The sequence below is a fragment of the Saccopteryx bilineata genome, chromosome 5 (genome assembly GCF_036850765.1).
Source record: "Saccopteryx bilineata isolate mSacBil1 chromosome 5, mSacBil1_pri_phased_curated, whole genome shotgun sequence".
Taxonomy (NCBI): domain Eukaryota; kingdom Metazoa; phylum Chordata; class Mammalia; order Chiroptera; family Emballonuridae; genus Saccopteryx; species Saccopteryx bilineata.
Genome location: NC_089494.1, coordinates 66,085,951 through 66,601,550, shown reverse-complemented (window position 1 = coordinate 66,601,550; position 515,600 = coordinate 66,085,951). Strand labels below are relative to the sequence as shown.

At 39.4% G+C, this 515,600-nt stretch overlaps 6 protein-coding genes, 4 non-coding genes and 3 pseudogenes across 19 annotated transcripts in view; 5 read left to right on the top strand and 8 right to left on the bottom strand.

Annotated features, from left to right (window-relative positions):
• The first annotated feature begins 22,929 nt into the window (after nucleotides 1–22,929).
• Nucleotides 22,930–35,545, top strand: KLHL23 (kelch like family member 23). The gene is made up of 4 exons (XM_066280851.1): nucleotides 22,930–23,202; nucleotides 24,080–25,294; nucleotides 29,765–29,917; nucleotides 34,638–35,545. The coding sequence occupies exons 2-4, from the start codon at nucleotides 24,082–24,084 to the stop codon at nucleotides 34,946–34,948; spliced, it is 1,677 nt and encodes a 558-aa protein (XP_066136948.1). The 5' UTR covers nucleotides 22,930–23,202; nucleotides 24,080–24,081; the 3' UTR covers nucleotides 34,949–35,545.
• Nucleotides 35,546–75,793: 40,248 nt separating this feature from the next.
• Nucleotides 75,794–87,048, top strand: SSB (small RNA binding exonuclease protection factor La). 3 transcript variants are annotated; one of them, XM_066279479.1, is made up of 13 exons: nucleotides 75,794–75,908; nucleotides 76,246–76,365; nucleotides 78,103–78,174; nucleotides 80,108–80,211; nucleotides 80,300–80,474; nucleotides 81,125–81,232; nucleotides 81,317–81,417; nucleotides 82,826–82,897; nucleotides 83,211–83,253; nucleotides 83,626–83,766; nucleotides 84,499–84,685; nucleotides 84,810–84,941; nucleotides 85,207–87,048. In XM_066279479.1, the coding sequence occupies exons 3-13, from the start codon at nucleotides 78,112–78,114 to the stop codon at nucleotides 85,293–85,295; spliced, it is 1,215 nt and encodes a 404-aa protein (XP_066135576.1). In that variant the 5' UTR covers nucleotides 75,794–75,908; nucleotides 76,246–76,365; nucleotides 78,103–78,111; the 3' UTR covers nucleotides 85,296–87,048. The 3 variants fall into 3 exon arrangements, with proteins under 3 accessions (XP_066135576.1, XP_066135575.1, XP_066135577.1); XM_066279478.1 differs by lacking the exon at nucleotides 76,246–76,365 and having other exon boundaries at nucleotides 75,798–75,908; XM_066279480.1 differs by lacking the exon at nucleotides 75,794–75,908 and having other exon boundaries at nucleotides 76,277–76,294.
• On the bottom strand, nucleotides 85,343–96,496 carry METTL5 (methyltransferase 5, N6-adenosine). 4 transcript variants are annotated; one of them, XM_066279485.1, is made up of 8 exons: nucleotides 96,267–96,496; nucleotides 95,864–96,014; nucleotides 93,344–93,458; nucleotides 92,672–92,853; nucleotides 91,844–91,926; nucleotides 87,518–87,569; nucleotides 85,756–85,805; nucleotides 85,343–85,399 (listed from the first exon to the last, which is right to left on the bottom strand). In XM_066279485.1, the coding sequence occupies exons 2-8, from the start codon at nucleotides 95,970–95,972 to the stop codon at nucleotides 85,361–85,363; spliced, it is 630 nt and encodes a 209-aa protein (XP_066135582.1). In that variant the 5' UTR covers nucleotides 95,973–96,014; nucleotides 96,267–96,496; the 3' UTR covers nucleotides 85,343–85,360. The 4 variants fall into 4 exon arrangements, with proteins under 4 accessions (XP_066135582.1, XP_066135580.1, XP_066135581.1 ...); XM_066279483.1 differs by lacking the exon at nucleotides 96,267–96,496 and adding an exon at nucleotides 96,126–96,255; XM_066279484.1 differs by lacking the exon at nucleotides 96,267–96,496 and adding an exon at nucleotides 96,203–96,225.
• A 19,207-nt stretch (nucleotides 96,497–115,703) lies between these two features.
• Nucleotides 115,704–356,594, top strand: UBR3 (ubiquitin protein ligase E3 component n-recognin 3). The gene is made up of 39 exons (XM_066233324.1): nucleotides 115,704–116,317; nucleotides 174,962–175,101; nucleotides 179,108–179,266; nucleotides 185,035–185,178; nucleotides 186,006–186,055; nucleotides 200,083–200,149; nucleotides 205,130–205,260; nucleotides 206,439–206,667; nucleotides 214,286–214,465; nucleotides 215,026–215,159; nucleotides 236,236–236,322; nucleotides 238,857–238,922; nucleotides 239,390–239,479; nucleotides 242,254–242,382; nucleotides 243,221–243,273; nucleotides 243,374–243,507; nucleotides 243,856–243,940; nucleotides 244,920–245,062; nucleotides 247,595–247,691; nucleotides 254,295–254,436; nucleotides 259,509–259,613; nucleotides 261,768–261,941; nucleotides 264,126–264,586; nucleotides 266,261–266,349; nucleotides 277,514–277,663; nucleotides 282,713–282,846; nucleotides 289,287–289,397; nucleotides 294,536–294,736; nucleotides 296,236–296,372; nucleotides 302,270–302,355; nucleotides 311,959–312,061; nucleotides 327,986–328,089; nucleotides 334,850–334,974; nucleotides 339,740–339,847; nucleotides 339,978–340,103; nucleotides 346,893–347,072; nucleotides 352,880–353,089; nucleotides 353,771–353,910; nucleotides 354,201–356,594. Exons 1-39 carry the CDS (start codon nucleotides 115,773–115,775, stop codon nucleotides 354,316–354,318), a joined length of 5,667 nt encoding a protein of 1,888 aa, XP_066089421.1. The 5' UTR covers nucleotides 115,704–115,772; the 3' UTR covers nucleotides 354,319–356,594.
• TRNAP-GGG (transfer RNA proline (anticodon GGG)) lies at nucleotides 134,919–134,994 on the bottom strand. Its single transcript has one exon. It is a non-coding gene; the product is annotated as a tRNA-Pro (tRNA).
• Nucleotides 190,842–191,293, bottom strand: LOC136337942 (large ribosomal subunit protein eL34). Its single transcript, XM_066279866.1, has 2 exons — nucleotides 191,260–191,293; nucleotides 190,842–191,214 (listed from the first exon to the last, which is right to left on the bottom strand). Exon 2 carries the CDS (start codon nucleotides 191,203–191,205, stop codon nucleotides 190,852–190,854), a length of 354 nt encoding a protein of 117 aa, XP_066135963.1. The 5' UTR covers nucleotides 191,206–191,214; nucleotides 191,260–191,293; the 3' UTR covers nucleotides 190,842–190,851.
• Nucleotides 208,339–208,468, bottom strand: LOC136307202 (small nucleolar RNA SNORA31). The gene has a single exon (XR_010725871.1). It is a non-coding gene; the product is annotated as a small nucleolar RNA SNORA31 (small nucleolar RNA).
• LOC136337935 (kanadaptin-like) lies at nucleotides 218,792–232,192 on the bottom strand (annotated as a pseudogene).
• LOC136307111 (U6 spliceosomal RNA) lies at nucleotides 221,892–221,992 on the bottom strand (annotated as a pseudogene).
• On the top strand, nucleotides 255,593–255,668 carry TRNAV-UAC (transfer RNA valine (anticodon UAC)). Its single transcript has one exon. It is a non-coding gene; the product is annotated as a tRNA-Val (tRNA).
• An 898-nt stretch (nucleotides 356,595–357,492) lies between the features above and the next one.
• Nucleotides 357,493–357,568, bottom strand: TRNAI-GAU (transfer RNA isoleucine (anticodon GAU)). The gene has a single exon. It is a non-coding gene; the product is annotated as a tRNA-Ile (tRNA).
• Nucleotides 357,569–394,732: 37,164 nt separating this feature from the next.
• Nucleotides 394,733–394,832, bottom strand: LOC136307169 (U6 spliceosomal RNA; annotated as a pseudogene).
• Nucleotides 394,833–422,196: 27,364 nt separating this feature from the next.
• The window catches only part of MYO3B (myosin IIIB), a 577,608-nt gene continuing 484,204 nt past the window's right edge, over nucleotides 422,197–515,600 (top strand). The window contains exons 1-11 of one of the 5 annotated variants that reach the window (XM_066280403.1): nucleotides 482,524–482,587; nucleotides 483,433–483,516; nucleotides 484,143–484,339; nucleotides 485,654–485,756; nucleotides 488,796–488,829; nucleotides 488,919–488,990; nucleotides 495,648–495,831; nucleotides 496,567–496,701; nucleotides 511,338–511,442; nucleotides 511,665–511,764; nucleotides 515,367–515,443. In XM_066280403.1, the coding sequence (XP_066136500.1) occupies nucleotides 488,816–488,829; nucleotides 488,919–488,990; nucleotides 495,648–495,831; nucleotides 496,567–496,701; nucleotides 511,338–511,442; nucleotides 511,665–511,764; nucleotides 515,367–515,443 (687 nt within the window). In that variant the 5' untranslated portion in view covers nucleotides 482,524–482,587; nucleotides 483,433–483,516; nucleotides 484,143–484,339; nucleotides 485,654–485,756; nucleotides 488,796–488,815. Of the gene's footprint in view, nucleotides 422,245–422,398; nucleotides 422,445–482,458; nucleotides 482,588–483,432; nucleotides 483,517–483,688; nucleotides 483,775–484,142; nucleotides 484,340–484,393; nucleotides 484,593–485,653; nucleotides 485,757–488,795; nucleotides 488,830–488,918; nucleotides 488,991–495,647; nucleotides 495,832–496,566; nucleotides 496,702–511,337; nucleotides 511,443–511,664; nucleotides 511,765–515,366; nucleotides 515,444–515,600 lie in introns of those variants that run through there. The other 4 variants (XM_066280402.1, XM_066280405.1, XM_066280406.1 and 1 more) reach the window with 4 other exon arrangements.

Genomic DNA, 515,600 nt, shown 5'->3' with positions numbered 1-515,600 from the left:
TGGCTGGAACATGGAATCATAGACATTACCCCCACAGTCTCTGGGTTGAGCCCAAAGTCACTAAGTTGAAGCCCAAGATCGCTGGCTTGAGGAATGGGTCACTCGCTCTGCTGTAGCCCTCTGGTCAAGGCACATATGAGAAAGCAGTCAATGAACAACGAAGGTGCAACAATGAAGAATTGATGCTTCTCATCTCCCTTCCTGTCTTTCTGTCCCTGTCTGTTTCTCTATCACTAAATAAATAAATAAATAAGAGGTAAGAGTGATCCAGAAGTAAGCATACCCACAAAGGTATGCTTTGAATACTTTCAGTCCCTGAAATTGGATTGAGGTTATTTTAAGATTTTTAGAGCTCCCAGGTGCTTGGCAGAAACAAATCTAAATTCTCTGTAAAGGATGTTACCATCCTAGGTATGGTGGATAGACTCTAAAATGGTCCTCATGAGCCCTGTAACCTGAAATCCTTGTTTGTGTGTGGAGAGGGGGAACTGTGACTTGTTTCTAATCAACAGGATACCACAAAGATGATAGAATCTGTGTGATTATGTATACATGATTAAATTCTAATGCCCATCTTATTGAACTCTCTCCGGTGTTGATTTTGAAGCAAGCTGCCATGCTGTGAACTGGCCTTTAGAGAGGGCCAACTAGCAAACAACTGAGGGTGGCTTCTAGCCAATAGTTAGCAAGAAGTAGACCCTTGGTCTAGCAGTCCGCAAAGAACTAAATGCTGCAACCATGTGAGCTTGAAAGTCAATCTTTTTTCAGTGAGCCTCAGATGAGACCACAGCTTAGGGACACTTTTATTGCAGCTTTTTTAGACCCTGAAACAAAGTCCCCAGCTGAGCTGTGCTTGAACTCCTCAGCCACAAGACCTGTGATATAATAAATGTGTATTGTTTTAAGACACTAAGTTTGTGGTAATACTGTTATGCAGGAATAGAAAATTAGTGCAGTAGGCCTCAAAATGAATATATAAACAGGTTTGCAAGTACACTGTAGAACACACAATAAAAAGCCACATCAGGAAACAATGAACACCAGCAGTAGCTTCCACTTAAACAGATCTATGGGACAGCCAGATATTGGAGTTTTCAGACACGAACTAAACTTAGGAGAATTTGGACAAAGAATTGAAAATTTAAAAAAACAATATGGAAATACTAGATCTGAAAATTGCCAAGACTGAAATTAGAATCTTGATGAATTTGACAACAGAACAGGCATAGCTGAAGAGAGAATTAGTGAATGAACATAAGTTAGAAGCAAAATACCCAGAATGATGTAGAGACAGACAAAACAATGAAAATAGAAGAAACATGGAAGATATACAGTAGTACTATAATATGAATATGTAACACAAGAAATCAGTGACCAGAGAGAAAGGAGGAAGAAACTAAGCAATATTTTAAAAGATAATGACTGAAAACTTCACAAAACTGGCCTGACCTGTGGTGGTGTGGTGGATAGAGCATCGACTTGGAATGCTGAGGTCACAAGTTTGAAACCCTGGGATTGCCTGGTCAAGGCACATATTGGAAGCAGCTACTATGAGTTGATGCATCTCACTTCTCTCCCCTTTTTCTCTCTCCCTCTCCTCTCTCTAAAATTAATAAGTAAAATCTTTAAAAAAAACTTCACAAAATTGATGAAAAACATCAAACTACAGATTCAAGGTTCCTTACAAACCCTAAATAGGATTAAAAAAAATACCACCTGAAATACATCATTGTAAAACTGCTGCTAACTAAAGATGAAAAAAGCCTAAAGCAGCCAGAAAGAAAGGTGACATTTAAAGGAGCAACAATTAAACTGACAGCTGATATTATTTCTTAAATGTTTGGTAGAATTCAATAACGAAGCCATCTAGGCCTGAAGTTTTTCTTTGTTGGAAGGTTTTTAACTACTAATTCAATTTCTTTAATAGAGGGCTATTGAGGTTGTATAGTTTTTCTGGAGTAATCTTTGGTAATTGACTATTTGTTATCTTGCTGAGTAGTAAATCACCTCAAAATTTAACAAGTTAAAGCTAAGCATTAAATATCTCACAGTTTCTGTGGGTCAGGAATTCAGGAGCAATCAGGATCTTAAATGAGTCAAGGTATGTGTTAGGCAGTAGTCATTTTTTAAATTTTAAATTTTTATTTTTATTTTTTTAGCGAAAAGGACACAGAGAGACCGAAAGGGAGAGTGATGAGAAGCATCAGTTCTCTGTTTTGAGACACCTTAGTTATTCATTGATTGCTTTCTCATATGTGCCTAGACCAGGGGAGGGGGGACATGGCTACAGCAGAGCAAGTGACCCCTTGCTCAAGCCAGTAACCTTTGGGCTCAAGCCAGAGACTATCTGGTCATGTTTGATCCCACACTTAAGCCAGTGACACCCTAATCAAGCTGGTGAGCCCGCGCTTAAGCCAGCAACCTTGGGGTTTCAAACCTGGTCCTCAGCATACCAGGCCTACACTCTATCCACTGTGCCACTGCCTGGTCAGGCAATAGTAATGTGTTTTTTATTATTATTCTTCTTTAGGCAGTAATATGAAAGCTGGAGGATGTGCTTGCAAGGTGGCTCACTAGATTGGCTTTTGGAAGGAAGCTTCAGTTTCTCAATTTTTAAAAAGATTTACTTATAGATTTTATGGGAGGTGGGGGTGAGAAAAGAAGTATCAGCTTATAGTTGCTGCACTTTAGTTGTTCATTTTATTGCTTGTTGTATTTGCCTTGACTGTGCAACCCCAGAGTTTTGAACAGGCAACCTCAGCGTCCCAGGTCCATGTTCTAGCCACTGTGCCACCATAGGCTACGCAGTTTCTCACTGATTGTTATTATGAAGTGTCATTTTATTGTTGGTTGTTGGCAGGAGGCCTCAATTTCCAGGCATAGGGGCTTTCCAAAGAGCTGCTTGAGTATCCTAAAGCCATGGTTTCCTGTCAAGTGAGTGCTCCAAAAGAGAGGGCAAAGAGAAAACAACAATGCCTTTTGTGACCTAGTCTCGGAAGTCACATACCATTACTTCTGCAATATTGTATTGGTTGAAAGAGAAACGAGGCCCTGGCAGGTGGCTCAGTGGATAGAGCGTCAACCCGGCATATAGATGTCCCGGGTTTGATTCTCAGTCAGGGCACGCAGGAAAAGTGACCATCCACTATATTCCTCCCCCTCCCTTCTCTTCCTCTTCCTCTCCCACAGCCAGTGGCTCCGTTGGTTTGAGCATAGCCCTGGGCACTGAGGATAGCTTAGTTGGTCTGAGCATTAGCCTCAGGTACTGAAAAATAGCTCAATACTCAAGCATTGGCCCCAGATGGGGTTGCTGGCTGGATCCCAGTCAGGGCGCATGCAGGAGTCTGCCTCACCATCTACCCTCCTCTCACCTAAAAAAAAAAAGAGAACACTAAGCCCTGGCTGGGTAGCTCTGTTGGTTAGAACGTCATCCTTATACGGCGAAGTTGCAGGTTTGACCCCTGGGCAGGACATATACAAGAATCAACCAATGAATGCATAAATAAATGGAATTTTAAAAAATTGATGTTTCTCTCTCTGTCTCCTTCCTCTTTCTCTAAAGTCAACCAAATACATAGATAAGAAAAAACAATGTGTGGTAATTTCAGTTAAAAAAAATAAAAAAGAACACTAAGTCAAGCCCATGGTCAAAGGAAGGGGAATTAGACTTCCTCTTTGAAGGAGGAGTCAACGAATGTATAGTCATACTTTAAAACCACAATAGTGTTTCTTAAGGACTTTGTTCATTTCATGTAAATTGTGAAATTTGTGGGCATAACATTTTCATATTCCCTTAATATCCTTGTAACTTTTGCAGTGAACACCTGCATACCTACTATCTAGATATTACCATTAACATTTCACTGGGCTTGTTTTATCACCTATCTGTCCATCCCTCTATCCATGGTTTTTTTTCTTCATTTTGCCTCATTAACATAAGCATTGTTCTTCTCCTTTCCTTCTTTGTTATCCAGTGGGTCTGATTGGAATGTGAATTCTGGAAATTGTTTCATTATAGTTCCTGGCCAGACTTCATAGAGTTTCACCCTATGCATGTGTGGCTTAGTATTCCACCGCAGACTCAAAGGGACGTCTCCCCGTCCAGGTTTCTAGAACTCTTTCTCAATTTAGCTTCTTCCTGTCTGGTACACTGCCCTGCAAACTCCAGCCACTTCTCCCTCTCCAAACATCTCCATCTCCTCAATTCAGCAAGACTATCGTAGTCTGTTTGGGATTCCCCCTCCCTGCCCCTTGGGCTCCAGGCGGAAATACAGCAATTACAATCTACCTGTTTGTTTATCTTCTCTTGGGGATCACAGTTCCTGAAAACTTATTTCATATACTTTGTCCAATTTTCATATTATTTACAGTGGGAGGGTTAATTCAATCCCAGTTCCTCTAGATGCAGAAATTATATCATTTTTAATTTCTAATGCAACGTAGTAGTATAAAGCTCTGCTCTGGATTAAAAGACCTGAATTTTAATTCTAGGCCTGGATTTTATAAATTACTAGCCTTTCAATATCTCAATTTCCTTATCTGTTAAATGAAGATACAGTAATAATGGTACCTATCTCTGAAGATTATTGTAAAGATTTACTGAATTAGGCATTGTATCAGTTTAGGGAGCTCCTGTAACAAATGAACACAAATTAGGCAGCTTAAAACAATAGAAATTTATTATCTCAGTTCCAGAGGCCAAAAGTTTACAACACTTTCATTGGACCCTGGCTGGGTAGTTCAGCTGGTTAGAGTATTGGCTTGATATGCCAAGAGTGTGGGTTCAGTCTGGTTAGGGTACACACCAGAATCAACCAATGAATACATAAATAAGTGGAACAACAAATCAATCTCTCACTCTCAAAATCAGTCAATCAATTAATTTTATAAAAAGTTTAACTGGGCTGAAATTGAGGTGTCAGCAGAGCCATCCTCACTGGAGGCTGTAGAAGAGAGTCAGATCCTTGTCTCTTCTAGCTTCTGTTGGCTGCCAAAATTCCTTGGCTTGTGACTGCATCATTTCATTCTCTGCCTTCTGGTCACAATGCTTTCTCCTCCTACCTGTTGCAGATCTTTCTCTGCCCTTTTTTTTTTTTTTTTTTTTGTATTTTTCTGAAGCTGGAAACGGGAAGAGACAGTCAGACAGACTCTCTTCCGCGACCAGAGCCACTCTAGCGCCTGGGGCAGAGGCCAAGGAGCCATCCCCAGTGCCCGGGCCATCTTTGCTCCAATGGAGCCTTGGCTGTGGGAGGGGAAGAGAGAGACAGAGAGGAAGGAGGGTGGGGGTGGAGAAGCAAATGGGCGCTTCTCCTATGTGCTCTGGCCGGGAATCGAACCCAGGTCCCGCGCACACCAGGCCGACGCTCTACTGCTGAGCCAACCGGCCAGGGCTCTCTGCCTTTCTTATAAGGGAGCTTGTAATTGCATTTAGGTCCCACACAGATAATACAGGACAATGTCTTGATCAAAATCCTTAACCACATCTACAAAGGCCCATTTTCCTTATAAGGTACCAAGGGTTCCAAGGATTATGACCTGTTATCTTTGGATGGATGTTATTCAACCTATTACAGATAATAAAAACCACATTATACACTCAGTGATAATTTTCAATATATTTAGTAACCACTACAGCACAGGCTCCAGACAATCAGAACATAATTACCAAACAATAAGAATGGATGCTGGGCCCTGACCGGTTGGCTCAGTGTGTGGAAGTCCCGGGTTTGATTTCAGGTTAGGGCATACAGGAGAAGCGATCATCTGCTTCTCTACCCCTTCCCCTCCACCTTTTCTCTTTCTCTCTCTCTCTCTCTCTCCTCCCACAGCCATGGCTGATTGGTTCAAGCAAGTTGGCCCCAGGTGCTAACGATGGCTCCATAGCCTCACCTCAGGCACTAAAATAGCCCAGTTGCTGAGCAACAAAGTAGTGGCCCCAGATGGGCAAAGCATTGCCCAGTAGGGGGCTAGCCAGGTGGATCCTGGTCAGGGCAACATGTGGAAGTCTGTCTCTACCTCTCCTCCTCTCACTTAATTAAAAAAAAAACAAAACAAGAGTGGATGCTGGCCACAAACATGACTGCCTGTACCTGAAGAGTAGCACGGCGCTTTGTCATCTATGTGTCATATATGCCAGCACCTCACACACACTATGCACTCAATAAATGTTAGTTTGAGGTCCCACTTGACTAAGTCATTTCTATTTTTTTAATGTCTAGATATGCCCTTTTTTCATTTATCCATAAGGTCTTGTGTTCTTATCTTTTCTAAGTATTTAATATTTATATATGGAGGATACGAATACTGCCAGATTTGTGACAAATATTGTCTTTATTATATTGTGTTAATCTTTTCTAAATCTTATGTTTGAGTATTTCTAAATAATCTGGTCTTTATTTTTAAGTATAAAACAGATCAAAGTTTAATGTGTTGGTTATTATTCATTAGATTATATTAAATTTAATGAAACAAATATATTAATACATGCTAACAAGGCTTTTTGAAATTTAAGATTTATCCTAGCAAGATAGCTCAGTTGGTTAGAACATGGTCCCAAAGCACAAAGGTTACAGCTTTGATCCCCAGTCAGGGCACCTACAGGAACAGATCAATGTTCCTATCTCTTTCTCTCTTCCTTCCTCTCGCTCTAAAATCAATTTTTTAAAAATTAAGATTCTTCTCTAAAATTTTTTCTCTGTAAACAAAATAATTTTTATGGTTCCCCCAATGATAGGCAGATTCTTCATGAATCATTTTGACTATACTGAGCTGATAATGTGCCTGGAGAGAGAAGGAGGAACCTCCCGTCGCAGGAAGCAGAATTCTAAAGTGGCCCCGAGATTTCCCACTCCACACTGTACATGCCATGCGGACTCCCCAGTACAGTGAACTTGATGTATTTTACTGCTGAGATTAGGAGGTTTTACAGCAGCGAGATTATCTGGGTAGACCTGACCTAAGCACATGAGCCCTTTAAAAGCACAGTGTTTCTGGCAGGTAGCAGAAGAGGAAATCAGTGATTCATGGCACAAGAAAAGACCCAACTTGCCATTGCTGATTTAAAGATGGAGGGAGGCATGTAGTAAGGAATGTGGACAGCCTCTGGTTGACAGCCAGCAAAGAAGCAAGGACCTCAATCCTACAATTAACTGCAAGGAAATGAATTCTACCAACAACCATGTGAGCTGGGAAGAGGACCTAGATGAGAAACACAGCCCAGACTGACAGCTTGATTTCAGCCTGGTGAGACCCTGAGCAGGGAACTCAGTGACATTATGACCAGATTTCTGAGATATTTGTGAGATAATATATTTGTGTTGTTTAAAACTGCTAAAATGCCTGACCAGGCGGTGGCGCAGTGGATAGAGCGTCGGACTGGGATGCGGAAGGGCCCAGGTTTGAGACCCCAAGGTCGCCAGCTTGAGCGCGGGCTCATCTGGCTTGAGGGGAAAAAAAAAAAGCTCACCAGCTTGGACCCAAGGTCGCTGGCTTGACTAAGGGGTTACTCGGTCTGCTGAAGGCCCGCGGTCAAGGCACATATGAGAAAGCAATCAATGAAAAACTAAGGTGTCATAACAAAAAACTGATGATTGATGCTTCTCATCTCTCTCCGTTCCTGTCTGTCTGTCCCTATCTATCCCTCTCTCTGACTCTCTCTCTGTCTCTGTAAAAAAAAAAAAATGCTAAATTTTTGGTAATCTGTATATAGCAAAAGAAAATTAATATAATAGCTAATATTCTTTCTCAAGGAATAGTCTATTTTTCACATCTTTCTTGTAATTACATGTTTGACAGTTTATATTGTAGTCTAAAGTAATGAATTGTTTTTTACTCTTCTGACTAGACACCAAACATCATTATGCTGTATGAGGAAATGCTAGTTAAAATGTCTCTGCCTTTGAAAGTTTTGAGGGTAATTTAATTTCCTGCTAACTTATTTTCTAATTTTTTATAACAGAATGTACTTTTTAAAAAATAAAAACAAATTTAAAGAAATAAAGAGGCTCTGGCCACTAGCTCAGCTGGTTAGAGCATCATCCCACTACACCAAGGTTATGGGCTCAATTCCCAGTCAGGGCACATAGGAGAATCAAACAATGAATGCATAAATAAGTGGAACAACAAATTAATGTTTCTCTCTCTCTCTCTCTCCTCTCTCTCTCCTTCTCTTTGTATTTCTCTCTAAAATCAATAAATAAAAAATTTTAAAAGAGAGAAATAAAGCAAACCTCCTGATAAGGCACACCCCACCACCATCTACCAGTGAACGGTCCAGAGCTGAGCAGGCTGGACAGGACTAACTATATAATTTGTAAGGCCCAAAGCACAATGAAAATGTGGATCAAGAGAAGATACAGCAATTGTACATCTTAAATAATGCTACTTTTAAAACCACAGATTCAGAATAGTTTTCCCCATATAAAAACTTCCTTATCACCAAGTTCATAGCTTTGTCACAGCACAGCAATCACCAACTGAATGTATAATACATTTTTTTGACAGATCCTGCCACAGGTTTATTTATACAAATAGGACAGGAGGACCCCAGCTCCACGCATCCCAAGGAGCTGTGAACCAGACCTGTCCTCACATCGACAGAAACATCATCTACTGGGAAGACTTCACGGGGGCCTAGGAACCACTGTGAGCCTGAGCCTAAGGCTTGGTTTGAGCCTTGGCCTTGGACTTTGACCAGCAGAGCCTGAGACCTTTGGTGACATGAGCACAACACATTTCCCAAGCTGGGCATAGGCAAGTCAATTGAGCTTGTGGTTGCCACTTGTTGGGATCTGGGGCTTGACCTTCTTTGGCTTTATGAGGATGTGACAACCTCAGCCTGTGTCCTCATGGCCTTGGCATTGTTGGCCTGCATCTTCTTTAGGTCCTTTTATGCTTCTTGGCAAAGCGCATGTTTCTCAGGCTCTTGGAGTCTGTCCCTTTAGGAGATTTTTACCTTTGTGACTGGGGTTTCTCAATGCCGTCTCTGTGCCGTTTTCAGGACTGGCTGTGTGTGATGAGGTTCTTGGACTTGGCGATATTTGCACTGAAGTCTGCGGCTCCTGAAGTACCTGGGACCAGAAGAGAAAGAGCTTAATAAATATTTTTGATGCCTAACCTACCTAATCTTACCCTTCCTGTGTTAGATACAAAGGACACTTCTTTTCCTACCCAGGTGTGCATACGTATTGTGTCACACATCTGCTAGTTTATTTATTTATTTATTTTTTTAATTTTATTTATTTATTTTTTTTTTACAGAGACAGAGAGTGAGTCAGAGAGAGGGATAGAAAGGGACGGAGAGAGATGAGAAGCATCAATCATTAGTTTTTCAGTGCGCATTGCAACACCTTAGTTGTTCATTGATTGCTTTCTCACATGTGCCTTGACCGCGGGCCTTCAGCAGACCGAGCAACCCCTTGCTGGAGCCAGCGACCTTGGGTCCAAACTGGTGAGCCTCGCTCAAACCAAATGAGCCTGCACTCAAGCTGGCGAGCTCAGGGTCTCGAACCTGGGTCCTTCTACATCCCAGTCCGACGCTCTATCCACTGCGCCACCACCAGGTCAGGCACATCTGCTAGTTTAAATCTGCTGTTGTAGTGAACGTGGAATCTCTCATAATGCAAATTATAATTATACCTTTATTCTACTTTTAAAAAATGTTCTCTCTGATATTCCCACACCCTTATTACTTTTACAACTTGATTTTTTTACCTTCTGGTTTACACTAGCCCTGAAGGAGAAAATTTTCCTACAGTCTCATAAGCTGCTTCAAGAGACCTCTGATATAGCAATAGGGCAACTGTAGGCAAGCACCATTGAGGGTAGAGTAGCTCTATTAATAGCGTGGAAGTGGAATTGCATTTTTCTGAAGCTGGAAACGGGGATAGACAGTCAGACAGACTCCCGCATGCGCCCGACCGGGATCCACCCGGCACTCCCACCAGTGGGCGACGCTCTGCCCACCAGGGGGCGATGCTCTGCCCCTCCGGGGCATCGCTCCGTCGCGACCAGAGCCACTCTAGCGCCTGGGGTAGAGGCCAAGGAGCCGTCCCCAGCGCCCGGGCCATCTTTGCTCCAATGGAGCCTCGCTGTGGGAGGGGAAGAGAGAGACAGGAAGGAGAGGGGGAGGGGTGGAGAAGCAGATGGGTGCTTCTCCTGTGTGCCCTGGCAGGGAATCGAACCCAGGACTTCTGCACGCCAGGCCGATGCTCCACCACTGAGCCAACCGGCCAGGGGGAAGTGGAATTTATAGCCACTTCCCTCTCTTCTATTATCAGATATGTGTTTTTTATTTTTCAGAAGATGAGAGAAAGAATCCTTTGCTGATCTAATAATTCCACACCACATCTTCAGATGAGACCAGTTGTAAGGAATTGACTAAACCCTTTTACCTAATACCCAACATTTTGTGCACTCTGTTTGGTTTCTTTTTTGGGGTAGACACTGACAGTTATGCTGTAGACAAAAATTTTTTTTACATGCTTTATAAAGGCTTATGGAATAATATACTGCTCACAAAAATTAGAGGCTATTTTATCGCTTCATATTCATTTTGAAATATCCCCTAATTTTTGTGAGTGGTATATATTCTAAAGCTAAATCTGTCCTACTTGTTTATGTTATACAGACTATATGTTTCCATTTTGTCATATGGAAACAAAATACTAACAGATGTTTCCTAATGTTACTGGTCAGGGACCAAGCCTGGAGTGGGTCTGCCTCAGGCAGCCTGTAGCGTGGGGTTCTTGACTTTGTAGGAAAGATTTCACAATACAAGTTCAGATGATTTTGAAAGTACGTTTTTACAGCTGGGGACAGTGCAACGAAGGAAGGGCTAGGATATTAGAAGCAACAGGAGAGACCCTAGGTGGGCTGCTTTGGCTCTTTAGAAATGTTATAGAAAAGAAGTGGGCCACGCTGGACTGCATGAATTCACTAAAAGGTAAAAGTCACAGTGACAGAAGTGAGCCAAGGCAGAGCTGATTTTGGCTCAATGGAAAGACAGAGAAAAAGGGCCCTGGGAGACAGGTTCAGGGGGTAAGCCCAGGATGTTCCCCTAGTTGCAAGTTTCATGGGGACCCTTTGAGCTTAGGAGAAAGACGGCTGAGAGACAAGCCTAAGGGAGAAAGGCGTAGGAGTGCTTTAGAGAGAGTGCAAGCTGGGACCTTTGTCTGGAGGCTTTTTGTCTTTTGCTGGCAGGAATCCTCAGGGAGGCCTCAGGGGAGGGTCTTAACAGAATATTCTTTAGTTTTCTGGGTGTGTCCTTTAATATGTTGTTTTATCAAAGTGTAAATAAAGAAGGGTCAGGATTATTTTCTGTTACTTTTATTTTATTTTATTTTTTTTTTTTTTTTTTTTTTTTTTTTTTTACAGAGGCAGAGATAGACAGGGACAGACAGACAGGAACAGAGAGAGATGAGAAGCATCAATCATCAGTTTCTCGTTGCGCATTGCGACTTCTTAGTTGTTCATTGATTGCTTTCTCACATGTGCCTTGACCGTGGGCCTTCAGCAGACCGAGTAACCCCTTGCTGGAGCCAGAGACCTTGGGTCCAAGCTGGTGAGCTCTTTGCTCAAGCCAGATGAGCCCGCGCGCGACCTCGGAGTCTCGAACCTGGGTACTTCCGCATCCCAGTCCGACGCTCTATCCACTGCGCCACCGCCTGGTCAGGCCTGTTACTTTTATTTTTAAAGAACATAATGGAAGAGGGGCCAGGATGGAGGCTGATCCACCCTGGGGTGGTCTGGAATGTGTTAACCATTTGCTTCCAAGTGTCCTTGGTTAGGGAAGATAAAACCTAGTGATTCATTAGCTGCCTGTAAATTGCTCAGATTGTTTGTTTAATTATTATTATTATTATTATTATTATGTATTTTTCTGAAGTGAGAAGCGGGGAGGCAGTCAGTCTCCCCACATGCGCCCAACCAGGATCCACCTGGATGCCCACCAGGGGGCAATGCTCTGCCCATCTGGGGTGTTGCTCTATTGCCACTGAAGCCATTCTAGTGCCTGAGGCGGAAGCCATGGAGCCATCCTCAGCGCCCAGGCCAACTTTGCTCCCATGGAGCCTTGGCTGCGGAAGGGGAAGAGAGAGACAAGGAGGAAGGAGAGGGGGAGGGGTGGAGAAGCAGATGGATGTTTTTCCTGTGTGCCCTGACAGGACATCGAACCTGGGACTTCCACATGCTGGGCCGACGCTCTACCACTGAGCCAACCAGCCAGGGCCTGTTTAATTATTTTGTCTCAGTTTCCCATATTTCACTTGTCAAGGATTTTCTTAGCTTCTTACTATCCTGCCTCACTAACAGAAATTCTTAGAAACTCTCATTTATGGAAGATATTACTTAGTAAAAATATTAGTTTCTCTTATATACTTAATAAATTTTCAGTTATATATCTAAACAACTAGTAAAAAATATTGACAATTAGACTAAATACTATTTACCATATAGAATTTTATAATTATTGTGAAATGGAAAACTTGCTCATTCACATTTTTTCTTTTTTGTGACAGAGACAGTTTGAGAGAGAGACAGATAGGAGGACAGATAGGGACAGACAGGAAGGGAGAGAGATAAGAGGCATCAATTCTTCGTTGCAGCACCTTAGTTGTTCATTGATTACTTTCTCATATGTGCCTTGACCAGGGGGCTCCAACTGAGCCAGTGACCCCTTGCTCAACCAAGCAACCATGGGCTTCAAGCCAGTGACCATGGAGTCATGTCTATGATCCCATGCACAAGCTGGTGACCCCATACTTAAGCTGGTGAGCCCATGCTTAAGCAGATGAGCCCGCGCTCAAGCTGGCAATGTCAGGGTTTTGAACCTGGATCCTCTGCGTCCCAGTCTGATGCTCTACCCAGTCCACTGTGCCACTGCCTGTCAGGCTCATTCATATTTATTATGTCACTTTATAGTTATGTTCTGGATTTTGTTATATGTCTAATATATTGTACATATAACTTCCAATATGTTTTAAAATAACTTTTAAATCTATTTAGTAAAAGCTAAGTATAGTTATTTAAAAGTGACCATCATTCATTAAATATATATATGTATATATATATACTAGAAAGCCCGGCAGTCATACGAAATGACCGCTGTTCTAGATATTATAAATTGTAATTAAAATGATTTGTGCAAAGGTGTCTGCTAATTCAAACTGAATTACCCAGGGCAGGTGGTGAGGACGCCCCTTTGCTTAGTGCCCCACGGGGTTTCCCCCTTCTACTTGCTTAATTGCTTAAAGTAGAGTGCAATGAAGGAAACCACTGGTGGTACATTTCTTAAGAGCCACCGCTAGCTCAATAAATAAAGGTGATTTAAATAATAAAATGTTAATTCACATGTCAGAAATCTCTTTGTACACAACATTTCTTGTGTACATCTTTCCATCATTTTTAAGCTCACCTTGCAGAGGACCATCAATTATTTTTAATTTTACATCCGTTCTTTCACGAACTCTTGAACAGGCAACATAAAGTTGACCGTGTCCAAATGCAGGCTCAGTAAAAAAATGCCAACACGCTTAAGCGTTTGGCCCTGAGACTTATTGATGGTCATAGCAGAGACAAGTTTTACAGGAAATTGTCTACGTCTCAATTGAAACGGCAACCCTGTTTGAGATGGAGCCAAATCAATTCTTGGAATGACATGTATTTCACTTTTAGAGGAACCAAAGACTTAGAACTATTATGACATTATTTCAATTGGAGAACCTCTAGTCTTGTACCATTGCAAAGACCCCTTCTGGTGTTAAGATTTCTTAATAGCATAATAATTGCTCCAATCTTTAACCTCAATTTGTGAGGTGGCATGCCAGAAGGTGGGACTATTTGAATGCCGTGGCAACTTCACCCCATTGGCTAGTACAGTTACGCAAGCAACCAATAAGCTATTGGCGACAGACACTTAAGCCGCATATAATAAAGATATATATCATATGAAAGATACATGAACAAGCCTTGGCTGGATAGCTCAGTTGGTTAGAGTTCACCTAATATGCCAAGTTTGTGGGTTCAATCCACTGTCAAGGAACATACAGGGATCAACCAATGAATACATAAATAAGTGGAAAAACAATATTTCTCTCTCCCCCCCTTCTTCTCTTTCTCTAAAATAAATTTTAAAAAATTTTAAACAAAATAAGGAAAAATATTTTAATCCATTAACAACTTGTTCTTTAACAGTAGAAAAATTTTATCTCATTCTTTCTCTAACCTCATATTTTTGTTCCATTTGTCCAAAAATGTTAAAATATTGAAAATACAGGCAGTCTTCACTTTGCATAGCAATGCAGAACCATAAAAATGACCATTCATGATTACTATACTAAGAAATCTTAATAATCAGTGGGAAAAATTATAATTGTCTTGTGACCAGATTTTTTGTTGCAACATTAAAAACTCATACTGCCTGACCAGGCGGTGGCGCAGTAGATAGAGCATCAGACTAGGATGTAGAAGGACCCAGGTTGGAGACCCCAAGGTCACCAGCTTGAGTGCAGGCTCATCTGGTTTGAGCAGAGCTCTCAAGCAAGGGGTTGCTTGGTCTGCTGTAGCCCCATAGTCAAGGCACATATGAGAAGGCAATGAGCAACAAAGGTGTCACAACAGAAGACTGATAATTGATGCTTCTCATCTCTCTCTGTTCCTGTCTGTCTGTCCCTATCTATCCCTCTCTCTGACTCTCTCTCTCTCTGTCTCTGTAAATAAAATAAAAAACAAAAACAAAAACTCTCATACTGTCAGTTAGAAATGGGTAGGAAAATAAAAACTTTGTGAGACCACAAAGTCCACTACAATTATAAATATTGATAATTAAAATATTTTATCTCTTCATAAAAAACTTATTAGAAGTAATTTGAACAGTTCCTACCTTCTTGTAGTCATATAACTTATAATATAGAATAACCATCTTTCAATACCTAAGTGAATTGTCATACTTCTAAGTTTGGAACAATTTTTAACACTTTACCTTTTGTACTTTCAATGTTGTGAACTATCTCTGAGTTTCTTTAATATGAAGTTTGTTGCCACCATCACTTCTTCTGATACCATCATCCTTTTTGTCAACACCACTTTCCTCACCTCAGTCATGGCGTTCACCTGCACCACGTTCTGTGGGCTGCCTACCCAGAGTTTCTCCAGTGGTGGAAGTGTCACATTCCCATGGTCAGCTACAGTGTGTCCGTAAAGTCATGGTGCACTTTTGACCGGTCACAAGAAAGCAACAAAAGACGATAGAAATGTGAAATCTGCACCAAATAAAAGGAAAACCCTCCCAGTTTCTGTAGGATGATGTGGCAGCATGTGCACATGCACAGATGATGACGTAACACTGTGTATACAGCAGAGCAGCCCACAGCCATGCCAGTCGAGATATGGACAGTACAGAGGAAAGTTTAGTGTGTTTTGTGGCTCGCTAAATTCGAATCCGTGACCAAAGTGCAACGTGAATATCAGCACGTTTATAACGAAGCACCACCACATAGGAATAACATTATTTGGTGGGATAAGCAGTTGAAGGAAACCGGCAGTTTGGTGGAGAAACCCCGTTCTGGTAGGCCATCAGTCAGTGACGAGTCTGTAGAGGCTATACGGGATAGCTACCTAAGGAGCCCTAAAAAATCTGTGTGTGAGTCCACATGGAACTGTGCTGAATAGGTATGAAACTGGGAGAGTTTTCCTTTTATTTGGTGCAGATTTCACATTTCTATCGTCTTTTGTTGCTTTCTTGTGACCGGTCAAAAGTACACCATGACTTTACAGACACACTGTATTTCTTGTAGAACATCATTGTTCTAAAAAATTTTACTTGCAGCATTATCACTTTTTACTTCTTTGCTAACTTTCATTTTGTTGGCCAACATCACCTTTCAGTGAAAATATTACTCAGATTTTTTACTGGTGGACAAGAAGTTCAGACAACTGTAAGCTTTGCTGTCTGCATGTGAACTGAATATCAGATACACAGTGACTAATCACCAAGAACTTTGAAAGAAGAGACATGATTGGTCACTGATTATGATACTCATCTGTTATTTATGTAGTGATTCATGGAGTGAAGAGCTACAGGCAAGATTTGTGTTTTTTGTGCAATAGTTCACAGCTAATATGCCACAGTTATTCAAATTTGAACCCTACTTAAGGATTGGTGTTATTTAACTAAACCATGATTATTGAAATTCATGTATGTTGGAACCATTTATTTTTATTTTTATTTATTCATTTTAGAGAGAGGAGAGAAAGAGACAGAGAGGAAGGGGGAAGGAGCAGGAAGCATCAACTCCCATATGTTCCTTGACCGGGTGAGCCCAGGGTTTCGAACCGGCGACCTCAGCGTTCCAGGTCGACGCTTTATCCACTGCGCCACCATAGGTCAGCCTGTTGGAACCATTTAAATAAACGATTGTCTGAATATTTTTATACTTGAAAATCTGTATTAATCACCTCTTAAACTTCTCTGCAACAAAAATGTACATGAATTAAATTTGTAACTGTTTTAGGTCCTTGATTCTTAAGTAATAAAAAAAATCATGGGCTTATTAACATTACAATTATTGTTATAATTTATCAAACAATAAATTAAATCAAGTAAAAATTTATCAAAAGTTATTTCAGTCTGATGAATTGGGCTATGTTCTCTTTTTTTGCCATTGATTTGAGGGGGGGAGAGGAGGTAGGAAGGAGAGAGAGAGAGAAGCATCAATTTATTCCACTTGGTTGTGTACCCATTGACTACTTCTCACACGTGCCCTAAGGAGGGCTCCAACTAGTGACTTTGGATAGAGCTGGCACCCTCGGGATCCAGCTGGCATCCCACTAGCAACTGGCCAGAGCTGGGCTACATTCTTTTCACTTAGACAAGTGTTTTTTCCACGCAGACCGGTGGTTGAAAAACACTGACTTAAACTGTATATCTCTGGATGAGTATTGCCTATTGCTGGAATGAGAGTTTATGATCAATGATATTCCTGTTTTTAATTTCTACAGGTATAATCCCTGGGAGAAAGTGTTCACATAGACAAGTAGATGGAATGAGAGAGATTTTATTAAAACAGTGCCACTTATTTTGTGGATTCTTTCCAAATTACTTGCCAAAAATGCTCTTTGACTTTTATTGAAAACAAGGAATTGGAAACCTTTTGACTTGCAAAAGCGCTTAGTACCCAGTCTAAGAAATTTTCACTTTCTTAGAAACTGAAGAAGATACAAATATATAAAAGCAGATATAGTGTTCATGGATAGGGAAAATTAACATTGTTAACGTGTCCATACTATACAAAGCAATCTATAAATTCAGTGCAAACCCTATCAAAATACCAATGGCATTTTTCACAGAACTAAAGCAAATAATCCTACAATTTGTATGGACCCACAAAAGACTCCAAATAGCCACAGCAATCTTGAGAAAGAAGAATTTGGAGGTATTATACTGCCTGATATCAAACTATACTATAAGGCTATAGTAATCAAAACAGCATGGTACTGGCAAAACATAGACACATATATTAATGGACCAAAAATAAACCCATCCCTATATGGTCAATTAATATATGATAAAGGAGGCAAGAACATACAATGGGAGAAAGACAGTACATTCAATAAATGGTGTTGGGAAAATTGGACAAATACATGCAAAAACTGAAATTAGACTACCTTCCTCCACCATATATAAGAATAACCTCAAAAAGGATTATAGACATAAATGTAATACCCAAACTTTAAAACCCCTAGAAGAAAACACAGGCAGTAAACACTCTGACATTGCTCTTGGTAGTATTTTTTCTGATATATCTCCTCTGGGCAAGGGAAACAAAACAACAAATAAACAAATGGGACTACATCAAATTAAAAAGTTTTTTCACAGCAAGGGAAACCATCAACAAAACAAAAAGACAACCTACTGAATGGAAGATGATATTCACTAATGGTACATCCAATAAAGGGGTTAATATCCAAAATTTATGAAGAATTCATACAACTCAACACCAAAAAAACAGTGCAATTGAAAAGTGGGTGAAAGACCTGAATAGACAATTCAGACATACAGATGACCAATTGACATATGAAAAGATGCTCGACCATCAGAGAAAAGCATATTAAAACCACAATGAGATATCACCTCACACATTTCAGAATGGCTATAATGAATATATCCATAAACAACAAGTGTTGACAAGGATGTAGAGGAAAGAGAACCCTCGTGGACTGTTGGTGAGATTGCAAATTGGTGCAGCCATTAGGGAAAACGGTGTGGGAGTTCCTTAAAAAATTAAAAACAGAAAAAAATAAAATAAAATAAAATTTAAAACAGAACTATTTTATGACCCAGCAATTCCACTTCTAGGGGCTTATTCAAAGAAATCCAGAACACTAATTTGAAAAGATATATGCACCCCTATATCTGTTGCAGCATTATTTATAATAGCCAAGATATAGAAGCAATCTAAGTGCCTATCAATAGATGACTGGATAAAGAGGTAGGATATATGATATATACAATGGAATATTAGCCATAAAAAGGCAATCTTATCATTTGCAACAACATAGATAGACCTAGTGGGTATTATGCTAAGTGAAATGAGTTAGAGAAAAACAAATACGGTAAGATTTCATAACATGTGGAATCTAAAAAACAAAAATTAACAAAACAGTAACAGACTCATAGCTGCAGAGAACAAACTGATGGTTGCCTGCTGAGAGGGGGTTGGAAGGCTGGGTGAAAAAGGCTAAGGGATTAAGAAATACAAATTGGTAGTTGCTAAATAGTCATGGAATGTAGAGTACAGCATAGGAAATATAGTCAAAGATATTGTAATAACTATGCATGGTGCTAGGTGAGTACTATACTTACCAGGAGCATCACTTCATAAGTTATATAAATGTTTAATCACTATGCTATACACCTGAAACTAATGTAAAATAATACCAAATGTCAACTATAATTGAAAATTTTTAAAAATAAAATAAATTCGGCCCTGGCTGGTTAGCTCAGCCAGTTAAAAGCCTCGTCCCCAAAAAACAGGGTTATGGGTTTGATCTCTGGTCAGGGCACACACAGGAAGCAACCGATGAGGCCATGACTGAGTGTAACAACATATGACTGCTTCCCTTCCCCCTCCTCTCTCTCTCTCTCTCTTCCTTTCTCTGTCTCTCTAAGAATCAATCAATAAATTAGAAAAGTAAGCCCTGGCCGGACTGAAGCATGGTCCTGGAGCATGGAAGTTGCTAGTTCGGTTTCCTGGTCAGGGCACATACAGGCACAGCTTGATGTTCCTGTCTTTCTCTCCCTGATTCTCTTACCAAAAAAAAAAATCTTAAAAATGGGGGGGGGGGGCAAAAAAAGAATGTTTACTTTCTCATTTTCTGGGAAGCATATCAAAAAGGTTTATCCAAGACATATCAACTTCCAGACAACCACATATACTTGTGCTAGCTCTGTAATGTCCAACTCCTGAGTACAGCATTCACACTGCATTCTTTTTGAGTGGAATGAGCTGGAATTGGGCCGTGCACGACCTATAGAGCTGTATGTTGTGGCCTTATAAATTATACCTCCTATTTTTTAATTAATAGCAACTTGTTTAATCTAGTATGTAAATGAAGTATACAAAATTTCCTGTATATGTCTGCTATTTACACACATTGATGATATTGCAATTAGCATATCAAACAATGACACAGCACTACTTAGTGGAAAGACATATTAATAAGATAAAAACAATAAACAAATAAATAAAGTTGTTATTTTTAGCCTGACCAGGCGGTGGCGCAGTGGATAGAGCACTGGACTGGGATGCAGAAGACCCAGATTCAAGACCCCAAGGTCGCCTGCTTGAGCGCAGGCTCATCTGGCTTGAGCAAAAAGCTCACCAGCTTGGACCAAAGGTCACTGGCTCGAGCAAGGGGTTACTCAGTCTGCCGCAGTCAAGGCACATATGAGAAAGCAATCAATGAACAACTAAGGTGTCGCAATGAAAAACTGATGACTGATGCTTCTCATCTCTCTCCGTTCCTGTCTGCTGTCTGTCCCTATCTATTCCCTCTCTCTGACTTTCTCTCTGTCCCTGTAAAAAAAAAAAAAAAAAGTTGTTATTTTTAGAAACCAAGAGTCTACTGAAAAGTGAAGTGGGATGTCAGATGGCATGTAAGTCCATGCCAAGCTTAGTATCTGCCAAGTGTCATTTATGTTTCATCTCCATGGTGGCTATTTATTTCCGTAAAGACTTGAATTCACAGATGATACATTTGTTTTCTTGAACAGTGTGGTTAATTAATTTAATTTATGAATGCTAATTATCAATATCTGTTTCTGAGTGCATCAAATATTTTAGCATTTGCATGGTCTCTTTGATAAGGCATGTGGGAAAGAGGAACTGCTGGCAATATCCTTCAAGACCTGATCCTCTCTTGGCAAGTTGAGGCAGTCTAACGCATACTGATATACACTTTTTTTGGTCTTTATTTTAATTGACATGTCATTGACATATAACGATATATACCAGAGAACATTAGGCAATGGAAACAAAAGTTTTAATTTGTCTATACAGCAATCTGAAATAACCGCACAAATAAAAATATTAAATTTTGTTATTCAAGAATCATTCAGTCCTGGCTGGATAGCTTGGTTGCTTAGCACAGTGTCCTGATGCACAAAGTTTGCAGGTTCGAACCTTGGTCATTGCACATATAGGAACAGAGCTATGCTTCTATCTGTCTCTCCCTTCCTCTCTTTCTAAAATCAATGAATAAAAAATTTAGAAAAAGAATCATTCACTTATTACATGCAGTTAGGATTCTAGAAGCTCCTGCTCTGAGTTAGCCAGAGCCTATATCATACTTTGTGCACATCAACCTTGTCATCATAGTCACAGTCATCTCCACACTTCAGTGACAAGCATGGAAAAAATGCCCTATCTTTAATGTCACATGGTGTCCTTGAATGACAACACCAGTAACATCACTATTGATTGTGAAAGACAAACTGTCTATTATTGAAATTAACTACAAAATTCATAATTTTAAAAAAGATTTTATTTATTGATTTTACAAAGATGGGGGCGAGAAGTATCAACTCACAGTTGTTTCACTTTCGCTGTTCATGGATTGTTATATGTGCCTTGTAAGCCTAGGGTTTTGAACTGGCAACTTCAGTATCCCAGGTTGATGCTTTATCCACTGCGCCACCACAGGCCAGGCCAAAGTTCATAATTTTTTGAAGAAAGTTAATAAGATGCTAATTTTCAAACAGATTGTAAATATCCTTTCATTATAATAGCTAACATTTATATACCACGTCTTAAGTACCTTCACATCTATAACTTGATCTTTTCAATAACCTTGTTAGGTTGAAAAAGTATTAATTTCTTTTGTGTGTGTGTGTTTTACAGCTCAGAAAACTAAGGATCAGAAAAGGTTAGTAACTTGTTTAAAGTTACATGTTAGATAAATGGCAGAGATGAACCTTAAGCTGGAAACTAAATCTCATTTACTTTCCTTCTCTACCAAACTGTTTACCAGATGTTGGGATGTTAAACCTTTCATTTTTCTCCAACTTTGGGTCTAACATATATTTTGCTATCTGAAAAACAAAACACCAATCCCTGATGCCCTCGATTATAATGCAGATTCCTAGATATCCATCCCCGAGAAGTCTAGGTGGTGGTTGTGGTTGTGGGGTGCTGCATAACCAGCATCCCACATAATTCAACTGAGATGGTCTGCCATGTGGAGCTAAAACCACTCAAATGAGAACAAACAGATGCTTCCCCCCCCCCCCTCCAAATCTTGCTATAGCAAGAGATTCAGCCACCTACACTTACTTGCGTTTGGCAATGGCTCAAAGGCAGGCTGGGAATGGGAAAGTTTACATAAGAGTGAAAATAAGGGGAGGAAGGTCTTAGGTCCACTCTGATTGGAGTTTCCTGGCCTGGGAAATCTGTAGGCGGTCTATTAGAAGCAAAGGGTATTATATGTCATTGGTTTAGGAGCCTATTGGTCTTTCTCTGGTGGTCCTGAGTTGGAAATAGGGGTATAAATAAGGAAGCTGGCAGTATTGACCTGTCCTGCCTGTTCTGGTCCAATAGCTTCAGAAATTGTGGTTTGGCTTCCTGGACTGCTTAGGTCATTCAGAGGTCTGTTGCTATATACAGTGTGGCCGTTATCCATTTGTATATTCTTTCTTTCAGACCCGTAAACACACTGGGTCTCTGGTGTTCCTTTCATCCAAGTCCGCTTCCTCCCTTAAGATGGCTGGACTCTAAATCCATGACGGCTGTCTATATTCACCGCTCTATTACCAGTGCCTCGCCCTATCAGGCACTCAATAAAATCCTACTAATAAATGAATGAATGAGAAATAAAAATATTTGATATTAGCTTTTGTTGGCACACACACAAATAAAGAACTTTCTGGGGTAGCACATGGACATTTTTATGTGATTGAACTGATGACTCCTTCCAGTTACTCTGCTCTAAATAAGATAACCTGAATCCTTGGCTCTTTCTGTTCCCAGTTTATCTCAGAGCTTCCAGGTTAACCCATACTGTGCAAATCAACCCCAGAGCTCCCTCTTGGGTGCTCTGCTGGGGCGTTCGTGGGAAAGCCGCAGCTACTTCTGGCATTTTGAAGACCTCAGTGCCAGACCTTCAGTTTTGCTGCATTCTCACTACATTTTCCCCTCCGCCTCTCCCCCTCCTTTAGAGCTGGACCTGGCTAGAGCTACTGAAGGAAAGGTAAAGGGAACCCCCTTCCCAGCCCTCATATGTGCTCTTAAATCGGGACTGAAAAGAATTTGTCAAGAGAGAAACGCCAGGGGGTATATGTGCTTGAGAGACAGCCCCCGGGGGAGGGGACAGGAAGCCGTCCCACCTGCCGCGGGGGGAGCCGCCCAGGAGGGGCTCAGCCGCGCGCCAGCCGTGCCGTTCAGCCGTGCCGTTCAGCCCCGCCCCTGTCCGCAGCGCCCGCCACCTGGGAGCTCCGCGAGTGGCCCCGCGCCCAGATCTCGTGGGGGGCTGTTCGGTTGGAGGCGGGAGTAGCCAGGGCACCAAAATAGGAGCCGCTTGTGGGCTGAAGCTGCACTAGCAGGCAGCCTCCGCCGCGCCTCTTCCAAAGATGGTCAGAGGGTCCCGAGGCGCCTCCGCCCCCGCTCGCCGCTAACTGCGGGCCATTACCGCGTCCCCAAGCAGCCGCTGGAGGTAGGTGCGGGGCCGCCCCGCCGCCCCAGGCCTGCGGGCGGGAGAGCGGGACCGAGTGCGGGAGAGTGAGGCCGCAGCGCCTCGGGAGCCCGCCCGCGGCAGAGGCGCGGAGACAATGGCCGCGGCGCCGGGCCACGCTGAGCGGGGCGCCCGCGGCGCCCTCCCCACACCTGTGAGGCGGCCAGGGCCGAGGGCCGGGGGCACCTGGCGCCCGGGAGCCGAGTCCCCGCCAGGCCCCGGGGCGGGGCGGCCGGTCTGCGGCGGGAAGCCGGGCCCAGGCGCGGGCCCAGGCTCGGCGTGCGGAAACCCCTGCGGCACCGCGGGGGAGGGGACGCGCAGTCGGGCGCCCTGGCGCGCCGCTTTCCTTTATCTCCTTCCTTCAGCGGAAAGGCACAGGGTTTCCCTTTTCCGAGACTACTTGTCTCATTATATTTCGATCATCCCTCTCTTGGCATCTGCAAGTTACGTGAAAGGGAAAAAGGCTGAATGGGGATCGAACCGAGGACGGCTCCCCAGTTGAATGGGGTAACCCCTCGGACGCTTGGCCTGTCTCTGGGGCCGCCTGTGCGGGAGAGACTGGAGACGCTATTTGGGGTAGGAAATCAATGCTTTTCTTCTAGAATGGACTATTGAAAAATCCGGGACTATCGAAAAATGCGCGGGCTTTATTTCAGGCTCCGAACTGCCCTGAATTTAAATTGACCATTATATCAATTACGAAATAGTCTATCCACATTTTGCATTTACAGTGCCGAACTTAGTCTAGTTTGGGAGTGTGTGTGATGCTAATCAATCACTTTAATGATCAGAACATTTAGTATTGATTTGAGGTAATATACAAAATTGAAAAACGTGTATTGTTTCATATTTATTGCAGCCATGGCTCTAAAAGGACAAGAAGATTATATTTACCTTTTCAAGGATTCAGCGCATCCGGTGGATTTTCTGGATGCATTCAAAACATTTTACTTGGATGGATTATTTACTGATATTACCCTTCAGTGTCCTTCAGGCATAATTTTCCATTGTCACCGGGCTGTTTTAGCTGCTTGCAGCAATTATTTTAAGGCAATGTTCACAGCTGACATGAAAGAAAAATTTAAAAGTAAAATAAAAATATCTGGCATCCACCATGATATTTTGGAAGGTCTTGTAAATTATGCATACACTTCCCAAATTGAAATAACTAAAAGAAATGTTCAAAGCCTGCTGGAAGCGGCAGATCTGCTACAGTTCCTCTCAGTAAAGAAAGCTTGTGAGCAGTTTTTGGTAAGACACCTGGATATTGATAATTGTATTGGAATGCACTCCTTTGCAGAATTTCATGTGTGTCCAGAACTAGAGAAGGAATCTCAAAGAATTCTGTGTTCAAGGTTTAAGGAAGTATGGCAACAAGAAGAATTTCTGGAAATCAGCCTTGAAAAGTTTCTCTTTATCTTGTCCAGAAAGAATCTCAGTGTTTGGAAAGAAGAAGCTATCATAGAGCCTGTTATTAAGTGGACTGCTTATGATGTAGAAAATCGAGCTGAATGCCTGTACAATCTACTAAGCTATATCAACATAGATATAGATCCAGTGTATTTAAAAACAGCTTTAGGCCTTCAAAGAAGCTGCTTACTAACCGAAAATAAGATACGGTCTCTAATATACAATGCTTTGAATCCCATGCATAAAGAGATTTCCCAGAGGTCCACAGCCACAATGTATATCATTGGAGGCTATTACTGGCATCCTTTATCAGAGGTTCACATATGGGATCCTTTGACAAATGTTTGGATTCAGGGAGCAGAAATACCGGATTATACGAGAGAGAGCTATGGTGTTACTTGTTTGGGACCCAACATTTATGTAACCGGAGGTTACAGGACAGATAACATAGAAGCTCTTGATACAATGTGGATCTATAACAGTGAAAGTGATGAATGGACGGAAGGTTTGCCAATGCTCAACGCCAGGTATTACCACTGTGCAGTCACCTTGGGTGGCTGTGTCTATGCTTTAGGTGGTTACAGAAAAGGTGCTCCAGCAGAAGAGGCCGAGTTCTATGATCCATTAAAAGAGAAATGGATTCCTATCGCAAACATGATTAAAGGTAAGTGCAGATTATGTTTATTCTGTATTTTTTAGGTGTTTGAGGTTAGGCCAGTGGTCTTGCTTCTCTTGCAAATAACTTTAAAAGAAATTTATCACTTTGGAATGGTATTTAGGAATTACAGATTATACAAATAATATTGTGCAGAATATCCCAAATAAAAACATAGTGTAGCACTCCCCAACTTGTCTGAGATATACATACTTAGAATACTCTACTCAGGCTCGAAATACTTATATTAGAAACCAGTATAATCATTTGTCTTACTTTACAACCTATTTTGAACCTTAAGAATTTACATTTAAGTCAAAGACTAAATAGAGAAAGCTGGGTAGTTTTATTTGTTTGCGCTTGTTTATTTATATTGGCTGTTCTTGAAAATGAACCTTTTTTTCTTAAAATTTTTATTTATTGATTTTAGAGAGAGAGGAAGGAAGAGAGAGGGAGAGAAAAACATCGATTTGTTGTTCCATCTATCTGTGCATTTATTGGTTGGCTGTTGTGTGTGCCCTGAGTGGGGATGGAACCTGCAACCCTGGCGTGTGGGGACGACGCTCCAACCAGCTGAGCTACCTGTCCAGGGCTGAATGCTTTTTTTTTTATTCTTTTAAATATTCAGCTTTTTCCTCTCATTATCTGATCTTCTTTTAAAAGGTCTTTCATTAAAACCTTGAAAGGTTTGGTCCCTGTTGGGTGTAACAAATTACATTCTCTCAAAAACTAGAGACAGTCTGCTTTTGTGATTCAAGTCTTGTCTCATAGTGTTAGAGAGCGAGGCAGATCCCATACCTCCCCTATGTGGCCCGCAGAGCCAGGCATGCTATTGGGTCTCAGTATCTGGCTGATAAACACTGTGTTTTCTGCTGTCTGGTACTAGGATTAGGCTTGCTCTCTTTCCCTCCCACTGGAAAAAAAGGTTAAACTGGAATCTTTCTTAATTACATTTATTCATTGGTGCCGGGGAGTTGCACAAAGACAATTGGTACGTTGTTACCAAATTTCTGTCATTTTATCCCAAATGTTTCTTCCCAGGCCTTTCTATTTCTTTTTTAGCCCTGGTGAGGGTGTGGGAATCTGACCTGGCCTGACCTGGTGAGATCCTTGGAGGCCAAGCAGGAAGGCTGAGAGTCAGAGGAGTCTTGTGATCAGGCACACTGCTTCTGAAGTCAGGCTGCCCGCTCGGGGACTCGTACTTTCTCCTGACTTGCTGCTGAGCCGGGAGGATTGTGTAGTCTCCCTGTGCTTCAGTTTTGCCGTCTGTACAGTGGGGGTGGCAGTATGTAGTTCAGGCTTTTGAGAGAATGAAATGAACTTATGCATGTGATATGCTTAGAACAGTGTCTAAAACAGTAAGCACTCGGTGTTATTCATTGTTGTCATGAATGTCATTGTAGAAGAACATGTCAGCTTTGATAGGACAGAATTACTATTATTAAATCATGACCACTCTCCTGGATGCCCAAAGGCTCAGCAGTGGTTGGTAGGGTGGGAGCAGGTGGCTTCAAGCCCACTGCTGTTGCTGCTCTGGTTTTTTACTCTGCCTAGTGTGACCCCCACTTACAGATTCCCATTCCCCTCTCCAAGGTGGTTCTGAATGTCCTGACTCCTCTTTTGTAAAAGGAACAAGGACCTTGCAGATATTTTAGCAGTGATTGTAAACCTCGATACATTTCTGCCTGTTTCTTTCATTTTTCTTTTTTTTTCCTTAAGATTTTATTTAGTGCCTGACCTGTGGTGGTGCAGTGTGGATAAAGCGTCGACCTAGAAATGCTGAGGTTGCCGGTTCAAAACCCTGGGCTTGCCTGGTCAAGGCACATATGGGAGTTGATGCTTCCAGCTCCTCCCCACTTCTCTCTGTCTCTCCTCTCTCTCTCTCTCTCTCTCTCTCTCCTCTCCTCTCTAAAATGAATAAATAAATAAAAGTTTAAAAAAAATGTTTAAAAAAAAAAGATTTTATTTAGCATGACCAGGTCACCACCACCTGGTCATGGCTGGAGCATTGGCTTGGGACGCTGAGAACCCAGGTTCGAAACTCCGACGTTGCGGGATTGAGTGTGGGATCATAGAGATGACCCCATGGTCGCTGGCTTCATCCACCCTGGTCAAGGCACATAGGAGAGAACAGTCAATGAACAACTAAGGTGCCGCAACAGAAAAGAAAAATGATTACTGACTTTACAGAGAGAGGAAGAGTGGGGGATTGAGAAGTATCAGCTCCTAGTTGCTTCACTTTAGTTCATTCATTGCCTCTTCTGGTATGTGCCTTGACTGGGCAAAGCCAGGATTTTGAACCAGCACCTTCAGCATTCCAGGTCGACGCTCCATCCAGTGTGCTACCAAAGGCCAGGCTCTGCCTCTGCCTCTGTTTCTTAATGATGAGATAAGTTTCGGTGATTTTGTAGTTTATATTATATTTCTTTGAAGATGGAAATTTACTACTTTACTGGAATTTTGTTAAATCATTTGAAGCAGTGCTTGCTGAAAATAAAATGCTGCCCTGGTGTGCCCACCCTGAGAGAAAGCCACCTGTGTTCTTGACTCGACCCTGAGAGGAATGGGAGACCCTCATGCCAAGGCCGTCCCCCACCTGCCCCCTGGCTCTGAAAGTTCAAAGTTTTATACCTTTAACTTGAAGTTTTGATTCCTGATTATATCTAATCATCCCAGGAAAGGGTAACATTTTGTCAGTTATGTGCAGTTTGGGCTGGTTCTGATGATAAAACAAACTCATGCTGAGCTTTAGTTTCCCATTTTTATGTAGAAAGTTTAACGTTATTTTTTCCAGTTTGTTTTATTTTATAGTCTTGAAGTGAACTAACTAGCTTCTTTCCCTGGTAATGAGAGAGAGCTTAAACTGAGTAAAGTCAAATTTCAAATTCATTTCCTTTTTTGGTTGAGGGAGGTACAGAGAAGAAATAAATAGATGGCTGTTTAGGAACTTCTAATCCCCCCCCCCCATCTTAACTGCCCTGCTTGCAAATTCACTTTTGTTTTGAAATAGAAAAGACAAGGAGATTGAACTGCACCTGCCATGGAACAGGGCTAAGTAAAAGTTGTTCCCAAGACTAAGCTGACATCTCCACTAAAATGAGCCTCGTCCTCGTCCTTCCTCTCTGGTTCTCTGCGGAGACCGTTCTCTCTTCCTGCTTATTTTTCTGTGCCATCAGTGCTTCCCAGTTTTCTGAGCTCAGGACCTCAGAATCCATCTTGTCTCCAACTCAGTCGGTCGTCACGTCCCCTGTTTTACCTGTGTCTCTTGCCTCCGTGTACCTTCCTCTATGCCCAAGACCCCTTTTAACTCAGGCCCTCATCACTTCTCACCTGGACCAGTTCTACCCTTCTACCTTTGAAGTCCTTCCCTTCCTTTGTTGAAAACCCTTAAAAATCCTGCTGCATTAAGTCCAGATTACTTAGCTGAGCTTCAGGATTCTTTGCCACATGGCTCCAACCTACCCTGCCAGTTTTAATTCCCCAAGGACAGCCCCTAGGTGTGCCACCTTCCCTTCCGGGGTGGCAGTCAAAATAGCTACTTGAACTGACCAGTGAGCCTTTGCACTTGCCTTGCCCTCACGAGGGATGGCTTCCTCTCTCCTTTACCTGCTAAAGTCCTACCTGCTAAGGCCCAAGTCAAATGTTGCCGTTTCCCGGCCTGGCCAGGTAGCTCAGCTGGTTGGAGTGTCATCAGGTGCACCATTGCTGCAAGTTTGATCCCCAGTCAGGGAACATGCAGGAATCGACCAGTTGATGCAATGAATGGATGGAACAACAAATCATTGTGTGTTTTCTCTCTCTCTCTCTCTCTCTCCCCCTTTTTTTCTCTCTAAAATCAATAAATAAGAATGAGAAACATTCTCTTTGCCACTTCCTACCATGATTTTCTTAGAAGCATTGTCTCCTTGCTCTGCATAGTCACAGTGGTACCGTGTTTTCGTTATTTGTGTAACTGTCTCGCCTTCTTTTATTTATTTTTTTTTAATTATTTTTTTTTTCCGAAGCTAGAAACGGGGAGGCAGTCAGACAGACTCCCACATGCGCCTGACCGGGATCCACCCGGCACGCCCACCAAGGGTGTTGCTCTGCCACAATCAGAGCAATTCTAGCACCTGGGGCAGAGGCCACAGAGTCATCCTCAGCGCCCGGGCAAACTTTGCTCCAGTGGAGTCTTGGCTGCGGGAGGGGAAGAGAGAGACAGAGAGAAAGGAGAGAGGGAGGGGTGGATAAGCAGATGGGCGCTTCTCCTGTGTGCCCTGGCCGGGAATCGAAACCGGGACACCTGCACGCCAGGCCGACACTCTACCACTGAGCCAACCGGCCAGGGCCACTGTCTCGCCTTCTTTTAAAAGAATGCAAAGAACCTTTCTTTTTTATTTTTCTAACCTTCATAGCACCGAGCACAGGGCCTTACATCTACTATCGGTAATAACAAAAACAATACAATATTCTGAAAATGTGATTTTAATTAACACACAGGTGTGGGAAATGCTACTGCCTGTGTCTTACATGAAGTTATCTATGTCATTGGTGGACACTGTGGCTACAGAGGAAGCTGCACCTATGACAAGGTCCAGAGCTACAATTCGGATATCAACGAATGGAGTCTTATCACCTCTAGTCCTCATCCAGGTAACAAAATACTGTCTCAATAGTACATGTTGTGATATACCAAAATTTTCGCTCCATAAGAGGCACCTAACCATAAGACACACCTTAGGGTTTTAAGGAGGAAAGTAAGAAAAAAAATATTCTGAACATATGGTGTGTTAAAATATTTAATAAAATACCATATTTTTTGCTCCATAAGATGCACGGACATTTTTCCCTCCACTTTTGGGGGCAAGAAAGTGTGTCTTGTGGAGCGAAAAATACGGTAGCTTATCAGTAGGAGAGGTGACTAAAAATGGACTAAATGCTAAAATTATAGTAGGCTACATATAAGTGTAATTAAAAGGCTTAAAATATTTGTGTCCATGTGACAATAATCACAATTTAGATTATTCAGATTAGATCACATCTACAAATACTTTCTCTCATGTCTTTACACTGCACACATTTTAAGCCTGTGTGATTAAAAGTAGTAGATAGAACGCTGACCCAGGATGCTGAGGTCTCCAGCTTGATCACGTGCTTGCCAGCTTGAGCACATCACCATGATCTCAAAGTCACTGGCTCGAGCAAAGGGTCACTGGTTTGTCTTGAGCGTCACTCCCCCATCAAGGCAACATATGAGAAGCAATCAATGAACAACTAAAGTGCAGCAACTACAAGTTGATGCTTCTCATCTCTCTCCTCCCTCTCTTTCTTCCTAAAAGAGAAAAAAAGAAATTCACTGATTCTTTTTTGTGTTTCCTATTTCTTTGTTATGTGCTTTCTTTCATTTACCTGTTTTATATAAAACCATTTATAGACAAGTGAAAAGCATTCATCTGTTAAATAGTTGGGAAGGGTACCTATTGATTCAGTTCAGCAGGAGATGCTTTCTTCTTTTAGAAGCATGCTCTTTCTGGGTTTCAGTAACTAATTCAGCACTCCCTCCTACAATGAGCAGAGCCTTACGTTGGCCTTGCTTCAACGATCCTAAAGGGGACGTATATCTGCTCAAAAGGAATGGCAAGTTTTCTGTGGTGTCTTTTTTTTTTTTCTTTTTTTTTTTTCCTAAGCTGGAAACGGGGAGAGACAGTCAGACAGACTCCCGCATGCGCCCGACCGGAATCCACCCGGCACGCCCACCAGGGGCAAGGCTCTACCCACCAGGGGGCGATGCTCTGCCCCTCTGGGGCGTCGCTCTGCCACGACCAGAGCCACTCTAGCGCCTGGGGCAGAGGCCAAGGAGCCATCCCCAGCGCCCGGGCCATTTTTGCTCCAATGGAGCCTTGGCTGCAGGAGGGGAAGAGAGAGACAGAGAGGAAGGAGGGGAGGGGAGTGGAGAAGCAAATGGGCGCTTCTCCTATGTGCCCTGGCGGGGAATCGAACCCAGGTCCCCCACACGCCAGGCCGACATTCTACCGCTGACCCATCTGGCCAGGGCCTGTGGCGTCTTTTGTTCTTTGATTTGTCTCTTTAAGCATAAGCTATATCCTCTTACAGTTATGCCTTGCATTTAAGTTTATTTCGTTAGGAAAGATCATATCACCAAATCACCATACTATGAGTTTTTTTCCACATAGCATCAGGCTTCTTTCTGTGTGGGTTGCTGGAGAGTGTAATTGAAATTCATAAGCTGGAATCATCTGCGAGGTAATAGTAACAGCTTACTCTGAGCACTTTTCGTAGGCCAGTTTGCATGTAATATTACCTTAAATTCTAACTACAACCCTGTGAGTAGGTATTGTTTACCTCTGTTACCTATTTGGAAATGGAGGCTTAGAAAGGATAGGTAACTTTGCCAAGGTCACGCAATTTGGAAGCGATGGACCAGGATTCTGTTCAGGCAGTCTGATTGCGTAAACTGTGCTATAACTACTAAGCAGCCTGTCTCTCCTTAAGGGAGCAGGCTGTCCTGCTTTTGACCAATGCAGCTACAGATACCGGTACAGCATGTAAGTCATCCCACAGTTCTGGTAGAGAACATCTGAACAAGGTGCTGCATCTCCATAGATGTCATAGGCTTTGCATAAGAAGAGACTTTAGCCACAGGCTGTCCTGACTCAGCAGACATCATAGAATGGGTAGATTCTGTTTCCTAGTAGCCCATATGTATTATTCCAGACTCCCCCCACTCTCCATATGGCCAGTGACGTTATGATGGAAATAATAATAGCTTATATCGAGTAATAGCTAACATTTATTCAGTATGTGCCAGACCCTAACTATTCCAATAATTTTACGTGTATTAATTTATGTAAACCTCACAGCAGTCCTGTGAGCTTGGTGCTACTATTATCTCATTTATTATCTTTATTATCTAAGGCACACAGTAAGTAAATTGTCCACGGTCAGTCAACTAGTGCTTATTAGAGGTGAGGTTTGACAATACACTGTTATCTCATTTGATCCTCATGTTAACCTGAAGAGTTGCTATTACTCTGATTTAGCTTTACAAAGAAAATCCAGTATATGAAAAGTCAGAATAACGAAGTAAAGGGAAGTTATTGACATTATAAATAGTATATATTTCATAAACTGCTTCTTTTAAAAATACCCCATAGCATGTTCAAATTGCACATAACTTATTCACTGCTTGAGAGTCTGTCGATGAGACTTAAGTCCAATGTGAAAAGCCAGGACAAATTGAAAAGTCAAATATGAAATTACAGTATAAATCAGTGAGAACTTATCATTCTATTTGGAAAGTTTGTTTTTAATTTTTCGGTTAATTTGAGAGAGAGAGAAAGGAGGGGGGAGAGAGAAGCATCAACTCGTTTTATAGTTGTTCTATTTAATTGTGCACTCATTGACTGTTTTTCTTTTTTTTCAGAGACAGAGAGAGAGGGATAGATAGGGACAGACAGACAGGAACTGAGAGAGATGGGAAGCATTAATCATTAGTTTTTCGTTGCGACACCTTAGTTCATTGATTGCTTTCTCATATGTGCCTTGACCGTGGACCTTCAGCAAACCGAGTAACCCCTTGCTCGAGCCGGCGACCTTGGGTCCAAGCTAGTGAGCTTTGCTCAAACCAGCTGAGCCCGCGCTCAAGTGGGCGACCTCAGGGTCTTGAACCTGGGTTCTTCACATCCCAGTTCAGTGCTCTATCCACTGCGCCACTGCCTGGTCAGGCTGACTGTTTTTCATATGTGCCCTAACCAGATATTAAACCCGTGGCCTCGGTGTATCAGGACAATTCTCAATACTCTGAGCCACCCGGCCAGGGCCTGTTTGTAAAGTTTTGATTTACATTGGCCTTTTCCCTGAAGTAATATAAGAAACAAAGTTACCAAATTAGCACCCTACATGGTATATTCTGTTTGGCTTGGGCAGTGTTTAAAATATTTTTAATTGGCTTGTTACTAATATTTAAAATTCAGGAGATTTCACACACACAAAAAAGTCACTATTTCTGGCCTTAGAAAAATTGGTAGAACTGGCAACCTTGGATCATATTCCTTCCTGGGAGCAAGCACTGGGCCTTGTAATGGCTGTTGCCTTTAAATGAGCTCCTTTAAAAAAGAAGAAAAAGAGCTCCTTTTAGAATGGATTGGGAGAACGCTGGCAGTGAGATCTACTAAGACTGTTAGAGAAACCAGATGGGAAGGGCTGAAAGCCTGAAGTGGTAGGAGTAGAAAACGAACAGATGTGAGGAATGTTGTCTATCTGACATTGATTGAATTGGTAGTGATTGCTGTCTTGACTGATTAGACACAGGAGGGAGAGAAAGGAGTTGACAGTCATTCCAGGGTCTCTGGCTGGTTGACTGGAAGATGGGGGGAGCGCTGAAGGACAGCAATAGGAAGGGAGAAGTAGGGAGAGGATGAGCTTAGTTTTATAGTTCTGTGAGGAACTTGTTGGATAGCCCAGAGGAGCTGCCCAGAAAGCAACAGGAATTGTGGGTCCGAAGCTCAGGAGGAAGAATGCAGCTAAATATAGATCTGGGAGTTGTTTGCTTGACTATGGGTTCGGGGATGAAGGAGATGTCTTGGGAGGGTGAGGCCAAGAATACAGCTATGAGCAGGACCTTGGGAAATAGCATTAGATAAGGGATGAGCTGAGGAAGGAGAGTACGTGAAGAACAGGGAGAAGCTGCCTGACCTGTGGTGGCGCAGTGGATAAAGCGTCAACCTGGAAATGCTGAGGTCGCCGGTTCAAAACCCTGGGCTTGCCTGGTCAAGGCACATATGGAAGTTGATGCTTCTAGCTCCTCCCCCCTGTCTCTCTCTCCTCTCCTCTCTAAAAAAAAAAAGAATAAATAAAATAAAAATTAAAAAAAAAAAAGAACAGGGAGAAGCTGTAAGTGATATAGGAGAAAACCTGTGAATTTGACAAGCAGGGTAATCTGTGTGACAGCTGTGGCAACAGACACTACCGATTGCCTGCCCCTGGTTACAGGAAGGAACCTATACCAGTTACCTAGAACGTCTTCATGTCAGAGGGACTCTGCTGCTACCATCTTTTACTCATAGGTGTAGAATAAAAGGTGTCTGTGCTGTAAGAAAAGTCCCAGAAGGCTAGAAGGCTAGTAGTGGTCTGAGAATCAGTTCTTCCCCGACATCCTGCAAAGGCAGCTGAAGGATGACCTGAGAGCATGGCAGGTAATAGGGGATGGATTTTATGGCTCAGCGTGTGATGGTGTGTGCTGTAATACTCTGTTTTTGTGTACTTAGTTGTAAAGGATTATTACAGCAGCACCCTAAGGATATCTCTTTTATTTTGTTATCCTAATACAATCTCGTTTTTTTCTTTTTTATAGAGTATGGATTGTGTTCAGTTCCATTTGAAAGTAAGCTCTATCTAGTTGGTGGACAAACTACAATCACGGAATGCTATGACCCTGAACAAAATGAATGGAGAGAGATAGCTCCCATGATGGAAAGAAGGATGGAGTGTGGTGCCGTCATCATGAATGGATGTATTTATGTCACTGGAGGATATTCCTATTCAAAGGGAACGTATCTTCAGAGCATTGAAAAGTATGATCCAGATCTTAACAAGTGGGAAATAGTGGGTAACCTTCCAAGTGCCATGCGGTCCCACGGATGTGTCTGCGTGTATAATGTCTGATTGAAATGATCAAGTAATCACTATGTTGGGGTGTAGTAAAAAATGCAGGGCTTGGAGTCCCTTGCTTGTTCTTGTGACCTGACACATAATAGGTAAATTCTCATTTTTAACCCCCACTCTACACCCCAACCCAGTGATTAATGGTCAAGAAAAGTCTTATGTATATTTACAGTTGAATCAGTAGGGTTAACATCTATAATCTCTGCTTTTCCAAGGTAGTATGGACACTTGGTGGTAAAAGGTGAAATGCCTTTGTAGTGAATTTTTTCTCCTGGTAGCATGAACACTGGGTTTAGATCAGAATCATTCTTTGGAATGAAATATCTCTTATGACCCTGTAATGTAATAGGCAGTGTACATTAAGATCCATTTAGCTAGGAAGGAATTTGAAATTTAAGGAGGGAATTTTCTCTACCTCTATAAAATTAACACTTAAATTTTTTTTTTATCACCTTTAAAATTATTAGAATGTGGACTTACTTAAAGTCTAGTTTTTTCCCTTTGTTTTATGTATAATTTATTGTTCTTTATTTACTAACAGATAGACAAGATACTGTTTAAAAGATAACTTGAGAGTTTATACACTAAATTTAAGAGTAGCAAATCTGAAAAATTACAGAGGAACTAGTCAAACATTGGCTGATAGTAAGAACTTTTTAATTTTTAGCTTTGATATAAATCACTAGATTAGCTATCTTTAGTTTAAGCATGGTAGAAAATCCTTTTTATTCTTAAGTATAGACAAGTCTGAATATAAAATTGAATGTTAGAGCCAGAACCCATTTCGAACAGTTGGGATATAGTAGAAAATACCTCAATGAGAAGCGTTTGCATTCATTTCCCACACTACCACTAACTAGATTGTGTGACTTGGTTTGAGTCACTTAACCTGTCTTCAGTTCCCAGCCCTTGCACACTGGCACTTTGGGTCATAGGTACCTGGATGTGGCTCCTCATAATCCTTGGGGCAGCCAGAGGTGGCCTGGGTGGCCAGAGATTCTGGGCCCAAAACTCCCTTGTACACTTCCTGTAAATGTCTACCTGTGCCATAACTTGAGAAAGGTTGGGAAGCATTGCTTCGATTAACTCATCTAAACCTTTAGTAATCTGTTAGACCACCTATCCACAACCTTCATTTTTTAAAGAGACAGTAATTATTTTTAACTTTTAATATGGAAGCTTAAAATTACCTAGCATTTTTTTTTTAATTTGAGAAAGAAACTTTGATACATTCACTTTATACAGCATTTTAAATAGCTGCAACCCTTTGGGATTGCAACATGGTACTACATAGAAACAAACATAAAAACGACCATATCTTTGCCCATAAATTCTACTTCTAAAGAATAGTATAAAAGCAAAACAAACCAAAAAAGATAAATGCATGAGGATGTTTATGTCTGTATTACTTATAACAGCAAAAAATTGGAAATGATCTACATGTCAAAGAAAAAACTGGGCTAATAAAAATAGTGAAATATTATACTGCCATTAAGATAATTATTTGGAAGACTAGAAACATGGACATGTCTGTAATTTAGCAAGCAAAATAAGCACAATATAAAATAGGCACACTATGATTGTGACTTTGTAAAATCTTCATGCGTGTGGAAGGTAATATGCAAAACTGAAATTCATTGTGTTAATGTAGGAGGATATGGAATGATTTTTAATTTATTTAAATGTTGTTCTTTAATACTACTTTGTATTTTCAATAAAAATAAATAAATCACTGTGTATGTGGTAAAACTGCTTGAATTTGGACCAGTTGAGTTGAAAGACAGTCTGAATTATGAAACACCTGAATTATATAGATCATTTCATTAGATAATTGAATTACAGACTATTTTATTGCTTTCAAGAATATTAAGCAATTAATGCTGGACTAATATATTGTCTCTTCATTCTTTAGAGATCTGTTTTATGGAATAGATGAGAACAATTGCACTCACTTTCTCCTTTTAACTTGTGTAGGTTCTATAAAATTCTGACTCAAGTCCAACCTCTGGGAATATTTTCCTGACAGTTGGAGCCGCTGTAAACGCCCATGGTCACATTTAAAGGATTCATCATTTATATATGCACAACATGACTCTTAGCTAGTTTTAAGATCATAGATCATATCTTAGTATTCTCAAGGTCTAGCATTTCATTTGTATATCCAGCATACTTTTTTTTGAAGGATGATGGTATCAATTATTTTTACAAAAAAGCATTTGGAGGTGCTTGAAGGATCTTGAAATAGTTTTCGATCTGAGGTGTATTAATTTGCAGCTCCAATTTTCTTTAAAATTATTTTTTGCTGTTGATTTGTGCACACAAGAAAGAATTAAGAAAGGTAAACATTTGTCAAAATATTCCAAGTTCCAAATTACTCTAGTATGAATGATAAATATTTTACTATAATTGAATGCAAGCTGTTGCTATAAGAAGGCAAAGACTATTTTGCAAAATAATTAAAACCGTGGAGATGGCCCGACCAGGCGGTGACACAGTGAATAGAGTGACGACCTGGGATGCTGAGAAACCGGGTTCAAAGCCCTGAGGTTGCTGGCTTGAGCATGGGCTCACCAGCTTGAGGGCAGGGTTGCTGGCTTGAGCGTGATATCATAGACATGACCCCATGGTTGCTGGCTTGAGCATGGGCTCACCAGCTTGAGGGCAGGGTTGCTGGCTTGAGCGTGATATCATAGACATGACCCCATGGTTGCTGGCTTGAGCATGGGCTCACCAGCTTGAGGGCAGGGTTGCCGGCTTGAGCGTGATATCATAGACATGACCCCATGGTTGCTGGCTTGAGCATGGGCTCACCAGCTTGAGGCAGGGTTGCCGGCTTGAGCGTGATATCATAGACATGACCCCATGGTTGCTGGCTTGAGCTCAAGGTCACTACCTTGAGTTTGGGGTCACTGGTTTCAGCTGGAGCCCCCCAGTGAAGGCACATATGAGAAAACAATTGATAAACAACTAAGGTGCCAAAACTATGAGATGATGCTTCTCATCTCTCTCCCTTTATGTATGTCTGTCCCTGACTATCTGTCTTGTACTAAAAATAAAAAAACGAGATGATTTTAAGCATGACGGAAGAGGTCTCAGTAAGTATCCAAATTTTAAAAATGGCTGTTTCTCACTATTAGTTTTTAGCTTTAAATGAAATAGGATCAACATCTAGGGTACTTGCTTAACGGCACATTAGCCTTTGTTTTCACATTCAGGTAAATATATGCTGTGTTATGGACTGAATGCTTGTGTCCAGCAAAATGTATAGGTTGAAATGCTTACTCCCAATGCAAATAAATGTATTTGGAGATAGGGCCCGTATGGAAATAAAGTTAAATGAGGTCATAAATGTAGGGCCCTGATCCTGATAGGATTAATGTCATTATAAGACACCAGAAAACTTTCTCCCCACCATGGGGGACACATTGAAAAGGCGGCCTTCTGCAAGCCAGAGAGAGTCCTCATCAGAACTCTACATGGTGGCATTCTGATCTCAGACTTCCAACCTGAGAACTGGAAAAAATCTTAGTAAGGCACCCAATCTAGGGTATTGTGTTATGGCAGCCTGAGCTGATTAATACTGCCTGCAAAGGGGATAGCCTTTCATATGATCTGGCGTAGGCGCTGGAGCAGCTAGCAGTAGACCCTCTTCCCCGAAATCATTTTCCTTTCCTCTCCTAACTTTTCTCCCACATAAAGCAACGTAAACACTTGTTTTATTAGTCTGAAAACTGAAATTATAATACAGCTTTATTTCTTAGGTTATAGTCAATGCAGTTAGGGCAGCAATTTTCAACTTTTTTCAATCTTACGGCACACATAAACTAAAATATGTGGCACACCCAAATACACTTTTTGTTGCCTCTCTGACAAAAAATAGGTATAATTTATATTCATTTACACCAGATAGATACTGTGTTGGCTGTTGTCATTTTTTATTTGACAATCTAAGGGGAAAGAGGTCAATGCCCCTGACTAAATAGTCAGACATTGCTTGTTTTAAAAATTCTTGGAGCACATCTGTTGGAAATCAACTGAGATAGGTTTCTTTTTATTCTTTTCCAAGTTGAGGGGAGATAGACTTCCACATGCACCCTGACTGGGATCCACCTGGCAAGCACTGTCTGCGGCCAATGATCTACCCATCTGTGGCCATGCTTGCAACTGAGCTATTTTTAGCACCTGAGTTGGAGGTGCCACGGATCTGTCCTAGCCATCCTCAGTCTTGGGGCAATATGCTCGAACCAATGGAGCCATGGTTGTGGGAGGGGAAGAGAGAGAGAAAGACAAGGAGGGAGGAGAGAAGAAGCAGATGGTTTTTTCTCCTGTGTGCCCTGACTGGAAATCAAACCTGGGATGTCCACACACCCGGCTAACACTCTACCACTAAGCCAACTGGCCAGGGCTGAGTTAGAGGTTTCTATCTGCCTTGTTCTCCCAGAGACCATGTCTGTACTGATGCCCTAACTCTTTCCCTATGGAACACTTACACTTGGGCTATTACAGCACCTCACCCTCATCCACAGTGATCAGTCCAGATATATGGTTGGCCAAGTTCTCTGCTATGGAGAGTAAGCTGGTTTGAGGGAAGAGAATTGATACATAGAAGGCACAGTGACAAGGGTGGACAGATGACATTGCTGTCCTGATTCTAGGCCTTCTTGATACAGTTCCATTTCTGTCTTTTCTAATAGTCTGATTATTAGAAAATGTGAACCAATAGTTTCTTTTTTGTTTTGAGTTGGGTTTCTGTTTTAGTTTTAGCAGTCTTAATTCTATCTACCACCTTTGCCATTTAACCTAGTATGTTCAGTTTCTGCACATTAGAACATGGACATCATCTGCCTACCACACACAGTGATATATTAAGCCTTACTCTGACTTGCAGTTCCATCTGGTTGAATTTATCTTACCTGAGAGGAGGTTCTGGTAGGGGGAAAAAGAATAAAACATAATGAGGCCTGGCCCGTGTTGGCGCAGTGGATAAAGTGTGAACCTGGGACATTGAGGTCGCCAGTTCGAAACCCTGGGCTTGCCTGGTCAAGGCAAATATGGGAGTTGATGCTTCCTGCTCCTCCTCCCTTCTCTCTCTCTCTCCTTTCTAAAATGAATAAATAAAATCATAAAAAGTTTCCAAAAAAAAAAAAAAAAAAAAAGAATGAAACATGATGGATCCTGGGGATCCCCGAGGACTAGAAGGTAGATTATACAGTAAGAAAAAAAGCAGTTGGTAAAAAAAAGAAAAGAAAGAAAAGAAAAAGAAAAAAAGCAGTTGGTGACAGTGTCATTGACCATTAGACTATTCTGCAAAGGTCTGGCCTTTCTAGCCTAAGAATAAAATGTATTGCAAGAAAAATCATTATAGTTCTACCAAAGATGCGATTGCTTATCCTACAGCCCTTCTTTGCTGACAGGAAAGCGCTCCAGATCTTTTTGTATATTAGGAAGGCATGTGCCTTGAATCTTAATTCACCTTTGCTAATTACGGTTATTCCATCCCTCTTGTCAGTGCTTTAGGAATGCTTGTGAAGCAGTTCTAACCTTTAAATGATGAGAATTCTGCTGGGGGTCTTCCCGCAGGGGATACTGATTGATTGATTGATTTGTGCTCTTAAGAGATAGATAGGAAGACTGAACACGGGAAATATTTTGTGTTTCTTGAGGTTAACGTACAAAGTCTTTTACAATTTGTTCACTAATTATTATTAAAAATAAATATGTATAGGACAACCCCAAAGTATTTCCTCGTTTCATAGGTTCTTTAACTATTTAAGCAGTGACAGTTGGACAGCTAAGAAATACAGCAGTGTGAGATAAGAACAGTCCTTCTATAAAATTACAAAATAGCAATATTGATATGAAAGCTTCACTAATTTTCACAATAGTTAAGGACATAACTTACCAATGCTTATTGAAGGGCTCAATATGAAATTAATTCCATTGTCAAGAAATCAATTTTAATTTTTATTGAAGGGAACAAATAGTGTCACCTAACTATACAGTAGCCTAGTGAAATCAGGGATACATAAATTATAAAAATTTAAGAAATGAGAAAGCAATTTATGACACAAATTTCCTGGAATATATAGTGGCAATGAGTATAAAATTATTAATGGTGGAACTGGCTCATCATAACTCAAGAGCATTTTCATAGTTTTTAACTCTAAATTTGAGTTCCAAAAGTATTTTCCAATTGTGTGTCATACTGTTAACTCTTACTTTAGCCCTCTGAGTTAATATTCTCTTAGGGGCTTCCCTGGAGTGGTGGTGCTCATCTTGCTAGGATTCCAATTAGCTGCAGTTGAAGAGTATTCTGTGCTGGCTTAGGAAGAATCATTGGAATTTGTGTCTTGTTCTACTCTATACACAGGACAGTTATTTCCATTTTTACCTTTGAAATCCAAAGCAGACCACAAGATTTTACCTCTGTATGACTAAGTGCTATGGAGGTTCTTAGAGAATGTAATATAAGGCTGCTGGGCCTGTGTAATCTGTGAACACTTAACACAGCCTGCCACACACAGAAACTTGCTAAATACATCTTTCACTATACAGCTAGGGACTGTTTCTAATTCTTTTCTGGACAGAAGGGCGAACAAATGAGGCATTTGTCATTTCCTGAATGTGACAGCCCTCTTCTGTCCTTCAGCTTTTTCCTCCTCGCACCTTCCTCGTTAAAGAACTAGCGTACACCTTCCCAGTCACGAGAGTATAGGGTTTAGTGCACAGGCAGTTTGGATATGATTATTTTATAACTCAAATACACATACAGAAATATACATAAAACACATATAAAGCTTAATGAGCTAGTAAAAGGCAAACCCACTTGTAGCTGGCCTCGATGTCCGGTGAGAAGACCTGCCAAACAACACGGACATCTTCATAGGCACCTGCTAGACAGCGTCCCACCTCTACGAAAATCTCTATGTTTTATCCATGGTGATTATTTTCTTTCTCCTTCTGGTAGTATTACTTGTATAACTTGTTTCCTTTGGAGCTGTTAAAGATTACTATAGGCCCTGGCCAGTGATCTCAGTGGGTTACAGCATCATCCGAAAATGCCAAGGTTGTAGGTCCAATCCTCAGAGCACATATGGGAGGCAACCAATGAATACACAACTAAGTGGAACAACAAATGAATGCTTCTCTCTCTCTCTCCTCCCTTCCCTTTCTTCTCTCGTCTCTCTGAAATCAATAATAAAAAAAAATTACCACAGCTGACCAGTGGTGGTGCAGTGGATAGAGGGTTAACCTGGGGCGCTGAGGTCCCTGGTTCGAGACCCTGAGGTCCCTGGCTTGAGTGCAGGTTGATCTGGCTTGAGCATAGGCTCACCAGTTTGAGTGCGGGGTTGCTGACTGGAGTGTGAGATCATAGACATGACCCCACGGTTGCTGGCTTGAGCCCAAAGGTCGTTGGCTTAAAGCCCAAGGTAGCCAGATTGAAGCCCAAGTAGTCAGCCTGAACCCAAGGTTGCTGGCTTAAGCACGGGGTCACTGGCTTGGCTAGAGCCCCCAGGGCAAGGCACATATGAAAAGCAATCAATGAACAATTAAAGTGCCGCAACTAAGAGTTGATGCTTCTCATTTCTCTCCTTCCTGTATCTGTCTCTGTCTGTCTGTCTCTGCTTAAAAAAAAAAATTACCACAACAGAAATTTATTCTCTCAAAGTTCTGGAGCCCAGAAATCCAAAATCAAGGCATCTGCTGAGCTGCTCACCCTTTGGAGTCTCTCGGGGAGAATTTGGTCTTTTCTGGCTTCTGGTGGCTGTCAGCATTCCTTAACTTGTAGCCACAACTACCCAATTTCTGCCTCCCTTGTCAGATTGTCTTGTCCTCTTCCATCTGTGTCAAATCTCCTTCTGCCTAACTCTTTATAAGGACACTTGTCATTGGAATTAGGGCTCACCTGAATAATCCAGGATGATTTCCTCATCTCAAAATCTTTCATTACACCTGCAAAGACCATTTTCTCCAATTAAGGTCACATTCACCTATTCCAGAGAGTAGTGTATGGACATAGTTTTGGATGGGCCACCAATCCACGCATTATACCACCCGAGTGTAAATCCCTACACACTATATTTAGCTTTGTATTTTAGATCTTTTAATCTATAAATTTCACATATATATATATATATATATTTTTTTTTTTTTTTTTGTCATAGGTGGTGGTGTGTTGGTCAAAACATGCCAGATTAGTAAGAAAGTATAAGAGTTCTCAGGCAAGTGGAAGGAGGAAACAGACAAATGGCAAACAAATGGCCAAGCAATTAACAACCAGCTGCCTGACCTGTGGTGGCGCAGTGGATAAAGCATTGACCTAGAATGTTGAGGTCACCAGTTCAAAACCCTGGGTTTGCCTGGTCAAGACACATATGGGAATTGATGCTTCCTGCTCCTCCCTCTCTTCTCTCTCTCCTTTCTCTCCTCCTCTCTTAAATTAATGAATATTTTTTAAAAAATTAACAACCAGCTAATAAATCACAAGACCCTATCCTCCCTAACTGAAGATGCCTAAGAACAGGTGGTTTGCCTGACCAGGCGGTGGCGCAGTGGATAGAACATCGGACTGGGATGCCGAGGACCCAGGTTCGAGACCCCGAGGTCACCAGCTTGAGCGCGGGCTCATCTGGTTTGAGCAAAAGCTCACCAGCTTGGACCCAAGGTCATTGGCTTGAGCAAGGGGTTACTTGGTCTGCTGAAGGCCCCTGGTCAAGGCACATATGAGAAAGCAATCAATGAACAACTAAGGTATTGCAATGCGCAACAAAAAACTAATGATTGATGCTTCTCATCTCTCCGTTCCTGTCTGTCTGTCCCTATCTATCCCTCTCTCTGACTCTGTGTCTGTAAAAAAAAAAACAAAAAAAGAACAGGTGCTTTAAATCACCTTAGGGAGGTAGATAACAAAAAAGGGGCCCTGGCCGGTTGGCTTGGCTCAGTGGTAGAGTGTCGGCCTGGCGTGCAGAAGTCTTGGGTTCAATTCCTGGCCAGGGCACACAGGAGAAGTGCCCATCTGCTTCTTCACCCCTCCCCCTCTCCTTCCTCTCTGTCTCTCTCTTCCCCTCCTGCAGCCGAGGCTCCATTAGAGCAAAAGTTGGCCCGGGCACTGAGGATGGCTCCATGGCCTTGCCTCAGGTGCTAGAGTGGCTCTGGTCACAACAGAGCAACACCCCAGATGGGCAGAGGCCCCCTGGTGGGCGTGCCGGGTGGATCCTGGTTGGGCGCATGCAGGAGTCTGTCTGACTGCCTCCGTTTCCAACTTCAGAAAAATACAAAAAAATAAAATAAAATAAATAAAACAGGAAAAAAACCCAAACCAGTTAAGGCCAAATAATCTAAGATAGAGGTGAAACCAATCAGAGAAGGACCCCAAAGCTCATTCTACCATCATTATAATGAAAATTGACACCACAAGTAGAAAGGGGCAGAGGGGATAAATGATATGACATTTCCAGAACAGACAGTATTAGGAACAAGATTCCCCCCCCACCCCCCTACCCCACCCCTGCCAAACCCAGCCAGAAGGCAGAGTCAGAATCTGGCACCACAAAGCTTGGAGACAACCCCCACCTTGTAAACACATAAAATGTTAAGAACAAACTGACCTTTGCAATGTGAGTTGGCCTGCCTCCACATGGATGCATACTTTTCGCTTCTTTCACAGCGTTGCCTGTGCCCTGGCCTCTCTCCTTTTCTCTACCCGAATAAACTTACTTTCTCTTTCACCTGGACTTGTGTCTTGAAATTTTTCCTGCACAACTCAAGAACCTGGAGGCTGCCTTACATTCGAAAGGTCCCAGATCTTGCCAGGGCAGGGTCAGCCCAGAGTGGAAACAGTCTACTGGCAAAAAGATATAATTGTAGCCCTGGCCAGCTAGCTCAGCAGTAGAGTGTTGGCCCAGCGTGTGGAAGTCCTGGTTCTATTCCCGGCCAGGGCACACAGGAGAAGCGTCCATCTGTTTCTCCAACCTTCCCTCTTTACTTTCTATCTCTCTCTTCCCCTTCTGCAGCCAAGCCTCCATAGAAGCAAAGTTGGCCTGGGCATGGAGGATGGCTCCATGGCCTCTGCCTCAGGTACTAGAATGGCTCTGGTTGCAATGGAACAACGTCCCAGATGGGCAGAGCATCACTCCTTGGTGGGCATGCTAGGTGAATTCTGGTCGGGTGCATGCAGGACTGTCTCTCTACCTCCCCGCTTCTCACTTTAGAAAAATACAAAAATAATAAAAATAAAAAGACATAATTGTTTCTCATGTTAGCAGCCCTAGATCCTTAATTTTTTAGGGATTACAAAATAGTGATGTAATGCCAGTGGCCAAGTCAGGCAGGTCCACTTTGAATTTAGGCCGACAGTAGAGAAATTGTGGAGCCGGAAGGCATTGGGCCATTCCCGTTTTATAGATTCTCGCAATGGTGGACGAGCAGGGGAAACCCTCTTCTCACAGAAGCAAGCAAACAAACAGCAAAATAGCCCCTCACAATGGCAAGCAAGCAGTCCACCATTTGCCCTCTGCAATCCACACTGAGGATAAGCACCCATAGCCATATATAGGCTATGCACACGTGCCTCTGCCATGTGCTCACGCACTAACCAAACAAAGTGCTTGCAGCCGGTGAACCAGCGAGTAAGCCTAACACAGCTGTTTTCTCAATATTCCACCCCTTTAGGGTTGCTTGCTTCACAATCTACATGACAGGTATCTTCCACGATGGTCCCTGTGCAAGGAGTTAGATACATTACATAAACAGAGTCTACAGCAACAGCACAAGTTATTATAATAATTATAATAACTACAAAGGTGCCCTTCACGATGTCTCTCTGAGCACTCTGCCCAGAGAGCTAACTGGAGGCCACCCCTATCCCCCTATACCACGGTAGGTGGGAGGGCCTGTCTAGTCCAAGGTCATGTCCATTGAAACAGCAAGTGTCCTTGGTGTGTCTCTGCAAATGGATGGGGATAGCTTCCCAGTGCAGGAGGGCTTCCACAGGTGCTGCAGCCCCCCCGCATCAGGGTCTCTCTCATACTACTGTCCACAAACGGTATGTTCATCCAACAAGGGAGCCAGTGGCCCCCTATGGTCATAACCCAAGAGTCCATTACACAGTTCATTGATCAGTCCATGATAGACAGCCCAGCTGTCTGTGCAAATCACCAAGGTAAAGGTCCATTATAGGCAATTAGCTATACAGCTCTTTATTAATGGACCTCAGTGCCTTTCCATAAGTGCCACAAGCCCCATCCAAACCTCTCTGCAAGCTCACAGGGCCTGGCTGGGTCAAACACATTCAAGGCCTATGTTGCTCTAACAGTTCTCTTAGCTACTGCTGCTGTAGAAAAGCACCTATTACCTTCTAATGCCAACACCTGTTGCATATTAGAAGGGACCAGTGGATTGCCAATTTCACATGGGGGCCTCTAGCCCCCTGCCTGTCCTTGTTGGACGGGTCATTTGACCTTCCCCCTATTCAAACTGGGGTAATCGGTCTTGGAGATCGTTCTCTTCCTCAGCTGTCTCCATCATATAATCTTGCAACCATGCAACTCAAACACCAGCCATTTTCTTGGCAGCTTCTGGGGTCACCTGCTTCCCTTGCTCTTTCAGTGGCTGGAACTCCTGCTGTGGCTTAAGTTGCCACCAAAGCTCTAACAGAACTTAATTAGACCTGCGTTCCAATTTCTCCCTATCTGCCCCAGCTACAATCAAATCTATCCACACCTGTGTTTGGGTAACTTTTACAGGCCCATTAGTCTTGTTAGTCTGGGTGGGGGTTGGGGGGAGACAGCTCAGGCAGCAGCCGTCACAGAGCCTTACGCTCCATCTCTGCTCCAGAAAGCATGATGCCATCCACCTCTATGTTCTATAACCACAGCAACTAGGCTACCAGGGACTCAGTGGATTTCTGCCTGAATTTCACCCCCAACTCCGTCAGCTCTGCCTGGACCACAGGGCTGGACCAGAGTGCTCAACTACCTGCAGAGGGAGTAGTGTCTGCTCCTGAGGGACTTTTGGCTGCTGGGTTTTTACCTTCTGGGTGACCACTGGCCAGGCTCTGAGTCTGCAGACGGCAGCTTCAGCCCAAGCCTCCTCCTCGTCAGAAGAGTTGGAAACGCCTGCTCTGCTGACTCAGAGCCGCTCTGCCGGCACAGATGCAGCTGTCCTCGGGCCTGCTTCAGCTTGTGAGGCTGCTGGCTCTTGACCCGGAGCTGGAACTTGAGCTCCTAAACCAGGCATGGCCAATAGTTTTTGCCCCTGGGCCAGATTAGAAAGAAAACTTTTTTCACAGACAGGACAAAATATTAAAATTAAAAAATGTTAAATACAAAAACGATTCATTTAAGTAAACAAAATTTTATTATGTAATTTATGAATAAATGTGAGTGAAGAAAATTTAATATACAATATTATTTTAATAAAAATATAATTACATATCATATAAATATCCAAACTATATCACAATCTGTTAAGCCTGATCAGGAGGGACCGGAAACACTGAAGACACGAACAAAGTCCATCGATTACACACCAGAGCTTTATTGTCTAGCTTGGCCAAGTGGCGGCTCCTCCAATAGTGGTCTAAGGGAGCGCGCACTGGCCCTTTGTTCTACTTAGTTTTTATAGTTTTGTAAGTGGGAAGTACAGAAGCAAAAATTGCAATTAGGAGCCCCTTACCACTATTGGTTATAGTCATATGTCCTTTAACATGATAGGACCACGTTCAATTTGCAAGCCATACATTATTTTGGAGAAAACAAAATTTACAAGTCAACACAATGGTAGGAAGATGTCTCTTTACATATTAAAAGGCATTCCCATATTATCTAGTGTTCATCTGCTATCTCTCTGTCCAGAGTCACGCGTGTTAACTACACGCATTTACATAGGAGAGGTAGTTTCCGTGGGGACAAATGCCCGCAAATGTCTCATAGTTATAAGAAAAGGTTTATTTTGGCTTTTCTCTTCCTGCACCTGGCTAGCCATTCACCCCTTTCCCCACAGGTGTGGTGGAATGTCTGGGGATCCATGTTTTCCTCCCCTTTGCATTTACAATACAATGCCAAGGGCCATCCTGGTTATGCCAATCACACAGTACAGAGACTATTCTCACAATTTCTCTGCACACCTTAACCCAAATTAATAAAATGTTCTCCAAGCCTCTTAAAATATTAATATTAATTCTGTAGTTTTTGGTACCTTACAACGCCTGCGGGTGAAGTGGCTCAGTGGCTCCTCACAATCAATCAAACTATTTAATTAATAGAATGAGCTTGAAGGGGTTATATCACAAATAAAACAATTATTTCATTTTACAAACAGCCTGGACATGTTTTCAGTTATCAGCTGCAGCTATTGTCTATGCTACAATGCCATTTGATTCAGCACACTTGACCACAAAAATAAAGAATTGTTTGACCTGGGGTGCGCACTGGCAAACTCTGCCTAAAAGAATGTGGGTTTCACATTGCTGCAGCTAAATGTCAAACAGTACATATCGAGTACAGACAAGGACAAAAAAAAGTTGTAAATCTTTATAATGGAATTTTTTTAAAAGATAAAGAAGTATTGCAAATCTATTCGACCAATTATTGGAAGTTAACCCTAGATTAGTCACACGCGGAATTCTTTTTTGCATATCACTATCTTCTTAAATATCTCGATTTCCAATAATCAAAGATGCTTCTGCGTCTGAGTAGGTGAGATTTTAAAGTAGCGGAGAATATTAAAAATTTAATCGCGGGCCGCATAAAATCATTACGTGGGCTGGATCCGGCCCGTAGGCCATATGTTGGCCATGCCTGTCCTAAACTGTTGGGCAAGTGAGTTTATAAAATTTGTATTTTATTAGTTTGCTCACTTTTATTGTTAGAAAATGGCTCTGGGCAGCGCTTGGTATCTGTGGTCTGTGAAATTGCAAATTATCTTCCTGCTTGGGAGGGGCCATAGTTCTGCTAATATTTACTGGAGGAGGGGTCTTGGAGGGCCCAGGCAGTTTTGTGGAGAGAGAGCAGAAGGAGAAGAAGTAGAGAGAAGCTGTTGGGCAGATAAAATATATTATGCTCACTTTGTTAAAGATGGCGCTGCCCACATGGGGAAGCCCATTGCCCAGGTCATATTAGTTGCCCTTCTTGCTTGGAATGGGCATGGTTATATTAATGTGTGTTGGGGGCGGGCTGTGGGCAGGCAGGATCCTTGTAGCCTGGGGCTTGGTTTTGGGACTAAGCCTTTCCCACTCTTCTTGATGTGGGGTGGTTCACTCTCATGAGGAATCCCATTATGCCTCAGATGAGTGACTTTGTATCAGAGACTTCCTTGTTTGTACATTGGATTAAAGGTTTTGATTTCTACACTATAAAATGGAGCAGACCAGGAGCTTGCTCTCTCGGTTCCTGAGATTAGCATTAGAGGAGAGAGCAGAGAGGAGAGCAGAGAAAGGCTACGTGGAGGAGGCCAGGAGAAGCAGCCAAGATGGTGGAGTGCTGAAGGAAAAGCCAGTTTGTGCAGTTTGTGCAGGGAGAAGGAAGGAGATGGGGAACAGAGGTGAATAAGTCTGGTGAGCTAGAAACCTTTGATTCTAGGAAACTTGGATAAGTCAGTAGCTTTGTGAGCACTGAATGAGTGAGTTTTGGAGCCCAGTGTGTGTTTTTACTTGCCCATCAGGTGCAAGCTAGGATTAAAGATGATGGCTGAGGAGCCACTGTGCCACTTCAGCTGCAGGTGTTGTAAAGTACCAAAAGCTGCAGAATTAATATTAATATTTTAAGATGCTTGAAGAACATTTTATTAATTTGGGTTAAGGTGTGCAGAGGAATTTTGAGAATAATCTCTGTACTGTGTGATTGGCCTAAAACCAGGATGGCCCTTGGCATTGTATTGTAAATGCAAAGGGAAGGAAAACATAGATTCCCTGACATTCCACCACACCTGTGGGGAAAGGGGTGAATGGCTAGCCAGGTGCAGGAAGAGAAAAGCCAAAATAAACCTTTTCTTATAGCAATGAGCCATTTGCGGGTATTTGTCCCCACAGAAACTACCTCTCCTATGTGAATGTATGTGGTTAATGTGTGTGACTCTAGTCTGGACAGAGAGATGGGGGATAAACATTAGAGAATATAGGAATGCCTTTTAATATATAAAGAGACATCTTTCTATCATTGTCTTGACTTGTAAATTTTGTTTTCTCCAAAATGATGTATGGCTTGCAAATTGAACATGATGCTATCGTGTTAAAGGACATATGACTATAACCAATAGTGGTAAAAGGTACCTAATTGCAATTTTTGCTTCTGTACTTCCCACTTGCACAACTATAAAAACCAGGTAGAACAAAGGACCGGCGCGCTCTCCCTCAGATTTCTGTCGGAGTTGCCGCGCTTGGCCAAGCTAGACAATAAAGCTCTGGTGTGGAATCAATGGACTTTGTTCGTGTCTTCAATGTTTCAAGTCCCTCCGGATTAGGCTTAACAATGGCCCACCAGCTTTTGGCTCCGTTGTTTCTTTACCGACTGTCTGAATCCAATGTGAACCTGGATGGCTGGGTGGCTGTGATCGTGGCCCTGGCTACTGGCTTTAAGGAGCCGTGTTTTGCAGGGAGAGTGGAGAGAATGTAGAATACTGAAGAAGAAGCTAGTTTGTGCAGAGAAAGAGAAAGAATGCAGATGGGGAAACAGAGCTGAGGAGCTTGGTAGCCCTACTGAGGCTAGTGGAGGTCTTTGACTCTAGGACAGTGGTTCTCAACCTGTGGGTCGCAACCCACAGGTTGAGAACCGCTGCTCTAGGAGGAACTGGAGAATGCATCAAGGGTTTTAGGAGCCCTGAATGAAAGGGAAGTGTTTTCCTTGGGTGTTTGCTCGTCCACCAGTGCGAAACTTTAATAAATGGAATGGCCCACCATTTTTGGCTCCACTGTTTTCTTACTGTCTGCCCGAATCCAATGAGAATCTGCATGTGCATGGCAATGATGGTGGTGGCCCCTGGCCTTACATGAACCCACACCTGTTTCTCTAACAACTGTCAGTGCTAACGTTCAGCTTCTAGGGCTAACTGCAGCTTATGGAATCACAATTCCGTCTCCAGCAACCATTCCAGTTCCAGGCGCTGTTGGTGTCAGCCTGCATCTCACACTGCAGCTCTTGAAAGTAGTCGACCTTCTTCTCCAGCAACTGTTGTAGTTCCTGCCACCCTCGGCACTCAGCCTTAAGCTTATCCTGGCGTTCTCGAACTTGGGTGTCTTCTCACACAGCTCTCGGTTTCTTCTCACAGGGCTGTAAAAAACACCCAGCCCACAGCCATCAAAATGAGAGCCACTGGGAACAGCCACTGCTCTATTCCACCCTTTAAAGGTGTCAGTGGCTCCGTATTGATTCGATCCGAATCCTGCCCACTATTCCAGATGTAAGGCCGGTGGCTGAGGCCAGGCAGGTTCACATTGGATTCAGGCTGACAGTGGAGAAACTGTGGAGCCAGAAGGCATTGGGCCGTTCCTGTTTAATAGATTCTCGCAATGGTAGATGAACCAACAGGCAGGGGGAACCCTCTTCTTGCAGCAGCAAAAGAATAAACAGCAAAACGGCTCCTCACAAAGTCAGGCAATTCGCCCTCTGCAATCCACACTGAGGGCACCCATAGTCTTACAAAGGCTGTGTACATGTGCCTCTGCCACATGCTCACACACTAATCAAGCAAAGCGTTTGCAGCGGTGAACCAGCGAGCTAACCTAACACAGCTGTTTTCCCAACAGATGATTTACAATGCTATCATTTCTTCTTCTTGTGTTTGTTGAAATACTTCTATAAAGAGAAACTTGCCTTCATTTACTAGTTGTTTACCCAGAAGAATAGTTTATATAGGAAAGGCATGAAAAATGTTTGATTCTTACCTTTGTGAGGGCTAAAAAAAATATTAGTACTTTTTTCCTTCCACCTTCTAAATTCTGCCTGGGCCAATAACTGAATGAACAGAAACAGATTAACGAGAAAATTAAAGTTTAGTACATGCTCATAGACATGATCAATCCATAAAAATTCCAGACAGTAAGGCAACATTGGGTATACATGGTACTATTGGACAAAGGAGAACGGAGGGAGGGGTATTAGATTTCAGAAGTGAGAAGGGGTGATTTACAGGTAGTGAAGGAAGACAGGAACACACAAGGCAGGAAAATCGGTGCTGGGAACTCAGGAACAATGGGACCCAGGGTATGTCTAGCTAATAGGCCCTTGCCTGAAGCCCTCTTGTTTACCATACTTAGTACAAATTAGGCTAAGGCAGCATCCTAAGATCTCCTTAAGCAGGTTTCTGTCCGAATTTCTTTAGCACAAGAGGGGAGAAGGTCAAAGATTCTTTCTGAGTTATTTGTTTCTTAATAAACAGCTTAAAATCAATATCCAAAAAGCAGCTTCAAGGTGGCAGGATTTTGTCTCTTCACCTTTATGTACTAGTTTGTAAAATAAACAGTTGTTAGCATCCTTCAAAGGTAATTTATTAGTGTTTTTAATCATTATGAACTCGTGTAATTCAGAGTACTTGACATTTTTCAGTCCATTGCAGCTAATTTTACTAATATTCAATTTATTCTGTCTTGAGCCAGTAAAAATCTCTACAGTTAGCTTTTGATAATTTCTTTGCTATCAGGTATGACAGGACTCAACTTGTACAATATATTTCCTGCCTCAAATCTGTGAAGGGTACTGTATGGCCAGTATCTGCAGCTGACATCAAAGCCGCCTGGCCAATGCAGGTTCAGGTTTGATTTGGAGATGGTAAAGAGGCAACAGAGCCAAACACTGGTGGCCCATCTTCCTTTATTCTAGCTTGCACCCAGCAGGCAAGAAATGCACACAGCAGGAAATACTTCCCTTTCTATTCAGGGCTCCCAAAGCCACTGACTCATCTGAGTTTTCCTAGAATCAAAGGTTTCTACCTCGCCAGTCTTATTCATCTCTGTTCCCCATCTCCTTCTCCTCCACAAACTGGCTTCTCCTTCCCCTAATCCCTCATTTTGCCTCCGCCATGTGGCCTCCCTGCCCTGCCTCCAAGGGCTTTTCCTAGGACATAATCACTCTCCACTGGAACAAGGTGATCTCTCTCCCAAATGGCCTCCTAGCTCCACCTTTTATTTTATTTTTTTTGTATTTTTCTGAAGTTGGAAACGGGGAAGCAGTAGGACAGACTCCCACATGTGCCCGACCGGGTTCCACCCAGCACGTCCACCAGGGGGCGATGCTCTGCCCATCTGGGGCGTCGCTCCGCTGCAACCAGAGCCATTCCAGCGCCCGAGGCAGAGGCCATAGAGCTTCCCCCATCGCCCGATGGGCACTTCTCCTGTGTGCCCTGGCCAGGAATCGAACCCGGGACTCCTACACCACTGAGCCAACTGGCCAGGGCCAAAACTTTTTTTTTTTTTTTTTTTTTTACACAGAGACAGAGTCAGATAGATAGGGACAGACAGGAACGGAGAGAGATGAGAAGCATCAATTTTTCAGTGTGACACCTTAGTTGTTCATTGATTGCTTTCTCATATGTGCCTTGACCATGGGCCTTCAGCAGACCAAGTAACCCCTTGCTCAAGCCAGCAACCTCGGGTCCAAGCTGGTGAGCTTTTTGCTCAAAGCAGATGAGCCCGCGCTCAAATTGGCGACCTCGGGGTCTCGAACCTGGGTCCCAGTTCGACGCTCTATCCACTGTGCCACCACCTAGTCAGGCCCTAGCTCCTCCTTTTAAAACCTTTTGGTGCAAAAGCCCTCCCCCAACACACATTAGTATAATCATGCCCATCCCAAGCAAGAAGGGCAACTAATATTATCACCTGGGCGACAGCCATCCATGTGGGCAGCACCATCTTTAACAAAGTGAGCATAATATATCTTATTTGCCCAACAGGTACCAAAAATTTTGCCTTTTGGGATATTGATTTTTAAGCTGTTTACTAAGGAACAAAAGACTCAAAAAGAACCTTTCACCCTTTCTGCATACGAGATGCAAATGGAAAGGCCTACTCCAGGAAGGAAATCTTAATAATGTTTACCTTAGCCTTATTTGAATTAACTATGGTAAATAGGAGGACCTCAGCCAGGGGCCTGTTGGCTAGATGCCCCCTGTGCCCATTGTTTCTGAGTTGCCTAACAAGAATTTTCCTCCCAGATATGTTCCCCTCTTCCTCAACTAACTGTAAATCACCCCTTCTCACTTCTGAAATTGAATACCCCTCCTCCTCCTTTCTCCTTTGTAAAAATGTCTTATATATGTTGCTTCACTATCTTTGGAATTTTCCTGCTTCTGGGAGTTTCCCATGCACATGTACTAAAATTTTATTTTCTCCTGTTAATCTGTCTCTGTTAATTTATTAGTCCAGATAAAAGAATTTAGAAGGTAGGAGGAAAAATATGAATATCTTTTTTAGCCATTTCTCTAAGCAGCACCAGTGTCTGTGAGAAATGGTATTTCAAGTCCCTGTGTCAAGGCTCTAGAGATGCTTATTGCTATTAAACCTCAAAGTTGAAATTAAAATACATAATAATAACAGAAAGAGTAATTAGAATTAAAATCTTCTAAAGTCCTGGCATTGTCAGGGTAGTGGTGGAAGCACCACAGGGTGTTTCCCACCTTCCTAAACCTCTGTAGCCCCTTTGCCCAAAGTTTTCTGCTTCTCCAAGTCATCTAGGATTATCAGATTATCACTCATTTGCCTTATCCCACCTCTTTCACACAGAGACACATCGCGGTCTCGGAATAATACTACTAACATGCAGTTTGGGTATGAATTTTCAATAATATTGGACTTCTTCAAAATTCCAAACAGAAAGCAAAAGGGAAAGTAGGGTTGAAACTGGCAAACCACCATCTGGTGTTACCAGACTGCTTTCGTGCTGCGGGCTGACTCTGCCTCGGCATGGTCAGGACGCATTGCATGCCAGGCAATCTTTAGGATCTTGACTTGCGTCGGATAAATTTCAAGACACAAGTCCAGGTAGAAGTTAGAGTAAATTTATTAAAGATCGAGAAAGCGAGGCAAAGGAAAGACCCCTGGTGACAAGATCAGGGGGTAAGCCTGGGTGAGCTGCCACTGCCCATGCCTTCCCTGGGTCCAAATTTCATCCAGCCCCTTAGAGGTTAAGATAGAAGAAGCAAAGTACACACCCGAGGAAATGGGGGTGTGGGCATGCTCAAAGAAAAGTGCACAGGCCCTGGCCGGTTGGCTCAGTGGTAGAGCATCGGCCTGGCGTGCGGGGGGACCCGGGTTTGATTCCCGGCCAGGGCACACAGGAGAAGCGCCCATTTGCTTCTCCACCCCTCCCCCTCCTTCCTCTCTGTCTCTCTCTTCCCCTCCCGCAGCCAAGGCTCCATTGGAGCGAAGATGGCCCGGGCGCTGGGGATGGCTCCTTGGCCTCTGCCCCAGGCGCTAGAGTGGCTCTGGTTGCGGCAGAGCGACGCCCTGGAGGGGCAGAGCATCGCCCCCTGGTGGGTAGAGCGTCGCCCCCTGGTGGGCGTGCCGGGTGGATCCCGGTCGGGCGCATGCGGGAGTCTGTCTGACTGTCTCTCCCCGTTTCCAGCTTCAGTAAAAAACAAAAACAAAAACAAAAAAGAAAAGTGCACACTGGTGTCCTTCGTCCTGAGGGTTTTATCTATTTTCTGTAGGTGGTAATTTTAGGGGCAGTCCCAGCGAAGGCTCTCAACAGCATATTGAGGAGATTTTTGGATGTGTCCTTTAGTATGCTGATGTATCAAAATGAAGTTACAGTGGGGTTAGGGATTCTTCTCTGGTAAACTTCATCTCTATTTTGGATTAGTCTGGCTCTGATTGTTTTTGTTGTTGTTATCTATCTTTCCGACTAAGGTGATTTAAACCACTTGTATCTTTGGTTAGAGGAGATAAGAGTCTTGTGAATTATCAGCTGGCTGTCAATTGCTCAGCCATTCTGCCCACCTGTTTAGTCATTTGTCTCAGTTTTCTCATTCCACTTGCCAGGGAATTTTCCTAGATTCTTACTAACCTGCCTCACTGAGACTTGGTTTTTAAGGCAGGTAGAAGGAAAGAATGGTAAGGAATTTTAGCCAGGAACTCTAAACTAACATAAAAAGAAAGTCTGACAAATTTTTGTTCTATATAATTAAATATATATATATTTTATTTGTTGATTTTATAGAGAGAGGAAGTGGGGAGTGGAGCAAGAAGTATCAACTCATAGTTGCTTCACTTTAGTTGCTCAGTGATTGCTTGTTATGTGCCTGGACCGGGCAAGCCCAGGATCTCCAACTGGCGACCTCAAGTGTTCCAGGTCTGTGCTTTCTCCACTGTGCCAACCACAGGCCAGTCTCCATAACTATTGAAAGTCTTTGAAAAAGTCATAGAGCTTTTCTCTGCTTTTTTGATCCTTCAATTTCTAGCATAAGGCATTGTTCTTGGGGGCCCTGCCAAGCTTTCACAGGAGGATTCTTCAAGATAACATTTTCTCCTTGTCACCATGTTATAATAATGAACACAAAAGACACATAAAACTATTTTCCAGTTTTTTGAAGTAAATATAGAAACCCAAAGTTATCAATTTTAAAATGTATATATTCTCTTTCTTACCTCTGCTTTTAAAAGAAGAAAACAAGATGATGGAGTCTATAACCTTTGTCTCTGAACAAGAAAAAAGTTCTGTAGGAAGGTGTGGGGCAGGAATTGCACTCTGTTCAGGAGCCCCATCAGTCTAAGCGCACAGAAAACATGAGGTTTATGACATGATTGGAAAATTTAAACCAAAACTGTGCCTAATATAAACTATTATTATTCTCTTAGCTGGACACAACTTTAGACTTTAAGTGCATTTTGTGACTTTGTACTCCCTAATTGAGTTTTTCATCTGGCATACCTGTAATATTTTGAAAAGTAGTTCTAACTGGGCATCCTTCCATAGTGACATCCGCTTTCTGTGAACCTGTGTGTGTTTATTTCATAAGTTATAAATAAAGATGTTCTTGGCCATTGCAGTGGATGAGCTAAAGCTTTGAAATCCATTTTCAATGAGGAAGCTCAAAGTTTTATGAGAAAACATCTGCAAAAGCATATATATATAATATATATATATTATATATATATATATTATATATATATATATTTAAAATCTGTGGAAGTAGCACAGCATCCTGTCTGGTAAGTCCAGGATCAGAAACATTCTCATCAGGCTCCATCCCTTTCCCCTTCTTTGTCTGTAAAAAACAAATATTAAGATAAGGGAAAGGAGAGCTACCCACAGACTTGTCCAGTGTCCTACTCTCAACTTGTAAAGAAGCTTAAGATCTGGTCTTGAGGGTGAGTTTGCAGACAGTAATTTGATTGGAGAAACACCACTCCTTATAGTTTTTCCCCTCAGGCTTTTTTTTTTTTTTTTTTTTTTAACGGAGACAGAGAGTCAGAGAGAGGGATAGACAAGGACAGACAGACAGGAACAGAGAGAGATGAGAAGCATCAATCATCAGTTTTTTGTGGCGACACCTTAGCTGTTAATTGATTGCTTTCTCATATGTGCCTTGACCGTGGGCCTTCAGCAGACCGAATAACCCCTTCCTATAGCCAGCAACCTTGGGTCCAAGCTGGTGAGCTTTTGCTCAAACCAGATGAATCTGCACTCAAGCTGGCAACCTCGGGGTCTCGAACCTGGGTCCTTCCGCATCCCAGTCCGGCACTCTATCCACTGTGCCACCGCCTGGTCAGACTCCTTCAGGCTTTTCTAATAAATAGATAAATCCCTGAGGACAGCAGTAACAATATAGTCCACAAGACACTGCGATCTTGTCACTCTTCTGTTCAGATCCCTTTGATGACATGTCAGAGCCCACCACTCCCCAAGGCCTGATTTAGGCGGTGAGATTCCCAAGGTGAAGAAAGCACGAGGATTCACAGGAAGATGAGACGTGCTTTATTCCATGTTGTGTTCTAAGCAGTCCTGCAGACCTGCAGGCCTAGAGTCCTGGAGTCCTCACCTTGCAGTGCCAGAGTGACAGATATAATATTTAGGGGCAATAGTGGCAGGGGCCCAGCAACATTGCATCAATGAGATGATGTCCGTTGCCGGATCAGGCAGCCCGAAAATGCATTCCTGCCCTAGAAAAGACTGGGAACTGAAGCTTAGTCTGGCAGCCAAAATATGCGCAGGAGGCAGCTGGAGCTGAGGGAAGCAGCCCAGAACTGCGTAGGAGCTGGACTGCTTCTGCTGTTTCTGCTGCTAACTGGAGCTCACATTCTGGCTTTCACTATTAGGGTCCCCACCTGATACCTATTTCATTCAGGGTTAAAGTCAAAGTCCTCAGAATAGTGTGCATATGTATGCTATCATAGACTGATGCAAAGATGGGTAGTCATATGCTCAAGTAAAAACCTCAGGGTTTTAAACATTTTTTTTTTTTTTTTTTACAGAGACAGAGAGAGTCAGAGAGAGGAACAGATACGGACAGATAGACAGGAAGGGAGAGAGATGAAAAGCATCAATTCTTTGTTGCAGCTCCTTAGTTGTTCATTGATTGCGTTCTCATATGTGCCTTGACTGGGGGCTACAGAAGAGCGAGTGACCCCTTGCTCAAGTCAGTGACCTTGGGCTCAAGCCAGCGACCATGGGGTCATGTCTATGATCCCATACTCAAGCCAGCGACCCAGCGCTCAATCTGGTGACCTTGGGGTTTCAAACGTGGGTCCTCCGCATCCCATTCCGACACTCTATCCACTTTGCCATCGCCTGGTCAGGCTTAAACAATTTTTTAAAAAATTTACTTGCTGATTTTAGAGAAACAGGAAAAGAGAGAGACAGACAGACAGAAATATTAATCTGTTTGTATATGTGCGCTGCCGGGGGATCAAGCGCAACTTTTGTGTATTGGATGACATTCTAACCCAGTGTTTTTAAACTGCCAGGATGCAGACTATTGCCAGTCTGCCAGAAATTTCATGCTGGTCCATGAAAGAGTTAACCATTCTGATGTTATATGAAGATTATAGACCCAATGATTTTAGTAGAATTCTGCCTTTGCTGTCTTTGATATAATTCTCCTATTTTCACTGGTCCTGAAGTATAAAAAAGTTGAAAACCACCACTACTCTAACCAACCAACCTATCCGTTCAAGGAGACAGCTCAGAGTCTTAGTACAAACAGAAAGAAAGAGTTAATGGTACTCAGTCCATTGATAGTTTCTGCCAGATATTAAAATGCTGTAAGCTACTATAATTAAAATTCTGCTGTTTTATATTTCAAACTAAATAAGGAAGTTTAAAGGAAAACCTTTGCGGTACCAAGACATGAATAAACATATAATTGGGAAACCTTAATCTTATATTACATTTTCACATACTTCTGGGTCTATATCCATGTTCATCTGGAGGGAGTTTAAATTGGTATATTTCTGAAGTCAATGTGGAAAACTGTACCAAATTACAAATGAAAGATCCTTCTGAACTAGAAGAATATTTTGTTAGGGTAGGATGCTTCTTCCTTTCTCCTGACAAGTCTTTCCAGAATGAAGAAGCTCTAGTGGTTTTGTTAATCATGAACGGCACCAGATGTTAGATCTTGGTCCTTGAGTTTGGCTAAGAAATAATTAAGAGTCAAGAACTCTAACACAAGTTTATGTAGAAAGTCTCAAGGGTAGAGGAAGTGAGCTAGGGAAGAAGTGAGTCAGCTGAACTGCAAGGGCTCAAAAGACAAGTTACAGAGGTAAAAGAATGGCCCTTGGAGTTTAGGAGAAAGGCAAAGATAACAGCCTGAGGGAAAGAGAGAGGAAAAGGTGTGGGTGTGCTCTAAAGAGGGAGTGTGAGTGCTGAGTCCTTTATCTTAAAAGTTTTAGGGGAGTTCTCAATAGAATATTCATCAGCTTTTCAGTTGTGTCCTTCTAGCATTGTGGTTTCTTTCTTTCTTTCTCTTTCTTTCCCTCTTTCCTTCCTTCCTTCCTTCCTTCCTTCCTTCCTTCCTTCCTTCCTTCCTTCCTTCCTTCCTTCCTTCCTTCCTTCCTTCTTTCCCTCCCTCTTTCTTTCTTTCTTTCTTTCTTTCTTTCTTTCTTTCTTTCTTTCTTTCTTTCTCTCTCTCTCTTTCTTTCTTTTCTTTCTTTTTCTTTCTCTTTCTCTCTCTCTCTCCCTTATTCCCTCCCTTCCTTCCTTCCCTTTCTTCCTTTCTTTCTTTCTTCCTTTCTTTATTAAGTGATGAGAGAGAGAGAGAGAAAGAGAGAGAAACATCGATTTGTGCATTCATTGGTTGATTCTTGTAAGTACCCTGACTGAGATTGAACCTACAACCCTGGCATATTAGGACAATACCCTAACCAACTGAGTTACCTGGCCAAGCCAGGGTCATAGTTTCCACTCATTAGTCAGCACTAGGGTAGGGGTCATTAGTCATTGCATCTGATCTTGATATCAGACATGATGTTGCCCCACCTGGCCTTGCTGCTTTTCTGGTCCTGGAGCTGAAACACAACTGAGGCCAGAGGCGGACTTAATGGTGGGCACACTAGGCGTGTGCCCTGGGCCCTGATTTCTGAAAGGCCCCACAAAGCCCCAACTTTACATTTTTTTCTAAGGGGCCCAGTATTTTCTTCTGTGCCCGGGGCCTCAACCAACATTAATCTGCCTCTGACTGAGGCCTAGATGTTATCTCTAGTTTGACCAGAACTCTGTCTTCTTGGTCGACAGACCCACGGTTTTGTTCCTAAGAACATTTGACACAGGTCAGAACCTCATTGTCCTGAGCGCTTATGCTTAGAGAGTGGTCCTACCAGGGCTGTTAGGGGGGTCATGTGAGTCTCTTCTCTGGCCCCCTTGTTGCTCCTCTAACGTGGTCTAAACCACAGGACTGGTGACATGCTAAGGGAGGACAGGTCACCCTGAGGGTAAGGTTCTAGCTGATAATACTTTTTTTCTCTAGTTTTGCCCATTAGTTAGTCAGGGCTTTCCTCCCTGGTGACATTCCATACCTGGTCTATCACTCCTGTTCTGCTCACGCCTAACTGCCTACTTTATCACATCCCTGTACTTATTTAGCTTATAACTAAAAAGCTATAACTTTTGATCACGTGTGTGTGTGTGTGTGTGTGTGTAAGTAAAAGTTAAGAGTAAGTTCTGAGTTCTCATCACAGGGAAAAAACACTGGAACAAAGATATCAGGTGGTGATAAATATTATGAAAAGTAAATAAATCTGAATAGAGATGAAGTGAAATTGTGAGGGAGGTATCACTTTTATTTTAATATCTTAATAGAATTTATCAGGGTGACACTGGCATGAAAATTATATAGGTTTCAGGTGCACAATTCTACAACACATCATCTGTGCTCCATATTGTGTGTTCACGCCCCCAAGTCAAGTCTCTGTCCATCACCATTTATTCCCCCATACCCTCCTCCATCCCCCACATAACCCTCACAATCACCACAATGTTGTCCATGTCCATGAGGGTTTTTTTTTCTTAGCGAGCAACAGAAGGAGAGAGAGGGACAGACAGGGACAGACAAGCAGGAAGGGAGAGAGATGAGAAGCATCAACTCGTAGTTGTGGCACTTCAGCTGTTCATTGACAGCTTTCTCATATGTGCTTTGACCAGGAAGCTCCAAACAAGCCATTGACCCCTTGCTCAAGCCAGTAACCTTTGGATTCAAGCCAGCGACCATGAGGTCATGTCTACAATTCCACGCTCAAGATGGTGACCCTGTGCTCAAGCTGGTGAGCCTGTGTTCAAACCAGCAACCTTGGGGTTTCAACCCTGGGCTCTCAGCACCCCAGGTTGACGCTCTATCTACTGCACCATCACCTAGTCAGGCCCATAAGGTTTTTTTCTCTGTTTTTTGTCCTTTTTTACTGAATCCCTCCAACCCCCTTACTCAGTCCTCCAATCCTCTCCACCCCAGCTGTCAGCCTGCTCTCTACCTATGAGTCTGTCTTTATTTTGCCTGTGAGTTCATTAGATTCCACATATAAGTAAAGTCATATGGGGGAGGTACCATTTTTATAGGGTGATCAAGCAAAGGCCTCTCTGATAAGATGACATTTGAGGTGAGGCATGAAGGAAGGAAGACTAGAACCTTGGAAACATCCAATGCAAAGGGAATGAAGCAAATGTGCTGGGAGATCTGTGTACACCTGTTATCCAAAAGGATTTATCCTAGGCTTCGTTCATTCTTTTTAAATTTTTATTTATTGATTTCAGCAAGAGAAGAAGAGAGAGAGAGAGAGAGAGGAACATCGAGTTGTTTTTGTACGGACACTGACTGGGGATCCAACTGGCAACCTCTGTAACTCAGGCGGCTTCATTCTTTTACAGTATTTTACAACCCCAAACTTAGGAACAAATTTATTAATAAATGCAACCATTTGTGGGGGTTAAAAATATTAGTACTTTTTCTCCCACCTTCTAAATTCTTTGGCTGGGGACTAATAATCAAATTAACAGAGACAAATTATCAGGAAAAAAAATCAAGTTTTAAAACACATACATGGGGAATTCACATAGGCATGAAAATTCCAGGGACAGTAAGGCAACATTGGGTAAATAATACGTTTTTGGAGAAAGGAAAAAGGGGGTGATTATTAGGTTTTGGAAGTGAGAAGGGGTGATTTACAGTTAGTTGAGGGAGAGGGGAACATACATGGGAGGAAAATTCTTGTTAGGCAACTCAGAAACGATGGGACACGGGGTATCTAGCCAACAGGTTTGGAGTTTTCCTGAAGATTCTTTTTTTTTTTTTTTAAGATTTTATTTATTCATTATAGAGAGGGGAGAGAGAGAGAGAGAGAGAGAGAGAGAAGGGGGGAGGAGCAGAAAGCATCAACTCCCATATGTGCCTTGACCAGGCAAGCCCAGGGTTTCGAACCGGCAACCTCAGCGTTTCCAGGTTGACCCTTTATCCACTGTGCCACCACAGGTCAGGCTGAAGATTCTTAAGGTTATTAAGCCAAGGCTCCCTTGGAGGTTTTCCTCTCTGAGTCTCTTGGGCAGGAAAGGGAGGAGGGTCAAAGTTTCTTTCTGAGTCTTTTGTTTCTGAATAAACTCCTTAAAATCAATATAGGGGTCCGACTGTCTTAAATATGATGTTTCGAGTTTACGAGGCTCACGCCCATAAAAACTTAAAGAAAAAAACAGAGATGTGGGTGTTTTAGCTTACGCCGTTAGCATCATACTGACAGACTACGTGGGCGAACTAGTTTGGTTGCGTGTGGTGGAAGAACTCGCAGTAATGAGTGAGGGAGTTGGTGTCCCCCAGTACGCTTACGTTTTGGACTGTTGAAAGCACAAGCGTTCCATTTGTGTTGCTTTCTTTGGTGACTTTTTGGCCATTATCATGCCTCCTAAACGAAAATTAGAGTCTTCAAATGGTAGTGCTTTGAAGAAGAGGAAAGCCATCATGACGGATGCCACAGAACTACTGGCATCACATGGAGAGGAGCTATGTGCTGAGGACCTCATTCAGCTGGAGCAGCAGCTGATTGAAGACGAAGAGATGGTAACACCAGAATCCAAGAGATCTACTACAAAGGCTTTGGCAGGAGTTTTTTTCTCTCTTTTTATTTTGGCAGAAGGTTTTTCTATGGCAGAGGATGGGTTGGCAAAACTTCAGGCTGAGGACCCCACCGATGCTAAAGATTCAGTAAGGTCTACAGGGCTTTTATGGATGCCTTGCAATGCTATAGGCAGATTTTGGAAAAGAAGTCATCAATCTTCCATACTAGCCTGGAACAATTCTTTAAGAAGGTAGAGAGGCCTGCAAAAGACCCTGTACCCTCTCCATCAGCTGCTTCTCGAGATGAAACACCTGTAGTACAGGTAGAATCATCTCCAGTGTCTCCTGCATGTTCCTTAGGCAATCCTGATCCACCTGACCCAGTATCTCCAGCACCTTCTGCAGATTCTCCTGCCTGTCCAGCTTCCTCCTCCCAATAGGTCACTCTCTCCCATCTTGCAATGCCCCTTCCAGTGTGCAAGCCAACCACAGGAATAAAGGTAAGGAATTCTTTTTACCTTCATTTTTTGTCATTTTTTTTCTGTTACTATAGTCCAGTGTACAGAACAGAGTATTTATGTCCTTTTCCTTTTTCTGTGGCTTAGTTGTGTTCTTATGTTCTAGTTTATGATTTTACAACTGTGTTAGGATAATTAATTGACTTAGGCTAGGGTATTTTTTTTTAAACTCCCTCACACATTTTTTTTTTTTTTTTTTTTTTTTTTTTTTTTTTTTTTTTTTTTACAAGGACAGAGAGAGTCAGATAGAGGAATAGATAGGGGCAGACAGACAGGAACAGAGAGAGATGAGAAGCATCAATCATCAGTTTTTCGTTGAGACACTGTAGTTGTTCATTGATTGCTTTCTCACATGTGCCATGACCGTGGGCCTTCAGCAGACCGAGTAACCCCTTGCTCGAGCCAGTGGCCTTGGGTCCAAGCTGGTGAGCTTTTTGCTCAAGCCAGATGAGCCCACGCTCAAGCTAGCAACCCTGGGGTCTCGAACCTGGGTCCTTCCGCATCCCAGTCCGACGCTCTATCCACTACGCCACCGCCTGGTCAGGCTGTTTTTTTTTTTTTTTAATTTTATATATTCATTTTTATTAGAGAGAGGGGGGAGGGAAGAGGCAAAGAGAAGGGGGCAGGAGCAGGAGCATCAAGTCCTATATGTGCCTTGATCAGGGAAGCTCGAGGTTTCGAACTGGCAACCTCAGCATTTCAGGTCGATGTTTTATCCACTGTGCTACCTAGGGTGTGTTTTGACTTATACCAAAATTTAGGTTACATCATTGTCATAGGAATGGAACTATGTCGTAACCAGAGGACTCCCTGTATTCCACAAAGTATTTTCAGGGTGATAGAATCTTGATTACCTTTATACTCTTTAAGTAATCAATTCAGAAGAAATGCAAAGGGTTAATTTTCATTTTCTTCAAATGAATCTAGACTTTAAAACTGTACAAAGTTGCCCTAGCCAGTTGGCTCAGTGGTAGAGCATCAGCCCGGTGTGTGGATGTCCCAAGTTTGATTCCCAATCAGGGCACACAGGAGAAGCAACCATCTGCTTCCACCCCCCTTATTCCTCCCCCATTTCTTCACCTGAAGCCAGGGCTTAATTATTTCCAGTGCATCAGCCCTGGGCACTTAGGATGGCTCCATGGAGCCTCCGCCTCAGGCACTGAAAATAGCTTAGTTTCTATCATGGCCTGTTGGAGACAGAAAAATCAACAGGGTTTTTAGAGTTTGGATTTCTGGGGGACAGATGTTTGGGGAACTGGCTTAAGCTGACAGTTTGCCCAATCCCCCACCTCGCTTGCAAAATGCTAAGCCCTTCCCCACACCTCCATGTTAGCTGTGATGCTTGTCCTGCACCCCATGTTCCCCAGAAGGAAAGACTGGCTTCTTTGTGTAGTTAGGATGTTTATGTATTGGTGGGGTTTTTCTGCAGTTGATAGAATTCTTGAGTTGCCTTGGAAACTGTAATCAGAAAAGTCATTGATTTGCTAATGTCCCACTCTGTCCTGTAAATAAAGGAACATGCGGTTTTTGAGGGCCATGCCTTGTTTTTCTGCCAGGGTGGTCTTTTTCTGCCAGCAGTAATTGCAGAGTCCTCTCGACCCCATCTTTTATTCTTTAATTATTTAAGTGTATTTTTCTTAATTCCGCACTGTTCTCACTCGGGACCTGAAGATACTAGTTACGCAGGTTCGCGACAATGGCCCTAGATGGGTCGAGCATTGGTCCAAGATGGGGGTTGTCGGGTGGGTCCCAGTCGGGGAACATGCGGGAGTCTATCTCTCTATCTCCCTTCCTGTCACTTGGAAAAGAAAAAAAACAAAACAAAACAAAACTGTACAGTCTACCAGCTGACTCACATGTCTCCACTTGGTCTTCTACAATGATACTCTGAATATTAAAATAATTAATTAAATTTTCCCTATTTCTATCAGTGGCCCTTTGTAGTGCTCTGACTGTAAGAACCAGAGCAAACCTCTTCACGTTTTCTGTGAGTCTCTCAAAGTTTGCTTTGTCCAGACACAAAGAGGAAAAATCATTTAAGTTGGCAACTCTTCCCTCTGTTTTTAGAGTAAACATATCCTTTTAATGAAAACAATATGCTTGCACTGAGTGTAATTTTAAGGCAAACACAGAGGAGGGGAGGATAGGGGAAAATGAAAAGATCAAAAGGTTATTAAACAACCTGAAATTAATAATAATAATATCCTTTTTAAAGGTTCTAAGCAGTATGTCCTGTTTTGTTTTGTTTTTTTTTTGTTTGTTTTTTTCTGTATTTTTCTGAAGCCGGAAATGGGGAAAGACAGTCAGACAGACTCCCGCATGCACCCAACCGGAATCCACCCAGCACGCCCACCAGGGGGCAACGCTCTGCCCACCAGGGGGCGATGCTCTGCCCCTCCGGGGCGTTGCTCTGTTGAGACCAGCGCCACTCCAGCGCCTGGGGCAGAGGCCGAGGAGCCATCCCCAGCGCCCGGGCCATCTTTGCTCCAGTGGAGCCTCGGCTGCGGGAGGGGAAGAGAGAGACAGAGAGGAAGGAGAGGGGGAGGGGTGGAGAAGCAGATGGGCGCCTCTCCTGTGTGCCTTGGCCGGGAATCGAACCTGGGACTTCTGCACGCCAGGCCGACGCTCTACCACTGAGCCAACTGGCCAGGGCCAGTATGTCCTGTTTTATTCCAGCCCATCTTTAATAAGGAAATGATCATTAGAGACAAGCGTAATGAATTTAACTAGACTCCAAGTTTTCCTTAGGTAAAAGGCAAAGCCAGTTTTATTTACTTTTGTATTTTCAGGGTCAAGCACATGATAAACACACCATGTATAAGTGTGAAATTAAGAATTAATGTTAAATTGAGCAATAGCAGTCATAATTCTTCTATACTTCCTAGTGATACTCAGGTTGAATTTTTTAAAAGCAATTTTAATTACCAAGTAGATATTTATATTTTTTAAATGTTCACTTTATTGATTTTAGAAAGAGGAAGAGAAAGAGCAAGAGAGAGATGGAAACATTGTTCCATTCCTGCATGTGCCCTGACCAGGGATCGAACCGGCAACCTCTGCACTTCCAGACAATGCTCCAACCAACCATGTTATCCAACCAGGGCCCAGGTTTAATTTTATATATGGTTTCTTATTTTTTTCCCCAAAGCCTGGCCACTAAACACCCAAGAGAATAAATGGAGAACTCACAGAAGGAAAGACTACCTGACTGTGGTCATCTCAAGAATTTCCAGATCCAGAACCTGGAAGGTAGGCCTGGATGACGTGGCTCAGAGTTTCATAATGATCACCTTGTATGGTAGTTTTAGTAAAGAACCTGTGGGGTTTTATCAACTTCCATGTGTTTTCTTCCATAGAAAATCTGCTTACAGTTTCTGTATATACCAGCCTGTTTACTCTGTCAAGCTGACCCAAGAAAATTGGGTTGTTTACAATTACTAGATAATTTGGGGTGATAGTGGAGGCCTCTAATTGTCAGATCTAAGGTTTTAGGCCTTTCCCCAACAATTTCATGCTTAGGTGATGTGTTACAATCAAGGGAGGTCTGAGACAAGACTCCGTCACACATTTGGATACCTACTTTAAAGAAGGCACAAACCAGTCCTATAACCCATTCCCAAAGCATAGGGAAGCACTAGATTTTTAGCTTTTAGGCACTGTGACATTCATTCCTCTCTCACATACACAAATAGAAAATTCTAGTATTGCCCTGCAGCCTTCAGATTAGTGCTCTTGGCCTGGAGCTTTAATTTACTTGGATATGCTGCCACTTAGTGACAGATCTGTTCCCTAACCTTCACCAAAAGGCTAAAACATTGATACATGTGCCATGAATAAGCTTTTTATGCTTTTATTTTTCTCTCATTAAAATTAAGCTGCAATGGTAAATCCATTCTACGAGGCAGTCAGGGTGGGTATGGTCCTCCAAGCTAAAAGAGACTAGGATTCTTTCTATTGCTGCTTTGCCATACCTGTGGTATTTTTTTCATTTGCTTGGTCCAGTTTTGCTCATGACTGTGTCAACATCCAGCCAGTGGGAAGAGAACAAACTCTTTCTGTTTAAGAATAACGTGGGGCCCTGGCTGGCTCGCTCAGTGGAAGAGCATTGGCCTGGTGTGTGGATGTCCTGGGTTCGATTTCCGGTCAGGGCACATGGGAGAAGTGCCCATCTGTTTCTCTTTCCCTCTCCCCCTTCTCTCTCTCTTTCTTCCCTCCCACAGCCGTGGCTCAGTTGGTTCAAGTGCATTGGCCCTGGGCACTAAGGATAGCTCAGTGTAGCCTCTGCTTCAGGCACAAAAAATAGCTCAGTGCAAGCATGGCCCCAGTTGGTTGCCAGGTGGATCCTGATTGGGGCACACATGCGGGAGTCTGTCTCTCTCTCTTCCTCTCGTTTGGAAAAGGAGAAGAAGGAAAAACAGAATGACTTGGAAGTTGCACACAACACTTACATATCTCAACGGTCAGGATGGTCTTATTTAACTCTGAAGGAAGCTGGAAAAATATAATTTTTATTTCTTTTAAAAATATTTATTGATTTTAGAGAGAGCAAGAGACAGAAACATCAATCTGTTTCTGCATGTGCCCTGTCCAGGGATCAAACCGGCAGGCAACCTTTGTGCATCAGGACAATGCTCCAACCAACCAAGCCATCCAGCTAGGGCTTGTTTTTATTTCCGATTGGCCATGCACTTGGTTAAAAATTGGGGGCTACTTTATGGTACCAGAAGGTGAGAGCCAATATTGGGGGATAAGTAACCATCTTTTCTGCCATGTAACAAAAAAATTGGTTTAGGTGAGACCACAACCTTTCTCTGCAGAGTTTACCCTGTTGATCACTCCCTCCTAGTAACATTCTCTCCTTTTAGCTTCTGTGGCACCATATTTTCATAGTCCTTCACGTTCTGTGTTTATTCTAGCTCCTGTTCAGGTTTCTTTCCTTTTACCCAACACATACAGAGTTGGATACACTCTCCCTAGGAGACCTCATCTAACGCCATGACATAAATATATATATTTAGTGAAGGAGAGGGAGAGACAGACAGACAGGAAGGGAGAGAGATGCGTAGCTTCAACTCGTAGTTGTGGCACCTTAGTTGTTCATTGTTTGCTTTCTCATATGTGCCTTGAACAGGGGAGGGGAGGCTCCAGCCAAACTAGTGACCCCTTCCTTGAGCCAGTGACCTTGGGTTCAAGCTAGTGACCTTGGGCTTCAAGTCAGCTACCTTTGGGCTTAAGCGAGTGACCATGGGTTCATGTCTATGATCCCATGCTCAAGCTGGTGAGCCTGTGCTCAAGCCAACGATCTTGGGGTTTTAAACCTGGGTTCTCAGCGTCCCAGGTTAACCTTCTACCCGTTGCGCCTGGTCAGGCATGCCATAACTTTATTATTGATTGATTTTAGAGAGAGAGAGAGAGGAAAGATAGAGATAGATAAACATTGATCATTGATTTGTTGTTCTACTTATATATGCATTCATTGGTTGATTCTTGTATGTGTCCTGACCAGGGATTGAACCTGCAATCTTGGCGTATTGGGAGGATGCTTTAACTAACTGGGCATACAACCAGGGCTAATACCATGACTTTAAATGTTTTCTATATGCTAACAAATCCGAAATTTGTATCTTGAACCCTGACTTTCCCCTTAAGTTTCAAACTCATTTATTAACTCTCTGCTTGACATCTCTACCTGGATATCTAACATACATTTTAACCTAAATGTTCCAAATGTGCCATTATCCTAATTGCTTGTCAGCATGGGGTTGGGGGAGAAGCAATAACTACCTCTTAGTGTTTAGTAAGATGGGTGGGATTTTCATTGCCACAATGACTGGGGGTTACTACTTATCTACTTATATTTCTTTTGACTTTTTTTTTTTTTACTCAGCATTGTTTGTGAATTTCATCAATGTCAATACAAGTAAATCAGGTTTATTTGTTTCATCACAGTGTTGTTTATTATTTCATGTGTAGTTACACCACAATTTAGTTATCTGTTCTTTTTTGGTGGACATTTAGTTAACTCCTAACTTTTTGCATTTATATACCATGTTTCTATGAATAGTCTTGAACACTTTTCTTATAAATAGATGTGAAAATTTCCCAAGAATATATTATTAGGAGTGGACTTTGGGGCCATCTGCTTAAACTTTAGCAGATATTATCAAGTTGTTTTCTAAAATGGCTCTACTAAATTTATACTCAGAAAGATTTTTTTAGTATATTATCTTATAAAGTTATGCTACAAAAGAGATAAGATATTAGATGAGAGTCTTCTTGGTGCTTTATAGGAAAAAATGAAGCTTCCTGATGTGCAGCCAGGATTCCATTTTCCCCAAGGGATGGTGGCTGCATGGAGCCTGGTCCCTAGAGGAGAAGGGACCATTAGCTCGATGCAAGTAATGTTTGGATTGAATCTACAACTGCATTTTCCCAAATAAATACATTTGCTGTGCTATGGGATCGTCAAAAAGCCCTGAGATCACATAACAGATTATTTCACCAATATTATTTAGAATTTTCAAGAAAACTGAGAGAAAAATAAAAGATTGCTTCACAGGCAGAAAAATGATTCCCTTGAGCCCAGCTTCATGAAGCAGTGAGTACCGCAGCTGTAGTGGTCTCCCTCATTGCCACCTGAAAGAAGCAGCCCAGACACTTTGGCTGGGAAGACCATAGTGTATGAAGGCCAAGACAAGAACCCAGAAATGTGCTGAGTCTTGCTCACACAGGACTTGTCTGCTGTGACAAGAAAAGCTGTGGCAAATGAAATGAGACTCCCTCAGATCCAGTGATAACTGACAGAACTGCTACATGAAAAGCTAAAGTAGCTTAGCAAGAAATAATGTGTAAAAAGAAGAAATGTGAGGCATCAAGATAGTCTTTTTTTTTTATTCATTTTTAGAGAGGAGAGAGAGAGAGAGAGAGGGAGAGAGAGAAAGAGAGAGAGAGAGAGAGAAGGGGGGAGGAGCTGGAAACATCAATTCCCATATGTGCCTTGACCAGGCAAACCCAGGGTTTCGAACCAGTGACCTCAGCATTTCCAGGTCGATGCTTTATCCACTGTGCCACAACAGGTCAGGCTCAAGATGGTCTTTTATGGTAATATATAGATGCCTGTACCGATGTCCCACCTCAAACCTCAGTTCCCTAAAACAGTCAAAGAAGCAACTAGGCCAGGCTTCTGGGCTACTCTGACTTGGCACAGTCTTCACTTAACAAAAGATTTCTGAGACCAACTGACTTTGGGCATTGTGCCCCCCAAGGAAAAGGGCGAAATCAGAGTCTTCTTCACAAGCATCATGTGTCTTATTATTCTTTGTATTATTCTTTGTTATTGCTGGTTTGATTTGAGTTGCTGGTTTGATAAAAAAGCAAAGTGAAAAAAAGAAGTGCTTCACCACAAAAAAAAAAGTCTTTACGGTGACTAAAATTTTATAAAAAGCATACTAATAGAAAAGGGCTCTGGCCGAGGCAATAGGTTTCTGCACTAGGTGGCATTTTACTTATCTAAAATCATGTTTGTCTTTATGCCACTAAATTCAACAACCTAGAAGAAATGGATAAATTCCTAGAACAATACAACCTTCCTAGACTGAGTCAAGAAGAAGCAGAAAGCCTAAACAGACCTATTAGTAAAGAAGAAATAGAAAAAACCATTAAAAACCTCCCCCAAAATAAAAGTCCAGGCCCAGACGGCTATACCAGCGAATTTTATCAAACATTCAAAGAAGACTTGGTTCCTATTCTACTGAAAGACTTCAAAAAAATTGATGAAGAAGCAATACTTCCAAACACATTTTATGAGGCCAACATAACCCTCATAACAAAACCAGGCAAGGATGGCACAGAAAAAGAAAACTACAGACCAATATTTCTAATGAATACAGATGCTAAAATACTGAGTCAGAGCTGTTTCAGACACGCCAGGAGCGAGTGACCATCTGACCAGCCCTGTTATAGTTTCATAATATAGCTTGTGTGTGTGTGTGTGTGCATGCACGTGCGCTATTTATTGGTGAAACCTACACTAGTTCTCTATGGACACGATTTCATAAGAAACAGCTTTGGATGTGTCAGTTTTAATAACAGAAGCTTTTTTTTTTTTTTTTCATTTTTCTGAAGCTGGAAACAGGGAGAGACAGTCAGACAGACTTCCGCATGCGCCCGACTGGGATTCACCCGTCACGCCCACCATGGGGCGACGCTCTGCCCACCAGGGGGCGATGCTCTGCCCATCCTGGGCGTCGCCATGTTGCGACCAGAGCCACTCTAGCGCCTGAGGCAGAGGCCACAGAGCCATCCCCAGCACCCAGGCCATCTTTGCTCCAATGGAGCCTTGGCTGCGGGAGGGGAAGAGAGAGTCAGAGAGGAAAGCGCGGCGGAGGGGTGGAGAAGCAAATGGGCGCTTCTCCTGTGTGCCCTGGCCGGGAATCGAACCCAGGTCCTCCGCACACTAGGCCGACGCTCTACCGCTGAGCCAACCGGCCAGGGCCAATAACAGAAGCTTTGTATCTGGTTTGCAACTGCTCTAGAGATCATTTAGGTTTCCGAAAATGTCAACAGCCTGCATTCCACACGTGTCTGCAGAATGCAAAATACTAGCAAATCGAATACAACAACATATTAAAAAAATAATACATCATGATCACGTGGGATTCATCCCAGAATCTCAAGGATGGTTCAACATACATAAAACGGTTAACGTAATACACCATATCAACAAAACAAAGAACAAAAACCACATGATCTTATCAATAAATGCAGAAAAGGCTTTTGATAAAATACAACACAATTTTATGTTTAAGACTCTCAACAAAATGGGTATAGAAGGAAAATATCTCAACATGATAAAGGCTATATATGATAAGCCATCAGCTAACATCATATTAAATGGCACAAAACTGAAGGCTTTTCCCCTTAAATCAGGAACAAGACAGGGTTGTCCACTCTCTCCACTCTTATTTAATGTGGTACTAGATAGAGGTTCTAGCCAGAGCAATCAGACAAGACAAAGAAATAAAAGGCATCCATATTGGAAAAGAAGAAGTAAAGGTATCACTTTTTGCAGATGATATGATCCTATACATCGAAAACCCCAAAGAATCCACGAAAAGACTACTAGAAACAATAAGCCAATACAGTAAGGTCGCAGGATACAAAATTAACATACAGAAGTCAATAGCCTTTCTATATGCCAACAATGAAACATTTGAGAACGAACTCAAAAGAATAATCTCCTTCACGATTGCAACAAAAAAAAATAAAATACTTAGGAATAAACATAACAAAGAATCTAAAGGACTTATATAATGAAAACTATAAACCATTGTTAAGGGAAATCGAAAAAGATATAATGAGATGGAAGAATATTCCTTGTTCTTGGCTAGGAAGAATAAATATAATCAAGATTGCCATATTACCCAAAGCAATATACAAATTTAATGCAATTCCCATCAAAATTTCAATGACATTTTTTAAAGAAATGGAACAAAAAATCATCAGATTTAATGGAACTATAAAAAACCCCAAATAGCCAAAGCAATCCTAAAGAAAAAGAATGAAGCTGGGGGCATTACAATACCTGACTTCAAACTATATTATAGGGCCATGACAATCAAAACAGCATGGTATTGGCAGAAAAATAGACACTCAGACCAATGGAACAGAATAGAAAGCCCAGAAATAAAACCACATATATATAGTCAAATAATCTTTGATAAAGGGGCCAACAACACACAATGGAGAAAAGAAAGCCTCTTCAATAAATGGTGCTGGGAAAACTGGAAAGCCACATGCAAAAGAATGAAACACGACTACAGTTTGTCCCCCTGTACTAAAATTAACTCAAAGTGGATCAAAGACCTAAATATAAGACCTGAAACAATAAAGTACATAGAAGAAGACATAGGTACTAAAATCATGGACCTGGGTTTTAAAGAGCATTTTATGAATTTGACTCCAAAGGCAAGAGAAGTAAAGGCAAAAATTAATGAATGGGACTACATCAGACTAAGAAGTTTTTGCTCAGCAAGAGAAACTGATAACAAAATAAACAGACAGCCAACTCAATGGGAAATGATATTTTCAAACAACAGCCCAGATAAGGGCCTAATATCCAAAATATACAAAGAACTCATAAAACTCAACAACAAACAAACAATCCAATAAAAAAATGGGAAGAGGACATGAACAGACACTTCTCCCAGGAAGAAATACACTTGGCCAACAGATATATGAAAAGATGCTCATCTTCTTTAGTTATTAGAGAAATGCAAATCAAAACTGCAATGAGATACCACCTCACACCTGTTAGATTAGCTATTATTAACAAGACAGGTAATAGCAAATGTTGGAGAGGCTGTGGAGAAAAAGGAACCCTCATACACTGTTGGTGGGAATGTAAAGTAGTACAACCATTATGGAAGAAAGTATGGTGGTTCCTCAAAAAACTGAAAATAGAACTACCTTATGACCCAGCAATCCCTCTACTGGGTATATACCCCCAAAACTCAGAAACATTGATACGTAAAGACACATGCAGCCCCATGTTTATTGCAGCATTGTTCACAGTGGCCAGGACATGGAAACAACAAAAAATCCCGTCAATAGATGACTAGATAAAGAAGATGTGGCACATATACACTATAGAATACTACTCAGCCATAAGAAATGATGACATCGGATCATTTACAGCAAAATGGTGGGATCTTGATAACATGATACGAAGCGAAATAAGTAAATCAGAAAAAACCAGGACCTGCATTATTCCATACGTAGGTGGGACATAAAAGTGAGACTAAGAGACATTGATAAGAGTGTGGTGGTTATGGGTAGAGGGGGGAAAGGGAGAGGAAAAGGGGGAGGGGGAGGGGCACAAAGAAAACTAGATAGAAGGTGAAAAAAAAAAAATCATGTTTGTTTTAATATATGCTGCTCCTCTTACTATGTGCCAGGCACAGGTCCCAGCAAGGTACATATTATATATCACATCTAATGCTCACAACTTAATAAAGTAGATGATATGTCTCATTGGTCCTGTTTTACACATGAGCAATAAAGTTGAGGAACTTGCCAAAGGTTAGTCTGTTAACCAGTGAGCGGTCTTTTAAACCACGCAGTCTGATTCCAGAGCCCCAGTTCTTAAACACTTATTATATTATTGTTTTCTCACCTCCAAGGTAACATGAATCTTTGATTTAAAAAATTTCAGTATAGCCCTGCTGGATCTCTCCTAAGTTACAGCATCCTTCCGAAGCACAGAGATTTAGGTTTCATCTCCCGTCAGGGCAAAGACAGGAACAAATTGATATTCCTGTCTCTGTCTCTCTTCTGAAATCAGTAAAATAAATATTAAAACTTTTTTTCACTTGTCTTTTTTTTGAGATTACAATATGATGTAGTGTAGCTATATATGGATAATTAAAACAAACAAACAAAAAAAATCTAAAAACGTAAAAACCAAACACTTCATATGAATGGAGAGCCTGAGGAAGGGCTGGAGATATAAATGACGTTCAAAAACATTTAAAATTAAGCCCTGCCCAAGCATGTCAGGATACACAAGTCCGGGTAGGCCAAAATGGGGGGAGGGAGGGGAGGTTCGATGATGGCTGGGAGAAAAACAAATCGATGTTTCTCTTTTCCTCATTCCTCTCTACTTACAATAAATTAAAATAAAATAAAAAAAAAACAATTACAAATACATATTTATTCTGACATTCTCCATCATCCTGCCGGACACCGTAGCACTGGCGAGTGGGACACACTACACTGTGGAAGTCCGTAGCTGGCGCGCACTCACGCTCATAAACCGGCGCCGGCATCTGCGCTCCCGACGCCACGCCCCTCCGGGCGCAAGGGCTGCCGGGACGGTCCCCATCTTTACGCGCGTTAGGCCGGCTGGGGCGCTGGGAGGGAGAGGCGCTGCAGTCGCTTTTAGGGGTCTTGTGGCCCGGTTTCGCGGGACCCGGATCTTAAAGGTGAGCAACTCCCGGGGACTAATGAGAAGAAGGTACAAAAGGGTCGTGGTGCCGCGGCGGTGTTTTCGTTATGCTGTCTCGGGCTAGGCGCGTCAGCCTCTCTCCTTCCTCGTGTTAGGTCGTGAGCCGCGTGGGCCGCGGCCGAAGGCGGCGCTCTGGGCACGGAGGGAAGAAGGGCCCCTGGGAGGAACGCTGGAGTTTGGGGTTCTGTGCGCGTGGCTGGGACCCGAGCGAGCCAGTGCTTGCTTTGGTAGGGGTCCCTGGCGGAGGTCTTTGGACAGAAGCTTCCCGCAGTCCCACTGCGTCTTTAAAGTTTTCTGCCCTCACGGTTTTACAGTGTCTCTGAAGGCAGACGTGTGGGGCCACCTGTGTAAGTTTCTGAGGAGGTGAGCGCGGCCAAGCTTCGGAGCGTTCCTTGGATCATGTGGGAGAGAGTGAAGGCCCGAGAATCAGGACTGTAGGTGTTCCCTTGGAGCCACTCTTTTCGGTTTTTAAGGTCTTCATTCATTCACATCAAAGCTTTTGTACGAAATGTGTAGGTGTGGCTAATATTTCACATTTAGTTGTACATTTGGGGGAAGAATAGGATGATACGAAGTTCCAAAATTGGGTAGGCCAAGAAGTTTTCGGGGACTAAATAGCTCTTCCATCTCACCCTTTCCTTTATAAGGTGCCCTAGGGTCATGGTAATAACTTAAGAATGTAGATTGTGGTTGACAAACCAATGCATCAGATTAAGTAAACTGTAGTGGAATGTACACCGTGTTAATCCCTCTTGCAGGAACTTCCAATGTGCATCCAGTTTATTGCATAGTAATTACAGTGTATTAGTGAAGCCTTCAAGAAGTGCACCAATGATAGTTCATCACTGGAGGAAACTAATGGCAGATATCCTTGATGAGTTCCTGTTTACTTTTGTACAGTGTGGATGACTGGGTGGTTTGATAGAGCACCAGAGGCAATTAAGATTTGGCTTTATGTCCCTAGCAGCCTCATATTTTCCTGCGTTGCTAATCAGGATACTGGTTAGCCAGTATATTAGTGAATGAGTAGGCATATAGTATTCTCAGTTAAACATTGTTTTAGTGTCCTATGCTCTCAAATCGTCATTTTCATGTGTTCCTTAGTAAACAGTATCTAACTGAAAACCCAGGCTATTATATATGAATATTTTTTACCTTAAAGTTATGATAATATTTGCTGATAAAAGATTTTAGTAAGTCAGCTGTGACTACTAATTTTAAAAATTTGACCCACACCAAACGGGGGACTGAGATCCATAATGAAGGTAATCATTTGCATTGTTATAGAGATGAAACATTGATTTACTGAAAGGGGTGTGCATTATCGGTTGCTTTTCAGTTTTCCATCACTTATCCCAAAATTTTCTTTTGCTGAAATTTGAGAATTGAGTAGAGAAATTGAACCTATGAAATTAAAAATTCTTGATTAAAAATTTTACTTATTGAGAAAGAAACATGGATTTGTTTTTCCACTTATTTATGCATTCATTTTGTTTAATTCTTCTATGTCCCCTGACTGGGGATCAAACCCGCAACTTTGGCATATCCAGATGACCCTAACCAACTGAACTACCCAGCTAGGGCTCTTGATTTTTTTTAAATTGATTGTAGAGAGACAGAGGAAGGGGGGGGAAGCATTCATTTGTTGTTCCACTTAGTTGTGCCATTCATTGGCTGCTTACTGTATGTGCCCTGACCAGGGATTGAACCTGCAAGCTTCGTGTTCTGGGATAAGCTTAACCAACTGAACTAATCTGCCAGGGCCTCTTCATTGTTTATTATTATTTTAAAATTTTTTAAACAGTGAGATATCAGTAATTTTAAAACACTATTTTTATGATCTTGAGTTTTGTTTTGTTTTTAAATAGGTGAGAGCAGGGGTGGTAGTGAGGCAGACTCTCTTCCGCACTGGGCAACCTCATCTGGGGCTGATGCTGAGTTATTTTTAGCGCCTGAGGCTTATGAGCTGGAACCAATCAATGGAGCCACTGGCTGCAGGAGGGGAAGAGGGTGGGGTGAGAAGCAGATGGTCCTGTGTGCCTTGATTGGGAATGCAACCCGGGATGTCCATATGCCAGGCGGATATTCTATCCACTGAGCAACTGGCCAGGGCCTGGTCTTGAGTTTTATGTTAAAAAGTAACAGTAATGCCGATTTGGAAAAATTTACAGATAGCCACAATGGCCGAAAATGGTGATGAAAAAATGGCTGCTCTGGAGGCCAAAATCTGTCATCAAATTGAGGTATGATCCTTGTACAATTCCACTGTGAAAATAAACTCTTTGAAAGGAAATGTCTCAAAACAAATACAGAAAGAACATTTAACATTAGTATGTGTATTGACCTATTCAACATTTGGTTTGGCTTTGATTCTTGGAATTAGTTGTATGCAGTTTTATATTGGTGGAGCCAGTTTATAAAATCTAAAGACTGTAAACATTTCAAAAGAGAATATGGTAGACTAATTAATGTTACTTAACTTTTTTTCCTTTAGTCTTCTTGTTTATAAAGTGAGGATAATATACTGCTATAAAATATCCCCTAATATTAGTGAGCAGTATAGTAGTAGTGCCTTCCTTATAAGGTGGTTGTGAGGATTACATTAGTTAATACAATGTAAAACATGTAGTGGATTTTTTGCACTTGATAACATAATTCTTTGTAAAGTGCCGTCCATGTTCAGACATACACACACACACACACACACACACACACACACACACGACAGAGAGGGGCAGGCAGGGAGAGAGATGAGAAGCATCAGTTCTTCATTGCAACTCCTTAGTCTCCTTAGTTGTTCATTGATTGCTTTCTCATATGTGCCTTGGGGGGGGGGTGCTGCAGCAAAGTGAGTGACCCCTTGCTCAAGCCAGTGACCATAGGGTCATGTCTGTGAACATGCGCTCAAGCCTGTGACCTTGGGGTTTTGAACCTGGGTACTCTACGTCCCAGTCTGATGCTTTATCCACTGCGCCACCGCCTAGTCAGGCAGTAACACTATATTTTTGAAGGTCTTAGTTGTCTTTCTGCCCAAATAGTTCTCTGCTGTTGTAACCTTTAAGAGAGTATCTGTTTTCAGAGTCCTCTTAACATTTTTTTGAACTTAAGTCTTGTATTTACAAGTTGAAACTGTACAGTAGTGGCTGCTGTGGGAAATTATTTCTTAATCTATGTTCTTACTGAAGAACTTAATATTATTTGCTGTGTTTTTGGCAACTCCCAAAACTTTTTTTTTTTTTGAGTAGTACTTCTTTGCCATTTAAATTTTCCTATTTTTCCCCTTTTTGTACTAATTTCTTTATAATTGTAAAGACAAATTACAAATTATCCTGTTTAATGTTAGAATGATACAAAGATGTAGATAGAAAAAGTTAATGATGTCTCTTCTACAGCCTGCCACCTCTCATATCCTTCCCTTCTGAGATAATCAAAGTTAACGGCCTAATGAATACATTTTTATACTTCGGTCAGTGCTCACACTAACATAATTTTTATTTCCTTCCCTTTCCCCCATCAAACATAGGATGTAATATACTCAATTCCCTGCTTGATATATAGGCTATTTCCAGTATTTTTAGCTGTAATAGTTTCATCATGAATATCTTTATGTATAAATCTTAACAAATGTGTTTACTGATTTAAGATAAAATTCCTGGAATGAGAAGTACTGGCTCAAGAGTTATGCACATTTTTAAAAATTTTCAATACTTAGGGCCATTTTACATCTTTACCTGCCTGACCATTTGTCTGTGTTCAGGCCAATAGTAGGTATACTTGTTTTTAGAATTTTGGTCAGTTTGTCCAGTGAAAAATGTTGTTTCATTAATTTACACTTCTTTGATTAATAATGAGTAATGAGGTTGAACTTTTGTTTATAGTACATTTTTAGTTTGTCGTTTTTTTAAATGTCCTTTGTTCACTTTTCTATATTTTTATTTACTAAATCCTTAGGTATGTTTTTGTTGACATATCTGTTAATTTAATTAATTTTTAGTTTTATCTTTTTGTTAAATTTTTATTATAAGTATTTAGTTATATTTTTGAGGACATACTTATTGCATCCTTATGACATGTATTTTTAAAGAGTAGAACTTGGTGATGTAATATAATAAAAAAACTCTGGGATTGGAGTCAGTGTTATATAATGATCTGAAATATATTGTAATTATCTTGCAGTATTACTTTGGTGACTTCAATTTACCACGAGACAAATTTTTAAAGAAACAAATCAAACTGGATGAAGGCTGGGTACCTTTGGAAATAATGATAAAATTCAATAGGTAAAAACCTTTTAAAAACCATCTTTAGATTTTCTGTGAACAAGTGCCAATATTAAGTCTTACAATGCTTTTTATACATTTTTGTCAGGTTAAACCGTCTTACAACAGACATTAATGTAATAGTGGAAGCATTGAGCAAATCAAAGGCAGAACTCATGGAAATAAGTGAAGATAAAACCAAAATCAGAAGATCGCCAAACAAACCCCTCCCTGAAGTGACTGATGAGTATAAAAATGATGTAAAAAACAGATCTGTTTATATAGTAAGTGGGCCTTTAACGCATTTAATTATATCTTACATTTATTTAGAAAAAAAAGATAGCAGAGTTGGAAAGAATAAGGGCTCAGGAATCATAGCTTTACTACTTACTATATGTCCATCACCACTTAGAATATGTCCTTAATCTCTTTAAGCCTTATCTTCATAAATGTAGATAATACTTTTACCTTTTAGAACATTTATGAGAAATGGAAAACCCATATACCATTGGACAAAATCTTTAGCATATTATGAGCACCCCGTGCATATCACCTGTTTTTATTTATCATTAGCTGAACTTGATAGCAATTTTCTTTAGCATATTAATTTTTAAGTAGTTTTTTTAATTCCAGGAAACTTCAGACATACAAAAGTAGAGTGCATATATGGTGTACCGTTATCCAACTTCAAGAGCTGTTAACTTGTGAATCATCATATTTTATCCCTGCCCCAACTGGATTATTCTGAATTAAATCCCAGATAAAAGAGTCACTTTTATTGCACTGAAGAACAATGGCTCTTAACCAGAGCTGTTAAACATCTGGAAGGGAGGGATGGATGGGTATCCTAGCTTCATTTCAAGACAAAATGATTCAGAATTTCTGGTTAATTGTTTACCTGAGAAGTCATTTGTACATTTCTTGCTGTTCACAGAAAGGCTTCCCTACTGATGCAACCCTTGATGACATAAAAGAATGGTTAGAAGATAAAGGTCAAGTACTAAATATTCAGATGAGAAGAACATTGCACAAAACATTTAAGGTATGGCTGTATAATGTAACAGATTTTTTTTTAGTTGAAAATATATGGGACATAACTAAAAAAATAATCTTCCTCTTTTAAAAGGGATCAATATTTGTTGTGTTTGATAACATTGAATCTGCTAAAAAGTTTGTGGAGACTCCTGGACAAAAGTACAAAGACACAGATCTGCTAATACTTTTTAAGTAAGTATTTTTGCTGATGTTTTTCTGGCTACTTAGTTGTGTGGAATTGACACATTGGTTTAGGAGTATGGAATAGCATCCTCTATAAGGCCAGTAGTTTTGGTATCTGTAGGCATACTTTGAGAAATGCTGAGATTTCCTTAGTGGAAACTGTTAGTCCTTTGAGAATATATAGAAGTGTTTTATTAGTGTTTTTTCTTTGTTAGCAATTAACAAAGCAGGTTAAGTTTTAGTACTTAGTTGGCATCTAAAACTTATAATCAGGCTGGATACTAAAATGTGGGTTTTTAGCGTTAGAGAATAAATCACTATACAATTTTTATCTGTTATTTCTTATAGACCATGTATGCTTATATTTTTATATAGTACAAAGGATTATATAATAGAGATTTGGATTACATTCTTTAATATGTGTGTCTAAAAACTAGGACAAACCAGAGCATTTCATGATAAAGTTAGACATCTTCCTACTTTGGCAATACAAAGTATTGCAAATACGCTATGCACTAAAACTGGTTGGTGGACTGTGATGAATCATAATCAGTGTTAAATCCTCAAAAGTTACTGTTTTTAGTGAGAGAGAGGGACAGAAACAGACAGGAAAGGAGAGGAAGCATCAACTTGTAGTTGTGGCGCTTTAGTTGTTCATTGATTGCTTTCTCATATGTGTCTTGACTGGTGGGCTCCAGCAGAGCTAGTGACCCCTTGCTCAAGCCAGGGACCATTGGGCTCAGGCCCCCAACCATGGGGTCATGTCTATGATTTCATGCTCGAGCTGGCGAACTGCGCTCAAGCCGATGAGTCTGCAATCAAGCTAGCGACCTCGTGGTTTCAAACCTGGGTCCTCAGCATCCCAGGTTGATACTCTGTTCATTGCGCCACCAGGCTTAAAAGTATTTATATTTTATAACATGACTTTATAATTATTAATTTTTGGATCTCAGGAATTTTAGAATTTTCTCCTTTTGTGAAATGAACACTATTGAAAACTCTGAAACATTGAAATATTTTGCATAACTTAAGTCTACTTTAAAAAAAAAAAATACATGAATGATAAAAACCAGTATGAGATTGTTCGTGGATATGCGCTTCTTTTGGGGGTCATGAAAATGTTATGAAATCAAATAGTGATAGCTGTACAATCTCAATATATATATTAAAAAGCACTGAATTTAAAAAAACACTGAATTATACACTTTAAAATGGTGAGTTTTATGGCATGTGAATTACTTCTTAGAAAAGCTGCTATTTAAAAAAAAAAGATATGAGTAACTTCCTTGACATCTTTTTAAATTTTTAGGTAATTATGTTAATAGGAAATGTAACATTCCTTATGCCATGTCTTAATCATTCATAATTTGAAATCTCTGTTCTTATTAATTCAGCCTTTATATTTTATGTCCTTTAGGGAAGATTACTTTGCCAAAAAAAATGAAGAAAGAAAGCAAAATAAAGTGGAAGCCAAATTACGAGCTAAACAGTAAGTAAATAAAGTTATTAGAACATTTTAATTATTTCTTTGACGAAAGTATATAGTGGTTCTGGAAAATGGTGCTGATGAGATCTGAAATGAGGAGCAATGAATGGGCCTTTTGCTTGTGCAACACTGAGGTCTAGCTACTGTGGTAATCCATGGCCACGCTGTGTTGCACTTCAGCATTGGACAGTCAGAAATCCTGAGGACTGGTTTTGGTTATTTAGTTCAGTGATCAGGGTTAACTTTATCAGGATTTAATATTCTTATATAGTAAATGGAAACATTCTAACTACTAATTACATTTTTTTATTTGTAGAGAGCAAGAAGAAAAGCAAAAGTTAGCAGAAGATGCTGAAATGGTAAGTATATATTACTGGTATCTAAAAATTAAGGTCTGAGGACTTTTCACAGAAAATATATAAGCAAAAGTCTGTAGTTTTCATTATGCTAAATAAATACTATTTCCTAAAATTGTTGTTTATGTAGAGATAATCTAATAACCATATTTATATAACTAAAATGTATAGCTAATTCATCATAACTTGTAGGAGAAATTAGTTAAGTCTGAGTCAATGTAAATCAAAGAATGACAAAAGAAAATGTACCAACTGTTAAAAACTACTTTAAATAGTACTTCAGTTCCTAACCTTTTCGTTTCAAGTGGTGTAGGCCATTTGATTTGTGCTTGCTTTTAATAAAGTTTTATTTTATTGCCTTGTGTATTTTTATAGAAATCTCTAGAAGAAAAGATTGGTTGCTTGCTAAAATTTTCGGGGGACCTAGATGATCAGACCTGTAGAGAAGACTTGCATATCCTTTTCTCAAATCACGGTGAAATAAAATGGATAGACTTCGTCAGAGGAGCAAAAGAGGTATGGAAACGTTCATATACTTTTTGCCAATGTTGAAAAATCCATAGAGTGGTAGAGCCTTGGCCTGGCGTGCAGGAGTCTCGAGTTAGATTCCCGGCCAGGGCACACAGGAGAAGCGCCCATCTGCTTCTCCATCCCTCCCCCTCTCCTTCCTTTCTGTCTTTCTCTTCCCCTCCCGTAGCCAAGGCTCCACTGGAGCAAAGTTGGCCGGGGCACTGAGGATGGCTCCAAGGCCTCTGCCTCAGGCGCTAGAATGGCTCTGGTCGCAACAGAGCAATGCCCCAGATGGGCGGAGCATCGCCCCCTGGTGGGCATGCCGGGTGGATCCCGGTTGGGCGCATGCGGGAGTCTGACTGCCTCCCTGTTTCCAACTTCAGAAAAAATACAAGAAAAAAAAAAGAAAAATCCATAGAAATTTATCTTTTAGATGAAATATAGTAGAGAGAAAGCAGTAATTTTACTGATGTGTTTGTGAAAATGGTTTCTATTTAATCATTTACTTGCTCATTTTGTTGTTGCTGTAACTCCATGTGATATCTGATGTTTTATGTTATGCTTTGAATAACTTGAATTAGTGACTGCAAGTTTTGTAGTAACTTCCTTCCTTGATGTTCACTAAAATTCATTGAAACTGATAAAGGCATGGACAATTTTTCAGGCGAGAGAAAATTACTTTGATGGAATTAACTGGGACCAACAATTTAAAGGTGTGGCTTTTTGTCTTTGGTGTAGGGAATAATTCTATTTAAAGAAAAAGCTAAGGAAGCACTGGATAAAGCCAAAGATGCAAATAATGGTAACCTACAATTAAGAAACAAAGAGGTGACATGGGAAGTACTAGAGGGAGATGTGGAAAAAGAAGCATTGAAAAAAATCATAGAAGATCAGCAAGAATCCCTAAACAAATGGAAGTCAAAAGGTCATAAGTTCTGATTTTTCTCTGACATTTTGGTTACTTAAACTTATTTGCTTGAGTAAATATTGTAATAGGTGTTCAAAGACAGTGGCAAGAGATTTAAAACATTTCTCAATTGTCCCTTCAGGTCGCAGATTTAAAGGAAAAGGAAAGGGAAATAAAGCTGCCCAGACTGGGTCCACTAAAGGAAAAGTACAGTTTCAGGGCAAGAAAACTAAGTTTGATAGTGATGATGAACGTGATGAAAATGGTGCATCTGGTAAGTTTTTCTAAGTCCTTTGGTACTTTCATGAGAAATTATTTGTGGGAGAGAACAGTGATGTGGTTTTCAATTGCTGTATGACATTCTTGGGTTGTGATTTACCCCAGTTTATCATGCTGTTTTACAAGGATGTTTGAAAGCTAAGTGTAGAGAGCAGGTCTGTGCTAAAGGAAAAGCCTTTTGTCATTGTTAATTATGCTCAATATTAAAAATAGAGTAATCCTTACAGTGAACTTAACAAAAATTAATTGTTATTGTATAGGACCAGTAAAAAGAGCAAGAGAAGAAACAGACAAAGAAGAACCTGCATCAAAACAGCAGAAAACAGAAAATGGTGCTGGAGACCAGTAGTTTTAGTAAACAAATTTTTTATTAAATTTAATTAGGTTTTCAACTGCTTTTGTCTTTAGAGGCTTTTAAAAAGAAAACCGGATTAGGTCCACGTCAATGTCCACCTGTAACAAAGGAAACTATTTGTTTAGCTTGTCTTTTTGTTATCCAAATGAGGATTTTTTTTAATGTACAGTTCTGTTATTTCAGATTCAAAAGAAAGATTCTTGTACTAAATTGCCTTTGTAATATGAGAATGTATTAGTACAAACTAATAAAATGCATACTATATAAAAAGAGCAAAAACTTAAGTTTTTTTTTCTTTTTCTGCCCAAAGTATTTGAGAACAAATTTATCTTAAACCAGAGTATTGGCTGTTGATTATAGGATTCATGATCTGTCTCCCAGGCTGGCTTTCTGTATTTACTGGGCTACTTGATAACATTAGAAATAATTATATTGTAAAGTTCAAGAGACTTACTGATTTCTTTTTATGAAATTTATATGATGCTGGCAGGTCATATCTCAGCTCTATAAAAAACAAAAAAAGCCACCTAAGGATAAAAATTACATTTCCAAGCATTTACCACCCTTGACTTAAAAAAAAGTTCCCATGAATTAAAGCACTAAATGCTGGTCAATTGAAAAGTTTAGACCTGTCACATTACCTTGGTATCCAAGGACTCCCTTGATATATCCCCAAGTTTAGCTATGGCAGATTGAATTTGGCATTTCTGCTATTTTGGTCATTTGTACCAAAATTTTGAGGTTATGGGGAAGAGTTTAGAAGGATAAGAAATAGACAAAACAGTACTGTGTTTCACCATGTATAAGATGCACCTTAATTTTGGGGCCCGAAATTTGAAGAAAAAAAGTATTACATAAAGTTATCGAACTCAAGTTTTATCATAAAATTCATACAACTCGTCCATGTGAAAAAGCAGGAAATGCAAGTAAAATCTACAACCATTGTATCAGACACACCCAGTTTTTAGGCCCCAAATTTTTCGGCAAAGAGTGTGCCTTATACATGGGGAAATATGATATAGCCTATGAAAATTATAGTACCATCCTATTTTTAATTTCCTAATCAATAGCTAGCAATCTCATAACTAAATTTTGTCTGGATTTTAGTAATGGTAGTAAGTAGCTAATCATTTTCCCACTAAGCTCTCAAATGGAAACCCAATTTTTTCATATTTCTTTCTAAAGAATAAGTTAAGTTATCCAAACTTACCGATCCATTTTAGAGGGGTGGCAATGGGTCTACCTATCCCTTCATATTTTGCAACAAATTCTGTCTCTAGGTCACAGCTCTCAAATTTTAATGTGCAATTATTTTCAAATCAAATGTTGAGGTGCAAGTTATAATTCAGTAGGTCTGGGGGGAGCCTGAAATTCTGCAAGTCCAACAAGCTAGCAAGGGATGTCAATGATGATGTAAGGACCACATGTGGAGTAGCAAGGCTCTGGTTTGGTATACTACTGGAACTGTTCTCAAGTGCTCCATGCTGCATATTCTAATACCTTACACTACATAAGGAATGACAATACTTTTACATATTACTAATCATGAAGAACCAAGTAATAGATCTAGTTGTATGGTTAACACCGTAGTGCTAATTCATAGATTATATGTAAACATTTCCCCTTATTGTACTATTATTTCAGGCTTTTCAAAATTATTTGGATTACAGTTAGCTTCTAGTTCTATGCTTTCCTCGTTTTGATGTTTGTATTATCCAATTTACTAATAAAAATGTATCAAGCATGATTTACTCAGTGTGGATGACTATATTGTATCCCCCACTTAAAAAAAAAAAAGCTTCATGTTATTTGACTTCAGGGGCAATTAGGAAATTGAAATAGAAAGGTAATTCAGGCATAATCTGGTAGGGTTTTTCATGAATGGATTTCAAACTGAGGTCTGACCAACATCAGACCTAAGGTTTTCCACTGAAAAGCTAGATAGGATTCTCTTTGAGCCTGGAGTGACCAAATACTTGGGTACTACTGGAAATCTGAATAAAGTGCATACATAAATCGGGACAGCCGTAGGCAAACACTGATACTGTGCTTTTACTCCATTTGCTACCCATTACCATCCATGCCCGTTTTGCCACACTAAACATGACTTACAGTACCTTCTCAGCACCTTTATAAAAATTCTGGTTTGGCTTATGCATTTTGGCTTTTTTAATTAGTTGAGATTTATCTTATGAGAAGTTTAAAAATTGTCTTACCTGCAATGATGTCTATCTTGATTTTCCATTCTGCAGCTTTCTTTTGAATATGCTGAACATAATAACATGTTAATGTGAACTGATTTATAAATATTTTTAAATTGTTTTTTACTAATACTTGGCATTAAGTTTTTAAGCTTTTAAAATTTCTTTAGAATTTTTATTTTTTACAGAGACAGAGTCAGAGAGAGGGATAGATAGGGACAGACAGACAGGAACTGAAAGAGATGAGAAGCATCAATCATCAGTTTTTCGTTGCGACACCTTAGTTGTTCATTGATTGCTTTCTCATATGTGCCTTGACTGCAGGCCTTCAGCAGACCAAGTAACCCCTTGCTCGAGCCAGCGACCTTGGGTCCAAGTGGTGAGCCTTGCTCAAACCAGATGGGCCCGCACTCAAGCTGGCAACCTCGGGGTCTCGAACCTGGGTACTCCGCATCCCAGTCCGATGATCTATCCACTGCACCACCACCTGGTCAGGCTAAAATTTCTTTAGAATTTAGACCCTTAAATTTTATTAAACTGAATGGATAGATTTAGAAAATAAAAAAGGAAGCCATTTTAATATATTTAACCATTTGAGCCAAATTACATAATTAAATCCAAGTCATAAAGCTATTTATTATTTCAGAAGTACATCAAAGTGCACAATGTACTCATGATCTCTGCAGAATTATTTTATCAATATATACAACTATCCTGGAAACCATTCAACAGAGGTCTATGTACATGGGTGGCAGTATGGTATAGCAGTTAAGAATACGGTCTCTGAAGCCAGACAGCCTGAATCTGAACTACCACTATGCTACTTACCCTGAGTTACTCATTCTTTCTGTGTCTCAGTTTCCTCATCTGTTAAATGAGGATAATAATGGTATCTCATCAGATTGTTGTGGAATATGCAAAGTGCTCTGAACTGTCCTGGCACACAGTAAATACTGAATGTTAACTATTTATAGGTCTTACATTCTTGAACCACTTCATAAAGTTTTTTTTAATTTGTTACAAAAACTGCTTTATGAACTCCCCCCCCCGAAGTTAGAAGCAGGGAGGCAGTCAGACTCCACTCTCGCATGCGCGGGATCGGGATCCACCTGGCATGCCCTCCAGGGAGCGATGCTCCCTTGCAGCTGGAGCCATTCTAGTGCCTTAGGTGGAGGCCATGGAGCTGTCCTCAGTGCCTGGGCCAACTTGGCTCCAGTGGAGCCTTGGCTGCGGGAGGGGAAGAGAGAGATAGAAAAAGGGGGAAAGGTGAAGAAGCAGATGGGTGCTTCTCTTGTGTGCCCTGACGGGAATTGAACCTGGGACTCCTGCACACTGGGCTGACGCTCCACCGCTGAGCCAACCAGCCAGGGCCTGCTTTTTGAACTTTTAAACATAATATATACAACACTTCAACATGAATAGAAATGGATAAAAAGTTGCCCATAATCCCCTAAGTAAACTATATGCATTATTTTCTAGAAATACTAGAAACTAAAGATACCAATATTTGGTATTACAAGCATTTTGTTCATGTGGCAGTCATTGTTCATACTTAAATGGCATCAAGCTAGTTGATAAAAAACTTTCCCTGAATTTTAGGTTCAAATATTGCCATTATAAACAATACTGACAATATGTTTATACTTGCAGTTTTTTCTTGAATTTAATAAATAATCCCAGTGTTAGGTATATTTTCCCATTTTGAGATCTAGAATTTCTGTATAAGAATATAGCCTTTAATGCAAATAATACTGGAACTTAATGAACTCTTAGGATCTTTGATAAATTTGTAAGAAATAAATTATGATGACATTTCTTTGCTAGCTGAGCCCTAAGGTTAAAGTTTTGGGATGTCACATTATACAATGGAATGTGGTTGGTTCTCGCAGAGATGTCAAAAAATAAATGCGGTATGTTTAGGATAAACATCGAAAGAACGGTGCCTGGCTGACCTACTTTGCTTTAACTGAGCCAAGAACTAAATTCTCACAATGCCTAAATGAAGAAAGATATGGCACAGCTTATTAGCATATGCCAGGATACTTATATTTTACCTATTTCTAAAAATATAAAAAAAATTACTGTATACAATATGAATAGAGGGCCAAGCACTTTTAAAAGACAAGGGTATATAGTTTAGAGGTATAGGATATGTTTCAATGACAGTGGGGTATGCTTCAGTGACAATGTACTGATTATATAGAATTAAAACTATCACAATTACAAGCTTAACAAGGACTTAGTATTAGTTTATTCCTTATCATACTTCCTTTATATATGCATAAAATACACCAGATTAATTTTATTTATTTTAAAAGATTTTACTTACTGATTTTAGAGAGGAGAGAGAGAGAGAGGAAAGCAGGGGGAGGAGTGGGAAGCATCACTCATAGTTGCTTCTCAAACATAACTTGACTGGGCAGGCCCAGGGTTTGAACCCATGACCTCCACGTTCCAGATCAACACTTTATCTACTGCGCCACCACAGAACAGGCTATACCAGGTTAATTTTATAAATTAGTTACTGTGCAATTGGAAATACATATGCACCATATATATAAAAATACATATGGTGCCTCTTAGTGGTGGAACATGGCAATACCAAACAGCAAAGATGGGAATTCCTTGGTAATGTAGCTACAGGAATTCATTCAAATAATTATAGACTTTGCTGCTTAGTTGCAGTTTTTACTGGCATATTTTACATGGTCTGCATGAACTGTATATGAGTAAGGTAAAATTTATGGATTTCAAGTTGTGCAGAAAAGAGTTCATAGCAGGCCTGACTATCCTTAGAAAGGCCTACATATAATAAGGTTGGCACTTGGCTGGAGTATGAGAACTTAAATTTTGGGAGTGTTTCCATTCCCCATTCCTTAGTTGATAACACTCACTGTGCTTAAACTGTATGCTGAATACCTGTTTTGCTATTGGGAGGCTGGAATTTGGGTGTCAGGCAGGAGGGTCTACCTGATCAGTCCCAATAAAAATCTTGGGCACTAAGTCTCTAATAAGCTTCCCTGATTTGACAGCATTTTACATGCCTGTCACAAAAATTCGCTGCTGAGAAAATTAAGTGCATTCTGTGTGACTTCACTAGAACTCTGGAAGCTTGCACATGGTTTCCCGGACTTTGATGTATGCACCTTTTCCCTTTGCTGATTTTGGCTCTGTACCCTTGAGCTGTACTAAGTCACAGCCATGAGTATGACTACATGCTGAGTCTTGTAAGACTTCCTTGAGAATCATCAAACCTGAGGATGGCTGGGGATCTCAACACAAGCCTTTAGATTCCATAATTACTCGTGTTTGCTTTCACACATCAAATGGAGACTTATTTACTAGCAGAGTATGTTGTGTTCTGCTGCCTACCTACATGCACTACCACTTATTGTTAGCAATATGTATTTTTTAGCTATGTAACTTATATTTTTCAAGGATTATTATATTACCACATATCCAGAACTCTGTTTCCAACTGGATTACAATACACTGTATTTACACAAATACTTTTCCTACAAAATTACTTTAAAATCTCTTAATACATTTATGATTTAAAGTAATAATAGCTAGTAGCACTTATATATTCCAGACACTAAGTGCTTTGTAAGTATTATCTAATCTTCACAACAACCCTCAAAGTATAAGGTACTCTTAGTTCCTTATACTTCAAGAGTATATGTGAGTGCTGTAGAAGTGATGAAAATGATCTCTCAAGTTCCTTGGCCAAGATACAGATGAGAAGCAGCAGAGTTGGGATCTGAATCTAGGCAGTCTCACTCTATCATCTATGTTTTTGATCAGTTATATTGACACACAAAAAAAATGTACCACCCCACCCCCAATTTTCTATGATACATCTTATACACTCCCATGTGTTATATGCTGGCAAAAAGAAAAATGGGAGAAGTGGGGTATGAATTCAGGCTCAGTGTTGCTGGAAACCAGGCCTTACTGCCTTCTGTATGTCTACCAGGCCACACAGGGCCACTGGGACTCCATGCATCAATTAGGATTTAGGCAAACAGGACATATTTTAACCCTAGTTATATCATACTTCTCTACTCCTGAATTATAGTCTCTTTCCTGGTAATAGTTCCTGCCTGAATAAATCTTTTGACTAAAAAGAAAAAAAGTTATATTGACTAGAAGAAAGCTAATCACATGCTAGCTAGTTAAAGGGAAAATTCAGTTTTTAAGTGGTAGATGTTAAAAAGGATCAGGAAAAATAAATACTCTGGTATTTAGATTTATTTATCAGTAAATAAGTTTCATAGCAAATCCTCAAAACACTGTCATGAATTTAAAAACAAATGACACAGAATATCTTGACAAACTTACTTCTCTAGTTGAGGATTTGTGTAAAGAATATACTGCTGTTCTTGCCATTTCCAAAGCAGTCTTCAGAAATGCCATATCTGTCCCTGTGAAGAGTAGAAAAAGCTCCAATTTACATTATATACCTATTATCAAAATAGACTAAATGGTAAAAGATTAAATGAATACCAGGTATTAATAAATACCAAAATAGCCACTTCAAATTCTTTCTACAAAAAGAGAGGGTACAAATAATTTAATAAAACATCTAAAGATCTTATAAAACCAGAATTATACTCCTATCTGAATAAGGATAAAGTAAAATTTTTAGTATATTCCAAAATAACAGCTTTCAGAGAGGGGGAAAAGGGGACAGCAGTAATCAGAATCAGGTAGGGTGGGTACACGTACAACTTTTAAAACTATGCATGTCTTTTTCTTACTGACTTCCTATCCTCCTTGCCCACAGCGTACACAACATAAAAAGCCAGTGAGTCACTGTTACTGATGGACACATGATGAAACTCTTGGGTGTATTAAGGCATTAAAAAGAAGTTCTAAAGATATAAAGTCCTTTATAGGATTCATAATCATTCATAAGGATTAGGTAAATCATTCTTGAAACCAGATGGAGTATAAATAAATGAATAATTTTTTTTTTCATTTAGTACAAATCTGAAAACAAAGACTGAAAATTTCAATTCCCTAGCCATGCATTAAACTAATTGAAATTTTAGTAACTATACTGGTAAGAGATTCGTTTATTTCATGAAGAGTGATAAAATCACTTAACCCAAATAATCAATGAGCAAATGGTTTTTAAAACCAGTACACCTGATTCTTGTTACCGACCTTTATTGTTTTTGGTCCCAAAGGGAGGATTCATAATTACTGTATCAAATGACTTGGACATTCTGTTAGATAATGAGCACACATCACATTGAACTAAGTCAACATTTGTTAACTCAAACTCTTCCACATTTCTATTAAATATTTCCAATGCATCTTCATCTATGTCAAATCCAATGCACAACCTATAAATACAAAACACACAAAAAGTGACTACTTACAGTTTCTAAGTCAAAACAATAATACAATCAAAACCATATAAAACAATAATACAATCAAAACCATATACATTTCTCTTTTTAATTTTTAATTTATTGTGTTGACATGGTGTGCCAAACCATACAGGTTTCAAGTGTACAACTCAGTATAATACCATGTACACACCGCATTATGCCCCATATACACCTTTAACCCAACTGGCAAAGTAAGAATGAGTGTTCCATTTCATCAGCATCACTTTCCCACCTGGCAGGGGTTGGAAACTCAGGTTGTAGACAAGGGAGGTTGCCTGCTGCTGTTACTGATTTGTTTTTTAGTTCTGCTCATTCAAAATATATTCATCAGATTCTTGCTCCCATCATCTCATACTATAGAGTCCCAAAAGTATAATCAGTTGATCCTACTTATGCTTATTAAAGCCGCCCCATACCAAACAGTATATACTAGATCACCTACCCTGCTCCTAATATTGCAGTCCCAATGCTGAGTACTCCACAACCACATCCTAGATCTGCAACCACTTTATTTTCAATGTCATCATATGTGTTATGAATTGTATAGAGCATACATGCTAAAAGATTAAAAAATATTAGAAAATTAGTAAGCAAGTGGATGACCAAAATCCAATTTATACTAATGACTCTTTAAAACAATTTGTCTTTCATTATCTAGTCCTTCCCCAAATGGTATTCCAGGTAATTAAAAAACATAAGGCATAATAACTTGGTAATACAAGGCTCCACAAAAAACAAAACACATACCAGTGGTTCCCCAAAACTAGTCTCTGGTGAATGCCAAGAATGACAAAACTGAGGTAAAATGAGAAAAATAAGGTCAAAATGTTTTATTTTTCCTCAGCCTGTTCAAACATTGCCATGCACACGTTTCAGTTTTCTTTGATGTTGAAATATTTTTATGAAAGGATGGGAAGAGTAAATAGGTTTTAAAAATCTTTCCTTGTCAATAAACTTGGCAACCTTGTATCAGTGTCCAAAATTACTTTGAAATTTTACTGATTTGTGAAATCTGTAATTCTGGGAACCACAGCATTAACATTAAAATGGCACAGAACTTATTTTGCAACAAATTTGTCACCAGAACATAGGTACCATAAACTTAAGGTAGAACGGGAAAGGAAAAGACCTACATCCACAATATAGCTTTTAAGAGTCACATATTCAGACACATGTTTATGATCTACAGACATATATATTTATAATCTTCTAAGACCTAACGAGAACTACTGAGGAGTAGAGCAGAAGCTGCTAAGATAGGAAAGGGATATTTCAAAAACACAAAGGCCTTGGATATAATGAAGTTTACCCATGAGTAAGACCACTGATACCTGCCTACGGATATCTGACCCTGCAAGAATTACTGGCCATCATTGATGCCCCAGGATCCAGAGGTTTTATCAAAAACACCAATACAGGACATCTCAGGCTGACTGCACTGTCCTGATTATTGCTCCAGGTGTCAGTGACTTTGAGACTGGTAAAGAACAAACACATTTGCATGTTACACACTCAGTGTGAAACTGTTGTGTGTGTGTGTGTGTTTTTAACTGGATTCCACTTAGATACCCTGTAATCAGATGATATTAAAGAAAGCATTATCGGCCCTGGCCGGTTGGCTCAGCGGTAGAGCATCGGCCTGGCGTGTGGGGGACCCGTGTTCATTCCCGGCCAGGGCACATAGGAGAAGTGCCCATTTGCTTCTCCACCCCCGCCCCCCCTCCTTCCTCTCTGTCTCTCTCTTCCCCTCCCGCAGCCAAGGCTCCATTGGAGCAAAGATGGCCCGGGCGCTGGGGATGGCTCCTTGGCCTCTGCCCCAGGCTTTAGAGTGACTCTGGTCTCGGCAGAGCAACGCCCCGGAGGAGCAGAGTGTCGCCCCTGGCGGGCGTGCCGGGTGGATCCCGGTCGGGCACATGCAGGAGTCTGTCTGACTGTCTCTCCCCGTTTCCAGCTTCAGAAAAAAAAAAAAAGAAAAAAAAAAAAGAAAAAAAGAAAGCATTATCTAAATTGAGTAAACTGGTCTTAACCCAGACACAGTTTTGTGCCAATTTTTGGTTGGAAATTATTACAATATGTTGGAGTTGAGTACAGGTATGCATGTAATTCCCTTGATTTTCATTGGCAGCTTAGAAACAGAACTATGTTGCCCTGGCTGGATAACGCGGTTGTTTGGAGCATCGTCCAGACTCGATTCCTGGTCAGGGCACATACAGGAATAGATTGATGTTCCTTTCTCTCTCTAAACTCGGTAAAATAAACCTTAAAACAAACAAACAAACAAACAAACAAAAAACCAAACAACTATGTTGGAGGTAGACTAGTTTCCTTCTTGCAGGTGTAGCCAACAAATTATCTTTCCTAAAACTCCCCAGTGACTTTATAATGCGTTTATTAAATATGAATTTTTCCCCTGTATTACTAGGATCAGTCTCTTATCAAGCAATACTGATTATCAGATCATTTTTAAAAACTGAAATGTATTCTCATATTATATAGTACCTCTTTTGGATTTGTTAAACTCAGTCCTTCAGCCAGCAACTCTATAATTCATTTCTAGTGCAGAATATAGCATAGAAATCTCTGTGCTGACAATTCGTTGCAATAGGAAATTGATTCGTACTTAGCAAACATTTACTGAGCTCCTAATTAGTACCAGAAACTATTCAGGCACTGGGAATTGTGTGAACAAAACCAAAAAATTCTTTGCCCTTAAGGAGTTTATAGTGTAACGAGAGAAACACATTAAAAAGATGTCTGACAGCAAAAACCAAACAGCAAACTGACAATGTGTGTCTGTGTAGAGGGTGTCTAGCTGCGGTGTCAAGGAAGTCCTCTGTAACGTGATATGTAATCTTTCAGATTTCCTCTAGATGCTCTTTGTATCCAGACAACTGTTCTCATTTCATTAGGGAGTGGGGCTAACCAACCTGCGAAGCAAAGCCGAGGTCACCAGCAGCCCTACCTGCAATGTGCGGCCTGGTGGGATACTGTTCTAGAAGTAGCTTGGGCTTTTCGAATCCATCAACTTGTTGCAGGCGACTCTCTAGTTCTTTAAGCCTTAATTTCTTCATTTTTTAAAAAGGATGGGCTCTCAGGGTTTAACGGAACTGGATCTGCAGAGAAATCTGTTTAATCTGAATTTCCCGTGCGCCCAAACCCCCACCCATTTTTCTGCGCCGCCAGTCAAGGGGCCGGGCAGTGGATGAAGGACACCAAGGACACACCGCCTGTTTCCAGGTATCTCGCGCGGACCTCGAGATTCTCGGAGATCAGCGCAGGATGCAGCCTGGACTTCACGCACCGTACGGGGGTATTTCAAGAAGCTTCTCGCGCCGCGGCCCGGGGCCGGAAGCGCCGCTACTCACGCGCGTCCTCGTCGGCTCCCAGTAGTCCTCGCCCGGCTGCAGCCGCGGCCCAGCTCAGTGGTTCCGCCGGCGACTGAAGCTCCTCATCCACCTGCACACCGGCCCGGTCCGCACCGCCAGTAGAGCCCGGGCTTCTCGTAGCCCCCCGGCTGGACCCAGCCGCCTGTTACAGAGCCGTTACTCTCCAGCTTTTTCTTTTTCTTTTTTTGTATTTTTCCGAAGCTGGAAACGGGGAGAGACAGTCAGACTCCCGCATGCGCCCCACCGGGATCCAGCCGGCACTCCCACCAGGGGGCGATGCTCTGCCCTTCCCGGGGGTCGCTCTGTTGCGACCAGAGCCACTCTAGCGCCTGGGGCAGAGGCCAAGGAGCCATCCCCAGCGCCCGGGCCATCTTTGCTCCAATGGAGCCTCGGCTGCAGGAGGGGAAGAGAGAGACAGAGAGGAAGGAGAGGGGGAGGGGTGGAGAAGCAGATGGGCGCCTCTCCTGTGTGCCCTGGCCGGGAATCGAACCCGGGACTTCTGCACGCCAGGCCGACGCTCTACCACTGAGCCAACCGGCCAGGGCCTCCAGCTTTTTCTTGACAACCAGCTGGCCCTTGAAGCATAGTAAAACAAAGAGGGTGAAAATTAGGGTCACTTTGTTTTAATGCCCAGTGTGGCCCTTTCTGCCTATCTCCCAACTCCCCTCTCAGAAAGTAGCAATCTCCTCTCCTTTGCCTCCTAGGCCATTAGCATGTCCTATTTTATTATAACTTTGTTTCCCTCTTTTTAGTTACTTGGGTCACTTACCTCAATTCACACAGGGTGGTGATGTCAGAGAAGCCCAAAGAAAAGAGTTTTAGGCCCTGGCCGGTTGGCTCAGCGGTAGAGCGTTGGCCTAGCGTGTGGAGGACCCGGGCGCTGGGGATGGCTCCTTGGCCTCTGCCCCAGGCGCTAGAGTGGCTCTGGTCGCAACATGGCGACGCCCAGGATGGGCAGAGCGTCGCCCCCTGGTGGGCAGAGCGTCGCCCCTGGTGGGCGTGCCGGGTGGATCCCGGTCGGGCACATGCGGGAGTCTGTCTGACTGTCTCTCCTGACTGTCTCTCCCTGTTTCCAGCTTCAGAAAAATGAAAAAAAAAAAAAAGAAAAGATTTTTTTTTTTTTTTTAAGGTCAGGAGCTGGTGTGAAAGTAACTAGATTTGGACAGGTTTAAAACTAATAAAGCCCTGGCCAGTTCGCTCAGTGGTAGAGCGTCGGCCTGGCGTGCAGGAGTCCCGGGTTCGATTCCCAGCCAGGGCACACAGGAGAAGCACCCATCTACTTCTCTACCCCTCCCCCTCTCCTTCCTCTCTGTCTCTCTGTTTCCCTCCTGCAGCCAAGGCTCCATTGGAGCAAAGTTGGCCCAGGCGCTGAGGATGGCTCTGTGGCCTCTGCCTAAAAAATGATTTAAATTTTATAATTGTGGGTTCATATGCAATCAGAGGGACAAATACATAATGACAGGAAATGATTTGACTTTGGGTGAGGGGCACACAATGTAATCAACAGTTCAAATGCTATAGAGATGTTCACCTGAAACCTATGTACTCTTCAGTGTGTTCCCATTAAATTTGGTTTCTAAATTATAAAAAGAAATTAATATGCAATCATACAAAATAGCACATAGAAATTCTGTGTATTTTTTACTCAGTTTTTCTCAATAACTAAGGTGACCAATTGTCCTCCTTTAGGGAGGGATAGTCCTTCTTTTGTAAATTTCGTTCTCCCTCGAAAAGTGTCCTCCTACATGTCCTCCTTTTTGGTATTGGAAGACTAATGTGTAAATGTTCGTATTCGATTGATGTAGAGTCGATCCATTGCATGTGATGTGATGTATTTGTATCTAAATGAGTACTTTTATTATTTAGATACAGCTATTATTAAAAATTAATAGTCATGTTAGCATAATTACAATATAAAATATTACAAATGTTTTTATTATGCATTTATCATATTATAGTGTATTATTTTTTTAACTTTTTAAAATTTTATTTTATTTTTTTACAGAGACAGAGAGAGAGTCAGAGTGAGGGATAGACAGGGACAGAGAGACAGGAATGGAGAGATGAGAAGCATCAATCATTAGTTTTTTGTTGCGCATTGCGACACCTTAGTTGTTCATTGATTGCTTTCTCATATGTGCCTTGACCATGGGCCTTCAGCAGACTGAGTAACCCCTTGCTTGAGCCAGCGACCTTGGGTCCAAGCTGGTGAATTTTTGCTCAAACCAGATGAGCCCACGCTCAAGCTGGCGACCTCGGGGTCTCGAACCTGGGTCTTCTGCATCCCAGTCTGACGCTCTATCCACTGCTCCACCGCCTGGTCAGGCTATAGTGTATTACTGTTGCAATGAATAAAATGTTTCTTTTATTTATGATATTGTTTTCTTCAATTTATTTTTGTCTTCCTTTTCATTGTAAAAAAGTTGGTCACCTTACAATAACAACACGTCACAAAACTATAGTACAGTATCACAACCAGAATATTGACAGATACAGTCAAGATATAGCATTTCCATCACCACAAAAATTTTTCATGTTGCATCATTTTAGCTTCCTATAAGCAACCTATGAGGGTTCCAAGTTCTCTATCTCATCAACACTTGCTTTTTTCCATTTTTTTAGATTATAGTCATCCTAGCAGTTATGAAGTAGCAATTTATTGTGGTTTTGATTTACAATTCCCTGATGTAAACATCTAGTGATGTTGACCATATTTTTATATGCTTCTTGACCATTTATATGGTTTATTTGGATCAATAATCCAAATCCTTTAATGTTTTAAAATTGTGTTATTCATGTTTCTGTTGTTGAGCTGTAGGAGTTCTTTGTATATTCTGCATACAAGATCCTTATTAGATATATGATTTGCAAGTATTTTCTCCCATTTTGTGGATTGTCTTTTTACTTTCTTGGTAATGTCCCTTAACATGTAAAAGTTTTTCATTTTTGATGTCCCAATCTATTTTTTAGGTGTTATATCTAAGAACTTGTTGCCTATACAAGATCTTGAAAATTTGCACCTATGTGTCCTTCTAAGAGTTATACAGTTCCAGCTCTTATAGTTAGGGCTTTCATCGATCAAGTAAATTTTTGTATGTGATATTAGGAAGAAGTACAAATTTATTCTTTTGCATGTGGATATCCAGTTGTCTCAGCATTATTGAAATTACTGTACTTTCTCTCATGAATGGTCTTGGCATCCTTGTAGAAATCAATTGAACATAGATGTATGAGTTTATTTATGGACTCTAAATTTTATTTCATGACCTATATGTCTCCTCTTATGCCAGTGTCACACTGTCTTGGTTATTATAACGTTGTATTGAGTTTTGAAATGGGAAGTATGAGTCTTTCAGTTTAGTTCTTCCTTTTTAAGCTTGTTCCAATTCTCAGGGTCACTTGCATTTTTATATGAACTTTAAGATCAACGTGTTTCTGCAAACTCAGCAAATGAAATTTTCATAGGGGTTGCAATGAATCTGTAGATAAATTTGGGAGTATTCAATATATGAACTTAGGATACCTTTTAATTTATTTAGATTTTCTTTATTTTCAACAATGTTTTATAGTTTTTAGTGTTCAAGTTGTACATTTATTAAGTACTTTATTCTTTTTGATGCTGTTGTAAACTGATTTGTTTTCTTAATTTTATTTTTGGGTTGTTCATTCTAGTGTTCATTTCATTTTTGTTATAGATCTTGTATCCTGTAACTTTTCTGAACTTATTAGCTCTAGTTGTGTGTGTATTTATTTCTTAGTATTTTCTATATATAATACCATATAATCTGCAAATAGAAATGCTTTACTTCTTTCTTTTCATTCTGGATGTCTTTTTTTTCCCCCCTTGTCTAGTTGCTCTGGGTTGAACCTCTACTGCAATGTTGAATAATGGTAGTGAAAATAGACATCCTTGTCTTATTCTGATCTTGGAGGGAAAATGTTCTGTCTGTCATTGTTAATCATAGTGTTTTTCATAGGTGCCCTATTAATAGATTGAGTAATTTTCTTCAAAAGCAATAATTTTAATGCACCATTCTTCAAAGTTGATTTTTTTTTTAACTCCTGAAATATTGAGGCAGTAGCAAGGAAAGCCTGACAGTTGAATAGATCCAGATAGTAGTTTTGACAAAGTAGTACAAGAGAAGCATGAGAGATAACATTATAGGTGGTATTGACGAGAGAATGGTTGTAGTCCCTGACCAGGTAGTGGTGCAGCGGATAGAGTGTCAGCCTGAGACACTGAGGACCCAGGTTCAAAACTGCTGTGGACTAGCGCAGCTCCTAATAATGGTGCGGAATTAAGGTAACATATTCATTAAGAAAAAAGGATGGGACCAGGAGGGCTCTTCAAATGCTGATGGCAATATCCAAGTGCCCCATAGCCCCAGTTTGCTTTATTATATAGCCATATGCAAGTCAAGGAAGTCCTTGATACAAAGTTACACGTCCAAGGCTAAAACAGGAATCCCCCTATCATGCATAAGTGAAATCAACCAACATCTGAACAAACAAAGAGTAAGAGGAAGGGCATGTAAATTGCTTCCAGTAACCTAAGGAAGCAAGTGAAGTGGGTGCAAATACTCAGCATCATAGCCAATGTGGAGGTGGTGGGGGGAGAACTTAGCCTTTTGCTAAGACTCGAATCCACAAAGGCTTTTTGCCACTTAGAGTCCACAACAAAAACCCAGAGGTGGCTGGCTTGAGTGTGGGATCACCGGCTTGAACTTGAGATTATAGCCAGGACTCCTTGGTTGCTGGCTTGAAGTCCCAGGTCACTGGCTTGAGCAAGGGGTCACTGGCTGGGTCAAAGCCCCCCATCAAAGCACATATAAGAAAGCTGTCAATGAATAATTAAGGTGCCACAACTATGAGTTGATGCTTCTCATCTCTCTCCCTTCCTCTCTCTCTCTCTCTCTCTCTCTCTCTCTCTCTCACACACACACACACACACACACACACACAATGTAGTGCTAGATGGAGAAAGAACTGAAAATGAAGAGATTGAACCTGACTGGTGGTGGCTCAGTGGATATAGTGTTGACTTGGGATGCTGAGGTCCCTGGTTCAAAACCTTTGCTTGAGTGCAGGATTATTGACACGATTCCAGGTTGCTGACTTGAGCCCAAAGGTCTCTGGAAGTTCACTGGCTTGAGCAAGGGGTCACTGCCTCTGGTTGAGCCCTACAGTTAAGGTACATACGAGGAGCAATCAATGAACAACTAAAGTGAAACAACTATAAGTTGGTGCTTCTCTCTGTCCTTCCCCCTTTCTCAAAAAAATATTGAAAAGGGTGAAATTGAGAGGAACAACAGTAGAGGGATGAGAACTTGATGATGTTAATAATAGGTTTAATGGAAGAAAGGGAGTGAGAGATCTAGAACATTAGAAGTTGCATTTATTTCAAATAATGGACTATTGAGGTTTAAGTTTTGTATAAAGTACATGTTGGGTGTAGGTAGGAGCAGCGATTGACGGCAAACAGCACAAAGGATCTTTTTAAAGGTGATGGAAATGTTCTAAAATGATTTTGGTGATGTTTGCACATCTCTTTACTTAAAATCCTTTGTATGCTTAAAATGGTCATCACTAAAATGTTTTAAAGTGGGTAAAAAATACATTAGAATATGGATCAGTTCTAAGAGATGGCAAGGCTGAGGGTGAGGCCACGAGAATGGCAGAAGTGAAGCAGAGGAAGGAGATCAATGTCTGATCACATGGATGCTGAAATCTCCAGAATAGTGGTAAGGACTCAAGATGTGGAAGACTGTCAACTCTTTAAAAAAATGTAGAGGCAAGATTGAATTGTATAGCACATTGATAAAGGGAGTTAAAGAGTGATTTCAATACATACCACAAGACTCTTTGCAAGTACTTAACCCACATTACCAGGACACCGCTTGCTTAAACTTCAATTGATGGATTAGTAAAATTTGCTATTAGTTCCATGTAATAGACACTGTTCTAATGGTAAGTGGGAGCTATGTAAAATGTGCAATCCTTTCCAGTAGATAGTTAACAATTTAAGTGGGGAAACCAAAGACAAACATTGTAAAAGTTTAGTAAAAACCACTAGCATCGATTAGCATGGCTAAAATAAAATAAGGGGAAAATGAAGACACTCACAATACCAAGTGCTGGAGAGAATGTGGAGCACATGGATTTCTGACACATTGCTTATGGGAATACAGAATGACACAGCCTCCTTGGAAAATAGTTTGGCAGTTTCTTATAAAGTTAAAGATATACTTGCATATGACTCAGCAATCTCACTTATAGGTATTTACCCAAAATAAATGAAGACATATATCCACATAGAAACTTATATATAGATATTTATACTTGATCTTAGCCAAAAGGCTGATAAGTGATTATATATAGATATTTGTAATAGTTTTATTTAAAGTCAGAAAAACTGTAAACAACCCAAATGTTCACCAATTGGTAAATAGATAAATTGTGGTACATCTGTACACACCATGGAATACTACTTAGCAATGAAAAAAAAAGAACTATTGATAAATGCAACAAACTAGATGAATATCAAAAGCATTATGTTAGGTAAAAGAAGCTAAACTTAAAAAGTGACATATAGTATAATTTCATGTATATGACACTGTGAAAAAACAAAACTACAAGAAGCAAAAAATCAGTGGATACTAAAAACTGGGTTGGGGAAGGGATCGACAATAAAGGGTTATGAAGAAATTCTTTGGCATGATGGACTGTGGTGATTACATGGCTATGAATTTTCCAAAATTCATAGAATGTACTGAAAAAGGGTAAATTTTAATGCATGTAAATTATACCTAAATATATTGGATTTTACAAAAAAATTGAATAACAATAACGAGCCAGTCATTTATATATTAATCTTACTGTTTTCAAATTTTTGGTGTCAGGAGAGTTTTATACTCTTTAAAATTAAGAAAGGCCTCAAAATTTTTTTGTTTATGTGGGTTATATCTACTAATATATTTATATTACTGGAAATTAACACTAAGAAAAATTTTAAAATTCTGCCATTAATTCACTTAAAGCAATAATTCCATTACATGTTAACATAAGTAACATATTTTATATGAGAAACAACTTTTCCATATCAGAAATTAGTGGAAAGAGTAGCATTGTATTATATTCTTTAATTCAATTTTTAAAAATTTATTTATTGATATTTTTAGAGAGAGAGGAAAGGAGAGAGAAATAGAGACAAAAACATCTATCTGTTTCTGTATGTATGACTGGGGACTGAACCCACAACTTGTGCCTATTGGGATGACACTCTAGCTATCTGGCCAGTGTCTGTTACATTTTTGTAAATATATTTAAAGTCTGGCTTAATAGAAGAAAGTTGGAATCTCATCTGCTTTTGCATTTACTTTGTTGTGATATCGTGTTTCGGTTGAAGTATTTGAAGAAAATCCATCCTGATACAAATATTTACAGCAGTTGAAGAAGCAATGGGTATTTTTACTGCCTATTCAGATGATTGTGGATAGTCTGTTATGACAGCACAGTTTAAACAAATAATTTCTTGAAGTTTAGTTGCAAGGTAGAATCTTATCAATGAACTTTTAATACTGTTAAATTACAATCCATGAACCTATCTTGGACTTTGAATAAAAATTTTTACTCACACAAGATTTTTTGCCTGACCAGGCGGTGGTGCAGTGGATAGAGCATCAGACTGGGATGTGGAGGACTCAGGTTCAAGACCCCGAGGTCTCCAGCTTGAGTGTGGGCTCATCTGCTTTGAGGAAGGCTCACCAGCTTGAGCCCAAGGTCGCTGGCTCGAGCAAGGGGTCACTTGGTCTGTAGTAACCCCCCCCCCCCTTGCCCCATCAAGGCACATATAAGAAATCAATCAATGAACAACTAAGGAGCCTCAACGAAGAACTGATGTTTCTCATCTCTCTCCCTTCCTGTCTGTCTGTCCCTATCTGTCCCTCTCTCTGACTCTCTCTGTCTCTGCCACACACAAAAAAGATTTTTTAACATGCATCAATAACTTAGAAAATAATGGTTTACTGAGTAATCCAAGTCTCCTGACATATTTTATTATATATTATCAGAAAATCATATTTGTTAATATCATTCTCACCTCCCCAGAAAAATCTTTACCAACTGGAAAGATTGTCAAGCTCATTGTGGCAGATACAAATTTTCCAAAATATTACACTTTGCTTAAAACCTTAAATTTATTTTATTGGCAAAAAATACTGCCAGGTGTTAGCCATGAAATGACAGGTTTAGTTCATCCATTTATCAGAAAAGGGCTGCCAAATACCAAGTCTGAATAACTGTAATTTGCCTGTCAGTCATAATTTCAAGTAAAATTGTGCGATTAATATCCAGAATATGTAAAGAATGAATAAAACGAAATAACAAAAAGACAAGACACTTCAAAAATGGGAAATGACACAAGCACATGAAAGGATGCTCAGCATTATTAGTCATCAGAGAAATAGAAATCAAAACCACAGAAAGCTCACACAGCTCGGGTGGCTGTTAACAATAAGATGGAAAATAACAAATGTTCACAAGGAATGGAGAAACTGGATCCCTTGTGCATTGCTGATGGGAATGTAAAATGGTGCAGCCTCTGTGGAAAACAATTTGGTGTTTTCTCATAAAGTTGAACATAGTGGTATCTTGTGATCCAGTAATCCCCCTTCTAGATATACAGGATAGGCAAAAATAGGTTTATAGGTATGAGTACACAAAACAGTTTATTCTTGTATTATTTTTTATTAATTATTTTCCATACAGACTATTATAAACCTACTTTTGTTCCACCCTGTATATCCCAAAGAATTGACAGCAAGTACTGAGACAAACGCTTATTTACCAATGTTCATTTTAGCATTATTGAAACTAGACAAAAGATGGTAACAATTCAAGTGTTCATAAGTAGCTGAATGGATAACAAAACATTCATCTGTAGATGAATGTGGTGTATACATATAGTGGAATACTATTCAGACATAAAAAGGAATGAAATTGAGAAGCATGCTACTACACGGATGAACCTTGAAAACATTAACCTAAATGGAAAAAGCTAGACATAAATGACAGCTATCATATATGAAATATCTAGAATAGGCAAATTTATGGAGATAGGAAGTAGAGGCACTGGGGTCCATGGGGGAAGGGAATGGTGAGTTATTGTTTAATAGATATGGATAATGATAAAGTTCTGGAAATGGATGGTGGTGATAGGTGCACAATATTATAAATGTACTTAATACCACTGAGTTGTGTACTTAAAATGATTAAAATAGTAAATGTTATGTACATTTTGCCACAATTATTAAAAAGCTGCTAGTTTAGCTTACAACATCATATATGTGCCTTTTCCTAGAGACCACCAGGAGACTTCAGTATGAAATAGAGGTGCTTTATGTGTAATTACTAAGTCATTGAAAATTTTAATATGTATCTTCATGGATCAAAATGTAATAAAAGTAATATATTTTGCTGTTTATTGAAGCAATTTTAAAGGGAAAATTGGCCTGTTTTTTTTTTTTTGCAAGTATTTAATCAGAAGAAATACAATGTCAACTAGATAGTTTAGTGCTACTGTATTGCTTTGATTCATATGACCAAGCAGTTTTATCCATCCTTGCTTTTGCAATATCAGTGTAAATGTCAATGCAGTTGTTCTGGGATAAGTCATGAGATTCAAGAAAGTTATTCAATACTTTGAATGTTTCAACATGTAATATGTTGATTGCAAAACCTGCACATAAATATCATGTTTGATGATTATTTGGTACTAAATCTGGACAAATACAAGGAAAACATTAAACATCCCCATTATGCTCCCTTCTAATCACTTTCCAACCCTGTTCTCCAAAAGTAATCACTATCTTGACTTTTAAAAATGTTATTGATTGATTTGAGAGAGAGAGAGGAAGATAGAGAAAGACAGAAACATTGGTTTGTTCCTGTAGGTGCCAACAACCTTTGTGCATCAAGATGATGCTCTAACCAATGGAGGTATCTGGCCAGGGCACAATCTTGACTTTTTTTTTTTTTTTTTTTTTGTATTTTTCTGAAGCTGGGAACGGGGAGAGATAGACAGACTCCCGCATGCGCCCGACCGGGATCCACCCGGCATGCCCACCAGGGGCGACGCTCTGCCCACCAGGGGGCGATGCTCTGCCCCTCCGGGGCGTCGCTCTGCCGCGACCAGAGCCATTCTAGCGCCTGGGGCAGAGGCCAAAGAGCCATCCCCAGCGCCCGGGCCATCTTTGCTCCAATGGCTGCAGGAGGGGAAGAGAGAGACAGAGAGGAAGGAGGGGGGGTGGAGAAGCAAATGGGCGCTTCTCCTATGTGCCCTGGCCGGGAATCGAACCCAGGTTCCCCGCACGCCAGGCCGACGCTCTACCGCTGAGCCAACCGGCCAGGGCCACTATCTTGACTTTTAACACAAAAGATTAATTTTGTCAATTTTTTTTTTTTACTTTATATAAGTAGAATCATTCTCACTATGTAAGATTTCTTTTGCTCAACATTATGTTTGTAAGATTCATTCAGGTTTTGCTCATTTTCATTATGGTATAGTAATTCATTATAAGAATATATTATATATAACACCATTTTATATTTTAAACATTTTAAGGGTACAATTCAAGAGCAATAGTTATATTCATAATGTGTTGTTCAACCATCACCACTTAACTCAGTTTGTCAGTCTTTTCTTTTGTTTTCACACTCTCATATCAGAAGAATAATAATTGTGAAGTAGGTTACAATTTATAATATGCTTGCATCAGTCTGTAAACTCCATGTCAGGAGCACTGTATGTGAATGGTGCCCCCTGGACGTGGGTCATGCCAGGCCATGCCATGGACCGTGTGTTTTGTTCACAACAACTAGTCGGGGCTCAACAAATATTTGTTGAATTAATTTGTTGCATGAATAAGGCAGTGGGTAAAAATCTTCTAGTCTTTAGTAGGGATTCAGAGAAGGAAGCTTTCCTTGGTTTAAAAAAAATGGAGGAAAAGAAAATTAGAACAACTTGTTATGGTATTAAATGATAATAAAGAAGGCCCCAGAGGGTTGCTTAACATTTATAATCTTGGAAAAGTTGTCACTGTAGAGGAGCTAAAATAGGTCAAACGGTTAATGCAATGTCATGCTTTTCTCCTCCAAAATATTTCTAAAGCACAAGTTGAGAAAATTACTAAAAATGTCTTTGCTTCAATATTAAACAAATGAAAGTCTGGCAGTAAGTATACTTGCAAGGTAGTTATTAAGGTAGGAAGGAAGGAAGGAAGGAGAGAGAGGATAAGGGAGAAAGGTATATTAAGAACAATGAATGACTTTTCTTTGGAGGTTTCTACTTCTTTGGGGGTTTTGAAGGCTATGAAATGAAGGGTATCACTGCTACTTGTAAAGTGGGGATAATGAGAAGTACCTTTTAGGGTTGTTTTGAATCTTTTTTTTTTTTGTATTTTTCTGAAGCTGGAAATGGGGAGAGACAGTCAGACAGACTCCTGCATGCGCCCGACAGGGATCCACCCGGCACGCCTACCAGGGGGCGATGCTCTGCCCACCAGGGGGCATTGCTCTGTTGCGACCAGAGCCACTCTAGCACCTGGGGCAGAGGCCAAGGAGCCATCCCCAGCGCCTGGGCCATCTTTGCTCCAATGGAACCTCGGCTGCGGGAGGGGAAGAGAGAGACAGAGAGGAAGGAGAGGGGGAGGGGTGGGGAAGCAGATGGACGCTTCTCCTGTGTGCCCTGGCTGGGAATTGAACCCCGACCTTCTGCACGCCAGGCCGACGCTCTACCACTAAGCCAACCGACCAGGGCCTGTTTTGAATCTTAAATGTGATCACTTGGAAGAATTCCTTGTACATAGTAGCCATAATATTTCTTACTGTGTGAATTTCAACATTTGCCATTAGAATTGGTGAATCTGCTGTGCACATAGAGACTGTCTGGTGTGCATTTGGAGGCCAGGTAGAAATGGAGAGGTTAATGTTGTAGGCATTGTGCATGTTTATGTTTCTAGTAGGTATGGTCTCTTCTACCTTCTGATAATAAGGGTGGCATGGGCCACAAGTTGGGTCAGAGTTGTTGTCCAGGGTTTGAAGTGGGTCTGGCAAAGAAGTGACCTTTTTCTCTGTTGTGAAGTTGTGAAGAGTGGCCTAGAGTTGCAGGTTGAGGGAGGCCCATGCACAAAGACAATAGAGTGGAAGCTCACTGGAAGCAAAGATGAGTATACATCCAGGTTCATTTCCCCCTTCCCTCTATTGTTTATACAATCTAATATGGTCCTCTTTTTGGCTTAAGCTAGTTCAAGTCAGGTTTTTATCTCTTGCAACCAAGAACGTCTTGAAAAATACAAAAACAATTTTGAAGTATGTTCATTAATATTTGAATTATTTGTTCAAGTATCTAATTTTAGAAGCAATGATATTTTTTATTTTTAAAAGTTTTTTTTTAATTTTTATTTATTTATTTATTTTTTACAGAGACAGAGAGTGAGTCAGAGAGTGAGATAGACAGGGACAGACAGACAGGAACGGAGAAAGATGAGAAGCATCAATCATTAGTTTTTCATTGCGTGTTACAACACCTTAGTTGTTCATTGATTGCTTTCTCATACGTGCCTTGACCGCGGGCCTTCAGCAGACCGAGTAACCCCTTGCTGGAGTCAGCGACCTTAGGTTCAAGCTGGTGAGCTTTTGCTCAAACCAGATGAGCCGGCGCTCAAGCTGGCGACCTCGGGGTCTCGAACCTGGCTCCTCTGCATCCTAGTCCGACGCTCTCTCCACTGCGCCACTGCCTGGTCAGGCTAAAAGTTTTTTTATTCATTTTTAGAGAGAGAGAGAGAGAGAGAGAGAGAGAGAAAGAAAGAGAGGGGAGGGAGGAGCAGGAAGCATCAATTCCCATATGTGCCTTGACCAGGCAAGCCCAGGGTTTCGACTGGCGACCTCAGCGTTCCAGATTGACACTTTATCCACTGTGCCACCACAGGTCAGGCACAATGATGTTATTATATATATCACTTATTTACAGTTTTAAACTTATCTGTGTGTTTTTTTTGTTGTTGTTGTTTTTTTGTATTTTTCCAAAGCTGGAAACAGGAGGCAGTCAGACAGACTCCCGCATGCACCTGACCGGGATCCACCCGGCCCGCCCACTGGGGGGTGATGCTCTGACCATCTGGGGCGCCACTCTGCTGCAACCAGAGCCATTCTAGCACCTGAGGCAGAGGCCACAGAGCCATCCTCAGTACCTGGGCCAACTTTGCTCCAATGGAGCCTTGGCTGCAGGAGGGGAAGAGAGAGACAGATGGGCGCTTCTCCTGTGTGCCCTGGCTGGGAATCGAACCCGGGACTCCTGCACGCCAGGCTGACGCTCTACTACTGAGCCCAACCGGCCCGGGCCTGTGTGGTTTATTTTAATTTGAAAAACCAATTTAGAAATGTCACCAGATTCTTCTTCGCATTAAGATGCAATAATTAAAAGAGCACAGTTTTTTAGAAACTATTTTTTAGCTTTCTCTAACTGCAGCATATTGCATTATTATTCAATTTCTTCAGTAGAGTAACAGTAGCATGCTTTAATATAATGTTATGAGATAGAACATTTAAATGAGTACAGAGTTTTCAGCAAAATTTCAATCTGGCATTTCCTCATGGAAATATGATTGTTGTAGTAATTCCCCATGATACAGCACAGTGATTTGAGAGGTCATTTAGAAGAAGAGTTTTTATATTATACTAATGCATTGAAAGACAAAAATGTCAGACTTCCCGGGTCCAAACAATAGAAGCCCCAAACATTCTAGGGAGAGGCTATCATATTGATTTTGAAAGCTAAAGCAGTAAAATATTTTTTATCTGGACAGAAACTTGATAATTTTATTCATTGCAAACAATAAATACTACTTACTGATTATTATTAACTTTTATTGAGGTATAATTTCATACCACAAAATCCACATGTTTTTAGAGTAGAATTAAATGATTTTAAGTAAAATTACAAGTTGTACAACCATCACAATCCAAATTTAGAGCACTTCTATCATTTAAGAAAGATCCTTCGTCCTGACCAGGATCCACCCGGCATGCCCACCAGAGGGCGATGCTCTGTCCATCTGGGGCGTTGCTCTGTTGCAATCAGAGCCATTCTAGCGCCTGAGGCAGAGGCCATGGAGCCTTCCTCAGTGCCTGGGCCAACTTTGCTCTGGTAACGCAGTGGATAGAGTGTTGGCCTGGAATACTGAGGACCCAGGTTCGAAATCCCAAGATCGCCAGCTTGAGCAAGGAGTTGCTGGCTTGAGCATGGGATCATAGACATGACCTCATGGTTGTTGGCTTGAGCCCAAAGGTCACTGGCATAAGTCCGAGACTGCTGGCTAGAGCAAGGGTCACTGGCTCTGCTGGAACCCGCCCCCCACCAAGGCACATATGAGAAGGTGAACAGCTAAGCTGCCACAACAAAGAATTGATGCTTCTCATCTCTTTGTCTTCCTGTCTGTCTGTCTGTCTCTCTCTTTCTCTTGTGCTAAAAAAAGAAAGAAAGAAAGAAAGAAAGACAGAAAGAAGGAAAAGATCCTTCATGTCTATTTTCTGTCACTTTGTTCTTACCCCCTGAAGAATACTCAAGTGCTATTCTATTGTACTTTGTTTCTATAGATTAGCCTTTTCTGAACAGTTCAAGTAAATGGAATCATACAGTATACATTTTTTTTTCTTTACTTTCTGACTTCCTTCATTGACATAAGGTTTTTGAAGTTCACTCATGTTATATAGAATGTTATCAGTACTTCATTTCTTTTTATTGCTAAATAGAATACCATTATATGAGTATGCCATATTTAACTTATCCATTTATGAATTGACAGACCTTTGGATTGTTTCCAGGTTTTTTTGGCTACTGTGTTTACCTGTAAATCTTTGTGTGAATATATGTTGTTAATTCTCTTGGGTAGATTCCTAGGAGTGCAATTGCAAGGTTCTATGGTAAATTTATGTTTAACTTTTTAATTAACTGCCAAACTGTTTTCCCAAAAAGTTGTACTATTTTACATTCCTGTCAGTGAAGTATGCGGGTTCCTGTTTTCTCCATATCCTTGCCAACATTTGTTATTGTCTGTTTTGTTGATTATTGTCATTCTAATGGGTATGTATAGTGGTATCTCATAGTTTTAATTTGCATTTCCTTAATGACTAATGATGCTGAGCACCTTTTCTATGTCTATTGGCCATTTATATAACATTTTTGGTTAAACGTCCGTTCACATTTTTTGCCCATATTCATTTGGGTTATTTGCATTCTTATTATTACTGGCTATTTTGAATGGTTCTCTGATTTTGCTCTGATATTATTGTGATTACAATAGGTGGGAAATCTGGAAAATGTCCAGATTTCTGTACATGTACTTGAATGTCTATGTAACTAAAATAAGGGAAGATATTTAAACTTTTTGTTGTTGTTGCAGACCAAAAGAGGCACTTGTCAGTGGTGGAATTTTGTAGAAATTTAGGAGTCTGTGGAGACCATTGTGCAGTGCTGAAAAAGCTGCAGTTCTAGCATGCATCGTCATGGTCAAGCAGAGCAGATACCCTTATTATTCTTCACAGGAAAGCAATCCTGGAGAGACACCATTACAGTTTCCAAATTGTCTTAACACATAGACCCTGATTAGTGAATACATACTACTTCTATCTTAGTTTGAAATGTGCTTAGATTTCATTTGGTTTATAATTTGATGATATTTATTTATTTATTTATTTATTATTATTTTTTGTATTTTTCTGAAGCTGGAAATGGGGAGGCAGTCAGACAGACTCCTGCATGCGCCCAACCGGGATCCACCTGGCATGCCCACCAGGGGGCGTCGCTCTGTCGTGACCAGAGCCACTCTAGCGCCTGGGGCAGAGGCCAAGGAGCCATCCCCAGCGCCCGGGCCATCTTTGCTCCAATGAAGCTTCGGCTGCGGGAAAGGAAGAGAGAGACAGAGAAGAAAGAGAGGGGGAGGGGTGGAGAAGCAGATGGGCGCCTCTCCTGTGTGCCCTGGCCGGGAATCGAACCCGGGACTCCTGCACGCCAGGCCGACGCTCTACCACTGAGCCAACCGGCCAGGACCAATTTGATGATATTTAAAGAGAATTATTAAGCAACTTTTGAGCTACTTATCACTGTTAAATAATAATTGTGAAATGCTTTATTAATGTAGGGGCTCAGGAGAGGTGAGAGAGAATATTTTAGTTATGTACAATTCATTTATAACACTGGGTTATGGACTGGAAATACTCTTATTATACTTCCTTGGATTGCTTTTCTTACTTTTTTCTTTCATTCTTGGTTGTCCTCTGTCATGCGTTATTAAGTATTTGCTCTCTGGAGGTGAGTTATGGTAACTTAATAAATTATGTATTTTTACTTCTGGAAGGATCCTATTGATGATCTCTTTCAAGATTCAGATTTTGCTAGATAGGGCAGTATGACCTCTGGAGATTTTGATTTAGGTCTGAGATGGGGTCTGGAGATACATTTTTGTGAGTAGATTCCTGGGATCAGGCAAGTTTGTAGGTGTGGTAAAAAGAACAGGACTTTAGAGTCAAATGAACTTAGATTCTAGTCACATCTCATTAATTGCTAGCTGTGTGTTTTGGGGCACCTCCCTCTTTAAGTTTTAGTTTCTTCTAATAGTACTTTAGAGGATTTTGAGAGTATTAAAAGAAATAAAATATTACATATAAAAGTAGGACCTATAATAAATATGCAACGACTGTTATCCATGTAATTATATTCCATTTAACAATAACCAGATACATTTGAGCACTCAAGAGCAATGATGAAGAAGACTAATATTTTGCCTTCAAGAAATGTACTGATTAGTAGTTGGGTAGAGATTAGATTAATACAGCTAAGGCAATAAGTTATATTATCAAACAAGTTCAGAGCCATTTGTTTTTTGAAGAAAGACAATTACATGAGTAGACATTGCTAGAATTGGGGTGTGGGGTGAACATGTGCGGTGTTATAGTGTGGGAACTGTAAGGTATTTTTCCCCGCCAAGGAAGAAGGAAGGGGGTAGCCACGAGGTGTGGAATAGTAAAAGCTTTATTTAGTACAAGCACATCCCGCCCAACGATGTTCCCTGGTCCCGGGGACAGAGGCCAGGGAAGTCGCATAGGGTGACCCCTGTGGGGAATATTTAAAGGGTCTCTTCTAGGGTGGTGGAGCTAATATGACGTGGTGAAATCTCACTGGCTGATGGACAGTCACTCTTTTCCCAAGGATTCCTGGGAAGTTTCTTTTGGCACGCATGAGTGTGGGCGGCTCTAGCCAAAGTTCCCGGGTCTGGGTTCCTCACATGACCTTCCTCATTGCCCACCACCTTACAGGAACTAGGAACAATAAAGACCCAGAAGCAGGAAATGATAAAGCACTTTTAGAAAACCCTGAACACAGTGGTGGAATTCAGCCGGTTCTGGCCTAATTTTTGGTTGAGTTCAACAAACCGGTTGTTAAAATGGCACTTATAATCAGGGTTCTCTTTAAGGTAGGCACCTGGGCAGCCACCCAATGTGGAAATCACAATTTTACATTCCTTATTCTTTTTAATGTTCATTAGTGTACTCTAAGTGCCGATAGTAATGTTTATTCTGTCCATAGGTGAAAAAAATTACAAGTGAGGATGCCAATAAAGCAATATGGAAATATCTTCACAGTTTTATTGGTTTTTTCTTTGTCAGGCATTAATATTATTTTTAAATCTTTTTTTTTAAAATTGATTTTAGAGAGAGAGCCAGAGAGAAAGGCAGGGAGGTGAGTGAGGAGCAGGAAGCATCAACTTGTTTCTTCTTGTATGTGCCTTGACCAGGCAAGCCCTGAGTTTCTTTTTTTTTTTTTTTTTTTTTTTGTATTTTTCCAAAGCTGGAAACTGGGAGAGACAGTCAGACAGACTCCCACATGCGCCCAACCGGGATCCACCCGGCACGCCCACCAGGGGGCGATGCTCTGCCCCTCGGGGTCTTGCTCTGTTGCGACCAGAGCCACTCTAGCGCCTGGGGCAGCGGCCAAGGAGCCATCCCCAGCGCCCGGGCCATCTTTGCTCCAATGGAGCCTCGGCTGCGGGAGGGGAAGAGAGAGACAGAGAGGAAGGAGAGGGGGAGGGGTGGAGAAGCAGATGGGCGCTTCTCCTGTGTGCCCTGGCCGGGAATCGAACCCGGGACTTCTGCACGCCAGGCCGACGCTCTACCACTGAGCCAACCGGCCAGGGCCAGCCCTGAGTTTCAAACCAGCAACCTCAGCATTCCAGGTCGATGCTTTATCCACTGTGCCACCACAGGTCAGGCAGGCATTATATTTTAAAACTCATAATCTAGTTTTGTGTACCTCTTTTATTGTTCTTATTTAAGTATTAAGTGCATGAAGTAATAAATTACCTTTCGGTATATTGTTTTTATTTTTTATTTTTATTTTTTACAGGGACAGAGAGAGAGAGAGAGAGGGATAGTTAGGGACAGACAGATGGGAACAGAGAGAGATGAGAAGCATCAATCATTAGTTTTTTGTTGTGACACCTTAGTTGTTCACTGACTGCCTTCCCACATGTGCCCCGACCACAGGCCTTCAGCAGATCTAGCAACCCCCTGCTGAAGCCAGCGACCTTGGGTCCAAGCTGGTGAGCCTTGCTCAAAACAGATGAGCCCGTGCTCAAGCTGGCGACCTCGGAGTCTTGAACCTGGGTCTTCCGCATCCCAGTCCAACACTCCATGCACTGCGCCACCGCCGGGTCAGGCCAGTATATATATATATTTTTAAATGGTCATTAGGGCAGAGGACCGGTTGTTAAATTATTTGAATCCCACCATTGAGCAGTTCTATTGGTCTTTATCATATGGCAAACTTGGAGCAGTGTCAGATGAATAAGGATAGATAGGTGGAATTTGTGAGGTTTAAGCAGTTTGGCTTTTGTTTCAACTAAAGATCTTGAACAGGAGAATGATTTCTGGTAATAATGTGAAGGTAAGCCTTCATTCCTGGGAAAAAATTAAAAAGTGACTTCAATAATAATAGTAACTCAATAGTAACTGTGGATTTGATAACAGTGGGAATTTATAGCTCAAAACGAAAAGCAGATGCTTAAAATATATCTGAAAGATGCCGTGTATGCTTCCTATAGTCCAGGTAAATTAAAAAAACATTGTTCAGGTTAAAGATTTTTCATGTTCAAGAAATTTCATATTAAATGTTTTGGTAGCTCTTCACTTTGCGAGCCAAGAAATGGTGGTAAATGCATAATACCAGCGCCCCAGGCGAGATGTCGCCGGTGCCGACCGAGCATGCACCGCAATCGGAGGGGGCGTGTGCAGGAGCCAGGAAGCGCGTGAAGGTGCGCGGCAGTTCCGGCGTATCGCGAGAGTTGGGCGGGCTGAGCAATCGCAGCAGTCAATTCTCCCACCCGCCCGGGAGGAGCCGTCAGCCCTGGGCTCTCCAAATTCTGAGCTCTCATCATGGCGGCGGCGGCCGCGGCGGCAGTCGGGGGGCCGCAGTCGCCCCAACCCGAGCTGCCCGCTCCCGGGGCGGCCCTGGACAAGGCAGCCACCGCTGCGCACCTGAAGGCGGCCCTTAGCCGGCCGGACAACCGGGCAGGTGCTGAGGAGCTGCAGGCGCTGCTGGAGCGAGTGCTGAGCGCCGAGCGGCCGCTGGCCGCGGCTGCGGACAGCGAGGAGGCGGCGGCGGCCGGCGGCGGAGGCGGACCGGGGGCAGCAGAGGAGGAGGCTCTCGAGTGGTGTAAGTGCCTTCTGGCGGGCGGCGGCGGCTACGAGGAGTTCTGTGCGGCGGTGCGGGCCTACGACCCCGCGGCGCTCTGCGGCCTGGTCTGGACAGCCAACTTCGTGGCCTACCGCTGCCGGACGTGCGGCATCTCCCCTTGCATGTCGCTGTGCGCCGAGTGCTTCCACCAGGGTGACCACACCGGACACGACTTCAACATGTTCCGCAGCCAGGCCGGGGGCGCTTGTGACTGCGGGGACAGCAACGTGATGCGGGAGAGTGGGTGAGTGCAGCCCTCCCCCGGGGCGGGAGGTCCAGGCCGGGGTCTGGGGAGGCCCAGAATGGGGACCAGGGAGCCCGTCCTGAGCTGTCAAGGGAAGGGAGTGGAGGAGGGTGCAGCCAGCCACATGGGGATGGAGGTGTCTGAGCTGTCAGCGGTGGAAGGGGTGAGGAAGGGAGGAGAACCGAGAGCTTGGTTTAGGAACGGGGCTGTGGATTTTCGGGGGAGCCAGAGCGAGTGAAAAGAGCCAGTGCGTGGGGTAGGAGGAGGAAAAGAATTCTTGGGGAATCTGGTATCTAGCTGTCAATTGTGTCCTTATTGGGAAAGGCTGTATAAAGCTGCTTGGTTCTTGGGAAGAAATAATGATGTGATTTGGATTGGCTGGGAGGGCGATGATATTTGGACCGAATTGGGTCGTAGGATGATGAGAGACGGGGAGGTGGTCTTGCAACTGCAGGAGAGGACACTTGGGGAAAAGGACTTCCGAACTGTCAGTGTGTGTCTGTATGTGGAGGAGCTCTAGAGCATACGGGGGTTGAGGGAGGAGGGAATGGGAGTGGCCTGCATGGAAAGTGACTGTAGAGCTGTCAGTGGAGTATTTTGCTGTGCTGGAATGACATCTAGAATTGGGCTACTGGCAATCAGTTATAGAATACCCTCCATACCAGAAGAACAGACAAAACACTGATGGAATTAGGAATCAGATGTTAGCCTTTTTTCTAGTTAAAAGGGCACCGTTTATACACTGTCTAAAATGTGCCGTCTTTCTAAAAGAAGAAACTCAGCAAATGCTTTTTCAATACGAGCCAAGTACCAGAGTGTTGGGACTTAGGACAAAAGACATTTCAGAGGTTGCAGTGAGTTAAAGAGTTATTACATTTAATGTCTTGGCTTGAGACATGATGTCCATATCTAGGGAAGTCCGGGAAAAGAAAAAACTTAGTGACTGCGAGGAGATTTTAGCTGGGCAGTAGTTGAATGTTAGCAAATCAGTTATTCAAGTTTTCCAAATTTTAAATCTTATCATTATTGAGTGTAATTAAAAATGTTTACTATTTTCTTTTTTAGAGTACTTGTAGAGTACTCTTACTCTAGAATGTTTGTAACTACTAGGTAAAAGCAAGGTTCCTAGGATCTTAAATATGAATAAGACATTAGCCTAAACCACTTATACTAGAGTACTAAATGATAGTTTAAGGGTTAGAGGAGGCTTCTGTGCAGAGGAAGTAAGAAAAAGGCTTCAGAAAGGGGGTGTTTTGAGATTGCTACTACTATTACTAGTGTTACTAATAACAATAATAATTGCAGCTAACATTCAAGAGAATAAAGTATAAGACTGACACTTGAAAATCCTTCTTTTTTTTTTTTTTTTTAGGTGAGAGGAGGGGAGATAGTGAGGCAGACTCCCGCATGCGCCCCGACCGGGATCCACCCGGCAACCCTGTCTGGGGCCAGTGCTCCAGTATGGGGCTGTTTTTAGTGCCTGAGGCCAACGCTGGGACCAATCAAGCCACTGGCTGCACGAGGGAATTGGGAGAGAAGGGGGAGAGGAAGGGGGAGAGAAGCAGATGGTTGCTTCTCCTGTGTGCCCTGAGTGGGGCTCCAGCCCGGGATGTCCATATGCTGGGCTAATGCTCTATCCACTGAGCCACCGGCCAGGGCCTGAAAATACTTTATAAAATTAGTATTTGAATAGGTAAAATATTCCTCTAGCTAAAAAAGCAAAACACACACACATACACAGTTTGAAATGTTCCTCCCATCTTGTCTCCCATCTGCCCAGTTCTTTCCCACCATTGTTAATTTCTCTTAGTGCAGAAAGTAACAAGGATGAATATGTATTTTAATTTTTCAGTGTCTTTATGCAAAACATAACATACCATATGCACTGTTCTACACATCTTGCATTTTTCACTTAGATCTAAGAGATCTTTCCATGTCAGTACATCAGTGTGCTCTATTTAAAACCAAACCAAACCAAACAGCTCTATAGAGTTCTATGTCATGAAATTGCCATACTTAATTTAATTATCACTTTGGTGACATTTGGATTTTCAGTATGAGATAAAAAACCTGGTATGCCTGGCTTTTCACACCTGTGCGGGAGTATCAATGGGATAAATTCTCAAAAGTGGGATCTCCAAATTGCCCTCCATAAGGCTTTGTACTAAGCAGAGAATGAGACTACCAGTTTTCCACCAGCCTTATCAACAGTGTTATTAAAACTCTGCATTTTTATCCATCTGTTTGGTAAACAGTGGTCAAATATTAACTGCTTTACATGATTTAACTCATTTAATAACTGTGAGATTACTACTGTTATTATCTCCATTGTACAGAAGAGAAAAGTGGTTTTGAAAAACTTGCTCAGAATTACACAGGTAGTAAGTTAAGCATGCTGTCTTCGGAGACTGACCACTCAACACTTCTTTCTATTGCCTTTACAAATAACAGTCTTATTTGTATCTCCATTAAAAATTGTTTTTTTAATATGCCATTTATGTTTGAGCCTTTTTTTTATTAGTATTAGATGCATTTCAAAACAGAAGAAGAAATTGAAACAGTTCTTTACTGATATTTAGTTATTTTTACTTCTTAGAATAGTTTAGCATTTAGGAGATGCTCAGAGAACATGAAATGAGAAATAATATTGATTCTTTCCTGAATTTTGGAGCACAGAGGTTGATCTAGATGAGAGGCAAATCTGGTCTCTAATTGTGATGCTTCAGTGCAGAAGCAGAACTATGTCAATGAGTTTCTTTGAAGGTACTCATACAGGTTTAGGGCATCAGGGCTATGTAGATAGTACACATACTAATCTTATAGCGTCTACCTTTACTGACATCTCATAGATAATTATTTTACCCAGTCTGGCAACCCTCTATGAGTTCATATATAGTATTGAAAGATTTACTATAGTCTGTCTAAAATTCAGAACCATTGCCTGTATGTGTCAGCAGTTTCCATATTCAATTTCATAAAGGGCAAGAGTTAACCATAAACAGTATTGTGGCTATGTGATTATCCTGAAATTATTTAACTCATTTGGTTGGATAGAATAATCCTGGGCTATACATCTAATCTGCTTGAAGAGATAGATACAGGTGATATTAGTCCACACTGGTGGTTAAAAGGCTGCCTCTGGAACACTTCTAGTAGAACTGGGAACTGTTAAGAAATTTTATCATTGTTCCTGGTGGGCAAAGCTGGATTACCCTGGCATGGACAGAATATATTTAACTTTTATCAGTTTTTGATTTTTTTTTTTCCTTTTCCAAGTGAGAGGAGGAGAGGTAGAGAGATAGACTCCCGCATGTGCCTTGACTGGGATCCACCTGGCAACCCCTGTCTTGGGTTGATGCTCTGCCCATCTGGAGCCATGCTGGGAACTGGACTATTTTTAGCACCTGAGGTGGAGGCTCCACAGAGCCAACCTCAGTGCCTGGGGTCAGTGCACTTGAACCAATCAAGCCGTGCTGTGGGAGGGAAAGACAGAGAGAAGGGGGGAGGGAAGGGGTGGAGAAGCAGATGGTCTTTCCTTCTGTGTGCCCTGACCGAGAATTGAAGTGGAATATCCACATGCCGTGCGGACACTTGACCACTGAGCGAACCAGTCAGGGCCTTTTGATGTTATTTAAAATCCTTTTAGGTAGCTAAAGATTGGAGATGTGTCAATATTGGGGTTGTTTATTTAAACTGCCCTAGAAGTTTGTAAATCTCATTGTTCAGTAAATTTTAAGGAAGGATTCTACTTTTCTCTGTATCTGTGTTCTTAGTAAAAGAGAAGAAATCCTGCTATGCTTTAATCCTTTTTCCAAGTATCTGACTGTTGTGGGTATTATTGGAGATGGGGAAGAATCATAGGTCCATCCTATCCTTCCTTTAAAATTTATAATTATAGCAATATGGGGAGGATTCAGTTATTTTTAATTAGTAGTATTGATAAAATGAATTTGGTGATATTAACAGTTATACAAAGCAAAGGAGAAAAACAACAATTCATTTGTGGGACGAGATCACAAAGGCTATAGAAACCATATTAATAACTATGTAAACATCATAGTTTTGCCACTAATGAATAAGTGCAATCCTTGTTACAAATGGCTTATAGAAGGATGAGCTAAAAAACAAAGTAATTGAAAATGTAACATAGTGTCTGACTGGTTTGGGGTTCTGATGGTAACTAGAAATTGGAATTTTAAACAATGTAGTTCTCAAATTTTGATACAGAGAATAACGATTTTCATGTTCTATCCTGTATGACAGGTATTTTTGCCTCCTTGCTGGTTCTTCCTCACAGATTCTAAGCTACTTAAAAAATAGGAACCTCTACTTGCTAATAATCATAGGCCAGCACAATCTCTTCCACATAGTGGGTGCTTAGTAAATGTGATTAAATTGGATAAAACAGTGTCTGTCACACCTGAAAATGTGCCCTAAGATTACAGTGTTTCAGGTATTGATTACTGAATTCATGGTATATTTTTTAAAAGTACTTCAGGGATAATTATTTTCTTAATTTCAAAAGTAATATACTGTATATTGGTTATAACATAACATTACTTTCTTTTGAACTTAGTTATACATTTAAAAGGTGTTAGTTATGCCTTAGCTGGTTTTCTCAGTGGATGGAGTGTTGGCCTGGCCTATGGATGTTCTGAGTTTGAGTCCCAGTAAGGGCACATAGGGGAAGCAACCACCTGCTTCTCTCCCTGTCCCTCTCCCTCTTTCCCTCCCACAGCCAGTGTCTCGATTGTTTTAGCTTCTGCTCAGCAAAGTTGGTCTGAACACGTGAGCCTCAGGTGCTAAAAATAGCTTGGTTGATTCGGGCATTGGCCCATGATGGGTTGCTGGTTGGATCCAGGTCTGGGCACATGCAGGATTCTGTCTATCTCCCCTACCCTCACTTAAAGAAGAAAAAAAGATATAATTTACTCAGCATTTGTAGATGTTTTGTCATGGGAAGTTTTTAGGTTATTTGGTCTGCGGCAATGCGAGAAATGGAATCAGTGAGTGTCTGATTGAATAGTGTCATACCATCTGTACCTTGCATTTTCTCCTTTAACATGTTTATTGGACAGTGTGTTTTATCAGTATACATAGAACAGTTTTCTTTTCTTTCTTTTTATTTTTTTATTTTTCTGAAGTTGGAAATGGGGAGGCAGTCAGACAGACTCCCGCATGCGCCCGACCAGGATCCACCCGGCACGCCCACCAGGGGGTGATGCTCTGCCCATCTGGGGCGTTGCTCTGTTGCAACCAGGGCCATCCTAGTGCCTGAGGCAGAGGCCATGGAGCCATCCTCAGCGCCCAGGCCAACTTTGCTCCAATGGAGCCTTGGCTGGGGGAGGGGAAGAGAAAGACAGAGAGGAAGGAGAGGGGGAGGGGTGGAGAAGCAGATAGGCACTTCTCCTGTGTGCCCTAGCCGGGAATCGAACCCGGTACTCCTGCACGCCAGGCCGACGCTCTACCACTGAGCCAACTGGCTAGGGCCGTTTTATTTTCTTCTTTAAGATTAAATAGTATTCTATAATACTTTTATATTTTACTGTAATTTATGAATTTAGTTCTCTACTGATAGACATTTAAATTGTTTTCTGTCTTGGGCTATTTTAAACACTTGCTGACAATATGCTTCTATACTCTTTATTGTGTATATGCATGAGTGTATTGGTGAGGATAAATTTTATTGATTTTTTTTAAATTTTTTTTATTTGTTTATTCATTTTAGACAGGAGAGGGAGAGAGGGAGAGAGCGAGAGAGCGAGAGAGAGAGAGAAGGGGGGGAGGAGCTGGAAGCATCAACTCCCATATGTGCCTTGACCAGGCAAGCCCAGGGTTTCGAACCGGCGACCTCAGCATTTCCAGGTCGATGCTTTATCCACTGCGTCACCACAGGTCAGGCTGATTTTTTTATTTAGAGAGAGATGGAGGTATTGATTTACTTTTCCACCCATTCATGCATTTATTGGTTGATCCTTGTATATGTACCCTGACTGGGGATTGAACCCACAATCTTGGCGTATTAGGATGATGTTCTAACCAGCTGAGCTTCCTGGTCAGGACAAAAGAAAATGCATTTTAAAGTTTGGTAGAGCCCTCTAAAGAAATTAATTTACATTCCTACCAACACTGTATGAAGAGCATGTCTCCCCACATCCTAGTCAGTGTGTGTGTGTGTGTGTGTGTGTGTGTGTATATCTATATCTATATCTATATCTATATCTATATCTATATCTATATCTATATCTATATCTATATCTATATCTATATATATATAGTATTATCAGTATTTCTAATATTTGTTGTCCAATAAGTTGACATATCTTGTTTCATTTGTTATTCTTCTCCCCACTGTCTTTTCCTCCCAAATGAGTATTTTGAACTCAGATATCTTATAATTTATAAATATTTGACTATCTCAGTAAAGAGATGTGAAATCTTAAAAATAAACATAATCCAAATATCCATTGACATGGATGGATAAGTAAAATGTGGTCTGTACATAAGATGGAATATTATTAAGCCTTTTAAAAGGAATGAATTTATTTCATATTTAGGATTTCTGGTCAAGATGGCAGCATGGGGAAATGCTGTGCTTCCCTCCTCCCGTAACCACATCAGAATTACAACTAAATTACAAAACAACTGTCATTGAGAGCCACCTGAAGACCATCTGAACAGAAGTACTATAACTAAGGATATGAAGAAGAAGCCACATGTAGACTGCGAGGAGGGGTGGAATGAGGAAGGGACAGATCTCATACCCACTGTGTGGTGCTTAAGCAGGAGGGAGGCCCTGGCTGGTGGCGTAGTGGAGAGAGCATTGGCCCAGTGTACGATGTCCCTGGTTTGATTCCCACACTAGAGAAGTGACCATCTAACTGCTTCTCTCCCTTTCCCTATCTGCCTTCTCTCCCTCTCCACTTTCTCTCTTCCCTTTCTTTCCCTCTTCCCCTCCCATAGCCAGTGGCTTGATTGGTTCGAGCGTTGGTCCTGGGCACTGAGAATAGCTCAGCTGATTAGAGCATTGGCCTCAGATGGGGGTTGCTGGGTGGATCCTGGTCACGACGCATGCGGGAGTCTGTCTCTATCTCCCCTCCTCTCACTTAAAAAAAAGGGACAGGAGGGATACCTGACTGTGGAGGTCCCCACTGAGGAGCAAGGGGTCTCAGCCTCATACTGGCCTTCCCAGCCCAGTGAACCTGTGTCAGGAAGACTGTGTTAGGAATAGCAGTCCCCATAACTTCTGGTGTAAAAGCCAGTGGGGACTGTGGCTTTCAGTGAGATGAAGGGCTGCTGGAGTCTCAGGTGTTCTTTTTTTTTTTTTTTTGTATTTTTCCGAAGTGAGAAGTGGGGGGCGGCAGACAGACTCCTGCATGCACCCAACTAGGATCCACCTGGCATGCTCACCAGGGGGTGATGCTCGGCCCATCTGGGGCATTGCTCCATTTAGGCTGGAGCCATCCTCAGCACCTGGGCCAACTTTGCTCCCATGGAGCCCTGGCTGCGGAGGGGAAGAGAGAGATAGAGAGAAAGGAGAAGGGGAGGGTTGGAGAAGCAGATGGGCACTTCTCCTTTGTGCCCTGGCCGGGAATCGAACCTGGGACTTCCACACGCCAGGCTGACGCTCTTCCACTGAGCAAACTGGCCAGGGCCTCAGGTGTTCCTCTTAAAGGACCAGTGCATGAACTCACAGACTCACTTTTTCTGATCTCCAACGCTGGGGTAGCAGCTTGAAAGCTCCAGGAACAAACGGGGGAGCTGAATTGATTAGTTTCAGGATGAAGACTGGAAGGACAGGGGTTGGAGCAGTTCATTCCATTGACAGAGGGCTGGCATTCCTTTCTTTGTTGAGATCTTCTGCCACTCAGCTGGCAGGATCACATGGGCACCAAATCTGAATCTCCATCAACCTTGCTAACATGCTTGCCCTGTTGATTCCCTATGACCCTGCACCACCCAACTCGAGCATGCAGCCCGAACCTCTTTCAGCAGCTTTCCCACACAGCCTGCCTTAGCTTACACTGTGGGCTTTAATAAAATTTTCCTAAGGTCCACTAACCCCACACAAGCTGCATATGGCTTTGGGGTGCCCTGTACCTTTTACTAAGTGGCTCTGAGCCTGGCACTAGTGGCAGCCAATCTTGGTTTGTAGCTTAGCCTCTCGCAGGCACCTCCAAACCCAGTACAGGTGGCAGCCATTTGTACATCACTTTGTAACTTGTCAAGTGGCTCTGGGCTGTGAACAGGCAGTGGTTGAACTTGGCCTGCACTAGACCTTCCTCCACCAAGAAGCCCCAGAATGAAGACACCTGGTAGCCAACTTCAAATCACTCCAGAGCACCATCAAACCAGTTCAACAAATTATGCCCAAAGAGCAGATGTGGCAGGCACCAGAGCCTCGCTATAGTGAATCCCAGTCTATGGGATCAGTTCCTGCACAATAGGTGGCTCTCTGTGTAATAGTCTTCACAGTCAATCAGCTTGAGAGTCACTCCTTCCCATTGATATGCCAAACAGCAATCAAGGGTCAACTAGAACAGGGGGCACACACAACCCACACAAGGACACCCGTGGGGCACTGGAGTCAGGTGACCAGAGAGACTGAGCCACTGGGCCCCACAGCATACCTATTATCTAAGACTACTCTGTCAAGACTGGAAGACATGGCAGATCTACCTAATACATAGAGACAAACACATGGAATTAGCAAAAATGAGGATACAAAGCTATATGGCCCAAATGAAAGAACAGGACAAAACTGCAGAAAAAAGACTAAATTAAATGGAGACAAGTAATCTACCAGATGCAGCATTCAAAACACTGGATATAAGGATGCTCCATGAACTTCAAGGAAGAGTAGATGAATTCAGTGAGAACTTTTAACAAAGAAATAGGAATCATAAAAACAGACATAAGCCCTGACTGGTTGGCTCAGCAGTAGAGCGTCGGCCCGGTGTGTGGAAGTCCTGGGTTCAATTCCTGGCCAGGGCACACAGGAGAAGTACCCATCTGCTTCTCCACCCTTCCTCCTCTTCTTTCTCTCTATCTCTCTCTTCCCCTCCCGCAACCAAGGCTCCATTGGAGCAAAGTTGGCCTGGGCGCCGAGGATGACCCCATGGCTTCTGCCTCAGGTGCTAGAATGGCTCCAGCCTCAACAGAGCAACGCCCCAGATGGGCAGAGCATCGCCCCCTGGTGGGCATGCTGGGTGGATCCTGTTCAGGCGCATGCGGGAGTCTGTCTGACTGCCTCCCCGCTTCTAACTTCGGAAAAATACAAAAAAAAAAAAAAAAAAAAAGAAACAGAGATAGAAAACAAAAAAAGAATCAGTAATGAAGAATACAATAACTGAAATGAAGACTACATTAGAGGGAATCAACAGTAATTAGATAAAGCTGAGGATCAAGTCTGTGATTGGGAACACAAGGTAGTAGTGCAAAATACCCAATTAGAACAGCAAAAAGAAGAATTTAAAAAATGATAATTTAAGGTAGTGGTTTTCAACTGTTGGTCTGCCAGAAATTTTGCGCTGGTCTGCGAAAGAGTTAGTCACTCTGATATATGAAGGTTATAGAGTCTATAATCATAGAGATTCCTCACTCAGGAGGGTAATGGGGAAACCATAAGGCTGGCTCCTGATTTGGCCACAAACTAGCTGTGTGACTCTAAACAAGTCAGCTCACCCCCCTGGACCTCAGTTTCCTCCTCTGTGAAATAAATAGGTTGAATGAATGAATCCTAAAATCCCTTCTAACATCCATCTCTGGTGTGAGGAAGCTGGTGGAGCAGGGGAGAGCAGTGGGATTATCCTGGGTCTGCAAGCGAACCTCCTTTAGAGTTGTTTGTGTGCTAAGGAAATATAGAAAAATTGGACACATTTACTTTTCACAGGGGAGTTCTGTGGATATTAGTTCTGAGTTTGAGAAGGAGGCTAACCCTATAATTAAGTGTAATTGACATGTTCCCAGGGCTTTGAGGAATTTAAATGTAAAAATCAGTGTTGTGTGCTAGCCTCAAACCCAGCAGCAGTCCCTCTCTGCCCTCCACTAGCCATGCTGGGAAGTTGGTGTTATGGAAGTGTACTCTGTGTTTTTAATTTGAAGCTTGTTTTCTTTCTCTGAGGGCATAAGCTGTTACAATCCGGAGATTGTAGAACACCTTATTTTAATTAGAGACCTTTCTGAATTTCCTAACAGTATAATTTAAATTATTTCTGGTGATTTCTTAGTATACAACATGTATCAGGTCTACCAGAAAGTTTTGTCCATTTCTATCACAAGTTTCGACATGTAAGCACATGTTTATTTGGCTCATATGTGCCTCTATATTTTTATCACTTAATGTATACATACTGACGTAGCAAATTAACTGAAACAAAGTTGATTCACATTAGTCTTATATGTGAAGCCATAGTGTACCCATGGCTACTGATAAAGTTCATTTACACCACTGTATTGATACGGATTTCAACAAGGAAGAAATGCTATAGAAGCATGTAGAAATTTATTGAAAGTGTTTGGTGAAGGTACAGTTTCTGATAGGACATGCAGAAGATGGTTTGAAAAATTCAAAACAGGTGATTTCGACCTTTCTGATAAGCCATGTTCTGGGCGACCATCTTTGATCGATGACCATGTTGTTAATACCATGTTGAGCAAGATCCCTTTCTGACAACATCGGAGATAGCAGAAAGGCTTAATTCAGCTCAGCAAACCATTTCGGACCATATTCGGAAGATAGGATTGGTGTGGAAATATTCAAGATGGGTGCCACATGAATTAAGTCAGAAGAATTTGGATGATCAAGTCGTCATATGCACATCTCTGCTTGCTCAGAACAAAATTGAGCCCTTCTTGAACTGGATGATAACTGGGGATGAAAAGTGGATTACCTACGAAAACATCGTAAGGAAAAGGGCATATTGTGAACCCAGAAAACCTAGCCCTTCCACCTCTAAACCAAATTTGACTCTGAATAAGAGAATGTTGTGTATATGGTGGGACATTCGAGGACCAAATACATGATGAGATTTAAAAACCGAACGAAAAGCTCAATTCGGAGAAGTATTGTCAGCAACTGGATAATTTAAAGACAGCAGTCCAAGAAAAGAGGCTGGCGATGTTCAATAGGAAGAACATCATACTGCATGATGGTAATGCCAGGCCACATGCTGCTTTGGGGACTCGTCAAAAAATTGCAGAACTGGCCCTGGCTGGTTGGCTCAGTGGTAGAGCGTCGGCCTGGCGTGCAGAAGTCCCGGGTTCGATTCCCGGCCAGGGCATACAGGAGAGGCGCCCATCTGCTTCTCCACCCCTCCCCCTCTCCTTCCTCTCTGTCTTTCTCTTCCCCTCCCGCAGCCGAGGCTCCATTGGAGCAAAGATGGCCTGGGCGCTGGGGATGGCTCCTTGGCCTCTGCCCCAGGCGCTAGAGTGGCTCTTGTTGCAACAGAGCGATGCCCCAGAGGGGCAGAGCGTCGCCCCCTGGTGGGCAGAGCGTCACCCCCTGGTGGGCGTGCCAGGTGGATCCTGATCGGGCTTATGTGGGAGTCTGTCTGTCTCTCCCCGTTTCCAGCTTCAGAAAAATATAAAAAAAAAAAAATTGCAGAACTAGGCTGGGAAATTCTGTTGCATCCACCATATTCCCTGGACTTAGCACCCTCCGACTATCACTTGTTTTTGTCCTTACAAAATTTTTTGAAGGGCAAAAATTCAAAAATGAAGAAGATATAAAAAAAGCACTGGTTCAATTTTTCACATCAAAAGATAAAACATTTTTCAAAAATGGGATATACAAATTGCCCTCACGCTGGCAAGAAATCATCAATAATAATTGCAATTGTATTATTTAATAAAGTTTATTGGCGGTAAGAAAAATTTGTATTTTGTTTTATTCCAAAAATGGACAGAACTTTCCGGTAGACTGTATAGATTCAATTAAGTTGAGTTTTATGAAAGAACCAAGACAATCCCCCCACTCAATTTCAGTTCTTTTAGGCCACACCCCTTTTGCAAAAAAAAAATTCACAAAAAAGTAAAAATAAAAAACAAATGTATCTTCCTTTGAGAGTAGATTTCATCCAAAGGAAGAGACTTCTGTTGTTTTTTCAGTATCTCAGTTTATAATGCTTTTAAGATGTTTGTATGTAAAACTGATGAATAATATTTGCCACAGGAATATTTATAACTGTAATTTCTAATTCCAGAAAAGTTCTATTTTAGAAATCTTTACCATCAATAACATTTATTAGTTGTGCTGCATGAATTGCTTAAGCAAAAATTAGGAATCCTATTTTCCTTCCTGACTTTCAGCCCATTTTATTTGTTAGTCTGTTTGGGCTCAAGTTCAGCCAAGGATTAATAGCTTTAGGTTTATTTGCCTATCCTCTTTTTGGTGGGGGGTGGTGGTGGTGGACAGGCAGGAACAAACAGGAAGGGAGAGCGATGAGAAGCATCAACTTGTTGCAGCACTTTAGTTACCCATTGATTGCTTCCTCATATGTACCTTGACCCTGGGGCTCCAATTGTGCCAATAACCCCTTGTTCAAGCTGGTGGCCTTGGGCTCAAGCCAGTGACCATGGATCATGCTTATGATCCCATGCTCAAGCTGGCAATGCTGTACTCAAGCTGGTGAGCTGCACTCAAGCTGACGACCTCGGAGTTTTGAACCTGGGTCCTCAGCATCCCAGGTCAATGCTCTATCCACTGCACCACTGCCTGGTCAGTCTTGCTTATCCTCTTTTTAAAGCTGAATTTAGCTGTTGGTATAATAGCATTTTGCTTGTGTTCTTGAGTGAAATTTTATTTTTTTGTGGCAGAGACAGAGTCAGAGAGGGGGACAGATAGGGACAGACAGGCAGGAAGGGAGAGAGATGAGAAACATCAATCTTTGTTGCGGCTCCTTAGTTGTTCATTGATTGATTTCTCATATGTACCTTGACCAGGGGGCTACAGCAGACCGAGTAACCCCTTGCTCGAGCCATTGACCTTGGGCTCAAGCTGGTGAGCCTTGCTCAAACCAGATGAGCCCGCACTTAAGCTCGTGACCTCGGGGTCTCTAACGTGGGTCCTCCACATCCCAGTCCTACACTCTATCCACTGTGCCACCTCCTGGTCAGGCTTGAGTGAAATTTTAATATTGTCCTTTGGTTATTATTTTGGATCAATTAACTTTTTAATAAGGTGAGGAATCAGAACATATAAGGTAAACCTACTTGCATTTTCAATGACATTTATAACAGTGGAAAATGAAATAGTCTGAATAATATATATTGTTTTTTAAGTTTGGTAAATTATTTTTTATGAGAGCAAAACATATTTGTCCTTATGGTATAGGGTGCTATTTCAATATTATTTGCTTGAATTATTGATTAAAATAATCATTTTTGAAAAAGATTTGAGCTTAGCAGTTCTTTGATATATAATTTGATTAATGGTTTTAATTTAATGTCTTGTTAGAGAAATCTAGGTTTCTGAATGCCATAGAACATATGCTGACTTTTTTTTAATTTTAATTTTTTTTTTGGTGACAGTGTCAGAGAGAGGGACAGGTAGGGACAGACAGACAGGAAGGGAGAGAGATGAGAAGCATCAATTCTTTGTTGTGGCACCTTAGTTGTTCATTGATTGCTTTCTTATATGTGCCTTGACTGGGGGGCTACAGCAGACTGAGTGACCCCTTGCTTGAGCCAGCAACCTTGGGTACAAGCTGGTGAGCCTTGCTCAAACCAGATGAGCCTGTACTCAAGCTGGAGACCTCGGGATCTTGAACCTGGGTCCTCCGCGTCCCAGTCCAATGCTTTATCTACTGCGCCACCGCCTGGTCAGGCGACTGTTTTTTTAATCCTCTTTACATCACGTCTCATAAAGATATCCTTTTTAAATAATGAATACTTTGAGATGATGTTGGGCAAATAAGTTTGTAAAATCTGTATTTTCTGGTTTTGCTCACTTTTATTGTTAAAAATGGCACTGCCCACATGCATGGCTATTGTCCAGGTGATACAGCTAATTACCTTTCTGCTTGGGAAGGGGCTTGGTTATGTTAATGTTTGCTGGAAGAGGGGTGGTTTCCCCAAAAAGTTTTAAGAAGAGAAGAAGGAGGAACTAGGAGGCCATTTAAAAAAAAAATTAATTATTTTTTTTAGAGAGGAGAGGGAGAGAGAGAGAGAGAAGAGACAGAGAAGAGGGGAGGAGCTGGAAGCATCAACTCCCATATGTACCTTAACCAGGCAAGCCCAGGGTTTTGAACCAGCGACCTCAGCATTTCCAGGTCGAGGCTTTATCCACTGCGCCATCACAGGTCAGGCATAGGAGACCATTTTTGCAGAGATTACATTGTTGTGGAAGAGGCAGACAGCCAAGATGGCGGGGTGCTGAAGGAGAAGCCAGTTTGTGCAGGGAGGAGGAGATGGGGAACAGAGGTGAATAAGGCTGGTGGGGTCTTTGATTCTAGGAAACTCGGATGAGTCAGAAGCTTTGGGAGCCCTGAATGGAAAGGGAAGTGTTTTCCCGCTGTGTGTTTTTTACTCGCCAGCTGGTTCTGAGCTAGAATAAAAGATATGGCCCATCGTTTCTTGGCTCTGTTATTTCTCTACCTCAGTGGTCCCCAATCTTATTTGGGCCACAGACTGGTTTAATGTCAGAAAATATTTTCATGGACCGGCCTTTGGGGTGGGATGGATAAACGTATCACGTGACCGAGACAAGCATCAAGAGTGAGTCTTAGACAGATGTAACAGAGGGAATCTGGTCATTTTTAAAAAATAAAACATCGTTCAGACTTAAATATAAATAAAACGGGAATAATGTAAGTTATTTATTCTTTCTCTGCAGACCGGTACCAAATGGCCCTCAGTCTGGTACCGGTCCACGGCCTGGGGGATGGGGGATCACTGCTCTACCATCTATCTGAATCTAATGAGAACCTGTATATGCCAGGTGGCTGTTATGGCTGTGACTCCTGGACATACAGATGAGGAGAAACTTTCTCAGTCTCTTATGGCCCAAGTCTTTCTGCAAGAGGTATAGGGTGAATCTCATGCCTATCTTGGAATATTTATCAATAGGTCCTGCTCTTGGTGGAGGCCGAAATGACACTTTAGTCATGGGGCATTTCCTGGAATCATGGTGGCCCTAGAAAGTTCAAAGTATAACTGCTAACCTTATGCACAGAGTAGGAAAAGATATAGTTCAGAAAGGAATTTCTTTAATTCTTCTTGTGTGAATCTCATGGGAACCTGATTTTATAATCAAGATGCAACCTTTAACCTGCCAACTTATTGATGAAGAATACTAACAGCCAACAAACAACATGGAGGAAGGAAACACCCTTGAAACTTAAGGCAAACTTTTCAATACTTATTTATATTTTCAAGACAACCTAAAGAAAAACAGGATATTCATAGTTATTGTTTAATATCTTTAAACATTCAGTGAGGGTTCAGGTTTTTCCAGTTGTCTAATAAATGATTTCTCAGGGTTGATTTAGAATTAGGATTCTAACATGGTTTTCATATTGTAATTAGTTGTTCTAATTTATAGCCCCCCCTTCCTTTTTTCTTTTTGGCAATTAATTGAAGTAACCCACATTCTGGGTTTTACTGATTGCATCTCTGTTTCTCTGTCCATTATTTCCTGTAAACCAGTAGTGGATCTAGAGTCTATCAAATTTTAGGTTTTATTATATTTTTTGGCAAGAAAACTTTATAATGGTGCTTTATACTTACTGTTGCATCGTAGGAGGAGCCAGAGAATATCTTCTTGTCTCTCCTTTAGTTAATGTTATGATTGATCAGTGAGTTCAGGTTTGTCAGCCTGATTCATTTGTTATAAAGTTCCCTATTGTGATGAAGATTTTAGCAGTTAATGATTTTCATTGTCTAGGTCCATTATTTTATTAGTGGTTGCAAAATGGTGATATTTTTTTTGAATTATTCTTTCATATTTTAGTGAGACTTCTTTCTAGAGTACTCAAAGTTTCAAGGATCAGCTCTACTCACATCTGTATCTCTAGACCTGTTTTGCAGAGGTCTTGTACTGAACGGGTGTACTGTGGTCAAACTTGGGAAATACTATACACTGTATTTTCTTGGCTATGTGCAGTGCATAACATCTTAAGGAAATCCTATACTAAAGAAATCCTTAACTTTGAATAACCTAAGGTTCATTGATTAAATCCAGGGAAATAATTATTTTTGAGTCATACTAGTTTGAAAACTTTTGTCCATTTGAATATCCTGCTATTATCCTAATGTCAGCATGTCAAATTAAACCAATTCATCTCCCAAAATAGTTGTATGTAGATTTTTCCTTTTCTTTCTTCCTTTAAAAAAAATTAGTATTGCCCTGGCCGGTTGGCTCAGTGGTAGAGTGTTGGCCTGGCGTGCAGGAGTCCCAGGTTCGATTCTGGCCAGGGCACACAGGAGAAGCGCCCATCTGCTTCTCCACCCCTCCCCTTCTCCTTCCTCTCTGTCTCTCTCTTCCCTTCCCGCAGCCAAGGCTCCATTGGAGCAAAGTAGGCCCGGGTGCTGAGGATGGCTCCATGGCCTCTGCCTCAGGTGCTAGAATGGCTCTGGTTGCAACAGAGCAACATCCAATGGGCAGAGCATCGCCCCCTGGTGGGCATGCTGGATGGATCTTGGTCGGGCACATGCAGGAGTCTGTCTGACTGCCTCCCCGTTTCCAACTTCAGAAAAATACAAAAGAAAAAAAATTAACATCATTCTCCATCCCCGACCCCCCCCACCCCTAGTCATAAATCCCAGCTAATAGTGGTTTAAACCTTGAAGACATTTACTGTTTTGCAGCTCAGGAGTAGTTCAGTAGCTTATTAGTGTCATTGGCACTCAGGCTTTTTATTTATTTTTGTTCCATCATTTAGTTTGTGTACTTTTGATCTTTGTTGTCTCATGTCTGGGGGAAACAAAGGGTTGAATTTTTGCTAGATGTCTTAACTGGGCTGCTAGTGTCATTCTTGATTCTTCCCTTTCCTGCTGCTTACATATTTGGTACCAAGACCTATTCTTTTATTTTGTCTCAGATTAATCCTTTTTGTTCTCTCCTCTCACTTTAGCCCAAGCCTACATCATATACTCTATTCCATGATAATTTACTGTTTTCCTCCCTATGATATTTTCACAGTCCAGTCTAACCTGGATTTATATATAAATTTGCATTTTAAATATCAGTCTTTTTTTGAAAATAGCTTCCCATTGTTTATAGGTTAAAGTCTAGAGCCCTTAGCCTGGGTCAAAGTTTTCCACATCATGGCGTTTACCTATACTGCCAGCCTTATCATCACAATTGCAGTGAGATCCTGTTCTTTTTTAGGTCAATGTATATATTCCTGTCCTTGATTGATGTCTGGTTGTATCTTGCCCTACAAAGAACAGTAGGATGTTTTACTTTCACTGCTAAACTCATCTGTAGGGGCAATACTCTTATATCAAAAGTGCATATGAAATGATAGTGCAGGATTTGATTTTTCTGAATTTAAGCATTCTTTTCATCTCTTATTTATATCCTTACAAATAACTTTCAATAAAGATTTGATTATGCAGACTTGTGCCATGTCTGCCTCTTTTATTTTTATCCTTTTCACATATATTCAGATTTTTAGTAAATTGGTTAATTGTAATTTTTTTAATTTAGAAAATTAAATTCAACAGGGTGATATTGATCAACAAGAGTACATAGGTTTCTGCCTAACCAGGCGGTGGCATAGTGGATAGAGCGTCGGACTGGGATGTGGAAGATCCAGATTCGAAACTCCGAGGTCGCCAGCTTGAGCGCGGGCTCATCTGGTTTGAGCAAGGCTCACCAGCTTGAGCCCTAGGTCGCTGGCTTGAGCAAAGGGTCACTTGGTCTGCTATAGCCCTCTGGTAAAGGCAAATATGAGAAAGCAATCAATGAACAACTAAGGTGCTGCAGAGAAGAACTGATGCTTCTCATATCTCTCCCTTCCTGTCTGTCTGCCCCTATCTGTCCCTCTTTCTGACTCTCTCTGTCTCTGTCACACACACACAAAAAAAAAAGAGAGAAAAAGAGTACGTAGGTTTCAGGTAAACATTTCTCCAGCATTTGAACAATTGATTATGTTGTATACCTATCATCCAAAGTCAAATCATTAATTGTATTTTAATTTATTTGTGTTCATTGATTATATAGGGAGAATGTTAGAGTTAGTATTGATATGTATGCATATGTTTCATGAGAAGGTTGTGTATGCAAGGTGGTCCCCCTACCCTCTCTGCCCCAAATGCTGATGAAGCCAAGAGACCAAAGAATGAAGTAGAAAAATTCAGCTTACTGATTTACAGTTTTTTTTTTTTTTTCCCTGAAGCTGGAAACGGAGAGAGACAGACTCCCGCATGCGCCCAACCGGGATCCACCCGGCACGCCCACCAGGGGCGACGCTCTGCCCACCAGGGGGCGATGCTCTACCGCGACCAGAGCCACTCTAGCACCTGGGGCAGAGGCCAAGGAGCCATCCCCAGCGCCCGGGCCATCTTTGCTCCAATGGAGCCTTGGCTGCGGAAGGGGAAGAGAGAGACAGAGAGGAAGGAGGGGGGGTGAAGAAAGCAAATGGGTGCTTCTCCTATGTGCCCTGGCTGGGAATCGAACCCGGGTCCCCTGCACCCCAGGCCGACGCTCTACCACTGAGCCAACCGGCCAGGGCCTGATTTACAGTTTTAATAGGGAACTTATTGGTGGAAATGGAGTCCTTTTACGGAGTCCTGAGAAAAGCATTTGAGAGACTCATGTAAGGGAGATTGAAGGTCCCTGGTAAGATTTATTGGGGTTGAGTCCCTGGCCGGGTTGCTCAGTGGATAAAATTTCATCTTGCTGAGCAGGTATCTCAGGTTGAATCCCAGTCAGGGCGTGTAAGAGAAGTAATCAGTGAGTACACAACTAAATGGAAAAATAAAGTGAACAACCAGTTGTTTTCCTTTGCTTCCTCCTCCTCCTTTTTTTTTTTTGAAGATTTTATTGATTTTAGAAAGAGAAGAAAGTGGGGAGGAGCGGGAAGCATCAACCTCACTTGTGTGCCTTGACTAGGCAAGCCCGGAGTTTCTATCCGGGTCGATACTTTATTCATGTGCTACCACAGGTCAGGCTTCTTCCTTCCTTTATTAATATGTAGTGGCCCTGGCCATTTGGCTCAGTGGTAGGGCGTCAGCCTGGTGTGTGGAGGTTCCTGTTGGATTCCTGGTCAGGGCGCACAGGAGAAGTGACCATCTGCTTCTCCACCACTCCTCCTCCTCCTTCTCCTCCTCCTCCTCCTTCTCTCACTCTCTCACTCTCTCTATCTCTCTTCTTCTCCTGCAGCCATGGCTCGAATGGTTTGAGCAAGTTGGCCCTGGGCGCTGAAGTATGGCTCCATGACTTCACCTCAGGCACTAAAATAGCTTGGTTGCAGAGCAACAGAGCAGCAGCATTGTCCGGTAGCGGGCTTGCCGGGTGAATCCGGTCTGGGTGCATGTGGGAGTCTGTTTCTTTGCTTCCCTGCTTCTCACTTAATTAAACATAAATCTAGTTACCTCTGCTAACAATCTCACAGAAACAGAGTTAGAGTTGGCAGTAGGACAAAATGGATCCCCACATGGTTCACCTCCCAGACCCCCTGTTTTACATTCCCTTAAACAATAGACCAGGCTTCTTTAGGGTTGATCAGGAGACCAAAGGGACCAGTTACCAGGGGCTCTGGCACCAGGGCAAGTTAAAAGATAACATTAAGAGCACCTAGCCTCTGAGGAAGGGCAAATAGTGAAGGAAGGATTAGTAGTAGTTCTTGATTAACCCAGAGCCTATGTAGGGGGAAAGGGGAGAGGTCAGGGTTCAGGCAGATTAGTTTTAAAATGGAGTCATCTTTTCAAGATGGAGTCAGCACTATTTGCACAGTGTGTGTGTGTGTGTGTGTGTTTACATGGATTACTTGTGAACTTTTCTTCCTCATTGATCTGGAGTTTTCTCTACAGCAATATCTATCTAACTCTCAAGTCATGAATTCAAACAAAGGAACACAACACTCCTTGTGATTCAAGAGTTTGGAGGAAAAAGACGAGTTGGAAATTTTTTGTTCTCTTCTGCATTCATTGTACTTTTTTCATTGCAAATTTACTAAAAATAGTGTAATCAGATTCTACTCAGTGTAGATGATTCCACTTTAACTAGAAGTGTAATTTTTAGTTATCTTTATTTTTTAGTTATCTTTATTTTATTTGTATTTTTTGTGATGGAGACAGAGAGAGGGACAGATAGGGACAAACAAGAAGGGAGAGAGATGAGAAGCATCAGTTCTTCTTTGCGGCACCTTAGTTGTTCATTGATTGCTTTCTCATATGTGCCTTGACCGGGGGTCTACAGCAGACCGAGTGACCCCTTGCTCAAGCCAGCGACCTAGGGCTCAAGCTGGTGAGCCTTGATCAAACCACATGAGCCTGCATTCAAGCCGGCGACCTTGGGGTTTTGAACCTGGGTCCTCCATGTCCCAGTCTGATGCTCCATCCACTGCACTACCTCCTGGTCAGGCTAGTTGGTTATCTTTATTTTAATGAGGTTTAGCTACAATTAGAGCAACTTGGAAGCCTTATTGAATTGTAAATAGTTTTTCTAATCACTTTATGTTACATAATACTCTTTAAAGTTATTTAAAAAATGTTTATTGTATTGATTTTAGAGAGAGAGGAAGGGAGAGAGGAAGAGAGAGACAAGAACATTGATCTGCTACTGTATGTTCCCTGACTGCGTATTGAACTGGCAACCTCTGTGCTTCGGGACAGTGCTCTAAGGCCCGTGGTCGGCAAACTCATTAGTCAACAGAGCCAAGTATCAACAGTACAACGATTGAAATTTCTTTTGAGAGCCAAATTTTTAAAACTTAAACTATATAGGTAGGTACATTTCTTACCGAGGTAGCGCCCACACGTGGTATTTTGTGGAAGAACCACACATAAGGGGCCAAAGAGCCGCATGTGGCTCGCAAGCCTCAGTTTGCCAACCAGCACCTTAGGAACTGAGCTTTCTGGCTAGAGCTAAAACTGTTCTCAGCTCTGAAACATTTTCAATATACAAACAAATATGGAAATAATATCACATATTTTTGTACTCAACACTGAGATTAATAGATGTTAACCTTTTGCCATATTTGTGTTAAAGCCTTTTTTGATTAAAAAACTGAAGGTCATCTTCTTCTCCCTTCCTTTCTCTTTCCCTCCAGTGAGGTTACCATTATCCTGAAATTCCTGTGTCATATTCAGGGATGTTTTTGTACTTTTACTACATTCAAACTATATATTTGTTTTAGTGTTAAAATTTTACATAAGTCATTTTATATTGTATGAATTATTTTGCACTTTTCTCTTTTCATTTACTATTTTGTTAATATAGGCTAGTTCACTCATTCATAACTATTGTTTAGCATTGTATGGTATGATTAAACCATAGTTTGCATATCTAGTTTTTTGCTGAGGGACAGTTAGATGCTTCACATTTTTTATTGTTTCCAAAGGGCTGCAGTGAACATCTTGCATGTGTCTGTTTGTATAGATATATCAGAATATATCTGATATATTCAGGACTTGTCTTTTCACCATGTATTATATAATAGTGTAATAGAAGGTTTTAAAGTAAAAATATAGGTTTTTTTATAGTTTTTATTATACCTTTTAAAAGCAATTCTCTCTCTTGTTTAAAAATGCTTATATCTTCTAAAAGATTTAAGGTTTTTACATTTCATATTTAGGTCTTGAATTCAACTGGAATTTATCTTTGCATATAACATGAGCTTGAAATTTAATTTAATTTTTTTCAATATGAGGATTGAGTTTAGTACCATGTATTGAACAGTCATTTTCTTTCTCTATAGATCGATAGTGTCACCTCTGTCACATACCAATTTCCTATTTGTCCTAAGCTTTCTGTTGTAGTGATAAGTCTTTTGCAATATCATATTACTTTAATTATTGTAAGATTAGAATAAGTCTTGATATGGCAGGATTTCCCTTATTATTATTCTTCAAAAGAATCTTGGCTGTTCTTTGTTCTAAACTTTTTCATTTGAATTTCAGGATCAGCTTGTCAAGTTCTGTGAAAAATCCTAGTTAAATATTGATTGGAATCACATTATATTTGAGCACATTCCTTAAGGAGACATGTACAAGGATACCCATTGTAATACTGTTTAAAATAGGGGAAAGTTGGAAACAATGAAGATTAGTAAGTAGTTTAATCATGCAGTGGAGTACTTTACAATAGAATACAAATATTGCCATCTTTAGAGTACTGTGTCTGCCTATTTATGAGGATAGGTTGTTTTTCTTTCAAAAATCTCCATAAATTGCTTATCTTTTGTTAGATTTGTCCCTAGATATCTTTTCATTTTTGTTTACTATAAATGGTATCATTAAAATTTCTAATTTCTTGTTTATTGATTTAAAAAAAATATTTTTTTCAGAGACAGTGAGAGAGAGTTAGAGAGAGGGATAGACAGGACAGACAAACAGGAATGGAGAGATGAGAAGCATCAATCATTAGTTTTCTGTTGGGCATTGCAACACCTTAGTTGTTCATTGATTGCTTTCTCATATGTGCCTTGACCGCGGGCCTTCAGCAGATTGAGTAACCCCTTGCTCGAGCCAGCGACCTTGGGCTCAAGCTGGTGAGCTTTTGCTCAAACCAGATGAGCCTGCTCTCAAGCTGGCGACCTCGGGGTCTCGAACCTGGGTCCTCCATATCCCAGTCCGACGCTCTATCCACTGCACCACTGCCTGATCAGGCTAATTTAAAAAATATTTCGCAGAACTTTTCAAATGCTTTTGATTTTTTATGTTGATCAAGCAACCTTCTGAAGTCTCTTTTAGTAGTTAATCTGTAGATTTTCTTATTTATTAGTGCTTACTATATGTCAGGAATTCACATCTATCTCATTTAACATTCTCAGCAAGCCTTAGGGATCAAATATAGTTTTAGGGAAGTAACATGACCAAAGTCACACAGTTATTATTCACATACATTTCTGTTCACATCTGACTCCTGTGTTTTTAGCCTCTACTGCCTCTGTTGAAACTGCATACTGGTGAAAGTTAAGGAAAACTTTACAAAGCATTTGAGTTTGATCTGGGAGGAGAGGACAGGATGAATAGAAGAAACATAAAATACAAAGCTTCACAGGCATGAAAGAATGTGGTATAATCAAATACTAGAGTAGTTTTCACTCTCAATCATGAATAATATAACTGGGTAGAGAATTTTGACATTTTTCCCTTGCACTTTGAAGATACAATTTGTTGTCTTCTGGTCTCTGCTGTTGAGAAGTCACATTTAGTCTAATTGTTCCCTTGTAAGTAATCTGCTTTAAGTAATTGATTGCTTTTTAAAAAAATTAATTAATAAATTTAGACAGTTAAATTTAACAGAGTGACATTGGTCAATCAGTACATAGATTTAGAGAAAAAAAATGTCAACATCATTTGGACAGTCGATTATGTTGTATACCCATCACCCAAAGTCAGATAATCTCTGTCACCCTATATTTTGTTTCTCTTTAAGCCCCTCCCCTCCCCCCTTCACCCTCCTCTCCTTGGTAACCAGTGCACTTTTATCTAAGATTTACTTTCTGGTGACCTGTAACTTCACTAAGATATGTCTAGGTGTGGCTGTATTTGTTGGGCTGGTTCTAGATGAGAATTTGTGTCTCTCGTCATTTTTTTTTTTTAAACCGAGGCAGAGATAGACAGGGACAGACAGACAGGAACGGAGAGAGATGAGAAGCATCAATCATCAGTTTTTCGTTGCGCGTTGCGACTTCTTAGTTGTTCATTGATTGCTTTCTCATATGTGCCTTGACCGCGGGCCTTCAGCAGACGGAGTAACCCCCTGCTGGAGCCAGCGACCTTGGGTCTAAGATGGTGAGCTCTTTGCTCAAGCCAGATGAGCCCGCGCTCAAGCTGGCGACCTCGGGGTCTCGAACCTGGGTCCTTCCGCATCCCAGTCCGACGCTCTATCCACTGCGCCACCACCTGGTCAGGCTCTCGTCATTTTTGAAACTTGCCAGCCACTGTCCCTTTGAATTTCCAGTCTAGCCCATTCTTTATTTTCTGTTTTGTAACTGCTATAACATATTTGTTGGTTCTTCTCATTCTGTCTTAATAGAGCTTATTCATTTTCTGAATGAGTTTATTTATTTTGCTGAATTGGGGACAGTTTTCTCAGATTTGTTTTCTTTCTTTTTTGTTTTTTTGCAAAGAGGGGGGTAGGGACAGACAGCCAGAAACGGAGAGAGATGAGAAGCATTAATCATTAGTTTTTCGTTGTGACACCTTAGTTGTTCATTGATTGCTTTCTCATATGTGCCTTGACTGTGGGGCTACAGCAGACCGAGTAACCCCTTACTTGAGCCAGTGACCTTGGTGACCCACGCTCAAGTTGGTGTCCTTGGGGTCTCGAACCTGGGTCCTCTGCATCCCAGTCTGACGCTCTATCCACTGCGCCACTGCCTGGTCAGGCCAGATTTGTTTTCTAAATAATCTCTTCTTTAACTGTATCTAAACTGCTATCTAGCTTGTCTATTGAATTTTTAATTCAAATAAATCTATTTTCCATTCTAGAAAAATCTTTAATATTGACCTGTTCTTTTTTTTTTTTGGTCTTATTTATTCTTAGTTAAGGTTTTAAGTCCTTTTACACCTTTGGTGATTTAAAAAAATATATTTTTTTGTTTTTTTCAGAAATTTTTGTTCTAAATTTTGAAAGTTCTTTTGGGGGAAGCAAACCTACTGTTCATTTACTAATGATATGCTTGTTAGATTGTTTTTGTGTGTTTTAAATTTGGGAATATAAACTTTTTTTAGTGTTTGTATCTGAAGCCATCCATGGGTGGAGTAGAGTAGGAGTGCTTTTACTGTGAGAATACCTCACAGAAACAAATAAAGGTGGTCTGAATATACATGTCTTTACGTGGATATTAACAAGTCCTTGTATAGATAACTTAATTTCTTTTGGGTAAATACCTAGGTGTGTAATAAGTGGATCATATGATAGATGTATATTTAACTTTTAAAAGTTGTGGTTTATATATATATCATAAACTTTGACATTTTGAAATTTTAAAGTGTACAATCCAGTGGCATTAATTATATAACTTTAAAAAATTTATTTCAAAATTGAATTTATTAGGGTGGCATTGGTTCTAATTACATAACTTTTAAAGAAATTTTTAAAATGTTTTTCTATTTGGGTGTTCCCTTTTTGTTTTCTGTGATTTCTTTTTTGCCCATGGGTTATTTAGAAGTTTGGAGGAATTTTCAGATTATATATTAGAAACTAGTAATTTCTAGTTTTAATTCTGTGATAATCAGAGAATACACTTATATAATATCAATTAATTTTAGGTTTCTTTTTTTTTTTTAAAGATTTCTTTCATAGCCCAGAATATGATCTGTCTTGGTCAGTTTTCCATCTGCACTTGAAAAATGTGTGTATTCTGTTATTTGGTGTAGTGTTCTATAAATGTCAGCTTAAAGTGATTGATAGTGTTGTTAAGTTCTGCATTATTACTGATTTTCTGTGTACTTGTTTTATTTATTCCTGAGAGAGGAGTGTTGAAGTCTTCAAGTATAATTGTAGATTTGTCTCTTTCTCCTTGCAATTGTCAGTTTTTGGTTCTTACATTCAGAAGTTCTCTTACTAGTTGTACACTTAGGATTGTGATGTCTTCTGGTTAATTGACTCCTTTATTATTATAGCATGTCCTTTTTATCCCTGGTAATTTTCCTTGTTCTAAAGTTTACTTTGTCTGATACTAATATCTTTCTTTTGATTAGTATCAAATAGTACTTTTTTTTTTTTTGTATTTTTCTGAAGCTGGAAACGGGGAGAGACAGTCAGACAGACTTCCGCATGCGCCCGACCGGGATCCACCCGGCACGCCCACCAGGGGGCGATGCTCTGCCCCTCCAGGGCGTCGCTCTGCTGCGACCAGAGCCACTCCAGCGCCTGGGGCAGAGGCCAAGGAGCCATCCCCAGCGCCCGGGCCATCTTTGCTCCAATGGAGCCTTGGCTGTAGGAGGGGAAGAGAGAGACAGAGAGGAACGGGGGGGTGGAGAAGCAAATGGGCGCCTCTCCTATGTGCCCTGGCTGGGAATCGAACCCAGGTCCCCCACACGCCAGGCTGACGCTCTACCGCTGAGCCAACCGGCCAGGGCCTAAATAGTACTTTTAAGAATCTTTTTTCTTTTAACCTCTTTGTGTCTTTTTATTAAAGCCCATTTCTTGTTGGCAATTGATCTTATTTTAAAAAATATTTATTGAACGTATTGTGGTGACATTGATTAATGAAATTATGTAGATTTCAAGTGTACAATTCTGTAATACTCATCTGTATATTGTATTGTGTAAAGCTCTTCTATCTCCCCCCAACCATTTTCCCTCTTGTAATCACTTGTCAGTGTTTATGAGGTTTTTAATTTTTTCCTTAATATCTTCACCTTTTTCACCTGGCTTCCCAATCCCCGCACCTGACAGCTGTCAGTCTGTTTTTTTCTGTATCTGAGTCTGTTTCTTTTGGTTTATTTATTTTGTACATTAGATTCCATATATAAGTGAAATCATATGGTATTTGTCTTTCTCTGATTGGCTTATTTCAACTTAGCACAATACTCTCCAGGTCCATCCATGCTGTTGCAAAAGGTAAGATTTTCTTCTTTTTTTAGAGTTAAGTAGTATTCCATTGTGTAATTGTATCATAGCCTTTTTATTTATTTTAATTTTTTTATTTTTAATTTTATTTTAGTAAGAGGAGGGGAGGCAGAGACACATTCCCTCCCACATGCATCCTGATGAGGATCCACCTGGTAAGCCCACTAGGGGGTGATGCCCAGCCCATCTGGGGCCCTTGCTTTGTTGCAACTGGAGTCATTTTTCAGCACCTGAGGCGGAGGCCATCAGCCACTTGCTCTAATGGAGTCATGACCAGGGGCCAACTCAGTCTAATTGAGCTATGGCTGCAGGAGGAGAGGGAGAGGGAGAGGGAGAGGGAGAGGGAGAGGGAGAAAAGTGAGAGGGAGAAAAGTGAGAGGGAGAAAAGTGAGAGGGAGAAAAGTGAGAGGGAGAAAAGTGAGAGGGAGAAAAGTGAGAGGGGAAGGGGTGGAAGCAGATGGGCACTTCTCCTGTGTGCCCTGGCTGGGAATGGAACCTGGGACATCCATACGCAGTCTGATGCTCTACCACTGAGCCAACCAGCGAGGGTCACCACAGCTTTTTTTATCCACTCATCTACTGATGGGCATTTGGGCTGCTTTCGAATCTTGGCTATTGTAAATAATGTTTAGGCAGTTTTCTTGTTGGGCCTTTTTTATGCAATGTGATAATCTCTGGCATTTACATTTAATATGATTAGATTTAAATCTGTCTTGCTATTTGTTTCCTATTTATTTCATAAATCTTTTGTTTGCTTTTTCCTCTTTTCTGTCTTCTTTGCATTGTGCATTTATCTCTTTTGTTGATTTAGAACTGGTTATCATCTTGTTATTTTACTAATTGCTTTATGACAGTGGTTCTCAAACTTTTTGAAGTCAGGGCGCATTTAAAATCCTACAAATAATTGTAGGTGCACTATATACAAATTTCTGAGAAATATGTTATAATAATTAAGTCAAGTATTAAAGAAAAAAAATAAAGTCCAAGCATGCTTTTATGGTAAACAAAATAAATATGACAAAATTAAATTTACTCTGACATTAAAAACATTTATGTTATATTTTTTGTTATGCTTTTTAGAATTTGTAAAAAAGGGGATAAAAAATAAAAAAAATGACAAAAAGTTATCTATTTATATATATATAGATACATTCTTAGTAAGATTTAGTAAATTTGGCCGGTTCTGGCGTGTGTTGTTTTTCATTCTTGTGTTTATGTGAAACATGAGCCTGATGTGTCCTAGCAATTTCTTCAATGTTTGGGCATATATTTGAAAGGCAAACTCTCATTTCCTCATCAATACATTGAAGAATTCATCTCTTTTTACTCTTAATTGTGTTGAGTGCAGAAAACCCTCACCATACATATCATCTTAACTTTACACCAAACAAAGGATAGAAGAAACTTGCCTCCAGTCTTTCTGGGGAACATGGGGGGTAGTGTAAACAATCCAGCACCACAGCTTAACAGCCTTTTGCAACCTAATCAGGCAAGTGAGGTGGGGGGTTGGGCACACTGTCAGTTTATAGCCTATTCCCCACACCTCTGTCCCCCAAAAATCTAAACTCCAAAATCCCTGTTGGTGTTTTGGCCCCCAACAGGCACATTTTTCTCTGAAATACCATAGGGCGCACTTGGAGATCTTCTAGGGTACACCAGTGCACCCTGGCACACACTTTGAGAACCACTGCTTTATGATATAGTTATATATCTTTAGCTTATCATACTCTATCTTCAGTTATATCATACTACTTTATTTGTAGTATAGAAATATGGTAATAGTTTGTTTCTCTTTTTTCTCTCTAGGCTTTTATACCGTTGTACAATATATATATATGTATATATATATATTTTTTATTTTTTATTTGTTTTACACAGAGACAGAGAGTCAGAGGGATAGATAGGGACAAACAGACAGGGATGGAGAGAGATGAGCAGCATCAGTCATCAGCTTTTTGTTGCGACACCTTAGTTGTTCATTGATGCTTTCTCATATGTGACTTGACTGTGGGCCTTCAGCAGACCAAGTTACCCCTTGCTTGAGCCAGTGACCTTGGGCTCAAACCAGAGGAACCCGCGCTCAAATTGGCGACCTTGGGGTCTCGATCCTGGGTCCTCTGCATCCCAGTCCCAATGCTCTATCCACTGCGCCACCGCCTGGTCAGGCTATATTTTTTATATATATCATAAACCCCTGAATACTATTATTTTAATTTATACAATAAATTTCTAATAGATTTTAAATAATAAAAAAATCATACTCATCTTGTTACCATTTCTAGTTCTCTTTGTTTCTATTTGTAACTCCATGTTTTTATCTGGTATCATTTTCCTTTTGCCTAAGTGACTTACTTTAACATATCTTGCTTGCAGTGTGGGTTTGCTAGTAAAGGAATCTTTCATTTTTTTGTATGTTTGAAAATGGCTTCTGCTTTTATTTTTCATTTGATTTTGAAAGATAATGTCTCTGTGTATAGGAGTCTAGTACTTTTTTTTTTTTTTCTGAAGCTGGAAACGGGGAGAGACAGTCAGACAGACTCCTGCATGTGCCCGACCAGGATCCACCCCACACGCCCACCAGGGGGCGATGCTCTGCCCCTCCGGGGTGTCATTCTGTTGCGACCAGAGCCACTCTAGCACCTGGGGCAGAGGCCAAGGAGCCATCCCCAGCGCCGGGGCCATCCTTGCTCCAATGGAACCTCCACTGCAAGAGGGGAAGAGAGAGACAGAGAGGAAGAAGAGGGGTAGAGGTGGAGAAGCAGATGGGCGCTTCTCCTGTGTGCCCTGGCCGGGAATCAAACCCGGGACCTCTGCACGCCAGGCCGACGCTCTACCACTGAGCCAACCGGCCAGGGCCTGGAGTCTAGTACTTTAAAGATATTGTTTCAGTATCTCTTTGCTTGCATAATTTTCTAAGAGAAATTTGCCTCATTTTATTCTTTTTTCTGTGCCAAACCTAACCTGTCTTTTTCTATGACTGCTTTTCAGATTTCTTTTAAATCCCTGCTTATGAGAAATTTGATTATGATGCACTTAGTGTAATTTCTTTTATGTTTCTTGTGCTGCTTGGGTTTGTTGAGCTTCTTGGCCTTATGTGTTTATCATTTTAACCAAATTTTGAAAAAATTCGAACATTATTTCTTCATATATTTTTATACCATCTCCTATTTTGGGGGCTTGTATTACATGCATATTAGACTGTTTGAAGCATAGCTCATTGATATCTAAAATTTTCTTTGAGGACTTTGTCTTTTTTTTTTTTTTTTCTGAAGCTGGAAACAGGGAGAGACAGTCAGACAGACTCCCGCATGCGCCCGACCGGGATCTACCCGGCACACCCACCAGGGGCAATGCTCTGCCCACCAGGGGGTGATGCTCTGCCCATCCTGGGCGTCGCCATGTTGCGACCAGAGCCACTCTAGCACCTGAGGCAGAGGCCACAGAGCCATCCCCAGCGCCTGGGCCATCTTTGCTCCAATGGAGCCTTGGCTGCGGGAGGGGAAGGGAGAGACAGAGAGGAAGCGCGGCGGAGGGGTGGAGAAGCAAATGAGCGCTTCTCCTGTGTGCCCTGGCCGGGAATCGAACCCGGGTCCTCCGCACGCTAGGCCGACGCTCTACCGCTGAGCCAACCGGCCAGGGCGACTTTGTCTTTTATTTTTGTTAATTTCTATTTCTATATTTTCAGACACATTCATCTTTTTTTTGCCCTATTCAATGTTAATGTAATCCAATGTATTTTTTATCTCAGACATTATAGTTTAATCCCTAGAAGTTCAACTGCCCCCCTTCTTTATCCAAGTAAGAGGAGAGGAGATAGACTCCTGCATGCGCCCCTAACCAGGATCCACTTGGCATCCTCTGTCTGGGGCCAATGCTCTGCCCATTTGGGGCCATGCTTGCAAACTGAGCCATTTTTAGTGCATGAGGTGGAGGCTGCAAGGAGCCATCCTCAGCACCCAGGCCAGTGTGCTCGAATCAATGGAGCCATGACGGCAGGATAGGGATTGTGGAGAGGGGGAAGGGTGGAAAAGCAGATGGTTGCTTTTCCTGTGTGCAGTGACTGGAAATCGAACCTGGGATATCCACATACTGGGCTGACACTCTACCACTGAGCCAACTGGCCAGGGTCTAGAAGTTCAACTTTTTTTTATATCTTCTATATCTCTACTTAACTTTGAACATGTGGAATACTGTTATTATATAGTAACTTTTAATGTTCTTTTTGCTAATTTTAATGTGTTAATTCTAGATCACTTTTGATTAATTATTCTCATTATAGATTTTTCTTCCTTATATTCCAGACATTTAATGCATGACACTGTATATTTTACCTTGTTGAATACTTGATATTTTTTCTACTTATAAATATTTTTGAATTTTGGTTTGATATAGAGTTAATTTTTAGAAACTGTTTCTTTCAAGTCTTGCTTTTATGATTTGTTAAGTGGTTCTGGAGAAGTGCTCAATCTAGGGCTAATTATTCCCTACTACCAAGGAAAGTACCTAATGTCTCATGAATTATGAGTTTTTTCAGTCTAGTTGATGGGAATGGATACCATTCTTGGTCTTATATGTGGGCATGTACTGTCCTCGAATCCTTTCAGATACTTTTGTTTGCTTGGGCTGGAGTAGTTTATACTTATGTTCTGGTCTGTACTCTGATAACTACTCAGATTTCTGGAATTATTTCTCTGCAGTTCTTTTCTCTTTGGAACTCTGCTCTATGAGCTTAAGCCGTTTTGATTTTCCTGGACTCGGTTTTGTCTCTTCAATTCAGGAAGTTTGCCTGGCTCTATTTAGTTCTCCTGTGTTGTGGCCTTCAAACTCTCTCAAGGAAGTAAGCTGTGACACTTTTATAGGGCTTACTTCATTTGCTTCCCACTTGTCAGAGATCATTGTCCTTCATTGCCTAATATCCAGTGTCTTGAAAACCATTGATTGGTATATGTTATCTGTTTTGTTGTTGTAGTTATGGTTGAGGGTGTACAGTGCCTGTTACTCCATTTTGGGCTGAAGTGCAAAAACACTGAAGTGCAAGATTTTTTAAAGCCTTTATTTTGATACAGGTTTTATTTAACTCGCTTTTATTAAAAAGTATATTGTTTGAGTGAAGAATAGTATTATAGTATATTTTTTCTTTTAGAGTTAAATAATACTTTGATTATAACAGATTGAAGAAAAGGCAGTATTGCCCATCTCTTTTAGAAAACAAGTGTTTTTAAATTAAATGCTTAACTCATTAATTATGTACATATTTGTAGTACAGTATTATATGCTATATTCTTATAGCTGTATTTACCTTAATCAATCAGTTAAATGAACTGTCTTCTGTATCTGTGCTCCCAGAAAATCTGTTGTTGTTTTTCTGTAATGGGAATATATTCTCTCTTTCTAGAGAAGGGGCCCACATGTGTTAGATTTCTACCCTCATCTGCTTTCATGGGTAGATTTTCCTGAAAAAAGGTAGTGACAGGTTTCTTAATTTTTAGGTTAGATACTTGAAGCTTGTTATTTATAAGATTAGTCTGACATTTGGGAGTTAGAATTTACACGGTATCTTTCCATCCTTTTACTTTTAACTTAAGTATATTTTAATGTATTTAAGTATATCTGTATGCATTTTCTTCACTAGATTTATTGTGGTGATAATTTCCCAGTATGTACAACTATCGAATCATTATATTGTACATCTGAAACTATAATAATGTTCTGTGTCAGTTATTGTCTCAGAAAAGTGTATTTATTATAGAGAGGATATATTTGGATTTTGCTTTTTCAATCCAATCTGACAGTCTCTGTCTTTTAATTGGTATGCATAGACCATTTACATTTATTGCAGTCCTCAATATGGTTTTATTACCATTCACCATCTTGCTAGGTTTCTATTTTCCGTTATATTCTGTTTCCTTTAGACAACAATCTGGGAGATAATAATTTTGACCTTATTTTATCGAGGAGAAAGTTAAGGGTCTTGCTCAAAGTGTAGTAACTGACATTGCTGGGATACAGATCTTCTGAATTGGAGTCTGTTGAATAAATATTGTTTTGAAATGTAAACCACTCTTTTGCTTACTGATTAACACATTTTCAGAGGTTCTCCTATTGCCTGTAATTTATCCTCCATAGTTACTTTTTCCTGGCAATTATTTATAGTCAGAGGGCAATGTAGTTTAATCTTTCTAGGCTTTAGGCTGCTTATTTGTGTGTACATACAATTTTAATGGTACTACATACCCTGGAGATAATTTACTATCAACTCTTAGTTTTGTAGTTGATATTTATCTTGAAGCAGTGGTTGAAATCTCTGTTTTTAAATACTTCTCTCATAGTTTAAGAGTACTGGCCTCAGTGATGCCACGGACCAGCTCGGCTCCTAAAAAACGATGGGACCCGGAGGACTCTTCAAAATGCCTGGCAGTATCCGAGTGCCCCATAGCCCCAGTTTGCTTTATTATATAGCCATATGCAAATCAAGGACCTTGATACAAAGTTGCACATCCAAGGCTAAGACAGGAACTCTCCCAAGGCAAAAACAGGATACATTAGTGAAATCTACCAACATCTGAAAACAAAGAGTCAGAGGAAGGGGATGTAAACTGCTTCCAGCAACCTAAGGAAGCAAGTGAAGTGGGTGCAGATACTCAGCATCATAGCCAAATATGGAGATGGAGGGGGGAGAACTTAGCCTTTTGCTAAGCCTCGAATCTACAATGACTTTTTGCCATTTACGGTCCACAACACAGTGATTTATAGACCAATGGATTAATTTGATTCATAGATTAGGAAGACTTGAAATTTTTTTAGTTGACTTGAGGAGGGGGGAGGGAGAGAGAGAGGGGAAGGAAGAGAGAAAGAGAGAGAGAAACATCAACTCGCTGTTCTGCATAGTTCCAGTTAGTTGTACACTCATTGATTGCTTCTTGTATGTACTCTGACTGGGTGATTGAACCCACTTCAGTGTGCTGAGATGAAGTTTTATTCACTGGGCCACCCGGCAGGGTCCAGATTAGGTAGACTTGTGCATTTTTGATTCTATGGCTATATATCTTTTGGATCTTTGTAGGACGTGGAGTTCAAAGACTACTGCCTAGGCCCTGGCCGGTTGGCTTAGCGGTAGAGCGTCGGCCTAGCGTGCGGAGGACCCGGGTTCGATTCCGGGCCAGGGCACACAGGAGAAGCGCCCATTTGCTTCTCCACCCCTCCGCCGCGCTTTCCTCTCTGTCTCTCTCTTCCCCTCCCGCAGCCAAGGCTCCATTGGAGCAGAGATGGCCCCGGGCGCTGGGCATGGCTCTGGCCTCTGCCTCAGGCGCTAGAGTGGCTCTGGTCGCAATATGGCGACGCCCAGGATGGGCAGAGCATCGCCCCCTGGGGGGCAGAGCACCGCCCCTGGTGGGCGTGCAGGGTGGATCCCGGTCGGGCGCATGCGGGAGTCTGTCTGACTGTCTCTCCCTGTTTCCAGCTTCAGAAAAATGAAAAAAAAAACAAAAACAAAAAAAAAAACAAAACAAAGACTACTGCCTAGGAGTCGGCTGCTTGTTTTTGTAAATAAAGTTTTATTGAAACACATTTATTTATATTGTTCATGGTTGTTTTCACTCTGCAGTCAGACTTGAGTAGTTGTGACAGAAACTATTTGCCTCTCAAAGCCTAAAATATTAATATTTACTATCTGGCCCAGTAATAAAAAAGTGTCAAAAAAAAAAAGTGTTGTCTCCTATAATAGAACCATGTTTTTTTTAATCTAGAAATCATATTTTTTCCCCAACCATTTAAAATTGTTGCAAACCTGTGAATAGCTTAAATAAATAATAAATTTAAATAACCTGTGAATAGTTTAAATAAATAATTTGAGGTTTCATCCAAACCAAACTACCATGAAAGGATATTAATTTTCAAAAGACATGTGTTTGGCTTAATACTGCCTTTTTGTTTATCATATACTAGTGTAAGCATAAGTAACAATCATTTGAATTCTAGTTTGAAAGGTGAGAGGGAGGCTGAGAAAATGGTGAAATAAGGAACCCAGGAAGGGGGAACAGGTTAGGTGAACAGAGATCACAGAGAACTTGGACTGGGCAGGAGGCAATTTCTGAGAACTTTCCATTTTGCCTAGTAATACCTCATTATTTATTACCGATCAGCGTTTATTATTAGCTACGAATAGGGTTTTTTTTTTTTGTCAGGTAATTGCAAAGATATGCTGGTTCTTAAAATGTGAATATATTTTCTTTTTCCTTATAAAGGGACTTAGTTTATTTGAAATCTGAATGAATTTATGTATTTTGTTTATATGTTTATGTATATATACACAGAAGAGAATGAGGAAGAGAAGAAAAAGAGAAACTTGAATAATTTGGTTGAAAGATCTCCTGAGTACAGGTTTCCTCTGCTAACTGAAAATACAGTATTCCTATTCAACCTTTTGTGAGTAGAAATGGCATACACTGAAGAAGCAATTACCATTAATTTATATGGAAAAAAATTTGAGCATTCCCAGACCCCAAAAATAACTTACCAAATCATACCAAATAACACATAAAACCTAAAATAACACTAACGTATAGTAGGAGCAGGAATGATATGATAAATACACAGCTTGTATAAAGTAGAAGTAATGTATGCATAATTTCACTTACCAGAATTGGGAAGACAGAGAGCACACAGGAAGGCTGAGAGGTGGTGATGATGGTGTGTTAGGCAGAGTCATTGGAAGTTGGGGTGGTGCAAGGTACAGGAGACTAGGGTCTAGGAGAGGAAGCAGAGGGTCGTCTTTTAACATCTCATTGCCTGAATCGATCAGGGCAAGACAGGTTACTTCTATGTCTGCCTGTCTCAATATTCAAAGTCAGGGTTCAAGGTTAGGCGTTTGCTGTGGCTGATGTGGAAACCTTGATATATGATGGCATGCTTGCCTGCTTAGACTGGCAGATTTTTCTATCATGCAATTCTTTTTTTTTTGTATTTTTCTGAAGTGAGAAGCAGGGGTAGGGGGGGAGGCAGACAGATAGACTCCCGCCTGCACCCTACCGGATCCACCTGGCATGCCCACCAGGGGGCGATGCGGGGCCCCTCTGGGGCGTCGCTTTGCTGCAACCAGAGCCGTTCTAGTGCCTGAGGTGGAGGCCATGGAGCTATTCTCAGCGGCCCTCTCCACAACTTTGCTCCAGTGGAGCCTTGGCTGTGGGAGGGGATGAGAGAGATAGAGAGAAAGGAGAAGGGAGGGGTGGAGAAGCAGATGGGTGCTTCAACTGTGTGCCTTTGCCAGGAATTGAACCTGGGACTTCCACATGCTGGGCCGATGCTCTACCACTGAGCCAACGGGCCAGGGCCTATCATGTAATTCTTCGTAGGCTCAGACATCCTTGAGTTCTGTCCTAAACCTACATGCCGTTGCAAAATTAAAGTCATACTTTTCTGCAATCATTGCAACAATCTTAGTGAAAATCTCATGCAAGTGCTTCACCTTCAGTTCCTGGATGACTTCATTTTCGGGCCATTTGCTAATGCATTAGGTTTTTGGTTCATATCCTTTCCTTTTGCAATTGTATTAGTTCTTCATCTGTGAGTTGTTAATCATGGGATGCTAAAACCTGTTCAACATCATCTTTGTTAGCTTCTACAAACCCAGTCTTCTTAAAGTCACTATTGCCATATTTATGATTGTTAGTTTGAAGCTGCTAAAATTGTTTATTGCTCTATGACAGTTTTCTAAAAATGCTATTTCTCATTGAGGCTGTTAGCCTGTTGAAAGCATCTCCATGGTTAGTGATTGCCAATTTTATATTGTATTCTTTCCAGATATATATTTTTTAATTCAGTGAGGGGAGGGGAGGCAGGGAGGCAGACTCCTGCATGTGCCTTTACAGGAATCCACCTGGCAAGCCCACTAGGGGGCGATGCTCTGCCCATCAGGGGCCATTGCCCTGTTGCTCAGCAACTGAGCTCTTTTTTTAAATTAATTTATTGTGTTTACATAGATTCTAATGTCACCCATGTTCCCCGGTACCTCCCCCCTGTCTCCCTCCCCGTAATGCCTTCCTTCCGTCCCTCCAGGATTTGCTTTACTGCTCTTGTCCCATCCTATCACCCTATCATCCCCTTTCCCCCCATCTGCTTTCCTTCTGAATCCTTTGATCCCGCTTCTGTCTCTATTCCGCTCCTCAGTTCATATTGTGTGTCAGATTCCTCATATGAGTGAGGTCATATGATATTTTTCTTTCCCTGCCTGGCTTATTTCACTTAACATAATAGTTTTTAGTTCCATCCATGTTGTTGCAAAAAATAATATTTCCTTCCTTTTCATGGCCCCATAGTATTCCATTGTGTATATGTATCACAGCTTTTTAATCCAATTGTCCACTGACGGACACTTGGGCTGTTTCCAGATCTTGGCTATTGTAAACAACACTGCTATAAACATGGGAGTGCATGGTGCATTTCTCTTTTTCAAACTGTGCTATGGTATTCTTGGGGCATATTCCTAAAAGTGGGATGGCTGGGTCAAAAGGCAGTTCGATTTTTAATTTTTTGAGGAATCTCCATACTGTTTTCCACAGTGACTGCACCAGTCTGCATTCCCACCAGCAGTGCAGGAGGGTTCCCTTTTCTCCATATCCTTGCCAGCACTTACTCTGTGCTGTTTTGTTGATGAGCACCATTCTTACTGGTGTGAGGTAATATCTCATTGTGGTTTTAATTTCCATTTCTCTAATGGTTAGTGATGTTGAGCATTTTTTCATATGCCTATTGGCCATCTGTATGTCCTCTTTGGAGAAGTGTCTATTCATCTCTTTTGCTCATTTTTGATTGGATTGTTATCTTCCTGGTGTTGAGTTTTACGAGTTTTTTAATAAATTTTGGTTATTAACCCCTTATCAGACATATTGTTGAATATGTTCCCCCATTGTGTGGTTTGTCTTTTTATTTTGTTCATATTGTCTTTAGCTGTGCAAAATCTTTTTAGTTTGATACAATCCCATTTGTTTATCCTGTCCTTTATTTCACTTGCCTGTGGAGATAAATCAGCAAATATATTGCTGTGAGTGATGCTGGAGAGCTTACTGCCTATGTTTTCCTCTAGGATGCTTATGGTTTCACGATTTACATTTAAGTCTTTTATCCATTTTGAATTTATTTTTGTGAATGGTGTGAGTTGGTGGTCTAGTTTCATTTTTTTGCAGGTAGCTGCCCAATTTTCCCAACACCATTTGTTAAAGAGGCTGTCTTTACTCCATTGCATGCTATCACTACCCTTGTCAAATATCAATTCTTCATAAAGGTGTGGGTTTATTTCTGGGTTCTCTGTTCTGTTCCGTTGATCTATATGCCTGTTCTTATGCCAGTACCAAGCTGTTTTGAGTACAATGGCCCTGTAGAATAACTTGACGTCTGGAAGTATGTTACCACCCACTTTATTCTTCTTTTTCAAGATTGCTGAGGCTATTCGTGTTCTTTTTTGGTTCCATATGAATTTTTGGAATATGTGTTCTATATCTTTGAAGTATGTCCTTGATATTTTTTTTTCTTTATTTTTTTTCCTGAAGCCGGAAACGGGGAGAGACAGTCAGACAGACTCCCGCATGCGCCCGACCGGGATCCACCCGGCACGCCCACCAGGGGTGACGCTCTGCCCACCAGGGGGGATGCTCTGCCCCTCCGGGGGGTCGCTCTGCCGCAACCAGAGCCACTCTAGCGCCTGGGGCAGAGGCCAAGGAGCCATCCCCAGCGCCCGGGCCATCTTTGCTCCAATGGAGCCTTGGCTGCGGGAGGGGAAGAGAGAGACAGAGAGGAAGGAGGGGGTGGGGGTGGAGAAGCAAATGGGCTCTTCTCCTATGTGCCCTGGCTGGGAATCGAACCCGGGTACCCCGCACGCCAGGCCGACGCTCTACCGCTGAGCCAACCGGCCAGGGCTGTCCTTGATATTTTAATAGGAATTGCATTGACTTTATAAATTGCTTTGGGTAATATGGACATTTTAATGATGTTTATTCTTCCTACCCATGAATACAGTATATGCTTCCACTTGTTTGTATCTTCCTTGATTTCTTTTATCAATGTTTTATAATTTTCCAAGTACAAATCTTTAACCTCCTTGGTTATATTTACTCCTAGGTATTATATTTTTTTTCTTGCAGTAGTGAAGGGAATTTTTTTCTTAATTTCTCTTTCAGACAGATCATTGTTGGTGCATAAAAATATCTCTGATTTCTGAGTATTAATTTTATATCCTGTCACCTTGCTGAATTCATTTATCAGGTCCAGTAGTTTTTTGACTGCAACTTTAGGTTTTTCTAGGTACAGTATCATATCGTCAGCAAATAATGATAGTTTTACTTCTTCTTTTCCAATTTGGATGCCTTTTATTTCTTTTTCTTGTCTGAGTGCTGTGGCTAAGACCTCCAGAACCTATATTGAATAGGAGTGGTGAAGGGGGCACCCTTGTCTTGTTCCTGATCTTAAGGGGATTACTTTTAACTTTTGCCCATTGAGTATGATGTTGGCTGTGGGTTTGTCATAGATAGCCTTTATCATGTTGAGGTATGTATGTTCCCTATATTCCCACTTTGCTGAGAGTTTTGATCATAAATAGTTGTTGGATTTTATTGAATCCTTTTTTGCATTTATTGATATTATCATGTGGTTTCTCTCCTTCCTTTTGTTTATGTGATGAATCACATTGATTGATTTGTGAATATTGTACCAGCCTTGCCTCCCAAGAATAAATCCCACTTGATCATGGTGTATGATTTTTTTCATATATTGCTGGATCTGGTTTGCTAATATTTTGTTGAGAATTTTAGCATCTTAATTCATCAGGGATATTGGACTATAGTTTTCTTTCTTTGTGTTGTCTTTGCCTGGAATCAGAATTATGCTTGCCTCATAAAAAGAGCTTGGGAGTCTTCCTTCCTCTAGAATTTTTTGAAATAGCTTGAGAAGGATACGAGTTAGTTCTTCTTTGAATATGTGGTAGAATTCGCTTGTGAAGCCATCTGGCCCAGGGCTTTTGTTTCTTCGGAGTTTTTGATGACTGTTTCGATCTCATTTGTTATAATAGGTCTGTTTTCTGATTCTTCCAGATTGATTTTTGGAAGATTATATTTCAAGGAATTTGTCCATTTTACCTGGATTGTCTAATTTTTTGGCATACAGTTCTTTATAGTATTTTCTTACAATATTTTGTATTTCTGTTGTGTCATTGTTATTTCTCCACTCTTATTTCTAATTTTATTTATTTGAATCCTCTCTCTTTTTTTTCTTGGTGAGTCTGGTTAAAGGTTCATCAATCTTGTTTACCCTTTCAAAGAGCCAGCTCTTGGTTTCATTGATCCTCTGTATTGTTTCTTTAACCTCTATGTCATTTACTTCTGCTCTGATCTTTATTATTTCCTTCCTTCTAATACCTTTGGGCTTTACTTGCTGTTCTTTTTCTAGTTCTTTTAGATGCAGTGTTGTTTATTTGTGCTTTTTCTAGCTTCTAAAGGTATGCCTGTAGGCTATGAATTTCCCTCTAAGTGCTGCTTTTGCTGTGTCCCATAAATTTTGAGTTGTTGTATGCTCATTATCATTCGTTCCTAGGAATTTTAAAATTTCTTCTTTGATCTCATTGTTAACCCATTTGTTATCTAATTAAATGCTATTTAGTTTCCATTTGTTTGAGTATTTTTCAATTTTTTTGTTGTGGTTGATTTCTAGTTTCATGTCATTGTGATCAGAGTAAGTGCTTTATATGATTTCAATCTTCTTAAATTTGTTGAGACCGCTTTTGTGCCCTAACATGTGGTCTATCCTAGAGAATGTACCATGAGCACTTGAAAAGAATGTATATTCTGCTACTTTAGGGTGTAAGGTTCTGAAGATAGCTATTAAATCCAGTTGAGCTAGTGTGTCCTTTAAGTCTGCTATTTTTTTTGTTAATTTTCTTTCTTGAGGATCTATCTAGTGATGTTAGTGGGGTATTGAAATCTCCTACTATTATAGTATTGCTGTTGATCTCGCCCTTTATATCTAACAAAGTCTGCTTTATATGATATATTTAGGTGCTCCTATATTAGGTGCGTAGATATTGATAATGGTGATATCTTCCTGTTGGATTGTTCCCTTTATCATTATGTAGTGACCTTCTTTATTTCTTACTATAACCTTTGTTTTAAAGTCCCATTTGTCTGATATAAAAATTGCTACCCCAGCTTTTTTTTATTTCCATTTGCATGAAATATTTTTTTCATCCTTTTACCTTCAGTCTATGTGTAACTTTTGTTTTGAGGTGTGTCTCTTGTATACAGCATATGTGTGGGTCCTGTTTTCTTTTTTTTTTTTTTTTTTTCCATTTTTCTGAAGCTGGAAACGGGGAGAGACAGTCAGACAGACTCCCGCATGCGCCCGACCGGATCCACCCGGCACGCCCGCTAGGGGCGACGCTCTGCCCACCAGGGGGCGATGCTCTGCCCATCCTGGGCGTTGCCATATTGCGACCAGAGCCACTCTAGCGCCTGAGGCAGAGGCCACAGAGCCATCCCCAGCGCCCAGGCCATCTCTGCTCCAATGGAGCCTTGGCTGCGGGAGGGGAAGAGAGAGACAGAGAGGAAAGCGCGGCGGAGGGGTGGAGAAGCAAATGGGCGCTTCTCCTGTGTGCCCTGGCCGGGAATCGAACCTGGGTCCTCCGCACGCTAGGCCGACGCTCTACCGCTGAGCCAACCGGCCAGGGCTGTTTTCTTTTTTTTTAATTTATTTTTTACAGAGACAGAGAGTGAGTCAGAGAGAGGGATAGACAGGGACAGACAGACAGGAAGAGAGAGAGATGAGAAGCATCAATTATTAGTTTTTCATTGCGCGTTGCAACACTTTAGTTGTTCATTGATTGCTTTCTCATATGTGCCTTGACCGCGGGCCTTCAGCAGACTGAGCAACCCCTTACTGGATCCAGCGACCTTGGGTTCAAGCTAGTGGGCTTCTTGCTCAAACCAGATGAGCCCACGCTCAAGCTGGCGACCTCCGGGCCTCGAACCTGGGTCCTCTGCATCCCAGTCCGATGCTCTATCGCACTGCACCACCGCCTGGTCAGGCGATGGGTCCTGTTTTCTTATCCATACAGTTACCCTATGTCTTTTGATTGGATCATTTAATCCATTTACATTTAAGGTTATTACTGATATGTAGTTGTTTATTGCCATTTTAATCTTTAAAGCTATATTCCTCTTTTATTATATACTTTTCCTGTTTTGTTCTGTTTACAACAGGCCCCTTAATTTCTTGTAACATTGGTTTGATTGTAATGAATCCTTTGAGTTTTTTTTGTCTGGGAAGCTTTGTATTTCTCCGCCAATTTTAAACGATAATCTTGCTGGATAAAGTAGTCTTGGTTGTAGGCTCTTGTTCTGCATTTCTTTGAATATTTCTTGCCATTCCCTTCTGGCCTCAAGTGTTTCTGTTGAGAAGTCGGATGTCATCCTTATAGGGACTCCTTTGTAGGCGATAGCCTTTTTTTCACTAGCAGCTTTTAATATTTTCTCTTTCTCTTAGCTTTGATATTTTAATTATGATGTGTCTTGGTGTAGATTTCTTTGAGTTTCTTTTTTTTTTTATTTTTTTATTTTTTTTTATTTTTTTTAATAAATTTTTATTAATGGTAATGGGATGACATTAATAAATCAGGGTACATATATTCAAAGAAAACATGTCTAGGTTATTTTGTCATCAAATTATGTTGCAAACCCCTCGCCCAAAGTCAGATTGTCCTCCGTCACCCTCTATCTAGTTCTCTGTGCCCCTCCCCCTCCCCCTAACTCTCCCTCCCTCCCTCCCATGTCCTCCCTCCCTCCCATGTCCTCCCTCCCCCCCCACCCTTGGTAACCACCACACTCTTGTCCATATCTCTTAGTCTCATTTTTATGTTCCACCAATGTATGGAATCATGTATTTCTTGTTTTTTTCTGATTTGCTTATTTCACTCCTTATAATGTTATCAAGATCCCACCATTTTGCTGTAAATGATCTGATGTCATCATTTCTTATGGCTGAGTAGTATTCCATAGTGTATATGTGCCACATCTTCTTTATCCAGTCTTCTATTGAAGGGCTTTTTGGTTGTTTCCATGTCTTGGCCACTGTGAACAGTGCTGCAATGAACATGGGGCTACATGTGTCTTCACGTATCAATGTTTCTGAAGTTTTGGGGTATATACCCAGTAGAGGGATTGCTGGGTCATAAGGTAGTTCTATTTGCAGTTTTTTGAGGAACCACCATACTTTCCTCCATAATGGTTGTACTACTTTACAGTCCCACCAACAGTGAATGAGGGTTCCTTTTTCTCCACAGCCTCTCCAACATTTGCTATTACCCGTCTTGTTGATAATAGCTAATCTAACAGGGGTGAGGTGGTATCTCATTGTAGTTTTGATTTGCATTTCTCTAATAACTAATGAAGCTGAGCATCTTTTCATATATCTGTTGGCCATTTGTACCTCTTCCTGGGAGAAGTGTCTGTTCATGTCCTCTTCCCATTTTTTTATTGGATTGCTTGTTTGTTTGTTGTTGAGTTTTATGAGTTCTTTGTAAATTTTGGATATTAGGCCCTTATCTGAGCTGTCGTTTGAAAATATCAGTTCCCATATAGTTGGCTGTCTGTTTATTTTGATATCAGTTTCTCTTGCTGAGCAAAAACTTTTAATTCTGATGTAGTCCCATTCATTTATCTTTGCCTTCACTTCTCTTGCCATTGGAGTCAAGTTCATAAAATGTTCTTTAAAACCCAGGTCCATGATTTTAGTACCTATGTCTTCTTCTATGTACTTTATTGTTTCAGGTCTTATATTTAGGTCTTTGATCCATTTTGAATTAATTTTAGTACACGGGGACAGGCTGTAGTCGAGTTTCATTCTTTTGCATGTGGCTTTCCAGTTTTCCCAACACCATTTGTTGAAGAGGCTTTCTTTTCTCCATTGTGTGTTGTTGGCCCCTTTATCAAAGATTATTTGACCATATATATGTGGTTTTATTTCTGGGCTTTCTATTCTGTTCCATTGGTCTGAGTGTCTATTTTTCTGCCAATACCATGCTGTTTTAATTATCGTGGCCCTATAATATAGTTTAAAGTCAGGTATTGTAATGCCCCCAGCTTCATTCTTTTTCCTTAGGATTGTTTTGGCTATTCGGGGTTTTTTATAGTTCCATATAAATCTGATGATTTTTTGTTCCATTTCTTTAAAAAATCTCATAGGGATTTTGATGGGAATTGCATTAAATTTGTATATTGCTTTGGGTAATATGGCCATTTTGATTATATTTATTCTTCCTATCCAAGAACAAGGAATATTTTTCCATCTCATTGTATCTTTTTCGATTTCCCTTAACAATGCTTTGTAATTTTCATTATATAGGTCCTTTACGTTCTTTGTTATGTTTATTCCTAGGTATTTTATTTTTTTTGTTGCAATCGTGAAGGGGATTATTTTTTTGAGTTCGTTTTCTAATATTTCATTGTTGGCATATAGAAAGGCTATGGACTTTTGTATGTTAATTTTGTATCCTGCGACCTTACTGTATTGGTTTATTGTTTCTAATAATCTTTTTGTGGAGTCCTTCAGGTTTTCGATGTATAGGATCATATCATCAGCAAAAAGTGATAGCTTTACTTCTTCTTTTCCGATATGGATGCCTTTTATTTCTTTGTCTTGTCTGATTGCTCTGGCCAGAACTTCTAGCACCACGTTGAATAAGAGTGGAGAGAGTGGACAACCCTGTCTTGTTCCTGATTTAAGGTAGAAAGTCCTCAGTTTTATGCCGTTTAATAGGATGTTGGCTGATGGTTTATCATATATGGCCTTTATCATGTTGAGATATTTTCCTTCTATACCCATTTTGTTGAGAGTCTTAAACATAAAATTGTGTTGTATTTTATCAAAAGCCTTTTCTGCATCTATTGATAAGATCATGTGGTTTTTGTTCTTTGTTTTGTTGATATGGTGTATTACGTTAACCGTTTTGCGTATGTTGAACCATCCTTGAGATTCTGGGATGAATCCCACTTGATCATGATGTATTATTTTTTTAATATGTTGTTGTATTCGGTTTGCCAGTATTTTGTTTAGTATTTTAGCATCTGTATTCATTAGAGATATTGGTCTGTAGTTTTCTTTCTTTGTGCCATCCTTGCCAGGTTTTGGTATGAGGGTTATGTTGGCCTCATAAAATGTGTTTGGAAGTATTGCTTCTTCTTCAATTTTTTGGAAGACTTTGAGTAGAATAGGAACCAAGTCTTCTTTGAATGTTTGATAGAATTCACTAGTATAACCGTCTGGACCTGGACTTTTATTTTTGGGGAGATTTTTAATAGTTTTTTCTATTTCCTCCCTGATGATTGGTCTGTTTAGGCTTTCTGCTTCTTCATGACTCAGTCTAGGAAGGTTGTATTGTTCTAGGAATTTATCCATTTCTTCTAGGTTGTTGTATTTGGTGGCATATAATTTTTCATAGTATTCTACAATAATTCTTTGTATTTCTATGATGTCTGTGGTGATCTCTCCTTTTTCATTTTGGATTTTATTTATTTGAGTCCTGTGCCTTTTTTCCTTGGTGAGTCTTGCCAAGGGTTTGTCAATTTTGTTGATCTTTTCAAAGAACCAGCTCCTTGTTTTATTGATTTTTTCTATAGTTTTTCTGTTCTCTATTTCATTTATTTCTGCTCTGATTTTTATTATCTCCTTTCTTCGGCTGGTTTTGGGTTGTCTTTGTTCTTCTTTTTCTAATTCCTTAAGGTGTGAAGTTAAGTGGTTTACTTCGGCTCTCTCTTGTTTGTTCATATAGGCCTGAAGTGATATGAACTTTCCTCTTATTACTGCTTTTGCTGCATCCCAGAGATTCTGATATGTCGTATTTTCATTTTCATTTGTCTGTATATATCTTTTGATTTCTGCGCTTATTTCTTCTTTGACCCATTCATTTTTTAGAAGTATGTTGTTTAGTTTCCACATTTTTGTGGGTTTTTCCCCCTCTTTTTTGCAGTTGAATTCTAGTTTCAGGGCTTTATGATCAGAAAATATGCTTGGAACAATTTCAATTTTTCTAAATTTGCTGATATTGTCTTTGTGGCCCAACATATGGTCAATTCTTGAGAATGTTCCATGTACACTAGAGAAAAATGTATACTCTGTCGCTTTGGGATGAAGTGTCCTGTAGATGTCTATCATATCCAGGTGTTCTAGTATTTCGTTTAAGGCCACTATATCTTTATTGATTCTCTGTTTGGATGACCGATCTAGAGCCGTCAGCGGTGTATTGAGGTCTCCAAGTATGATTGTATTTTTGTTAGTTTTTGTTTTAAGGTCAATAAGTAGCTGTCTTATATATTTTGGTGCTCCTTGGTTTGGTGCATATATATTAAGGATTGTTATGTCTTCTTGATTCAACTTCCCCTTAATCATTATGAAATGACCATTTTTGTCTCTGAGTACTTTTTCTGTCTTGTAGTCAGCATTATTAGATATGAGTAATGCTACACCTGCTTTTTTTTGGGTGTTGTTTGCTTGGAGTATTGTTTTCCAGCCTTTCACTTTGAATTTGTTTTTATCCTTGTTGCTTAGATGTGTTTCTTGTAGGCAGCATATAGTTGGATTTTCTTTTTTAATCCATTCTGCTACTCTGTGTCTTTTTATTGGTAAGTTTAATCCATTTACATTTAGTGTAATTATTGACACTTGTGGGTTCCCTACTGCCATTTTATAAATTGCTTTCTGTTAGTTTTGTATCTAGTTTGATTCTTCTCTTTTGTTTTTCTATCATTTGTTTTTGTTTGTTTGTGTTCCATACTTCTTTCCTCTGTTGCTACCTTTTTTAAGTCAAGTGTTTTTGTGGTGGTTTTTTTAAGGGTGGTTACCATTAAGTAATGAAAAGGGTACCTACCATATTCATTGTAGTACCCTATCTTATAAGTATTTCTGCACTTCATCATCCTTTCCTACTGTTAATCTCCATCCTCTCCCCCCTTTTTTTCCTTTGTTGTCACAGTTTAAGTTTGGTTTTATTGTGTTCTTGGTGGAGCTGTTACTTGTGTTGTTTTCTTTTGTTCTTTGAATCTGGTTGGAAAACCCCCTTTAGTATTTCCTGGAGTGGGGGCTTTTTGTTGATAAATTCTCTCATCTTTTCTGTATTTGTGAATGTTTTTATATCTCCTTCATACTTGAAGGATAGCTTTGATGGGTATAGTATTCTTGGCTGAAAGTTCCTCTCTTTCAGGGCTTTAAATATTGGGGTCCACTCTCTTCTAGCTTGTAGAGTTTCTGCTGAGAAATCTGATGATAATCTAATAGGCCTTCCTTTATATGTTGTACTCTTCTTTTCCCTGGCTGCCTTGAGAATTTTTTCTTTGTCATTGGTTTGTGTCATCTTTATTATGATGTGCCTTGGAGTGGGTTTGTTGGGGTTAAGAAAACTTGGTGTTCTGTTTGCTTCTTGAATTTGAGGCTTTAGTTCCTTCCACAGGCTTGGGAAGTTCTCGTCTATTATTTGTTTGAGTATATTCTCCATTCCATTTTCTTTCTCTTCTCCCTCTGATATACCTATTATTCTTATGTTATTCTTTCTGATGGAGTCAGACAATTCCTGTAGGGCTTTCTCGTTTTTTATTATTTTTGAGTCTCTTTCTTCTTCTCTCTGTTGTGCCTCAAGTTGTTTGTCTTCTATTTCACTAATCCTATCTTCAATCTGGGCTGTTCTGTTAGCTAAGCTTGTTACCTCGTTTTTCAGCTCGTGAATTGAGTTTTTCATTTCTGTTTGATTTGTTTTTATAGTTTCAATTTCCTTGGTAATATATTCTTTGTGTTCATTGAGTTGTTTTCTGATCTCCCTATATTGCCTTTCTGTGTTTTCTTGTATATCTCTGAGTATTTTTAAGATTTCTAGTTTAAATTCTCTGTCATTTAGCTCCAAGGCTTCCAATATGTTAAGTCTTTTCTCCATAGATTTTTCCACATCTATTTGTGTTACCTCTCTTTCTTTTGTATCCATAATATTCGATTTCCTCTCTTATCGGCATCTGAGGGTGGTCTTATTGATAGCACTAATTAGAATTAATAAAGAGTAAAAAGAAAAGAAAAAAAAAAAAAAGGTAAAACACCCCACAAAAAAAAAACAGTAATAATTTATTATTTCCCCCTTTTTTCTCTCTTCTCTTTCCCTCCTCTCCCCTCCTCAGGGAAATATCGTGCCTATAATGGAGGGCCTGATTTGGGGTGAAGAGTTCAAGGGGCAAAAAAAGGGAGTAGGGACCTACTAAATGCAAAAAAAAAAAAAAAAAGGAAGAAAATCTTAGACAAGCATAAGATGATTTGCTTGTAAGTGATGGTCAACTAAGAGATATAATGAGAGGGATAAGAGGGAATCAGAAAAAAGGACCAAAAAAGAATAATAAAGAAGAAAAAATAAAAATAATAAGTAAAAATCTGTTGTATTAAGTGGAGCGAAGACTAAATACACTGGAGACCTTGGGTTGGGAGGACCCAAAATGCCACAAAAATAAACAAACAAGAGAGAAAAGAAATAAAAACAAAAGCAAAGAAAAGAAATAAAACAAAAAAAAAAGCCTTGAGTTTCAAATTAACTAATTTGTTCGTGATTGAGGATTATATGGGAGGAAAGTAAAATGAGAAAAGAAAAAACGAATAGAAATGAAAAAATAAGAAAAAGAGAAAAACGAAGGAAGAAATAAAATAGGAGAAAAAAACAAAATAAAGCAAGACAAAAAAAAAACAAAAGAGGAGAGAGTGAGAGTTAAGTGTTTTGGAGTATTACCTTAAAGGAGAGTGAGGATGAAGAAGAAAAATAAAATGCAACACTCATGGGTAGTGTAGTTCAAGAAAGGGGAAGCATAAGATGGGCAGAGAATAGAAGGACCGAGGTGGAGGAAATAAAGGCAAAAAGATAGAAGAAACAAGCAACAACAACAACAACAACAAAAAAAAAAATTAGTGGATCAAGTTGTAAAGTCTGTGGGTTTTTCTTGATTTTGAGAGGTTAACTTCTTCCTTTTTCTTTTCTCTCCCTCTTCCTAGTCGATGACTCTGTACCCCAGGCTCTGCCCCTGTGTCACTCTTAGTTAGGGATTTGCAGTTGATGGGATTCTATGGCAATGTCATATAATTGGCTTTAGTCTTGCTGGAAGTAAAGGCTTGTTGGCGTTTGCAGGGTCCAACGATGAGAGAGTTTGCTTTCCTGGATTCTCTCTCCTAGTCCCCCCTTTCTGAATTAGCAGCCTGGTGATCCAGCTATAAGGCTGCAACTGCTTCTGCCTGGGGAGTAAGAGGCTCAAAGAGCTGGGAAATCCCCACTCTATCCCCACTCAGTACAAGGCTTTGGGAAAGGCTCTGACAGTCAGGGCCTCCAGTGTAATCAGGCGGGGGTGGGAGTCAATTGTTGTCAAGGTGACTGTTCAGCGCCTATCATTTAGTTGGACCTCTCAACCCAGGCTTTCCACACTTTGTAGCCTGTTTTTGCAGGGAAGAAGAGGTACTAGTCTCTGCTTACGACTAGTGTAGTATAGACCTTATTATCTGCCAAGTCCTTCTTGTTAGCGTTTATCCCTGAATATGGAGGCTCTATCCATCAGAAGTTGCCCCCACCCCTTTAGCGAGAGGCACTAAAAAATATCACGCCTCTTGTCTTGGATCGCTGAACTGAGAGAGATCTTATCAATTAGAACCGAGGGTGTGCAGATTTTATGGGTTAAGCTAATTTCAGTGATTGGGTAGCAGCTGTGTTTCAGAAGGTATTTTAGGCTGCCTGCGCGCACCCCTCCCCCAACGCTTGATTGTTAGCTTGAATGGCTGGGTGAGGTGCCCCGCCCACGGAGAGAATCTCCCAAGCCTCTCCCGCTCGCCCCGCCGCTGGCGGCTGGACCGCACCAGGCGCAGGATAATGGAGCCCCCTGGGTGTGCGGGCCAGTAGGGCGCCCTGGGCGCGTGGAATGCTCAAGGCACGCGCGCGAATGGGGCGCTCAGGGCACCGGTGGCCGGCGACCCCCACTCGCAGTGTGCGGGCCGTTGGGAACGTCAGCAGTGCTCAACCGGACTGGGCGCGCGCGCGGCGGCTCGTGGCGGCCGCTCGCGGTGGCGGTTCCGCGGGGGCTCGCGGCAGCTCGCGGTGGCGGTTCGCGGGGGTTCACGGCAGCTCGCGGGCTCGCGGCCGCGAGCGGCGGCTTGCGGTTCCCAAGTATATGGGCTGACTCACCGCGGGCGCACTCCCTGGCGGCTTGAATGAGCGTCGCTGCGGTAGCTTCCTCCACACCCTCGTCTCTCAGGTTCAAGTGATAACAGTCCTTTCGCTATCAGTTTGTGTCGAGCTCCGGAATGCTCCGAGGATAAATTTTTCTGTTTCTAGTTGATAAATTTGTTGTGATTTAGGGGAGAGCTGTCGGACGCGCTTCTCACGGCGCCATTTTTGTGACGTCACTCCTCTGAGTTTCTCTTTAATCGAGTTCTCTGTGCTTCTTGAACTTGTGTGACTTTTTCCTGCATCAATTTAGGGAAGTTTTCATCTATGATTTCATTCAACTAGGTCTCTATCCCTTGTTCTTTCTCTTCTTCTTTAGGATCCCCTATGATGCGGATGTTGTTTCTCTTTAGGTTGTCACAGAGCTCTTATAGAGTTTTCTCAGATTTTTTCAGCCATTTTTCTTTTTGCTGCTCTGCTTCTGTGTTGTCATTTATCTTGTTTTCTAAATTGCTGATTCGATTCTCTGTTTCATCCAGCCTCCTTTTAATTGTTTCTAGTGTAGTTTTCATTTCTGATATTGTATTTGTCATTTTTGACTGGTTCTTCTTTATTATTTCAATGTCCTTTTTGATGCTTCTTATCTCTTTATTTATGTGTTCATTGTGTCTATCCATTGTTGTTATAAGATCTTTCAGAATTTTAATAATTATTATTTTAAATGCTATATCCGGTAGTTTGCTTATTTCCATCTCACTTAGTTCATTTTTTGGAGGTTTCTCTTGTTGGTTCATTTGGATTGCACTTCTCTGTCTTCCCATTTTGTCTGTGTATTCCCTCCTCATTTGGGTGTGCTTTTTGTAGAGCTGGCTAAGTCGAGACTTGGTGTTGTCTGCCTCCAATGTTCAGTTGTATTATATATATCAGTAATACTTTTGCAGGGTTTAGCAAACACATTGACATCTCAGTTTTGTGCCTGCTGCATCCTGAGGTGCCTGTAAGTTCATGAGTGCTCAAAAGATGTTAATGTAAAACTCTGTAGTTTTACTTTTCCCTGCTCATTTTTTAGGTTATTGATGTCACACTTTATATCCTTTTATATTATGTATCCAATACCAAATTATTGTAGTTGCAGTTATTTTTAATATTTGATTTTAAACTTTTATACAAGAGTTGAAAGTGATTTACGTACTACCCCTGTGGTAGTAGAGAATCTGACTTTGACTATCATATATTTACCATTTCTGGTGAGTTTTGTAGACTTTTGTTTTAATGTTGTTAATTAGCATCTTTTCATTTCAAGCTTTAAGAATTCCCTGTAGCATTTCTTATAAGTCATGTCTAGTGGTGATAAACTGCTTTATCTTTTTTTTTGGGGGGGGGAAACTCTTTACGTCTCCATCATTTCTGGGAAACTACATCTCCATCATTTCTTTTTTTTTTTTTTTTGTATTTCTCTGAAGCTGGAAATGGGGAGAGACAGTCAGACAGACTCCCGCATGCACCCAACCGAGATCCACCTGGCACGCCCACCAGGGGGCGATGCTCTGCCCATCCGGGGCATCGCTATGTTGCGACCAGAGCCACTCTAGTGCCTGAGGCAGAGGCCACAGAGCCATCCCCAGCACCCGGGCCATCTTTGCTCCAATGGAGCCCTGGCTGCAGGAGGGTAAGAGAGAGACAGAGAGGAAGGAGAGGGGGAGGGGTGGAGAAGCAGATGGGCGCTTCTCCTGTGTGCCCTGGCTGGGAATCGAACCTGGGACTTCTGCATGCCAGGCCGACGCTCTACCACTGAGCCAACTGGCCAGGGCCTCCATCATTTCTGAAAGGCAATTTAGCTGGGCATAGTGTTCTTGGTTAGCATTTTTTTATATCAATATCTTGAATATATCATTCAGTTCCCTCCTGGTTTTTGAGATTTCTGCTGAGAAAACCATTTATAGATTTATGGGGCTCTCTTGTTTGACAATTTGCTTTTCTGTTGTTTTCAAGTTTTTCTCTTTGAGTTTTAACCTCTTAATTATAATGTGTCTCAATGCAGCCCTTTTTGGGTTCAACTTATTAGGGACTTTAGGGCTTTATGAACTGGAGTTTTATTTCTTTCCCCAAATTTTAGAAGTTTTCAGCCATTATTTTATTTGTTTATTTTAAATTTTAATTTTTAATATTTATTTTTTGAGAGAGTCATGGAGAGATAGAGACAGGAACATCGAGCTAGTCCTGTATATGCCCTGATCAGGGAATTGAACTGGCCACCTCCATGCTCTGGGACAATGCTCCAACCAGCTGATCTATCCAGCTAGGACTTTGAGCCATTTTAAAAAATAGACTTTTGTTCCTCTTATCTTTTCTTTCTTTGTGATTCCCATAATCTTATATCATTTCTTTGAATGTTGTCTCATCAGTCCTATTGGCTTTCTTCACTCTTTCTCATTCTTTTTGATGTAGTGCAGGTATGATGGCAATAAATTCTTTCAGATACTGTCTGAAGAGTTTAATCCTCAGTTTTGAAAGGTATTTTCTTTGTGTGAAGAATTCTAGAGTCAGAATTTTTTTCCCCCTATCATTTTAAGTATGTCTCTCCATTGTGTTTTGGCTTGTACAGTTTCTGATGATGGAAAGTCTGTTATCATTTGTATCTTTGTTGCTCTGTACAGAATGAGTTATTCTCTTCTGGTTTACTTGAAGATTTTCTTGTTATCACTGGTTTTCAACAAATTAATTATGATATATCTTGGTAATGGCTTTAAAAAATGTTTATTCTGCTTGGGGTTTGATAAGTTATTAGAGCTGTTATTTTATGGTTTTCAACAAATTTGGAAAAAATTCCGTCATTATTTACATATTTGTTCTGTTTCCCATACTGTCCCTTCTGGGATTCCAATATAAAGCTGGTTGTCCCCACTTCACTGAGGCTCTGTTCATTTTCTATGTCTCTGTGCTTTATTTTAGATACTTTCTGATTGCTTTGTTAATATATTTACTGATCTTTTCTTTCTAGTGTCTAATCTGTTAATCCCATTGGTGTATTTTTTGTTTCTAATAGATACTATATTTGATAGTGTAATTTTTATCTATAGAAGTTTGATGTGGGTTTTATTTTATTAATCTGGTATCACTAAGGCATATTTATATTTAACCTTTTTAATCATTAAAAAACATTGGGTTCCTTGAATAAAGTATCTAATACCTATGAACTGCTAATATTGAACACATTTCTTCCTGCCTCACCTTTTATTTGAAGCCATTCTAGTTGTCTAGAAAGCTCTCTTTCTGTTCACTTGGGGAGATATCTTTAGTACCTGATGATATACACTTGGATTTTCAGGCCTCTTGACAGTATGCTCTACAACCAGAGCTTTGCATACCTAGCTTAACTCCTTCATGTCATTTGGCCTGTAGCCTGTCATCTCTTCAGAATGGCCTTCTTTGACAAACTTGATTTAAAGCAGGGGTTGGGAACCTTTTTGGCTGAGAGAGCCATGAACGCCACATATTTTAAAATGTAATTCTATGAGAGCCATACAATATGTTTAACACTAAATACAAGTAAATGTGTGCATTTTATGTAAGACCAATACTTTTAAAGTACAATAAGTCTCTGAATTCTTTTTAATAACATTGTTATGCTGTTGCTAACCAATGATGAATAAAGTACTTCTTACCATTAATGCGATTTCTGGTGCTGCATGATTTTGCTGATGGCTTTGTAGTCTGGTTGATATGTGGTGAGGTTAAGCTTCATGCAGGCGTTGAGACTTCCATCTGTTAAACGTGATCGTAGGTTGGTTTTAATGTTCTTTACATGTGAGAAAGACTGCTCACATGCATACGTGAGTATTTTCAGTACAGCAATACTCTCACGCTGCAGTGTGTGGTATGTGACGGGAAGTACGTTCCAAGTTTTGACAATCAGCTGGTCCGCGGGTTGAAGTTTTTTCATTTCTCCCCACTTGTGTTTGCTCTCCAACTCTGCTTGCTGTTGTGCAAGTCTTTCCAAATCTTCATTCAGTGACTTGAACTTATTCACCCACATGTTTGAAGCTTTCAGGTCAGCAGCTTGTAGCTCAAAATCTCTGATGGAGACACCAGGGATGTAACTCAGGTCGGCGCTGTCCACTGCACACTCTTGTGGTAGATGGGTGTTGAACTTAAAAAGACGAGTGTGCTCACAAAATTCTCCAAAGCGCGCTTTGAATGACTGCAGGAGATTAGACGTGAAGCCTGCTAGCTGCTGGAGATGAAGATGTTGAGCAGGGTCACTTGCTGTGCATGCATCTTTAAACTCTCCCAGTTTTTCAAAGTGTAGTAAACGACCTGGTTCACTGTTGGCAATGAAGAGTTCCAGCTTGTTTTCAAATGCAAATACTGCTTGTTGAAGGGATAAGACTGTATTTCCAATGCCTTGCATTTTCACATTGAGCTGGTTCAGATGTTCAATCATGTCCATGAGATAGTAGAACTTCAGGAACCACTCAGTGTTAGCTAACTCAGGATGCTCGACGTTTTTCATTTCAAGAAAAGTCTGAATTTCGCTCAGACAAGCCACGAAATGGCTGAGCACCTTCCTTCTTGACAACCAATGCACATTGGTGTGCAGAAGCAGACCAGGATAATTATTCCCAACTTCATCCAGCAGTGTTTTAAACTGGTGATCATTTAAAGTTTGGGCAACAATAAAGCTGACCACCCGAATGACCAGCGACATCACCTCACTAAGCTGCTCGCCACACATCTGAGCACAAAGCACCTCCTGATGTAGGATGCAGTGAAAACTTAGGATGGGTCTCTTTTCATGTTCACAAAGAAGCACTACGAATCCTGTTTTTCCCCACCATGCATGGAGCACCATCAGTACACACCGAAATAAGTTTATCCATCGGTAGATTTTTTTCTTTAGCGAACTCAGTGAAAGACTTGAATAAATTCTTCCCTCTTGTTGTCTCTTTCATAGGCAAAACAGCAAGACTTTCCTCACGTAGTGTGTCACCGACAGCATACCTTGCAATCACGCTGAACTGGGATAAATGGCTTACGTCTGTTGACTCATCCAAAGCTAGAGAAAAGAATGGTGCTGCATTTATGTCCTTCACTTGTGTTGCCTCCATTTGATTTGCCATCATGATGGTACAATTGTGAACAGTTCTTGCCGACAGAGGCATGTCTTTTATTCATTTGATTATCTTGTCTTTATCCAAAAAGTCATCAAAAAGTTCATTAGCAACATCAAGCATGAATGTTTTGGCATACTCCTCATCTGTGAATGGCTTTCCGTTTCTCACAATTGCTAAAGCACCAGCAAAGCTAGCCGAATTCCAGTCACCTTGTTGGATCCAAACACAGAGTTGCTGCTGACTAGCTTGTACTCTACACAGTAGCTCTTGACATGCTTTCTTCCTGCTGTTCCCTGCTGGATATTTCGATGGAAATGTAGTATATGGCGTGTGTCAAAGTGCCGCTTTATATTTGACCGTTTCATCGATGCAATTTTATCATTGCATATTAGACACACGGCAGAACCTGCTCTCTCCACACAGGTGAATTCCTCTGTCCATTCCTGCTGAAATGTACGATACTCTTCATCTTTTTTTCTTTTAACCATCCTCTTCGTCAAAATGCTTTCTGCAATTAGCTAGTTGACTACTTGATTAAAAGGAGGGAAGTTTACTTCCTGACCTCACAACGACCCGTGTACGTTATGCATTATCCAATAAAAATTTGGTGTTGTCCCGGAGGACAGCTGTGATTGGCTCCAGCCACCCACAACCATGAACATGAGCAGTAGGAAATGAATGGATTGTAATACATGAGAATATTTTATATTTTTAACATTATTATTTTTTTATTAGATATTTGTCTGCGATCCAGATGCAGCCATCAAAAGAGCCACATCTGGCTTGCGAGCCATAAGTTCCCGACCCAATTTAAAGGAACCTAATGGATGTACCCTATAAATTGTGCCTTCAAATTATTTTCATAGAGCTTTTTATTCATATTTACTTATTTTTCTTTTTCCTTTACTCCCCTCCTTCCACCCAATAGAAAGTTTGCTCCATGACAGCAAAGCCCCTGTATTTCTAGGGTCTAAGTGCCATGCATTTAGTGGTTCTTCAGAGCATGTTTGAATAACTGGGATTATTAAATAGGTTCCTGGTTTTTCTTCAGTTAGACAACCTTGAAATTATTTTTGGTGTTCTATTAGATTAAGTCTTTGTTTCATCAAGCCTTTGTGAAATACTTACTATGTAAGATGCTTTAGTTCCCACACTATGATCTTATAGTATGTTACATCCATGTTGGACAGCCCAACATTATTTAAACTAGCTCACAGAGCTTGGTTCTTTAGTCTTTTGGCTATTAATTTGTTCAGTCCACAGCAATCTGATACATTCCTGTAACCTCAGTCCCTAGGTTGCTTAGACCAGTCTTGCTGTCCCTTGCGCTTAGTTCCAGGTTGAAATATTACCCCTTGAAGTCACTTGACACTCTGTTCAAATTGTTCTTTGCTCTTTTCCCATTAACTTTTTTGAATGGTTTCTTTCCTGCACTGAGTATGTAAGAGAGCTTTTGTACCCTCCTTTATCTAATCCTTTCTCTCCTCCTGCTTTTCAGCCTTAGAGCCTTTCACTGCATCCTTCAGTCTTTGTGCCCAGTATGTTTTCTCATTCTTCTACTTTGGCTTTCCTTTCATCTGTGTTTTCTCCTTTACACTTATGTTTGTAAGTGCTTAAAGTAAATTATCTTAGATCCCTGCTGGTTCTCTAAGCTGTCACAGAGCCAGGTTCCAGGTTTGTTTGTTTTTTTATCCTTAAAGACTCTTAAAATAGAAATGGTAGCATTTTAAAAGTTTCCTTGAGAATATTTTTATTTTGTGTGCACAGCTGAAAGAGGTTCTTAAATTTGTATTTCCTTTTTTTTTTGTGTGACAGAAACAGAGAGAGACAGAGAGAGGGATAGATAGGAACAAACAGGGAGGGAGAGATGAGACGCATCAATTCTTCATTGCGGCACCTTAGTTGTTCATTGATTGCTTTCTCATATGTGTCTTGACGGGGGGGAGGGGGCTACAGCAGACCAAGTTACCCCTTGCTCAAGCCAGTGACCTTGGGCTCAAGCTGGTGAGCCTTGCTCAAACCAGATGATCCCGTACTCAAGCTGGCGACCTCGGGGCCTCGAACCTGGATGCACTGCGTCCAGTCTGATGCTCCATCTACTTACTGCACCACTGCCTGGTTAGGCTAATTCATATTTCCTTTTAAATAAAGGTTTGAACCTTAAGGGATAATAGTTACCTTTTTCATAATATGTCTTCTACATAGAAGCTTCTGATTTATGTAGTTAATTGTTATCTTCTATGGGTTTTAGTTTTAAGTCTTACTTAGGCTTTCTATACCTTGAGATAATGTTGGGGAATAGTTTATTTTCTTCCTGGTAACTTTTTTCACATTTGATTTTGATCTGTATAAAATATATTTTGCATATGGTGTAAAAATATCAAATTTACAGCCTGCATTTAAATAATCAATTATTCTAAAGCAATTTTTTGTCTTCTCCCCATTGAATTTAGATGCTGCATTTATTATAGTCACAACTTTATATAGTCTTACTTCTAGACTCCAGTGTGGTTCATTGATGTTATCACTTTAACAGAGATTTTTTTAAATTACAGCTTTGTACTATGTTTTAAAGACTAAGGCACTGTCGTTAACTTTTATTTTCAATCTGTGCTGATTTTTTTCATACATATTTTCTTCCTTTTGAACTTTATTTTTTAAATTTTTTTCCAAGTGAGAGGAGGGGAAGAAAAGGAAAGAGAGAGAGAGAAAGAAAGAGAGAGAGAGAAGGGGGGAGGAGAATTAGATGGTCGCTTTTCCTGTGTGCCCTGACCAGGAATCGAACCCAGGACATCCACACACTGGGCCAACACTCTACCACTGAGCCAACTGACCGGGGCCCATTTGATCTTTAGAATTAGTTTGTAGTCTCATTGGGATTTAAATCTAATGGCATTAAGTTTGGTGGAAGTGACTTTAAAAAAAAAAAAAATTGGATATTTTATTTGGGTATATAGTTTTCTCTATTCAGATCTTTTATGTTTTTTAGCTAAGATAGTTTCTACATTCTTCTGAATAAAATTATTTCTTGGAATTTTATATATTTAGTATGGTTATTTTGTGTTTAGTCATGCAATACTTTAGTTGTGGTTATTGGACTGTGACTATAGAATATTTTACTTCATTTTTGCTCAGATATGTCAATCATGCTTTAAAATAAGTATAAATAAATTCAAATGTATATACTTTAGTGTATAAACTTTTAAAATAAAGTTAAAGTATTTATGTCATTCATATATTAAAGCAGTAAGTTAGAAATAGTTGAGTTAAAGAATACAAATTTTTGGGAAATGATAGTGGTTTATAAAGGATAGAGTGATAAACTATTTGAAGGTAATTAATTCAGTTAAGATATAAATCCTGTAATGAGATTTTCCTTTTGTATTCTAGTTAGGACTTAAACTAGTATGCTTTTTTATTGGGAAGAAATACCTTCAGTATCTTTTTTTATTTCAATATCTTTATTAAAACTATGTATTTTTTTTAACTTGGTGCCTTAAAAATTATAAAGGAAGAATACTTTGGCTTTGATATTGTTTTGTATTCTGTTTATGGATACTGTAAATAGAAATACTGTATTTTTGACAGAATAGACATCATTATTAATTGGTTTTTTTTTTCTTGTAATACAGGTTTTGCAGAAGGCATCAGATTAAATCAAGTTCAAATATTCCTTGTGTCCCCAAAGACTTACTGATGATGTCTGAATTTGTTCTTCCAAGATTTATTTTTTGTCTCATTCAGTACTTAAGAGAAGGCTATAATGAACCAGGTATGTTTAATCTACTCTTGTTTGTGCTCTTTTTTATGTGCTCCTTTTTAAGTTCTAGTTAACAAGTTTAGCACTGATAACAAGGTAAATTTTTTTAGATATCATTTTTTTGCTTAACATTTTTATGAGACGACTGTGAAATATTAAATAAAAACACACTATTTCTGGCTGGGGAGCTCAGTTGCTTTAGAACACCCTCCCGATATGCCAACGTTGTGGGTTTGATTCCTGGTCAGGGCACATATGTACAGGAACCAACCAAAGAATATGTAAGTAAATAGAACAACAAATCTCTCTCTCCCTCTACCTCTTCCTCTCAGTCTCCCTCCCTTCCACTCTCTCTAAAATAAAGGAAAAAAAAAGCCCTGATCGGAGAGCTCAGTGGGTTAGAGCATCATCCCAAAGTGGCAGAGGCTGCTGGTTTGATCCCTGGGCAGGCTATATACAAAAACAGAGTGATGTGCTGTGTCAGTCTCTCTCTTTCTCTCTCTCTGCCTGCCTTCCTCTCTCTCTCAAATCAATAAAATAAACATTAAACCTCCCTTCTAAATATTAAGTAATTAAACAATTAAATACTTTAATTAAATATTAATTAAACAACCTTGTAGTTGTCACAGTTTGGCACTCTGTGCTCCTGGGATCAAAGATAACTTTTTATTTTTATGTTTTTAGATAATGGTTACAGATAATTATCAAAGCTACATATCTACGTATGATGCAGGGAGGTGGAGAGACAGACTTCCGCATGCACCCCCATTCAGCAGTCCCTGTCTGGGGCTGATGTTCTGCCCATCGGGGCTGCTCCATTGCTGGGCAACCGAGCTATTTTAGTACCTTAGGCGAGGCCTTGGAGCCATCCTCAGCACTTGGGGCAACTTGCTCAATCGAGCCATGGCTGCAGGAGGGCAATAGAGAGAGAGAGAAGGGAGAGGGAGAGGGATATAGAAGCAGATGGTTACTTCTCCTGTGTGCCCTGACCAGAAATTGAACCTGGGACTTCCACTTGCAGGGCCAACAACGCTTTACCTCGGAGCCAACTGGCCAGGGTCTATGCCATACATTTTTGTGTTCTGTCTGTTCCCCTTCCTTAAAGTGTGAAGAAATATTACATAGCATCTTCATTATTCCTAAAGCTTTGTAATTTTCATTGTGAGCGAACACTTTCTTATTTCTACATTATTAGCAAATTATACAATCCTTTGTTAAGTGCTTCTACTCTTCTCAGAGTATATGTTGTAAAATATAGAAATATTATTTTGATTTAGTTGCAAACTATTCTGTCTTTGGAATAAAAGAACCAGAGCCCATTGAACTTGAGTGATTGATCTTGCCTTCTGTATGATTTCTCATAATCACCAAATAATTCAAACAAAAGTATATTATATTTATTTTTCCCTGTAGTAACATTTAGCAGTTATAATGATAATGTAGATATGTAGCTTTGATAATTATCTGTAACCATTATCTGAAAACATAAAGGAATGAATGGAAATGCTTTTTTGTCTTAAGATGAGCTTCATGAACTTAGATTTATGATACTTTTCTTTCTAGATAATCATTTGTGCTCAATATAAATTCCTTGTGTCTGTGTAGAAAAAAAATAATTGAACATTAAAGAAAGAACTTGAGCCTGAACAGGTGGTGGCACAGTGTTGGCCTGGGATGCAGAGGACCCAGGTTTGAAACCCTGAGGTCACCAGCTTGAGTGCGGCTCTTCTGGCTTGAGTGTGGGCTCATCATCTTGAGCGTGGAGTTGCTAGCTTGAGCATGGGATCATAGACGTGACCCCATGGTCACTGACTTGAGCCCAGTGGTCGGTGGCCTGAAACCCAAGGTCACTGGTGTGAGTCCAAGGTTGCTGGCTTGAGTAAGGGGTCAGTGGCTCAACTGGAGCCCCACTCCGGTCAAAACACTTAAGAGAAAGCAATTAATGAACAACTATAGTGCCACAATGAAGAATTGATGCTTCTCATCTCTCTCCCTTTCTGTCTGTCCCTATCTGTCTGTCTCTCAAAATAAATAAATAAATAAATAAATAAGATTTGAAATTATCTAATCTGTAGTAATGGAAGTTCAGAGATCTTGTGATTTTATAGTTGCCTTTCTTCAGTTTTTATTTCACCTCAGACCAATGTCAGAACTTGTGTTAGAGCCCTTAGAAACGGAAAACAAATGTCAGTATTTACTATTTTACTGCGTAATACTGAATAATATACAGTATTAGTTTTGTACTGAGAAAGTAAAGCTTTTGGTTTGGGTCCCAGGACTCAATGTTATCTAGAATTTCATTCACAGATTATCTTTGAACTAGGTGTGAGTTCCTTGTGGTAGGAACTAGATCTTATCTAGTTTTGCTTCTCAGTTTTCATCAAGGAGTAGATGCTGAATTAATGAATGCAATTGATGTCCCCTTTCCCGGGCATACAGGACCCTGCTAGCTCCCTTATATGATTTTTTCCCCCATTGAGTTTGAGAGAGAGAGAGAGGAGAAGGAAGAGACAGAAGCATCAACTCTCTCCACTTAGTTGTGGACCCATTGATTGCTTTCATATGTGCCCTGACAGGGCTTGAACTGGGGCCCATGGGGTCAAGTTGGTGCCCTTGGGATTAACCCGACTACTTGGAGTTGAACTGGTGACCTAGGTGCGCTGGGACAACTCTTTATCCATTGCGCCACTAGCCAGGGATATATGCATTTTTTTAAACCAATTATAGCTAAGCTCTAAATCTCTCTACTCACTTCTTTCTTTTAGATTTCAGTTCCTCTAAAGCAGTTTTTTTTCCTCTTAAATATTCTTTTTCAGTTACTATCCAAGTTTCTTTTTTTCTCTTTCTATCTATACTAAGCATATATTGCCTGGTATTTTAGAATTGTTTTAGTGAAAACATTAATTTGTATGAAAACAGTTATTTTTCATTGTAGTTGCTTTGACCTTTAGCTAACATGAGTCTGTATTTTTGGAATGATAGAGGATGTATTATTTGCTCCACAAGTTTAAATTTAGAGCTGACATAGTTTTGTACTAATATTTTTACACTACTCTCAATATATTTGATTTTGGTCTTGTTTTACTTTAGGGAGTTATCTTAATGTTTTCATAAATACCGTCTAATTTTGTAATGATCTTATTACATTTATATATCTAGAAATATAGGGCCCTCAAACTAAATGCTTCTTACATAAATTAAATACTACCTTATGGCATCATTTCTTATCAACCTTTTCTTACAGGATTGAATTCCTGAGCAAGTTGACCCTAGGCTGGGGTGGTGGGTAGATACCTAATTTTCAGATAGAGTCCTTACATTAACTTTAAAAAAAAAAAAAAAAAAAAAAAAAAAAAAAAATATATATATATATATATATATATATATATATATATATATATATATATATATATATATGGGGAGGGGCAGGAAGGGAGAGAGATGAAAAGCATCAACTTGTAGTTGCGGAACTTTAGTTCATTGATTGCTTCTCATATGTGCCTTGACTGGGGAGTTCCAGATGGGCCACTGACCCCTTGCTAAAGCCAGCAACCTTGGGATCATGTTGATGATCCCACACTCAAGTTGGCAACCCTGCACTCAAGCCGGTGACCTTGATTCTGGGGGTTTTGAATCTGGGACCTCAGTGTCCCAGGTCAATTCTCTATCCACCACACTACCACTGGTCAGGCTAAATTAACGTTTTTATTTATAAGATGTACTATCATTTAAGTCACTATAATTTTAAAAGAATAAAATATTGTTATTTTATCAAAAAAATTAAAAAAAGTTTTTATACTGGTTTTAGAGAGGGAGGAAGGGAGAGAGAAACATTAATTTTTGGTCCACTTATTTTTGCATTTATTGGATGATTCTTGTAATTGCCCTGACGGGGGGTTGAACCAGCAACCTTGGAATTGGGTTGATGCCTAACCAACTGAGTTACCTGGCCAGTGCCTTAACAAAATATTTTTTTAAAAAGTTAATTTTATGGGTTTTTGTTGTTGTTTTTCTTTAGCAGCTGATGTACCATCAGAAAAAGACCTTAACAAAGTCCTTCAGCTTTTGGAACCTCAAATTTCCTTTTTAGAAGATCTAACTAAAATGGGAGGAGCAATGCGGTCTGTTCTTACTCAGGTTTTGACAAACCAACAGAACTACAAAGATCTGACTTCTGGTGAGTAAAGTGTTAGCATAGAGGAATGTTAAAATTTACTTATATTACTATAATTATTAGAAGTTATATATTTTAGAACTTAAAAGTAAAATGTAGATTTTTTTTCATAAAGCTAGAGGTTATTAAGAATACATTGTACTTTATGGATGAAGCAACCAAGCCCCAGAAAAATTAAATGACTAGTTCCAGTCCTTACAGCTAACTTATTTTGAAGTTAGGATAGAACCAAGTCTTCTAAGTTTTGGTGTGACATAATTATAATTATATTTTTCCTTATTTTCTTCAAACAGTAACAACAACCATTCTTTTGTTTTGATCTTTGGTATTCTAAACTTTTGGGTTGTATGGTCCAGGATTTTATAATAATGTAGAGTTTAAGTTATAGACCTTGGAATTGTTGAGTGTGTTTTTATATGATATATAATATACTATTATATATAAAATATTTTAGTTTTTGTACCTTTAATTTAGCTCAAATTTATAGTACAATAAATATATCAATTAAAAAATCTTATAAATAGCATTCTTTTTTTTGCTGGCTCAAATAACATGTTCGAAAATTGAAGTTTATCTTGTTTTTTGGTATAATTTTTATCTTTATTGTTAATCATGTGTTATTTAGAGATATTCTGATATATTTATTTCTTCAACAAAAATCTTGGGCCTAGGTATGAGAGTTTGGGGTAGAGAATGTAATTAATAAACCTGATAATCCTATTCTTATCCTTATAACCTTATGGTGAGTGAGATGACATTAATAAAACCCTCAGACTAAAAAAACATGTAATTATAAACTGTAGTAAATACTATGAAAGGGTAGGACAAATTTTTATAGGAGAGAGACCTGATTTCACAGATGCGGAAAGTGAGGAAGCTTCACAGCAGTGAGGTAAAGAGATAAGGTTAGGTTCTAGGTAGAGGACATCTTCCACTTCTGACAATTAGACTAGCCCTAATGCCATAAATAATATAAAACTTGAAAAAAATGAAAGGCACCTGTTTTTAGGCATTGAACAACAGGTAATACAAGACTGTAAACCTTTGAGAGAAAGGAAAAGCATGAGATGAGCCCCACGATTGCCTTGAATCTCTGTCTGGAGATAACTTCTGCTTGTAGTGCTGCAGGCTGGATGGGAACAGCCTGGTGGTCCAACTGAGCTAAGAAGGCAGGGATCACATTTTAGGATAGTTGGAAACTGGAATCTCTGGGGCAGATAGATGAAGGATCCTGAATGTGCTTGGCTAGAGATTGACATATATATGTACAGGATGAAACTACCTAAGGCTTCCTGGAGAATGACTGCTATAGGGTTAAAAGCAGGATAGAGCTCTGGCTGGTTTGCTCAGTGGTAGAGCATCGGCCTGGCATGTAGATGTCCTGGGTTCGATTCCCGGTCAGGGCACACAGGAGAAGCATTCATTTGCTTCTTACCTCCTCCCCCCTTCTTCTCCTGCAGCCATGGCTCGATTGGAGTGAGTTGGCCACAGGCGCTGAGGATGGCTCCTTGGCCTCCACCTCAGGCATTAAGATGAGGTTGGTTGCTGAGCAATGGAGCAATGCCCCAGATGGGCAGAGCATCACCCCTAGTGGGCTTGCTGGGTAGAACCTGGCTGGGGGTACATGCAGGAGTCTGTCTCTCTGCCTCCCCTCCTCTCATTGAATTTTAAAAAAAGCAGAATAGAAATATTAACAGTTAAGCAGTATTGGGAGACACTGGAGTTCAGTTCAGGCTATTCTAGGTCAGCCTTAATGAAGCCTAAAACCCTGACAGTATCTGTGCGGAAAGTAGGGTATGGAGTTTATTCCTGCCAGTTTAGAGGGTCTTTTGAGAACCTTAAGCTTTCCATAGGTCTCCTATTTACTAAAACGTAAAACCAAACCTTCATGAGTTCTAGGTGATCAGGCTGATAATTGAACAATCTTCTATAATTACAATGAATACTCTTCAAAGGAAGATAACAGAATCCAGAATTAGAATGTCCAGTATATAACAAAAACCACTGGACATGCAAGGAAATAAGAAATTGGGCACTTTATATAAACAAGAAAAAGAATAGTCAATAGAAACTGACTTTGAAATAACCTGCCTGGCCAGGTGGTGGTGCAGTGGATAGCATGTCCAACTGGGATGCAGAGGACCCAGGTTTGAAACTCCAGGGTCGCCAGCTTGAGTGTGGGCTCATCTGGCTTGAGCACGGGCTCGCCAGCTTGAGTGCAAGGTTGCTGGCTTGAGCGTGGGATCATAGACATGACCCCATGGTCGCTGGCTTGAGCCCAAAGGTCACTGGCTTGAAGCACAAGGTCGCTGACTTGAACTCAAGATTCACTGGCTTGAGCAAGGGGTCACTTGGTCTGCTGTGGGCTCCCCAGTCAGGCACATATGAGAAAGCAATCAATGAACAACTAAGGAGCCACAATGAAGAATTTATGCTTCTCATCTCTCTCCCTTTCTGTCTGTTTGTCCTTGTCTGTCCCTCTCTCTGTCTCTGTCACACACACACACATACAAAAGCCCAGACATTGGAGTTAGCAGATAAAGACATTTAAATAATTATTATATATACATGTTTAAAAAATTAAAGAAAAACCTATTCAAATAATTATAATTGAAGAGTTAAGGAATCAGGAAAGAAATATAAACAAGAAAAATTTTGAACTGCAAATCACTGAAAATTGTTGTAGAGTGCAATGATTTAATTGAAAAATTGACTGGATAAGCTTAGCAGCAGAATGGAGAATGTAGAAAGACTCAGTAAATTGTGAAGACAGATTAGTAGGTTATTCAATCTAGAGAACAGAGAGAAAACAACAGAACCTAAGGGACCTATTAGAAGCAGATTATCAAACATCAGGACAGGAGAGTGGGTATTGGGGTATTAAAAACACTTGGAGAAATTATGACTAAAATTTTCCAAATTAGATGAAAAACATACTTATTATTCCAAGATAATAATAAGTATTTACTGAATCACTAACAGGATAAATACAAAGACTATCACTCCATGTTTATGGGTGAGAATAAGCTTTTTAAAAAGGGGAGTAAAGAAGGTTAGTGTGGTTGAAATGAAATAGAATGCGGGGGGATAGTGGCACAAAAAAGGCTACTATATTAGGCTAGCTCCAGATTAGGTCGGTGCTCATGGGCCATGTATGATTTTATAAGTTCATTTTTTTCATGTTTGTTGAGATGAATGGATTGATGAAATATATTTTGTTAACTAAAGGATACTACAAAAATTTCATCTATCTTAGTGAGATAAATATGTGACATCATTATTCAGGAGACATTTAGTCATTTCTTAGATAGGATCCTATAAGTTCTTTATTCCTTGTAATCTAATTATGGTTGTTTTTAATATGGGACTTGACTCGAAGAATGGATATATTCCTAATTGTTTAATCTGTGTTGGAGTTTTTTTTTCTTCTTTAAACTAGCTCAGAGAGAGATTGGACAGAGATTAAAAGAAAAACAGAACAAAACTTTTTATTGCAAAGAGAAGAAATAAAGTTCGGCAAATACTAAAGAAATTCATTTATATATATATAAAGATATATATATATAAAGCTATAAATATATATTTACATATTTTATAGTGAGAGAGACAGAGAGAGAGAGGGACAGACATACAGGAAGGCAGAGATGGGAAACATCAACTCATAGTCGCGGCACCTCAGTTATTCATTGATTGCTTTCTCATACGTGCCTTGATTGAGGGGCTCCAACTGAGCCAGTGACCCCTTGCTCAAGCCAGCTACCTTGGGTTCAAGCCAACAACCTTGGGCTTCAAGCCAGTGACCTCTGGATTCAAGCCAGTCGACCATGGGGTCATGTCTATGATCTCACACTTAAGCTTGTGACCAGTGCTCAAGCTGGATAAGCCTGTGCTCAAGCTGACGACCTTGGGGTTTTGAACCTGGGTCCTCTGCATCCCAGGCCGAGCTCTATCCACTATGCCACTGCCTGGCCAGGCCATTTACATATAAATATTTTTATAATCAGAGAGATTGATACCTTAATTTAAGATATACAGTCTGCCTAAGAGGTGGCAAATGCTGTGGTAATTTGGCTTTCACACAGAGAAAAACTTTTTCTTTGAAGGAACTCTCAAATATCAGTGTTCCCTTTTACATCCTTCATAATATATTTAAAAAATAGAAAAATCAATAATTAGTAAGCTGAAATGCTAAAATGAAAGTTCTAGGATTATTTAATTATAGAACCTAAACTTTTCAATATTTTTGGGAATAAATTAGTTTTAACATACTTCTGTAGAAATTATACTTTATTTTTTAAAGTATTTTATTTATTTATTTATTATTTATTTATTTATTTTGTACAGAGACAGAGAGTGAGTCAGAGACAGGGTAGACGGGGACAGACAGACAGGAACGAAGAGAGATGAGAAGCATCAATCATCAGTTTTTCATTGCGCGTTGCAACACCTTAGTTGTTCATTGATTGCCTTCTCATATGTGCCTTGACCGTGGGCCTTCAGCAGACCGAGTAACCCCTTGCTTGAGCCAGCAACCTTGGGTTCAAGCTGGTGGGCTCTTGCTTAAACTAGATGACCCTGCGCTCAAGCTGGAGACCTCGAGGTCTCGAACCTGGGTCCTCTGCATCCCAGTCCGACGCTCTATCCACTGTGCCACCGCCTGGTCAGGCTATTTATTGATTTTACAGAGAGGAGTGGGGTGGAAGAGAGAGAAGTATCAACTCATAGTTGCTTTACTTAAGTTGTTCATTGATTGTCATATGTGCCTTGACGGGGCAAGCCCAGGGTTTCAAAACTGTGGCCTCAGCATTCCAGGTTGACACTCTAACCCAGGGGTCCCCAAACTACGGCCCATGGGCCGCATGCGGCCCCCTGAGGCCATTTTTCCGGCCCCTGCCGCACTTCCAGAAGGGGCACCTTTTTCATTGGTGGTCAGTGAGAGGAGCATAGTTCCCATTGAAATACTGGTCAGTTTGTTGATTTAAATTTACTTGTTCTTTATTTTAAATATTGTATTTGTTCCTGTTTTGTTTTTTTTACTTTAAAATAAGATATATGCAGTGTGCATAGGGATTTGTTCATAGTTTTTTTTATAGTCCGGCCCTCCAACGGTCTGAGGGACAGTGAACTGGTCCCCTGTGTAAAAAGTTTGGGGACCCCTGCTCTAACCAGTGTGCCATTATAGGCCAGGCTAGAAATTATACTTTTAATTTCTTAAATGTGATGACAAAAAAAACTAGCAAAACAGGAATTAACAAGTAATTTCAGTTGTAATATTTTAAAATTTTACTCAGGCATTTTTTTTTTCCCCAGAAAGCCTGTTCTAAGTACTCTGCTTTGAGTAAATTGGCTGCACAGTATTGTGAGAGCACAGATTGTCAAACCAAATGGTGAAGTCTACAATGTAATTGTCTTTTACCGTATTTTCTGCCTTTCTCTACTACTAATTTTCAGGTTCCTTGAAGGCAGGAATTGTGCCTTATTAATCTTTGTACCCTCTGTGTCTTGCAAATAATCTCTGGCGTATGTTAGATTGTTAGTTACTTAGTAGACTTCATTATTTGTTATAAATGTGCTGTACATTCTGGGGTTGTTAATGCCAAACAGGAGCACAAAAAGATGTGAAGCTATTCTGTATCATTCATTCTATGGTTCTTCCTTGACTAGTATATTTACCTATTATATATATATATATATATATGTGACTGAGTTGACTGTGTTTATGTTTTGAAGGAAATATCTTTATCTTATTTTAAATTTGTTTTAAACATTAGGTCTTGGAGAAAAGGCTTGTGCAAAGAAAAGTCATGAAAAGTACCTTATAGCTTTGAAGAGTTCTGGACTTACCTATCCTGAGGATAAACTTGTGTATAGTATACAGGAGCCATCTGCTGGCACTAGCACTCTGGGAGTTCAAGGTTTGTCTAAATATTTAATTTGGACAACGGTAACTTTTCTGTATTAAAACAAACAAAGAAAAAGGTGAAGGGATTAGCCAAATTATATATATTATACATAACACATAGATACAGACAACAGGGAGCAATTTCCAGAGGGAAAGGGGAGGTGGAGGTAGGGAGATGGGGGGACAAAGAGTGTGAAATGGGGTATAAAGAGACTTTGAATGGGGCAAGAGGGGACACGATGCAGTGTGTAGAGGTTGTTATATTGAGTGGGACACTTGAAACCATGTCAACACAATAAATAAAAAATAAAAAATATAGAGCCCCCCAAATACAACAAAACCCCTTAAACATTATTCATTATTGGAGAAATTTAAATAATGTATCATTTTTTTTTTATAAGGAAAGTAATAAAAGTAAAAATTTTCAAGCAAGAAAGATCAGGTTAGCCAAAGAAGGGAAGGCATTTTTCTTAACTGGAATTTGGTTAGTTGAATGTTCTGGTTCAAACTAGTAAAAAATGTAGTAGTTTCTATAGTTAAGAGTAGCCCAGAACTTTAGTAAACCATGGTTTACAACTAAAAAGAAAGAGATACTGGTACTTCTAAACACAATTTGTGATGATTAAATTTGGGTTTTCACTGAATATTTCCTATTGAAGTATAAAGTATCAGGTCCAGATTTATTAAATATAAATGTTGAAGTATGCCATGTTAACTATTACAATAAGGTATCTTAATACAACAAAACTTAGCTTTTGATACTGTGATGTAGCAAAATAATTTTAAAGTAAAACATTATGTAACAACTAAGAAAGGCAACTTTATTTTTCCTTTTCAAAGGTTTTGCAGGTGCAACAGGGACATTGGGACAACTGGATTCTTCAGATGAGGTGAGATTTAAAATTGAAAACTTTTTAAAAATAGATTTTAAATAGTTTTAAAACTGTACAGATTTGTGTATAATACTTAGTTTAAAATCTTCACTTAGTAGACAAGTACACTGGCTCTCAAAATGGATTAATTTAGGCACAATTATACAATTACTTACTGACGGAACATTGACTACTACAACTAGATTTTTTTTTTTTTGTATTTTTCTGAAGCTGGAAATGGGGATAGACAGTCAGACAGACTCCTGCATGCGCCCGACCGGGATTCACCCCGCACGCCCACCAGGGGGCTATGCTCTGTCGCCTGGGGCAGAGGCCAAGGAGCCATCCCCAGCACCCGGGCCATCTTTGCTCCAATGAAGCTTCGGCTGTGGGAGAGGAAAAGAGAGACAGAGAGGAAGGAGAGGGGGAGGGGTGGAGAAGCAGATGGGCGCTTCTCCTGTGTGCCCTGGCTGGGAATTGAACCCGGGATTTCTGCACGCCAGGCCGACGCTCTACCACTGAGCCAACCGGCCAGGGCTAGATTTTTTTTTATTATTATTTATTTACAGGGACAGAGAGAGAGTCAGAGAGAGGGACAGATAGGGACAGACAGACAGGAATGGAGAGAGATGAGAAGCATCAATCATCAGTTTTTCGTTGTGACATCTTAGTTGTTCATTGATTGCTTTCTCGTATGTGCCTTGACCGCCCTTGACCGCGGGCCTTCAGCAGACTGAGGAACCCCTTGCTGGAGCCAGCGACCTTGGGTCCAAGCTGGTGAGCTTAGCTCAAGCCAGATGAGCCCGCACTCAAGCTGGCGACCTCGGGGTCTTGAACCTGGGTCCTTCCGCATCCCAGTCCGACACTCCATCCACTGCACCACTGCCTGGTCAGGCTACAACTAGATTTTTTACTTGTTTATAATTCATTTCTCTTTGAAAAATTTAGAAATGGGAGCTAGAAAGACATAGAGATTCCTTAACTCCCCAGACTTATGCAAATTGCTGTTGTATGTGCAATGAAATTATCTTAAGAAATTTAGTGAAGTCTAGAGTAATTTATTTATTTAATTTTATGTTTTAGGGAGAGAGAGGCAGAAAGGGAGAGAGATGAGAAGCATTAATATGTAGTTGTAGTACCTTAGTTGTTCATTGATTGCTTTCTCATATATGTGCCTTGTCTGGGGTGGGGCTCAAGCTGAGCCATGATTCCTTGCTCAAGTCAGTGACCTTGAGCTTCAAGCCAGCAACATTGGGCTTCAAGCCAGTGACCTTTGGGCTCAAGCCAGCGACCATGGGGTCATGTTGAAGATCCTATGCTTAATCTGGTGACTCCCGCGCTCAAGCTGGTGAGCCTGCACTTAAGCCGGATGAGCTCATGCTCAGTCAAGCTGGCAACCTTAGGGTTTTGAACCTAAGACCTCAGCATCCCAGCTGGGTGCTCTATCCACTGTGCTACCATTGGTCAGACTATATTAATTTTTTTATTTTTTTTAAGAGTGAGAGAGGCAGAGAGAGACAGGAAGGGAGAAAGAGGGTAAGAAGTATCAACTTGTACTGGAGTTGCTTTCATTTTAGTTGTGCATTGATTACTTCTTATTTGTGCCTTGACTGGGGCCATGCCAGTGTCCCCTTGTTCAAGCCAGCGACCTTGGGCTTTTCATGCTAGTGACCTTTGAGCTCAAGATGGTGAGATTGAGATTGTGTGGACTAGTCAATCCATTGACCCACAGTGATGAGCTTGCACTCAGAGCCAGCACTCAGGGGGCTTTGACCTAGTGACTCCAGTGTTCTGGATCAGCACTTTATCTACTGTGCTACTACCTGTCAGGCTAGAGTAACACATATGTGAATTGTAACTGCTTTTCTAATTTCATTATAAAATTACCCCTCATATGTCAAGGATTATTAAAAGAAGCAATGTACTAGGAAATAGACTGTCAATTTGAAATTTCAATTTTATAGTGTTTATTAATATAATACATACATATTTCTAATAAGTCCTTTATAACATTACTGTTATGCTGAGGTGGAATGGTTTCTTAAAAGGCAAAATCTGGAAATACTTACTATAATATATAGAATGGTAGCATGTGCACTTCCTTGGCTAAAGCTAGGCAGATAGGAAAGGAGTTTCTTTTCTTTTTTTTGTGTGTGTGACAGAGACAGAGAGACAGAGAGAGGGACAGATAGGGACAGACAGGAAGGGAGAGAGATGAGAAGCATCAATTCTTCGTTGCGGCACCTTAGTTGTTCATTGATTGTTTTCTCATATGTGCCTTGACTGGGGGACTACAGCAGAGCAAGTGACTCCTTGCTCAAGCCAGTGACCTTGGGCTCAAGCCAGTGACCTTGGGATCATGTCTGTGATCCCACACTTAAGCCAGAGAGCCTGCACTGAGACTGGTGAGCCAATCCTCAAGCTGGATGAGCCCATCTCAAGTAGGCAACCTTGGGGTTTCGAACTTGGCTCCTCCAAGCCCCAGTCCTACGCTCTACCCACTGCGCCACCACCTGGTCAGGCGGAAAGGAGTTTGTAATAGTAACTACTGCCAGTAGAAACTCCAGAAAACTGTTGCATTATAAAATGGTTTAATGGTGTCACAGAGTATTTTATTAAAATAATCTAAATATCTTAATATGATCTAGAAAAAATCTATAATTTTGTCTTTGTATTTATATGGTTGATTAAAACCTTCATATTATGTTGTAATACCTTAGTACCAAGTTTATTTTCCTGAATTGTATTTGATTTCCAGACACGTAGAAAGCTGGTCTTCAACACTGATATTTTCTCTCATGTCTAGGAAAGAAGTAACATTCATTTTTGTTTTGATCTAAGCTCTCTGGATTAGCTTTTAAATCGCCAGTGGAGACTTTAATTGTATATAATAGTATTGCAATAACACTATATTTTATGGTAGGGTGCTAGAAAAAGATCCTTTTTTGGAGCATGGATTGAGGAACTTTTAAATCTCTTCTAGAAGTAATTCCTAGGGCAATATCAGAAGATTTGACATACGGTTCTTGTTCATTACCACTACTTCTTATCTGTCCTTCGATCCTTTCTTCTCTTTATTCTGCTTAGATTCTTTTGTTTCAGCACCTCTGTGTTATATGTAATCTTTTGTTCCTTAATTATGATTATGGCTCAGTGTGACTGAGTAATTATTTTTTGATGGTGATAACGTTAGAATATTTTATTTTAGTACCTACTCTTATAATCACTATTTTTGTAATAGTAGTGGAGAACATTTTACTTTCAGAACATGTAATGTTATTAACATATATTTAAAGTTGTTTGGACTCCTTGATCTTTAAATCACATTTTATATAGAATAGTTACACTATTTTATGTCCTGTTATTTTCTCTAAAATGTATTTTGCAAATCTATCTTTATCAGTACTCTTTCTATCTGCTGTATAAAGCATTGTGAAATATGAACAAACTACAATTCATCCAATTATTTTCTTTATTTTCATTTTTTTATTGCAAGACAATGCTTGCATTTCTTTTTGTGCAGATATGCATATAGTTTCCTAAATTGTGGAGTTGCTTGGTTACTGGGAATGCATATTTTGAATTTCGATGGATTGTATTTCAATTATAAAAGTCACACTAATATTTAAAATAAAAAGTATGGAAAAATATAAAGATAAGATCATTACCCAGGGGCAATCATAGAAGTGATGATAAAGTCAGGAATTTTCTGAGAAACATCAATTCTTTGTTGTGGCACCTTATTTATTTATTTTTTTAAAAGTTTATTGAATTTTTTTTCCAGAAACAGAGAGAGTCAGAGAGAGGGATAGACAGGGACAGACAGACAGAACGGAGAAAGATGAGAAGCATCAATCATCAGTTTTTCGTTGTGACATCTTAGTTGTTCATTGATTGCTTTCTCATATGTGCCTTGACTGTGGGTCTTTAGCAGACTGAGTAACCCCTTGCTCGAGCCAGAGACCTCGGGTCCAAGCTGGTGAGCTTTTGCTCAAAGCAGATGAGCCCACGCTCAAGCTGATGACCTTGGGGTCTCGAACCTGGGTCTTCTGCATCCCAGTCCGACACTCTATCTACTGCACCACCACTTGGTCAGGTGCACCTTAGTTATTTATTTATTGCTTTCTCATATATGCATTACCAGAGGGGGGAGCTACAGCAGAGCAAGTGACCCCTTGCTCAAGCTAGTGACCTTGGGCTCAAGCCAGCGACCTTGGGCTTTAAGCCAGCGACTTTTGGATTCAAGCCAGTGACCATGGGGTCATGTTTATGATCCCACGCTCAAGCCAGCAGTCCCTCACTCAAGCTGATGAGCCTGTGCTCAAGCCGGTGACCTTGGGTCTGACACTCTATCTACTGTGTCACTGCCTGCTCAGAAGTGATCATAATTTTTTATACAAAAATATATTCATTTGTTTTATTGATTTATATATTACAGAGTCTTTGTTTTTTGGTTCTGGATACATTTTCAGATCTTGAGTTAGAAATGGTAAGTTATGTAATATAACAAAGCAAAAAAATGAGAATTAGGAGGAGGCAATTTGAAGGTTATAAGGTTTAAAAATGCTAGAGCTGAGAATGATCTTAAAGTTCATCTTGCCTAACTCTTATTTATAGACGAGAAAGCTGAATTCTGTAGATAATAACTCAGGCTAGTTTATTTCTTCCAGTTAGTGGTGGAGTTGGAAATTGACATTAGGTCTTCTATCTGTTGGTCTACTGTTTTTTCTGTAAAGTGAATAAACCACTGTTCTTTTTTTTTTTTTTTTTTTTTTTTAGCCTTTAATGTCTTTATTACTCCAGAGCCTCATCTTTTATTTAGCCTTCTGACTCTGTGCTTGTGCTTTCAGCACTTTCACAACGATTTTCTGCTCCTCAATAAGGAAAGCACGCTTGATCCTGTCACGCACACATTTAGCACACATGGATCCACCATAGGCCCTGCTTACATGTTTTTTCGTTTTAGACAACCTCATTAGAACTTTAGGTCTTACAGCACGAACTCCACGAAGCCGGCCTGGGCACACCCCACATGCAGATTTTGGTGCTTTCCCAACCTTCTTGGTATAAAGGTAAACAATCCGATTACCAGGGGTTCGGGACAGTCTGGTTTTGTTAGAGGCTGTATTGTAGGACAGCCTCCGCCGGTATGTCAAACGCTGGACCATTGTGACTGCCTACAACAAGAAGGAATAAAATTGCTTTGCAGAAATAATTCGCACCTTAAAGACGCCGTCCCGGGACGAGGAAAAGGGAGGCGCTCCAAACCACTGTTCTTATTACCATTGCTGTATAGCAAATTTGTCATAAACTCTGTAGCTCAAAATTACCATTTTATGTTGCTCACAATTTTGTGACTTGGGGATTTAGGAACGGCAGCTGGGCAGTTTTTGCTTGAGTTATCTCATGTGATTCCAGTTGGTTGTTGGCTGCAACTGCAGGCTTCTGAAGGTTTAGCTGAGATGAAGATTTAAGATGGCACAGGACTGGCATTTGATGCTGCCAGGGAGCTCAGGTAGCTGTTGACCAGAGTGCCTACATGTGATTTCTCCAGCCTAGTGATTTTAAGTTGTTGGATTTCTTACATAGTGACTGACTTTTTCCAGGGTGTGCAGCAAGAGCAGAAGCTGTAGAGCAGGGGTCCCCAAACTACGGCCCACAGGCTGCATGCGGCCCCCTCTAGCTATTTATCTGGCCCCCGCCGCACTTCCGGAAAAGGCACCTCTTTCATTGGTGGTCAGTGAGAGGAGCATAGTTCCCATTGAAATACTGGTCAGTTTGTTGATTTAAATTTACTTGTTCTTTATTTTAAATATTGTATTTGTTCCCGTTTTGTTTTTTTACTTTAAAATAAGATATGTGCAGTGTGCATAGGGATTTGTTCATAGTTTTTTTTATAGTCCGGCCCTCCAACGGTCTGAGGGACAGTGAACTGGCCCCTTGTGTAAAAAGTTTGGGGACCCCTGCTGTAGAGCCTTTCCTGAGCTAGCTTTAGAAGTGGCACAGTGTCACTTCTACTATGTCCCATAAGTCGTGAGTGAGTTGCTAACGTGGCCCAGATTCAGTGGAAGGGGACATAGATCTCACTTCTCAATGGGAGGATTGTCAAATAATTTGTAAACATGCTTTAAAACTCCACAAACTGGATGTGACATTTGCCATTCTTTTCCTTGGATTCTTTTGATATTCAGTGATGACTAGTGATTATACCTAAATAACATAACAACACTTAGTTATAGATTTTCCCCATATATTTTATTGGTACTTGTGTGTCGAGAAAAACTACAATGTGATAATGAAATAATGAAATACCAGTGTAGTCAGAAATGGCTGTTGTAGAGTTTTAATTAAAATTAAAGTTTTCCTTAAGAATAATAGTTACTCGGGTACATTGAAGGAATAAAACTTATATTAAGAATGTAAGTTTTTTTTTAAAGTTGATTTTTACCTTAGTAAAGCAGAAGGGAATATACTAAACTTTTACCAGCATTTATTGCAACTTAAGGAACAAAATATATTTTTATATTTAATTAATAATGAAATAATAAAAATTATTGTAACTCTTTTGCTAGTCTTGTCTTGGGGGTCTTTTGTCCTATTTTACTCTGATTTATTAATGCATAACATTATTCTATTAGGACCAGTGACCTACATGAAAAAAATTCTGTTTGAGGCTAAGTATCATATATGAGTATGTTAATTGAATTTTAGAGTGATTTATTTAGAGAGAAAGTATAAGAATATCTACCTACTTACTTAAGAACTATCATTATTTTAAATTTATATTCTACTTTTATTATTTTCAAATTACATTTTAAATATATAACTTAAAATGATAAATGCAAGCAGTAATTTTATAAAGGATAGACTAGATAAAGGAGAAAGTGGGTTTAGAAATAAGGTAGGTGGAAAGAGTGCAATAGAAGAAGAGTATCTAGATACAGATATTCTTGAACAAATACTTATTTTGTGCCATTTAAAAATTTAATTAAGGCTTTTAAAGTCATATTGAATTTTTTTGCAACAAATGATGCGTTTTTTGTACAAATAGTGTGTTTGCTTTTAGTACTGTATTTGTATATAAAATTTAGTGAAGAGCCGGATAAGGCTTAGAGGTTGGAGTTTCTACAACCTTATCCTACTAGCCCATGGAATTACTGAGCAAGCCCTTTTCATGATTTCATTCTGGTAATTTAACAAATTACGGTATATAGAAAGGGAGAAAGGATGGGAAGAGTGTAGCAACACTCAGTTATTATAGAGAGGGAATTCTAACAGTTAAAAAATGTTGTAACTTAGAATTCAGGATTGCAAGAGACCCTAAAGGTAATCTAATTCTACCACTCCCTTTAAAAAATGACGAGACAGATTGGAAACTGTAACTGCAGCAAGATTTCTGTTTACAAAGAGTTTTATTTGAATGCACATACATATTACAGTCTTATTTTATTTTATTCATACAATTGTGTCAGATATTTGTCCCTACTGTCCCTAGAACATTATGTACTCAGTAGTGCTATTTATACACATGACATTCTTCACACTACTACTTATTCTTTTTTTGTGTAGCTCATATGAAACAACAGTGAAATATGTTAGTTTTGGATAGAACCAAAAAGAAAAGAAGGGCACATTTTTACTCTGAGATATTTTAAAATTTAAATACATATTTGTTCAATTTTTTGTTTAGATTTTTTAATAACCAGATAATTAATTTTGAAAGGTTATTTCCAGTATTGTATGTATATAGGTCTAATTAGAGACTTTCTCAAAGAAAATAAGATATTTTATTTTATTATTATAATTTTTTAAATAATAAAGAAAGAGAAAGAGAGAGAGATTGAGATTGATTTGTTTTTCCACTTATCTATGCATTCATTGATTGATTCTTGTATGTGCCCTTACTGGGATCTAACCTGCAACCTTGGCATATTGGGATAGTGCTCTAACCAATTGATCTACCTGGCTAGGGTGAAAATAAGATGTTAGATAAAGATAACTTTTCAAGGAAAAATTATGTTCACAGTGGCCATTGCCATAAGCAGTATCCTTTAAAACATTTCCCCCTCCCTGTGAAACTATAACAATATGAATGTCCACTGTGGAAAAAACTGAAAAACAGAATACAGTATTGAAAGAAAAAACCCATTTACCTTCAGTTGTACAATCCAGAAACAAACTTTAAAAATGTTTTGCTTATTTAATTCTGCTCTTTTTTTGGCATACTCTAACATACTTGAGAAATATTTACTTAATAAAATAAGTCATTGTGTAGATATGCTCTCAATATTTTTGCCTTTATTCAAGACAGAATCCAAATGAACAGTTAAAACTAATTTGTCAAAACTTATACCTAAGGAGGATTATTAAAATTGAAAGTCAGAGTCGCTTTTCATAAATGAATTGGTAAAAGAAAATTAAATGGTTTGGAGGTATAAGGTTTAATTTTAATTTGTTATAATAAGTTATATTAATAGTTAAAAGTGGGGTGGGGAATCATAGAAACATTTTGTGGAAGGACCTTAGAAATATCTAATGTATTTCCTTTCCAGTGTAGGAATTGATTTTACTACATTCCTAACAAATGGTAAGCCACTAAACATTTCCAATGGTAGGGAGCTTACATAGTTCAAGGGTCATTGTTCTTTTGTTTGATAGTTCTAATTACTAGGATTTTCTCAGTTCAATATTGTAATATTCACATATTTTTTTGTTTCTCTCCCAGAAAGAGTTTTATTTTTACTTTTATGTGACATCCCATTAAACATTTAGCTTTAGTTATTTAATATTCTTTGCTGTACATACCTCTTTCACTTATTCACTCTTTTTAAGAATTTATGGTCTCATTCATTGTACTGTGATGGGACATCTGATAAGCTTACTGTGTCTTTGTTAAGGCCCAGGGCTTTTTGTTGGTCTTGTAGCAGCTATGCTAGACTGTTGGCAGGAGCTCAGTGGTCAATTGAAATGTCGAGAATTTTTTTTCTCCTTTCAAACTTACAGCTGACAAGTTAGAGCTCTCTCTTGCTATACTTTTAGAGTTGATTTAAAGCAAACAATCTCAGATTACAGTTTCATCTTATTGTTCTAATCTTTCAAGATCTCCTTTGGATTTTATATTTATAAGCTGATATGTTACATATACATATTTGTTTAACCTCATGTATTCTGTTCTAACCTTCTTTGAGTATTGTTTTAATCTGACTTCTTTTTGTGGAGTTCACATTTTTTACTTTTGTCTAGTAAATCTTAGAAAGAAAGAAAGGAAGGATTTTAGTGTTGAGAAACTATCTATTGATTTTTCAGGCTTAGAGTTTGAATCTGTTTTTTAAAATCTTGTTTGGACCTATATACATACTTTGTACTGGAAACACATGTAATAGTATATTCTACTTCTCTCCCATGGACTAGTTAAGGTCTGGAAAGTGTTTCTGAGAGTTGTCCAGTTGCTCCCTGGGTTGAGATTGCACTTGATTTATTTTCTGTCTTGTCCATTGAACCATCATCTTCTCTTAGGATTCTATACTGCTTCCTTATGGATAAACAGGGAAGAAGTACAGCCTTCTATAATGAATTTGGGGTCAGGTGGGGTACTGTGGTCATGATGACTGCATTGTTTTCATCATCCTTAATGCCTAAAATTCCCACAACTGAGAGGTATTTGTATTCATTAAAAATATTGTTCTTTCTCAAAATAAAAATAGGAACTTGTAATAGTTAACACAGTAGTTCATTATCTTGAGCAGATTGTTGCAGTTAGAATCAGAAATCAGAACAAGTATTTAAAATGTTACCTTAGAGCTTCGAACCATGTGCATTATTAAATAAAGAGAAAATAGACATTGACAGAATGATAATAAAATTACCCTTAGAGTGATTTACTATAAATGTCTGTATTCTAACATTTTTATACAGAGTGGGCAAAAGTTAGGTTTACAGTTGTGAGCATGTGAAGCAGTTTATTCTTGTATTATTATTTATTAATTAGTATATTAATTTCCATACAAATAACTGTAAACTTACTTTTGACCACACCTATATAGTATATTTTAATGGTTTCATGTTGTACATGCTATTCTATACCCTTTTTCACTAATGGTAGGTTTTGGGTTTTTTTTTTGTATTTTTCTGCAGTTGGAAACGGGGAGGCAGTCAGTCAGACTCCCGCATGCACCCGACCGGGATCCACCCGGCACGCCCACCAGGGGGCGATGCTCTGCCCATCTGGGGCATCGCTCTGTTGCAACCAGAGCCATTCTAGCACCTGAGGCAGAGGCCACAGAGCCATCCTCAGCGCCCGGGCCAACTTTGCCCCAATATAGCCTTGGCTGCGGGAGGGGAAGAGAGAGACAGAGAGGAAGGAGAGGGGGAGGGGTGGAGGAGCAGATGGGCACTTCTCCTGTGTGCCCTGGCCAGGAATCGAACCTGGGACTCCTGCACGCCAGGCTGACGCTCTACCACTGAGCCAACCGGCCAGGGCACTAATGGTAGTTTTGAACATCTATTATAAGTAGTATATTTTAAAATTTTATTTGTGTATATTATGAATACTTAAATGGTTTTATACTCCATCTGCTGTTGTACACATGAGATCCTTTTCTCATTAAAATAGTTTTTGAACATCTATCTGTTCACAATTTAGAGCACTAGCATTGTTTTTCTTCACAAGGTACAGGCATGCTATGATTTATTTACCTGTTATTGGAAGCCCATGATTTTTTTTTTTTTGCTATTGTAAGTCACATGTGATGATGAATACTTACATATACATGTAGTTCCTATTTACTTATCTGACTGTTTCCTTAGGGCAGTGTTTGGCAAACTCATTAGTCAACAGAGCCAAATATCAACAGTACAACGATTGAAATTTCTTTTGAGAGCCAAATTTTTTAAACTTAAACTATATAGGTAGGTACATTCCTTATCGAGGTAATGCCCGCATGTGGTATTTTGTGGAAGAGCCACACTCAAGGGGCCAAAGAGCCGCATGTGGCTTGTGAGCTGCAGTTTGCCAACCAGAGCCTTAGGATAAAACTAGAATTTCTGTTCCAATGATAAATACACTTTAAAGACTTATGACATGTATATTGACAAATTGCCATTCAGGAAAATTGTACTACTGTGTATTCTCACCATTGATGTACAAGAGTGTCCATTCTCCCACCAGTTTAGATGGAGATAATTTCCTTTCCTAGTGGTGGTTGATGCATACTGTGATGTCTAGCCCAACTCATTGATCTATGTTTATAGTCTTTTGTTGTTGTGCCCTTCTTGCTTATGCTGTCTTCTCTTTTTGGAATGACTTTCCCCTCCTTCGCTTGGCTAATTTTACTTGTCTTTCAGACTATAAACCTGGGGGATTTATAGAACTTTGTATTTTCATGACCATTGCTTGATCAAGGATATTCTTTTTTTGGGAAGTTTGTATTTGAAATAATGAAGTAATCCTAAGCTGGTGTGTCACAGTTTTTCCAAATTTGTTTTTTCTCTCAGGGCTGGGAGAACAGTTTTATAAATGGATATTAGCTAAAATCTCAAACTTTGGAATCCCTTGGGCCCTGTAGCATGATTTAACATTCTTGCACCTCTTTTCTGTGTTTTAAGGCTCCAGATTTCATTCTGGTTGAGTTTCCAATGGCAGGGGTGAGGATGGCAGAGGAAGAGGATAATGTGGTTTGACTGTTAGTCCTGCTGCCTGGTAGATTATTGCCAAGGAGGTTTTGAAAAAGGTGGGGATTAACAGAGCACATTGAAGTTCTCAGTCAATGCAGAATGACTGAGTTAAATGGTTGCTCTGGAAAACCCCAGACTGGCCCTGAGGACTGATGCTGGACTTGACATAAACCCAAAGTTAAGACTCCAGTCTTTGCTATCCCAGTAGATGTACAGCAACATGCAGCTGAGGCTACTTTTATGCTTTGAAGATTTGATGGGCTCTACTTGAGAAATCTGGGAATTTGTATTAAAATTTTAACAGGCCACCAACACCGTTGTTAGCACAAAGGCTGATGTGCCAAAATGTTGGCTCGTATGCATTTGGAAAATAGGAAAAAAGATAGTAAGTATATCATGGAAGTTTTGGATTCATGTACAATCAATCTTTCCTAGTTTAAGAGAGCTGGAGAAATGGAGTAGAATCTTAACCTTTAGCTGGTGGGGAAAAACCCTGAACTCAGCTACAAGAACTTTCATTGACACTTTTTATTTTTATTTATTTTTTTAAAAGATTTTTATTTATTGATTTTATTGGGTGGAGGTGGGGCATGAAGTATCGACTCATAGTTGCTTCACTTTTTTTTTTTAAGTGAGAGGAGACAGACTCCTGCATGTGCTCTGACCGGGAGCCACCTGGTAACCCCTTTCTGGGGCCAGTGATCAGTCCTAAGCTATCTTTAGTGCCTGAGGCTTATGTATTCCGACCAACTGGGCCATCCTCAGCGCCCAGGGCTAATACTTGAACCAGTTGAGCCACTGGCTGAGGGAGGCGAAGAGGGAAAGAAGGGGGAGAGAGAAGGAGGGGAGAAGCAGATGGTTGCTTCTCTTGTGTGCTCTGACCAGGAATTGAACCTGGACGTCCATATGTGGGGCTGACACTGTATCCACTGAGCACACTGGCCAGGGCTTCTTCACTTTAGTGGTTCATTGAGTGTTTGTCATATGTGCTTTGACCCAGCAAGCCCAGGGTTTGAAACCAGCAACCTCAGCATTCCAGATTGCTGCTTTAACCACTGTGCCACCATAGGCCAGGCATTCCACCAACATTTTTAAGAAAATTAGAAATGTGCAGCCCTGGCCAGTTGGCTCAGTGGTAGAGCATTACCTGGTGTATGGACGACCTGGGTTCAATTCCTAGTCAGGGCACAAAGGAGAAGTGACCATCTGCTTTTGCACCCCTCTCCTCTACCTTCTCCCCCGCCCTTCCTCTTACAACCATGATTGATTTGAGCAAGTTGGCCTCAGGTGCTGAGGACAGCTCCATGGTGGCCTCATCTCAGGTGCTAAAATAGCTCCGTTGCTGAGCAACAGAGCAACAGATTGGCAGAGCTTTGCCCAGTAGGGGGCTTACTGTATGGATCCCGGTTGGGTGCATGTGGGAATATGGCTCTCTGCCTCCCTGCTCCTCACTTAAGAAGGAAAAAAAGAAAGAAAGAAATGTGCACCTGTATCCAGGGCTCCCCCCCCAAGAGGCACACCCTTAGCCTCACCTTGGTTTCACTAGCAGCAGCTGCTTCCTCTATTCCTTCTCCCTTTGTGCTGTCGTAGTACACCATCTCTTGAGACTGCTTCCCACCACTCCAAGATGTTTGCCTGGTATCCAGGTGATCTCCCCAGGTATAGGTTATGGCATCCAAGTGATCTCCCAGGTATAGGTTATGGCTTTTATTTGCCTTAGATCTGTAGAAGCCTTTTCTTTATTCATTGTTTAGTTCTCTTACTCTTCTTTCCTTTCTTCTATGCTAATCTGCTCCCTCTCCCTGTTAGCTTCTTTGTTCATTTGATGTTATGTTTATAAGGTTAGGAAAATTTTTATTTTGGCATTTTGCATTAGAAGAAAAGATTAAGAGCTTTTGTATTTTAAATCTTTTATTTTTATTTTTATTTTTTTTAGTGAGAGTAGGGGAGATAGGCATACTCCCGCATGTGCCTTTCTGGGATCCACCTGGCAATCCTGTTTGGGGCCGATGCTCCAACCAGGCGAGCCACTGGCTGCTGGAGGGAAAGGGGAAGAAAGAGAGAAGGGGGAGAGGGAGGAGGGGAGAAGCACTTGGCCACATCTCATGTGTGCCCTGACTGGGATTGAACCAGAATGTCCGCATGCTGGGCTGATGTAAGAGCTCTTGTATTTTAATGTTAAGGATTTTCATTATATTAAAGTTTGCAACATTAAAAAGATACTACAGTAAATACATAAAAGTAAAATGTGTTGATTAATAATATAGCATGACTTTAAAAAATATTTAATCATTTATAAGCATATTTATATTTATATAAAATATATAAATTCATGAATAGTTTATTATAATGCTAATTTTGTTTTCCTCCAGGAGGATCAGGATGGGAGTCAAGGTCTGGGCAAGAGAAAGAGGGTCAAACTAAGCAGTAGCACCAAAGGTATTGTATTTTATTTTTGCCTTGTACAAAAAGCTCCTAGTATTTTTAATCACTAAGAACACTTGATTGGCTAGTCAGAGGTGTTTAAAAAGAAAGTTATATTACTGTATTTGTCGAATAATGAAGAAACTGTTGTTTGGTAGGTGATTGTGAGGGATCTCAAAAGTAAATAAAACCCTTATATTATGATGTAAAAAAATGTTCATTATAATATTTGAGTCAGAAAATGTAAGTCTTTATGATTCTTTGATTTGAATATGTTTTTAGTTTGGTTTACATCTTTCTATAATCTGGGGTATGCATTTTCTAGAATGAAAAAAGAGCAAATGAGGGAGAGATGGTGAGAGAGAGAGAATGTGAATAAATAAATATGAGAATGAATGAGAAGAATAGCACTTAATACATATTAAAGTCTCAGTGAAGACTTAATACATGTTTACTCAAAAGAACTAGAAGATATGCTCGTAGTGAGGAAACACATTACTAATAATGATGAGTAATATTTATTGTATCATTGTATATGCTATACATAGTGCTGAGCACTTCCCACGCATTGTTTCATTTAATTCTCAAATAAACTATATGAAGCAGGTTTTATTATTACCATTTTATAAATTAGAAAATGGAGGCATGTTAGAGATCACAGCTAATGGGAGATAGATCCTTAATTCACACCCCAGGGCCTACGCTCTTAACCAATATACTCTTTGGCCCTCACTGAAAGCCTTTCTAGGGTACTTGTTTTTAGTTGGCAGCCTGTACTTTGGATTTTTGCCATTGTCAAAAGTTAACATGGTCTATTGTCTGTATTATTGGTCTGTTAGAGTCTTCAGGGGTTAAAATAATATTTTGATGAAGAGAAGTTTCTTACTTCTGGTGCAGATCAAGTATATCTTGTAGACTATTTAGAACTGCTTGGAAAGGTGGACAAGCAGGTAGTTTCAGTTGAGGCTCATTTTTGTAAGTCTGTTCTTAGCTTTACTTTGGCTGTCATGCATTTAACTTTTGGACTGTTAGCAAAAGACCAGAAATACGGTTTGCAGTCCAGGATGCACACATACGTACATGCTTGCTTTCTTCCAAGCTTAGCAGAGAATCTGTGATGTCTGAAGAAAATTACAAACCCCATGCCCTTTGGCTTACTTGAGTTGTCATTGTTTTACCTGAGTCCTTTAGACACATCTGAGTTGGGGCAGATTATTAGGCACATGCTTGAGTTTAAGCTTTAGGGATGCTCAGAAAATACCTGTTATGGTGTAAGAGGACATTGTTTTTCTTCAGCCTGATAAACTCTGGCTGAAGGAACTTTTTGTGCAGACTAAAAGTTGAAGTTCGTTTGTTTTTATCCTGAATTTTTGCATTTGGTATTGGATTGTCTTTACTTCTCTAAGATAAGAAGTAGTTGATCAGTTTCAATTTTTAGTTTACATATGTACATGAAAGAAATGGCTTTCTTTCTTTCTTTGTTAAGATCTATTGATTTTAGAGAGGAGAGAGAGAAAGGGACGAGAGAGAGAAAGCTGGAAACATCAACTCATAGTATTTGCTTCTTGTATGTGGCTTGACCTGGCAAGCCTGGGGTTTTGAACTGGGGACCTCAGCATTCCAGGCCAATGCTATATCCATTGCGCCACCACAGGTCAGACCAGAAATGGCTTTTTGAATTAGGAGACCCTGGTGGTTTAACAAAGTGACTGTTGCTTTTTTTTCAAAGAATATCTGAAATCTGGAGAGGGGTTTATTTGTGTAAGAATTTGCTTCAACAGTCTGAAAGTGAGCTGAAAATAAAATACACAATGATAAGCAAGAGGTGAGGCACTGTGCTAAACACATCACTGCCTATTCTCAAAACCTAAATTTTAAGGATAAAGAAATTGAGACCTAGAGGACTGCTGCTAACATGGCCAAGATTATCGTGGTAGTAAGTTGCAGAGCCTGGACTCTGCTGTCTGATTAAAATTTTAACCTTACTCATGCATTTACGCCATATGCTGATTCTTCAAAAATTTCTTTTTAAAATTTGGTTCAAGGTAGTTTAGACATTGTACAATCATGACAATTGAATCAAGATTTTAGAGGTAAATAGTCATATAACTAATGGAAGCATTTCTAATCACATTTCCACAACATACCATAAAAAGCATATAACTTGTGCTTTAAATATCTTGGGAAATTCAACATCACCCATTTAAAGTATAATAATGAAGACTATTACAGGAGGCATTTTGGGAGGGGTTCTGAAGATGAAAAAAAAATGGAATTGTACATACCTGTAGTGATTAATATTTTAGTAGAAGGCACAACTTTTCTGGTGCATTTGGATTGCTTCATTTATTTAAAACAAGGTTGAGCCTGACCTGTGGTGGCGCAGTGGATAAAGTGTCGACCTGGAACGCTGAGGTCGCCGGTTCAAAACCCTGGGCTTGCCTGGTCAAGGCACATATGGGAGTTGATGCTTCCTGCTCCTCCCCCTGTTCTCTCTCTCTCTCTCTCCCCTCTCTCTCTAATAAAAATGAATAAATAAATAAAAAATAAAAAATAAAACAAGGTTGATGTAGCTTTTCTCTTAAGTGCTTTTCATTTTGCTAATGGGATTTTGCAGTCATAACTATGAATTCTAAAACTAATGCTACTAGTTTTGTTCAGCTTTGTATGTGAAGAAGCACTTATCTGTGAGGGCTTTATTTATTTATTTTTGTAGTCTTGAAATTTTCAATCATGTTAGTGCCAAGTGAATTGTAAGAATTAAATTGGTTTCAGCAATATGCTGTGGATTATATTCTAATATTTAATTATAATCTTTACATTTCTGCCACATGATTATCTTGGGTCCTAATTTTATTACTTTTTGTCTTTGAATCTGTTAGTGTGTGTCTTTGAATATATCTTACCTATTTCTTGCAATATTGGTTTACTTCTGTTTTTAAATTATTTCCATATCCTGGTAATGATCTGTTTCAGGAGGAATAAATTCCTGTTTGACAAGTAGTAAATTCTGAGATTGAGATAATAATAATTAGTTTCTAATAAAGTACAGCATAACCATATTTATATTTTTACTCCTATTACATTATGTTTATATTGAAGGCATCATGAGGGAGCTAGATAGGGGGTTGGTAGATACTTTTGCCTTGCTATTGTTAAAATCATAGTGTCTCCAGAATAATAGAATAATGGGTTATTAATTACTAATGAAAAATTGGGCTCAAGTTCTGTTTAATAAGAACTAGTCAAGCCTTATTAAATTCAGAATATTTTATAGAAGAATCATAGGTGATGACATACTGAGTTTATTGTTACTCTTTTAGATGTATTACCTGAGGGAGATGTGATATGAACACATTACTCAATAATAGAAGAACTGTGAAATTGGGTAGGGTTAATTGAAAAAAATTCTACAAGGTTATCCTGCAAGACAATTTGTACTTTAATGTAGCCGTACCTGCGTATTTTGGTGCATGTGACCCTGTTCTTTTAAATCTCTCATCTAGCATCTAACTCTAATTCCTTCTTAAGCACACACCATCACTGAACCAGTCCATTCACAGTTGATACTTGCTGTATTCTTTTTTTTCTATATCCTTTTGATGTTCTGATATAGAGCCGATGATTCATAACAGTAACTCAAGATCATTTGTTCCAACAGAGATTGTCAGAATTGTCGAGTTCATTTTGCAGAAAAAATTAGAGAAAGAAATAGCTAAAGTATTAAAAATACTCAGTTCATCATCTATATCAGCGGTTCTCAACCTGTGGTTTGGTCGTTAGACTCCCGCCGGGGTCGCGACCCACAGGTTGAGAACCGCTGATCTACATGTTGACACCTTTCTGTTGACTAAGTGTGACAAGGATTCAGAGATTAGCAGGAGACAGTCTAGTCTTCAAGGAGTGACACTTAACCTTAGAAATAGGCTTTCTAGAAGATAATTTTATCCCTCTTTGAATACCTTTATTATAAAGGGTCACTGTATGAATGAAGAGGGCATCTTGAGTCCAGTTCAAGTAAGCATATTTAACGCTCTTTATACTTTTCCTAGTATATTTTTACTAGAAAAAGTAAATGCTTCTATATACTACAGTAAGCATTGCATTAGTAGTTATTTTATCTGGTGAAGTAAGTATTTCATTTATGAAGGATAATTTTGAAGAAATAAATTATTGAATTTATGAAGATTTTCCTTTTTTTAAAAAATTAAAAATAAAAAATTTAGATAACTTTGGACTTTATGTTCGTAATAGTATGTTTTTAACCTAAAATCATTTTTACTATTTTAAATTAGGTATCATGAATATTGTTTTAGTAAGATAATTATGTTGATCTTAGAAATTTTAGACAAATGGCTTAAATTTTTTTTCTTTTTTTAAAAATTTTTAAAATTATTTTATTTTATTTTTTTTACAGGGACAGAGAGAGAGTCAGATAGAGGGATAGATAGGGACAGACAGATAGGAACAGAGAGAGATGAGAAGCATCAATCATCAGTTTTTCGTTGCGACACCGTAGTTGTTCATTGATTGCTTTCTCATATGTGCCATGACCGCGGGCCTTCAGCAGACTGAGTAACCCCCCGCTCGAGCCAGTGACCTTGGGTCCATGCAAGTGAGCTTTTTTGCTCAAGCCAGATGAGCCCATGCTCAAGCTGACTATCCTGGTGTCTCAAACCTGGGTCCTTCTGCATCCCAGTCCGACGCTCTATCCACTGCGCCACCGCCTGGTTAGGCTAAATGGCTTAAATTTAAAGACAAGTAATTACTTATTTTTTTAGTAACTGCTTTATATTAAAATATAAGGATTAAATATCATTATTTATATACTGTGGAGATTATTGAAACTTAGATTGATATTGTCAGTATTATCATTGAATTATTGAACAAGTATCCTTAATGTTTAGAAATATTTAGATGTTTGAGGTTGATGGGTTATTAATTATAGTAATCGAATGAGATGAACTTAAATCATTAAATTTTTTTCTTATGCAGATCAATCCATAATGGATGTTTTGAAACATAAAAGTTTTCTAGAAGAACTATTGTTTTGGACTATAAAGTATGAATTCCCACAGAAGATGGTAACGTTTTTACTCAATATGCTTCCAGATCAAGAGTATAAGGTATTTACGTATTTTTTCCCTTCCTCTCTGAGCTTTGCTCCTCTTTCTTTGCCTTTTCATTACTAAATCTTTTTAATATCTTTCTCAGCTGTGGCTTATTGTTCTGTAGCTTTGAGGACAGATATAACACTATGAAAGAGCATTAGCTTCCTCTGTTGCCAGCACAGGGTCTGAAGAAAAAGCACAGTATCAAAGATCTGTGGCAAAGCACCACTATTAACAGAATTCCTAAGGGTTGCCTTTCTGCATGGAACTTGATCCAAAGGGAATGCTGGGTGACAAATAAATATTATTTGTTACAAATTGTAGTAAATTCCTTGAAGGAGAACGTGAGCATGTGTAATGCGGGTAACTGAATTTAGATTGTGGGGTTAAGCATGGGAAAACGTGAGATTAGTAGCTGTTGGCCGTCAAGTTAAACACAGAACAGTAATTGAATCATGAACACATGTAGGTAGGTGTAGTCTCTAGTCCCAGAGTGTCTGGCCCCACCTGTTACCAATATATACAGTAGTTATGGGAAAGTGACACAGCCTAGTGTATGAAAAGAAAATGAATCACTCTGTAGTTTCTTTTATGGCTTAGGTAATAAGGCCTCTTTAGGAGTGACACTTAAATAATGCCATTGTTTTGTGTCTTTATACTTGCTTAAGAAAACAGCAGAGGAAATGTACATGTTAAACAGAAAGAATATTTATTCAGATTAGTGGTCAGCTTTCAGATCAAATAGGAGAAGATTTTCTTTTGTAGTAATCTCATTGATTCACTTGTTATGTGAAATCTATGATAGTTTTTAGCTGAGACTTTAGATTTTGTTGTTAAACTAGGTATCACAGAACAAAGACATATATTTGACAATAAATTGATTGACTCATGAGCACAGTGAAAATTTGTATTTTAAACCATAGTATTTGTAATTGCTTTAAAATTTTAATAATTTAAAATGCCCATTAATTTTTTTTAACCATCAAAGTATTTTACTAATGTTCCAAAAAATGTGTCCTACATGAGGAAATGTGACTTAAGACTGCCATCATCATTGAAATTATTTTTTCAATTACCCTGGACATCATCACAAACTAATAATAGTTTAAAATGCTAGTATATATTGGAAAATGTGTTATAAAAAGTCAAAGTTAAACTGACGTGTCTTTTTCTTCTATTTAAAAAATTTACAGGTTGCTTTTACAAAAACTTTTGTTCAGCATTATGCTTTCATTATGAAAACACTGAAGAAAAGTCATGAATCAGACACAATGTCTAACAGAATTGTGCATATTAGTGTTCAGTTGTTCAGCAATGAGGAGCTAGCCAGACAGGTAACAGAAGAATGTCAGCTGCTGGATATTATGGTTACTGTGCTATTATACATGATGGAAAGTTGCCTTATTAAAAGTGAGCTACAAGGTAAACGCAATTATTTTCACTTTAGTTTTATTATTAGTATTCTGAATAAAATTTAAAGAAAAACTTTAAAAATCACCTGTAGTTTTGTTATTCACAAATAATTCATTAATACTTTCTGTCACTTTATATGATATTAATATATTTATGTATATACATACATACTTAAAATGTGATACAATAGTGTACATGTCAAGAATGTGTCCTAATTATTGTTGGCATTAATATTATATGACTTTAATATAATTTATTTAAACATTTTCTTATTAGACATGTTTTTATTTTTTTATCATAAATTTGTTGCTCTCAGCCTCAGACATATCTATGTGTCCATACTTTTTACAATTTAAAAGTTGGAAATCTTCCCATAGTGAGATTGTTGATACTCCTCAAATTGCCATATATTTCTAGGACCTTATCACATTCTCACTTCTATGTGGTCTTTCATTTTAACTTTATCTCCCTGTAATAATTTATATTATTTGAGTGTTTGCTATGTACGAGGTACTCTGTTAATACTATTTATATTTCGTTTTAGTTCAGCTTCTGAACAAGTCTCTGAGATTGACATTGTTACTATTCCCATTTTAATGAGTAAATGGAGGCTTAGGGAAATTAAATCATTTGCTATAGAATATAATGCTAGTAAATGACAGAGCCAAGAAAGACTTCTTGTCTCTTGATGTCAGAATCTTTGTACTTCACCATGACACAGCCAGGCTAACATTGATAAGACTGTGTTTTCTCTTGTTGGCACCTGGAGTTAAATTTTAAAAATAACAACAAATAGTACTTCAAATTAAATTTTAGGACCTTTCTATTTTCTGTAGTTGAGACTTGCTTAGTGCCACTATTGCCTCCTTCTGCATATTGGCTCCTATTTTCTCTCTATACTGATTGTCTGTTTTCAGATATGATACCATAGCCTGAAAATGGACACATTCCCAGTGCAGGGGACAATGCCTTATATATAATAATAGCTAGTTAGTAATAATGATAGCTATCATGTTTTGAGCACTCACTATATGCCGTGCTCTTTTTTCAGTACTGTATATGTATTATCTCATAAGTATTTTTTTCTCCATCTTATAGGTGAGACAATTATGGCTTAGGGAGTTGAAGTCAGTGATTTATTGCTTTACATCTGTAAAGTGGTAAGCTTGGGTGTCTGACTTCAAAACTCATAGATTTGTCCACTATGTGACTCTGTCTTACCACTGTAGGTATAGTGGTAGTTTAATACATTATTTACAGTAATCAATACCTCTTTACTTTTGTAAAGAAAAATGTAAAAGCTGCTTTGTATTATAGTTTTTTATCTTCATCTAAGGTGACTTTTTCTTTCATAGAAATTTAGCTACATATATTGCTCTTTTTAAAAAAAAATTTATAAACTAGAAACCTTTTTAAATTTAGAAGTATATGTCCTTTGAAAAGACTTTGGAGTCTGTTGTCTTGAAAAATGGTCTAGCTGTAGGAGTCTATTTTTTTGATTTAGCTGTACTTACTCTTTATGACTTGTTTTTGGTTTTTAAAGAAGAATTTTTGGGAAGAAGGTGTGTATGAGTTTGCCTCCCATTATTTTTCCATAGCCAGCTTTATGGATAGAGTTTTTACATTTATTTTCTTCTGATCACTAATTAACTGACCTCAATCTATTTTTTTTTCTTCTGCAGATGTAGTCCCCTAACCAATGTGGGCCACCTAAAAGACACACAGAAAACACAGGGATATTTTTCTTTTGTATCCTAGTGCAAACCAAAACAACAGCATCAGACTGTTCAAGGTTTATCAATGGATGCAGGACCCACCTTAACCTATTGTCTGGGTCCATCATTCTGTTGTTTTTTACAAAACTGTTCATGATTCCAGTGGGCACATGTCCTGTGTTCCCAGAACAGTCCAAAATTGTTCTGACATAGTCATTAATACAATCTTTTCTACTTTCAAAAGAGTTCCAGTTTATGTAATAAATTATATGGTTGCCCTTTGGACCTTATCTTATTTGATTTTCAGGAGCATTTCACACTGTTCATTCTCTGCTCTTTTCTGTTTTGGTATTTCTTGGCACTTGATCCTGGTGTCTCTGCTCTTCTCACTTTCCCCATATTTTGTGAACTCATATTGCAGATCTTATTTAATATATATCATATATAGATATAGATATAGATAGATATAGATATGGATAGATATATAGATCTAATGCTGGAAATTGGTCTGTCCTGGAAATTTTTGCACAAGTTGAATTTTTTAGTAGCTAAATAGTTATAAGTAGCTTTTCTAAGATCTTTAAAAACAAGTGTATTTTTTTCCTAGCAGTAAATTACATTATAATTATTATTTTTAAAAATTATTATTTCTTAGCCAAGGTCTAAAATTATCTTTACCTGCTAGGGTGTTTTTCCTCCTTTTAAAAGTAGCATAACTTTTCATGATAAATATTTACTGGTTTTCTAAAAGCACTGTAAGTTTCTCCCATTTTTATATGAGTAGTATCGGAATGAACTTTAAATATATTAAATACAACTAGCCACAGCCTGACCGGTGGTGGTGCAGTGGATAATGCGTCAGCCTGGAACAATGAGGTTGCTGGCTGGCAACTCTGAGGTTGCTGGCTCTGAGAGTGGGCTCGTCAGCATGGGGTTGCTGGCTTGAGTGGGGGAATCATCCACACCATCCCAAAGCTCGCCAGCTTGAGCCTGAAGGTTGCTTGTGTGAAAAGCCCAAGATCCCTGGCTTGAAGAAGGGGACATTGGCTCGCCTTGGTCAAGGCATGTGCGAGAAGCAATTCATGCACAACTAAAGTGAAAGTAACTATGAGTTGATGCTTCTCACCCTCTCTCTCCCTTCCTGTCTCTTTGACTCTCTTTCTCTCTCAAAATGCTTTTACACACACACACACACACACACACACACACACACACACACACACATTATAACGGTATCTCTGTGCTTTTTTTTTTTTTTTGACAGTTTCTATCTAGCTTTTGCATAAATTGTCTGTAGACAATATTTGAAAGTTTTGTCTATGCTGTTAGTAAATACCGGAGCTGATACAATGAGAATTCAGACCACAGCAATAGCTGAAGAGTAAAAGGGAAAAACCTCTGGTAATACATGATCCCTATCTGACATTTTCAAATTGTTGTATTCATTTCCACAGCATACCACTTTGTGACTCTAAACATAACCCATAACTTTTCATATTTCTGAAACTTTATAGTTTCCCTTATCAAACAGTTTGTGTAAAATGGAACTTAAAATCATGTGTTGCGTAACAATAGGAGTGTCTGTAGTTGCTAGAAATCCCAGATTGATTGTTCTTCTGTCCTGCATATCAAACTGTTTATTGGATTATATTCTTTGGATGTCTATAAACCCCTCAAACACACTATGTCCACAATAAAACTCATTATCTCTCTGTCAAGCCTGCTTATTTTTTGTTAGTGTGTGTGTGTGTGTGTGTGTGTGTGTGTGTGTTTGTCTGTCTGTCTGTCACAGGTCTGTGTTTTGGTGCCACTGTCTAACCATTTGCACAGTTGCCCAACCTACAAACCTAGGAGTCATTTTGGATTTCTTGTTGTTCCTTGCAGATATGATGAACATCACCGAGTCTATCTTTTACACCTTCTAGACATCTTAGAGTAGCCATTTCTCTTTATCTCTGTATCTTCATGCTACCATTGTAGTTCAAGCCATTGTTATCTCTCGTCTTCTACCACTAGTTATCACCACCCTTCTTTATCACCCTCCCTACTGCACATCTTATTGTGTCCCACTTCTTTTTATTTTTTTTTATTTTTTTACGGATACAGAGAGAGGGATAGATAGGGACAGACAGGAACAGAGAGAGATGAGAAGCATCAATCATTAGTTTTTCGTTGCACATTGTGACACCTTAGTTGTTCATTGATTGCTTTCTCATATGTGCCCTGACCACGGGCCTTCAGCAGACCGAGTAACCTCTTGCTCGAGCCAGTGACCTTGGGTCCAAGCTGGTGAGCTTTTGCTCAAGCCAGATGAGCCCGCGCTCAAGCTGGCGAACCTGGGTCCTCGGCATCCCAGTCCAACGCTGTATCCACTGCGCCACCACCTGGTCAGGCCATGTCCCACTTCTTACCACCCTGCCACCTTCCAGTGGCTTGCCATTTTCTTTACATGAACTCCAAACCCATGAAGCTGATTTATAAGGCTCTGTAGCCTCATTTGTGCCACCAAATCTTTGCATTGTCTCAGTGATTTTATCTTTTTTTTAAATACAGCTTTGTCTACCTAGAGCACCATTTTCTCCCCCATCACTGGTTTATTTGGCTGATCCTAATTTCTGCCTTATTCTGTATATCTCAGTTTAAATATCACTTCCTTGGAGAGTCTTGTCCTGAATTGTAGACTAATTTTATTTGATCTTATGACTTCCTGTACTGTTCTGTTATAGCCCCTATCATACAATGTCTTCTTGGATTTAAATCTTGGTGAGGAGAGAGATTATACAAATCTTGATTTATTTACCGCTTATTCATAGATCTTAATAGGTTGCTTAGTTCTCAGTAGGTGCTCAATAAATAATTGTTGATGATTGACTCTCATTTAGCACTGAATCATTGTTCTCTATCTTTATAGTGACAAAAGTACTTAGGTAAAAATAGAACTCCTAATTGTTTCATTAAAAATTCCAAGGTGTTTTTCATAAGAACAGTAATATTTAAAGCAGTGTCAAGAAATAGTGATTTTGAGTAATTATATTCTGCTTATTTATTCTCTGGTTTTAATTAAATAGAAGAGTGATGAATATTTAAATAGGTATATATTTTTAAATCCCAGCATCTCTAAGCACTGTTTCATCAATATTAATGGCTCACCATCTCACAGTGGCAGTAGTTGTCAGTCAGTGGGCTTCTCTGGATTTCAGGTGTGGGTAATTGATAGAAAGCCCTTACACCCTCTCCCTCATTCAGTTATTCCCTCTCACTATGTTGAGAGCACTAAAAGAGAGCATACTTCACTTAAATGTCAGTGTGATAAGAGCCCCACACTGGCCTCAAGTTCAGTAGCAAAGGCAGCGTAGTAGGACTGAGACTCAAAGTCTACATGCTCATTGAATTCTTACTTTTTTTCATACCTTGCAAAAATTAAAACATATAAATATTGCTAAAGGAAAGCAAGTATTCATATTAAAAATCAAGGGTTGGGCCCTGGCCGGTTGGCTCAGCGGTAGAGTGTCGGCCTGGCGTGCGGGGGACCTGGGTTCGATTTCCGGCCAGGGCACATAGGAGAAGCGCCCATTTGCTTCTCCACCCCCCCTCCTTCCTCTCTGTCTCTCTCTTCCCCTCCCGCAGCCAAGGCTCCATTGGAGCAAAGATGGCCCGGGCGCTGGGGATGGCTCCTTGGCCTCTGCCCCAGGCGCTAGAGTGGCTCTGGTCTCGGCAGAGCGACGCCCCGGAGGGGCAGAGCATCGCCCCCTGGTGGGCAGAGAGTTGCCCCTGGTGGGCGTGCTGGGTGGATCCCAGTCGGGCGCATGCGGGAGTCTGACTGTCTCTCCCCATTCAGCTTCAGAAAAATACAAAAAAAAAAAAAAAAAAAAATATATATATATATATAGAAATAAAAAATTTCAGTAGAAGCCCTCCTTACTGATGAGTGTGACAAAGTAAGTGATTAGCTGTAAATGTTGTTTAAAGTGAGGAATCATTAAAAAGTGATACATTATCTTAAATAGTGCATTTTAACTTAAAACACAGAAATGCATGTTTATTCTCCAATCTTTTAATTCTGGGCAAAACATTTTTAAAGTATGGTTTCTTTGGCACCATAAAGCATCTATGATTTTTAGTTTCAGTTTCTTTAAACTAGAATAGGAACATTAGATTTTTTTTTTTTTTTTTTCATTTTTCTGAAGCTGGAAACAGGGAGAGACAATCAGACTCCCGCATGCGCCCAACTGGGATCCACCCGGCACGCCCACCATGGGACGACGCTCTGCCCACCGGGCGTCGCCATGTTGTGACCAGAGCCACTCTAGTGCCTGAGGCAGAGGCCACAGAGCCATCCCCAGCGCCCGGGCCATCTTTGCTCCAATGGAGCCTTGGCTGCGGGAGGGGAAGAGAGAGGCAGAGAGGAAAGCGCGGCGGAGGGGTGGAGAAGCAAATGGGCGCTTCTCCTGTGTGCCCTGGCCGGGAATCGGACCCGGGTCCTCCGCACGCTAGGCCGACGCTCTACCGCTGAGCCAACCGGCCAGGGCAGGAACATTAGATCTTAATGAAGCAATCTCTGTGTAAAAATCTTTCTAGGCTTTTTTGATTTTTTTCCTCCAAGATTTTTTAGCATTTTCTCAGGTTTTTTTTTTTTTTTTTGTATTTTTCTGAAGCTGGAAACAGGGAGAGACAGCCAGACAGACTCCCACATGCGCCTGACCGGGATCCACCCGGCACGCCCACCAGGAGCGGTGCTCTGCCCACCAGGGGGCGATGCTCTGCCCCTCCGGGGGGTCGCTCTGCCGAGACCAGAGTCACTCTAGCGCCTGAGGCAGAGGCCAAGGAGCCAGCGCCCGGGCCATCTTTGCTCCAATGGAGCCTTGGCTGCGGGAGGGGAAGAGAGAGACAGAGAGGAAGGAGGGGGGGGTGGAGAAGCAAATGGGCGCTTCTCCTATGTGCCCTGGCCGGGAATTGAACCTGGGTCCCCCGCATGCCAGGCCGACGCTCTACCGCTGAGCCAACCGGCCAGGGCCATTTTCTCAGGCTTTTATTGTCTCTCAAAAACTTCTGCTCATCTTTTTTGTAATGTTTCTCTTTATGCTTTCATATTTCATCAATTTATTTATTTTAATTTAAAATTTCTTATAATAAAAAACACTTTGCATGAACACAAACAAAAACTAACTCTGGCTAAGCATATTTGGCTGTGTCCTAGGGAATAGGCTGCTAGCTTTGAGCATTTTGTGTATTATGGTTACTAGTGTATTTTACAGTGGGAGTGGGGATTATTTGTCTAGTGAATCAGTTAAATTGGAATAGATTAAGAAAGTTAATGCATGTATATGATAAATTCTAATAGTAAAGGTTTTGTGTAAGTATAAATACCTTCTTCAACAATATATTTAAATTTTGAGGATTGTTTTTATGTGTGTTTTCTGTTTTTTCATTTTTGAAATACTGAACTAAAATTGTATTTACATATTCTTTGAATAGAAGAAAGCAATTAAATATATATCGCTTAATTTACAGATTTGACTGCTGATATGGAATGAGATTAATCTAGCAATAAAAATATCTTATTGATTTGGACTGAAATATTGCATTATGTCATTAGAATCAAGAAAATAATATGGTTTTATAAACAGTTCAATATCATGTATTATGTTGGACATGTGATAAAGATTATTATAATAATGTACTAAGAATTATGTTAACATTTTGTTTAATTCACTTAAGATGGGTCTTTTTTTATTTCACATATGTGGAAATTGATTCAGAGTCTAAGTAAACATGGTTAAAGCCATCTAAGTATTATTAAATGGCAGGCTGGGGTTTGAATTTAGATGTCTCTGATTCTAAAATGTATATAATCTGTATCATTGGAAAGTTTTTGAAAAACTGATTTTTTGGGCTCTGTGTGTCTGTTTTAGATGAAGAAAATAGTTTACATGTGGTTGTGAACTGTGGAGAAGCATTACTGAAGAATAACACTTACTGGCCTCTTGTCAGTGATTTTATTAATATCCTTTCTCATCAAAGTGTGGCTAAGAGATTTTTGGAGGACCATGGTTTATTAGTTACATGGATGAACTTTGTCTCTTTCTTTCAAGGTATGAATTTTAATTTTTTGTTAATTTCTTTAGTTTAAAAAATGCCTAATGCAGAACTATCAAATACTAATTAAAAGATAATAGCACATCATTCAGGATACATTTGAAATGTCTCATTTGAATTAATTGATATTTGTAAGTACTTTAATAAAATATTCATGAAAATATATCAGTTATGAAAATGTCAAAATATTAAAAAGGAAACAATAAGAATGTGATTATTTTTAGTATTTTAAACCAAGAAATATTTTTCTCCAAGAAGATTCATAATGCTTTAATAAAAATTTTAACTAGCATCAATTAAAATAGTTTTGAATTTTTTACTTAATATATTATGTTACATAATGACAATTTACAAAGTGTTTTTAAGAAAACCTAGTTTGTAGAGTTCCAAATGGACTGACTAGATTATTGTATTTTTAACAATTTACTTATTTCTATATATATTGCCATTAGTGTGTATATTAGAATATGTCATAGTAGGAAATATTTTATTTGATTTTTAATATGAAATCTTGTTTTTATTTAGCAAGGTTTATATCTGTTTTAATTTTTGCAAGGTATGAACTTAAACAAGCGAGAACTCAATGAGCATGTGGAATTTGAGTCTCAGACCTACTATGCTGCCTTTGCTGCTGAACTTGAGGCCTGTGCACAGCCAATGTGGGGGCTTTTATCACATTGTAAAGTTAGGGTATGTTAATTTCTGTTAATTTCTATATTTGCCTTTAAAACAGTTAAGAAAAAAAGATGTGAGAACACTGATTTGTTTACTTGTATATAATAATGTTGCAGTGTTTAATTCTGAACTCAGCTCTGTGAAAGCTGACTTGAGACAGTAATTATTATTCTTAGGTAAGTTGGAATTCATTTATATTGTCAGATCTTTCCAGCCTTCCCTAGTTGTGAATATAAGTCTCTATACTCATAATTACTGTTTCATTTACTCATTATCAATTAGTTGCCTAATTCATCTTGTCTTTCAAGGGATGAGGATAGTTCTCAACAAAGTTTACACTTTTAAGATACCAAGCACAAAATCAGTACACATTTCATACAGATTCCAGTGGTTTATTAAAAAATTTAAGGGTAACATAGCAGCAACATAAATTCTTATAATTGGGTAAGAAAATGCTTATTTGTAATTGCATGTATTTACGTCTTTCTGTACAATTATATACTTTACCTTTGTATTTTGAAGTATTGGTTTGATGGGTCTCCAGAATCCTTGGACAGTCCAGAAAAATGGAATCCCCTGATCCTTAAACTAAGGACTTGAGTAAAACTTTGCTATGTAGATACCATCAAGTCCAACCTGCTAACCTGTACCAAAAAGTATGATGACAAGATTTTATAGTGGAAATATTTTGAAGTCCTGTATTCTGGTTGGGCTCTGCCTTTTTCTACTTAGGTGACTTGGTCAACCCATTTTAAACTATTTGAACATCTCAGTCGATTTTTTACCCCTTTTTAGGGGTAAAAATTTTTTTAGGAAAGCAAAATGAAGGACAGCAAAGCCTACTCTTCTTTCCAGTGTTATTGAGAGGCTCTCTTTTATATACTCTTTAAGTATATGTGTTTCTTTAAGCAAATTTATATTTTCTCACATGACTTCAGCTAGTCTTCTAAATGCAGATGACTCACAACTTTGTTATAGTCTAGCCAGGTTCAAATTTCCAACAGTTCTGGTTACTCATGTAGATATCCTTTTAGGTACATGTTTTCTCAGGTCCCTAACTAACTTTTTAAAATCATCTGTTCATACTGTGTCCTTTATGTTATTTAATGATATCTTTTTTTTTTAATTCAGTGAGAGGAGGGGAGGCAGAAACAAACTCCTGCATGCACCTCAACCAATATCCACTCAGCAAGCCCACTAGGAGGTGATGTTCTGCCCATCTGAGGTGTTAACACTGTTGCTCAGCAACCGAGCTCTTCTTAGCGCCTGAGGCAGAGGCCATGGAGCCATCCTCAGCACCCAAGGCCAGCGTGCTCTAATCGAGTTGTGGCTGTGGGACGGGAAGAGAGAAAAAAGCGAGAAGGGAGGGGTGGAGAAGCAGATGGTTGCTTCTCCTGTGTGCCCTGGCTAGGAATCAAACCTGGGACATCCACATGCTGGGCTGATGCTCTACCACTGAGCCAACCGGCCAGGGCCTACTGGTGTCTTAAATGATGCAGTTATCTAATGTACAGACCTTCTCCTCTTGCTGTGCCAGCTTTGTTCAACCTGTATGAGATGCTATGAATTCTCTTCTATTCCAGAAACATCTCCCTTCCACTTCTTTTCCTCTATACTTTAAAAATCTGGGTTGTTAAGGCAATTTTTAAACTTGTTTTCCTGCCTCTATATTTTTCCTACTGTAATCTGTACCAATACTTGTTATTTTTCTAAGTTCTGTGGATATCTTTTTTTTTTTGCTTAAAAATTGCTTATCTTCTCATTTGTTTCCAGGATAATGTGTGAGTTTTCTATAGAGACATTTAAGATTCTCCACAATTTGCCCTTAACTTGTTTCTCATAATTCACCTCTTGTCTTCATACCTTCATTGGAGTACCATTCCTCAGTATGCAATGTTCTTTCTTTTCTTTTCTCTTTCATTTTAACGGAGTCATGTTTCTTACTTTACTAATTCTCAGAATACGTGGTTCCTCTTTACATACATACATATCTTTAAACATAAATAATACATTCAAGGGAATCAGATGGGTAGATAAATTTAGGAAGCCAACAGTATAGAAGAAAAGGCCAGTTACCAGATTTTACAAATGATCATCTGAAATCCTTCTCTGGACATTCAACTTGATATGTTATCCTAAATATCCCATGTCACATGGTCCATCCACAAGGTCTTCCTTTAGGATTCTGAAGCAATCAGTAGCCATCTTGTCATTAAGATGGGTCCTGCCATCTCTACTTTGACCTTGAGGTGGGACTCCCACACAGTGGTCTGGGTCATCTTCTGGATCATTGGGGGAAGTGTTGGTGGAAGTTTCCCTGAACCAGGAGCTTTCTTTTTTAGTTCACTTCTAATTTTCTCATATTCATTTTTCTTTTTTTAATTTCTCACTGAATAAGGACTAATTTTTTTTTTCAGAGACAGAGTGTCACAGAGTCAGAGAGAGGGATAGACAGGGACAGACAGACAGGAACGGAGAGATGAGAAGTATCAATCATTAGTTTTTCGTTGCGACCCCTTAGTTGTTCATTGATTGCTTTCTCATATGTGCCTTGACCATGGGCCTTCAGCAGACCGAGTAACCCCTTGCTCGAGCCAGTGACCTTGGGTCCAAGCTGATGAGCTTTTGCTCAAACCAGATGAGCTCACGCTCAAGCTGGTAACCTCGGGGTCTTGAACCTGGGTCTTCTGCATCCCAGTCTGATGCTCTATCCACTGCGCCACCGCCTGGTCAGGCTCAAATTCATTTTTTGATGCCAAAGGTTCCTCACATGATACAGCTGTTTCACTAATCTCTTGATAATTTTAATTCTGTTTCACTTGGCTGAGTTAAGACATGTTCATGCTGTTTTGTTTCAGAACATGTGAGATCTGTGGGAGGACTCTTCCTGCACTACCTCCTCTGACCCTCTCTCCTGCTGTAACCTGCTGTGTCCAGCCTCCGGGTTTTTCTTTTCCTCATCCTCCATTTCTTTCTCCTCTTCCTCCTCCTCTTCTACTTCAGGCTCATCCTTCATTCCCATTAAAGTTTGAGGGAGTTCAGGATGCTTGGGGGGTAACTTCCCTACTATTCCAGTTTTTAATTTGAATTTGCTTCTTCCTTTCATGGCACCAAAGAGAGGTAATATAAGCTTTTTAACTTTGTTTTCAGCATCTGTAGTCTGACTGTCAGTCTTTTTTTAGTTCTGGAATCTTTGCTGGCTTTACAGTTCTTATCAACCCTTTGAATCTCTGTTGTTTCCTCAGTTTAAAGTTCTCAGGTGAAATTTCTTTTGGGACACACTGTCTGATGTAATCACTGGTTTTATTTCTAACATGATCTCATCTCAAATTTCCTGAGATGGTGACTCTGGTAGAGCTTTGCTTGAGGCTTTCATTCTCACTGAAATTTCAGAGTTACTTTTAGCATCATTTAACTTTGCAACCTGTGATTTGAAGTCCTTGACTTCTCATTAATCTTCCCAACTTTCTTCATTCAGTAAAGACGCTTCTCAAGCAGGCCATTCCAATCAAGAAATATGTCATCATCACTATCATAAAAGTCCATCTTCCCAGTTCTTGGCCGCTTTCCTTTTCTGAGATACCGCCTCCTGCTGCAGGAGGATCTCAAAGTATTGAGGATTTGACAAGCTTCCAGTGAGCACTAGATCATTGCTTCTGTTTCTCTCCTGAATGAATGGCCTCAGCCACCAGTTGTTTTCTGTGAATCATCCACAGGTAATCTTACCCTGCAGAGTCAAGTGCTTTGTCCCTGTTCATCAAATTCATATTCTAATTATTCTCCTTCTTGGTTAAAAAAAACCTGGAAGAGCCTCTTTTGGATGCTTTATATAAAAGACCTCTCTCTCCAGCTGAAACTCAAACAACGGGGTTCTCTCTAGCCTCCCCCTCTACAGCATCTTCTTCTATTCCCTGGGTGCAGCCCATTTCATCATCTCCCTTTCAGTGGTATCCATTTCCTCATATTCATCTGAGTCTTCTTCTAGCATCATTTTCTCCAACCTCATTTGTTGCTTCTTGTGCAATTGCATTACTGTCAACTCGGATTCTGCCTCTTGGTCTTCCTCTAGTTCCTGAAGAAGAAAGAGCCAGTTTTACCACATAAGTATAGAACACGCCTGCTGTGGACTTGGCAATAGGTGCAGGGTGGGATGCGGGTTCTGTTAAGAGGTATGCTGTGGGTGCTTCCCAGATCAAGAAGGTAGAAGCCAGGCCGATGGCTGTCACATTCTCCATTGGGGCCGGATGCCCCATGCTGCAGCATGACGTGGTACCTAGACACTGAAGGATGCTCCAGGCATGTCACAGACAGCTCCTGAAAAGGCAGCAGCTGGTCCCTTACAAGCTATGGGTGCCGAGTATTGTGCTGCCCTTCAGGGTCTATAGGTTTGGACTGTGGTAGAGTTCCCTCCCAACCCCTCTGCCAATGTTGACTCTTGATAAGGGGAAGAGTCCGGCCAAGGCGCTTGGGAGCAGGAGCCACTGTGGTGGGCCACCTGCAATATTCTTTCTTGATTTCTGTGCTTTTGTTCAAGCTAGCCCCTTTTTGGCATGTGCTCTCTCATTCTTTCTGCTTAGTCCAGTGCTTCTTTTACATGAAAATCATGTGGGAAGCTTTAAAATTCATGTGCTTAAGCCCCATTGTCAGAGATTTTGATTTAATTGATGTGCAGTAGGATCTCAGCAGTGATTCTAACCAGTGTGAAGAACCATGAGTGTTAGCTTTTCTAAAATTCTACTCATAAGAATCATCTGATATGTAATCTGCTCATTTAACTTCTTCTAGTCAGATTTGTGATTTCAGTCCCAGTGTTTTTATAATACCCTGTTTGATCTCCACTATAGCATTTAGCAAAAAACTGTCATATAGTATGGGGTTTGTTTGTTCATTCATTCAAAAATATTTACTGGATGCTGTTTTGTGCTAGATACTACCTAGATTCTTGGGGTTTTGATGTTGAACCAAATAGATGTGATTCTTCCCCTCATGGAGCAGTTTGATAGGGGAGATAGACACTAAGTAAACACATAGATTTATTTTGTAAACTTTAGAGGATAATAACAGATTGCTATGATGGTAATGAATATGGAGATTAATTAGATTTGAGGACCCGGGAAGACCTTTTTGAAGGAAGAATATGAAAGAGCTAGTTTATGAATAATAAACAGGGGTTAGTGGGGGTAGTAGGAGAGATAGACTGGAATAGCCACTGATTGATCCTGGACCCACAGAGTGGAACATGGAATTGGAGAGACTGGCAGAGATAAGATGATTAAAGCAGGTCCTTATAGATCATGTTAATGAACCTTGAATTTAATTTTAAGAAGGAATCAGTGAAGATTTTATATTGATTTTTTTTGTTTGTTTTTGAGACAGAGAGAGACAGAAGGGGAGAGAGGGAGGAGATGAGAAGCATCAACTTGTAGTTGCTTCCCTTCAGTTGTTCATTGATTGTTTCTCCTAAGTGCCTTGACTGGAGGACTCAAACTGAGCCAGTGACCCCTTGCTCAAGCCAGTGACCTTGGGCTCAAGTCAGTGTGACCTTGGGCTTCAAGCCAGTGGCCTTTGGACTCAAGCCAGCAACATTGGGATCATGTTGATGATCCTGTGCTCAAGCTGACAAAGCCCGCACTCAAGCCCATGGGCCTGCACTCAAGCCACCGACCTTGGGGTTTTGAATCTGGGACCTGAGCATCCTGGGTCAGCTCTATCCACTGCACCACCACCAGTCAGGCCAGTGAAGACTTTTAAACAGAGGTTTGATGTGATCAGTTTTACTTTTAAAAGATCATTGTAGTTGTTGGGAATATCTACATGATTGAGGAGAGTGTGGGGAACATCAGACAAGAAGCTCATAAACCAGTTAAGATGCTGTGATAACAGTCTAGTTAGGAAACTCAGATTTGAAATTCAAGGTGTATTCAAGATGCCTTTTAGATGTTGAAGTTGTGTTTTGGAGTTACAAACAGTAGACTTAGTGATGGGATGTATGTTGTTGATGAGTGAGAAAGACTTGGGGTAACTTATGTACAGAGATAGAAAAGATTGATAAAAAATTAGGTTTAGAGAGGTTATAGTTAGTTTTAGATGCTAAGTTTGGGATGCCTATGAAACATCCACGTGGGAATAGTGAATAGGCAGTTGGAATATATGAGATGGAATGAGTCGGGATATATGGCTATATGAGTCTTGTGTTCAAAAGAGAAGTCTGAACTAAGGTATACATTTTAGACCCTTGGGAATGTAGATGATATTTATCATTGGCAATGGGATGAGATAAAGTAGGAAGAGAAGAGCAATGGGCCTTGAAGAAAGAACTTAACATTTAGATATGGAGAGAAAGGAGAAACACCAGATTTCAGTATCATGTAAGCCAACAGAATTCAATGATTTAGGAGGGTGGGTAGGATGTTGATATGAAATAAAGACGTTATTTTAGGAGTATTATTCTGCACCTGTTTTGAGGATGAATTTGGATTATGAAGCTGGGGTTATGTAATAGCAAGAAATCATTGTTTTCAGGCAGTAGTTTATTTTTTAGCTTTGAAAGCCAAGATTGCAATGTATTCTGTTAACCTTCGAAGTGAGAGAAGAGAGAGAAAACAAGCTCACATTGATCTGGTAGTACCTGAAAGAGTAGTTTCTCAGTTATTGGAATTTCTAGTTCCTAGATAAAATGTTCTTCTGAGCACTTTCAGTATGCCAGACATTGTTCTTTACTTTTTATGTTATATTCTTTTTTTTTTTTTTTTTTTTAAACGCTTCACGAATTTGTGGGTCATCCTTGTGCAGGGGCCATGCTAATCTTCTCTGTATTGTTTTAGTATATGTGCTGCCGAAGCGAGCACTTATGTTATATTCTTATTTAATCCTCATTATATCTCATATGAAGTAAATATATCATTCTTTTATAGGTTAAATAATTTGTCTATGTCACACAGCTACAAATCAAAGCCGAGTTTGAAAACAAATCCATTTGATTTTAGAACCAGTGGTCTTAACCACTTTATTATAATTGTTTCATAAGAAAGAAAATCTTTAGCAGTAGTGTTGTCAGGTTTATAAATGTAAATTAGAGGAAATACAATTATTTAAAGTAAAATGCTATTTTTTGTGTTTATATTCCATAAGTATTAAATTGAGAACTAAAGAATTAGCAATCAAAAAGGGAACTTCAACTAATAGCTTATTTGTATGGTTGCCTTGGGTTCTGTTCAGTTCTTTTTTTTTTATAAATAAATTTTTATTTTAATGGGGTGACATCAATAAATCAGGGTACATATATTCAAAGAAAACATGTCTAGGTTATCTTGTCATTCAATTCTGTTGCATACCCATCACCCAAAGAGATTGTCCTCCGTCACCTTCTATCTAGTTTTCTTTGTACCCCTCCCCCTCCCCCTCCTTCCCTCCTTCCCTCCTTCCCTCCCCCCGCCCCCCATAACCACCACACTCTTGTCCATGTCTCTTAGTCTCGTTTTTATGTCCCACCAATGTATGGAATCCTGCAGTTCTTGTTTTTTTTTTCTGATATACTTATTTCACTCCGTATAATGTTATCAAGATCTCATCATTTTGTTGTAAGTGATCCGATGTCATCATTTCTTATGGCTGAATAGTATACCATGGTGTATATGTGCCACATCTTCTTTATTTAGTCTTCTATTTTTTTTTTATAGTGATTAAAGCCTTTAAGCAAACTCTTGGCCAATACAGCAAGAATCCATAAAAGAGTAGTGTCCTTAACATGTTCACCAAGTTCAAGTTGGCCCCAACACCATGCCAAATCCCTGAAAAATGCAACCCAACCCCAGTTCAGTCTGTTAGGAGCTGTCACAAGGAGCAGGAGTCCAGACAAGTCCACAGCCAGGAAGAGTCCGCATGGCACTGGAATTGTTGTCACAATTCTATACTTTGCAGCTCATGTCCAAGTCCCAATGACTGCTGCTTCTAGCTGGTAATGATTCAGGTAGACTGGAAAAGCCATCTGCAGCATGTGTGGAGATGGAGCTTCTGTTCTCCTCTGCCTGGAGAGATGAGACCAGGTTGCTTTTCCCTGGAGCTCTGTGACTGTGGCTTGGTAAAGAGAACCTTGGGATACACTAAGCTGGGTGGCAAAGGTAGATTCATAATAGAAGTTGGCAAAAGGGGAAAGGAGAGCTCTAAATTAGGAGTAGGTCCCAGCCTGAAATATGAGTGGGGCATTGAGGTAGGAGGAGTAAAGGAAACACTATATATTAAAGCAGCAGAAAATAGGACTATCAACACCCACAACAGAGATCTTCAAGGGAAGAATAAAAAACCTGACTATTCAGGCAAGACATAGTTAAGTGGCCCTTGTGCAAATGAGATCAGTTTACCTGCTTCTTGGAAGAAATACCCTAGGCTCGTCCACAGTGTCATAGATGGGGCCGACGGCCCTGGGCACCTTCAGCCTTCAGTGGCTAACCCCAGCATTCTGGGCAAGGTTAGGTCATAGGTGGCTGGAGCAGGGCTGGAAGAGACTGAACTCTCCCTTAGAGGAGCGAGGGGGAAGCCTACCTTCCAGTGTTCCTGTTTCCTCACAGCAGAGGCATGTAAGTCTGGCAGGCTTTAGCTCAATGACCTTCCTTTCCACTATTGAAGCAGGACCCAGATGGCATCCTATGAGACCCCTTTGGGGCGTTGGGGCCTTTAAGGGCATATCCTAAAAGCTGGTAGTTCCTCTGATCTCTATTGGGCTTTTTCTGCCTCTAGTTATCTTAAAAGCCATGCTCAGAAGATCTCGCTGCGGGGTTTGAGGATCCCCATCCGCCTATATAAATCTTTTCCATATATCTGGAACTATTTGAAAAAACCAAACAAAACAGTGTTATTAGCTGGATCAAATAAAGAAGGTAGTAGTTTGCAGGCGGAAAAGATTTGGCATCTCCTGTTGATCAGCATTCAAAAGAAATTAAAACAAATTTTTTTTTTAAAGTAAAAAGCATGATATGGTAGACCTGTAGGAGTTCCAGGATATGACTACCCCCTTTAAAATTTTTTTTTTTTAAATTGACCTTAAAATATTTGCTGGGTACACTTTAGTAATACCTTAACTTTAAAGATTGTAAGAATGACAAAATACAGTAAATGCTTTTGCTCCATATGCAGGAGCATTGTCAGTTTAACCAGTTTAGGAAATCCAATAATAGAACAATGCATACAGACAATGAGCTATAACATGCTTAGCAGCCTCTCCTGTTCTGACAGAGGTTACTATAAATCCAGAATATGTATCCACTGTAACGTGGACATAGGACTGTTTGTCAAATGAAGGTATATGAGTAACATCCATTTGCCAAAGTTATCCTGGTAGGGGTCCTTGAAGGTTAACTCCAAATGAAGGGGCAGATTGTAGTATAGGACCCCTTGGACAGAATTTCCCAGTCTGCCGTGCTGCTTCCCGAGAAAGTTGAAACTGTTTACACAGAGCTGCAGCGTTCTGGTGATGAATAGTATGAGACTGAATTGATCGATCTGTCATGGTTGCTCCAAATAATTTTCTTTTGGGTATCTTGATCAACAAGGGCATTCCTAGGCCCTGGCTGGTTGGCTCAGTGGTAGAGCATCAGCCTGGTGTGCAGGATTCCCAGGTTCGATTCCCAGCCAGAGCACACAGAAGAAGCGCCCATCTGCCTCTCCACCCCTCCCCCTCTCCTTCCTCTCTGTCTCTCTCTTCCCCTCCCACAGCCAAGGCTCCACCGGAGCAAAGCCCCCTGGGCGCTAAGGATGGCCCTGTGGCCTCTGCCTCAGGCATTAGAATGGCTCTAGTTGCAACAGAGCAACACCCCAGATGGGCAGAGCATTCCCCCTTGGTAGGCGTGCCGGGTGGATCCTGGTAGGGCGCATGTGGGAGTCTGTCTGACTACCTCCCCATTTCTAACTTTAGAAAAATACACACACACACACACACACACACACACACACACACACACACAAAGAAAGAAAAGAAAAAAGAAAAAGAAAAAGAAAAAAGAGGAAAAGAAAAAAAAAAAAAGGACATTCCCTTGTGCTAAAGCTCCAGGGAGCATGGAGTGAGCTCGAGTATGTCCTATAAAACATGGAGCTCTATGTTGACATACAAGTCTTTGAAGAAGGAGCACTGCTGAAATAGTTCATCAGCATTTGTCCCTAAGACAGCAGTCTTTATAGTGGAAACACCATAAGTAAATATTTGCTGTCTGTATGTAGATTAAAGTAGGAATATGGCAAATGCTGAAAAGCCATGATCATGGCATGTAATTCTAGACTTTGAACTGATTTTAAGTTGACAGTTTCAGTATAAAGTTGTCCATTGATTTGCAAGAGCGATTTGCCATTTAGTGGAAGTTTCCCAGAGCCATTGTTGTTGATCCTTTGAAAAATGGAACAACAATAATTTTGAGGCTCAAAACCTATAAGCTGTAAGGGTCGCCTATGCCCCTGTATAATCTAAGAGGCAACAAGATCAAAATATGGAAGTGTATTACATGGGCTATTAGATGGTTCAATGTGCCCAAGCTGTAGCTGCTCTTCTACCAATTGAGCAGCTGCCCTAAGTTTCTCCTGAGAAAAGATCCATTGGTCTACCATACAGGATTATCTGATTTCCAAGTAATTGGGTCTGCACAATGCATTATTGAGGTAGCAGGAGCTACCAAAGCCCCTATGCTAAATTTTGATATCCTAATCCACACCTTCTGGTATTGGGTGCCACTTCTATGGGGGTGATAATTCCCTGTTCTTTCCCTTGACCCTTGGTGGGCAAAAATCCCCGATCAAGCATCTGAGTACTGATTACACCATTAGGACTGACAAGCAACACTCCCATATTTTTCAAATCATCTCTACCTCACAAATTAATTGGCCATCCAGGGAGCACATAAGGCTTAAAAAATCCAGAATGACCTTCTTAATCTTCCCAATGTAGAAAACTAGAACTTTGTTGAGGGGATTTACTCTGTCCTATACCTTGTAATTCTGTGGCTGCTGCATGAGTGGGCCAGGAAGGAGGCCAATGTAGCTTAGCAATAACAGATACATCAGCTCCAGTATCTAAAAGTCCTTTTAATTTATGCTCATGTATTGTTAGTTCCATTTCAGGGCGTTCCTGACCAATTTTTTAAAAATCCAATTGGCAAAATCAGAGGAGCCAAATCACCAATTTGCTTGGGGCCTCTTTTGCAGGATGTGGCCTGAGAAGCAGAGTTAGCATCCTTATACTATTCTTCTAATTGTCTGAATTAGCCGTGGACACATTCTTTTTTTTTAGGTTAATTTTGATGGGGTGACATTGATAAAATTGTCTTCTGTCACCTTCTAACTGGTTTTCTTTGTGCCCCTCCCCTCCCCCAACCCCCTCCCTCTCCTCCCCCCACACTGTAACCCCAACATGTTGTCCATTTCTCTGAGTCTCATTTTTATGTCCCACCTATGTATGGAATCATATAGTTCTTAATTCTTTCTGATTTACTTATTTCGCTCAGTATAATGTTATCAAGGCCCATCCATGTTGTTGTAAAAGATCCGATGTCATCATTTCTTATGGCTGAGTAGTATTCCATAGTGTGTGTGTGTGTGTGTGTGTGTGTGTGTATACACACACACACCAAAGCTTTTTAATCCACTCGTCCTCTGATGGACACTTGGGCTGTTTCCAGATCTTTGCTATTGTGAACAATGCTGCCATAAACATGGGGGTGCATATCTTCTTTTTAAACAGTGCTATGGTGTTCTTGGGGTATATTCCTAACAGTGGTATAGCTGGGTCAAAAGGCAGTTCGATTTTTAATTTCTTTTTTTTTTTTTAATATTTTTTAATTTATTTTTATTTTATTTATTCATTTATAGAAAGGAGAGAGAGGGAGAGGAGAGAGAAAGAGAGAGAGAGAGAGAAGGGGGGAGGAGCTGGAAGCATCAACTCCCATATGTGCCTTGACCAGGCAAGCCCAGGGTTTCGAACCGGCGACCTCAGCATTTCCAGGTCGACGCTTTATCCACTGCGCCACCACAGGTCAGGCCGATTTTTAATTTCTTGAGGAATCTCCATACTGTTTTCCACAGTGGCTGCACCAGTCTGCATTCACACCAGCAGTGCAGGTGGGTTCCCTTTCTCCACATCCTCGCCAGCACTTATTCTGTGTTATTTTATTGATGAGCGCCATTCTGACTGGTGTGAGGTGATATCTCATTGTGGTTTTAATTTGCATTTCTCTAATGATTAGTGATGTTGAGCATTTCTTCATATGCGTATTGGCCATCTGTGTGTCCTCTTTGGAGAAGTATCTATTCATTTCTTTTGCCTATTTTTGGATTGGATTGTTTGTCTTCCTGGTATTAAGTTTTACAAGTTCTTTATAAATGTTGGTTATTAACCCCTTATCAGACGTATTGTCAAATATATTCTCCCATTGTGTAGTTTGTCTTTTTATTCTGTTTTTTTTTTGTCTTTAGCTGTGCAGAGCTTTTTAGTTTGATAAAGTCAGATTTATCTGTCTTTTATTTCACTTGCCTGTGGAGACAAATCGGCAAATTTATTGCTGCGAGAGATGTCAGAGAGCTTACTGCCTATGTTTTCTTCTAAGATTCTTATGGTTTCACGGCTTACATTTAAGTCTTTTATCTATTTTGATTTTATTTTTGTGAATGGTGTAAGTTGGTGGTCTAGTTTCATTTTTTTGCAGGTACCTGTCCAGTTTTCCGAACACCATTTGTTGAGGAGGCTGTCTTTACTCCAATGTATGCTCTTATCTCCTTTGTCAAATATCAGTTGTTGATAAAAGTCTGGGTTTATTTCTGGGTTCTCAGTTCTGTTCCATTTATCTATTTGCCTGTTCTTATGCCAGTACCATGCTGTTTTGAGTACAATGGCCTTATAATATAACTTGATATCCGAAAGTGTGATACCTCCCGCTTTATTCTTCTTTTTCAAGATTGCTGAGGCTATTCGTGTTCTCTTTTGGTTCCATATAAATTTTTGGAATATGTGTTCTATATCTTTGAAGTAAATCATTGATATTTTAATCAATATTGCATTGAATATATAAATTGCTTTGGATAATATAGACATTTTAATGATGTTTATTCTTCCTAACCATGAGCACGGTATATGCCTCCACTTGTTCGTATCTTCCTTGATAAACATTTCTTTTATCAATGTTTTATAATTTTCTGAGTACAAGTCTTTAATCTCCCTGGTTAAATTTATTCCTAGATACTCAATTTTTTTGGTTGCAATGGGGATTGATTCCATGATTTCTCTTTCTGACAGTTCATTGTTAGTATATAAAAATGCCTCTGATTTCTGAGTATTGATTTTATATCCTGCCACCTTGCCGAATTCATTTATCAGGTCTAGTTTTTTGACTGAGACTTATTTCTGTATACAATATCATATCATCTGCAAATAATGATAGTTTTACTTCTTCTTTTCCAATTTGGATGCCTTTTATTTCTTTTTCTTGTCTGATTGCTGTGTCTAGGACTTCCAGAACTATGTTGAGTAAGAGTGGTGAAAGGGGGCACCCCTGCCTTGTTACTGATATTAAAGGGATTGCTTTTAATTTTTGCCCATTGAGTATTATATTGGCTGTGGGTTTGTCATAGATGGCCTTTATCATGTTGAGGTATGTTCCCTGTACTCCCACTTTGCTGAGAGTTTTGATCATAAATGGGTGCTGGATTTTATCAAATGCTTTTTCTGCATCTATTGAAATTATCATGTGGTTTTTCTCTTTCCTTTTGTTTATGTGATGAATCACATTGATTGATTTGTGAATATTGTACCAGCCTTGCCTCCCAAGAATAAATCCCACTTGATCATGGTGTATGATTTTTTCCATATATTGCTGGATCCGGTTTGCTAATATTCAGTTGAGTATTTTTGCATCTAAATTCATCAGGGATATTGGCCTATAATTTTCTTTCTTTGTGTTGTCTTTGCCTGGTTTGGAATCAGAATTATGCTCGCCTCATAAAAGGAGCTTGGAAGTCTTCCTTCCTCTTGAATTTTTTGAAATAGCTTGAGAAGGATAGGAGTTAGTTCTTCATTGAATATTTGGTAGAATTCACTTGTGAAGCCATCAGGCCCAGGACTTTTCTTTTTGGGGGGTTTTTTGATAGCTGTTTCAATCTCATTTGTTGTAATTGGTCTGTTTAGGTTTTCTGATTCTTCCAGATTGATTTTTGGAAGATTATATGTTTCAAGGAATTTGTCCATTTCATCTAGGTTGTCTAGTTTTTTGACATACAGTTCTTCATAGTATTTTCTTACAATATTTTGTATTTCTGTTGTGTCAGTTGTTATTTCTCCACTCTCGTTTCTAATTTTATTTATTTGAGTCCTCTCTCTTTTTTTCTTGGTGATTCTGGTTAAAGGTTCATCGATCTTGTTTACCTTTTCAAAGAACCAGCTCCTGGTTTCATTGATCCTCTGTATTGTTTCTTTAGCCTCTATGTCATTTATTTCTGCTCTGATCTTTATTATTTCCTTCCTTCTACTAGCTCTGGGCTTTACTTGCATTCTTTTTCTAGTTCTTTTAGATGTAGGGTCAAGTTGTTTATTTGAGCTTTTTCTAGCTTCTTGAGGTATGCCTGTAAGCTATAAACTTCCCTCTCAGTACTGCTTTTGCTGTGTCCCATAAATTTTTTTGTGTGTGTGTCCCATAAATTTTGAGTTGATGTATGCTCATTATCGTTTGTTTCTAGGAATTTTTTAATTTCTTCTTTGATCTCATTGTTTACCCATTTGTTATTTAATAACATGCTATTTAGTTTTCAAGTATTTGAGTATTTTTCAGTTTTTCTGTTGTGGTTGATTTCTAGTTTAATGCAATTGTGATCAAAGAAAGTGCTTGATATGATTTCAATCTTCTTAAATTTGTTGAGACCACTTTTGTGCCCTAACATGTGGTGTATTCTAGAGAATGTACCATGAGTGCTTGAAAAGAATGTATATTCTGCTGCTTTAGGGTGAAATGTTCTGAAGATATCTATTAAATCGAGTTGATCTAATATATCCTTTAAGTCTGCTGTTTCTTTGTTATTTTTCTTTCTTGAGGATCTATCTAATGATGTTAATGGGGTATTGAAATTCCCTACTATTATAGTATTGCTGTTGATCTCACCCTTTAAGTCCATCAAAGTCTGCTTTATATATTTAGGTGCTCCTATATTAGGTGCGTAGATATTTATAATGCTTATATCTTCCTTTTGGATTGCTCCCTTTATCATTATGTAGTGACCTTCTTTATCTCTAACTATGGTCTTTGTTTTAAAGTTCATTTTGTCTGATATAAGTATTGCTACCCCAGCTTTTTTTTAATTTTCATTTGCGTGAAATATTTTTTTCCATCCTTTTATCTTCAGTCGGTGTGCATCTTTTGATTTAAGGTGTGTCTCTTGTAGACAGCATATGTGTGGGTCATGTTTTCTTATCCATGCAGCTACCCTATTCTTTGATTGAATCATTTAATCCATTTACATTTAAGGTTATTATTGATATGTAATTGTTTATTGCCATTTTATTCTTTAAAACTGTATTCCTCTTTTGCTATATTCTTTTTCTTCTTTGATCTGTTTACAACAGGTCCCTTAGCATTTCTTGCAGCTTTGGTTTGGTTGCAGTGAATTCCTTAATTTTTTTTTTCTGTAAAGCTTTTTATTTCTCTTTCAATTTTAAATGATAGCCTTGCTGGATAAAGTAGTCTTGGTTGTAGGCTCTTGTTCTGCATTACCTTGAATATTTCTTGCCATTCCCTTCTGGCCTCAAGTGTTTCTGTTGAGAAGTCAGAAGTCATCCTTATGGGGGCTCCTTTGTAGGTGATAGTCTTTTTTTCTCTAGCAGCTTTTAATATTTTCTCTTTATCACTTAGCTTTGGTATTTTAATTATGATGTGTCTTGGTGTTGGTTTCTTTGGGTTTCTCCTTAATGGAGTTCTCTGTGCTTCCTGAACATGTGAGATGTTTTCCTGCCTTAATTGGGGGAATTTTTCCGCTATAATATGTTTGAACAAAGTCTCTATCCCTTGTTCTTTCTCTTCTTCTTCAGGAACTCTTATGATGCGGATGTTATTTCTCTTCATGTTGTCACAGAGCTCTCTTAGAGTTTCCTCAGACTTTTTGAATCTCTTTTCTTTTTTCTGCTCTGCTTCTGTGCCTTTATTTATCGTGTCCTCTAAGTCACTGATTCGATTCTCTGCTTCATCCATCCTGCTTTTAATTCCTTCCATTGTATTCTTTATTTCAGATATTGTATTTGTCATTTCTGACTGATTCTTTTTTTATTATTTCAATGTCCTTTTTTATATTTGTTATCTCTTTATTTAGGTTTTTGTAATGGCCATCTATGATTGTTCTAATATCTTTGAGCATCCTAACAATCGTTATTTTAAACTCTGCATCTGGTAATTTGGTTATATCTGATTCACTTAGGTCCTTTTCTGGGGATTTCTCTTGGTTTATTTGTTTTGTATTTCTCTGCCTCCGCATTTTCTCTTCACGGGAGTGGCTGTGATCATGTGCTCAGGTGCACAAGCGTTGGTGGCCTTGGCCTTTGCCCCGCCCCCATGTGTGACGTTATGCTCGGTCCTGAGGGCACTGGCGAGCACCTTTGCTCAGCTGCCGGTCTCCGCCTGTTTCTGGACTTTCGCCCGGCCCTTGCAGGAGGAGCCCGCTCGTGGAACGGCTGCTAGCCTTGGCTCTACCAGCCAGGCAGGACTGCGTGTCCACGCTCAGCTCAGTAGCGGAACTCCGCCTGTTCTGGGCTTTTGGCTACACCCCTGCGGGAGGAGCCGGCTCCCAATTCAGACCACAAGCCTGGGTTGCACGGGCGGGGCAAGGCCATGCTCCTGCGCCCTTGCACAGGGGCTGGTCTCCACCCTTTCTGGGGTTCCCGCCCTTCTCCCACAGGCTAGATTACAGGCTGCCAGCAGCTGGACTTGACCTCTTTTACACGGCCCAGTCTCCCCAGCCGGGCAAGACTGAGCTCACACCTGAGCCCAGTGGTGACCAGCCGGCTTCCGCCCCTGCCTACAGAACTGCTCCTCCATATCCCGCCGCCGCCTGCCCTCCGGTGAGCCCTGAGCCGCGTGGGTGCGGGCACTGCAGCTCAGACCCTAACACTCACTACTGTAGTCCCAAAAGCTCCTTCCTTCTAAGCAACTCTGCTCTGAGTGCCGCGGGGGAGCTTGTTTGGCTGCTCTCCTGCTTCCCTTTGCTGGTATTGCTGTTTCCAGGGGAAATATTCACTTCAGATTTGGGGCGTGACTCGTCCCAGGGGTTAGGGTGGCTATCTCCCCAAATGTTTCTCCCTGTGCCTCCTAAATTACACTCTCTTCCTGCTACTCTGGTACTCTCCTCTCTCCCTGACCCCCAGAGCCCCGGGTGAGTGGTTGTGAGAGAGGTGGTCTGCGTGGTCCCTTTAAGAAGAATCCTGGGTCTGAGAAATCAGACTCTTTCTCACAAACAGTATCCTGACTTGTTTCCAGCTAAATACTGTCCTTATGCCTCTTCTAGGCTCTGGGGCTGCAGGCTGGGGCTTTGTTCCTGGGGCTCAGGACCTTCCTTTCTCTGCTAAACTCATTTCCCGCCATGCGAGTCTCTCCCGGCTGCCGTTTGCTCTGGGGAGTTGGGCAGCCCTCTCTGCGTTTCCGCTTTTCCTACCAGTTTCGGTGTGGCTTCTTCAGTGTTCCTTGGTTGAAGAGTCCTCTTAGTTTAGTCCAAAGTTGGTTTTTCCAGATGATAGTTCTTAAAATTAGTTTGTAATCCACTTTGGTTCTGGGAGGTGGATGTTGGTACGTCCGCCTACTCCGGCGCCATCTTGTCTTCCCCTCTGTTCAGTTCTTGAAAATGGTAAGAGCCAGTTAAATAAGTAATACTAGACTGATTAATAATAGAATGGCTAAAGGATGGCTCATTGCCCGAACATTATTAATTTTTGCTTTTGAACAGAATAAAGAAGCTATAATATCTTCATCTAGTGTGAACTTTGGGTTACTGCAGACTTGACAGAATTTGAGTTTGGCCATGTCTCTTTGGAATACTTTACTTGTCATATGTAGTACTAGAATATGGCACAGAGCATTTTACAAACATTATTTCATTGGCTTCTTCATAACAGCATTAGGAGGTAGGTAGTATTAATTCCCATATTTACATATGGAGAAATGGAGACTCATAAAATTTTAGTTATTTGCTGAAGAGAATAATACTAGCAAGTAGTTAGCATGCATACTGAATTTTTTTGGGTGGGTGTGTTAGTGGTGGGGAGATGGGAGAGAGATGATCTAAACAGATTTTTAAATATGCTGTATTTAGGAATGGAATTAATTGCCACCTTTTGAAAGAGTCTTGATACCCACTTTTTAAATTGTTCTCCAGAAGGATTGAGTCAGTTTATACTGGTGTCAAGAAGGTATAATGTTATTCCTTTGCCCAAGACCTTGATAAAATGGGAGAACATTTGGTTTTAGAAAGTTTCTTTATTCATTATTTATCTGCCAGTTTAGTTTGGTTATGACAGATTATTTATGGTAACTTGTGAGTACTATTACATTTTCTTTTTCTGTAGACGTAAGGAATAGATTGTGTAAAATTATTTCATAAAGATAAATCTTATATGGGATAGATAAAACTAGGGTGACTATTGGAAAGAAAACTAAATATGTGATATTTGGTATGGACAGTATCAGAAATAGGTGGAGGTAGGAGTGAACTTACATAGTAATATCAGGGAAGAATTAATGGGCCCTGGAGACTGAGCAGGGTGAAGGAGAAGTCAACAATGAATGTGGAACTTAGCTTTCTTTAAAGGCCCAGAGTAATTTACGTATGTAAAACATATTTACATATATATTTAAAATTCACATAACATAAATTCATCATTTTAAGCTTTTTAAAGTATACAATTTAAGTAGTTTATAGTATATTCACAAAATTGTATGACCATAACCACTAATTCCAGAACATTTTCATTACCTGCTCCCCCCCACCCCCGCCCCTACCCAAGAAACCTCATATCTCTCAATTTTCACCTCTTTTCACCCCCTGGAAACCACTGATCTCTCTTCTGTCTGTATGAATTTACCTAATTTGGACATTTCATATAAATGGAATTCTACAATATTTGGCTTTTTGTGTCTGGCTTTTTTCACTTAGCATAATGTTTTCATGGTCAACTGTGTTGCAGCATGTATTAATCAGTACTTCATTTTTTTTTATGGATGAGTGGTATTCCATCATATAGCTATATCAATTTTAATTTCTATTTATGGGTTGATTACATTTTTTTGGCTACTATGAATAAGGCTTCCGGGAACATTTGTATACAAGTTTTTGTGTGAATATATATGCTTTTTTCTTTTTTTTAATTCAGTGAGAGGAGGGGAGGCAGAGACTCTTGCATGTGCCCTGACTAGGATCCACCCAGCAAGCCCACTAAGTGGTGATGCTCTGCCCATCTGGAGTGTTGCTCTGTTGCTCAGCAACTGAGCTCTTCTTTGCGCCTGAGGCAGAGGCCATTGAGCCATCCTTAGCGCCCAGGGCCAGCTTGTGCCAATTGAGCCTTGCCTGCAGGAGGTGAAGAGAAAGCGAGAGAGAAGGGGAGGTGGAGGGGTGGAGAAGCAGATGGTTGCTCTGTGTGCCCTGACCCGGAATCAAACCTGGAGCATCCACATGCTGGGCCAATACTCTACCACTGAGCAAACCAGCTAGGGCCATATTTATACTTTTAATTCTTTTGTGAGAATTACTTGGTAGTCCTGAGAATTTCAGTTTCTACATTTCTATTGCAAGCAGAGATATTCAGAGGTACTTACAGTAGTCATATGTTCTACTCTTTTATTATTATTATTATGTATTATTATTTTCTTCTTTTCCAAGTGAGAGAAGGGGAGATAGACTCCCAAATGCACCCCGACCAAGATCCACTTGGCAGCCCCCGTCTGGGGCCAATGCTCTGCCCATCTGGGGCCATGCTCACAACCAAGCTATTTTTAGTGCCTGAGGCAGAGGCTCCATTGAGCCATCCTCAACACTTGGGGCCAGTGCAATTGAACCAATCAAGCCATGGCAGTGGGAGAGGAAGAAAGAGAAAGAAGGGGGAGGGATGGAGAAGTAGATGATCACGTCTCCTGTGTGCCCTGACTGGGAATCAAACCTGGGACATCCACATGCTGGGTTGATGCTCTACCACTGAGCCAACTGGCCAGGGCCTATTTTTTTATATTATAGCCATATATATGTAACAAAAAATTCTTTAACCTTTTTTAAGTGACTAGGTTAATGACATTCACAACATTGTGCAAGCATGATCACTGTCCATTTCCAGAACATTTTATTATCCCAAAAGAAACTCTGTACCTATTAAACAATAACAGTAGGGAACTTATATTTTTGAGATGTCTTGAAAGGAACCTGCATTATATCACACAAATCTATTTCTTCTTTGATTCATTTTAAAAATATATAACAGGTAGCTGATTATTTAATTTTCATACTTGTTAATGATTGCTACAATTAGTTTGTGAAAGGACGATTTCTTGAAATGGCAAATGCAGTTTTTTTTTGGGGGGGGTATTTTTCTGAAGTTGGAAACGGGGAGGCAGTCAGACAGACTCCTGCATGTGCCCGACCGGGATTCACCCGGCATGCTCACCAGGGGGCGATGCTCTGCCCATCTGGGGCATTGCTCTGCCACAACCAGAGCCATTCTAGCGCCTAAGGCAGAGGCCATAGAGCCATCCTCAGCGCCTGGGCCAACTTTTCTCCAATGGAGCCTTGGCTGCGGGAGGGGAAGAGAGAGACAGAGAGGAGGGAGAGAGGGAGGGGTGGAGAAGCAGATGGGCGCCTCTCCTGTGTGCCCTGGCCGGGAATTGAACCTGGGACTCCTGCGCGCCAGGCCAACGCTCTACCACTGAGCCAATCAGCCAGGGCCAGCAAATACAGTTATTTTGAAAAAATATTTTACCGTTATATATACAATGCATACAACTTTTTTATGTATTGCATATAATTTGAAGTTGTAAATACACACACACACACACACACACATATATATATATATACTGAAAATTTATGTAACTTACTATTTTAGGAAACTCAAGAATATACTCGAAATGTTGTTAGATACTGCCTTGAAGCTCTTCAAGACTGGTTTGATGCTATTAACTTTGTAGATGAGGTATGTATATTTTTGATATGTGTAAAAGCATTTACAAAAAGAACTGTAGATTTCATTTAACATTGAAAATAGTGAATACCTTTTCATAGGGCTAGGGAAAGAAGTCAGAGTGAATATTATCATTAAACTTTAGAAGAGGAGATGTGGGAGACCAGTTCTTTGACATATAGGAAGTTCCACAGTGCATTAATCATGTTTGCTTATTTCCTAGAGTAGGGCATACTTTTATTTTTTTTCTGTGCTTAAATGTATATGTTTCAGTATTTGTCAGGAGTAATTTTAGTTTTATTTGAAGAGGTAAAAGTGGTAGTGCAAATGTGAATAGGATGGGGGTGGTTGGTGGAAAGGGTATCACAACTTTATTAATTGGGCTTGACAAAGTGATTGTTATTAATGAGTTGAGACAAGTTGGCATAGAACATGCTCTATATGAGTTAAACAGGGGCTTGCTTCTAATTAGCCAAGTTGACTATCAGAAGCCCCATTTATTCCTCTTATAAAGTGGCATCACAGTAAGCCATATGTGAAAGGAAGAACGTGTTTCGTATTACTTCAGCTCCCCTCTGACTTCTGAGCCCTAGATAGCTGGAACCTCTGCTGCTTTTCTTTTTTCATTTTTTTGCAAAACTGAAAGTATCATATATCCATTAAACTCCCCTTCCTCACCCCCTTATCTCTACTCCACCATTATACTTTCTGTCTCTGTGATTCTGACTAAGTGGAATCACATAGTATTTGTCTTTTTGTGACTGGCTTATTTCACTTAGCATAATGTCCTCAGGGTTCATCCATATTGTAGTCCAGCGGTTCTCAACCTGTGGGTTGTGACCCTGGCGGGGGTCGAAGGACCAAAACACAGGGGTCGCCTAAAGCCATTGGAAATACATATTTTAATGTATTTTAATGATGGCTTTAGGCGACCCCTGTGTTTTGGTCCTTCGACCCCCGCCAGGGTTGCGACCCACAGGTTGACAACCGCTGTTGTAGTCTGTGTCAGAGATTTTTATGGAAGGCAAACTTTTATTTATTAGAATAATTTATATGTTTATTCACATATTGATGAGGATGTTATTCTCATATTAGTTTTTAAAAAAACTCAGAGATGGTGACATTGCAGTTTGTAACTATTCTGTTACTATATTAACATAATTATCTGAATGTTCTAGATAAGATTTTTTAACACAAAAACCTTTACTAAAATTTATAAAAGCATTAAAAACAAATAATACATTTAAAATTTTCCATATTTAGGAAAGGCAACTGTTGTGTACTTTTGCCTTATAGTGGTGGCATGACCCACGGGATTCACAGATTTAAAATACAAATTTTACAATATTCACAAGAATGCCAAAGATCCTTAACATAATACTGTAGTAAGCTTTCTTATGGAGGCTCTGTGTTTCCCACTGATCTGGGAGCATCCCACCTAGCTCATGAAGGAACCTCGGCAAGCACTTCGCTTGTATTCAATTTAGTACTATAGCTGGAGCCTCTTACCATTCTGAATATAACAGTGGAGTCCAGACTAGCTCCTGCTACATGTTAACTTTAGAATGTTTACTTAAGTTTTCTAAGTTTGAATTTCTCTGTTTATAAAATAGGAATATTAATAGTTCTATTCCATAGGGTTTTTGTTAGGATTTTTTTTTGACAGAGACAGAGAGAGAGTAAGAGAGGGAAAGACAGACAGGAAGGGAGAGAGATGACAAGCATCAATTCTTCATTGCAGCTCCTTAGTTGTTCATTGATTGCATTCTCATGTATGTGTCTTGACCAGAGGGCTACAGCAGAGCAAATCACCCCTTGCTCAAGCCAGCGACCTTGGGCTCAAACCAGCGACCTTGAGCTTCAAGCCAGTGACCTATGGGCTCAATCAAGCTAGCAACAATGGGGTCATGTCTATGATCCCACACTCAAGCCAGCAACCCTGCACTCAAGCTGGTGAGCCCATGCTCAAGCCAGATGAGCCCGTGTTCAAGCCGGCGACCTCGGGGTTTCGAACCTGGGTCCTCTGGGTCCCAGTCCGACACCCTATCTATTATGCCACTGCCTGTTCAGGCGGGTTTTTGTTAGGATTAAATGGAGTACTGTGAATAAAGTTGGGGATTGGCCCATGGTAATTACTCAGTGACTGTGAGCTGCAGTTATTGTTCTTGTTACTCACAAGCTTGGCATTGCTGTGCATGCACTGCTATATTGTTCTTATTACTCTTCTGTGTTTGGTATCCATGCGTTTAGAGATTCCCAAATAGCGTATAAAGGGACATTGCTCCCATACCTTGTTTCATGCTAGGTGCTTCAGAGGATTCAGAGTTGAGAAGTATATGATTTCTGCCTTAAGGAACTAGCATTTAGGTGTTTAAAGTAGAATAATTTTATATGCAGTGGTTTTTAAAGCTGTATCTTCAAAAGTTTAAGTTTTGATTAAACAGCATAGGAATAAATCAAGGTGAAACTGGTTTTAGCACTTTAAAACCTACTTTGAACTTCTATAAAACATTCTCTGACTTGTGAATTTTGTTTGTTTATTTCAGCCAGCACCTAACCAAGTCACTTTTCATCTGCCACTACATCGTTACTATGCTATGTTTTTGAGTAAGGTAAGACTGGCATTAAACAATTATTTATTTATTTATTTATTTATTTTGTATTTTTCCAAAATTAGAAGTGGGAGGCAGTCAGACTCCTGCATGTGCCCAAGCAGGATACACCCGGCCTGCTCACCAGGGGGCCATGCTCGGCCTCTCTGGGATGTTGCTCTGCTGCAATCAGAGCCATTTTAGTGCCTGAGGTGGAGGCCACAGAGCCATCTTCAGCGCCTGGGCCAACTTTGCTCCAATGGAACCCTGGCTGCGGGAGGGGAAGAGAGAGACAGAGAGGAAGGAGAGGGGGAGGGGTGGAGAAGTAGATGGGTGCTTCTTCTCTGTGCCCTGACCGAAAATTGAACCCAGGACTTCCACATGCCAGGCCAACACTCTACTGCTGAGCCAACTGGCCAGGGCCAACAATTATTTTTAACATTAGAAAATAAATATTAAATTAGTAACTTTTTAATCATAATTTTTAGGCTGTGAAATGTCAAGAACTAGATTTGGATTCTGTTTTACCGGATCAGGAAATGTTAATGAAACTAATGATTCACCCACTCCAAATTCAAGTACGTATTCAGGCTTTTAAAAGTGTTTTGAATTGAATTCTTGGCTAAATGACTCTTCCTTTATTTTATTTTTTTGCCTTTACTTATTTTTTGTATTTATAGTCAAAATGTTTGAAATAAAAATTTTAGACTTAGTTTTGGCATTTTTGGCAGCTTATATTTAGGTGTTATTGTGTTTATGAAATTTACATTTGGTTTTGTTTTCCCAGAAATTCTTTTCACTATATTTACTTGTAGGGGAACTTTATACCACTGTTTTGGTAGTCAAACCTAATGGATTCTAGTTTTGGTGCCACCACTGTTTTGTTATCCATGTTGTTGGGGTTAATTTACCTACTTGATTCTTAGTTTTCCCATCTATAAAATGAGAGGAAATAAAAGAAAGAAGAATTAGCCTGTCCAGTGTTGGTACAGTGGATAGAGCATCGACCTGGGACACTGAGGTTCCAGGTTTAAAACTCCAAGGTTACCAGTTTGAGCACAGACTCATCTGGCTTGAGCATGGGATCATTGAAATGATTTCATGGTCCCTGGCTTGAGCTCAGAGGTCTCTGGGTTGAGCCCAGGTTGCTGGCTTGAGCAAGGGGTCACTGGCTTGGCTGGAGCCCCCCAGTCAAGGCACGTATGAAAAGCAATCCATGAATAACTAAGGTGCCACAACTATAAGTTGATGCTTCATGTCTCTTTCCTTTTTTGTCTATCTATCTGTCTCTGCCCCCCCCCCCAAAAAAAAAAGTGAAAAGAGGGAAGAATTAGCCCGTATAAGGTCTGTGGTTTCTTTCAGTTTTAACACCATAGTTTTGTGGACCAACTTTTTATTTATATACATTAGAGGGATTTGCATTATGATTAGTTTTTCCGGCAATTTTAGATTTGTTAATCATCACTGAACTTTAACTCTGGGGTTTAGGAACAAATAAGAGATGAAATTATGACTATGCTAAGTTTTAATTGATACGAGACATAAATGTATGAAGAATTACATACTAATACAGGAAGGGGCAAAATTAGGCTTGCAGTTGTGAGTTTGTGAAACTTAGAGTTTATTCTTGTATTGTTACTGTATTTTTCATATGAACAACTGTAAAACTACTTTTGCCCCACCATGTATATAGTAAGAAAATGTATTCTAATCTGACCTTCTCTAACCTGCCAGTTATTTGGAAAGGGACTAGTTTTAATTGAAGGTTGAGTTAGGGTAAATTAAAGACGTAGGTTATAGTTATTGACTTTGAACACTTAGCTTCGTTTTATGCTTATTTCTGTGTTCTTTAAGCATTATATATGGTTTTTATTTTGGGGAATAAAGAGTTAAAAGAGTTACATAAATGTAAGTATCATTGATTCCTTATGATAGATTTCAGTGAAAATTGCTATAAATACAATATATCCAAGGAGTCATCATGGAAAACTAGCTCGCATGTAAAATTTTTTTTTTATTCTTCAATAAAAAATTTTTTTAAAATTATTTTTTAGATGAGAGGAGGGGAGATAGTGAGGCAGACTCCCACATGTGCCCCAACTAGAATCTATCCAGCAACCCCATATGGGACCAATGCTTAAGTGCCAAGCTATTTTTAGTGCCTGAGGCTATCCTCAGCACCCAGAGCCAGCTCAAACCAATCGAGCCACTGGCTGTTGCAGGGGAAGAGGGAGAGATGGTGGTGAGGGAGGAGGGAAAAGCAGGTGGTCGCTTCTCCTATGTGCCCTGACCAGGAATTGGAGCCAGGACTGTCCATATGCTGGGCCAACACTCTATCCACTGAGCCCCTGGCTAGGGCCATAAAATTTCAAAGAAAGGGATTACATAAAGCATTAAAAATAAATTTTTTCTTTTTTAATTTAGTGAGAGGAGGGGAGGCAGAGACAGACTCCTTCATGCACCCTGACCAGGATCCACCTGGCAAGCTCACTAGGGGGCAGTGCTCTGCCCATCTGGGACCCTTGCTCTGTTGCAACCAGAGCCATTTTTTAGCACCTGAGGCAGAAGCCGTGGAGCCATCTTTAGTGCCTGAGGCCTACTCACTCCAACTAGCCATGGCTGCAGGAAGGGAGGAGGAGGCGAGAGAGAGAGAGAGAGAGAGAAAGAGAGAGAGAGATGGGAAGGGGTGGAGAAGCAGATGAGCACTACTCCTGTGTGCCCTGACCAACAGTTGAACCTGGGACATCCACATGCCGGGCCGACACTCTACCGCTCAGCCAACCGGCCAGGGCCATACAAATTCTAAAGTATATGTTTGAATTGAATATCCTTTTTTTTTCTTCTTTTCCAAATGAGAAGAAGGGAGATAGGGAGACAGACTCCCACATGTGCCTGGACTGAGATCCACTTGGCTACCCTTATCTGGTGCCGATGTTCTCTGTTTGGAGCCATGTTTGCAACTGAGCTATTTTTAGTGCCTGAGGTGAGGCTCCCACAGAGCCATCCTTAGCACCCGGGGCTGGTGCACTTGAACCAATTGAGCCATGACTGCAGGAGGAGAAAAGGGAGAGAGAGAAGGGGAGGGGGAGGAGTGGAGAAGCAGATGGTCGCTTTTCTTGTGTGCCCTGACTGGGAATCAAACCCAGGACATCCACATGCCAGCCAGTGCTCTACCACTGAGCCAACCTTCCAGGGCCTGAACTGAATATCTTAAACTAACATTGGATAGAATGACAGGTTCATCCTGTGATGAAGTTTTAAAAATATTTTGAAATGATTGTCCAATATAACATGATTTTGTAAAGATTGAATTTAGATGACTTCTTTGTCCAATATAATTTTATTTTACTAGGCAAGTCTTGCTGAAATCCATAGCAATATGTGGGTAAGAAATGGTCTGCAAATCAAGGGACAAGCCATGACCTATGTTCAGTCTCATTTCTGTAATTCTATGATTGATCCTGACATTTACCTATTACAGGTAAGTCATCTTGATAATGCAGATGTCATACTTTAGAAATGTATCATTTGTGCCCACAGGATTCTGATTTATAGAGGTGACTAAATGACAACACGGAGAGATCATTACTATTGAAAGAAGAATTTATTACTTACATTTCCCAAGAGATGGGGACATGCCATATCACACAGGACCACAGAGGAAACATTACATTTGTTCAGGTGGCAGAAGCAGGAGTAAGGGGAAATACTATCAGGTGTCCCCAAACTACGGCCCGGGCCGCAATGCGGCCCCCTGAGGCCATTTATCCAGCCCCCACTGCACTTCTGGAAGGGGCACCTCTTTCATTGGTGGTCAGTGAGAGGACCACTGTATTTGGCAGCCCTCCAATGGTCTGACGGACAGTGAACTGGCCCCCTGTGTAAAAAGTTTGGAGACCCCTGTAATAGAACTTTTTTGTGTGTTTCCATAGGAAAGACAAAGCAGGGTAGGGGAAACCCTTTACGATTGGCTAATTTGAGTAATTTTGGTGGGTTTAGGGGCGTAGGGGCTGTGCCTAGCTCTGTGTTACCTGGTCTTGGATTGATTTAGGGTAGGGGAAATATTGGCTTGGTGTGTGAGAGTTAGATAAAGGGGATGATTGACTTGCATATAAGAGCCTGGCTGCTGAGTAAGTTGTTTACTGACTTTAGCCATCAGCTTGCCCTGAGAGTGTAGTCTCTCCCTGGGTCTGCCTGTGTGGCCTCCCTAAGACTTCTAAACATCGTAAGATACTGAAAAACAAAAAGAGCATGATTTATATAAAAAGTAAAACTGAATATTGAGAAATAAAGTGGGTGTTTTTTTGTGTCTTTTAAAGGTTTGTGCTTCTAGACTTGACCCAGATTATTTTATTTCATCTGTCTTTGAAAGGTAAGCATAATTTTATTAAGACAGGTATTAGGAATTATTTGAAATTTAAGTTGACTTTGTTTTAACATTCAAAAAAATCTGTCTCAAATATTTGTTATAGATTTAAGGTAGTGGATTTGTTGACAATGGCGTCGCAACATCAAAACACAGTACTTGATGCAGAGCATGAGAGATCGATGTTAGAAGGAGCTCTTACATTTCTTGTGATTCTTTTGAGTCTTCGTTTACATTTAGGTAAAAAGCACCAATATAATACATGGGTATTAATTATTCTCTTTACTTTCCTCTCCCTCCCAGTGTTAGTAACTGGCTTAAGGGAGGAAAAAGAAAAGGATGTGGACATATTTCAACATGCTTCAAATTTGATGTTACACAGTTGGTACTCCTTTTAGATTTGAATTATCCTTTAAAAAACTCTTAATTTAAGGGAACTACAAACTGCAGGGTAGTTAGAATGCAGTTATATTTGGGGCATTACTTTCTTTCCTCTAATTTTTGATAAAACAGCATCATGTATGATAAGTTGTTTCTTCATAATTTATATATATTCAGATTTATTAATTTTGTTTTTAATTATTTTAGGAATGTCTGATGATGAGATTCTCAGGGCAGAGATGGTAGCCCAGCTGTGTATGAATGACAGGACACATAGTTCATTGCTGGACCTCATATCCTTTCAAAAGTTTAATTTTCTGATAGTAATTTTTATAACTAAAGATATATCACTTTTTTGATTAAAATTTTTTTTGAAGTTGAAAAATAGTATGGAGAAAAGACTCCCCAATTGTTTGTTCAATTGTATGTTTAGGACTAGTGGCAGATGTTTTTGCCTCTGATTGTCGCCTTTCAGGGAGCTCTTGTTAGGCTTCTGTTAGACCTCAGGACTGATGGCTCTGGGCACCCAATGTTATGAATGACCTCCTAGGACAGCATTAGTCATAGAAAGCTGTAACTCATGGTTATAATATAGAGGTATACTTTATAATTATTATTACCAGGGTTTTAAATATTCTAAGGTTTTTTTTTATTAGAATTTAATTTTAAAACCAAGAGGTTTTTGAGGGCAAGGGCTATATGGTCCATAAACTTTAAAAACTTATGGTTCCTTGTATAGGACTGAAATGGACACATTTTTTTGTTATTAATAAAATTTTAGACAAATATGTTATTTTGTGATAAAATTTCATATTGTAAGTTGACTAGATTTACTTTGTTTATTGTGAATATTTTTGGAATAATTTGCTACAATTTTGTGAAATAGCTCCTTTTGGGATGCTTGTTTGATAACTTTGAAGAATTTCATAAGCAGCATCAATTAGATAGTTTGATTTCTTTTAACAATTAAATAAATGTTTTATTTTTTCCTTTTCAGAAATTTGGTTAATTTGTTTTGGGGACATATATTTATACTTCGGAACTACTTCAGCATATAATTTATTAGTAGGCTTCTAGATTAAAAATATTTTAAAAATTTACAATTAATAAAAAGTTAGCAAAGTGGTATATAGCCCTCTTGTGGCCAACTTTATATAGTACAGCGAATTACTCTGCCATTTTTAGCAAAAGCAGTTAGAAACCAGGGTACCTTGGTAAGATTAGAAAGCTGGCTTTAGTCATTAATTATTTTTTCCTTGACACATACATCATATTCCAGAAAATCCAAATCCCAAAAGTGGCATTATTCCAGGAAGTTATAGCTTTGAATCAGTTTTATCAACAGTAGCTGATTTCAAGGCTCCTGTTTTTGAACCCGGAGGTTCTATGCAACAAGGCATGTATACTCCTAAAGGTACGTTTATTTACATAAACATTCTCTCATATATCAGTGTTTCTGAAGGTGAGATGTGTATAATGAAAGAAAATGTTTTGCCTTTTATTTATTCAGCTTTGGTTGTTTTTTCCTTTCAGTTTTCTTGCAGATGTATACACAATGATATTGCTTCAATTTATTTACAAATCTATGGTTTTATATAACAATAAGGTTTTTTAAATGATTCAGAATTATAAAAGGAACTTTGTATATGAACTGTATCTAGTTCACTTTTATAAGTGAATGAACTGTAAATAAACCACCAATTATAAAACAAATGTATACTTAACATTTTGAATGTGTTTACTCTCTAAATTTGATTTGGAAATAGTTCTGACTACCCAATTTTAAATTGAAAATGTTAAAATTAAAATCTATATAGAATGGTGAAACATTCTTTTACATTTTGAACCTATATAAATACATAGAATCCTTTTCTTTAAGTGGTTAGTTTTCTCAGATTTTTCCCCAGGATTCATAAATTACATGTTTGACAAGAGCCAGAAGTAGGTGGTCTTGATTCACAATCTTTGTTTTTTACTTTCACATTTTCACTAGTAGAAGTTAAAATTTTGAAGGAAGTATCAACTACATACTTCTTGACCCCCCCAACACTCATTGTCTAAATGAAAAACTGAGGCCCAATTTGAGGTTGTAAATAGCATGTACTGTATTTGGCAAAGCAGCATACCAAGCCTTATTGTGTAGGATTTTTCAGGGAGTTCACAAAATATGGAAAAAACAATTCAGAGTCTCTGGTTGGAATATATTCCATTAAAGGAAAAGCAGCTTTTCTGTGTTGTAAAGAACATTTTGTATTTAAAATTTAGATGAGCTCCCAAGTGAGGTGGTGTTCTTGTATAGGGCAGTGCTTTTTAAAGTGTAAGGTGTAGATTACCTCTGTCAGACTCACTTGTGTCCTTATTGAAGACACAGGTTCGAATGCCTCAGCCCAAATCTGCTTTCATTAGGATCTCTGGGGATGGATTCTGGGAATATGCTATTTAAAAGAAGTGCTGTAAGATGATTGTCATATAAAATAAAATTTTAGACATTGAGAGGGAGCAGTGGGCATTTGCAGATTAGAGTTAAGAAATTGGGTGTCATATTCAAATATAGTATTAAATTGTATTAGCTAGTTGTGTGATTAAATTGTATTAGCTAGTTGTGTGATGTTGAGAAAATCAGTTTTTTATCTTTGGATTTGACTTATTTGTGAAGTGGGAGAGTTGGAATAGATGAGTGGTTTTAAGCTTTTTAAAAGTGATTGAAATAAACCTTTTTAAATTGTGGAGAACTAAGCCTTAAGTGAATCTGTTACACAGAACTGATAAAAGCAGCCCTACTCTTGTTAAAGTGTACGTGGGGAGTAGACATAGCTTTTTGTCTGTTTTGCCATCTCTTTTCTCCTGAAGTGGCTCCTGTTAAACTTCTGTGGCAGTTCAGCTCCAGTGGAACACTGTTTGAAGCCTGCTGGACTAGTTAAGCACTCTAGTGTTCTTCCATTTCTATGGTTTTATAATTCTGATAAAAGCATTGACGTTTTAATTTACAAAATAATAGGACGAAAAGTGAAGGACAATAAATGTCAATAGAAATAATAATAATAGTCTTTGTGAAGGACTATCTTAAGGATCTTAAGTCATACTTATGATAATTTCCAGTGGGTAGAATGGTACATAAAAAGAATTTCATTAAAAGTTTCTTATGGAAAAAAGTTGAAATTATAGTAGATGTGTAGGGAGAAGCTTAAGTTTTATACTGTGTTTTGAAATATTGAGAGTTCTGCTAGAGAGAATGACAGTGAAAAACTTAGGAAAGAGGTAGCAGTTTCTAAAATATTCTTCTCAGGCCATGTTGTAGATTTTTGCCACATCTAAATACTGTTTCCATTATCATATACTTAGTATGCTGTATTTTCTTAAATAGCTTTACTTTTTTAAACTTTACCTCATCCTATACATGATTATTAGTGAGGTCATGGGTTTTGTTTACATTGTACTATTTTCTAATGTATGTTAATATAATTATGTAATTATTAAAATAAAAAGCTTTGTACAATTAATACTTAAAATCATCTTGTATATCAGCAGTGTTCACACACGCACGCATGGGGTAGTGGTCCCTAGTTATGAAGATGGTAAGGAGCTCCATTATCAGTTTCAGTGTCGGTATCATAACAACGTTCACAAGTGTTAATACAATGTGTGTTTTACTTTCTAGTTGACAATTTACAAAAAATCCCAAAGAACTAAACTTTCATGGTGAGGCATTATCATACTATAAATCTTTTTGCTCGCTGGTTCTTGCTGACCTTAAGAGAACATTCATATGATGAAATTTTTTTTTTAATTTAGAAAGTATTTACGACATCAAGCTTATTAAGGCGAATATATCAAATTAAGCTGTCCCATCTTTTAAATTTAAAATATACTTAAATGTAATCAGTCATCAGAGATTGACTATTCCTATGAAGTCAGTGTTTTGTTTCTACTTTCTTTTGAATAATAGCTGAAGTCTGGGATCAGGAGTTTGACCCCGTCATGGTCATTCTTCGCACAGTTTACCGTAGAGACGTGCAGTCTGCAATGGACAGATATACAGCATTGTAAGTCCGTTATATTGATTAGTATAATAATGGATATTTTGTATTTATTTAGAAAAATTTTAATTATAACACAAATGTAATACGCTGTCAGTCTTTAGAGGAGAAAATATTTTAGGATTAAAAAAATAATCTGGCTGAGATTCATGTTCTGAAGATCTTGATCCAGAATCTGATAAAAATAAATTTTATAAAACATCACAAATAAATTAAAAAAAAAACTTATTTAGTTGCTATTTGACTAGTGGAATTCAAAGCTTGGTTTTGCTTTATTCTACAATTAAACCACTAGAGGAGGCACGAGTTAAGAGAATAAAATTATCTGGCATTAGAGATATGGATATTATACAAAGAAGTGTGGTAGTATTGCTATTAGCTGGGAAAATAGCCAAATGAATTCACTTGTAAATATTTAACAAAGTAGTTTAAAGTGTTGCTGATTGATTGCAAGAGATAAAAGTTTTGAAGTTTTTTTTAAATGAATTTAGTTTTGTATATTATTGTTGTAGACTATTTTTAATATATTAATTCCACCTATTTTTAAACCATTAATTAATAATATATTTCTTAACATCATCTTTTATTTGTGCTTTCTAAATCTTAAGTTGAACATGTTTTTAAATTTATTTTATTGGAGTGACACTGATTAACAATTATACAGGTTTTGTGTGTCCAATTGTACAGTACATCTCTGTATACCATATTGTGTGTTCATCCCCCCAAGCCAAGTTTTTAGCCATTTACCACCCCTATACACTCTCTTCCACCTCCCCTCCCCAAAATCACCACATTGTTGTCCATGTCCATCAGTTTTTTTTCTTTTTTTGTCCTTTTTTGTTTAATCCCTCAACGCCCCTTACCTAGCCCCCATCCCAACAGCTGTCAGCCTGCTCTCTATATGTGTCTGTCCTAAGTTAAACATTTAAAATACAAGTTTAAAATGATACAGATATCTTTAATTTTAATAAAATATTTTTCCAGATAACTATCAAAGTATAAATGTATTAGGTATAACTGAAACTTCTTTTGCCAAGACTTTGCAATAATAGAGATATATTGAATTTAATATCTATCACTGATATATCTGAAGAAAGTTCATAGTGCCAAATTTAGCATACACCACCTGCCATCCCCCCCAAAAAACAAAAACATAAACCAAAAACTATAGTAGTGGACCCATCAGCATCTCTCCCTACCTTTCTCTAAAACACTTAGGAAGATAATCGGAGTTCTCCTTTCTCTGCTTTCTTAATTTCTTTCTATGCTTAGCATGTGGTTTTGTAACTATTTGTTTTCTTATAGTCACTTACTGGACTCTTCCTTAGGGATGGTACTTTTGTTGATCTCTTTTACATTTTCAGTAACTCTTTCCGTGCTGGCACATAGTAGGCAACCATAATATATTTTTTGAATAAATAAATTTGAGTGGTTCACATTGAAATATGAAAAGATGGGTGGGAGGGAACATTTGCACAGGAAAACCTAATTTGGCCTTCATAAATGCTGTTATCTTAGGTGGTGCTGCCTTTTTTCCGGGGGTTGGGGGGGCAGAGATGGAGGCTGGCCAATTGAGTATTATATGAGAATTAAATGAATAGTGAAGTTTCATTATTCTCTTTTCCTTGTAATAAATAGAAATTTGGGGTGGGATTGGGCTGAAATTGTCAAAACCTTGAAAGTCACTAAACAATTTTAAAGGGGCAATATTACTTTAACAATACATGTTTATTGAATGCTTATTACAGGCTAGGTCCTCTAAAACAAACAGAATTGCATCTTCTATTTTCACATAGCAGACTTATTATTTTTAATTGAATTTTATTAGGGTGTCACTGGTTAACATAATTTTACAGATTTCAGGCGCCCAATTCTATAACACAGCTCTGTACACTGTATTGTGTGTTTAATTGAGCTTGTTTAGACCTGTGGTTCTCAACCAGGGTTAATTTTTGTTTTCCATGGACATTTGGCACCTAAAGACTGGAAGGGTTGTTACTGACATTCAGAGAGGCTAGGTCTGCTCCTCAAAGAATTATCTGATTCCAAATGTCATTAGTGTCAAGGTTCAGAAACCTGGTTTAAACCTCTACTGACATACAGATAATCTTTTTCTGTTTTGCAGGTTATCTTATGTTTTTAAATCTATTTTGTATTATTAGTTGTTTAGAACTATATCATATTTTGACTTAGTACAACTTCATGTAGTTGAGAAAACCATATCCTCAGAGCTCTTTTTATTAATGTTTTCTTTTTCCCATTTTGTTTTTCATTGTTTTCTAATTCTCCTATTTCCTCCGTTTGGCTTGAGTTCCTGTACCATATCTTTTTAGTTTCTTAGAAAAATGTCTATGTGCTATGGTGTTTCTTGGCAGTTTGAAAATCTTTTTTTTTTAAAAAAGAAATGTATATTTAAGTAAAGCAATAATGACATGACAAATAAATATACTCTTCAGCTTCAGACTAAAACTTCTTAATTATTTTCTTGTAAATTAATATTTGAACATTTATGTGCAATCTGTTATATTAATCTTTTCTTTTTATGTTGATTTGGTTTATTATTATTTCTTTTAATCTGGATGTAGAATATTCAAATGCAGGACCCACACATAGTCTAAGGGAGCTAATGTCAAATAGATGAGCATAAGACTCACTTTGGAAAGATGAGAAAAGAAAGAAGAATTCCCAAACAACTGGAAAGCTACCCTGGTTCGAATGAAAAAGTACAAACGAGAGATATAGAGAAACTGTCTCCTCCACTTTTAAAGTGTTGTTTTAGAGGTACTCCCTCAAAGTGGATGGCTCTAGAAAGAAGGAATACAGTCAGTTACTGATATATGAATTGTGGTGAGGAGGTGAAATTGTAGACTCAGATGTTTTACCTTTCATACCCTGGCTCAAATGCTTTAAAGAGTAAGAATTCTTCCCATGTATTTTTGCTAAGCTAACATAATTCTACTAACTCCCCCCCCCCAAAAAAAACCCCTATGAAGATATTAAAAAAAACTACTTCTAAATATCAACCCCATCTGTCAATAAAATGTATAAATACTAAAAAATTTGAAATTAATCTAAAGCTATTTAAAAAGAATACTGTACCATGAACAAAAAGGAATTATTTAGGCATGCAACAATAATTAGGAAACCTCTGAGTGTAATTTGTCAATAAGTGGATCGCAGAGGAAAACATTATCACACACTGGCTGGGTAGCTCAGTGGATAAAGCGTACTAGCGTACTGTGGTTGCCAGTTTGATCACTTACGAGAAGCAATCAAGGAGCATGCAACTAAATTGAACAACAAACAAAACATCTGTGTCTACAATTTCATCTCACCACTTTTCATGTTATTTCTTCTTTTTAAAGCCATCTATTTTGAGAGTGTAAGTGGAACAATGAATTGATGCTGGTTCCCTTCTCCCTGTTCCCCCTCCTCTTTCTCCATCTCTCAAATCAGTGGAACAATTGAAAGAAAGAATATTATCACAATGGAGGCTAAAATTCAGTTGACAAAATTAAACATACTTTATAGCTAAAAACTCTTGCTAATTTATGGAAAGAATGCCAGTAAGTATCCTTAACCTGAAAAGAAAAGTGTTATATAAAATCAGCTGTCAACATTGTACTGAAGATTAAAATTCCAAGTAATATCTGAAAAAGAAAATAATGCTACCACCAGAAAGTTCTAGTGATTCTAGATGTATTTATCTAATAATAACATCTTGTATAAAGTAAATGTCAAACTAGGAAGGGAGTGTGTTTTTATATAAAACTTATTTTTTTGAAATTTATATGTAAAATATAACATCAGCTTCCTTTATATCTTTTATATTTGTTCCCTTCATATCTTTTATTTTCTATATTACTTGATTGTATAATTGTTTCAGTTCTTATTAGAGCACAACTGGGAAATAACCCTAAATTGTAGAATTTAATATTATTTGGCTATTGGCCATTTTCATTTTATTTAGTTTTAAGGGACAAAAAGTGGTTAAACTGATTTCACTGAGTGTGATTTTATTTTTTATTTTTTTGTAGTAAGGCAATAGAAGGGTCTTTTTTTTTTTTTTTTAAGCTCGAAACGGGGAGGCAGTCAGACAGACTCCCGCATGTATCCAACCGGGATCCACCCGGCATGCCCACCAGGGGGCGACGCTCTGCCCACCAGGGGGCGATGCTCTGCCGCAATCAGAGCCATTCTAGTGCCTGAGGCAGAGGCCACAGAGCCATCCTCAGCGCCCGGGCAAAACTTTGCTCCAGTGGATCTTGGCTGCGGGAGGGGAAGAGAGAGACAGAGAGGAAGGAGAGGGGAAGGGATGGAGAAGCAGATGGGCGCGTCTCCTGTGTGCCCTGGCCGGGAATCGAACCCGGGACTCCTGCACGCCAGGCCGATGCTCTACCACTGAGCCAACTGGCCAGGGCCTAGAAGGGTCTTTTGAAGAATAATAGTGAAAATGATTGGATAAATTAAAACTATTATGTACTCAGAATCTAGCTTAATGCTAGTCATAGTCAGTTTGTAGGTGGCAGTAATTGTTGAATGAATATAAAGTCAATTTCTTTAAGTTTTTGTGCTAGGAGACCTAAGGGGGTGGAGGTGTGACTCGTCCTGCTTCCCTCACTCCCTCCCAATACCTCTTAGTCAATGGGCATGTCAGCTTTTACAAGGAAAACAAAAACAAGACAACAACAACAAAACCAACAGTTAGAAAATCATGCATTCAATTCCGTGTTATGTTTTACACAACTAAAAGACAAGCATGATTTTTATACAGTGGATGTTTTAAATTTAGCCAGAAAGTAAAAATTTTAAACTATAATTTCTGATTATTTGTTTCCCATTTCCCATCTTGAAGTTAATGGCTGCTGGCCCATGTTTGAAAGTATGATGTATGAGTTTATATATATCATTTTTGTCTTAAACTAGTCAATAATTAGGTGTTGGTTTGAGCTGCTTAATTTTTTTTTTTTTTGCTGCCATGTAGCTTTCTATTTGCATTATTCCATTAATGTTTTTGAAAAGAGCAGTCAGAATGATGTATTACCTGCTGCCTTGAGCAAATATGTAACCTTTATTTTAGAACACTGTTAATGTAGGTGCTGCATATTTAGGGGCTAGTGCTTACAGCAAACAAAGAAGTGAAATAAAAACTAAAACTTCTCAATGCTAAACAAAATAGAATAGTTGAAATACTTTATCATAAGCTATTGGGATTGTTTTGAAAATTATGTTTATAAGTAGTTATATACTATTATATAGAAACCTTTTTTTGATGTAGACTTAATTTTATGGCATCCTCTTTTTGCGTAATAGATGCAACTCATTTCTTTGGTAGAGATAATTTTTTTTTTTTGGTCTCTCCCCTACCTGCGTAATATCTGCCCCTAAGTTGAGTTTTCTACTGTTTGGTGTCTAGCTCCCAGGTTAGAGGCAGGCATTCTCCAGATGTCTTACCATTCTGGCTACATTATGAAGAGCTTTCTCAGTGCCTTGGTTGAGCTTGTAGAATTTGAGCTTTAATGTACTGGTGATTCGGGCATGGTCTAGGGTTTTAGGTTATCTTTTAGTTGTTTTCTAGTTTTGTTTGCTTTGTGATAAGTGGTTGTGGTCTGTATATTTGTTCTTTTTGTATTTGTTGAGCTTTGCTTTGCATATTATTATTTTGTCAACTTTATAAATGTTCTAAGTGTACTTAAAATTATGTATATTTTCTAATTAATGGGTGTTATTTATTGTTTTTGGTTCAAGTTTGTTAATTGTGTTGTTAAAATCTTCAAAATTTGTACCAATTTATTTTTCTTCAGCCTTCTGTTAGACAGAAGTATGTTAATATCCTTTATTATGGTTGTGGATTTGTCAGTTTCTCTGTATTTCTCTCAGATTTTGCCTTTTGTGTTTTGAGTCTGCTGTTATTGCATAGTGCATATGAGTTCATAATTATTATCTTCGTGGGTAGTCTGTTATTTTTTCGTTACAGAAGAGACAAACATTTTTTTTTCTCTTTGCGAATTATTCTTTCATTGAGGGTAAAGCTTTTCAAAGGTCTCAGCTTTTATGGGGGATCTCAGTTCTATCTCTGAGCCTCCTGGGAGTCTAATACCTTGAGATTGGCCTGCTCAAAGACTTTAAAACCATCCACAAATAGTGTTAGTGCTTGTTGTTAATTTTTTTCCCCTAGTACCTGGGGGAACTCTACTTTTTTTTTGTGGCTTCAGATATGCCTTCAAAGGGTTATTATTTTCGATTTTGTCTAGCTTTCCCAGCTATAGTGGGAAAATTTATAGATTGTCTAAGATTTTGTTCAGCTGTTGCAACTGGAAATTTTTTTGCTTAGTTCTTTAGTTTGTATTCTATTTGTTTTCCTTTGTTAATATTCTCTTGTTTATATTTCTTCCTAGTTTTCAACTCTCTCCAGTCAATTTAACCCAATATGAAAGTCAATAGTAATGTTTATTGTGGAGAGACTAGCTGTCCATTTGGCATTTTTAAGCATTTGATTAAAAATAGTTCTGCATAGGAAAATGTGACAAAAATTAATTTCTATAATCACTATTTAACAGTTTAATCTTGAGTCTATCATCTAATTTTAGTTTTGTTTTATTTTTACAGTTTAAAACAGAGTGGAAAATTCTCTGGAAATCCCTGGCCTCCCTATAAGAAAAGGACGCCACTCCATCCCAGCTATAAGGGTCTCATGAGACTTTTGCACTGTAAAACTTTACACATTGTGCTGTTCACTCTGCTTTACAAGGTACAGTAGTAATTTGAATAGAAAGATTTAGATTAGTATTTCCATAATGTTAAAATAAAAGTGTTAATGGATATTTATATAAAACTACCATTTATAAAGCAAAGCGTACTTAAATATTTAAGATGTATGGGGGTAGTTATAATCACATCTACGTGATTTCTAAGTTAAAAATAATGAAATAGCTATACTATTTGTGGGAAACTGTTCATGTTATACAGTTTTAGATAGGGATATTTATTTATGGCATCTGTGGAACAAGAGTGAAAGATGATGAGTTTATAGGAATGAACAGCAGGGACCAAATAACCACCAGTATCCACTATAATGACCAGGGTGGCAGCTGTGGGGGCCAGTAACCTTGTGCTTAAGGTTGTTCTCTTGGTTTTTGAACTCTGATCAGGAATGAGACATGGAGGAATATGAATGGGTTCCTATATGAAATCATTAAGATTTTGCTTTTGTTAAATACCTTAGAAACTCAAAAGATGATACTTTTATTTTCTTGTTACCTTGAATTTGTTTTATTCTTGGGTCTTCTCACAGAACTGATTTAATTATTTTGCTAACATTAATTATATGTATAATGTGGAGTATGTGTATGTGTTTATATAAAACAAGCATATTTATAATCTAATCTGGGTAAGAGATGAAAGACAAAAGAACTATACTTATAAGTAAAATTACTATAGACATTTGTAAATAAGTGTAGACATAATAAACATACAATTAGATACAAAGAAAAAAATAGTTTTTCCTAATTAACATTTAAAAAATTAAAACTTAGACATAAAAAGAAATATAAGCATAGTCGTTATGCAAATTTCCAATTACTACATACACATTCTTTAATTACTTAAGAAAATATATATTAAATTTAGTTAAGAAGACACTTTAGTTTTTTCTTAATGTTTGCTTTTAATGAAATAATGCTTTTAGATTTTTGTATCCCCCAATTTTTACAACTCTAACCTATGACCAGTTTTTCTTTTACTTGAAGAAGTTATTCTTGTTAAGATTTTAGACATGTGCTTCAAAAATTATCTTGAATAGTTTATTTTTATTAATTTCCAGAGTATTATTCAGTAAAATGATTTAAAAATTTATTTTCTTCATTAAAAAAGTAAAATATTTTTTCTTGCTAAAAAGAAATTTTATGGCCCTGGACAGTTGGCTCAGTGGTAGAGCGTCAGCCTTACATGTTGAAGTCCTGGGTTCGATTCCCAGTCAGGGCACACAGGAGAGGCTACCATCTGCTCTTCCACCCTTCCCCCTCCCATTCTCTCTCCCTTTCTTTCTTTCCCATGGCCTTGGCTCAATTGGTTCCAGCGAATTGGCCTCGGGTACTGAGGATGACTCCAGGGTCCTCCCACCTCAGGTGCAAAAAAATGCCTTGGTTGTTGAACAATGGAGCAAAGGCCCCAGAGGGGCAGAGCATCACCCCCTAGTGGGCTTGCCTGGTGGATCCTGATCGGGGCACATGTGGGAGTCTGTCTCTCTGCCTCTCCTCCTTTCACTAAAATAAAATAAAAATATAAAAAGTTTTATTTATTTTACAAATAACAGACATTTTTAAACTGTTTACTAGTGCCAGATTTAGTTTCAAATGCTTTATGTATATATATATTGCTTTGTTGAATTCTAGCAAAAATTTGAGTGAAAGTTCTCTTTGATTTTCAGTTTTTAGATATGATAATATTGAGTTTTAGAGGTTAAATAACTAGCTCAGATGGTGAAGCTGAGCACTGTAACAATTATTAAGTAGTAAGTCAATAATTTGTGATTTAAAAATTAAAAAGCCTTACTATAAATCATTAGTGTTCTTTTAAGTTACTTTTTTAACTCTTTTATTTGCTTAATGTTAATATTATTTTCTCAAAAAGGCAGTGTTTTGCCTGACCAGGCGGTGGTACAGTGGATAGAGCGTTGGACTGGGATGCGGAGGACCCAGGTTTGAGACCCTGAGGTTGCCAGCTTGAGTGTGGGCTCATCTGGCTGGAGCAAAAAGCTCACCAGTTTGGACCCAAGGTCGCTGGCTTGAGCAAGGGGTTACTCAGTCTGCTGAAGGCCCATGGTCAAGGCATATATGAGAAAGCAATCATGAACAACTAAGGCGTCACAATGAAAAACTAAGATCAATGCTTCTCATCTCTGTCTGTTCCTGTCTGTCTGACTCTCTTTTTGTCCTATAAAAAAAAAAAAGCAATGTTTAGTTGTTACAAGATTATTATGAACAAATTTTTAAAAGTCTGAACTTTCTAATAGCTTTTTAAATTTAATAGTAATAGAAAAATTTCTCTCATTGACATTGCATTGACAGGTCAACTCTCCAAAAATCAGTTAGTAAACTGTTTTCTGCTGTGTTTAATGTTAAAAAACATTAATACAGAATATGTTAGTAAAATTCCCTAGGAAAATCATTAAAATTTTTTTTGCAGTACCTAATAAAATGATATTTTTCTTAGCTATTAAGCTACCCTTTTTTTTTTTTTTTTTTTTTTTTTAAGTGAGAGGAGGGGAAATAGAGAGACAGACTCCTGCATGTGCCCCGACTGAGATCCACCTGGCAACCCCCTTCTGGGGCTGACACTCAAATCAACCTAGCTATTCTCAGTACCTGAGGCCAACGATCGAACCAGTCAAGCCATTGGCTGTGAGAAGGGAAGAGAGAGAAAGAAGGGGGAGAAAAGGGATGGTCGCTTCTCATGTGTACCTTGACTGAGGATTGAACCTGGGATGTCTGCACACCAGCATGATGCTTTATCCATTGAGCCAACCAGGCAGGGCCTAAGTTACTCATTTGAAGCTGTAAAATGGAATGTCACAGGATTTCAAGCCAAATTTAATTTGAATTTAGTTAACAATAGTTTATTTTTCAAGAGGAGGCAGTATAGTAATGATAGGCAGTTGATGGAAGTCTGCAATCTGTGCTCTGATGTTGCTTATACTAGCTGAGTATGTGACTGAGCCTTTGTGTTCTCTCTGTAGAGTAGTGGATTAGAAAGAATGACCTCTATTGCCTTGTAGCCTTCAGCCCCCTCCTACTGTTGCTCTTGCTCCTCCACCAGCCCCCACCACCTACCATTTGTTGAACACCAGTTTCTAGATAATGTACTATGTCAATCACACATATTAACTCATAGTTTTAATAATTCCATAGTATTGTTCCAGTTTCAGAGATGAGAAAATTAAGGCCCAGACCCTGTTGCTCCAAGTCAAATAGATATAAACAAAATTTATATTAAAAAATCAGGTTTTAAAAAGTTTTGAAAGTCTGTACTCCTCACCACTCTGCCACAAAATGATGAATGAAAAAGCCTTCTCAGTAGTCAAAATAATCATTAGAAAGTAAGTACATTTAAAGCTTTGTTGGTTAGTGTTGTCCCAATGTGCAAAGTTTGCAGGTTCCATCCCTGGTCAGGGCACATACAGGAATAGATTGATGTTTCTGTTTGTCTCTCTCTCTCCCTTCCTCTTGCTCTGAAATCAATAAAAAAAAAAAAATAAATAAAATAAAGTCTTTATTCTTTAGTGACAATAGATTAGTTTGTAAGTGACTTAGTCCCTCAAGTCCCCTCAGCAATTTGGCTAGGTTCTATTAGGTTCAGCCTAGGTTGTTCTCCTTTTCTCTCTGTAGTTTGGCTAGATAACAACTGCCAGTTCATTCTGGTTAGTAGTTTGTTGCATCATATTGAATAAGTGATTGGTGTAGGTTAGCCCTGAAATCTTAATAAGATGTGTAAGGCTTGTTTGATTGTGTAATCCATGAATAAGGTTAGATTTATTGATGTTCCGAGAGAAGCCTCTCTCCTAACCATTTGCATTTCTTTTTTTTTTTTTTTTTTGTATTTTTCTGAAGCTGGAAATGGGGAGAGACAGTCAGACTCCCGCATGCGCCCAACCGGGATCCACCTGGCACGCCCACCAGGGGGCGATGCTCTGCCCCTCTGGGGCGTCGCTCTGCAGCGACCAGAGCCACCCCAGCACCTGGGGCAGAGGCCAAGGAGCCATCCCCAGCGCCCGGGCCATCTTTGCTCCAATGGAGCCTTGGCTGCGGGAGGGGAAGAGAGAGACAGAGAAGAAGGAGAGGGGGAGGGGTGGAGAAGCAGATGGGCGCTTCTCCTGTGTGCCCTGGCCAGGAATCAAACCCGGGACTTTTGCACGCCAGGCTGACGCTCTACCACTGAGCCAACCGGCCAGGGCCTTTCTTTTTCTTACCCATAATAACCACACACACACATTTACATAACTGCAGAAAATACTCAGGCTCAGAATTTTAATTTTAGAGATAAATATCTATATAAAGTAGACATTTTTTGCTCCATGGTAGGTACTTTAATAAATATACTTACATGAATTAGGCTATTTAACAAGCTTATTTATTTGATATCCTTATCATCAGTAGAAGAGTGTCAGCAAATTAGGATGTAAAATATTGTTTCTGTAAAACTTTTTAAATTAAAAAAATTTTAATTAAATTTATTGGGGTGACACTGGTTAATAAAATGACAAAGGGTTCAGGTGCACAATTCTACAACACATCTTCTGTACACCGTATTGTGTGTTCATTGCCCACGTCAAGTCTCCATCCGTCACCATTTGTCCTTCCTAAATCCTCCTCTACCCTCCACTCCACCCCCACCTCCCGCAATCACCACACTGTTGTCTGTGTCTGTGAATATTTTTCTCTTTTTTTGGTTCTGTTTTGCTCAATCCCTTTACCTCCTTACTCAGCCCCCTTCTACAAATATTCTTGTTAAATTATTTTTTTAGATACTAGTATATTTATAATAATGGCTTTAGTGAATTATTTAATGTGTGAAACTTTAGGAAATCAGTGAACTTATTTCTAGATATTGCTTAAAATACATTGTGATCTTGCAAGGGAACCTGTATTTTTGGTTTTAGTTTGTCTTTTCACCAAGATGTAGCTTTACTTATATGTTTGATCATGCTATATATTTATATACATGTTTGTTATTTTTATCTATAACATTAAAATGTTTTTGGATATTTAAATGAATTATATTTTGTGGAAAAAAGTAATAATGAGGCATTTTTTTCCTTTTTTAAAGATTTTGATGGATCATCAAAACCTGTCAGAACATGTACTCTGCATGGTTTTATATCTGATTGAATTAGGACTTGAAAATGCAGCTGACGAAGAATCAGAAGAAGAGGTAAGTAGTTTCTTATATTAAAGTTATAACACATCTTCTTTTTCTTTTAAGTGAGAGGAGGGGAGATAGTGGGATAGACTCCTGCATGTGCCTGATTGGGATCTACCTGGCAACCCCCATCTGGAGCTGATGCTCAAATCAACCAAACTATCCTCAGTGCCTGGGTGACGCTTGCATCAGTCAAGCCACAGGATGTGAGAGGAGAAGAGGAAGAGAAAGGGGGAGTGAGGGGAAGAGATAGTCGCTTCTCACGTGTGTCCTGACCAGGATCGAATCTGGGGCGTCCATATGCTGGGTCCATGCTCTGTCCACTGAGCCAACTGGCCAGGGCATAACACATCTTAATAAAAGTAATATGTAATCTTGAAATGTATTTATATACAATCTTTTTAAGAAACTACTGGAAAAGACTTTTTGATCTTTAAATTCAGGAGTTTTTAGGAGTCTCACTGGTAAATTAAACTCTACTTCTGGAATTATTGAATTTGAAATTTGTGAATTTATAGTATATAGATCTAAGAAAAATGGTTAATAAATTTTGTGTTGTGTTAATAACATTGATTACTAGTAGTAATAACTTCAGTCTAGGAAGTCTAATAATTTGATTAGGGATTATTATTGAGTAGCAAATTTTTATAAAGATTTTAAGATAATGAAGTAAATGTTGTGTTATAGGAGAATGTTTGAAGTACTTAGTGAAGATCTTTCAGGACTTTAGAATTATCATTTCATAAAAGCAATTGTTTGTACAAATTGATTTTACAATATAAGATATCTTCATTTCCTTCCTCCAAAAGGACAAAATAAACACAACAGCAGAACACAAACAGATAGTGCCCTGGCTAGTGGTGCAATGGATAGGGCATTGGCCTGGAGTGCTGAGGTAGCTGGTTCCATCTTGGAGTTCACCAGCTCAATCCTGAGAGCACTGGCTTGATTCTGAGGTCGCCAGTTTGAGCCCCGGTCAGGGCACATATGAGAAGCAATCAATAGCACTAATAAGTGGAACAATGAGTTTATGCTTCTCTCTTTCTCTCCTCTCTCTCTCAAGAAAAAAAACAAAAAAACAAAAACAGAAACAAGAAAGCAAGCAAAAGGAGTAGGTAGTACTTTGTAGTCTGTTGAATCACATATATTCTTTTATAGATATTAAAGGGTCATTAAGATTTCTCTAAGACTGTCAGATTTTAGTTGAATTTTTACATTTTTTTCCGCAGTTAGTCCAAATTACCACTCTTTGGCTATATGATGAGTTATAATGGGTGATGAGAAATATTCTGTACTGTTAAGTATTTTCACATCGAAAAATGTACTTTTTTTTTTTTTTTTTTTAAAAGTATAGCTTGTTTTTATTTTCTTATTTTTAATTTTTATTTATTCATTTTAGAGAGGAGAGGGGGGGGAGAGAGAGAGAGAGAGAGAGAGAGAGAGAGGAGAGACAGAGAGAGAGAAGGGGGGAGGAGCTGGAAGCATCAACTCCCATATGTGCCTTGACCAGGCAAGCCCAGGGCTTCGAACCGGCGACCTCAGCATTTCCAGGTCGACGCTTTATCCACTGCGCCACCACAGGTCAGGCGAAAAAATGTACTTTTTCAAGAGAAATTTAGCTGACTTCCATTGAACTTACTCGCATTAGTATTGAGAAATTTATTCTTGTATTTAATTTGGTTTTATTAGCACTTTATAATTTGTGGATGAGACTCTAGGGCAGGGGTCCCCAAACTACGGCCCACGGGCCGCATGCGGCCCCTTGAGGCCATTTATCCGGCTCCCGCTGAACTTCCGGAAGGGGCACCTCTTTCATTGGTGGTCAGTGAGAGGAGCATAGTTCCCATTGAAATACTGGTCAGTTTGTTGATTTAAATTTACTTGTTCTTTATTTTAAATATTGTATTTGTTCCCGTTTTGTTTTTTTACTTTAAAATAAGATATGTGCAGTGTGCATAGGGTTTTGTTCATAGTTTTTTTTTATAGTCTGGCCCTCCAACGGTCTGAAGGACAGTGAACTGGCCCCTGTGTAAAAAGTTTGGGGATCCCTGCTCTAGGGATTTAGGAATATGACTGACAGTGGATGATTATTTGGGCTTGTTACATCTCCACTGTACCTTATCCCTGACTTGATAAGGGTTGCTATTCAGTATGTTTATGTTTTAGGTATCAGTATGTGGACCAGAACGTTGTCATGACAGTTGGTTTCCTGGCAGTAATTTAGTATCCAACATGCGGCACTTTATAAACTATGTTAGAGTGAGAGTTCCAGACACGGCTCCTGAGGTGAAGAGAGACTCCCCTGCAAGTACCAGCTCTGACGGCTTAGGTTCTTTACAAGTAAGTGTAAAAGAGAGAAAGAAAAAAAAGAAAGGTTTTAAGTTATGTTGGGATATATTATTTATATTATTCTGTCATACCCAAAAGAAAAATAAATGTGGTTGTGGCTACAGATAACTATAAATTGTCTTTTATTTCCTTGATATATCTAAGCAACTTCTGCCTCACCTATCTTTTTCCTTTAATCTGCCAGAGTTCACGACGGGCTAAAGTTCTTCAAAGAGAGGTAGATGTATGTTATTTGCATTAACTTGCAATATGGCTTTAACCGGAAATGTGGGAAAACACTGAAGTATTTGTGTGTATATGTGTATGTTTAATTAATATGGTTAAATTTTTAAAAATGTTTTTTAATGTGTGTGTGTGTTTATATAGTGATTTAGGTATGATTTTAAAGAAAATTCGTATTATTGAACTTTAAGAAATAATACTGAATATTTATTAGTGGGTTTTTCTTATTGTTAGAAATATTTTAGACCAACTATAAACAGCCCATTTAGGTCTGTTTACATTTAGCATTGTTACTAACATTTTCAAAATAAATGTCTTCTCAATCAAAATAAATTTAATTTTTAATTGCTGGCAGCATGCCCACTTATAATTTTTTTTTTTTGCTTCTATGACAATTAACTTTGATAAAATAAGCCTCTAAATCTTAAATTCCATATATTGTGAATTTGGACTCATTTTGGAAGTCAGCTCTCTCATTGCATGTGGCTTAATTAATTTTTAAAATGCAGAAATGAAATATCTTGAAGTGACATGTCAAATAACTAAATTTGAATATCTCTAATTCTATAATACACGTTTTTATGAGTAGAGAACATTGAATCAGACATTTCTCATAATAGAGTCCATTTGTAGGAACTTTCTTTGCCTTTGACAATATGTTCTTGCTATGAAAATCAGAAAGAGTTTTGATTAAAATATTGGAATATTCATAAGAAGGAGCTTTTGCTTCTAATGCTGGGAGAAAGTACTTTGAAAAACAGCTTGGATGTTGAAATAATGTATATTATAATTTACCTCATAAAAGCTCAACTGATATTGGAGTATTCTTTCTATTCTTACTTAAAAAATTAATGAATTCATTAAACTGACTTGGATCTGAATTAAAAGATGTTTTTTAAGAGCCCTAATGCACGTTGACTACTTTAGTAAAAAGCCTATTTAGAAAATATATTGAGAAAAATAGTTTAAAAAATTTGTTCAAATAACAAATTACAGTGATATTCAAATATAAAATTCAAATATAAAATAGATTAATTTGATATTTCATCTTTATATTTCTTGTTAGTAACTGTAAGCATATATGTTAGAAGTAATTTTAAATCTTTGAAGTACCTTAAAAATGAAATTAGTTAGCAGTTCAGTGTCATTAACTTAGAAAAAAACAACTTGTGATATTCTTAACTGGAAAATATAGCAGTATTCTAGAAATTAGTATAATAATCTTTTTTTTTTTAATATAAGTATAATAATCTTGATGACTGCTGAGCAGAATAACTTTTCTTCCTTTAAACTGATGAGGAATTTAGTTCAGGGGTCCCCAAACTACGGCCCGCGGGCCGCATGCTGCCCCCGGAGGCCATTTATCCGGCCCCTGCCGCACTTCTGGAAGGGGCACCTCTTTCATTGGTGGTCAGTGAGAGGAGCCTAGTTCCCATTGAAATACTGGTCAGTTTGTTGATTTAAATTTACTTGTTCTTTATTTTAAGTATTGTATTTGTTCCCATTTTGTTTTTTTACTTTAAAATAAGATATGTGCAGTGTGCATAGGGATTTGTTCATAGTTTTTTTTATAGTCCAGCCCTCCAATGGTCTGAGGGACAGTGAACTGGCCCCCTGTGTAAAAAGTTTGGGGACCCCTGATTTAGTTTATAATTCCTCTTTACAATGGCTATGGATAGTATTCAAGCTTTGTCTATTTTCTCTGGTAGATAGGCCCAAGAGGTTGCAAAAGAGGTGTTATTTTGTATCCTTTCCTCCTCATTGTTTTCAGATTGAAGGCGACTAAGTATATTTGAGAAAGAAAGGTGAAGGGTCAGATTTCCTTAAAGACAAAATCTATTGAATAAATATCTGATGAAACTGAACATTCCATTTGGGAAATATGGTGCTAATATGTTTTTAAACTTGACTCTGAATAACTTCTCTTGATTTCTTTCTCTTTTTTAATGATAGAATTCTGGTACAGCTCAAGTTTTCAGCTTAGTAGCAGAGCGTAGAAAGAAATTTCAAGAGATCATCAATCGCAGTAGCAATGAAGCAAATCAGGCAGTTCGTCCCAAAACTTCAAGTAAATGGTCTGTTCCTGGTTCAGCTCCACAGTTAACTACAGCCATTTTGGAAATTAAAGAAAGCATATTGTCTTTGCTGATTAAACTTCACCACAAACTCTCAGGAAAACAAAACTCCTACTATCCTCCTTGGCTTGATGACATAGAAATTTTAATCCAACCTGAAATTCCTAAATATAGTCATGGAGATGGTATAACTGCAGTAGAAAGAATTTTACTGAAAGCTTCATTGCAAAGCAGAATGAACAAACGCATCATTGAAGAGATATGTAGAAAAGTGACCCCTCCTGTACCACCCAAAAAAATCACTGCAGCGGAGAAGAAAACATTGGACAAAGAAGAAAGGTAATTTTTTGTTTTTTAATGTTTTAAACATGAATGGTACAGTTCAAGATTTGACGTGGCTTCTCTTTTGTCCATCTGAAACTAATCACGTGAATGTTTAGCAGCTATACTCATAGCTGATTGGCTTACAAAAATGGAACCAAACATAGTCAATGGTTGTATGTTTATTATGTTGAGTTAGTTGGAGGTGAGAAGATACAAGTTTCTAACCCCAACATTAAATTACTGCCTTGAACTTGTAAGCTTCTGTGGAAAAATTGCTATTTCTTATTGCTGTGAGGATTTAATACTATAAATCTCCTGCTTTTTTCAAAACTTGTCAATTCAACTTTAAATGAGAACAGAGAATTTTAAAAAACATTTAAAATATATCTCAAAGTAAAAATCTGATTGTTTTAGTTCCTTTGAGTCCTTTCCAATCTTTCCAATATATAATCACTAATCATTAAACAAGTAATGTTTTAAAACACAAGTATGACTCAGGCTTTTGGAACTTTAGATTGCTTTTAACTTGTTGTTAAATCATGAAATTTATAAATTAAAAAAAATCTTTCTTGGATGATGTTCCTTTTATCAAGATAAGGGAGGATAGGAGGAGGCTCAGGCTTAGCAGTAAAACTGATATGCTCAGTTTTGTATATTCTGGAGTTTAAGGGAGACATCAGGTGAAGATGTCCAGCCAAGTAAATTTGAGACCTAGCAGAGAATTGTGAGTTATAGCTACAAATTTGGGCATATGGGTAATAATTAAAGCCTTGTCTGTGGAAGAGTGTGTACAGTAAGGAGATGAGAACATTTGACATAGGACTCAAGGAAAAAACATTAAAGGAAGTGACTGAGGTAGAAGTACCTACAAAAGTGACTGAAAAAGGATGCCTGGAGTGGAATAGGAGGAAGACTACAGAGAGCAGCACTTGAGAAGGCGTGGGAAACTTCCTGGCTTCTGTTCATTCTCTATCGAGCAACCTGTTGTTAAAGTGCGAGTAAATTGGACTATTCTTATCTTTTAGTTTTCTGTTCATATCTAAACATCATAGCTCCTTCTAACAATCATTTTGCTCTTATTTGTTCCTGGTGTTAAATTTTTAGTTTCTTGTTATAAAGAGTCTTCTTGCCCTTGCTACCAACTAACATATGCTTAGGAAATTGTGTTGTTGGAAATCCAAATTCTACTTTAATTATTCACATTTTAAAATAAATCTTGGATTTTATTTTTATATTTAAGCCAGTGATTTTCAAACCATTTTAAAGCTGTGGAATCCTTTTAAGGACAGTCTTACATGCAATTTAATATGTAGTTCATGTTGTTCTCAATTGTGTACCAAGGCCTTTTTTTAAAATAATTTTTTATTTTTAGTTACAATTGACATACATTATTATATTAGTTTCAGGTGTACAACCCAGTGATTAGACATTACATAACTTACTAAGTGATCATCCTGATAAATCTTGCACCCATGTGACATTGTACATAGTTATTAGAATATTACTGACTATATTGCCTATGCTGTACTTTACATCCCCATGAGTATTCTGTAACAACCAATTTGTACTTCCCATTCTTGCCAAACCCTGTCCGATCCAAGGCCTTTTCATACATTATATACTCTTGAAAAATAGTAGATAAGTCTTTAGCATGTCTGGTACTTATCACTTCATTTTTGTTTAATCTAGACGACAAAAGGCTAGAGAGAGGCAGCAAAAATTGCTTGCAGAGTTTGCTTCACGACAGAAAAGCTTCATGGAAACTGCAATGGATGTTGGTAAGTCAAAATGAATTAATTTAGAACTCTCATAATTACAGTTATTATCTTAGTGATTATTTAGTCTAATTTTCCATCACTTTTAACCATTACTGACAGATGATTTCTGGTCTTTATTTAAACCATGGGGTGATGGAAGATCAGACATTAATCATAGGTAGTGTCTTCTGTTGTTGAGTAGCTACAGTTAGAGAGCTCTTCCTTATGGTAGCAATACAATATCCTCCCACTGATTTCTTCTGTTAAATTTTCCTTTAGGGTTGTGAGGTTCACCAGCATGCATTTACTATCCTGATTTTTTTGTGTGTGTGAAATTTTCCTAAGATCTTTAAAACAGTTTTCAAAGATGTTTAGTGCCTCCTCCTTCTGCTAATATTACTTGAAATCTGCTGCACTTTTTATTTCGTTTGGTTTAGTATTATCATTTGTACAATGAGAGGCAGCGCCATTTTCTGTATGATAGTAGGTTGATTTGAGTAGTAGTTTACAAACATTGGAGAAATAGATTAAATCTCAATTAATCTGTCTTCCATTAACTAGTATACTCCCTTCTCTATTTACTTCTTGCTTTCTGGTGATGTTCTTAGACAAGAATATGAAAGAAAAGAAAATCAAGCATTTACACTGCTCACAAAAATTAGGGGATCGAGGAACGTGCAGACACTTTAGTGCTTTCAGCCTTTTATATAGTGCATTTTCACCAATGAAATAAAAGTTGGTTTTGCATCTCATTTTCAAAATCAAACAACTTTCTTTGACTGTCATTTGCTTTTCTGATGTCCTTGTTTAATAAAAAAAATCAAATGCTTTTTTTATTGCTTCATATTCATTTTGAAATATCCCCTAATTTTTGTGAGCAGTATATTTTAGTTGCATAAGGCATATATACACATCTGTGCATTCAAACATGCATATACATTTTCATGCTTTTGTGCACATAAGCACACATAACCAATGTTTAGAAGAGGTGTGGAGTGGGGGTCAGTCCAGATTTAACATAGTGTCTTCTAAACCATCAACAGTGGAGTTTATGTTCAGAATATAACTTTGATGTAAAGAATACTTAAATTTTGTTTTTTGGATTAACTTAGTATCAGCTGACTTTCTTATATGAAAGATGAGAATTTAGTTTATTGGTACTACTCTCCCTTTCTCCATCTCTTCTTTTAATTCTTTCCAAATATTGATAATTATATATATTTTTACATATTAAATATAATTATAATATCTATTAATTGTTGCATCTCTACTCCTTTGTTGCATCTTTATACCCCTTTATATAAAATAAACTAATAAGTATTCCTATCTTTCCTTTCATTTTTGCATTCCTCATCTCTGCCTTCCACCTTTTATCAGTTACTTGTTTACTTTTAAGTTGTTAAGGTTGCTGATATTTTGTTTTGCAGTTGCAACCATGTCTTTCATATAAAGGTTGACTCTTAAAGTTGAAAAACAACTAATATGACTTTCTGAATGTTGTTGAGGCAGGGCTAGTAGTGTGCTAAGGTGCATTTACTTTTTTTTAGCCCAGTGGCGTGACTCCTAGACCACTTAAAGGAGATTGTATTTAGTATATAGCCTTTTTTCTTAGTCTCTCCCAGTTGCTAAAATATACCAACCTTTACTCATTTCTATCTGGGTCATTACATTTTTATATTGTCTTTTGTTTTTCCAGAAGTTCCCGGCTGCACTTTTTTCTTAATTAATGCATCTTTATGATCACTCAATAATAGTGTCCTTTGTGTGTTATTCTGTTCCAGTCTGGTCCATTTGCTTTGAAGACATGCTGTACAGCTATTGCCTTGGGATTTTCCTCTTATAGGGTTGATCTGGAGTTGCCTGAATCTTGTATCATCTCTTTTTTTGGTCTCGTTTTATTGGAGTGCAGTCTCAAGTGTATTGCTGATAATGATAGTGTGGAGGCTAATCTTTCTGATTCTTTATATATAGCTGGATGGGACCTTAGTTTTCTTTCATGCTTGATTATTCACTTGGATGAATGTAGGATTTCAGGTTGATAGACATTTTCTGTCGCAATTGTTAAGGCAATATTCCCTTGTCTTTTATCATTTAATTGTTGAGAAGGCTGGTGATAGTTTGATTTTTTTTGTAAGTGAGCATTGTTTTCCCCTTTTATATGACACTTTTACAATTGTCTGATTATTAGAGATCTGAAATTTTATGATTTGTATGTAGGAAGATCTTTTTTTTTCATTCTCCTTTGTACTTAGTGGGTCTTTCAGTCTGAAGATTTAAATCTTTGAAGTTCTGAGAAAAATTTTTTCTATGAATTTCTTGATAACTAGTCTAGTCATCCTCCAAGATGACCTTCGGTGATCCACGCCTCCTGGTGTTTATGCCCTGTGAACTAACTCCTCTCCCATATTGCCCCAGAATTGGTATACATGTCCACTGGAATGTGGCAGAAGTGATGGTCTGCCTTCTCTGAGATTAGGTTATAAAAGACAAGGTGGCTTCTGCTTTGATTGTTTTTTCTTTCTCTTGGATTATTTATTCTGGGGAAAGACAGCTGCCATATTGTGAGCAACCCTATGGAGAGTCCTATGTGGTAAGTGACTGAGGCCTCTGGCCAATAGTCATGTGAGTTTAGATGTGAAACTTCTAACCCCAGTTAAGCCCAGGCTGATCCCAGATTCCTGACCCTCAGAAACTGTGAGATAAATGTTAGTTTAAGCTGCTAAATGTTGGGGATAATGTGTTAAAAGAACAATAGAGAACTATTACAATACTTTTTTCCTTTTATATTCTTCATTTTCTTTTTATGGGAGTCCTCCTAGTTGTATATTGGATCTTTTGGCTTGATCTTTTAATGTTTTATCATTTATCTGTTTTTATGCTTTACATGCTTAGAGATTTCTTTTCTCCAGTATCTTGTTCTTTGTCTATAGATATTTCTTTTCACATTTTCCTAAATGTGTTAGCTCTCTCTCTTTTCCTCTCTAAATTATCCTTTATACTTCTGAATCACTTTAAAATTTATTAGTCTTTAATGTTGCTAATTTTCTTCATTTGCTTGATAATCCTTGATTGTCCTGGAAAGATGGTCTGGGTAGCTAATTTGGGTTTACTCTGTTGAGGTGTAAATAGGTTTGATCCTTGTTGTTGTGTTTAGCCTGTATATATGGGTGAGGCATGTTGACTTGTCAGACTTACATCTGGGTCGGAGGACAGCAGACTGGTATGTTTGGACCCCTAGAAACTCACCTAGAAACTCCAGCACTCTCCAAGCAACTTAACTCAGTTTTTGGAGAAGGATAGTCTTTTTCTTTTCTTTTTTCCTTCTGAGGTAAATGCCAAGCCACCTGAATGCTCTGTTCAGTTGCTGAGTAATGAGTTCTGCATATAGTCCTTCAATTAATTACAATATCTTCAGAAACATAAGTATATACTTATGTTTCCTTATGTTTCCCTTTTTCGGGATCACTGGCTTATTCTCAGCTCAGAGTTGACATTCTAATGGACAGGTCATTTTTATAACTTTCTCATAATACACAAGTGGTTGCAGCTATTATGGCTTCTGTCATTTGTCAGCATGTCTCTACCTCCTCCAATAGCTCAGAAATTTTACTGACATCTCTTGTTGGTTGGTGAAATTCTCTTCTACAACTCAATCCTTTTATTATAATTAGAGTAAAATTATAATTACTGTTATAAAAGCATTAAATTTTTATTATAGTTACTTAGAAAACACATATAATCAAAAATAAAATAATAATGTTCTTCAACCAGATTTCCTAACCTAGCTTGTATCTTTACAGATTTTTTACAAGTTTATATTGCATATAAATGCCTTTTTTTTTTTTTTACCAAAATGAGGTAATTGCACAAGGCAATTTCTATTTATTTATTTGTTTGTTTATTTATTTTTAGTGTGGAGAGAGAGAGAGAGCAAGGGACAGACAAGGACTGACAGGAAGGGAAAGAGATGAGAAGCATCAATTCTTTGTTGCAGCTCCTTAGTTGTTCATTGATTGCTTTCTCATATGTGCCTTGACCTGGGGGGCTATAGCAGAGTGAATGACCCTTGCTCAAGCGTGTGACCTTGGGCTCAAACCAGCGACCATGGTGTCATGTCTATGATCCCACACTTAAGCCAGTGACCTTGTGCTCAAGCTGGTGATCTTGTGCTCAAGCCAGTGACCTCAGGGTTTCAAACCTGGGTCCTCAGCATCCTAGTCTGACGGTCTATTGCCACTACCTGGTCAGGCACGCATGTAGTATTTTAAGAAACATTTCAAACATGGAGAAAAAGAGAGATAGTGAGACAGACTCTCACATGCACCCCCGACTGGGATCCGCCAGGCAACCCCAGTCCGGGGCTGATACTGAAATCAACTGAGTTATTTTTAGCACCTGAAGCTGACCCTTGGACCAACAGAGCTATCTTCAGCGCCCAGGGCTGACGCTCAAACTAATTGGGCCATTGGCTACAGGAGGGGAAGAGGAAGGGGGGGGGGAAGAGGGAGAGAGTAGCAGGTGGTCACTTTTTCTGTGTGCCCTGTCCAGAATCGAACCTGGGACATCCATACGCCAGGTTGACACTATATAAAACTGGCCAAGGCCTAAATTCTTTATATTAAGCATTTTACTTGGGCCTCATTTCTGTTAAATTTCAGCCATCTCTATCTGATGAACTTTAATGGATCAAGGTTATAATTTCACATCTTGACTCCTACACCCTGATGACTAGTTAAAATTAATAATGGGATTAGTGATTGGGGGGGAAAATGGAAAAAAAAAATGCAGAGGTGAGTCTCTTCACATAGAAAACTTGATAACCACAGAAAGGCATTAAACAAATTAGTTAAGAGTACTAATCCCAGAGCAGAAATCTGTTGCATTCAGAGAGGAAAGCTTTTGTTGTTAAATTTTTAACTAATAAAATTGATTAGATGGTTTGAAAAGTACTATGTGTTATAAATTTGAAACATTCTGTGTTACATTACTAGACTAAAAATCTTAGAAAAACATTCCTTATACACAAAGAGAAAGGCAAAATAAGAAAGAAGCAACCACAGAATGTTTACATTCTTGCAACAAGATAGGAAATAAGGCAAGAAGACATAAGGAATCTGACAGATGAAGCAGAGGACTGGACTAAGATTAAATTCTATCTGTACTACTGCCAGGTGTTAATAATAACATAATATATAATGTCACATGCAAATAGTAATTGGATATGAGAGACTATGACTTTGCAATTTTTATCTTGGGTAATGGATGAAAATTAAGTCTTAAATGGGTTTTCAGGGTCAAAAAGATTTCTATAGGAAGGAACTGAGTTGTAAATAAAAGAAATATACAAATCTAAATGGCACAGGATCCCACTGGAATGGCCATGAACAACGTAAATAAACCAAGTGTTCAGAATCTTGATTACCTCACCCATCACCATTGCAGCAGGCAAGGACTGCCACTGCATGCAGGGACCAGGACTGGGATCATTATCTTGATGGCTTCTGTGCATTGCCTTTGTTTGCTAGCAATGATGTCTACCTGATCTCTCAATTGTTCTTCCTGTGCCCTGGCTACTGCCAAAAAAGGTCATACCTCCCAAAAAGTAGTAAGATTTAGGAGAGGGAGTCAAAAAGTTTTATAATATTATTACTTTATTCAACATTTTAATGTAAAAAAACTCTATGTTTTAAAACTCCTAGCAACTACGGGGGTAGGCAACAGTAGGTGTACAGTTGTGAGTATATGAAACAAAGTTTCTTCTTGTATTATTATTTATTAGTTATTGTATTATTTTCCATATGAGCAACTGTAAACCAACTTTTGCCAACCGCTGTCTAATTTCTAAAGGCTGTACTTGATTGGAGAGGTGGCATGGTGTAGGGTTAGGAGCATGGAGTCTGGAGCCTGTTGCCTAGGTTCGTATCTCAGCCACTTCATTGCCTGGAGTAATTTACTTCATTTTTCTTTATATTGCTGTCCACATAGGTAAAAGGGATTTTTATACAGTAGGTCCTCAAATAACAGTATTTCTTTCAAATCATTTCATTATACTGTTGATGAGATTCTATAGGAACTTAACTCTAGTTTGTATCAATTGGCCTATGATAAAATCAATTTATGTTATGTTTCTTAAGTTACATAATCCATTAATGACATCGAGTGAGGACCTACTGTAATATCTGTTCTTGTGGAAATTGAATGTATTAGTATGTACATTCATAGGGTTGTTGCGAAGATTGAATGTATTTTTACATTTAAAACACAGTGCTTGGCTCATAATAATTGACGATTACTATTGTTATTTTTAGTTAATAATTTTCTTTCTTTTTGTTCTTTTTTAGAGAGGGGGACAGATAGGGATAGATATATAGGAAGGGAGAGAGATGAGAAGCATCAACTTTCAGTTGCAGCACTTTAGTTGTTCATTCAGCCATCCTCAGTTCCCAGGGCCAACTTGCTTGAACCATTCGAGAGCTCAAGCCAGTGACCATGGGGTCATGTCTATGATCCCATGCTCAAGCCAGCGACCTTGTGCTCAAGCTAGTGAGCCTGTGCTTAAGGTGGAAAGCGGATAACCTTGTGGTTTCAAACCTGGGTCCTCAGCATCCAAGGTTGACACTCTATCCATTGTGCCACCACCTGATCAGGCAGTTAATAATTTTTTTAATAATCTCTTAATAATTGGGCTTTAATGGCCCTGGCCAGCTGGCTCAGTGGTAGAGCATCAGCCTGGCATGTGGAAGTCTCAGGTTTGATTCCCAGCCAGGGCACACAGGAGAAGTGCCTATCTGCTTCTCTACCCTTCCCCCTCTTTTTTCTCTCTTATTTCTCTCTTCCCCTCCCTCTGCCAAGGCTCCATTGGAGCAGAGTTGGCCTGGGCATTGAGGATGGCTCCATGGCCTCCACCTCAGGTGCTAGAATGGCTCCGGTTGCAACTGAGCAACACCCCAGATGGGCAGAGCATAGCCTTCTGGTGGGTATGCCAGGTGGATCCCGGTCAGGCGCATGTGGGAGTCTGTCACTCTGCCTCCCTGCTTCTTACTTTAGAAAAAAAAATAATTGGCTTTAGTTTTTTCTAATTTTATGTATTATACATTGTATAAACTTTTTTATTTTTGTATTTTGAGTCTTCTAAGAGTATGAATTTTTAGGGATGATTGTGATACATATATTTGTATTTTAACTGTGTACCTGGCATTATGCTAAACATATTCTATTGGATTGTCTAGACACACCCAAGAGATAGATAGTATTATTTAAAAGCATATCTCACAGATAGAATGCTTTTTACATTGATTGCTGTGAATATAAATTTATCCAATTTTGAGGGATGGTCTATATCTGTTATTTGAAGTCACTCATCTGTGGTGTAGTATATTAAAAAAAGTACAGCCTATAAATAAAAGTTATATATTGGTTATTTGTTTAATAAATGAGACACATACTGGTAGGTACTAAGCCAAAATATTTTTAAAAAATGTAATAACATGCTTAACATATTATATCAAACTCTGTAAAAACAAGGTTAATCATCTCTTCCTACCTTTCTTTTTAATCTCCTTTGGGATAAATTTATAAACAGACTTTCTTGCTTTATACTAATACATATAAAATTATATAAGTTGATCTGTTTGTATTTATTTTTCTGGAAATAAAATTATACTGTACATAATACTGTGAAGTTTGCTTTCTTTTTTCTTTTACTTAACAATGAATGTATCATGAATATTCCTGCAAATAATACATACAGATTTCTTTTTATCCTAGATTTCATTATGCACACAGGTACATGCACACACATGCAATGTACATATATACATGGGATTAATATAAATGATTTTAGTTTGTTTCTTTTTCTTTTTCTGTGATCCATGGTTACAATTTTGTGTGTTCTTGTGTTTTTCTCTATATTTATGTAATCATATATAAACAATTTTGTGTTCATATGATGTTCTCCTGCTTTCTCTCCCTCTCCCCTCTCCCCTTCTTTCATTCCTGAGTTTTGGTTGTTTACCACATGGGATCACCTTTCCTTGCTCTCTACCTTACTAATGCCTCCAAGTCTTCTCCAGTAGTTCTGATTCAATGGTTCTCAACCTTGGCTGCATATCAGAATCATTGTAGCCCCCTTAGAATAATGTTTGTGCTCGGGCTCCACTATAGGCTAGTTAAAGAAGAATATCTGGGAGTGGGGCTCAGGCATAAAACTCCCAGCTGATTCTAATGTGCAGCCAAAGTTGAGGACCACTTCTCTGATTCAGTGTTTCTTTATTTCAGGGAAGGGAGGAAAAGTTTCTACTAGTGCATAATGAAGTTATTTACTCAGCCGTGTCTCTATTATTGGATATTCACTTTATTTTCAGTTTGCTGTTTGCTTTTTATTCTGCTATAACTAGCAATGCTTCAGATAACAGCCAACTTAAGTTTTTGAATTTGGATTATCACTGCATATCTATTCTTTCATAGCCACTTGATGAAAATAAGTGTTTATATAGTTAACTAATAATTAAAAAATATCCAGTTATAGGGATGTAAATTAATGCAGATACCCCCTATCATGTGTTGCCAGTTAAAAGTACAAAAAGTTCTTTCTCTTGAAATTTTCTGGTTAAGGAATTTGACATTTTTTTATAAAGCTAAACTTAGTTTTGCAATATAATCCAGCCATCATTCTCTTAGATAATACCCAATTAATGTAAAAATTTATTTCCACACAAAAATCTACACGTGAATCATTATAAAAGCCTTATTCATAATTGCTGAAAACTGGGCCCTTGCCGGTTGGCTCAGCGGTAGTGTGTCAACCTGGCGTGTGAAAGTCTCGAGTTCGATTTCTGGTCATATCACATAGTAGAAGTGACCATCAGCTTCTCTGCCTCTCTTCCTTCTTTCTCTCTCTCTCTCTCCTTCTCCCTCTGCCTCTCTCTCCCTCTCTCTCTGTCTCCTTCTCTCTTTCTCTCTCTCTCTCTCCTTCTCCCTCTGCCCCTCTCTCTCTCTCTCTCTTTCTCTCTTTCTCTCTCTCTCTCCCTCTTCCTCTCTCTCTTTCTCTCTCTCTCTCTCTGTCCCCCTCCTGCAGCTATGGTTCGAGCAAGTTGGCCCTGGGAACTGAGGATGGCTCCATGACTTCGCCTCGGGTGCTAAAATATCTTAGTTGCTGAGCAATGGAGTAGCAGCCCCAGATGGGCAGAGAATTTCCCAGTAGGGGGCATGCTGGGTGGATCCCAGTCAGGGGTGCATGCAGGAGTATCTCTACCTCCCCGCCTCTCGCTCAATAAAATAATAATAATAATAATTACTCAAAACTGGAAGTAGCCAAGATTTCCTTCAGCAGATGGATAAACTATGGTACATTTATGCAATGGAATACTATTCAGTTATTAAAAGGAACAAACTATCAAACCATGGAAAACATGGATGTATTTTAAATACCTATTGTTTAGTGAATGTGGCTAGTTTGATTAGGCTGTATACTGTAAGTTTCTAATCATATGACATTTTGGAAAAGGCAAACTCCAGAGACAGTAAACAAATCAGTGGTTGCCAGGGTTGGAAGTGGGCTAACTAGGTGAAGCACAGGGGATTATTTTTTTAGAGCAGTGAAATTATTCTAAATGATGGTATAAATTTGAATACATAACACTATTCATTTATCAAAAACCGTAGAACTTGACAACAGAGTGAATCTTAATGTATGCAAAATAAAGTCATTTAGGAGGTTGGAGGTCAGTCCTAGGATAGAATACAGAATGTGAGAAGAAAATCTAACTGTATTACAAATATAATGTACCAGAATGATAAAATCAGTCATAAATTACCAATAATATTTTTAAATTTATTATAGAATATGTAGAAACAGTTTTTCTCTTTCTTAAAGAAATAAAACATACTCTTTTAATTTTTTTTGAAGAAAAACAAAAATGGACACTCAAATCTATAATTATTAAAGTCAGAATTCAAATAAAAGTTACTATGCATGAAAGAGGTCATATATTTTATATTTATGCCTTTAGTGCACTGTCAAGCCTTACTTTTTATAAAACATTAGAAAATGAGACTTCTTTGAACTTCAGAGCAATCAGACACATCCCCCTCTTTTTTGTGCTAAAACTTTCTTTCTAAAAAACAGTAATGATATGTCAAATCTTAATGGGCTTTGGTACTTCCCTTTGAAATCTTTTCATTTTGGTTAATTAATTTTATTTTCGTAGACATTGAGCTTTCTGGTTCTGATTCTATTTCTGTGTTATTGATTTTCTCTGATTTCTTTATTGACTTCTTTTTTATTTCCATTAATATGGGCCTTATCCAATGTTTTATTTCAAGTTTCTGCCCCTTTTTTTATCAGTTATTTTTCTAGGTTTGTCTGCATGAATTTTTATGAAACATATCTGAACTTGACATCTCCTTTTTTCTATTTCTGTCATGTATTTTTACATATTTATTTAGATATGCCTTCATCTTTTAAACAAGTCATAAATCACTTCTGCTTTTCTAATCTTTCCAATTCTTCTACTCATTTCTTTGCCACTATGGACAATACTGCTGATCTTCATGAATTTAAGAGGTCTCTATCTGAAAATCATTACCGACTTAATATTTTATTTCTTGCTGTTAACAAGACCACATCACCAGATAGTAGTTTTGCTATAGTAGTTTTTTTATAGTAGTTTTGCTTTGTTAATATATAGTTATATCTAAATGATGTACCTATATAAATAAATGTTGATAATTCTTATTTGTAAGATATAGTCACTAGAGTTGAAAGTAAAGAGGAATGGTTGGTTCCTCTTTTATTCCCTAGTAAATATTACCATTTTTTCCCCAAGAGCTGTGATGGTATAAATTTCCCTTGTGAGGTGCCACAAACAAAATTCTAACAGTTTTCTTAAAATAATATTTTAAAGGTTTTTTTTAATACAAATGTCTTTGCCTCTATGTTTTTTGTTTCAATTTTGTATGTGATTGATATAATATCAGAAGTGTTTAACTATATGTTATTTAAAATCTTTCATTATATCAACTCTGCAATTTTTTGGTCTTTTCCTGAGGAAACATTTTAACAAGGGTTTTTATTTTTATTTTTTTGTAATTTTATTACTATATAAAATTATTGGTATTGAAGCTCAAACTTATATGAACTTGATTTTTTTTCATAATTTTATTCAAGAGAGATTTTTCTTCTCAGATTCTCCTGAAAATGATACTCCTATGGAGATCACCACAGCAGAACCACAAGTTTCTGAGGCAGTATATGACTGTGTTATTTGTGGACAGAGTGGCCCTTCCTCTGAAGACCGACCTACAGGATTGGTTGTGCTGTTACAAGCATCCTCAGGTAAAGGCTAAGTAATTTTTCAGTGAGGACATTTTAGAGAAGTATATACAATAGATTAATAAATAAATATCTATATTGAATGGAAGTCATATCTTTGTCTAGATATAACTATAGATCTACATAGTAAGGATCAATTTAGATTTTTATAGAAAAAATTCTTAATTTGGTTTTATCTTACCTTCTGGACATGAGTGTTGGAAGAACTTTTTAACCAAGAGATCTCTTTATATGTTACATAGCCTTTTTCCTTAAAATGTGGTGGAATGTTACCGGTGCTAGGTGGCCAATAACTGAGCTCAGCATTCTTGGAAATTTAATAATTTGGAAGCATTTTAATTCCAGAAATATTGTTAGCTTAAATATTTCAATTGCATAAGGCATATTCAGTTAGCTTTGATCTTATATCTTGAGCTACTAGAAGCTGTCATTCTTGAAATTAGCCTGCTGACTGATATACTTGCCAATCTATAGTTAGCAAAAACATTAAAAAAAAATTGAAGTATTTGTCTGAATGCTTTCCATCCTCTCCCATACTGAAGTATTTTGAAGTAGGGTTAGGGTTAAAAGATATAACAGTTATAAACATATATACATCAAACAGCAGAGGCCTAAAATATATGGAGCAAAAATAGAATTGGAGACAGAAATAGTTTTACCATGATAGTTGGAAACTTTAATGCCTCACTTACTTTAAATTTATTTATTTATTTTTTTAGGTGAGTGGAGGGGAAACAGTGAGGCAGACTCCTGCATGCACCCCAACCAGGATCTACCGGCAATCCCATCTGGGGAAGATGCTCAAGTACCTGAGCTACTTTTAGTACCTGAGACTGATGTGCTCCCACAGAGCTATCCTCAGCACCTGGGGCCATGCTTGAACCAATTGAGCCACTGGCTATGGGAGGGGAAGAGGGAGAGAAGGGGAAGAAGGAGTCAGGGGGAAGCAGATGGTTGCTTCTTTTGTGTGCTCTGACCAGGATGTTCATACTCTGGGCGGATGGTCTATCTACTGGGCAATACCCAACTTTTAATAATAGATAGAACAGCTAGACAGAAGATCAAAATAAAACAAACACTTAAGCAACACTATTAAATCTATTAAGCCTAAAAACCTTGTGTAGAACACTATCCAACAATAATAGTAGGATACAGTTTTCTCAATTGTACATGTAACATTCTCCAAGATAGACCATGTAATAGGCCATGAAACAAGTCTCAGTACATTTAAAAAGATTGAAATCATCCAAACCATCTTTTCTAACCACAAGGAATGAAACTAGAAATTGATATCAGGAGGAAAATTCACAAATATGTGGAAATTAAACAACACATTCTTCTCTCTCTCTCTCTCTCTCTTTTAAATGAGTGGAGGGGAGATAGAAAGACCTGCATGCACCCCGACCAGGATTCACGTGGCAACCCCTTTCTGTGGCCGATGCTCGAATCAGCTGAGCTATCCTCAGTGCCTGAGGCTGATGCTTGAGCCAGTCGAGCCACTGGCTGTAAGAGGGAAGAGAGAGAGAGGAGGAGAGGGAGGGAGGGGAACAGAAGCAGGTGGTTGCTTCTCATGCGTACCCTGACTGGGGATTAAACCCAGGAACATCTGTATGCGGTGCCAACACTATCATTTAGCAAACTGGCCAGGCCAAATAACACATTCTTGTTGTTGTTGTTGTTGTTTTTTTTTTTAAGATTTTTTTGTTGTTGTTTATTGATTTTTTTTAGAGAGAGAGGAGTGAGAGAGAGAGACAGAGAGAGAGAGAGAGAAGGGGGAGGAGCAGGAAGCATCAACTCCCATATGTGCCTTGACCAGGCAAGCCCAAGGTTTCAAACCAGCGACCTCAGTGTTCCAGGTCGACGCTTTATCCCACTGCGCCACCACAGGTCAGGCCCAAATAACACATTCTTAAACAATCGGTAGGTCAAAGAAAAAATTACAAATGAAATTAGAAGGTACTTTGTAACAAATGAAAATGGAAACATAACATACCCAAACTCATGTGTTGTAGTGAAAAGAGTGCACAGAGGGAAGACTATAACTACAAATGTATACATTGAAAATGATCTCAAATTGGCCTGAGCCAATTAGCTCAGTAGTAGAGTGTCAGTCCGGTGTGTGGAAGTCCTAGATTCAATTCCTGGTCAGGGCACACAGGAAAAGAGACCACCTGCTCCACCCCCCCATCTCTCTCTCTTTCTCTTTCTCTCTCTCTCTCTCCTCCTCCGCAGCCATGGCTTGAATGGTTCAAACAAAGTTGGCCCCTGGCACTGAGGATGGCTCCATGACTTCACCTCAGGTGCTAAAATATCTTGGTTGCAGAGCAACAGAGCAGCAGCCCCAGATGGGCAGAGCATCGCCCAGCAGGGGGCTTGCTGGGTGGATCCCAGTTGGGGCTCATGTGAAAGTCTGTCTCTGTCTCCCTGCCTCTCATGGCATTAGAAAAAAAAAGATCTCAATAACTTAACTTTATACTTTTAAGAACTAGAAAAATAAGAACAAGTTAAACCCAGAGCTAGCAAATTGAAGGAAATAAAGACTAGATCAAAGAGAAATGGAGACTAGGAAAACACTAGGGAGAACAGAAAAGCCAAAAGTTGGTGTCTTGAAAATATCAAAATTGACAAAAGCTAGAGTGACCAAAAATAAAAAAAAGAAAGAACACACAAATAGCTACAATCAGAAATATAAATGGAGATATTACTACAGACTTTACAGAAATAAAAAATACTGTAAGAGAATATTACAATAACTTTATGTCAACAAGTTTGATGCACTGGATGAAATGGATAAGTTCGAAAAACAACCAACCAAAACTGATTCCAGAAGAAGTAGAAAATTTGAACAGACCTTTAAAAAGTAAAGAGATTGAATCAATAATCATAAACATTTTAACTAATGAAAACCCAGGACCAGATAGCTTCACTGGTTGGTCTGTCAAACATTTAAATAATTAACACCAATTCTTCTCAAACTTGTAAAAAAATAAATAAATAAAAGGAAAAAGAAAAAGAAGATGAAACACTTTCTAACTTATTCTAAGAGTCCAGCATTACCTGATTAAAAAGAAAAATCAGATAAAGACATGGTGAAATCTTAGGAAACCAGTCCAGAAGTGTACTAAGAGAATTATGCATCATTAATTATATTTTACTTGCTAACATTAACTTGTTCTCTCTCTTTCTGCTGCTACTGTAAATCTTTCCAAAACTTGGGGCCCACATTTATGTGCCTGACATTCCCTTCCCTAAGAATGGCTCTGCCCATGCTTATTGAATCTTAAAATAATGTATGGCACTATATATTTATATACCCCCATTCACTTTTTTGTGCTTTGATGTTGTACAATTATACAATTTTAGTATTTGTTTTTCTCCTTTGCTATATAATTCTTTTCCCAACTTTTTACTTTGAAATGTTTTTTGTTTACAGGAAAGTTGAATACCTTTTACTTACATTCACCAATAGTTAATATATTATCCTATTTATTATTCTTTCCCTCTCTTTTTCTTCCTTCCAAAGAAAATAGCAGATACTATGACCTTTTATTCCTAAGTACTTCAGACTATATCTCCTATGACCAAGGATATTTTTTATGTAACCACAATGTCATTATCATATCCAAGAAACCTAATGCGAATAACATAATATTCTATGTTCAGACTCTCTTGGTTGTCTCAATACAGTGGTCCCTCGTCTATTGCGGGAGTTAGGTTCCAGAACCTCCCGCGATAGGCGAAAATCTGTGAAGTAGCTACTTATATTTATTTTATTATTTATATATATTTTAAGGATTTATAAACCCTCACCACACTCTTATGAACCTTCCCACACTGTTATTAACATTTCCCACACTCTTATAAACACCTTCTATGCTCTTAAACACTTTCTACACTCTTAAACCTACATAATTTTAACAACATATAAAATTCCATATGGGTACTCACCAGTGAACATACCATACATATTTTATTTCGATTTAATATTCTTTTAATATGTTTTAATGTTTTTATATTTTCAATTTTTAGGCTGGAAAATGCTTATTTTACCACAAAAATAATTAAAATAATAAATACATAAAAATACCTATATATTGTAAAATCCTGCAATATAGCAAAAAATCCATGATACAAAATTAGATATATACAATATAAAAATCTGCAGTACAGTGAGACCATGAAAAATGAACTGTGATATGGTGAGGAACAGTTGTAATAGTTTTTAAAGCAAAGGTTTTTTTTCTTGATACAAGAGCCAAGGAAAGATCATACATTGCATTTAGTTGCTATTTCTTTTTAGTCTCCTTTAATCTAGGAGATTAAAGTTTTTCCAACCCTTTTAAAAGAGTCCAAGTAAGTTCTGTAGAATGAGGCTTACAGTGACAGCTTGTCCTATTATTGGTGATGCCAGCAAAGTGTGATCACTTGGTTAAGGAGGTAGGATTTACCCTTTTGCCCTTTTACTTGATGTTCCTCATCTGAATTAATGAATGTGTTATTTGTTACCATTATTATTTTCAATGTTCAAATTTTCTCAAATTTGACCCGTCAGAACTTTTTTAGGTCCTCATGACCTGCTGGTGGAGTGTTTGAATTACCCCTTGCTCTTTATTATACAAAATTTCAGACTCATCTTGAACTTTTCTCAAACCCTGGAGCTTGTTTTTTTTCCAAGGATCTCTGTTTCCTTTTCATGAGAGATAGTGTATTTGGAAATGAAGTTTATTGATACTAGAGTGTCATAGCTTCTAGACTTTTTTAAAGGATGGACTTTGGAAACCATTCATCCTTCATCAATCCAACCATTCATTGATCTACTTGTCCATCCAGAGTTCATATTCATATTTTAGTGTTATTTTAAAAATTAAATATTGGCATAGTTGAAGTTTTATTTACTCTCTAGAAGAAAACTAGAATATCACTCTTTTTAGGTCTTTAAAAATATTTTTCTAATACTCAAAAGTAGTGTAGCTAGTGGTAAATAACAGCTTTTATGGTGAGTCAGGTCTGTATGGGTTATTTAATGAGCGCTTATCTCTGTTGTTCATGTAGTTTTGGGGCAGTGCCGTGACAACGTTGAGCCAAAAAAGCTGCCTATCACTGAAGAGGAGCAGATTTACCCTTGGGATACATGTGCAGCAGTTCATGATGTGAGGCTTTCCCTCTTACAGCGGTATTTTAAGGATGTGAGTATCCTTTTTATCAAGTAGTATTTTTGTCTTCAAATTCATGGTCATATCCCTCCAGAGTTTTATGGTTTTTCTTCTAACAAATGTCATTGTAATTTGGAATCTAGAAGTTTATTAGAAAAAAAAATACGTGAATAGTAAAAAGATGGAAAATTGTTAATAAGTAAACATTTCAGGTTTTAAATGTTATACCTCTGTTTTTAATGTTGTTTATTGGGAGGTAGTTCAATAGAATGTAATTGTAAGTATTAACTCTATAAAAAGTAGGATATAGCCCTGGCTGGCTAGCTCAGTTGATTGGAGAATCATCCCAATATGCCAAAGTTGTGATTAGATTCCCTGTCAGTGCACATACAAGAAACAATGAATGCATGAATAAGTGGGACAATTTTTTTAAAATGTTTATTTTTTAATTGATTTTAGAGGAAGAGAGAGAGGGAGAGAGAGGCAGGAACATCAACCTGTTCTTACATGTGCCTTGACTGGGGAGTGAGCCAGCAACCCTTGTGCTTCAGGGTGATGTTCTAAGCATCCAGCCAAGTCCGGAACAACAAGTTGATGTTTCTCTCTCTCTCTCAAAAATAAAGTTAATAAATAAATTTTAAAAAATTTAGATATAGCATGAATATTTTATGAAAACTTTTGCTTTCTTCTTTTTCTTTTTCTTTTTTTCTTCTTTTTTCAAGTGAGAAGAGGGGAGATAGAGAGATAGACTCCTGCATGCTCCTGGGCCAGGATCCACCAAGCGATCCCTGTCTGGGGCCAATGCTCCGCCCATCTGGGGCCATGCTTGCATCGATCTATTTTTAGTGCCTGAGGCACTAAAAATGGTTCTAAGGAGCCATCTTCAGCGTCCAGAGTTGATGCGCTTGAACCAGTTGAGCCATGGCTGTGGGAGGGGAAGAGAGAAGGAGAGAGAGAAGGGAGGAGGAGGGGTGGAAAAGTAGATGGTAGCTTCTCCTGTGTGCCCTGACTGGGAATCGAACCAGGGATATCCTTACTGCCTTCTTCCTTTACTTTCAAAAGATATATATAAATTCCTTTATGATGATGTATAAATGTAAAGTAGAGGCAGGTTTAATACATGGCTTCTATGGTTTCTTGTGAACTCAGTAGATTTTTTTTTTTTTAGCTCTTTCCACCTGGGTGCTCTAGCACTCAAGTGTCGTAAGCCTTGGAAGACCTAGTTTTGTTTATTTAGTTGCAGTAGCATTAATTTCTTTATAAAATTTCTATACCATTTTTAATGTTTCCTAACTGGATTATCAAATGGGGTTTCCTTTTACCTATTGTTTTTTGGATCTTGTTTCTTGAGTAAACATATGATAATTTACATTACTTAAAATGTAAAGTGAAGCATTATTTGTATTTAACATATGAGATGATTATCTTGATAGATTTTCAAATATTTTTTTTTCTTGCCCATAATGCACTGGATTGAATGGAAGAAACCAATAGGAAGGTAGAAGACAGAAAGCTTAATGAGAATAAACAGTGACTGACCTAATGATAATAAGTCAGAGTATAGGGTGGCTGAGTGGTCTGGCCTGGGAGAAGGTTTCTGGTGGATTCTGGAGGAGAAGGTGGCTCTAATTAGGGAAAGGTAGTATAGAGTAGAAAGATAAAAATAACAGGTTTGGTCCTGATTCTGCTATTTCTTAATAACATGAACTTGGTCAAATAAACCAATTTCCTTATCTGTAAAATAGTGCTCATAGTGATCCTTCATGCAGCAGTTTCCATCCCAGCAGGTTAGAAATTTCTTTTGATCACTTTGCATATAATAAAGGACAGTGTAAATGTAAAGGGTGTTTTTAATATTCAAAGTAGCTCATTTAGGAGGACTCTGGTCTTAGGCTTTATAAGATATTTTGGGTTGGGAAATGAAGACCATGTTTCCATATATTTTGAGGCTTTACAATGAAATTGTCATTATTTGGAAAAAGATGTAAACATATATACACGTACTTTCACACTTTTTTTCTTTATTGTTTGATTTTTTGCAGTGTATATCTACTAATCAGATGTATAAATATCTTCATTTTGAAGAAAATTGAAGTTAAGAAATTGTGTTAAGTTCTTTTGTAGAAATTTACTACCACCTTTATTTAGATTTTATTTTCTTGATATCATCTTGGTTTCAATATTATTATTTTGAATCACTTTAGGGTAAATGGTAAATATTAAATCCTAATGCCAAATAGAAAAATGACTTGATTTCATCAAAACATAATTCAGACCTAAGAGCAAAATAATTTTGAGGGAAGCGGGGAACTAATAAAGGAGAGAAAAAGTAGGGTATCTCCTTCTTGTAGCCCAAATATTTATTAATTTCTAGAAAAAAAGCTTTTAAAAAATAAATCAGTTCTCAAATCTGAAGTAGACAGAATATCTGTTATGTTTCTATTAGTTGTTATGAGATTTTTTATTTTTTATTTTATTTTTCTGAAGCTGGAAACGGGGAGAGATAGTCAGACAGACTCCCGCATGCACCCGACCAGGATCCACGCTCTGCTTACTGCGGGGGGGGGGAGGTGGGGGTGGGGGGGGAGGTGGGGGTGGGGGGGCGCGATGCTCTGCCCCTCCGGGGCGTTGCTCTGCTGCGACCAGAGCCACTCTAGCGCCTGGGGCAGAGGCCAAGGAGCCATCCCCAGCGCCCCGGGCCATCTTTGCTCCAATGGAGCCTTGGCTGTGGGAGGGGAAGAGAGAGACAGAGAGGAAGGAGAGGGGGAGGGGTGGAGAAGCAGATGGGCGCTTCTCCTGTGTGCCCTGGCCGGGAAGTGAACCTGGGACTTTTGCACGCCAGGCTGACGCTCTACCACTGAGCCAACCGGCCAGGGCCTAGTGGTTATAAGATTTTATTCCTATATTAATACTTTTGTTTACTTATAGAATGGATATATGGTATATATGGTATTATCCCTGGACTGTGCCTCTGGAGGTCGAGGATCATTTCTTATGTTGGTTTTATAGTTTCCCAAGGGGCTAGTACATGCTATGTGTGTGTAGATGCTTATTGGATTTCTTACTGAATTACTCTATTTAAGAGTACCAGAGTTTGATAGTCAGGCTGTATAGAAGAAAAGAGTTACTATTAGTGGACACTGATATTGATTATGGAATTAAACTATGTAGATTCTGCTCTCCTCAGATCAAATGCATGCATTTTATAGAGTTGTCAAGTATAATTTTAGTCATGTGAAACAGTACAGTTACTGTTGAAACTGGAAGTTGTTTTTTTTTTCTTTCTGAAGAGACAGAGGAGAGTCAGAGAGAGGGCAGGTAGGGACAGAGACAGACAGAAAGGAAGAGAGATGAGAAGCATCATCAATTCTTTAGTTGTTCATTGATTGCTTTTTCATATGTGCCTTGACTGGGGGACTCCAGCAGAGTAAGTGATCCCTTGCTCAAGCCGGCGACCTTGGACTCAAGCCAGTGACCTTGGGCTTCAAGCCAGCGATCTTAGGGTGATGCCTGTGATCTCAGGATCTAGCCAGCAAGCCCACGCTCAAGCTGGTGAGCCCATGCTCAAGTCGGATGAGACCAGGCTCAAGCTGGCGACCTTGGGGTTTCGAACCTCGGTCCTCTGTTTCCCCGTCGGATGCTCTATTCACTGTGACACTGCCTGGTCAGGCTGAAAGTGTTATATATGAGAGATGTGACACAGTAGGAGAGAAACCTGAGCTTTGGAGTCAGATAGACTTGGGTTTGAACTTGGGCTCTACTATTTATAATTGAGTGATCTTGGTAAACTTTTTATTCCTTTTTTTGTAAAATGGGATAATACCACTTACTGTATGAGGTTTTAATAAATATTGAGATTGTGAATATTCAATGATAAGCATTTAGCACTGTGTTGGGCACTTCATCGAAGTCTTAAAATATTAGTCTCATATTAGTAAATATTTTCCTGCCTTTTTTTTTTTACTAGATGAATCTGCTAGAGTTACATTACCAAGTGACTTGCTATTTTTAGCTAACTGCTTTTATTAAAAAGAAAGATTAATTATATTTTTATAATACATTGTTAAAGAAAGCAGCTTGTTTATTAACTGACTACCAACTATTCTAAAATGCTCTAATATTACAATTTGCTTGTACTTCAAGTGGCTACAAGTCATAAAACAGAGATGAACAGGTTTCCTGTTGTTTTTCTGATTTGTAACAGGAAAAGCTGGCTCACCTGCTGTGGTATTTGTTTTGTGCTGCTCCACATATATATATTTAAATCTGCTGGGAAGGCATTTTGCACTGTAATATTTTCAACTTTTAGATGCTCATGAAGAGTCTTGATTTAAATTGAAACATTGTTTAATATTGTTTAAAGATAATTTGGTCATCTTATATATATAATAAGTATAAATTTCTTTCTAATATAAAAATATAATTTAAAGGTTTACTCATTTTTTGTGACTCTCAAATATTTCACCATATGCTGTCACTCATGTTAGATCTATGTCTAATGTTGCTCTGACTTGGCCACCTATTTATTATACAGACTCTAGAGGGTGGAGTCAAGTTCAGGGCCAAGTGCTATTTGACAGAGGCCAAATGAAAACTCAAAATTATTTTGGTTGGGAGGAAAAGTCTTGGCTTATTTATAGATTGAAGGGAAGGAATTAGCAGAGAAGTTGAAGACATAAGAGAAAGAGAAGGCCCTGGCTGATGGCTCAGTGGATAAAGCATCAGCCCAGCTTATGGACATCCCGGGTTCAATTTCCTTTCAGGGCACACAGGAAAAGCAGATCCTTGCTACCATCTGCTTCTCCTCCCTCCCTCTCCCTTTTTCTCTTTTGCAGCCAGTGGCTTGATTGGTTTGAGCTTGACCCTGGGTGCTGAGAATGGCTCCATGGGAGCGTGACAGCCTCAGGTGCTAAAACTAGGTTGGTACTCAAGCATCAGCCTAAAATGGGTGGATCCTGGTCAGGGTGCATGTGGGGAGTCTGCCTCACTATCTCCCCTGTCTCACATCCCCTCCCCCCCAAAAAAGAGAAAGAGGAGATAGAACAATTAGCTTTTAAAACAAACTTCAAGCAAATATGTAGTTAGGTTATATACTGTTGCTCTTTACTGTGTATTATATTAAACCCTTGTAAATGTTAAGGCACTTTTTGGGGGTTATTCTTACGACCGTATTTGTACTTTGGACAGATGTTTGGAGGATCAGAGTCAAGAAGACCAGTTAAGAAACTTTATATGAGTCCCCTCCCACACAACAAATGATAGACTTGAATGTTATAGTGAGAATGAAGAGGACAAGCCAAAATCATGAGATAGGATTCATATGGTTTGGGAACTAAAACTGGTGGAAGGAAAGGGTGTGATGTAGAATAACTCTTAGTTTTCTGATTTGATGACTAAATAGATTCCTCAATCTATTTTAAACCAAGAGGAAGATTAATGGAGAAAATGACAAATTTTTGACACATTAATTTTATGTTATCTGAAGGATGTCAAACTGGAAATTTCTGGTTGGCAGCTAAATATTTGTATCCGTCAGTCAGCGAGAGATCTAGCTTGGAGGGTAGTTGAATTTACTGATTAAATCACTTAGGGGGAATAGTTTTAATGAGAAGAGAGTAGCACTAAGAATAGAATCTTGGAGAATATAAACATTGAAGGGTCAGGGGAAGATAGAAGAGTCTTAAAAGGAGGCCTAAATCAAATGGTTAAAGAGATGGGAGGAAAAACCAAAAGAGAGTCTCACTATGGAAGCTAGGAGGAAGTAGCTACTTTAAGAAGGAATCTAATGAACAAAATAAAAACACTCATAGGTACGGAGAGCAGACTAACAGCTGTCAGAGGGTATAGGGGTTGGAGGGCTGGGTGAAAACGGTGAAGGGAGTAAGTAAGAAAATAAGTTTACAGACAACAATGTGGGGATTGTAGGAGGGAAAGCGGGTAGTGGGAGGAGGGAGGAGGGGGGTAAATGGTGATGGTGGAGATTTGACTTGGGGTGGTGACCACACAGTGTAGGATACAGATGATGTGTTGTATAATTGTGCACCTGAAACCGGTATTATTTTATTAACCAATGTCACCCCTAAAAATTCAATAAAAGATTTTTAAAAAGAAGGAAATTATTAATGTCAAGAGAGATTATGTATCATATAGAACAGGTAAAGTCAACAGCATTATAGTTTACAGTGAACCATAATATAATAGTGAGAGCTTATATTTCATGGAATGGAGAAGGCTTATTTATAATTACTTTTCATTATGAGCATAGATATTTGGAAGCTAAAACTTTATGGTGTTTATGGATATTGCCTTAGGGCTGTCAAGTTAGATATTACTTTATATAACAAAAATACAAAGTTTACAGTAGTATATATATAACGATATAAAAATCATTCAGAAGTTTATGTGGGTATATTTAAGTATGTTTATGTTTATACTTCTTTAAAATTAATAGTATTTTATCTTTTTTTTTTAAGAGTTCTTGTCTATTGGCAGTATCAATTGGCTGGGAAGGAGGTGTTTATGTACAAACCTGTGGCCACACATTACATATAGATTGTCATAAATCTTATATGGAATCATTACGGGTAAGTTAATTGAATGATTTTTAAAGGTGTATATATTTCTCAGTATTAAATTTTTTACAGCATATACATTCCAGTTCATCTGAGGTGATTATGATTATCATTTGAACTACCTAGACTCACGATTCCTTCACCTCTTCAACTTTAGGGATTGCATTTACTCCACTTTAGCAACTGACTTCCATTGCTGTAACTTTAGAGTTTGCTATTTTAGTTCTGAAATATTAAGCTTTACTATCCTACCATGTCATTTGATTATTTTCAGTTGTTAGTGTGTTTTGTTTCTTACATCTAGATCGCTAGTCCTTTAACCCTTGTGCATTTTTCACAGTGCATTAGCTCTTACCCAGTCTCACTAGTACTTGCCCATTTTACTCTGAATACCAGCCATTTAAGCTACTTTCTTTAAACATAAAAGCCCTGATAGAAAAATCATAAAACTAAGTAAACTGGCACCTCCATAAATGTGTGGCTTTCAATAATAGTGCCTTAGACTAGAGCAGTGATTTTCAACTGGTGTGCTGTGGCAGGCACATTGGTGTGCCACAAAAGTTTTTAAAACATACAGTGCCTGACCATTTGGTTAGGAACACTGACATCTTTTCTCTTAGATTCATCAATTCAGCATCAGTAAGCTAGTTAATAGCTTCGTAAGCACATTATGCCTTTTTCATACCCCTTTATTCAGTTGTTCATTTAACAAGTATTTGTTCAGTGCATGTATGTATTGTTTCTAGATACTGTGATAGATACACTGACCTGTGGTGGCGCAGCGGATAAAGCGTCGACCTGGAAATGCTGAGGTCGCTGGTTTGAAACCCTGGGCTTACCTGGTCAAGGCACATATGGGAGTTGATGCTTCCAGCTCCTCCCCCCTTCTCTCTTTCTGTCTCTCTCTCCTCTCTCTCCCTGTCTGTCTCTCTCCTCTCTAAAAATGAATAAAAAAAAATTAAAAAACAAAACAAAGAAAAACAGTGTTAGATACTGTGATAGATATTTGGGATAGAACAGTGAACAAGACACAGTGTCTCTCACCGTTTCTACATTGTGTGTGATAGAAATAAACAGTTGCAGTATATGTGCTAAGTATTATGAAGTGTACACAGGGTCTCACTGGAACATCTGCCAAGTGTAGAACATTTGATGAAGTAAGGTGCTTGAGTGGTTAGAGAGTCTTCTCTCTCTCATAGAAAGAAGTAATGAAGGGTTATGTTATAAAAGGCCTGTGGTACATGTCAGGAATTTGGACTTTAGACATATTCCATACAGAGATACATTAAAGTCATTAAAGACTTTTTTTTTTTTTTTTTTTTGTATTTTTCTGAAGCTGGAAACGGGGAGAGACAGTCAGACAGACTCCCGCATGCGCCCGACCGGGATCCACCCGGCATGCCCACCAGGGGCGATGCTCTGCCCACCAGGGGGCGATGCTCTGCCCCTCTGGGGCGTCGCTCTGCCGCAACCAGAGCCACTCTAGCGCCTGGGGCAGAGGCCAAGGAGCCATCCCCAGCGCCCGGGCCATCTTTGCTCCAATGGAGCCTTTGCTGTGGGAGGGGAAGAGAGAGACAGAGAGGAAGGAGGGGGTGGGGGTGGAGAAGCAAATGGGCGCTTCTCCTATGTGCCCTGGCCGGGAATCGAACCCGGGTCCCCCGCATGCCAGGCCGACGCTCTACTGCTGAGCCAACCGGCCAGGGCCCATTAAAGACTTTTAAGCAGACATATGGCATGCTCAAAAGTTTCTGTGGTAGTTGTGTAGATTGCAGGGGTTGTTGTGGGATGGCAGGAGAGTAAGAAAGAATATGGGGATATCATTTAGGAGGCAAGAGATGATGGCTGATTGAGCTTGGTCATGGCAGTAGAGATGAGAAGAGGTTAGGTATTTGAAATACATACAGAATTTATATATAGATTCTGTATATATACACGATATATGTATATATACTGCACACAAAAATTAGGGGATATTTTAAAATGAACATGAAATGATAAAAAGGAAGCATTTGATTTTTTTAATTAAACAAGAACATCAGAAAAGCAAATGACAAGTCAAAGTTGTTCAATTATGCAAATGTGATGCAAAACCAACTTTTATTTCATTGGTGAAAATGCACTGTACAAAAGGCTGAAAGCACTGGAGTGTCTGCACATTCCCTGATCCCCTAATTTTTGTGAGCAGTGTTTAAAGGGTCTTCTGAGAGATTGTATGTGCAGCATAAGAAGAAGAAATGAATCATGGTGAAAGATGGTGGTGATCATTGAAAGATTTTGATTGGGAGTATGAATCTTACATTAGGTAGATCATACTGTCAGTGATGTGTTTGGGAGATTAGAACAGAGAGCAGAGGAAGAAAGTGAATGGAAGGACTGATAGAATTTATTAATTAGATATTTGAAGTGGGAGAAGTCAGGAAGCTAAAGGAGCTGCCATGACTTTCTTCTTTCTAAGGTAGGAGGTGTAGCTTTATGCTCCTAACTAAAGGGGGCTCGGCCGGAGGGACTTTACAAGTGAGGAAGTAGTTTTGAAAAACCACTTTGGAAGTGGGTGTGAGAGTGCTTCATAGGATGCTGGAGCAAGATTGCCATGCAGTATTCAGGGCTCAGCTGAGGTTGGAAACAGTTTGTGGAAGAACTTACTTCAGTTTTCCGTGACAGCATTCAGTTGGATGCAGAATTGGAGAATTTATACATTGAATTATTTTTTATAAAAGTTTTGTTAGGTATGTATAGTGGAAGGACATATGGAAGGGAATGAGAAGTATTGACTTGAGAGTTTTTGAAAGTTGTAGGTCATGGTGTGTAGGCAGGATAGGAATGGCCTGATAATGTAGGACAGATAAGGAGGGACTAGAAGAGACAGGAGTTGGCAGTTAGAACATAAGATGTGTGAGTTTAGTATTTTCAGATATGGATAATTCTGGATCATTATAGGACAAGGATGTAGTCATGGTAACAGGTATGGGTGTTAGAGTAGAGGTCAAAGACACAGGAACTGATTAAGTCAAGAAGTTGAAGGACTCAGATGTAGGATGGGTTGTCCACATACACACTAAAGTTGCATAGGAGGATGGTAGGACTTGGAGTGAGGAGGAAATCTGATCTAGGTACTGAAGTCTTCATGTGATTAAAGGCAATGAAGACCAGTAAAAGGTAAGGGAAGGGTGGTATTGTTAAATGACATGAGCCACAAAGATAGGAGAATGCCAGAGTAATGATCTTGAGCCAGCACCGGACTTAGAAGGATGCTGAGGAGTGAAGACTGTAGGAGAATGAGCAGTGCCTGGGTGAGAGGACTTCTGGAGAGGCTTTGGGAAAAAGCAGATTTCAGTCAAGGTAAGGAGGAAGAGCTACCAGTCTTTAAAATTAAGGCTATAGGGAAGTTTATCACAGAATGTCCTTAAATGACCAGTACCTTACCCCAGTCTTCTGCTATACTCTTCTTTTGTATCTTTCCAAACTTGGCTCACAAATCTCTTTCTCTGGGAAGCCTTCTTTGTTGCTATATCACATTATTATAATCTAGTTGTTTCTATATGGTTTAAAATTGTACCTTAAGTGAAGATGTATCTTAACTCTTTATGCCATCATTTGACACACGATAGTGTTTTTAGAATTGGATTTAAGAAGACCTGATGGTATATTTTTAAGAACTTGAAAAAATAAGTGTCAAAAGTTAAAATGATACAATTCAATTCTTTTAGTCAAAGTATTTGAGATTCATGATACAGTAAAATGAGCACTACATTAAAAGTTGAGAAACCTAAGTTTATTTTGACATTGTCATTAACTACCTTTTTAACCATAGGCAAGTAAATTTATTTTCTTTTTTTGTATCCTATTTTCTCATTACTTTTATCTTGTTAGTAATAATGGTCATATTGTACCATTTATACATATATACCGTATTTTTTGCTCCATAAGATGCACCTGACCATAAGACACACCTAGGGTTTTAAGGAGGAAAATAAGAAAGAAAATATTCTGAACCAAATGGTGTGTTAAAATATTTAATAAAATACCGTATTTTTCACTCCATAAGACGCATGGGAATTTTCCCCTCCACTTTTAGGGGAGAAAAGTGTGTTTTATGAAGCGAAAAATGTGTGTGTGTGTGTGTGTGTGTGTGTGTGAATGAATTAAATATATTTTTAATTCACAAAATGAATTAAAAACATATTTTGAGATAAAGCATTAGGTTAGTGATAGAATAAGAGAGTGCTGGGAAAAGGATATAACAGTTCGGACTACATGATAGCAATGGCCTGAAAGAGCAAAATGGATGTGGGATGGTGTCAGGCAGAAGAAGGAAACAAATGTCAATCTGGATTCCTGTGGTAAGTCCTCTGGTTAATGAGCATGCATTGCAGTCTCATGGGCAAGAACTTCCTCCTAGTCTGTTTCAAAAATTCTACTTTTTCCTCCTTTGTCAGAAACATCTGAAGGAAAGTGTTAATTCCTTTCCTATCACACTTATGTTTTGAATTATCTAAATCTTCCCCCTATTCATTATACCTAAGCCAGCCTACTGCATGATGTCCAGTCAGTTTTGTTCAGCAGTTAAGACATCTTAGAAGACACATCACATTGTTTTGGCTTAATTTGCTCCAAAGCTGTCTATCCTGTAAACATGGGCACTTGGAGACTTCCCAGTAGTCACATATAGATTATGAAAAAACAGGAGCAAAAGGTAAGGAGAAGGAGAAGGTAATCCACTTTAATGTGATCGGCTTTTTTTATTTTTTATTTTAAATCCACATTTTATTTTTTTTCTGTAATATGTATTCATCAACTTTGTTATATCATTTCCCTATTCAAAACCTACATCAAAAATTCATCTACAGACGAAGTATCAATTCCTTAGCATTGATTGCATCACTATTTGAATGTTTCAGTACTGAGAGAAGAGTAGGGTACTTAAGCAGTTCATTGGTGTTGGCAAGATTTGCATAATTACCATGATATAACAAGTGATTTGATAAGCTTCAACAGTTAAATGAGATTGTGTGCATGTTGTTATGACATATGAGAGATGTCTTCTTTTTTTGTATGGTTCATTTTGTGTAGTTCACTATAAAATGTAGTGGTGTAAATTTTGTTTCCTGTAAAGGTGTACATTATACATTTGTGTGTTTTTCATATTTTAGAATGACCAGGTTCTTCAAGGGTTCTCAGTGGACAAAGGAGAATTCACTTGTCCTCTATGTAGGCAGTTTGCGAACAGTGTTCTTCCTTGTTATCCTGGAAGCAATGTGGAAAATAACCTGTGGCCACGTCCTAGTAACAAAAGCATACAAGATCTCATAAAAGAAGTGGAGGAGCTGCAGGGGCGGCCGGGAGCTTTCCCAGTAAGCATCAGTGTAAGGCAGAAATATCCTGGTTAACTCAGCTCTACTTTTCAGCTTTTATTTTCATTCTGTTTTTAAATCATTCTGGGCCTTTATACATATAGTAGAAATTGCTTTTCTAGGTTTTTCTCTTGTTTGTAGTTATTAAAAATAAAAACAATAGAACAAATTATCACCAAAGGCTATATACTTTTTCTTATTATAACTTGTTACAGTTTTAATATGTATCTTCCAGATCATGGACTCCTATAAGCTTAGATATGGTTAAACTTTTTAAATATTTTGAAATATTTAAAAATAAAGCCAAATAAATAAATTATATCTATTTATCTTATAATGTAAAGCACACTCTAATTATTTAAAAATATGCTCATTAGGTATATTAGGATTAAGTTGATATATTTAGATACAGAGACACACAGTATGTATATGTAATTATAGATTTACACACACATTTGTGTATGTGTATCAGAGAAAGTATTGTATACTTGATGGAACCATTCACCATAAGTCAGTCTATTTTATTGCGATTTGGTATAAATGAACCCATCTTTTCATTCCATCCAGCAGGATTTATTTATTTGATTTAAATTCTTAAGTACTTTACCTTTATTATAGACTTATGATATTGTTCTTGAGAGAAGTGACAGCTATGCCTGGTTTATGCAGTAAATTTATGAAAACTATGAATATTTTACACTTGATACAAATTCATAGTTTAAAGCTACTCAGAATCATCTTCTAGCAGTTCCTTTTTTCAATTGAGGACTAATTTTAGAGTCTGTATGATTTTTTCTTTGGTAATTCTAAATTTTTATGTGTTTAAAATATGCTTACAGTAAGGGACATCGATATTAGTCTTTGAAAATGAAAGATTTTGTATAAACATGGGAACTGTTCTAAAATATTATTTTAATGACCATTCATTTGTGTAAAACAGTGGTTCCCAACCCCTGGGCCATGGACCAGTACTGGTCCGTGGCCATTTGGTACCGGTCCGCAGAGAAAGAATAAATAACTTACATTATTTTCCGTTTTATTTATATTTAAGTCTGAACGATGTTTTATTTTTAAAAAATGACCAGATTCCCTCTGTTACATCCGTCTAAGACTCACTCTTGACACTTGTCTTGGTCACGTGATACATGTATCTGTCCCGCCCTAAAGGCCAGTCCATGAAAATATTTTCTGACATTAAACCAGTCCATGGCCCAGAAAAGGTTGGGGACCACTGGTGTAGAATATAGTTTGGGAGATTAATTCATGGTTGAATTATAGTGCTATTGTCACAATATAGGATTAAGATGAAAGAGCTCTAAAATAAGAAAACATTTCTTGATCTGTTTTATCTTTGTGCACTAAATATATAGAAGATAGCTAATGTGCTTTTTAACTTTAATTTTCCAGTATGTTCATATTATGAACATTGTAGTGTTAGAGTAGTATCAGAGAAAATGAATATTAAGTACATTTTACATTTTTGTTTGTCTTTTTTACAGTCTGAAACCAATTTAAGCAAAGAAATGGAATCTGTAATGAAAGATATAAAAAATACTACTCAGAAGAAATATAGAGACTATAGCAAGACCCCAGGCTCACCAGACAATGATTTTCTCTTTATGTATTCTGTTGCTAGGTAGGTATATATAGCATATACTTTTATATTTATTTATTATTATTAGTTGGGCTTATTATTTGTTTATTGTTATTACCTTTTATTTAAAGAATGGATATTTTTAATGCTAGTTGAAATTATGGCTAATTTTAGAACCTGCTAGAAGGACTATAAAAGTATAGTTTTCCTTCATTTTCTGAAGAGTTTATTTTAATGAACTATTGAGTTAAGTGTTGCTAAGCATTATAGGATATATGGGAAAAGTATATTATTAACATTTTGAGACAAATATCTACCTCAAAGCATGTGAATATTTTATATGAAGGGTGATGTCAAGAAATACTATACAAGTTCTATCAAAAAGTGGTAATATTGAGAACTAAAATATTGAAACGTTAAACACTTTATTTATTTAAACAGTAAAAACTTATTTTGTTTGATTTAAACTGGTGAAAGATCTATTAATATTCTAGAAAACTGTAGTTGGTTTTGGAAACCAGACATAGGAGACGGAGCATGAGATCAGGCATATTCTAAGCCTCTATTAGTAGTTAGCTGGGTGCTCAAGAAAGCAGAAGTAAATAATTCTCATCTTTCAGATTATATGGGATTGGTCTAATCAACTGAGTTGGTGTTCAGTACCTAAGAAATAGCTCCAAATAGGAGGTTTAGAAAACTTAATTGAATGAAAATGGAGAACCACAAAAGAAGTAAATAGGGGGCCCTGGTCAGCTGGCTCAGTGGATAGAACATTTGCCCAGTGTATGGAAGTCCCAGGTTCTATTCCTGGTCAGGGCACACAAGAGAAGTGATCAGCTGCTTTTCTCCGCCTTCCTCAACCCCCTTCTCTCCTTTTTTTCCTCCCGCAGCCAGTGGCACGATTGGTTCTAATATTGGCCCCAGACAAGGGTGGCTCCCAGTCAGGGTGTCTGAGGGAGCCTGTCTCCCTATCTCCCCTTCTCTCACTTAAAAAATAAAAAGAAGTAAATAAGGAAGAAATGGGCACAATTAGGAACTTGTAAACATGTTCTGCTAGAACTGATTTTATAGACCCCTGGATGTCTCTAGAAGCATGCTTTGTATTTTGTCCATGTATTATTGTCATAGGTAAGATTTAGAGAGGTAATAGGACTGGAAGTCCTGCAGCAAATTAGTGGCACAGTGGGACTACAACTCAGTCTCTTGGGTCATGGTCTAGTACAGTGGTCCCAAACTTTTTACACAGGGGGCCAGTTCACCGTCCCTCAGACTGTTGGAGGGCCGAACTACAAAAAAAACTATGAACAAATCCCTATGCACACTGCACATATCTTATTTTAAAGTAAAAAAACAAAATGGGAAGAAATACAATATTTAAAATAACAAACAAGTAAATTTAAATCAACAAACTGACCAGTATTTCAATGGGAACTATGCTCCTCTCACTGACCACCTATGAAAGAGGTGCCCCTTCCAGAAGTGTGGCGGGGGCCAGATAAATGGCCTCAGGGGGCCGCATGTGGCCCGCGGGCCGTAGTTTGGGGACCCCTGGTCTAGTATTCTTTCAGTTCCTATCCTCCTCCTTCCTCTCCTGTGTTCAGCTTTTATAGCTCAGATGTACTTGCAGTTCATCATGGTCATTCTCTTTGCCCCATTCCTGGATCAGAGTATAACAAAAGGGTAAATGAATTATATGTAATATTTAGAACCCAGGTAATACGGAACCAGATTTAGGAAAATTGCAGCAAGCAAGTTAGAGCTCAAGATAAGGAAACATTAGTCATTGGTTTTAGAATGCAAATGCTGGACACAGATTGATGTAAAAGGCTGTAATTGATTGGAAAGTAACTTTCTAGTCTGAATGTTCCTGACTATTGTTATTTATCCAGAATGCTTTGGGGGAAGATACAACAGTTAATTTAACATCTTGTCTCTGGAGGTTGACCAGTGCATACTTGCGATAAAATTTGCTTTATGTGAAAACTAAATTGAATATAATTAACTTTTCCGAGGTTTTAAGGCTCTACAAAACTCCTGTACTATACTGTGGTAAAAATGTTATAGAAAATTTGGGTAAATGTAGATCAACTCAGTTGTAGTGTGTGTGTGTATGTGTGTCTGCACATGCACACATACACACATTATAGGCAGTGCTGCGCTACTCCCTGATGGGGATATGTTCTGAGAAATATGTCGATAGGCGGATTTGTTGTGTGAATACCCTAGAATGTACTTACTCAGACCTAGATGGCATTACTTACTACATATATAGGCTATATGATATAGCCAGCCGCTCCCAGGCTATAAACCTGTATAGCAATATTACTGTAAAAACAACCATGAGATTAAATCAAGCACAGGAAAAAAGAATGCAATAAACAGATGTGGTAAACATGAGATATATGAGGTAGCTGTCAGTCTAACATTGTATTCTGCTTTACAGCAAACATTTTTTGTATAACTACTCTAAAATAATAATAAAAGTATAGTATAATAAATAAACAAGTAAGATAGACATTTATCATCAAGTATGTATGATGTCCTATCCATAATTGTATGTGCTATACTTTTATATGACTGGCAGCACAGTAGGTTTGTTCACACCAGCATCACCACAGACACGTGATTCATTTTGCTATGATGTTAGGATGGCTATGATGTCACATGGTGACAGGAATTTTTCAGCTGTGTTATAATGTTAAGGGCTTACTGTGGTGTATGCGGTTTGTCATTGACTGAACTGTCATTATGCAGCGTATGGCTGTACACACACACACACACACATACACGCTTATGTTGATTATGTATTTAGGCCTTTGATTTTATTAGGATTGACATAAGAAAATCCTGGCTGAGTGGGAATGATCTATATATGGAATTTTGTTATAGTATGATAGATCTAATAATTTGGTTTAAATTTAGTTTAGTTGAAGTTTTAGATTCCTATTTGTTGGATTAAATACATAAATAATTTATAGAATACAGCTTGCTGTGATATTGGAAGAAACTTTTAAAATCAAATTTAAAAAGAAGTGGGGACAAATGTCAAATGTTATTTACTAAGTGTATTATGTGGAGAAATATGCTCTCCGCTTCTTCCATTTTTCTTTGATTTTATTGATAAACACTAAAGCAGCAAAATAATGATTCTGAAAGAGAAAGTATATAAACCTTAAAACCTCATTTTCCTTTTGTTAAAATACCTAGACCGCTGCAAAACTTTCAGTAAGATTATATGCCGTCTCTAAGTTTTAGTCATTAAAGAGAAAACAAACAAAAAACAAAATCATGAGTTGAAGGAAAGAAATGTATTTTGTATTATATTTGATTGAGGTATAAATTTCTCAAGGTAGGAAACCAGATTTTTTGTAATTATCTTCTGCCTAGCATATAATTTGATTTCACAAGTACTTATGATTATAGATTATGGTTATTTTTATGCCTAAAAGGTAGACATTAAAATATTTAGCAATATATAAAATGCTTAGATATCTAAGCAAAATATTTAGAAATAAACTTAATTTGAATTACTTAACTTTTGAATCAAATGTTGTGATTCTGAAATGTATAGTTTATTAGAATATACAAGTTTATTGATTTGACATTAGTGATTTGAATGGATTACAACCCTAGTTTCCCAGAGCTGAATTTCTCCCTGCATAATTTTGTTTGCTCTTTGGGGAGCTTACATATTTTGTTTATAAACAAAATATTTCTGGTGGTTAACGACTCCATAAAATTGTTTTCTTTAATATTATTTTAGAGCTTTTTTTCCCCTTCCCGGTAGGACGATGAGTATCTCTTTGTTTTTAATTTTATTTTTATGATGAAGCCTTGGAAGATTTTCTGGGAGCAGCTGAGAAGACATTGTTGGAATGTTTGGAAAACTCATGCTCCCAGCACATCTTTATTTTAACATCATCCATTTATTTAGAAGGGCAGAAACAAAATATTGTATTGTGATTTTTAGCAATGAGGAAAGATCAGACACAGGACGCAAGATGCATTTGTGTCTTCTTTTTTCTAACAAGTCTCAAAGGACTGATTTTGTTGTCAGTGAAATTAAAAAAAGCTGATGGTTAGGCCTCTGACATTGACTTTTTAAAGTTTTAAATATTATTACATGATACTAACCCTTTGGATAGGTAGTTCTTTTTAATTCAGAAAGAATGCTGTATAGGAGATTATCCTACCATATCTGATATAATTAATTTACATTTAGTGGTTTTCTTTCAGTTCTTTAAATTCCTGGTAACATGTTTGTCTGAAGTGTCTTATTTGATGATTGAGTAAACAGAATTGTTTTTGTATTTATATTTTAATGAATATTTTTGCAAATTATGCTGAAATAAAAGTTGACATTCTAGTTCTGACATTCTGTTGTAAGAATTGATCATGTTTCTGGTTAGCTCTTTTAAAAGTACTTTCTAGGAAATCTTAGTTTTTATAAGAGAATATAGCCATTAATTTTTTCCTACAGATTAGGCAACAGAAGATTTGTGAAAACAAAATGTATTGATCTCATTTATATTCCCTTGATGAAGGAACACATGCTGGTCTCCGCTCGCTTTCTGTCCACTAATATGAAATCCTTGTCCCTGCTTCCTTGCTGGTAGGTTTTTAGAAGTTCAGTGAGCAATGCAAATCGCCTGAAGGGTGGAAAATTTCCTTGTCACACAGATGCCCTTATCAGCAGCAACCAGATGGAGCTCTGAGCAGGAACATTATCAATGTTAAATTGCTTTTCTTCCTCCTCCTGACTCTACCCTCCCAACAAGTAGAGAGGATTAAAGCATTCCTTAGGAAATGGGTGGCAAATGTACAGATTTAGGAATATTAATATTTTGACAGTTTGCATTTATAAGTAAATATATATAAAAATAATGTTTCAATACATTCTTGTTCAAAATACAATCAAAACCAGTTTAAAATGTTTTATTTTAAATAAATAGCATAATATTCTTTCTTGAATTCACTTGCAAAGAGTAAGCTTGAAACTCGGCAGCTTAATTTTTTTTAAGATGGGGGATAGCCCACTGTTGGTGTCAGATGCGTATCTTGAATATAAACAAGTTTATTCAGTTTGGGTTGTAGCAAATAAAGGTGTATTTAAGTTTATTAATATTGTTGAAGTAAAAATACAATTTATCACTCAGAATTTTTATTTATTATTTTTGCAAAAGTGGCTATTTTACTGTTACTGTTTTTGAGTAAATCTTTAGATTCAGCATCAGTTTGATCTTTGAAATGTCTATTTTCTAATTATTCATATTCTTTAAGCTAATAATTGCTAAATACTTTTATAATTTCAGATCTATATGAACAATACTACTGATGCTTAGCAGTGTCAAAGTTACACAATGTATTTTCATAAAACTATAATTTTAGAAGTCCATAAAAAATACTGCTGTTAATTATATGTGTTGTTCCTAGCCACTTTGATGTTAGTGATTTTTTTTTTAGTGTTGATTTCTGGATACTATCTAAGTGCCAATGAGTGATAACCATTTCTCTGATAGAAAAATTGGTATGCCCTTGTGTGTTATATGACAATAATCACATACTCAGTGGCTAACAGTTGGAATACAAATTCTTTCTGCAGATTCATTTGCGGGTTTATGAAGTGTGTTACAGTATTTTCCTTATAGCCTAGTTTTTAGTATTTGCCAACATTTGGAATTTTGAACAGTTACACTGTGATGTGTACAGTTTTGCAGGTATAAATATGAACATATAAGGAAGGACAGATAAACTCTCTCCCCTTTTTTATTTCTAAGTATCAGACATAAAATTGAACTGATATTGAATAAATTATACTTTTTCAAATGATAAAGTTGAAGAACTTTATTATTTAGGTTGATTCAGTCATATCAACAAGACAAATTAAAAAGTATTGTTTAACCTAATGACTGAGATATATTATAATGCTGTTCTTACAGAACCAATTTGGAGCTTGAATTAATTCATCGAGGAGGCAATTTGTGTTCAGGTGGTGCAAGCACAGCTGGCAAAAGGTCCTGTTTAAGTAAGTATTAAAGAGTGCTAAATTAAAAAAATATTCTATGTTATTTTTGAAAGCATATGCAGACAAAGTGATCTTCTGGTGTATTTTCAGTTTCTTTTTATGCTATATATAATCAGTGTTAATAGTAATTATATGCTTTAAATGGTTAATCTTGAACTTAGAAGAATCATATGCATATTTAGCTGTTTCTATACTGTGATTACTCTGTAAATATTTGTCATACTAATTGATCAGATTTACATTGGTTCTAAAACAATATATTATTCTCAGCTATAAAAAAATAATCCTTGGACTTGAATTTTTATATTGTCTAGATTTAAGAAAATATTTTTATAATGACAATTTATATTGCCTACAGATTCCTTTATATATAGTAGCTGCTGTTAACTAAGAAAGGTATTTATCCTCTATTTTGATATGCACATTAAAACATATTAAAATAGTATTTACTTTTATTTATGAATATACTCTATATTCTAAAATGGCCTGATTATTTAATACTTTTTGTAAGGATGTAGTGGAGAGAAGTGTCATTTGGATCTTAAAGTAGAGTTTCTATGAACATGGTTTTGATGCTATCACAAGTCATTGTTTAGAGAATTGATGTGAATACAGAGAATAAGATTATTTAATGTCAGGTGTAACTATTTGTCCCAAATCACTGGCGTTAAAATATTAATGTGAATGATACAGGAAATAAAAATTGTTTAAACATAATGTATTCTTTTGAAAATGAATATATTTTATTAAGTACTAAAATATTAGTAATTATTAAAATTATAGTACTTAATTGATTTAAATATATATATATACATTATTTTAAAAGGATATATGATTTTAGGACAATTTCAAAGCAAAGGACTTACCAAAAACACCTTGAAGTTTCAAACATCAAGATACAAAGTTGTGTGAAATTTCAACGGATTTACTTTTAAAATTCTTCCTAGTTATTTAGATTTTGATATTTTATTTTGGGTTATCACTTGATTTCTAGAAGTTTAAGGTTTTAAAAGTTATTTTTTACTTAGTGTTTAGTATTTAGTGACCCCTTGATGTATGTAGTTAAGCCCTATTTATACCCAATGATTTAGTATATAGTTTAAAGGGGAAGATGTTGATACATAGGAGTTTTAGCTTGTAGTCTGTTTGAATTGGCAGGAACTATAACTTTACTTATATAGATTATTTTTGTTTACTTATTGATAATTGATGTTTAGCATTGGCTGATAATAGTTAAAATACTGTTATATTACAAAGGGGTAAATGAAGGAATGTCAGTTTTATGTTCAAAACTCTACTTTTTTATTTTTTTTTCCTCTTAGGTACTTAAATTTATCCAGAGGTTTGTAAATGATGAATTTATTCAGAATCCTAAAAATGGTAGTAAAATTGTAGCAGCAAATACTTCAACTATTACACTTAATTTTAATTTAAATTATTACACTCAATTTTAATTTAAATTATTAAATTGATAGTTACTTCCAAACTTTTACTTCTTTTTATTTCTCCCTGTAGTAAATAAGAGATTACATTATCCCAGTATAGAAAAGGCATGATAAAGCTCATTCTAAATATAAGTTAATACCATTTTGGGTTTTCTTTTCTTTCCTTTTTTTTTAATCAATTGTTCTTTTTTCCCCCAGCTTTATTGAAGTGTGATTGACAATGAAAAAAATATATGTATTTAGGTTGTACAACAGTGTTTTTTATTTTTATTTTTCTAATGATTAATGATTGTTCAATTGCTTATGCATTATTTATCCTAATATTAAATAATGTATGTATATAGAATATATTGTATGTCATATGAAACCCCACTTTTGTAAGTGTATAAACTTATTGTATTTGTTATTTTGTTTAAACTTAACTCACACCTAATTTAAGTTGAACACTAGAACTTAATTTGATGGTGTTTTATAGGATCTTAGATCAACTATCTCCTTTTTTCATCTTTCAGTAGAACTTTAATGGTACTATAAACAAAAATTCTGTATTTTCTTTAGATACTCTTTATAAGTCGGTCTTCCCCTTTCCTGTTCTTTGGCTCTCCATTACCTCTTAAATATTTTATTTAAAACTTTTAAAAATTATTTTTTTTCACAAATTTATTGGGATGACATTTGTTAATAAAATTATATAGGTTTCAAGTGTACAATTCTATGATATACCATCTATATATTTCATTAAAAATATTTTCCATAATATTTTGGAGTAACAGTGGGAAAATGCTCCACTAATTAAGCAAATGATAAGGGAAATTCCCTATTTGGAATAATATTTCATCACAACTCTTTGATGAAATTGAAGATGAGTTTAGTCAAAGATTTAGTAAATTTTGTCTGAACAGTTTGATTAATACCTGATAGATAATTTTGGACACACACACAGGTGGGAGGAGGAGTCCAAAGTGGGAGTAGGGAGAAGATTGTTCTTCCTATAACAATGAAAGCAGAAAATGTTACTGGCAAATTTACACTGAGTAATCAAAATAAAATTGTGTACTTATATATTTAAGCAGAATTTGTAAATACTGAGCTAAAATGACCAGTATCTAGTCAAAATAAAAGTTTATTCTTAAATATATGTCTGGAAATTTTTCCACAGTAAAGAATGAGAAAAAAAATTTCTTACGTGAGAAATGGAGAGGCAGAGACAGACTCCCACATGCTCCCCTACTGGGATGCACCCAGCAATCCCCTTACCAGGGGATGCTCTGCCCATCTGGGGCTATTGCTCCATTGCTCTGTTGCTTGGCAACTGAGCTATTTTAAGCACCTGAAGATAGACCATGGAGCTACCCTCAACACCTGGGCCAACTTGCTCCAACCAAGCCATGGCTGTAGGAGAGGAAGAGAGAGATAGAGAGAGAGAGACGAGAGAGGGGGAGAGATGGAGAAGCAGATGGCTGCCTCTCCTGTGTTTCCGGACGAGGAATCGAGCCTGAGACTTCCATATTCCAGGCCAATGCTCTACCACTGAGCCAACTGGCCAGGGCCAAGGATGAGCAAAATTAATTCACATAGCAGCATATTATTGTATTTTAATAATACCTGAAATCTGTACTTTTTAAGTTTGTAAAGTACTTTCACATAAATAATTTCATCTTTAGAGTGACAATTTGAAATAGGTGTTCTGTCTTTTTTATAGAAAAGGAAACTGAAGTTCAGAGTGATTGCTTTACCAAGTCATACAGCTGGAAAATGTCAGAGCTTGCACTTGAACCCAGCTTTTGTGAATCTAAATTCAATTATGTATGGCATATTTTTTGCCCTTAAGTGTCCCAAAGATACTCAGAACCTTTAATAACTTTTACCCATGGGCTTAGTCAAGGATATCCTGCTGTTCATTGTTGCCTTGGGACCTGTCCAGGCTTTGCCACACTAACCCTCGTGTTATCTTACCTGTTTCCTTATAGAGAAATTGAGATTTTTCTCCCTGTGGTAATTCAGTGAGTCATTTGGCTAGTTGAGATTTTTTTCATTGACAATTATTTAACCATTGGTAATTTCACATATAGGACTAAACCCTTGATCTGAAAATGCAGACCCAATTAAGTTTACTTTAGGAAAAAAGAATTTTTTTTAAGTGAGAGGAGGGAAGATAGATTCCCACATGTGCCCTGACTGGTATCCACCTGGGGCCAGTGCTTGAATCATCCAAGCTATCCTCAGCACCCAGGGCCAACGCTCAAACCAACTGAGCCACTGGCTGTGGGAGGAAAAGAGAGACAGAAGGGGGAGAGGGAGGGGAAGAGAAGCAGATGGTTGCTTCTCCTGTGTGTACCCTGACTGGGGATGAAACCTAGGACATCCTCACACTGGGCCAACACTCTATCCACTGAGCCCACTGGCCAGGGCAGAAAATTTTAATAGTGGTAAAATTTAAACTAGAACAAATTTATAAAGGTCTTTAGGATAATTCTCTCTTTTATATGTATCTCTGTCTTAATGACTAATATGAATTATACTAAGAAATAATCTACCAGTTCTCAATTTCTTACATGTTTTCAAATAACTGACAAAGATGCAGAATTTCCAAGTTCAACGAACATTTGTTCAAAAGCATTTTAAAAAGATTTTCACATGTAAAAACTTTGGGTTTAGTTTCCTTAAGTAGATATTCCTGAAATCATAAAAATTGGCATAATGTTGTTTCATGTGTATGGATGGTACTCATAACCATACATGCAAATCTATTAATTTTACAATAAAATTAGAATTATATTTTTATTTTATAGATTTTTTGTGTAAAATAGTCTTACTTTAAAATTGAAGACTATAGAAAGTATTGTTAAATCTTAGTTTTTTGTTCTAGCTGAGACTTCTTATGAAATCTTAGTTTTATTTATTTTTTTAAGGACAGATTAGTCTTTCAGTGGTGTTTTCTATTTTAGTAATGATATGTCTGTGTTGTGATTAAGCACATGATAGACAATATCTTAGACTTGTCACAGATGTAAAGAAAGAATTTGGAGCCCTGGTCAGTTGGCTCAGCGATAGAACATCGGCCTGGTGTGTGAAAGTCCTGGGTTCAATTCCTGGCCAGGGCACACAGGAGAAGCACCCATCTGCTTCTCCACCCCTCCCCCTCTCCTTCCTCTCTGTTTCTCTCTTCCCCTCCCACAGCCAAGGCTCCATTGGAGCAAAGTCAGCCCAGGCACTGGGGATGGGATGGCCTCTGCCTCAGGCCCTAGAATGACTTCGGTTGCTACGGAACAACACCCTAGATGGGCAGAATATTGCCCCCTAGTGGGCATGCCGGGTGGATCCCTGTCGGGCACATGCAGGAGCCTTCAGAAAAATACAAAAAAAAAAAAAAAAAAAGAAAGAAGGAAAGAATTTGGTTAGGTATTTCAGAAAATAGACTTTGTTGTCCCAGAGAAGTTGCTAGAGCAACCAGCATGGGGAAGAAGGTAGGAGCAAGTAGGTCAAGCACTACTGTAGTAGAGTTGAGAGGTCAGTCCCTGTAGAGGCAATGAAATTAGGGCTGATTAATTGGCCTACGTTTTGGTTACTGTGCCACTGTGTTATTATGACAGAAAAGGAAGAGTATAAATTCATGAATTTTATGCTTCTATATTATGATTTTTATAGGATTGTTGGTTTGTTCCTACAATATTCGGTATAGTTAAAAAATCCCATTATATATCAAACACTGTGCTAACCTAGGAAGTACAAAGAATAAAAGACACAATTGTCTTTTTCTAGGAGAACTCACAATCTAATAGAGAAGTACAAGTAAAAAATAATTACAGGGCTGTATAAAAAGTGCTAAAATAGTTAAGGTATAGAGAATGCAGAAAAGTAAGGTATGATCACATCTGCCTCAGGTATATTAGAGAAAACTACAGAAATGTACTTGAGCTGGCAATGAATCAGGTTTGCTCTGAAGACAGGAAGGTACCATTGTAGGCTGAAAGAACAGTTTGCAAAAACAGAGACAACATGACAGGATGGGGAAGTAATTGGGAAGGAGAGTAGGTTAAAATATAAACCTGAAAAAGAGGATGAGTTAGCTCATGAAGGGTTTTCTGGGCCTGTTTCTTCAGTGGTTCACCAACCAGTGATGAGATAATGTGAGTAGATGTATTGTTTACAGGTATTGGAAGAGGGTGATACAACAGATTTAAAGCTGAGAGTACTCTTTTGAATAATCCAGGTGAGAAATGGTATAGCAGTGGGGTAGAGCAAAGGAGAATGGATTACAGGAAGCAGAATTACTAGGATTGGTAATTAGCTGCTGTGGAGGGCAAGGACATGGGAGATGACTGTCCATCTTTTCCTTGGATGTTTGAATGGACAGTGATGTCATTCACTCAAACGGATTATAAGAGGAAATGAACATTGGAGCTGGATTGGGTTATATAATCAGTTTAGTTGTGGTTATATTGATTTTGTGGTGTCTGGAACATCTGAGGTACTAGAGAAATGTGTGAGTGGTAAGTATTGGTAGAGGTGGAAGTCCAGCTTATGTGAAGTAGTGTGTGTAGAATGAGAGGGAATGAGGACTAAGAAGGAATCCTTTTCCATTCTTAGGGAGAACGCCATCTGTTAGGGTTTAGTAGAGGAAGAAGAGCAGGTACAGGTAGCTGACAAGGCACTGGGGGAGAACCAGGGGAGAGTGGTACTGAAAGTTCAGGGGTGGAGAGAGAAGAGAGTTAAAAAATATATGTTAATATTTTTATAGAGTGTTAGTTTTATGTAGAGGCCTAATGTTTCTAAAATAGTCATAATCTCTAATTTTACTTATAATATCTCAAATTTATTACTTGAAGTTTATTCTTAGAAACTATATATATATATATGTATATTTCTGTATCTAAGAACACCTATCTACAACTACAGATGTATGCTATTACTGTAACTACTGTTATTGTGTAACAACCCAGAAGGTGGTATTATCCCCTTTTTACAGATAATAAAACTGAGGCAATTTTCCAAGGATGTATGGCCAGTACAGAGCTTGGAGTCAAATCCAGGACTTTCTGGCTCCTGCTAGACAGTGGTCTCCTATACATATGTTGAAATCACATAGCACACCTGTTAAATTAATGTTTCTCATTTCCAAACTCTTTTATAAGTGTAGGTCTAACTTTAGAACTTTGAAATGTGGCATTCCAGAAAAAGAGTTATCTATCTATTCCTTTTGCTACTGTTACTCAGAATTTTAATAATATGCTTTCTTGATGTAATTAATTTTCAGCTTTTAAAATATGCATGCAATTGGTGTTTAGTACATTTCCCCCATTATTTAGTTTTTCACTTTCTGATTATGATTGTAGGTTTTCCTTAGCCTAAGTCTACCACTGTCAATATTTGTTTAGTATGAGATCTTTTTGTTGCTAAAGGAATGTTTGAGAGTTCATTGTGACTGATAGGTTTCAGACTAAATTTTGAAAGCACAGTGAATTGTATAAACATAGTTAAAAGTATTGATTGTTATTTGGCCAATTCTCTGTTTCCTACTGAAATTACCTGCAATTTCTAGGATTGTTTTTGAAGGTAGATGTACCTCATTAGTTATGTCATTATTCTTTAGTTTTCATTAAATCCAGTACCAAAGACTCTTGTTATATATTATATTAATAGTATTAAAAGATGTCTTATGGTTACAATCTCAATTTTTCATAGGAATGGAAAGATGTGTGTGTGTGTGTGTGTGTGTTAAAAAAGGAAATTTTGTACTTTTCTTTTACTCATAAAAACTCCAAGAAGATCTGGAGTGGTGGAAATAACTAGGAAGTAGCAAATCTTGAATTTTATTTAGTTTTTCCAATAAGTATTAGTATCACCTGGCAAGGTACTTCTTTCTTATGGACCTATTTCTTCATCTGTAGATTGAAGAAATAGAAAAAGATGAAAAAGTTTCCTTCTAACATTTATATTTCTTTAATTATGGTAGAGGTTGGGAAAATAGACAAATTACAACATTGTGTCTATGATGGCCTTGGTTTCAATGCAAAACAAGGTAGTAAAATAACTCCTATGCTTTTCATTAAATCAGATAAACTTGAAGAAAACTGACTTTCATTTTGGAAGGGTATATGAAAACCTCTTAGAGTCAGTTAACACCTATATAAAAAGAATGCAAAACTCCCCACCTTGAAACTTGAATTAATCTTAATATTTTTCTGCTAAAGGAATATAGTTTTATAATACTTAAGTTTTAAATACTTCTTTGAATTATATGTTATATACTTGGTATAAAACAATCTCTTATGTGTAATTGAGTTGAAATAAAAATGACCAATATATCTTTCATGATGTTATTTATCTGCTAAAAAATGCCCCTTATTCTCAGTGTTATCAGTGGAACCAGAGTAATGGAAAAAGGACATTTGAAAAACTTGGTTCAGAATTGGGGATAACAGTTACTAGCTACATGGTAGAATTTTTGTGAAAATTAATTGAGGTAATCTGTATAAAGTAATATTAAGTAATGTTTGGCACATAATACGTACTCACCTAGTGTTAGCCATTTATAGGATGAAGAAGTTTTAAGAGAGGATTTAGAATATACATTGACTTATAAATAGAAAGTGAAGCTGGGTAAGGTATTTGGATTCTTCTGTTTGTTGTGGAGAGATCAGATTGAAACTTAAATGTATGCCCAGTATTATGATTCAGCTCCCCTATTTCCTGTACTTTGCCCACAGAGTGGAATATTTATTTTGTTAATTTTATAACTCATATATTTTACAATAGCTTCCCAAAACAATGACGACTACTGCTACTACTGCTACTGCCACTACTCAACTCCCAGCCCATACAAGCTTCATATTGATGGGTCAGAAGTTAATCCAAACTGTAGTTGATTTTTAAGTCAGCTGTTTAGATAGATAAAGTGTTTTGTTTTGGCCCTGGCCTATTGGCTCAGTGGTAGAGCATTGGCCCCGCATGTGGATTCCCAGTCAGGGCACACAGGAGAAGTGCCCATCTGCTTCTCCGCCCGTCCCCTCTTGCTTCTCTCTCTCTCTTTCTCTCTCTCTCTCTCTAGCTCTCTCTCTTCTCCTTCCTTCCTGCAGCCGTGGCTCAATTGGAGCAAGTTGGCTCCAGGTGCTGAGGGTGGCTCCATGGCCTCCACCTCAGGTGCTAAAAAATGGCTTCAGTTGCAATGGAGCAAGGGCCCCAGATGGGCAGAGCATTGCCTCCTAGTGGTCTTGCCTGGTGGGTCCTGGTTGTGTGCATGTGGGAGTCTGGCTCTGCCTCCCCTCCTCTCACTAAAAAGAAAAAGAAAGAAAAAAAGTGATGTTTAGTTTTTATTAATTTAGAGAATAAATAACAACAATATCTTAATGTCATTGGCTAACTTTTTTCTTTTTGGTTTTAAGAATTTCAGTCATATGTCAAGAAGTATGACTATTGATTCATAAATCTTTATATTTGTGGCAATAATTTAATCCAGTCCTTGTTATCTATACAAAAAAAAAGAAAGAAAAAGGACATAATACAAAAGCAAAATTTTGGATTTTTTCTGGATAATTTAAAAAATTTTAAATAAAATATTTTCTTATAAATGTGAGCAGAATTTTGTTGAAAGCTAAGATGGATATATTATTATTATAGTTTAAATAGAAGAAAAAAATAACTGGATTAGCCCTCCTAAATAATATTCTTTTATTAGTTATTTTTTTCTTCATGTTGAATTAAGAGATGATAATGTAAAAATTCATATGAAAGAAGATTTAGGGGAAAATATTAGATAAAGAAAATCACCTAACTGATTTATATGGTTGTTATTGTCCATATTATTCAGAGTATGGTATCGAAGATAACAGTAAATTTTGGTTAGGAGGAGCCACAATAGTGAGGAGTACATGTTGTAAGGCTGTAGCATAAAGCCAAGGAAAAGTAGGTCTCTAACAGATCAGGAAAAACACCATTTCTGTTAAGGTTAAGTATAAGGACAGTCCAGATCGTAGTTGAAATTATTTAGATATATTTCAGTTAGCTTAAAAGAAAGCATGAAGTATTTGGTACTTGAACTTGGTGAATTATAATTATAAGGAAGTATTTCCTTATGAATTAGTTAAAAATTCTGTCTGAATTTTGTTCTGGAAGAATTTTGTAAACTTTCTAATTACCTTTTTTCTTATTTATTTAGATCAACTGTTTCATGTATTAGCCTTGCACATGCGGCTTTATAGCATTGATTCTGAATATAATCCCTGGAGAAAGCTTACACAGTTAGAAGAGATGAATTCGCAGTAAGTATTATTGAAAGGATAAAGTTAATTCAAACTGTTTTTGAAAATAGTTAAGTGTAAAAATAGGATTGAAAGTGTTTTATGAATATGTGAATTTTCCTTATGAAACACAGAAATATATAATAGTTGAAAACAGTTTATAATTATATTTTCTGTAAAAATTGCATAAAAATTCTTACTGAGAAAAAGTTTTAAAGAATCCCATTTGCTTTTAAGCAGGTAAAACATTCAGAATTGATCAGTGGGTTCAGGGATCCTCTCTGATCCCTTCATTGTAAAGTTCCCCATCAGTCTTTCATCTAATGATTTTTATAATCCCTGATGATTTTTGCCTAAATCCAATATTTCATTTGGTGCCACAAATAGTGATGAAAAACACCTTTCTTCTAATGTACCAGATACTGGATTTATATAGATGGCACTGTGGAGCAGTGGGATAAGTTTAGTCTTTATAGTGAATGTTGCTGTTTAATTGGCTATTTATGCAAGAAACAATTAATAGTGGCCCCCTACATCATACAGAACCTATTTAGTTTTTTTCTAGTTGTTTCAGTGATATCCTGGGAAATGCAAATGCAATGCAAAGAAAATTCAAGATTATGCTTGTGTTTAGTTGTCATACTTCTTTAATTTCTTTTAATCTGAAATTGTTCCTGACTTTTTCTTTGTATTTTATGACAATGACATTTTTTTTTGAAGAGCTCAGGCCAGTTATTTTGTAGAATTCCTCAGTTTATTTTTGTCCACTGTTTTCTTGTGGTTAGATTCAGGTTATAAACTTTAGGCACACAGAAGTAATGTGTTCTTTTTACTGTGTTATATCGGGAAGCACATGATATTGATTTGTCTTGTTATTGATTATAACTACCATCATTTGGGTAATGATGCCAGGTTTTTTTCACTGTAAAGTTATTATTTTATCCCTTGTAGTTAGTATCTGTGGGTGATACTCTGAGGCTATGAATATATTTTGCTACTTCTTAAAAAACACACACATAATTTTGTGTGTTTTAAAAAATTTTGTATGTGTTTATAGACAAAATAAGCAAACTCTAAGTATTTTACATTATGGTTAAGGAAAATCACTTTTGTTTGTGTTTGTATTAGCTAGTAATTTTCTTTCCTAAATAGCCATGCGTACATACTCAAGTACATGGATGGTATGCAAATAAAGTATTCGAATTCCTAATTCTGAGTCTGAAGATGTTTAGCAAACAAAAGATTTCTAAAGTGTAGTGTTGTTAAATTAAAAGTTTAAAGAATAGACATAGGTACTATGCTTTTCATAATACTGCTTGCTGGGTTGTGGGTTTCTGTTGTTTTTTTTTTTCCTTTTAAGAGAGGTAGGGGGTAAGAGAGACAGGAATGTCGAGCTGCTCCTGTATGTGCCCTGACCAGGGAGTCTAACTGGCAACCTCTGTGCTCCAGGACGATGCTCCAACCAACCAAGCTATCCAGCCAGGTCTTGGATTGTGTTCTTTTTAAGCCCTGAGATTTAATACCCATTAGGATAGTAGTAAATGCTGTGAACACCTAGTGCTTATTTCATTCCAGGCATTTTTAAAAAGATTTTATTGCCCTGGCCGGTTGGCTCAGCGGTAGAGCGTCGGCCTAGCGTGCGGAGGACCCGGGTTCGATTCCCGGCCAGGGCACACAGGAGAAGCGCCCATTTGCTTCTCCACCCCTCCGCCGCGCTTTCCTCTCTGTCTCTCTCTTCCCCTCCCGCAGCCGAGGCTCCATTGGAGCAAAGATGGCCCGGGCGCTGGGGATGGCTCTGTGGCCTCTGCCTCAGGCGCTAGAGTGGCTCTGGTCTCAACATGGCGACGCCCAGGATGGGCAGAGCATCGCCCCCTGGTGGGCAGAGCGTCGCCCCGTGGTGGGCGTGCCGGGTGGATCCCGGTCGGGCGCATGCGGGAGTCTGTCTGACTGTCTCTCCCTGTTTCCAGCTTCAGAAAAATGAAAAAAATAAAAAAAATAAAAAAAAAATAAAAATATTTTATTTATTGGTTTTTAGAGAGAAAGAGAAAGCGGGGAGGGAAGGAGCCTGAAGCATCAACTCAAAGGAGTAGTTGTTTCTCGTATGTGCCTTGACTGGGTAAGCCTGGGGATTTGAATCAGTGAGCTCAGCATTCCAGGTTGATGCTTTATTCACTGCAGCAGCACAGGTCAGACCATGCTAGGCATTTTTGTGCTTTGCATATATAATCTCATTTAATCATCCCCATAACTCTGTACACTAGATACCATTATTGTTATCCCATAAGAGAAACCTGAGGTATAGAAAAGCAAATATATTCTTTGGGGACATGCAACTGTTAAGAAATGGAGCTGGCATTTGAATCCAAATCTTTCTCATTTCAGAGCCTAAGTTCTTAACTATTACTCTGTGTTTCCTTTTCTAGTACTAAGATAGCTGAAGAATTTCCAAAAAATCTGGTTGATTTCCTCCCCATATTTATTCTTTTTTTTATGATTCATTAGTTCACCAGCTTGTAATAAAACTATAGTTGATTATAATGTCATCTATGTTTCATATCTATATATTAGAATTTTAAAAATTGAAACATCTTTTCCTATTTTCTTACTTTATATACTTTTTCAACATAAACTTCTGTGTCTAATTATATAGGTTTTTCATATATACTTTTTTCTATAATCCTTATGAAAATTATTTTTTTATTTCTTATAATTTCATTGTATTGCTAATCATTTGGTTAAAAAAACTAACAGGAAAATTAGGCCTATTAACTTTAATGTATCCATTTTCTCTTATCACCGAGTTAATAGTAGTGTACAATTTTTATAATCTGGATTTTAAAGGTTATCTAAAAATATTAGGAGTTAGAAATAATTATGTATTTTAAAATATTAAGCATTTAAAGGATAGTATCACAATGATATTATTAAATCCCACAGTCAAAACCTGTGATTCTCTTTCTAGTAGCATATATTCAGACATTCATTCATTCATTCATTCATGCATTCATTCATTCATGCATTCATTCATTCTGATCTATGTCTGTTAAGTGACAGGAAGGATCCATTTCTATGTCCTCAGAATTATTTTTTTAATTTTTTTATTTGAGAGAAAGAAGACGGGAGAGAGAGAGAGGGAGAAGCATCAACTTGTTCCACTGAGTTGTGCACTTATTGGTTGCTTCTCATACCAGGGATTGAATCTGCAGTATGGACCTCAGAATTTTATTTTTTTTGTATTTTTCCGAAGTTAGAAGCAGGAGGCAGTCAGACTGACTCCCGCATGTGCCCAACTGGGATCCACCCAGCATGCCCACCAGGGGGTGATGCTCTGCTCATCTGGGGCATTGCTCCATTGCGGCCGGAGCCATTCTAGCACCATGGAGCCATCCTCAGTGCCCAGGCCACTTTGCTCTAGTGGAGCCTTGGCTGTGGGAGAGGAAGAGAGAGATAGAGAAGAAAGAGATGGTGAAGAGTGGAGAAGCAGATGGGCGCTTCTCCTGTGTGCCCTGACCGAAAAATCAAACCCGGGACTTCCACATGCTGGGCCAATGCTCTACCACTGAGCCAACTGGCCAGGGCCTCAGAATTATTTCTATCCTAGTAGCCAACAAACTCCAGATTATTGTTTTTACAATTTTTTTCTGATTTTAAAAATTATATTTATTGTTTATAACATACAAAAATGTTGAGGAAGAAAATGAAATAATCTGGACTCATAACCTATTTGTTATATATAGTTTATTACAGTTTAATGGACTCATCGACCATAAAAATGAGAGCAAATACAGGGGAAAAATTGTTCATATTTTGTTGGAAATCCTCTAATACTGTTAATGTTTTGAGATTATTTTTAGTCTTTTTTCTGTACATATACTTTTTTTTTTTTTTTGTATTTTTCTGAAGTTGGAAACGGGGAGAGACAGTCAGACAGACTCCCGCATGCGCCCGACCAGGATCCACCCGGCACGCCCACCAGGGGGCGACGCTCTGCGCACCAGGGGGCGATGCTCGGCCCCTCCGGGACTTCGCTTTGCTGCGACCAGAGCCACTCTAGCGCCTGGGGCAGAGGCCAAGGAGCCATCCCCAGCGCCCGGGCCATTTTTGCTCCAATGGAGCCTCGCTGCCGGAGGGGAAGAGACAGACAGAGAGGAAGGAGAGGGGGAGAGGTGGAGAAGCAGATGGGCGCTTCTCCTGTGTGCCCTGGCCGGGAATCGAACCCAAGACTTCTGCACACCAGGCCGATGCTCTACCACTGACCCAACCGGCCAGGGCCTTAAAATACTATTTGATTCATATTGTATCAGTTTTAGATTTTAAAATTAACACATAACAGCCAAATTCCATATCATTCTTTAAGTGATGTACCTAATTTATTTATTTATTTATTTATTTATTTATTTATTTCTATTGTTAATCATTTAAATTTTCTCCTTCTCTACCATACTATCAGATGATATGTTGATCAGTTCTTGACATGTTAAATATAACCCTAGAACTAAGAATAACATGAAACTATTGAATAACCTAATATTTTAGATTATTTCAGTCATTTATTTGATAAATACTCACTGAGTGTTAGGCATTGTATTACATAATACAGCACTGCTTATCCGAAAGATTGTCCTCATTTCTGTAATTCTGGAGTATTTGCACAGATTGTCCTCATTTCTGTAATTCTGGAGTATTAGCACTTAAAAAGTATTTTGTGGGACAATTTGATAGATAAAAATTAGAATCACAAAGTAATAGAAATTTATTTCTGGTTAACTTTATGTAAATATTTGTATACAATCTAAGAATTATATATTCAGGACATTGTACATTTTTCTGTTGGTATCTTATTTTTTTAAAATTTCTGAATGATTCTTTGTGGCTTAAAATATTGAATCTTACTTTGTTGAAGCTTTTTAAAAAAATGTTTACTTTTTAATTTCATAATTACTTTTCTTGACATGTTAAAGTTTTAAATTTTCAAGTAGCTAAACCAATAAGACCTTATATTTTTTATATTTTCCAATGACTTATATTTAGCCTGACTGCGTATTTCACCCAAGATCTAATGTTTACCTTTATTATTTTTTTTTTTTTAATTTGAAATTGTTTATTTGGATCATTGTTGGTACATCAATTCTACTTCTTTTTTTTTTTTTTTTTTTTTTTTTTATAATTTTATTTTTTTAATGGGGTGACATCAATAAATCAGGATACATATATTCAAAGATAACAAGTCCAGGTTATCTTGTCGTTCAATTATGTTGCATACCCACCACCCAAAGTCAGATTATCCTCTGTCACCTTCTATCTTGTTTTCTTTGTGCCCCTCCCACCCCCTATCCCTCTCCCATTCCCCCCTCCCCCCCGTAACCACCACACTCTTATCAATGTCTCTTAGTTTCACTATTATGTCCCACCTACGTATGGAATAATACAGTTCCTGTTTTTTTCTGATTTACTTATTTCGCTTCGTATCATGTTATCAAGATCCCACCATTTTGCTGTAAATGTTCCGAAGTCATCATTTCTTATGGCTGAGTAGTATTCCATAGTGTATATGTGCCACATCTTCTTTATCCAGTCATCTATTGATGGGCTTTTTGGTTGTTTCCATGTCCTGGCCACTGTGAACAATGCTGCAATAAACATGGGGCTGCATGTGTCTTTACGTATCAATGTTTCTGAGTTTTGGGGATATATACCCAGTAGAGGGATTGCTGGGTCATAAGGTAGTTCTATTTGCAGTTTTTTGAGGAACCACCATACTTTCTTCCATAATGGTTGTACTACTTTACATTCCCACCAACAGTGGATGAGGGTTCCTTTTTCTCCACAGCCTCTCCAACATTTGCTATTACCTGACTTGCTAATAACAGCTAATCGAACAGGTGTGAGGTGGTATCTCATTGCCGTTTTGATTTGCATTTCTCTAATAGCTAAAGAAGATGAGCATCTTTTCATATATCTGTTGGCCATTTGTATTTCTTCCTGGGAGAAGTGTCTATTCATATCCTCTTCCCATTTTTTTATTGGATTGTTTGTTTGTTTGTTGTTGAGTTTTATGAGTTCTTTGTATATTTTGGATATTAGGCCCTTATCTGAGCTGTTGTTTGAAAATATCATTTCCCATTTAGTTGGCTTTCTGTTTATTTTGTTATCAGTTTCCCTTGCTGAGCAAAATCTTCTTAGTCTGATGTAGTCCCATTCATTAATTTTTGCCTTCACTTCTCTTGCCATTGGAGTCAAATTCATAAAATGCTCTTTAAAACCCAGGTCCATGAGTTGAGTACCTATGTCTTCTTCTATGTACTTAATTGTTTCAGGTCTTATGTTTAGATCTTTGATCCATTTTGAGTTAATTTTTGTACAGGGGGAGAGACTGTAGTCCAGTTTCATTCTTTTGCATGTGGCTTTCCAGTTTTCCCAGCACCATTTATTGAAGAGGCTTTCTTTTCTCCATTGTGTGTTGTTGGCCCCTTTATCAAAAATTATTTGACTATATATATGTGGTTTTATTTCTGGACTTTCTATTCTGTTCCATTGGTCTGAGTGTCTATTTTTCTGCCAATACCATGCTGTTTTGATTGTCGTGGCCCTATAATAGAGTTTGAAGTCAGGTATTGTTATGCCCCCAGCTTCATTCTTTTTCTTTAGGATTGCTTTGGCTATTCGGGGTTTTTTATAGTTCCATATAAATCTGATGATTTTTTGCTCTATTTCTTTAAAAAATGTCATTGGGATTTTGATGGGAATTGCATTAAATTTGTATATTGCTTTGGGTAATATAGCCATCTTGATTATATTTATTCTTCCTAGCCAAGAACAAGGTATATTCTTCCATCTCATTATATCTTTTTTGATTTCCCTTAACAATGGTTTATAGTTTTCATTATATAAGTCCTTTAGATTCTTTGTTATGTTTATTCCTAAGTATTTTATTTTTTTTGTTGCAATCGTGAAGGGGATTATTCTTTTGAGTTCCTTCTCAGTTGTTTCATTGTTGGCATATAGAAAGGCTATTGACTTCTGTATGTTAATTTTGTATCCTGCGACCTTACTGTATTGGCTTATTGTTTCTAGTAGTCTTTTTGTGGATTCTTTGGGGTTTTCGATGTATAGGATCATATCATCTGCAAAAAGTGATACCTTTACTTCTTCTTTTCCGATATGGATGCCTTTTATTTCTTTGTCTTGTCTGATTGCTCTGGCTAGAACCTCTAGTACCACATTAAATAAGAGTGGAGAGAGTGGACAACCCTGTCTTGTTCCTGATTTAAGGGGGAAAGCCTTCAGTTTAGTGCCATTTAATATGATGTTAGCTGATGGTTTATCATATATGGCCTTTATCATGTTGAGATATTTTCCTTCTATACCCATTTTGTTGAGAGTCTTAAACATAAAATTGTGTTGTATTTTATCGAAAGCCTTTTCTGCGTCTATTGATAAGATCATGTGGTTTTTGTTCTTTGTTTTGTTGATATGGTGTATTACATTAACCGTTTTACGTATGTTGAACCATCCTTGAGATTCTGGGATGAATCCCACTTGATCATGATGTATTATTTTTTTAATATGTTGTTGTATTCGATTTGCTAGTATTTTGTTTAGTATTTTAGCATCTGTATTCATTAGAGATATTGGTCTGTAGTTTTCTTTTTTTGTGCCATCCTTGCCTGGTTTTGGTATGAGGGTTATGTTGGCCTCATAAAATGTGTTTGGAAGTATTGCTTCTTCTTCAATTTTTTGGAAGACTTTGAGTAGAATAGGAACCAAGTCTTCTTTGAATGTTTGATAAAATTCGCTGGTATAGCCGTCAGGGCCTGGACTTTTATTTTTGGGGAGGTTTTTAATGGTTTTTTCTATTTCTTCTCTACTGATAGGTCTGTTTAGGCTTTCTGCTTCTTCTTGACTCAGTCTAGGAAGGTTGTATTGTTCTAGGAATTTATCCATTTCTTCTAGGTTGTTGAATTTAGTGGCATAAAGTTTTTCATAGTATTCTACAATAATTCTTTGTATAGCTACGGTGTCCGTGGTGATTTCTCCTCTTTCATTTTGGATTTTGTTTATATGAGTTCTTTCTCTTTTTTCCTTGGTAAGTCTTGCCAAGGGTTTGTCAATTTTGTTGATCTTTTCAAAGAACCAGCTCCTTGTTCTATTAATTTTTTCTATAGTTTTTCTGTTCTCTAATTCATTTATTTCTGCTCTGATTTTTATTATCTCCTTTCTTCGGCTGGTTTTGGGTTGTCTTTGTTCTTCTTTTTCTAGTTCCTTAAGGTGGGAAGTTAAGTGGTTCACTTGGGCTCTCTCTTGTTTGTTCATATATGCCTGAAGTGATATGAACTTCCCTCTTATCACTGCTTTTGCTGCATCCCATAGATTCTGATATGTCGTATTGTCATTTTCATTAGTCTGTATAAATCTTTTGATCTCTGCACTTATTTCTTCTTTGACCCATTCATTTTTTAAAAGTATGTTGTTTAGTTTCCACATTTTTGTGGGACTTTTTTCCTCTTTTTTGCAGTTGAATTCTAGTTTCAAGGCTTTATGATCAGAAAATATGCTTGGTACAACTTCAATTTTTCTGAATTTGCTGATATTGTTTTTGTGGCCCAACATATGGTCAATTCTTGAGAATGATCCATGTACACTGGAGAAAAATGTATACTCAGTCACTTTGGGATGAAATGTCCTGTAGATGTCTATCATATCCAGGTGCTCTAGTGTTTTGTTTAAGGCCACTATGTCTTTGTTGATTCTCTGTTTGGATGACCGATCTAGAACCGTCAGCGGTGTATTGAGGTCTCCAAGTATGATTGTATTTTTGTCAGTTTTTGTTTTAAGATCAATAAGTAGCTGTCTTATATATTTTGGTGCTCCTTGGTTTGGTGCATATATATTAAGAATTGTTATGTCTTCTTGATTCAGTGTCCCCTTAGCCATTATGAAATGGCCATTTTTGTCTCTAAGTACTTTTCCTGTCTTGTAGTCAGCATTATTCGATATGAGTATTGCTACACCTGCTTTTTTTTGGATGTTATTTGCTTGGAGTATTGTTTTCCAGCCTTTCACTTTGAATTTGTTTTTATCCTTGTTACTTAGATGAGTTTCCTGTAGGCAGCATACAGTTGGATTTTCTTTTTTAATCCATTCTGCTACTCTGTGCCTTTTTATTGGTGAGTTTAATCCATTTACATTTAGTGTAATTATTGATACTTGTGAGTTCCCTATTGCCATTTTATATCTTGCTTTCTGTTAGTTTTGTGTCTTGTTTGATCCTTCTCTTTCGTTTTTCTATCTTTTGTTTTTATTTGGTTGTATTCCATACATCTTTCCTCTGTTGCTATCTTTTTTATCTCATGTGCTTCTGTGGTGGTTTTTTCAATGGTGGTTACCTTTGAGTAATGAAAAGGGTCCCTACCCTGTTCATTGTAGCGAACTATTTTGTGAGTACTTTTGCACTCCATCGTCCTTTGCTACTGTTAATCTCCGTCTTCTCCCCCTCTTTCTTTTTGTTGTTGTCACAGTTTAAATTTGGTTTTATTGTGTTCTTCTTGGAGCTTTTACTTGTGGCTCTGTTTTTTTTTTGTTCTTTGTATCTGATTGGAGAACCCCCTTTAGTAATTCCTGGAGTGGGGGTTTTCTGATGATAAATTCCCTCATCTTTTCTGTATCTGTAAATGTTTTTATTTCTCCTTCGTATTTGAAGGATAGCTTTGATGGGTATAGTATTCGTGGCTGAAAGTTCCTCTCTTTCAGGACTTTAAATATTGGGGTCCACTCTCTTCTAGCTTGTAGAGTTTCTGCTGAGAAATCTGATGATAATCTAATGGGCCTTCCTTTATATGTTGTATTCTTCTTTTCCCTGGCTGCCTTGAGAATTTTTTCTTTCCTGTTTGTTTGTGTCAATTTCATTATGATATGCCTTGGAGTAGATTTGTTGGGGTTAAGAAAACTTGGAGTTCTGTTTGCTTCTTGAACTTGAGGCTTTAGTTCTTTCCACAGGCTTGGGAAGTTCTCATCAATTATTTGTTTAAGTATGTTCTCCATTCCATTTTCTCTCTCTTCTCCCTCTGATATACCTATTATTCTTATGTTATTCTTTTTGATGGAGTCAGATAATTCTTGTAGGGCTATCTCATTTTTTTAAATTTTTGAGTCTCTTTCTTCTTCTCTCTGTTGTGCCTCAAGTTGCTTGTCTTCTATTTCACTAATCCTCTCTTCTATCTGACCTGTTCTATTAGCTAAGCTTGTTACTTCGTTTTTCAGCTCGTTAATTGAGTTTTTCATCTCTGTTTGATTTGTTTTTATAGTTTCAATTTCCTTGGACATATATTCTTTGTGTTCATGGAGTTGTTTTCTGAGCTCCCTATATTGCCTTTCTGTGTTTTCTTGTATATCTCGGAGGATTTTTAGGATTTCTATCTTGAATTCTCTGTCATTTAGCTCCAAGGTTTCCAATATATTAAATTTTTTCTCCATAGATTTTTCCTCATCTAGCTGTGTTACCTCTCTTTCTTTTGTATCCATGATATTCGATTTTCTCTTCCTTAATGGCATCTGAGGGTGGTTTTGTTGATAGTATTAATGAGATTTAATAAAGAATAAAAAGTTAAAAAAAAATAAAAAAATAACAAATCGAAAAGAGTTGTTTTTTTTAAAAAAATTAATAATGAAATAAAGAAAAATAAAATAAAATAAAAATTTTTAAAAAAAGGAAATTATTCCCCCCCTCTTTTTTTCCTCTCCTCTCCTCTCCCCTCTTTCTTGAGAAAATCTTGTGGTGGACTGTGAGTTATAACAAACAATGCCTGTGATGGAGGGCCTGAATTGGGGAAAAGTAATAAAGGGGCAAAAAAGAGAGAAAGAAAAAAAAAAAAAAAAGGAAAAGAAAAAAAAGAAAAGAAAAAAAAAGAGCGTATGGACCCACAAAAAGCAAATAAGGAAAAAATTTGGGTCAAGAATAAAATGATTTGCTTTTAGGTGTTGGTTTTCTAAGAGTTATGATGAGAGGAATAAGAGGAAAATGGAAAAATGGGGGGACAAATTAAAAACTTACTATTGTATTTAGTGGAACAAGAACTAGATAATATGGAGAGCCAGGGATGGGAGCACTGCTAGTGAGTTAAAAAGGTGAAGTAAAAACCCCCCAAAATGCCACAAACATAGGTTTGAGTCCCAGATAAGATAATTTGTTTGTTATTGAGGTTTGAATGAGAGGAGATGTAAAGGAGAAAGGAAGAAACTAATATAGAGGGAGAAAAGAAAGAGAGAGAGAAAAAAAAAGAGGGAACCACTAAAAGAAGAAAAAAGAAAGGAGAGAGAGAGAAAGAGTTAAGGGTTTTGGAGTGCAACCCTCATAGAGAGAAAGGAAGAGAAGAGAAATGATAATGGGAGATGTAACACTTATGGGTAGTGTAGTTCAAGGAGAGGAGAGAGTAAGACCGGTAGAGAGTTAATCGGCCAAATTGGAGGAGGAAAAAAAAGTCTCAAGAATGAAGATAAGAGAAACAAACGAACAAATATAATAAAATGGGATAGGTTATACAGTCTGCAGATTATTCTTGATTTTGAGAGGTTATCTTCTTGCTTTTTCTTTTCTCTCCCTCTTCCTGGTCGGTGACTCTGTACCCCGGGTTCTGCCCCTTTGGCACGCTCAGGTAGAGGTTTGCAGTTGATAAGTCTCTATGGCAATGTCATGTATTATGCTTTATTCTCGTTGGGAGTTGAGGCTCATTAGCATTTATAGGCTCCGACAGTGAGAGAGTCCGTGTTCCTGGAGCCTTTCTCCTAGTCTTTCCTTCCTCAATTAGTAGCCTGATAGTCCAGGTATGGGGTTGCTGCTGCCTCTGCCTGGATAGTAAGAGGCTCAAATTGCTGGCAACTCCCCACTCTATTTCCACTCAGCACAGGGCTCTGGGTAAGGCTCAGTCAGTCAGAGCTGCTAGCATAATCAGGTGGGCTTTCCGCCCACTTAAAGACCACTGGCTCTGCCACTCTGTCCTGTAACACAAGCGGGCGCCCACTTCCGGGGCGCTTGGAGGAAACTCTCACTCACTGTCTGCAACCAGGATATCCGGCCAGCAGTCTCACGCTCTGAGTGAAACCCCCAACCGCAGGGAAAAGTTGCAGCGTTGGAATTGAGTCTCGCTCCGTCCCCGTGTGCGGCTTTTGCAAGGCGCTGGGGCGGCCCGAGATTCCACTTTGGCCCACACAAAGGCCCCTGACTCTGCCCCTCTGTGCGATAACACGGGCGCGCACTGCCGAGGCACTCGGAGGAATTGCTCACTCCTTATCTGCGCGCGCACACCAGGATATGAGGCCGGCCGCGGTTCCCTCTGAGTAAAACCCTCACCAGCACGGAAAATCTCCACCGTTGGAAGTAGTTCTCACTCCCTCCCGTGCGTGGCTTTCCCAGGGCGCTGGGGCTGCCCAGAGACTCTGCCCTCAGCCCACAGAAAGGCCTCTGACCCTGCCTCTCCGTGGGGAACACGGGCACCCACTTCCGCGGCTTAGGAAGAAATCTCTCTTCCACTAACTGCGCACCGACCAGGAGACCGGGTAAAATGGCCGCTCCACTTGTCTTTCTTTGTTTGGGTTTGGCGCGAGTGTTAGCTTGTATTGCCCGGGTTGCCACAGGATCAGATTTTCCTCGGCTTGGATCTCTGAGCCACAGCCTGGTTCGGCCGTTTTTGCTGCGGCGGCCTGGATCTATTCACCCCCTTTGCCCGCCTCAGTTTCTATATTCACAGTTACCAGAGAAAGCCGCCCTGTTTAGGTTAGTGAGGAATGCGGAGCATTTCTTACTCCCTATTTCCTTCGGGGTTTGGTTATATATTTAGCCAATTTTTCACTCAATCATACCTTTGGGTGTATTGCAAAGAATCTGGAAGCTCCAAGTATAGGTTTTTCTGTTTCTGGTTGAAGATCTTGTTGAGTTTTGGGGGAGATTTATCGGTATCGCTTCCTACTCCGCCATTACTCTGACGTCATCCCCCTAATGTTTACCTTTATAATTAGTATTACAGTGTATTCCATGTGTTAGGATTTGCAATATCTACCTATATATTCTTTGTAGAGTTTTTTTATGGAATGATTTAAAAATATATGTGTAGTATATTTGAGATTATTTTCATCAATAGTATTTGAAGATTTAAAATTTAGTCAGTTAAGGAACTGTGATAAAACTACAGAAATACAAAAGATGTATAGGACCTATGGGCCCTAATCTCAGTGAATTCATAATTTGCTATAATGTTTCTTCTGCAAGCTCATTTTATCTGTCTCTTTATGCACTGAGATCTTAGCTGCTTAGTTTTTTGTCTTTTTCACTCCCTGTTTGTATGTTTGTCCATCCATCCATTTTTCCATTCATTTTTCATTTATTTGTTTACTCAACTAGTTTGTAATAACTGTTTTAATTTAGGCATTGGGGAAATAATGGTAAATAAGATATAGTTCCTATGGAAGCTTTTTTTCAGGGTACTGACACTACTGAGGATGACTTGGAGAGTCATAAAACTGGGAGAGATTGAATAGTTAGAAGGAAGTGACCATAGGCATGGCAAAGAGGGAGTAAAGATAGCCCTTAGGACTTAACTAGCAATTAACTATGGGATGAATGAGAGAAGATGGCTTTGGGGTATCTCGCAGTTTCTAGTTTTTATTTACTCATTATGCTTTTATTGTGTAAATTATACTTTAGACATTGTGCTAAATACTAAAGGATATAATAAATGAGCCACATTAAGACTAAGACAATAGAAGGGAGAATAGATTGGTCATGACTAGGGTGGGAGTGTGTGTGTGTGTGTGTGTGTGTAGTAGTAGTAGAGTGGAATGATTATAAGTTCAGTTCTAGACATATTGAACTTGACCTGTCTCTTAGATATACAAGTGGAGATAATGGAAATTTAGATAGTTAAAAGAGTCATGGTTGGAGATGCAGACTTGGGAGTCATCAATGCGTGGCTGGCAATTGAAGTCATTGGTTAAGAGGTCTTTCAAAAAGAGTCCTTAGTATGAAAAGAGAACAAGAATTGGAGCCTTGGGGAATAGCACTATATCTCAGTTGGTCAGAGGAAAAAGAACCCGTTAAGAAGACTAAAATGGAGTCATCTGAGAGGTAGAAGGGAACCTGGGAGAGTGTTTCATAAAAGCCAGGAGAATTAAGTTTGAGGGTAGGATAAGGATTGAAAAATGTCCATTAAGATTTGTAATTAGGAAATCATTTTGACCATGTAGAAAACCATTTCAGTGGTTATTTGAGTAACAGGTAAGGAAATAGTGGGCCTCAGATTTAAAAAAAAAAGAACTATGGATTTGTAAAGAACAGACACTAGAGAGCATTATCAGAGGATTTGCTTCAGGAAGGAAGACAAGTATATTAAAGAGAGATATTTGTAGAGAATGGAGACATTCAAAGAGCTGTCTGCCTCTGGCTTTACAGAGATTGGCTTATTCACCTCTGTGCCGCGTGCCTGGCATAGAGTATGTGATCAGTAAATATTTGTTGGATGAAGGAGCATAATACAAGAGTTGAGTAATTTTTGTTCATCCCAAGTCAAGTCTGAAGCATAGGTTCAGAGTTTACCCAACTCGGGAAGCTTGAGATTTACTTTTGTTTTCTGACATAAAAAATTAAACCCACACTAAAAAAATTAACCTTCTAAAGGAGTTTTAAAAAAACCATTTAGAATAAGATCTGCTTTATAATATATTTTATGTTTTTTATAGTACAATACATTCCTAAGATTTATTGCTTTGCCTTTTATAGTGTATTTTAAACTCCGCTTTGGTTATTATCATCTTTTTTTGAAACGTGGAAAATGTTAAAAATTTTACTTAAATTTTATTTTAGTCATAAAGTTGAGTCAACTTTTTAATAAGTGATATTAATAATGTCTTTTCCCCCATTGATTTGGGGGGGGGAGAAAGAGGAAGAGAAAGAAAAAAAAACATCAACTCATTGTTTCACTTAGTTCTTCCGTTTAGTTGTGCATTCGTTGATTGCTTCTCCTATGTACCCTGACGGGGGATCAAACCTGTGACCTCAGTGCACCTGACGATGCTCTATCCACTGATCCATTCATCCAGGGCCTTCTTTTCTTTCTTTCTTTTTTTTTTTTTCAAGTGAGAGTAAGAGATACAGAGACAGATTCCTGTGCATACCTGGACTGGGTGTCCACCCGGCAGACCCCATCTGGGCCAGTGCTCTACCCATCTGGGGCCACCTGTAACCAAGCTATTCCTAGTGCCTGAGGCGGAGGCTCAATGGAGCCGTCCTCAGCGCCTGGGGCTGATGTGCTAGAATCAATTGAACCATGACTACAGGAGGGGAAGAGAGATAGAAGGAGAAAAGAGGGAGGAGGAGAGAGGGAGAAGCAGATGGTCGTCGTTTCTCCTGTGTGCCCTGACCCAGCAATTGAACCCAGAACTTCCACACACCAGGTTTATACTCTACCACTGAGCCAGCCAGCCAAGGGCTTCTTTTCTTTTTTTAACCATGCCTTTTCAGTGTAACTTGTTTGTGCATTGTATCTGTTCTTTTTTTAGAATGTGAACATTTACTCTTAACTGCTGTTTGTAATAACAAGTGTCCTAAGTGCATGCTACCCATTTGTAGTGAAACTAATTCTTTTAAGTTCCATTTAATGCTTCATTTGATTTCTATAATACAAGAGGTCAGAAAGATTTATAATATATGCAATTGCTTACTTTAGTAGAACATAATAAACTTTATGTAATTTTTTCATATAAGGCAAAGTCAGGGAAATGTGAGTCTAAAAGATTATTTTTTTAGGCAAAAATATGGCCCCTAGCTTTTTCTTTTGAGATTTCTTAGTTGCTTATGGAGTTTGATTTCTATTCCATAAACATATATGTAAAATATAAAATGAATTAGAAATAAAAGATGTGCAGTATGGTCTAAAGTGATTGTATATTTTCTTTTAGGCTGGGAAATGAAGAACAACAGCCTGAGGTTCCAATTCTTTATCACGATGTTACATCCCTTTTGCTCATCCAGATTTTAATGATGCCACAACCCTTACACAAAGGTATGTTTTTTTAATTTAGATTTTTAGATTATGTAGTATATATAATAGATATTCTAAAAATTATGAAGATAAATAGAACATTCAGTCTAATGGAATTGTTCAGAGATTAACATTTTTCTATTTTTAGTAAATAGTAATCATATATATATAGAAAGTGACAGTGAAATAATATTGTTTTCTCCCTTAGGCTCAATTTTTAAAGATCTTTTTAGTCCATAATGAGGTAAAGACATGGGATATCACTCTGAAAACCTATTTTAAGAAAATTAAAGTGAATACAAAAATGTGAAAAATAGAGCAAACTATTAGTCTTAATATCTACAAGCATACATAGTTTGATATAGTGCTATCATAGAGTTATTCAAATGTGATGTGCCATCATTTGTAATTAGTTATAACAATGTCATAATACTCTGATATTGAGAGCACTAATATTATACTAGCAACATTTTGATTATTATTCCATAGTCTATAGTTTTCATTTGAAGTCATTTAAAATATTCTATCAAATAATTAACTCTTCTCCTTTTGTGGGAGACAAGATTTCTGCATTTTTGTATTGTTTTGTTTTTGTGCCATTATATGTTACACTAGAAAGAATATCTGTGGGATCTAGAACAAATATTCCAAAAATGTAATATGGAAACACAAAAGATCCTGAATAGCAACAGTGATCTTGAGAAAGAAGAACAAAGTTGGAGCTGTCATACTACCTGATATCAACCTATTCTACAAGGCCATTGTAATCAAAACGGCCTGGTACTGGCATAAGAACAGGCATATAGAACAATAGAACAGAACAGAGAGTTCAGAAGTAAACCCATGCCTCTATATGGTCAATAATTTGACAAAGGAGGTAAGAACACACAATGGAGTAAAGACAAACTCTTCAATAAATGGTGTTGGGAAAATTTAACAGATACATGGGAAAAAATGAAACTAGACCACCAACTTAAACCATACACAAGAATAAACTCAAATGGATAAAAGACTTTAAGTTGTAAAACCATAAAAATTCTAGAAGAAAACATAGGCAGTAAAATCTCAGACATCTCTGAGCAGCAGTAATTTTGCTGATATATCTCCTCAGGCAAAGGAAAGAAAGGAAAAAATTTTAAAATGGAACTACATTAAGCTAAAAAGCTTTTGCACAGCAAAAGAAAACATCAATAAAATGAAAAGGCAACCCACTGAATGAGAGAACATATTTACCAATGATACATCAGATAAGGGGTTAATATATAAAATATATAAAGAACTTACACAACTCAACACTAAGAAGACAAACAACCCAATTAAAAAATGGGCAAAGGATCTGAATAGACACATATCCAAAGAGGACATTCGGATGGCTAACAGACATGAAAAGAGGTTCAACATTGCTAACCATCAGAGAAATGCAAACTAAATCTACTATGAGATATCATCTCACACCTGTTAGAATGGTTATCAATAAATCAATAAACAACAAGTGTTGACAAGGATGTGGAGAACAGGGAACCCTAGTGTACCTTTGGTGGGAATGCAGACCTGCTGCAGCCATTGTGGAAAACAGTATGGAGTTTCCTTAAAAAATTAAAAATGAAACTGCCTTTTTATCCAGCAATCTCACTTCTGGGAATATATTCAAAGAAACTTAAAACACTAATTTAAGAGAATATATGCACCCCTATGTTTATTGCAGCATTATTTACAATAGCCAAAATTTAGAATCAGCCCAAGTGCCCACTGGTAGATGAGTGGATAAAAAAGCTGTGGTGCATTTACAGATGGAATACTACTCAGCTATATAAAAGAAAATCTTACCTTTTGTGATAGTGTGGATGGACCTGGAAATATTTATGCTAAGTGAAATAAGCCAGTCAGAGAAAGACAAATACCATATGATCTCACTTACTTGTGGAATTTAATCAACAAAATAATTTAACAAAATAGAAACAGAAGCATAGACATAGAGAACAGACTGACAGCTGTCAGAGGGGATTTTTGAAAATTTTTCATTGTGTTTTCATGTTTTACCCCCTGAAGAAAATAGTTTACAGCGTACTTAGATTTTGTTGGTATCATTCAGAATTAAGCTGTAGTATCTCAGTTAATGTCACTATCCTTTGAACAATTATTCCTATTTAAAGATTTTATCTTGTGAAGAAAAATAAGAAATATAGACAAATAATTACATATGATATCTATTTTTAAAGTTATTTTAATTTAATAATGTTTCAAATTCTTAAAAAAATTATGAATTCCATATGAAAATGACTTCATCTGAGATAGTAGGGTAGAGATGGCTCCTATTTAGTAGTTTTATTCTCACAGCAATTTAGAATAGGAAGTAAAGGATATCGTTTTCATATGTGATTCTAAAGAAAAATGAACCTTAGGCTAACATTTCTATTTTACCAAACCCTTGTATCTTATTTGATCAGTAGGAGCAAGCTTTTAATTTTAGCAGCTTTGAAAATACATGTTTCTCTGCCCAACTGTCCTTCCTTTATCCTTTCAGGCATAGCACTGTAAAACTTAAAATCTGTTTCATTGTTAAAAATCTGTGTCTAAGGCATTTCAGATTTGTTCAACCTTGTATGTTTTGATAATGGAATTTATTTTTAAATTTTAATTTATTGTGTTTACATAGATTCTAGTGTTGCCCCACATCCCCCCTCCCTGTATCCCCCTCAACATCTTCCTTGCTCTCCTCCCCATAACGCCCTCCCCCCTTCCCTTCAGGTTTATCCCATCCTATCATCCCCTTTCCCTCTGTCCTCTTTTCCTCTGGTCCCTTTGATCTCTCCTCTGTCTCAAGTCCGTTTCTCAGTCCACATTGTTCATTGGATTCCTCAAATGAGTGAGGTTATATGATATTTTTCTTTCTCTGCCTAGCTTATTTCACTTAACATAATAGTTTCCAGGTCCATCCATGTTGTTGCAAATGGTAAGATATCCTTCTTTTTCATGACCCCATAGTATTACATTGTGTATATGTACCACAGCTTTTTTTAAAATAATTTTATTTTTAATGGGGCGACATCAATAAATCAGGATACATATATTCAAAGATAACAACTCCAGATTATCTTGTCGTTCACTTATGTTGCATACCCATCACCCAAAGTCAGATTGTCCTCTGTCACCTTCTATGTGACACCTTCTATGTCACTTTCTTTGTGCCCCTCCCCCTCCCCCTTTCCCTCTCCCTCTCTCCCCTCCCCCCGTAACCACCACACTCTTATCAATGTCTCTTAGTTTCACTTTTAAATCCTACCTACATATGGAATAATGCAGTTCCTGGTTTTTTCTGATCCACTTATTTCACTTCATACAATGTTATCAAGATCCCACCATTTTGCTGTAAATGATCCGATGTCATCATTTCTTATGGCTGAGTAGTATTCCATAGTGTATATGTGCCACATCTTCTTTATCCAGTTATCTATTGACGGGCTTTTTGGTTGTTTCCATGTCCTGGCCACTGTGAACAATGCTGCAATGAACATGGGGCTGCATGTGTCTTTACATATCAATGTTTCTGAGTTTTGGGGGTATATACCCAGTAGAGGGATTGCTGGGTCATAAGGTAATTCTATTTTCAGTTTTTTGAGGAACTACCATACTTTCTTCCATAATGGTTGTACTACTTTACATTCCCACCAACAGTGTATGAGGGTTCCTTTTTCTCCACAGCCTTTCCAACATTTGTTATTACCTGTCTTGTTAATAATAGCTAATCTAACAGGTGTGAGGTGGTATCTCATTGCAGTTTTGATTTGCATTTCTCTAATAGCTAAAGAAGATGAGCATCTTTTCATATATCTGTTGGCCATTTGTATTTCTTCCTGGGAGAAGTGTCTGTTCATGTCCTCTTCCCATTTTTTTATTGGATTGTTTGTTTGTTGTTGAGTTTTATGAGTTCTTTGTATATTTTGGATATTAGGCCCTTATCTGAGCTGTTGTTTGAAAATATCATTTCCCATTTAGTTGGCTGTCTCTTTATTTTGTTATGAGTTTCTCTTGCTGAGCAAAAACTTCTTAGTCTGATGTAGTCCCATTCATTAATTTTTGCCTTCACTTGTCCTGCCGTTGGAGTCAAATTCATAAAATGCTCTTTAAAACCCAGGTCCATGAATTTATTACCTATGTCTTCTTCTATGCACTTAATTGTATCAGGTCTTTTGTTTAGATCTTTGATCCATTTTGAGTTAATTTTAGTACAGGGGGACAGACTGTAGTCCAATTTCATTCTTTTGCATGTGTACCACAGCTTTTTAATCCACTCATCCACTGATGAACACTTGGGCTGTTTCCAGATCTTGGCTATTGTGAACAATGCTGCTATGAACATGGGGATGCATTTCTCCTTTTGAATCAGTGATATGGTGTTCTTGGGATATATTTCTAAAAGTGGGATGGCTGGGTCAAAGGATAGTGGAATTTTTAAAACATATATATATGTCCAAGCCTTTTTCTCCTTTTAAAAATTTGATAATTGTATTTGAAGGGTCTTGCTTTCTATGGCAACCTTGGAAGGTAATATCCTATTGACCTAAGATACGCCTCATCTAAGTGATTCCTTATTTTTTTCTAAGTTCCTAAAATATATTGTTTTTACGCATGGTAAGCATTCAGTAAATAAATACTTGTTGAATGAATGAGTGAAATGAGAACTTAAGCTATGACTTTAAACTTCCAGTTTAAATATTTTAAAAATGATAATCAAGTTAAAGTGACTAAAACCAGAAATTAGTTTTCTACAACAAAAGAACTAAAGTTATGCTTACAATAGCTGCCATTTAAAAAAATGCATGATTTCTTTTTAATTAAAAAATAGTTTATGTAGTTTGCAATGAGCAGAAGCTACCATGTGAGTGGTGTTTCTAGGCAATATAGGTGAATTCCTGGTTAAGATCATTTTGTTTCTACTTAGTAGGCAAATTCGATAATTATCATTCCATTAAAACAAATAAGACATGAAATACTCTTTTCTTTTTTTTTTTTTTTCCAATCTTTTTTCCCCCAGATTTTATTTATTCATTTTAGAGAGGAGAGAGAGAGAGAGAGAGAGAGAGAGAGAGAGAGAGAGAGAGAAAGGGGGGAGGAGCAGGAAGCATCAACTCCCATATGTGCCTTGACCAGGGAAACCAGGGTTTTGAACCGGCAACCTCAGAATTCCAGGTTGACGCTTTATCCACTGCGCAAAATACTCTTTTCTTGACTTTGATAATACCACTCTTTCTTGGTTCTCCTATCTCCTTTTTTACTCATCTTCAAGGCTCATTTTTATTTACCTCTTCCTTTTACCACTCTTAGTTGTTTCATATCTTCTACTCAGTTGTCTCTTCACTTAGCTTCTGCTATACCTTTTTTTTTTTTTTTTAAGTGAGAGGAAGGGAGCTAGAGAGATAGACTCTGGCATGTGCCCCAACTGGGATCCACCTGGCAACCCCTGTCTGGGGCTGATGCTCAAGTCAACTGAGGTATCCTTAGCACCAGAGGCCAGTGCTTGGACCAACCCAGCCACTGGTTGAGAGAGGGAGAGAGGGGAAGAGAGTTAATGTTTGCTTCTCATGTGTGTCCTGACTGGGTATTGTACCCAGGATGTTGGCATGCTGGGCCAACACTTGATCCACTGAGCCAACTGTCCGGGGCTGCAGTACCTATTTTTTGGGGTATTTTTCTGAACTGAGAAGTGGGGGGCGGCAGACAGACAGACTCCTGCATGTGCCCGTTGGGGATCCACCCAGCATGCCCACCGGGGGGTGGTGCTCTGCCCATCTGGGGCATTGCTTTGCTGCAACGGGAGCCATTCTAGTGCCTGAGGTGGAGACCATGGAACCATCCTCAGCACCTGGGCCAACTTTGTTCCCATGGAGCCTTGGCTGCGGGAGAGGAAGAGAGAGATAGAGAGAAAAGAGAGTGGGTAGGGTGGAGAAGTAGATAAGTGCTTCTCCTGTGTGCCCTGGCCGGGAATCAAACCCAGGACTTCTGCACACTGGGCCGACGCTCTGCCACTGAGCCAACCAACCAGGGCCTGCAGTATCTATTCCCAAATCTCTAGTTCTAGTCTGAAACTTCTTGGTGAACTCCAGGCCCAAATTCTTATACATACATGTTTCATTCTCAACATATATAACATTAATTTAATCTCTTTCAATCCAAATTTGTTCTCTTCCTCTGTTTTCTATTTTAGTTAATGCTACTACAGTCTACTGTATTTTACATTATTGTTACTACTGTTTTTGCTTTGTTATAATTTTCATTGAGTTTTAAAACTCAGAGTACAAAAAATATTGGGATTTCTTATTTACTTTAGAAGTTCCATATTGTATTATATTGTATCACATTACAGAATGTACATTATTATTTGTAAGAGCTACATCATATTAGAAGTAGATGATGAATTGGTTTCAAGTACTCAGACTCCTCGACGTTGTTAACTGCATGATGTTCAGTAAGCAGATTTGCCAAGGTTATACAGCTGTTCCAAGGCTGATTGGCGTTAGCACTCTGGTCTCCTGAAACACAGCACACATTCTGCTATGCTCAGTGCCTCTCATTTACATATTTGGTGGATGAATAATGGAACTTTGCTTTCATATTTTCATAAGAACTGTGGAGTAGGAAATATATCATCATATTATAATTTCATTTTATTATTTAACACAAATTAATTACACATACAAGGCAAGGCATTTATTTGTGAAATTATCCTAAGTATAAAATGGCTGGATTCTAAAGAAATAATAATCTTCTTTTTCTCTTATAGACCACTTCACCTGCATTGTGAAGGTGCTTTTTACTCTTCTGTACACACAAGCTCTTGCAGCACTTTCAGTTAAATGCAGTGAGGAAGATAGATCAGCCTGGAAAGACACAGGAGCTGTCAAAAAGGTAGTGTCTTGTTTGAATTTGTCATTTAGTCATTCAGTAAACTTTTTAAGTTGAAGGTATGAATGAAGGAGATTAGGTGTTTGAAAGACAAAATGAGTTATTAACAATTTTTTAATTGGAAATGGGATGCCTTCAGGCTACAAAAGTTAAAAATGTTTCCTTTGTACAGTGAGGCCTTGTGCATCTATCTCTACACCTTGGCCCTCTCCCCGTTATGTTTGGGCAGTTTTGCTTTGCTTTTGTTACAAGCCTTAAACTAACACAGTGAGGAAGTAAAATTATGTCTGCAAACTTACCCATTTTACTTAGCTGTCCTTTTCTTCTTCTTGCCCCTATCCCCAGTCACAATCCAAAGATGGCTTTTCACTCATTACTTCTAAATTTAAAAATCCTAAGGTGAAAGATCTATCAGAAATTTATAGTGTATAAATAATGCAGTTATGTTTGAGATATAACTCGATTATTATACTTATAAATTTAATACATTAAATTTTGTTTGAGGCTTTTTTTCTATTGGGATTGTAAATTTGCTTCTTAGATATATTATGTGCCTAAAAATAAAATATATACTGAACCTAAAAAATATCCTAACCTGTTCTGAATTGTACCTCTTTAAATTTTGCTTTTTTCTCATGTTAGAATATATTTAAGTCCTTAGCATATTTAAAGTTCCCTTTAGTTAAAATTTTGTAAACAATTTAGAAAAAATGTGCAAATTTAGTTAAATGTTAAGTATTTTCAGTGGCTTGAGAAAAAAAGGAATACTATAGAGTTGAAGAACTAATTGAGTGGTTTGGCAAGAGATGGCTTTAAATAAGAAGGTTACTTTAGTATTTATTTGGGGAAATTAGTAGAAAAAATAATAGATATAGCATAAATTAAACTTTTTGATTGGCTTATAAACTCTTACAAGAGGTTTTCTACCTCATTGAAAAGTTTCTGTTAAAATCATATCTACTTGTATCAAAGGAGAGAAAACTCATAAATATGTGAAATGTATTCAATGTAAATCTTCATTTTTATCACGAGTTTACTCTCAAATCATGACTATGTGTCCAAAAGGTAGAGTCACAAAGTTCATTATGTCTTAATTAGGGACCTGGGTGGTTGGCCCTGAGTACTCAGCCAAGCTCCTACCACTAAATAGAGAGATCACTTTTTTAGTCAAGACATTAAAACTTTCTAAACTTCAGTTTTCTCAAAGGTAAATAGAATTTGGAATATATGACTTATAAGATGCCTCTTTTTCTAAAATTCTGTTATTCTAAATTTCAAAATGGATTTTTGTCTTTTTCTACAGTGATTTTTATTCCTTGTTCCTAGTTGATTCTTAGATCATTTTGCATTTTGAAATCATCTTTCTTTTTTTCTAAATATTCTTTTAATTCTTTGAACACACTCAAATCTAGTATCTGGATTGTTCGTTATTTAAATCAAGTATGTTAGTTTTCTCTGCTGTGTCCTTGTTTAACTATGTTTTCTTAGTAAGCTGTCTAATAATGAAAAAGTATACGTTTAAAATACTTTCTGATATAATTTGGGTCTAAATCTATTCATCTAACTGAAAAAATGAAAACTAATGACAGAAAATTACACAATTGTAAATCTATGATGGAAGGAGCATGAACTAATTTAGGTAACTTGTATTAATTTTCTTTCTTGATTTGATAATTGTTACTTATTTTTTAAAAAATGCTTAATACAACATTTTTATGTTTATTTATTTAGTTTTTTTCTTCTTTTTTCAAGTTAGAGGCAGTGAGACAGACTCCTACATGTACCCTGACTGCGATTCACCCGGCAACCCCCATCTGGGGTTAATGCTCTGCCTGTCTGGGGCTGTGCTCTCTACTGAGCTATTTTTAGTACCTGAAGTGGAGGCTCCATGGAGCCATCCTCAGTGCCCAGGGCTGAGGTGCTTGAATCAATCGAGCCATGGCTATGGGAGAGGAAGAGAGAGAGAGAGAGAGAGAGAGAGAAAGAGAGAGAGACACACACACAGAGACAGAGAGAGAGAGAAAAGGGAGAGGGGGAGAAGGGGAGAAGCAGATGGTTGCCTCTCCTGTGTGCCCTGACTGGGAATTGAACCTGGGATATTCACGTGCTCGGCCAATGCTCTGCCACTGAGCCAACCAGCCAGGGCCTTAATAAAACATTTAATATGAGTTAGATTCTTACCAGAAGAATCTTATTAGAAATTTATAGCCACATAAATTGCTTTAATGAATGAAAACAAAAATTACAATATTCTGTAGGTTGTTTTGCTATGTTATAGCCTTTTCTGCAGTTGATTTAAACATTTAGGTGTGTAGCAACTATATTTATGAGTAATGAAGTGTATCATTGTAACTTCTTTACTTAAATTTCTGTATTATTCATTTCTACCTGTTTTTCATTCCTTTCTTCCTTCTTTTCTTCTCATCCCTTTTCTCCTTTTTTTTTTTTCATTGTGTTTCATTGATTCCATCTTTATACTTCCTGATCCTCAGGTTTGATAATTCTAGTGAAAACAGATTTTTGCCACCCACATCAGACCTGCCCCAGGGCAATAAAAACATTTCTCAAAATGATACTAGAGTTAATTTAATAAGGAGGTTCAGTTGTGTTGGAAAAATGGTCATTACAATTAGTATAAATTGTGAGGTTTTTTTTGTTCTTCGGAATATCTGTCAAAAGATGCATTATTCCAAGATTTCTTAATCTGGGGTTTTTTTCATTTGTTTTGTTTTGCTGGGGAGTAGGACCATTGCATGTACTCAAAGGACCTGTCACCCCCAAAAGTTTAAGAAGCACTACAATTAAACAAAGCCTCTACTCAACACAGCATTTATTGTATCTCTCGACCCTTTTCCTCTTCTTTACTTAACGCACATACCTTTGCCATCTCTCCCATAAGATTCTTCTGATTTTAATTCTAGGTCTTTCATCCATGGTCTCAGAAATCCTCCTCTTAAGCTTTATGAGCCTACTCTTTGGTTTATTCATATATCACTTATATAAAATATGCTTTACTAATACTTTCTTATATATGAAATTATTGTCTTATGTGATCCTCTTTTTTTAAAAATTTGAGAAGAGTTTAGTAAAGGGACCTGATTTTTAATTAAAGTACAGTTAAGATACAATATTGTTGCTGTTATTATAGTTAGAAATCAGGACATAATCCTGTATGGCTGAGTGAATATGGCAGAAAGGATAGAGGAATGATTTAAAAATAATACAAAGAATTGATTGTCAAAAGAGGCATATGCAGGAAAGTTCTAAGATGAAAAACTCCGGCCCTGGCCGGTTGGCTCAGTGGTAGAGCATCGGCCTGGCGTGCAGAAGTCCTGGGTTCGATTCCCGGCCAGGGCACACAGGAGAAGCGCCCATCTGCTTCTCCACCCCTCTCCCTCTCCTTCCTCTCTGTCTCTCTCTTCCCCTCCCGCAGCCGAGGCTCCACTGGAGCAAAGATGGCCCGGGTGCTGGGGATGGCTCCTCGGCCTCTGCCCCAGGCGCTAGAGTGGCTCTGGTCGCAACAGAGCGAAGCCACGGAGGGGTAGAGCATCGCCCCCTGGTGGGCGTGCCAGGTGGATCCCGGTCGGGCGCATGTGGGAGTCTGTCTGACTGTCTCTCCCCATTTCCGGCTTCAGAAAAATACAGGGAAAAAAAAAAAAAAGATGAAAAACTCCAACAATGCCAAAATAAATTTCATCAATTTGGTATTTATTGCTTATATTTTTGTTATGCAAAGGGACACATGTAAAATACAAAGCCAGTTCTTAACATTTTGGAATTTACAGTTGAAGAGAGCACAGTGACATGTGTGAAACATTAGGGACTATAAACAGATTGAATATCATCAAATAAAAACTCTCTGGTCCAGGCTTTCAGGGCCTTAAAAATTAAGGATAAAGTTATATTCCACAGCATTTATTCAATTATTTACTCAATTATTAGTGGTACATTGAATGTCTTAGGTATGTAGCTATTTTTTATTTTTTGGATTCTTTATTTTTATTTTATTTTATTTTACTTTTTTTTTTTTTTTTTTTTTTAATTTTTTTTTTTTTTTAAATTTTATTTATTCATTTTTAGAGAGGAGAGAGAGAGGGAGAGAGGGAGAGAGAGAGAGACAGAGAGGGAGAGAGAGACAGAGAGAGAGTAGGGGGGAGGAGCTGGAAGCATCAACTCCCATATGTGCCTTGACCAGGCAAGCCCAGGGTTTCGAACCGGCGACCTCAGCATTTCCAGGTCGACGCTTTATCCACTGCGCCACCACAGGTCAGGCTTATTTTACTTTTGAATTTTATTGGTGTGACACTGGCTAACATAATTATATAGGTCTCAGGTACCTAATTCTACAATACATCTCTGTACACCATATTGTTTTACCCCTCCCCCAAGTCAAGTCTTCGTCTATCACCATTTATCACCCCTATTCCCTCCTTCACCTCTAACCCCTTCCGCCCCTGATATTTTCCACACTGGACTATTTTCTTAGGAAGACTTTCCAAGAGTGGGAATTACTGGGTCAACACATTTACATATGTTTATTTATACTTACATTGTATAATTCATATGCTGTCTTTTAAGGAAGTACTTAATCATCTACCTAATTTCATTGTGAATCCAGAGGTATACTGTTACATGTAGGTTTTGAGGAATTAAAGTGTACATACTTGAAATATAATAATTATGCTGTATTCATTAAAAAGTGGTCTTTTCAATGTTAATTTGTTGTAAATTCAGTGACTGATAGAGCTAATCTTTTAATTTTTTCTAGAATACATGTGATGCAGAAAAGTCTTACAAAGTATTATTGAACTTTGTGATAAGTGAACTATCTAAAGGAAAGTTATACCATGAAGAAGGATCTCAGGAGTGTGCAATGGTATGCTCTCTCTAAAATTAGATGTAGTAGTTTAGTTAAAATTTTAGATTTTGTTACTATTGTGAATATAATTTTTAAAACTATATCTATTATAGAATGAATTATTTGGATTTTCTTTTTTTAACTTTAGGTTAGTCCTATTGCTTGGTCTCCTGAATCCATGGAAAAATACCTACAGGACTTCTGCTTACCTTTCCTCAGAATCACCAGCCTTCTTCAGCATCATCTTTTTGGGGAAGATTTGCCTAGTTGCCAGGTACAATTTGGGGTAGAGATTAGGGAATCTTCTTTTAGTCTAACTCATGAATAAATATTTACAATACTTACTATTATTATTTTTTATATTTGTTACCATCCATTCATTTTTATTATAGCATCACTAATATTTGATATTTGAACAGTTTTGGATTAGATCAGTGATAAGAAATGCTTAGTACTTTAACAGGATCGTAGGATTCATATTGACATATTTATCACTATCTCTATGGATATATTTATCACTATCTACTTTTAATATTCTTTTAAAAGTTATATTGATCAGAAAGCTGGTTATTTGAAGATAAGATGGAATTTATGTAATTTTAGAACAGAAAAATGTTTGATTTGTAGCCAGTTATATTAAAACATAGATGAATAAATTATCACTGGTTTAATCTATTTCTTGTAACTGTTGGTCAATGTGGTTATACAAGAAAGTGACAGGGTAGGAAACCAGAAGGGAAGTAAATAAAACTATGCTTATAGACCCATGTTTCTGGCATTGTCTCCCATTTATTTTCAGTGAACTTGATGTGACATTTAGACATTTATCATAGTTATGGTCTTTGAAACCTGAAGTATATCAGAATTAAGAAGTTGATTGTGCCTTTAGCATTAAATAATTTGGTTTCTTTGTTTTTTATCAAGTGATTTGAGATAAACTTGGCACCTTGATCCCCAGACCTTTTATTTAGAGTTATAAGATACTGAAAAAATTAAAAATATTCAAAAATTCTTTATATCAGTGTATTGCACCAATGTTCTAGGAGAATCTTATTTTAAAAAAAGTAGGGATTAAATTAAGCAGTGGGATTTTTCTTTTTTAACAGTAATCCAGGCACTGGAAGCTAAAGTGAATTTAAAAATATAAATATTTCTAAGATAATAAATGATGGTGTTTTAACCAGACATACATCAGGGTTGTCTGAGAGCTATTTTGTAGTCACTAGAGGAATGGATAGGTGAGAAACCTGTGGAGTCTTGGTCTTGTAAAATCAACTAATTCACGTGAAGACTGACTGCATCTTTAATCAAAGTACCTCTAACGTAAGAAGTCATCCCTAGAACTAATGTTAGTGAGCATGGGCACAAGGAAGGGGCTGCCCAACCAGGACATTTATCTCCATCCTTTCTTTCCCTTTCCGATTGTGGTCTATCCCAGCTACATACATTTACTTTCCACTCATTCCCTTAACCCCACAAAATCTGTTTTTTCTCTCTACCAATACTGTCCTGCAGCCTCAAATGTCATTAAGGAACTTCTGATTGCAGCACTATTTGATATGTCTCATCACACCTTCCCTTAATCTCTCCCCTCCCCGGGTCCCGTAACACTGCAGTAGGAGTTGGCAGACATACTTTTACAGTAGAACCTTTCTTTCAAATGAGATCTTGCCTAGAACTCCCAAGTAATTACCATAGCTTTATAGAAAGATTTGAAATCACACATTGTAATTCCTCCAAATTTGCATAACTGGTATTGGGCTATAAATCTTACTAAATATTATACCATTTAGATCTAACCACTATCTCTAAATCTCATTGTTGCATGGTGGTATTCCAATATACATATATTTCACATTTTACTTCTCTTGGGTGAACGTCTAGATCTTTGCTATTACAGAAAAACTAAATTGCCACAATGAACCTCATGTCTTGTGTACTTTAAACTTTCTTTGAGTTCTGTTCCTACTTATGGCATTGCTGGATCCATAGGACACGGTATGCCTGTTTGCTTTCTAAAATGGCTGCTCCAGGTTCACATTTTCATTTGCAATGAATGAAGGTTCTTGTTTTCTGCCCTCGACTTGTCAGCAGTTCTTATTATCCAGTGTACTAATATTTGCCAGTCAGATGGATACAAAGTATATGCTTATAGTTAATTTAATTTGCCTTTCTCTAATTATGTACTTGGTCCTCTGTTTATATGTGCATTAGCCATTTAAATTTTTCTCTGTATATTTCCTATGCCTATTATTTGACCATTTTTAAAACTTGGGTTTTCTGCCTTACTGGTGGTGGTGCAGTAGATAAAATGTTGACCTGGAACATTGAGGTCGCAGGTTCAAAGCCCAGAGGTCACTGGCTCTGAAGACTGGGGGGGGGGGGTCAGGGGCTCCTCAGCATAGAGTCAGTGGCTTGAAGGGGGATGGAAAAGTGGGGGTTGGGGAGGAATTGTCCACATGATCCCAAAGCACACTAGCTTGAGCCCAAAGGTCACTGGCAGGAAAAGCCCAAGGTCACTGACTTAAGCAAGGGAACAATGGCTTGGCCCTGGTCAAGGCATGTACCAGAAGCAATAGCACAACTAAAGTGAAAGCAGCTATGAATTGATGCTTCTCATTCTTTCTCTCCCTTCCTGTCTCTCTCTCTCTCATTCTCTGTCTCAAAAAAAAAAAAGAAAAGTTGAATTTTCTGTCATATCTTGCTGCTCTTTTGTCAGTTTAACTCATTGCAGGTATCTTTTCAAAAACTGTTGTTTGATTGTATTGCCCTTTGTGGAACAAATTTTCATATTGACAGACCTGTCACTTTTCCCGTATGACTTATGCTTTTGGAATCTTACTTTAAATAATCCTTCTTCAATCTGAGATTTTGAAGTTATTTTGTATTTTCTTTTATTATAGTTTTATCTTTCATAGTTTTCTCTTTAGATTTAGATTTTTATTTAACCTGGAATTTATTTTATAGTAAGATATTAAGTAAAGATCTAATTTTTTTCTCCATTTAATAAGACAGTTTTTCTCACACTATTTATAAAACAATCTATTTATAAAATAATCTAACTATTTCCCACTGGGTTTTTTTTCTAACAGGTTTCTTCTGTTTCTGGATTCTTTATTGTATGCTATTAAGCTATTTGCTCCTGTACTAGTAACAGGCTATTTCAATTACTATGGTTTTATTATAGACATTATATCTGGTAGGGTGTTTCTTCTTTTATTTCTTCTAACATTCTTTTTGCTAAATTATTTTTTCTAATTATTTTTGTTAGCTAAATACGGACCTTTATTCTTATATATAAATTTTATAATCAATTTGTAAATTTTCTTCCCAAGTCCTGCAAGGTGTTAGATGAGAATTACTTTGAATTTATAGTTTTAAGGCATTGAACATAGTTTATATGTCCATTTATTCAGTCCATCTTTTAATGCTTTTCATAGAATTTTTAAATTGTCATCTTAAAGGTTGGAGCATTCTCTATAAAGTTAATCTTAGAGGCTTTATAGTTAGTTTCTCTTTAAATGATATGTTATTTTCTGTAACATTCTTTGCTTCTTGCTGATATAGAATATTTTGAAAGTTTCTTCCTTTTAAATCTTTATTACTCTGTGGTCATCTTAATAACACATTGTTGACTGATAATTTTACGCAGAAGTTATCTCATGTCACCAGCTATTTTTTTGTAATTGAGAATGAAAGTGAAACAATCTAAATAAACTTCAGTATACTTTATTTATACATAATGAATTTAAATGAAACTTTGTACATATGTGCTACATATTACATTTTATACATGTCATAGATTTTTAGCAATTTTTTGGGGGGTGGTATACTGTAGCAACCACCTACATATAATGGTACACAACATGTTCTGTAAATATATCTGGTTTCCCTGTGCTTTCCTTTTGAAACACATACTTTACACGTTCTAGTTGGATTGAACACAATGAAGAAAGCTTTTAAAATACCCTTGATATGTATGTTCAAACTGCGAGCAGTTAAAAGATAGTCCAAGTTTAGACAGCTCGATACTGTGATTATTTTTGTTTACCGTACCTTCGATTTTGTGATCTCACGCCTGGAGGAGTGGAAGTAAAGGAGCCTGCATGAGAGTATAGAATGGTGTGCTGTTTTTCGAACTTTGACCCTCAGGGCGAAGAGTCACAAATATTATAATCCTATATTACCTTGAGTTTCAAAAATTGAGATAGCTAATGCAAGTGCAAACACGAGTTAATTTGTGAGCGGTCAACATTGTGTTTTAATGCATGTCTAGTATTATTTAGAGCAGTGGAAGTATTAGCATCCTTTTTTTTTTTTAAGATGAGAGGAGGGGAGATAGTGAGGCAGATTCCCATATGTGCTCCGACTGAGATCTACCCAACAACTCCATCAGGGGCCAATGCTTGAGCACCGAGCTATTTTTAGTGCCTGAGGCTGATGCACTTCAGTGGAGCTATCCTCAGCGCCTGGGCCATGTTCAAACCAATTGAGTCACTGGCTGCTGGAGGGGAAGAGGAAGAAAAGAAGGAGAGTGAGGGGGGAGAAGCAGATGGTTGTTTCTCCTGTGTGCCTTGACTGAGAATCGAACCTAGGACATACATATGCCAGGCTGACCCTGTATCCACTGAGCCACTAGCCAGGGTCTGTTGGCATCCTTTTCTTGTGCCCTGCCCCAAATAAAATGCTGCTAAGTTTCTTGTGAGTGTCTTTTTGTTTTTATTGTAAATGGGATCATTTAAAAATTATTTTCTAATGTTGTTGAATGTAGAAATCTAATTGGAATTTTAAACATTAATCTATATTTGCTGATAAATTCAGTGATTATTTCTAATAGCCAGGAGGCTCTTAACAGTATATTTTTATAAGATTTTATTTATTGATTTTAGAGAGAGGAGAGGGGGAGAAAGAAAGTATAGGGGAGTGGGGAGGAACAGGAAGCATCAACTTGCTTCTCATATGTATCTTGAAAGAGGAAACCCAGGGTCTTGAACAGGCAACCTCAGCATTCCAGGTTGATGCTTTATCCACTGATCAAAGGTCAAGCTAACAGTACTTTTTTATTTTTCTTAACTTAGAAGCGGGGAGGAAGAGAGACATACTCCTGCATGCGCCCCTATGGGGATCCACTTAGCAAGCCCCCTACAGGGGGAAGCTCTGCCCATCTGAGGCCATTGTTTCTGCTGCTTGGCTACTGATCTATTTTAGCACCTGAGGCAAGACCATGGAGCTGTCCTCGGTGCCGGGGGGGGGGGCCTGCTTGCTCCAACTGAGTCATGGCTGAGAGAGGGAAGGGAGAGAGAGAGAGAAGGGAGAGGGGGAGGGGTGGAGAAGCAGATAGTTGCTTCTTCTGTGTGCCCTGACTGGGAATCGAACCCTGGACATCCACATGCCGGGCTGATCCTCAACTGCTAAGCCAACTGGCCAGAGCCAAACAGTACATTCTTAATTAAACATTTTGTTAACCTTGAGAAATCATCAAGAATGGTACCTACTACATGTTCTAACAACAGAAAGCCTGCAATTTAGTTAAATGTCTCAGTCTAACACTATTTCTGCTACCACAGTAGGGCTAATTATAGTAACCTGTATGGTTCTCTTTTTTCTATTTAAATTCCTTCTCTCTTATTTATCCTCTAACTCTGGAATTCTTAACAGAGAGATTTAAGGTAAATTTTTAATTCCATAGCATGAGTTGCATTAGAAAATAAATACCCTCTCTCAGTAGAGCAGGATAACTATATGTGTATGAAGCAACAAAACCTCAAATTATCTGAAGTTGACAAAATTGAAAAATAGACAAATCCACAATTGTAGCTGGGAGCTTCAGTGTTTTCTCTTAGTAGTCAATAACAAGTAGACAGAAAATCAACTCAGATAAATGGAACCTGAATAATACTGTCAATCAAATTGATATAGTTGACATCTATAGAATACTTCACCAAACAATAGCAGAATGCATATTTTTCACAAGTGCACATGTAGCATTCACTAGAATATACCATATGCCAAGCCATAAAACAAATATCAATATATCTAAAAGAATTGAAATTATGTATTTTTTGTCAACATAGAATTAAATTAGAAGTCAGTAATAGAAAGAAATATGGAAATCCCCAAATATGTGGGAATTAAACAACACACTTCTAAATAACTTGGGTATCAAAGCAAAAATCACAAGGAAATTAGAAAATACTTAAACTGAGTGAAAATGAAAACACAACATAGTAGAAGTGTTTACTCGGTTTGGAAGGATTAATTTTATCTGAATGGTGCTAGGTAATCTAGAGTCATTCAGTGGGGTCAGGAAGGGCCTCCTCGGGGAGCTGGCATTTGAAAGATGATAGGAGTTTGTTCAGTGGACAGGGGAAAGTCGACATACTAGCCTCAGAAATGGTTTTTCAGTTAAATAAAGGGATTGGGGAGTATATTTTGGTGTTTATAAGATTAACAGACTCCGTAAAAATCAACTTTCAAAATGTGAGTCCTTGGATGACTGGTTTCTCTGGGTCTGTTATTATTGAGCAGAACTTCAGATTGCCTGGCACTTTTATCTCTAAAGTTTGTAAAAATTCCCTCCTCCTTTTAAAATTGCTTTGTTTCACACTCATTCAGGACCCAGGGAAATGACTTAGCACAGCGTCTCGTAAATGCCATGCTTTTACTCTTGTTCTTTATCCACACCGACAGTATGGCTTTTTAACCAAAAATCACTTTTCCTTTGCCCCCAACTAACTTTATTCTCATAGAGTAACTAGGTTCTTGTCGACTATACTCATCAGATGTGTGTCAACACTATTTAAAAATAAATGTATTAAAGAAGCAGATGCTAAGGCACTTAGTAGTTGGATTTCACAGAGGAATATTGTAAGGCTATTGGAATGTAACAGCTGGCACCTTTGTTGCTCTTTGCTTATTCTACTCCCTTCACTTTTCTTTAATGACTCAGTCATGAAAGTTTCTTATCATCCAAAAGTAATTGATGAGAATGACACTTAAAATATCTATAATGTGAAGTGTTCTTGATGAAATATGTGAGAATTTTCTATTTTGTGTCTAAAAGGAAGAAGAGGAATTTTCAGTTCTTTCCAACTGTCTGGGACTTTTGCCAACATTTTATCAAACAGAACATCCATTCATCAGTGCCTCCTGTCTGGATTGGCCAGTTCCAGCGTTTGATATTATATCTCAGTGGTGTTCTGAGATGAATTCATTTACTGAAAGACATGCAGAACAAGGAAAGGTATGTAAAAGGAATAGTGCTCATTTGCCATAGTGGTGATATGCTAATAGGTCAGAGGATAATGAAGAATTTAAAAGTTAGGTCATCTGTTCTTGGAAGCACTTATTAAACTATATTGAAAAAATGATTTACTTATGGAAATTTATGAATATAAAAGCAGAAATATTTCATTCAACAAAGCTAAGGTATTACTAATGTCACTTTTAGTTTGTTTGGGTTGTCAAATTTTTTTGTTTTGTTTTGTTTTGTTTTTTTGTATCTTTCTGAAGCTGGAAATGGGGAGGCAGTCGGACAGACTCCCACATGCGCCCGACTGGGATCCACCCGGCACGCCCACCAGGGGGCGATGCTCTGCCCATCGGGGTGTCGCTCTGTTGTGACCAGAGCCACTCTAGTGCCTGAGGCAAAGGCCATGGAGCCATCCCCAGTGCCTGGGCCATCTTTGCTCCAGTGGAGCCTTAGCTGCGGGAGGGGAAGAGAGAGAGAGAGAGAGAGAGAGAGGAAGGAGAGGGGGAGGGGTGGAGAAGCAGATGGGCGCTTCTCCTGTGTGCCCTGGCTGGGAATCGAACCCAGGACTTCCGTACGCCAGGCCGATGCTCTACCACTGAGCCAACCGGCCAGGGCTTGGGTTGTCAGATTTTTATTGAATCCTTAAATAATCATGACATTAGACTTTGTTATACAAAGGAATTTTAAGATAGACAAGAAACTTGTAGACTTATAGGAAAGAGAATTGTCACATAATTGAAGATTTGGACTAGCAGATCTAAAAGGTCATGTCTGTAACTAAAATTTGCTGGGCCAGTGCTGCCAGCTCAGCTGGTGAAAAGTTTTGTGTTGGAGAGTGGGGATATCAGTGGGCACTTGGATGCCCTAGTCTGGTGCTCAGACTTTTTCAATAGCCTGAACTACAGGTTTTGAAAAATGACATAATATGATGAAAGTAGTGTTTTATGGAGGTAATCCTATGGCTTCTTAGCAGGTAAATTGAAGTAAGGAGAGAGGGAAGCCAGAGATTATGTAGGGGGTGAAAAATCTATACTGTTGTTCTGATAATAGATATTAGAATATAACCAATGCAAGAGATATTTCAGAAAAATATATAGGACTTGGTGAATGGATATACATAACTGTAAGATCTTGAACTCAAATCATTAGAAGAATACTTATGAGTATACATAGTTCTGATAGGAACCTATTCCCAACACCATTGATGATGCCCCATTGCCTTTGGAGGAAGATATGTACTCCTTGCGTAGCATTCAAGAATTTTTACCCTCTTGCTTGCCTTTCTAACCTCACTTTGGACCACTCCCCTGCCCACAACCTTGCTCAAACCAAAAGAATGTTTCTTAAGTGTGTTACATATTTTCAAACATCTGTACTATTGCTTATTGCTGTTACTTTAGATAAAGCAACCTTCTACCCTTCTCCTGTTGAATTAATCACAATTTTGCTAAGATATGTTACCTCTTCTATGAAGCTTTGTTTGATAGTCCATCTTGCTCTGCAGTCCTAACCCCCTCCCTCTTCTGTGCTATATGACAGTACTTTTGCCACTGTCTCTTACAGTAGCCATGTTTATCACTTTGCTTATTGCATCTGGACTGTGGCTCCACAAAGCAAAAATTTCTTATCCCTGAAACACTGGTTCCTATAAAGTGCCTAATATAGACCAATGACTAATAAATATTTGTGGAACAATTAAGTGGTGAGAAGATGTAATAGAATTGATGCAAGGGGACCCAAGTTTCAGTGAAAATAAGAATTTTTAATTTTAACATCAAAGAGAAAAGATGAGTATTTCAGATGGAGGTGTCAGACTAGATTTAATCTTTTAAAATTGAAGTGAATAATAAAGGCAAGGCGAACATAAATGATAAATGTCTCTTGTTCATTTTATTTTGTTGAAATCCTTAAAGAGATAATATCTCATACCTTTTTTTAAAAAAAGGGAAATTCAAGAAGTTAATTGAACTTTGTATGTTAAATATAAAAATCTTTTTTCTATGTAGTAATTTTGTTATTCACAGATTATCACTAGAATCTGAAGTTATATTTTAATGTCTGAAAACCTATGAGAAATGACTTGGAGTAAGAGATGGGTTTAATTGTAGAACCAGGACAGTAGAAAGTGTGGCGCATACTTAAAATTTTTTGTCTTCATATGTGCCATGGGTTAAGCAATAGATAAAAATTAACTTATTTAGTAATATAAGAGCAGGCTTACATTTTAGAGGAATGATTACTGGTGTTGATATTGATGGAGAATAAGAATTTATCATTTAAAAATATTTTATCTTTTTGTAAAATTGAGTGATATTTATTTGTTTTAGAGTCAGAACAGTAGATATACATTTATGTATTACTGTTTATGCAGAATTTTTACCAGTTATTTGAGTTGCATCACCCTCTGACCTGCACCCCTACTGTTCCTGCTCCACTCTGTTCTAGTTCGAACCCTGACTGGGACCCTAGGACAGCCAAATCTTCTTTACCAGGAATTTAAATTTGAATAGAGGGAGTTAGCAAGATAAACAATGAATTGAGCCAAGTAATCCAACAACAGTACCCTTGGAAGATAGTTTGAATTAGTGCTTCTAATATTGTTTATCAGCTAAGATTCTTTGGTTGTAAACAGACAGTTTGGTTACAAGCCTGTGGTTTGTTTTCTCTGAAGTGCTACCACTGATGACTGCCTCAGTCACTTTCCTTCCCTTCTCCTGTGCTTTAAGATTCAGATTGCTGGGGGAGAATCTGATTAGCCAAGTTTGCATCACATGTACACACTTCTGGTGGGGCAGGATCTTGTGATGGGGCCACCCTATCAGACTTGTATGGAGCAGGAAAAGAGGTTATTTTTGTTCCAAAAGAACTTGTAATGCTATTAATATAAGAATGCAGATAAGGATGTTAAAGAAATGGAAAAGAAAAAAACATTGGTAGCCCACTACCTGCACATCTTACTTACCCAGGACAGAGACATCCTTCTTCCCATTCATAGAGTTTCACTACTTTCTCTGTTCAAAATAAAGTAACCGTCACATCACCTTTACAACCACAGATGCATCTACCACGCATCTACCACTTTTCCAAGTATGTAGCCTGAGTGATTCCCAATAATTTATATCATCGGGCCTCAGTGAACCTAGAGGGTCTGGGAGCTGTTTATTCCTTTTGTGATTTGTTGTACTCACATCTCAATCGTCTAGAAAATTTTAATTAGCATCTACTCACCCTGAATTCAATAGTAAGAGACAGGAAAAAAGAATGAAAAATGTTGCAGAAATGTATACTACAGAAAGCAAGAAAATTTACAACCAGTCATAAAGCTGTAGTTAGTACATAGTCAAAGTATATGACTTTCTTTTTTCACCTCCTTTGACAGCACCTCAACTGGTTGGATTAGTTTGACCAAGGATATAACTCAAACTTTATTCTGAAAGGTCTGAGCTCTGGTGATTGATCTTGTCTTGCTTATATAAGGCTGTAATAGTTTTGTGTTAAATTTTTACCTTTTATGTTTGGGACATGGTGGGGGATGAAAATTCGGGGTCTCTAAGTTTCAAACATACTGTTAAAATTGTATGGTAATATTTCTATTACTCTTTATAGTCTGGATCAGTCCTTCCAGACAATGTTGTAAGCCATTTCCTTTCTTCTCTTAGTAGTGTGGGGGGACCTAGAATGGTTAGATGACATTTAGTTTCTAATTCAGTGGAATCTGATGGGGGATGGTACACAGCTTCCTTGGGATGGCACTAAAGCTGCAGTTGAATCCAAAATAGCAGGGAAACAAAAATTAAAAATTGAATTCTCAGATGAAATCATGAGAGATACCACAAGCACTTTTCACTCCCTGCTTTCCTACCTGTGCAATTCCAGCTGTGAGAGAACAATCACTCATATGTGTTGCTGTTAAGATCATGTATTTCATTCACTAGGAGCACATTCCTCATTCTATAGGTACTTTCTTATAGCTGGTACCATTTAAAAATTCATCAGCAAAGTGGTTTATTATTTAAAAGACAATTTTTTTAGATGACTGAGTGTATGTTAAGATCAGTTAATCCCACAGACATCCCCCTCTTGCCTCACACCTCTCTTTCTGAAGAAAATTCTTTGATTAGAAACCATGTAGTGTGGGCTGCCAGGCAGTTTATAACCTAATCTTATGTAGATAAGTATCAAGTTCAGGGAGAACAAATTGCTATTTCTTCTGCTGATGGAAGGTTTCCACTATAATCAACCTATTACAGAATATGTAATTTTTAGAGTCTAGGATTGGACACTGAGTACTGGCAAATAGCATATTGTAAGCCTGTATATATTGTCCTTATCCTTGCTTTTAGGGCCAATTTATCCATGAACTTATCAAAAAACACCAAGCTAGCTACTTCGTTACTGCATTGATAGATGAATTATGACTGTAGATAATGTGAGATGATCACCATATGAGTTGCCTGCCATCTGTACAGTTTCTTAAGATAATAGATTCAGCCCTGGCCTGTTGGCTTAGTAGTAGTGTTGACCCAGTGTGTGGAAGTCCTGGGTTCGATTCCTGGTCAGGGCACACAGGAAAAGTGACCATCTGCTTCTCCACCCCTACCCCTCCTCCATTCTCTATCTCTCTCTCTCCCCTCCCGCAGCCCTGGCTCCATTGGCTTCAGCGAGTTGACCCTGGGCACTGAGAATGGCTCTGTTACCTCTCTCTCAGGTGCTAAAAAAAATAGCTCTGTTGTGAGCAGGGCCCCAGATGGGCAGAGCATCAGCTGAAGATGGGGATCGCCAGGTGGATCTCAGTCTGAGTGCATGCAGGAGTCTGTATCTCTCCTCTTCTTACTTAAAATAAATAAAAATTAAAAAAGATAATAGATTCATATTACATTTTATTTGTTAATTGAGTAGCATCTGGAAAAAAAATAGTGCTATTACCAATATTTTTATATACCTGCAAATAATCAGTAAAGGATACTCTTCAGAGAAATTGAACTAATTTGGCTGTTTTTTTTTTTCATACTTCAGCAAATTTATGAAGAGTTGTAGCCCCAGCACTATGGATACAAAAGATCTTAGCTTGAGGTGTAGGAATATTTTACATCTTCTAGGAAGGAGACTGTAGATTATAAAGTATTGAATTAGAAATAATGAGCCCAAGCTGAGTAGCTTAGTTGTTTAGAGCATTGTTGAGATACTCCACGGTGGCGGGATCCATCCCCGGTCAGGGCACATACAAGAATCTACCAACAAATGCATAAATTAGTGGAACAACAAATTGATGTTTCTTTGTCTCTCTCTCTCTTTTTCTCCTCTCTCTCTCTCTCTCTCTCTCTCTCTCTCAAGTCAATAAATAAGACTTTAAAAAAGAAATAGAAATAATGAGCTAAAACAATGATCTTCCCTAAAGAAAAAGCCAATGAATTGTTTATCTGAGAAAGGTCAAAACTTTATTTGTAAAAATATGTAACTGTTTAAAAGCATATTTAAAAATGAGGATATCTAGATATATTTTCCTTGCATGCTTAGTTATGTTTAATATTTTTCTTTTAAAGTAATAACAAGCTTAAGTGTTTTGGGGTATTTTATCTAAATCTTGCATCATATTTTAAGTAGGAACAACATTAAAATAGAGTGGTAATTTTTGAAGTACTATTTTAGTCATTTGTAAAATGGGAATGAGAAGAGTGTTCATAAGAAAATAAGTCATATTTTTGGAGACAAATTTTCCATTCTTTAAAAAAATAAGTATTTTGTGATAGTGACTTAAATACATAGGACTTAATGAATATTTTTGGATAATGTTTTAGGCCTTGCTTATCCAAGAGCCCAAATGGAAATTACCACATCTACTACAGTTGCCTGAGAATTATAATACCATTTTTCAGTACTACCATCGAAAAACCTGTAGTGTCTGCACCAAGGTTCCTAAAGATCCTGCCGTTTGCCTTGTTTGTGGTACTTTTGTGTGCCTGAAAGGACTTTGCTGCAAGCAACAGAGTTACTGTGAATGTGTATTGGTAAGCATTGGTACTAATATAAAATTTATGAAAACTCAAATCTCATATCACATAAAAATATGGTATATATGGTCAAGCCAGCTCTAAAGGTTTAACTACTCTTTTGAATAAAATAAACACTTCGTATTAAGATTTCATTCTTCTTTTTTGTTTTAGTTTGTTTTTGTTCTTTTTAATCCAGTAGAAGGGTAAAAAAAATAACAATAAAAAAATTCTGGAGGCTTTAAGTAAAATGTTTCTTAAATACAGTTTTCTTCTTCTTCCTGCACTATCCTTTACTGGTAGATATGTTTAAATGTTGTTCAATGAAACAGCAGTTATATATATGCTATTATAAATGCTAACCTCTGAATTAGGTTTATATTGACTTTTAATTGCTTTTCTAAATAATCCTTACTCAAATTATTAATAAAATATATAATTAATGAAGTGTTTAAAATGAGGTTGTAAATTTAACTTAGATGACATTATTAATAAAGTATCAGTTATTAATAGTGTTATTAATAAAGTGTTGGAAATAAAATTGTAAATTTAACTTAGATGAAATAATATTAAAATAAAAAATATTTGTTTTAAAATTAAAATATATTTCTGTTTTATTTAGAAGAAATTTACTTAAGAGAGTCTTGATTTTCTTATAAAAAGCCCATTTAGGAAGTCAATTTATTTTTAATTTTTTAGCATTCACAGAACTGTGGCGCTGGAACAGGAATTTTCCTTTTGATTAACGCGTCGGTGATCATCATCATTCGAGGCCACCGCTTCTGCCTCTGGGGTTCTGTGTATTTGGATGCTCACGGAGAGGAAGACCGGGATCTCAGGTTAGATATACATGGATGTATTTGGGTGTTTTACTTAAGGTTGGTCAGTAAGAATAATGTGCCATTTCTGGCTTTATAATGATAATATTTTTTTATATTATGTAATTCTAACAGTCATTAATTTAGTGCTATTTCTAGTTTTTGAAATATTTTTTTATCAACATGCTAAGGAAACATAAAATAAATCAAATTACTATGGAATTTTTGCCACAAGAAATCTATTTTTAAAACGTGTGTGAAATCTTTGTATTTTATTACTTTCAATACCTTTTTTCCGCTTTTTATTCTAGGCGGGGCAAGCCTCTCTACATTTGCAAGGAAAGATACAAAGTTCTTGAGCAACAGTGGATTTCTCATACTTTTGATCACATCAATAAAAGATGGGGTCCACATTACAATGGACTCTGACTCACCACCTTGGCATTGCATTATATCATGATTTTCATAAGGATTTATCAACAATAAGCTTTAACTTAATTTTGGGAATTAATGCTTTTGCTGAGGGAAAAAAAAGGAAACATTATGTTATAAAGCCTTTCCAAAATTAGGTGCTTGGTAATTACATTAATGGTATAATAATTTTTTAAAAAGTATCTGGAGAACAGAAGTTACAAGTTAATTAATTCTTTAGTGATCATATAAAAAATTACAATTAATAAGAAGCACAACTTGACAAAATTATTTAAAACTGATTCTCCCAGCAATGCATATCAACTATATTCATTGATATTTAGAGTGGGTGTGATTTATTTAAAGTTTTACTGCTTCTTTATATCTGTGTGTTTTAATTTGCATCTGCTAAACATAATGCATCTTTTCTCTCTGCCATTCTTGTGTTGATTTGAGATTTCTGCTGTATGTAATTAGAAAAAAAATGTAAAACGATTTATGTGAAATATGTATAGTAAAAGTTGGTCTAATAGTAGAACTTTAAAACTTTTTCTTATTGTGAGGAATCTGTTAAAAGTTTAAGGCTTTGCTGAAAACTTAATTCATTCTCAGGAATTTCATAAATATTCTCCCCAGGTAAATAATTGAAAAAGTTGTAAAATAAGTAGATAGCTGCTGTTAATATAATACAGTAAATTTTGGGAAATATGTGTGTGCTTGGGGGAGGGAGTCCTTAAAAATCAAAATTATCCATTTCAGTTAGATGAATTACTGGAGGTAGTAACAAATATATTTGATTATAAAATCAACAGTTTCAAGAGCATACACATGGCAGATTTTGAATCTGCACATGGCCCAGCCACATTTTTGTTTAAGTGACTGGATTGAAAATGCTCAGACTTCCCCACAAATGAAGCATAGTTTTGAAATTCCCTGTCACCTCAAGAGGTCCATCTACATGGTGTTTGTGCAATGTGATCACTGCTGTTTCTGCTTGGTTTCCTAAGGGGGGCGGGAGGCTCAGTGGTGATGACCCTCATGAATGAGCCTCACATCTGCATTCTTTTAGATGCTGCTGTGAAAAGCAATTTATATTTGTAGGGTTTTTAAGTCAATAAGAATGGGAATCATTGAGCTTAAACCTACTCTACTAGTAGAGAAGGAAGATTACAAAAAAGCATGTTATATATTGCTACCGGAATTTTTCTTCCAAATAATTAAGTTGATGATTATTTCATACATAGTACTATCAAGTAATTCCTGGTACTATGGACTTACATGACTTGTTATATAAAATTACATTTTTACATGTAAAAATAAACCAAAAATATCTAATGACAAAATATAAAAATTAAGTCAAATCTAACTTCTAAAAATCATGAATGACAGGACATTATAGAATATGCAAGCGGACATTAAATGATGGTATTGATCTAAAAACAGCAGAACAGTCCATATTCAGATATGTTCAAAAAGTCAAAAAATTACCTAAAGCTCTACAATAAAATACATGGAAACAGCTTGCTATTTTTATATATATTTCCAAAATATTAAGATCATTTTCTGAAAGGCTAGAATGATTCTGTTTTAAATAGCTGTCCTTTCCAACTCATTGCTACTTTTTAAAATAATGTATCGTAAGTTCAGCTTGTCATATATTTTGCATCAGTCATTCTGAATACCAGAGCATTTGTAAGTGTGGTTGAAGAGCAAAATGCTAATTTACATCTCTAGTAAATATTGTTTCAGGATTCATGAACTTGAATAATTCTACAGTTTGAGACTCTGATGCTATATATACATGGTATGATGTATTCAGATTTTGATTACTACATATTTAAAATGGAATGTTTCATGGTTGTGCATATGGATGTGAAGTGAAAATATTAGCCTTAACATTAAAATTTGGGTTTGATAGTGTTTATTTTGATATTGGTGAATTAGTCACCAGTAAATTAAAAAAAAAAAGCACTTGGTTGAAAATTGTACTTGAATACATACATGCATGCTGCTAAACCTAGAACTTTAATTTTTCCCCATAACTTTTTTAAGTCCCATTTATAAATCCACTCTTAAAAATAACAGGTCCAAGTTAGAGTGATGTGTGTATATTATTCAAAAAAAATGTACTGGTGTGATACCTTGTATGAATGGTCATTTAAATACAGTACATTACTGTAGAAGCTAAATCAATCTTTATAATTAAGCAGAAATGATAAAACTAGGAATAATCAACGTTGTAAGATATGTTAATAAAAACCTACTGTCATTTGGTTTGTGAAAGGTTCTTAAAATGTTTACTGTGTTTTTAAAGATATTGACAATAATGTATGTAAATGAGAACAGCTGATGAGAACATAACAGAACTAATAGTTGCTTATGGTGGAGTCATGTATAAAGGGTTTCCTTTTTCCTTTTTATTTTGAGAGCTATTACCTATTTCTTCTATCCTGTCTCAAAATTAATGCAAAGCTTTTGCTAAGTGTATGTGTTTTTGGAAGAGGGAGAGAAGAAAATGAGTGTGCAGATCTGAGGAATAGTGCTGTGGTCCTTGCTTTCCAAAAATTCCCAGTTAGACTTGAGAAATCTAAAGTGCTTTATGATAATGGTCTTTCTGAGTGGTCTGCAGTGGTGTTTGAATTGACAGCCCTTGCCCTCCCCCTCCGTCCTGTAGCTCACCAGCCAGATAGGAATCCATCTATGTTCACAAACTTTTCTTTCTGCTTTAAGTATTTTGATATTTATTGATTTATGTGACTTAAAAAAGATGATGACAAAAAGCACTGAAGGCTTGGAGGTTACAACCGTAGGAAGAAGAGATATAGACCAAGAGTCTCTGTGGTCTCCAGGATTATAATTGCTAATTCTTTTTTTTTTTTCTTTTTTTTGTATTTTTCTGAAGCTGGAAATGGGGAGAGACAGTCAGACAGACACCCGCATGCGCCCGACCAGGATCCACCCGGCATGCCCACCAGGGGCGATGCTCTGCCCACCAGGGGGCAATGCTCTGCCCATCCTGGGCGTCGCTATGTTGCGACTAGAGCCACTCTAGTGCCTGGGGCAGAGGCCAAGGAGCCATCCCCAGTGCCCGGGCCATCTTTGCTCCAATGGAGCCTTGGCTGCGGGAGGGGAAGAGAGAGACAGAGAGGAAGGAGGGGGGGGGTGGAGAAGCAAATGGGCGCCTCTCCTATGTGCCCTGGCCGGGAATCGAACCCGGGTCCCCCGCACATCAGGCCGACGCTCTACCACTGAGCCAACCAGCCAGGGCTATAATTGCTAATTCTTAAATTCCTGTTGTTAGCTTGTATTTGAGGTCATGTTGAACAACAACAAAACCCAAAACAATGCAGCATGCTTTTAACCACTAGAATCAAATCACCAAGTCAAGATACATTTACTTACTAGTGGATGTGCCTGCCACTTGATAATTAGTGGGAGAGCAGAAGACTTGTTCCTGTCTCAGTCCCATTCACTGCACATTGTTCTTTCCTTTGTCTCTGTGATCTGGCTGGGTGATACCACGCACTGCTTAGTTCATCAGCGAGGAGCTGGAGTGGGCTAAAGGAGGCCAACATCATCACTTCTCTAGTTATGAGCTTCAAGCTGCCTTGATAATGAGGCATATCAAGTATTGCAGTGCCACCCCCTTAGTGTACAGTAATCTACTAGCAGTGGTGTGAATGTGGCTCCAGTCGATACAACACAATGAAAAAGTATAACAAGACCTTAAGTGAGTTAAATTAATATAGAATGTGACAATACCAAAATCGATACAGCAGGCTCAAGAGCAGGCCCAAAGAATTAGGTTCAAGAGCATAGATAAGTGCTTAAGCTTGAGGGGAAAGAATAGGGACATGAGAAAGAAATTTAGAGCAAATAAGGAATTCATTTCTGTTTCCCTCTTATCTCGGTAACAGAGGAGCAGGATCATCTGCTAAGGGTGAGCAGGTGTAGAATAGTCTGGGGCTTGAGATACGTGGTCAAGTTTAAACATATGCTAGAAGACAATAGGCTAGAAATGAGGGAAAGCACCACAGAAGTCATACTGAGAGTCCAACAGGGTTAGAAGCCATACATTTTAATTGAGCCAATTAGAAAGGTGACTTTATGAAGCCCCTGAGCCTACCAGTCAAGGACATGAAGGATGGAAATTAGACTGCTAAATTAATACGTTTTAGGGATTTGAGAGGTGGGTATAATGTAAGGTAGTGGGAGATTTAGAGGTGTTGGTTGAAATGAGTGTGGAATCTATGCTGGATAAATTGAAGGGTATAGTATTGGAAGTCACAAGATTTAATGTGAGCTTTCAAAATTATGAAAAATTGCTTTAGAGTTGAAGCATTAAAGTTCACTTATTTAGTAATTTCTCTTTTTTTTTTTTTTGGCTCCTTCTATGCACCAAGCACTGTGCAAGTACCGGAAATACAGTGGAAAAGAAGCCAGATTAATCCCTTTTCTCACAGAGCTTTTTGTGTGATTAGTGCTACAATGGTGTGTGTGTGTTGGGGGATGGAGTGTAGGGTACTAAATAAGGGACCTCTAAACCAGACGTAAGGAGTGTGAGGAGGCTTCCAGGGGATGGAGATGTCTATGATGATCCCCAAATACTGTGTAAGAGATACCTGAGTGAAAGAGGAAGTGTGGGGACTACTATTTTGGGCAGGTGAAGAGAATAATTTGTTAAGATTCAGAGTTGAGAGAGAACTTGTAGTTAAAGACCTGAAAGAACCATTTTGACTTTAACGTAGGTGCTTTTGAGAGATAAGAAACATCTAAATTACAAAGGGCTTTGTAAGGCTTCTCAGGGTTTTAGACTTGGTTTAGGGAGCAGTGGGAAGCCATCAGATTTGCATCTCAAAAAAGTGAATCCAGTTGCTCTGTGGAGAAAAATTCAGAGTGGGAAGACTCGCCTAGGTATCTTGAAAAAATCCAGACACAATATAATTGACTAGGGTAGTTATGGTGGAGACAGAAAGAAGTGGACAGTATCAGAAGAGAGTTGACAGAATTCAGTAGGATAAGGAAGAGCAAGGAGTATTAAATGCCTCCTGTGTGCCAGACACTAAACTAAATGCTGGGAAATATGACACTACACAGAGGGTTAGTGTCTCCCTACAGTCTAGTGGAAAACAACACTAATTGCAAGTAAATGGATGTTATCAGCAACTTAGGCAGAGGGCCATGAGAACCAGTGGACTCATTTAGTTTGGGGACTTCACAGAGGCTACATGGAAGAAGTGATGTTAGGTTCGGGTCCAGGGCTCCTTACCAAAAGCCTTAACTCGCCAGGTTAACCTTTAGGTGACTCTCCATCTGAGCAATCCTGATTGATATCTCCACCCTACTCTGGGGCATCCTGACATCATCCTCCATCACTTATCTGAACATTCTTTACCAAGTTAGCACCCTCCCCCATTGCTTAAACCACCACAGGTAATAGTTTCCCCCCCTGTGGTGAGAAATACACCCAAACTGAGACCTATATAAGATGAGACTTCTCATCCTCTTGCTCCTGATGCCACTAGGGTCTCAGCCCATCTGTTTGCAGATGCAGAAATAAACTTCTAAAATTCCCCAGGCCTTGTGCGCCCCTCCTTTGGCCACCTAACAGTGTTTAAGCTAAGACCTGTAAAATGTGTAGAAGTGAAGTAGGGAATAGACGGAGGGCATTCAAAAGGGTGTATAATAGCATTCAGGCCCTGAAATAAGTGTGGGTAAGGTACACTTCAGAAACCGAATGGATCTTGAGAGTATTGTGCTAAGTGAAATAAGTCAGATGGAAAAGGACAAAACCATGTGATTTCCCTCATACTTGGAATATTCAAAAAGTAACAAGAAAAATTCAGATACAAACAATAGAATGGTGGTTACCAGAAAGGAAAGCGCATGGGAGGGTGAAGTGGGTAAAGGAGGTCAAATACATGATAACATGAGGGAACTAGACTTGAGGTGGGGAGCATGCTATAGAGTGCACAAGTGTCAAATTATAATGTATGTACTCCTGAAAATCATGTAATATTCTTTTTTTCTTTTTTTTTTTTTTTTTGTATTTTTTCTGAAGCTGGAAACGGGGAGAGACAGACAGACTCCCGCATGCGCCCGACTGGGATCCACCTGGCACGCTCACCAGGGGGCGACACTCTGCCCACAAGGGGGCGATGCTCTGCCCATCCTGGGCGTCGCCATGTTGCGACCAGAGCCACTCTAGCACCTGGGGCAGAGGCCACAGAGCCATCCCCAGCGCCCAGGCCATCTTTGCTCCAATGGAGCCTTGGCTGCGGGAGGGGAAGAGAGAGACAGAGAGGAAGGAGAGGGGGAGGGGTGGAGAAGAGATGGGCGCTTCTCCTGTGTGCCCTGGCCGGGAATCGAACCCGAGACTTCTGCACGCCAGGCCGACGCTCTACCACTGAGCCAACCGGCCAGGGCCTCATGTAATATTCTTAACCACTGTTACCCTAAAAGCAATTTAAAAAGAAAGAAACTGAAGAAGTGCGGTACAGTTGAAGCACTGAAAGCAGAAGGGAATGGGGTGTGTGGCAGAATGTGCAGGAAAGAGCAGAAATCAGGTCATGTGTGGCCTCTTGAGCCATTTGATCTTTATCCCAAGGGTAACAGGAAATCACTGTAAGAGATTAATTAGGGCAGTGAATGACCAGATTGCAATATTAGAATGATCATTATAACCTCAAGTTTAGAGCAAGGGTCAGCAAACATTTTCTATAAAGGGGTCAACTGGTTTTGTCACAACTGTTCCACTGTATCCATGGACATATGGCATCTAGTATTGGCAAATTAAGAGATTCAAACTGTATTAGTTAGGTATTCCTGTGTAATAAAACAATATTCATTACATTACAGTGTGTGGACCAGGAATGCAGGAGTGATTTAGCTGAGAAATTCTGGCTTATAGTCTCACAAGGCTGCAGTTTAAGTCTCAGTCAGGGCCACAGTCATCTGAGGCTTGACCAGGTATGGAGGGTCTGCTTTCAAATTCATGTGGCCATTGATGGAAACTTTAGTTTCTTGCCATATGGGCCTCTCCACAGGGCTGCTAACAACACAGCAACTGATTTCCCCAGAATAATTGACTGGAGGGGAGAGACATAACACACAAAAGCATACCCAAGATGAAAGCCCCAGTGTCCTTTATTTAAAAAAAAAAAATTTTCCCCAGTGTCTTTTATAACCTAATCTTGGAAGTGGCATATAAATAACTTCTGTCACACATACCAACCCTGGTAAAATGCGGAAGAAGTTTACACCAGAGTATAGGTACCAGGAGGTGGTGATCATTTGGGGCCCATCTTACAGAAGAAAAAAACCAAATTATGGGCAAAATTTGAAGAATAACAGTATTTGCATAATCTCAAAGTATGTCCCCTAAGATATTGATTTACTACAAAAGGAAAGATAGTAACTTTACAGTGGAGAAACCTGGTAGATACCATCTCAACCAAGTGATACCAGTTAATATCACCAACAATGAGGCATATTGACTTCATGAACCCTTTATTTATTTATTCCATTTTTCTGAAGCTGGAAACAGGGAGAGACAGTCAGACAGACTCCCGCATGCGCCCGACCGGGATCCACCCGGCACGCCCACTAGGGAGCTACGCTCTGCCCACCAGGGGGTGATGCTTTGCCCATCCTGGGCGTCGCCATATTGCGACCAGAGCCACTCCTAGCGCCTGAGGCAGAGGCCACAGAGCCATCCCCAGCGCCCGGGCCATCTTTGCTCCAATGGAGCCTTGGCTGCGGGAGGGGAAGAGAGAGACAGAGTGGAAGGCACGGCGGAGGGGTGGAGAAGCAAATGGGCGCTTCTCCTGTGTGCCCTGGCCGGGAATCGAACCCAGGTCCTCCGCACGCTAGGCCGACGCTCTACCGCTGAGCCAACCGGCCAGGGCGACTTCATGAACCCTTTAATATGATTTACTGAGAAATGTACACTACTATAATAAAACTGAAATGAAAGCACATAACTTTATTCCAATCATGTGAAAAGATCAGACAAACCCAACTGAAGGATATTCTGTAAAATAACTTACAAATACTCTTCAAAAGTGTCAAGGTGAAAAATTAGAAAAGCCTGAAGAATTGTTACAGACTGAAAGAGCCTAAGGAGAAATAATGCAATGTAGAACCTTGGGCAAGTTCTTGACACCAAAAATGGACAGCAGCGAGAAAACCGGTGAAATTCAAGTAAGTTCTGGAGTTTTAATAGTAGTAAGTTAATGTTAATTTACAATTTTGATAATTTTACTGTTTTCATGAGTTGTTAACAGGCGAAGCACAGTGAGGAATATATAGGAACTCTATTCATGCAACTCTTCTGAATAAAATTTGTTCAAAATAAAACATTTTTAAAAAGACATAGTCTTAAGAACTTGTCTTAAATAAAAAAAAACTGCAGAAAAATTGGCTCTCAATAATCACCTTCAAGACATACCCTAGAAACAGAATTAGATAGAAGTTCTCAGGGTCTACAGACAAAAGAGATCAAGTAACTGAAAAGTGCATGAGAATTAGATGGTGTTAGATTTTTCACCATAGAAAGCAGTGTGATATCCAGAGCAGAACTTTCAAAAACCTCAAGAAAAGAAAGTGTAATCCAGTGGTTTCTGATTAAGGTCAAAATGGCTTTTCAAGTATCAAAACCATAGAAAAACAGTTTTAAGCATGCAAATGTGAGCCTTTTTTGAGAAAATCTACTAACAGTTTGGTTTCATCCAACCCCAAGTTGACTGGGGAAACTTCAGCAAAAAGACTAATGGATTGAAGGTAGTAATTATACTCCAGCTCTGGAAAAAAAACCTCAGGTCTTTGTCATTGATTGTTAATACTTTCCAGTACCTTCTCTGGAGGATGATCATCCAAATTCTTAAGTTATTTCTGAAAAATTTAAAAATATAGTGAAGGAACATGATGAAGCTATATATATTAAGTCAGAATCAATAGAAAAATAACAGGAATAGACCCCAGGGAATCCAGATATTAAAATTGTGGGTTTTTTATTTGTAAAAACCAATTAGAAAGTCTAGTACTGAAAAAAACCAAAACTAAGAATTCAGTGGAGCTGTTTAATATCAGATGGCATATAGCTAAAGAAAGACTTGGTAAACTGGATTATAAACCAGAAGAGACTAACACAGGGGTCGGGAAACTTTTTGGCTGAGAGAGCCATAAATGCCACATATTTTTAAATGTAATTCCTTGAGAACCATATAACGATCCATGTACATTATGCATTATCCAATAAAAATTTGGTGTTGTCCCGGAGGACAGCTGTGATTGGCTCCAGCCACCCGCAACCATGAACATGAGTGGTAGGAAATGAATGGATTGTAATACATGAGAATGTTTTATATTTTTAATGTTATTATTTTTTTTATTAAGGATTTGTCTGCGAGCCAGATGCAGCCATCAAAAGAGCCACATCTGGCTCACAAGCCATAGGTTCCTGACCCCTGGACTAACAGAAAATGAGTAAAAGAGGTAAAAGATGTAGAGGACTTTGTGAGAATGTCAAACACTTGTAATTAGAGTTCAGAAAGAAAGGGTAGAGATAGTTGGTGGGGACAATACTGAGAGAATAGAGTTTTCCATAAGTGATGAAAGACAATAGCCATAGATATAAATAGTTCATAGATCCTAAGTAGGATAAATAGGAGTCTATATCTAGACACATACATAAAACTGAAAAATAAAAAGGAAATCTTAAAAGCGTCTCCATGGAAAAAGAATGAATTATTCCCAAAAGACTTCTGATTTCTCAACAGTAATATTGGAAACAAGACAATATAAAAATATCTTCAAAGTGTTGAAAGAAAATCACTCTCAACTGAGGATTCTCTACACAACATAAACATTCTTCAAGAATGAGAACAAAATAAAAAGTTTAAAACCAAAATTGAGAGATTTAACAGCAGCACATCCTCACTAAGGAAGGAAAATTAAAAAATTTTTTTCTTTGTATAGAAGGGTAATGAGCCCTGATGGACTATTGAATTTTAGTAAGAAATGAAACAAAAATCATGGTAACTATGTAAATATTAGTTAAATAACCATTTGCTGCATAAAATGATTATGATAATGAGTTACATGCGATTTCAGTTATATGTATTTCAAGTATTTGACAACAGTAGAATGTAAGCTACAGGGATAAATAAAATGTTCCAAAGTTCTTGCATTGTTTCACAAGAGGGTAAAGATAATATTTACTTAGAAGAAACCATAGTTATAAATCTTTGTGACTTTGGATTAGACAATAGTTTCTTAGATATGACATCTAAAGCCTAAGCAACCATTTGCCCTTTAGAAAAGATAATTGGACTTTATCAAAATTAAAACCTTGTCCTTCAAAGGATACTATCACTGTCATGAAAGTAAAAAGACAGTTCAGAATGGGAGAAGATATTTATAAATCATATGTATGATGAAGCTTAACATGCATAGTATATAAAGAACTCCTACAATTCAACAATAAAATCAACTCATTACTAAATGGACAAAGGACTGTAGAAGCATGTGAAACTTTCTCTAAACAAGATACACAAATAGCAAACAAGCACATGAAAAGATGTTTAACACCGTTAGTCATTAGAGAAATGCAAATCAAATCAACAATGTGTTACTACTTTATGCCCTCTAGGATGGCTATAATAAAAAAGATGGACAATAATAAATGTGATAATGTGGAGAGATTGGAACATACCTACTTTGCTAGTGGGAATGTAAAATGTTGCTTCCATGGTGTTTGAAAGTCCCTCAAAAAATTAAACAGAGTTACTACATTGCCCAGCAATTACACTCCTAAGTATATACCTAAGAGAACAAAAAATATATTTGTACACAAAAACTTATGCACAAATGTTTACAGCAGCATTATCCATTATAGCCAAAAATGGCCCTCAACCAATGAGTAGATAAGCAAAAAGTGTGAAGAACTGATACATGTTACAACATAGGTGAACTTTGAAAGTATTATGCTAAGTGAAAGAAACCAGACACAAAGACTACACAAAAAGGTCAGGATATCCAGGATAGGCAAATCCATAGAGAAAAAAGGAGATTAGTGGTTGCCAAAGTCTTGGGGGGGGGGGGGGAGTAATGGGATGTGATTCCTAATAGAAACAGGGTTTTCTTTTGGTGGTATGATGAAAATATTCTGGAATTAGTGGTGATGGGTGTACAATCTTATGAATATAATTAAAACCAAAAAATTGTACACTTTCAAGAGATGAACTTAATGCTTTTGAATTGCACCTCAAAAAAAATCAAGTGGCAGTCATGTACTTTTAAAGTATCAATACATATTACAGTTTCTCTAGCCTACATTTTGATAAATCATGCCAGGTAATATTCTAGAAAAAAATATAAGCATTAGAGACAGGCATATCTGGGTTTAACTCCAGTTCACCAACTTCTAGCCATGTGATCCTGAAAAAAAATCACTTAATCTTACTAAAATCAGTTTCCTCATCTCTATAATGGAGATATTTTACTTTAAGGCATACTCTGTAGAAAGATAGTTTTAAAGATTCACAGCAGCTTGATCCTTTAAAATGATGAGCTAAGGCCAAAAAAATCAATATGTGAAAAGATTAATGTAATAGACTGCTTACCATCTCTGTAATAAGCTTATAAAATAGTTCTTTCTATAAACACATATATACATAATGAGAAATAGTAGTCTGAACTTTGAAAGACCTAGAGAGCCTTCAAAAATAAAAATAAAAAGGTTGACTTAAAGTTCCTGAAGGACCAGAGACTGTGCTACTCATCTCTGTTGCTTTTTACTTCAGCTGATATATGGAGATGCTCAATACATACTTGGTAAATGGAAAAAGATTAATATTATATCCTAAAATGTAAACTTATAGGGTAAGTTTTCAAATAGAATAGAAAGAGTGTAACAATTCCAAACAAATACGGGAATAATAAAAACCAACCCAAAATAAAACGAGAAAGGAAGGAAATGTAGCCAGTAGAGAGAAATAAAATGATAAAAGAAGGTGGTTTTTTAAATTAATACTTCCAGTAATTGCATTAAACGCAAATGGTCCAAACTTCTAGTTAAGACAAACTCCTAGATTAAACAGAAAACCAACAAAGGCTGTTTAAGAGACACGTCTGAAACAATTATGGCAATATTTTTAAAAACAGTTTTAGAGAGACCCACTGAGGCATATATGGAAATAATGATATATCTGGGCTTTGCTTTAAAATAATCTTGGGTGAGGGTGGGAAATGGGGAAATTGGGACATAATGAAAGAAGATTGATCATGTTGTAATTTGCCACATTAACATATAAAGAAGAAAAATCTTAGGGTCATCCAATAGATGCAAAAAAAGCAGTGACAAAAATTTAATAGCATTCATAGTTCAAATTGTTAACAAATTAGGAGTAGATGATAATTTTCTTAATCTGATTAAGGTTATCTACCCGAAAAAGCTATAGCAAAGATTATATTTAATAGTGAATCATTGAAAGCTTTCACTTTGAGTTCAGGAACAAGACCACATGTCCTGTATAACCACTTTGCTCAATATTGCACTAGATGTCCGTATTTGTTCAATAAGATGAGTAAAAAATGAAAAACTATAATAAATAGGAAGAAATAAAGCTGTCATTATTCAGCAAGGATATGACTGTGTACTACACAGAAAATCCAAAAGTATACAAGTATCAAATACCTAGAAGCTAATTTAAAAGATTTGCAGGACTTCTTTAGATAAAACAATAATATGTTAATGACAATCAATGATATTAATAAGAAGGCTTTAAACAGATTTACATGTTATAAATTAGAAGACAGAAGAACAAGATGGGAAGACTCTTACCTGTTTTCAAGACATGCTAATTCAATAGCAATTAAGATAATGTGCAGATGGTGCAAAGATAGATAAACAGATCAAAGGAACGGAGTACAGAGCCTAGAAACAGAGCTATGCATATATGAACACTTGATTTACAACAAGAGTAGTAACACTGCATAGGAGTAGAGAATAGTATCCATACCAGATGTCATTACACCATATAAAAATCCATTTCAGGTGAATGCTAGCTCTAAATGTGAAAACAATAAAGATATTGGATGATGTGATAGTTATTAATGCTGTCCAAATATTTTGATTCCCGTTTAGGTTCATGTTAGGATTATCATTTCCTACCTCCTTGAACGAGGTATAGCCATGTAACTTGCTTTGGCCAATGTAATGTGACTGGAAGTAATGTGTGGTTCCTTGTGGAATCTTTAAAAGCCACTGAATGGTTCTACCTGCTCTTTTTTCACACTGTCATGGCAACTGACAATGCTCCAGCTGGTGGCTACTCTGTCCCAGTACACTACTGGGTCCCAGTTTGGGGCTAAGCCAAACCTGTGCTAGATAAGCAAAATAAGCATGAGCAAAAAAAACCCTAGTATTTTAATCTGATGAGATTCTTGTTTGTTATTGCAATATAACTTGTAGTATCCTTACGAAAAACGATTATGAAGAATGGGATGTTTTATAATAAAAAATATTAAAATATATGTCAGTTATGTAGGAATTGATGATAGAGAGCAAGGAAGCTGATATTAAAAGATGAAAGGCAGATTGATGTTATCTAGGGACAAAGTATTAAGTTGTCTGCAATAATTTATAAGATAAATAACACACCTAACGAATTTATAGCTATAGGAGAAAGCACTGGAAAACAGAATGTATTGTTTGCTGTTGGCTACATTACACAGGGTATTACAAAACAGACATAAATTCAGAAAAGAACTGACCACTTTGTAGTAGAAAAAAAATACAGTCTAGAAAGTTGGGGAATGTAAGAGTCGGAAAACACAACTGCTCTCAACCACAATCACTAAGAGAAAACTGAAAACATTCTGAGTAACAGAGTAAACTCAGGCTTATGGCAAAGATTAAACAGGACTATGGTCTTTTTTTGTGGCAGAGACAGAGTCAGAGAGAAGGACAGACAGACGGAAAGGGAGAGAGATGAGAAACATCCATTCTTTGTTGCGGTTCCTTAGTTGTTCATTCACTGATTTCTCATATGTGCCTCGACCAGGGGGCTACAGCAGACCGAGTGACCCCTTGCTCAAGCCAACGACCTTGGGCTCAAGCTGGTGAGCTTTGCTCAAACCAGATGAGCTAGCACTCAAGGTGGCGACCTTGAGGTCTTGAACGTGGGTCCTCCGCATCCCAGTTCGACGCTCTATCCACTGCGCCACCGCCTGGTCAGGCAGACTATGGTCTTGGCACCATTGTTTAAACCTCTGAAAAGCCTTTGTGAAAGTAATACTTGTCTCAGAGTAAAAACCAAACTAAAGGTGTGACATTCAATACATCCTTTCAAATGGACAAAATATTTTAAGGATAAGAGACTAAAACTGTGCCTCTCCCTCTGATAAATTCAGTTCATCTGCAGATAAGTGGGAAGAGGCATGGAAGCAGGAAAGCAATGAATGAGCCAATCTAAGAGGAATGTCTAGAAAAGAACTGTTGAGTTAGCTTTTGGACATGCAATTGACTGGACGCCAATTGTTAAAAAGCCTTTTATGTTATTAAGAGAGTTGTATTGTTAAAGAAACCACGAATCTGGATATTAAAAATCTATGGACTTAACCTGACCAGGTAGTGGCATGGTGCAGTGGATAGAGTGTTGGACTGGGATGCAGAGGACCCAGGTTCAAAACCTGTGGTCACCAATTTGAGCCATGGGCTCATCCTGCTCGAGCGCAGGCTCATCAGCTTGAGCCCAGAGGTCGCTGGCTTGAAGCCCAAGTTTGCTGGCTTAAGCAAGGAGTCACTTGCTCTGCTGTAGTCCCCTCGGTCAAGGCACATACGAGAAAGCAATCAATGAAGCACTTAATGAACAATTAACGTGCTGCAATGAAGAATTGATGTTTCTCATCTCTCTTCCTGTCTGTCTGTCCCTATCTGTCCCTCTCTGTCTCAGTCAAAAAAAGTCAATGAACTTAAAATGGCTTTGTACTCCCAACCATAAATGAAAAAAAGGGGAGGTTTTCAGAGATCTATGCAGTTCCCAAGAAGGCCTGTTTACCAATGCCTACTTCAGATGTGGACAAGTAGTGTAATTCCCACAGCATGGAACCACAGGCCACAGAGAACAGTGGACAAAGGAGCTCCTCTTAAGGAACAGATCTGGACCTAATCAAGAAATATCACAAACTTCAAAATATCTTCCCAGTCAGATTTGAAAATTGTGATGAATCAGTGACTATGTATTTCTTTAATTTTTCTAATTGGTTGTTTATTTAGTCTCTTTCCCTTATTATCTATTCACATTTTACATTTTTCTTCATAATTAGGCATTTCCACTAAAATCAATGTTTTTCTCTGGACAGGTTTCTAATAAATGTGAATTCTTAAATCTATATAAGAGCACTTTATATTTCTGTTGTTAAAGTGTTCTAAGGAAAAAATAAAATTAAATTAAACCCCCAGGGAATACAGACTTTAGATGTAAAGAAGCAAATATCAAAGTTAAGTAAAATATTTTGTCTAAAAAGATTATAACAGTTGTAAGTAAAATATATAAACAAGTAATAAAGATCAATGAGAAATTTTAGATGAAATAAAATGAAATGTTTCTGGTCTAAGATGTTTGAGAATTTCTATCTGGGGTCAAATATTTTATTTCAATGTTATTTTATTGTTTATATGAGCCCATAAAGCTTGTTTCCTTTAAAAAATAGAATATATTTCTTTTGCTATCCATTTGCTACTAAATTTTCTAAGTTATCCAAACTAGTTGTATCATATGAGTGTTTTACAAGAGTCATAATTATGTAACTTTATCTTCAGGTTTCTATTTTCTTATATGACATACTTTTTTTTTAAGCTTATATATTTTCTCAATGACCTTTATATTTCTTCAGATCAATGCCCTTAACTTAAATTCTTCCAAAGGGGATATTCATGATGAATGATAATGTAGAAATGATTCCTTCACCTTGTAGACCTAGATCTACATGGATTGGTTGCTTGCCTGGAATGGACATTATATAGTCAAGCAATTTCTCCTAAATGTTCTTGATTATTTAAAGTAACAGTGGCTTCAAAGGAATTACTTTCTCTGTACTTTCCTACTATTAATTACTTATAAAATGAGTAATTTTATATCTTGGTAATATGAAATAAACCCTAAGGTACTATTAACTCTGTTGGGAAAATGATATTCTGGTTCTTCTATAGCTTTTCTCCTATTTGATGTTTTGGAATACTGTTTTGATACTACAGAGGAAAATAACCAGGACAAACCCCAGACTGGGAGCTAGCTAGCAAGTGTCAAGCATGTCATTAGATATTTCCCATTCCTGTTTTGTAAGCTCACTGATATTTAGTCTGGTAGAGTGGGGGAATTTTTACAACACAACGATATTTATTCTAATTTTGAAGTAAACTTCCTATATCTCAACTACCTCATAATTCCTTTTACCCACTTCACCTAGAAGATGCAGTCGAGAGAGTGCTAGCTCAAGACCCTGAATTGATGAAGAAGGCTAAGCCTGTGAACTAATTACCTTTGTGATTGAGAAAAGCATTTGTGAAAGTACTTCTTCCTGTTGCAAATAATCTGAAATGGATAAAGAGAATTGAGTGTAGTGTCCCACTCTTCAGCATTTCTGACAAGGTAGAAAGATGAGAGACCATTTGAGAATATTGACACAATTAGAACAGATGCCTCTAAGGTGAAACTGATTGTATTATTACTATTGGTGTTCATTAGGAAGTTTAAAAAAGCCACACACATAATCTCTCTGCTTCCAACATTCCCTGTTTATCAGTCTACCTCCTAAAGCTCATCTGAACCTTTTTTCCTCTCTGTAAAACAATTTTCCTGCTAATTTATTCTGGATTTTTTTTTGCCACTTTGTGGTTTTGGCTATAATTCCTTAGACTCTTTTGATACAATTTTCTCCTACTAATATTTTAAATTTTATCCAAGACACATTTTTTTTAACAGCCTGCTGTTCATAAAACCTTGCCTTAGATGTTAGGTATGACACAAGGTAGAGAATCAAGCTCATATTTTTGGAGTGCCTACTGTGAGTGAGAAGACATTGTGCTCAATGTTTACCTTCATTGTCTTGTTTAATTCTTACAGCAACTCTACTGAACAGATTTCCCATTTTACTGATGGAGAAATTAGGCTGAGAGAGGACAATTGGTACACAGTCACTTACCAGCACATATCAGAGTTGGGATTCAAATCCTAGTTTAACTCACTCTAAAACTCATTGTTTTTCTTCAATATATTGCTATATCAAAAATGACTAAGGTGGCTACAATGTTAGAAGGGGCCATGAGCCATATATAATGCAACTGGCTGAGGCCAGGCAGGTCCACATTGGATTTGGGGAGATGGTAGAGAAACTGCACAGCCAAAAAGCATTGGGCCATTCCGTTTAATAGAGTCTCAATATGGTGGATGAGCAAACAGGCAGGGGAAACCCTCTTCTCACAGCAGCAAGCAAATGAACAGCAAAAATAGCCCTTCACAATGGCGGGCAGGCAGTCCACAATCTGCCACCCACAATCCACCATATGCCATCTGCCCTGAGCGCAAGCACCCATAACCTTACGTAGACAATATATACGTGGCACTGCCACATGCTCACGCACTAATCAAGCAAAGTGCTTGCAGCTGGGAAACAGTGAGCAAGCCTAGCACAGCTGTTTTCCTCACCCGATATTTCTAGGCAAACGTAAGTAACCGTTAATCAAGTGCCATGGGAATGTCAAGAAGGATTAATTCCACCTAGTCAATCAAAGAAGGATCAACCAAGATGATGGCTTTATAAGAGGCCTTGAAAGATGCAAAGGATATTATCAAACAGGTAACAGGGACCGTTTGGGCTGATTGAAAGCGGCGGAAACAAAGCAGGATGGCTTGAGCACACGCTCTGTCTTGGGACTGGAGCTCTTTAGATGCCAAAAGAAGGAGTTTTGCTTTATAAACATATTCTTTAATGTTTATTTTATTGATTTTGGAGAGAGGAACGGAGAGAGAGGGAGAGACAGGAATATCAATCTTTTTCTGTCTGTGCCCTGACCCGGGATCAAACTAGCAACCTCCTTCCTGACAATGCCCTACCCAACCGAGCTATCCAGCCAGGGTGATTTTATTTTATTTTATTTTATTTTTGTATTTTTCTGAAGCTGGAAACGGGGAGAGACAGTCAGACAGACTCCCGCATGCGCCCGACCGGGATCCACCCGGCACGCCCACCAGGGGCGATGCTCTGCCCCTCTGGGGGGTCGCTCTGCCGCGACCAGAGCCACTCTAGCGCCTGGGGCAGAGGCCAAGGAGCCATCCCCAGCGCCCGGGCCATCTTTGCTCCAATGGAGCCTTGGCTGCGGGAGGGGAAGAGAGAGACAGAGAGGAAGGAGGGGGGGGTGGAGAAGCAAATGGGCGCTTCTCCTTATGTGCCCTGGCCAGGAATCGAACCCGGGTCCCCCGCATGCCAGGCCGACGCTCTACCGCTGAGCCAACCGGCCAGGGCCAGCCAGGGTGATTTTATAGATACTGAGTCATCCCAGGTGTCTGAGCAGGGAATGATACCCTCTATTGTAGGCACTGAGGAAAGGAATACTGTGGCACAGGAGAGATGACATTGTTATATTGGTGGTCCACATGAGAAATAATCAGGATCCGAGGGAAATAAAGAACAAGAGACCCACAAGAAGGTGCCCTGAAGCCCTGTCCATTACCTGTTGGAAGTGATTGATGTGGGGGAGGTTTGCAGTTACTGACGCCTCTAAACTGGATGACCGAGCAGGTAGTGATTGTAGTTACCACAATAAGGAATATGGTGGAGGACAATTTTTGTCAGACTACAGACTTGAATATGGGACAGTTCTAGGATGCTAATGACTTACATGTGGAGCTACCTTGTCTGGAGATAGAGAGCAAACCTGGGGTGCTTTTCATGAGGCCATGGGCATGAAATACATGAGGGCAGGATAGAGTCTTTTTTAGGAGTCTATTTACAAGTAAATGAGGTTTATGGTGACTTGGTAGGTTAGGCAGGCCAGTGTCACTGACCAAGGGACTTGAAGATTGAATGTAACTTGTCTCAATGAATAAGAGGCCAGAGAGTAAATGAAAGGCCAGGTTGGGGACATGTGGGATAGGAGATAAGAAAGTTGGGCAGATGATCTGGGGGCAGTGTAGCAGGAATGATTTTTAATATTTTTAAAAGCATTTTGCTTCTTAGCGGAACCACTAGCAATAGTGGGAAAGGTCCCCACCCAAGATTTCCTGACACACTGGAGAGTGGTTTAGTGGCAGTTAAGGGACGGTCTTTTTCCATCTACTTTCTCCACACCGTGCATGTCCTGAATGTGTTTCTAGCCTGGGCTCTAAATTGGCCCTCTGTTCACTATTATCTGTCTGTAAAGCAAACTCTAAGTGTAAAGGTTGCAAAATGCAGATATCTGTGGTGATAGCATTGTTCTGTATTTGATAGCAGTAGTAGCTACACAAATTCACATGTGATCCAATGACAGAAGCACACACATATTTTACCAAAGCAAGCTCCTAGTTCTGATCTTAGACTATAGTTATGTAAGATGTGGAAAGGAGGGAAACTGGGTGAAGGACATAGGGTTGTCTCTGTGTTATTTTTGCAACTTTTTCTAAAGCTATAATTATTTCCAAGTAAAATGTTTTTAAAAAGGCAGGCGACTCTGTACAGTCCATGTCTTTGGTCTGACCTTTTGACTAATAACAAATGTGGGACATTTGTCAATACACCTTACTTGTTTTTAACCATCAATCTTGAAGATCTTTTTTCTTGGTTTCAGTTCTGCATCTCTGCTTGCTTCCGATCTAACTGGCTGCCTCCAACTCCACCATTATACTTATTTCATCATTTTGAAAAAATATATATAATAGAAAATATGCCTGCATATGTACACACACACATATATATATATATAGATTATATTTATATATGTGCACAGATATAGATTTATCAGTCAAGGGGTTTAAGAAATGACCAAATGGACTTTTTTTTTTAAACTCACCCATCTACCATGTTTTTTTGTTTTTTATCTCTAGCATTTCTTTTTGGTCCTTTTTAGGCTTTCTACATACATTGCCCATCTATTCTTGTGTGCTATCTACTTAATCTGTTAAAGCCCTTAGCATATCAATCATAGTTGTTTTAAATTCCTAGTCTGATAATTAGAACATCCCTTGTCCTATCCTTTCAAAAGAGTTTTTTTTTTTTTTTTTTTTTTGTATGGCTAGTAACTTTATCTTGGTAATCAGATGTGAAGTTCTGGGTAGAAGGAACTGCTGTAAATAGGCCTTTAGTATTGTGGTAGTGAGGTGGGGGGAAGGAGCCATTTTGTTCTATTTTCCTATAATTATGGTTCAGCATTGTGTGTGTGTGTATAGTTTATTGGGATGTGTGATAGTGGTGACCAAGGCTAGGCAGGTCCACATTGGATTCGGGCAGATGGTAAAGAAACTGTGGAGCCAAAAAGCATTGGGCCATTTTGTTTAATAAAACCTCACAATGGTGAACAAGCACACAGGCAAGGGAAACCGCCTCTCAGGCAAATAGCCAGAATGGCCCCTCACAGTGGTGGGCAGGCAATCGGTGGATCTGCAATTCCCCATCTCTCTTGAGTGCAAGCACCCATAGCCATATATAGGCTATGCACGTGTGCCTCTGCCATGTGCTCACGCACTAATCAAGCAAAGTGCTTGCAGCTGGTACACTGGCAAGCAAGCCTAACACAGCTGCCCCACAAGATGACATTGGTTTGCAAAAACATACCGGTTTCAAGTTTGCAACTCACCACATCATCTTCTGCACTCTGCATCGTGCACCCATTGCCCCAAGCAAGGCTCTTTCTATCCCCATTTCCCCCACCCCTTCGCCCACCTCTACCTACACCCAATTCCCCCCTCCCTCTGCCCGTCCTACACTGTTGTCTGTGTCTGTGTGTTATGTATGCATGGTTTTGGCTAATCCCTTCACCTTCTTTCATCCAGGGCCCCCACCCTACAGATATTTTTTGCCAATATATCTCCTCAGGCAAGGGAAACAAAAACATAAACAAATAGCACTGCATCAAACTAAAAAGTTTTTGCACAGCAAAAAAACCATCAACAAAATGAAAAGACAGCTCATTATATGGGAAAACATAGTTGCCTTGGTACATCTGAGAAAGGGTTAATTTCCAAAAAATATAAAAAAAAAAAAATACAATTCAACACCAGAAAGACAAACAATCCAATTAGAAAATGGGCAAAGACCTGAATAGACACTTCTCCAAAGAGAACATACAGATGGCCATAAATATGCAACGTCACTAATCATCAGAGAAGTGTAAATTAAAACCACAATGAGATATCACTTCACTCCTGCATCAAGAGTGGCTTGCATCAATAAATCAACAGACAGCAAGTGTTGGTGAGGGGCAGCTGTGTGAGGCTTGCTCGCTGGTTTCCCAGCTGCAAGCACTTTGCCTGATTGGTGTGTGAGCGCGTGACTGCGCCATGTGTGCGGCCTGTGTAAGGCTATGGGTGCTTGCACTTGGTGGATTGCAGATGGTGGATTGCCTGTCCGCCACTGGGAGGGGCCATTTTGCTGTTTGTTTCCTGAGAAGCAGTTTTCCCCTGTTTGTGTGTTCATCCACTGTTGCAAAACTCTAATAAACGGAAGGGCCCAACACTTTCTGGTTCCGTAGTTTCTTTACTGTCTACCCGAATCCAATGTGGACCTGCCTGGCCTTGGCCATCGGCATTACATGAGGATGTGGAGAAAAGGGAACCCTAGTGCACTGCTGGTGGGAATGTGGATTGGTGTGGCCACTGTGAAAAACAGTACAGGGTTTCCTTAAAATATTAAAAATGGAACTACCTTTTGACCCAGCGATCCCATGTCTGGTGACATAATCTGAAGAAACCCAAAACGCTAATTCAAAAGAATGTATTCACCTTTATATTTATTACAGCATTATTTACAACACCAAGACCTGGAAACAGGCAAAGTGCCCATTAAAGTTGAGTGGATAAAAAAGCTGTGGTACATTTACACAATAGAATACTACTGCTGTAAAACAGGAGGAAATCTTACTTTTGCTACAGCGCTCAGTCTGTTAGTGAGCCTGTGTCTCTGTACTGAGAACTTCCCAAGTGTTTCTCCTGGTTTCTCTCCCCGTTTGGGTGGGACAGGATGGCTAACATGGACCGGAGGCAGGTGTGTCCATTTCCCAGTGGAGCTAGGCTTTGGTTAACTAGTTTCTCCCTTTTCCCTTCTCCAGCCAGAACCAGGGGGATGTTCTCTGATATTTACTGTGGGAAACAGGTTGAGCTCCCGAGGTAAGTCTCACAACATTGTGGGGGCTGGCCTGTGAGCAGGTAGGTCCCCTGGAGCTGTTACCTCTCAGAGTTGTCCTCATTGAGCCTCCAGCAGTCATCAGATCCGGCCCAGGTTTTCGTGCCCAGGTGTGGACTTCTGCAGCTGCTGCTGCGGGTGAATCTTGCCTCAGCAACTGCAGCTCTCTATTTCTCCTTCTCTCTCCAGCCCTGGGGACAGCGGTAGGTCCTGTGTCCTCACTTCTCTTACAGACCCAAGAAGAGTTGTCGATTTTTCAGTCTCTTCCATTTTTATTTGTTAGGTAGAAGTGACAACTCCCAAGCTCCTTACATGTGGATTGGGAAACCAGAAGTCCCAAAGCAGAGTTTTAAGTCAGCTAAATGTGGTTTAAATCTGCCTTTCATCTTCTGATTAGTGGTTTGCTCATGGGTAAGTTATTTGCCTCTTTGGTCTCAGTTCTTTCATCTATAAAATGGGAGTTATAATGACACTGACTTCTGGGCTTATTGGGAGAATTAAATAAGGTGGAATGGAGATTGCTCCTGTGTTTTAGATGCTGAGGATAGCTCTCTTCCACCACCACCCCAACACCACCCCTCCCAACATTGATTATCTGTTTACTTTGAATATTGCCTCTCGTGTTATTCATGGAAGAAAAATGGTTACTTTTGATATCAAATGTATCAATCATTTATGTTGTAGTTTGTGCTTTAGGAAGGACTAATTTAAATTAGCAAAAATGCTTAGAAGTCTAGTAGAAAATGTGCAAGAATATGAATAGATAATTTATAGAACCCAATATCTAAAAGACTAATATGTCAATAGAAGAAATGCTCTCCAACAATCAGGGAAATACAAACTCAAAGCATAATGAGAGACTCTCTGGAGAGCCGCATGCCAGCAGTACCTAGCAAAGATAAACTGACATACTTTATGACCCATGACCCAGCAGATAAAAATGTAGTAGGTACACATTGAGTCAACTCTGCAGCACTCAGAAATAAATGAGATTCACACATAGCAACAGAGGTAATTGTTCAAGACTGTGGTGTTGGGTAAAAAAGAATAAGAGCCATTGCACCAACCATTTATGTAAATTCAAAATTTATACCCATTAAAAACTATATAATTTTTTACAGCTTTATTGAGGTATAATTGATGAAAATTGTGTATATTTACAGTGTACAATGTGATGTTTTGATACACATAAACAATGTGAAATGATTACTATAACCAAGCTCATTAACATATTCATCACCTCAATAGATATAATTATTTTTGTGGAGACAATATTCAGCACCCACTTTCTTAGCAAATTTCAACTTTACTATATAATGTTATTGACTAGGGTCACTATGTTGTATCTTAGAGCCCCAGAATTTATTGATCTAGCATAACTGAAACTTTGTACCCTTTATAATTTTAAAGAATACATTAGCATCCAAGGATAATCGCAGGTTCCTATGCTTGGGGCAGGGGGAAGACAGAGAGGGAGATAGAGGAAGTGGGGATGCTGGAAACAAAACAGAAGGGGAAACGTGTAGATGGAGGATGATGATCCCAACTCTCTGACCCTAAGACCACCTATCCTCAAATGGAAGCATCCTCAAACTTTGTCAGGTATTTTTAAATTGATTTTAATTTATTGTGTTTGCGTAGATTCTAGTGCTGCCCCGAATGCATCCCCCCTCCCCGTATTCCCCTCAACATCTCCCTTTCCCCCTCCCCACAGCACCCTCCCCCCTTCCCTTCAGGTTTCTCCCATGCTATCATCCCCTTTCCCTCTGTCCTCTTTTCCTCTGGTCCCTTTGATCCCTCCTCTGTCTCAATTCCTTTCCTCAGTTCACATTGTTCATTGGATTCCTCATACGAGTGAGGTCATATGATATTTTTCTTTTTCTGCCTGGCTTATTTCACTTAACATAATAGTTTCCAGGTCCATCCATGTTGTTGCAAAAGATAATATTTCCTTTTTATGGCCCCATAGTATTCCATTGTATATATGTCCCACTGCTTTTTAATCTACTCATCCACTGATGGACACTTGGGCTGTTTCCAGATCTTTGCTATTGTGAACAATGCTGTCATAAACATGGGGGTGCATTTCTCCTTTTGAAACAGTGCTATGGTGTTCTTGGGGTATATTCCTAAAAGTGGGATGGCTGGGTCAAAAGGCAGTTGGATTGTTAATTTTTTGAGGAATCTCCATACTGTTTTCCATAGTGGCTGCACCAGTCTGCATTCCCACCAGCAGTGCAGGAGGGTTCCCTTTTCTCCACATCCTCGCCAGCACTTATTCTGTGTTGTTTTGTTGATGAGCACCATTCTGACTGGTGTGAGGTGATATCTCATTGTGGTTTTAATTTGAATTTCTCTAATGATTAATGATGTTGAGCATTTTTTCATATGCCTATTGGCTATCTGTATGTCCTCTTTGAAAAAGTGTCTATTCATTTCTTTTGCCCATTTTTGGATTGGATTGTTTATCTTCCTGGTGTTGAGTTTTATAAGTTCTTTATAAATTTTGGTTATTAACCCCTTATCAGACTTATTGTTGAATATGTTCTCCCATTGTGTAGTTTGTCTTTTTATTCTGTTCATATTGTCTTTAGCTGTGCAAAAGCTTTTTAGTTTGATATAGTCCCATTTGTCTATCCTGTCTTTTATTTCACTTGCCCATGGAGATAAATCAGCAAATATATTGCTGCGAGAGATGTCAGAAAGCTTAGCATCAAACTTTGTAAGGACAATTAATGTTAGTCATTATAATACCAGTTACTGTTATTGGTAGGTAATAATGAAGAGGAAAATATGGGTGAGAATGAAGAAAATTTTGTGGAACAAAATTTTATAAAAATCCAATAAATCGAGAGATAACGTCACAGTAATGGCGCGGTAGGAAGCGATACCGATAAATCTCCCCCAAAACTCAACAAGTTCTTCAACCAGAAACAGAAAAACCTATCCTTGGAGCCTCCAGATGTTTCGGAATACACCTGAAGGTATGGTCGAGTGAAAAATTGGCTAAATATATAATCAAACCTCGAAAGAAATAGGGAGTAAGAAATGCTCCGCCTTCCTCACTAACCTAAACAGGGCGGCTTTCACTGGGAACTGAGAATATAGAAACTGAGGTGGGCAAAGGGGGTGAATAAATCCAGGCCACGCCACAAATGGCCGAACCAGGCTGTGGCACAGAGATCCAAGCTGAGGAAAAACTGTTCCTGTCACAACCCGGGGAATACAAGCTAAGATTCGCGCCAAACCCAGACAAAGAAAGACAAGCAGGGCAGCCATTTTCCCCAATCTCCGGGTCGGCGTGCGCAGATAGTGGGCGAGAGATTCCTTCCAAAGCCCTGGGAGTGGGCGCCCGTGTTATCCCACAGAGAGGCAGAGTCAGAGTCAGAGGCCTTTGTGTGGGCTGAAAGTGGAATCTCCGGGCTGCCCCAGCGCCCTGAGGGAGCCACGCACGGGGAGGGAGAGCCAATTCCAATGCTGGAACTTTTCTGTGTGGGAGGGGGATTCACTCAGAGGGTGAGGCGGCTGGCCTGATATCCTGGTCTGCGCGCACTGAGAGTGAGCGAGAGATTCTTCCGAGTGCCTCAGGAGTGGGCGCCCGTGTTACCCCACAGAGGGGCAGAGTCAGAGGCCTTTGTGTGGGCCGAAGGTGGAATCTCCGGACCGACCCAGCGCCCTGGGAAAGCTGTGCACGGGGACGGAGCAAGAGCCAATTCCAATGCCAGAACTTTTCCGTGAGGGTGGGGGTTTCACTCAGAGGGTGAGGCAACTGGCCTGATATCCTGGTCTGCGCATGCAGATAGTGAGCGAGAGATTCCTCCGAGTGCCTCGGCAGTGCACGCCCGTGTTATCCCACAGAGGGGCAGAGTCAGGGGCCTTTGTGTGGGCCCAAAGCGGAATCTCGGGCCACCCTAGCACCTTGAAAAAGCCATGCTCAGGGATGGAGCGAGAGCCAATTCCAATGCTGGAACTTTTCCGTGCGGGCGGGGGTTTCAATCAGAGGGTGAGGCGGCTGGCCTGATATCCTGGCTTGCGCGCGCAGATAGTGGGCGAGAGATTCCTCCAAGTGCCTCAGCAGTGCGCGCCCATGTTATCCCACAGAGTGGCAGAGCCAGAGGTCTTTGAGTGGGCAGAAGCCCCGCCTGATTATGCTAGCAGCTCTAACTGACTGAGCCTCACCCAGAGCCCAGTGCTGAGTGGGAATAGAGCGGGGAGTTGCCAGCTCTTTGAGCCTCTTACTATCCAGGCAGAGGCAGCAGCAGCAACCCCATAGCTGGATTATCAGGCTACTAATTGAGGAAGGAAAGACTAGGAGAAAGGCTCCAGGAACACGGACTCTCTTACTGGCGGAGCCTATAAATGCTAATGAGCCTCGACTGCCAATGAGACTGAAGCACAATACATGACATCGCCATAGAGACTTATCAACTGCAAACCTCTACCTGAGTGTGCCAAAGGGGCAGAACCTGGGGTACAGAGTCACCGACCAGAAAGAGGGAGACAAAAGAAAAAGCAAGAAGATAACCTCTCAAAATCAACAATAATCTGCAGACTTTATAACCTATCCCATTTTATTATATTTGTTTATTTGTTTCTCTTATCTTCATCCTTGATTTTTTTTTTCCTCCTCCAAATTGGTCATTTAACTCTCTGCCGGTCTTACTCTCTCCTCTCCTTGAACTACACTACCCATAAGTGTTACATCTCCCATTATCTTTTCTTTCCTCTTCCTTTCTCTCTATGAGGGTTGCACTCCAAAACCCTTAACTCTCTCTCTCTCCTCTTTTTTCTTTTTTCTTCTTTTAGTGGTTCCCTCTTTTCTCTCTCTCTCTCTCTCTCTCTCTCTTTCTTTTCTCCCTCTATATTAGTTTCTTCCTTTCTCCTTTACGTCTCCTCTCATTCAAACCTCAATAACGAACAATATCTTATCTGAGACTCAAACTTATATTTGTGGCATTTTGGGGGGTTTTTACTTCACCTTTTAAACACACTAGCAGTGTACCCATCCCTGGCTCTTCATTTTATCTAGTTCTTGTTCCACTAAATACAATAGTAATTTTTTAATTTGTCCCCCTATTTTCCTGTTTCCCTCTATTCCTCTCATCATAACTCTTAGTCAACCAACACCTAAAAGCAAATAATTTTATTCTTGACCCAAATTTTTTTCTTATTTGCTTCTTGTGGGTCCATACACTCTTTTCTTTTTCTTTTCTTTTTTTTTTTTTTGCCCCTTTATTACTTCTCCTTAATTCAGGCCCTCCATTACAGACATTGTTTGTTCTATTTAGTACAATATAATTCACAGTTCACCACAAGATTTTCTCAAGAAAGAGGAGAGAGGAGAGGAGAGGAAAAAAGGAGGGGAGGGGGAATAATTTTCTTTTTTTTTTAATTTTAATTTTATTTTATTTTTCTTTATTTCATTACTATTTTTTTAAAAAACAACTCTTTTCGATCTTTTATTTTTTTTAACTTTTTATTCTTTATTAAATCTCATTAATACTATCAACAAAACCACCCTCAGATGCCATTAGGGAAGAGAAAATCGAATATCATGGATACAAAAGAAAGAGAGGTAACACAGCTAGATGAGGAAAAATCTATGGGGAAAAAATTTAATATATTGGAAACCTTGGAGCTATATGACAGAGAATTTAAGATAGAAATCCTAAAAATCCTTTTGAGATATAGAAGAAAACACAGAAAGGCAATCTAGGGAGCTCAGAAAACAACTCGATGAACACAAAGAATATATTTCCAAGGAAATTGAGACTATAAAAACAAATCAAACAGAGATGAAAAACTCAATTCACGAGCTGAAAAATGAGGTAACAAGCTTAGCTAATAGAACAGGCCAGATAGAAGAGAGGATTAGTGAAATAGAAGACAAGCAACTTGAGGCACAACAGAGAGAAGAAGAAAGAGACTCAAAAATTTAAAAAAATGAGGTAGCTCTACAAGAATTATCTGACTCCATCAAAAAGAATAACATAAGAATAATAGGTGTATCAGAGGGAGAAGAGAGAGAAAATGGAATGGAGAACATACTCAAACAAAAAATAGATGAGAATTCCCAAGCCTGTGGAAAGAACTAAAGCCTCAAATTCAAGAAGCAAACAGAACTCCGAGTTTTCTTAACCCCAACAAACCTACTCCAAGGCATATCATAATGAAATTGGCACAAACCAACGGCAAAGAAAAAATTCTCAAGGCAGCCAGGGAAAAGAAGTATACAACATATAAAGGAAGGCCCATTAGATTATCATCAGATTTCTCAGCAGAAACTCTACAAGCTAGAAGAGAGTGGACCCCAATATTTAAAGTCCTGAAAGAGAGGAACTTTCAGCCATGAATACTATACCCATCAAAGCTATCCTTCAAATATGAAGGAGAAATAAAAACATTCACAGATACAGAAAAGATGAGGGAATTTATCATCAGAAAACCCCCACTCCAGGAATTACTAAAGGAGATTCTCCAATCAGATACAAAGAACAAAAAAAACCCACAAAGCCACAAGTAAAAGCTCCAAGAAGAACACAATAAAACCAAATTTAAACTGTGACAACAACAAAAAGAAAGGGAGGGGGGAGAGGATGGAGATTAACAGTAGCAAAGGACGATGGAGTGCAAAAGTACTCACAAAATAGTTCGCTACAATGAACAGGGTAGGAACCCTTTTCATTACTTAAAGGTAACCACCATTGAAAAAACCACCACAGAAGCACATGAGATAAAAAAGATAGCAACAGAGGAAAGATGTATGGAATACAACCAAATAAAAACAAAAGATAGAAAAACGAAAGAGAAGGATCAAACAAGACACAAAACTAACAGAAAGCAATCTGTAAAATGGCAATAGGGAACTCACAAGTGTCAGTAATTACACTAAATGTAAACGGATTAAACTCACCAATAAAAAGGCACAGAGTAGCAAATGGATTAAAAAAGAAAATCCAACTGTATGCTGCCTACAGGAAACTCATCTAAGTAACAAGGATAAAAACAAATTCAAAGTGAAAGGCTGGAAAACAATACTCCAAGCAAATAACATCCAAAAAAAAAGCAGGCATAGCAATACTCATATCTGAATATGCTGACTACAAGACAGCAAAAGTACTCAGAGACAAAAATGGCCATTTCATAATGGCTAAGGGGACACTGAATCAAGAAGACATAACAATTCTTAATATATATGCACCAAACCAAGGAGCACCAAAATATATAAGACAGCTACTTATTGACCTTAAAACAAAAACTGACAAAAATACAATCATACTTGGAGACCTCAATACACCGCTGACGGCTCTAGATCGGTCATCCAAACAGATAATCAACAAAAATATAGTGGACTTAAACAAAACACTAGAGCACCTGGATGTGATAGACATCTACAGGGCATTTCATCCCAAAGTGACTGAGTATACTTTTTTCTCCAGTGTACATGGATCATTCTCAAGAATTGACCATATGTTGGGCCACAAAAACAACATCAGCAAATTCAGAAAAATCAAAGTTGTACCAAGCATATTTTCTGATCATAAAGCCTTGAAACTAGAATTCAACTGCAAAAAAGAGGAAAAAAATCCCACAATAATGTGGAAACTAAACAACATACTTCTAAAAAATGAATGGGTCAAAGAAGAAATAAGTGCAGAGATCAAAAGATATATACAGACAAATGAAAATGACAATACGATATATCAGAATCTATGGGATGCAGCAAAAGCAGTGATAAGAGGGAAGTTCATATCACTTCAGGCATATATGAACAAACAAGAGAGAGCCCAAGTGAACCACTTAACTTCCCACCTTAAGGAACTAGAAAAAGAAGAACAAAGACAACCCAAAACCAGCCGAAGAAAGGAGATAATAAAAATCAGAGCAGAAATAAATGAATTAGAGAACAGAAAAACTATAGAAAAAATTAATAGAACAAGGAGCTGGTTCTTTGAAAAGAGCAACAAAATTGACAAACCCTTGGCAAGACTTACCAAGGAAAAAAGAGAAAGAACTCATATAAACAAAATTCAAAATGAAAGAGGAGAAATCACCACAGACACCGTAGATATACAAAGAATTATTGTAGAATACTATGAAAAACTTTATGCCACTAAATTCAACAACCTAGAAGAAATGGATAAATTCCTAGAACAATACAACCTTCCTAGACTGAGTCAAGAAGAAGCAGAAAGCCTAAACAGGCCTATTAGTAGAGAAGAAATAGAAAAAACCATTAAAAACCTCCCCAAAAATAAAAGTCCAGGCCCTGATGGCTATACCATCGAATTTTATCAAACATTCAAAGAAGACTTGGTTCCTATTCTACTGAAAGTCTTCCAAAAAATTGAAGAAGAAGCAATACTTCCAAACACATTTTATGAGGCCAACACAACCCTCATACCAAAACCAGGCAAGGACTGCACAAAAAAAGAAAACTACTGACCAATATCTCTAATGAATACAGATGCTAAAATACTAAACAAAATACTAGCAAATCGAATACAACAACATATTAAAAAGATAATACATCATGATCAAGTGGGATTCATCCCAGAATCTCAAGGATGGTTCAACATACATAAAAGGGTTAACATAATACACCATATCAACAAAACAAAGAACAAAAACCACATGATCTTATCAATAGACGCAGAAAAGGCTTTCGATAAAATACAACACAATTTTATGTTTAAGACTCTCAACAAAATGGGTATAGAAGGAAAATATCTCAACATGATAAAGGCCATATATGATAAACCATCAGCTAACATCATATTAAATGGCACAAAACTGAAGGCTTTCCCCCTTAAATCAGGAACAAGACAGGGTTGTCCACTCTCTCCACTCTTATTTAATGTGGTACTAGAGGTTCTAGCCAGAGCAATCAGACAAGACAAAGGAATAAAAGGCATCTATATCGGAAAAGAAGAAGTAAAGGTATCACTTTTTGCAGATGATATGATCCTATACATCGAAAACCCCAAAGAATCCACAAAAAGACTACTAGAAACAATAAGCCAATACAGTAAGGTCGCAGGATACAAAATTAACATACAGAAGTCAATAGCCTTTCTATATGCCAACAATGAAACAATTGAGAATGAACTCAAAAGAATAATCCCCTTCATGATTGCAACAAAAAAAATAAAATACTTAGGAATAAACATAACAAAGAATGTAAAGGACTTATATAATGAAAACTATAAACCATTGTTAAGGGAAATCGAAAAAGATATAATGAGATGGAAGAATATACCTTGTTCTTGGTTAGGAAGAATAAATATAATCAATATGGCCATATTACCCAAAGCAATATACAAATTTAATGCAATTCCCATCAAAATTCCAATGACATTTTTTAAAGAAATGGAGCAAAAAATCATCCGATTTATATGGAACTATAAAAAACCCCGAATAGCCAAAGCAGTCCTAAAGTAAAAGAATGAAGCTGGGGGCATTACAATACCTGACTTCAAACTATATTACAGGGCCACGACAATCAAAACAGCATGGTATTGGCAGAAAAATAGACACTCAGACCAATGGAACAGAATAGAAAACCCAGAAATAAAACCACATATATATAGTCAAATAATTTTTGATAAAGGGGCCAAAAACACACAATGGAGAAAAGAAAGCCTCTTCAATAAATGGTGCTGGGAGAACTGAAAGCCACATGCAAAAGGATGAAACTGGATTACAGTCTGTCCCCCTGTACTAAAATTAACTCAAAATGGATCAAAGATCTAAACATAAGACCTGAAACAATGAAGTACATAGAAGAAGACATAGGTACTAAACTCATGGACCTGGGTTTTAAAGAGCATTTTATGAATTTGACTCCAAAGCAAGAGAAGTGAAGGCAAAAATTAATGAATGGGACTACATCAGACTAAGAAGTTTTTGCTCAGCAAGAGAAACTGATAACAAAATAAACAGACAGCCAACTAAATGGGAAATGATATTTTCAAACAACAGCTCAGATAAGGGCCTAATATCCAAAATATACAAAGAACTCATAAAACTCAACAACAATCCAATAAAAAATGGGAAGAGGACATGAACAGACACTTCTCCCAGGAAGAAATACAAATGGCCAACAGATATATGATCCTCGTTAGTTATTAGAGAAATGCAAATCAAAACTGCAATGAGATACCACCTCACACCTGTTAGATTAGCTATTATTAACAAGACAGGTAACAGCAAATGTTGGAGAGGCTGTGGAGAAAAAGGAACCCTCATCCACTGTTGGTGGGAATGTAAAGTAGTACAACCATTATGGAAGAAAGTATGGTGGTTCCTCAAAAAACTGAAAATAGAATTACCTTATGACCCAGCAATCCCTCTACTGGGTATATACCCCCAAAACTCAGAAACATTGATACGTAAAGACACATGCAGCCCCAAGTTCATTGCAGCTCTGTTCACAGTGGCCAGGCCATGGAAATAACCAAAAAGCCTGTCAATAGATGACTGGATAAAGAAGATGTGGCACATATATACTATGGTATACTACTCAGCCATAAGAAATGATGACATCGGATCATTTATAGCAAAATGGTGGGATCTTGATAACATTATATGAAGTGAAATAAATAAATCAGAAAAAACCAGGAACTGCATTATTCCATACGTAGGAAGTAAAAAACCCCAAAGATCAAAAGCTAAAAACAAACAAAACACCCACAAAATAAGAATAAGAGTACAAAAATTAAGGAAAATGATATTCAAAGATGTAAAAGAGTAAAAAGAAGAAAAAAAGAATGAAGAAAGGAAAGAAAATATATTTCAGTTTTGAGAGGTTACTGTTTTCTTCCAGTAGGTGTTACTGTAATGCAAGCTTTAGCTCCTTGAAATTCCTGGACTGTCCTTTGCTGAGATGTGGCTGTTGCAGTGAGGCTGCAGTAGTGTTGATGGGTGAGGTGTGTTGTGAGAGCTTTATGGCTTGGGCTTTAACAGTGGTGATCTCAAGCCTTCAGGCACTCTTCCCCATGTCTCAACAGATCAGGCAACCAGACACAAAGCACCTCTATTGTTCAGGGGAGAGAGTGGCTGTGGACAGTTAGCTGTGGGGTCTGTCTCAACCACTTTCCATACCCACGAGGTGAGGTGGGATCTGGGAGGGAGGGGGAACATACTTTGGTTTTCTTTGTCTCTGTGCCTAGTGTGGGCTGTGGGAAGACCATGCCGGGGCACTGGCCTTTACCCCTCTCTGCTTTGGTTTAGTATCTCCCCCTCTGCTCCCCAATTTTTCTGCTCTTTCTGACAGAAGGAGGTCCAGGCTCTCCAGGCTTTCCTCTCCATATCCCAGAAGATAAAACTCAGACAACATGAGCTTCCATTCCCCCATAGTCTGGCAAAGAAAAAGAAAATCACTCTGGATTTGTCTCTTCTCTGGAGCCAACCACGAGTATGTTTTATCATTCACCCCACTTTTCAACTCATCCTACCTTTAGGCCATTCAGTGCATGGATCTTTCAGGCATGGCTGCAAGCCCAGTTGGGTTTTCTTTGCCATGTTATAGTAATTCAATTTGTTGACGTTTCAAGGGGAGAGATCAGTAGTATCTCTCATGCTGCCATTAACCATTTTGCTAATGTTTAATTGGTAAAGATCAAATATAAACTGCAATTTCAAAATGTAGTTTTACAAATGTTTTAAGACATACTAGCACTCTATATTTTTAGGACTATGTAGATTACTTACTTCATTTAGAGTGAGTTTGGTAATTGTGGTTTTTAAAGAACTGGTTCATTTTATCTAATTTTTAAAATTTATGAGCACTGAGATATTCATAGTATCTATTTATAATCCTATGAATGCATGTTGAATCTATAGTGATGTCTCCTCTTTCATACACAATTGAGAATTTGTTTTATTTATTTATTTATTTATTTCAGTCTTCTAAGATGACCATAAGTTTTTTCTTATTTTCAAAGAACTATCTTTTGGTTTTGTTGATTTTTCCTCATTGTTTTCCTGCATTCAATTTTCTTGATTTCTACTCTTACCTTTATTATTTCCTTTTTTATTCTTGCTTTTGGTTTGTTTTGCTCTTCCTTTTTAGTTTATTAAGATAGAAGATTAGATTATCTGTTTAAGATTTTTCTTTTTTCCTAATTTAAGCATTTAATGTCTAGAGATTTTCCCAGTTTTTCTTTCTGTTATTGACTTTTAGTTTAATTCCTTTATGGTCAAAGAATATATATGGTATGATTTCAGTTTTCTTACATTTGTTAAATTTTATTTTATGATCCAGGATATGGTCTATCTTGGTGAATGTTCTATGTGCCCTTGAAAAGAATACCTAGTCAGCTGTTTTGGGGTGGAGTAGTCTAGAAATAGCATTTAAATACAGTTGACTAATGGTGTTCTTCAGTCAGCAATGGTAATTCTTTAAACCAGCATTTCCATAACCTGAATAATTTTCTCAGTAACTGCATCACGAGTGTGAAATTCCAGTTGTAACTGAGGATTTATGTATTTCTCCTTTCAGTCCTGCTACTTTTTCTTCATATTTGAAGCTCTGTTTTTAGGTGCATATGTATTTAGAAATATATATTCTTGATGAAATGATCATTGTATCATTATAGAATGTTCTTTATGCCTGGTCACTTTTCTTTAGCTCTGAAATCTACTTAGCCTATTAGTAATATAGCCACTAAGGTTTTTCTCCTTTTTGAAAGTGTGTTCATGATATCTTGTTCCATCCTTTTACTTTAAATTTAACCTATATCATCATATTTGAAGTTTCTTGGAGACAGTAGTTGTGGCATTAAAAATGTTTATTTTGACAATATTGACCCTGGCTGGTTGGTTCAGTGGCAGAGTGTTGGCCTGGTGTATGGATGTCCTGGGTTCCATTCCCAGTCAGGGCACACAGGAGAAGTGACCATTTGCTCCTCCACACCTCCCTCTATCCCATCTCTCTTTCTATCTCTCTCTTCTCCTCCCACAGCCATAGCTCAGTTGGAGCAAGTTGGCCCTGGATGCTGAGGATGGCTCCCTGGCCTCGTCTCAGGCATTAAAATAGCTTGGTTGCTGAGCAAGGAGCAGTGACCCCAGATGGACAGAACATTGCCCATTAGGGGGCTTGCCAGGTGGATCCCAGTTAGGGTACATGTGGTAGCCTGCTATTCTGCCTCTCTGCTTCTCATTTAAGAAAAAAAACATTTTTTTTTTTTTTTTAGTTCTGACTATCTCTATCTTTTAATTGGTAGATTGAGACCATTTAAATATAATGTAATTATTTATATGTTGAAATTTAGGTCTGTAATTTTAATATTTGTTTTCTGTTTGTGAGTATATATATATATATATCTGTTTTTAGCCTTGTGAAATCCTGAGCAGAAAGCCTAGAGAATCCTAGCTAGGTATCTGACTTTTAGAACTGTGAGATAACAAATTTGTATGGTTTGAAGCTGCCAATTTGTGGTAGTTTGTTATGCAGCAACATAAAACTAATGCAGGTCTCTCCCCACAAGGCATCAGTGCTAGCCTATGTGACCAGTAGAATATGGAGGAAATAACAGAGTGTGACTTTGAAGATGACCTCACACAGGCATCATATCAGCCCTGTGAAGAGGCCGGCATGGAAAAGACCTAAAACTCTTCTTTGAGCAGTCAGCATCATCTTCCAGTCATATGAGGGAACCACCTTGCAAGTGGACCTGCCAGCTCCAAACAAGTTTTTAGGGGTCTGTAGCTCTTACTGACCTCTGATCGCAAACTCATTAGAGACCCTTGGCCAGAACCCCCTAGCTAAGCAACCCCTGAATTCATGACTACAGAAACAATAAAAAATAATAAGTGATTATTGGTTAAAAAATATTTTTTTAATTTACTACTGATTTTAGCAAGGCAGGAAGGGAGATAAAGAGAGAGAGAGAGAAACAGGAACATAGATCTGTTCCTGTATGTGCCCTGACCAGGGATCAAGCTGGCAACCTCTGCACTTTGGGACGACAGTCTAATTAACAGAAGTATCTGGCCAGGGCATGATTATTGTTTAATCTACTGATTTTGGGGTACTTTTTTGCAACATTAAAATATATGAGCCTATTGTGTGTGAGGCATTATATTGTATGTTAGAAATATAGCAATGAATAAAGCCAAGTACTTGCCAAATTTATATTCTACTTTAGGGAGGAGGTAGAAACTATGTAAGTAGATAAATATGTACTTTTCCAGGTAATGTATACTGAGAGAAAAATAAATCAGGGTAAGAAGGTTGAAAAGTAATGGGGAGGTTTTTATTAGATGGTCATGGAACCCCTTTTATAAGTAGAAATTTGAACAGTGACTTGAAATGAGGAGGCATCAAGACACACAGATATTTTGGGGAAGAACATTTTAGCAAAGGGAGTTTCCAGTGTAAAGACCATGTGTGAGGACGCTCAGTGGGTATGAAGAATTACCAAAGGCATGAAGAATTTAGTGTATAATTTTAATTGGTACCCTTCTAGAATGTTTGAGGTGAGAATTGTCACATTAAATACTGGATTCCCTGTTAAATTTGAATTCAGATATACAATTTTTTAAAAGTATAAGCATGTTCCAAATATTGCATAGGAAATATTTACTAAATTATTAGTTGTTTATCTGAAGTTAAAATTTAACTAGGAGTCCTGAATTTTTTTAATATAATTTTTTTTTTAGAATTTATTTATTCACTTTAGAGAGAAAAGAGAGTGAATAAGAGAGAGAGTGAGTAGAGGGGAGGAGCAGAAAGCATCAACTCCCATATGTGCCTTGACCAGACAAGCCCAGGGTTTTGAACCAGCCACCTCAGGGTTCCAGGTTGGCACTTTATCCACTGCACCACCACAGGTCAGGCAGTAGTCCTGAATTTTTATTTGTCATATCTGGCAATCCCATTTGGAGCAAAGGAAAATCTTAAGACAAGCAGTTATAATGCTTACAATAATAAAAAACATGTCTTTTGGAGGAATGATGGAGGAATTCATATGTATATTCTGAAACAGAGAAGGCTAAGAGGATACTCCCATCTTACCCCCAAATTAAGGGAGCACAGTAGAATAGAAAATTTACAGAATGGTGTGGTGGTGGTTGTATAGCTAACTATAATACCTTCTGGACAGCTTCCTTCAGATGTTGACAAGCACTGTAAACTAAAATCCACTGAATATATGATGTCTTTGGACAAACATCCTCATAGATAGAAGAAAGGGGTAGTACTGGATAATAACTGCAATCTCTTTTGGTTCCAACACTTTGTGATTCAATGAAGGGTTAGGAATTGCTCATTAACTTGTTCTGTCTCCAGAGAATAGAGTGAGTGTTGATGAGTCTTGCAGTGAGAGAATTGATTAAATGCATGGGAGAACTTAACTGAAGCGTGATTAAACACTGGAATGGCTTTGCATGGGATGCTGTGATCTTTGAAAAGAGTCAGCAGCTGCTGTGGGTAAATAGACTCACAGGGTGCCATCCTGGAGTGGGAAGATCAAACCAGGTGCCTTTGGAGGGGCCAGATCCTGAGAATGACTCCTTTTAAGTCTGGAGAAGTGGGGGAAAATGACCCTTTACTCCTGTTAGGAGCTGGCACCAGTTATTTTAGTCTATTATTATGTTGCTATAGCCCCAAAACAGGCTTTAAAGGTGTTTTTTTTCTACCTGAATTGGAATTACCTAGAATGACTGCTAAAAATACAATTTCCTGGCCCTACCCTAGACCTACTGAATGTGGAAAAAGGGCCCTCGAATTTGAATTTTAATTAGTTCACCAAGTAGTTGGTGTGTCTAACATAGTTTGGGAACCCTGGTCATTGAGAGATGAGAGGCTTTCCTTCTCTGCTTCAGAAGGGAACTTTAATGACCTACAAGGTCTTCCCTGGGGCGGCTGAGAAACCCCTGTGTGAGCTAATTTCCTGGAGGGAGATGCATATGTTAAGAATGGAACCAGAGAAAGATGCTGAAGGAGTTACAGAGGATTTTGGTCAGGAAGTTTTGGGCTGAGTGGAGGAGTAGATGAGAGGGAAAGAAACTGGAGTTTACTGAATTCTAACTTTTTCCAAAACTCCCATTATAATAAAAACTATGTCTCCTGAGACCATTTCTGTTTCTCTTTGTTTTAGCCTTTTAAAGTTTTCTACCAATTTTTAAAAAGTTGAACGGTACCTTTATTAAGTCAAAAAGAAGAATTTTTTTCTATTCTACAGTCAAGGTCGATTGGGGATCCAGACTATCCCAAGAGGCTATGGGGCAGACAGCCATCCTTTCTTAAAGTTTCTGGAAAGGACTGGTGAGGCTGATGAAAACACAACAGAGGAAGAGCGCAAAATCAGCGAGGAGGCAATCCAGAGCAATTTCATATTAGAAAAGGAATGCACAGGTACCCAGCATCCCTGCTTTACTGTATTTCAAGACTTGGGAAAAGCCTTGATGAGGAAGAACTTTGAAGAATGGACTAATAGGTAGACCATTCCAGATATGCCCTTCAAAGTCACTGGAGAGTCTGCTGGAGCAGGCCCCTGCAGCCAACTGTGAAGGATATACCTCTGCTCCGAGTCCTCTGGAATTCTCTCTGGCCTTCGGCCAAACTCTGAGTGGTTTTTCTTTGCCATCCATCATCGTTAATATGTATCTCTGTTTCAAGTTCAGCTCCCTTTAGATGGCCTCCTGCTGGTGGCTGACCCTGTCATTACCAAGGTGTCTAGCCTCTAACACCTCTTACTTTCCCCAACTGTTTTGTCTCCTTTCTAGGTTGGTGCAGGACAGGTAATGGGCTTCCCTGGACTTTGTCTCCTCTGCCTCAGAGACAGAACCCTGACCCTGTCCATGTGTGGCATTCAACTTGTGGCCCGAGGGCTAGCCCGTGTCTTGCAGATGGTGAGCTCTGAAACATGTCAGTGTTCACTGTTTAATCATCTCAACAAGCCATTTCAACCCAAATGGGTGAACTTATCTCTTAGCCCAGGTCCATGAAACTTGCCCAGACTGAGCTGCAGCTAGTCTTCGCTTATGGTGATTCCCAACTGATTTTAAGTTTCTTCTACTAGATTTATACAATATAAAAAATTCTCGTGTCACGGCAGCTTGGTTTGATTTGGGTTATTTGACTATAAAATCCCAGAGGCCAAGCAATTATTTAGAAATATTAGGAATCAGCAGCACAAATGAAATTGAGTTTTTGAGGAAAGTTAAAGATTTCTCATTTAGGGAGGGAGTTCACAAAGACCCCATTAGCCAACCCTCACCAGTAATTATAATGTCTTTCTCAGGCACGAGGCAGGCTAATTGCCTGCCATCCGTTCCAGAAGGCCTAGAGACACTTTAAAACCTACCACCCATTGAAAAATATCTTTGAAGAATTTCCTGCTAGTTCTAAAGTCTTTCTACTAACTAAATGTTCAAACTGAGATCAATATATGAAAATATGAAAAAAGTACATTTGTGTAATCTACCCTCCATATATCAATTTTGTAGGTTGACTTATCAATGACCTCTATAGGATCTCTTTCCCCTCCCTAGTACAGTATCCAGTCTAGGGTCAAATATTAAATTTTCTTGTCATATCTTTTTTTTGTGTGTGTGTGACAGAGACAGAGAGAGACAGAAAGGAGGACAGACTGGGACAGACAGACAAGAAGGGAGAGAGATGAAATGTATCAAGTCTTTGTTGTGGCACCTTAGTTGTTCATTGATTGCTTTCTCCTATGTGCCTTAACTGGGGGACTACAGCAGACTGAATGACCCCTTGCTTAAGCCAGTGACCTTGGGATCAAGCCAGCGACCTTGGGTTTCAAGCCAGTGACCTTTGGGCTCAAGCCAGCAAACACGGGGTCATGTCTGATCCCATGCTCAAGCTAGCAACCTTGCACTCAAGCTGGTGAGCCCACGCTTGAGCGGATGAGCCCGTGCTCCAGCCAGTGACCTCGGTTTCAAACCTGACTCCTCTGTGTCTGAGGCTGACATTCTATCCACTGCACCACCACCTGGTCAGGCTTGTCATATCTTTATAGCTTCCTCTAATCTTTTTTTATGACATTGATCTCTCATCCTCCCCCACATATAAACCTTTTTTAAAAAAAGTTCATGAATTTGTGTTATCTTTGTGCAGAGGGGCAATGTTAATTTCCTCTTTATCATTTCTATTTTAGTATATGTGTTGCTGAAATGAGCACCACAGGTCATTCTGTTTTAATAGCATGTTTCCATTGTGTTTAGTCTGGTGTTTCCTCATGGTCAGATTGAGGTTATGCAACCTCAGCCCAAATACTGCCCAGGTAATGAGTGCTCTACCCAGTTTTCACATCTGGAGCCACACATTGTCACTGAACAGATGTCCTGCATAGATAAGGTAAATTTCTTTTCTTTTTTTTTAAGTGAAAGGAAGGGAGATAGAGTGACAGATTCCTGCATGTACCCTGACTGGGATCCCTGTCTGGGGCCAATGCTCAGATCAACTGAGCTATCCTTAGCATCTGAGGCCAATGCTTATACCAACTGAGCTACCTTTAGTGCCCAGGGCTGATGCTCAAACCAACTGAGCCACTGGCTGTGATAGGCGAAGAGAGAGAGAGAAGGCAGAGAGGAATGGGGAGAGAAACAGATGGTTGTTTCTTATGTGTGTCCTGACTGGAGATTGAACTTGAGACTTCTGCACACCAGGCCAACACTCTATCCACTGAGCGAAACAGCCAGGGCCAAATTTAATTTTGATCATCCAGTCAAGATGCTGTACAATTTCTCCATTGTGTCATCACTGTTTTTTCCCCCTTGCCACTAATAAGCAATATTTGGTAGTCACTTTAAGACTCTGCAACCAGTAATCCAAACAGCAACAATTGTAAGGGTGCTTTTTCTGTGCCACACACTGCAGGTTACTGATGTGGCCTCTCTTCATCCCAGAGAGGCTCCTTTCATTTCTCATGACCACAGCCTGTCTTCTATTGGCTCAAAGCCCTCTCCTGGGCATGCCATATCAGGAGTGGGATCAGATTTACTTGTTAGTCCTGTGATAGGAAGCTGCAGATGGAACTGGAGGAAAGAAAAAGAGAAAAGAGGAAACGTTAACAAAGGGAGTGCCATCAATAGGGGGAAGTGACCTCTGGAAGCCTGGCTCATTTCCAGAACAGGGAGAAGGAAACTGGAGTGGCTGGGTCATTAGGGAAGGTGCAGCCACTGAGTCACACTAGTGAAGTGTGGTGTGAAACTGAGCCCCTGGCCTCTGACATATGGTGGGGTCAGTAGCTGGGCCATTGTCTTTGTAGAGTTCCCAGTGTGCAGCCGCACTGTGGAACGTACGAGGGAGGATGCTCCCTAAAGAGGGACCAGCAGCAGCCAAGACTCCTGAAAAGACCAAAAAAATCCAGCAGCCTCACAACAAAAAACAGGTCCCAAGTTTAATTGCTTCAAAGCTCCAGAGGAACCATTTGAGCTTCTGTCCAGACCCCCACCTTGCACAGCCATTCCAGGACCAAGTGGATGCCAAGGTGCCTGACAGCTGAGAAACACAAAACTGTCCCGCCATTCACTCAGAACTGCTTCCCCAGACCCAAGGAGCCAGGTTTTCATCCAGCTCTTCTGCAAAAAACCCCTCAAAATAAATAAAAGTATCTTAGGCTTGAGAGAGGCCCCTTTGATTGGCAGGTCCCTGAAGAAGAGCCACCAAGAAGTACTGTGATGATTCTCTACCAATTTGGAAGGTGTCCTGAAAGATGACAATGTGGAGATATTTTTCGTCCGTCCATGTCCGTCCATCCATCCATCCATCCATCCATCCCTATCCATTCTTTCAACCAATGACTGTTGCTAGAATATCTACTATGTATGTAGAAACCCAGGATGCTGAGCTGAAGATGGAGAGGGGAGAAAACTTTATAAATTTCTAAAAAAAGAAATAGTTCTGTCCTGACTGGGTGAATAGAGAAAATCTTTAATTTTTCCTATTATTATAAAAATATATAACTTCTAATATTGTTTATAAATACAGAATCTAGAATCTACTGAAAGAAAAGAACTTTCTCTTCACTAGGGAAAGAAACATAACTAATTATTAATTAGAATCAGCTATTAAATTGACGAGGGGTGGGGCTGCTAAAAGGTGGTATTTCATTTTGATACTGGGTTTTATAGCTGGAAAACAACACAGACCCTACAGTGATTCAGCACTTTTCTATGCCCTCTGTCTTGAGCTTATAAAAAAATAGGTCAAGTAAGCTGGAAGCTGCCCAGTGGGAAGATGCTTGAAAGAAGCTTAGATCCGGCCTGTCTGGCGAGCAGGTGGGGATGTGGGAAGCAGGCTCCAGGACAAGGGCTCCTCAGGCTTGGTGCTAAGGGATGGCCGGGTGCCTCAGCTGCCCTGTGCCAGGAGATTACTGGGGAGTGGAAGAAGCAGGGCTGTTTCGGAGCCAATGCACGGACTCCAGGGAACAGTTGAGATTTCTGCTGTTTAAGGAATTAAGTAGTTGGAAGCTCACTCACCTATTGAAAATGCTCCCCGGGATTAAACCAAAATGCTGGGCAGGGTGTTTTTCCAGTACAGAGACATTCCGGAGCCAGATGGTACACTGCTGGGAGATGTGTCTAAGAAGCCCTGCTTAGGAGCTATTGCTGCAGGATGGGAGTGTGGTGTCTGGCAGCCCGATGTTTCCATGGGGACTTGGCCAGACATCGGGAACAAAGCTGCTTCTTCTAGTCAGGCCCCAGGGTTGGGGCAAGATATCATGCTTTTAGTAAATCTTTGACATGTTGGTGAGGGTATCTGCTTCTGACTGCCCCTGGCCTCTCTGTCCCCAGCCACAACCACTGACAAGCCTTTCCCTGAGGTATTTTTGATTATTGGCTGATCCAAACCACTGGTGATATTTCCAGCCAGGCTGATACCCCTCATGATATCAAGAGAATGAAGCACCCCTGAGGCCTTGTCTCCTATGTGGGAAACCCACCATCCCTCCTTCTTACCAGTCTAGGACACAGCCAAGAACCGCAAAGTAAGAAAAACCAACAAAACATCTGAGAATTCAGAGTTGATGTCTCAAAATATTCCATTTGTTTTGTTTATTTACCCTACCGATTAAAAAAAAAAAGAAAAAAATCTGAGCAATGTTAGATTGTTCACATATGGAATCTCTCAAGGTTCCATTCAGAATCCATTTGCACTCTATAAGTAATTCTCACAAAGTATCTAAGCTTTCACATTTAAAGAGCAAAAAAGTGGTTTAATGTGGAAGAAGCTACCACAGATCAGTAAACTTATAGTGGCAGGAAATTATAGATGCCAACAAGAGGAGAGACAGAAATGCTATATATAATAATCCCAAGAACTCAAAAGCAACCAGCTTGGCCATTTAGTGTAGGGTTTAATAATCCTTGGAGTTTTAAGTCTATTCTAGAACAAGCCATTAACTGATATTTTAATGGATAGCCCTGAGTTTCTTAGAGAATATATAATTGTGTTCACTTTGCCTTGCTTAAAAAGTTGAAATATATTTGTTGAGGAAAATTTTTATCTCATGTCACTAAAATTCTAAAGAATGTTCTCTAGAATGACTCATAGTACAAGGTTCAGAGAAGTCTGGGGAGCAAATTTTCAGCTTGAACACAGATGTGTTTGGGGTTTAAATCACTTGACTCTTGGTACAAGTATAATTCTTATCTTGAAAAGTGTAATTTGGGGCTTCACACAGATCTTTGCATATAGCATTAATATGATTCATAGAGTAATGAATCAGAACCAACCACAGGACCAGTTTTTCACTTGGAATTCACATGGGCTTACAAACAAGTGACCAAATGGATTTGGGGCCTCTCCAAACTGAAAAATTTAAAACTGTAATTCAAGGTAAAGCCATGTATCTTTTTGGTTTGGTTCATTATGTCCTTGGTGTGCTGGAACTGGTTGAGTATAAGGTACACTGGCCACTGCACTTTGGCTTCTAAGATCTAGTTCTCTTTTTACTTGGAGGGAATCCTGGTGGAAAGCTGAGCCCTACATCTCCTAAAGAAGCAAGAGGGGCCCAAATATCTCTTCTTGCCCCAGAGGGTATGAGCACATGACTCAGGATTGACCCAGGTTTGGCCTTGGCCTTTGAATCAACAGAGAGTGCTAATTATTGCTGAATTCTACACTATTTTAATAAGATAAGGAAGAATGTCAAGGAGGGGGGAAATGATTATCCTTGGAAAAAAACAGAGTGAGCTTGTCTGTGGTGTGTGTGTGTGTGTGTGTGTGTGCACGCGCGCATTTGCGTGTGTGTATGTGTGACAGAAGGACCCCCTAATGTCATACCTCTAGGTGTGTATGATGAACCAGGCAAATGAAGACAGATGGACCAGACAGAGACTCTGTTCTAACATATAAATACTACAGAGAATACATACAGTGAAATAAAAGGTAAATAATTTTGATAATAATAGTAATAAAAATATCTTATATTTTTTGAATGCTTAATATGTGTTAAGGAATTAATATGAATTTCTCTTTTAATACTCACTGTTAACATATGTGATGGGGCCTATTCGTGTCCCCATTTTATAGCATTAGTTATGTGAAATACAGGGGACATTTTTACATCTTCATCTTGATCTTTGGTGGCATAAAACATATTAATCTGGCCCTGGATGGTTGGCTCAGCAACAGAGTGGTTGGCCTGGCATGTGAAAGTCCTGGGTTTGATTACTGGCCAGGACACACAGAAGAAGCGCCAATCTGCTTCTCCACCCTTCTGCCACTCCTTTCTCTCTCTCTCTCTCTTCCCCTCCTGCAGCCAAGTCTCCATTGGAGCAAAGTTGGCCCAGGTGCTGAGGATGGCTCTGTGGCCTCCGCCTCAGATGCTGGAATGGCTCTGGCCACAATGGAGCATCGCCCCCTACTGGGCATGCCGGGTAGATTCTGGTCAGGTGCATCTGGGAGTCTGACTGCCTCCCCATTTCTAACTTTGGAAAAATACAAAAACACAAAAAAACAAAACAAAACAAAATAACAACAACATATTAATCTCTCCATTTGTTTGCCTATTTTGTTTTTTAGGACTATATTCTTTTGGTAATCCCATTCTCTGGCCACTACTCTGTCTCTTTTTCTGGTCTCTTCACTATTGGGATCTTCCAGTCTGAGTTCTCACATTTTCTGTGGGTGATCCCATAATTTATAGTACCAGCTATACCTTCCTGGTGCTCAAATCATAATAGGATTAACTGAGATTTATTGAGTGACTTTTATGTTTCATATTTTTTCCAAGTGGTTTATACCATTTAATGTTCAATATCATAATGTTGGTCCTATTATTATCCTGGTTTCATAGATGAAGAATCAGGGACAAAAGCTGCTCAAGATCACAGTAGGTGGTAGAAGCAGAATTCCAAATGAAGTGGTTCAGCACAAGAGCCTGAGTCTGGGGCCAGAGAGTATACAATAATGGAAGCCATTTTAAGAAAAAGAATATTAAAATACAAGTAAAAAATTAAGTAGAAAGGAGAATATTTATCTAGAGTGAGAAAAGGAATAACAAATTTCAAATTTTAAGAGCTGTCAAAGTCCATCTACTTTTGGTTAAAATAGAGTAACAGGGACCACCTTTATTTCCTACCTGATACAACCACCAATGAAGGGGGGAAACATATATGAAATTATTATTATTATTATTTTTTTAGAAATAAATTTTTATTTTAATGGGGTGACATAAACAAATCAGGGTACATATATTCAAAGAAAACATGTCCAAGTTATCTTGTCATTCAATTTTGTTGCATACCCATCACCCAAAGTCAGATTGTCCTCCGTCACCTTCCATCTAGTTTTCTTTGTGCCCCTCCCCCTCCCCCTCTCCCTCCTTCCCTCCCCCCACCCCCTGTAACCACCACACTCCTGTCCATGTCTCTTAGTCTCATTTTTATGTCCCACCAATGTATGGAATCCTGCAGTTCTTGTTTTTTTTTCTGATTTACTTATTTCACTCCGTATAATGTTATCAAGATCCCACCATTTTGTTGTAAGTGATCTAATGTCATCATTTCTTATGGCTGAATAGTATACCATGGTGTATATGTGCCACATCTTCTTGATCCAGTCTTCTATTTTTTTTTACAGTGATTAAAGCCTTTAAGCAAACTCTTGGCCAATACAGCAAGAATCCATAAAAGAGTAGTGTCCTTAACATGTTTACGAAGTCCAAGTTGGCCCCAACACCATGCCGAATCCCTGAAAAATGCAACCCAACCCCAGTTCAGTCTGTTTGGAGCTGTCACAAGGAGCAGGAGTCCAGGAAAAGTCCACATCCAGGAAAAGCCTGCATGGCACTGGAATTGTTGTCACCATTCTATACTTTGCAGCTCACGTCCAAGTCCCAATGACCACTGCTTCTAGCTGGTAATGATTCAGGTAGACTGGAAAAGCCATCTGCAGCATGTGTGGAGATGGAGCTTCTGTTCTCCTCTGCCTGGAGAGATGAGACCAGGTTGCTTTTCCCTGGAGCTCTGTGACTGTGGTTTGGTAAAGAGAACCTTGGGATACACTAAGCTGGGTGGCAAAGGTAGATTCATAATAGAAGTTGGCAAAAGGGGAAAGGAGAGCTCTAAATTAGGAGTAGGTCCCAGCCTGAAATATGAGTGGGGCATTGAGGTAGGAAGAATAAAGGAAACACTATATATTAAACAAAGTAGCAGAAAATAGGACTACCAACACCCACAACAGAGATCTTCAAGGGAAGAATAAAAAAACCTGACTATTCAGGCAAGACATAGTTAAGTGGCCCTTGTGCAAATGAGATCAGTTTACCTGCTTCTTGGAAGAAATACCCTAGGCTCGTCCACAGTGTCGTAGATGGGGCTGATGGCCCTGGGCATCTTCAGCCTTCAGTGGCAAACCCCAGCATTCTGGGCAAGGTTAGGTCATAGGTGGCTGGAGTAGGGCTGGAAGAGACTGAACCCTCCCTTAGAGGAGCGAGGGAGAAGCCTACCTTCCAGTGTCCCTGTTTCCTCTCAGCAGAGGCATGTAAGTCTGGCAGGCTTTAGCTCAATGACCTTCCTTTCCACTATTGAAGCAGGACCCGGATGGCATCCTGAGACCCCTTTGGGGCATTGGAGCCTTTAAGGGCGTATCCTAAAAGCTGGTAGTTCCTCTGATCTCTATTGGGCTTTTTCTGCCTCTTGGTATCTTAAAGGCCATGCTCAGAAGATCTCGCTGAGGGGTTTGAGGATCCCCATCCGCCTATATAAATCTTTTCCATATATCTGGAACTATTTGGAAAAAGACAGAACAGTGTTATTAGCTGGATCAAATAAAGAGGGTAGTATTTTGCAGGAGAAAAAGATTTGGTGTCTCCTGTTCATCAGCATTCAAAAGAAATTTAAATTTTTTTTAAGTAAAAAGCATGATATGGTAGACCCGTAGGAGTTCCAGGATATGACTCTCTCCTTTTAAATATTTTTAAATTGATCTTAAAATATTTGCTGGGTACACTTCAATAATACCTTGACTTTAAAGATTGTAAGAATGACAAAATACTGTAAATGCTTTTGCTCCATATGCAGGAGCATTGTCAGTTTAACCAGTTTAGGAAATCCAATAATAGAACAGTGCATACAGACAATGAGCTATAACATGCTTAGCAGCCTCTACTGTTCTGACAGAGGTTACTATAAATCCAGAATATGTATCCACTGTAATGTGGACATAGGACTGTTTGCCAAATGAAGATATATGAGTAACATCCATTTGCCAAAGTTGTCCTGGTAGGGTCCTTGAAGGTTAACTCCAAATGAAGGGGCAGATTGTAGTCCAGGACCCCTTGGACAGGATTTCCCAATATGCGTGCTGCTTCCTGAGAAAGTTGAAACTGTTTACACAGGGCTGCAGTGTTCTGGTGATGAATAGTATGAGACTAAATTGCTCGATCTGTCATGGTTGCTCCAAATAATTTTCTTTTGGGTAGCTTTATCAACAAGGGCATTCCTAGGCCCTGGCCAGTTGGCTCAGTGGTAGAGCATTGGCCTGGTGTGCAGGAGTCCCGGGTTCGATTCCCAGCCAGGGCACACAGGAGAAGTGCCCATCTGCCTCTCCACCCCTCTCTTTATCCCTTCCCTCTGTCTCTGTCCTCCCCTCCTGCAGCCAAGGTTCCATTGGAGCAAAGTTGGCCCAGGCGCTGAGGATGGCTCTGCAGCTTCTGCCTCAGGCACTAGAATGGCTCTGGTTGCAACAGAGGAACACCCCAGGTGGACAGAGCATCCCCCCCAGTAGGCGTGCCGAGTGGATCCTGGTCGGGCACATGCGGGGAGTCTGTCTGACTGCCTCCCTGTTTCCAACTTCAGAAAAATTAAAAAAAAGGAGGGGGCATTTCCTTGTGCTAAAGCTCCAGGGAGCATGGGGTGAGCTCGAGTATGTCCTGTAAAACATGGAGCTCTATGTTGACATACAAGTCTTTGAAGAAGGAGGAACTGCTGAAATAGTTCATCAGCTTTTGTCCCTAAGACAGCAGTCTTTATAGTGGAAACACCATAAGTAAATATTTGCTGTCTGTATATAGATTAAAGGGGGAATACGGCAAATGCTGAAAAGCCATGATCATGGCATATAATTCTAGACTTTGAGCTGATTTTAAGTTGACAGTTTCAGTATAAAGTTGTCCATTGATTTGCAAGAGTGATTTGCCATTTAGTGGAAGTTTCCCAGAGCCATTGTTGTTGATCCTTTGAAAAAAGGAACAATAATTTTGAGGCTCAAAACCTATAAGCTGTAAGGATCGCCTATGCCCCTTGATAATTCAGGAGGCAACAAGATCAAAATATGGAAGTGAATTACATGGGCTATTAGATGGTTCAATGTGCCCAAGTGCGTAGCTGCTCTTGTACCAATTGAGCAGCTGCCTTAAGTTTCTCCTGAGAAAGGGGCCATTGGTCTACCATACAGGATTATCTGATTTCCAAGTAATTGGGTCTGCATAATGCATTATTGAGGTAGCAGGAGCTACCAAGGTCCCTATGCTAAATTTTGATATCCTAATCCACACCTTCTGGTATTGGGTACCATTTCTATGGGGTTGAGAATTCCTCGCTGTTCTTACCCTAGTCCCTTGGTGGGCAAAAATCCCCGATCAAGCATCTGAGTACTGACTAAACCATTAGCACTGACAAGCAACACTCCCATATTTTTCAAAACATGTCTACCTAACAAATTCATTGGCCATCCAGGGAGCACATAAGGCTTAAAAAATCCAGAATGACCTTCTTAATCTTACCAATGTAGAAAATTAGAACTTTGTTGAGAGGATTTACTCTGCCCTATACCTTGTAATTCTGTGGCTGCTGTATGAGTGGGCCAGGAAGGAGGCCAGTGTAGCTTAGCAATAACAGATACATCAGCTCCAGTATCTAAAAGTCCTTTTAATTTATGCTCATGTATTGTTAGTTCCATTTCAGGGCGTTCCTGACCAATTTTTTAAAAATCCAATTGGCAAAATCAGAGGAGCCAAATCACCAATTTGCTTGGGGTCCCTTTTGCAGGATGTGGCCTGAGAAGCAGAATTAGCATCCTTATACTATTCTTCTAATTGTCTGAATTAGCCGTGAGACACATTCTTTTTTTTTTTTTTTTTTTTGGATTATTTCTGATGGGGTGACATTGATAAGATTGTCTTCTGTCACCTTCTAACTGGTTTTCTTTGTGCCCCTCCCCTCCCCCACTCCCTCCCTCTCCTTCCCCCCACCCTGTAACCCCAACACTGTTGTCCATGTCTGAGTCTCATTTTTATGTCCCACCTATGTATGGAATCATATAGTTCTTAGTTTTTTCTGATTTACTTATTTCGCTCAGTATGTTATCAATGCCCATCCATTTTGTTGTAAAAGATCCGACGTCATCATTTCTTATGGCTGAGTAGTATTCCATAGTATATATGTACCAGAGCTTTTTAATCTACTCATCCTCTGATGAACACTTGGGCTATTTCCAGATCTTTGCTATTGTGAACAATGCTGCCATAAACATGGGGGTGCATTTCTTCTTTTCAAACAGTGCTATGGTGTTCTTGGGGTATATACCTAACAGTGGTATAGCTGGGTCAAAAAGCAGTTCGATTTTTAATTTCTTGAGGAATCGCCATACTGTTTTCCACAGTGACTGCACCAGTCTGCATTCCCACCAGCAGTGCAAGAGGGTTTCCTTTTCTCCACACCCTCGCCAGCACTTATTCTGTGTTGTTTTATTGATGAGCGCCATTCTGACTGGTGTGAGGTGATATCTCATTGTGTTGTTTTTTTTTTTGTTTTTTTTTTGTATTTTTCTGAAGCTGGAAACGGGGAGAGACAGTCAGACAGACTCCTGCATGCGCCCAACCGGGATCCACCCAGCACGACCACCAGGGGCGACGCTCTGCCCACCAGGGGGTGATGCCCTGCCCCTCTGGGGCATCGCTCTGCTGCGACCAGAGCCACTCTAGCGCCTGGGGCAGAGGCCAAGGAGCCATCCCCAGCACTCGGGAATGGAGCCTCGGCTGTGGGAGGGGAAGAGAGAGACAGAGAGGAAGGAGGGGGGGTGGAGAAGCAAATGGGTGCTTCTCCTATGTGCCCTGGCCAGGAATCGAACCCGGGTCCCCCGCACGCCAGGCCGACGTTCTACCTCTGAGCCAACCGGCCAGGGCCTCATTGTGGTTTTAATTTGCATTTCTCTAATCATTAGTGATGTTGAGGATTTTTTCATATGCCTATTGGCCATCTGTGTGTCCTCTTTGGAGAAGTGTCTATTCATTTCTTTTGCCCATTTTTGGATTGGATTGTTTGTCTTCCTGGTATTAAGTTCTACAAGTTCTTTATAAATTTTGGTTATTAACCTCTTATCAGACGCATTGTCAAATATATTCTCCCATTGTGTAGTTTGTCTTTTTATTCTGTTCTTATTGTCTTTAGCTATGCAGAAGCTTTTTAGTTTGATAAAGTTCCATTTGTTTATCCTGTCTTTTATTTCACTTGCCTGTGGAGACAAATCAGCAAATATATTGCTGCAAGAGATGTCAGAGAGCTTACTGCCTATGTTTTCTTCTAAGATGCTTATGGTTTTACGGCTTACATTTAAATCTTTTATCCATTTTGAGTTTATTTTTGTGAATGGTGTAAGTTGGTGGTCTAGTTTCATTTTTTTTGCAGGTAGCTGTCCAATTTTACCAACACCATTTGTTGAAGAGGCTTTCTTTACTCCATTGTGTGCTTTTACCTCCTTTGTCAAATATCAGTTGTCCATAAAAGTGTGGGTTTATTTCTGGGTTCTCAGTTCTGTTCCATTGATCTATTTGCCTGTTCTTATGCCAGTACCAGGCTGTTTTGAGTGCTATGGCCTTATAATATAACTTGATATCTGGAAGTGTGATCCCTCCCGCTTTATTCTTCCTTTTCAAGATTGCTGAGGCTATTCGTGTTCTCTTTTGGTTCCATATAAATTTTTGGAATATGTGTTCTATATCTTTGAAGTAAGTCATTGGTATTTCAATCGGTATTGCATTGACTTTATAAACTGCTTTGGGTAATATAGACATTTTAATGATGTTTATTCTTCCTAACCATGAGCATGGAATATGCCTCCACTTGTTTGGATCTTACCTGATTTCTTTTATCAATGTTTTATAATTTTCCGAGTACAAGTCTTTAATCTCCCTGGTTAAATTTATTCCTAGGTACTTTATTTTTTTGGTTGCAATGGTAAAGGGGATTGATTTCTTAATTTCTCTTTCTGACAGTTCATTGTTAGTGTATAAAAATGCCTCTGATTTCTGAGTATTGATTTTATATCCTGCCACCTTGCTGAATTCATTTATCAGGTCTAGTAGTTTTTTGACTGTGACTTTAGGGTTTTCTATATACAATATCATATCATTTGCAAATAATGATAGTTTTATTTCTTCTTTTCCAATTTGGATGCCTTTTATTTCTTTTTCTTGTCTGATTGCTGTGGCTAGGACTTCCAGAACTATGTTGAATAAGAGTAGTGAAAGGGGGCACCCCTGCCTTGTTCCTGATCTTAAGGAAATTGCTTTTAATTTTTGCCCATTGAGTATGATATTGGCTGTGGGTTTGTCATAGATGGCCTTTATCATGTTGAGGTATGTTCCCTGTATTCCCACTTTGCTGAGAGTTTTGATCATGAACGGGTGCTGGATTTTATCAAATGCTTTTTCTGCATCTATTGAAATTATCATGTGGTTTTTCTCCTTCCTTTTGTTTATGTGATGAATCACATTGATTGATTTGCAAAGATTGTACCAGCCTTGCCTCCCAAGAATAAATTCCACTTGATCATGGTGTATGATTTTTTTCATATATTGCTGGATTTGGTTTGCTAATATTTTGTTGAGGATTTTTGCATCTAAATTCATCAGGGATATTGGCCTATAATTTTCTTTCTTTGTGTTGTCTTTGCCTGGTTTTGGAATCAGAATTATACTCGCCTCATTAAAGGAGCTTGGAAGTCTTCCTTCCTCTTGAATTTTTTGAAATAGCTTGAGAAGGATAGGAGTTATGTTTCATTGAATATTTGGTAGAATTCACTTGTGAAGCCATCAGGCCCAGGACTTTTCTTTTTTGGGAGTTTTTTGATAGCTGTTTCAATCTCATTTGTTGTAATTGGACTGTTTAGGTTTTCTGATTCTTCCAGATTGATTTTTTGGAAGATTATATGTTTCAAGGAATTTGTCCATTTCATTTAGGTTGTCTAGTTTTTTGGCATACAGTTCTTCATAGTATTTTTTTTACAATGTTTTGTATTTCTGTTGTGTCAGTTGTTATTTCTTCACTCTCATTTCTAATTTTATTTATTTGAGTCCTCTCTCTTTTTTTCTTGGTAAGTCTGGTAAAAGGTTCATCTATCTTGTTTACCTTTTCAAAGAACCAGCTCCTGGTTTCATTGATCTTATTGATGAACAGTTGATCAATATGTATTGTTTATTGATATGTATTGTTTCTTTAGCCTCTAAGTCATTTATTTCTGCTCTGATCTTTATTATTTCTTTCCTTCTACTACCTCTGGGCTTTACTTGCTGTTCTTTTTCTAGTTCTTTTAGACGTAGGGTCAAGTTGTTTATTTGAGCTTTTTCTCACTTCTTGAGGTATGCCTGTAATGCTATAAACTTCCCTCTCAGGACTGCTTTTGCTGTGTCCCATAAATTTTGAGTTGATGTATGTTCATTATCGTTTGTTTCTAGGAATTTTTAAAATATATTCTTTGATCTCATTGTTTACCCATTCATTATTTAATAACCTGCTATTTAGTTTTCAAGTGTTTGAGTATTTTTAAGTTTTTCTGTTGTGGTTGATTTCTAGTTTAATGCCATTGTGATCAGAGAAAGTGCTCGATATGATTTCAATCTTATTAAATTTGTTGAGACCGCTTTTGTGCCCTAACATGTGGTCTATTCTAGAGAATGTAGCATGAGTGCTTGAAAAGAATGTATATTCTGCTGTTTTAGGGTGAAAGGTTCTGAAGATATCTATTAAATCACGTTGATCTAATATGTCCTTTAAGTCTGCTGTTTCATTGTTAATTTTCTTTCTTGAGGATCTATCTAATTATGTTAATGGGGTATTGAAATCCCCTACTATTATAGTATGGCTGTTGATCTGGCCCTTTAAATCCATCAAAGTCTGCTTTATATATTTAGGTGCTCTTATATGAAGTGCATAGATATTTATAACGGTTATAGCTTCCTTTTGGATTACTCCCTTTATCATTATGTAGTGACCTTCTTTATCTCTAACTATGGTCTTTGTTTTAAAGTCCATTTTGTCTGATATAAGTATTGCTACCCCAGCTTTTTTTTTTCATTTCCATTTGCATGAAATATTTTTTTCCATCCTTTTATCTTCAGTCTATGTGTATCTTTTTATTTAAGGTGTGTCTCTTGTAGACAGCATATGTATGGGCCCTGTTTTCTTATTCATGCAGCTACCCTATGTCTTTTGATTGGATCATTTAATCCATTTACATTTAAGGTTATTATTGATATGTAATTGTTTATTGCCATTTTATTCTTTAAAACTGTATTCCTCTTTTGCTATATTCTTTTTCTCCTTTGATCTGTTTACAACAGGTCCCTTAGCATTTCTTGCAGCCTTGGTTTGGTTGCAGTGAATTCCTTGAGTTTTTTTTTGTCTGTAAAGCTTTTTATTTCTCCTTCAATTTTAAATGATAGCCTTGCTGGATAAAGTAGTCTTGGTTATAGGCTCTTGTTCTGCATTACTTTGAATATTTCTTGCCATTCCCTTCTGGCCTCAAATGTTTCTGTTGAGAAGTCAGAAGTCATCCTTATGGGGGCTCCTTTGTAGGTGATAGTCTTTTTTTCTCTAGCAGCTTTTAATATTTTCTCTTTATTACTTAGCTTTGGTATTTTAATTATGATGTGTCTTGGTGTTGCTTTCTTTGGGTTTCTTCTTAATGGAGTTCTCTGTGCTTCCTGAACATGTGAGATGTTTTCCTGCCTTAATTGAGGGAAGTTTTCAGCTATGATATGCTTGAACAAAGTCTCTATCCCTTGTTCTTTCTCTTCTTCTTCAGGAACCCCTATGATGCGGATGTTATTTCTCTTCATGTTGTCACAGAACTCTCTAAGAGTTTCCTCAGACTTTTTTTTTTTTTTGTATTTTTCTGAAGCTGGAAACAGGGAGAGACAGTCAGACAGACTCCCGCATGTGCCTGACCGGGATCCACCCGGCACGCCCACCAGGGGGCGATGCCCTGCCCACCAGGGCGTGATGCTCTGCCCCTCTGGGGCATTGCTCTGCCAAGACCAGAGCCACTCTAGTGCCTGGGGCAGAGGCCAAGGAGCCATCCCCAGCGCCCGGGCCATCTTTGCTCCAATGGAGCCTCACTGCGGGAGGGGAAGAGAGAGACAGAGAGGAAGGAGAGGGGGAGGGGTAGAGAAGCAAATGGGTGCTTCTCCTATGTGCCCTGGCCGGGAATCGAACCCAGGTCCCCCACACGCCAGGCCGACACTCTACCGCTGAGCCAACCGGCCAGGGCCTTCCTTAGACTTTTTGAGTCTCTTTTTTCTGCTCTGCTTCCGTGCCTTTATTTATCATGTCCTCTATCTTGCTGATTCGATTCTCCACTTCATCCATCTGGCTTTTAATTTCTTCCATTGTGTTCTTTATTTCAGATATTGTATTTGTCATTTCTGACTCATTCTTTTTTATTATTTCAATGTCCTTTTTTATATTTGCTATCTCTTTATTTAGGTTTTTGTAATGACCATCTATTGTTGTTCTAATATCTTTGAGCATCCTAACAATCGTTATTTTAAATTCTGCATCTGGAAATTTGGTTATATCTGATTCATTTAGGTCCTTTTCTGGGCATTTCTCTTGGTTTATTTGTGTTGCATTTCTCTGCGTCCGCATTTTCTCTGTGTAAAGGAAGGTTTTGGCCCCTGGAGTCCACTGGGTATGGCCTCTGTTCCCTAGGTGTGGTCTGTCTGCAGGCCTGCCACCCCCTCTTCCGTTGCTGCCTAGGGCTTTCGGGTTTGGGCGTTGCTGGTGCCTGCCCACTGGGGCTGTTGCTGTGGTTTCCACCTCTCCTTCACAGGAGTGGCTGTGCTCATGTGCTCGGGTGCACAAGCCTTGGTGGCCTTGGCCTTTGCCTCGCCCACATGGGTGGCGTTATGCCTGGTCCTGAGGGCACTGGCGAGCACCTTTGCTCAGCTGTGGGTCTCTGCCTGTTTCTGGGCTTTCGCCCGCCCTTGCAGGAGGAGCCTGCTTGTGGAACGGCTGCTAGCCTTGGCTCTACTGGCCAGGCAGGACTGCATGCCCACGCTCAGCTCAGTAGCAGAACTCTGCCTGTTCTGGGCTTTTGGCTCCACCCTCGCAGGAGGAGCTGGCTCCCAAGTCAAGCCACAAGCTTTGGTTCCACTGGCAGGGCAAGGCTGTGCTCCTGCACCCTTGCTCAAGGGCCTGTCTCCACCCCTTCCGGGGTCCTCGCCCTTTTCCCACAGGCTGGATTACAGGCTGCTGGCAGCTGGGCTTGACCGCTTTTGCACGCCTACTTCTCCCCAACCGGGCAAGACTGAGCTCACACCTGAGCCCAGTGGCGACCAGCAGGCTTCCGCCCCTGCTGACAGAACCGCACCTCTGCATCCCGCCACTGCCCGCCCTCCAGTGAGCCCTTAGCCGTGTGGGGTGCGGGTGCTGCAGCTTGGACCCTAACACTCACTACTATAGCCCTGAAAGCTCCCTCCTTCTAAGTGACTGCTCTGAGTGCCGCGGGAGAGCTTGTTTGGCTGGTGTCCTGCTTCCCTTTGCTGGTATTGCTGTTTCCGGGGGAAATATTCACTTCAGATTTGGGGAGTGACTCATCCCAGGGGTTAGGGTGGCTGACTCCCAAAATGTTTCTCCCTGTGCCTCCTAGATTACACCTCTTCCTGCTACTCTGGTCCTCTCTCCCTGTCCCCCAGAGCCCTGGGTGAGTGGTTGTGAGAGAGGTGTTCTGCACAGTCCCTTTAAGAAGAATCCTGGGTCTGAGAAGTCAGACTCTTTCTCACAAACAGTATCCTGTCTTGTTTCCAGCTAGATACTGTCCTTATGCCTCTTCTGGGCTCTGGGGCTGCAGGCTGGGGCTTTGTCCCTGGGGCTCAGGACCCTCCCCTCTCTGCTAAACTCACTTCCCGCCACACGAGTTTCTCCCAGCTGCCATTTGCTCCGGAGAGCTGGGCAGCCCTCTCTGTGTTTCCGCTTTTCCTACCAGTCTTGGTGTGGCTTCTTCTGTTCCTTGATTGAAGAGTCCTCTTAGTTTAGTCCAAAGTTGGTTTTTCCAGATGATAGTTCTTAAAATTAGTTTGCAATCCACTTTGGTTCTGGGAAGTGGATGTTGGTACCTTCGCCTACTCCAGCGCCATCTTGTCTTCTCTCTATTTTTAAAGACATTGTATACTAAGCAGCAATGGTCCCTGAGAAATGGGAAACAAATAAAATAAACCTTCCAATTGCCCTGACTTACATTATTGAAAGTTTCTAGGCTATAGTACAGAGAAGAAAATCCAGGTAGAGCCTATGGACTCCCTGAATTGGGAGGCTGGACTAAGAGTCTGGGCAAAGACAGCTGGAGTTCACAGAGTACTAGAGAGAAAAGCTGCACAGAGAGAGAATTCCAGAGGTGCACAGAATATTCCCCATAAGTATTTGGTAGAGTGCTCATTAGTGTATATGCCAAGAAAACTACACAAGGCTGGTGAAAGAACCATTAAAATGATTAGAAAAAGTAACAACTAGTATTTGTACAAGGCCAAGAAGAATCCCTCTTTCAACCAGCCAGATTGGAAACTATTATAATTCTCAAAACATTAGGTAGAAACTCAGAAGTATATTGCCTCAATAGTGAGAATTAAGTAGCTCTAAAGACTGGTCAGTTCTCACTTAAAAAATTTAAAGAACAACATAAATAAATATAAACTGTTTCTTACTAATTTAACTACATCCTAGCACAAAGCCAAGAATATTTATAGCAATACAAAAACACCCAGCAGCCAACAAAATTCATAATGACTGGCTTCTAATAAAGAAGAATTAATAGGTATCCAAAGAAGTAGAAAAACGAGAGTAAAATAAAAAGAAAAGTCAATCAAAATTGAATTAGAGGCCCTGGCTGGTTGGCTCAGTGGTAGAGCATCAGCTTGGCATGTGGAAGTCCCGGGTTTGATTCCCAGCCAGGGCACACAGGAGAAGCACCCATTTGCTCCTCCATCCTTCCCCCTCTCTTTCCTCTCTCTCTCTCTCTCTCTCTCCTCCTTTTGCAGCCAATGCTCCATTGGAGCAAAGTTGGCCCTGGTGCTGAGGATGGCTCCATGGCCTTCACCTCAGATGCTGGAATGGCTCCAGCCACAATGAAGCAATGCCCCAGATGGGCAGAGCATCATCCCCTGGTGATCCCAGTCGGGCACATGTAGGAGTCTGTCTGATTGCTTCCTCGCTTCTAACTTTGGAAAAATACAGAAAAAACCCACAAATTGAATTAGAACTCACAGAGTTATTTATAATAGAATCAGTAGACAGGAGCATAAGAACAGTTATGACTGTATTACATATGTTAAAAATGTAAATGAAAACAAAAATTATTTTTTAAATTTAAATTAAATCTTTAGAGATAAAAACTGCAATGTCCAAAGTGAATAATGCATTATAAATAATAACAGATTAAACATTGCAAAAGAAAAGAGTAGTGAACTTGAAGAAATAGCCATATTTAGCAATTTTAAAGCAAAGCAAACAGAGAAAATAATATTTTAGAAAGTGAATAGAACATCTATACAGTGATGGAAATCTTTAAGTGGCCTAATACAAGTAATTAGAGTTTCTGAAAAGGAAGTCGGTAAAGTAAATTATTTGAGGCAGAATGGTTCCAAAGTTTCCAAATCTCATTAACACTATGTGAAGTTTAGTGAATCCCAAGTAGAAGAAAAATGAAAACTACACCAAGGTACATCATAATCAAATTGCTAAGAAAAATCTTATAAAGCAGCTTTTGGGGAAAATGACAGGTTAAAGTTGGAGGAACAAAGATAATAATGACAGCAGGTTCCTCAGAAAAAAAAATATATAAGGAAAACACAAAACAGTGAAGGAACTTATTTTTAAAAAACTGAAAGAAAAACGACTGTCAGTACTAGATTCTATAACCAGTGAAGATATTTTTCAAAAATGGAAGCAAAATGTAGACTTTTACAGACAAAAAAGGATTAATAAATTTATCACTAACAGACTTATTACAGTATAAGAAATACTAAAGGAAGTCAATCAGGCAGAAGAAAAATGATACTAGATAAAAATACAAAAACTATAAAAATCCAAAGAGTACTGGAAATGATAACTACATTGGTAAATACATAATATATGTATCTTATATCTAAATCTCTCTCACCTGACTGGTGCTGGTGTAGTGGATAAAGTGTCAACCCAGAATACTGAGATCCTTGGTTTGAAACCTGGAAATTGTCATCTTGAGTGTGGGGTCATCAGCTTGTGTGCAGGATCATCAACATGATTCCAAAGTTTCTGGCTTGAGCCCAAGGTCACTGGCTTGAGCAAGGGGTCACTGGCTCTGCTTGAGCACCCTTCACCCCCCGTCAAGGTACATATGAGAAGCAATGAACAACTAAAGTGACGCAACTACAAGTTGATGCTTCTCATCACTCTTCTCCCTCTTTCTTTCTCCCTCCATTGAGAACAACGGAGATGCAAAGACTCGACTCCAGGGACCAGGTTCAGTGACACAGATCCACTTTATTCAGGAAGTAAACTAGCTTAAATACATGGGTTCAGTCAATAGGATGTTACAGCGTGTCCTTCATAGCCAATGGCTGAAAAGATCAGGGAGCTGCGTGGTTAGTGCTGAGTCACTTCCTTATTGCAGGTGAGCTCCCTCCCTGGGTATTCCCAGGAGGGTTCTGTGAGCTGGAATATTCTCACAGCATTGCATCAGCCACAGCTGCTAGGAATGTGCTCTGCGCTCCACCCACAACTCCCCCTTCTCTTTTAATTGAGGCCAATTGGACTTGATGAATGACAGCTTGCTGTTGTTGTAGCTTCTGAATGCTACGCATTATGCAATGGAACCCTAGTAGAACTAAAACAACTATAATACCTATTATACTAGCTGAATTAAACAATGAGGCAAGCTTCTGTAATGTTTGACTAGTTAGGAAATAGAATGGGGATCTTAAACAGGGGATTCCTCCTAGGGATCGGGATGTCATTTCCCTCCCATTGTGTTATAGAGACCTTCTAGGTGCTGTTAAACACAGTTCCATTTTGATTGTAAAAAATGGATATAGTTCAATGCATGCCCCCTTCCCACAGAGGTCCAAACATGGAATGGCTGGCTTGCCATGGGCTGTGTACTGCATATGGTTGCAAGGCACATTGCACAAATTACAACATGACAAATCATACAATTTCCACAATTACAAAGGTACATTTCACCAGTCTCTGAGCACTTTGCCAAAATCCCAAAATGTCCTCGACCTTTTTTATAGCCACAGGAAAAACCTTCCGGGGCAGGGGAGTAGCAAAGCCTTCCCCCACCCCTATCAGGGTATTTCACATTGTCCAAAATCCATAAGTCCATCCAACAAAGGAGCCAGTGCCCACTCTGGTCATAGTCCAGGAAATCAGTCCACGTACATGAGGCCTCAGCCACCCCCCTCATTACTACTGTCCTGGCAGGTCTTACACTGTCCCAAAGAGGAGCACGTGGCAATGGCAGTCAGCATTTCCATTTCTGCTCTGGAGAGCATGATGGCATTCACCCTATGTCCCAAAATGTCAGTGAACCCACCAGTGGCTTAGCAGGCACTCCCTGCCGTTCCAGTGGCCACTTGGTGATGCAAGCCTGGCTTCCCTTCATCCTCCCGCCACAGCTGCCACCATTTACCTTCTGGAATCTGTGAGTTGCAACTCTGGCCCAATCCTTCTCATCCTCCAAAGATAACTGAAAACACCAGCTCGTGCTGCCGGGCTCGATCCCTGGGCTTCCACCACCTGCGTCTGGGAGTCAGTGGTTACTATAGCACACATAAGCAAGAACAGAGCACCAGGACCTGGGGGCCCGTCAGGGGCAATTCTCTGGGCCCACCCTGCCAAAGCCTCCACATCCCCCCACCCTGCCAAAGCCTCCACATCCCCCCAGGTGATGAGGTGTGCATGCCGGCTGCAAGGTCTTCTGGAGCGCTGAGGACCTCCTCCCCTCAGGCGTAGTCAGTGTGGAGAAGGCCAGGGCTGTGGCTTTGGACAGTGAAGACTGAACCACTTAGTGGGTGCCCAAGAAACCCTGTCAAGCAGGTTGGGGGGGTTCCTGGGATCAAAATTGGCTGAAAAACACAAGCATAACCTCTCCCTTGCATTAGAAGAGGGTGTAATCCCCACCACTGTACCTTGGTTGGGTTCTTACAGCATCATTTCAGAGAGAGGGGTGGAGGAGAGAAAGAGCGAGAGATACAGAAAAATAGACAAGACAGACAGAAAGAAAAAAGACACATGGGGGTGTATAGGCTGGCCCATGGGTCTGCAGCAGGAACACATGTTGGAGAAAATGGCATCTGAGAGGCTGGGGTGGGGCATTGAGCCCCGACAGGGAATGTGGAAATAGCGACTTCCGCTTTTTCCCCACAGCAGAGCTGATGGTGTGGTTAGCAATTCGGTTGGTTTTGTTTCTGCATGCTCAGCCGTGATTTTGTCAAACTCGGAGGCTAAACTACTTTCCTCCTCAGTGGAGGGGGGCAAATAGGGAGGTAGGGGCTCCTCAGACAGAGGGGCAGCCTGCAATATCTTGGGCACTGGTGGAGGGTCCCCAGGAGGAGCACTGGTCAGGCAGGCATGTATCGCTAGCCGGGCAGGAAGGAGGCCAAGAGGGAAGGTTTGTCCTTCATGTACTTTGGCTGAACAGGTGCACTGGAAAGCTCAGGCTCAAGTATGGGGTCCCAAAGAGGTGCATCCTGGAGCCAAGGGTTGAAACCTGAGAGAATCTCCCAGTAGGTACAAAGATCCTTTTCACTAACTTTAGCTTGCCTACTCTGCAATAGGGCATAGAGGGCTTGAGCTTGCGGGGCTTGGGAGTAAGGGAGAAGGTTTCCCATTGCAGAGGGTCACTCACCCATCCTTTGAGTGCTGTCTGGGTCCCTGTTCAGGCACCCATTGTGGACAAGTCCTGCCAGGGGTGAGGACGACGGAGATGCAAAGACCTGACTCCGGGGACCAGGTTCAGTGACGCAGATCCACTTTATTCAGGAAGTAAACTAGCTTATATACACAAGTTCAGCCAATAGGATGTTACAGCGTGTCCTTCATAGCCAATGGCTGAAAAGATCAGGGAGTTGCGTGGTTGGCACTGAGTCACTTCCTTATTGCAGGCAATCTCCCTTCCTGGGTATGCCCAGGAGGGTTCTGGGAGCTGGAGTATTCTCACAGCATTGCATCAGCCGCAGCTGCTAGGAATGTGCTCTGCACTCCACCCACATCTCTCTCTCTTCCCCTTCCTATCTCTCTCTCCCTCTCAGAAATCAATTAAAAAAGTAAAAAAATAATGTAAAAATAAGCTAAAATATAGCTGTTTATTAGTCATCAGGGAAATGCAAATAAAAAACCACAATGAAAAACCACTAGGATGGTTATATTAAAAAAGATAAACAGTAATGTGTTGGTGAGGATGTGGAGAAATTGGAGCCCTCAGACATTGCTGGAAGGTATGGAAAGTAGTGCAGCTCCTCTGGAAATAGTCTGGCAGCTCCACAAATGATTAAATATAGAGTTACTGTATGATCCAGCAATTCTACTCCTAGGTGTAAACTCAAGTGAAATAAAACATATGTCCACACAAAAACGTGCATATTAGTGTTCATAGTCATAATAGCTCTAAATTGGAAACAACCCAAATGTCCATTAACTGAAGAATATATTTAAAAAGTAGTGCATTTATGTAATGGAATACTATTCAGTAATAGAAAAGAATAAAATATGGATACATATTACAGCATGAATGAACCTTAAAACTATTATGCTAAGTTAAAGAAGCCAGTCATAAAAGACCACGTTTCGTAGGATTCCATTTATAAGAAGTGTCCAGGATAGGAAAATCAACAAAGACAGAAAATAGATTGGTGGTAACCTAGAGCTGGAAAGGATGGGGTATTTGGGAAGTATTGGCTAAAGGGAGTGGGGTTTTCTTCTTGGTGATAAAAATGTCCTGGCATTTGATAGGGGTAATGGTTACACAGTCTTGTGAATATACTAAAACTCATTGAATAATATACTTTCAAAGGGTGAATTGTATAGTATGTTAATTATAGATGTTACAAAATATAATTCATTATTTAAACAAAAATAACAGTTAGGAGTTTTATAACATACCTTTAAATTGTATGCATGAAAACATATAGTATAAAGGCATGGAGGGAAGAATTTAGAAATATACTATTGTAAGATTCTTATACTCTGCATAAAGTGATATATCACTTAAAAGTCCACAGGGATATGTTAAGATATATAATATTCCAGAGTAATGACTAAAATAAGAAAAAGAGTTATAGTTAATAAGCCAACAAAGAAGATTAAAATGAAATTGTAAGAAGGACTCATCCAGAAGAAGACAGGAAAATGGGGAATGAATAAAGAACAGAATAGAAAACAAATAACAAGAAGATAGACTTAAACCTAACTTTATTAGTAATCATATTAAATGTAGCACTCCAATTATAAGGCAAAGATTTCAAATTAAATATAAAAGTAAGACTTAATTATACATTTTAAGAAACACACTTTATTTTATGTTTTTAGCTAGTGAGAGGGAGAGAGACAGACACACAGAAAGGGAGATGAGAAATATCAGTTCTTCATTGCAGCACCTTAGTTGTGCATTGATTGCTTTCTCATGTGCCTTGACTGGGGAAGCTCCAACTGAGCCAGTGACCCATTGCTCACACCAGCGACCTTTGGGCTCAAGCCAGTGACCATGGGGTTATGTCTATGATCCCATGCTCAAGCCGGTGACCCCTATGCTAAAGCTGGTGAGCTTGCATTGAAGCTGGAAACATTGGGGTTTCAAACCTGGGTCTTCAGCATCCCAGTCCAATGCTCTATCCACTGCATGAATACCTGATCAGGTGAGACACACTTTAAATATAAAGATGCAAATAAGTCAAATATAAAAGGATGGGCAAATTTTATCACGTTAATACCAAGCAAAATAAAGCAGTAGTGGCTATATTATTATCAGAAAAAGTAGATTCAGAGAAAAGAGTTATTACCAGGGAGACAAAATGTCATTTCCTTATGATGAAGGGGCCAGACTATCGAGAAAGTGCATGAAGTGAAAGCGAACATAGACAATAGACAAACTTTTAATTATAGCTAGAGATTTCAATACCTTTACCTCAATAATCAATAAAATAGAGAAAATAAGAAAATCAAGGAGATAGAAGACCAGATCAACACTATCAACCAAGTAGACCTACTTGACATTTAGAGACTATAGCACCTAATGAGAGCAGGTTACACATTGTTCTCACTGTCCATTTACCAAGAGAGACCATACAGCATAAAAAAAGTCTTAGGATGGTTAAAGGAATTCAAGTTACTCAAAGCTTATTCTGTAATCATAGTAGAATTAAATAAGAAACCAACGAAAGAAAGACCTCTGGAAAATTTCCAAATCTTTAGAAATTAAAGAACATACCTCGAAAATGGGTCACAGAAGAAATCAAAAGGCAAATTAGAAGGTATTTTGAACTGAATAAAAATAATTCTACAATCTACCGAATGAGTATGGGCAGGTTGCAAAGAGTTAAAAGGAACCCAAGGAAAGTTTTGAGGGTGATGACTATATTCACTCTTAATGGTGATGTAATTCACTGTCTTGACGGTGACAATTTCATGGGTGTAACAATGTCAAAACTTATCAAATTGGAAGTCTGTGCACTCTAAATATGTATAGTGTTTTCTAAGGCAATTATATCCCAATAAAGTAGTTAGTGAAAAGTCATTTTAAAAAGGTAGCAGATAACATAAAAGTAAAACAATCCAGAAAAAAATAACAGCTTTTATTAACCTTCTGACATTTCTCTAAAGTACTTTTTTCCTAAAATTGTTTGATGGACACCATTTAATTACATTTCTGTATGTCAAAAGTTTCCTATTATTATTTTCTACAGAGAGAACAGAAAAGAATTCAGTCTTTCCTCTATCATTGTTAATCATATTTTTATTTTATTTGTATTCGAGGAAAGTTTAAACTGTTTTACTCCATTGGTGACAATTAATGCATTCTGCTTTGCTATCATTAGAAATCATCAGGACAAGAATAAGAGACACTAAAATGAGATTTTCTGGGATGCATAATCATGTTTTTATCTCCCGATGTGCTTGCTGTTTTTCAGTGCTGCTCTAGGATTGGGCCCTATCAACACAAGAATTTTGATATAGTCTCTTATGCAATCTCAACTGTACATCCTGCATTTTAAAGTATAATTACTAAGGGCCTGTAGCTTCCAGGTACTATGCTAAGTGCTTCAGGTATAGTAGGGAATGAGAATGACCAAAAAAAAAAAAAAAAAAAAAAAAAAAAGCAAAGCCTGTTGAAAAGGTGCTTACATTTTAATGTCAGGAGACATCAAATAAAGTAATTAAAATAAAAATTTATAGTATCTTATATTGGTTAAGTGCTATAGCAAAAAAATATACAGGAAATTAGAACGGAGGTTCAGTTTTATATGGCCTAGTTAGGGGAAGCCTTGCTGAGAAGGTGACTTCTGAGAAAAGATCTGAAGAAACTAAGAGGGCCCGGAGCACCTGGAGGGAGAGTGCTCCCTGCAGAGGGGCAGCAGGTGCAGAGAAGAGGCCGCCTCCGGCGGCGGGTGGTGTGCGGAGTAATGGGGGGGGGGGGGCTCCTGAGCCGCGAGGGCGGTGAGAGCAGCGGGAGAGGAATCGGATTGTGCAGGGGTACAGTTTTTACTCCGGGAAACGGGAACCACTGGAGGATTTTGAGCAGAAGGGGTGACACGGTATGATTTGTGTTTTAACATGACCACTGTAGTGGGTTGAGTAGTGGCCCCTAAAAGATTTTCCTAAATCTTAGTCCAGAGTACCTGTGAATGAGACCTTATCTCGAAATAGAGTTTTTAAAGATGTAATGAAGTTAAGGCTCTCAAGATGATATCATACTGGACCTGGGCTGGACCCTAAACCCAGTGACTGGTTTCCTTATAAGAAGAGGACACAGAAACACCCAGGGAAAAAGAAGGCCATGTGAAGGCAGACAGGGGTTGGACTGATGCGTCCACAAGGCCAAGGCTTGCCAAGGATTGTCAGCAACCACCAGGAGTTGGAGAGGACATGGAATATCTAGATTCTTCCTCAGAAGCCTACAGAAGTAAGCAGCCCTGGTGCATGTTGATTTCAGACTTCTGGCCTCCACAACCGAGAGAACAAGTTTCTGTTGTTTTGACATTTGTGGCAATTTGTTATGGCAATACAATCATGTTGCCTTCTGTGAGGAGAATAGACTCTAGGGAAAGTAAAGGGTCCCTCTTAGGAGGCCACTGTGATAATCCAGGTGCGTCTTGTGGTATTTAGACCAGTCTGGTGGCAGTGGAGTGGTGAGAAGCAGTAAGGTCCTGGAGATATTTAGAGGTGGAGCTGAGGGATTTGTTGGCCATTTGGAGGTGGGGTGTGAGAGGAAGAAGTTCTGTATAAAGGAGTGTAGAGGCTAAGTAGCCAGAGAGGTAGACTGTGCTGGTTCTTAGGCTCCTAATTCTCAGCTCATACCCCTCAGCTTCCAGCTAGCTCCATGCCATTGGTGCCGGAGGGAGACACAGGCTGGCAAAGGAGAGGGACATGCTGCACCTTGTTGACTTCCTGTTCCTGTTAGTGACGCTGCAACAGTCGCTGGTTCCAATTTCCACGTTTCCTGACACTCTCAGAACCTCTAGGTCCCCTTAGATATACCAGCACCAGCTGACTACAGTCCCTTCTCGGAGGTCCAGTCTAGCTCTGTGGACCCCTCCTCACAGACTATAGGTTCAGATGACCCCAACTCTTTTCTCTGATCCCCCAGCCTGAGGGGCTTTGGCTGCTTTCTACACTCACTCTCTCTGTGCTACCTCAGTGGTCCCTTTAGGCCTTTTCAGTTGTCTAGTACCTGGTTAACAATTACTTATATTAAACCATTTGTCACCTCCGATGTTGTAGTTTCTCGTTCCCAAACAGATTCTGACTGATGCAGAAAGTAGGATGACTCCGACAAAGACCCAACAATGGAAAGAGTGGAGTTGTCTGAGTTGAGCTAGACAAGGTTGTGGGAAGAGCGGGTTTGGAGCCTGGATTTGGGTAGGCTCCATCCCCACGCCCGTGGACCAGAAGGAGACATCCAGGGAAGATGCTGAGCGCACTGTGGCTCTGTCAGCCTTGGGTTCAGGGGACAAATCTGGACTGATGACAGCAATGTGGAGATTACCAACATCCACTGGCATTTAAAGACATAAAACTGCAAGCCTGTCTGAAGACACTGTGAGTCTTCTTTTGCTTTTTGACCCTAGTGTTTCAGCACAGATCTTGGTGCAGAGAGAGACTTCTTAAATATTTGTGGAATGAGGGACATGTGGATGAAAGCATCAGCAAATGGCATTAGCTGAGTCATCATGCTTGCAATAATAAACTGTTCTGAAAATGAAAAGGGAGTTTTCTAGGGGTGGGAACTGAGGAATATGGTCGCATCTGCAAAACCGGGCCAGATGTAGAGACCAGGGTGGCCAGGCTTCCAAGAGGACATTTCTCCTTAGCAGCAAGCATTCTCTGGCAGTTATGGGGAAACAAGGACCTGGTTTCTCTCAGTCCAAAACTAATATTTGGAAAAGGAGGTTTTATTTCCCTGTAGTTGAACATAAACATCCTCTCTGAGCTTCCTTATGAATAAAACATCACCTTTTTGTTTAGTGTTTCTTTTATTCACCTTGGCCTCACACTTACCATCCGCTTCAAGTTCCCGTGAACTATTAATTATTCATCTCTTGTAGTCTTTTATCTTGGGAGCAGGACTTCCTAGGGGTCAGTCTCACTGTTGGTCGGGTGGAACAATGGCAGGTAAGGCCCCTCCACCTCCTATGCTGGCCAGGAGCTGAGCAGTGACAGGCGGCACCTGGGCCCGTGCCCCAGGCGGCACAGTGGGCTGGTAAGGCAGAGGGCCGCAGGTGTCGGCTGGCTGTCACGATTCTGCTTTTTTGCTTGTTCATTGCAGCAACATCGGAGGTGAGCAGTGAAAATGCTGAAGGAATCAAAACAGGGTAAGAGAAGGAATTCCCCAAGCCATGTCCTTTACCTTGGAGAACTAGACTGCATGCCTGGCTGCGGTGCGGAGGTTGGGCTTGGTCTCGCTGGCATGAGTCGTTTGTTCCCATCCCAAAGAATTTTCCCTTTTAAAAATCAGATAGCTACCTACATCTGTGAATCCTGTGATTAGGATTGTCAGCTGCAGTGTGAGTTAAGTGAATCTGATTTAAAGTATGATTGAAAACTACTTGCCGCATACTCCCTCCCACCACAAATGCATTTTTGTTTGATGTGTTCTTTTTTTTTTTTTTTTAAAGAGTATTATTATTATTTTTAATTTTATTTATTTATTCATTTTAGAGAGGAGAGGGAGAGACAGAAAGAGGAGAGACAGAGAGAGAGAGAAGGGGGGAGGAGCTGGAAGCATCAACTCCCATATGTGCCTTGACCAGGCAAGCCCAGGGTTTTGAACCGGCGACCTCAGCATTTCCAGGTCGACGCTTTATCCACTGTGCCACCACAGGTCAGGCAGTTTGATGTGTTCTTGTCAGAAAAATATTAAGCAATAGGTGTGAGGTTTGTTTGTTTGTTTTTGTTTTGTTTTGTTTTTGTATTTTTCTGAAACTGGAAACCGGGAGAGACAGTCAGAGAGACTCCCGCATGCGCCCGACTGGGATCCACCCGGCACGCCCACCAGGGGGGATGCTCTGCCCCTCCGGGGTGTCGCTCTGTTGCGACCAGAGCCACTCTAGCGCCTGGGGCAGAGGCCAAGGAGCCATCCCCAGCGCCCGGGCCATCTTTGCTCCAGTGGAGCCTTGGCTGCGGGAGGAGAAGAGAGAGACAGAGAGGAATGAGAGGGGGAGGGGTGGAGAAGCAGATGGGCGCTTCTCCTGTGTGCCCTGGCCGGGAATCGAACCCGGGACTTCTGCATGCCAGGCTGACGCTCTACCACTGAGCCAACCGGCCAGGGCCTAGGTGTGAGTTTTAATGCAACTTTGTGTGCATAGTAAATATGAAACTTTTGACTTCTAGTCAGGTCCTTTTGTAAAACAGTGTTTGCTGTGCTCTCTTTTATTTTAATTTAAAAAATTTTCAATTACTGTACATTCAATATTATTCTGTATTAGTTTCAGATGTACAGCACTGTGGTCAGACAATCATGTACTGTACAGAGTGGTCCCCCCAATATTTTTGGTACCCAACTTGGTCCCATCCACAGTTACTATGCTGTTCTTTTTTTTTTTTTAATTAATTAATTTATTTTTTATTTATTTTTTATTTATTCATTTTAGAGAGGGGAAGAGAGAGATAGATAGAGAGATAGAGAGAGAGAGAGAGAGAAGGGGGAGGAGCAGGAAGCATCAACTCCCATATGTGCCTTGACCAGGCAAGCCCAGGGTTTTGAGCCGGCAACCTCAGTGTTTCCAGGTTGACGCTTTATCCACTGCGCCACCACAGGTCAGGCAAAATACCAGTTTCAACAGGATTTTTTTTAATGTTTATTTTATTGATTTTAGAGAGGGAGGAAGAGAGAGAGACAGAACATCAATCTGTTCCTATATATGCCCTGACTGCGGATGGAACCCCAGCAACCTTTGTGCTTTGGAACGATGCTCTAACCAACTGAGCTATCTTGCTAGGTAGACTATGCTGTTCTATTCCGCTGTACTCGACACCTTGACGCGCCTCTGGTCTCCTTCGGGGGAGTCCTGCACTTTGGACATCCCTGCCCCTTTGCTGTGCGAGACCTTCTCTTCTGAGAGCAGAGGAGGCGGAGTAGCCCAGGCCAAGGGGGACCGTGGTGCAGGTGGAGGCCACAGGCTGACAGGCCGGTCCCTGCAGATTGGGAGCTTTGATAGCAGACAGACGGCTACATTGCTCAGACTTTCTTTTTACTCTTTCTTACGGTTTAGAAGAAGTAATCTACCTGGTTTTCCCCTTATAGTCCATTTATTTATTTATTTGTTTTTTAATTTTTATTTTTTAGCAGGCAATCAATCCTTGACCTTCTGGGAAAGCTCTGGAGTTCTGAGCGTGGGCAGGTGGTGGAAGGAAGGGGTTCTCATCACCTCTTCTGCCCAGGAGAGGCTAAGCATCCGCCCCTACCTCCCGGTCTGGCCAGGCTGGCCTCCCCGGGGCAGAGGGACAGATGGCTGATGGAAGGCCACGTCAGTGTTATCGAGAGATGGTGATAAGATTACAAGGCTCAGGGTGGTGGAGAGAGACCAGAGAGGCATGTCGTTTTCTTCCCCTCATTATAATCACTGCTCTAAAATTGATTGATGCGGAGCCGCTGGCCGCGGAGCGGGCGGGCGCCTGCCCTGGCAGCCTGTCTTCGCGGGAGGAGATAAGGAGAGCCGGAGAGCCAGTAATCAGGAAGCGTTTAAGGAAAGTTGCTTGCCCTCCCCGTATCATGTTTTAGGGCTTACACAGCCCACTGACAGACACCATTTGCTTTTTAAACAGAGTGATATTATGAATTTTAAGTGATTGCAGAGCATGGTGTGTGATCACAGCTGCCTCAGGGTGCAGTGGGATCACCTTCAGGAATGCTTAATAGAACAGCTGGCCGTTGGATTGATCTCCCTTCCTTGTGAGGAGGCAAAAATGGGGTTGAGCGAGCACGATTTCTTCCCAGGCAACAGCAGTGCTGGCTGGACTGCTGGAGGTGTCCCCTGGAAAGGTCGTGCCAGGAGTGGCTGCTCCCCAGCAGACGCTTTTGTGGGCAAAGGGACAGAGCGCTTTATCCCAGACCATCCCCAGACTGTCCCATCAGTGGTGGTTACTCCTCGGGGGTAACTACCTGGCGTTGTCGAGTCCCCATTGAAAACACGAAGAATGCGCTCTGGCAGGATATCATTGGACAGGCCTGGCACACCTTGCTAGGGAATCATTAGACTTTGCACTTCTTTTCTACGAAAACATAGTCATTCTCCAAGTGATGTAAAACCCCACATAAGGAGTGGGAAATAAATAATTATCATAAGGCAATTTGGCCTGAACAAAACCATGTATCTTGGCTCACACACATGGCTTAGATATATATATATATATATATATATATATATATATATATATATATATATATATTTTTTTTTTTTTAATTAAAACACATTTGGTGTAGTATATTTGAAGATCTTTAGTCTGCTTTTCTTAATAACCCTGGGCTCAGCCAGAGTCTTTTGCTGGATTGTGTGAGTTGGCATTTTCTTAGCTTTTCTGCCAAATAAACCCTTTAATGTCAAAATAGGAGACAATATGACACGTTAATCAGATACTGTGATATAAGCATAAAGAAAAGCAAAAAAGAAAAATGTGGTGTCAAAACTTCATGATAGAAATCATTAATATCTCCCTAATCTTATATATACTGCCATACCCATAATTCTTTAAAAACAACAATTATTTTCTAAACCAGGAATTGGGGGACAGCAGCGCTCTGTGCCATCAACAGGCCAGTGTAAGTTTTCAGTGGCACTGGCTTGTGGGCAGGCGTTCCCACCGGTGAGGGTAAGTTTAGAGATGCAGTGTGCTCGGAAAAAGAAGGATTGTGACAAAGGCTATTGACTCAACAATTGGCTGGCCCTGGACCCCGAGACTGGCTGGCCTTCCCAATGAGGAGAAAGACCTGGATTGATTTAGGGGGAACTGCCAGCCTGCCCTCTCTCTGCCTCTGTCTCTGTGCTTTAGTCTCTGTCTCTGTTTCTCTTCCTCTCTTTTTTGTTCCCTCTTATACTTTCCCTTCTATCAATAAACTTTACAGAATAGTGCATATAATTACCTACATATGCAATGAAAAGGTTCTGGAAATCTACATACCCCTGACATTTTAACAGTTATCTGTGAGACGATCATGCATGATTTTACTTTTCTCCTGCATAAATGTCAGTATTTTTCAATTTTTTCACTGAGTATATCTTTTATCATCAGAAACTTTTAATAAAAAATAAAAAAAAGAATTAGGAGGGTCTGGCCAGGTAGCTCTGTTGGTGATAGTGTCATCCCAATACGCCCAGGTTGTGATTTCAATCCTGTCAGGGCACATGCAACTATCAACCAATAGATGCATAAATAATTGGAACAACAAATCAATGTTCTCTCTCTCACCCCCCCTTTTCTCTTTCTCTAAAATCAATAAATAAAAAAGAAAGAAAGAAAGAAAAACAATACTGAGTCATAGTCATACATAAAATGAGGGTAGAAGGCAACCTGCCTCAGAATGTGGAAAAGCAGTTTGCACAAGATTCTTCCCTCCCTTGACTGTAATATCTGGTCAGAGCAGGGACAGTGTTTTGCTCACTGTCATTTCCTCAGATCTGGCATAGTAGCTCTCAGAGTGGGCTTTGGTCCATGTTTGTGGAATGAATAATAAGAGAAGGATCTGTGGTAAAAAGAAGATGATTTTGAAGGAGGCAGCTGGTCAGTGTTCAAGTAATGCTATCAAAGATGGTCTATTTGACATTAAGTAAAAAGGACAATGGCTTGGAACTAAATGCTCTGATGGTTATAACTTAGGCAGGATCTAATAAAACTCTCATTTAAAACCCCAGTAATCTTTTATTAGAGAGAATATTATATATAGACCAGGGTCCAGAATTGGTTGTCTCTATGGGAAAATAAATCTGGCATATACTTTAATTTGAATTTCTTTGAAAATTTTGAGAGTATATTTATGAAAGCTGGGGACAGTGGGACAAGGATATGCTGTGATAAAACAAGCGACAGGAAAGAGACTGTGCGTGGCCGCTGTGGCTCTCTTGGAATGGTAGAGGAAGGAGGTGAGCCCGGGCGGGGTGGATGGCAGTTCATTAGAGAGTCAGGGAAAAGGGGGCCTTGGGGAGAGTCAGGGGGTGAGCCCAGGTGAGCTGCTGCTGCCCAGCGCTCCCCGGATTGCAAGTCTCATTCGAGTTTAGGAGATGCACGCCTGAGAGCGAAGAAAGGTGTAGGCGTGCTCCGGGAGGGTGAGCCACTGGCATGTTTTTTAAACAAGAAAGGCCTTTGTGGGAATCCTGAATGCTGCTGTTTGATCACTCACTAAAAGTTCCTATAACAGGAATTGTGGGACGTGGGGGAACCTGCATCTGCTCTGTGTTTGACAAGCCTGTTTCTTTCAAGGGGAAGTATTAATGGATTTATCTGGTGCCAAAGCTGCTAATGGAGGGAGGAATCTGACCTTCCAGTCTCCCCATTCCACATAATCTGGGTGTTCAGCCAGCCGGGACTCAAGGTGTCTGCCTGGCTCAGCAAAGTGCCCTTGTAGGCAGCTGCCAATGTCCCTGGAAGCACCTGCCTACAAGTATCTGGTCTGAAGACAGCAAAAGTTGAGTAAGTTAGAAAAGGCTACCCTGCTCCAAACAGGAGATTCACCAGACCATACCTTTGATGGGAAAAGTTAAATCTCTGCCTAAGGGATCTTTCCAGAAACTTCAATATCAAACAGAATACTCTGGGACATTGGTGGTGGATAATCCACGCCCATAGTCTTTCTCTGCAAACTGCCCATGTGGTTGTCGTGGCTCCGCAGGACTCAGGTCTGTCACTCTAATGTTTTTAGACTGTTTCCTGCTGAGCTGTTTAGAAAAAGAAAAAAGAAGAAGCAATCTGTATTAGCCAACAGAGCTTATACTGGTGATTATTTAAAGACTAGATATGCACCTGACCAGGCGGTGGCGCAGTGGATAAAGCATCGGACTGGGATGCTGAGGACCCAGGTTTGAGACCCCAAGGTCGCCAGCTTGAGCGCGGGCTCATCTGGTTTGAGCAAAGCTCACCAGCTTGGACCCAAGGTCGCTGGCTCAAGCAAGGGGTTACTCAGTCTGCTGAAGACCCACGGTCAAGGCACATATGAGAAAGCAATCAATGAACAACTAAGGTGTCGCAATGCGCAACAAAAAACTAATGGTTGATGCTTCTCATCTCTCCTGTCTGTCTGTCCCTGTCTATCCCTCTCTCTGACTCTCTCTCTGTCTCTGTAAAAAGAAAAAAAAATTAAAAAAAAAGAAATATTTAAAGACTCGATATGCGATTTCTGCTTATTGAGTAGGCACTTTCCTTCTTTGGCAGGATGAGAACAGTTGTGAGAGCGAGCAATCTTTATTTATTTTGGTCCTATAACAAGACTTGCTTTTTCCAGAGTGAGGAAAGAGTAAATATATTTCTCAATGTCAAAATAATATGAAAACTGAAATTTCATAAAAGGGGGTTCTCAAGCACATTTAATGCTCAGCATCAGCGAAACTGTGTTTCTTTCTCTGTGGTCAATTTGTTGAAGTCTATAAGTTGTGTCTAAAATTTTATTAGCATTTATGGAAATGTGACTGATTGTGAATGGTCTTGAAAGAGAGAAAAATCAACTCATTGTCCACTTAATTGTGCACCCATTGATTGCTTCTCATATGTGCCTTGACCAGAAGTCCAACCAGTGACTTTGGGGTCAAGCCAGCAGTCAAGCCAGCATCCTTGGGGTTGAGCTGGAGACCCCAGGCTTGAATCAATGCTCTGGGATGACACTTTATCCACTGTGCCACCAGCTAGGGCTGAATGGTCTTTCTTTTAAAGATGGGTGCCTGCCTGGTATAGATGGGTGTCCTTGCATGTCCCTGCCGTCATCCTCATTGGGTGTCTAGTATATTCTTCACTTCGGCCTTTCAGGCCCATTTGAAAAACCAGGGCCCTCAGAATAGAGGCAGATGACTCTAGGGATGCCTTGACCTTCCCTAGCCTTTGTGGCCACTCCTGGCCAGCTACAAACTGTAAAAAGACATCCATTTATCTTCCCTACCTCCTACACTTTTCCCGTCTCTTCTAATTCAAATATAAGTTTGCTAAAATGTAAAAGAGTAAATAAGTAAGTAAAAACAATACTGCTTTCTGTGCAGAAATTACATGCTTGTTTTGATGAGGGCCATTTTATTATTAGATGCTTTGCTGCATATTATGTTATCTTTGCAGTCTGCTGAGCCCCCTTGATTGGATACTGGGAGGAAATTGTTTCTTAATGTAATTTTATGTTTAATTTATGGATTCGATGCCTATGTTTTTATCATTATTTCTGCTAGCTTTTAATTAGATATTTTTTGCTTTTATAGCCTATGGCTATTTGATGGAGAGGCAGAGTTTTATAAATTAAATAAGTAGATATGGTTCACTTACAGGAAAAAAAGAAGAAAATAATCAGAGAAAGTAAACTATTTAGGGGAGTTCCTTAATTTAAACAAAGATCTGCCCACAGCACACAGCTTTGGAGAGCTGGCAAGACCATGGCTTGCTGATAGAATGGAGCCTTCTGCACTGCCTCATCCCACGTGTGCCTTAGACACTTGAACTATCATGTGCAGTTGGTGTGAAAAAGGAATAACAACTACAGAAACCTGAAGGACTCTGATGCTAGTCTTGACTTTTGCTAACTGGTTATGTGAACTTGGGCAAGTTATTTATTTCTCTGAGCCTCATCTCTAAAAGTATCTACTTTACCTGTCATCATAGGGTCCTTATATGGGAGAAATTACCTAATGGATATAAAACTACTTGTTGAACTGTAAAGTATTGTACAAATATAAGGCAGCAGTCATATGCTGACAGGTTTTGGGTCAGATACTGCACACAGTTTTTTGGCCTGCACTGTACTTTAAAAATTTTTTTTTTTAATTTATTGATTTGGGTGTGGAGAAAAGAGAGAGAGAAACATCGATTTGTTATTCCACTTACATATACATTCATTGATTGATTCTTATATGTGCCCTGACCAGGCATTGAACACACAACCTTGGCCTATCAGGACGACAGACACTCTAACCAACTGAGCTACCCAGGAAGGGTCTGCACTGCACTTTTAAAAATAGAGCTAACATTTTAAAAAATAGAACATTTACATAAAAGTTTGTATTTCTGACTTCTTTTGAAAAATTCATGCCATGTGGCCACCTGGGCCCCATTCTTGTGGGGCAAAGACTGGCCTGAGCTGAATTGTGGCAGTCCCTTTAGATTGGTCACATGGTTTTCAGATCCCTCAATCTGCACCATATCCTGACAATACTGACAATGTGAGCAGTCCCTTTAGTTTTCATGTGGCCTGCTTGGCTTCTGGGGACATTAGAGTCCTTGATACTTGAGGAAGATATTGGGCTGCTTTAATTTTGGGGAAGAAGTATTGGATTTTGAGTGTGAAGTTCAGAGCTAAAGCTCCAGCTCTGGCATTTTCTAGCCAGGGCACCTTGGACAAGTCACTTTATCTTTTTTTGAGTCTCTTTCTTCATATGTAACTGCTTCTTAAGATTTTAGAATGGTTTTATACTAGATAAGGACCTCTGCTTATAAATAGAGTAAGCAATCCATATATGTATGTATCAGTAGATATACAGTTACGTATCACTACAATGATGTGTTGTGTAACAAATAACCGCAGAAATTTCAGTGGCCCACAGCAATAAGTTCTTATGTTTCATAAGTTGGATGGTGGCTCTGCTGCTCTCTTACACGTGTGGGGTCTTGGTTGAGACAGCTGTGCCAACTCCGTTCTATTCCACGTGTTTCATGCTCAGCAGGTTAGCCTGGACTTGTTCTCATTCCAAGGTCAGTGGAGCAAAAATGTGCCTGTGCTGTATTCAATCCTGTGCTCACATTATCTTTGCTAATATTCCCAGTCTCATTGTTGAACCTGGAGTCAAGGGTTGGGACAGAAAGCCCCACACACAATGGAAAGGCACTGCTAGGTTAGATAGAGAGAAATCTAGGGACGAGTAAGGATTTGAAGTCATATTTGCCATCAGTTTACCACAGTACTGTCAATGTAAGGATGTCCAAACCTCTAGAAAATTTTATAAGAGTTTATTAGAGCCAAACAGAGGATACGCCTGAAAACGAGATCTCAACAGAGAAAAATGCTTTCCCAAATGATGATGTGTAGTTTCTTGTATACATTTGGAATTAAAGAGGGAATGTAAGTAAGATTACATGAATGTGGAAGAAATGCAGAGAAATCTCTATGATTGGATTACAAAATAGTTGACAAGATTATGTGCTCTCTTGAAGGTGGTTAGTCTTCTGAGGGGTCTGAAAAAAGAGGCATTTCAAAGGTATGTTAACCTAAATGCATGAAAACAATGCACAGGGCTTGCTTAAGGCAAAAATAACCTTTCACTAGGAAAATTAGGGCCTGAGGTATGGCTACCCAACATGACCTGTCCAGTTAGTAATTTATGACCTCTTACCTTGTGAGGTTACTTTTGATCACTGATTTATCACAAAACACCCCCCCTCCTTTTTATTCACAGTAGAGTAAGAAAAACTGTTGTAACAAATAAATTTCCAAAGCATTTAATGGCTCAAATGCAATAGAAGTTAATTTTTTATTCATTTAATAATACTAGTCTTGGTTGGAAGGTAGTTTTTCTCACATCATGATTTAGGGACCCAGGCATCTTCCATTCTTGTAGCTCTGTCATCACCGAGGTCCCTTATTGTCACCGTCAATCCCAGGACCTAAGGGGTTGACCAACTTCTTCCTATAGGGCCAGGTCATGAATAATTTAGGCTTTGGAGGCCATATGAACTCCCTTCTAACTACTGAACACTTCCCTTACAGTACAAAAATAGCTATGGACAACATGTGAAAGAATGGGCATTACTGTGTTTCAATAAAACTTTACTTATAAGAACAACAAAAAAAAAAAAAAAAAAGAAAGAAAAAAAGAACAAAAAGCCACCTTTAGCCCATGAACCATAGTTTGCTAACCCCTGCCCTAGAGCTGCAGAACTGATAGATATTGGGTTTACTTTGTACGTTAACATAGAGGACAGTTTTAGTAAATATTCTGCCGCTGAGATAAGAGGAATTTCCAGCTTTCCAGCCTGCTATCTCTGTTTCTTTGCTGTCTTGTGCCAAACCACTAAGTCCATTCGCATATACACATTTTTCAAACAGCAGCTCTCTGCTTCAAGATAACAATTTCTATGTCAGTTAAGGTAGCTTAACTGCTAAAACAAAACAAAACAAAACCCACGATATGTAATGATTCAAATGTAAGAGAAAAGTATTTATATAACAGTTATGGCAGTTATTTCTGGTAGAGGTGTGGCTCTCCTTCACATGGAGATTTAGGAGTATGAATCCTCTCATTTTGGCCTGTACCTGATGGATAGAAGCAGAAAGAGCATGGAGGAAACAAATCTTCTACTTAAAAGTTTTGGTCATAAATGACACACATTACTTCTCATTTTCCATTGGGGATAATGTAGATACACAGCCACACATAGCTGTAACAGAGGCTAGGAAATCAGTCTAACCATGTACCCAGTTACAATCACATTACTATGCAAAGAAAGAATGGCTTTGGATGAACAGTAGTGTCCTTTAACTCTTACAAAATGTTATTAGATCACCTATATACCAGTGCCTAACACAGTGCCAAGTATGGAATGTACATTTGGTAAATATTTACTAAAGAAATGCATGAAAGGCATGAAGGTAGAAAGGTAGGCAGTCCAGAAGGAAGGAAAGAAAGAAGGGAGAAAGGGAGAGAGGGAGGGAAAGAGAGAGGCAGGCAGGAAGGAAGCAAGACTCCAGACCGTATGTATGCCTGCCCACTTACAGATAGGCAGGACTGCCCATAAAGGATCATGCTTCACCATTTGGCATCATGGTTGAATCTTTTCAGTACTAAGTAATTATTTGTGTCCTTTGGATTCTTTAAATTGTATACTATAACAGTCCACATGTCCTCTTTGACTTCTATAAACCTAAGGGAAAGAGAATTAAACATTACTTATTTTACTTAAGTAGTTAACTCATTCATCTTGTCACTTAGGTGTAAGTTAATGGGAAGGAATGAGGAAGAAACAATATAACAGCAATTGAAACCCAACTTCCCAAAGCAATTAAGGTCAGAGCCATCAGAATTCACAAAATGAGAGTGTGTCCCCTCCCACCTTTAAAGTCTATCTACATGGACTTTATTAAGGTCACCTTTACAACAGGACTTTGAAGTAATCCAAATCACACTCTCGAGGTGCTACTGCTTGTCTGATTGAGGGGAGCCCTCTGTCTGTACCTATGGCATTTCTCTGATCAGTCACCTCTTGCTACCATCTGCTGTTTTGGTGACTGATGGGGCTGTTCCATGTTGGGAACAAATAAATCCTGGCATCTTCACCATTGGGGACAGTGCTAAGGGTGCAGGGACTGAGGGAGATATACTTGGCACAGTGCTGAACACGATAAAGACAGGGAGGGAAGAGAGGCTGGAAAGTATGGCTACTACCTTGTCTCAGGTGAGGGAGAGAGAATGAAGAGAGAGGTCTATTGGTGGAACTTAAAATGATGGGGAAGGTCTGGGATCTGCTTTAGGGTCTTGGGGAGGTACACGACTGCTTCAGCCTTGCTTTAGTGTGTCCACTAGACTGATGGTCTGAATTACCATCTTAGCTTGACCTGTTCTCATGGAGCTGACTTTCACTGATAAGAGTGTATGGTCTGCTAGATACAGTGAAGACTGATCAATGGTGAAAATTCTCTGGCTGGGGCTCCCAGCTGTGAACTCTGCTCATTATTAAAAACAGTGCCACAGGCCTTACAGGCCCTGCCTCTAGGCAGGGTATGGGTGTCTACAAAGTAAAGGAAAATAAACATTAGAAAAATTCAATTTCTGATTTATATCAAATATGGCCAAAAAACATAAACCCATTCAATTACTTGAGATAAAAGACCTAAGAAAGAATTGAACATTTGTCAACAGGTAGTACAAAAGAAAATTTATTTCTGAGTATTTTGACACATTGGCATTCTAGATTGAGTTGGAACAATGAGTTACAGGCTCTTCTTTATTCCATTTCATTCCCTGTCATTTATGTCATTTCATTCTACTTCATCCCATTCCATGCCATTCATGTCATTCCATTCCATTCATCTGTTTCCATTTCATAATACTAATTCATACTTAATGTTTCACAGTCTATTTGTGTTTATCACTTCAAGTGGAATGTTGGTTACATTACCATTACTTGAGCAATCACTAAAAACCTAAACAAAAACATATAAAAATACATAAATTTAGCTCTGGCTGGTTGGCTCAGTGGTAGAGCATTGGCTTGATATGTAGATGTCCCAGTTTGATTCCTGGTCAAGGCACACTCTGCTTCTCCACCCCTCTTCCTCCTTTTTTCCCCCTCTCCTCTCTCTCTTCCCCTCCTGCATCCATGGCTCAATTGGTTTGAGCACATCAGCCCTGAGTGCTGAGGAAGGCTCTGTGAAGCCTCCACCTTAGGTGCTAAAACTAGCTCAGTTGCGAGCATGGCTCCAGATGGGCAGAGCATGGGCTCCAGATGGAGGTTGCTGGTTGAATCCTTGTTGAGGTGCATGCAGGAGTCTGTTTCTCTATCTCCAATCCTTTCACTTGGAAAAGAAGAAAAAAAAATACATAAATTTAAATGGGATACTAAAAAATGTTCAAATAACCCAAAAGAAGGCAAAGAGGTAGACATTAACTCCATCAAATGTTAATTAAAGACAGAGATCATAAAAATGAATTAAATAAGAAATAATAACAACAGAGAAACAAAAAATAGAATAAACAAAATAAAATAGCAGAGAAGATTCCAAGATGGCAATGGAGTAGGTGAACAATCCAACTGCCACCTAACAAGACCAACTTGGATTACAACTTAATTTAAGAACAATCGTCTTGAAAAACCAACCTTGGACTAAATGAAAAGGAGTCTATAACCAAGGATCACAGTCACAATGAGACTGGTAGGAAGGGTGGAGACATGGAAAGGGCTGCCCCATTCCTAGGAGCCAGCCGAGGAGGGTCTGGAGGGACTCTCACTGCAGGAAGGGTCACCCTGAGAGGGAAGCTCCTCAGCCCCAGGTCGGTGCCCAGCCTAGAGCCCCACAGCCTAGAAGAGGTGCCCACACAGCATTTGGTGGTGAAAAGAATTGAGGGTTCTGTCTGCAGAAATAGACAGGGCTCTCAAAGAAGCAGGCTCCATCTTAAAGGGCCAGTATAGAAAATCTCATTCATAGCCACTTACTCAGGATTCTGGTGAGGGAGGGCTGAGAGGACTAGAGTTGTGTGAGGCAAGTATGAAGTTAGTGGCCTAGGGAAAGACACAGTGAGGGATGGCCACCGGAACCCCTGTGCTGAGTCATTCTCCAATACTCCAGTCGCCATCTTACTTGGATGGAGCTGTCCCCTTCATGCAGCATCAGCCTGGGGGAAAGCAATTGCCCCACTTTCAGGAGTCTCTCCTGCCCCATCCTATGGAGACTGGGCTGTTCTGAGAAATCAGCCAGGAAGCAGGAGGTGTGTCAGTGACTCAGTTTTCTGGTGTGGAGGCCAGAGCTCTCCTGTCTCATGCTCCCTAGTCTATGAATGGTGCTTCTGCCTCATGGGACATTCAGTAGAAACTGTCCAGATTTCGGGTAGACCACATCTCTGCATCTCAGAGGCCACACCCACCAGACTCCTAAGGGCCAACACTACTGAGGTCTGTGAAAAATGTCTGGACAGACTGACACCTGGGGCCAAGGGGCAGAGCCACACCCACCACCCTTCCTAATCCTTGAACTGCCCCAGAGGTTACCAGAGGTTTAATTTCAGTGGCTGAGCTCAAAAAGCAGCCAGCACAGAGGCTGCAGGAGACAGAACTCAGGGAACCTTGGCCTTTTAAGCAGACCTTCCCCCAGGCCTAGTGTAGGTAAAAGGCAGCTTAGGTGTGTAGCTTGGTATTTCCATGTGCACCTGGGCCCAGAAGGGGCAGCCACAAACTCTGGATTGCTTGTAGCTCCAAGAAGGTTGCTGAGGGCCAGTCACGGGCATGTCTCCCACTGCTCTGTGCTGGATTCCCTCCAGGAAGATCTAGGGCTGGCACATCTAGAGGCCAGATGCAGAAAACATTGATTCAGGACCTAATGACCCATTCTGGTGGGGTATCCTAAGGAAGGGTTCCTCACACCTGGCCCAGCTGAGGTGAGTTCCACTTTTTGTGATCAGCATCTGCACAGCAGCTCATGTGCATTGGATAGGGTGGACCTTCACAGTCAGCTGGCCTGGGTTCTGAATATCCTGCCCTGCTGGGTTAGATTCCACAGGGAGAAAGGAGAGAGAGTCTTGGAGCATGGAAATTTAAAGTGTAGATCCCTGTGAGCCTATTGTTGGGTTTGGTTGAGGGGCTTAGCCACTTTCTGGGGGGGCATAGTCAGCCCCAGGAGAGGACTCACTCACTCTTCTTCTCTGAGACCAGGGGCTCCTCAGCTGGAAGAACTTCTGCAGAGGGGACTGTCAACCCCACTCGATCTGAACCTGCTGCTCACCTTGTTGGGGAGAAATAAAATTTGAGTATCCAGCAGTGGCTGAGGGATTAGGCTCTGAAGTAGGGGCCACTTTCCTCATACTGAGCTCCTGACCAAAAGACCCCTGAAGTAGGGGGTCCCACTAACATTGTATTCCCAATCTCAGCTGCCCTAACCCACTAACCTTGCAATCTATAGAGGGGTTGGTGGGGTGAGGCCAATCTGGGCACACACTACAGTCATTCTACAGAAGACTCTGTGGGAAGACCAGGCAGCTACAAAAGGAGGTGGAGCAGCTAAAAAATGGAGGCAAATCTTACAGAGCTTGGGGCTTTTACAGAGCTGCTGTCATCTCTAAGCAGGGAGAAGATGATCCTTATAGAAAAGTTGGCCCCTCCTACATTACCCAGGCACAGGAAGTGTAGACACAAACAGCAAACAGAGCAGTAGCTGCAGACAGGTAGCCCATGGCAGGTTACAAACTATAGCTGACACCAACCCAAGAAGACCCAGAACCAACACAATCAGTAATGGGTGGCATACAGCACTAACTCTAGACTCAGCTAGCTACACAAGCAGAACACACAAAGGAGGAGTCCAGCAGGCACCAGACACTGCAGAGAATAAATATGTCCAACAGGACAGACTGCACAGTGTCTAGTACACACATGATCAAGATTGACTCTTAGAGCCAGCCAGCCTGAAGGGATAATAACACCGACAAAAGCACCAACTGCATTCAATACTCACATACAATAGGAGGGAAAATACTACCCTCAAGAAGCATTCCTAGAGCAAGGAAATCAGGTGACCTGGATGTCAGTACTACCAAGACCATCTTCTTCATAAAGACACCACAACAAATTTCAAAGTCAGAACAGTGCTACCTAATACACAGACAAAATGGGCAAACAAGAAAATATGACCCAAAAGAATCAACAAGAGGGATCCCCAGAAAAAGAACTAAATGAAATGGAAGTAACCAAACTACCAGAAGCAGAGTTTAAAATAATGATTTTTAGGATGCTCAAGGATCTTAGAGCAACAATGGATGGTCATAATGAGAACCTAAATAAAGAGATAGCACACATCAAAAAGGACATTGAAATCATAAAAAAGAACCAGTCAGAAATGACAAATACAATATCAAAAATGAATACTGCACTAGAAGGAATCAACAGCAGGCTGGATGAAGCAGAGGATCAAATCAGCAATTTAGAGGACAAGATAAAAGCACAGAAGCAGAGCAGCAAAAAAAAAAAAAAAAGAAAAAGAAAAAAAGAGGCTCAAGAAGACGAAGGAAACTCTAAGAGACATCTGTGACAACACGAAGAAAAACAATATTTGTATTATAGTGATTCCTGAAGGAGAAGAAAACAAACAAGGAATAGAGAACATGTTTGAAGAAATCATAGCTGAAAATTCCCCTAAAATGATGAAAGAAAAAGTCACACAAGTTCAGGAAACACAGAAAATCCCATTAAGGAGGAACCCAAGGAGGCCTATGCTAAGACACATCATAATTAAAATGCCAAAGTTAAGATACAAAGAAAGAATACTAAAAGCTGCAAGAGAAAAGCAGTTAATTACCTACAGAGGACCCCCTATAAAGATGACATCTGACTTCACAACAGAAACACTTGAAGCCAGAAAGGATTGGCAAGAAATATTCAAAGTGATACAAAACAAGAACCTATAACCAAGACTACTTTACCAGCAAGGCTATCATTTAAAATTGAAGGAGAAATAAAAAGCTTCCCAGACAAAAAAAGACTGAAGGAATTCATTACAACCAAACCAGTACTGCAAGAAATGTTAAGGGGTCTGCTATAGAAAGAGCCAAGGAAAAAAGAAATAGAGAGAAAGAGGATTGTAAGTTTAAAGAATAAAATGACAATAAACACGTACATGTCAATAATAACCTTAAATGTAAATGAATTAAGTACTTCAATGAAAAGACATAGGGTAGCCCTGGCCGGTTGGCTCAGCGGTAGAGCGTCGACCTAGCGTGCGGAGGACCCGGGTTCGATTCCCAGCCAGGGCACACAGGAGAAGCGCCCATTTGCTTCTTCACCCCTCCGCCGCGCTTTCCTCTCTGTCTCTCTCTTCCCCTCCCGCAGCCAAGGCTCCATTGGAGCAAAGATGGCCCGGGCGCTGGGGATGGCTCTGTGGCCTCTGCCTCAGGTGCTAGAGTTGCTCTGGTCGCAACATGGCGACGCCCAGGATGGGCAGAGCATCGCTCCCTGGTGGGCAGAGCATCGCCCCATGGTGGGCGTGCCGGGTGGATCCCGGTCGGGCGCATGCGGGAGTCTGTCTGACTGTCTCTCCCTGTTTCCAGCTTCAGAAAAATGAAAAAAAAAAAAAAAAAAAAAAAAGAAAAGACATAGGGTAGCTGTATGGATAAGAAAACAGAACCCATATATATGCTGTCTACAAGAGAGAGACCCATCTCAGAACAAGAGATACACATAGACTGAAAGTAAAGGGATGGAAAAAGTATTTTATACAAATGGAAATAATAAAAAAAATGCTGGGGTAGCACTACTTATATCTGACAAAATAGCCTTTAAAACAAAGGCTATAGTAAGGAATAAAGAAGGTCACTACATAATGATAAAGGGAGCAATCCAACAGAAGGATATAACAATTGTAAATATGTATTTATGCACCTAATATAGGAGCACCTAAATATATAAAGCAGATTTTGATGGACATAAGGGTGAAATCGACAGCAATCCTATAATAGCAGGAGATTTTAGTACCCCACTAACATCAATGGATATATCCTCCAGAAAGAAAATTAACAAAGAAACAGCAGCCTTAAATAACACACTAGATCAATTGAATTTAATTGATATCTTCAGAACCTTTCACCCCAAAGCAGCAGAATATACATTCTTTTCAAGTGTTCATGGTACATTCTCTAGGATAGACCACATGTTATGACATAAAACAAGTCTCAATAAATTTAAGAAGACTAAAATCATATCAAACATCTTCTCTTATCACAATGGCATGAAACTAGAAATCAACTACAATAGAAAAACTGAAAAACTGAAAAACACTCGGAGGCTAAAAATTATGTTATTAAATAGTGAATGTGTTAACAACGAGATCAAGAAAGAAATAAAAATATCCTTGAAACAAATAAAAATAAACATACAACAACCCTAAACCTATGGGACATAGCAAAAGCAGTCCTGAGAGGAAAGGTCATAGCATTATAGGCATACCTTAAGAAGCAAGAAAAAGCTCAAATAAACAACCCACCCCTGCACCTAAAAGTACTAGAAAGAGAACAAAGTCCAGAGGAAGTAGAAGGAAGGAAATAATAAAGATCATAATGGAAATAAATGACATGGAGGCCAAAAAAAAATTACAAAATATCGGCCCTGGCCGGTTGGCTCAACGGTAGAGCGTCGGCCTGGCGTGCGGGGGACCCAGGTTCGATTCCCGGCCAGGGCACACAAGGAGAGGCGCCCATTCGCTTCTCCACCCCCGCCCCCTCCTTCCTCTCTGTCTCTCTCTTCCCCTCCTGCAGCCAAGGCTCCATTGGAGCAAAGATGGCCCGGGCACTGGGGATGGCTCCTTGGCCTCTGCCCCAAGCGCTAGAGTGGCTCTGGTCGCGGCAGAGCGACGCCCCGGAGGGGCAGAGCATCGCCCCCTGGTGGGCAGAGCGTCGCCCCTGGTGGGCGTGCCCGGTGGATCCCGGTCGGGCGCATGCGGGAGTCTGTCTGACTGTCTCTCCCCGTTTCCAGCTTCAGAGAAATGAAAAAAAAAAAATTACAAAATATCAGTTAAACCAAGAGCTGGTTTTTTGAAAAGGTAAACAAGATTGATGAATATTTACCCAGACTCATCAAGAGAAAAAGAGAGATGACCCAAATAAATAAAATTAGAAATGAAAGTGAAAAAGTAACAACTGACACCACAGAAATACAAAGGATTGTAAGAAAATACTATGAAGATCTATATGCCAAAAAATTGGACAACCTAGGTGAGATTACAACAAATAAAATTGAAACAGTTATCAAAACAATCCCAGCAAACAAAAGTCCTGGATCGGATGGTTTCACAGGCAAATTTTACCAAACATTCAAAGAAGAGCTAACACCTGTCCTTCTCAAGCTATTTCAACATTGACTGCAAAAACTTGTAGCAAATTAGGAATAGAGGAGAATTTTCTAGACAAAGGACACCTACAAAAGCCTTGAATGTGGCAAAACCCATGAAGACTACAGATTCCAGGCAACATTGCATGACAATTGTTTTCCTTGTTTTAGCATGGCCCAAAATAAAATCCCAGCCAACTTCCCAAATTGTGCTTATTAGTTGTGGCAATCCAGAGACTAGCTGTTGGTGAGAGTATACATGCAGCGAAAAAGTGAGCTCTCCTCCCTGTATCATATGGTGCTGGCAATGGACTGTGTCCTGGGTGTTGTGTCATGAAGATGTACGTCATGCAGGAATGGGCAGGTGGAAAGAACATTCGTTTGGTGGAGAAGCAATTTGGTGAACAAGGATGGAGGCTCTGAAACTGAGACTGTGTGGCAGGAAGCTGGCAGTTAACTAAGCCTGGGAGCCTCCTGGGAACCAGAGCCAGTGATCAGCCTTATGCAGGAGAACAGCAGCGACCTGGAAATGAGATTTCTAAAAGTCACGAAGTGGTTGGCAGTTGAGTCAGAGCTACAGAACCAGCTGGAATCAGAACATTTAGCTATTAGTACCAAGCAACAAAGCATCAAGAAAGGGCTCACTGAAGAGACCAGGGAGAATTTTAGCTTTTTTTAAACAAAGGGGTGCAGAAACAAAAGGCTTTGCTTAGTTAATGTTGCAGCCTGTTAGAGAGTCTAAACAGCATACTCATAAAAAGAGGTGTCTCATGAAGGTTATTCTCTCATGCAGATGGGTGCACTCACATCTGGAGTCAGGCTCTTCTGCTTTTGAGTTTATTTCTGTCAACTGGACTCGCCATACTTTCTTCTTAATGACTGGGGACTTCGGACATTCTCAGACTTCTATGAGAAATGCCATCTCTTGCGCAATACAGGCAGAAAAAAATGAGAAGTTAAACAGTAAGACAAAGTTGAAAGTATACTTTGGGGGTTCTGATATCCAGCACACAGTCAAGGATGGACATGTGATATCTTTTTCTGTCCTGGCCCTTTTGTTAATGAAATGCATCTGTTTCATCGTTCAGAGGAATTGTCAGTTAAAGCAAATCTCACTAGCTCTGATTCTCAAGAAGCTCTAAGTAAAGAAATGTGTAGAATGTGGCAGAGGAAAAATAGTGGTGTGGGAAAGTCTCTGAAACAAATCAGCTCTTCCCCCAGAATAAAAATCACTCAGGAGCTCTTAGTGGCCAACAGGAGAGCCCTGGGTTCTTACTGGGAATCACAGCCTTCCAGTCAGGGAGACGTGGTAGAGAGTGCTGGCCAGAGTCAGACGAGTGGGGTTCAGACCCACGTTTGCCCCTGAGGGTGGTTATGATAACCTCTGGAGTTAGGCAGTCTGGGTTCAAAAACTAGAACTGATATCTTCTCATTGTGTGACCTTGGGCCACTTTGTTCACCGCTCTGTGCCTCACTTTCCTTATCTATAAAAAGAGATGATATCCATATATACCTTGAAGAGTTGTGGTGAGAATGAAAAGAGTTACTACTGCATTCATAAAACATCTGGGACTGTACCTGCTCACAGTGAATGCTATGTATGTACTTGCTGCTATTCCATACTATCTGGGGCCTAGGGCAATTACCTCTGTGATTTCAGTTTCCTCAATTGTAAAGCTAGAGGGTTGGGTCAGAGGCCATGTTTCTCAAAATGTGATCTGGCAAATTTTATTATCAAAACAACAGACTATCAGTTTAAATAAAATTTCTTAGAGTGGAGCCTGGAAAATGTCTTTTATTTTTTTTATTTATTGATTTTAGAGAGAGGAAGGGGGTGGGGAGAGAAACATTGATTTTGCTGTTCCATTTATTTATACATTCATTGGTTGATTTTTGTATGTGCCCAGACTGGGGATCAAACCCATAACCTTGGCATATCAGGTCGATGCTCTAACCAACTGAGCTATGTGCCCAGAGCCAAAAAGGGATTTTAATAACGCTTCCAAAATGATTGTTAGGCATGTTTAATTGTAGCAGTACCTATGTAATGAAATGAGCAGCAGTTGGCATTGAGCTACTTTGGGAGGAAGGAGAAGTTATGCTGTGCGAGGCACAGGCACGGACCCTCAGACCAGTGAGTGGAAAGCTGAGCCCGGTCAGACAGGCTGCGCTGGTCCCTGCTTCCTGCAGGGTGGGAAATTATGGCTAGAAACGAATAAATTGCTTTTTCAAAATGTCTGGACTGGTCAGGGAATTACCCAATAAAATTCCCCCTCCCAGTTATATGGCCTCAAGGTGAGCCCTTGAATCCTTAGACAATAAGCATTAAAAAAACGCCATTGTTGAAAATCAGAACTAATTGCCTCATCCTCTGTGCCCCCATCCACATTATTTCTATTTCATTGTAATTTGCATCATATTGTATTACAGTAAGCACCGTGTGTGTGTGTCTCCCCTGGAAACAACAAGTTTCCTAAATTCAAGCCAGTGCCTCATTCAGCTCGGTATTCCTCTCTCTGCTCTTCCCTTGCCCTGGCATTTAGCACAGTGATTGCATGTGGGTGTCCTTTTATAAATGGTTATTGAATGAATGAGCAGAGGATCCAGTTTGAATGGAGTCCCTCGGATAGAGTTTACACGTCTGTGATCCCAGAGTATGCACTGTAACTGATGAGACCCACTGACACAAAGGCAGTGGAAAAACCCTGCCTCCATCACAAAGGCCTCTGCAATATTAATACAGTGGAAGATATAAAGAAGATATAAATCTTAATTAGTAGCAGGAAAAAGTGATGATGTATCAAGGTTCCCAAAATGTCAGCTGGTGTCTGGGTAATTAATGCGTTCATAGGCACTAACCATTGCACTGTGATACTGAAACCAATACTGCTAATTAAGGGTGTAATGACAATCATCCAGATCACTGTTAAGTGATTCTTAATACTTCAATTACTTGTTTTTATGCCAGTTGAATTGAGTCAAAAGGAGTCAGAGAGTACTACAAGGTAATTTGCAATGCAGGAATTCCAAGCCAAGGATGTCAAACCAGTACCTGGATATTCAGAAAAGACCACCAGGAGGCTCGGATGCAGAAGGCATAGATAGCTGTTTATTACTCATATTACAGGGGAAGCCTGATTATGGCCAGTTGGGCTAGCAAGAACCGCACCTGTACTGCTTCCTTCATTCTTTTTATACGTCATAGGAGGGAGGAGAGAGCACTGCTGAGAACAGCATAAAACACTCTGGCCTGTGGATGGGCAAGTCTGAACTTCCCCTCAGTGCACTCCGTGGGGACTTGGCAGGACCAGGCTGTGTTTCTCCCTCCTTACGGCTGCTGGCCAGACCACTAGCTGGGGGAGGGCCATGTCCAGTGTTGGCCCCATATACAGTAATTTTAAAAGAATTAGAACATATTGGCTTTTATGTGCATCTTTTTCAAAATGTAAGTTAAAAAGTACCTATATTTCTATATACTTTCCTTACTCACTAAAGCTTTTGGAAGTGAAGTTAATTCTAAATGACAAATAGATACAAATATTTCATCAAAAAGAGGGATTTTTTTATTGCTCTTTAGACTTTGGTTCTGTATTTTATTTCTCGACCCTCTGCTGGGAAATAACCCTGGGCTTCTTCCTCACATGAGGAAAGCTCTCAGTTAATTGTGTGCCCCTTTTCCCATTATCTGATTTTCCCTTCCTGTCATTGACAAGCTTGGGGGAAAGTGGGTGATAGCTTCTCTGTTTTTCAACCCTGTGACGTGGTCTCTGCCTTCATGCTTAGCACCACTGCAGCTAGCATTAGTCCCCACTAGCTCAGTCAAAGGGCCTTTCTCTGGTTCTCAGTCTCTCTCTCTGTGTGTGTGTGTGTGTGTGTGTGTGTGTGTGACAGAGACAGAGAGGGACAGATAGGGACAGACAGACAGGAAGGGAGAGAGATGAGAAGCATCAATTCTCAGTTGCGGCTTCTTAGTTGTTCATTGATTGCTTTCTCATATGTGCCTTACTGGGGGGGCTATAGCAGAGCGAGTGACCCCTTGCTCAAACCAGAGACCTTGGACTCAAGCCAGCAACCTTTGGGCTCAAGTTAGCAACCATGGGGTTATGTCTATGATCCCATGCTCAAGCCAGCAGTCCTGCACTTAAGCTGGTGAGCCTGCGCTCAAGCCAGATGAGTTTGTGCTCAAGCCAGCGACCTTGGGCTTCAAGCCAGTGACCTTTGGGCTCAAACCAACAACCATGGGGTCATGTCTATTATATCACACTCAAGCTAGCAACCCCATGCTCAATCTGGTGACCTTAGGGCTTCAAACCTTGGTCCTCTGCATCCCAGTCCGATGCTCTATCCACTGCGCCCCTACCTGGTCAGGCTGGTCCTCAGTCTTTTGATAATTTTTAACCTTACTGACAACTTTTTCTTTGAAATTTTGCTTTCCTTGGCTGGAAGTTTCCATGAACTTCTCTGCCAGAAATATTTTCTGGAAGGGGATTAACACAGTCTGCAAAATAGGCAGAAAATGTCAGCATGGGGCCTACTGGGCTTAAGAGGGTAAGAAAACCCTGAGGCAGAAGTGATGGTCCTTTCCCAGGAAAAGGCCACTGGCCAGCAGGTTAGAACACCCAGGCCAAAAGGTAATGGAAAATTCCAGTCCAATTCCATGCCCATGTCAGTATTTTAGGGGAGAGGATAGGAGATGTCTCTGAGAGCGTGGTGTGTAGACATAGGATTTTAGATGCAGAAATAAAGCTGTGTTTGCTCAAATCATCAGAGCCAAGGAAAGGACCATCAGGAAATGAGCCCAGCCTTGGAAATAGCATTGGCCGGACAAAGAGAAAGCAGATCCCCAGCTGGCTGTCTTGGGAACAGCACTGAGCCTTTCCTGGGTGCTGGTCATGGGACAGACCCCTAAATGTGGATTGATTGGAGAGCCCTCATGTGGGATAGTGACTTGAGAAACCCCCTGTTTCTTCTTTATTCTCACACTCTTACCAATCTTACAACACTCTGACACTGAATTGTAAATTTTCTACACCACACAAGTCTGACTCTTACTGCCTGGAGTTGATGCAGACCCCAAGGTTAAAGGCTCAGTCCCACGGGACTTCCCCATACATCACACACCAGCAGCAAAGTAGGTTCCTAGGTTCTCAGGTTCCTGACAGTTTCTGTCTGACTTGGCTGTCAATCAGAGGTTCCATGACCTTCTTCATGGATTAGATCATTTCCCAAAATTCAGAGAACTCAGGGAAACACTTATGCTACCAGTTTATTATATAATAAAGGTTATGATGAAGTATACAGATGAACAGCCAGATGAAGAGATATGTAGACCGAGGTCTGGAAGGGTCCCAACTGCATTAGCTTCTGTCCTCGTGGAGTTTGGGGTACACTACCCTCCCAGTAGATAGATGTTCACCAACCCAGAAGCCCTCCAAACCCCATATTTTGGGGCTTTTTATGAAGACTTCATTATGTAGACACAATCCATCATTAACTCAATCTTCAACCCCTTTCTCCTTCCAGGGAATGAGGAATGGGGCTGAAAGTTCTAAGCTTCTAATCATGGCTTGGCCTTCCTGGTGACCAGCGCAGTCCTGAGGCCATCCAGGAACCCACCCAGAGTCTCCTCATTAGAACAAAAGATGCCCCTATTACCCAAGAAATTTAAGGGGTTTGGGAGTTTTTGTCAGGAACCAAGGTCAAAGACCGAATATTAGAACAAAAAATGCTCCTAGCACTCTGGTGATTTTGGAAATTACAAGATTAGATGGTCTGTGCCAGGAATCAGGGACAGAGATAGATATATAGATTTTCTTGTACTATTTCATAGGTTGGCTGTATGAACAAGGCCACTACTGTGCAGACTCTTCTCTTTTGACTTTTGTATATCTGAAGAACAACTTTGCCCGCCAGCTTATGCCTACAGTTTACAAATGACTACAAGACCCTGGGGCAGGGCACACTCCCATGGCTCCCTTTTGGTCTCCTTTCCCCAACGGCCAGTCCTCATTTTTCTTCCCTGTCTCTGATATTCTCTGGCTTGGTGATCCCATTTCTCTGTAGCTCCAACTGGGTAGACAACAGATGCAGGGATAATGTTAAGAAGACTCAAACTGAATAAGCTTCCTCCTACTCAGTCTTTCTAAACCACAATTTCCTCATCTGTAAATGGCCTCATTGGGTTGTTGTGAGAATTACATATCGTAAGTGTTTGAAGAGCCCCGCACAGTGGCAGTTCCATTGCTGGTCCTTGCTTATTTTAAGCATTTCCTCCCCTCCATCTCCATCTCCATCTCCATCAGACATGAGCTCATCTCCAAGCGCTGGTCCACACCTGGGGCATCAGATGGAAGACCTTTTCCTTGTCTAGTGCTGTGCTAAAGCCCTGGTTTACATGATCTCAGTTACTGGAATTGCCTCCCTTAGGCCTGAAGAAAGAGAGGTACAGAGAGATTGCCCAAAGCCACACAGCTAGAATCAAATTCATGTTTGCTTGATTTCAAGGAATTCATACTTTTTATGTCTACATTTGGACTCCTCTTCTCTGACCAGACCTGCTCCTCTCCAGGAGAAGCAAAAAGTAAAAAATTCTGACTTCACTTAGACTTTTCCTTTCTTATCACCTTTAATCCCACTGCCTTACCCTTCACGCCCACTCATCTATTCAACCAGTCGTTATTCTGTCCAGTTCCTCATTCCTCCATGGTATCCCAAGTCCTCTTTTCTTTCTGCCATTGCCCTGACTCAGTGCTCAGCCCCTGAGTGAGGGGCCCTGATCTGTCTCCAGAAGACTTGTTCTTCCCTGGCTGTTCTCTGCAGGGCAGAGCACAACAGTGAGCGGGACAAACTCTGGAGCAACTGCTAGCTGTGAATACTGGCTCCAGCCCTCACAGGCTGAACGGCCACAGGTTAGTCACTGTAACAACTCTATGTCCTAGTATCTACCTCAAAGCACTGTCCTGAGGATTGAGTCAATATTTATGAAGCACTTACAGTTGTATCTGCGACACAGTAAGCATATAGAAAAGTAAATTGTGACCAGACCAATGGTCCTAAAATGCTGATTTTGGAATTCTCTTCAGAAACTTTTTAACTCTAAACAATTCAAGGCCAGGGTTATCCCAAAATATTTACCCAACCTGACCCTGCTGCTCCCCCAGAAAGCCCCTCTACTGGTTCTCATCTGAAGAAACGTAGAGCTTTCCAGATCCTAGCCTTGCATGCCTGGTTTTTAGTCTGCCCTTCCCTCTCCTGTGCTCCTACCCTCCTCCATGCAACCTCCGTAGCCCACAGTGGTGGCTTTTGCCTGGAACTTAGGGTTTATCCCACTTACTATATAATTAATTGTGACCTGCCATGTGATATTTCTTATGTTGCATTCTTGCGCATGTTTGTTTAACTTGTCACATACTTCTGCATTGTCTACACAACTTAATTATATTGAGTCACAGGTAGAGGCCATGTCTTTTGCTTCTTTGTATTCCTCATCATGTTAGGGATAGTGTCTCACATGTCATAGATGCCCTGTCAGCATTTGTTGATTGATTCATAAATTACTTCAAACAAAAACAGCTAATGTGAGGTTAAAAATAACAAAATTGTGGCCCTGACTGGTTGGCTCAGTGGTAGAGCATTGCCCGGCATATGGATGTCCTGGGTTCAATTCCCAGTCAAGACACACAGGAGAGGCGCCCATCTGCTTTTCCACCCCTCCCCCTCTCGCTTTTCTTTCGCTCTTCTCTTCCCCTCCTGCACAATGGCTCAATTGGAGAGAGTTAGCCTGCTGTGCTGAGGATGGCTACATGGCCTCTGCCTGAGGCACTAAGGAGAGCTTTGTTGCTGAGCAATGGAACAATGTCCCAGATGGGCAGAGCACCTCCCCCTAGTGTGCTTGCTGGGTGGATCCCAGTCAGGGTGCATACAGGAGTCTGTCTCTGCCTCCCCTCCTTTCACTGAATAACACACAACAAAACAAAACAATAAAAACAAAATTGTGCTATTTGGTTTCTTATCTTCATGAAATCTTTGTTTCATTTGTAAAGTTTGGAAATCTTTAATTAGCAAAGCATTTATCCTATTTGGTATCTTGAAATAAAAATAAAATGTTAGAAGTTACAGCACTTTGTTGTTCTCTTTAAGTGTTAAGTGATGTGTAAGTCAAATATTGTGTGACTAAATTGTTTACATTTGGAAAAGAAAGGAAGCTTTTTAATTTTTTTGAAACATGACCAAAAGTCAAGTGAAAAGAATATAAATTATCAGCTAATTTAATTTAAAGATTAGATAGAAGATAAAGAAAATTCAGCATCATTTAGTTCTCCTTGCCTTTAGAAAGAACCAGCAATCTCCAACCTATCTATCAAATCTATGGATTTCTTTCTCTCTTTTCTTTTTTCTTTCTACCTTTCTCATTGCTCAGCTTAGTCTAGCAGCTATTCTAATTTCCAATACCTGTTCACTTGTAGGATTTTATGTATTATGTTAAGATACCCCAAATTCTTCTTATCAAAAGACAGAGTGGGGGGGCCCTGTCCGGTTGGCTCAGTGGTAGAGCGTCGGCCTGGCGTGCAGGAGTCCCAGGTTCAATTCCCGGCCAGGGCACACAGGAGAAGCGCCCATCTGCTTCTCCACCCCTCCCCCTCTCCTTCCTCTCTGTCTCTCTCTTCCTTTCCCGCAGCCAAGGCTCCATTGGAGCAAAGTTGGCCCAGGCGCTGAGGATGGCTCCATGGCCTCTTCCTCAGCTGCTAGAATGGCTCTGGTTACAACAGAGCAATGCCTCAGATGGGCAGAGCATCGCCCCCTGGTGGGCATGCTGGGTGGATCCTGGTCGGGTGCATGCGGGAGTCTGTCTGACTGCCTCCCCGTTTCCAACTTCAGAAAAATACAAAAAAAAAAAAAAAAAAAAAAAAAAAAAAACAGAGTAGGAAAAAAGCGGAAAATGGAAAAGAGCAAATACAGTTATTCCTATGTCTCCTACAACTCTAATATTTTAATATCTGTACAATAGGATCAAGTCACCTTCCTTATATAAGCCATTTACTTAATCTTCTTAATCTTTTCTTTGTGTTGAAAAATTCTAGATTCTTGAGCTTCTTCAAGAAGTTATTCTGACTTTAACTTTGTGGTTCTCTTTTAAGTCCTCTTTAGTTTCACAATAAATATAACTAAATGAAGTTTCTGATACCTAGTACTTTTTCTAAAGGGAACTTGTTTCACTGGAATCTATCCTCCACCCCACCTCTCACCCCTTTTTTAGTGGAAGATGAATTGTATGAGACCTTAAAGAAGTCATCAGGTTCGGTTCATTCTTTCTCATCGCCACAGTTCTCTCTGTGTGTGTGTGTGTGTGTGTGTGTGTGTGTGTGCACGTGTGCATGTGTGTACTTGCAGTCTTCTCTTGAAAGATCAAACTTTAGCCAATATCAGTAAGAAATAACTAAACTCTCATCTTGGACAGGGGCTTGGGTCTCTGGGAGCCAGACTTGGTAGAGAAAATGAAATGGAATTATGATGAAGACATGGTTAGAGCATAGGAATCTTAAAAGACCATTTGGTCCAGTCTCTTCTAGTGGACATCTGTTGTTTTGTCCACTCAACATCCTTTTACTGTTCATCTGGGAATAGAAGTCCTATTTCCAATGGAGAGCCCATTCCCTGTGACTTGAGTTTCACAGGAGTGGGTGTTGACTCAGACCTGGCCAATCAGAGAGTTCAGTTTCTTGATTCATAATGATTGGGTCAGGGCTGGCCACATGACCCAAGCTAGTTCAGTCCGAGTCTTCCCTGGGACAATTCTTTTGGAGCTGTTGGTGAACCATAGGCCATACACTACAGGTGGCTGGTGGCATCTGGTTTTTCATGTAGAGAGATCCTGTTAGAAAGGTGGAGAGAGACAGAGCTCTGATTAAATCCTTTGAGTAGTGCCTGAAATCAACTATCCTTGGATATTTCTGGAATGCGAGCCAAGAAACTACTTTTTGGAAAAAAGCTAGTTTGGAAAAAGCTAGATGGAGTTATGTTTCTGTCACTTATTCCTGGTTTCCTGGCTAATCCACTCCTCATTTTTATACACAAGGATGCTGGGTGCTAGAGAGGTGAAGTGACTGCCGCAGCCTCTTTCTCAGAATTCTTGCCAGCAGGTCGGGATTGTTTCCTTTCCCTGACTGGCGGCCGGCCCCTCCCGCCTTCTCCTGATGCTGGGTCAATCTTTCTAAACCACACGTAGCGCTGTATGATTGCGCTCCTTCTGGTAGCTCTTTGAGGACGCCCACGTGGCCTGTGCTCAGTTCAGCTTAGGCTTCCCAGCCTGGCACACAGGAGCCTCCTGCCTCTGCTTCTCAGTGGCACGCATGCCTGGCTATGCTAACATACTTGTGCTACCCCAAGTGCGCCATGTGTTTTATGCTGTCTTCTTTTGCCACCTGGAATTCCCACTGCTTGGAATGCTTTGATGCCTTATGCAAACTGTGAGCTTTCATTTGTCCTTTAAAATTAACTCAATAAAATAAATCAATCCAGCTGTCATCACTTTTCCTAATTTGAATTCAAATGACGTCCCTGATATGACTCAGGCAGGTATCCATAGAACCCAAGTCTCCTTTCAGCCTGGCGCTTTCCTTTTGCCCCACAGTGATTTAGACTGAAAAAGGTTCAGTGGGGCTCTTGAATTCTGCACTGTTTACAAAAGCACTCCAGTTGCCCTAGATCTGCACCACAAACAATCCCCACGCTGGTATCTGGGATGACAGCCACAGACCTCTCTCTACAGGATTTTTTAAAATTGATTTTAATTTATTGTGCTTACAAAGATTCAAGTGTTCTGAGTTTATCTCCCACCCCCCCAGCCCCGTGTTCCCCTTGATATCCCCTTTGTCCTCTCCCCCCAACACCCCCCTTTCCCTTCAGGATTTGCTGTCCTGCTCTCTATAACGCTGTGTTATATATATATAATTTCACCAATCTCTTTCCCTTCTCTGATCCCATCCTCTCCTCCCTTTTCCCTCTGACCGCTTTCCCTCTGGGCCCTTTGATCCCACCTCTACCTCTATTATGTTCCTCAGCTCACATTGTGAGGTCATAAGATATTTTTCTTTCCCTGCCTGGCTTATTTCACTTAGCATAATAGTCGCCAGGTCTATCCATGTTGTTGCAAAAGGTAAGATTTCCTTCTTTTTCATGGCCATGTAGTATTCCATTGTGTATATGTACCACTGCTTTTTAATCCACTCATCCACTGATGGACACCTGGGCTGTTTCCAGATCTTGGCTATTGTAAACAATGCTACAATAAACATGAGGGTGCATTTCTTCTTTTGTATCAGTGATTTGGTATTCTTAAGATATAGTCCTAAAAGTGGGATAGCTGGGTCAAAGGGCAGTTTCATTTTTAATTTTTTGAGGAATCTCCATACTGTTTTCCACAGTGGCTGCACCAGTCTGCATTCCCACCAGCAGTGCAGGAGGGTTCCCTTTTCTCCACACCCTCTCCAGCACTTATTATGTGTTGTTTTATTTATAAATGCCATTCTGACAGGTGAGAGGTGGCATCTTATTGTGGTTTTAATTTGCATTTCTCTAATGATTAGTGATATTGAACATTTTTTCATATGCTTATTGGCCATCTATATGTCCTCTTTGGAGAAGTGTCTATTCGGTTCTTTTGCCCATTTTCGATTGGGTTGTTTACTTTCCTGATGTTGAGTTTTAAAAGTTTTTTTAAAATAAATTTTGGTTATTAACCCCTTATCAGACTTACTGTCAAATATGTTCTCCCATTGTGTGGTTTGTCTTTTTATTTTGTTTATATTGTCTTTAGCTATGCAAACGCTTTTTAGCTTGATATAGTCCCATTTGTTCATGCTGTCCTTTATTTTACTTGTGGAGATAAATCAGCAAATGTATTGCTGCGAGAGATGTCGTAGAGCTTACTTACTGCCTATCTTTTCTTCCAAGATGGTTATGGTTTCACAACTTACATTTAAATATTTTATCCATTTTGAGTTTATTTTTGTGTATAGTGTAAGTTGGTGGTCTAGTTTCATTTTCTTGCAAGTACCTGTCCAATTTTTCTAACACCATTTCTTAAAAAGACTTTCTTTACTCCATTGTATGCTCTTACTGTCTTTTTCAAATACCAATTGTCCGTAACGGTGTGGGTTTATTTCTGGATTCTCAGTTCTGTTCCATTGATCTGTATGCCTGTTCTGCCAGTACCAAGCTGTTTTGAGTAAGATGGCCTTGATGTCAGGAAGTGTGATACCACCCACTTTATTCTTCTTTATTAAAGTTGCTGAGGCTATTAGTCTTCTTTTTTGTTCCATATAAATTTTTGGAATATTTGTTCTATATCTTTAAAGTATGCCATTTGTATTTTAATAGGAATTGCATTGAATTTATAGATTGCTTTGGGTAATATAGACATTTTAATGATGTTTGTTTTCCTATTCATGAACATGGTATATGCTTCCACTTGTTTGTATCTTCCTTGATTTCTTTTATCAATGTTTTATAATTTTCTGAGTATAAGTCTTGAACCTCTTTGGTTAAATTTCCTCCTAGGTACTTTATTTTTTTGTTGCAATAGTGAAGGGGATTGTTTTCTTAATTTCTCATTCCAACATTTCATTGTTGTTGTATAAAAATGCCACTGATTTCTGAGTATTAATTTTGTATCCCACCACCTTGCTGAATTCATCTATAAGGTCCAGTAGTTTTTTTGACTGAGACTTTTAGATTTTCTACAATATGTACAGTATCATGTCATCAGCAAATAATGATAGTTTTACTTCTTTTCCAATTTGGATGCCTCTTATTTCTTCTTCTTGTCTGATTGCTGTGGCTAGTACTTCCAAAACTATGTTAAATAAGAGTGGTGAAAGGGGCACCCCTGTCTTGTTCCTGATCTTAAGGGGATTGCTTTTAATTTTTGCCCATTGAGTATGATGTTGACTGTGGGTTTGTCATAGATGGCCTTTATCATGTTAAGGTTTGTTCCCTGTATTTCCACTTTGCTGAGGGTTTTGATCATAAATGGGTGTTGGATTTTATCAAATGCTTTTTCTGCGTCTATTGATATTATCATGTGGTTTTTCTCCTTCCTTTTTGTTTATGTGATGAATCACATTGATTAATTTGCAAATAATCAACAGCCTTGCCTCCCCAGAATAAATCCCACTTGATCATGATGTATATATTTTTTTCATGTATTGCTGGCTCCGGTTTGCTAATATTTTGTTGAGAATTTTAGCATCTAAGTTTATCAGGGATATTGCCCTATAGTTTTCTTTTTTTGTAGTGTCTTTGCCTGGTTTTGGAATGGAAATTATGCTCACCTCATAAAAGGAGCTTGGAAGTCTTCTCTCTTTTTGAATTTTTTGAAATAGCTTGAGAAGAATAGAAATTAGTTCTTCTTTGGATATTTGGTAAAAATTGCCTATGAAGCCAGCTGGCCCAGGACTTTTGTTTGTTGGGAGGTTGGGAATTTTTTGATAACTGTTTCAATCTCATTTGAAGTAATTGGTCTATTTAGGTTTTCTGATTCTTCCAGATTGATTTTTGAAAGTTATATGTTTCGAGGAATTTGTCCATTTCACCTAGTTGTCTAATATTTTGGCATACAGTTCTTCATAGTATTTTCTTATAATCTTTTGTATTTCTGCTGTGTCAGTTGTTACTTCTCCACTCTCATTTCTAATTGTATTTGAGTCCTCTCTCTTTTTTTCTTGGTGAGTGTAGCTAAAGGTTCATCAATCTTGTTTACCTTTTCAAAGAACCAGCTCTTGGTTTCATTGATCGTCTGTATTGTTTTTTTAGTCTCTAGGTTTTATTTTCATTCTGATCTTTATTATTTCCTTCCTTCTACTTTCTCTGGTTTTTGTTTGTTGTTTTTTATCTAGTTCTTTAAGATGTAGGGTTAGGTTGCTTATTTGGGCTTTTTCTTGCTTCTTAAGTTATGCCTGTAATGCTATGAACTTCCCTCTCAGGGGAACACTGCTTTTGCTGTGTTCCAAAAATTTTGAGTTGTATGTTCATTTTCATTTGCTTCAAGGAAATTTTTTATTTTTTCCTTGATCTCATTGTTAACCCATTTGTTATATAATAACATGCTGTTTAGTCTCCAAGTGTTTGAATGTTTTTCAGTTTTTCTATTATAGTTGATTTCTAGTTTCATGCCATTGTGATCAGAGAAGATGCTTGATATGATTTCAATTTTCTTAAATTTATTGAGACTCATTTTGTGTCCTAGCATGTGGTCTAGCCTAGAGAATGTACCATGAACACTTGAAAAGAATGTATATTCTGTTGCTTTGGGGTGAAAGGTTCTGAAGATATCTATTAAATCCAGTTGATCTAGTGCAGTGGTTGGCAAACAGTGGCTCACGAGCCACGTGTGGCTCTTTGGTCCCTTGAATGTGGCTTTTCCTCAAAATACCACGTGCAGGCATGGGGGTGTTGGTTGGTCCTAATTAAGTTAATAACAATGTACCTACCTATATAGTTTAAGTTTAAAAAATTTGGCTCTCAAAAGAAATTTTAATCGTTGTACTGTTGATATTTGGCTCTCTTGACTAATGAGTTTGCCAACTAGTGATCAGTCCTTTAATGCTGCTGTTTCTCTGTTAATTTTCTTTCTTGAGGATCTATGCATTGATGTTAGAGAAATATTAAAATCCCCTACTATTATAATATTGCTGTTCTCACTCTTTATGTCTATCAAAATCTGCTTTATAAATTTAGGTGCTCCTGTTTAGGCAAATAGATATTTATAATGGTTATATCTCCTGTTGGATTGCTCCCTTTATCATTATGTAGTGACCTTCTTTATCCCTTACTATAGCTTTTGTTTTCAAGTCTATTTTGTCAGATATAAGTATTGCTACCCCAGCTTTTTTTAAAATTTCCATTAGCATGAACTATTTTTTTTTCCATCCCTTCACTTTCAGTCTGTGTGTCTCTTTTGTTTTGAGGGGGGTTTATTATAGACAGCATATGTGTAGGTCCTGTTTTCTTATCCACGCAACTACCTTATGTCTTTTGAGTGGAGCATTTATTTCATTTACATTTAAGGTTATTATTGATATGTAGTTGTTTATTGCCATTTTATTCTTTAAATCTACATCCTTCTTTTTCTAGATTTTTTTTCCTTTGTTCTGTTTACACCAGACCCCTTAACATTTTTGTTAAGGAGCTTAACACAATTTTTTGTCTGGGAGTTTGTTTTTTTTTTGTCTGGGTAGCCTTTTATTTCATCTTCAATTTTAAATGATAGCCTTGCTAAATATAGAAGTCTTGGTTGTAGGCTCTTGTTTTGCATTACTTTGAATATTTTTTGCCATTCCCTTCTGGTCTCTAGTGTTTCTCTTGAGAAGTCAGATGTCATCCTTCTGGGGGCTCCTCTGTAGGTAATTGACTGCTTTTCTCTTGCAGCTTTTAGTATTCTTTCTTTATCCCTTAATTTTGGCATTTTAATTATGATGTGTCTTGCTGTAGGCCTCTTTGGGTTCCCCTTTACTGGGACTCTCTGCGCTTCTTGAACTTGTGTGACTTTTTCCTTCATCAGTTTAGGGAAGTTTTCAGCTATGATTTCTTCAAACAGTTTCTCTATCCCTTGTTCTTTCTCCTCTCCTTCAGGAACCCCTCTGATGCGGATGTTGTTTCTCTATATATTGACATAGAGCTCTCTTAGAGTTTCCTTAGACTTTTTGAGCCTCTTTTTTTTTCTGTTTCATTTCAGTGCTTTCATTTATCTTGTTTTCTAAATTGCTGATTCAATCCTCTGCTTCATTCAGCCTACTTTTAATTCCTTCTAGTGTAGTCTTCATTTCTGATATTGTATTATTCATTTCTGACTGGTTGTTTTTTATGATTTCAATGTCCTTTTTGATGCTTGTTATCTCTTTATTTAGGTGCTCACTATGTCCATTTATTGTTGCTTTAAGATCCTTCAACATCCTAACAATCATTATTTTAAACTGTGCATCTGGTAATTTGGTTATTTCCATCTCATTCAGTTCTTTTTTTCTGGGGATTTCTTTTGTTAATTCATTTGGATTGCATTTCTCTGTCTTCCCATTTTGTCTGTGTATAGACTCCTCCTTTAGGTGTGTTGTTTGTGTAGCTAGCTGAGTCTAGGTTTGGTATTGCCTGCCTCCAATTTCCAGTTGTGTTGTTTCTAGATTTTCTTGGGTTGGCATCAGCTGTTGTTTGTAATCCACTGTGGGCTACTTGTCTGCTGTCACTGTTTTTTTTGCTAGTTTTGCCGGCGTTTTCTATGTCTTAGCTGGGTCAGCTGTGAGGAGCCCTTCTTTAAGATACCACTCTAACAAGGGTTATTAGGTCCTGAACTGATGCTTTTGGTATCTGGATGCTGGATATGCCTGCTCTGGACCTCCCTGGCCAAAGCCTGGTGCAGATCAGTGGGAGTCACTGCCTATGACTGGCTCTTATCAACCTTTTTGGAGCTACAGGCGATCCAGATCTTGTGGCTGTCTCTGCTGGGCCCAGGTGCCTTTGTAAATATCAGTTGCACTCCTAGGCTTGCTGTTATCTAGTCTTGGCTTGGGGGAAGTTTGTTTAAAAGTTCAGGTTTCCCCGAGACCCTCTTTTTGCCACCTCTTATTGCTGGCTACTTGTTGGGCTCAGTAATGTAATTCAGAGATTAGGTACAGTATTGGATGTGACTTGTCCCTTAACCTTAGGTGTCATTCTATCCAGACATTTCTTTTTTCTATTTTCTTTTCTTTTTTTTCTTTTTCAGCCCTCTTAAGGATGTGGCTGTAGGAGTCCAGTGGGTGTGGCCACTGCGTTCCTTATGTGTGGTCTGTTCGCTGGCCTGCTGCCACCCCTGCTGCCACCTCGGGTGTTCAGACTCGGGTGCTGCTGGTGCCAGCCTGTCGCTATGTAGTGGGCAGGCTTACGTGCCCATGCCCAGGTTGCTAATGCTGTCGCTGTGGACTCTGCCGCCGTGGGCGGGCTTGTGTGCATACTTGGGCGGCAGCCGCGGCCTCCCTGGTTTCTGGCACTGCGGGCAGGCTTGTGCCAGTGCGCTCAGATTGCTCCAGCCCCTGCAGCTGTGCTGGCCAACCCCAGCCTGCCCCCTCCCTCTGGTGAGTACCCAGCAGCGTGGGGGGGATGGTGTGGCTCAGACCTCATCACTCACTACCTGTGTCCCTGATGTGCTCCCTGCTTCTAAGTGCTTCCTTGCTCTGACTGGAGCAGAAGAGCCTCTGGTGGGCAGGGTAATTTCTTCCCTTTGCTGGTGTTGCTGCTCCCAGGAAAAATGTTCACTTTAGATTTAGGGAGTGACTCAGCCCCGGGGTTAGAGTGGCTATCCCTCAAAGTGTCTTCCCCTGTGCCCCCGAGATTACACTCTCTTCTCGCAACTCCAGTCCTCTCAGCACTCCCTGCTCCTGGGGCCAGGTAAATGGCTGTGAACAAGGTTTTCTGCATGATCCCTTTAAGATGGAGCCTGGGTCTGAGAGTTCTCTTTCTTGCAAACAGTATCCTGGGTCTTTTCTCAGCTGAATACTGTCTGTATGCCTCTTCTAGGCTCTGGTGCTCTAGGCTGGGGCTCTGGTCCTGGGGCTGAGGACCCACAACTCTCTGGGCAACCCACTCACTGTGAGAGTTCCTCTGGGCCGCTGCTCGTTCCTGGGAGCAGGGCAGCCCTTTCAGTGTCTCCGCCTTTCCTACCAGTTTCAATGTGGTTTCTTCTGTGGTCCTTGGTTATAGAGTCCTCTTAGTTTAGTCCAAAGTTGGTTTTTCAAGATAATTGTTCTTAAAATTAAGTTGCAATCCACTTTGGTTCTGGGAGGTGGGAGTTGGGACATCCACCTACTCCGTCGCCATCTTGCTGCCCTCCAGGATTTTTTTAAAAATTAATTAATTAATTAATTAAAGCAATTAAATTTAACAGGATGACATTGGTCAACCAGAGTACATAGATTTAGAGAAAACATCTCGCATCATTTGGACAATTGATTATGCTATATACCCATCACCCAAAGTCAAATCATCTTCGGACCTTGATAACATTATACTGAGTGAAATAAGTAAATCAGAAAAAGCTAAGAACTATATGATTCCATATATAGGTGGGATACAAAATTGAGACTCATGGACATATATAAAAGTGCAGTGGTTACCAGGGGGAACGGAAGGGTGGAGAGGGAAGGGGAGGAGCTTAAATAGAATCAAAATATAGGGTGTCAAATTAAAAAAAATTTTTTTTGTTGATTGAGAGGGGGTCGAGGGAGACAAAAGCATCAACTTGTTGTTCCACTTAGTTGTGTACTCATTGATTGCTTCTTTTATGTACCTTGACTGGGGATGGAACCCAAGACCTCAGTGCACCAGGATGACGCTCTACCCACTGACCAACCTAGCCAGGGATGTACAGTATTTTTAATATGCCCCCAATTATGTGCTTTTTATGCTAATAGTATAAAATGCATGATGCTCCTCATTCTTTCTAATCTGTTTATATATAGTGGTAGCTCCGGGCTCGAAGCATCTGGCCTGCTAACTGCACAGTAAATAATAGCAAACATGCTGCAAGTCTTAATGAACTACTTGCATAAAATTATTTCTACATAATCAAGATACTGTTGTTGTTATTACTAATATCAGCCATTGTGGACAGGTCCCTGGGCTCCACTCTGGCCCAATTAAATAAGAATTGCTGAGGCTGAAGCCAGGTCTTTGTTTTTCAAAGCTCCTGTGGTGATTGCAACAGTCGGCTAGGGCTGAGAACCATTGGGCTTGTCAGTTTCTCCTTGAGGGGAAGTCTGGGCAGGATTTACAAAAGTTTTTTGCTATGGACAAAAATAAGATTATAAGGAGATGGTGTGACTTACTCTAAAAGAGTTATAAAATATATTTACATTTTTATTGCTAAAGCTAAATGTTGTCTCTGCCCCTAAATACTATTTTCTTCATTTCATTTTTTTTTTCTTGTTAACATATCAAAAAGTGCTGTCTTATTGCCAGGGCAACCTGGAGGGGCTCACCCAGTGGGTTCGACCTTTCCTGAAAATGTTGTTCTGCTTGATCGCATTTTGTGTTCTTGGCTCTCCTCATCCCTGCAGTGGAAAGAATTTAAAACTCTATGAAAAGGTCTCTTGGCTTACTTTTCTCCTTCTTGTCTTTGTCTCATTGGCATGCACATTCTTATCTAAATGACCCCATTTTGTTTCTACATCTGACTCCTAAATAATAGATTTCTACTGCTGGTTAAGGCAGTCCATACAATGATATTGAAAATTAAAAAATAGCTAAAGGTCAGCATGATATTGAAAATTAAAAAATAGGAGATGACGTCAGAGTAATGGCGGGGTAGGAAGCGATACCGATAAATCTCCCCCAAAACTCAACAAGATTTTCAACCAGAAACAGAAAAACCTATACTTGGAGCTTCCAGATGCTTCGCAATACACCCAAAGGTATGATTGAGTGAAAAATTGGCTAAATATATAACCAAACCCCAAAGGAAATAGGGAGTAAGAAATGCTCCGCCTTCCTCACTAACCTAAACAGGGCGGCTTTCTCTGGTAACTGTGAATATAGAAACTGAGGCGGGCAAAGGGGGTGAATAGATCCAGGCCGCGACACAAACGGCCGAACCAGGCTGTGGCACGGAGATCCAAGCCGAGGAAAATCTGATCCTGTGGCAAGCCGGGCAATACAAGCTAACACTCGCGCCAAACCCAAACAAAGAAAGACAAGCGGAGCGGCCATTTTACCTGGTCTCCTGGTCGGTGCGCAGTTAGTGGGCGAGAATTTCTTCCTAGGCCCTGAGAGTGGGTGCCCGTGTTGCCCCACGGAGAGGCAGGGTCAGAGGCCTTTCTGTGGGCCGAGGGCAGAGTCTCTGGGCAGCCCCAGCGCCCTGGGAAAGCCACGCATGGGAGGGAGTGAGAACTAATTCCAACGGTGGAGATTTTCTGTGCTGGAGGGTGTTTCACTCAGAGGGAAACGCAGCCGGCCTCATATCCTGGTTTGCGCGCGCAGATAAGGAGTGAGCGATTCCTCCGAGTGCCTCGGCAGTGCGTGCCCGTGTTATCGCACAGAGGGGCAGAGTCAGGGGCCTTTGTGTGGGCCAAAGCGGAATCTCGAGCCGCCCCAGCGCCTTGCAAAAGCCGCGCACGGGGACGGAGCGAGACTCAATTCCAACGCTGCAACTTTTCCCTGCGGTTGGGGGTTTCACTCAGAGCGTGAGACTGCTGGCCGGATATCCTGGTCGCAGACAGTGAGTGAGAGTTTCCTCCAAGCGCCCCAGGAGTGGGCGCCCGCTTGTGTTACCGGACAGAGTGGCAGAGCCAGAGGTCTTTGAGTGGGCGGAAAGCCCGCCTGATTATGCTAGCAGCTCTGACTGACTGAGCCTTACCCAGAGCCCTGTGCTGAGTGGAAATAGAGTGGGGAGTTGCCAGCTCTTTGAGCCTCTTACTATCCAGGCAGAGGCAGCAGCAACCCCATAGCTGGATTATCAGGCTACTAATTGAAGAAGGAAAGACTAGGAGAAAGGCTCCAGGAACACGGACTCTCTCACTGTCGGAGCCTATAAATGCTAATGAGCTTCGACTGCCAACGAGAGTAAAGCACAATACATGATATTGCCATAGAGACTTATCAGCTGGAAACCTCTACCTGAGCGTGCCAAAGGGGCAGAACCCGGGGTACTGAGTCACTGACCAGGAAGAGGGAGAGAAAAGAAAAAGCAAGAAGATAACCTCTCAAAATCAAGAATAATCTGCAGACTTTATAACCTATCCCATTTTATTATATTTGTTTGTTTCTCTTATCTTCATTCTTGATACTTTTTTTTCCTCCTCCAATTTGGCCGATTAACTCTCTACCGGTCTTACTCTCTCCTCTCCTTGAACTACACTACCCAGAAGTGTTACATCTCCCATTATCTTTTCTCTTCTCTTCCTTTCTCTCTATGAGGGTTGCACTCTAAAACCCTTAACTCTCTCTCTCTCTCTCTCCTTTCTTTTTTCTTCTTTTAGTGGTTCCCTCTTTTTTTCTCTCTCTCTCTTTCTTTTCTCCCTCTATATTAGTTTCTTCCTTTCTCCTTTACATCTCCTCTCATTCAAACCTCAATAACAAACAAATTATCTTATCTGGGACTCAAACTTATGTTTGTGGTATTTTGGGGGTTTTTACTTCACCTTTTTAACTCACTAGCAGTGCTCCCATCCCTGGCTCTCCATATTATCTAGTTCTTGTTCCACTAAATACAATAGTAATTTTTTAATTTGTCCCCCCATTTTTCCGTTTTCCTCTTATTCCTCTCATAACTCTTAGACAACCAACACCTAAAAGCAAATCATTTTATTCTTGACCCAATTTTTTCCTTATTTGCTTTTTGTGGGTCCATACGCTCTTTTTTTTTTCTTTTTTCTTTTTCTTTTTTTTTTTTTTTTTGCCCCTTTATTACTTTTCCCCAATTCAGGCCCTCCATCACAGGCATTGTTTGTTATAATTCACAGTCCACCACAAGATTTTCTCAAGAAAGAGGGGAGAGGAGAGGAGAGGAAAAAAGGAGGGGGGAAATAATTTCCTTTTTTAAAAAAATTTTATTTTATTTTATTTTTCTTTATTTCATTATTAATTTTTAAAAAAAAACAACTCTTTTATTTTTTATTTTTTTATTATTTTTTTTAACTTTTTATTCTTTATTAAATCTCATTAATACTATCAACAAAACCATCCTCAGATGCCATTAAGGAAGAGAAAATCGAATATCATGGATACAAAAGAAAGAGAGGTAACACAGCTAGATGAGGAAAAATCTATGGAGAAAAAATTTAATATATTGGAAACCTTGGAGCTAAATGACAAAGAATTCAAGATAGAAATCCTAAAAATCCTCCTAGATATACAAGAAAACACAGAAAGGCAATTTAGGGAGCTCAGAAAACAACTCAATGAACACAAAGAATATATGTCCAAGGAAATTGAAACTATAAAAACAAATCAAACAGAGATGAAAAACTCAATTCACGAGCTGAAAAACGAAGTAACAAGCTTAGTTAATAGAACAGGTCAGATAGAAGAGAGGATTAGTGAAATAGAAGACAAGCAACATGAGGCACAACAGAGAGAAGAAGAAAGAGACTCAAAAATTAAAAAAAATGAGATAGCCCTACAAGAATTATCTGACTCCATCAAAAAGAATAACATAAGAATAATAGGTATATCAGAGGGAGAAGAGAGAGAAAATGGAATGGAGAACATACTCAAACAAATAATAGATGAGAACTTCCCAAGCCTGTGGAAAGAACTAAAGCCTCAAGTTCAAGAAGCAAACAGAACTCCAAGTTTTCTTAACCCCAACAAACCTACCCCAAGGCATATCATAATGAAATTGACACAAACCGACAGCAAAGAAAAAATTCTCAAGGCAGCCAGGGAAAAGAAGAACACAACATATAAAGGAAGGCCCATTAGATTATCATCAGATTTCTCAGCAGAAACTCTACAAGCTAGAAGAGAGTGGACCCCAATATTTAAAGTCCTGAAAGAGAGGAACTTTTAGCCACGAATACTATACCCATCAAAGCTATCCTTCAAATATGAAGGAGAAATAAAAACATTCACAGATACAGAAAAGATGAGGGAATTTATCATCAGAAAACCCCCACTCCAGGAATTACTAAAGGGGGTTCTCCAATCAGATACAAAGAACAAAAAAAAAACAGAGCCACAAGTAAAAGCTCCAAGAAGAACACAATAAAACCAAATTTAAACTGTGACAACAACAAAAAGAAAGAGGGGGAGAAGATGGAGATTAACAGTAGCAAAGGACGATGGAGTGCAAAAGTACTCACAAAATAGTTCGCTACAATGAACAGGGTAGGGACTCTTTTCATTACTCAAAGGTAACCACCATTGAAAAAACCACCACAGAAGCACATGAGATAAAAAAGATAGCAACAGAGGAAAGATGTATGGAATACAACCAAATAAAAACAAAAGATAGAAAAACGAAAGAGAAGGATCAAACAAGACACAAAACTAACAGAAAGCAATCTATAAAATGGCAATAGGGAACTCACAAGTGTCAGTAATTACACTAAATGTAAATGGATTAAACTCACCAATAAAAAGGCACAGAGTAGCGAATGGATTAAAAAAGAAAATCCAACTGTATGCTGCCTACAGGAAACTCATCTAAGTAACAAGGATAAAAACAAATTCAAAGTGAAAGGCTGGAAAACAATACTCCAAGCAAACAACATCCAAAAAAAGCAGGTGTAGCAATACTAATATCTGATAATGCTGACTACAAGACAGCAAAAGTACTCAGAGACAAAAATGGCCATTTCATAATGGCTAAGGGGACACTGAATCAAGAAGACATAACAATTCTTAATATATATGCACCAAACCAAGGAGCACCAAAATATATAAGACAGCTACTTATCGACCTTAAAACAAAAACTGACAAAAATACAATCATACTTGGAGACCTCAATACACCGCTGACGGCTCTAGATCAGTCATCCAAACAGAGAATCAACAAAGACATAGTGGCCTTAAACAAAACACTAGAGCACCTGGATATGATAGACATCTACAGGACATTTCATCCCAAAGTGACTGAGTATACTTTTTTCTCCAGTGTACATGGATCATTCTCAAGAATTGACCATATGTTGGGCCACAAAAACAACATCAGCAAATTCAGAAAAATTGAAGTTGTACCAAGCATATTTTCTGATCATAAAGCCTTGAAACTAGAATTCAACTGCAAAAAAAGAGGAAAAAAATCCCACAAAAATATGGAAACTAAACAACATACTTTTAAAAAATGAATGGGTCAAAGAAGAAATAAGTGCAGAGATCAAAAGATATATACAGACTAATGAAAATGACAATACGACATATCAGAATCTATGGGATGCAGGAAAAGCAGTGATAAGAGGGAAGTTCATATCACTTCATGCATATATGAACAAACAAGAGAGAGCCCAAGTGAACCACTTAACTTCACACCTTAAGGAACTAGAAAAAGAAGAACAAAGACAACCCAAAACCAGCCGAAGAAAGGAGATAATAAAAATCAGAGCAGAAATAAATGAATTAGAGAACAGAAAAACTATAGAAAAAATTAATAGAACAAGGAGCTGGTTCTTTGAAAAGATCAACAAAATTGACAAACCCTTGGCAAGACTTACCAAGGAAAAAAAAGAAAGAACTCATATAAACAAAATCCAAAATGAAAGAGGAGAAATCACCACGGACACCGTAGATATACAAAGAATTATTGTAGAATACTATGAAAAACTTTATGCCACTAAATTCAACAACCTAGAAGAAATGAATAAATTCCTAGAAAAATACAACCTTCCTAGACTGAGTCAAGAAGAAGCAGAAAGCCTAAACAGACCTATCAGTAGAGAAGAAATAGAAAAAACCATTAAAAACCTCCCCAAAAATAAAAGTCCAGGCCCTGACGGCTATACCAGCGAATTTTATCAAACATTCAAAGAAGACTTGGTTCCTATTCTACTCAAAGTCTTCCAAAAAATTGAAGAAGAAGCAATACTTCCAAACACATTTTATGAGGCCAACATAACCCTCATACCAAAACCAGGCAAGGACTGCACAAAAAAAGAAAACTACAGACCAATATCTCTAATGAATACAGATGCTAAAATACTAAACAAAATACTAGCAAATCGAATACAACAACATATTAAAAAAATAATACATCATGATCAAGTGGGATTCATCCCAGAATCTCAAGGATGGTTCAACATACGTAAAACGGTTAATGTAATACACCATATCAACAAAACAAAGAACAAAAACCACATGATCTTATCAATAGACGCAGAAAAGGCTTTTGATAAAATACAACACAATTTTATGTTTAAGACTCTCAACAAAATGGGTATAGAAGGAAAATATCTCAACATGATAAAGGCCATATATGATAAACCATCAGCTAACATCATATTAAATGGCACTAAACTGAAGGCTTTCCCCCTTAAATCAGGAACAAGACAGGGTTGTCCACTCTCTCAACTCTTATTTAATGTGGTACTAGAGGTTCTAGCCAGAGCAATCAGACAAGACAAAGAAATAAAAGGCATCCATATCGGAAAAGAAGAAGTAAAGGTTTCACTTTTTGCAGATGATATGATCCTATACATCGAAAACCCCAAAGAATCCACAAAAAGACTACTAGAAACCATAAGCCAATACAGTAAGGTCGCAGGATACAAAATTAACATACAGAAGTCAATAGCCTTTCTATATGCCAACAATGAAACAATTGAGAAGGAACTCAAAAGAATAATCCCCTTCACGATTGCAATAACAACAAAAAAAATACTTAGGAATAAACATAACAAAGAATGTAAAGGACTTATATAATGAAAACTATAAACCATTGTTAAGGGAAATCGAAAAAGATATAATGAGATGGAAGAATATACCTTGTTCTTGGCTAGGAAGAATAAATATAATCAAGATGGCTATATTACCCAAAGCAATATACAAATTTAATGCAATTCCCATCAAACTTCCAATGACAGTTTTTAAAGAAATAGAGCAAAAAATCATCAGATTTATATGGAACTATAAAAAACCCCGAATAGCCAAAGCAATCCTAAAGAAAAAGAATGAAGCTGGGGGCATTACAATACCTGACTTCAAACTATATTATAGGGCCACGACAATCAAAACAGCATGGTATTGGCAGAAAAATAGACACTCAGACCAATGGAACAGAATAGAAAGTCCAGAAATAAAACCACATATATATAGTCAAATAATTTTTGATAAAGGGGCCAACAACACACAATGGAGAAAAGAAAGCCTCTTCAATAAATGGTGCTGGGAAAACGGGAAAGCCACATGCAAAAGAATGAAACTGGACTACAGTCTCTCCCCCTGTACAAAAATTAACTCAAAATGGATCAAAGATCTAAACATAAGACCTGAAACAATTAAGTACATAGAAGAAGACATAGGTACTCAACTCATGGACCTGGGTTTTAAAGAGCATTTTATGAATTTGACTCCAATGGCAAGAGAAGTGAAGGCAAAAATTAATGAATGGGACTACATCAGACTAAGAAGTTTTTGCTCAGCAAGAGAAACATAACAAAATAAACAGTAAGCCAACTAAATGGGAAATGATTTTTTCAAACAACAGCTCAGATAAGGGCCTAATATCCAAAATATACAAAGAACTCATAAAACTCAACAACAAACAAACAAACAATCCAATAAAAAAATGGGAAGAGGATATGAATAGACACTTCTCCCAGGAAGAAATACAAATGGCCAACAGATGTATGAAAAGATGCTCATCTTCTTTAGCTATTAGAGAAATGCAAATCAAAACCGCAATGAGATACCACCTCACACCTGTTCGATTAGCTGTTATTAGCAAGTCAGGTAATAGCAAATGTTGGAGAGGCTGTGGAGAAAAAGGAACCCTCATCCACTGTTGGTGGGAATGTAAAGTAGTACAACCATTATGGAAAAAAGTATGGTGGTTCCTCAAAAAACTGAAAATAGAACTACCTTATGACCCAGCAATCCCTCTACTGGGTATATATCCCAAAAACTCAGAAACATTGATACGTAAAGACACATGCAGCCCCATGTTTATTGCAGCATTGTTCACAGTGGCCAGGACATGGAAACAACCAAAAAGCCCATCAATAGATGACTGGATAAAGAAGATGTGGCACATATACACTATGGAATACTACTCAGCCATAAGAAATGATGACATCGGAACATTTATAGCAAAATGGTGGGATCTTGATAACATGATACGAAGCGAAATAAGTAAATCAGAAAAAAACAGGAACTGTATTATTCCATATGTAGGTGGGACATAATAGTGAAACTAAGAGACATTGATAAGAGTGTGGTGGTTATGGGGGGGAGGGGGGAATGGGAGAGGGATAAGGGGTGGGGAGGGGCACAAAGAAAACAAGATAGAAGGTGACAGAGGACAATCTGACTTTGGGTGATGGGTATGCAACATAATTGAACGACAAGATAACCTGGACTTGTTATCTTTGAATATATGTATCCTGATTTATTGATGTCACCCCATTAAAAAAAATAAAATTATTAAAAAAAAAATAGCTAAAGGTCAGCATTTTGCTTTGTGCCTGGTGCACACAGTCTCAGGCTCAGTGTACTCAGTCTCTGTAGGTCTAGGAGATGGCAGCAGCTCTCCTTGCATTGGGACTCATATATGGAAAACCAGACTCCACAGACCTGCTCTTGTGCTTACGAATACTGTTCTAGTTATGCTGTATCTCTGATCAAAGTTCCTATTTCCACCTCTCTAAGTAAATTATTCGTCAACTAAAAATAATATTAAAGGAGCAACTTTATAAAAATATATTTCTGTCTCTCCATTACCTTGAGGGTAGTCTTACTTATGTCTTATTCTCTCTTTATTTCAATATCTACAACAAAGTAAAGATATAAAAAAGGTGTTTGTTGAATAAAGAATAATAATATCCTAAACTTAGATAATGGTTTTACATTCATATTCTTAGTTAATCCCTGTAGTAAGCCTGGGACTTTATAGATGAGAACCAGAGAGGAAATGTGAACGACCTGAGGTCACACAGCAGAGAGTGGTACAGGCAGGACTTGGACATGGGTCTCCTGATAATCACAATCCTCAAATTTCAGATTTTTTTTTATTAAGCTTATTTTTTTAAAACATTTATTTATTTATTTATTTATTCATTTTTTCAGAGAGGAGAGGGAGAGACAGAGAGAGAGAAAGGAGAGACAGAGAGAGAAGGGGAGGAGGAGCTAGAAGCATCAACTCCCATATGTGCCTTGACCAGGCAAGTCCAGGGTTTCGAACCGGCAACCTCAGCATTTCCAGGTCGATGCTTTATCCACTGCGCCACCACAGGTCAGGCTCAAATTTCAGATTTAATGCTAAGTCCATGAAATCCCAATTTATGACATTCAAATGATTATTGCACTTTTTTTCCTTTGGTCAGTCTTGTATCTGAATATATATATATAATGCATATATAGTGTCTAAATTTAAGAAAAATATGATAAAATTCTTTATAAACTTGGCATCATTTAGTTGCTCTTTAATATGAATTTCACCATAATGTAGCATTCTCTGTAGATTTCAAACAAGATTTGGTATACCGATAAGTATCTTCTGGCTATCGGTATCTCTCTTAGCAGGTAATTGAGAATCAGAGATAAAGGGAAATCCTTTTCTGTCTTAAATCAGGTTGCCATTTAAGCTACTGAGTAGAGCAGCAGCCCTGCTGATGTTTAACGGTGTTGGCTAACAAAGAGAGCCTTCTGTCTACTGTCAATCTTTAACTTTCTGGGCCAGAGAAGCTCTCTTTCCACTGAATTTAATAGCAACTAACCACATAGCACTATAATAAAAATCAGCAAATATACTGCTCACAAAAATTAGGGGATATTTCAAAACGAATATGAAGCAATTAAGAAAAGCATTTGATTTTTTTTTTATTAAACAAGAACTTCAGAAAAGCAAACGACAAGTCAAAGAAAGTTGTTCAGTTATATAAACGAGATGCAAACCAACTTTTATTTCATTGGTGAGAATGCACTGTACAAAAGGCTGAAAGTACTAGATGGAGTATCTGCACGTTCCCTGACCCCCTAATTTTTGTGAGCAGTGCAGTTGGCTTTGATGCTGCCGTGTCCTTTTCCTGTATAGGACAGAGGAATTGACTCATACTTATTCAACACATAGTGTAGGTGGGAAGCCAGGTGCTTTATGTTTGATCTCTTTCAATCCTTACAACAACAAAATGAAGTAAATACTCTGGGCCCATTTTATAAGTGAAAGAACTGAGGCTCTGAAGTTTTCAGTCTATTGGCCAAGGTCATACAGCTGGTAAGTGGCCAAACCCAGGATTCAAACACTCTCCTCCTTTACTCCCCAGATGTGTTCCAGGATACTGCTTGATGCCAAAATACCAGCCACAGTTTTAGAAGGGATAATACCCAGAACCTGTGAATAGCTTACCTTACATGACTAACGGGACTTTGAAAATTGGTTAAATAAAGGATCTTTCTTTTGTTTTGCTTTGCTTTAGTTCTTTTTTTTTTTAAAAAAACTTTTTAAACTAAATGTATTGGGGTGACATTGGTTAATAAAATTATACAGGTTTCAGGTACACAATTCTATAATACATTATCTGTATAGTACATTGATGTTCACCACCCCAAGTCAAGTCTCCTTCCATCACCGTGTATCCCCTTTTTACCTTCTTCTACTCAATTATCTGGGTGTGTCTGATGTAATTACAAGGGTCCTGATAAGGAAAAGAAGGAGGCAGGGCAGTTAGGGGCCAGAGTCAGAGGGAGATTTGAAGATGGTATGTGCTGGCTCTGAAGATGGAGAAGGGGCCACAGCCAAGGGATGTAAGGGGCCACCAGGAGCTGGAAAAGGCAAGGAAGACTTCTTTTTCTTTTTCTTTCACGCCAGATTTATTGATTTTAGTGAGAGAGAGGAAGGGGACAGAGAGAGAAAAAGAGAGAGCTAGAGATAGAGAGAGAGAAAGAGTCAGGAACAATGAGCTGTTCCTGTGTGTGCCCTGACTGGGAATCGAAACGGCAACTTTTATGCATGGCCGACACTCTTCACAGAATATCAGACTTCTGACTTCAGAACTGTAAGGTAATAATGTTGTATTATTTTAAGCTACTAGGTGTGTGTTAACTACAGCAGCAATAGGAAACTAGCACAGAAGGGCAGAACAATTAAGTAATACATAAATTATCTTTTCTTGACACTTTAAAGGAACAAATTTAATTTTCTTTTTTTTTAAATAGCTCGCATCTTGATTAGAAATTATTATGGCTAATACCGGTTTAAAATATGCTTGTATTATGAGTTTAGTACTCTAGGAAAAATCCAACATTGTCAAACTTTTCTTTTTTTTTGATATTTAAAAAATTTTTTTTATTTATTCATTTTAGAAAGGAGAGAGAGAGGGAGAGGAGAGAGAGACAGAGAGAGAGAAGGGGGGGAGGAGCAGGAAACATCAACTCCCATATGTGCCTTGACCAGGCAAGCCCAGGGTTTCGAACTGGCGACCTCAGCATTTCCAGGTTGACGCTTTATCCACTGTGCTACCACCGGTCAGGCCAATTTGTTTTTCCATTCACCTACTGATGGACATTTGGGTTTCTTGTTTTTAATTTTTTTTAAAGATTTTATTTATTCATTATAGAGAGGGGAGAGATAGAGAAAGAGAGAGAAGGGGGGAGAAGCAGGAAGCATCAACTCCCACATGTGCCCCGACCAGGCAAGCTCAGGGTTTTGAACCAGCAACCTCAGCGTTTCCAGGTTGATGCTCTGTCCACTGCGCCACAACAGGTCAGGCATCAAACTTTTCTAGAAATGGCAATAACAAAGTTGGTGGCATTAAGATTCATGAGAGTATCAAATAATTTGATAACTTCTTTCTTTACTATTGTGGACATTATCTGAGTTGCCATCTTAATTCCCAATATTTATTCTATTTAGTCATTCATTTAACAATGCCTACTATGCAGCAATAACATATATGTGTAGGGATATAGGTAACTAGATAGATAAACAGACACACTAACATTCTGTACCGCCCCAAGTTCTGACAGGCAGATTTTCATTTTCAGTGTTAGTTCACTTACCATCTTTGAATTAAGTGTATGTATAAATGTTTAAAAGTTTATCAGATATCTGATTACAAGAGAATATAAATAATTCAATATAGAAAATTACCTCTTTAGAGTTGATAGAAGTGGCAAGTAATATAAATTTAATGTAATATAAATGAGGAACTTCAATTTTATACTAAGTTGCTTTGATGATTAATCTTTTTTTTTCAAAAAAAGAATTAGAACTCCTGCCAGAGAAAGAACATTCTGACATCTATTAGATCTTATAAAAGCTTGATTTATTTCCTTTCTACCATAGTTCATTTTGAAAGCTAAGGAAATATCTTGATATTAAGTAATATGAAAAATCGTCCATGCAATATAACCACTCCATCGGAATTCAAAGTCCCAATCAAATTGCAAAGCTGCTCACTTGTTATTAGACGTCCATAGCTAGGAACCCAAGAGCTGGCCCTGCTGAGTTTGAGGAGATGTTTAGGGCCTCAATTAATGAAGAATTTAATTATATCTGAGTTGGCCTAAGAATGCTATTCTAGAGTCCAGTGATCTGGACAACTGCTTTGAGCCTCTTTTTTTTTTTTTTTTTTCTATAAATGAGAAGACATGTTTTCTGAATTCTCTTCAATTGTTAAAACAGTATTTGATCCCAAATGAATGAACCATGTTTCTATTGGCATTTACCTCCACTCAGAGTAGTCTTATTGAAATTATCTATTAATTCTCAATTGTAATCAGTCTAGTATATGTATATTGGTAGAGCAGCTACTGTATTTGAGGACTTGGCTACATGCAGTTCAGGAACATGAGTAAATATAAGACACCGAGAACCCACCAGTGCTTTTACGTGAATTGTGGAATACTGTAGAATTTGGCAAGTGACTGTGGAATATGTTAGAACAGGGATCAGGAAACTTTTTGGCTGAGAGAGCCATGAACACTACATATTTTAAAATGTAATTCCGTGAGAAGTCATACAACGACCCGTGTACATTAGGCATTATCCAATAAAAATTTGGTGTTGTCCCGGAGGACAGCTGTGATTGGCTCCAGCCACCCGCAACCATGAACATGAGCAATAGGAAATGAATGGATTGTAATACATGAGAATGTTTTATATTTTTAACGTTATTATTTTTTTTATTAAAGATTTGTCTGCGAGCCATATGCAGCCATCAAAAGAGCCACATCTGGCTCGAGAGCCATAGGTTCCTGACCCCTGATGTAGAACTTGGTGAGCCACTGTGCCTTTGTGGTCATTAGAAAAAGCCGTCCTTTTCTCTGGGTAGATGAAGCACCACACCAGGGCTCCCGTGTTAGTGAGAAGAGCATGGGCTAGATTTCAGCTTCTGCTGTCTCCTTAGCAGGATGGCTTTGGACAGTGTAAAACCTCCCTAACCATACTTAGCATCCGTGGTAAGAACAGTCCCTACCTTATAATCTAGTTGGGAAACAACACATCTACACTGTATTCAGTTCTTACAAGTTATTTCTAATGGGTGCAGTGCTGATTTAGTCCAGATCAAATCAGAGGAGCTAGGGTAATTTCATTCTTAACAACTCTTTTGAGGAAACCACCATATGGCTGTTTGCAAACTGTTTTGTTTTGTCAAGTTTGTTTTTAAATATTCAAAGTGCTTATGAATTTCACAAGTCTTGCATACAAAAGGAAGGTTGCTAAACCTCCTCTATTCATTTAGCAAACATGTTTTGAGAACTATCACCAAGCACTGGGATATTGGTAATTGATGGTAAACAAGACAGACACCATTCCTGTCTGCGTGGAGAAATACTCTGGAGATGGGGGGGGGGGGGCGGGGGCGGGGAGGGTAAAGTAGTAAAGTAGAAACACTCCAAATCCTGAGAAAGGGTCTTTTTAATTTTATTTTTCAATTACAATTTACATTCAATATTACTTTGTATTAGTTTCAGGTGTATAGCCCAGTGGTTAGATAATCACATACTTTACAAGTGATCCCTCTGAAATCTCCAGTACCCATCTGTACCATATATAATTGTTACAATATCACTGACTGTTCTCTATGCTGTATTTTCCGTCCTTGTGACTATTTGTAAGTACCAATTTGTACTTCTGAATCCCTTCACTGTTTTCATCCAACCCCCCAGCCCCTCTTCCCTGGCAACTATCAGTCTATTTTCCGTGTTTATGAGCCTGTTTCGTTTGTTCATTTATTCTGTTTCACATATAAGTGAAATCATATGACACTTGTCTTTCTCTGACTGACTTACTGAGAAAGAGTCTTGTTCTTGGATGATATCAGGGACTTACTTAAGAGTAAGAGGAGTTGGAGCAGTGATGTAGATGGTTTCCAAGGAAACCTTCCTCAGTTGGAAAACGTGATAAGTATGGGGCTGTGAATGTGCAGACGTGCGTATCAACATACGTAGTCTTTCTACTTTGACTTTGAAAAGAAAGGAGGCTGAAAGCTTCCTCCTGATAGAGAGAGAGTGTTTACAAGAATTAAGAAGGCTGCCCTGGTGGATTAGCTGTCAGTTAGGAGCATCGTCCTGAAACAAGGTTGCAGGTTTGATCCCTGGTCAGGGCACACAAGGAGAGCAACCAAGGAATGCATGACTGAGTGGAATGACAAACGCTTCCCTTCCCCTTCCCCTTTCGTGGTCACTCTAAAAATCAATAAAATAAAGCTCTGGCTGGATAGCTCGGTTGGTTGGAGTGTCATCCTTGAATGAGGAGGTTAGCGATTCGATTCCGCGGTCAGGACGCACACAGGAGTAGCTCGATGTTCCTGTCTCTCTCTCTCCCTGCATCTCTAAAAACTAAAGTAAAATAAAATTTAAAAATTAAGAGGCATTTTAATGGGTCTTCTTGAGAAGGAGTAAGCTAGTTGTTAAGACTTCAAAGGTCAAGCCTGACCAGGTGGTGGCACAGTGGATAGAGTGTCGGATTGGGACGCGAAGGACCCAGGTTCGAAACCCCAAGGTCTCCAACTTGAGTGCGGGCTCATCTGGTTTGAGAAAGGCTCACCAGCCTGAGCCCAAGGTCGCTGGCTTTAGTAAGGGGTCACTCACTCTGCTGTAGCCCCCTGGTCAAGGTACATATGAGAAAGCAATCAATGAACAACGAAGGTGCCACAACGAAGAATTGATACTTCTCATCTCTCTCCCTTCCTGTCTCTCGGTCCCTATCTGTTCTTCTCTCTGTCTTTCTCTGTTTCTGTCACAAAATAAATAAATAAATAAAGACTTCAAGTATCAAAACATTGTGGAGGTCACAGTGGAGATAAATGGGAAAGCTTCCCTGGGATCTGGGTGTATGCATGAAACGTGGAGCGTTCTGACACCAACATAAGAAAGAGAAATGGTTATGGTTGTCTTTGAGAAGAAGAGCAAATGGTTGAAAAAAACTCATTTGGTGTGATGACTAATCTTAATATATTTAAATATTTTTTATTTATTTTGATATTCTCTAGTCTATGCCATATCTTTTTCCAAAAAGTTACATATAAACCTTGAAAATATTCAACTGCTTTGGTCTAGCAATTCTACACCCAGGACTTTATCCTAAAATCATCAGTATGCATACAGGAATTTGTGTCGGAATGTTAAGATGCTGATTGTAGTGGTTCTTAAATATGGAAAAGTTGAAAACAAAATGTTCATGAAGAACTGGTTAAGTTTTTTGTGGAGTCCCATTATGAAAAGAGAAAGGGTCAGTGAACATCACATTGTAGCCGGGCAGTTCTCCTGTGGGAGGATGTGACGTTCTCACTCATCTACAATAAATAGCACTAACTCACCAGGGAGTTTTACTCTGAGGGCAGGACTGGGTTGGGATGTGTGTGGGAAGGAAAGCATGATTTGAAAAGAGCCTTCCTAGGTGATTCTGACACACCAAGAGTGGATATATCACCATTGCATTTAAATGATATAGAAACTACGGGAGTAATATATTTTTTAAATGGAGTGTCCAATAGTCATTAGTCAGCATTGGTAAAACACACGCACATTTAAAAAAATCTGAAGGAAGGATACCAAAATACTGATAGTGATTTGTTCTGGGGGCCAGATTTTGGGTGATTTTATTTGCACTGTGTTCTTTTCTGTATTTCCCAACAGCTGGCTTACAACCCTGTTCTACTTTATAATCAGAGAAAAATAAAATAACCCATTCTTGAATTTAAAAAGGATGCAAAAGTTAAAGTTGGACTCAATCTTTTCTAAAGAATATTAATATGGACAAAAAAATAAACAAAAGAATAAAAATCTCTGAATTACTTATTGTACTTGTGCAGTCTCTCAGCTATCCATAGTTTATTGAAGCCCAGCTGTTTAGCTTGTAGTAGAACCACATTCATACATTACAGCCTCCTTGGCAGCTACCCAAATTTCTTGACCAGTGACTAAGAAAGTTACTTAGAATGTGATAACAGCTCTCTTAGTTCCCTTTCAAGTCAACTTTACACCTTAGTAAACTTTGGGAGAGAAAAATAGTTGTCCACACACAGCCAGGGCCCTCGGGAACATTCTATGGTGGCACGTGTACAATAGCTACAGGGAAGTGTGTGTGTCACCATCTATGTGGGGGGCTGGCTTTTCCTCTGTCTCTTTTTCTCTTAGCACTTTGAAGACAATTTTCCTAGGGGAGCGGACTTTTCTCTTGGGGAAAGGATTGAAAGTCAGAGCATAATGAGTTCTAGAAGATCACTGGGCCAGGGAGCTGAATGCTTGGGTTCTAGGCCTGGTCCCACCATTTAATATCTTTCTCCTTGTCAACAAAACAAAGACTGGAATGCTAGCGCTCTTTACCGTCCAGGATTTCTGTAAGAGTCGGATGAGACTGTGTTTGCAAAAATGTCTGATACCTGAATAGAGTATTATTCCTTTTTAATGATAATCCAGCCCAGATTTTTAATAAGCTGAGTCTTACGGGGCCTATTGATTGTATAACAGCTGTGGGCCAGTCCTCGTGAGGAGCCACGGCCCCCTTTGCCCCGTGGAGTCCTGTCACCCTCAGGCAAAACCACAGATGGCAGGACCAGGGCTTGTGCCCACCCACCTCTTGGCTCTGACTTATGTAACTCTCTCCCTGCTTCCTAAGCTCTGGTCATAGCACTGATCTTTCAGCTCCTGGAATGTGTTTGCCCTTGTGCTCTCTCTTTTTGGGAGAGAGAATGACACTTTCTCGCTCTGCTGGGAACAATCCCTCCTTCCCCATCGCTTCTCACCTCCTCACCCAATCCCCTAGAATAGTGCTTCTCAAAGTGTGGTTCTAGAGCAGCAGCAGCTGCAACAGCTGGAGTCTGGTTAGAAATGCACATTCTGGGTCTTTTCCGCACAGCTACTGTCTGAAGCTCTGGGTTTGAGGACCCTCCCAGGGATTCTAATACCCCTTAACATTTGAGAACCACTGCACGGCAGCTGTGATTCTCAAACTTTCCTGCACATTAGACTCATCTGGGAAGGTTTAAAACTGCTGGTGCTGAGAGGCACGCTCCAGAACAATTCAATCAGAATCTCTAGGAATGGATTCAGAAATCAGTATTTTAAAACCTCCCCAGATGATTCCAATGAGTAACCAAGTCAGAGAACCGCCTCATGAGCTGGGTTACCTCTGTTTGTCTTGGGTTTCCATGGCAACTTGTACTTCTCTTCTGCGATTCCCATGAGTATGAGGAGTCTGCTTTATACCACCAGGACCTGCTACATTGTGGCACCACTGAATGGTGATAGAATGAATCCACCTGGACTTTGATAATCAGGCATGTCAGAAGAAGTAATTTTAAAATATTAATATCAAAAAATTTCAACACGGTGTTATCAAAAATATGATTAGGGCAATTAAATGGCAATATCATAGCAATTTCTCAAAATTCATGATGAAGGAAGATGGCCCCTTACATAGATGGAAGTATAGAAGTGTAGGAACAACCCCCCCTCACCCCTAGGAAGCTGACACACATCCAAACCAGACAAAGTGCTAGTCTTTCATATCCTCTCAGACACAGGTGAGCTCGGTGTGTGCCCAGGGTGGGCATGTGTCTGTATGTCATAAAACAGGTGACCACCAGGCCCCCAAATTTTAGAAATTGCAAATTGAGTACAGTTTGCTCTGCTTTTTCGATGTCTGCTCCGTTCAGGACAGACTTAACATCTAGAGATCCTATCTCCTTGTACCACTGAGAACTTTTTTTGTTTTTTTGTTTTAAGTACCAGCTGATGACTTTGGTTAGGTTTTCATTTGATTTAGAATGTCATTTGGTATTGAGAGATAAAACCCATGAAATGAAAATAGGGATATTAAAATAGAGAAGAAAATGGATTATTTGGTCTTGCTAAAAATACATCTGTTTAGAGTAAAACTTAATAGGATGTTCTTTGGAAAAATTACTCAGGATGAAGAGACACAAAAGTTAGATCTTTCTCCCTTCCTTAGCAGTTCTTCAGCCACCGAGTGCAGAGCCTGGCACTCCATAAATGCATGGAAGATACTAAAATGTTAACCTGCAGTAATTCATTTAAAAATGCTATAAAATGCTTTGATAGTTTTGAAATGTTTCTGCTGTATAAAGAATTTAAAAATTAAAATCTTTCTTTTTGATGTGCTCACCTTCTGAAGGTGTTTCTCCTTGAGGAGTGTGTGTGTGAACATATGCATACATGTGGGAACGTGTGCATATATGTGGGAATGTGTGCATATATGTGGGCACATATATTTATGAATGAACATGAAGTTCTTACTATTTCTAGCTCTTTGGAAACATTAACACTCTATAAGTTTCTTAGGTATTTTAATTGCCTTTGTTACATAAAGAAATTACATTCATTCTTCATTTGTTCATTCATCTTTCACCCATTCATCCATTCATCCATCCAGTTGTTTGTTTCTTTCAGCCTTAGGCCTAGGATATGTGACCTGATCGACATGGTCCTTGTGTTGCTGACCATATAGTGATGTCATTTTTTGGCTTCTGGGTTACTGAGTCATTGCTGACTTGATGTGTGTGTATCTTATTCTTGATACCATATTATTATTATTGATGCCACAATTATTATCTTGATACCATTATTATATATTATTATTCTTGATGCCACTTTTTACCTGCCATTCTTAGATTAACTTTCTAAACAAGCTACCTTCCAGCCTTCTCAGTATAGCGCAAAACAATCGAACATCCCAGAATCAGTTGGTAATTCTATAGTAACACAAAGTAAGTGTCCATTCTGTCACAGGTCTACTTGGAGAGAACAGATAATGCACTATATAATTCACAGGTTTAAAATCTTCATGGTGCTTTAGTAGTTACCTACATTAATGATAGCAGCTCAAGCATATTTAAAACTAGAAAGCCCGGCGGTCATACGAAATGACCGCTGTTCTAGATATTATAAATTGTAATTAAAATGATTTGTGCAAAGGTGTCTGCTAATTCAAACTGAATTACCCAGGGAAGGTGGCGAGGATGCCCCTTTGCTTAGTGCCCCATGGGGTTTCCCCCTTCTACTTGCTTAATTGCTTAAAGTAGAGTGCAATGAAGGAAACCACTGGCGGTACATTTCTTAAGAGCCACCGCTAGCTCAATAAATAAAGGTGATTTAAATAATAAAATGTTAATTCACATGTCAAAGATCTCTTTGTACACAACATTTCTTGTGTAGATCTTTCCATCATTTTTAAGCTCGCCTTGCAGAGGACCATCAATTATTTTTAATTTTATATCCGTTCTTTCACGAACTCTTGAACAGGCAACATAAAGTTGACCGTGTCCAAATGCAGGCTCAGGCAAAAAAATGCCAACACACTTAAGCGTTTGGCCCTGAGACTTATTGATGGTCATAGCAAAGGCAAGTTTTAAAGGAAATTGCCTACGTGGATAATTCTCAACTAGTGGAACTACAATGTTTCCGTACTTGCAACATTGAGAAAATCCTTTCTTGCCACAGTCAAATTGATTAGTTTCTAACTTGAAGTTTAAGGACTGACAGTGTTCACATTTAATATTCATGTCACCAGAGGAATGCTCAAAAATGAAAGTTTCTCCATTTGAAACTGTTTTAATCCTTTTTGCGTTTCGATCAGCATTACTCTGTCGTTCTTTTGCATTTCTCTCCTGCCTTTGTTCAAGGGACTCATTTTGTTGAGACAGGCTTTTTTGTCTTGCATCTGAGGCAAGCCTTGTTTCTCTATGTTCATCAGTCTCATTTTGCTGAGAAAGACGCATTTGCTCTGCAACTGAAGCAAGCCTTGTCTTTCTATTCTCAGTGGTTTCTTTTTGTCGAGAAAGCCATTTTTGTGCAGCTCTAGCTCCTTTTCCCTCCTCTTCAGTGCTGTATTTTCTAGGAGGCATTCTTAAAAGAAATTACGTTAAGATGTAGTTTTTATGTAAAACAGATGATTGCCAATGCAAACAAATGTTCACCTTCCCCCTGACCCGCTCAATTTATGTTCAGCCTTAAATTGTTTCAAAAGCAGATGATTGCCAATGCAAACAAATATTCACCTTCCCCCTGACCCGCTCAATTTACGTTCAGCCGTGGCAACTTCACCCCATTGGCTAGTACAGTTACGCAAGCAACCAATAAGCTATCGGTGACAAACAGACACTTAAGCCGCATATAATAAAGATGAATAGATTCTATCTTGTTTGCCTATTGTTATTTTTGAAGCCTGTTACAGAAGAGAAGTTATACAAATGGTGTCAGTATGTTGTTACTGTACTCACACAGGGAAGGTGTTAGAACTCGTTTCTCAGGTGGAAGTGCTTATCTGAAGTAGAGCAGGCTCTCAGACATTTACAGGAGCATGTCCTTTTCTTCAGATGGTCCATTTTGAGGAAATAAGTATTGTCATAATTAAGGTGGGGGGTTGGAAGGTGTGGAAGGGAAGTAGGATAAATTACTGGGACTCTATCATCTGGAAGGGCCCGGGACAAATCCCTGGCAAAGATGTGTTTGGCAGTCCTCCTTTGCTTGGGCCTGAGCAAGGCTGTCAATAACCTTCAAGACTATATCTTGCTAGCCTTCCTGTACTAATTTCAGTCTACTGTTTCAGAACCTGATTTGGCTCCCTATCACTTCTGGGATCAAAGTTTAACCCTCCAGCCTTCCTGAAGCTTCTGCTACTCACTGACTTGTCTTGTGTACTGATTAGACTTCACCTTTTGATTGTGCCTATGATCTTTCTACTGGAACAAGGCCTTTTTATTTTCTTTTTTTTATTGAGTTTATTGAGGTGACATTGGTTAATAAAATTATATAGGTTTCAGGGGTACAATTCTATCATCTGTACATTGTATTGTGCGTTCATCACTTCAAGCCATGTCTCCTTCCATCACCGTTTATCCCCATTTACCCTCTCTTACCTCCCTCTACCCCAGTGCTAGTCAACCTGGTCCCTACCGCCCACTAGTGGGCATTCCAGCTTTCATGGTGGGCGGTAGCGGGGCAACCAAAGTATAAATAAAAAGATAGATTTAACTATAGTAAGTGGTTTTATAAAGATTTATTCTGCCAAACTTGGCAAAAATCCAACATAAAGTACTTGGTAAGTAATTATTATTATATGCTTTAACTTGCTGTAACTCTGCTTTATAAAGTTACTTCCCTACTTTATAAATCACCATTACCGTGGAACCGGTGGGCGGTTAGAAAATTTTACTACTAACAGAGACACAAAAGTGGGCGGTAGGTATAGAAAGGTTGACTGCCCCTGCTCTACCCCTTTCCCTCTGGTAATCACCATACTGTGGTTTGTCTATAGGAACCAGGTCTGTTTCATATACTGTTCATTCATTCATTCATTTATTCATTCAGCAAGTAGATGGAATGATCAATAAGTTCAGTCCAACAATAAGATGCTATAATTCTACCAGCTATAATGTGAATATCTATTATGTGAAAATACTGTGGAGGATACAAGAACATAGAACCCATTATCCCTGGTATTAAGATTTTTTTTTTAACTTTTAATTTATTGTGTTGACATGGTTTCAAGTCAATATAACACCTCCAACCGCCCACATTGCCTAGTCTTAAAGTTCTTATGACACTAAATGGAAACACAAAAGTCTGCATTCACCAGCAGAGGTAATATCTTTATTCTCTAACCAGTATTTTTCAACCACCGGTTCATGGACCAGCACTGGACTGGTGGTTGCAACCCATTGCAAGCCACAGTCTCATATCTGCATCCTCTGAGTGCTGTTTCTTGGTTTTGAATTTCCTTCCAGTGTCTACGCTAATCCCTTTCACTTCTTCCTTCAGGACCATACTTAAATTTACCTGTTCTAGGAAGCATTCTTACTGGAGTCTTGGTCCTGGGAGGAATAGACTCTTCCTCAGAATTTATGGATGCACATAATTCAAGGCCATTTGGCTTTTACTACCTACTACTTTGCAGTCTTCAGCTTATTCCAAACAGGCCAGCATGCCACCTTGATGGCCATAACAGAAGCTTCCTGCAGGAAGGAAGACCCTGCCTTCCTGTTTCCAGCTCCCCCTCTGCCCTCTTAGCTTGGTGCTCTGCACACAGCCCAGGGCATGCTGCTGAATGCAGTTCAACAGTCACTTCTCCGTCCTCGGGAATTCAGATCAGAAATGCATGGCATGTCCCCTGAGTACATCTGCAGCTGAGAAAACTGAACCTGCCTACTGGCCTTGACTGAGTCCTTGACTCAGAAAGAGATGATTAGCTTGATTGTGCAGTGTCTGGAATGGAGGAGCAATGCAGCCTAAAGTAGGGCGGGTACAAAATCAGAATTATTACACGACGTGCAGTTGGGTCTTGGGATGATGGTTTTGATTTTGTTGCTTGTGCTCGTTGTAGACACTAAACAGATCAGACTCATTACCAATTACCATCACCTTAATCTGGGCTAACAGTGAAGCAAAGCCCCCAAGGATTTGGCAGATTTGTCAGCGCCTCCCATAATAGCTCTCTGAGGCTAACAGACACCACGCGGAGGCGGGGTCGGAAGAAAGTCCTCCGGTGACGATATGTTATACATTCTGGTCCATGCACTGCTCACAGACACCATTTCCTGGGCCTGAAGTGTTCTGCTGTGTTTTGGAGGAATGCAAATCCAATCTCAGATGAGCCGGATTCAGAAAATAGGTCACTGACGTGAGTCGCAGTTATTTTCCTTCTGTGCTTGCTTTAGACTGCTTTTCTGCAAAGGACAGACACGGCTGCCCTGGTTGGTGGGCAGTCAGGAGGGTTTCAGCCCCTCTCACCGCTGGCCCTTGTCAGGCACTACTCCGATTCCTAGGTCCTCACACCAGCTTCCGCCCTTTGCCTGGGCCGTTAAATTCCCTTAAAGAAGTGCAGAAACCCCCTCCTCGAGCATGTTTTTCCCAAACACACAGAGACAGCATAGTTCATAGCCACTTGATTTGCCACCTGCAGTTTATAACAGAATGGACCTGTGGATAATAAACCACTTTATTTCTGCACAGAATTTCTCAGCTGGAAGCCAAATTGAAGGGCATTAGTCATCAGTAATTTGCAGCTATTTTTAATGTATTTCACTCAGAGAGGTTTAAGGCAGCTAAACTAAGACAAATTTCCCCATGCTTTGGGGAGGAAGTGAACAATCTGATCATTTAGTTAATCATTTCTCGTAGCTGTGGGCGTGTACTGTTCTTAGCAAGGGCAACGTCGTGACCGATTTGTCATTTGGTAACACGGCGATCTGAATATTAGCTAAATTCAAGTATGGTACCATTCTCTTTTTTCATTCTCCCGTATCTGTACAGGTTTAAAGTTTAAAATTCACAGAATGCTAGAGAAGGGAACTTAGAGATAAAACCGAGCCATCTTTGGAGTCATCCAGAGAGCTCTATCAAATGCCAGTTCCCAGTCTCTAACTGGAGATTGTGTCGGGAGCTCTGTGTTTGAGCAGGGACAGTGAGTGGTGCCTGGAGCAAACTTTGAGAAATAGTGATGAATTCAACCATCTCGTTTTTCAGATGAGGAAACGGAGGCACAAAGAGGTGAAGAGACTTCAGGGACTTGCAGGGTCACAGAAATACAAGCCTGCCCCTCCAGACCAGGTCTCCTGGCTTTCAGTTCCGTGCATTTTCCACCATCGACAAGAAGAAATCCTTGGTTTTTCTTTCATGCTCTAGAATTAGCCTGGCACTGCCTGCCCCTTGTGCAGCAGCACAGCCCTGGCTTCCTTCCCATGTGCCTGTAGGAGAAGGGAGACCTTCCGGTTAGATTGTGGCCACTTCCTGTCTGCCCTGCCTCCCTGTAGTGTCACTCCCTGTCCCCTCGCCACAGCAGGCCTTCCATCCCACAGGAGGTCTAAGGTAATGTGACAACTGCTAGAAAAGAGTACACAATGCAGGGGGAGCATAAAGGAAAGCCACCTCTAGTGGGAAGGTTAGGAAAGACCTCCTAAGGTCATCTGAGTTGTGTTTGAGTGGGTTCTATCTAGCCAGGTGCTGACAGGTTTGGTTTGTGAAGAAGCCATTTCCAACACACGGGCCTGGTCTTTTACCAGCCTTTACCATGGTATATAGCACATTTGCTTACATGTTAGTTTGGAATTATTCTTTAATTTGTTCATGCTTACATGGTATGTGTTTTCTTATTTTGTGTGTCTCTGGCTGTTTATTATTTTCAATATTTTTACAAGTTTCCTAACCTTTCATTCTTTCTGATTTCTTTTTAAAAGCTCTTCGCTAGATTTGAAAGCATTCTTCTATGATTTCTGGCTCATATAGAACGTATTATAACAGACAAAATATTCTAATATTCTACTCAGAAATGGAAATCCTCATCATGGATTTTCTCACAAGTATCAAATGTTGCTGGACAAGTTTCTATTTAAATCATTCTTGCTAAGCTTGGCTGACTGCAGGAGTTTATAAGGTACATGCTTCCGATTGCTTTATTTTCAGCAAGGTAAGCTGCGCTTCCACAATAAAGTAACGCCGGGTGTTCAACAAGGGTACAGGTCAGGCTCCTTTGGGACTGTTAGGAACTAAAGCCTGTGAGGGGTTCAGCTTGTAAGAAGGGTAGGGTTGGGGAGTTTCTTAGAAGAATGCAGTAGGAAATTTCATGGATCTCCAAGGACAGATAACAAAGCGAACACATCTCAGATGGCTTGAATGTAGAATTCATGGTGAGCCCACCTGCAAACCCTCTCTCGAGCACTAGTTTCTTTCTTCTCTGCTTTCTTCTTCTTAAGATGGGCGTCCACTGCTACACCTGCTTTCTGCTCCCCTGTGACTTCAGTATGACTCCAGGCCAGAAAAGTCTTCTCTGTGGAGCTCCTTTATTTGTTTAAAAAAATTATTTATCTTTTAAAATAAAATAATATGTGCACCAGCAAATAAATGACTAGCATGGAAAGTTATAAACTTTTAAAAATTACAGTATATATTAATTCTTCCTTTTCCAACCTCTCTGACTCCTGGTATCTTTCCCCAAAGAAGAAGAGATTTTTTTGTAGCCTTCTGGAAAATATTTAGTAAGATAAGCATACATATATAGAGATGTACACATATAAATTTATACATCAAATAGCTATAAATGCAAATGTTCTTTTTATTTTCACATACTAGAATACTTATACACTGTTCAAACTTTTTAGAAGCTGTAATTGTATATTTTTGCAGTTTTTTCATATTAGTTGACACAAGACTTACCTTATTTCATTTAAGCAGTTACATGTGGCTAGTTTGTATTTCATTTTATGTAATTATTATGACTTTATTAGATGCAATGATGGACCTTTAGGTTATATGTAATTTTCTGTTAAAAACAATGCTACAATGAACATCTACTTGTATATCTATCTACTAAAAGTTTAACAGTTTTAACTCTTACATTTGTTGTATGATCAATTTCAAGCTAATTTTTATATGTAGAATGAGGTAAGGGTAGAGATTTGTTTCTTATTCTCACAAATTTTTTAAGACAGGACTATAATGTTTTTTAATTTTATAGAGGGTAGAGATTTTTTTTTCTTTCTATATGTGGCTATAACTTATTTCAGCACTGTTTTTTTTGGTATATAGAAATATGATTGATTTTAAAAATTGGTCTTGTATCCTATAATTTTTATAAATTTAGTTATAATTCTAGTAGCTTATTTTGTTAAGTCCATCAGATTTTATTTTATATAGATAACCATATTATCTACAAATAAATACCATTTATTTATTTCTGTCCAATTTCTAGTCTGGATGCTTAAAAATTTTTTTTTCCTTATTACACTGGATCTACCACAGTGTTGAACAGAAGTGGTCAGAGCAGACCTCCTTGTCTTGTTCTTGGTCTTCAGGTGAAAGCATTCAGTTTTTCACAATTAAGTGTGATGTTGACTTGAGGGTTTTTCCTAGGTCAAAGTGTTTCCTAGTTTGAAGAGCATTTTTTAAAGATCCTGTTGGATGTTGAATTTTGTCAAGTGCTTTTCTGCATCTATTAAGAATTAAATAGTTGTTGTCAGTCTGTTAATATGATGAATCTAAGTGTGCTTTTTTGATTGCATATATAGAATAAAGGCCTCTGGTAGAACTGTGGTATTTGAAAGATTTTGACTGTTATCTTCAAAAATATCGTGCCAATTTATATTCTCCCTTATATTGTCTTAACTGCTTATGTGTCCAGATCCTTTTAAATACTATTATCAAAGTTTAATAAAAAATCTGGTCTGATAGTAGATAAATGACATCTCAATATTTTGATTTGCACTTTAAAATTTATGAGTAAGATTTAGCATCTTTTCTATGTCAGTTACACATTTGAATTTATTTTCTATTAGGTTGTTCCTTTTCTTAACCTATTGTGTCTTGATAAAATAAGAAAATTATTTATTGATGTAAATATTTTTACCCAGTTTGTTTTTAGAAAAATGTTAATAATTCTAAAAGATTAGCTGTAGAGAAATGTTTACCTTTACGCAATTACAGTCATCATTATTTCTTCCTTTATGGCTTCTGGGTTTTATTTTCTGCTTGGAAAGAGCCCTTGCCTATTCTGAGATTATAATATATTTTACCTGTGTTTTATTTTGTTTAACATTTTTTTAACTATTGTAATCTATTTTGGTGAAAGGAGTAAGGTAGGGATCTGGCCTAACTTCTTTTCCTAAACAGCCAGAAAATTAAGCCAACACTATTTATTGCATAGTATTATTTAGTCCATCTTTTCTCTATTGATTTGAAGTGTGATCTTGATCATAAACTCTATTTCCTTATGTATTTTCATCTACCTATATATATTGTATTCTGTTCTATTTATGTCTAGTGCTATAGCATAATGTCTTGACTACTGTGGCTGCATACTGTTTTAATATCTGTTTACATTGTTTCCTAATTTTGCTTTTTCAGAATTTCCTGTTTTCACTTTTAATTTTTTGGATGAATTTTAATGCCCTTTGTCAAATCCCTTTTTTGTTTTCTGTGTATCCAATCATTTTACTGATGTGGCAAACTAGGGTGGTTTTTTTTCTTCCTTGGTTTTATTCTTTGTCTGAATACCATAGGGAGACTCTGCCTTATCCCGTATGAATGGACCACCTTGTACTTTGGCTTGCCACCGACCTTTCCATACTATAAAGATTGTTTGTCTTGCTTCTTCTGAAGAATAGCTTAGTATTTTTGTAAATTTTAAATTGTGGTTTATCCACTTCTACCTTTATTTATTTTTTGAGTCATTATATATCAGTTTCTTATCTCACTTCCTGGAGGGCCCAGGTTCCAAGTTTTCTGTCAAATTCTTTAAAAAAATAAAAATTAAAAACTTATAATATTTACTTTCAAGAAAAACTTTAGGAAGAATTAACATCTTTACAGTAAAGTGTCCTAAGGACAAGATATGTGTCTTTCCATTTATTTAAGCCTCTTTTTATTTCCATGATTTAAAATTTTTACTTTCTGTACCTTCTACTGTACTCTTGTTAAATTTAATGATGGGTATTTCACTTTTTTAAAAAAAATTTTATTTAGACAATTAATTTTAAAAGGGAGACATTGATCAATTAGAGTACATAGATTCAGAGAAAACATCTCCAGATCATGTTGACATTTGATTATGTTATATACCCGTCACCCAACGTCAAATTGTCTTCCATCACCTTCTGTTTAGTTTTCTTTATGCCCCTCCCCTTGCCCCACCCCTCTCCTCTCTTCCCCTCCCTCTGGTAACCACCACACTCTTGTCCATGTCCATGAGTCTCCATTTTGTGTCCCACCTATGTATGGAATCATATAGTTCTTAGTTTTTTCTGATTTATTTACTTCACTCAGTATAATGTTATCAAGGTCCATCCATATTGTCGTAAATGATCCTATGTCATCATTTCTTATGGCTGATAGTATTCCATAGTATATATGTATCACATCTTCTTTATCCAGTCATCTATTGAAGGGCTTTTTGGTTGTTTTCATGTCTTGACCACTGTGAACAATGCTGCAATGAACATGGGGGTGCATGTGTCTTTACATTCCAATGTTTTTGAGTTTTGAGGTAGATACCCAGTAGAGGAATTCCTGGGTCATATGGTAGTTCTATTCTTAATTTTTTGAGGAACCACCATACTTTCTTCCATAATGGTTGTACTATTTTACATTCCCACCAGCAGTGAATGAGGGTTCCTTTTTCTCCACAGCCTCTCCAACACTTGTTATTACCTATCTTGTTGATAATAGCTAGTCTAACAAGGTATTTCACTTTTTGATTCCTGTTGTAATGGTATTTATTTTCTGACATTTTATATTTAGAAAAACTTTTGATTTCTGTATATAAGTTTTGAACTTAACTTCATCACTGATTTAAAAATATTGGTTCCTACTTTTTCTCTCTCAGAACTTGGTGCACATAGAGTATATATTATTTTGTATTGACGATTGAGTGTTGCTGTGGAGAGAAACCTATTTTGTTTGCCTTTTATATTGTTTTGAGGGTATGTGTCCTAGGTACCTGAAAAATTCTCTTTCTGCCTTGATGTTCTTTATATAACTTTACCAGGAAATATCTGTCAGTCTTCTTCACTAAACACATCACTTTTAAGGACAACATGTGAAGTTTATTCCACAGATTCCTTTTATTGCTGAAGTCAAGGCTCATCTTGGCCTATTCATTTTCCTTCTAGACATTTCACTGGTTGTCCGTGTTGGTGCCCACCCAGCTAGTTAAGTGTGTGTATTTCTCTCCTCCTGTGTGACTCTGTGGTTAGCCTTGGGCAGATTCCACTTCTGTGTCATTGGGCAGTTTCTTCTTCAGGGACAAGATGAAACAGATTACAGAGCTTTGGGGTGATGACTCTTTTTGTTCATTTTGGCAGTTGCATACTGATGTTCTCTTTCTTTTCCCCCTTCAGGAACAAAGCACAGGAGTTGGATGGGCAGAAGAAGGTCACTTGCCTTCTTCTTCTGTCTATTGATTTTCCTGTGCCATTCAGCGGTTCATTAGTTTCTCCTAACTACAGTTCTGTATTTAGCAGCAGTTTGGGCTGGGACATGAGCCACAGAGTGGGACTGACTGTGCCTCAGTCTGCTGGAGGTGGATTGAGAAGGTGACTTTCTGACCATGAGTGTGGGTACTTTATGCTCAAATGCCTGGATACTTTTTGTTGGTCTTATATTAGTGGGTTACTGTTTTCTACGTGAGTAAAGTGATAGCACACGAGAGATTTCGTGACTTTTTAGAGTGTTACCCAGGGTAGTAGTGATGAAATGCTTCAGGGAGGTGGGATTGACCAGGTGTATGAAAAAAAGAGTATCCACTGGCATACATCAGTTATGCAGAATTTAAATAAACTTTTTATTTTGAAAATCGAAAAACATACAAAAGTAAACAATATAATCATGACCCTCCATATTCTCAGCTTCAGTAATTATCCCCCATGGCCAACCTTGTTTCATGTACGCCCAGTCTTATTTTTTCCTCTCATATATTTCAGACATGTTATTGTACCTGTAAATATTTCAAAGATAACATAGCCACAAATACAGTTATCATAATAAAAAATAATTAGCAATGTTTTCTTAATATAATCAAATAAGTAATCAGTGATCTAATTATTTCATACATGTTATAATTTTGAGCTTGTTTTTGTGAATCCACACTTTATTTCACATTTGATATGTATTGCAAGCCTTTTCTAATCCTGAAATTACCTTTTCCAATTTATTTATTTTTCTTTTCAGTTTATTTTTTCAAAAAATATGGTTGTTTGTTTGGAAGAGTTTTTTTAAAGAGACAGACTCTGGATTTTGCATTTTTGCACATACATGGTATTGTCTCACATGCTACCCTATCCTTTTCTTATTCCTGGAAATTGGTAATCCAGAAGCTTGACCCAATTCAGGTTTATTTTTTGGACAAAACTATTTTTTAGGTAGTGGGGTAATTTTCCATCAGGATGCAAAATGCCTGACTTTCTGTAAAGCTAGAAATCTGTGGAATAACGTTTGACAAAACCAAACCTTGAAATAGTTCATGGCTTATTTTTTAAAAGTATGTCCTCTGCTGATAATTGAAATCCAAACTCCTAAGGAAGTCTTTAGACATTCAATCCTGATAAGATACAGCAGCTGCTGCGGTGTTAGTTTACAGTGGTATGTGAAACTCCTTACCTCAGTGTGAAGTGTGACCTGGGCAGTCCCCTCTCTGGTGTTGAGGAGCTGAGCTGTTCCTGGTGGTGCATGACCTGCCCTGCTACTTACTGCAGGCCGAGGTCATGTTCAGTCCATTTGTACTTTTCAGCGGAAAACAATGTTATTGAGAACCTACTTTCTCACCACCATAAACTAAAGAGACATGGATCCTGCCTTCTAACAGTTTGCCTTCTAAAAACAAAACAAAACAAAACAAAGCTAAACAAGGAAGAGACAATTGTTCTTAACTTCCAAGGGACTGCATTACCACAAGGATAAAGTCTCTTACTAAATTATCTCTCTCTCTCTCTCTCTCTCTCTCTCACTCTCCTTCTCATTATCATTTATCTATCTATCATCTAGCTAGCTGGCTAGCTAACTATCATATATCATCTATCTATCACTCTATCAGCTTAAGTAATGAAGCATTTTGGCATTTCCTAAATATTTGGTTAATAATGATGTGAACAAAGATAAGAAAATATTCCTTTAGTACCTATATAACTCTTTACTGATTGGGGCTATCTATTTTTAGGTGATATCCTCTTTGCCTTTCTTGGTAGTGGGGGGTTTGGATGACAGGGAATATGGGGGACAGCAGCATCTTGCTCTCAGAGAGCAGTGACTCTGATGAGAAATCGTTTGTGAATTGACTTACATAATGCTGTTACATGCAGAAACAGAGTGCGCATCAAGTCTTCACTTTAGAGCCGCTGCACACACAGACAAGCCCCGGCCAGTGGGTCATCTGATTGGTTTGTACACTGTGCGAGGCTTCCCACGCTGACAAATGTCATAACTTACCTCTGCTGAGACAGACTTCGTTCTATTGGTCTTTCAAAGAGAGTAGCCTGTGTAACCTGAGTTTTCTAGCTTCCTGAGGTCAACCTTTCATTTCATACCCAAATAACTAATGGAAGCACCGTTTGGGGGACTGCAGACGCCCAAGTGTGTCCACATGAACTTCTGAGGGTTGTGCAGAGTCACTGGGTCCCACGTTCATCCCTTTCATTTCAAACTGCTCCTGGCTCTTTTTTGACCAATCTTGGCTATTTCCAGCTCTATCACGCCCCAAACACAGACATAGGCAGAAACGCTGACTACTCTCAAGGTTAACATTCTGGCCAGAAGCAGCTTTTGGCTGCTGGAAGGGCTGCCCCAGCTGCCTCCCGGTGCAGATTCTACCACCGTCATAGGGCTGTATAGCCTCTGTTTGGGCTGACCATTTAATCAACTGTCAGAGAGTTGATAGAGATGGATATCTGGATATTGACTTTAAAAAGAGAAGACAGTCAACCCTGTTAATGAGTACCTGTTCTGTTACACCCGTATTTAACCTTGTCTGTGGATGCTCAGATGGGCACGAGGGACATGGTGGTGGAACCTGACCAATCAGCTTCCACTCACCTGTCACTGGCACCAGCTGTAGATGAATGCCTCTGGGGAGTTCTTGTTTTGGGGAAGCAGAGATTTCTGTCCATTAGGTCTGTGGGGCATTTAGCCTTCATGTGATTGGGGATGTTCCCCCAGAACTTTTCAGTATTTGGTACCATTGGTGAGAGATAATCAGTGTTATTTAGCTGACTCCCTCCATTCTGTTCTGTGGAACGGAGGTCATGGGATCGGGCCTCGCCTCCGAAGGACCGGATTCTCGTTTCTATGCTACCCTTAAACAGTTGTGTCACCAATCTGGGCTTCAGCTTCTTCACCTGTGAAAAGGGACTGGATTAGTTTCCTAGGGCTGCACAACATACCACAGACTGGATGTTTTAAACAACAGATCTGTTTTTTTCCCTCACAATTCTGGACACTGGAAATCGCAGATCATGTTGTTGACAGGGTCACTTCCTTCTGAGGTTGCCGTCCTTGGCTTGTAGATAGTCTTACTTTTGTGTGTGTCTGTGCCCTAATCTCTTCTTATGAAAACATCAGTCACATTATATTTGGGGCTCCCATATGACCTCATTTTACCTGTATTGCCTCTTTATTTTTTTTTTAATTTTTTTTCTATTTATTCATTTTAGAGAGGAGAGGGAGAGACAGAAAGAGAGAGAGAGAGAAGGGGGGAGGAGCTGGAAGCATCAACTCCCATATGTGCCTTGACCAGGCAAGCCCAGGGTTTCAAACTGGCGACCTCAGCATTTCCAGGTCGATGCTCTATCCACTGCGCCACCACAGGTCAGGCTGTATTGCCTCTTTAAAGGCCCTACCTCCAAATATGGTCACATCTGAGGTACTGGAAGTTAGGACATCAACGTAGGAGTTTGGGAGACATAAATTTAGCCCATAACAGGGGCAAGGTGGACGTGGGTATGGGGTATATAAACAATGGTTTTCTAACATTGCTCTGAGGAGGCTCCAGATCCTGGGTAACAGATGTTTCAGGCTGCTCATTTCTGAGAGGTTTGCCAGGATATGGGACTTTCACAACTCCAAGGCAGTCCCAGGCCAGTCAGAATGATTGGTCACCTTATCTGTCTTCCCACTGGGGCCCTGGGTGGGCACTTGGTTTTCCAGCCTGCCTCAACTTATACATGAGCATCCAAAGTGAGGTTTAATTTGACAAATCACTAGAAAATCACTAGAAAACCCCTTGATTTGATGGCTTCCAGAAGCCTCTCCTGCTGCCACATTCTATGAGTTAATATCATTTGCGTACACCAAATTCCAGTCATTCATCTGAAACTATTAACTGATTGGAGCAAAAACAAATTTGGTCCCCATTTAGTTTGTAGATAAAAGTGAACTAGAACAAGGAACTGTTTGTGAACACTTTCTTATTCGGAAGCAGAACTCGGGTGCTGTGCTTTTGTGATGGCAGATGGCACCCGCTGAGCACTGGGTGCTCACTTTATTGTATTATCATCCCCTCATTCTTAATGCAACTCCATGGTGCAGATGAGGAAACCAAGGCACAGAGAGATGAGTAACTAGCCCAAGTCTCAGGGCTGGTCAGAGCAGGGCCAGGATGGTGCAGGCAATTTGACTTGAGTGCCACTGTGTCAGGGCAGTGAGCCCAGACACAAGTGTCTGTGTTGGTGGAGAAACAGGGACCACTCTGGTAAGAGTCAAATAATTCCATTTAGGCTGATGGTCCACATTCCTCTCTCTAGGAAGCACATCTCAGTCCCCCTCCGCTCCCCATGCCAGCTGGTCTGGCCTTAGCCAGCACCCCTGGCTGGCCCTGTATTTAGAGCTTGGAGCAGTTCTCAAGGTGTTGAGAGGTTTGGGGGAGTCCCACAATAAAGAACACTGAATTGCGCAGTGAGCAAGTTGTTTCCTGGGTCATTCTTTTGCAGGCCTTCTGATGATGTAAAGGGGGAAGTTGGTGCTAATCTTTAATTCTTCCCCCTCACTTGATGATCTCACTCTTTCAGAAAGGGAGAGCAGGGTGCAGCAGTATCTGGTTGGATTTGAATAGCTGTTGTTTTCAGTGTAATCATCTTTTTTTGCAGTTCATTTTTTAAATACAGCATATGATACTGGGTTTGTATTTAGGGTAATAATAGAAAGTGCCTTTAAAGGGATTTCCTCACATGAAAAAGCAATTATTTTAAATGTTTTTAGTGACTAAAAGCATTGAGGAAGTACAGATATGGCACACTTTATGAAGCATGCGGTGAGAAAGATTGAAAACACTGGTCAGGAGGGAAGGTTGAAGTTCATCAGAATCTTGAAACCAGCAGGTGAAAGGCAGGAGTTGTTGGACCAGCTGACCTTTGTAGGTCTGTGCCTCAGCCCTGAGGAGCTGGTGGCAGCCCTTTGGTGTGTGGTGCATCTGCCAGATGAACTCTGGGAAGACAGGTTCCCTTCCAGCCACAACCGCACAGCCGCTGGGATTTTCTTTTGTTTTGTTTTGGTAACGGTTTTCAATATCTTTGAAATGCTCCCATCAGAAAGGGTGAAGATAAAAAGTGGATTCTTGTGCTAAGTCATAAGGCTACACCTGGGGAGAATGCCGTCTAGAAAAGAATTAGAAGGGCAAAGTGGAATGCCCAGCACGAGGCCAGGTGTTTGCCTGGGTGGACACACACACTGTGCTGTGGGGGACTGGAGGCCATGACTCTTGCTGTTGGAGCCTCACTGGCTTCCCGGGGGTTGGAAGCAGACTGGGGGTGGGGCACCTCCTCCAGCTTGGGAGAAACTGCACCTGAAGGGGCTTTGCCACGGGATGAGTCCAGGAGATCATTTTTGCTAAGCTTGCTGCTGCTATTTAAAGTGCAGTTGACTCTTGAATAACACAGATTTGAACTGAATGGGTCCACTTATACTTGCATTATTTTTGATACATATAGTCAGCCCTTTGTATATGTGGTTTTTGCCTTCATGGTTTCAACCAACCGCCCGCAGATGGAAATAGTATTTTTGCATTCCTAGCTGCAGTTGGTTGAATCCACAGCTGGGAAGGGCTGACTATTGAGTTGAAAGATTTTCATGGATTTTCCACTTTGCAGCTGGGGGATGGGGCTGGTAAAGTGGGGTGGGGGCCCCTATTCTCTGCATTGTTCAGTGGTCAACTGCACTTAAACTACACAGGACTGCATCCTTATTAAATCAGCAGAGTGAGTTTGCAGTTTCTGGTTACCCACTCGGTGTGATCCCTGCACTAGGCTGTTGCTGTATGGAGAGGGTCTGAGCTCGGCTAATCCTTGCAGGACCCAAGACCTGGTTTGCAATGGTTGCTGTGCCTTGACTGATACCTGGCATAGGCACCAATCTTTCCTAGCAGCCCAGACTTTGCACATAGAGGTAGGAAATTGTTTTCCAGTGACTGTCAGAGAGGCCTGGTCATGGTTACCATAACCTGGAGATGAAGATCTAGGACTTCTGGCTTACAGACGCTTTCCCTGGCAGCAGCTTAGACTGATAACTCTCTGGTCATGACCAGATATCTTCTTTAGCCTTTTTTCTCCCGCCTGCAGTGTTTGTATTGCCCCTCTTTAAAAACTGTGTTCTTAAGGTGTTTAGAGTCATGTTGTTGACCCTTCTAACTTATACTTTCATTTCTTTCTTTTTCTTTTTTTCTTTCTTCTAATTATTTTGAAAGGAAGGGAGGCAGATAGATTCCCACATGCACCCCAGCTGGGATCCACCTAGCGAGCCCACTGGGGGCGATGCTCTGCTCATCTGGGGCATTGTTCCATTGCTCAGCAACCAAGCTCTTCTGGTACCTGAGGAGGAGGCCATGGAGTCATCCTCAGCTCCCGGGGCCAACTTGCTCCAATCGAGCCATGGCTGTGGAGGGAAAGAGAGAGAGAGAGAGAGAGAGAGAGAGAGAAGTGAGAGGGAAGGGGTGGAGAAGGAGCTGGGTGCTTCTCCTGTGTGCCCTGACTGAGAATCAAATCTGAGACATCCACATGCTGGCCGATGCTCTACCACTGAGTCAACCAGCCAGGGCCCCCTCATTTCTTAAGGAGGCTTCAAATCCCCTTTTAAAGTGTTGACTTAAAATAGAAAGGGAAAATGAAAAGTACCACAAGGTTGCTGGTTAAGAAATAAAAATATTCTTGTTTTAGAAGCCCACTGCCTCAGTCCTGTGATCTGTTGCACATAACAAGCCTTTCGCCCCGCAGGAAACAGCTGTATGGATTGTTCCATTACAACCCCACAATGCTTGGATTTGAATCGCTTCCAGATCCCACGGATACCTGGGAAATTATAGAGACCATAGGTAAAGGCACCTATGGCAAGGTCTACAAGGTAACTAACAAGAAAGATGGGAGCCTGGCCGCAGTAAAAATTCTGGATCCAATCAGTGTAAGTAATGGTGGTAAACTGTAACCGCAATATAGCATTTCATGCAGTGCGTTTTCAACTTCTAGGGATAATTTTCATGAGACCTGGCATGAAACCTCAGCAGGAGCTGTCAGTACATCTGAATGACAGGACTCCATTTGGAGTTAAAGCTTTCCTTGACTTTTTGTTTCTTGCCCAGTTTACTATTGTTTTTATTTTGGTCCTCAGGGCTCTTTAAAAGTTATTCTCTTGAAGAGAGTAATGTAGTTCACTCCCTGACTAATACAGAGGCTGGTCTCTCTGTAAGTTACAGAGTGACCCAGACATGTGGTATTCAGTCACCCTAGCCTAACATCTTATTTCAGAGCTCTGAACATGGAGGTTGTAATGCTGGATGCTGTTTTGCTCATTGAGATTATAGGTGTCCTGTCCTGTGATGGGTCCCTTCAAACTACTTCTCTTTAACTGCTTTGAAAATTTGGACATTTTAAATGTAAAAAAATATTTATAATAATACTGTTAAAGAAAAAAGGATATAGTAAAGACATGTTATTGATATAATCATTGGAAAGTTTAAATTGGGATTTGAATGTCCATCATTAGGCATAGTCACATTGGGATAATGATGACATTAAAAATACAAAAAAAAAAAAAGCTTTATTAAATGATTACTTCATCATGATGTCAGACTTCCACCCTTCCTCACTCATTAGACTTAATCCAGAATACACTGTTTTTGTTTTTTACCCTGTGTAGGATATGGACGAAGAGATCGAGGCAGAATACAACATTTTGCAGTTTCTTCCTAATCATCCCAATGTTGTCAAGTTTTATGGGATGTTTTACAAAGCGGATCACTGTGTGGGAGGACAGCTCTGGCTGGTCCTGGAGGTGAGAGGCTCCCATTGGGTAACTGTCCATCCAGACAGGGCTCCAGGGGCACGCAGATATGTTTTGCCTAAATACCGTACCATCCTCACTTGAGAAGTCGGTTCCTCCTGTGTGTCACAGGCACTTTACCGGATGTGGCATTCTCCTCCCCAGTTCTTATAGGTAGGCTGTCTACAAAAAGTGTTCCTGTTTCTCTGCTTCAAAATTGTAATAATTTTTTCTTCCAATACTGACTGAATACAGGAATACAGTTGGGAAAGATTATTTTCTTCCCTATACTGGGAACATTTTGTAGGAAACACGATTGCAACTCATTTTCAAAAATTGTTAGCCCAAGATTGACTTGGTTTACCAAGTTTGCATTAGCCCATTTATGTTCATTAATCCTCACCTTAGGTTGGGTTTTCTCAAAACGGATTCTGAGGGCTGTGTATAGCAGGTTTCCTGGAGAAATCATGCAGGAATGGACCTGAAAAGAAGTGAGGAAGGCAGGATTGGGCAAGGGAGATGTTGAACAGGAATGTGGTTACAACAGAGGCTTCAGCCGTCCTCTGGGAGCTGGGGAGCTGGATGCTCCTGCAGAGCTGTCCTGACTGTATCTCTGCAGCAGCCTGTCGCTGGCCGCATGCTGTGCTGGGGTAGTGGGGACCTGGGGCTGGAGTGGGGCACAATTCCTCATGAAAAGTGCTCGTTCCCTGGGACCAGGGAGCAGCCAGTTCTCCCAGCAGCCTCTGCTCTGAAGAGGGAACCTGAAAGGAGCAGCACTGTACCTACTGTCATCCTGCCCTTTTCTCCCTTATTCATGGGAACGAATGTGTATACCCGGGTGCCAGAATATTTCCCCACAAATCCAGTTCCCAGTGGGACTAAAATGGCAGCGGCACTCTATGAAATTAGTACATTAGGACAGGTCTATTTCTTCCTACTCGTGAGGCTCACCCTGATTTGTTTGGGACTCCATCCCTCTGAACCAGCACATGCTTCTGTGCCTAAGGTCACATATGTGGTCCAGGGGGACAAGGACAAACATGAGAGCCTTACGAGAGAAGCGCCAGGGGAGAGGATAGCCCTCAATTCAGCGTCTAGTGCTTCTCATCCAAATCTGCCACCTGGCTCTGGTGGGGGTGGGGATGGGTATGGATATGGGGAAAGCTCTACTGGTTGCCATGGCAACCATGCATGGGGAATTCATTTGTTATATTCAAATGAGATAATCTGCAGGAAAACCAAATTGAACATTTCTGTCACATCAATTGCCTTCCTCAGAATATAAAGATGTAAGGGGTTTTGGTTTTCAGAAATCATCTTTGTTTAGTTGGCTGGTTGTCATATAACACATTCTCACCATATCATCTTTTGGATTGTATCATTCTCCTTCCCTTCCCTGTGAATGTTATAAATTTTATCTTGCCAGTGAAGCTCTAGAATAACACTAGTTTTATATTAATTTGTTTTATTTTAGAGAGAGAGAGAGAGAGAAAGGCAGGTAGGCAGGCAGGCAGACATCAGTTTGTTGTTCCACTCTTTTATACGTACATTCAATTGGTTGATTCTTGTATGTGTCCTGACTGGGGATCGAACTTGCAACCTTGGCATGTCGAGACAATGCTCTACACTAATTTTTTTTTTTTTCTGAAGCTGGAAACGGGGAGAGACAGTCAGACAGACTCCCGCATGCGCCCGACCGGGATCCACCCGGCACGCCCACCAGGGGCGACGCTCTGCCCACCAGGGGGCGATGCTCTGGCCCTCCAGGGGGGTCGCTTTGCCGCGACCAGAGCCACTCCAGCGCCTGGGGCAGAGGCCAAGGAGCCATCCCCAGCGCCCAGGCCATCCTTGCTCCAATGGAGCCTTGGCTGCGGGAGGGGAAGAGAGAGAGAGGAAGGGGGGGGGGTGGAGAAGCAAATGGGCGCCTCTCCCACATGCCCTGGCCGGGAATCGAACCCGGGTCCCCCGCACGCCAGGCCGACGCTCTACCGCTGAGCCAACCGGCCAGGGCCGCTTTACACTAATTTTTACAGTGCCGCTGTTCTTGGGACATGGAAAGTATTGTTTCTAGGGTCTTTTGTTATATTCTTCTTCATTTCTCTAAGATCTTCATGCTTTAAACCTAATTGTAATTTAGTAATGGAGGTACAGTGACCAAGAAATCTTAGTTTCTGTTCATTTTTATCTCCTGATTCAAAAAACGCTTGAATTTCCAGGAATTTTCCAGGGCCTGAGAAGGAGCCTCCCCTTGATGTGACCAAACAGGTAGGTGGGCTGCTCAGACCTGTGGCCACCTGGAGAATAAATGCTCTACCTGATAAGGAGTGACCAAAGGTCAGCTGAACAGCATGGCCAGGGTAGCTGGAAAGGGCCACACGGTCTTGAAAGGTGAGAAGTCGCCCAGAGTTAGGACCTGAGCATGTGCACGTGCTCCGCTACAGACTGTCTCCTGCTTTTGCAGGGTAATCACGGACGGATAATGAGGCTGCCCTGGGACACTGAATTATTCACACCTCAGCAACACAATATTCTAACATTCACGCCTTTTGCAGGATGCTTTGGTCCACGCAGGAGTGGAAAGTATAGGGAACCAGATGTTGTCAGGTCTTTTCTTTTCCAAAACGAGCCCTCTCTTCTAGGCTGCTGGTCAGTTAAGTGTGTCCAGTGCCCACAGTATTCCTATAGAAATGGGATTTCTGGGCTCCTAGAACCGGCAGGACCCTCACTCAGCCTCCCTTCAGGTCAGTTCCCCCGTGCTCGATTAAGGAACAGAGCCCAGAGGAGTGACATGCCTCTCATCACCTAACGAGTTAAACGGCAGAACTGGAGGGAGAACCACACCCGAGCACTTGGCTCCCAGCATGCGCTGCTGTCTGGGTCCGGAACACAGGCAGGGCTGTCTGGGTCCGGAACAGAGACCGGGCTGTCTGGGTCCGGAACACAGACCGGGCTGTCTGGGTCCGGAACACAGAACGGGCTGTCTGGGTCCGGAACACAGAACGGGCTGTCTGGGTCCGGAACACATCTTGGGCTGTCTGGCTGAGAGCACACAGTTCCTGGTCTCCTTCGCACACGCAGGGAAGACCATGCCAGCCACCCAGGACCTTGACTGTTTTCCATCTGCAGCTTTTTAAGGAGTGCTTTAGGAGACTCACACAATAAAGTTATGATCTGTTTAATATTGCTCTCCTCACCCTGCCTATCGAAATTAAATTTATGTCACCTTTGCTCTTTCCTTGCTGAATGAGATGGAAGGACCAGTGAGCAGCCATTCCACAGAGCAATTCTAACAAGTGGAAAAATGTTATTAATAATCCCCTTAAATCATCCTGGCTCTGAAAACAAAAGCAAATAAAAGTGTCATTTCTGAAATCCATTACTAATTGTTAGCAGAAAGTAAACCGCAGCTCTTTTCCATGACAGACACCTACTGTATTAGAAAGATACAAGAGAAAGCACGCATAATAATGTTTTGGAGAATTTGTAAGTTTTATTTGTAATTTAAAAAATCGGTAAGTCGTATATTATCTCTCACCTAAATTAAATAGAGTATGGATTTAGACCATTAAGAGAAACACAATACTCAGAAAACATGCCCAGTGTACTCTAAGACATGAACTACATTTTCTCTTATTTCCTTTTAGCATAAAACTCTCAGCAGGTAGATGCTATTAATTTCAGCATGAATTATGTATTCAAGCTAAAAGAAGTGATTTGGAGTGCAATGTACTTGTAAATGAGTATGTAAAGTAAAAAAGCAAAAACAAAAAAACTTCTTATATTTTAAACCAGATAAAATAAGTTTTTAATCTGTTTTATTTTTTCTGCTTCCCAGAGATCTATATATAAGTTCAGTAACTAAGCCGGTTGGGAGGGGAACACCTTTGTTCAGTTTTTATTTTAATTTAAGTCTCTAGAAAGTCCAGCATTAGCCTGAATATTACTGCAAGTGATATACTTTAAACCATTTTCATCCAATGATATTGCGGCACGAATCAAGTTGATCGCATTAGTTGATCACATTAACACATCGGGGTCATAACAGGACTCATGCTCTGGAACATGGGACTGGTAAGTTGTGATTGGCCAGAGATAGTTAGAAAGCACTGATTCAGATGGCAGGTTCTGGTAGGATTCCGGAATGAGAGTCACTGGAATGTTGGGGGCCAGGGGGAGGCATAGAATACTTGGGAGTGGGGAAGAGAGGAACTGTGATGTGGAACAGAGCTGCATCCTACATACATGTGTTATGTGTTAAAGCAAAAGCAAGAGAGAGTTGGAAGCTGTGGCAAAAGCAAGAGAGAGAAGCTGAGGCGTGGAGTGATTCTGCCCACTGCTCTACTCATAAGCACATGTCCTGGAGAGAGACTGAGATGGGAGGTGGGCATCTTGGGCACACCTTCCTCCTGTGGTGTGAGCATCTCCCCACTCTGATTAGAACTCCAGGGTTGCAAGTGGCATAGTTTTTAGTCCTTCAGGTGTAAGCCAGTGGCTTCACCTGGTATATCTGCAAAACAAACATAACTGTATCCACAGTGGGTAGGAAAAATATGTTGTTCCGGCCTTGCGGAGAGGTGAACGCTGTCCAATGTGGTGCTTCCTAAAGCATCTTCTAGAGCAGGGGTCTCAAACTCAACTCAGCATGTGGGCCGCAGAGCAAGATCACAGCCGTTGGGCGGGCTGCACTAGGTCTACAAAAGGCAACTGTTACGCAACACTTTTCTCACTGCAGTTGAAAACAAAAAAAAAAATCAGTACAACAAGCACAATCGTCCATGCAGTTTACTCAGTGTCACAAAACGACCAGAAACTGTAGTTCGCATCACAACTGCTGTTAACTAAGCTAATATCTAGCTAGGATGCTAGAGAAATGAAAAATACAAGTAGGCCCCTAGGCTTACTTAATTTTATCCAAAATATTTTGAACTTCATGGATTAGTCTGCGGGCCGCACAAAATTGTTCGGCGGGCCGCAGCGGCCCGCGGGCTGCGAGTTTAAGACCCCTGTTCTAGAGTAATTTTAATGATCTTTACCGGTTACTTATACCCTCCATGGAACCTAACACCCTTGAAAGTAAAGTCCACTGAATAAAAGGACACAGAAAAGAAATTTCTCTCAGTTGCTACAGCCTGACTAGGTCAAATCAACCTGCCAGTACAGAATCTACTTGAAAGTTTGAGCTTCAACTAAAATAAAGGTCTAGTGATTGTGTTGCATCAGGCTTTTAAATAACATGGAGGAAAGTTGATGGCTAATTGAGCAAGGAACATTTTATTGCATGACATTATGACTACCTTGGCACCAGCACATACTGTGATTGACTCAATCATCAATGATGTTTTGGGAAATAGATGTGGTACAGAAATGATTTTTCTATTTTGCTTGGTTTGTAGCAAAATGCTTATTAAATTCTAGATGCATCCAGCTGCCACATTTCCTGAATGCTGAGGGCGTAGGGAGGAATGCAGGCATGGAGACACACCTCTGTGTTTGAATCTGAGGGCTGGCAGAGTGGATGGGAATAAAGGCTGCTGCTCCAGCCCTCAGGGGTGCAGCAGGAGGCTTGACTGCCTTCTTAAAACTCTAAGGGGATTGTTCTATTTGATATATTTAAATATAATTTCTTGTCATGCTTTTAAAATGTTCAGTCCCTTTTCCCTAAACATTTACTCTGGTTAGACAGCTGTAAAAGTGTGTTCCTGCTTCCTTTTTTTATATCCAAGTACCCAAAGTGCTTTCTTTGTAACCCACGGGCTGCCCTTTGAAACTTTGCTGTGGATGGGGAGGGGTTATCAACTCAGCAGGACAACCTCCTCTATAGTTTCCCTGAACAGCTTAATTATAGGTTTTCTTTTGTGTGTGAGTGAATCACAGGCCATTCAACAGCTCTTAAATGCTGACATTTAGTGAGCCGAAGGCACTGACTGAGTAGATTGTTTTGTTTTGAAATCCACAGCTTATTTTTGATCCTGCTGACAAAATGGCTCCTCTTAATCCTTTCATAGGTCCTAGAATTATGGAGAGTTTATAAATTGGCTACTTATATAAAATATCATTCCATAGGCTCCTGTTGCAAAAATGGCCACATTTAAAGTAGGGCAGGAGAGAGACTAAAATGATGTTTTAGAGGAAAATTCCAGGTTGAGGTAGCTTGGATCATCACCCAGTATTTCATTTACGTTTTCTCTGGGTAGAATTTTAATAGTGCACTTGCAATTCAGGGAAGCACACACCTCCCTGAGAGAGGAGCCAGGTGAAGAGTGGCTCTGAAGGAGATGTTATAGTGCCTTGCATTCCTAGTCCTTCTTGGCTTTAGGGGATCTGTAAGTCCAGCAGCCACGGCCACCATCACAGCCGCCTGGCCTGTGCAGGTTCACATTAAATTTGGATAGATCGTAGAGAAACATGGAGCCAAGAACTGGTGGGCCATTTTCTTTAATCTTAGGTTGTACCCAGCAAGCAAGTAAATACACACGGCATGAAAATACTTCCCTTTTCATTCAGGGATCCCAAAGCCACTGACTCATCTGAGTTTTCCTAGAATCAAAGGCCCTCACCAGTTCAGCAGAGCTTACAAAGCCCCTGTAGGGCAGATAAAATATATTTTGCTCACTTTGTTAAAGATGGCGCTGCCCACGTGGAAGCCCGTCGCCCAGGTGATGGTATTGGTTGTCCTTCTTGCTTGGGATGGGCGAGATTATATTAATGTGTGTTGGGGGTGGGCTGTGGACAAGCAGGATCCTTGTAGCCTGGGGCTTGGTTTTGGGACTAAGCCTTTCAGAGACTTCCTTGTTTGTACATTGGATTAAAGGTTTTGATTTCTACACTATAAAGTGGGGGCAGACCGGGAGCTTGCTCTCCCTCAGTTCCTGAGATTAATATTAGAGGAAAGCAGAGAAGGGCCACATGGAGGAGAGGAGAGGAGAGGTAGCCAAGATGGTGGAGTGCTGAAAGAGAAGCCAGTTTGTGAAGAGGAAGGAGATGGGGAACAAAGAAGAATGAGGCTGGTGAAGTAGACACCTTTGATTCTAGGAAACTCGGATAAGTCAGTAGCTTTGTGAGCGCTGAATGAGTGGATTTTGGAGCCCAGTGTGTGTTTTGCTTGCCTGCCAGGTACAAGCTAAGATTAAAGCTAGTGGCCCACCAGTTCTTGGCTCCGTTGTTTCATTACCGACTGTCCAAATCAAATGCGAACCTGCATGGGCCAGGCGGCTGTGATGGTGGCCCCTCACCTCTGTTTCCCTTCAGCACACCTCCATCTTGCTGCTTTCTCTTCAAATACCACATGGCCTCTCTGCCTTGCAACACGTGGTCTCCTCCCAAAATGGCCTCTTAGCTCCTCCTTTTAAAAGTTTTCTTTGTGATAATCCCTCCTTCAGCACATATTGACATAACCAAGCCCCTTCCCAAGCAGAAAGGTAACTAGCTGTATCATCTGGGCAATGGCCATTCACGTGGGCAGCGTCATTTTTAACAGTAAAAGTGAGCAAAACCAGAAAATACAGATTTTACAAACTTATTTGCCCAACAGGATCAGAGAACTTTATTAATATTTCCTTTATTCTCACAAGATCCCTAGACTGTCTCTTCTTTACTTTCTACATACAGATGGTCAGAAATCCTTATCTGTTCTAGCTCATGAAAGCCTCTGTATCTTTCCCCAACTCTTCATCCTCATGACTCTCGACTTTTTGACCCTGCCTTTCTAGATTGCTTCAACACCTCCTAGCAGATGTTCAGCTTCTGGTGTCTTCCTATTTTGTCCACCCTCCAATCTGCTGCCCAAGTCATCTTTCTAGAATGCAAATCTGAACAGAGTCCTCCTGCCTAAAATGTGCCGATAGCTTACTGGTTTTACCTAATGGTGTATTATGGTATTATAATGCCTATGTGAATAGTAATAAAGCCCATACTCCTTAGCAGAACAGACTGTCATTCCCTGTTCTCCACCTCCCTTCCCCATCTCCCTGCCCTAGGATCCTGTCACCCTCTGTCCCAACCGTAGCTGAGTATTTAGAATTCACACACACACACACACACACACACACTCACACCCTTCATTCCTTCATTCTTTCATTTTCCCTTCCTTTGTGCATGACGTTCCTTTTCCAGGGATACCCTCTCCCTTCTTGTCCACTTCCCATAAACTCATTTGTCCTTCAAACTCACTGTAAATATCACAGGCTCTAGGAGGACTTTCCAGATTGTCCACGCTTCACCCTTCCTCAGCAGATGTTACAATTCCCTCTTTGGTGCCACCATACTCCCTTAGACGCACCCCTGCACATGCCATACTCTTAATTACTCATATGTCCATTAGTGGTGGTGGGCTCTTTGAGGGCAAAGACTGTGTCATATTCATGTTTGAGTAACGGGTGTAAACTGGATAATCACAAACTATTGAAAGCAAAGAAGTAACTTTCTTTTCAGTGACTGGACTCAAGTTTGTTCTTGGGTCTCCAGTCTGCCTAGAGGAGACAACGGATTGAACTCATTCTGTTAAACTCAGTCCAACTGAGTAACTTCTTTGGGACGAGGCAAATTCTGGTATTTCCATTTCATTTTCACAGTCTGGTTCAAAGCTCAATCATTTGGGCAAGGACTTAGTATTTTTAGGGCTTTTACTTTTCTTCTTCCCGTTCCTTCATTCTAAGCGGCACCCGGATCTGGGTGTAAGCAAATGCTCATATAAAGTCACAGCAGCGAGAGCAGGGCTTCGGATTGTGTGGTGACCCTCAAGTCCTTGTGCTGTCTGCCTTACCATGTCTCCCCTTACCCCTGGCCCCTCCTATCATGAGGTCCTCATGTTCTTTGTCCTTCTCATTTAAACTTTAGCCTTGTCCCTGTCCCCAAATGGAGCATAAATTTCTGAATCTCCCGCAGGTCATGAGCAGCCTGTAGGGAACTGTCCTAGTCCCAGGCTTGGTTGGCCTCACCATACTCTACTGCCATTTCCATTCAATGTGGACACCCCTTAGTTGGCATGAGGCACTTCTGTAAGGAGGTCTCTTTTTAGATTTCCAAATGAAAAGAGTACCATAAGAAACTGCAATTTCTATTATTACCCCCTTTATGGACCCCCACCCCCCCACCAAGAGAGGGTATCCTCACTCTCAACTTGTTCTTTCAAGCTCTTCAAGCTTCAGGCCATCTGCTCCAGAAGGGCTTTTTTTGATTGTTTGTTTGTTTTCCCCCTGGTGGGTTGAGAATTTCCTTTTTGTCATGTCCTACATTCTTCCATGATCATTATTTCATTCTGTGGTCAATTCTCCAATTCTTGTTCTATGAAATGTAGAATCTAATTTGGGGAGTCTCCAGAAGATGATTTTACATTTGTCAAAAGCCTAGCGTTTAGGACTATTCTACAAATCATGGCACTGAAAATGCATTCATTGTTCAAGAGGGTATTATATTGAACATTGAATGTTATTGGCTCTCTCAGGGTCATATAAGACATAGCGGTAGAGCATTGGCCTGGCGTGCAGGAGTCCCAGTTCAATTCCCAGCGAGGGCACACAGGAGAAGCACCCATCTGCTTCTCCATCCCTCCCCCTCTCCTTCCTCTCTGTCTCTCTCTTCCCCTCCCACAGCCAAGGCTCCATTGGAGCAAAGTTGGCCCGGGTGCTGGGGATGGCTCTGTGGCCTCTGCCTCAGGTGCTGGAATGGCTCTGGTTGCAACAGAGCAACGCCCCAGATGGGCAGAGCATCGCCCCCTGGTGGGCATGCCGGGTGGATCCCGGTCGGGCGCATGGGGGAGTCTGTTTGCCTCCCCGTTTCCAACGTCAGAAAAATACAAAAAAAAAAAAAAAAAAAAAGACATAGTTGGAATCAAAAGAATCTGGAATCCTTGGTGCCACAGGCCAGCACGGCTAGTAATTGTCCAGGTTCTGAGTGAGACTGGTGTGGAATGAAGATTAAACTTAGAAAAAGGATAGAATTGGGAGGTCTCTTTGCACAGCTGATAGCTTGCCAGAGCAAATCTCCACCCCAAACCACTTTATTTATAGGGCAGAGCAAAGTCTTTAACAAATCTAAGAGATCTCTGATACAAAGTTCCATTTCCAAGGCAACCCAAGAATTCTCCCTAGTGCAGAAAACCCTCCACCCTGTATAACATCTTAACTTCACAAAACAAAGGGTAAACACAGCTAACACAGAGGTGTGGAGAAGGGTGTGTAAATTGCTTTTACCAATTTAAACAATCAGAGGTTGTGGGGAAGAACTTAGCCTTTAGTAACTTAATCAAGCAAGTGAGGTGGGAGGATGGGACGAGAAGTACTCAGCTTCATAACCAATATGGAGTTGTGGGGAAGAGCTTAGCCTTTAGCTTAAGCCTTAAACTGCGAGGGCTTTGCCAGCTTGCAGTCTTCCACACCTTGGGAAGACATTACCCTGGTAATCAACATTAGAGTTGTCAGAGCCAGCAGTGTTGAGTTACAAGTTATACCTGACATTAGTAGAAAGCAATTCCAAGGACACTTTATTCAAATTCATAAGACCATCATAGTCTTTATTGTACTTCACTGCTTCCAAGGTCCCTCCTTAAAGTAGTTAGATAGTAATTTTACCCTAGTTTTAAAGATTTGTAATGCTGTATTAGAGTTTTAGTCACATACTCTTTCTTATGAGCAATTGAAATGGTAAATACACGGGCAAATTTGGTTATAGGTTATCTTGTTAATGTGTGTGCAAGGTATCTGCCATGTATGTAGCAGGATACACAATCAGGTAGAAACTTCTACTCACCCTTTATAAAAATGTTGCAGATGTTCATAATTAGAGTCAAATAGAGCTTACTGTGTTATTATCTTGCTAAAGTTGTTTTTCTAAAGGAAAGGTATTAATCTGTGCTCCCTTGGAATTTCTTGCTTATGAAAAGCCAGTTGACTCAGACAGACACAACCCAGGGTTCACTAGTTAAGTTTTTCCCAAATTGCAGATGAAGTGTCAGGAGGAAATGTAAGTTGCTAAAGCAGGATTTTAACCTTTATGCTGACAATTATGGCTGTGAGACTTAGATGTAAGCTCTGAATATTTTTTAACAGAAAAATGTAGGCTGCATATCTACACTGCTTATAGTTTCAACATATTCACATGCCTTGCTCAAACTAGTGAAGAACCCTTGATTTAAGATGACATGTAGCAAACCCAAACCTGCATGCTGACTTCTGCAGTTACAAAAATTATTCAGGAAAACCCTTAACATTGCAGGAAAGTGACCCAGTGGAGGATAGACACTCAGATCACTTTAGAAGGGGAAAAGAGAATTTATTAAAAAGCCAGCAGAACACGTGGGGCTTATGGCGCCAAAGACACGTGCTCCCCGAGATTAGATCTCTTACATCTTATATACCCTTTACAGAACACAAGTTCACATCCAAGGGTCTCGTGATCCCCTTGTCTAATGCAGGGGTAGTCAACCTTTTTATACCTACCGTCCACTTTTGTATCTCTGTTAGTAGTAAAAAAATTTTTTTTTATTTATTCATTTTAGAGAGGAGGGAGGGAGGAAGAGAAAGAGAGAGAGAGAGAGAGAGAAAGGGGGGAGGAGCAGGAAGCATCAACTCCCATATATGCCTTGACCAGACAAGTGCAGGGTTTTGAACCGGCAACCTCAGTGTTCCCAGGTCGACGCTTTATCCACTGCGCCACCAGAGGTCAGGCAGTAGTAAAATTTTTTAACTGCCCACTGGTTCCACAGTAATGGTGATTTATAAAGTAGGGAAGTGTAAAGCCAGGAGCCACGGCCAGGGCCACCATCAGAGCAGCCCAGCCAGTGCAGGTTCGCATTGGATTCGGACAGTCAGCAAAGAAACAATGGAGCCAAAAGCTGATGGGCCTTCATCTTTAATTCTAGCTTGCACCCGGCGGGCAAGTAAAAATACACACTGGGCTCCAAAACCCACTCACATTCAGTGCTCACAAAGCCACTGACTTATCTGAGTTTCCTAGAATCAAAGGTTTCTAGCTCACCAACCTTATTCTCCTCAATTCCCCATCTCCTTCCTTCTCCAGTGTCAAACTGCACAAACTGGCCTCTCACTCAACACTCCACCATCTTGGCTGCTTCTCCTGGCCTACTCCATGTGGCCTCCTTCCGCTGCTGGCTCTACTCTCTCTTCTCTCTCATGCTAACCTCAGGAACCAAGAGCACAAACTCCTATTCTGCCCCTATTTTATAGTGTAGCTTCACAACCTTTAATCCAATATACAAAATAGGGAAGTCTCTAATACAAAGTCACTTCTCTGAGGCATGATTGGATTGTACTACCCCACATCAAAAAGGGTGGGAAAGGCTTAATCCCAAAACCAAGCCCCAGGCTACAAGGATTCTCAACACACATTAATATCACCTGGGCAATGGCCTCACGTGGGCAGTACCATCTTTAACAAAGTGAGCATAATACATTTTATCTGCCCAACAGGAAGTAACTTTACTTTATAAAATTTATGAAGTAGAGTTACAGCAAGTTAAAGCATATAATAATAATTACTTACCAAGTACTTTATTTTGAATTTTTTCTAAGTTTGGCAAAATAAATCTTTATAAAACAACTTACTATAGTTAAATCTATCTTTTTATTTATACTTTGGTTGCTCTGCTACCGCCCACCATGAAAGCTGGAACGCCCACTAGTGGGCGGTAGGGACCAGGTGACTACCACTGGTCTAGAGGTACTCCTCAATTACAAGATTTCAGGATGCGAGGAGGTTTAAGTGATGTCAGAGATTAAATGTTGGAAATCGCCCATTAAGGTCTTAAAAACTGAAAGAAAAGGGGAGAGGAAGGGGTTACTCAGATCTCCCTTTCCCCCTGCATTCCTCATTGCTTCTCTTCCTCCTCAGTGAATGGGAGAAGGGGGGTCTGATGTCTCCTTCCTTCTTTTAAACTTTCTAGTACGAAAACCTTTCCATTAGCAAATAATAGCCCTTCCCAAGCAGGATGGCACTTTGTAACTTCACTGACCATCTTTAGCTGGTGTTGCCTAGCCCACATTGTAAATTACACTCAAGTATAAAAATCATATTTACGAAATTATTTGGCCAACATTTTACTCTTTTTTGCTTGCTTTGCTACCTATATCACAGGCATTCCAACACAGGGAATGAAGTACATTATACAATTAAAAAGGTGTCCTTTACAAAATCTCTCTGAATGCTTGGCCTAAAACATAAAATGTTCTTGAAACTTCTTGGTTTAAGGTGGGGAGCTTTCTTCCTCAATGTGTACGAAAGTATAGTATACCTGGTATACATACCCTCAGATCTCATAATGCACAATATGTAACAAAGAACACATATGCAAGATATACTTCCATGGTTGTAAAGCCAGTAGCCACAGCCACCATCACAGCCACCTGGCCCATGCAGGTTCACATTAGATTTGGACAGATGGTAATGAAACAATAGAGCCAAAAACTGGTGGGCCATTTAGCTTTAAATCCTAGCTTGCACCCGGTGGGCAAGTAAAACACACACTGGGCTCCAAAACCCACTCATTCAGTGCTCACAAAGTTATTGACTTATTCGAATTTCCTAGGATCAAAGGTTTCTAGCTCACCAGCCTTATTCACCTCTGTTCCCCATCTCCTTCTCTCTCAGCACTCTGCCATCTTGGCTGCCTCTCCTCTCCTCCACGTGGCCTTTCTCCGCTCTCTCCTCTAATGCTAATCTCAGGTACCGAATGAGAGCAAGCTTCCTGTCTGCCCCATTTTATAGTGTAGAAACCAAAACCTTTAATCCAATATACAAAGAAGGAAGTCTCTGATACAAAGTCACTTATCTGAGGCATAATGGGATTCCTCATGAGAGTGTACCATCCCACATCAAAAAGGGTGGGAAAGGCTTAGTCCCAAAACCAAGCTCCAGGCTACAAGGATTCTGCCTGCCCACAGCCTGCCCCCAACACACATTAATATAATCACACCCATCTCAAGCAAGAAGGGCAACCAATACCATCACCTCGGCGACAGGCTTCCATGTAGGCAGCACCATCTTTAACAAAGTGAACATAATGTATTTTATCTGCCCAACAATGGTGTTTTTAATTACAGGGAAAAAAAGAAGAGTGTAAAGTTGCTGACTATGAGATGGTTGAATGCACCTGTGATGCAACTACATGCCCTAAATTTGATGGGCAGTGGCAGTTGTGAAAAGAGTGTGGCTTCTGTTGCCTGCAGTGCCCACACAAGAGACAGGAAGCTCAGAAATAAAACTTATTTCTGCCCAAGTATCAAGGGCATCCATCTGGCCTCTTCTGGTCTTTTCTTAGCCTCAAAATGCATGTTTAAAAAAATAGATGGTATTCATGTAAAATTAAAACTATCCAATAAGTCACCATGCATTCTCTTTTGAATTCTAAATAATGACTTGTGCTTTCATACTTCACTTTACAATTAAAAAATCAACTTTTTGGACGTGTGCTTCACTCATAAATTATCACCTTAAGTAAACACACACACACTCACACACACACACACACACACAACTAGATTTGACTACATAATGGAATTTTGAAGTTAAATTTTTTCAACATGGAGTTTTGTGATCTGCAAATTTATTTTACTACATGGGACTGACAGTCTTAACATCTCTTTTTCTTTTTGTATGTGTTGTGCTGTCTCTCTCCCCTGCACCTCCTTTTGCAGCTGTGTAATGGGGGTTCAGTCACCGAGCTTGTCAAAAGTCTACTCAGGACTGGCCAGTGGTTGGACGAAGCAGTGATCTCATACATCTTATACGGGGCCCTCTTGGTAAGAAAGTCCCTTGAGCTGGGTATGACAGCAGAGGGGGGCAATTTGTCATCAGTTGGGTTCCCATTGCATATTAACAAGGGGGAAACCTCCTATAATATGCAAGGTTAGTCAAATGTGGACTTTGATTAGATTTTTAATAGTATGCTAATTGTTTTAAAATAACCATGCAAATCTTCCATTCTCTTTTCCTTTGTTTGGTGGTGGTGGAATGCTATGCAGGGCCTTCAACATTTGCACAATAATCGAATCATCCACCGTGATGTCAAGGGGAATAACATTCTTCTGACAACAGAAGGAGGAGTTAAGCTCGTTGACTTTGGTAATGACTGCTTATCGTTTGTTTTCTTGATGTGTGCAGTTTAGCCAAGGGCAACAATTTATTGCGATCTCAGAAGATTGAGGCCTCTGTGCTACACCACAGGCTGGGGGGACTTTTCCAGTCAAACACAGGCTGGCGAGTGGGATGTTTACCAGATGGATCACACTAGGAGATGCTACTTGTTAAATCTATTTTCAGCTTTAGAAGCAATTTTATTAAAAATAGAAAATTAAAGTGTTTCAAAAGAAGAATTTGACGGGGAAAAAGTTTTTACTTTTCTGGGAACAATTTCACGTCTTAGGGCAATTGTCTATAATTTACATTTTGTCATTTCTTCTTTTGCATATGAAAAGAGAAAGCAGTTTGGTCTTTCTAATGACTTTCTCTAGCCTCAGGCATATTTATTCCCAGGGAGCAGAAGGTAAACTAGTCCTGTGGGTCTGGGAACTAACATCCCTTTAAATTGTGATTATTGCTGCTCCACGTGAGGCTGGTTGAACTGGAAATACCAACGGGATGGAAGCGTGAGAGGAAACGCAGAGCAGTATAACCTAAGGCCAGAGAACGATTAATACCCCCTCGCAACATTGTATTAATATTCTCAAATCAACAAACCATTTGGGTTTTTCTTTTTAAGTTAACTGAGTGGTCTAATCTTCTAAATGAGTTCAACAACAGTCAGTAGTACTTAAGCATGATTATCACAAATAATGAGAAAACATTTGCAAAAGCACTTTTTAAAGTGTTCTTTATCAATGTCAACATAGTAGGAGAAAAGACTGATGATTTGTAATAGCCTGGTGAGAAAGAATTCAGGGTTCAAATGTATCAGCGAATTATTTGCTCAGAATAAATTACTCAAAAATAAATGAAATTACTTTAGCTGTATTGGTCTATCTATTAAAGAGCAAGCAAAGAAAAATAGCCGGGGTGGGCATTTTAAGTCTTATGCTACTCTTTCCATGGAAAGAATGGTATAATTCCATGAATGTGCTGTGTGTGTAACATCGAGATGTATTTTACACACAATCCTGGGTGCAGTGAAGATGTTGTGAGGAAGAGAACCTAGAACAGGGGTCAGGAACCTATGGCTCGCGAGCCAGATGTGGCTCTTTTGCTGGCTGCATCTGGCTCGCAGACAAATCTTTAATAAAAAAAGAATGTTAAAAATAGAAAACATTCTCAGGTATTACAATCCATTCATTTCCTACCGCTCCTGTTCATGGTTGCTGGTGGCTGGAGCCAATCACAGCTGTCCTCCGAGACAACACCAAATTTTTATTGGATAATGCATAACGTACACCAGTCGTTGTATGGTTCTCACGGAATTACATTTTAAAATATGTGGCATTCGGCCTGACCTGTGGTGGCGCAGTGGATAAAGCGTCGACCTGGAAATGCTGAGGTCACCGGTTTGAAACCCTGGGCTTGCCTGGTCAAGGCACATGTGGGAGTTGATGCTTCTAGCTCCTCCCCACCTTCTCTCTCTCTTTCTCCCTTTCTCTTTCCTCTCTAAAATGAATTAAAAAAATTAAAAAAAAAAAATGTGGCATTCATGGCTCTGTCAGCCATAAAGGTTCCCGACCCCTGACCTAGAAAGATGAGGATGCGATTAATGCTGAATGATCCACTCATCAGCGTTGTGATTTGGCACGACAGTCAAGGCTCCTAATCTTTCCAATAGAAGGTTCCTGAACTTCCAGTTGCTGCAAAAGAAAATTCTAGAAATTAAACACAGAAGAGTGTAGGGTTTTTTTTCTTTTTTCTTTTCTTTCTTTCTTTTTTTAATCAAAATTGTAGTGGAGTACTGGGTAAGATGAAATAGGAAATTATTTATGGCCAATAGAGGTTAACTGAGCCCTCTTTGGCTTTTTAGTAAAGAGAATGCAATAACACTCCATTGTTCCTTGACAAATCTATGCCTGATGTTTTCAAAGGTGTGTCCTTTGCTAATAAGCACACTATCTGGCTTTCTAAATTTTCCTCCTCAGTAGCATTAGTAGCAACCCTTACCGTTCTCTTAAGGGCTGCATTCGATTTCTGCTTGGTATAAAAGAATGCCTAATATTATAGTTGTGTAAAGCCAGTAGCCGCAGCCACCATCACGGCAGCCTGTCCAGTGCAGGTTCAGGTTTGATTTGGACAGATGGTAATGAAACAACGGAGCCGAGAACTGGTAGGCCATTAGTTTTAATCTTGGCTTGCACCCGGTGGGCAAGTAAAAACACACACTGGGCTCCAAAACACACTCATTCAGCGCTCACAAAGCTACTGACTTATCCGAATTTCCTAGAATCAAAGGTTTCTAGCTCACCAGCCTTATTCACCTCTGTTCCCCATTTCCTTCTCTCTGCACAAACTCTGCACAAACTGGCTTCTCCCTCAGCACTCTGCCATCTTGGCTGCTTCTCCTCTTCTCCAGTGTGGGCTCCTCCTAGAACATAATCATTCTTCCCTGGAACACTGTGATCTCTCTTTCTTTTAAAACCTTTTAGCGCGAAAGCCCTCCCCCAACACACATTAATATAATCCCGCCCATCCCAAGAAGGGCAACTAATATCCCCTGGGAGATGGGCTTCCACATGGGCAGCGCCATCTTTAACAAAGTGAGCATAATGTATTTTATCTGCCCAACAAGTTGTAAAATACTTTAAAATTTATAAATCATTTTCACATCTATTTTCTTATTGGGTCTTTAAGAACTCTTTGTGTTAGGTTTGCTGATGAGAAAACTGAGGCTTAGAGTGAAGTGGTCTTTGAGAGGTCATACAATTATGAAAAGGCATGACACAGATGAAAATCAAGGCTTCTGACTCCTAACCCAGTGTACACTTACTTCTACTTCATTCCCTTGTGGTACAAAGGAGAGACCTGGATCAAGGCTAAGACAGATAAAGTATATTGTAATTATAATAAAATTCAACTCCTCAACACTGAGCCCTACATAATAATAATATTAGTCAACTTCTTTTTCCATTTGACAAACATAGTTTGACACTGGAAATATTTTATGTCAACACTGATGCTCTGTTACAGATAATACATTTTCTTTCTCTGTAAAATGAAACACTATTTTAAGAAAAAAATTACGTGAAATATATTGGAAATATGATTGGAATATATTTTGGGTTAATCTTGGTTTTGATGTTTTCTTTTGATTCCAATTTTGCAGAAATCTTTATTAGGGAAAATATATTCTAGTGATTTAGATGGAGTGATAAATGCTCCACACAGCGGTCAGCAAATGACAGCCTGTCAGCCGAATCTGTCCTGCCTCCTATTTTTGTGTGGCTTTTAAGATAAGAACGGTTTTTACATTTTTAAATGGTTAAGGAAAAATAAAAAGAAGAATACTTTATAACATGTGAAACATATGCATCTGTAAATAAGTTTTTACAGAACACAACCACACTTACGTCTTTTTTTGCTGTCTTTGGCTGCTTTTGCACTCTAATGGCAAAGTAGAGAAGTTGTGACAGAGAACATCTGGCTCACAGAGCCTAAAATATTTATTATCTGATCTTTTGCGGAAAATGTATGCCAGCCCCTGGTCTAGCGCCATCCTCTGCTCGCTGCTCAATTACAACACCCTTTCCTTCCAGGTGTATCAGCTCAACTCACCAGTACGCGTCTCCGGAGAAACACATCTGTTGGCACTCCATTCTGGATGGCCCCTGAGGTAAGTACAAGGCACCAATTTCTTTGTGTTTGTTGAGGGCCTTGATACTGTGACTTTTTATGGAAAATTCATATGCTTTACAAAATTTTCGGGAAGAAGAAAATCGTTTATCCTCATTGAACTCTAAGAGTTCTGGTTTGGTGAGTAATAATGATAA

Excerpts from the sequence above, each read along its gene's own strand:
- KLHL23 (XM_066280851.1), top strand. The coding sequence starts at position 24,082 with ATGGCTCTAAAAGGACAAGAAGATTATATTTACCTTTTCAAGGATTCA. Across the intron at positions 25,295-29,764 it reads TATCGCAAACATGATTAAAG|GTGTGGGAAATGCTACTGCC; the intron begins GTAAGTGCAGAT and ends ATTAACACACAG. Across the intron at positions 29,918-34,637 it reads CACCTCTAGTCCTCATCCAG|AGTATGGATTGTGTTCAGTT; the intron begins GTAACAAAATAC and ends TCTTTTTTATAG.
- SSB (XM_066279479.1), top strand. The coding sequence starts at position 78,112 with ATGGCCGAAAATGGTGATGAAAAAATGGCTGCTCTGGAGGCCAAAATC. Across the intron at positions 78,175-80,107 it reads AAATCTGTCATCAAATTGAG|TATTACTTTGGTGACTTCAA; the intron begins GTATGATCCTTG and ends ATTATCTTGCAG. Across the intron at positions 80,475-81,124 it reads AAAACAGATCTGTTTATATA|AAAGGCTTCCCTACTGATGC; the intron begins GTAAGTGGGCCT and ends TGCTGTTCACAG.
- METTL5 (XM_066279485.1), bottom strand. The coding sequence starts at position 95,972 with ATGAAGAAATTAAGGCTTAAAGAACTAGAGAGTCGCCTGCAACAAGTT. Across the intron at positions 92,854-93,343 it reads ACTGCAATATTAGGAGCAGG|GTTGTGCATTGGATTTGACA; the intron begins GTAGGTGATCTA and ends TTGTATTTATAG. Across the intron at positions 91,927-92,671 it reads TGGGACCAAAAACAATAAAG|GGACAGATATGGCATTTCTG; the intron begins GTCGGTAACAAG and ends TACTCTTCACAG.
- UBR3 (XM_066233324.1), top strand. The coding sequence starts at position 115,773 with ATGGCGGCGGCGGCCGCGGCGGCAGTCGGGGGGCCGCAGTCGCCCCAA. Across the intron at positions 185,179-186,005 it reads TAGCACTCTGGGAGTTCAAG|GTTTTGCAGGTGCAACAGGG; the intron begins GTTTGTCTAAAT and ends TCCTTTTCAAAG. Across the intron at positions 245,063-247,594 it reads AGGCATGTATACTCCTAAAG|CTGAAGTCTGGGATCAGGAG; the intron begins GTACGTTTATTT and ends TTTGAATAATAG.
- LOC136337942 (XM_066279866.1), bottom strand. The coding sequence starts at position 191,205 with ATGGTCCAGCGTTTGACATACCGGCGGAGGCTGTCCTACAATACAGCC.